Source organism: Sarcophilus harrisii, chromosome 3 (genome assembly GCF_902635505.1).
Source record: "Sarcophilus harrisii chromosome 3, mSarHar1.11, whole genome shotgun sequence".
NCBI lineage: Eukaryota > Metazoa > Chordata > Mammalia > Dasyuromorphia > Dasyuridae > Sarcophilus > Sarcophilus harrisii.
The window spans coordinates 219,002,422-219,579,137 of record NC_045428.1 but is presented as its reverse complement, the minus strand read 5'-3'; the positions used below and the strand labels follow the sequence as shown (position 1 = coordinate 219,579,137).

The following is a 576,716-nucleotide window of genomic DNA, read 5'->3' as shown; positions in this document are numbered from 1 at the left end:
ATGCAGATCAGTCTTAAAAATGACTCTCAGTATTTTAATAAGAAAGTCAATTACAAGTATTTCGTAATTCGTTCCACTACCACTTTTCTTCTCTTCCAGAAATTTTCACAAAACACTGAATAAATAAAATAAAAATAATCAAAATAAATATATCTGAATCTCCCCTTCTCTCCCTCCCAAAAGAAATAGTTTTGAAAAAAAAATCATGTGAGTTACCGTATCTATTTGTCTCATAGAATTAAATTCCTTAAGAGTCTGGACCATATGCTATATGGAGACAATACATGATTGACATAGAGAAATTTTAATAATAAGCCATTTAGAAAAACTATGTAAGATGCTCAGCACTGACATACCTATTCCTACCCTAGCTAACCGCAGAAGTGTGTATAAGATGGAAAAGGAAGAACACATTCCAGATGGAATGTGCATTGATACTGAAGGAAAGCTCTGGGTGGCTTGTTACAATGGAGGGAGAGTGATCCGGTTAGATCCAGAGACAGGTAAGTCTACTGTAAGTTTATTTGTCTAATGAGAACACACACAAAAAAATGGGAGTGGAATGTTCACTTTACAAGTGAACTAGTAATCTATTATAAAATTATTATCATTATAGATAGGATAGCCTTTAAAATAAGGACTTCAGACTTTTCAGCTGGCACTTCCTTGGGATCCCATGAATATACTCTTCTCTCACCCTAACCACCTTAGTCTAGTCCCTTATTACCTCTTGCCTATATTATTACATTAGACTCCTAAGTGGTATCTCCATATCTAGTTTCTTCTCTCTGCCATTTGTTATCTACAGAGCTTCCAAATTCATAGAATGAAAGCTTACATCTAACCATATCAGTCCCTTGCTTTAAAAACTTCTTTGGATACCCATTATTTCTAGAGTGAAATATAGACTCATTCCAAATCTTCTGGCTCCAAATTAAGGGGTCTTTAGGAAATGACCTGTCATGGTTATCTCTCTGTAAAGAAGAGTGACCAGTTGTCTTATCAGGAGAACAGAATTTACAACAAATTTTTTGCTAACCAGGAAAAAGACTTCAAACAGTAAAGCTACCTGTTGAAAAAACAACTTCCTGCTGTTTTGGAGGAAAAGATTATTCTGAATTATATGTGACCTCTGCCAGGGATGGCCTGGATACTGATGAACTTTCAAGACAACCTGATACAGGAAAGATTTTCAAGGTGATTTGATTTTGTTTTTCTTTATTCTATGACAGAAAAACTTTTTCCAAATATCAAAGCAGTTAGTACTCTTTCTTGTGTTTACTTAATACATAGTTTCCAAAAGCTTTAGTTTTAATAATGGCTTAAAACTGCACTAAGAATTTTGGTTCACCCTATCTGGTGATTCTTTACTCAGATTTACTCAGATTCTTAGTTTGTCTTTCACTAGAGGACAAATGAAAGACATTAGTATTACATAAAAGTGACTCTAAATTCTCAAAGGCCATGGGGGCAAAGCACAATCTCTAGCAGACTTTACTAAGTTAGAAAGACACTTTGGGTATATTGGGCATAGATCATTCAATAAACTTTAAGTTCCTTCTGCTCCCACTGCATCCAGGTTCATCTCCAGTCAATCTAATCTATATCTTGCCAATGGACATAATGGCTCTTAAGGCTGGTGACTTTACACAGCACCCTCCCCCTTACTTAAATTCAATTCACTTGCATGTCATGGCATTATCTCTCTGATGTCATGGTTCTCTTTGAGAAACGACAGACAACAAAAACAACAAGCTCCTACTGTGTGCCAGGAACAATACTATGAGTCCTGAATATGGTAGAATGACAGGTTCTATGGTTGATATTATCTTTATGGAAGATGCTATGAGTGTGAATGCTTTTAGAACCTATTCAAGTTCTTATGGTAAACTCATATCAAAACCAACACCAAGAATGCAAGAAAGTGGAATTTTAAAGATGACAGGAACCTTAGAATTCATCTGTCTAATCCAATCCTCTCTTCTTGCAGAGGAGGAAGCTAATAGAAAATAGAGAGTTCATCAGGTTTAGTCAGGAAGAATTTATTAAGCACTTACTACATTCTAGGTACTGTGCTAAGCAATGGGAATACAAATAAAAATAACACAAATAATAAAAATAGGCCCTACCTAAGGAACTTACCTTCTAGTAAGGGAGATAATACTAAAAAGGAAAGTGGAGATATAAGGTAGAGAAAGTCCAAGAGAGGCAGAAATGCAGGTTGTAGAGGAAAGAAGATAGAGCTGACTTGTACCTATTCCTTAAAATAAAGGTCCTGGGAGAAACTAGTCAATAAGAATGAGGGGCCAAAGAAGTGGAGGGTCCATCTATTATGGGAGTTGCAGTGCTGAAGTGAGTTTTCATGGTAGAAAGATTTCTGGGACATTGCAGATGAGGTCCTTGAGAAGACTACGATCTAGAAAGGAATGAAGAAAAGCAAATAACATTTTTTTCTTTTAAAATCCAAGTTAATTACCAGTGGGTGGTAGTTGGATTTATGTCATGTGAATAATGAAGTCTGATTATGCCTCAGATTTTACTAGAGATGCCTAATTTAGTAAATAATACCTTTCTTTACAATAAGGAAAAACATTTAAGGATAGTGTTAGAATGAAGATTAAAATATTCTTATTATTCAGAAAATATGAAAATTATTTGAAAGATCAATTATGGGTGGATATTTCTTTTTTCTTTTATTCCAAAACCTTTTGTTCCCTGTCTAACCCTCTTTTTTCCTCTTTTAAACAGATAACTGGTCTGGGTGTAAAAGGAATTGCCCCATTTCCTTTTGCTGGATAAATCTTGAACCCATACAGGAGTAATTTTCCTAGCTCTTTCTATTTACTGGAATCCTGTGGCAGATTTGGATTCAAGGAGAAAATGCCAAAAAATGAATGCTTTGATCTTTATTTGGGATAATGTCTAAGGGTCACATTGGAATTGATGAATCTTTGGGGCTGGTTATTTTGCCCTGCTAAATAAAGAGGCCCAAGAGCACCTTGTGCTGTACATGCTTCATACCTTTTCATGAGCAGTTATATGATATTTAATCCCTTCTGTCAGCATACTATAAAATCTTCAGTAAGGAATGCTGTGAATTTGCTAAGGATTATTCTTGAAGCGGGACCACGTCAGTTCTTCTATTTTGTAATAATAAAAAGATCTAGGACATGATCTGTGCCCAATAAATATCAATCTACTTGCATGTCTATTCCATTTTTTATGTTTTAGTTTTAATTATACATTCTCAGGGTTGCCAGGGACCTGAAGCTCAAGTTTCTTCTACATCCCTGGTGAAAAATCAGCCACTGTTTGTAGATTGTCAGTAATGGCAGTCCCTGCCCCTAAGCAGCTTGCTGTCTAGCCAGGAGAGACAACATATGTATGTGGTCTGTATATATGCATGTATGTGTAACTAACTAACAAGATAATTCTTAGGGAGAAGGTATAAAATCAAAATGAGCTGAATTTTTCTTCCATGCAATGGTTCTTCATATATGATAGTCATCATGTCTTTCTTCTTTTCCTTCCCCCAAGTCTTTTCCCCTTTCCCCCCCAAGCTAAATATACCTATTCTTTATATAATAAGCTTTTGAGGGCCCTTCATAAGACTGGATAACTTTTCTGGATACAATCTTATTTGTCAATAAAATTGGTCTAACTATCTAAAAATATGACCTAATAAAAGATTTTTTTGAATGTATTCTCATCTCTGACACATCTTGGCTATGTGACCCTGGATAAGTCATTTAGCCTCCTCATAATTATAGGATGCTCTTCAAAGTGATGGGCTGCAGAAGATGCCAACTTTTGTGAGTAAAGGGAGTTTCCCCTCCCTGGATATGTTCTGAGCTCTTTATTTTATTTCCTTCCCAAAATTATACTGACTGTGTTATAAGTGACTAAAAAAGGTGGGGTGGAGGAGGGGGACTTAAATGCTGAATTAAGCACTTTAAAAAATACATACAGTTTCTGCCATGTATATGAAAATATCTATTTTATTTGGTCTTTGGGTTTAGAATAAAAAATATACCAAAAAAGTTCTTTTAGTAAACTGATCTGGCAGAATCCTTAGTTTCAGCTGCCATCTACTGGGCTTACTGTGTTACTAATTTATCAATGTGGAAAAATTTTTGAAAAAGACAAGGTCCTCAGGTGGCCTTAGGAGTCTGAGAAATTGTTTAGTTAGGACCTCTGCCAGGACAAAACCCTTGTTTACAGAAAGACAGAAAAAGATCCTAAAACCTTTCTAGCTGATCTGTTCCTTTGTTAGATAACATTTTCAGGCGATATCTTCTTTTTTCAACTTTCCCACAGGGAAATAATTTTATACCTATTTGCTTGGGGGCACTTGCAAATAATGCCAAGACAGGTAGGTTGGTTGGCAAAGGAATTTTCAGTAGTGACTTGAGTGGTAATGATCCTGGCAGAAGAAGTTAGAAGTTACCCTGAAGAGTTGAAGAAAGAAGCTTTAATTTACTCTTCTTTGTAGGACTCTTTCTATCTTCCTCATACTCAGCAGAGGGCCAGAGGGCTACTCAAAGAACTAACTGGTTGAGAATAAAAGATAGAAGGGCTACCCAAAGAAGTAACAAGATGAGAATAGAAGCATAGAAGACACAGGGAGGTTTTATATTTCAGAGTAATGAGATCTTGATTTCTCTCAAGCAGTGAAATCTGGTGTAAAGAGTGATCAGTATCATACAAAATAATTTGTAGATAGACTCACAGAGTTTTAGAACTAAGGTGGAGTAATAAACTTGGGATGAAAAATGCTCATTGCATTCAGATAGAGTACTATGGAGACTGAAAGTGAATTGAAGCATAGCATTTTCACTTGTTTTTTTTTTCTCCTGTTTTTTTTTTCTCCCCCTTTGATATGATTTTTCTTGCATAATATGATAAACGTGGAAATATGCTTAAAAGGATTGTACATATATAACCTGTATCAGATTGCTTGCTGTATTGGGGATGGGGGGAGGTAAAAGAGGGAGGAAGAAAAATTTAGAACACAAAGTCTTATAAAATGAATGTGAAAAACTATATTTATATGTATTTGGAAAAATAAAATGCTATTGAGGAGAAAAAAGAACTAAGGTGGACTAAGGGGATATCTAATTAAAAGAAAATAGATGGTCATCAGTTATGGACTAATTGAACAAATTATGGAATGGGGGTGATGTGAATATGTATAGGATGGAATGAAATGTTACTTTGCAGTAAAAATCAATGTGAGGAATGTGGACAAGCATTTAAAGACTCAGATGAACTGATACAAAGTGAAATAGGCAGAACAAGGAAAAAAATATATATATATATGATGGCAACCATATAAATGAAAAGACTAACAAGCAGCTCCCAGAATTCTATATAAGTACAATTAAGACCAGCACGAAGAAGAAAGGAAAAAATGCATCCTTCTTCCTTCTTTGTTGGGAGAAATATCTACATAGAATATCAGACTAAATTAAGATGTTCCTTTGTTTTGCCAACTAGTTTTCTTCTCTCTCTTTAATTCTTTGTTACAATGAATGGTTTTCTGATGGGAGTGGAAGGAAGGGAGAGAAAGAAAAAGATTTGGAAATGAAGGTAAAATGAAAACCAATGGAATTTTATTTTTAAAAAAAGATCTACTTGAACTTAGTCAAAAACAAAGTCTAAGTCCAAGAAGTTAATTGACTTGCCCAAAGTCACATAAGCAGGTAAGTGGCAAGACAGGATCAGAGTCTAGGTTTTCTGACACAAAATCCGGCATCCCTTATAAAGCACTAACCTTTCTCCTATCACCTGTCAAGCTATCACCATTCTAAACTATTCCAAAATAGTCAAAGGATGTAGTGGGAAAATATGAGCCTCTGGATGCATTGGCAGCTGTGATCAGCACCCTTGTTAAGCTTTCAATAAATGGAGTAAATTGGTGACTGGAGATTCAGAAATTAATTTTTTCTACAATTAGCATGTAATAAGTTGCCATAAGGCCTCCAAAGAGGTGTTTCATATGTTTTTATCTGCTTTTCTTCATATGGTACTCTAACCAGGAAGCCTAATTCAATTCCTGGAAATTGGGTTTTTTAAATAAATAGTTTCAGAGGTAAAATCAAAACTATCCACAGATGTCAACATCTGGCTCCTTGTGGGAGAAGTTTAATGACAGGCAAGTACAAACTAAAATGCATTATGCTTCCATATGAGGAAAGGTTTCATTAAATTGGAACTGGTAGTTGTTAGTTTCCTTTAAGCAATTTTTTAGATTTTATAACCCTTAAGAAAGAAAGCACACAGCTGTCTTTGACTTGAAGAGCATGAACCTCAAGGCTGAACCATTTAAAGACATCAAGGACCTGGGATTTCTCCCACTCTCTCCAAACATTCTAGTTGAAAACAACATTTTTATAACAAAAGCATCCCAACTATACTGATGAAGTTACATTAAAGTGCATGGAAGAACAATCCAATGTAAATCCCTAAAGCAAAAAGCAAACAAACAAAAAAAACAACCAAATCTTCATTCCTGCCAATTTGGGACCTCTTGCAACTAATAAAATGTTTTCTTTTCCTTATATACCTGTTCCTCTTTATTCTCTTAGAGTTCAGAGGGGAGAAAGTAGGAAAATACCTATTAATGTCCACATTTGTTGAGGGAACCACAATGAAATGGGGAGGGGGGAATTCCTATTTCAAGATTGTTAAATCATTTTTCAGTCCTGTCCAACTGATGAGGTTTAGATTTGGGGTACCCAAATGAAATTAGAGTTTCTGGTGGTCAGGGAGTTAAATAAGGTCAAAATGAGGTCTAGTGGCACCGCAAGAGTAGGGAGTTCTGGGATTCCCTTCTGGTGGCGCAAGAGTCCCCTGTAAAGGAATTTACAGACCCAAAAACCTAGACTGATAAAAGAGGTTTATTATGGGGATTGGAAATAAGGTTAAAGTCTAGTTAAGGAAATAGGTGAGGATAAAGAGAGGGCACCAGAAAGTGTTCCAGTGGGCAGAAGCTCTTGGGGTGCCAAGCATGGTAGTTAGCATATTTAGAACCTCTGCAAAGAGAGAGTTTTAGTTTGGCTCTTTTATAATAGGGGATTTTGGCTACAAGCTGAAGGGGGCTCATGGGTGGAGTCCCAGGTTGGCTCCTACTGGGTTTCAGCTAGGGTTAGAATTTGAATTGAATTCAATGTGTTTCAGGACTGGGCCAACCCCACCCAGATTACAAAGATGAAATTGTTTGTAATTCCGGTGGAATCCCTCACTGAGGCAGAGTTGAAGGAAGTTTTCTCCTTTAAGGATGTTCAGTTTTGGGGTTCCCTCTTCACAACTAACTCTTCACAATTCCATTTGGGGTTTTCTTGGCAAAGATACTGAAGTGTTTTACTATTTCCTTCTCCAGCTCATTTTACAAATGAGGAAACTGAGGCAACAGGGTTAAATGACTTGCCCAAAGTTAAGAAGTATCTGAAAGTGGATTTTGAAGTCTAGGAAGATTCTATATCACCACCTGGCAACCTTCAGGAATATTTATATCCATTTAATCAAGATAGCTTAAAGGATATTGAAGGTGGAATGCTTTAAGCCCAGAGAACTGGCCTCTGTTTCAAGCTCTGTCCCTGTTTAAAAAAAAAAAAAGGCATGTAGTTATGTGAATGGACAGCTAGACAGTGCAGGGGATAGAATACCAGTCAGTCTTGGAGTTAGGAAGACTCATCTTCCTGAGTTCAAATCTCACCTCAGATATATAGTAGTTGTATGATCTTGGACAAGTCACTTAATCCTGTTTACTTCAATTTCCTCATCTGCAAAATGTCCTGGATAAGGAAATGAGAAACTATTCCATTATCTCTACCAAGAAAATCCTAAATGGGGTCATGAAATCAAATGAGACCTAGACTGGGCTCTTGCCTCCTCTGTTCATTAAATGTATATAACCATGAACATCAATAATTTAACCTTTTCAAACCTCAGTTTTCTCATTTGTAAAAAGAAAAAAAATAATAATAGCAGTATTCATCTTTCAGCACTAACCTCTCTTTTTGTGAAGATCAAATGAGGCAGTTTGTCAAATGCTTTGCAAATCTTAAACCTTATATAAAAGCCAGTTATTATTATTGTTATTATTATTATTACTCACTTTGTGTTCTTTCCTCTCCAGACATCACTTTCTTTACCACTACCATCATCTTTACAATGGATCCTTTCTGTGGGTTCTGTTCCCAGGCCTACCAGCTTATTTTTGTGTTCTGTCTTCCTTGATTAAAATATAAGCTCCTTGAGGGTAGGGACTATATTTCAGCTTATATTCATAGTCTCATCATTTACCACAGTTCCTAGAACATAATAAGCTCTTCATAAATGCTTGTTGACAAAATATATTACTAGGACTTTAAGTCTTAGTTCTCTCATCCATACTAAATGCTCTTCATATATCTGGTATAAACTCACATAAGTGCATGCTATACCCCCACTAGAAGGTAAGCTCCCTGAAGGGAGAAACAATTTTTCTCTGTTCTTCATATTCCTGATGACTAACAAGTATTTTGCATACATTTGACACTAAGTAAATACTTATTGATTGTTTGATTTATAAAATAATCTCTAAAATCCCTTCTGATTCTAATTGTCTGTGATTCTATATTTACACACACACGCACACCAGCACATTATTCTCGAAGTCTTAGTGCAGTTCTAAGCTGTACTTTTGGGACACAAACTATATAATATGTATATACACATATATTTTTGTTTACCTAGATAAACAGATAAGTAGATAGATATGTATCTTTGGGTATATATATATATATATATATATATATATATATGTATCTTCCTAAACTCAAGATACATTTATATATTTTGGAACACCTTTGGACAGGAATGATACTTTTGGCCATTTACTAGAACAGTGGTTCTCAAACTTGTTCTCAGTATCTTTATACTATTAGAAATTATTGAGGAACTGTCCAAAGAGGTTTTGTGTACATGGGTCATATTTGTAGATATTTACCATATTAGAAATAAAAACTAATTTTGAATTTGTAGACACTCTGAAAGGGTTTCAGAGATTCTCCCCATCCAGGACTCTCTCAACCAACACTTTGAGAGTCTCTGTGTTAGAGAATGTTAAGTTGCAAACCTGGGAAATGAAGTGAAAGGTTCCACTGCAACGCAAAGAAATTTGAAATTTGAAAGAATAGAGAGGAAAAAAGATAAATTTTTGGAATATGCAAAAAATACTTAATTGGAATTTTATGGATGTGAAAACCATAAAAGTTATAAACAAGCTATCTTATGCCTACAACGGGAACTTTTTGCATTAGAAAAGGAATGCCATTATCCAGGAACCTTAGGGCACAGTTATGGTATAATATACTCTGATACTTGGATCAATGGCATGCATTAGTGGACTTGGTATGCATACTTCATCTACCAGTTTAGGTCTCAACCCACAAACATCATCACATCCTATGAAGGACTTGTTCATGAGTTTCAAAGATATTTCCCACACCCATAGAAATCTTCCTCAAGTCTTTTTTTAAAAAGGTGTTAATCTGATTTTAAACTCCAATAAACATATACACTACTATATTGTATATAGGTATGAATATTTAATGTAAAATTATAATTATTATTTATCTCTTGTTTTCTTTTAATATGTGGTAAATTCAGTTATTCAGTTAATTCAACATATTAACTCCCCAAAGTATCCTTCTTGTCTTGGATTTTCTCTAAATCTCTTGAATTCTTTTGTGAAAATATTTTATTTATATTGCACTCTTTTTTTTCTTTTCCCCTCTTTCATGCTGTCTCTTCCCTTTCTTCACTTTCTTCCCATCCCTTCCCTTACGTTTCCTTTGTAGGGATGGTCTGTAGTACTATGGGTACCCATGTATGTTATGTATGTCCCCCTGGGTCTGTTTAGCAGTGACTTACAGAGAGGCAAGAGTACTAACATCTTTTTCCCCTACTCTTCTCTAGGGGAGATTTGAATCCTTGCTAGAAAGATAAACAGGAGACTGAGGTCTATAATTGGCCACTTTGTTATCCTCAGAGAGAGAGAGGGTATCAGGCTAGAACGATATCTATCTGCTCCCTCAAATATTGTGAGAGAAATAATTATTTCTCTCATATTAATCAGTTATTGAATTAGGACCAGGATTTTTTTCAGAATCCTCTAAGTAGTTCATTCTCTGAAAGACATTGCTGAGAATGAGATTGAATTAATTTTTTCCTCAATCTTGTTCAGACATCATCCAGATGGGGAAGTCCATTGTGATTGACACTTTGGGTGGGAATAAGTTATTTGATTAGGTTGCTCAAAGTTAGGTAATTTAGAAGTAAATGATATAATCAAAGTTACATCTTCCCCCAGTCCCTTATTAGGATAGGTCCATCTCTCATTGTAATATTCATTCTTCTCATTGTTAGCTAATTAGACCCTCAGGAACACCCATTCTTCCAAGGATATACAAAATATAAACCTACTACCACGACTGATCTTTAGCATTTAGGAGTGTCACTGACCCATTGTATTGGTGATATGCTAGCAATATTAATAAAATGATTAATTACCCAGAAACTTATATCTCTCAAAGTTTTTAAATGTCATAGTATCTAAGATCCTATATTGTTAATCTAGGGGAGATAATTTTTAGATTCAAGCTACACTCCTGATTGCCATTTTTTTATTTTTTAGAATTTATTTTATTTAATATAGAGAATTGACTCTAATTTATAAGAAATCAAGCCATTTTCCAATTGATAAATGGTCAAAGGATATGAACAGACAGTTCTCAGATGAAGAAATTGAAACTATTTCTAGCCATATGAAAAAGATACTCCAAGTCATTATTAATCAGAGAAATACAAATTAAGACAACTCTGAGATATCACTACACACCTGTCAGACTGGCTAGAATGACAGAGAAAGATAACGCGGAATGTTGGAGGGGGTGTGGGAAAACAGGGACATTAATACATTGTTGGTGGAATTGTGAATACATCCAGCCATTCTGGAGAGCAATTTGGAACTATGCTCAAAAAGTTATCAAACTGTGCATTTTTTTTTCCTTTTTTCTTGTAAAATTTTCTCTTTGATTTGAGAATTTTGAAATTTGGCTATAATATTCCTATGTGCTTTCCACAAAGGATCTCATTGAAGTGATCAATGGATTTTTTTCTACTTCTACTTTCCCCTCATGTTCTGTCACTCCAGGACAATTTTCCTGGATTATTTCTTGCATTATTGTATCAAGGTCCTTTTTTTGGTCAAAACTTTCAGGCAATCTAATTATTGTTATATTTTCTCTTCTTGATCTGTTCTTCAGATCTTTTGTTTTTCTTGTAAGATATTTCACATTGTTTTATTTTTTCATTTTTTATACTCTGTTTTGTTATTTTTTGGTCTTTTATAACTACACTGGTTTCCAACTACCCTGGTTTCCCCTGCCCAATTCTAATTTTTAAAGAATTATTTTCATCTTTGAGGTTTTGTATCTCTTCTAGTTGGTTAATTTTTTTTTCATAATCTTCTTGTTTTTCTTGGATAGTTTTTATTTTATTTATTTTTTTAGTTTTTCCTCAGTGTCGCTCATTTTATTTTTAAATTCTTTTTTGAGTTCTTCTATAAGTTCTTTCTGGTCAAGGAGCCATTTCATGTTACTCTTTGGGGTAGAAGCTTTTTTTTGTTTCGGTGTCCTCCTCTGAAGAGGAATCCTAATCTTCCTTGTTCCCACAGTAAGTTTCTATGGTAGGGTTCTTTCTTCTTTGCCAGTTCATTTTTTAAAATAAGAGATATTAGTGTAACCACTTCTTTTTTTTTTAAATAACTTTTTATTGACAGAACCCATGCCAGGGTAATTTTTTACAGCATTATCCCTTGCACTCACTTCTGTTCCGATTTTTCCCCTCCCTCCCTCCACCCCCTCCCCCAGATGGCAAGCAGTCCTATACATGAGTGTAACTCATGTATACATGAGTCTAATTGTGGGGTGGGGGTGGTACCTCTAGCTTCACTTGAGCTCTTCACTCTGATCTGAAACTCCAAATCTAGAGCACTATTCTCCAGCAAGTATCCATAGCTAGCAGTTTCCCTATCTTCCTGCCTCTGCACTCATGAGTGTGCTGGCTCCTTCTCACCAAGGGCTGTGTCTCTGCAGCATATCTGATCCTGGTGTTCCCAATCAGTGGAGGTTCCCTCAGTTTTTGGGGATTTAGACCCCAGCTCCACAAATAATCCAGAAGATGAAAGTTTCTGTGATTCCTGCTGAGGCTCCAGTTAGCCCCAAGGCTTCCCACTTGGTGTTTATGCGGAGCTAGCCCAGAAATGTTTGTACTTCATATAGGTTAATCCCCAGCCCTGGGGTCTTTCTTCGGATTTTCTCAGGTTGTACCTGGAAGACCCCTGTTTTGCCCTTGTCTTCTGATTTTTCACCAGTTTTTGTTCACCCCGAGGTGCAAATTTGTCCTATTTGTGGGGGAAAGCTAGAGAACTTGAAATTTGCTAGCCTACTCCACCATCCCGGAATCCTCCCTCTGCCATTTCTTGATAGGAAAAGGAAGACCCTAAGTTCATATATCCAAGGCTTGAATTCCTTCTCACGCCAGTAACATCATGACATCTATAACAGATAATGAAAAAAATTTAACCCTTCATCCAAGATAATAATAGAAAAACATAATTCAGAAAAAGTATACATATACATGTGTTTGCCAGACAATACACATTGAATTAGCTCTTCTTTTGGGATCAAGATAACTCAATTCAACCAAGAGAGACACAGATCTCACCCAAAATGAAATTCCCCAAAATTTCTTGTGTATCAAACTGGGAATGGGGACATGATGGAGACATTCTCTATATGTTGGTTTTTTCCCAATCTTTCTCTCTTTTTAGTAATCTGAAGAGAAGTTGGAATTGTACGTTTCCCGCCTTGAAGCTGAAAGCCTAGAGAACCTTGGATCTCTCTTCTCCCTCTTTTCCCCAATTTTTCCCTATCCCTCAAATAGGCTCAATGTATTTAGTAAACAATCTCCATTAACAAGGAGAAAGTCTCATATAACTGGCTCTTTGAACCAAGAAATAGGTTTGAATCAATAAACTAATATTTCTTTCCTTCCTTTCTTCTTCCTTCTTGATTATCATTATCTCCATATTTCTTCTCCAGATTAAAACTTATCTCTAGTAACAATATATGAGAGGTATACAAATCAGACCATGTTTGAGAATGCACGTTAATTTCTTCACCTCTAATCTATCACCTTTCTTTCAAAAGGCAGGAATCAAGCTTCTGGCATGAATCAGTCTTCAGTAATCAAATATTGTTCATTGCTCTTATTCTTTCTAGATCTTTTAAGAGTTCACATATATCAATGCAACCTTAAGGCCATCCATCTATTGTCCCTTGCGCTCTTCACATGACCAACTCATATGAACGTTTGTTCCCAGATATGAACATTCTTTTATAACACTTCCTATGAAGAAGTCATCCTTGGGCAATAAGTTGTTATGCTTAATGATGTGTATTTGTTATAAATATTTTCTTTTTCTTTTTCAATGAGGGGAGTGGTAGTGAGGGAAAAAAATTTTCTTCATTGAAAAAACAATTTAAAAAGAAGTTGTCGTTGAAAATATGTCCTTTCATTGACTTTTGGCTCATTTGAAATTTTGATTCATGATTTATAGACATATAGATACAGTAAATTAATATTACCAGAGCAAATTAAATAGGTTATGCAACATGTTGAATTACCAGCTACTCTTCTCTTGGGCTGGACAAGCTCCAAAAAGATTAGGCTAATCCTTGTGATGGGTGATGTTTTTCTATCTAAGTCAGTTTAGCTCCATCTTCCCAGCCTAATGGTACAAAATCCCTCCAGACAAATCTCACTAGATAATTTGACCTCATAATTCATTTGAATATATATTCCCTGAATTTTAATAGTAAAAATATTGAAATTGATTCTCAAATTTTTAGTCATTCAAGTAACAGAGTAGTTGGTTAAAAGGGTGAATTTTACTAAGCTAAATAGAGAGTTGGAATATATCTTCTTCCAATGATAACTGAAGTGGATGAGATCCTAATTCCTTTCTTTACCTTGTACAGAGAGTTTAACCCAGCAAAAGGTGACTATTTCAACAGAATTTCTTTGTATCTCATAATATGGTTGGGCTACTGGTATAGCTGGATAGCCAAGTGGAAAAATAATATACAGAAATTTATGGGAAATTCCATGGCACAAGGGTAAACATTTGCTATATTTTTATTGTGTGTGTGTATGGTTTTTTTTTAACTTAGCAGAGACAATTTATTGGTTCTTAATGTGAAGTCTGAATTACAAATGTAAAAATCACAGATACAAAGTGCAGTTACAAATATGTCAAATAATATTTTAAAAAATGGAAGCTAATTTTATAGATCCTGTTAATTGACTGTAATAAATGCAATAAAAGCTAAATTAGAAAAGATCTTCTTTACTATAATAATATCAGATAGCCAAACACTACCCGGCTAACTTTTTAGGGTTTCAATGGCAGCCTAGGAGGAGAGAATTCACTAACTTTAGGTGATAGCACTTCACCTTTGGAACTAGAGTTTTAGTCCAGGAATCTACTACACTCAGATGCATATATGACACACTGAAATGTCTGTGTCAGTGAAAGAAATATCCTGGATGTAACTATTGGTACTAACCTACACAGTGCCAGTTCTAGAGGCTTCCTTTGGGTCCTTGAGCCTCCCCTATCTGTTCTGTTTGGAAAGGCTTATTTGCCAGAAGCCTCAAGCCACAGCTGACAAGCTCTCATGGTGATGCAACATTTAGCTGTCAGGGAAACACCCTATTTCTGGGTTTCAGCATACTATTGCTAATCTAAAAAGCCTCTATCTAGTCTCTCTTTATTACAGCTCCTACAGAAGTTACTCTCTCTTCAAGTGATATTAAACCAAATATCTACTCAGATTCCAGCTGCTATTGGCACGTACTTTCAAGGTAAGAGCCAATGTTCCAACACCAGGCTGTAGATAGCAACTGCCTTTGTATTCTCTCAAAAAAGGCCAGTCAGTAATCTTAAATTGTGCTCATAGGGTCATAACTGGAGTTGGAAGAGCTATTAATAGAGATATGGTGTACCAATGTAGTATGCTCTGTGATGGTCAAGATCATGACTGGAATATTGTGTCCAGTTCTGGATACCGCCTTTTAAGAAAGGTTTTGACCAATTAAAACTCATCTAAGGGAAAAATAATGAAGATGAGGGTGGGTCTGGAAATCATGTCATGTGAAGTATAAAGTAAATATAAAAGTAATTTGTCTTTCTCTATATGGAAGAATCATTTGAATTTATTCTTAAATTGAACAAAGAGTGATTGACAAAGATTCTATTAAAAGAAACATGCATGAAGTCCTGAGAAAATTTTCTATTTCAACCTCTAGACCTCTACCCAAACTCAAAATAATCACTTTTCTCCCCATCGATTGCATGTCAGTAACCTCATAGGAGAGGTCCAGTTATACCTATGTGAAATGGTCTTTTATGATGATAAATTGGTGGATTTTGTTTTTATATCAACTAGATTTCCAAAAACACCCTTTTTCCTACAAAGACCCATGACCCTATAACAAAGAATTAAAAAAAGAGAAAATTAGCAGTTTAGTGAAGGTTCAACATCCATAGTCCCCCACTTTTTTTTTTTTAAAAGAGAGAGAGGTAAATTTCCCCTTCCATTTCTTCTTCAGGGCCCTATAATTATAGAGTGTTCCATTTTATTGTTGTTGTTCTCTCCATTTACATCGTACTCAAGGTATATTCCTGATTCAGCTGACTTCATTTTGAATCATTTCACTTAAGGAGTCCCATGCTTTTCTGTATTATTTATATTTATCCTTTCTTACAATATAGTTACATCCCATTGCATTTGTATACCACAATTTGTTGAGCCGTTTGGGTACAATAATTTTAAGATCAATGGGAAATCATGCTGACCAAAAACGTTTCTTCCACCTGGCTGTCACAGCATCTGAAATGTTGTCATTGGGCATTTTTTTGTCCTTCTCTTCCTCCTTCTCCTTCCTCTCTTTTTCTTTCCTTCTTCCTCCTCCTCCTCCTCTTTTTCCTTTTCCTCTTCCTCCTCCTATTGCTCCTCCTCCTCCTTTTTTCCTTTTCTTCTTCCTCCTCCTATTACTCCTCTTCCTCCTTTTTCTCCTCTTCCTTTTCTTCTTCCTCCTTTTTTTTCCTCCTCCTTCTCCTCTTCTTCCTTTTTCTCCTCCTTTTTCTTCTGATTAAATAAGTTGCTCCATCTAGGAATGATAACTCAAGTTCTGGATTTGGAATCAGAAAGAACTAGGTTCAAATCCAACTATGAAATTTAGTTGCTAAGTGACTATGATCAAGTCCTTTAATTTCTCTGAATTTAAGTTTCCTCATTTGTGAAACTGAGCTTATAAAAATATCTGTAATAGCTGCTTTACAGGGTTTGTCATAAGACTCAAGAGAATTTTTGTAAACCTGTTTTTTACCCTGTTTACCTCAGTTTCCTCACCTATAAAATGAACTGGAGAAGGAGATGGCAAACCACCTTAGTATCTTTGCCAAGAAAATTCCAAATGGGATTACAAAGAATCAGACATGTCTGAACAACAACATATATGTCAATGATAATGATGATCATTAGTACTAGTATTATTGTTCCTTAAAGATTCCTTTCCTGATTTCCACTAGTTGTCACTGCCTTCTAAAATTACTGTTTTTATTTTATACATATTTTTTTTTATTTGTGTATTTTTGCTCAGCAACACCACTTTTTGATGCTTTGTTGTGATATGGAAGTAATCTTGTGTTCCTGAAGACTGTATCAGTGGAACACAAGCTCTGACAGGTTCTACCCAGCAGCAAAGTTTTTGAGTACAATCTTGACAGATGATTATGTCTGCTTTCTGAAGATCAGTGTTGCTAAGACAAAGAGGCTAACCAGTCAGTAATGAAACCTTTGACCGTAGCAAACCAAGGAATAAGAAATATATAAGCAACAGTCCCAGAACCATGTTGCTCCCTTCCACTTCTGCAGTAATGATGGTAGAATGGCAAGAAAGGGAGCAAAGAATAATAATGAGATTGATGGATTTTAGGCCATCTATGGGGGCAATTAGGTGGTACAGTGGATAGGGTGCTGGACTTCAAATCAGGAAGACTTGGCTTTGTGAGTTCAAATCTGACCTCAGATACTTACTAGCTGTATAATCCTGGATAAGTCACTTAATCTGTTTGCCTCGTTCAGCACGACCATTTATAAACTTTAACTTGATTGATGGTCTTCTAATTGTAAGATCTTTATCTAATTGGATGTACCAATATAGGAAATGAATTTTAGCAATTGTTGTGCTATGGGAGCCACCTGCCAGTAGCTGCTGAAGGTCTAACTCAAACCTGTAGAATGAATCTCTTCATGTGAGAGGATGATGATGATGATGATGATGATGATGATGATGATGATGATGATGATGATGATTGATGATGCAGTTGCTGTTCTCTAACCTCTCTACTGAGGGGTTGTTGCATTGTCTGATCTCACTCCGCTTCCCTCTGCCTCCAATTTATTTTATTCCCAGCCCACAAGCAACACCTGTGTCAGTAAAGGCTGCTTTGCAACTCCTTCAGATGTTATGATTCAGATGTTATGTGGAGGTCTTGGAGAACTGACCTGCCCCTTCACTTAGGCATGGTCCTTAACAAGCATTCTCACTTGACTTTGTATCATTTCATGTTGTCTTCCCATGCTTCTCTTTTTTCATTATATTTATCATTTCTTACCATACAGAATTATATTTATTTGCCATGATTTGACAAACAGGGATTAGTTATGGATTTGCTCTATTTTGATGTCTTTAAGAGAGAAAGGAAAAGGTAAGGAAAATAGATATTAGGAGAGAAGTGAGGATGAAGGGGCTTAGAACTATTTCTCATAACTGGGGTGCATATGAAGAATATATAGATATGGAGGAAGGAGTAGTGGGAGTGGGTTTCACATAAACTTCACTCTTATCTCAACCAAACAAAAGATGTTGAACTCTAAAAGAAACTGGAAGAAAAAAAGTTATATCAGCTAAATTAAAGAATGATCTATAAGTTCCCTTTGGAAAGACAAATAAGAAATCAACAGCAGTGACAACAAGAAATATAATTTACTGGACATTTGGCCATCTTGTCTTGTGATGCTCATGAAAAATGTTAGCAAAAAGACAACCATGAAAACAATTGCAGCTTACGTAATATCACTGCAGAGAATGAAGAGATACTGAAATTCTACAAAGAATTCAGTAAGAGCCTTCAAATTCAATCAATATATATCTTGATACTTGGTGATTTCAATTCAAAGTTGGGAATGGGTAAGAATGGCAAGATGTGTATTAGCAGACATGGATCAGGAATAAGGAATGAGAAAGCAAGGATTTGTATGTTACCCAAAGTCTCCTGATTATAATCATGAATACGTCAAGAAAAGAACCGTTAATTATGGCTCATGATTAGTACTGAATAATGTCACCAAAGTGAAACCAATTATACATTTTTCTTGTATCTCTAAATGAATGAATGAAAAAAAAAGCATTTTTTAGATGCTTATTCTGTAAGTACCATATTAAGCTGAGGATACAAATATAAAAGCATCAAGGAGCTCACACTCTAATAACAAAACAATATATACATATTAATCTGAATATTTTATAGTCTAAATATATGTCCATTTCATCTTAAGTTATCAATTTTGTGAATATATAGTTGGTCAAACTAATTTCTAATAATTCTCTTTAATTCTTTTTCATTTGTAAATTCTGCTTTTTAACTTTTGAAATTTGTCATTTGATTTTCTTTCATTTCTTTCTTACCTAGTCTTAATAACTAAATGGGTAGTTGCCTTAGTCAAACTGAGACCTTTGCAAGACTTTAGCTTTAAAAAGGCCTAAGGTCTCTTATTGCATACAGGGCCATTTCTAGTTGTCCTGGTCTATATATATGGCCACTGGACTCAAATGGTTCTGGAGGAAAAACTAGTGACCTTGCACAGCTCTCCTTGAGTGATTTGATTTCACTAAATCCAATTCACTTGCATGTTGTCATCATCTCCCAGATATCATATTCATCTTTGAGAATAAAGGACAAATAACATCAATATTTTTGAAACATCAATTTGCTAGTGATTTATTTATTTTATTAATAGTTTCTCCACAAAAAATACTTCCTAGTTTTCTTTATTAGTTCAATTGTTTTTAAACTTTCAATGATGGAAATCCTTTCTTTTTTACAATTCCTTCTTTTTATTTAGTTGGTTTTTTTTTTAATTGTGGCTTTTCTAGATTTTTCAGTTACAAGCTGAATTTGTTGATTTATTTTTTCTTTTATTTTTAAAATGTATTTAAAGATATAATGTTTCCATTTGGTCCAGACTGATTTGATTTATCCCAAAGTTTTAGCATGTTATCTTATTGTTGTCATTTTAAAAATGAAATTATTTATTGCTTTTATTGTTTATTCTTTAGAAGCCCACCAATTCTTTAGGATTAAATTACTTAGTCTTCATTTAAGTTTTTATTCTTTTTTTCAAAGAACCTTTATTTTTATAATTGTTTAAATTTGGATGTTTTAAAATAGATTTTTATTTTCAAAATACATGCAAAGATAGTTTTTAATATTCATCCCTGCAAAACCCCATGTTCCAAATTTTTCTCCCTTCCTTCCTCTTCATCCCCTCCCCCAGGTAGCAAGCAATACAATATATGTTAAACATTTACATCTCTTCTGTACACATCTCCACATTTATCATGCTGCACAAGAAAAATCAGATCAAAAAGGGAAAAAAATGAGAAAAAACAAAAAAGCAAGCAAACAACAACAAAAAAAAAGGTGAAAATAATATGTTGTGATCCACACCCTGTCCTGATAGTTCTCACTCTGGATGCAAATGGCTCTCTCTATCACAAGTCCACCAGAATTGTCCTGAATTACCTCACTGCTGAGAAGAGCCACATCCATCAAAACTGATCATCGCAAAATCTTCTTGCTGTATACAATGTTCTCTTGGTTCTACTCACTTTACTTGGCATCATTTCATTTCCAGGACTTTCTGAAATCATCCTGTTGATCATTTTTTATAGAACAATAATATTCCTAAACATTTGTATACCATAACTTATTTAGCCTTTTCCCATCTGATGGGTATCCATTCAGTTTCCTTGCCATTACAAAAAGGACAGCAACAAACATTTTTGTACAGGTAGGTCCTTTTCCTTATGATCTCTTTGAAATACAGGCCTAGTAAATAAAGTCTGGCTTATAAAATACATATTTAACTTTTCTGCTTTTCTGCATTTGATTATTAAGTTTTCATGCTCTAGTCTAGCACATGATTAATTTTTATAAAGATGACATGCATAGCCAAAAATATTTAAATTTTTTCTACTCCCCTTCACTATTGTTCAGAGAGCTCTCATATCTAACTTTTTTCCAAGTTCTATCTAGGTTCAAAACTTTCTTATCATTTTATTAGATTTTTCTACTTCTGCAAATATTCCCAACTATTATATTTTCATTATTTCACCATATACTTTTCCCTTAAATAATTTTAATTTATTTCATTCAATGTATATAAAATACATGTAATATAAACATTGTATATATAACATATATGCACAAATATAGTGTTTATATTGTCTATAGTGTCTTTAAGCATAATGCAATTTCTCAACTTATCTCTTTTAACCAGGATTATTTTCATTGTTTTGTGTGAGGCCATGATTGTTATCCCTAATTTTATTATTTGTTAGTTTAGATGCCCCAATAAATTCTGCTCTACTTCCTCAATTTTACTTTTTGTGAATATATTTCAAGTGTGTTTCTTATAAACAAAATATTGTTGAATTTCCTTTCTAATCTATTCTGTTATCCTCTGTATATCCTCTGCTATCCTTTGTTGATGAGTTCATTTTATTCGCATTTACAGTTATGATTGTTAATTGATTAATTTCTTCAATTTAGCCACTTATAATTTCCCCCTTTCTTGTGTCCCTTCTTTACAAAGAACAAGGTAATGAAAGAGAAGAGATATGATTGACACTAGTGAGCTCTACTCCACTGCCACTCCTGTCTTTTCCCCTTCCATTGCCTAATCACTAGTTCTTACACTTTCATTCTTATAATTTTCCTTTTACAATTCACTGTTTGAAGCTGAAGTTTGTTTTACTTAAGAAAATTTTCTCCTAAACTTTATCCTTGCTTTTAAATCTAATTTCCTTTTCCCTCTCCCCCACTTCTTTCCCTTTTAAATTTAATGTATTACACCACCAAACTCTTTGAACATGTATTCATTTGGTCTTTCTCCAAATCAGATAAGAGTGAGGTTCATGTGATGACAACTTCTCCTATTTTTATATGTTCTTTACATGTAACCCAAATATGAGAAGTAGTAATTTCCACCCTCTTCTTCCTTATTTCTTCTCTATTATATTCTTTTTTCTTTCCCTTCTTTTCCCTCTTTTAAGATCCCCAAAATGGGATAAAACCACTACCAAGTCATGACAAATTCAGGAACTATATAAACACAATTGCAAAACACTTTTCACACAAATAAAGTCAGATCTAAATAATTGGGAAAATATCAATTGTACATGGGTAGACCAAGCTAATATAATAAAAATAATAATTCTTACTAAAGTAATTTATTTTCAGTGCTATACCAATCAAACTACCAAATAATTCATTTTATAGAACTAGAAAAAATAACCAAATTCATGTGGAAGAACAAAAGATCAAGAATATCAAGGGAAGTAATGGGGGGGAAATGCAAATGAATGGGGCCTACCTATATGAGATTTAAAACTATATTATAAAGTAGCAATCATCAAAATTTGTTAGTACTACCTAAGAAATAGAATGGTGGATTGGTGGAATAGATTATATACACAAAATACAATGACTATAGCAATCTATTGTTTGCTAAACCTAAAGATTCCATTTTCTGGCATAAGAACTCACTATTGGCAAAAACTGTTGAGGAAATTGCAAAATAGCTGAAGCTAGGCATTGACCAATATCTCACACTCTTTACCAAGATAAGTTAAAAATGGGTATATGATTTAGACATAAAGGGTGATATCATAATCAAATTAGGAAAAAAAGGAATAGTTTACCTATCAGATCTATGGAGATGAGAAGAATTTATGACCAAATAGAAGACAGAGAACATTATGAAATACAAAACCACTAATTCTAAATACATTAAATTAAAAAGGTCTTAGATAAAAATACTATTAAATGGGGGAAAAAAAAAGGAAATTGAAAATCACACAGACCAAAAAAACCCAAATAATGAAAAACCCAAACCAACCCCTAGTTCTTCTATTTGTCATTAATTATTTTTTCAGGGTGTTTGGTATCTTCTGCTTACTTATATCTTCTGTCTCAGTTTCTGTTTCAGGATTTTGTGCCAGTGTCTGACTGCTCTTGTTCCCATGGACAGCATAGACGGTCAGGTTATCTTTGGTTTGGGCCTTGCTTTCCTGAGATCCTGCCACTGTCTTCCACTTCCTTTCCTAAGTCTATATGCTGGCATACTTCATTGTCCCTGTTAGGATTCTATGATTTGCTTTCTCTAGTCATAGGTCTACCATGTTTTTTCATTCCCACTCGGGCTTCCCTTTATGAGCACTTCAAATCTAGAAGAATAAAAATAAGGAAAAGAAAAGGACACATTTGAAAACAATAGTGAATGAAAAAAAGGATACAAATATAAACAGTTTCATATCGAAGTTTAACTGAAGCAAGTCAATTTCCACAGCAAAAAGAGCAAAAGAACCTAAAAAAGTACTTTATTCAGAAAATGCTTAATTTACTTGCCAAGTGGAGATAAATAGAATCCAAAGTCAACATCAGAGTAGAATATAAATTCCTGTAAAACCTTACCAAAGAAGTAAAATATATATTTTTAAATATAAGATTATTTAATGAGAGAGAAGCATAAAAGGTAAAAACATTTTAAGCAAATTTAAATGAGAGCAAACTAAGTAAAGTTATTACAAGGATGAAAATGGAAGGACAGACAGAAGAAAAATAGAAAAAATCTGCAGAGATTTTTATGACAAATTTCTTTCACCATTAACAATGAATATCACAGAGAAGGTAGAAATGGCTCCAAAGGGATGAAACCAAGATGGTGGAGATAAGCAAGGGCATTGCTTGAGCTTTCCTCAGCTTCCTTCAGAATCAAACCTAGATCAAGCCTCTGAACAGATTTTGGAGTGATAGAACCCACAAACATTTCAGAGTGAAACAATTTTCCAGCTTAAAATATCTTGGAAGGATTTTGGGAAAGCTCTATCTCTCTTGGGTAGGAGGAATCGAGACCTAACATAGATGCAGTGTTGAGAATCTAGCAGCAGGTTTTTAGTCAATATATGGGTGCTAGCTATTCTGTCCTGATTCAGAGGGCCAGTGGCTCAGCAGGTATCTGTGAGACTTCCAATCCAACCAAAGAATGCAAATTTTGAGCCCCCAAACCCTAGCATAACAGGCAGGACTAGCCAGGCCTACCAAGAGCAATGGGAAAGTAACTCTAGCCCCAGTGTAGAAAATCAGTGAGAAGGCTCTGTCCCTCTGCTAAAAAACTTCGGACAATCTCCCCCATTCCCAGGAACAGAACATCCTTTTAAAAATGAGCTAAAAAGCAAAAAGAGCCTGACCATAGAAAACTACTATGGAAACAGAAAAGATCAGAACACAATCTGCGAGAGGACAGTAATGGCAAAATGCCTACTACATGTGAAGTCTCACAGGGGGCTCTGAACTGCTCTCAAGCTCAAAAAATTCTCTTGGAAAAACTCAAAAAGGATTTTCAAAATTAAATAAGTGAGACAGAAGAAAAATGGGGAAAAGAAATGAGACGTACGCAGGAAAATTATGATATCTTGGTTGGAGGAGCCAACAGCTTGGAAAAGGAGGCACACAAATTGACTCAAGAAAACAATTCCTTCAAAAATACAATTGGTCAAATATAAAAAGAGGTTTAAAAAAAGCTAACTGAAGAAAATAATTCATCAAAAATTAAAATTGGACAAATGGAAGTGAATTACTCGATACAACATCAAAAATCAGTCAAAAAAAAAGATGAACAAACGGGAGAAAATATAAATACCTCATTAGAAAAACAACTGACCTAAAAAAATAGATCCAGGAGATCTAAGATTTAATTTAAGAATAATTGGACTACCTGAAAGCCATGATCAAAAAAAGAGCCTGGACAACATTTTTCAAGAAATAATTAAGGAAAATTGTCCTGATATCATAAAACCCAGGAGTAAAATAGTCATTGAAAGAATCCACCAATCATCTCCTGACAGAAACTCCAAAATAAAAACTCGGAAGATTATTGTAGTTAAATTCCAGAATTATTAGATCAGAAATGTCCCTAAAGATAACAAAAAGTGGGAAAGAAATGAACATAGAACGATTATTTTGATGAGATCTTTGCTAGAGGCAGCACAAGTATAAAGGTCTTGAGAGATCAATTCACAAGAGATCTGAGAATGGAATAAGGCCAACAATGTGGAAATATATATACCTTGTTGGTACTAAAAGAATATAAATCATTACCAACCTACATCCCTACTTTCCCATTTATAGAAAATTTTTATGAAAATCATGTATATGTGCTTTAAATATATATTTTAGTGTATAATTGGGAAAAGATAAGCTTTTACAAGTGATATTCTGCAGTAGACCATGGCTATGTCACTATCATACAATATATGAAAGAGAATACAAGATTTCACATATTTATATTATAAAAACTATTTAATTCAGTGGACAAAACATTTCCTTGAAAATTTTATTCCAATAAAATGTCTCCCATGTATAAATCAAAACTATTTAAGATTCTTTGAAAGATATAACAGGCATATCCTTGTTCAATAAAGCCCTGATCATGGATAACAGGCAAGGTATAAAAGAGTTAACATTCAGTTAGATAACTTGTAGTTAATTGACAAGCATTTGTTAAGAATCTATTATCTGTCAGGCACCATGCTAGGTGCTAAGGAAAGAAATAAGGAAACAATCATTCCTCTCAAGAAGCTCTTTTCTTTATAGCTCTCTGGTAGAAGTTTGTCTCCTTATACCTAGTGTGCCCTTCTCCATTGCTCCTGGAGTGATACTCAGTTTTAATTGCTTAGTCTGCAGTATTTCATGACTCACAGTCATACAGCAACTATAAATTCAGAGGTTCATAGAATGTCTGATGGGGAGGGCACCTTGAAAATCATATAGTCTGACCTCCCCTCATGTTACAATTGAGTCTTTACATTTCCTATCCAAGAGCCAGGAAAATGGTGAGAATCGAATGAGAAGGATGATGTATAATTCAGCAGGGACATGCTCCAACTGGCTCTTGAGAGATAATTGTTAAAATTTCAGTGTAAGAATTTGTACCTTAGAAAATCAGCAAATGCTACAAATTAGGGCTTGATTTATTGTTGTCTTGATTTCTAGATTTAAGAAAGTGAAGGCGAAGATAATAACAATGTAGATGAAAGTCTGTCACATGTATTTCCTCTTTCCCTCTGGAAGACTAGTTGTTAAACATTTATAAGTATATCTTTGACTGTGCCAAAGATGGTGATAAAAAATGGATTTTACAAATTCGTGAAAAGTGTCCAATGTGGAAGATGAAACCTTTGATTGTATACAGTATAAAACTTTCATGGAAAAGAAAAACATAAAATGTGTTTTCTGGTTAGAAAGAAAAACCTGAAATGTCATCTTTTGTTTTTTCTTGAGATGGTGTTTATCTCAAATATGAGGATCTAAGACTAGAACATAGGTCTTGTGATGGTAAGTCCTTGGGCATTAAACTTAAGTATCTACCTTTTTCCTTAGAGAAAGATCTAGAGATTTAAATGGATTATAAACTGAGTCCAATATGGAGGATAGAAAAGTAATTTGGTCTTAAATTGAATAAGAGGATAGTAACTGTTATTACCATTATTTATGTCCCTCTATACTCTGAGATGGCCAGACTATGTCTAAAGGATTTTTTTTTGTTCTAGATGATACCATTTAGGAAGGACTTGGATAAATTGAAATGTGAAAAGGACACTGAGGATGTTGAAAGACCTTGAGAAGGTTGAAGAGACTAAGACTATTTAGCCTAGAAAAGCAAGAAGACTTGAAGAAGGGGATGACACAGATTTGATCTATGATCAAGTTTTTGATGGGGTGAGATTTAGATAAGATATTTATTTAACTTGTTTTATTTGGACTAGGAGGCAGAAGTAGGAGAAATAGGTAGAAGTTGCAAAAAGGCAAATTGAGGAGTGATGTTGGGAGGGGGGACTTCTTAGAAGTTATAGTTGGACAGGCTGCTCTGGAGTTAGTAGATCTCTTATTGAAGATTTTTCAAGTTGGCTACATGACCACTCATTAGGTATGGCATAGTCCAGATTCCTTTGAAATATAGATCGGAATAATTGGATGCTAATTTCCCTTTCAAATCTCAAATTCTGTGGTTCTGCTTCCTTTGATTTCTCAGCTTCTTTCAGACTAACCTTCTCAACAGTCCCTTCATATGACATGTTTTAGACTAATGGTATTAAATTCAAATAGAAACAATGGCCACTAATTCATACATAAAGATCTCTGAGGACATATATTGATTTGTTTTAAAGTTTAATATTGTTTATGTTTTATTGTATTTTAAACTTGGGGTTTAGAGCAACTTTTTTATAGAGGCAAAGAACTGGAAACTAAAGGAGTAAGCATCATTTGAAAAATAGTTGAAATAAATTGCCAATTTTGTCTTATAAAAATAATAAAGGAAATGGTTTCAGAAAGGAAAAAAAATGTGGGAAAACTTGCATGAAGTGATGTAGAATTAACTGAGCAGAACCAGGAGAACAATTTGTATGATGACAACATAGAAAGACAAACAACTTCTAGGCTGAAGAACCCTGATCATTGTAAGGACCAATCATGTCTCCAGGGGACAGATGCTGTCTACCTCCTGACAGAGAGGTACTGGACAAAATATGCAGAATGAAATATGAATTTTTGGATATGGCAAATATGGGAATTTGTTTTGCTTGACTATGCATGCTTATTTATAGCTAGTATTTATAAGCTATGGTACTTCAAGGTTTGTTAAGCACTGTATATAGGTTATCTTAAACAATAGATAGTCTGCTAGGAATAATAATACATATTACCATCATTATTTATATTATTTGTATTTATTATATATTGTTTGAATTTAGCTTTGTGTGGTTAGATATTGCGTAACCCAGAATGTGCAAGATGCTTATGTCATGCTGACCTTAGATTCCCCTCCAGGGGATCCAGATTGTTATAAGAAATACTTTGATTCCATCCAGGTCTTGAGTTGGGATTTCACTTAAAACTTGTGTTTTGACTTTTCCCAAATCTTATTGAATGTTTAGACTTGTCTGCTGATATACATCTCAAGCAATCTATATGGTTTATCTGTAAACAGACTTATTTTAAAAATTACCTAAGGTCACTCAGCTGCTTGTCCTTGTTCTCATTTTCAAATTCTATATAACATAAAACTCATAAAGGTTGCTAGGTGACACAGTGGATAGAATTAACCTGTATGAGTTCAAATTTACCTCAATCACTTACAAGCTTGTGACTCTAAGTCACTTACCCTGTTTGCCTCAGTTTCTTCATTTGCAAAATGAGCTGGAGAAGGAAATACAAATCACTCTGGAATCTTTACTAAAAACCCCAAATGGGGCCATGGAAAGTCTGAACAACAACAACAGAACCATACCTTTTTCCATCTCTTCCCTCTGTCTAACAATAAATTTTTTTTTCTAAAAATCTTTTTGGTATTTCTTCTCAGAAAACCGAAGCTATGAAAGTTTAGAGGTCTTGCCCATAGGCAAACAACTAGTATCTGAGGCAGGATTCAAACTCAAATCTCTATGACCCTAAATTTACACTCTTAATCTGTCTACAATCTAGCTGCTAAATGGTTTTGCTTTTCTTTCTTTTGGGGATGGGAGGGACAGAAAATAAATGTTTGTTAATTGAAATAAATACAATTTTAATATGCTTGGGTGTCTCTATCTCTCTCCATCATCCTTCTTTTGGAAATTTGTGTGGAAGTAAGCCTTTTGTCTTCCCTTATTTTAACAAGTCTCTTCCATGAAGATTCTAAATTAACAAAAGAGAAATGATAAGTGGCTACACATTTGCTTTTTTTTTTTTTTTAGAACTTCAAGATAGGTCTTCTCCAGATAAAATTGTGATGTCTAGGACCATTCTTAATTATCTTTGTATCTTTATGTCCTTTATATCTTTTCTCATCTATAAAATGGAGTTATAATACCAGTTCTCACTTCACAGAGTTTGGGGATCACATGAAGTAATATGTATGTATAAAATATTTTGTAGACCATAAAGAGCTATATAAATGTCAGTTGTTATTATAAAATGTCTGTTGAATGACTAGTGTCCTCCCACTTCTCCCTCCTTTGACCTCTCCTTCCTTCTGGCACAAATTCAGGTAAACAAGTAAACCTTTATGTTGTCCAAAGCTCTCTATTAAAACATTCCATGTAGACTACTCTGCCCTCCCTAATAGGCTCCATAACTCTCGTTTCCTCCTCCCCCCTCCTATTTGGTCAATACCCTCTTGGGAACTGAAATGATTGATTAATTCATTTCTAACAAAAGAATTAGTGACCGATAGTTTTATGTGATCTCTTTCCCCAGATTTTGTTAAAAGAGAGTACTTTAGATCTCTTAACTTAAAGGAATAAAATCTCTAATGGTGAAACATCAACTTTAACATCACTGATAGCCATATTACTAATTCTCTTCTGTCTGTTTTGGGCCATGCATCTAGTGGGAGCTTAATAAATGAAAACTGAATTAACTTCCTTTGTACCAAAGTTATTTTTGTTCAATTCATTAAACATCTATTATGTGTATAGCACTGTGGCAGGTTATGGGGAGATAACAAATTTATTTGAGGTCCTTTATGGAATTTATAGTGATATAGAAGTTTAGGGTATATACACAGATACTAAATATACAGTTTAACAAACATGTATTTGAGCATCTGCTATATTCAAGGTGTTATGCTAGACTAGTGACATAACAATAAATATTCTAGAGATCACTTCTCTATGTCCAGACTATGTCTAAAGGATTTTTTTTTTGTTCTAGATGATACAATTTAGATACAATTCTTTTTTATACTTTTATACAAAAAACTTATAATCTAAAACAATATTATTCAAGTGCCTTGAAGAGGAGCCAAAAAATTGCTAAATGAGGATAAGGTTAAATGGGAAGTCATTAGCAACCAAGTGAATGAGAAAATAATTTCCAAAAGAGATGATAGCATTTGGTAACAATTCAAGAGGGGTGAAGAAAGATTGCGTGGGAGGGGTCTTCAGGAATAAGGAAGCACAGAATATGTTCAGGGAACAGAATCATTTAGTTTGACTAGAGCATAGCATGTTTGGAAGAGAAAAATGTGAAATATATTTCTCAGACAGGGTTTTTATTAATTGAATCTTATTGAAAGGGTGGGACTGAATCCTATCTAAATCCTCTTGGACATTAATTTTCCTTTTTTACTAAAATTTTTTATTTTCAAAACATATACACGGATAATTCTTCAACATTAACTCTTGCAAAGCCTTGTGTTCCAGTTTCCCTCTCTTCCCTCCCCTATCCCCTAAATGGCATGTAGTCCAGTATATATTAAATATGGTAGAAATATATGTTAAATCCAATATGTGCATACATATTTATACAATTATCTTGCTGTACAAGAAAAATCAACTCAAACAGGAAAAATATGAAAAAGAAAATAAAATGCAAGCAAATAACAACAAAGAGTGAAAATGCTATGTTGTGAACAACACTCAGTTCCCACAGTCCTCTCTCTGGGTGTAGATGGCTCTTTCCATCACAAGATGTTTGGATGAGCCACTTCCATCAGAATTGATCATCACATAATCTTGCTGTTGCTGTGTACAATGATCTCCTGCTCCTGCTCATTTCACTTAGCATCAGTTGATGTAAGTTTCTCCAGGCCCCTCTGAAATCATCTTGCTGATTGTTTCTTACAGAACAGTAATATTCCATAACATTCATATACCATAAATTATTCAGCCATTCTCCAACTGATGGGCATCCACTCAGTTTCCAGGGGATTAAGTTTCTAATCTACAATTTTAATGATTAATTCTTGGTTATTTGTCATTTATATGTAAATATATATTAATATTTATACAGATAGACCCAAAAAAAGTTATAAAGCAGTTTTAAGCTACTAAAATTTAAATTTACACTAAGACTTTTGGTAGAATATTATATCTATCTGTCTGTCTGTCCATCTATCATCTTTATCATCTAATCTTTTTCCTATCAATAATTTTTATGTCTTATCTATCTATTATCTCTCTGTATGTCTCTCTGACTCTCTGTCTCTCTATTTCTCTGTCTCTCTCTTTCTCTTTCTGTTTCTGTCTCTCTCTAGTGATGTAATAGATGGAAAGCTCACACCCTACCTCTGACACATACAGGGTGAGCAATTCAGTGAAGTGTTCTAAGCATCTCTCTAAGACTATAAGGTGAAAAAAGAGATGCTTTAGAAAGATTTCCTCACCTGGGAGTTCTCTATATGAATGCAATCATAGGTCTAGTTTCTATCCCTATTTAAATACATATTCTTAATCACTGAATAAACTTGTTTTTTTTTTTTTAAATCTATTGCACTTGATTTAGGGTCATTGACTCTGTGTTTTCATTACATGTTGGCTTGAGTCAGTGTTTCTATTAGCCTCAATAATTCTAGAGGACATGACTGAGCACAAAAAGCTTCCCTTAACTCTCTTTGCAAATGGAGGGAGCATGCTTCGGACTATACATTATTGCATAGGGAAACTCTTCCTGGTATTCCTCTAGGTAACAATGGGGATTGGAAGGGAGGCAATAGTTTAGATTTTATGACTGATGAAATTTGCCATCTGAGAGTCTGAGGGGTTTGTATTCTATATTCTGTCTCTTCAGACTGAGTTTCATTTTTATGAGGAACATTTAACACAGGTTATTCTTGCCACTCTCCTATATTTTATTCTTATGGCTATGTACAATACACATAGAACAAAGCATCAGCAAGGGGGAAATATTTCTTTGGGCACACTAATATTCCTGAAAATTTGCCTCAACTCCATGCTGGTATCAGCAGATGTCTGTTTCTATTAAAAGGCATTTTAATTCCAGAATTTTTTTTTCCAAAAAAATTCTATTTAGGGGCAGCTAGATGACGCAGTGGATAGAGCAGCAGCTTTGGAGTCAGGAGGACCTGAATTCAAATTTGTCCTCAGACACTTAGCATTTCCTAGCTGGATGATCTCAGGCAAGTCAGTTAACCCTAATTGCCTTGCCAAAAAAAAAAAAAAAAAAAAAAAAATCTATTTAAAAGGACTTGCACACCTAACACGTGTCAAATGCAAAAGGTCTTGCTGGCTTTAAGGCCACAAGATCTTTATCTACTACTAATATATGTATTACACCTTCATCTCCCTACTCAGAAGGAGCAATACTCTAGAAGGACAACTCTGTGACTAAATTGTAGTTATCCCTTCCATATCATAATTTTCTGATCATGGTTTTAATATATTGCAAGCAAGCATAAGAAATCAAGTGGGAATTTTTGGGGAGTTTTGTGGAAGCCATAGATGACATACGAAGGCAGCCAGCAGACAAAACAAACCAAAAAAAAAGTTTAGAAATTCAGAGATGCATAAAATATATGCATAGAATTACATAATAGCAACATCTTTTCTCATTTAATACTAATGTAATTCAAACATTTTCTCTAGTATGAAGAGTAAGCCAAAAATTTTATGTAGATTTTCCAAATTGCTGGGGTGCCATACCTTTAACTTTCTTGCCCTTAACCCTGGCAATGGGGAAGGCAATGTATTGTATAAGCATAAGGATACATAACTCCTTATTAACTAAAGAAGGAAGTTTGAGAGTGGTGATTCAGAGAGTCAGTCTACTAGTATTTAAGTCCCACTATGTGCCAGACACTGTGCTAAATGCTCAATAAACTAAAAAAAGGTGTTAGACCCTGCTCTCAAGGAGCTCGACATCTAATGAGAGAGACAACATACAAACAACTGTGTTTGGCCTTTGGCAAAGCACTCTGAGCTTGTATTGGTCTGATCAGCCACAGTGGAACACACTGCAATTCGACTCTAACATAGTGATGTCATTTTGGTCCGCTTCCAGAATGAAGGACATCAACCAACGATTTTGTTCAAGACTTGAATTAAAAAAAAAAAAAATGAAAGAAACCAAGTGGAAAAATAGCATACTTCAGTCTACATTCAAACAATATCAATTCTTTTTTCTAGAGGTGGATAGTATGCTTCATCCTTTGTCCTTTGGGATTGGAAAGACCTAGGATTTCATTCTCATTCTGCTATTTACTACACGTTCTTATAGTACTTGTTACTTGATTGGATCCACACTTTTCAAGTATAAAATAACATTGTTATTTGTATTTCTATATTGCTTTATGATTTTTCAAGACTTTTCACTCTCCTTACAATGATCACCAATGTAGGTAGTTCCATTTTATAGATGGAGAAAATCCCTGAGAATTAAAAAGACTAAATGAATTGCCTGGAATCTAAGATTTTGGATTTAAAGGTGATATTAAAATCACCAGAAAACCTGTCACTATTTGCCTCAGTTTCCTCATCTGTAAAACAAGCTAGAGAAGGAAATAGTAAATCAACCCAGTTTCTTTGCCAAGAAAATTCCAAAATGGGGTAGACTTTAACAACACAATAATAAAACCTGTCCAATCCATCCTCCATCCAGCTGCTAAAGTGATTTTCTTAACGCCTAGTCTGACCACACTATAATCAACTGCAAATAACTTCTCTATTATCAGCAATTTCAGGGGAGACAGGATGAAAAATGTTATCCACTTCTAGAGAAAGAACTAATGAAGTCTGAATGTAGATCAAAGCACACCATCTTTTAAACTTTATTTTTCTTGGGATTTTTTTTTTGATTTGTGTTTTTTTTGAAAACATGATTAATATGGAAATATATTTTGCATGACTGCACATGAAATTGCAGAGAGAGATAATTTGGAACTCAAAATAAAAACTAAAAAAAACAAGTTTGCCGAAAGAAGCAATTTCTAGGATTAGTTGCTAGAAATGGAAAGGAAATAGGGGATAGTTTCAAGGAGGCAAGCCTTCCAACAATAAAAGTGCCTAAAAGGAAGGTTTTTCTTTAAAAGGTACTGAGTTCGGCTGAAGTTCAAATCCACAACTACCACCTCACTCCCAGCCCCCAAACACTCTTCTCTATTAAAGTGGATAGGTTACCATGACAACAGAGTGTGGCAATTATTCCGCTAAATGGCTTCTCTCCACTCTGGGAAGGTTTTGCCTTAAAATGACTCTTTATTATAGGAGATGAAGTACTGGTAATTTTCAAGTGACAGGGCTGTCAAATTGTGATCGTTGGCTAATTCCTCCTGAAACCATAATTATGAGTTACACCGTTTTATTACTGATAGAGAGGCAATCAGGAGAGCTCCCTATGTTACCGTCCCGGCCTTGGCAACATTGCTCACTTAGGCTGCCTGGGTAGCGATTCGGCAAATTTCTTCAGACTCTGACCACTCAAGAGAACCCAGGTAACAGAACGTGATCATAGAGAATTCTGGGAATTTTTTTTCTTAAATAAGCTAATGACAGCTTCCTGCATTTACAATGCTGCAAAGGGGGAAGGGAGGAAATATTAGGAAAATGCTGAATACATAGGAGACAGTGGAGACAGTTTGGAGTGTAGTGCTGCACCTGACTGAAGTCAAGAAGGCAAGGGTTCAAATCCTACAGCAGACACTCACTATGTGATATTGGACTTAACTTCTCAGAATAAGGGGAGGTGGAGGGCAGTTTATGCTTTAGGATTTTCCTACTTGCATCATAGATCACTTGCTATGGGTGTTGGTGGAGAGAGTTCCCATATTAAAATCATTGCTCCCTCGTTTAAGTATAAAAGAGTAACTAGATAATGAAGTGGTTAGAGTAGTGGATTTAAGTCCAAAAGCCCTGAGTTCATCCTGCCTCTCAGTTTTGCACTCTGGGCAAATCTCTACTTTCCTTAGCCTCAGTTTTCACATCCATAAAATGGAGATAATGATAATAAGAGCATTTACTTCAAAGTTTCTGTTCTCAAGTGAGATTATACCTGTAAAATACTTTTCTTTCAAGAGCTATATAAATGCTAGGGATCATAGGAGTCAATAAATAAAATCATTTGAGTGATTTAAAAATATATTCATCTATCCTGAGTTTCTAGGAATCCAAACTTTTTTTTCCAAAATATGATTTTAAAACAATCTGGGGAAGATTTCAAATATGAAAGGTTTGGACATGTTTTGTATAGTGGGAAAAGTCCTAGATTTGGGTGTGGGTCTTGCCTGCTATTTAAAAATTTGTTTTGGGAAAGTGAAATATCACAGATTTAGAGCTGGAGGATATTTTAAGGGTTATCCCACCCGATCTCTGTATTTATTTATTTATTTATTACAAATTTTTATGGGTGAGGAAACTGAGACTCAGAGAAAGGGCCTCACCCTAAGAGTGATTTAATCAAGGTCACACAGTGCTGATATATGAACTTGTATCTTTTTATTCCAAATTTGGCGTACTTTCCATTGAATCACCTAAAAAGCCTCTCTGAGCTTCAGTTTCTTCATCTAAAAAATGGAAAAAGTAATTTGTCCCACCTATCTCACGAGGTTGTTGTAAGGCTCAAATAAAGTAATGTATATAAAATACTTTGTTACCATAAACTACTATATAAATGGAAGGTGTCATTATATTCAATATTATAATAACACCATTTGGATAGAAAAATGGTAAAGGTTTATAGGAGGTGTGACATTGCCAATTTGACTTTTTTCCTCCTTAAAATTGCTTGATTTCTACTTCAAATATGTCCTAGGGCTATCTATAAAAGTCAAGTTTATTACCAATGTAATTGGTAATTTCTTCTGGATTCCTTTCGGAAAGACAGCCTTCATTCCAAAGGAGGGTGGCTCTCTCCCTCCCCCCCCTCCTATGTATTTATTCTATACACCCTCTAGTGAATTGCTGTTACTCCCTTTTTATGGTCAGAGGATTGTACAGAAACCTCCTACTTATGTATCATGAAAACTTTCTTTGAAGCGAGTTAGGAAATACTGGATGAACACCAAATAATAACATATCAAAAAATGAAGTTGAATATATTTTAAAAGACAGAAAATGACTGGTGGCCAATACAATGATTACATAGCAGATGAGGACTCATTGGTTATTGATGTGAGAGTCATTTCTCAACAAACTGCTCATTTATAATGAGATCATCAACTGGTTAGAGGAGGGATAAAATCAATATCAAATTAGAATAGTAATAAAATTAGAAAAATAAAAAAATATTGTATACAATTGAAGCAATTCTAGCCTGAGTACTTAAACAAGCTGTTGATACTAAAAATGGGAATTCAATAAAAGAAGATGGATTGACATAGACATTGATATTTCCTAAGGAAGTTTAACTGATGTAACCAATTATTATAACAAGAAGACCAAATGAGGCTATTAATAATAAACTTTCCAAATTGCTGGAAATCTTATGGAGGAGAATAGTAGAAGCTTGTGAGCAGTTTTGAGTTCATAAAATAGATGGAAGTAGTGGAAGGAAAAATAAATTTGTAGAAAAATTGGCAGGAGATCCTGCTTAGCAAAATCATCCTCAGAGCATTTAAGGATAGAAGGAAGACAACCAAATAGATTTTTCTAAATGGAAATGATGGTGCAGACACAAAATTTGGATTCTAGCATCACTGTGTGATGTGCTGCATAAAGACAAAATAATACTAAAGAAAACAAGTGGGAAGAGCAGCTACACTAGATCAAATAAACATAGCAAAGGTTCATGTTGGAAGCAGCATAGTGTTCAGGGTGTTAGGGAATTGATTTCTGTGATATCTGAAAGTTATCCAAAACAAATTTTTCCAACAAACCAAATGTTTCAGAAAAAAATCAGACTATAGTATTACAGGGGAAAGTTATTAAGGAAGTATCAAGAACTACTGACTCATATTCCTGCTTTCCCATCTCTAGAAAATTTTTCTTAGAATAATCTATCTGTACATCAAGGACATATTCAATGAAGATGTGAGAAAGGAATACCTAATTTTTAAAAATTCTATATTCTATAGCAAAATTGCTATATTCTATAGCAAAGCACTTCTTTAGAATCACCCAATTGTTTGAAAAATTCAGATAATATAAAATCCTGATATGCTTATTGGGAAGGAGAAGGAAATAAGTGTTTATAAAACACCTATGTGTCAGGCACTGTGCTAAATGCTCTACAAACATTATCTCACTTGACCAATAACCCTGCCAGATAGGTGCTATTTTTTACAGTTGAGGAAACTAAGGCAAATTGAAGTTAAGAGACCAGGATCATACAGCTAAGAAATGTTTCAGGCTAGATTTCAACTCGGGTCTTCCTAAATCCAGCTCTATTCATTGTGCTATCTGGCTCCCTATTATTGTTAACTGCGAATTGTTGCCTTAAAGACTCTCTTCAAATAAAGTATCTACCATGTATATATTAAAATCATGCAAAATTCCTTGAAAGTGTAACAATAGAATTTTGTTTAGTCGCTCTCTGATTTTTAGTATCAAGTGCATAAAACAGAGAGGCATATTCTTTTTTTAAATAGTATTTTATTTTTTCCAGTTACATGTAAAGACAATTTTCACATTCATTTAAGTTTTTTAAATTCCAAATTTTTCTCCCTCTTTCCTTACTCTTTAATTTCTAAAGTGGTAAGTAATTTGATATAGGTAATGTATGTGCAGTCATGTAAAACATATTTCCATATTAGTCATGTTGTAAAAGAAGAAACAGAACAAAAGGGAAAAGCCATGAAAAAAAAAAAATAAAGTGAGAATAGTATTCTTCAACCTGTATTCAGGCTATCAATTCTTTCTTTGGATGTGGATAACATTTTCTAGCATAAGTCCTTTGGAATTTTCTTGCTGAGAAGAGCTAAGTCATTCATGGTTGAGTGTGTTACACATTATCTTTTGTACAATGTTTTCCTGGTTCTGTTCATTTTACTTTGTATCAGTTTACGTAAGCCTTTCCAGTTTTTTCTGAAATCTTCTTGCAGAGAGACATATTCTTGTCAGAGATGTTTGCCTCTGTCATGGAAAATATCCAGTGTAGTGTCATTGCACAATGAAAGAGAAATTGAAAAGTCCTCCAGATTCTCCAGTTTAGAAATAGAATTGTATTGATTTCACCAAAGCCTGAAATATTACAGAGCCTTCTAAAAAAGATCTATAGTCAATTAAAATAATTTGTGCTAACTAACCATACCTAAAAAGCTATTTGGATAAAGGATGAGAAACATCCTGATTATGATATGAAATTAGATGGACAATATATAGAATTGGTCCATCAGAACATATGTCTTGGACACAATAGATAGACCAGTGAATTGCACCCAGAGTTTACAGTAAACTCAATTTGGTGGGAGGAGGCGAGGATTACTGTTTGGTACTTTTTAACAATATTCTTACAATGATCCCAAAGAGCTTTGTGGGGTATCATGGATAAAGAGCTGACCTCAGAATCAGGAAGAGTTCAGTTCAAATCCCGCCTCTGACATATAGTGACTGTTACTTAATGGGCTAGTTACTTAATCTCTTGATTCTCTGGACAGCTCTCTAACTAAAACGTTCAATTGCATTTAAGGTACCTTTCAGTGCATACAAGTAGCAGACATTCCCCTCCCCCCCATATATTCCAGTGTAGTATCTGGCATATGGTGGGCATTTTTAATAAATCTGGGTTGAAATAACTTGACTCATATATATTTTAAACAATTAAAAATTCTTACCAGAACAAGGTACAATTACAAAAGAACAATTAAAAAGACTCCAAGTCTAGGAGTCTTTTTAATTTATCGTGCTGCCTTCTCCAATGGGAAAGAAAAACAACATAAAAGATATGGTTAAACCCCAAATGGAGTTATGAAGCATTAGACATGACTGAAACAACTGCTCTCTGGCTCTAGGATATTAGAGCAGTTTTCCTTGATAATTTCCTAAATGATATTGTCTGAGTTCTTTTTTTTTTTTTTTTTTGTAATGGCTTTCAGGAAGTGCAATACTTCTTAAATTCTGTACTTCCCAAGCCAGTTGTTTTTCCAATGAGATGTTTTACATTTTCTTCTTCTTTTTTTTATTCTTTTGATTTTGCTTGATTGATCCTTGGTGTCTCCTAGAGTCATTAGCTTCCACTCACTCAATTCTAATTTTAAATGAATTGTTTTCTTCAGTTAGCTTTTTAAAAAATATTTTATCTGAAAGGGAGAGATTTACTGGGACCAAATGGATCCATAGTTTGGTTTCAGGGCTGAAAGAGACTATCGTCTCCAAGAATCCAGCATTCAATTAGCTTTTTACTTTCTTTTCCATTTGGTCAACTCTAATTTTTTTTAAAGGTTTTTTTTTTCAACCAATTTTTGTGCTTCCTTTTCCAAATTGTTGGCTCTTTTTTCATAATTCTCCTGCACAACTCATTTCTTTTCTCGATTTTTCTTCTATCTCTCCTTCTTGATTCTTGAAATTCTTTTTGAACTCTTCCAAGAGAACTTTTTGAGCTTGAGACCAATTTGTATTTATCTTGAGGTTTCACACATAGGCATTTTGCCATTACTATCCTCTTCTGACTTTGTGTTCTGATCTTCCCTGTCATCATATTAGCTTTCTATGGTTAAGGCTCTTTTGGTTTTTTCATTCATTTTTATAAGTTGAGTTCTAGAGTGCAAAGGACACTGTTCCTAGCTTCTTTTTGCTGTGGGACAGCGCCCTTATCACTGACTTTCCTCATTGGGGCAATAGATGCTGTTGACTTGTCCACTGTGCTAGGCTGGCCCAGCTTAATTTCACTTGTTGTGGCAGGATTCTGGGGATGGAGATCTCACACCTGGCTTGCTGTGCCATTATATACTGAGTCAGGATCCAGGAGCCTTTGCTGCTGAACTCTATTACATCTAAGAGCCTCCCACTACATTTCCCACACGGTGCTTGTATTGGGCTGTGCTACCCATTTACTCAAGTGAGACAGTCTTTTTCTGAAGTGGTTCTAAGTTATTTTAAGCTGAAAAATTGTTTCACTGTCTTTTTATGGATTCTGTCATTCTCAAATCCATTCAGAGACTTGATTTACTGTTGTTTTCAATGGAAACCAAGGACAACTCAGGCAACTTCCTGGCTTTTTTCTACCATCTTGGCTCTGCCCTCAAAAAAAATCACTTTAGCAGCTGTGTGTGGGATGGATTTGAGTATGAGTATGGGAAAGAGACAGATAGACCTGAAGTGGAGAGAATAACTAAAAAATAATTACAATTGTCTGGGCAGGAAGTGATGAGAACCTGATTAAGGGTTGCATCTGTGTGATTGAAGAGAAGGAGATATATAAAAAATTCTATGGAGAAATGAACAAGTTTTGACAAATTAATAGATATGCTATTTGTCCTTCATTTTCAAAGAAAATCAATGACATTGCAATGGTGACATGTTGACTCATGAGTGAATCGGATTTAAGTTAGGCAGAGTTGCACAAAGCCATCAACCTCACTTACTTTTCCAGAGTCATTGAAATACAGGGGCAAGACAAAAGTCAAAATGACTGGCTATGGCCCAGGATGCAGTAGATAATCTTTGGCATCTTTGCCGTCTGACCAAGCTCTTAAGTGCTCCACAACACTTGCTTCAGCTACCTTCATGGCTGTTGGAACAAATTGTCCTCATCCACCCACTCCACTGGGGGAAGTCTTCTTCATATGCTTGGAGTAGACACCCCCTAACTCACTGATGAGTTTGAAGCTTGTCAGTTACCAATGTATATGCACAATTAAGTGGCAGTAAAGATAATACCAAAATTGCAACTCTGATTGACTGAGTTTATGATCTTGCCCTTCATAGTAATAAGGAAATTTGGATGAGCCATGGGGTTGAGAGAGAAATAACAAATTCTATTTGGGATGTGTTGAATTTTAAATATCTACAGGACACATAGTTGGAAATGTCTAAAAGGCAGTAGTTAATATGGGACCAGGGCTCATAGAGATGAAAGTTGAACTGATAAAATCCTTACATGGGATAAAATAAAGGGAAAGGAGAAGGCTCAGAACAGAGCCTTTAAGGACACCCAAAGTTAGTGGTCATTATTTGAATGTAGATGAAACAAAGGAAAGTGAGACTAAGATGTCTAGGAGGTAATTGGAAATATTGGAATGGAGTTCTAGTAAAAGATCAGGTGTGAGACATTTAGAATATGGAATAATTTTTATAGGAGGATAATTGAGCAATGATAAGTGGTGAGATTACCAAAAAAGAAAAGAGAAAAAAGGGTCAAAGACACAATTGATAAATGTTAATCTACCAATTAATTAACAAACATTTATTAAATGTTTATTATATCCTATCATGCTTACTTTGGGAGCCTTCTGTACCTAATGAATTCCACCACTCTATTTCTTAGCCAATACCAGATAGTTTTGATGATTATTGCTTTATAATATAATTTAAGATTTGGTATGGTTAAGCCACATTTTTCACATTTGTTTTCATTGATTCCTTTGATATTCTTGACCTTTTGTTCTTCCAGATGAATTTTTTTAAAAAAAATTTCTAGCTCTGTAAAAAAAAATTTGGTAGTTTGAGTGGGTAGGCACTTAATAAGTAGATTAATTTTGGTGGAATCGTCATCTTTATTATATTGTCTCAATCTACTCATGAACAATTAATATTTTCCCCATTGTTTAGATCTGACCTTATTTGCATGAAAAATGTTTTGTAAATGTATTCATGTAGTTCCTGGATTTATCTTGGCAGGTAGACTTCCAAATAGTTTTTATTGTCTATACTTATTTTAAAAGGAATTTTTCTTTCTATCTCTTGTTGCTGGATTTTTTTTTTGGTAATATATAGACATGTTGATGATTTATATGGGCTTATTTTATATACTGCAACTTTGCTAAAGTTGTTAATTATTTCAACTAGTGTTTTAGTTGGTTCTCTAGTATTCTGTAAGTATACCCATTTTTCATCTGCAAAGTGATAGTTTTCTTTCCACATTGTCTGTTCTAATTCCTTCAATTTCTTCTTCTCTTATTGCTATAACTAACATTTATAGTTCATTATTGAAAAATAGTAATGACAATGGATTAAATTCTATTTTTAAAATGAACTTACATTCTAATGGGAGAAACATGATGTGAATAAATAAATACATAGAAGATATATCCAAAGTAAAAAGAATGTAATTTTGGAGGGGGTGGTTCTTAATCAATCAACAAGTATTTATGGAGATCCTGGTATTTATCAGATAAAGGGATAAAAAGACCTCCCTACCCTTGAGTATTAGGATGGTCACCACAATGAGAATTGAAATCACAGAAGATGGTGGCAAAAATTAGGGCAAAAAGGAAAACTATATGCATAATGCTAAAATAATTGGAGAAGATAGGAACATGTTCTAGAAGACAAGAAATACAAGGACTGCAGCAGACTGAAGTGATGATAAAGGATCAAATATCTGGGAGAAGAAGTGAAGAGGAAGGAGTATGCTAATTCCTTCTGGCTCTATCATTGAACGACAAAGAAATTGGTGTCTCCAATAGGAGGTCAGGTTTCATTAAGTACCAGGAGATGGAATGAGTATAAGAAGAGATGGAGAATGAAGGAAAGCTTGCTAATGATTGAATGAGGACTTGAGAGATCATCATAGAAGAGTTAAGGAGAGGAGAGGTAGAGCTAAACTGAACAAGGATAAAGATGGGTATAGATTACACAGGAGAGGAATTTTTTACTAGAAAACCAAGAATTTTAAATCATAAGGATTAGAGGCAGCTGGTAAGATGGCCAATAATAGCACCCCTTTCCAAGCTTCTATGGTTTATTGCTTAGGTTTTGACGTCATAGGATGAGTCTAAATTAGCAATTGTTTTCTGTTCTTCCCAGAACAGAAAATCTTTGTCTTCCAGACTGACATTTTGAGATGGCAAATTAAGCCATCTTTGTCTCAATTCTCATTGATCTTAATTACTGAATGGGTGTTGCCTCAGATAAACTGAGGTCTGGGAAAGACTTTAACTTAGAAAGACCAAAGTCATTCATTGCATCCTGGCCATCACCAAATGTTTTAACTTTTGTCTTGACTCTGGACTTCAATAACTCTGGAGGGAAGAGTGAAGCTGATATCTGCAGCTCTGCCTTACTTAAATCCAATTGACAGGGGAGTGAAAACATCACCCTAGCAAAGATGAAAAGAGAATGAGATTTGGAGTTTGTGTATCTAGATTCGAATTTCAGCTCTTCTATTTATTGCCAATGTGAATGTAGACAAATCATTTTATTCCACAGATTTCAGTTTTCTATGAGAATTCAGTATTCTATGGAATGAGAGTTGGATCTGATGACTTTTGACTTTTCTTCTAGCACAAGATCTACAAGCTTATGAGATAGGTTCTAATCATGGTGATAGGGAAAGAGATGATAGTATGGTATGTGGGAATCAAGTTCCAAATAAGTAACCAACTGTAATATAGATAGGACTCATAATAACCATATTCTAAGTGATTTGGCAGGTTTGGTAGCCCAGAGAGCCAGGAGAGGAGTATTGGTGAATAGTGCAAGAAGAAAGGGAGGAAGGCCAGAGGAATCCTTTAGACTTGATTGCATCAGGGAAGGACCAATGATGGACGGCATGGAAAATAGGATGGCATTGGAAATAGGTTTTACTATATTCCTTCCTAGGTAAATAATAACACCCATTAACATTTACATAGCATTTTTAACCTTTGCAAAGTATTTTGCAAATAGCTTGTTTTCTCATTCTGAGGGGTAGATATTATTATCTCTATTTTTACAGATAAAGAAACTGAGCCAGACAGTGATTAAGTGACTGACCCAAGGTAACATAAATAGTAGATGTTGGAGGCCAGATTTGATCTCAGGTCTTCCTGATTCCTGATCCTAAATGCTAAACATTTTGCCACCTAGCTGTGTAAGTAGAATATGTGTATAATATATATGTAAACTGTGTAGGTAGAATCCAAAATAAGAAAAATTCATCTCAAATTTATGATGAGCAGTGAGTTAGTTATTAGACTACCCAAACATATTTTTCATTAGTATGAGTACTCCTTCCACAAACAAATCACATAGCCCCTCTCTACTTTAATAGTTTCATAAGTTTCTGTGGCCAAAAAAAGTCATTACATGGTGGTTAACCTCAGCATCTCTGCACTTCATCAGGCAATCTTCAATTAATTAATCAACAAGGATATAGTCAGTATTAACTGAGACATACAAAATGTTCAAGAAACATAATTTCTGGGTGATTATTTTATTAATTATTGCTAGCAAATAACCTTTAAAATTTTTTCCAATTTATTTGATATTTTATTTTCTCCAGTTACATCATTCTCAAAAATGTAAAATAATTTTTAACATTTGTTTTATAAAACTTTGCATTCCAGATTGTCTCTCTTCTTCTCTTTTCACCTTATCTCCCCTCATTGAAAAGGCACATGCATTTTCATAAAAGTCATGTCTTGCAAGTAATTAATAAAAGGATGGTCATTTAGTTGTGTCTCTCAACTCGATGATGCATCATGGTGGCCTCTTAATGCTGATATGCCCTTAGAAGAATGGGTATTTCCAACATGCAGAAATCAATTCTAATTGCTTAATATTTAATGAGAATGGATATTATAATGAGAGATGGGCCCATTTTGTTTTATTTTTTAGAAGAATGTTTTATTACTTTTTTTATTAAAGTTTTTTATTTTTTAAAACATATGCATGGATAGTTCTGCAACATTAGCATTTGCAAAACTTTGTGTTCCAGTTCCACCCCCCACTTCTCTCACCCCTCCTCTCCTAGATGGCAAGTAGTCCAGTATATGTTAAACACAGTAGAAATATATGTTAAATCCAATATATGTATACATATTTATACAATTATCTTGCTGTACTAGAAAAATCAAATCAAACCAGAAAAAAAAAATGATGAAGAAAATAAAATGAAAGCAAACAACAACAAAAAGAGTGAGAACGCTATGTTGTGAACCACACTCAGTTCCCACAGTCCTCTCTCTGGGTGTAGATGGCTCTTTTGATCATAAGACCATTGAAAGTGGTCTGAATTATCTCATTGTTGAAGAGAGCTATGTCCATTAGAATTGATCATTATATATTATTGTTGCTGCTGTGTACAATAATCTCCTGGTTCTGCTCATTTCACTCAGCAACAGTTCATGCAAGTTTGTCCAGGCCTTTCTGAAATCATTCTCCTGATCATTTCTTACAGAACAATAATATTCCATAACATTTTTATACCATAACTTATTCAGACATTCTCCATCTGATGGACATTCATTCAGTTTCCAGTTTCTTGCCACTACAAAAAGGGCTGCCACAATCATTTTTGCACGTGGGGGTTGAGATGGGCCCATTTTAATGAGGGGACTTGATTTACTCCCAGATTATCTCTAACCTTGAGCAGTCTAAATAAAGGATCTACCTTTTTCCTACCCCAGACCCACCAAGTCTGAGTAGAACAAAATGGGCTAGAATTCCCCTAGATTAAATTATTTTACTCTTGAGTCAGAACTAATTTTCCCCAATTGGATGGAGTCTGAACAAGATTGAAGAGAATGTTAAAATTCTATCTCATTTTCAGCTATATTGCTCAAGGCGGGGGGAGAATTTGATCTAGTAAAGAATGAAGAAATAAAAAGGAAAACAATCCTGGATGTCCCCAATAGTAAATGGTTATTAATATGTGAAGAAATAATCATTTCTCTTATTACCAGGTGTTAAGAACTGTGTTAAGCAATGGGGACACAAAGACAAAAAAGAAACAGTTCTTGCCCTCAGAAGGTTTGTGTTCTATTGAATACCGTATAGAATATGTATACAAGAACGTGCATAGTTTCTACAAAAATAATATTAAGAAAGTACTAGGTAGTTGGGAGGCATCAAGAAAATCTTCATGTTGGAGGTTGTTGTTATTGTTCTGCTTCAGTTGTATCCAACTCTTCATGATCCCATTTCTTGGAAGAAATAATGGAGTGGTTTGCCATTTCATTCTCCAACTCATTTTACAAATTAGGAAACTGAGGCAAATGGGGTTATGTGACTTGCTCAGGGTCACACAGCTATTAAATATCAGAGGCCAGATTTGAACTCATGAAGACAAGTCTTTCTGATTACAAGTCCAGTGCTCTATCTGTTATACCATCTGGCTACTTGACGTTGGAACGCAACAACCCTTTAAATAATAAATGTTCTCACCCTTGAAACCTTTCCAGCTAAGTGGGATCTATGAGAGCTTGTGTCCTACTGACATAGCCCTTGAGTAGAACCTCTGTATGTTTTCTTTGTTGATGACAGGCGTATGATGTCCATCAAACTTCAAAAGTACATTCATATGATGGACATTTGATTACCTGAAGTATTAGACCTGATCCCATTACCTTTCTTTCACAACAGCATTGCTTCTCCTTAAGTTCTTTATTTGGCGAAGACTTTGGGCTTTATTTAGTAACAGTCAGGTTTGTTTACCCATATGCCAGTCCACACCCATATGAAAGAGAATGCTGAATGAGGACTTTCACCCCTTCCAGTTGTGCTACATAAATTACCTGGGCACTGTTTCCATTCAGTAATTTACTCCTTCATTGCCAAGTTCGTAGCCAAAGGTGAACTACCAGCTTAACAAGAACAGAAGACACTATACTTTCTAATTTTTAAAAATTATTCATAATTTTATGGACACCTCAGAGGCTATCTCAGCTCTTAGGATATCTGCTTCTTCAGGTACCACATGCACTCTGTGGGCAGTTTTGCTAACTCACCATTACTTCTTTCTTTGAATGACTTTATCATATCATATTTGAATTAATGTGCTAGAAATTGTTTGGGGTTTTATTTATTTTCCCACAATGACTCTTAGAGTCAAAATAACAAAGCAATCAAGACCTGAGGCACCTTTACAGTTATTCAGATGCTCTTGGCAATATATCTCTCTTGGCAATATATAATGCAGATGAATTTAAGAATAACCTTAAAATACTTTCTGAAACATAAATTAAAATGTTAGTAACTTTGTATTATAGGGAAGGGAAAAGAATAAGCAAGTATATAGTGCCTAATATGTGTAGACCCAGTGCTGAATGCATTTACAAATATCCTTTCATTTGATCTTCACAAAAACTCTGCAAGGTATGTACAATCATTCTTCTTATTTTACACCAGAAGAAACTAAGGCAAACAGAAGTTTGATGAGTTTCCCAGGGATGTTAAGTGTCTGAGGCTGAGTTGGAATTCAGGCCTTCCTGAATGCAGGCCCAGCATTCTATCCACTCCACCACACAATTGCCAAACCAGACCAGAGTGTTAGGAAGGGAGAATAATATATAACAAATTAGGAAAATTAGGTTGGAGTCAGATTATAAAAAGTTTTTAAAATCAAGCAGGAATATATATTTTAGCCTTGAGACAATAATAAAACATGAAATTATTGAATAGAATAATGATGTACTTGAGGCCAGTAGGTAGAGGGCTGAGCCTGGAGTCAAGAAGAATCCTCTTCTTGAGTTCAAATTTGGCTTCAGATACTTCCTATCTATGTGATCCTGAGCAAGTCACTTTTTACTTCAGTTTCCTCATCTATAAAATGAGCCAGAGAAGAAAATGGCAAATCATTCCAGTATTTTTGCCAAGAAAATCACAAATGGGGTCATGAAAAGTCAAAACAACTGAAAAACAAGGGAACAAGTAACACAGTTGAAACTAAATTTAAGGAAAATCATTTTAACAAGTTTATGTATGGAATGGATTGGAGTGGGAACAGATTTTAAGAATTAAAAGGTTAAATTAAAAATTTAAAAAACTATAATAGTTCAGATAAGATATTTCTTTTCTAAGATATATGAGGAATATTTTTAAAAGTCATTTCATAGTTGATAAATGGCCTAATGAAATTCTCAAGAGAGAAAAAACAACTCAGGCTATCTATAGTTATGTGGGGGGAAATGCTCAAAATCTCCAATTATTAGAGAAATGCAAATTAAATAAATTCTCAGGTTTGACCTCACATCCATCAGATTGGTGAAAGTTACAAATGCTGGAGAAAAGACATATTGATATACTACTATTGTGATTAGGTCTAACAATTCTGAGAAACAATTTGGAAATGTACAAAACATTACTAAATAATGCATGCTCTTTTACCCAGCTATTCCTCTGCTAGATCTATATCCAAAATAAATCAAAGTAAAAGGGAAAGGTCCTTTATGTGCAAAAATATTTATAGCAGCTCTTTTGTGGTGGCAAAAAAATCAAAACTAAGGGAATGCCCATCATTTGAAAGATAACTGAACAAATCACAATTTATGAATGTAATGGAGTACAATTGTGCTCTAAGAAATGAAGAAAGGTATTAGAAAAACTGGGAAGTTTGTTCTCATTGATGCAGAGTGAATTGAGAAATTTACCTTATTCTATCAGTATTAAGAAAATGAACAACTTTGAAAGACTTAGCTCTAATTATGTGATTCCAGAGAAATTATGAATAATGCTACCTACCTCGTGACAGAGAAATTATGGTCTAATATGCAGAACAAGAAATTCATTTTTGAACATGATCAATGTGGGAATGTGCTTTGCTTTTGTAATTCAGAGCTTTTCTCTTCCTTTCCCTTCTTCCCTCACCCTCTTTCTCACTTCCTTTTTTTTTCTTCCTTCCCCCTTTTGCCTCCCTCAGTCCCTTCTTTTTTTTTCTTCCTTCCTTCCTTCCTTCCTTCCTTCCTTCCTTCCTTCCTTCCTTCCTTCCTTCCTTCCTTCCTTCCCTTCTTTATGAGTTGGGGGATGTTGGGAGGGAAAATGAATGCTTGAAAAATTAGATTTACAAATTTTAAATGGGTTAAGGAACCCTGAGATAGAAGGAGAGATAGAGGGAACAAAAGTATAATTTTAAAAGGGAATTTCAGACCATGGATTGGTGACTATTTCAGTTGATAGGAAAATATAGATTATAAGATTTCTGATATAATGACTTGAAGATAGATTTTAATGGAAGATTTTAATGAATTGGGTCAGGATGTTTGAAGAGACATGATTGTATTTATTATAGTCACCAAGTCTGAGGGAAAGGTTTTTGGAAGGAGAGGAACACTGTAAGTCAAAGTACTGAACTCCTTGGAGGAATGGAGAGGAGGGTGGGGAAGAGGAAAGGAGGCTAGTAGATAAATTACCATAAGGATCTGCATATGATCATAGATGTAGAATTGGAAAGGACTTCAGACATCCAATTCAATCTCATTTTTCAGATAATGAACTTGAGTCCCAGAACATTCAATGACTTGCCCAATGTCATACAGATAATAAATGACAGATAGGATTTGACCTTTTAACTCAAAAGCCAGTGCTGTTTCCTCTGTACCATGTAGTCTCTCAGTTAGAGATAGAGTGAAGAGACTGATGGGATGCTCCTGCAAAGAATAGTGAGTGGATGAGGACAGAAGAAGGGTCTGGAAGTGGCAGTGAGGAACAAGAAGTGTGTATACTCCATCCCAGAACTCAACCAATGTGGAAAGATGGGTGGGTGGAAGGCTCATCCAAAACTAGAGAGAGTGGTCAGGAATACAGTCTTCTAGGAGGAACTAAATTTTCATAAGTACAAAAATGAGTATAAGATGAAGGAGAATTTTGTTCTCCAGGGCACAGTGGAAAGAGAGAGCAGAACAGGGTAAGACGACAGATTGGGAGTTACATGAAAATGAAGAAAAGTATCAACAACAACAAAACCCACCAATTACTTGTGATTTAAATCCACTAAGCAATTTATAGTAAGGGCTAAAAAAAAATTTATAGTAGTACTCAATCCATTGCACCATGGGAAACACATTCTCAATGTAGATGAGCACTTCTACTGCTATTTATGGGAGTAGAGAATTGCCTAGAGCCCGGTATTATATGGGCAGTACATGTCAGAGAAAGTATTGCACCCAGGTTTTCCTGAATCTGCTCTCTTCTCTACAGAATGCTACCTCTTGTAAAAATATAAAGTCTGAAATAAAGGCAGACCTAAATATTTGGAGAGACAATGTTCATAGTTCAATTGTATTGCAATGACGATACTGCACAAATTAATTTACATAGCTAATGTAACCTCAGTTAAATACTAATGCTTTTTTTTTTTTTTTAAAGAAAAATAGAGACTCTGGAGGCAGCTAGATGACAGACTACATAGAATACCCGCCCTAGAGTTGGGAGGACCTGAGTTCAAATACAAACTCAGACACTTAACATTTACTAGCTGTATGACTCTGCGCAAGCTACTTAACCCCAGTTCTATCACCAAAATAAAAAATAAAATAATTAGATAATGAAATTTATGAAGAAAATAATATCAAAATAAAATTTTCAAGTCATTGAATGTTCCTGGGATTTAAGTTCCTTATTTGAAAAATGAGAAGGTTGGACTAGATGATGTCTGAGGTACCTTCCAATTCATGAAATTTTAAACAGCAAAAAAAAATTTTTTTTAAAGCTAATGAAACTATCTTAAGACATTTTACAAAACATCATCAATTGAGGAGCAAGATGGTACAATCAGAAGCTCACTAACTTGGAAGGGAGAACACCTAGATTCAGATCTCAATTCTAATACTACTTGTGTGATGTTTAGCAATTCATTTAATCTTCTTGGACCTCATTTTTTAACATCTGTAAAAAAAAAATGGGGGGAAAGTTTGGATTATGCGGTCTTTAAAGGTCTTTCCACTTCTAGGTCTTTAATTCTGTCTCATAATGTATATAATTTGTTTTTATGTATTTGCATATTGTCTTCCCTATTAGAGTGTGAGCTCTTTGAGGGCAGGGGATGTCTTTTGCCTCTTTTTGTATCTCTCGAGCTTAGCACAACGCCTGGCATATAATACATAGTAATACATGGTTACACAAACTGATTGTTTAATAATGACATATAATGTTCAATAAGTTAGGCTCTCTTCCCCAAATAGAATTTTCAGTGTGTTCCTTTAAAGAGTGTGCTATAAACAGATGGCTCAAGTATTCATATTCAGTCTGTCTAAAAGGTAAGGGAAACCCCACCAACTGTGTGATTCAGTCATGGGTTTACTGACATTTACTCACTTTCTTTCTCAGGCAATGGCTTCTATTAAGATAGAGACTGTTCTGAAGGAAAAGAACCGGATGGGAGAGTGTCCTGTGTGGGATGAAAAGACTGGTCACCTTGTTTTTGTGGATATCAATGCACAAAAAGTTTGCAGATGGAACCCAATCACTGGGGAAGTACAGAGTATGACTTTGGGTAAGTAGGAGAAGCTGCTTATTGGAAAAACTTCCTACATGAAAAAAAGGGGCTTTCTTCATTTACTCATGTCCATGTATTCCTTTACTAGGGCAGAATAGTATATTGGAAGCACAATACATGAGTGAAAGGGAAACAGAAAAGAAAAAGAAAGAAAGAAAAAGCTGTTGCTGATAATATCAAGTTCAGATTCTTCTAACTTTTAGCATTTAAAAAAATTTTTTTCAACATTTCCATAACCTGGCCTATGTGACCTAGCTGATCTTACTTCTTTTATTATTCCCTGATTTGTACCTTCTCCTTTAGTTAACCCAAAGATCTGGGTTCAAATCCTGTTTCAGATACTTGCTAGTTGTCTTAACTGGGGACAAAATGCTTCATTTCTTTCCAACTCAGTTTCCTCTTCTAAAAAATGAAGATAACAGGATTGTTGAGAGGAACAAGCAAGGTAAGTAGGAACAAGCCTTAAAGCACCATCTTAATGTTATCTACTGACTATGATATTCATCCTAGCCATGCTATCTTTGCTTACCATTCTCTTTTTCTAAAATATCCCTTTATTTCTCCCTGTTCAATTTCTCCCCAGTCTTCAAGGTCTACCTCAAATCTCATTTCCTCCACAATGCCTTCCTTGATTACTCTAGACCTATTGAGTTAAATCAAATAAAAACAAACAAACAGCATTGCTAAGTGTTTATTAAGCACTTGTTGAGGAATATAATGATAACAGTGAAATGATCCCTACCCTCATAAAGTTTACATTCTTTCCCTCCCCCCAATTTTTAAACATTTTTATTTGAAGTTTTGAGTTCCAAAATCTATCCCTCTTTCCCTTTCTTCCCTCCCCCTGGCCATGCTATGTAATCAGATATAAGTTATACATGTACAATTATGTAAAACATTTCCATATTAATCATATTGTACAAAAAAGACTTGAATAAAAGAAAAAAATGAAAAATATCATGCTTCAGTCTGTATTCAATCGATTTCAGTTCTGTCTCTGGAGGCAGATACTATGTTCATCATTGGAGCTTTGAAATTGTTTTGCTTTAGTAAAACAAATCCAATACACTTGCAAGTCAAGACATCACTCTTCTAATATCTTTGTTCCTCTTCAAGAATAAACAACTAAGCACAACAAGAGTATTTCTCTAACTAGATAGTAAGCCTCTTGAGGAGAAGGAGTCTATCTTTTACTTTTGTGTTATCACTGGGCAGTATACCTACCCAGTAGATAACTTGTTGGTTGAATGATCTTTTTTAGAAAATCATGGGAGTCTGGGACTTGAGTTCAAAACCTGCCTGAGCCACAAGTTGTATGACTCTGAACAAGTCACTTAACTTCTGTCTGCCTCAGTTTCTTCTGTAAAATGGGAATAATAGTACTTTTCTCATAAGGTTATTGTGAGGATCAAACAATTTAATGTATGTAAAACATTTTGCAACCTTAAAGCTCTATATAAATGCTAATTTTTATTATTGGTGGTGTTGTGTTATTAAAGGAAGGAAGGGAGCAGGTATGTTTGAATCTATACAGAAATCATTAGCAAGTCTTAATGGTGAATTTAAGGTAGACTTCACCAGAGAGTTAGTAGATTATTGTTTGTTGTATTATAGGGTCACTTGTACTTTGAATGTAAATTCTTTGGGAATGGGAATCCTATCCTTCATTGCACTTGAATCCTCAGAGGCTAGCATAGTGCCTGGCACACCGAAAGGGCCTTAATAAATATTTGTTGATTGATTGATACTTGAAGACAGCAAGGGACCAAAATTTTTGGGAAATATCTTGTGTCTCTTAATGTTGTAAAATTTTGTCCTATCAGCTTCAGGAAGGTTGTATCAAAGAATGCTGGCAAAAACAAAACAAATTTATCATAAATGAAACTGAACAATTCATTGGTTAAAGAATCTGAAGATGGTCTTTATATTTTGAAAGACTTGCAAAGTTTTCTTCTCCATAGGAAATGGGATAGATGCAGAAAAATTGGGACTTTAATTCATTGTTGATGGATCTGTGACCTGATTCAACCATTTTAGAGAGCAATTTGGAATTATGCCCAAAGTATTATTAAATTGCCTATACCCTTTGACCCAGAAATTGCACTTTTAGGTCTGTTGCCCAAGATGAATAGGGGAAAAGAAAAAGAAACTATATGTTCTAGAATATTTATTGTGGTTCTCTTTGTGATGGCAAAGAACTGGACACTATAAGGATGCCTGTTGGTTGGAGAATAGCTGAACAAGTTGTGCTAAATGGAATATGGAATATTACTTTGCTATAAGAAATGATGAGCTTGATATTTTAGAAAAACACAGAAAGATTTGCATGAAATAATGAAGAGCAAAATGAGCAGAATGTGTATACAGTAACAACAATATTGTTTTAAGAACAACTTAGAGGGACCAAATCATTCTATTATTAATACCCAAATTATTTATTGAGGTTGTATGAAGAAAGATGCTATTTGTATCCAGAGAAAGAATTGATGTGTATGCATGTAGATATATGTATATACATATTGGTGTCCAATGGTAGCTACTTTTAGGATGGGAGGGAAGGGGGGACTAAGAAAGTTACATGATAACTTTGTTATATATTTAAAGAGAATAGCAAGTTGTATATAATAAACCTGCACTTTCAGGTGCAATCCTCTTTTTTTTTTCTATTCCACTTTGTTAAGAAAATGCTTCTTTTATTTCTTAAGTTTAGAATTTTTTCAAAAAGGAAATAAGATAGAAAAAATTTGAAAAATAAAATAGATCCATTTTTTCCCAATGACAATTAATAGAGAAGAAGGCAAAGCACATTCTGTGAAAGAGATGGATGACAACCAGTGTGGGGGAATCTGTTATCTACCTGGCTTTGTTCTTTTAATCATTTTTAAAGACTATTTATTTAAACGAAGGAGTAGGCAAGAACCAGGGAAGGATAGCTGATACATTGAATAATAGATTTAAGATCCTGGAGTTCTCAACAAGCCACAATATTGGTTGAAGCTAGTAAGATAAAATTTAATAAAAAAAATAAATGTAAAAATCCTACCCTTGGACTTAAAAAAAATCGTCTACAAAGGAACGAAATCACAGGTGCATTTAACTTAAGTTTAATTTATGCCTTAGAATGAGTATTGGGATAGAAGTCTGTTCCCTCAGCAGATCTCAGTTATGCCTTCTTGTTATGAGCATCTCCCCTGCCATATATAATTTTAGAATCTCCTCTTTATCGTATTGACAGACCATTGATATTCATTCTACTCAAATTGAAAGAGATGAGAGACAGCTTTAGTTGTTCTTTCTGACATTATTAGTGAGCTTATGACCCTGCTTGTGTTCATTTTGACTTTTTTGATTCCTTCTCTTGCCTTCTGATAAGACTGAAAAAAGTAACAATTATATGGTAGCATGTATTACCTCCTTATGTAATCACACAATTACATGAATGCATTTCCAGAGTATTTTTCCTCCTGTTATCGGTTTTCTTGTCAACTAAGGCTTTGTCTATTTTTTGTTTTCTTCTATTCAAGTAAAAGTTTTGATATAAGGTGTTACTTAAAAAAAAAACCCTCAAATTTACTTTCTATTGTTTCTATGGTAACCATTTCAGATCCATCTGTTCTCTAGTACAAACTGCCTTCTTTGAAAGAGACATGAACCTTTTCCTAGCCACAACTATTTAAAGGTACTATACTATATTGTAAGGCGGCTCAATGATTCAGTGGATAGAACACTGGAGTCAGGAAGATCTGAGCTCAAATTTGGCTTTGATTATTTATTAATTATGTGTCCATGGACAAGTCAATTAACTTCTATTTGTCTTAATCCACTGGAGAAAGAAAATGGTAAACTATACCAATATCTTTGTCAAGAAAATTCCATGGACAGTACTTTCTGGAGGATCAAAAAGAGTTGGACATGGCTGAACAACTATTTTTATAGGTGATTTCAGGGACTTTCTAGGGTAATTGCTACATTATATGATTTTTATGCTTACCATACTGAATTTAGATCTATTGTACAATATGAGTCTACTATACACAAGTACAGGGAAGTATGAGTACAAAGCAGTTTACATGGGAAATATGTTTTATATATTGCGTATTTTAACTTATATCAGATTGCTTGCTGTCTAGGGGAGGTAGGAGGAAAGGGAAGGAGGGAGAAAAATTTTGGAACTCAAAATCTTATAAAACATCAATGTTGGAAATTGTCTTATATGTAATATAATAACATATATGATATATTATTATTAATAATAATAATATATTATAATATATAATATAATAGTGTAATATAATTCAATATGTAAATGAAAAAATAAAATATTATTTACATTTCTTAAAAAATAAACATGGTTCAAAAAAAAGTTCAAATAAAGAATCTCCATGAAATTCTGTATCATGATATGGTAGATAAAAAATTAATGGAATCTTAGACTACATTAATATGAATCTAACAATTAACAAACCACTCCTGGAGGAAGGGATTAGGAGGCTGCATCTTCTCTCTTTTGGTGTCTCAGTCTCTCTGTTTCTGTCTCTGTCTTTTTCTCTTTCTGTCTCTCTTTATCTCCTCCCTCCCTAAGAGGACACTCTCAGTTCTGAATTAGTCACTTGGCTTGGATGAGCTTTGGTATTAGAGGAGTTTGACCTCTAATGAGAGGGATTAGGCTCTTCTTACCCTAAGTGAAAATTATTTAAATGTAGTTTTGGTTCCTATCTAAATTCTCCCCAAAGTGAGGAGTAGAAAATTATACAATGTGCAATATAAATCAGGTATAGGACAGGTATTTATTTCTTACACACACACACACACACACACACACACACACATACACACAAATGTTCTAAATGAAAGATTTTCATCAGTTTACACTGACAAAACTTAATACAGATTACAGTAATTTGTGATATTCTTATATTCAACATATATTGATGGAAACTTAAACGAGCAGTACTACTAATTACTGTTATACTCTGCTGGAATATTGAAACTAAACATTGAAACAAGAAAGATTTTGTGGAACTGCTGAACAGGCATTGTCAAATTTCATATAGGCTCTACAAGGCTCAAATAACTTCAATTCTGTCTTCTGGCAAGACAGAGCAGGACTTGGGCTCAGCCTTTTGTAATGGTCATCTTGTCAAATAAAGAAATTCCCTTCTAGACATATTTGATGGACCCTGGATTTAACCTCTTCAAATCACAAGACGGAACCATCTTAAGAACACCAATTGGTCATTTACTATCAAATAGTCACAAAGTAGAACAGGCAGAAAAAGTTTCAGGCTTAATCTCACCTAGTTGAGTGCCTTGTTCTATTTCTCATTACCATGTAGGAGTGGTCAATAAAGAGAGTAGGTGGATGGGAAAGGGTAACAGAACCACCTCCCTCCAACAAGAAGATTGAAGGGCTCTCATGTGCTTTGTAACAGAGAAGAGAAAGAAACAAATGAAGGTGGGCCCTTTCCTTTTAATGGTCCTCTGGCTCAGTGATTAATAAGGAGACTGTTTCATCATGCCCAAAACAACCTTTAATGCTGAGTCACATATGACTAGTTAAGAGCATCCAAGAATTTTGTAATCTCTAAGCATCAACTCCTGGCTGGCAGGTAGAGAAGCTAAGTTCACATTCTGTGAAACTACTAGCTATAGAAACATAGTATTTGAAAAGAAGGAAATGATAGACCCACTGTATCCTATTCCAGTTAGACCATATCTGGAGCTTAGTATTCAACTGTGGGCATCACATTTTGCAAGGGACATTGACATCCAGAGAAATACAACCAAAAACATGAGGAGACTTGAAAACATACAATGTAAAGATTTATTGATTGAACTAGGAATATTTAACTTGAAGAAAAGAAGATTAAGAAGAGGCAAGGGAGAATATAAATGTTTGAAGTTTTATTCAAATATTTTTAAGGATTATCATATGGAAAAGGGATCAGACTTTCTGCTTGACCCCAAAGGATAGGACCCAAGGGTGGAAGTTATAGGGAGATAGGTCTTTGATTCAATGTAAGGAAAAACTTCCAAAGAAATGGAATGAGTCCCCAATCTTAGAGGATTTCCAAGTGAAAGTTGTGGGTGAGTACTTGTTCCAGAATCATGTGTAAAGATTGGACCAGATACCTTTTCAAACCCATGCATAACTAGGAGTGATTCCTGTTCTTCACTATCTTCTCCTTTGTATTTCTTGCAGATGCCCGTGTAGGATGTGTGGCCCTCCGAGAGTGTGGGGACTATGTTGTAGCCTTTGGAACCCGGTTTGGTCTCTTGAACTGGGAAAACCAATCAGTGACCACTGTTTCTCATCTTGAGCAAGATAAACCAAACAATAGGTTCAATGATGGCAAAGTAGATCCAGCTGGAAGATTTGTGGCTGGTAAGGATGGAAATAATTATAATGGCTCCTATTTATACTATTTCTTAAAGTTGACTCAGTGCTTGCTTCACAATGACCTTGTGAGATAGGTAGTAAATATATTATCCCTGTTCTACAGAGGAGAAAACTGAGACTTAGAATGATGGAGCAACTTGTTTTGAAAAAAAATGCTGAACTTCACGCATAAATCTGACAAAAACAATTTTGTTAAGTTTTATGTTATTCCAAGTTGAAATATTTCTAGTTTAGAGACTAGTAAATATCTAGGGGAAGATTTGAACCCAAGCTTCCTATTTTTTGTTTTTGATTCCATTATCTAGCACATAAGTGATTAATAAATATTAATTGATTGTTTGATTGATTGATCCTTGTAGGTACAATGCCTGAAGAACCTATCTCAGGAGTGTGGGAGAAACAACAAGGATCTCTCTATACTCTCTATTCAGATTGCTCTGTGGTGAAGCAATTGGACCAACTAGGCATCTCAAATGGATTGGACTGGTCTCTGGATCACCAAATATTCTACCACATTGATAGCCTGACATATGCTGTGCATGCTTTTGACTATGATCTACAATCAGGGAAAATTGGTATGAATATGATCTTATAATCTTTTTTATTTCAGTATTCCTGAATATACTGAATACTGAAAGCCACTCTTATTAACCCAATGGGAACAGGTGATGTGAAAATGGACTTGTTCTCCAATGGTTCATTTAAGATAAATAATTCATATGGATGCTAATGGATTTATAGAACTCATTTCTCTAAGAGATTAATTCAAGAAAATAAATATAAAATGGTTTTGACAAATTGGTGAATAGTGGAATTATGAGAGACTATTGAGATAACCTGCCAAGACTCTAGGGTACATACATTAGCCTTGATGTAACTATACAAACCTGGCCAAAGAATTATGGACAAATTGTGAAACAGGAGAATTTTTTTTCATTTAATTAGATTTTTTTAATCAATGAAAATCCACCTTCTCTGTTTCCTACCTCCCCTTCAATTAAGAAAGAAAGAAAAGGGGCAGCTAGGTGGCATAGTGGATAGAGCACTATCTCTGAAGTCAGGAGGATCTGAATTCAAATTTGATCTTAGATACTTAACACTTCCTAGCTGTGTGACCCTGGGCAAATCACTTAACCCCAATTGCCTGTGGGAAAGGGGAGAGAAAGAAAAACTAAACTCCTGTTATAATAAACATAGAGTCATTTATAGGCTCTCTGGGAGCACTTTACCTGTTTTAAAGCACTCAATACCCTCAGGTTCTCTTTTTCCCTTCCCCTAGTAAAACCTGCCCTTTGGAAAATCATTTTTAAAAAACTTTTAGTATAAATTTGTCTATGTAACACTTCTTCTAGGGCTGTTTTCATTTTTAGGCTTTTATTATAGAATTTTTAAGGAATTGTCCCCATTCCTTGAGTAGATAGGGGAAATAATTTAGGGCAGAGAAACCTTGCTGACAGCCATGAGATGGGCAGCTGCCTTCATTGCCAAGGAGTAAGGCCATCCCCATCAAAAGGACCACAACCCTTTTGATGATAATGTTGCTTGGTGCTACTGTGATATACAGAGCACTGGACTGTCATGGTTCTGGTCTGCTGTGGTAATGGTTGGGTTATAGAAGGAAGCTTAAGTTTATAGTTTAAAAATCTGAGTTCAGGCTCTAGCTCTACTACTACCCAGCTATTTGAACTTAGTGAATCATATTATATTTCTAGGAAAGAATTTTTTTAATCTATAAAATCAGGATTGAATTAAATAACTTATGAATTCAATTTTAGGGTTAAAATTCTTTGAGTCTATATGCTACTTAAACATCAAAGAACATTGCTTTGATGTATTGTTATAGAACTCATGATACTAGGGATCAATCATCACGCTTTTTTAAACAGTATTCTTTGACTCAGTTTATATTAGCTGTTTACTCTTCCTTGGCACACACTAGTTTATTGTATAATAGATGCTTATTGAATTGAATAGAAAAATTATTGGGAGTAGTGCTATAATTTCTGTTTCTGGGGAGGTTGGGGTTGGTAGGTCATGTGATCTTTGGAGTTTTGAATTATAGTGGGCTAAACCTGATTGAGTGTCCATACTAAGTCTGGCACCAATATGGTAAGTCTCTGAGGGCTCAGACTCTAAGGAAGAGTGAACAAATTCAAGTCATAAGTTCAAAGTATCCACCCTAAAAAGACCTCAAATTAGGTATATGGGTAATGTTAAACTTCTAGGCTAGGTGAGGTAGAGAAAGGAGAGAAGGAAGAAAAGAAAGAAGGAAAATAAGGGAGAAAGGAAGAAAGCAAGGGAAGGAGGAGGGAGAGAGAAGGAGGGAAAGAAGAAGGAATAGAAAGGAAAGGAAAGAAGAAAGGAAGAAAGAAGGAAGAAAGGAAGAAAAAATTGTCAATGAGTTAGTAACCATTTATTAAGTGCCTATTGTGCATCAAGAAATATGCTAAGCCTTGGGAATACAAAAAGAAACAAAAAAGTAGATCCTACCCCAATTGTATCTCACAGTCTTATAGAGACAAAACACACAAGTAAAAAGTTAAACAACTATGCAAAATTTAAACAATAGTTCAACCTAACAATAAGAAAGATATCAGAGTTGGATTTCATTCTTTATGCAATGGGGAGCCCATGAAGATTTTTGAACAGGGGATAACGATCAAAACTGTGTCTTAGGAAAATGAATTAATTAAAGTTTCATTTCAGAAAAATAATGAATGAATATTAAATGCATACTATTTGCATAATACAATAATCTTTGAATGATATGCAGGATAGATTGCATAAGGCCAAAGTTGGAGAGAGGGAGATTAGTTTAAAGATTAGATTTTTTAAAGTCTGATATAGATGATAGCAATAGAAATGAAAAAAGAAAGATTTTGTCAAAGAAGCTCTAGGTGGAAGTGTGAAGAAGGAGGAGAAATAAAAAATGACTGAGATTTCAAATAGTAGAGACTAGGATAATGGTAGTATAGAAAAAGATGAAGGAACAAGAAAACAGAGCCATACCTTTTGCTTTCAGCATTCAGACTGGTCTATCTTGCGGGTTTTCAATAATCATTCCTATCTCTCTGGCTTATTCCTCTACAGATTCTATCTCTGAGAAAATTATAACTTAACTCATTTTAGCTCTCCCTAGAGGTATTAGACTCTGAAATGGACAAGACTGGCCCCCTCATCCCTGGGTCAAGGGGCCTCAGGCTTATAGGAAAATGTTGCTTAAACTAAATTAAGGGAAGTGGTTTTTTTTATGTTCAGACAGAATTCTTGGCTAACAATGTCAGACATTCTGTAAGCTCTCCAGCATCCCTTTCTCGAGCGAGAAGTCTAGTCACTTTTGTAACTGCAAAGCAGGGCAAGAATTGCTTATAAGCCTGTCTCTATTTGGGTTCCACATGGAACTCGATCCAGAGATCCACCCCGGCCGGTGAATAAAACTGTTCTCTAAACTGCAAACCCCTTGGCTGTCCTGAATTTTATTGCCTGGGCTATTTCAACTCCACTCATTGTAAACAAGCAGAGTCTTCCAATAACTGTCAAAATATAGAATATTCAGGAAAGTAATTTACATTGAAGAGATTATAATTTCTGATCTTTAGTGAGGCAATGGAAATATATTTCACTTCCAAATGAATTACCCCTCTTCCTCCAAAATGATTCAATATCAGTCTCCTTAAAAGACTTAAAAGTAGAAAGACCAAATGGAATAAGTCTCAATCATTTTAAAAGAACAAGTGAGGCACTATATACCAAGATATGCTCCAAATGGATGAATAATTTAGACATAAATGGTAACAATATAAGAAAATTAGAGGAACATGGAAGAAACTTAGAACACAGATGATCTGTGGTTATAATTTTTAATCGCCTGAGCTAGTCAAATCTCAAGGATGGTATCCATATTTTTAAAAGAAAATCTAGCCTAATTTGCATGGAAATATGGAGGTGACACTTAGGATATTTTCCCAAGATAATAGCTCACTTTTGAGTACTTTTCCAACAATAAGATTTTATAAATCTATGATTTTATAAAATTCTCCATCCATCCATCTTCTCCTTTTTATAGCCAATAGAAGGCTTCTCTATAAGCTGGAAGAGGAAGAAAACATGCCTGATGGTATGTGCATTGACACTGAAGGAAAGCTGTGGGTGGCTTGCATTGATGCGGGGAGAATAATACGCTTGGATCCTGAGACAGGTAAAATACTGCAAACGAAATTCTAAAAATTTTTGTCAGGTATGGGATTGCTTTTGGAATGGAATTTCCAACTAGAAATAACATGTTGGTATGTTGACTTCAGAGAGACAGAAATAAGAGAAGTCAGTGATTTATCAAATCATAATTGCCCTCACTAGTCTTACAATCTTTCACTTTTTTTAATAGAAATTATTCAAACCAGGTTATTTTTTTATGAACCAATATCTCTCAAAAGTCACAAGCAACTAGAGAGACTTACATGAACTAATGTTAAGTGAAATGGCTAGAACCAGGAGAACATTGTATACAGCAACAATAAAATTATACCATGTTCAATTCTGATGGACAGGAGTGGCTCTTTTCAACAGTAAGATGATTCAGGCCAGTCCCAATGGTTTTGTGATGAAGAGAGCCATCTGCACTCAGCGAGAGGATCGTGGGGTCACAAAATAGTATTTTCACTTTTTAAAAAATTGTTGTTTGCTTGCATTTTGTTTTCTTTCTCATTTTTTTTCCTTTTTGATCTGATTTTTCTTGTGCAGCATGATAATTGTGGAAAGATGTATAGAAGAATTGCATATGTTTAACATATTACATTACTTGCATTTAGATGAAGGGGTGGGGGAAGGGAAGGAAAACAATTTGAAACACAAGGTTTTGCAAAGGTGAATGTTGAAAATTATCTATGCATATGTTTTGAAAATGAAAAGCTTTAATCAAAAGAAAAAAGAAATTATCTCAGCTTTAAAAAAAAAAAAAACTTGCCAGCAAAATGATTTTCACATAAAGCTAATCAAATTTTTAATTCACTAGAGAATGTAGCTTTCTTTTCACATCTTCAACAAATATTTATTGAGCATCTATTATGTGCAAAGTAAAATAACAGTAAATAGGGGCATGTGGAATATTCAGACAGTAATAATATCTCTGGTGCTGAGGTCTTTTTAAGGCTGTTCATTCATTTTTGGTGTCTACTTGGCACTTAACTCTCACCTGTGACTCCAAGAAGCTATAGTATGTGAGCAGCCATACCCAGACAAAACTATCTCATCAGACAGGCTAAACTAGGTTGAGGGTCATTGACAAGTCTCAAAACTGTGGGTGAGTTAGAATGTGAGTTAGTTGGGATGTCTACCCCAAGCATGTGAAGATTTTCTCCGAAGGAATGGGGAGATGAGAACAATTTATTCCAACATCCCTGAAAGTGGCAGAAGCAGGTTCTGAGGAGTGCTTAGAGCTTGGTCAGAAATTGAAGAAGCCAAAGTCTTGGACCACTGCTAGTCATTCTGACTTTTGCTTTGCCATTCTGAAAGAGAAAGGTTGACAGCTTTGTGACCTCTATCTCACTTAAATCCAATTTATGCACAAGTCAAGACATCACCCTGTGATGACATTGGTCCTCTTCCAAAATGACTCAAATTAGATAGCACCTTATGGCTTACAAAATGCTTTACATAGGTTAACTCAGTTCCTCATAATACTCCTGGGAGGTCTGGTTATCATGGTCCCAATTTTATAGAGGAGAAGACTGAATCATGGAGAAGTCAATTAACTTGCCCATGGTCACACAGATTGTAAGTGTCTGAGGCAGGATTTGAATTCAAATCTTCCTAACTCCAAGTTCAGCTCTCAATCAGTTCCAGTAGAGCAGTAATGAATTGAACCAGAGAAAGTACTCTGGGAGATGACTATGAACCATTACATAGAATTCCCAATCCCTATATTTTTGTCCGCCTGCATTTTTGATTTCCTTCACAGGCTAATTGTACACTATTTCAAAGTCTGATTCTTTCTGTACAGCAAAATAACTGTCAAGACATGTATATTGTATTTAATTTATACTTTAACATATTTAACATGTATTGGTCAACCTGCCATCGGGAGGAGGGAATGGGGGGAAGGAGGGGAAAAAATGGAACAAAAGGTTTGGCAATTGTCAATGCTGTAAAATAAAATAAAATACTAATGCCGGATGAGTGAGATGGAGCTGAAGATGGGTGAAAAATTAGGAGATTAATTGCCTGGGTGTGAGTGATATCACCTGAACCTGGGCCAGTAGAAAGAAAATAGAAAGTAGCAATAAAGATACCTTAACACATAAAAATATCCCCCCCAACCTGGACTCTGATACTTAGAACTTCTTTAATGGTGGATCAAGTCTTTCATTCTGCCATCACCAATAAAACTTAAATGCAAATTTAATTTGCATTTTAATATATTAAACTAATATATTTAAAATATTTAATATTTTAATAGGCATAACATAAAACAGTGCTTTTCTTGCAACAACAATTTAAGGTAAATATATAAATATTTGTATTCCTGCTTCGTAGACAAGAACACGGAAACAATATAAAAGGCTTTTCTATAATAACATAACTAATAAATGTCAGATTTTGTATTTGACCTTGGGTTTCTATCTCTAAGTGTCTCATTCTTTCTAGCCTTCTGTATTTTTCAAGAGAAGATATATGGACTAAATTTATACTAGAGTATACTTAACAGGTATTGAAAGCATGGAGTGATATCAGGGAGAGAGAAGAGACCACAGCTTTGTGGGTCCTGAAAGATGTAAAAGATAGCAAGGTGGATGAGAAAGGCTAAATAAAGGGAGAGACTGTACGATTAAAAGAGTATTTGTGTACTTCACAATTTTGCCAAAGGCTAGCTGTAACATCAGAGAAATGTTTTGTTTTCTTTTTTGTTTTTTTAATTTTTATTTATTTATTTGTTTTTAACATCACAACTTTTAAAAGTCCAAGAAGCTATTTTGCTTTTGTGATAACCTGCTGGGGAGCAATAAATTTATTACTAAATTTTTCAAAGCAGAAGCAACAAAAGAAGAAATGTTTTGTTTCCTAAGTACTGGTGCTTCCTGGTAGATATATGATGGACTTGGAATCTTAGAACCTGAGGTCAACTCTTACCTCAAACAAAGACTAGCTCTGTGATCTGTGATTGTGGCGTCTTAACACTCAATCCACTAGACCAAAGGCGTCAAACCCCAATAGAAACAGATCTTTGCCACATATTGGCTTACAAAACCATAAATTAACATTATCTATATTTTATTTTATTTTTATTTACTTTGTTAAACATTTCCCAGTTACATTTTAACATGATTCAGGCAATTCTCAGAGTTTTGTGGGTTGCTTGTAGCCTACATACAAAAGTTTGACATCTTAGCCTTGTGCTATTCTGCCTCATGTTATCATACCCTGAATTAGAAGACTGATTTAAGGATACTTCTCGGGCAACTTTCCCTGGGCTCCAAGGTTTAATTATCACTCTATACAAATTTAAGCTGCTACCATTATTCTTATAGGAAAAAGACTGCAGACAGTGAAGATGCCCACTCCTAGGATTACATCCTGCTGCTTTGGTGGAAAGGATTACTCTGAACTCTACATCACTTCAGCCTCTGATGGCTTGAGCCAAGAAGAATTGACAAAAGAACCACATGCAGGAGAGATTTTCAAGGTAGTGAGACCATGGATCCTTTTATTCATTCGTTTATACAGCAAAATGGGCCTCTAACTGGGCTCTTACTTTTTAAAAAAATGTACTTTGTAAACCTCAAAATTCTATATAAACAAGAAGGTAACACACATTTATTTAGCTCTTAATATTTATGTAATTAGCCAGTTAGGTGGCATGGCAGATAGAGAACTAGGCCTGACGTCAAGAAGATATGAGATCAAATCTAGCCTCAGACATTTACAGCTATGTGACACTGGACAAGTCATTTAATCCTTTTTGCCTCTATTTCCTCTGTAAAACTAGCCAGAGAAGGAAATAGCAAATCACCCAAAAGGAGGTGACTTCTCTCTGACTTCTCAGGAAGGCCGAGAGCTCTTAGGGGAGATGGGGAACCAAACCAGACATTGTCAGCAGGTTCCCTCTGGGCTGAAGGGTCTTATACTTTACCCAGAGTTCCCACACTATCTGCAGCCCTCTACACATAGTACAATATTATTCACTATGCAGCTGACAATAAAGTTGTTTAGTTTTTTTTTTTTTTAACATTCTCTATTTTACACTTCTTAATCATATAGATAGACTTTTTTGCTTTTCATGTAGGTTTCATTTGAATGAATGAGTCTAGGAGATCTTCACATAATGGATAGAGAGCCAGGTCTGGAGTCAGGAAAATTCAACTTCCTGAGTTCAAATCTGGTCTCAGACATTTACTAACTATGGAATCCTGGCAAGTCTCTTAGCCTATTTGCTTCAGTTTCTTCATCTGTAAAATGACCTGGGTATGGAAAGGACAAACCACTCTAATATCTTTGCCAAGAAAACCCCAGACAGAGTAATGAAAGGTGGGACATGATTGAAATAGGTCTGATTCTTTTTTTTTTCCTGTGAATTACAGCTTCCCACTTTCAAGTAGGGCATATCACAGATTTATTGGGGGGAGAGGGGTACCTTGACAGCTGGGAAAATGGCTGTTGTTTGAGTTAAGTTGTTTTGTTATCAGTTGTATCTTTGGCTTTAAAATCAATACATGACATGATAGTTCTTCATGATTTCAAAGAATTAAAGGAAATGATTTACATTTTAATCTGTTTTATTTTAACAGGTAACTGGACTGGGTGTGAAAGGAATCCCTCAGTATTCCTTTGCAGGTTGAACACTTCAGGTCACAAAAATTTCATCAAGAAGTCTTTCATAACAAGAGGTTTGGCAATTGTCAATGCTGTAAAGTTACCCATACATATAACCTGTAAATAAAAGGCTATTAAATAAAAAAAAAAAAGTCTTTCATATTTCAGAGGAATTTAAACCTGTAACACAGTCCTGTAGTCCTGTGTGGTACTTATTTCTGTACTTATACTCTATCTCTTTCATGACTCCTTAACAGATTTAGACAATAAAGATATATGCATTATGCTAAGATCTTTCCCATCCATTATATTCTTCTTTACTTTTTATTATTTTTGCAGGCTATCCCAATATACTTTTATGCTCTGTTGAAGGTATATACAAGAATGTAATATTCATGCGCTATCATGCGCAATTTCCATGCAGTGGATGAATCCTTTATAAAAGATTTATAGGCGGTCATATACACATAAACAACAGTTTATTTGGCATGGGCATCTTTGCCATCTTCCCTGGTGCTATATCTATATTACCCACCAAGAGCAGTGAACCTCCAAATAGGATTAATGGAATTAATCCATTTAGGTTTGGGACCTGGGATTAAACAGTCTTGATTGGTGAGTAAGTGAAGTAAGTGAAAATCCATCTCAAACCACTTTAACTGGCTCCAGATCATGTCTCACACTCTATCTAACCATCTACCAAGCAAGACACTATAGATATCTTGTCACCTGCCTTATTGCTCACACACAGACTCTCACATCATGCCCACCCCATACACCATTTCATTTCTTATCTTTATTATGGGAACAATAATCAAATAATAGTACTATTTCCATCAGAGTGAGACCATTTACTCCCTGAATTCCTTTGCCTTAATAACCAAAGCTGCCAACTCTATCCACAATTTCCCTATATGAAGTATATACCCCCATTAGAAGTTCCTTTATGGTGAAACTATTTCACTTTTGTATTTGTATCCTTAGTGCCTAGCACTTAATAAATTGTTGACTGATACAGATAAATCATCAATCACCTTATCGATTGATGAATGTGTGATTGAAGTACAGATATACTGGGATTCCACATTGATGAACTCACAGATCCATTGAATAATTGAAGAATAAATCAACTAAATCCATTTACTATAGTAGTATGATTGAATTCTTTGTGTGTATGTATGTATGTATACATGTGCTCTTTTTAGTATGATTATAAAGTAAGGACTATACTTATTTTTCCACCCTCAGCCTTATAAGAAAATCACATTTGCCCATCGCCCCATAGAATGAAATAATTATGGATTACATTTCAAGTAAATCAGATATATTTTCATCTAGACTCATGATTTCATGATGTAGGGAATTCCTTTGAAGGGAATGCCCTTGGCCAAAGGAGATTAGCAACTGCTCTGCAACTTATCCTGAAAAATTGTGAGAGGAATTGAGAGCTTAAGTGACTTGGCCACAGCCATACATCTAGTATGTTGTCAGAGGCAAGACTCCAACTACATCTTCTTGACCCTAAGGCCAGCTCTTGATCTGCCTACAAGTCAGACCAATAATATGCTGTAAAAGTCAAAATACAACAACTATATATAACCCCAGTAATTAGAGAACATTCAACTCTATTATTTTATTGGTGATGAAACTGCAATCAGGGAAAACCTTCCTCGAGGTCCTTTAAGCTTGAAAAATGAACCAGGACTAGAGACTAGAACTTCTGATTTTTGAGATCCATTCATTTTTGTTTTTTTCCTTCTTAATATCTTATATTCTTTTATCATTGTCATTTCTGATAGCTAAGAAAAAAAAGTGGTTAGAGCTCTGCACCTGCAATCAGGAAGATCCAAGATCAAATCTGGCCTCAGACACTAGTTGTGTGACCTCAGGCAAATCACTTAACACCAACTATCTTGCCAGAGAAAGACACACACACACACACATACACACACACACACACACACACACACACACACGGTGGAGGGGAAGGAGAGATAGAATTGGATAAATAGCCTCTGAGTTCTCGTCTAGTGGTAATGTATAATTCTGAAGCTTCCTTCTTTTCTTCCTATTCTATATTGTAATTGAACCTTTCCTGGTAATAATGACAAACAATTAAACCAAAGCAACAAAACTACTTTCTGGCATTTTAAGGAATGTTCTGCCCTAGTATTCTCCCACTTCTCTTCATCATTTGTTCTCTAGAACAAAGGTGGTTTATTCCATTCACTCAGTTTAATTTCATCGTATGGCAGAAAGAGCTCTAACTCGATTCAAAAGACATTGGGTTCAAATCCTGTTTCCAATACCACTTTCTGACTTTGGACAAATCACTAAAACTTCCTTAATCCTATTTCTTCATCTGTAAAATGAAACAGTCAGACTAGAAGACCTCAGAGGTCCCTTCCAGCCCTAGACCAATAGCCTTAGTATTCTTCTCATTCATATTATCATAGTTATCTACATTCTTCAACTTGTCCTTATTTTACTCAGTATCAATTCCTTCACATCTTCCTATGTTTCTATGAATTCTTTATATTCAGTCTTTCTTATTGTACATTAATATTCCAATATAATCATATACATTCAGCCTGTCAGCAATAAACCAGTTTATGGCACCTACCTAGATTGCTCCTAATTTTTACTATTGAAAAAGTGCTGCTATGAATATTTTGATATATATGAGACCTTTCTTTCTGTCATTGACCTTAGATTTGAAGGATCTTTGAGCCAAAAGGTATAAATGATTAGGCATTTTTCTAGAATAAATCCTATTATGGGCCAGAACTCTGAAACAAGGATTCTTTCAAGATGTTAATTCAATGGAATTGATGAGACAATGGTTGTCTGGTTTAGCATGGTGATTAATAGTTCTCTAAGTTCAGTATGAGTGATTTAATCTTACAACAAATAATGTTTTCCTAGTGAATAATGATTGGTTTATACTCAAAATAGAGCATATAAAGCTTCGACAAACTGAGCCAGAGTCAGAGCCAGAAACAGATTCAGAAGGGCCAGACACAGACTAGGAATGGACCCAGAGACACATTCATTCCATTTTCTGTCAGGTTCTTGGTGGCTTTCCTGGGGGACCAAGAGGCTAGGAGACAGAGCCAGAGAAGACAAGAGGACTGGAGGTGGGGAGCCTGTCTTCCAACAATACCGCAACAGTTATTGTTTCCTTTTTTTTTTTTTTTTTTTTTTTTTTTTTAGTTATTTTTCCCCTGTCTGCTAGGTGCAAGGTAAAAACCCTAGAAGTATTTTAATTTGTATTTTTATTAATATAAAATTATTTGAAGCATGTTTTCAGTTGGTCATTGACATGGCAGTTTTTTTGAAAACTGTACCTTTTTACTATCTTACTGGGGGATGTACAATGTACTTTTTTTTTTTAATTTATCTTAATAACTTTTTATTTTTCCAAATACATACAAAGATAGTCTTTACAAAATCCTGTGTTCCAAATGTTTCTCTCTTCTTCCCCTTCCCTTACCTAAATAGCAATCAAATGTACTTTCTTTGATGATGCATTGGCTTCCTGATTTGTCTTATAAAATGGTTTTAAATATATCGCATAGCCTCTACAAAAGTCTGCGCATGTATCATAAGCCAGATACAACATACAAGACTGATCTATCTAAAACTAGTTAGCTACAATGAACACTTAATTATTTTGTTTGCTTTCTTCAGATTTAGGAGGGGGATGATTCAGGCTGCTCAAGTCTTGTAGAAAAGCTGTTGAAGCAAGTTTGAACTGACACCTTTCTTTCATCTTGAAATATTTCACCATAGCAAGTAAAAACATTCTAAATCATTCAGTAGACCATCCTTTTAAAACAAAAACAAAAGTTAAAAAAATTCTATGGTCTAAATATTTAAAGGAATTTAGTAATGAACTTCTAAAAGCCAGGAAATTCTAAAATTCCATCTAAAATTCCATCTTATTTATCCGATTTCCTTGGCTCTCCTACTTTTAACTCCTAACAATATCAATAGGGCGTCCTTAAAAAAGGAAAAGAACTATTACAAGAGCAAGCTAAAGTGTGTGTGAATAAGCCAAGAAGGAATTAGTGATCAGGAGTGGCCGATTATATGTCTATCAACAATGTCAAGGCTTCTTTTAATCTCACCACTCAAAACCACCTTCTTCTGCTGTCTACTGCCTCTCTGATTCACAATCCACATGGGACTATGGTGTAGAAACTGATACCAAAGTGTAGGTATTAATTAGAATTTGCCCTTTTGAGGAGATTCTTTGCCTCAATGCTACCTTGTCTTAATCATTGAATGGGTGCTGCCTCAGTCAAACCTGGACCTGTTGAAGACCTTAGCTTAAAAAGGCCCAGGTCTGCCTTTTTTCATCCAGGGCCATCTCCAGTGATCCTGACCTATATCTGACCAGTGGACCCAGATAGCTCTGGAGGGGAAAGTGGAGCAGGTGACCTTGCACAGCCCTCCCTCACTTAAATTCAGTTCATTTACATGAATCCAATTCACTTACATATCATGTCATCACCTCCCTGATATCATGGTCTTTTTCAAGAACAAAGGACAAACAACAAAAATTAGAATTTAGACATCTATATTGTGAAGGCTGGAGAGGATGCACATGTATGTGTGTGTGTTTGTGTGTGTACAAATATCTTTAGTATAGGCTCTGGATTCATAATTTCAGACTTTTTTAGGCAATCTTTCTCCTGTTCAATTTTGTATCTAGTTTATTATCCCTCTATACTTTCTGTCCAAGATACATAGACAAATGACTAAATTTATAGGCTGACCATGTCATACAGTTTGCTGTAACCTCTGACCTCTGCCAGAAACAATAAAACTGTGGGAATACTTATCCATGGCAGTGCTTGGACAGTATACTTAATCTCTCGATATACTTGGTTCTCTAAAAAAAGTGGATGTTTCTTCAATGAGTGATCAAAGATAAAATAATAGCTCAGAGTTGCAAAAAAGAAATATAAAATGTAAGCACCAAGATTTGTTACAACTAGAAGACTGATAGATTGTCGGATGATTTCATTCTCTGGCCATGTACTTGGATATACATATGGCGTGAAAAAATAATAATCTGCAACATTCAGTACAAGATCCATCGTGACACCTTCCCCCTCCAGAGGGGTCCTGGCCGCCGCCGCCGCCGCTGCCTCAAACAGTAGACATTTTTAATTCACTTGTTTTTCTCTGTGAAGATAGTTATATCAAACTCTTTTGAGTGACTATGGACCATGAAGTACCAGATAGAAAAAAGAAAATTCAATGAAAATACTATAATCTGCAATAGATTGTTCAACCAACTCTTCATATACACTGTTTCAATAAGGTGGGAGGTTATTGTGTCTTTTCACAGAGTGACATTTCCCATCATTTTCTTTACAATAATGTTACCCTTATCTACAGGAAAGGAATAATAATCACTTGCATTTATTTAAGGTTCTGAGGTTTGAAAAATGCTTTTATACACATTTTTCCTTACAGTATTTTATTTTTCCAAATATATGTAAAAATAGTTTTAAACATTAATTTGTGCAAGATTTTGTGCTCTAAATTTTTTCTTCCTCCCTTCCTTCCCTTTCCTTTCCCCGAGACAGCGAGCAATCTGATGTAGATTATACATATACAATCCTTTTAAACATATTTCCATGTTTGTCATATTGTGCAAGAAAAAATCAGATCAAAAGGGAAAAAAAACATAAGAAAAAAAAGCAAGTAAACAACAAGAAAAAGATGAAAATAGAATGCTTCTATCCACATTCAGTCTCCATAATTCTCTCTGGGTGCCGATGGCATTTTCTACCCCAAGTCTATTGGAATTGTCTTGGATCACCACATTGCTGAGAAGAGCTAAGTCTATCATAGTTGATAACAATCTTGTTACTATTATCCATATTTTTTAATGTGAATCTCACACAAGTTTGTAAAGATAAGTGGCATTATCACACTCATTTTACAGATGAAAAAACTTCTGAGACTCAGAAAGGATAAATACTTTGCCTATAGTATATAGATAATAAGTATATAAGGCAGGATTTTAACCTAATTATTCCTGACTCGACTTCTCTATGATCTCTATATTATGCCTCTCTGACTTTACTTACAGACAGAAAACTTATCCCAACCCTCATGTCTTTTTTTACTCATCAAAATTAGATTTGGTCATCCTTCCTCTTGTCCAGAGATTATTATATAAGTTCATAAAATCTTCAAAAATCTCAGAGTTCAAAAAAACCTTAAGATCACCTGCTGTTACCTTTAGTCAATTCCTAATTCCCCAACACAACATCCTTATAAAATGTTAATCCGGCCTATACATGAACACTACCCAATGGGGCATTCCTGATTGTTGGGATATTCTTCGTTCTTCTTTTTTTTTTTTTTTTTTTTTTCTCCCTGAGGCACTTGAGGTTAAGTGACTTGCCCAGGGTCACACAGCTAGTAAGTATTAAGTGTCTGTGACCAGATTTGAACTCAGGTCCTCCTGACTTCAAAGGTGGTGCTCTATCCACTGCCCCTTCTTCATTCTTTGCCAAGATTTGCCTCTTCAGTTTCCTCTCAGGAAGAATCTGTTTTTTTGCCCTTTAATGCTTCACATGATAAATCTAATTCTTCCTAATAAAAGCTTTTTTAATACTGTAAAACTGCTCTTAGACTTCCCTAAATCTTCTCCCTTCTAGGCTTGTTATCTATATTTCATAGATTTAGAGCTAGATGTCATTGAGTTCAACCCCTCATTTTAAGAGAAGTGGTTCAAGGTTACATAAATAATCAGTGTCAGGGTTTGAACTTGAGTTCTCTGATTTCTAAGCCACTGTCCCTATGAAACCATTCTTGGTATGACATAGCTTGTAGATCCTTTGTCTCTTTGCTCTTCTCTAGACATTTATTGTTGTTGTTTAGTCATTTTTCAATCATGTCTAACTCTTCATGATGTCTTTTTGGGTTTTCTTGGCAAAGATACTAGAGTGATTTGTCATTTCCTTTTCCAGCTTATTTTACATTTTATTTAGCCAGTTGTTATGAAATCATGTGCATTTTTACAAACATTATTTATTTTTCATAACATAGTAGAATAGGGAGGAAAAGATGATTGTACATGAAACTACAAATCTATTGTTACAACTTGCTATGTCTTTTAAATGTATAATAGTTATCAGTCTTTTTTTTTCCTGTTTTCTTCCCTTCCCTTGTTCCTGCCTCCTATAAATTACTACCATTAGACACAAATATGTATATATCTGTATATCTGTGTGTATGTGAAAAAATATTTTATACATAATTCTATTTATCAGTTCTTTCTATGAATGCAGATAATGTCTTCCTTTGTATATCTTTTGTAGTTAATTTGACTTTATTATAGCTCATTGCAATATTCTCTTGGTTCTGTTCATTTCATTCTTCATTATTTCATGCAAGTCTATTCATGCTTTTCTAAGAAAAACAGGTTCATCATTTCTTATAAGCACAGTAGAATTCCATCATAAAAATTCAGCCATTCCCCAACTGATGGGCATCTCTGTAATTTCCAGTTCTTTGCCACCACAAAGATAGCTATTATAAATATTTTAGAACATATAGGTTCTTTTCCTTTTTCCTTAATCATCTTTGGAAATAGAACTACTAATGGTATTGGTGGTAAAACAAAACAAAACAAAACAAAACAAAGCAAAAAAAAAAATCCCCCAAAAGAAAACCAACTAATATATGAAGTCATGTGCCTTTCAAACCATGTGATTACACTGGGTCTGTTAACTTGAGAGAGCCATTCCCATGTGACAGAACATGAGCTAATAAAAAGTATTAGCAGTTCACAAAAAGGCAAATAAATCATGGTCTCACTGTATTCTACAATTGTCAGATCATAGTATGACATTCAGATCTGGGTACCACATTTGAAGAGATGCATTAATAAACAGTAGCATGCCCAGAGAAAGGGACAGATACATTGCATACCAGATAAAGCACTGAAACTAGAGTTAGGGAGATCTGAGTTCAAATCCAGAGTCAAAAATTTACTACCTGTGTGACCTTGGGCAAGACATTCAACCTTGTTTGCTTCAGTTTTCTCATCTGCAAAAAGAGGAAATTGAAATTTATAGTCTCTAAGGTGTCTTCCATCCCTTAATGTAAGATTCTATGGATTTGTGATGAAACTTGTTATCTACCTCAAAATAGAGAGCTGATGGACTTGAATGAGGATTGAAGTTCCCTTTCCTTTCCTTTTTTTTTATTTCCTTTTTTTTAGACATGACTAATGGAAGAATTTATTTTTCATGACTGTACATATTTGTAATAGGTTTTGTTTTTCTTACCTTCTCAAAAAATGAGAAAGAGGGAAGAGGGAAGAAGATAATTTGGACCTGAAAATAAAATTTAATTTTTACAAGGTAGCTAGAAGGCACATTGGTTTGAACACCAGGCTTGAAGTCAGGAACACTAATCTTAAGTTCAAATTCAACCTCAGACACCTAGCTATATGACCCTGGTCAAGTTACTTAACCCTATTTTGCCTCAATTCCTTCATTTGTAGATGAGTTGGAGAAAGAAACAGCAATCTACTTCAGTATCTTTGCAAAAAAACCTCAAGTGGGTCATGAAGAGTTGGACAAGACTGAAACTGAACCACAAAATCTGAAAAAAAAAATTCAAAGATCTCATGATCCTCCTAAGTTCCTTTTTATACCATGTATGGTAGGTAGAGAAGAGAAATGTGTATTTCACTTTAGAGCCTTGGCATTTCCAACCTGATTAGGGTAGAGATGGTAGCATGGATTACAAGGGTAATTTGTTTTGTGGCCATGGACAAGACATCATCTCTAAACAATAACTCACATTTGCATAGAGCATGCAAGCTTTTTAATTATTTTCTCAACAATTCTGGGAGTGCAAGTATTATTATGCCCATTTTACAGATGAGGAAGCTGAAGCTTAGAGAAATAAAGGTCATTTACCCAGTATGTATTGGATATGAGATATAAAAAATGAGGCAAATATACGTCATGATGACAAGTATTCCTTCTTTCTCTGGGCCTAAGAAAGCTTTCCAAAGTGCCCTAATTACTTTTAGATTCCCATGGATGGGGAGTGTGATAACCTGAGTTTATAAGAAGATATACCTGAAAGTGTGTCATCAGTCACAAGCTCCTATAAATTGACCCTGTGCTCACTGACTCACAGTACTCCCATGCCCTTGGAGGACCCTCCATAATAAAGAAATCCAGCCTGGATGGGTGCCATGGACCTGTGGGTGCTTTAGCGATCACTGTTTGATGCCTTGGCTGTCTCATTGTGTGCCTGAGAATCCCAGAGTTCGTGATTTCGTAAAAACAGAATATGAGAATGATTTCACTGAGTCAGGGCATCATGCCCACAGTAAAGCCTGCCCTAGGCTCCCATGAGATGAGGTGAGACAAAAGCAGAAGCTCTGATGCTCAAAGTATTCTCAATTATAGGCTCCAGGGTACTCAGGGGTGGGGAGAGTCATTCCTTTCTCCTTTGTTTTCATAGCTATATCCCTCCAAAGCTGTTCCAAATGAAGCTCTCATTTTAACTCTCACTTTGGTCTGGCTTCATATGCCATATATCACATTTCTTCTCTTTTCCCTAAGGCACATTGATTTCCAGTTGGCAGTTTGTTCTATTTTTAAAGTAAATTTGATTGATATATTGTATTATACATTTTCTGATACAGCTCCTCCGTACCCCTCTATAACAAAGGATAAAAGGGATTTTTTTTTTTTGCAAAATTGACCAATATGTTGAAAAAAATTGGCATAATATGCATAGTATCCTACTTTTATTCTCTTTAAGTTGATGATCTTATTAGTTCCAATGAATTAAATCATCATCTCTTTGTAAATGATTCTCAGATCTATTTTTCCAGGCTTAACTTCTATCTTGATCTCTGGTCTCATTTCAGCTTTCTTTTGGACATCTTGAGTTGGATGTCCTATAGATATCTTACATTTGACATGTCCAAAATGGACTTCAAAATCTTTCCCCAAAATCTTTCTACTCTTCAGAACTCCCACCATCACTGTTAAAAGTATTACCCTGATTCAAGTTTTACACTTAACTGTCACTTGGTTATTTGATATTTCTCATCTTCCCATATCTGATTTGTTCTGTCAATTCAACCTTTAACACCTTCAATGATTGGGATCTCAGTGGCTAGTCTTCTGTCATACTTCTTTAAATAGAATTCTTCAATTAGTCAAAATATTGCTATTATCATAAATAAATATTTATAGATCACATATAGGCCATTATAGATCCCAACTCTTTGATTTTTGATTCAATGTGACGTTTACACAGATCTGGAGAAAATGGGATAGTAGACAGAGCATTGTTCTAACAGTTAAGAGCCTCTTTTCTGCTATTCTCAGTCAATCAATCAATAATCATTTATTAAGTGCTTACTATTTCCAGGTACTGTGGTTAGTGTTGGAGAGATAAAAAGAAGCAAAAACAATTCCTGTCTTCAAGAAGCTTACAATCTACTAAGAGTAACTCAGATTTTAATGAGCTTTAAAGCTGATAAAACATTTTTGATATCTCTATAAGGTAAATAGTACAAATATTATAGTTCTCATTTTATAGATGATGCCCAAATAGGTAAAAAGTTTTGCCCAGAATCGCATAACCAGCAAGTAGCAGAACTAGTATTCTAACTTAGGTTTTTCTGGCCTAGGGTTTTTTTCCCCCACTATGTCAAAATGTCTCTAAGTCAATTCATCTTTGTAAAATTTGATTTCCTTTTCTGTAAAATGAAGAATGATCTTTTTGGGGGGTTCTTAATTAGCTATGTAGTACAGTAATTAGAGTGCTCAGCCTGTAGTCAGGAAGACCTGGATCCAAAGTTTGATTCTGTCTCTTAAGTCACTGGGTTTGAATTTCTTCATCTGTTAATAAATAAATAAATAATTTTTTTTAAAAAGGGAGTTGGACTAGATGACTTTTAAGGGATGAAATGGTCTTTTTAACTCTAAACAAATGTTCCTCTGTAGTGCCCATATCCAAGTATCTTCCTGGGCTCTTAGGCTAAAGCATCAGGTTCTACCTTTTGTTGGGAGACTGTGGATTACCCCAAATACCACTCTTGTCTATGATTAGTAAAGATGTATCAGACCCTAACTTGAGTCACCCTTGTGAGTCAGAGTTGTGTTCTTGTTATTTTATTTTTATAACTAAAATTTATGCTGGAGGTGTAGACCCATAATGTTGCACCTCTCAGAAAGGTGTTCCCTTGTGATTCAAAGATTTCCGTTGTGTGCTGTTTTGCATTATTTTTAAAGGGCAAACACACCCTTTTCAAATCATTTGAGTAAAAGGTGGTGGCTTTCCTCCTATTACTTTCTTAAAGTCCACACTGATATTTTAATATACGTAATTATTTTGCTGAGAACTGATTCCATCCTGTACAATATGTTTTTTCTTTATCTCCCATTACACAGATGAAGCAATACTAAACTTCTGCCTAATTTCCTTTCCACCTTTGGGAGTCCTCCTCAAAATGCATAATCAGTCCTAGACAAATTTGTGAAGTAGATGAAGTTTGTCTTTCACCCTCAGTCTTAGTTTTCAATTTAATTCAATTCCCTTCATTGGGACAAGAGTTTACCTCAAGAAGCAATCTTTATATTAATTAATTTAATGCTTTCATATTATAAAGACATTGAGAATCATAAGAGCCAAGGTCACACAAGTAATAAGTGTAAGCTCAAGATTCAAGTATAGTTCTGACTTCAGATCCAGAGTTCTTTCCAGTTCAAGTCAATTTAATATACATCTTTTACTCATCTATAGGGAAAATAGCAATTTTTGTTTTAGGAGAGAGAGAGAGAGAGAGAGAGAGAGAGAGAGAGAGAGAGAGAGAGAGAGAGAGAGAGAGATAGGACGGAAAGGAGGAAGAGAGAAAGAGAGAGTTCTCCATCTTCACTATATCCTCCCAGAGAAAACATTAACCATACAGATTAAACTCAAAAGTCTGTCCATACTTGGAATGTGAATTCAAACATAAAGATCAATGTTGAGCATTAAGTTCATAGTAGAGGACAAATCTTGGCAAAGAAGGGAAAATACCTTTCACTTGAAGGGATGGCATCTGATCCGGGACTTGAAAGACAAGTGAGGAATGCATTCAAAGTAGGGCTCAGCTCCCATACTTACCAACAATATGAACATGAGTTTTGATTCCCCCCAATTATAAAATGGAAATAATACCAGCACTATTTAATCCACAAAATTATTATAAGAAAAGTACTCTATAAATTCTAAAAAATTATGTAAATTATTCTTGCTAGATTTTCTTTTAATTGGCTCCTTTCCCTTGAGACTCTTCTCTTTATCTCCTACAAAAATTTCCTTTAGGAAAGGCCAACTTGTATTTAAGTGTGAATATAAGTCTGTGTGTTACCTGTCTCCAGAGGAATTTGGTTCTTAAGCTTGATTGTGAATTGTCTATCCTTATAGGAATTTCATGAAAGGTTATGATTTACTGGGAGGAAGGTAGGCAGGGAGTGCAGATAAATATTGTAGGCTTTGAAGCTAAAGGGCACCTTAGAGACAATCTAAATCAAACCCCTTTGCCCATGGAGAAACTGAAGCCAAAAAGAGGTTTGGTGACTTAAATCACAGCTGCATAAATATAAAGTAATAACAATTATCAAGAATCAATTAATTTTTTCCACATTATTTTTTAAAAATTTTTATTTTTTCCCATTACCTGTAAATTTTTTTTTAACATTTGTTAGATTTTTGTTTTTTGTTTTTTTTTTTAGTTTTGAATTTTAAATGCTTTCCCTCCCTTTCTCTTCTCCTTTATCTATGAGACAGTAAGAATTTGATATAGGTTATATATGAAGCAACAATGATTTATTAAGCATTTACTATGTGCTGGGCACTATGCTAATAACTGGAGTAAAAAAAGAAATTTTTGCCTTTGAGAAGCTTATTTCTACCTGGAGAGATCCCATGGACATAAAGTATATTCAAAGAGTAGTAAACCAAGTAATATACATAGTTGAAGAATATACTATGGAGATATGGGATAATTTAGGGGGAAGAAACTATTTGGGAAACAGGAAAGGCTTCATGGTAAATCTTTGAAGAAAACTAGAGATTCTAAGAAATGAAAGTGATGAAAAGAGCTCAGGACAGAAGTGGGAGATGGAATGACATGTGTGAAGAACAATAAGAACTCCAATTTGATTAAATTTTAGTGTTGGAAGGGGAACAATGTACAATAAGACTGGAAATATGAGATCAGATTGCAAAGGGCATTAAATACCAAACAAAGCCAGGATTTGAATACAGATTTTCCAGTCCCAGGCCAATGATCTTTCCACGTCCTAATGTGGACCTTCAATATATTTGGCTATTAGTCTCCAAGCACCAGACTTTCAGTTAATAACCAAAGCTGTTCATGGCCCATGCCATAGAGAATGTTTAGAGACAATCAATGTAGGAATTTGTATTAGCCTATGAGAACCTTAAAAATAGGGACCGTTTTGCCTTTCTTTGTATAGCCAAAGCTTGGCACAGCACTCTGTACACAGCAGGTATTTTAAAAATGCTTATTGGTTTATTGATTAGCAATGAAGCATGCAGATAATGGGCTGGAAAATGTCTGCTTTGTCTTTTTCCTTCCCCATCATATTCCTCTCTCTGACTAGAACTTCCTAAATAGAAGGAAGTGAAAGAAATACCATTTAATATTTGGGCCTTCATGTAAAAAGCTGAGGAAAGACTTCTTTTGTTTTATGAACACTGAGAGCAGAACCAAGAAAAACACTGGACACAATAACAAGATTATGTGATGATGAACTGTGATGGACTTGGCTTTTTTCAATAATGAGGTGATTCAGGCCAGTTCCAATAGCCTTGCAATGGAGAGAGCCATCTGCATCCAGGGAGAGAACTATGGAGACTGAATGTGGATCAAAGCAAATTTTCACTTTATTGTTGTTGTTGCTTGTTTGCTTGTTTTTTTTTTCTTTCTTGTGTTTTTTTTCCCTTTTCATCTGATTTTTCTTGTTCAGCATAACAAATATGGAAATATGATTAGAATAATTGCATATGTTTACTTGCTGTTTTGGGGAGTGGGGAGGGAAGAAGAGGAAAAAAAATTTTAAACACAAGTTTTTGCTAAGGTGAATGTTGAAAACTAACTTTGCATGTATTTGGGAAAATAAAATATACTTAAAAATTTACTTTAAAAAGTAAACACTGAATATATCCGGAGTTTAGAAAACAACTTCTTCTTGTGGATTTCCTTGGAAAGTCTTTTATCTTTTAAGTTGTATCTGACTCTGATTTGTGTCCTCTTCAGAACTTAATGGAGTTGCTATTTAGACCTTTGACACAAGAAGCTGTAAATAAAGATAAAAAAGAACCCTGAATTCACTTCAACAATCTGAGCTTCAGTGTATCCATTCTTAAAATGTGGGTCTTACTGTACTTGCTCTCTTAATTTACAATGATAATGAGAGAAGCAAAAGAGACCATAAAATCTTGGAATGTGGAAGGACACTCAAAAACCCAACCTTGATCTGAAGAAATAATGCTTGTGACAATATTACTGATCTCTTGTCCTTATCCATGGCCTTTGCTTCCGTTGATGGGGAGCTCCCTATCTGTCAAAGCAGCCCATTTAACTTTGAGATGACACTAATTGAAAGTTTATTTTCTTACACAGAATCTAGTCCACCTCTCTGCAAATTCCTCACATTACCTCCAAATCAAGACATAATCCTCATGGTGTCATTAGTCCTCTTCAAAACAACCCACTTATTCCAGACAATAACAGTTATCCCTGATTATGTCTTCTGGGGCTATGAATAAATCTAAATGCTCTTCCCCAAGATAGCTCTTCAAATCCCATCATGGCCCTTTAATTCTTCTCTTTCTAGCAGCCCCTACTTTCCAAGGAAGAAAGCTATGAAGCACAATGGATAGAATACCAGACCCGGAATTAAGAAGACCTGAGTTCAAATTAGATCTCACTCACCAACGTGAGTGACCCTAGCCAAGTCACTTAACCCTATCTATTCCTTATCTGTAAAATGAGCTGGAAAAGGAAATGGAAAATCACTCCAGTATCTCTACTGAGAAAACCATAAATGCAGTCATGAAGAATTAAACACCACTGAGTATTGCAAAGAGAAAAAAACTGAAAGTCTTAAGGACTTTTACTATTTTAACCTATAAGGAAGCAACCTGACTCGCTCAACAAGCAGAAACAGATTTTTCAGTATGGCCAATATGTGGATTTATCATACTCTATTATGCTTATTGCTACAAGAAAGGTTTTGTTGTTGTTGTTGTTGTTTGAGGGTATTTGGGATTTTATTTTTTGAAGGATTGTGATTTGCAAGAGAAAAAAACCAGTGATAGGTATACTTCAAAGTAAAAAGAACAATAGAAATAAATGAGGATTCTTATAACATTTTTAAAAAATACACAGAAGAGAATAAAAGATTCAGACAGATTAAACACATCTTTGTAACTAACATATTGAATTTATTTTGCTGTTTTAAAAACCTAAACCAAGGGGCAGCTAAATGGTGCAGACAGCTAGAGTGTCAGCCCTGAAGTCAGGAGGACCTGAGTTCAAATCTAACCTCAGACACTTAATACTTCCTAGCTGTGTGACCTTAGCAAGTCTTAACCCCAATTGACTCAGCAAAAAATAAAATAAATAAATATATATAATATATATAAATTTAGAAATAAAAACCTAAGCCATATTTAGATAACTGTGTTTTCCTGTACAATCTTTTCCTTCTCTTTCTTCTGTGCATGCTGAAATGCTTATACTTTTTAAGCTTTGTCAAGTATACAAATACCAAAAAAATTTTAATTAGAATAAATATGAGGGGGATTGAATTCATTGGTCTCTCTAAGATTCTTTCCATTTCTAAATCTTTCATCCTCTGGCTGCATCATGGTAAACCTGGGATTGAAAAACAAGAATTCTGACTCTAATCTAGTAGTTTTTATTTTATTTTATTATACTTCGTTTATTTTTATTTATTTGCTTCTTCAGGGGACTAAGTATTAAAGTGATTAAAGCACTGGGCCTGGAGTCAGGAAGACTTATCTTCAATTTCAGGTTGAGACACTGACTAGCTATGTTAGTTACCCTTGAACTTCTTTAACTTCTCTTTGCCTCAGTTTCTTTAACTGTAAAATAAGAATAATACTACCTCCCAGGGATATTGTGAGTATTAAATGAGATACTATTTCTAAAGGGATAATCACAGTGCCTAGCATCCAGTAAGTGTCATATAAATGCTATTTCTCTTTGTCTCAAATTTAGTACCTTTAACTATATATATATATTTAGTCCTTTTTGTATGATTATTTATATTTTTAAGCTTTTTATTCTTTTTTATACACCACTTTTCCCCTTCATGTCATAGGATCCTTTTTTTTTCTTTTGCAGCTGTTGTCAATGATAGAATTTCTTTTCTTTTCTTTTTATTAATGCTATAAATCTTTGCAAATGCAACAAAACTATAAATCTGGTCGTGTGAAAGACGCCTCATAAAATCTGGTTTATTGGGATTCTTTGGTCATGCTTTCTCTCTCTGTCTCTCTCTCTCTCTCTCTCTCTCTCTCTCTTTTTTTTTTTTTTTTTTTTTTTTTTTTTTTTTTTTTTTTTTTTTTTTTTTTTTTTTTTTTTTTATGAATCAGTAACTTAAGACTTTAATGGGGTGGGACTGTGCTTATGGAGGAAGCAGCCTGGGTGCCTTTTCAGAAAAGCAGGTGTCAGCCTAATAGCAGGACAATCATGTCAATGAAGAATACAACCACCGCCATTACCAAATTCAATTCATTACTTTGCTTCCCCTGTTTGAATAAAAAGTAACAATAGGTTAAGCTTCCATATTTTCTGCCTATGTTTATATTTCTCTGCTTAGAAATTGCTGAGAAGTATGCTAGGGAGAATTATTTCTTTAAAAAAAAAAAACACACACACACACAGTGGAATAGGGCCAGTTGTTTAATATGTGTCTGGGCCTGCCATGGAGAACAAGTTTTTGAAGAGCAATTTTTCTAAACATAGTAGAAATTGAGAAATCGGTAGTTTGCATTTTATTAAACTAGAGTTGAAATGAGCCACATGCCCTGTATTAAAATACAATGGGAAGGGTCTGTACTTGACTGGGTGGTGTCTTGGATGATGGAGAGAAACTTGTGGCCAGGAAACTCCCAGTTCACTTGCCAGAAGGAATAAAACCAGTCTTTCAAAAGAATGAACATATTTCTATGATTGGAATGTGGGTCTTGAAATAAATGGATTTGGAACGCTGGAGTTGGAATCCATGCTTTTGTCTCTCGACCCTCTCCCCTATTCCCTTCATCTTCAGTTTATATCTTCTGGAGGAAGTGGTTTATCTTCATTGATGTGATTTGAGGACTAAAGTAAGTGAGTTGATGGCAAGCACCAAAAATTGGGGTTCAGTCATGTGAAGAATTCACAATGGCCATTCTCTTTGGTAAAAGGTAGATTTATTTAGGGGAAGAGGTTACCAACAAAACGAAGGGAAATAATAAGACACCAAGAATGTTAAATATGAAATAGAGTTGGGAGAGCATTCCTGAAATGAACATAGCATTCTGAAAGAATTAGTTGTAAGGAGGAAAAGTAGGATTGAGAAGCACAATGGAGTTAGGGAAGATATCACATGGGAAGAGGGAGAAAGGATAAGGAGAAAAACACTACAAGGCAGAGTGTCATGGTGTATTAACCCAAAGGAGGGCAGCTGCCATAGGATGGCCCATAAATAGATTTTATAGGGAAAATTTAACCTCGGGGACATGACTGGGATTTCTGACAGGTATAGCAAGGTGAAACTGCTCAAGACCTCTACAGAAAGTGAGCCTCAGGGGTTTGATATTTTGGATTTCAGACTGGACCACTTCCCAGAGGGTGGGACCACTGAGCTAAACTGATCTCTATCAGTGCTTCTCCCTGCTTGCCTCAGGGATCAATTCTTTAGTTGCTCTGGATCCAAAACACCATTCAGTTTCATCATTCATTTCTTATAGTTCCAGGGAGCTGAATCTTAAAAACAGGGAACTAAGTATTTTTTTAAAAATCACAAAGAAGAGAATATAGTTATCATTTCTTGCCTTCTCTTCTCAATATTTTTCAGGAAGGAAGGAAAGGTGGGATGAAGGGAAGAAGGAAGAAAAAAGGAAGGAAAGAAGAATGGAAGAGAGGAAGGAAGGAAGAAAAGAAAGAAGGAAGGAAGGAAGGAGGGAAGGAAGGAAGGAGGAAAGGAAGGAAGGAAGGAAGGAAAGAAGATAGGAAGGAAGGAAGGAAGGAAAGAAGACAGGAAGGAAGGAAGGAGGGAAGGAAGGAAGGAAGGAGGGAAGGAAGGAGGGAAGGAAGGAGGGAAGGAAAGAAGGAAGGAAAGAAGGAAGGAAGGAGGGAAGGAAGGAGGGAAAGAAGGAAGGAAGGAAGGAAGGAAGGAAGGAAGGAAGGAAAGGAAGGAAGGAAGGAAGGAAGGAAGAAAATGGGAGAGAGAGAGAGAGAGAGAGAGAGAGAGAGAGAGAAGGAAAGAAGGTTATATTAAGTGCTTCCTTTGTGCCCAGCTCTTTGCTAAGTGGTTTATAAATATCTCATTTGAGTCTTACAAGATCCTGAAAGACAGGTATTATTTTTATCTCCATTTTACAGTTAAGGAAACTGAGACCAGCAGACATGCATGCAGTAAGTAGTAAATGTCACAGGCATAGTTTAACTCTGATCTAACTCATTTTAAGAATAGCATTTTATCTACTATACCATATAAGGCTCAGAGATATTTATTAAGTCCCTTCTATATTTATTGTATTCCACACCAGAGTTTCTCAAACTTTTTACACTCCTGACTCATTTTCATCCAAGGAAATTTTACATGATCCCAGGTACATAGATAAATAAAATAAGTATACAACCAAATATTTACTGATGATAAACCATAAAGAAATTTATTTTAAAATAATTTTGGTATACATATAATTTTACTATTTCTTAAAGATGAAAGCAAATTTGCATACTAATGAGATGGATGGACTTGTTTATTTTTACATGAAAAATTAAATCTTTTTTTTTTTTTTTTTTTTTTTGCTGAGGCAATCGGGGTTAAGTGACTTGCCCAGGATTACACGGCTAGGAAGTCTTAAGTGTCTGAGATTAGATTTGAATGCAGTTCCTCTTGACTTCAGGGCTGGCGCTCTATCCACTGCGCCACCTAGATGCCCCTGAAGAATTAAATCTTGGCAGAATATTTGATACCTTTTACTGTTGTCAAGTTTTTCACAATCCCCACATTCAGCTACAGCACCCCAAATGAAATCTCGATTCATAGTTTAAGAAGTTTTGCTCTACACTAATGAAGATTCAAAATTTGATTGGTACACAATCTGTAACTTTAGGGAACTTAATTAGTAAGAAGAAATAAGCATTTTTCTTAAGGTTTTCTACACCCTTCTCTAGCTTCAGCATTGCCATACTGCTAAAAGCTAACCTTATATCCTTAAAATAGGAGTGATGGGACCACTACTCTTACCATCCCCACTAATTCTCTCAAGTATCATGGTCATTAAGCTTTTTTTGTATATGATACCTCTCCCTATTCTTTTGGAGAGATGAAGGGTACATAAATGTAGGAATCTGTATTTATTATCAGATTCTTTCCCCATCTATTGATCTGTTTTGCTAGGGTTTTCCTCATCTTCCTCTTTTCCTTTTCCTTCTTCTTTCCTTCCTTTACTGAGAGCTTGTTAATAGGATATTAAAAATATGGAAAGGATATGGAATATCTAGGAAAACCTTCCCAAAACTGAAGGAGACAAGTAGTGTTTGGATCTTTTTTTTCCTTCCTTCCTTCCTTCCTTCCTTCCTTCCTTCCTTCCTTCCTTCCCTCCTTCCTTCTTCCTTCCTTCCTTTTTATCTTTCTTTCTTTTTAATTATTTGTTATATATATATTTAACTTTTGTATATATATATATATTATATAGTTATAATATTGTTAACAAATATAATATATTTGTTATAGGTGGCCCTCTGATAAGGGAAGAAAAGAATTCAGATGATGCAGAAACAAAATAAATCGGTACAAATTTTTTTTTTAAGAAAAATAATTATCTTTGACTTTTCTCAAGAATAACAAGATAGGAGGGAGACGGAGCCATGATAGCAGAGTAAAGGCAGAACCAACCTCTCCCCCAAACCACTCCAAATTCTTTTAAATAATGACTCTAAACAAATTTTAGAGCATCAAAATACTCAAAAAGATGGAGACTATTTTCTGGTCAAAGCCAGTTTAGAAGGTCATCAGAAAAGGTCTGTGGCAACAAGGTGGGGGTTCAGTGCACAATCCCAGCATAAGCTCCAGCCCCAGCCCTAGTGTCAGTAAAGCAGGACTCTATTGCTTTAGCACATACATCTTATAGCTATAGTAGAGTGGGCATACTCCTAACAATTCCAGGGCAAAAAAGAGGGCTTATAGTCAGGTCTCCAGAAGAATCTCTGCACAAAATCCCTGAAGATTGGGACAGTGCACCCTACACCCTGGAAACAGAACCCTACTTTAATAAAGAGTTAAAACCAAATAATAGACTAGGAAAATGAACAGACAACAAAAAAAGTTTCTGAGTGTAGAAAATTACTATGGTGACAAAGATCAAAACACACACTCAGACAAAGATAACAAAGTCAAAGCTCCTACAAGCCTCCAAGAAAAATAAAAATTGAGCTCAGGCAGTGAAAGAGCTCAAAAGGGATTTTGAAAATCAAGTAATAGAGATAGAGGAAAAATAGAAAAAGAATTAAGAGTGGTGCAAAAGGAAATACAAAAGTTAACAATAAGAAGAATGCCTTAAAAAGCAAAATTGGCCAATTGGGAAAGAAGGTTCAAAAACTCACTGAGGAAAATAAGTCCTTAAACATTAGAATTTAGCAAATGGAAGCTAATGACTTTATGATGAACGAGATGAGGTGAGATCTTTCAAGACAGTTGTGAAAATCGAGTAAGGCTTCATCTACTTCAGAGTTTGAGTAGGCCTGAAGGACTTTGAGCATTGATCCAAGGGCATACCTAAGTCCCCTCCTGCTATCCTCCCATGACATCATTTTCTCCCTATTTCAATCAAATATGGGCAACTATGTACTTATTGGTCAAGTTCAATTTCTTGGATAGTTCCCGTGTTTAGAATGTGAGACCCTCAGCCAATGAGGATGAGGGTCAGTGGTGGGAGGGGGTATTTGTGTTAGGGATTAAAGTGTTAACCCTGCCCACAGGAGGTGCTTCCTCCCTTTGATGGTCTGCTTTCAAGAATCTATAATAAACTTTGCTTTGCTTCTAGAGATCTCTTCAGCTTTTTTTATTAAATGGTGACCCCTCACCATTTCTGAACCACACAATGAGAAATCAAGGTGCACTAAAACAAAACCAAAAAAATGAAGAATTAGAAAAAAAATGTAAAATATCTCATTAAAAAAATAACTGACTTGGAAAATAGATCCAGGAGAAATAAAAATTATTGATCTACTTGAAAATTATGATCAAAAAAAAAAAAAAAAGATCCTGGACATCATTTTTCAAGAAATTATCAAGGAAAACTGTCCTGATATTTTAGAACCAGAAGGTAAAATAGACATTGAAAGAATCCACTGATCACTTCCTGAAAGAGATCTTCAAATGAAGGTCTTTCCACATTCTTTACATTCATAAGACTTCTCTCTGGTATGAATTGTCTGAAGTACATTAAAATATGAGATCCATCTGAAAGCCTTTCTACTTCATTACATTTATAAGGGTTTTCTCCAGAATGAACTCTCTGATGTATAGTAAGACTTGTTCTGAGAAGGCCTGGAGAGACTTACACGAACTGATGCTGAGTGAAATGAGCAGGACCAGGAGATCATTATATACTTCAACAACAATACTATATGATGACCAGTTCTGATGGACCTGGCCATCCTCAGCAACGAGATCAACCAAATCATTTCCAATGGAGCAGTAATGAACTGAACCAGCTATGCCCAGAGAAAGAACTCTGGGAGATGACTAAAAACCATTACATTGAATTCCCAATCCCTATATTTATGCCCACCTGCATTTTGGATTTCCTTCACAAGCTAATTGTACAATATTTCAAAGTCTGATGCTTTTTGTACAGCAAAATAACGGTTTGGTCATGTATACTTATTGTGTATCTAATTTATATTTTAATGTATTTAACATCTACTGGTCATCCTGCCATCTGGGGGAGGGGGTGGGGGGGTAATATAATAATTTATTATTATAGCCTCCCTCTCCGTGATGTCTTAACAGCCAACATCATCCATGTGTCATCCTGTGTCAGAGATGTGTCAGAGATCTGAATAAAATCTGCTATGATTCAGGAGAACCCCATAATGGAGAATAGAATAATTGAGCAGATGATTAAGAAGTTTTCCATCTAGGGGAGGGGGTGGGGGGTAAGAGGTGAAAAATTGGAACAAGAGGTTTGGCAATTGTTAATGCTGTAAAGTTACCCATGCATATAACCTGTAAATAAAAGGCTATTAAATTTAAAAAAAAAAAAAAAAAAAGACTTGTTCTGAAATGGAAGGTTTTCCCACATTCCTCACATTCATAAGGTTTTTCATCAGTGTGAATTCTCTGGTGCTTAGTTGGGTATGAGTACCATTTAAAGACTTTCCAACATTCAGTGCATTCATAAGCTTTCTCTCCAGTAAGACTTCTCTGATGTACAATGAGTTGAAACCTCTAACTAAAGACTTTCTCATATTCTTTACACTCATAATGTTTTTGTCCAGTATGAATTCTCTGATGTTGAATACATTGTGAACTCTGTGTGAAGGCCTTCCCACATTCATTACATTTATAAGATTTCTCCCTAGTATGGATTCCTGATGTTGAGTAAGTCCTGTGATTCATCTGAAGATCTTCCTATATTCCTTATATTTATGCGATTTTTCTGCAGTGTGGATTCTTTGGTATCCATCAAGGTATGAGCACTGGTTAAAGAACATTTCCATATTCATTATACTTATAAAATTTCTTTCTAGTTTGAATTCTATGATGTGCAATGAATTGTGAGCCTTTGGGTAAAGCTTTCCCATATTCATCACATTTATGGGGTATCTCTCTAGTATGAATTCTATATTGGATGTCATCATGACAATTCCTTTTTAACCTGACATTATTAGGTTCTGAAACTTCTTATTGCTTGGAGAAACAGCAATTATCCTCTGTGAGCTGTTCAGAAGATTATTTTGAAGAAGTGACAAGCTTACAAAGATTCAGGAATAATCTCTGAATCTGCAAAGCAGATCTAGGGGACATCTCCCTCTAGTATCCAACAGGCTTCCCCTTTTTCCAATTGGCAGATTACATCTGGTTTGGAAATGGTATGGTCTCTAGGCAAATGAGGTTCCTATAGTTCTCCAGCATCACCTCCTGGTATATCTCCTTCTGAGAGGGGGCCAGATGTCTCTACTTCTCTGAGGAAAAGTTTATGTCCACATCCTTTAATGTCACTAATTCCTGAAGAGCAGTGGCTAGGGGAGGTCAAGGGGCCATTCTCCTTTTCCTCAGAGAAGTAGCCCTTCCCAGAAATTTTGATTTTCAAATAGAGGATTCAGGAAAAGCATAAGGAGGTAATCAGGAAAGTGATATCATAAGGGGCATCATAAGAAATGTCTACATTCCTACATGGGAGGATAATACTTGTAACTCATTAGAACTTTCTTAATGTTATGGCAGTTTGAAGGAGTATATATAAGACAGAGGGCACAGGTGTGAATTGAATATGAAGAAATAATATCTTTTTTAAATGATAAAAAAAATAAGAGGTGAAAAAGGAATGTACTGGGAAAAAGGGAAAGGGAAAAGTGGAATGATATAACTTATTTGCCATAAAATAGAGGCAAGAAAAAGCTTTTACAGTAGAGGGGAAGAGAGGAAAGGGAGGAGAGTGAGTAAACCTTATCAGAATTGACTCAAAAAGGAACTCAATATGCATATAGAAATCTATTATCCTGCAGCAAAGTAGGAGCGGAATGGGAAACAGGAAAGGGTAAGGATGTTAAAAGAGAAGGTGCATTGGGGAAGAGAGTGGTCAGTAGCAAAACACTTTTAAGGAGGGACAGGGTGAAAGGGAAAAGAGACTAGAATAAATGGGAGAAATATAGTTAGCAATAGTAATTGTAAAAAAAAAAATTGAAGAAAGTATTTCTCAGAGATAGAAGGAACTGAGTCAAATTTATTAAAAAAAAAAAAAAAATAAGAGCCATGTCCCAAATGATAAAAGATGAAAAGATATGATCTATGCCCAAAGAGCTGCAAAATTCATGCATATTCTTTGATCTAACAATACCACTACTAGCCATGAATGCCAAAAGAGATTTTTTTTTTTTAAAGAAAAGGACCTATATGTACAAAAATATCTGTACCAACGCTCTTCTCAGGGCAAAAAATTGGAAATTGAGGGGATGCCTATCAATTGGGGAATGGCTGAATAAATTGTGATTGATATGTAATTGTCATAGAATATCTTTTGTTTGTTTGTTTTTTGCTGAGGCAATTGGGGTTAAGTGACTTGCCCACAGTCATACAGCTAGGAAGTGTGAAGTGTTTGAGATTAGATCTGAACTCAGGTCCTCCTGATTTCAGGGCTAGTTCTCTATCCATTGTACCACCTAGCTGCCCTGAATATCATTGTTCTATACAAATGGTGATCAGGATGCTTTCAGAAAAAAACCTGGAAAGTCCTTCATGAACTTGAGTAAAGTGAAATGTACTGAATACAAAGTAATAGCAATGTTCTGGGATGACCAAGTGTAAATGTATTTATTTTCAATAGTACAATCATCCACAATTACTCTGAAGGACTTAGGATGAAAAGTCCTATCCATACCTAGAGAAGAAACTAATTGTGTCCGATTACAGATTGAAGCGTACTCTGTCTGTTGTCTTTCTCTGTCTCTATGTGTGTCTTTCTCTCCTTCTTGAGGGTTTTTTTTAATTAGGGTTGAAGATCTATGGTTTTGGTTTTTTTTTCCCAGTGATGTGACTTTTGATCCAGTAGTGCTATTGCTGTATCCCAAGGAAATCATAAAGGAGGGGAAAAAATCCACATGTACAAAAATATTTGTAGCAGCTTTTTTTGTGATGACAAAGATTTGGAAAATGAGTGGATGCCCATCAAGTAAGGAACGGCTGAATAAGTTATGGCATATGAAAGTAATGGAATATTATTGTTCTGTAATAAATGATGAACAAGCTGATTTTAGAAAAGCCTAGAAATATTTACATGAACTGATATTGAGTGAAATAAGCAGAACCAGGAATAAATTGTATACAGTAACAGCAAGAGTATGCAATGATTGACTATGAAAGACTTGATTATATAGGTTCAGTGATCCAAAGCAATCCCAATAAACTTTGGGTAGAAAACACCACCTGCATCCAGAAAGAGAACTATGGAGACTGAATATAAACCAATACATGTTATGTTAAAAAAAAAACAACAGCATACTTCTTTGGAAATGTTTTGCATAATTTTACATATGGTTTCTTAAAGGGGATTGGGGGGATGGACATAAGGGAGAGAATCTGGAAGTCAAAAGTTTTAAAAACAAATGTAAAAATTGTTTTAAATATAACTGGGGGAAATATTAAATAAATTAATTTTTTAAAAGAATAACAAGGTACAATTGAAAGGAACTATATGAGGAGATAGGAGACCTGGGTTTTGCTCCCAGCTGTGTCAACAATTAAATCCTTAATCTCAGACTGTGGTACTGTATGACTCTGATGAGTCATGATTCCATAACACCATTGTAGCTTATTCCTAAGATCTTAGAAGGAGCCATATACATGATAACTCTATGGACCAAGAGTGACCATGCATCTAATTATCACTTTTTTTTTCTTTCTACTTCTTTGTTCCATCTAATTTTTGTCATGGATTATGAAGTCAGGGTATGTTATGGGACACTCCCAGTATCTTACCTATGGAAGTTCAAAGGGAGTTGGCAAAGAAAAAGGCTATATGACTGTTTAGGTTAGACTCCTACTATCAGTTCATTGGTAGTGTTAGTTCAAATCAAGGTTCTATTCTTCAGGCCCAGGAACTCAATGTAATTAGCCTATCCAGTGGTGATAAGAATCTAGAGTATGGATTAATTACCCAAATCATGAGAATAATTGATAAACAGAACAATAAGCAATGGGAGATTATAGGACATATATATATAATCTCACAAATTGAGATATGGACAGGGTTTTCAAGATCATCTACTCTAAATCCATCATTTTATATTTGAGAAAACTGAAGCCCAGATAGGTTAAGTGTCTGGCCCAATATTATTTAGGCAATGAGTATCAGATGTAGGATTTGATTCTAGATTTTTTTTATTATAAATCTTTCTATTAATATTTAGCAAGCTCTTCATTATGGATCATTTGCCAGTATGCTCTCTCTTCTACTGAATTGATCCTCTCAGAAGATGAGCTATACAGAAGTCAGAGCATGTGAGGCAAGTAGCCAAGACAGGGGCTGATATAGATTTTGTGGAAAAGAACTCTCTTGGATTCTCCACTGCTATCTTGGGCAACTGAGGTAAGTGAAGCTGTTAGCATGGGAAATTCTATTGGGTATAGTTATGCAGGGTTTCTAAAAATAGTACATGTATGAAGTAAATGCATATGATTTGGGTAGATAGAAATCAGTCTTGGTGGTACAAGAACTTGGTGCTGATGGGATTTGGTGAGGCAAGGGAATTGGGACTTGGGAAAAGTAGAAGCTAGAAGGCATAGTAGTGTAGTAAGGTACCTTGGGTGGTTACCATTGAGATATTCATTAGTGTTATGACAGACTGGGTTCATGGCTTATGCTACTCTGATGTTCCCACACTTCAAAACTAGGGTGGCAAGGAACTGTACTCTTATCCATTATAGTAGAACCAGACTAGTTTGCTTCAGGTTTCCTGTCCCTACATTAGGATTCAACAAGACAACAATTACAATAACAATAATAATTATGATAATAACAATAATGTTGATGATAAAGTCAAAATCTAGAGCTAAAAGGAACTTTGGAAGACATTAGCCTAATAACCTAATTTGACAGGAACATATCTGTTTGAGCTATATTTAGCCTAGCATGGGTAGATGCTATGGGACACAACTCATTTTCAAGGGTGATTGTTATTTCCAACTTTGTTAGGAGTAGAAGGGTTATGATGGCATTGAGGAGCTGGCAACATCCAGCACTGCTATGGTTGGGCAATCTCTTCTTCATTCTTTTATCCTTAGGAGGGGTATCTAACTAGGATTATACCTATGTACCACATATCAAATATCTATATTCTAGGGCTACAATAAAAGATTCCTAATAAAATCTGCTATCCTTAGTTCTTTTTTTTTTCTTCAATTTTTTTGCTTTTATATTTAAAGTTTTGAGTTCCAAATTCTATCTGTCCTTCCTTTCCTTTCCCCTTCCCCTTCTCTCAGTAATTAATATATGTGCAATTATATGAAATATATAAAATGATATAAAACATTTCCATATTCATCATTTTACATAAGAAGACTAAAATAAAAGAAAAAATGAAAGAAAATGAAAAATAATATGCTTCAATCTGTATTCAAACAACATCAGCTCTTTTTCTGGAGACATATGCTTCATTAATCCTTTGAAATTGTTTTGGATCATTGTACTGCTGAGAATTGCTAAGTCATTCACCTGCTTGTTTTCAAAGGGAATGTAACACTTAGCTTATTCTGAGCAGCTTTAGCTCCCTCCCATCAGATACTAGTTACACAACAGGATTTCACAAATAGTATAATTCTTTATCAAAATAAACTGCAAAAACAAATCAGAGAAATGATACAGATAAAATTTAAAAGGATAAACAAGAGTCCATGAGTTTCTTTAGAAGACAGAATAATTTCATAAGAGTGAGAAGCTGATAAAGATATCAACTTCTAGTATTGGAGGAGCTACCAGTCAAGGGACATTTGAGGACCAGTTCCCCACATGTCTATAACTCCTAGGAGACCTATCTAACATTCAAAAATCACACTTGGTTCTCTCAAACTTTCTTTCCCAAATTCCTTCCCTCAAATGCCCTCCTAAAATTTGAAGTAATATCATATATATATATATATATATATATATATGTATATATATATATATATATACACACATACACATCTTACACATCATTGATGGGATATAAATGATAAGGCTAGTGGTAGTGAAGAGGTGCGAGAATTGGGGTAGGAAATCCCCTCTGGTTGGTGCAGGACCAATGTGAAAAAATTCACAAACCTGAAAATCTGAGTGGCAGAAAGGGAATTTTATTGTTCACTAAGAAGGAAGCTTTCCTAGTGGGCAAAACTCCTCATTAGGAGTTTGGCAATGAGCAGCCTTGCTAGAAAGACAGACTTCTTAATGGCAAAAGATCCTGTCAGGGAGATTACAAAAGGTTAACACTGAGAAGAGAATATCTTCATGGTGGGCAAGGATCCTGGCAGGCAGCTTTTCCAAGAAGATAGCTTCCTTCGCAAGCATAATCCTATTTCAGACTTCTGCAAAGATTTGGAATTCAGAGTTGTCCTTTATTAGCAGTCTGAGGCTTGGGTTTCAATGCCCCAGGCCTAGATTTCCAGTTGAAAAGAAATTACTTATCTTGGAGTTTTGAGCCACTCAATAGGAATATCAGGCTGAGATCTCCAACTGAATGAAACCATTTAACTTGGGGAGGAGGGTGTTGTGTGGGAAAGGTATGCTTTTCCCAGGGGAGAGCCTGAGACTCCAAATCTCCCTTCTGTTACAGATTAAAGGGGACACAGTTCCAAGTTCACCCCCTCATCATCATGAGCTCAGCAATTTTTCATCCAGTTATGAGTCATGTCCTCTTACATATAGGCAGCACAGCATGCATCTGTATACAAATAATCTTTAGCAAACCACCCAACCTGCATGGACAAGTATTATTACATTCCTCCCATGGGTCAAAACTTTTTGCAGTTTCTTGCAAAAATCAGATGGGACGAACTTGAAACCTATGACTACTCAGCTTCAAAACAAACATTTGCACTTTAAAATAACAAAAATTATTTTTCTGGCCTCCCACATAATCAACCTATGGCCTTATTGAAAACAAATGCACATAACTAGTATATTCAATGAACAAGGAAACATGTGATGTTGAAATCTTTACAAAGTGTTAAGCCATTGGAGTTGATTTGATCTTAGAAAGAGATATTTTGGGCCAGAACTTGAAACAAGGTACTAAGTGGAACTGATAGAACAATGCTTGTGTTCACACCTTTAGAGAGCTCATAAGTATCTAAGTACTCAATGGCGTTCACACCTTTGGGAGGTCAGGACACATCAAGGCATCTTCCAAATATTCCAAATGTCCCAGGACAAACTCGGGTGCCAAGAAAAACAAGACACTCACATTCTATGGAGACTACATAAAATTATGTACAAGATGTTATCTATAAGATAAAAAGGAAACAATCTACAGAGGAAAGGCACTAGAATAAGAGGAATGAGAAAAGGTGGGATTTTAACGAGGACTTGACAGAAACTGAGGAAATCAGTAGATAGAGATAAGGGAGAGCATTCCATGCATGAGAGACAATCAATGAAAATGACCACATTTGGAAGATAAAACATGTTATTTAAAGAAGAATGAGGGGGCCAACCGGATTGCAAATTATGTGGGAGTAATATGGTTGGAACTGTGCTTTTTCTAGGAAAATCATTTTGGCAGTTGAATGGAGGATGGACTGGAATAGGGAGAGACTTGTAGACAGTAGAACAATCAGTAACTTATTGCAATAGATCAGGCAAAAGATAATGTTGCTCAGCTATGTGTGTGACTATTTCTTTAAGTTCACCTATAATATTGCAAGTCATTCTAGTGACTGGTTTCATAGAACTAGTTCCCTTGTCATTTAGACTATCTCTGTAACTAAAGCTGAGGTAGTATATGGTAGGAGTGGACCAGAAGGATCATTATAGACTATTTGTCTTCACTTGGTGTTTGTTTACACATAGAGCAATGGCAGCTTGGATGCAAGTATATTTGTTCTCTATGGGTTCTCTACTGAGCACTGTGAGTCTCTGTAGCAACAGTTTTAGGCAAGAACAGAGTTGCCTTGGCCTTATAATAGACAATAGTTCTCCTCACTGAAAATGTCACTTTCAGCCACTATACCTCCTTCTATTCTCTAGGGCTAGTTTTTTTTTTTTGTTTTTTTTTTTCCCAAATATATGTAAGAATAATTTTCAACATTCATTTTTATAAGACTTTGCATTTTTAATTTTTCTTCCTCCCTCCCTTATCTTCCCCCTCCCCAAGGCAACAAGATCTGATATGGGTTAAATATTTGCAATTCTTTTAAACATATTTCCATATTTGTCATATTGCACAAGAAAAATCAGACCAAAAGGGGAAAAATGCCATGAGAAAGAAAACAAACAAAAAGGTGAAAATACTACACTTTGATCCATGTTCAATCTCCACAGTTCTCTCTCTGGATGTGATTGGAATTTTCCATTCCAAATCTATTAGAATTGCCTTGAATTATCACTGCATTGTTGAGAAGAGCCAAGTCCATCACAGTTGATCATCACATAACCTTATTATCATGTACAAGGCATCTGGCCTGATTCTGCTCATTTAACTCAGCATCAGTTCATGTAGGTCTTTCCAGGCTTTTCTGAAATCCACTCACTCATCATTTCTTATGGAACAACAATATTCCATTACATTCATATATTATAGCTTATTCTGCTCTTCCCATTCTTTGTCACTACAAAAAGGACTGCTACCAACATTATTGCACATGTTTTTTATGATTTTTTTTATGATCTCTTTGTGATACAGACCCAGTAGAGACACTGTTGGATCAAAGAGTATGCACAATTTGACAGCTCTTTGGGCATAGTTCCAGATTGCTCTCTTCAGTGTATTGGTGTCCTGGTTTTCCCACATCTCCTCCAACATTTATCATTATCTTTTCCTGTCAGCCAATATGAGAGATGTGAAGTGGGACCTCAGAGTTGTCATAATTTATATTTCTTTAATCAATATTATTTAGAGTATTTTTTCATTTATCAATTGGAGAATAATGCCAAGGTTTGTCAATAGAACTCTTAATTCTTTTTTTAAAATCTTGCATAGATTATCAATTTTGATGGATGTGGCTCTTTTCAACAATGAGGTGATTCAGAACAATTCTAATAGGCTTGTGATGGAGACAGCCATCAGTATCCAGAAAGGGGACTGTGAGGACCAAACGTGGATCACAACATGGTATTTTCACTTTTTTTGTTGTGGTTTGCTTGCTGTTTGTTTTCTTTATCATTTTCCCCCTTTTTGACCTGATTTTTCTTGTGCAGCATGATAATGGTGGAAATATGTATAAAAGAACTGCATATTTTTAACACATATTGGATCACTTGCTGTCCAAGGGAGGGAGTTGGGAGAAGGGAGAGAAAAAAAATTTGGAACACAAGATTTTCCAAGGGTAAATGTTGAAAACTATGCATATGTTTTGAAAATAAAAAGCTAAAACAAAAAACAAAAAAGTAAAAAAGTCTTGCTTAATACTATCTCTTATTTCTGTCACAGCTCTTCTAAACTGAAGTCACAAATAGTTCATTTCTTTCATATTTCTCTCAACTGAAAGATATAGGAGTGAGAGTTGTATTACCCTTTTCATCTGAAATTCCAAAGCATAAATCAATAGATAGATGTAGTTTCTATCCAAGCACAACAAGCAAGTTTATAGCATCTTTTGTGGTGGACCTTTACATGTTTGCTAAAAATGACATGTGATGATTCTACTGAAATTTTTGTTTTGTTGTCAAAGTTTCTAAAATATTCAACAGTATTCCATAGAAACATTTAGAGTGGGGTCCTCAAACTACAGGGCGTGGGCCAGATGAGGCAGCTAAGGATGATTATCTCCCTCACCCAAGGCTATGAAGTTTCTTTATTTAAAGGCTCACAAAGCAAAGTTTTTGTTTTTACTATAGTCCAGCCCTCCAACAGTCTGAGGGACAGTGAACTGGCCCCCTATTTAAAAAGTTTGAGGACCCCTGATAGACTGTGTGGATCTTCTTGTAAATGGTAGGAAGTAGTTCTAAACTTTTTGATACGTTCCAAGATCAAAATTTCTTAAATAGCTTGCTCTTGAATTCTTTACTTAAGTCAGAGTAGATCCTGTCAGAAAAATACACACACTGAAAAATACATTTCCTAAAACATTTTGGCAACAATAGATACTTTTATGTTTCTGGTTGGGTATATTTGTGTAAACATAATGAAATGTTCCGTGACCATATGGATACAACTTACATTTTTATCATCTCCTTCCAGAAATAGAAAGTCAATAGAGATAAGTTCCAAAGATTTGTTAGTATTTATATTCTCCAAATATATAGCATGATTAGTAATGTTTTTCTTTGTATAAATGTAGCACAAGATTTACACTCCTTGATAACATCTATAACTATCTTGGGCAGCTAAGTAGTACAGCGGTAGAGCATCATTCTTGGAGTTAGGAAAGCCTGAGTTCAAATGTGACTTTAGACACTTACCAGCTGTGTGACCCTGGTCAAGTCTCTTAACCCTGTTAAATGGCAAACCATTCCAGTATCTTTGCCAAGAAAATACCCAAAAGAACTCATGAAGAGTCAAGCACAATTGAAACATCAAAGAGTCAACAATACAATTATCTTGGGCCAGGGAAATCTATTACAAATCATTTTTTTTTAAATTCCTTGTACTGTATGTCTGAAATTATTATGTAAGACATTCATGTGCTATGGATATCATCAGCTACTTCTTGGTTTCATGTGAGATCAGTCACAGTCTGATATAATACTCATACCCACACCCACACCCACCCAACAAATACACACATGTCTTTCCTATCCCTGCTGCCTCTTTAATTAAATTCTGCTTCATAACTTGCCTTGTTATTACTTCACCTCCCCACTCAAGGATCCTTTCCTTGTCTTCTTCCCTCACCCTTTTCTCCCACAGCTGCCCATCCTTCCCCCTTATTTCTATATAGATTTTGGAAGGTACTATACCATTCATGGTATATATATATATATATATATATATATATATATATATATATATATATATAGTTGCTTATTAAACCCATTCCCGATTTGAGTAGATTTTCAGAACTACCAGCCCCCCTCCCTCTCTAATGCCTTTGTGTCTATTCTTCCTCTGCTTCTCATTTGTATAACATGATTACTATTTTTATCTTGAATCTGCCAATCTTTTTTTTTGAGCTACCCTATTGTTGAAGTGAATCTTAAATATATAGTATATATTTTCCCATGTAAAGAACAAACCATAAACAATTTGTATATGTTTAAACAATTTGTCCATGTTAAATTTCTTAAAAATCGATCTTTCATATTGGCTCTTATCTGTTAAATTTTCTATTAACTTTGGGCTTAGTTGATAGAAAGTCCTGAAAATCTGCAAGTTTATTGAATGTCCATTTTTTTCTCATTTAAAATTAGAGATAATTTTGCAGGATATGATTTTTTGGCCACAGGCCTAGTTCTTTTGATTGTTGGTAGATATGATTCCAAGATTTGAGAATTTTTATTGTAGCTGCTGATAAATCTTATACAATTCTAATTGTAGCTCCTGTTTATTTGAATTTTTTTTCTTGGTTCTTGCAAAACTTTCGATCTAAGGGTTTTGAAATTTGGCGATAAAATTCCAATGGGTTTTCCACTAGGGATCTCTTTGAGGTGGTGATCAATGGATTTTTTCTATTTCTACTTTCCCCTCATGTTTTATTACTCCAGGACAATTTTCTTGGATTATATCCTGCATTATTGTGTCAAGGTTCTCTTTTTGGTCACAACTTTTTGGCAGTCCAATTATTGATTTTCTCTTCTTGATCTGTCATTTTTCTTATAAGATGTTTCACAGTCTGTTCTGTTTTCTCATTTTTATAATGTTTTGTTATTTCTTGGTCTCTCATAGCTCCACCTTTTTATTTACAAGTTATATGCATGGGTAATTTTACAGCATTGACAATTACCAAACCTTTTGTTCCAATTTTTCCCCTTCTTCCCCCACCCCCCCCCTAGATGGCAGGATGACCAATACATGTTAAATATATTAGAGTATAAATTAAATACAAAATAAGTATACATGTCCAAACCATTATTTTGCTATACAAAAAGAATCGGACTCCAAAATCCAATTCTAATTTTCAAAGAATTATTTTCCTCTTTGAGACACTGTACATCCTTTTCTAGTTAGTTAATTTTTTTCATAAGCTTCTTGTTTTTCTTGGATAGTTTTTATTATTATTATTATTATTATTAGTTTTTCCTCAATGTCTCTCATTTGATTTTTGAATTCTTTTTTGAGTTCTATAAATTTTTCTGGGTAGGGAGCCATTTCATATTGCTCTTTGGGGTAGAAGCTTTTTTTTTATTAAAGTGTTAGCCTCTGAAGATAAAGCCTGGTCTTCCCATAAGTTTCAATGGTGGGGTTCTTTCTTCTTTGCAAGTTTTTTTTTTTTTTTTTTTTTAATGAGAGGTATTAGTGTAAGCACCTTGAATCTGAGCAGGAACCCAAACCAAGAGCTTCACCCCTCCTGCAAATGCCCACAGCCAGCAATGACCCTGCCCCACTGCTTCTGCACTCACCTGGGTGCTGGTTCATTTTTGACAAGGGCCATGTACTAGCAGCACAACTGGCCCTGGTGTTCCCAATCAGCCAAGATTCCTAACTAGACAACTAGTCCGGGAGGTGAAAGTCTCTGTGATTCCTGCTGAGGCTCTAGCCATACCCCAAGAGCCCGAGGGCTCCCGACTGTGGAGCTAGACTGGAAGTGTTTGCACTTCAGACAGGTAAATCCCCAGCCCAGGATCTTTCTTCAGTTCTCAGGTTGTATCAGGAGCATCCCTGTTCTGCCCCAAGTCTTCTTCATTTTTCACCAGTTTATGTTTGCCTGTAGGTATAAATTTGTTCTATTTGTGGGGAAAATCAGGAGAGCTTGAAATTTACCAACCTATCCCACCATCTTCCCAGAATCCTCCTCTGCACTCTCTCTGAAGAAAGTCTCAAGCTTCACTTCAACTTCTAGTTTCTCATTTTGATGGGGGGGGGGGGGGGGAATATAATCTGCCCTATGTATTAACAGAGGGCAACAGAATTGGTAGCTGTCAACAGTTTCTTCTAGACAATCCAACATTTTCATTGATCTTTTCTCGTTATCCAGTATTTACTAAAAATAATGATGTTGTCAAGGTACACTAACACTTCCAGGTAGGTCAAGTCTGCAATTACTTTATCAACTGGTGAAAATCAGACAGTGCTCCTGGGGTGCTTTTGGATATATATACACTCAAAAAAAATCTAGCTAAAGCTAAAAGCTAATGCTAAAAAGCTGCTAACACAGTTTTTGTCAAAAGAATCTTATAGTTTTTATCATTCAGATCCAAAATGGAAACCTCCTAGCTGCCAGACAGACAATCCAGGACATCTTGAACCTCTAGAAAAATTCGCTTTGAATCTTTCATTCAAAGCTGGTAGTCTACATATATTTGTATTGTTCTATTCCTTTTTAATACTATCACTATGGGTGACATATAAAAACCACTGGATTCTGTGTGATGCTATTAACTAGTATTTCTTTGAGATGATTTCTGAGATTTTCTATCATAAGTACAGGGATTCTTAGATATTTCTGATAGTCAGAAATCTATAAACTGGATTTGTTGGATTGTCCCTTAAGCAAATCCTCCCTCACTCTTATGCATCAACAACACTGCTATCTTTATGTGTGTCAGGCTCAACTTTGAGGTATTTGGCAAGTCTTCAGTATTAAATATCTCAAGATCCATTCAGAGGTTGAATTATCAGCACTATTATAATGTTTCTTAACACCTTGTGTCTCTATCTTCTTATAAGCCTCTGCTCTATGTACGTGGATAATAAAAATGTGTAAGCAAAGATGTATACTAAGCAGCTCAGTGTCATATGGATAGCATACTAGACTTGGAGTCAGGAAGCCCTAAATTCAAATTCAAAGCCCCTAAACACTTACTAGCTGTATAATTCTGAGCAAGTCACTTTACCTTAATCTATCTCAGGTTCTTTGTCTGTAATTGAGGTTATAAAGCATCAACCTACAGGATTATTGAAAAGATAAAATTAATATTTGTAAAGCCCTTTGTAAACTTTAAAAAGCTATACAAATTGCTAGCTATTACTATTGTTATTAAGTATTGGATTCTAAATAATTGCAGTATGTTAGAATTTTGAAAAAAAATGGAATTAATTCCAATCAATGTTGGCATTCCAGTTAAGTGCTAGAGGATTTAGATATGTCAGTCTTTCTTGTTGATTCCAACAATTTCCTTACAGAATCTCAAATCATCTAGATGCATCCCAGGAACTACCTTGAGAAAGTTATGTTGGTTGTATATAGCTTGAATTATGGCAGAGTTTTGTTGGTTGGTTGATTATTTGGTTGTTGTCCTTTGTTCTTGAAGTGGGTCATAATGACATCACTATAATGGGGTCAAGGTACATTTTGTCCAACTGTGGCTGAGTAGACCAATATAAGGTTGGAAGGCTGTAACACAGGACAAGCATAATAAATGGTCTGTATGAACATTTGGAGTGAAGAGGTCTTTATATTATACATTGTACCCCTATATACTTGCTATAGGTTGAGAATGTCTACTTTCTCAGGTTCCACTGGTTTTTCTCCTTTGTGCTACATGGTAGTTTCAGTGAAGTTAATCTATATTTCTTATAATGTTTTGCCTGGATAGCTAACTCTTCCAAACAATTGTGCTAACATACAAAGGCATTTTAATTATAAGCTTATTATATGTGCATATTATATGAACATAGGATCATGATACTGAAATACTCATTGAGTCACAAATAAAATTTTCAGAATTCTTATGTAGTCTTTAGTTATATCAGCAAGAAGATTATGAGTAGAATATTATAGGACTCAAAAGAGAGTTAAAGGTTGAAATTTCAAGGATAAATTTGTAAATTTTATAGCAGGAAAACTGAAAGGAAAAAAGATTTACATATCAACTGTACTAGGAGAAATTTCACATCAAGTCAATTTGTAAATTAATCAATAAGCACTAGGGGATCTGCTCTGGAATTTACCACTAGTGGAGAAATACTCTTCATAAGCAAATAAAATTAATTAAGCTGAACTAGAAATCCTTTCAGTGATTTTGGAGATCTCAGCTCAATTCCTAAAAACTTCAGCTAAACAAATGGCAGTTATGCTAAAATTCTCTTATGACACTGAAGATATCCCTCTAAGATGCTCTATTTTATATTAAATTACTTTATATTCCACCTTTTCAGTGTCTTAAAGGCCTGCCCAACCTGAGTCTCCTCTGCTATTCTCTTAGTGCACATGGTTCTCATTCAGATAAAATTGCAACTTTTATAGCCTCTTCTTTTTCACTTGGGTCTAGGTTTTTGTTTATTTATGGTTTTCAGGAAGTCAGATGATTATTAAATTATCTTTCCTCAACCTGTTTTCTAAAACAATTGTTTTTTGAAAGTTGGTACCTTGCATTTTCTTTTATTTTTTAATATTTTGATTTTGCTCTAATATCTCTTGCAGTTTTGGCTATTTAACATTTTCAGGGAATTTATCATTTAAGTAAGATTTTTCCACTATATAACTCTTATATTTCCTATTTTTTCCCTCATCAAACCATCATTTTATACATGAGCAAAATGAGGCTGAGAAGTTAAGTGACTTGCCCACATCAAGCAAATAGTTGAACCCAGATATTCTTGGGTCTAACACTATTTTCTCTCTCTTTTTTTAAAATAACATTTTATTTTTCCAAATTCATGCAAAGATAGTTTTCAATATTTACCTTTGTAAAACCTTGTGTTCCTAATGTTCCTCCTTATGCTTCCTCTTCCTCCTCCCCAAAACAGCAAGCAATTCACTGTAGATTAAAGATGTCAACTTTTTTCACTGGATCAAAATACTTTTAATGGTCTTTTAAAACTCGATTTTTCTAAGAGTAATATTTGGCTTTTATATGAATACAAAGCCCTAATAATAGTCTCATTGGAACATAAGGGAGGGGAAAGGACCTACATATGCAAAAATGTTTGCAGCAGTTCTTTTTGTGGTGGCAAAGAATTGGAAAATGAGTGGATGCCCATCAAATGCATAAGTTATGGTATATGAATGCAATATAATATTATTGTTCTATAAAAAATGATGAATAGGGGGACAGCTAGATAGCACTGGCTCTGAAGTCAGGAAGACCTGAGTTCAAAATTGGCCTCAGACACTTAATACTTCCTAGCTGTGTGACCCCGGGCAAGTCACTTAATCCCAATTGCTTCAGCAAAAAAGAAAGGAAGGAAGGAAGGAAAGAAAGAAAAAAGGAAGGAAGGAAGGAAGGAAGAAAGAAAGAAAGGAAGGAAGAAAGAAAGGATGAATAGGATGATTTCAGAAAAACTGGAAAGGTATACATGAACTGATGCTGAGTGAAGTGAGCAGAACCAGGAGAACATTGTACACAGCAATGGCAAGATTGTGTGATGATCCACTATAATAGACTTAGCTCTTTTCATCAAGGCAGTTCCTTGGAATGGAAAGGAATGGGAAATGCCATCCATATCCAAAGAAGAGAATAATGGAGAGTGAATGAAAATTGGAAGCATATTATTTTCACCTTTTTTTTCCTCTATTTTTTTCTTTCTTGTGGTTTTTCCTTTTTCTTTCCCAACATGATTATATGGAAATATGTAAAAAATGAACATGTATAACCTAAAAATATTTTTAAATTAAAAAAAATCCTCATTGTATGTTTATTATACGATGAATGATTGATAATCTGTTATAAAGCCATGTGGTTGTGGTGAGATGATAGCGAGTGTGTTGAATTCCTAATTTTTTTTTAAAGTAGATATAGCATACCCAAGCAATTCATTATTATATTAACTCAACTGTTGCATCCAAATAGTATACTGGGGTACAGATAAGTTCCTTTTCTTTGTCCAGAATGCCATTTAGAAGCAAATGTTTGAGTTTTGGACACTACAGCAAAAACATCATGGAGGACACCCTCCCCTTTTCTTAATTGTGAAATATTCACATCTTCAAGGAAAAGGTAACTGTCTTCTTTTCTTGGATCCCCCTTACAAGTACTAGGGGCTTCCTGGGCCAGCCACACCCATGATTGTTCAGTACATGCTATCCAGACACATGGCAAGCAAGGCACCAAATTTATAGGTAGCTATAAAAAGGTTTGGATTTAAAAAGCAATTAATTAGCTGCCAAATACCTGGAATTGAATAATAAACCTTTATTTTTTTTTAATTGCCTGATTCCAGTAGCCTAAAAACACAGCTCTATTTGCTGTATCATAATGAAAGAAGTTATTATGACATGTACAATTTAATAGAATAGAAAATCTGTTCCTTTAATTCTATGTCTTGCAAGTCCCTCAGGATGTTTTAATGCCCATGTTTCTCCCATCTTTAGGCTCCTTACCTCTTTCAGTGTCTTGTTAAATTTTTTCTCAGTTCTCTGATAATAACTTTTTAAAAGTCATATTTATATAGTACTTTGAGGTTTACAAAGTGCTTTCAGCATAAGAGACTGTAAGGAAGATCATACAAGAATTATGATACTTTTTTTAATAAATGAAGAAACTGAAATAACAAATAATTGTCAAAGTTTGATTTGAATCCAATTACAAATCTAAGGCAATCCCTTTGCTGGCAATGGAGACAGGATTCCATTGCATTGCCTGTACTAGGATCTGGACACAGTCCTAGGTCTCAGTCCTAGTTTGAAAAAGAGCACTTCCATAGCAGAGCTTGAGGCCTCAGAGAAACAGGGTCCCTGATTATGGTGCAGAATTGAAAAGAGTATTTGTGGTTGCTCACAAACCAATGCACAATGCAGAAAAGTCATAAACAAATCTCCCCCAGATCATACTACTTGAAAGAGCCCAAAACTTAAAGGTGCCCAGAATTTTGAACAATTTTGAACAACTTTGAAAACTGTTGTATAAAAAAATCTGAAGCTTAGGATAATGCCCTTTTCATTTGGGAAGCACAATCCCAATCTAGCATAGAGTTAAAAGTCAAGAGGCTAGAAAACGAGCAAAACAACAGAAAAAATTCTCATCAAAGAAAGTAACTATGGTGACAAAGAAGATCAAAACATACACTGTGAAGATGACAACAAAGTCAAAATTCCTGCATCCAAAGCCTCAAAGAAAAATGTGAAGTGATCTCATGTCATGGAAGAATTCAAACAGGATTTTAAACATCAAGTAAGAGAGTTAGAGGAAAAATTGAGAAGAGAAATGAGAGTGATAAAAGAAAATCTTGACAAAAAAAAGTAAACAGCTTAGTAAAGAAGACGCAAAAAATACTGAAGAAAATAACACTTTAAAAAACAGATTATGGGGCAGTTAGGTGGTGCAGTGGGTAGAGCACCATCTCTGAAGTCAGGAGGACCTGAGTTCAAATCTGGGCTCAGACATTTACCACTTCCTAGCTGTGTGACCCTGGGCAAGTTACTTAATCCCAATTGCCTGAGAAAAACAAACAAACAAACAAACAGATTATGCCAAATGGTAAAAGAGGCACAAAAATCCAAATGAAGAGAAGAATGCCTTGAAAAGCAAAACTGGCCAAATGGAAAAAGATATGCAAAAATTCACTGAGGAGAAGTCATTAAAAAATAGAATTATCCAAATGGAAAAGGAGGTATAAAAGCTCACCAAAGAAAATAATTCCTTAAAAGTTAGAATTTGGATAAGTGGAAGCTAATGACTTTATGAGATAACAAGAAAAAAAATGAAAAAACAGAAGAAAATGTGAAATATCTCATTAGAAAAACAACTGACCTGGAAAATAGATCCAGGAGAGATCATCTAAGAATTTTTTGACTACATAAAGGAGACATCTTTCAAGAAATTATGAAGGAAAACTACTTTTATATTCTGAAACTAAAGGGTAAAATAAAAATTGAAAGAATCAACCAAAAACCTCCTGAAAGAGATGCAAAAATGAAAACTCCTAGGAATATTATAGCCAAATTCCAGAACTCCTAGATCAAGAAGAAAATATTTCAAACAACCATTAAAAAAAAAGATTCAAATATTGTGTATTCATGGCCAGGATAACACAACATTTAGCAGCTTCTATATTAGACTTGGAATATGATATTCCAGAGGACAAAAGAACTAGGATTACAACCAGGAATCCCCTACTCAGAAAAACTTAATATAATCATTCAGGGGAAAAAAATGGATATTGAATGAAACAGAGAATTTTCAAGCATCCCAGAGCTGAATAGAAAATTTGATTTTCAAATACAAGATGCTTGTTGGTGGAGTTGTGAACAGATCCAACCATTCTGGAGAGCAATTTGGCACTATACTCAAAAAGTTATCAAACTGTGCATACCCTTTGATCAGTAAATGTTTGATTTGTATATGTATTTATAATTTATATATTTAAATGTAAATATATATTTATCTATTTTATATACCTGGGGTCACATAAAACTTTCTTGAGTGAAAAAGGGCTTCAAGAGGAAAAAGTTTAAGAAATTCTCATCACTATTGATGAGAGAAATGAAAATTAAAGCAACTATTGAGATACTACCTGACACCTATCAGATTGGCTAATATGACAGAAAAGGAAAATGACAAATGTTGGAGGAGATGTGGGAAAATTAAAACATTAATGTACTGGTGGTGTACTATTGTGTACCGATTCAATCATTCTGGAGAGCAATTTGAAACAATACAAAAAGAAACTTTGTATACAAAAATATTTATAGCAGCTCTTTTAATTGTAGCAAAGAACTGGAAATTGAGGGGATATCCATCAATTGAGGAATGGTTAAACAAATTGTTGCATATGATTGTGATGGAATACTATTATACTTTAAGAAATGATGAGCAGGATGCTCTCAGAAAAACATAGAAAGACTTACATGAATGAATGCAAAGTAAAGTGACCAGAATCAGAAGAACATTGGACATAGTAACAGCAATATTGTATTAATGATGATCTATCTACTATGATTCTCAGCAATACATCCAAAACAATTCTGTAGAATTTATGATGAAAGTGCTGTCCATTTCCAAAGAAAGAACTGATACATCCTGGAGATCAAAAATATTTTTTCATTATTTTCTTTATTTTATTTCCTTTGGGTTTTTTCTCTGAGTTTTCTTTCACAAAATGACTTACATGAAAATGTATTTTTCATGACTACACATGTATAATCTGTGTCAAATTTCTTGCCTTCTCAATGCAGGGAGAGGAAAGGGAGGCAGAGGATTTTTTAAAATGTTATTTATTTAATATTTTTCCCCAGTTACATTCAAAACAAAAAAAAATTGCATTTGATTTTTAAAATTTCCAGCTCTAGATTCTCCCTTTTATTTCCACTCATACTTAAGAAACCACCTGTGAAGTTATGCAAAACATTTCCATAAAAATCAAGTTATAAAAGAAAACATAGATCTCCTACCCTAATAAAAATAAAAATGCTCAAGAAAAATCAAGTTAAAAGAAAAGAGAGCCAAACAGACAGACAGAGAATGTTTCAATCTGTATTCAGACATAATCAGTTCCTTCTCTGGGTATAGATAGGATTTTTCATCATAAGTCCTTCAGAGTAGTCATGGATGATTGTACTACTGAGAATAGCAAAGTCATTTACAACTGGTCATCCCAGAACATTGCTATTACTTTGTATACAGTATATTTCACATTTCACTCTCCTTGCCTTCATGGAGGACTTTCCAGGTTTTTTGTTTGTTTGTTTGTTTGTTTTTTCTGAGAGGATCCTGCTCATCATTTCCTAAAGAACAATAACATTCCATTAAAAACACATAATCACAGTTTATTGAACCATTCTCCAATTGATGGGCATCCTCTTAATTTCCAATTCTTTACCCTGAGAAGAGAGCTGTTATGAATATTTTTTGAACATATAGGTTATCTTCTTTCCCCAAATGGGAGGCAGATTCTTTTTTAAAAAGAATATCAAGACCCACACTTAACACCCTACTTCAAGATAAGATCAAAATGGGTCCATGATTTAGGCATAAAGAATGAGATTAAAAATAAAGTAGAGGAACATAGATAGGATAGTTTACCTCTCAAACTTGTGGAGAAGGAAGGAATTTGCGACCAAAGAAGAACTAGAGATCATCATTAATCACAAAATAGAAAATTTTGATTATATCAAATTAAAAAGCCTTTGTACAAACAAAACTAATGCAAACAAGATTAGAAGGGAAGCAACAAACTGGGAAAAACATTTTCACAGTTAAAGGTTCTGATAAAGGCCTCATTTCCAAAATAGATATAGAATTGACTCTAATTTATAAGAAATCAAGCTATTCTCCAATTGATAAATGGTCAAAGGATATGAACAGACAATTTTCAGAGGATGAAATTAAAACTATTTCCACTCATATGAAAGTGTTCCAAATCACTACTGATCAGAGAAATGCAAATTAAGACAACTCTGAGATATCACTACACACTTATCAGATTGGCTAAGATAACAGGAAAAAATAATGATGAATGTTGGAGGGGATGCGAGAAAACTGGGACACCTTTGTGTTGGTGGAGTTGTGAACAAATCCAAACATTTTGGAGAGCAATCTGGAATTATGCCCCAAAAATTATCAATCTGTGCATACCCTTTGATTCAGCAGTGCTACTACTAGGCTTATATTCCAAAAAGATATTGAAGAAGGGAAAGGGACCTGTATGTGCCAAAATGTTTGTGGCAGCCCTGTTTGTAGTGACCAGAAACTAGAAAATGAATGGATGCTCATCAATTGGAGAATGGTTAGGTAAATTGTGGTATATGAATGTTATGGAATATTATTGTTCTGTAAGAAATGACCAGCAGACGCCCAGAGAAAGAACTCTGGGAGATGACTAAAAACCATTACATTGAATTCCCAATCCCTATATTTATGCCCACCTGCATTTTTGATTTCCTTCACAAGCTAATTGTACAATATTTCAAAGTCTGATTCTTTTTGTACAGCAAAATAACGTTTTGGTCATGTATACTTATTGTGTATCTAATTTATATTTTAATGTATTTAACATCTACTGGTCATCCTGCCATCTGGGGGAGGGGGTGGGGGGGTAAGCGGTGAAAAATTGGAACAAGAAGTTTGGCAATTGTTAATGCTGTAAAGTTGCCCATGCATATAACCTGTAAATAAAAGGCTATTAAATAAAAATTAAAAAAAAAAAAAGAAATGACCAGCAGGATGAATACAGAGAGGCTTGGAGAGACTTAGATGAACTGATGCTAACTGAAATGAGCAGAACCAGGAGATCATTATATACTTCAACAACGATACTGTATGAGGATGTATTCTGATGGAAGTGGATTTCTTTGACAAAGAGAAGATCTAACTCAGTTTCAATTGATCAATGATGGACAGAAGCAGCTACACCCAAAGAAAGAACACTGGGAAATGAATGTAAACTGTTTGCATTTTTGTTTTTCTTCCTGGGTTATTTCTACCTTCTGAATCCAATTCTCCCTGTGCAACAAGAGAACTGTTTGGTCCTGCACACATATATTGTATCTAGGATATTCTGTGACATATTAAACATGTATAGGACTGCTTGCCATCTGGGGGAGGGGGTGAAGGGAGGGAGGGGAAAAATCAGAACAGAAGTGAGTGCAAGGGATAATGTTGTAAAAAATTACCCAGGCATGGGTTCTGTCAATAAAATGTTATAATTATTAAAATATGTATATATTTTTTAAAATATCAGAATTGTTTTTATGTATAATTGGGGTAAAAATAAAGTTTTAAATGAGATATAAAAAATAATGATCTCAATTGAAAATGTGAACAGTTTTCCTCTTGTTTGATTCTTGTTATTCTTTGCTGGTTTATTTTGTTTCTACAAAGTGTAAGTATCTTCCTATCTTCTGTGCCCCAAAACAGACACATCTCTTTTCTCTTTTCTCCTCTCCCTTGCTATTCTTATCAATTCCCATGGGTTCAATGAGGAGGAGATATCCTCCTGAATGTTTCATCATTTTTGGGACAAAGAGCCATACCAGACTTCAAGTAGCTCACAAGAAACCCAATATCCAAGCAGCCTGGGCTTGAACCTTGAAGTAGCTTATAGGCCAGATAATTCCTGAATAACATGGGGCCTAATTTGAGTTATTGAACCCAAGATCAAGCAAGACCTTCCAAAACTATTCAGGAGTTTGAGAGTAGATTTTGACTCAAGCACAAGATTGTTCAAAAGCCCAGAAGTCAGGAGCTAGAAATGTTAGTAAACAGAAGATAACACCAAAGGCAATGAAGAAATACCTTCATCTAAGAGAACCCCAAGGGATAAACCCAGAAAAAGAGAGTAATTCTCTAAGTCTAAATAAAATCTCAGAGAAAAAGAATATAAGCAACAGATTCCAAGTGTGCCTGGAAGAACAAATCAAAGATACAAATGAAATAGGTCTAGAGGAAAAGGATCAGTGAGGTGGCCCAGTGAATGGAACAGTATGGGTCTGAAGTTAGCAAGACCTGAATTCAAATCTGGCCTCAGACGCTAACTGTGTGACCCTGAACAAGTCATTTACCCCTGTTTGTCTCAATTTCCTCATCTTTGAAATGGGCTGGAAAATGAAATAGCAAAGTAATGCAGTATCTCTGCCAAGAAAACCCCAAATGGGATCACAAAGAGTAGATATGACTGAACTACAACAATGGAGGGAAAAAATGGCAAGGAAAAATTAATCCTGAGAGCATGATGCTTTAGGATTCAGTAAGATCTCCCATTTAAACTGTCATCTAGGGGGAAGTTATTTAACCCCTTTATCACCACTTTCCTTCCATTCCCAATTTTCAGCAGCAATAGTGGGAGAGATGTAGCACTTGACAGGGAGAACATATGCCAGCCTCTATGATCCCAAGTCTATTGTGATAGTCTGCTGGTTGGTTTTTGTCCACCACAAGTCTCTCTCCAATCCAGTCTATCATCTACTCAGCTGTCAGTGATCTTTCTAAAGTGGATCACCTTACCCTCACTCAATAAACTTCAGTGGCTCCCTATTACCCCTATGATCAAATATAACATCTTCCATTTGGAGTTTAAACCTCTCCCTCCACACATATCTTTCCAGTCTTCTTATACCGCTTCAAGCACATATTCTGATTCAGTGACATAAACCTTCTTACTATTCCTCAAATAAGATACTCCATTTCCAAACTTGTGGCATTTTCACTTAGATGTCCTCATGTCTGGAATTGCACCCCCTCCTCATCTCTGCGTACTGGTTTTCCTAGCTTCCTTAAAAGCCCAGTAAACATCCCATTTTTTTGAGAAGCATTGTCTCATTCCTCTTTATTTTAATGCCTTTTCTCTATAGATTTCCAACTCAGTCTGTGTATAATTTGTATCAAATTGTTCGTCTCTTTTCTCCCTTATTAGATTGTGAACTTCTCAGTAACAGGGACTATCTTTGGCCTTTCTTTATATAACCTTAGCATAGGCACCTTATAAAAGTTTATTGACTAACTAGATCTCAAATATCTGTCTGCCTCTTCTACTTTATATTTCCTTTTATAAGCACAGTTTATCAACGGTTGTTTCTAACCCTGGAAGTAACTTCATGAGTTCGAAAAGTCAAGAATTATTGAGTCAGGTGCTACTTGCCCCACAGGAGACAACAACCAGTGCAGCCTTTTGGGGGGTTATAACCATTTAACAGAGAGAATTTAACCATTTAGCAGGAGACCTCAATTCAAGTCCCACTAGAAACAAATCAGGTGTCCATTGCTCGGAGGAATGACTAAACACATTTTAGGCCATGAATATAATGAAAGCATCAACAGAAACAATGAATATGTAGGGTTCAAAAAATAAATGACCTACTTTATTTCTTCTTTTACAGTGACTAGTATGGAAATGTGTTCTACATGATTACATACATATAATCTATGTCAAATTGCTTACCATCTTAGGGAGCAGGGGTTGAGGGAGAAATAGAGGAAAAAAAATTCAAAACTCAACATTTCTTAAAAATGAAAGCTAAAATTTGTCTTTATATGTAACTGGGAACATTATATATATATATATATATGAAATACATAAAAAAGAAGGCATGACCTATTGCAAAGCAAAGTAACAGAGCCATGAAAATGACACATTCACTGAGTATAAACATATAAATTTTAAAACAAAATGAAACTGAGAGCCTATGTAATTAAACTTACCATGCTTGGCATTAGAGAAAAGTTGAGAAAATGCAACCTCCTCCCTTATTTTTGGAAGTGGAATTTATGAGTGTTTGGCTATACAGTCAAATGTGGCTAATGTGTTGGTTCTGCTGAACTGCTTTCTTTTTTATTCTGTTACATGTTCACTGGGTAGGCGAAAGGGAATGAGCAAAGAAATGAAGGTGATGTAAAAGCAAAAGATAGCAATATGTATTTTCTTTAACTTATAAGATCCTTAAAAGATATCAGCAATTATCAGAGAATTAAATGGATAAAGATAATTGCAAAAAGGAAGAAGATCTCTTTTACTGGCTTCCTAGGAAGGCATGTTGTTGTCTTCTTCCCTCCAAGAAAAGGAGAAAATCCAGCTAATCATTTTAATCTTGAATCAGATAATGTTGTGACTAGTAACACCTGATTTTCTAATGCAACATTATCCTACTACTTCCCTGGAACTCAAAAAGAAGTTGGTAGTCTTAAATGTTATTATAAAATTCATGAAAGAATTCAGGGAGGTACATTTGAAAGTGTCTCATCAATTGTCCTAGGATGATTTGCACTGGTAAATTATGCCTTTTTCTCCTTGCCTCCTATGCCTTACTCACAAGGGATAATTTGCTGTACCCCAGTTCTTGGGATCAAGGGTCAGACACAGAGAACTTTTGCTGATCTTTTTAACAAAGGGGCACAGTGAATTCAGAGCTAAGTCTGAAGTCAGAAAAACATCTAGCCTTAGACACTTATTAGCTATGTGACCCTGGAAACGTCACAACTTTAAAATGGGGATAATAAAAGCATTTTCCTCTCACAATTATTGTGAGGCTCAAATGAGATAACAAATGTATAAAGCATTTAGTACAGAGCCTGGTCCATAGTAGGTGTTTTATAAAAACTTATTTCCTTCCTCCTTTACTTTCTCTTGTCCTGAAATGTTCTTAATCAGAAGGGACACCTGCAGGCTAAATCAGATTCAAGTCCATCTTAGAATCAAGATGCATTGTACAACAGACTTGGGCTATTCCTGTACAAACCTGGGCCAGCTTATACTAACAGATTTGACTCAAATCTGCTATGGATCTATATCCAATATGTTTTCCTATCCTGACATTTATTAGAGTTAGAACAGGACTATTTGGAAATGGGAGGGGGACAAAAAGAAAGTTTGCTGAGACTTGTCTCTTTTGATGGGACCTCCCTTCATTCCACACCCCAGCCCAGCAATCCCTGGGTGTGGTAAGACAGTGAGGAATATATCCTATATATCTTATTTCTTTTGTGCACATAATGACACCTTATTATATTTCATCATTTGGAAAATTATATTAACTCAAGTAACATAGCTTTCAAGCACATATGTATAGTATGCCAGAAATTGTTCAGCCACCAAGGTAGTTTTATAGGTTATTGTAAAACAGCTCAGATGAGGGAAGCAGTTACTTTGCTGACAAATATCCTGAGCTGAATAAATTATAATTCCCCTTGTGGCTTGATTCCAATAGCCTACGCATGCACAAAGTGTGTATTTGTCTATACAATGAGATGGTACAGATTTATATCCATTTCCATGGCAACAGAAGTACTTCTGCTACATGCCTTCATCTTATTATAGATTGATAATGTAGTCCCTCATTGGCAAAGGGACTGTTAGGAAGTGTCATTTTTCCCAGTTGGAAGGAAGGACTGAGGGATGTTAGGAATATTTTTATTATTTTATACAAATATGTTTTAAAATTAAATTAACTTTTCCTCAACTAACAAAAAAAACCCAAAACTTTTCTCTCCTACCTCCCACAACTGATTAAAAAAAAAAAAGAAAAACCAAAATCCTTGTAACAAAAACACTTAGTCAAGCAAAATAAATTCACACTTTGGCCATATCCTAAATATATATATATATATATATATATATATATATATATATCATTCTAGTCCATCATCACTCTGTCAGAGTATCTTAAGAACTCTGTTCAATGCAGTGACCAGCCTTGACTCTAGGAGACAAATGATGAGCTAAACTATCTACCTACTGACAGAAAGATGATCGACTTAGTCAGAATAAGAGATATACATTTTTATACAAGGAAAAAGTAGGGACTTGTTTTGCTTGCCTATGCATATATGTAATAAAGATTTTGTTTTGTTTTCCTTTTCTTTGGCTGGAGGGAGAGAAACTAAATGCTTGTTAATTGAAATATAAAATAATTTTTAAAGGAAACAGGGAGAAGAGTTTCCAGGAGAGAGTAGTAAACAGTATCAAATGTTGCAGAAAAGGGAAGAAGAATGAGAAGCAATAAAAAGGTATTAAATCTAGAAATCAAGAAATTATTAATGACCTTAGAAGGAACTGTTTCAGATGAGTGACAGAGAGAAAGACAGATTTCAAGGGATGAGAAGGAAGAGGTAAGAAAGTGGAAGCAAGAAATATAGATGAGTTTTTTAAGGAGTTTTTCTGTGAAAGGGAGGAGAGATAGAGGATGATATCTTTAAAGGATGGTTGAGTAATATTGGTCTATTTGAGGATAAAAGTGTATATGTTCATTTTTGTAAGTAGGAAAGAAAGAATTATTGGTTAAGGAAAGGATCAAAATTGAGATAGAGGAAGGGATGAATTAAATTCTTGGAGGAAATGGAAGGGAATAGGATCATAGGTACAAGTCAAGGTCTACCTCATCTTTGAAGTGATTTAAAACAGAATTGGAGAGGAGTAGAAAGTTGAGATGAGTGAGACAGATAGACATTCATGCAAATTGCAAGCACACTATAAGTGCCAAGTAAATAGTGTGGACATTAAATGCTATCAGGGTTCAGAAAAGAGAAAGATCACTTTCAGCTAGGACAGAGAAACTTTAGGGGATTTAAAAGATGGGTAGGATTTGAATAGATGACTAAGGGGAAGGAGAAGAGCAGCAGCATCATAATTAATCATTGTGACTCATTTATATAGCACTAATCTTTGCAAATACTTTGCATATGTTATCACCTTTGAGCTTCACAACTTCTGTGAGGTCCCTATTTTACAAATGAGAAAATAAGCTCAGGGAAATTGAGTTGCTCAGAGTCATGTTATTAGGTTCCACAGGAGGGATTTCAAGGAATCACAGAATTTTAGAGTTGGAAAGAACCTTGGTGGTCATCTAATTTAGTGGTCTTCAAGCTTTTTGGATCACACATCCCTAGGAATAATAATAATAATATATTTATTTATTTATTTTTAAATTATATATTATATATATGTATAAATTACATATATAGATATACAATTATGCAACTATATTATGTACATACACAAAAATAGATATTTTAAAAGAATAAAAATGTTTAGAGAATAAAAACTTAAAAATAGATAAAATAATAATGTATTTATAATGTCATATATATGGAGAGACAGATAGTAAATGTCTGAAGGAACTCTGAATAGTTTTCTTCTATTAAAAATTTAATGCCACATTATTATATAGTTCTTTTCAATTGCTCAATTAGGTACAGTTAGATGATGTAGGGGATAAGGCACTAGCCCTGGAATCATGAGGACCTAAGTTCAAATCTGACCTCAGACATTTAACACTTCCTAGCTATGTGACCTGGGGTAAGTCATTTAACTCCAATTGTCTAAAAAAAAAAAAGAAAGAGAATCCAATAATTCAAATGAATTTACTTTTCTAGATTTCTCCAGAATCAAGTTTAATTTCAGTGTTTCATCTAGTCCATTAAATCATCTAGTCCATTAAAGATCCATATTTTCTCCTCATAGGATTATGTTCCTAGGTGGCACAATAAATAGAATATTAGGCCTAGAGCTAGGAAAATTAATCTTCCTGATTCCAAATCTGACCTCAGACATTTACTAGTTCTGTGAAACTGGGCAAATTTACTTAACCCTGTTTGCCTCAGTTCCTCATTAACAAAATGAGGTCGAAAAGGAAATGGTAAACCATTCTTGTATGTTTACCAAGAAAACCCCAAATGAGGTCACAGAATCAGGCATATCTGAATGGCAGCAACAATTGTATTATATTCAGCTTAGCAAGGTAAATTATTCTAGTAAATCCATATGTTTTGCCTTTTGGATTATTTTATTCAAACATCATCTCTCATTTATATTTAAAGCTGTCTTTAGGAGACTGACTGTGGTTTCTTGGTATCTGAACAGTCTCTTTCTGATCCTGGTACTTTACTTAGAGATGGAAGCTTTGGATTTTGATTATGACATATCTGAAACTTTTCAGGAAGTAATGGATATCTTCTTTCTATCTTGCCTTCTGGTTTTGTAAAGTTACCTCTTCCACTTTCTATCTTTTTTACTTTGGTCAAGTAACTTAAGCTTTCTCTGTCTCTGTTTCCTTATCTGTAAAATGAGGTGGTTGGATTAATAAATTAAATTTGGATTCCTAAGCAAAAGATTCATTTCCAAAAAAGAATCTCTAAATCATGTCACTGAAGAGAGCACTTGTAGGACCATTAAACTGACCAACTTAGTTTTTTTTCTAAAGAAAATAAAAAACAAAATTAGCTAAATATACTCTGTTTAATGTAATTGGCATCAAATATCTTTAGAAATTGGCTAATTTCCCACATACAGAGTGGAAGTATTAGGTACCTTTTATATGTCAATAACCTTTAAAAAAAAAAAAAAAAACATTGGGAGGGAAGATGAAGGAGATAGAGATTTCATCCATGGAAAAGAGCCTTTCATCCCAATTCCACCACTAGTTGTGGTTTCTTAAGCAAATCACTTAATTTTTCTATGTTTGAGTTTCTCCATCTGTAAAATGGAAGTAATTATGCCTACTCTACAAAACAAGGTTGCATGAAGATAAAAATATATAGCACATAAGAAAACATTATACATATATCAAGTATTTTCATTAAAAAGGAATGAAAAGATCCCTTACAAGTCAAACCATTTACTAAATGTGTTTTGATAAAGAGAATTATTTACCACTTTCATTTTACATAAGCATAAGATTGAGACAGTTAAAATGTAAACTCCTTGTGAATAAGGATTATTCTAATCTTTGTATCCTTAGTGCCTGGCACATAGTGAACATTTAATAAATGTTTGATGGTTGATTGATAGATTCAGAAAAATGTCAGATCTCCCTCCTTTTTCTTCTTACATATACTTGGCCAAAACACTTAAACTCTCCAGGTCTCAGTTTCCTCATATGTAAAGAAAGACAGAAACAGGAGGTGGGGTGGAAGGGGAGGGAGAAAGAAAGGAGGGTGGAGGGAGGAAGGAAGGGAGGGGGAGAGACAGACAAAAGACAGAGACAGAAAGAGAGAGAGAGAGAGAGACAGAGAGAGAGACAGAGACAGAGACAGACAGAGAGAGACAGAGAGACAGAAAGACAGAGACAGAGACAGACAGAGACAGAGAGACAGACAGAGAGAAACAGAGAGACAGAGAGAGAGAAAGGCAGAGAGAGAGACAGAGATAGAGACAGAGAGACAGAGACCGAGAGAGACACAGAGAGAGAGAGAGAGACAGACAGAGACAGAGACAGAGACAGAGACAGAGACGAAGAGAGAACCAGAGAGAGAGAGTTGGGCTTTGGGCTGAGTGGCCTTTGAGGTCCAACCAGCTCTGGCATCTGGGATTCTAAGATTCTTTGGCATCTGCCCTAAGGGTGGGCAGGTTCGAGTATCAAGCTTTGGCTCCACCTAATGGTATAAAGCCTTAATTGGCTGTGAGTTGTGTGACTCCTATGCAAATTAGGAGGATGAAAGGATCCTGTTTCTACTTTAACTTCCACAGGAAAGCTAAGGGAAGTCTGGGGGATGAAGGAAAACTGCCTTTTCCCTTTGCTCTCCTTCTCTCCTCTTCCCAGGCTCACTCGACATGCAGCTGAGTGATGAAGCGGATAGTGTGCTAGATCTGAAGTCGGGACAACCTGGATTCAAATGCAGCCTCAGACACTCACTAGCTGTGTGACCCTGGGCAAGCCATTTTACTTGTTTGCCTGCAGATTTCTCATCTGTAAAGCGGGAGTGATAATAGTACCTACCTCTCAGGGTGGTTGTGAGGATCAAAAGAGATAATAATTGTAAAGCACTTAGCTCAAAGCCTGGCACATAGTAAACACTGTATGTTGTCGAATCATTTTCAATCATATCTAACTCTTGGGATTTGTCATTTCTTTCTCCAGCTCATTTCAGAGATAAGGAAACTGAGACAGACAGAATGAAATGACTTGCCCAGTTAGAACGCGTCTGAGGGCATATTTGAACTCAGATATTCCTGACTCCAGGCCCAGCCCACAATCTACTGCTCTACCTAACTACCCCTAAGCACTATATATATTACCTATTCTTTTTTTTCCTTTTTCTTTTTTTTTCCCCTGAGGCAATTGAGATTAAATGACTTGCCCAGGGTCACACAGCTAGGAAGTGTTAAGTGTGAAGTCAAATTTGAACCCAGTTTCTCCTGAATTCAGAGCTGGTGTTCTATCCACTGTGCCACCTAGCTGCCCCGATGTTACCTATTCTTAACCATTATCATCAATAAGATGCTGAGTGTCCTCAACCAGGTAATGAAGCTATTTTTAAAAGTTCCCACCTCTCTAGTTGTCTTTTCCCTCATCTGGAAAATGAGAGGTGTAAATTTGATTTTGATTTCTAAGGTGTCTCCTACTTCTTGTTAGTGTAGAATTCTGGGATCAGTTCCATAAAAGGATCACAAGTAATAGTTGGAATGACCTTCCTCAGAGGAGCTGGGGTATCTTCTAAAGCTCAGCTTCTTAAACTGTGATTCACAACCTTATAGGGAGTCTCATAACTGAACCATATTGGTCATGAAATTTTGATTTTTTTTAATCAGCAAATGTTTGATTTGTATACATATTTTACGTACCAAATATCTGGGGTCATGTAAAAATTTATCAGGCAAAAACTGGTCATGAATTGGAAAAGTTTAAGAAGCCTTGCTCTAGAAGCATGAACTGATTTAAAAAGGACAGGTATGGGAACATTGACTATGCTAGACTAGGTCATCTTCAAAATCAAATGCAAAATCTGCTATTTGTTGTTCAAAATCCCTCACGATCTGCCCCAACTTCTGCCTTTCTCCCTGACAGAATACTTCTCATTTTATGCAACAGTTTTTTGGTGGAGACTTACAGGATGTCAGTGGGAAGAAATTTGAAACATCATTTAGTCCAACTACCTTTTTTTTATATTAATTTTTATTTTTAAAATTAATAGTAATCTATTTCCTATTCATCTTATCCATTTTCCTACTGGAGAAAGAAAGAAAGAAAGAAAGAAAAAGAAAGATCCTTCTTTTCTACATAAAGGTCCTTCTTTTTCATTAATATCATTGTGTATAGGCCTAGCATTGGTGTAGTTAGGTCAACTTCATACACTGCTTAGTAACTTTTCATGTATATTTCTAAATTGCTTTTTATAATTGGAATACTCAGGTATACTATGATCCTAAGATTCTTTTAATCTTTGGGTTCACAGGTCCACCATTAATAAATCTGTTTTTTCTGATGTTTGCCATTTTCTTTCTTTCTATTTTTCTTTTTTTTTTTTGGTCAATTTTGCCAATCTGATGAGCAAACCAAAGCCCAGAGAAATAAAGTGACTCAGGATCATAAGATTTAACACTGTTATCTAGCAATTTTTTAGATGATGAAACTCAGATTCAAATAAATGAGGTGACTTATCCAAGCTTGCATAACTAGTAAATAATAGATTTTATTATTAACTTTCTGATATCTAGTCTTCCTCTCTCCCCTGACCTCTAACTTCCTTCAAACATCTCAAATTGGATGTCTTCCTATATACATCTTAAACTTAACATGTTCAAAACTGAACTCATTTTCTCACACACATCCATATCAAATCTGTTGTTAAGACATGTCAATTTTATATTTGTAAAATGTCCAGTAAGTGTCCTTCTTTCTTTTTTGTCACCGCCATCAATCAGGGGCAGACCCATGTCAATTCATAATTGAATTCTTGCACTAAATTACTGGTTGGTCTCCCTACCTCAAGGCTCTTCCCATTACAGTATATTACATCCATGCAGATGTCAAATTAATCTTATAAAGAACAGCTCTGTCAACCCATATTCAATAAACTCTAGTGGCTTTTTATACTCTCCAGGATCAATCTTTTTGTTTGTTGTTCAAAACCCTTCATAATTTGTCCCAATCTCCATCTTTACAGTCTTAATTCATGGCCCTCTTCCCCATTCCTTTCTTTATGGCTCTGTCCCTATCTACTTCACTGTCAGGGGACACTGGCTTCCTTGTTATTATTCTTCAAAAAGGACACTCCATGTTTTTTCTTAAAATGATCAATTGCATCTATTTAAAACCATCAACAAGCATCATATGTAATGGGGATAAACTAGAAGTATTCCCAATAAGATTAGGGAATGAAACAAGATCACTATTCAATATTGTATTAGAAATGTTAGCTTTAGCAATAAGAAAAAGAAATAAAAGGAATTAGAGGTAATGAGGAAAGAAAATTACCATTCTTTGCAGATGATATAATCGCATAAAATCATAACAGAATCCTAGAGAATCAACTAAAAAACTACTAAAAATAATTCACAACTTTAGCAAAATTGCAGTTTACAAAATAAATCTACATAAATCATCAGCATTTCTACATCTTACCAGCAAAGTCCAGCAGCAAGAGATACAAAGAGAAATCCTATTTAAAATAATTGTATTTCACTTCAACAACGATACTGTATGAAGATGTAATCCGATGGAAGTGGGTTTCTTTGAAAAAGAGACCTAATTCAGTTTCAATTGATCAATGATGGACAGAAGCAGCTACACCCAAAGAAAAAACACTGGGAAATGAATGTAAACTGTTTGCATTTTTGTTTTTCTTCCCAGGTTATTTTTAACTTCTGAATCCAATTCTCCCTGTGCAACAAGAAAACTGTTTGGATCTGCACACATACATTGTATCTAGGATATACTGTAATTTATTTAACATGTATAGGACTGCTTGCCATCTAGGGGAGGGGGTGGAAGGTGGGAGGGAAAAATTGGAAGAGAAGTGAGTGCAAGGGATAATGTTGTAAAAAAAATTACCCTGGCATGGATTCTGTCAATAAAAAGTTACTATAATAATAATAAAAAAAAAAAAAGAAGAAGAAGAAAAAGAAAAAGAAAAAAAATAAAATAATTGTATTTGAGGATTTTTAATAATTAATTTAATTAATTAATTAATTAAAATAATTGTATTTGGGAGTCTACCTGTCAAGGGAAAGTCAGGAACTATACGAACACAATTACAAAACACTGAATGAGATGAGGTGAGATCTTTCAAGACAGTTGTGAAAATCGAGTAAGGCTTTACCTCCTTCAGAGTTTGAGTAGGCCTAAAGGACTTTGAAGATTGAGTCAAGGGCATACTTAAGTCCCCTTCCTGCTATGCTCCCATGACATCAGTGTCTCCCTTTTTCAGTCAAATATGGGCAACTTGTACTTGTTGGTCAAGTTCAATTTCTTGGGTAGTTCCCACGTTTAGAATGTGAGACCCTCAGTCAATAAGGATGAGGGTCAGTGTTGGGAGGGGATATTTGCATTAGGGATTAAAAGCGTTGACCCTGCCCCGTCGGGGCTTCCTCTCTTCGATTGTCTGCTCAATGGTGGGACACCTAATTCTCGCTAGAATGTATAATAAACTTTGCTTTGCTTCTGGAGATCTCTCCAGCTTTTTTTTATTAAGTGGTGACCCCTCACCATTTCTGAACCACACAACACTTTTTCTACAAATAAAGTCAGATCTAAACAATTGGAAGAATGTTAAGTACTCATGGAGAAGCTGAATTAGACAGTTCTACCTAAATCAATTTTTTAATTTATCAATTAATTTTAATAATTTATTAGTATTTTATTTATTAATTATTTAGTGCCATACCAATCAAACTGCCAAGAAATTACTGTACAGAGTTAGAAAAATAACAAAGTTCATCTGGAAGAACAAAAGGTCAAGAATTTCAAGAGAATTAATGAAAAAGATGCAAGAAGGTGGCTTAGCTATACCAGACCTAAAACTATATTATAAAGCAGCAACATCAAAACCATTTGCTACTGGCTAAGAAACAGAGTAGCTGATCAATAGAATAGATTAGGTTCACAAGACACAGTAGCCAAGACTATAATAATCTAGTGTTTGATAAACCCAAAGACCCCAGCTTCTGGGATAAGAGCTCACTATTTGACAAAAATTGCTGGGAAAATTGAAAAATAGTATTGCAGAAATTAGGCACTGACCAACACCTAATACCCTATACAAAATAACATTGAAATAGGATTTAGATATAAAGAGTGATACTATAAGCAAATTAGAAGAACAAAGATAGTTTACCATTCAATTCTGTGGAGAAGGGTCAGGAATTTGTAGCCAAAGAAGAAATAAAGTACATTATGGCATGCAAAATGGATAGTTTTGATTATATTAAATTAAAAAGATTTTGTACAAACAACCAATGCAGGCAAGATTAGAAAAGAAGCAGAAAAGTAAAGAGTAGGAGGGGGAAATTTACATCTAAGGGTTCTGATAAAAGCTTCATTTCTAAAAATATATAGAGAATTGACTCAAATTTATAAGAATATAAGCCATTCTCCAATTGATAAACTGACCCAAAAAGATTATAAAAAAAGGAAAAAGGACCCACATATGCAAAAATGTTTGTGACAGTCCTTTTTATAGGCAAGAAAATGGAAACTGAGTGGATGCCCATCAATTGGAGAATGGCTAAATAAATTATGGTATATGAATGTTATGGAATATTATTGTTCTATAAGAAATTATCATCAGAATGATTTCAGAAAGGCCAAAAGAGATTTATATGAATTGATGCTAAGTAAAGTGAATAGAACCAAGAGAACATTGAACATAGCAAGAGCAAGATGATAAATTCTGACGAACATGACTGTTTTCTATAATGAGATGATTCAGGCCAATTCCAAGAGATTTGTGATGGAAAGAGCCATCTGCACCCAGAAAGAGAACTATGGGGACTGAATGTGGAACACAATATGGTATTTTCACCTTTTTTGTTATTTCCTTGCTTTTTGTTTTCTTTCTCATTTTTTTTTTCATTTTTGACCTGATTTTTCTTGTGTTGCACGATAATTGTGGAAATAATTATAGGAGAATTGTGATCTAGGAGAGGGGATGGGGGAAAAGACAGAGAAAAAATTTGAAACACAAGATTTTGCAAGGGTGAATGTTGAAAACTATCTTTACATATATTTTGAACATTAAAAAAACTATTATTTCAAAAAATTTTAAATTAAAAAAATAAATAAAAGAAAGTAATAGAGAAAATGTTAATAATGTATATTAAACATTAAAAAAAAAAAAAAGATACTCTGTTTCCACAATGGACATTTTTGTTGGCTATCCCCTATGTGTAGACTACTCTTCCTCCTTATCTCCTCCTAGTGGCTTCCCTGTCTACCTTTAAGTCCCAGTTTCTACTGGAAGGCTTTCTATTCCTTCTTAACCCCAGTCCTTTACTGTCTTGATTATTTTCAATTTTAACCTGTGTGTAGTTTTGTTGTACATTGTGATTGGTAGGTTACAGGCTTCCTTTGAATCCTCTCTGCTTAGTCCAGCACCTGACAAATAACAGGCATTTAATAAATGCTTATTGTGATTTTTGTTAATACTAAAGCAGCATGAAATACTTAATAGAGAGTCAGGCTTAGTTACAGGAGGTTTAAATCCCACTTTTGGCAATGTTGATTATGACTCTTGGCAAGTTATCTAACTTCTCAGTGTTTAGGAAACTCTAAAACTGCAGATCGCAGAGACAGGATCACCTTGCATTGGTAGAGAGTTTCCTTACTTGGGAGTTCTGTATAACAAGTCAGATCAAAGGCTTGGTCCCTATCACCACCATTACATACTCATTTAGTTCTTCTTCATCCTCAAATTCTCTAACAAACTACTAGTTTTGTTGCTGTTGTTCAAAAATCCTTCATGACTTGACCCAACCTTCATCTTTCTATTTCACAGAATAGATACTTCTCATTTTATATGAAAGGTTGTTTTGGGTTTGTTTGTTTGTTTGTTTGTTTTTTGGTGGATTCATAGACTTATAGGATATAAGTAATTTTGATTAAAGGTGGTAGCAGTGATTATTGTTGTTCAATTTTATCCAACTGTTTGTGATTCCTATAAACTGAAGCAGGAATCCTATGGGACCTGGATGCCTCTTTCTCAAAGGGAAGAAAATCAGAGTAAGACAGTGTGTCTGTGAAAATCAAGATTGATTTTTATTAAGTACAAGCATGATCATGTGGAGCAGCCTGCCTAACACTGAAACAGTTCAGTTTGGAAAAAGCGAGAAATGGCTTGTATAATTTTCTAACAACAGAAAATGGGAAATGGACTGGTTTAAGGAGGAAAAGTGTTTTGGACAGAGCATTCCAGACATGAGGAGTAGAGAGTTTCATAACAGGGGCACTGACTTTTTGCACAATGATGCAAATATAAGGCTCAAGAACAGACAACAAGGTAAATGGGATGTTTAGAAAATTCTGGGCAATGTCGACTCTGGAGTTTCTGCTCACTCTTAATCATGAGCTGATCATGGCTACTTTAGTGATTTGTGACAACTACAATCATTTTCAAATTTGGGTAGTGTTCAGTCAAAAAGGATCACTGGTATGTCAAGCAGCTCTGAACCTCAGAAATCCTTCTAATTGAGTGGTTGTTGTGTAACTCCCTGTGAAAAAGGGAAGCTCCAACATATCTAACAAGTTACTATGCTCATTACAGAATCCATGTCCACACCCAACATGGGATTTTCTTGACAAAGATACTAGAGTGATTAGCCATTTCCTTCTGGGTTAAGTGACTTGCCCTTCATACAACTAATGCTGTGAGGTTGGATTTGAATTCAGGTTTTCCTGACTCCAGATCCTTCATTCTATCCACTAAACTACCTACCTGCCTCTGGTAACAATGAATACTGAACGATAATATCCTTTCTTCCTTACTCTCCTATTCTCATTGATGATACACCATACAGCCCTTGTTAGGAAAATATATTGATAAGCTAGGTTTTGGAAAGACTGAGACAATAGAGGAGGGAAACTGATGAAAAGAGGGCTCACCATTGTTAGTGCTGGGATGTGGGATCACAAAAGGTAGAGATTGCTCTTGAGTTGTTTTTTTGTTTTTGTTTCTGTTTTTCAGATGATTGTACAAATAAGAATGGGACCCTTTAGGAAAGCCAGTAGAAAGCCCTTTCTTTAGAAGAATAATGGTACTGAATCTTCTAGATAAGATCAAATTAATATCTCTAAAGTCAGTCTCTTCATTTTCCCCTAAAGTGATTAACCTAAAACCCACTCTAAAAACCATCCCTTAGAAAGGGAAACTCCCTCTTATTTTTATTCAGAAGAGATTTCAGAGGGGATTCTAACAGATCTCTGGGAGGAAGGATTTCCTTTGAAGGGAGTGGTCCAGAAAGGTATAGGTAGGTAACTTTCCTACTCAACTATTCTAGTGTTAACTCAAGATTGTATTTTAACATATTGTGATCTTATTTGTTCAGGAGTCCTATAACATATTTACTTGTTCAGGAGTCCTATAAATGTCTAAAATTGTGTGGGAATACAGTCAGGGAGAAGGGACTATGCCAAAGTAGACATCTCTTTCTAGGTTAGAAGCATATAAATATAGCATACTGTTAAATCATTTATTTTAGACCTTTGCTTAAAAGGCAGAATACAGTATTAATATTTTTCTTTGAAAAAAAAATCAGTAATATAAGTGTCTTTGTGTTTGTTGACTGAGCCATTATCTTAGGATAACTTATATTTACCCACTTGCTTTCTAATTTATGGCATGATGCTAGACTGGGAGAACACCAATATATTATTTATACATAACATCATACAATGTCAGAATGTGAAGAGCCTTTAGAAAATATTTTGTTGTTAGGATTCTTACAAGGTGCTAAGTCTGTTGTCTAATTTTAGCATGGTGCTTAGCAGTTCTCTGGTTCACTAATGTGCTTAGTACTTGTTAGAATTCTTCAAGAGTTCACACTTTTCACACCTTTGAGTTCACACCACTAAAAGAGCATATAAAAGGATAAGCTACTGGAAGCTCTGGGAGATTCACAAATCAGGATTCAGTCGGGAGATTCACAAGTCCAAGAGATTCATAAGTCAGAAGGAGAAGCCCACTAGAGGAGGAGTCCACTAGAGGAGGCAAGACAGATTCATTCCATATTTCACCTTTGTCCTGGCTGGAGACTTTGGATTGGGAGGACGAGAGGCTGAAGCTGGCAGAGGCAAAGGACTAGCAGCAAGAGCTCTCGGAACCAAGGAGAGAGATAGGCCTCTAAGAAAGCTAACCGGGCTATTTTGAAAGAGACAATAAACGATCTGAACTTTTAACTCCTGGCTGCATTTGAGGTGATTATTACACTGAATAGAAACAAAGGCTGCCAAATTATCACTCTTTGCCGATGACATGATGGTATACTTAGAGAACCCCAGAGATTCTGCTAAAAAGTTATTAGAAATAATCCACAACTTTAGGTTGTTGGTTAAAAATAAAACCCAAATAAGTCATCAGATTTTATATACACAACAAAACCAACAGTCAGAGTTACAAAGAAATTCCATTTAAAGTAACTACTGATAATATAAAAAAATTTAGGAACTATCTACCAAGGAAAATCAGAAACTTTATGAGCAAAATTACAGACCACTTTTAACAAAATTAAGTCTGATCTAACCAATTGAAAAATATTAAATGCTCTTGGATAGGGCAGCAAATATAATAAAGAACAATATTACTTAAACTAATTATTTATTTAGCCCATACCAATCAGACCCCAAAAAACTATTTTAATGACCTAGAAAAAATAACAAAAAGTTCATATGGAAAACAAAAGGTCAAGAATTTCAAGGGAATTAATGAAAAAATCAAATGATGGTGGTTTAGCTGTACCAGATCTAAAACATACTATAGAGCAGCAGTTACCAAAACATTTGGTATTGGCTAAGGAAAGATTAGTTGATCAGTGGAATAATTAGGTTAAGGGATAAACAGTCAAAAAATATGAATTGTCTTTGAAAACCCAAAGATCCCAGCTTTGGGATAAGAACTACTGTTTGATAAAATTGCTGGGAAAATTGGAAACAATATGGCAGAAACTAGGATTATCCATACTTAACCCGAACCCAAGATAAGGCAAAATGGGTTCATGGACCCAGGCTAAAGAATGAAATTATTAATAAATTAGAGGAACATAGGATGTTTACCCCTCAGACCTGTGGAAGGAAGGTTTTTACCAAAAGAACTAAGATCATTACTGATCAAAAATAGAAAAATTTCGATTAACAAACTGAAAGTTTTTGTACAAACAAACTAATGCAGACAAGATTAGAAGGGAAGCAATAAACTGGAAAATATTTTTTACAGTCAGGTTCTGATAAAGGCCTCATTTCCAAAATATATAGAGAATTAACTTAATTTATAAAAAATCAAGCCATTCTCCAATTGAAAATGGTCAAAGGAATGAAAGACAAATTTTCGATGAAGAAATTGAAACATTTCAGTCATAGAAAAGATGCTCCAAGTCAATTAATCAGAGAAATGCAAAATTAAAAACCTAAGATACCACTAACACCGTGATTGGCTAAGATGACAGGAAAAAAATAATGATGATTGTTGAGGGGATGGGAAAACTGGGGACATTATTCATTGTTGGTGGAGTTGGAACAATCCAACCATTTTGAGGAAGTTTGAACTATCCAAAAAAGTTATCAAACTGTGCATACCCTTGATCCAGAGTGTTACTACTGGGATTAATCCCAAAGAGATTATAAAGAAGGAAAGGGGACCTTTATGTGCACGAATGTTTGTGGCAGCCCTTTTGTAGTGGTAGAAACTGGAAACTGAATGGATGTCCACGTTGGAGAATGGCTGAATAAATTGTGGTATAGAAAATTATGGAAATTCTGTTCTGAAGAAATGACCAACAGGATGATTTCAGAAAGGCCTGAGAGACTTACACGAACAGATGCTATGAAATGAGGGACCAGGAGATCAATTTATACTTAACAAAATACTAGATGATGACCAGTCCAGGATCAGGCCATCCCTCAGAAACAGATCAACCAAACATTTCTAATGGAGCAGTAATGAACTGAACTAGCTAACCCAGAAAAAGAACCTGGGAGATGACAAACCACACATTGAATTCCGTCCCCATATTTATAAACCGATCTTTGATTTCCTTTCCAAGTTTAATTCAATAATTGAGTCTGATTCTTTTGCAGCAAAAAATGTTGTTCATGTATATTATTTGGTATCTGTTATATTTTAATATATTTAACATCTACTGGTCATCCGCCATTTAGGGGGGGGGAAAAGAGGAAAAAATTGGAAAAAGGTTTGCAATTGTTAATGCTGTAAAGTTACCCATGTATATATATCCTGTAAATTAAAGGCTATTAAAAAAAAAAAAAAAAAAAAAAAACAAAGGCTGCTCCCAGAAGTCCCCCAAGAAACCTGCACCCAGAGAATGATTATATTTTAGAGAAGAGAATATTATAATTTGTCATATCTCCTTCATTTATAGATGTGTATATTTCTAGGCAATCCTCTAAGATTATAAATTTTAGAAAAGGTGCTAACTTGCATGGTAGCCCTAAGGAGTCTTTGATACCTGTGAAATTACAAATCATTCCTTTTCCCTACTTTACAGATAAAAAACAAGGTCTGAGGGCCTGAAGTGAATTGTCCACAATTTAGTACAGGTAGTACTACCTAGCAGAAGTTCAAAAAGTCTTCACCTTCTGTGGTGATAATAGCTGTTTCTATTTAATCAAAGATTACAACAAGCCAAGAGTGAGGGCAGAAAGATCAAATATGTCATGATAGTAGGCATCTCCTTGCTGAGAGGTCCCAAGGTGTCAACCTGATATAAACAATGAGGATCATTTCACCATCTCTTGCAATCTATAGAGAAACAAATGATACTGACAGGAAAAGACTCTAAAATTTAATTATGAAGTCTTGGGCAGGAAACGGAAGCTTGTAGAAGTTTGTGTTTTCAACCTTGATTTGAGGTGTTTCAAGGATTTAAGAAAAGAAAGGAGGATATGAACAGTAAATATTTAATTCTGAATACTCCTTAGAAAATAATCTTGAGCTTTGGGAAGCATAGTGTAAGACACTGGGAGTCAGAGTTCCTGTTCAGGGTGTGGAGTAACAAGAAGGAGGAATTTATTTGATTAGAGATAAGTTGATCTGGTTTCTTTAAACTGAGAAAGCAAAAGTAGGTAGAAAAATAATTTGATAGATGGTAGATACTAGAAAGACAATAGAAAGATTGTTTCTAAACTAGACATTCAAAATCATGTAGGACACCTAGGAAATAAATAGCCCTAAGGGTTCTCAACAATACCAAGAAACTATGACAGGGAAGAGAAATAATACTCATTGAATGAGATGTCTATACACCAATGCATGTAATACTACTAAGGAACTAAGTATGGAGCGGTAAAAATAACTTCATAAGGACAGACTTGATGAGATGTGATTCATGCCTGGAATATGGGAATGGAGCGATACACCTTGTTCAAGAGGAAGAAATTAGTTAGGAAGAGGTGAGGCAGCATTGTATTTCATAAGTATGGTCATTAGTATCTATAAACCTAAGTGGTAGATACAGGACAGAGTATTTGTGTGAGGGCTGAACATGGATGTTGCTGAATGACGAGCCAGCTGGAGGAATAGTATAACAAATCCCTAACACAAATCACAAAACTGTCATAGCAGGGGAGTAGAGTTGTGATAATGGGACTTCCACTGTAAAACAAAAGGTACCTCTGCAAAAGTACAAGCAATGGTACATTTTTGACTTGCCTAAATCATTTAAATCTTTCAGAAAATAGAAGGAAAGAAATGAACTGTATGTATATGTATGTGTGTATGTACATATATGTATATACATATATAATTATATATCATGTAGATATATTCATATTTACTTAAATATATAAATTGTTTTATATTGTGAGGCTTATATATTATATGTTACATATACATATATATATACATATACATATATAATATATTATAATTTTAAATATATATATATATATGTATGTGTGTGTATGTATATATATGCATTCCAGGAAAGAACCACTGTGGGGCACCTGAGTGCCACAGTGCAGGCCCTGGAGTCAAGAGGACTTGAATTCAAATTTGATTTCAGGTAGTTAAGACCTGTGTGACTCTGGGCAAGTCATTTAACTTTGATTGCCTGTAAAAGAAAAAGAAAAACGAACCACTGCTCAAGGAAAGCAGATTTCAAAGAATTCAGGAGTCACAAAATCATAGCCTGTCAGAGTTGGGAGGGTTTTAATAGGACATCTAGTCCAACCCATAGCTGAAAAATAATTCCTTCTACTAGGTCTTACAAATGACCATTCAGCTTTTTCTTGAAAAACTCAAGTAAGGAGAGGGGAAATAAAATACTGCATCCTAATGAAGTTATTCCCACTTCTGGATAGTTCAAAATTTTTGGAAGTTATCCTTATATTTAACTGAAACCTACTGTGTATTCCTCTTTTCTATTCTCCAGGGGAAAGAACAAATCTCAGTCTTTTTCCACATGACAGATCTTGAAAGCCCACTTATCTCTAATTTAAGTCTTCTGATCTTCAGATTAAACATCCTCACATCCTTTAATTAATCCTCATATGGCTTGATTTCCAAGACTTTATCATTCAGGATGCTCTTCAACTCATCAATTTTTTTTTTTTTTTTTTTTTTTTTTGGCTGAAGCAATTGGGGTTAAGTGACTTGCCCTGGTCACACAACCAGGAAGTGTTAAGTGTCTGAGGTCAAATTTGTACTCAGGTCCTCCTTACTTCAGGGCTGGTGCTCTATCCGCTGCACCACCTAGCTGCCTCGATCAATTTTTTGTTATTATTCTGCCATTTCAGTTGTTTCTACTCTTGGGATTTTCTTGGCAAAAATACTGGAATAGTTTGCCATTTCCTTCTCCCGCTTTTTACAGATGAGAAACTGAGACAAACAGGGTAAAAATGACTTCCCCAGTATCAAACAGCTACTAAGTATCTGAGGCTAGATTTGAACTCATGAAAATAAGTCTTAATGATTCTATGCCTAGTGCTCTACCCACTGCACCAACTAGCTGACCCCACACAACTTATCAATGCCTTATGTAAAATCTGTTATTCAAGCCTATCAGTTGAAGAATAGCTAAACAAATTATATAGCATATAAATGTAATAGAAGACGATTAAGTTGTAAGAAACAACAAAAGGGATTGTTTCAGAGAAACTTAGTAAGATTTTTATGAATTGATGCAACATGAAATGAGAAACTGAGAGAACAATTCATACAATGATCACTATTAGAGGTGTGTTGGTAAATGTTTAACAGGCTTTCCAAAAAAAAAAGGACACAAAACACACTTTTAAGTTTCATCTACATTATTAACATATCCCCACCATTTTCTAAATCCTAGACAATCAAAGCAATAAATCAAGCCCTAATCTGTAATGATTGCTGATTTCAGAGGCATAGATATTTACACTGAAAATTTAACAATCAACTTTCCCATCCAAAATAGCTCTAATACATCTCTGACTACAACATTATTAAAAGAAATAACTTTTTAAAAGACTTGAGATCTCCAATCAGTACAATGATTAATCATAATTCCAGAGCATTAATGCGATTACCCATCTGCTGCTTTCTAGAATTTGAATTAAAAGTTGTCTGGATTTTTTAGTCACTGAAATATTTATTTATCTTCAGTGTATTGCAGTTAAGGACAGAAGTTTGACTTCTTTTTTGTAACTCAATACAAAACACTAGGAGAATAAATTAATCTTTCTAGTCATAGTGAATAACAATTTAGTCTTCTTTTGACTCCTATCTTTATTTAATATATTTTATGATAAGGTTACCCTGATTCAAGTGGTTGGGAACATGAGGCTGAGGGGAAGTCAGTCCAAATCATTTTATGTCTGGTATTATTTTAATTAGGGGATAGGGCACAAGATTTAGTGGAAGGAAGAAAGTCTAACCAAGTTTCTCTATCCATGCTCCCCCAATTTAGTAGCAAAAGGTTTCTTAGCAGCAAAAGCTTTCTAAGTGGATAATGATTTTTGTAATAGGTCAATAACCATACCAAAAAAGAAAATAAAAAACAAATCACAAGTAAAAATTGTATAGTTCATTGAAAGGTATCCACAGACAACCAGGTTTCATGATGATGATGAGGAAGGGTTTTTAGAACACAATTGCTTCCAGAAACTATGACAAATATTTAAAGCTCTACAAAGAAGGTGAGCTCCTCCATCAATCAATGAAAAGCAGGTAACTGCTTTTATAAATTAACTTGTACCCAGAAACTATATGAACACAATTATACAACACTTTCTACACAAATAAGGTCAGATCTAAATAGGTGGAAAAATGTAAATTGCTCATGGATAGGCCTAGGTATATAAACAAAAATAACAATTTTACCTAAAGTAGTCTACTTATTCAATGCCATACCAAGCTACCAAAAGACTATTTATAGAGTTAGAAAAAATAATAACAAAATTCATCTGGAAAAAAGAAAAGGTCAAGAATTTCAAGAGAATTAGTGAAAAAAAAAAATGCAACAGAAGGTAGTCTAGCAGTACCAGACCTAAAACTCTATTATAACGCAGCAGTCATGAAAACCATCTGGGTACTGGCAAAGAAATAGAATGGTAGATCAGTGGAATAGGTTAGGTACACAAGACAACATGACAGTAATAATCTACTGTTTAAGAAAGCTAAAGGCTCCAACTTCTGAGATAAGAACTCACTATTGGATAAAAATTGCTGGGAACACTGGAAAATGGTACGTCAGGAACTTGGTAAATAACTTATATCTCATAACCTATATCAAAATAAAGCCAAAAACAGGTGAATGATTTAGATGTAAAGAGTGATGCTGTAAGCAAACTATGAGAACAAGGGATAGTTTACCTAACAGATCTTTGGAAAAGAGAGGTATTTATGATCAAACAAAAAATAGAGAACATTTTGAAGTGCAAAATGCCTAATTTTAATTACATTAATTATAAAAGTTCCTCACAAACAAAACTAATGCAGTCAAAATTAGAAGGAAAGCAGAAAGCTGGAAAATAATTTCTTCATTTCTAAAATATATAAAGAACTAAGACAAATTTATAAGAATACAAATCATCCCCCAATTGTTAAATGGTCAAAGGATATGAACAGATAATTTTCAGATGAGGAAATTAAAGCCATCTATAATCCTATAAATTACTAAATAAATTACTATTGATTAGAGAAATGCAAACTAAGACAACTCTGAGATATCACTTCATACCCATCAAGTTAGCTGAAATGACAGGAAAAGATAATGATAAATGTTAGAGAGGATGTGAGAAAACTGGGACACGAATGTATTGTTGGTGGAGTTTTGAACTGATCCAATCTTTTTGGAGAGCAATTGGAAACTATTCCCAAAGGGCAATAAAAGTATACATAGTCTTTGATCCATAAGTACCACTACACAGTCTGTATCCCAAAGAAATCATAAAAGAGTGAAAAGAAACCATATGTGCAAAAAATTTTGTAGCAACTCTTTTTGTGGTGGCAAAGAATTGGAAAATGAGTGGATGTCAATTAGGGAATAGCTGAATAAGTTATGTTATACAAAACAATGGAATGTTATTGTACTGTAAAAATAGATGAACAGGCTGATTTTAGAAAAGCCTGAAAAGATTCACATGAATTGATGCTTAGTGAAGGGAACAGAACCAGGCAATAGCAAGATTGTACAATGATTAACTTGGTTTTTCTCTATGTTCAGTGATCCAAGGCAATTCAAATAAATTGAATGGAAAATGTCATCTATATTCACAGAGAGAACCATAGAGACTGAATGTGAATCAATACATACTATTTTCACTATTCCCCCATCCTTTTTTTCCCCTGATTTTTCTCTCCCAACATGACACAGAAATATCTAAAAAATAAATGTACGTGTATAAGAAAAAGGTATAAAAAACAAAGCCTATTAACTTTTGTCTGCTTTTCTGCCTCAGAATTTATAGTTTGGGGAGCATGAAACAGTGATTGTTGAAGAACAGACACAACTGGCCTCACGTTGGAATGCTTGATTCTCTGCTTACTTAATCAAAGCCTTGGGCTAGAGTGAAAGGGACTCCTTATCTGGGTACTCTCAGAACAAAGGGAACCCACTATTTCCCCAAAGAATGTCATTATCCATACAGCAATAATTTTGAGTATTTAGATATGCTGTCTCCTGGATCAGGTGTGTATGAATGGTAAACGAAAGGTCTCTTACTTTTGTAAGAGACAAAAAAAAAGTTACTATTGTTTGTCCATGGTCTCAATATTGACTTTAAAATTTTGGGAGCCAGTCTCTACACTTTAAGGTACATAGGTGTCATAAACAGATTCCTTGTTTTTGTTTGTTTGTTTGTTTGTTTTTGTCTAGTGCATAGAGACCCTGGCTTAGAGTCAGGAATATCTGAATTCAAATCCAAACATAGAATACCGGAATTCAAATCCAGACATAGCTGTTTCCGGGGAAGGGGAGGGCTCCCCTCTCCCCCTTCATGTCACTTCACCCTATTTGCCTGTTTCCTTGGAGACAGAGAAAGAAATGACAAACTACTTTAGTATCTTTGTCAAGAAAACTTCAAATGGGGCTATGAAGAATCAACAACAATCTAAGAATCTCTATTTAGAGAAAGAAATCCACAAGGACAGAAATCTATTCTGCCTTTAATAATCTACCTTTGACATTTTAATAAACCATTTTCAAGGTACAATTTATAGTATTCTGAAGCAAAGACAAAATTCCATAATAACACAAAACAGTTAAAGAGTTCAGGTGAAAATTCAATTACTGTTGTTTTGATTCTTCAAGCAAAAACAGTAGATATAAAAAATACTAGCCATTTTATAAAATCATTTTCTTAAGCCATTCAATCTGGTCAGGGGGTGAGTGAAGATACTAATAATTTTAACTAAAATGTTTGGAATTTTAAATTGTTTATCAGCTTAATCAGTTTTCTGAGGGCTTAGAATTCCTTTTTACATTTTGACCTAGTTTCCTCTTAGAAAATTGTTAGACCGAGGCAGTTAGGTGGCACAGTGGATAGAGCTACTAGCCCTGAAGTCAGGAGGACCTGAATTTAAATCTGGTCTCAGACAATTTAACACTTCCTAGCTATGTGAACCGGGGCAAGTCACTTAATCCCAATTGCCTCAGCCAAAAAAAGAAAAAAGAAAAAAAGAAAGAGAAAGCAAGAAAGCAACCAAGAAAGCAAGCAAGCAAGAAAGAAGAAAATACATTTGGATTTCCACAAGGTATTTGATAAAAATTGGCATGAAATTCTCAAAGATAAGACATAGTAATGTGAACTAATAGTTAATACGAGGGAGTTTTGAACTACCATTTCCAAAGAATGTTGATTAAGGGATCTTTTTCAATAGGGAATGAAGTCTTTAGTGGGAAAGGCAGTTTTAATAGTAGGAACAATGTTGAAAGAGTCAAGACTCCTGGGTTCAAATCCTATCCCAAGAACTTATTTTTGGACCATGGACAGTTTATCTATTTGTTTGTTTATTTAGATTTTTCTTTTTAATATATTTGATTTTCCCCAGTTAAATGTAAAACAATTTTTTACATTTGTTTTTAAAACTTTGAGTTCCAAATTCTATCCCTTCCTCCCATTGAAAAGACACATGTGAAGTTATATAAAACATTTCTATAAAAGTCATGTTGCAAAAGAAAGTATAGATTCCCTCCCCCCCTCAAAAAAAAAAAAAAACCTGAAGGAAAAAAAAGGTTTTAAAAAGGTATACTTTATTCTGTATTCAGGCACAATCAGTTCTTTTTCTGAGTATGAATAGCATTTTTCTTTGTAAGTCCTTCTGAGTAGTCTTGGATCATTGTATTGCTGAGAATAGCAAAGTCATTCACAGCTGATCATCCCACAACTTTACTATTACTTTGTACACTCTACATTTCACTTTACTTGAGCTCATGGAAGACTTTCCAGGTATTTCTGAGAGCATCTTGCTCATCTTTTCTTATAAAGCAACAATATCCATCATAATCACATATCACAATTTATTCAGCCATTGTCCAATTGATGGGTATTCTCTCAATTTTCTGTTGATAAACTGGTAAAAGAACTGCTATAAATATTTTTGTACATATAGTATGGATAGTTTACTTCATTTCCCATATTACTAGTTATGTTGACTGTGAGCATATAATTCTTTTTTTAATTTTTTATTATAGCTTTTCATTTATAAGATATATGCATGGGAAATTTTTCAGCATTGACCTTTGTAAAACTTTCTTTTCCAACTTTTCCCCTCCTTCCCCCATCCCCTCCCCTAGATGGCAGGCAAACCAATATATGTTAAATATGTTAAAGTATAGTGAATATTATTCTTAACCTCTCTGAACCTCAGTTTCCTTATTATAAAAAAGGGAAAATAACATCTGTTTTGCTTGTTCTTGTACAACTTTGTCCAACTCTGTGACCTGATTTGGGGTTTTTTTTGGCAAAGATATCAGAGCAGTTTGCTATTTCCTTCTGTAGCTCATTTTATCGATGAGGAAACTGAGGCAAACAGGGAATTTAAGAAGTGTCCAACACTGAATTTGAACTCACAATGATGAGTGAGTCATCCTGACTCTAGACCTGGCACTCTGTCTACTGTGCTACCTAGAAGCCCTATTCTGTTTACCTAAATCTAAAAATGGACAGCTTAGTGATCATCTAGGACAGTCCTTTCATTTTATACATCAGGAAACAGAGACCCATAGAGGTTAAATTACTTTTCTATCACATGGCTAGCTAATAAGAGATATGGGGACAGTTTTTTTTTTTTAATTATGGAATGTTAGGGGCATAGAGGAATTCCTCTCTCTGAAATTAGTCACATAGCCTGTATGCCATGTCAGCTTTGGCAGGACAGGCCCAGGTGGTAAAAAGAGGCATGGCCTCTGAGGTGGGAGGTTGTACTTTGAAGGAGTTATAGGAACTTTTAATAGGTTCCTTGAGATGGTGAGGGGATGTCCTCTTACTAGATCTCCTCCTTGGATGCAACATCATTCTACATGCCTCCCTTCTGTGGCTCCACCTATGGCAGTGCTGAGTGGATTGGGCACAGTAATCCTGGAAAAGAGGAAGCATAAATAGACACCTCTGAGTGGAACTCGTTCTCTTACTTCCTGCTATCCCTATTGAGTGGATGACTGAATAAAGACAAACTGTTTGCACCTCCTAATGGGCTCATCTCCATGTTTATCCATGTAGGCTCTGAAGACTGGTATGTGTGGCCCTGGCAAGCCTGCTCCATTTAGGGAGAATAGTGTGCCCTATAGTCTGGCACAAGGGAATAAAACAAACATTTCTATAACAACAGTATGAAAAAAATAAGATGATTGCTCATGAAACTGCAAATTATTATGTGCAATTTGCTATTCCTTTTAAATGTATAATAAAGTTATCATGTAAATTTCTTTTTTTTCTTTCCTCCAGCCTCCACAGATGGCTACCATTAAACACAAATATGTGCATATGTGTGTTGTGCATGTATATATAATATAAATGTAAAATCATTCTATACATACTTTCATTTATCTGTTCTTTCTCTGCATCCAGATAGGGTCTTCATAGGTACTTTGTAGTTCATGTGGGTATTTATAACAGTCAAAATGACATAGTTGCTCAGCTATTAAAGCAATATTGCTATTACTACATATATAACATGCTCTTGGTTTTTGCTCATTTCACTCTTCATTGTTTTGTGCAAGTTCATCCATGTTTTTCTAAGATCATCAAGCTCATCCTTCCTTGTAGCACAGCAGTATTCCATCACAATCATCCACCATAAGTTGTTTGGCCATTCCCCAATTGACAGGCATCAATTTCCAGTTCTTTGCAACCACAAAGACACCTACTATAAATATTAAAGAACATATAGATTTTTTCCCCCTAGTAATCTTTGGAAATAGACCTAGTAGTGTTATTACTGGGTCAAAAGGTAGGTATTTTAATAACTTTTTCAGCATAATTTCCAGATTACTCTCCAAAATGATTGGATCAGTTCACAATTCACCAACAAAGAAGTAATGCCCCAAACTTTCCACATCCCCTACAACATTTAATGTTTTTTTCTTCAATAAGTTTAGTTAATCTACTCCCTCAAGATTGTTTTAATTTCCATTCCTTTCTGCAAATTTGATATAACCTGGAGACTGGTTAAGGTGGGCTGACATAATTACAGACCCACCCTTCAGTCCAGGGAACTGTGGACCATTGAAGCCAAGTTAATGTTGAAAGAGAATCCAGCACCAGAACAGCCCATAAAATTGAGAGGTGAGAGCTATCACTAGAAGCAGTGTAGCTGTGGATTGGGGAAGCAGATGATTATTAAAAGGTGTATTAGACAGCTGAGTGGCACAGTGGATAGGATGTTGGTCCTGGAGTCAGGAAGACTCATCTTCCTGAGTTCAAATTTTGTCTCAGAAACGTATCAGCTGTGTGACCCTAGGCAAGTCACTTAACCCTGTTTAATCTCAGTTTCCTCACCATTAAATTGGGAATAATAATAGCACCTATCTACAGGGTTGATGTGAGATAATAATTGTAAGTAATAATTTTTATTACTTGTGTTTCTATAACTCCTCTGAAGTACTGACTCACAAGGCATCAATTCATTTATTTTTCATCCTTTCTCTACCTCCCTCCCTAAAGGACATATGTCTGTTTTCTATAACTTATCTGTTTCTTAAAAGGTTACTTATCAAAAAAAAATTACTTATCTTTCTTTTTACTTCATCTTTAAAGTATAACTAAAATGGTTAACTACCGGATTGCTGACCTATGTGTATCCTTGCTCAAAAGCTGCAGAGGGAAACCATAAGGGAGTGCTTAGGATGGAGAGAGAAAGAGATGTATAGAATGATTTTCTGGCTGGGGGATCAGGGATGAAGAAAAAAGAAGTACTTTTTTTTTTTTTTTTTTTTTTTTTTTAACAATATTACATAGCAGTAACAAATCACCAAACGCTCAACTCTCTATAAATCAACTCCCCAGGGACTTTGGATTCCCAAAGAACAATTCCACTCCTGGTAATCTAAGATAAAGTGAATCAGTTTTTTTCTTTGATTTGTGTCTTCCTACTTCAGAATTGTATGCCAGGAAAATATCCAAATTAGGTATAGCTCATGTTTAGCTATCATCAAATATGGGTAATAAAGTCTCCAACTTGGTCATGGACACTGGATGTTTTTTACCTAGGGCTTAATACATTGTCTGAACATAGTCAACATTTAAATGGTTATTGTATTGTATCATATCTTTTTCAAGCCATATTGCCTCCATTTTATATTTTTGAAGTTGAGTTTTAAACCTGTATCAGAAATGACCTTTTTATTTTTATTTTTTATCTAAACCTATGATTTCATCAATATAAAGAGAAATGCTGGTATGGAAATTCTCTTCAGAAATTCAAATTGACAACTCATCTATAATTTGCCATCCTGGGCACACATGGGGCATCATCTGCCCACCTGCATTGATATATATCAGATGGAGGAATTACACCTGTCTTTCTGATTCCAAGGTCAGCCTTTTATCCACCATACTATTAGCCAAGTCAGCCTTTTATCCACTTTACTGTTAACCAGATTAAATTTCATTTTATTAGATTTGACCCAGGGTTCTAATCTGTCAAAACCTTTTTGGTGACTAACTCTTTCACTGGATGTCAGCTATCCCCTTTAACTTTATGTCATTAGAAAATTTGACAGAGTCCACCTCTGTCTTTATTCAAATCACCAATTTTTTTTTTAAAAAAAAAGGTTAAACAATGGAGAGGCAAACACCAATCAATACCTTTGACAATTTGTTTCACTTAAAGTCATCATCAAACTATTTTCTCTTTGCAATTTACCTTTTAGACAATGCTGAATCTACTTAAATGTATTCTCATCTGACCTACATCTTTTTCACAAGAATGTCATGAGAGTCTTAGTAAAATGCTCTGTTAAGATCAAGGTGAATTTTATTTGCTATATTCTTCTCACTTACAAGTTTAATAACCTTGTCAGAAAAAGAGAAGATGTTAGTCTGGTGGGATCTGTTTTTGATGAAGTCATGTTGACTCTGGTATCATTGATTACCTTTCCAGAGGTTCACTAGAGGTTCACTAACCATTCCTTTGATTATATGTCATAGAGTATTATTAGGAATTAAAGTCAAACCATATTTAACATGTATAGGACTGCTTGCCATCTGGGGGACGGGGTGGAAGGAGGGAGGGGAAAAGTTGCAACAGAAGTGAGTGCAAGGGATAATGTTGTAAAAAATTACCCTGGCATGGATTCTGTCAAAAAAGAGTTATAATTATGAAAAAATAAATTAATTAATTTAAAAAAAAAAGTAATTAAAGTCAACCTTATTGGGATATACTTTTCAGACTCTACTCTCTCTGCCCCCAATCACCCCCTCAATTTAAAAAAATTGGATCATTTCTCCTTCCCCAGTCCTATGGACCTCTTTCATTCTCCAAAATCTTTCAAAGCTCACTGATAATGACTCAGCAATACCATCCATTAGTTCTTTCATTACCCTAAGATGCATTTTGACTGGACCTGATGAGATGAATTCTTTAAAGCTAGCTAGATGCTCTCATTAGTTCCTTACTTATCTTAGGTTTCAATTTCCTATAGACCAACTTTCTTGCCCTAAAATTTAGGCCATGTACATGAGAGAAAACAGAAGCCATCTGCCTTCTCTTCCTCATCTGTTTTCGTTGACCTACTTATTACAAGCAGTGATACTTCCTTTCCCTTGAACCTTTTTCCCTCAATATAACTATAAAAAATTTTTGTGTTATTTTAATCTTTTCTCCCTAAACTCAGCCCCTTCTGAGCAGTTGTATTCCTAACGCTATTCTATTTATAGACCATGATATCCATTTCTTCTCATTCTCATTACTTGTGTATCCACAGACAAATCGCCCTTTTCCTCATCTTAAGAATTGTTTTTCTATCTTTATTTTAAAGAAATTCTAAGAATTTCCTATCTCTCCCAGGTTGACATGTCCTGTGGAATTATGGCCATGGAATTCTTTCTATCTCTTTTCTGAATCTTTTGAAATAATTCCTTCAATATCTGGAGTGGATGTCAGACTCAAGTCCTTCTACATCTCTATCACAATCTCAAAAATGAAGCAGTTTCCTTCTCCCAAAGTTCCCATCATTTCTTCTTTAATTACTACCTCCTCCTTCTTTTTAAAATCTTTAATTTTCCCAGTTGTATGTTAAAAAAAAAATCTTTTTTTTTTTTTGGTTATACATATACATTCTTTTTTTTCTTTTTAACATATTTCCTTATGAATCATTTTGGGAGAGAAAAATCAGAATGAAAGGGAAAACCACAAGAGAAAAAAAAAGTGAATATAGAATGTATTGATTTACATTTCAGTCTCCATAGTTCTTCCTCTGGATGCAGATTGCATTTTCCAGCCAAAGTGAATTAGGATTGCCTTGGATCATTAAACTGCTAAGAAGAACCAAGTCTGTCATAGTTGATCATTGCACAAACTTGCTGTTGCCATTTATAATGTTTTCCTGGTTCTGCTTGCTTCACTCAGTATCATTTCATTTAAAGCTTTCTAAAATCAGCCTATTCATTATTTTTTATATAACAATAATATTCCATTACTTTCATATGCCATTACTTATTCAGCTGTTCCCTAAGTGATGGACATCTATTCATTTTCCAATTCTTTGACACCACAAAAAGAGCTGCTGTAAACATTTTTGCACATATGGGTCCTTTTCCCTCTTTTATGATTTCTTTGGGATACAGACACAGTAGTGACTCTGCTGGATCAAAGATTATGCATACTTTATAGTCCTTTGGGCATAGTTTCAAATTGCTCTCCAGAATGGTTAGGTGATATCACAATTCCACCAAAAATGCATTAGTGTCCCAGTTTTCCCACATCCCCTTCAACATTTATCATTATATTTTCCTGCCATCTTAGCCATTCTCCTTCTTGTTGGTGAAATTCAATAGCAGCTCCTCTATTGGTCTTCCAATTTTTGAAGATAAAAATTATTCCTAAAGCAAGGAAAATAATCACTAGCAGTTTTCCTCTTGACCAAGAGTGAACTCAACCAGGTTCCTTTTCATTGCAATATCACACTTCTGCATTATTCTTGTGATAAATTTCTCTACTTATCTATTTCCTCTTTTTGTCCAGCTGGTCAGTGTAATAGATACTATGATTAATTATAATGTCACTTCCGTTTTTTTCATCAAAATGCTCTTTACCCTGCTTCTTCCCTCTGATTCCTAAATTTCAACACATAATATCTTCTTAATACATACGCTTCCTTGCTCCTCCTATTTTAACTTGTTCTGAGCAAGTTATGTTAGCCTCAGTTTTTTTCATCTGTAAGATGGGAATAATAATACCATTTCCCTCACAGGGCTGTTGTAAGGATTAAATAATAACAAACTTAATCTAATAAAAAACTTAATCTAGTGCTTAACACCTAGTAAATGCTATTTTATTTTCACTGATGAATGCAGGAAAGATTTATTTTATGTTCTTGCAGGAATGAATACCTTAATGCGTAGAGACATCTTTGAAACTCCAAGGTAGCATTTTATTTCCTCTTCTGAAGCACTCCTAATGACTCTTCATTAATTGGATGTTACAGAAATTACACAACATGAGTCTCCACCCCTCATTATATATCCAGTCCCTGCTCCCAAGAAGCTTATGTTCTAGAAGGGAAAAGCTAATAGAGGAAGAGCAAAGAACAAAAGATCCTTTTCAAATTTCAAGTCACCACCCCTGATTACAAAAGTCAGTCCCTGCCCCCAAGGAGTTTATTTTTTTGGGGAAAAGTTAAGTTCCACCCTTGATTATTCCTTGATGTCCTTGTGGGTTTCAGTTTTCTATTTAAATTTCATTTCTCCAATTTGATTTTCATAATTGTGGAAATCAAAATGCCCATTTCTCACAAATACCCCCTTTTTAAATTTTTAATTAATTTTTAATAATTTAAATTTATTAAATTATTTAATTTTAATTACTTAATTTATTATTTAATTAATTAAAATAATTTAATAATTTAAATAATTAATTTTTAATAATTTGGTTTCCACATCCTTTTCTAACAGTTCAAATCTGGCTAATACTTTTTTACATCCCACTTCATAAAAGTCTATTAACCCTTGCACAGATTTCCTTATATGGGATGGATAATTAATCCCTGAATTCTCTGCTAATTCTTCTGATGCGGTGTTACTAGGAGTGAAACTACTTCCAATTATAATACATGTTCCTCATCTTACTGCCAATAACCTTTCTAGAGTCATTCTATTTTCCCATGCCATCTAACTACTTTGCTATTCCTTCACTGATTTTCTATCCAGATTTCTAGCCTTGAATTCATCAGTTACTATCCTTGACCTAATTCTTCCTGATTTAGTCTTACTTCATGAATGCCAAGGTAAAAGGAAAAAACAATTCAATTGGTGTACTGGTGCCCACTTAGTTCTCGGGTAAAGCAGGTTTGAGAATGTTGCCTCCCCAATAGCACCCAAGGTTTTTTGGGGGTGTGTTCATCCCTGAGAAATTGTCAGAGGTACTCTTAGTTACGTTCCAGACTTGAGTACATGCCACATGCCAATCCCTAGATTTTAGAATCTTTCACCTTGCCATGAGAGGCAAACTGATAGATCTCTAGAGCTAAGGGGTTAATATGGTCAGGTTTCTTCCCTCCCAGAAGGAAAAGGTAGAACAAAGCACTGCAATTTTCCCCAGGAATGTTATTTTGGGAATAGGAGGAATTCATTCTCATGTTTTTCTATACCCTAAGGGAAGGTACTAGCTGGGTATGGGGCAACCTCTAGTAAGTGCTATTTTTTAAACAACATATCCTATTCACAATTCTGATCCCATTCAGGATACCAGTGGAACTGGGGAAATTTGATTTAACACCCATAGTCTCACAAAACTAGTTAGGATTATTATGAGCAAAATTATGGAGCAGCAGACCTGGGGTCATTTGAGTTAATTGAGTAATTGGGTAATTTATCTTGTAAGGTTCTCTAGTTGTCCTTACTTTTTTGGTAACTAATAAAACTATTAAACTACAAAGGGCCAAACTCAGATCTTTTTGGTACTCTATCACAGTGGTGTCTAATTCAAATTGAGACTTATGTCATTATGATCATATATAAGTATCACTGTGGGCCCCATATTGACTTAGTTTAAATATAATATACCTATGTTTTATTATATTTTAATTTATTTTATTAAACATTTCCAATTACATTTTAATCTTGGTCAAGATACACTTGGGAATGTTATGGGTTGCATATGTCCCACAAGCTGTATATTAGAGTCTCTATTCTATCCCTTTCCAAATTAACATTTACCCGTTTATCCTTTGGGTCTGATTATTCAAGTAGTGCTGAACTCACTGTATTTTGTGTATTTGGTTTTCTGAGGTCATAGATTTTATTTCTGTCTTCCTTCCTGGATTTTTATCTCCTTTGAACATCTCCAGTGCTATTCTCACTATGTTGTAGTTACTTTTTGGGATATCTACTCTGGTGAATGAGTTTCATTTTTTCTTTTTCAGTTTAAGATCCTTTTAACTGATAAAAATTCTTTCCAAAAACTACAGGCATATATTTCTACTAATCTTTGTTAGAAATAGTATGTATTTCTACCCAAGTCCATCATTCCTATAAAAGCTGGAGTCATGAAATACAAAGAACTTCATAGTTTACAAATTGTTATCCTCAAGGCAATTCTATGAAGTAGGCAGTGAAGGTTATCATTATTGTTCAGTAAGAGACACAGGGGTTGAATCCCTCAAATGTATTGGGTTTTTAGAACAGTGTCACAAGGTGTTTCCAAAGAATTTCTAGGCTTAGACCATCTCCAAATCAAGAAGACAAAGATTTTTTTCTGCCGTTGACTGGCAGGCTAAATTCCAAAAAAGGGAATTAGCAATTAACTAGGGGAAAGCAAAGTTCTCTAGCAGAACTCACCCTTAACAAGGAGGAAGATGCCATAAGGCGGGGACAGCTAAGTTCCTAGAGAACTTGTTGCCATAAGATGTACAGTTTCTAATGAAACAGCCATTGTGACACTTAGTAAGGAGGCAAAGTTTCTAATGAACCAACCATTGTGATAGCCTAGTAAATGGATTAAGTTCCTAAAGGAGTTAGTGGGTGACACTGGTAGGCTAAATTCCCAAAAAGAAGTTAGGGAAGAAGTGCACCAATAGGTAATTTTATAGGAGAAAAATAAGCTCAGGGGTTGACATGTATATCTTGACCTTTTGATTAGGGTTATGCTAATTTTGTCAATGCAAGGAATTCAGCTAGGGCCCATTGCCCACTTAGGGACAAAATAATCCTGTCAATGTTTCTACTGCTTGCCTCAAGAAATACTTCCGATTCCTGATTGTATACAGTAATTCCCACCCTCTTTTGTTAATGCCCCTGCTTATGAGCCCACCTGGCTACCAAGGACCAGGTCTTTGTTGGGATTTTATTTACCCCATTCAATACTAGTGGAATTGGGAAATTTGATTTAATTCCCATAGTTTCACAAAACCAGCTAAGATTATTATGAGCAAAATTATGGAGCAGAAGACCTGTGATCATTTGAGTTAATTTTGCCACTGGGTAAAATTTGGGATTTGCCTGGTAAACCCTAAAGGGCAAAGAGGATTTAAAGTCAACATCCAAACTCTGGTATTCTTTTTTTTTTTTTTTTTTTATTTAATAGCCTTTTATTTACAGGATATATACATGGGTAACTTTACAGCATTAACAATTGCCAAACCTCTTGTTCCAATTTTTCACCTCTTACCCCCCACCCTCCCCTAGATGGCAGGATGACCAGTAGATGTTAAATATATTAAAATATAACTTAGATACACAATAAGTATACATGACCAAAACATTATTTTGCTGTACAAAAAGAATCAGACTCTGAATTATTGTACAATTAGCTTGTGAAGGAAATCAAAATGCATGTGTGCATAAATATAGGGATTGGGAATTCAATGTAATGGTTTTTAGTCATCTCCCAGAGTTCTTTTCTGGGCATAGCTAGTTCAGTTCATTACTGCTCCATTAGAAATGATTTGGTTGATCTCGTTGCTGAGGATGGCCTGATCCATCAGAACTGATCATCATCTAGTATTGTTGTTGAAGTATATAATGATCTCCTGGTCCTGCTCATTTCACTCAGCATCAGTTCGTGTAAGTCTCTCCAGGCCTTTCTGAAATCATCCTGTTGGTCATTTCTTACAGAACAGTAATATTCCATAATTTTCATATACCACAATTTATTCAGCCATTCTCCAACTGATGGACATCCGTTCAGTTTCCAGTTTCTAGCCACTACAAAAGGGCTGCCACAAACATTCGTGCACATACAGGTCCCTTTCCCTTCTTTATAATCTCTTTGGGATATAATCCCAGTAGTAACACTGCTGGATCAAAGGGTATGCACAGTTTGATAACTTTTTGAGCATAGTTCCAAACTACTCTCCAAAATGGTTGGATTCATTCACAACTCCACCAACAATGCATCAATGTCCCAGTTTTCCCACATCCCCTCCAACAATCATCATTATTTTTCCTGTCATCTTAGCCAATCTGACAGGTATGTAGTGGTATCTTAGAGTTGTCTTAATTTGCATTTCTCTGATTAATAATGACTTGGAGCATCTTTTCATATGACTAGAAATAGTTTCAATTTCTTCATCTGAGAATTGTCTGTTCATATCCTTTGACCATTTTTCAATTGGAGAATGGCTTGATTTTTTATAAATTAGAGTTAATTCTCTATATATTTTGGAAATGAGGCCTTTATCAGAACCTTTGACTGTAAAAATATTTTCCCAGTTTATTGCTTCCCTTCTAATCTTGTCTGCATTAGTTTTGTTTGTGCAAAAACTTTTCAGTTTGGTATAATCGAAATTTTCTATTTTGTGATCAGTAATGATCTCTAGTTCTGCTTTGGTCATAAAGACCTTCCCCTTCCACAGGTCTGAGAGGTAAACTATCCTATGTTCCTCTAATTTATTAATAATTTCATTCTTTATGCCTAGGTCATGAATCCATTTTGACCTTATCTTGGTGTACGGCGTTAAGTATGGATCAATGCCTAGTTTCTGCCATATTAGTTTCCAATTTTCCCAGCAATTTTTATCAAACAGTAAGTTCTTATCCCAAAAGCTGGGATCTTTGGGTTTGTCAAAGAAAAACTCTGGTATTCTTTAGGTCTCAACACTTCTTTGCCATTTGCTTTGAAGTTCCTTGTTGAGAGGCTTCTACCTGCTGTTTTTTATTTTTTATTTTTTATAACTGCTTTTTAACTGCATTGGGGACTGGTTTTACTAGAGAGTGTTTGAATATATCTTTATTAAATGGATTGCTTATCACTAAAACTTTGAGTGATCTACTGCTTGTGACTTGGAGCTCTGATCCAGACAAATGTTATATACCATTTTACAGATGATCCTACTGATGAGATGAGGTTCATTCAGCACCAATGATGAGATTGAGGAGAGCAATCTGCACCAAATGATGGAAATGCTGTAGATACCATGTTGGGGTTCAGTCTTGAAACGAATTCACAATGGCTTTAGGTTTATTTAGGAGAAGAGATTACAGAGAAAATGAAGAGATACAATAGACATCAGGAATGGTAAATATGACATAGATTTGGGAGAGCATATAGTTAGCAAGAAACTGGTTTTTAACAATCAACAATGGAAAAGATAAATTTCCCAGTGGAAGTCACAATTAATCAGGAGAAAGAGATATACTCCCTGAGGTGGGAATATGCCATTGACTGGAAGGCTAAATCCATGGAGGAGTTCAGCACCCTAAAAAAGTTAGTTAGCTATAAAAACAAGAAATACATCATGAGGCTTGGGGTCAGATAAAAGATACCTTGAAGAAAGAGGCAGGGGATGGGGAGAAAGATACCAAAAAATATGTTGGGCTGACCCAAAAGGGAAAGTAATGCATGGACAAATTTATAGGGGAAATTTAACTTCAGGAGGTTAACATAACTTGATTTTCTGACAGTATACAGTAAGATGGGGTTACCCAAGAGTTCCACAGGAGGTGGGACTATAAGGTTGAACTGATCTCTATCAGTGCCCTTCCCTGATTGCCTTCAGGAAATTATCTTTTTAGTACATCAGGCTTTCTCTGCCAATTCTACCTAGTAACCCAGGAACTCATCGTTTGTATAATTCCTAGAATATTGGTGGTATTTGATAAAGATTTCTTGAAGTGAATATAATTCATTGAGGAAACTGAAACTGAAAGATATTAAGTGAACAATTATGGAGAATGGGAGAGAGCCATAGGATAGGGAAGGCAAATATCTTGCTTTAAAAAAATAAATATAAAAGGGACAAGAATAAAGTCTGAGAACTATGGGCTGGTGAACTTGACTTTGAGTGTTGGCAATATTCAAGAACATTTTGATGAAGTCATGGTTAGTGAAATATAGAAAAGACATCAAGATAACTTTATTAAGAACACAAAGACAGTTGGTTGGCACAATGAATAGACTTCTACACCTGGAGTCAAGAAGACATATTCAGTATCAGACATAGGTGTGTGACCCTAGACAAGGAACTTAATATCTATTTGCCTCAGTTTCATCATCTGTAAAATGAGTATTATAATAATAGCACCTATTTCCCAGGCTTGTTGGGAAGATAAAATGAAATGTTTGTAAAGTGTTTTGTCAATCTTAAAGCACTATCCAAATACTTGTTATTATAAACAAATCATGTCATAGTAACCCTGTTTCCTTTTTTATAAGGTTAATAAGCAAGTAGATAGGATACACTGGATATTTTACCTAGATTTCAACAAAGAATTGGATAAAAACATTTCATGAAAATGTCACATGATGTTCTTGAAGATAAGATTGAAGAGCTGGATAGTACAATTAGATGGATTTGGGATTGGTTGAATGTCTGGATTCAAAGTAATTACAGCCTCTACACAAAAACACTACAGAGGTAGAATCAACAGAACTTGGTCATAGATGTGTAGAGCAAAGGAGTGGGAAGAGTCAAAACTGATCCTGAACGTTTGATCCTGGGTCACTTGGAATGATAGCAAAATAAAGAAGTTAAGAGAAGGAACTCCTCTGGGGAGTGCAAGATGACAGAATGATTTCACCAGATGGACCTATTTAACTTTAAAAGACAGAAGTCATATACTTCAACTTTTTACAACTGTAACAAAATGATACCAAGAGGATAAAAGATGGAAAGAAAGGTTCCATATACACAAAAAATCTCAATAACATCACTTTTTGTATTACCCAAAAGAGGAAAAATTTAGTAAGTACCTATTATGTTCTAGGACTGTTTTTCACAAATATTCTTATTTAATTCTCTCAACAACTCTGAGAAAGTTTCTACTATTATCTCTATTTTACACTTGAAAAAATTGAGGCAGACAGCATATAAATAATTTTCCCATAGTCACAGAGCTAGTCAGATTTGAACCAAGTTTTCCTGACTTCAGGTTCAAAACTCTTTTATTCTAGCTTCTCTGAAAGTTGGAAGAAAAGTGGGCTATCTGTGATTTGGGAAATGGGATTGAAATAGTATTATGTACTAAGAAATGACTATATACTTGGTTTTCCAGAGAAACTTGGGAAGACTTGTATGATATAGAGTGAAGTAAGCAGAACCAGGAGGATAATTTAAATGATAACTATGATGTAAGAGAAAATAATTGTATAAGACTTCAGAATCCTGATTAATGCAGTGATTAATTGTGACTTCAGAGGACTGACATGAAACATGCCTTCTAAGCACAGAGATGGTAGACAATAGGTATGGAATGAGCCATATGCTTTCAGATGCTTCAATGCTGAGAAGTGTTTTTGCTTAATTCCCCTTATTTGTTATAAGGGAGCATTCCATCTGTTGGTGGTATTTGGGGAATGATGAGAATGTGAAAAGATCATCAATAAAACTTTTTTTTTCTTAAAAATTAAACAAAATGAATTTCCTTCCCTCAGGTTACTGATTTTCTTTTTTTTTATGATTGAAATTTATTTCAGTCAGACAACAACAACTAGATCTGAGGAATGGAAAAACACAGTAGAATTAAAATGATTCAGGACATATAATAAATCATGTACTGAAAATCAGGACTAGATGGTGAGAAAAACCACAGCATAAAGGAAAGTCTATATCATTTAGCGATAGAAGACCTGGACTTGAGCCCTAGCATTTTCCCCTTTCTAGGGGCCTCAGTTTTCACATGTAAAAATGGACTTTAGAATGATCTTAAATCCGACTGAAATTCTTTTACCATTCTAAAACTCTAGGTGTTTTTCTTGAGACCCTTTACAATTATAAGCTTTATAACAGTGGTAACCTATTATTTCTCTTCGCCCTTGAAACCTGAGAACTAAAAGTTGTAATTTATTTGCTTCCCCTAGAGAGTCTTTGAAGATTCACCACAAAGAGAGCAGTGGAACAAATCCTGGATCAGATTTGCTCAGTAATTAAAATACTGCTTAAATTTCCCCTTACCCCGAAGTGCTTCAGCTCCAGATGTTGCAACAGAGAGGAGTTGTGCTTCAGGGAGTTTTATGTTTGACCAAGTAAATCTCAAGTCCCAAAGATGAAAATTATTGTTTTCTTTCTTGGCCTGGTTTCCCTAAACTTTTGGCTACGGACAGGTTTATAGTGCTTTCTACTCTCAGGGAACTTGTAAATGTCAATACATTGGGAAACTGAATGCTTCAGTCAGACTAGCTCCTCCTTTCCCCTCATGCCTGGAGAGGGAGTAGGTGTTGTGAGTATTGGCCAATCACAGACTGAGACAATCTGAAGGCATGTTTGTTTTTTAGGAAGTGGAGTCCAGAAATATGGCTTTGGATTACTTATGACAGTGTAGGAGGAAGAAGATAATAAGGCACTGAAGAAGCTGCGATGTAGAATCTTTTTATTTTTCTTAAAGAACTGATAGACTCACACTGAGAACTGAATACCCTGTGAGGTAAGTGTCAAATTCAAATTTAAAATGTCTTTTTCCTATTCTAAGATTAGAATCCTGTAATTACCAGGATAATAAGTTTGCACAAGGATTTAAGCACAATTTGTAATAGTTTATGTGTTCCTAAGGGTGGGGGAAGACAAAGGAAAGGAGAAGAGAGAGAGGGAGTGTTTGTTTAGAGCAGTAGTTTTTAAAGTATATTCTGTCTTCTAGGTCAAAACTATTTTCATAGTAATAAGAAGATATTACTTGTCTCTTAAAATACTGTCCCCTTTTCCAACTACATATCTGCTTAAGGCTGGAGTTTATTCATATACTTCAAAGAGGACAACATATGGGAACAGATTGAATACAGAAACTGAGAAGAGAATCCAGTTGGCTTCTATTAAATCAGAAATTAAAGTGATTCATGAAAATATATAAATTAATGCCACTCTTCTCACTATTTTTTTGGAAAATATAGTTATTTTAATACCTTATTTATGGTAACATAAAATAGGCTTATTATTTTAGAATGAATATTTATCACTTTTAATACTTAATCTGGTAAATATGAATAGATATGATAATCCACATAAACAAAATTTCTTTGGAATTCTGAATAATTTTTAAGAGTACAAAGGAATCTTGATACCAAAAAGTTCGAAAACCACTAGAATATTGTCACTAGTATTGATGTAGCTTGTTATAATGGAAAGCTATCACTTAATCATCAGTTGAGGTGACCTATTTGAATTTAGGCGTCTCATTGTACTTTTAAAGATGAACTACTCTCACCCCCTCATTTTACAGATGAGACAATAAATTACCTCATTTTACCCAAATTCACAAAGTTAATATATATACATAGGTCCCAGGTCCTTTCAAATCATTTCTTTTTGTTTTCCTTGTAAAATGAAGGAGGTACACTAAAGATCTCAAAGGACCCTTTTGGTTCTAAATCCTATAATCTTTATCTGGAGAAAGTAGGTGGTTGAGAACTCATCTAAACATGGGTATGCTTACTGGAACAGAGAGAATATTAGAACATACTAGGAGTTGTGGTTAGAATGCTCAGCTTAATAGTCAGGAAAACGGGAGTGAATTCTGCCTCAGACTACTGGTTGGGTGACTGGGAAAGACTGCAGCTCTGCTTAGCTTCAGTTTCATTATCTGTAAGACAAATATAATAATAGCATCTATCATACAGGGTGGTTGTGAGGATCACAAACTAATATGTGTAAAGTGCTTGCAATCTTAAAATGCTACATAAATGTAACTATTACTATAGCTATTATTATACTCTGTCTCCAGACATAATTCTCTGAGAGACTAATAGTACTATTAAAAGCAGCTTGGATTCAGTTTGCTTATTGTAAGCAATTAGCTTACAATAAGAGTTGTTTATCAGTTTAAAAGGATGATGCAACAATTCATCAATGAGATCAGCATAGCTATATTAATGCTGCTTCACTGATGCTATGCAACCTGTATATTATAGACTGATTGTACATTGACATTTAATCAGCAATAAACATTTATTTTGTTTATGTGCTAGGCATTGTACTAAGTGCAGTTGATACAAAAAGAGGCAAAAGAAAAGAAAATTTGCTGAGGCAATTGGGGTTAAGTGATTTGCCCAGGGTCACACAGCTAGGAAGTGTTCAGTGTCTGAGATCACATTTGAACTCAGATCCTCCTGACTTCAGGACTGGTGCTCTATCCACTGAACCACCTAGCTGCCCCTCACCAGAGCTTCTTAAAAGAAAACAAAAACGTCATCTACTAAGGTAGATTGTATGCTGATGGTAGAGGCATTGTGACATGATAGTGGTGTCAGGTAGACCTTGAATTTGGACTCTGAATCTTGACCCTGGCTATCCCTACCTCTGAGTTTGAATATTTCTTGAATCATTTCTTACTTTATTTTTGACATTAAGACCTATCTATCTCTGAAATAGAAACTCAAGTCTTCCCAGCTGATTGTTCCTCCTTTTTTCTTGACTCCTGCATTTCCTAATGCTGCTCTCTCTTCTGTGTCTTTGATGGTTGGTTGATATTTCCTAGTTTGTCTAATATTCTTCCTCTATTCTTTGGTTTAGAGGAAATGGATATAAATATTACCTACCTTCTTGGCCCAGACAAGATATTTCTGCCATCCTCTGTGCCGATAGCAGGCTCTGTATCTTTTATGAACTTCTCTCTGATCCCCACACTCTACTCACGTGGCTGCCACTATATCTCCCTGCTAGATTTCAGTAGAAGCCTAGTGGAAGCTTCTTTGCCTCAAATATCTCTCCAGTCCTAGGTTTCCACATCGGCCAAAATGATTTTCCTCAAACACTTATCTGACCATGTTATTTCACTATGGAGTAGATGCTGTTACTCCCCCCACACCTTTTTGGATGATAAATAATTTGACAGTACCACACAGCAAGTTAATGTGACAGGAATAATTCAAACTTAGATCTTTCCGATTCCACTAAGGTCATCTCCTTAGTAAAGCATTATCTTTTTATATAGAATATTTCAGTGCCCTGTTAATTGATCCCTTTGCCTCAAATCTCTTCCTACTTTTTCTAGTCTATCCTCAACACAGCTTCTAAGGGATCAGTTCACAGATGAGAACATGGTACTGTTCTACTCAATAGATTCCACTGGTTTCCTGTTATTCCTATAAAATAGAAATTCCTCTTTGGCTTTTAAAGTTCTTCACAACCTCCACAGCCTCATCTGAATGTTACTTCCCTTCTCACTGATATGAAAATATCCAAGGATTTGTTGATAGATGGTACCACTGCCAATCATACTTATCAATCTGCAAAGACATTTTAAGAATTGGTCTTTATTATGTATACTCAGTTCATTGGCTCAGGGTTCTGAATTACCACTGACCCTAAAATAAAGTTTTCCCAAGAGTTATATAATTTTCAATTATATCAAGGTAAAAAGAAGATACAATTAGGAACTATATTTCAAAGATTCATTTGTAAAATTTATATTATGCTAATGGAGAAAAAGGAGGTTTATATGTTAAAATATAACAGGAGAAAAACTATGTCAGATCAAGTTGTAAACTGATCAAGAAATCTAAATAGGAATTAAGAATTTACAGCTTACAAATAGTATCTTAAACTGAACCCTAATCAGTTAATCATCCTGAGTTGAATAATTGAAAGTCTCAACTAAATTCCATACTATTGGCCAGTTATAGGATTTTCTTTACAAATAATAAAGCTGGAACCAGTTAGAAAGAAAATAAAAATTTTTACAATACCAATTCTCCAATCCAATGAAGTTGGCCTTTTTTGTTCCCATCGCCATAGCTTTATACTATCCATACTCAATGTTTGGAAAGCACTCCTTGCTCACCTGTCTCTGACTCTTTCTTCAAAACATAGCCAGGCACTACATTCTCATAAAGCTTTTCCTGATAAATCCAGAGACTAATATCTCCTTTCCCCTACTTACTTTGTATTGATTTTCTTTATAATTATTATATGATAACCCTTATGTAATACATTGTTACAATATTATATCTATCTATATACATATATTTCTATATATATAATCCCTATCTGTCTGTCTGTCTATCTACTTATCCTTATATTTTTGTTCATTGTCTTCCTCATTAGAAGCATTAAGATTAGGGATTGTTTAATTCTTTGTCTTTCTTATTCCAGTGCCTAGTACTGAACATAACATATAAGCCATGCACATAGCCAGGAATATAAGAATTTAAATGTTTGCAGATTAGATGGTTAGCTTTCTACTTTGCCAAAGAGCTATAGAATTTTTTGTATTAAAATCTTTTGTTTTTATGTTACATTGAATGCAAATATGTGTTTTCTTTCCTTCCCTACCCAGCAAGCTATTTTTTATAAAAAGAGAAAAAAAATTCATGAAAATTAACCAAAATATCAATCATATCTGACAATTATCCATAGCTGAATGATTATTATCCTTTTTGGTTTTCCCCCTTCACTCCTTGAACATACACACACACATGCAAAAAAGGGAGGGATAGTATATTTTTTTCATTTTATTTCTGGTGCTAGGCTTGTGCCTTATAATTATATGGCATTCAGATTTATTTATGGTTGTGGTTTTTTTTTTTTTTTTTTTTTTTTTAAGAACCATAAAATGATACAGCTGAAAACAGGGATATGCTAAGGTCTGATGACCCATAAGAGCAAATTATTCAATTTTCAGTGTTAACATCTCTCAGAAATGGGAAAATCCTACAAATCAGAGCTTGCTTTGTTTTTTAGTTTATTTGTTTGTTTGGTTTTTTTTTTTTTTTTTTGAGATAATCAGAGTTAAATGGCTTTCTCAGGATTACTCAGTAAGGTCAGACAAACTCAGATATGAGGTCAGACTTAAACTCAGATCCTTCTGATTTCAAGGTGGGAGCCCTAGAGCTGCCCCTATTGTTTTGTTAATTGTTTAGACAGACTAGACTAGTCAAAGCCATATTATCTGAATAAAATTAAAATGAAATTGGAAAATAATTAACAAAATAAATAAAAATACAGCAGAACATAAAAAAATGTGGGTTTTTTTTTTCATGTTTTAGCAAACTAACTTTGTTATGAGACCTATGACCAAAGGAATAATAAGCCCCAAAATGTTTCCATAGTAATTTAATGTTTGCAAAGAATTTTTCAAATATTGTTGAATTGAACCCTCACCTCAACATGGGAGGAAGATACTTTTATTATCCCCATTCTTCAGATGGGGAAACTCAGGCAGAATTAGGGCTACATGACTCACCAAAGATCACACACCTAGGAAGTGTCAGCACCTGAATTGGAATTCAAGCCTTGTGGTTCCAAGATGTTCTTATTATCCCCATTTCCTAGATGGGGAAACTCAGGTAAGATTAGATCGCATGACTTGCCTGAGACAGATCAGACCTTGTGGTTCCAGGAACACAGTACTTCATCCAGTCTGCCACATAGCTGTTTAAAGAAATCACTATAGAAATTAATAAATGTCCAATAATAACCAAAACATTATACAAATTTTGTGCCAACAAATAATAGGAAACAAAATGAGTTATTTAGGAATAGCTGAAGAAATGATAATCTATGAATGGCAAGAACCACTTAGAAGTGATGACAAACATAAGGATTTTAGTGAAAAAAAAAATCATTACATTTATAGGGTTTTATGCATAGAATGGAATTTGGGATGTTTTGTGAGGTCTCTTTTGTTGGAAAGTTTAATAAAGTCTATGTTGTAACAGGAAGTCTTTCTTTGTTAATTAGATCTCTCAATTCTATCCTTTGTTTGATTTTTCCTAAATAATGTCAAGTATAAGTTCTAAGAAGTTTCTATAAGCACTACCTTTATCCATCTTCATTACGCTAGGCTACCTACCGATGACCCCTCCTTCCCCAGAGAAAAACACAGCCCCATGAGCACATAAAATGTGATTTTCTAAGTTAATATGCAGCTGGCAGGGATCCTTATATATAGTTTAGTACTTCCTTTACCCCTTTTTTTATCTGAGTTTGACATCACTGGTCCAGACTTTAGGAAGTGATTGACAAAATGTCAGTAATACAGATAAAACTTTAAAATGTGTCATTCATATGTTTCCTGCTGAACCATCACCCCCCCTTTAAAGTAAAAGGAAAAAACTTATTAAACAATTACCAGTGCACCACTGACTGGAAGTTCAGTGCTAGAAATAGAAAATGACTTACTTTGAGATCACACAAATAGCAAGTGGAAAAGCTAAGAGTCAAACCAAGTCTTCTAGATTGGAACTCAGGATCTCCTTACTTCAGGGCCAGTGTTCTATTGTCTGAGTGTTGGAAGTAGCTGCTCTGTTGTTGTCGGGTCAAGTCTCATTCTTTATGACCTCATGTGGGCTTTCTTGGCAAAGATCCTGGAATGATTTGTCATTTCCTTCTCCAACTCACTTACAGATGAGGAGACTGAGGCAAACAGGATTAAGGACTTGTCCAAGGTCACCCAGCTGCTAAGTGTTGAAGGCGGATTTGAACTCAGGGAGAAGAGACTTCTTCCCATCAGGCCTGTCTATCCTTCATGTCTTCCTCTGTGCCATGTAGCTGACCTGTAGTTGTCCTTATCAATCCTTCTCAGGGACTAGGGAGCACAGCCAGTAGGGCAAGATCCTGTGATCTCACAAGAAGCATGATGGAAGGATTATGGAGCACCCAGCTTCTTTTGGGTGGGATAAAATATTCAAAATGATTTTATTTTTATATATAAACTTGTATTAGAAGCAGTTAGATAACATGGTGGATAGAGCACTGGACTTGGAGTCAGGAAGACCTGAATTCAAATTCTGCCTTAGACATTTATTAGCTGTGAACTTCTGGGCAAATGACTAAATTTCTTTCATCCTAAATTTCTTCATTTGTAAAATGGGATAATAACTCATAAAAGTTGTAAATAGCAAATGAGATGATATATGTAAATCTCTTTGTAAACCTTAAATTGTTTAATTGTTAATTATTATCATATGCTTATATTGTGCTAGCTGGGGAGAATAAGAGGAAAGATAAGGAAGGAAAGGGAACAGGTATTTATTAAGCACCACATGTTAGATATTGCTGTGTGCCTTACAAATATCATTTCATTTGATATCTTGCTTGTAGAAACCTACAATATAGTGAATCTACCATGAAATATTTTCTTCTTACAAATTTTTATTGAATACTTACTAGGAAAAGAGAATTGATTGACATGAATGATTGAAATCCACAAATAATACCAAAATTCTATTTTAATGGTATTATCTTTCTTTGATCAAACTTTTACCAAACTTGCTATTCAAAAGCAAAATGGGCTAGTCTGAGCATCTTTTTCTCCCTATGTACAGTCTCATGGAGATAATATACTAATACGTAAAATCATTTTCTGGGAGAATACTCAGTGGTTGCAGAAAGCAGAGAAGGCCCACAAATGAGGCAGTTGTATTCTTGAGTTGAGTGTAGATGAGAATATTGTAACTTGTTGCCTACACTTTAAAAAATGTTTCTGAGCTACGGGTTGTCAGTCATTTAGCTAGGATTATAAATGCATTGGAGATGTCATGTAATTTATTATCATCATCATCCTCTTAGGATAAATCCTAACAGAAAATTAAAATTCCAGTAGGAACTAGGAAACTCCTTTACGTAGTGCCTGATTTCCAAGTAGGGCACAGGTCTTTGTTGTTTTCATTTTGATTTTCAGTTCCAAATTCTTTCCCTTCCTCTGCCCTTTCCCCTGACTTGGATCTTTGCCATTTAATGGCAAAGAGCATTATCTTCTTCCCTTGGAAGACTTATACCAGGGCTCAAAGACAAAGCATCTTTATCTGTTTAACATCTGTTTTTCAGAGCTGCTATATGCTCCTGAATAAGATGGCACAGTAGATAGAATGCTGGTCTGGAATTAATATATGTTCAGATCTGGCCTCAGATACTTAAAAACTATGTGATCATGGCCTTGTCACTTTACCTCATTTGTCTCAGTTTCCTCGCCTTTAAAATGAATTGGAGAAGAAAAGGGCAAACCAATCTAGGATCTTTGACAAGAAAACCCCAAATAGGTTCACAAAAATTTGGGCATTATTGAAAACATTAACAACTAATATAGATTAGATAAGGCAGAAAATAAAAAGAATAAACAATTTTTTCCTTCGTGGACAATAATCTACTCACTAGACAACTAATAAGTTGTGACTCAAAGTTAATCTGTAAGCCATTTATTTGGAGTTTGGAATGCACTTGTTTTTCACTGGTGTAGGGGAAGTCTCTGTTGTGAGATAACTGCACACATCACCTGTAATTCAAATATTTGTATATCAAAGGCTGCCACTCATATACCATGAGTTAATCTTAGCTGGTTGAAGAAGAGTATTCAAAAAGTGATGCTAGGAGAGAGCTAGGTGGCACAGTGGATAGAGCACCAGACCTGAAGTCAGGAGATCCTGGGTTCAAATCTGCCCTGAGACACTTAACACTTCCTAGCTGTGTGACCCTGGGCAAGTCACTTAACCCCAATTGCCTCAGGGAAAAAAAAAAGCGATGTTAGTGGGGTATTTTTTTGAAAGATCCTCTCCCAGACCTCTTATCTTTGAGAAAATATTTATGGTTATAATAGATCCTGGAGCCAAAAACTACAACAGAGCCTTCTTTTTAAGAGTTTAAAGTTTACAAAGTTTAAAAGTTTACACTCCTATATTGTCTTGGCCCTGATTTATTTAATATTCTTATTGTTGATTGGCATGAGAATCTAGAAATCATGTTAGTCAAATAATGCTAATTAGGACAGTAAATATGATAACAGAAAAAATTCAAATACTGATTTCACGTGAAATTAAATCTGATAGAGATGTAGTTAGATCTAAAAATGCCTGCAAAAGTCTGAGATGGGGAAGGTAAGACTTAGTAGAAATTGAGTGGGAAAAAAGATTTTGTGATTTTAGTTGATTTCAAGCTCAAATAGGAGCCAAAAGTGAGGTGTCAGTGCTATAAAAGCTAGCACAAAATTGCATTAGGCGATAAATAATGTCCAGATCAGGGAATGTTATAGCCTTACTGTAATCTGTGCTGATCCATTGAAATCTTTAATGCTATATTCAATTCTGCATATGACTTTGGAGAGACACTAAGAAACTAGAGAGATGACCAGCATAGAGACTGGCATGAAAATCATGTGAAACAGTTTACGGGTCAGGGGATATTTATACTGGAGAAGAGAAGAGTAAGGAAAGACATGGAAGTTGTCTAGAAGTATTTGAAGGATTGCCAAGAACAAACAGGATTGAATTTGTCTCTTTTGTTGTAGGAAGAAAAATTACAACAAATGAATAAAAAACTTTGTGGCAGGAAAATGTGGATATTTTGACTCAAAATTAGGAAGAACTTTCCAATAATTAGAAAACTTTAAAAAAATGTTAAGATTTGCCTTATGAAGTAGTGAGTTCCCCTTCACTAAAAATATTTAAGCAGAGGCTGAATAATCATTTGAGGATATTGTAGAAAGTTTTTCCATGGTTATTTTAGAGAGGTTTCTAAGGACTTTTAATACTATGAATCTATAATTACATGGAAAATTTTCTCATCTACAGTTCTTTCTAGGTATATAGGCACATGGCCTTAGCATCTTAGGAGACAAGAGACCAGGGGAATTCTTAATAAGTAACTAAAAATATCAGCAAGTTTAAATCTGAAAGTCCATTTCTCACAAAGTCAGAATTATTCATGAGCTAGAGCATGTATGATTGACATTCACACTAACATCCAAATTTGATTTTAGGCAGTTAAGATAAAGGGTCATATGAAATGTGAAATCAGCGTTCTTATAATGTTTAGAGTCTCTGATCTCTGAAATTTTTTGATAATTCTTTTTATTGTGGTTAGGATACCATCTATGGGATGAGATACAGGACAAGTAAATTTTGATTGAAAGAGGTGGGCTCCAGGAAGTAGAAGAAGAGCTCTGGGTGCCTTTGGAGGGGTAATAGGTTTGACAGGCAGAGCAGACACATACTAAAAAAGCACAAGTGGATATTGAAAGGAATGGGTAATATTACAAATGACAAGTATCATCTACTTCCCTTTTTTACTGCTGTTGTACTTCCCCAGACACTTGGATTGTGACATGGTTAGTTTATCTTAAAGATGGATCTGTATTAGTCTATCACAACTTGGGAGGAGAGTCAAGCTTATAGCAATGTCAAGGTAATTAGACAAAGCTATGGCAGAAATAAATTCTGTATGGTATTGCTGTTTCTGACCACACTTATTTGCTGCCCCAAGCAATTTTTTATTTCTTTAATAAAGGCAAATGTAAAATCCTTTGTGTGAGTTGAAAAAATCAACTTTCAAGTGGAGTATGGGGAGGGAATGATTAGAAAATAATTTATATGCAAAACATCTTGGGGTTTTAGTGGACTAAAAGTTCAATATCAATCAATACGATAATATGGTAACTAAAGGAAGTAATTTGTTCTTAAACAATTTTTATAGAGGCATATTATTCAGAATAAGGAAGTTGATAACTGCTGTATTAGCCCCAGATTGGGAATATTATGTTAATTCTGGGCACCAAATTTTAGCAAGGACATTCATAAACTGTAGAGTATTCAAAAGAAGGTACTGAATGGTGCTTTATAAAGATCGTTTGAAAGATCTGGAGATGTTTAGCTTATAGAAGAAAAACATTAAGGAAACATGATGGCTGTCTTCAAGAATTGGATAGGCTTTCCTTAGAAAAGAGGTTAGACTTAGTCTGTTTGATTCCAGTATAGAATCAGGAAAAAAATATGGAAATTGAAGAGGAAGAGATTTTGGCTCATTGTGAAGGAAAAATTGATAATCCAAACTGCTCAGAAGAAGAATGGGCTTCTCTTTACCAAAGGCCTTTAGATAAAAGCTGGATTACCACTTACTTGTCAGAAATATTGTAGAGGGATTATTCTTCAGGTCTGTTTTGGGCTAGATGACTCCTGAAGATTCTTCTAAGAGTCTATGAAAATTTACTTCTAGCCAGGAAGATACAGAAAATATAAGGAGGAAGGAGGATACTGAAGATGAATTAATTCATTTAAAAATTCCCCCTCTCCACCCTAGTCGGTTAACAAATATTTATCAAATATCTATTATAATTCCAGGCACTATGCTAAGAACTGGAGACACAGGATACTAAAAATAGTATGCCCTCAAGGATCTTACAATATAATAACACACAACACACAAAAGGAGGCTAAAAATTAGGAGATGTGGAGGGGGCAAAAGAAGTACCCTACATGGGGACAGGATAGAAAAGTCAGAGAGGACCCAAAGTAGTGCAATAGTTGAGGTCGGAAAAGGGACTCCAAAAGTTTGGGGTCACAGACTGGTGTCGTGAGGTGTCTCAAAAGAATTTGCAGGCTTGAACCCATTCTAAGTCAAGGGGCAAAGTTTTATTGTAATTGTAATGCCAATTGATTTGGGCTAAACTCCAGAAGAGACTAGCAAGGAACCTAAGAGAAATGAGATAAATTTATAGGGCAAAGTTGGTCAGAGCTTCATGTTACTTATTTGTTAATTTTATGGCTTGCAAGTAGGTGGAGGAGTGGTCTATTCATTATTGTCTCAGGAACTTGGTTATCGATGACCAACAGATTATCTGTCTGACAGGCAGTAATGTTTGTAATACTATTCTAAGGCCAGAAAACTTTGAAATCATTGATAGACAAATTGTTGAAACAAGGGCACTCTCTTAGGTCAGAGGGCTTCAAGATTAATATATCTTTCCTAAAATCTAAGGGAAGAAAGATTATTACATTCCTAGGCCAGAGGACTTTTACAATTACTGACAGACAGTTAGGACAAAAGATTAGAAAAGTCTCAGGATCACTAATCCTAGGCCAGAAGACCTTTATAATCATTGACTGACAGATTAGACAGTTAGAGAAATAGTACTCTAAGATTAGGGGACTTCAAAATCATTGCTGGCTCTCCTAGAAGATATCTTACAGTCACAACAATGAGAAGGAAGAAGATTTTTTGAGCTGAGTTCCCTCCTTAATGGAAGTATTGGAATTCATGGCTTTGCCCTCTAATCTGAGATGATGATGAGATGCAATACCAAAGCTGATGCGATCTTTCAAGGCAATAAGGTTTTCTCATTATGACTTTTCAGATCCTAAGTTTCTAATTTTTATCATTCACATTTTAAAAAAATTCTTACTATAATGAAAGACCTGCTCCAGGAAATGCACACACACACACACACACACACACACACACACACACACACACACAAAGATATGGTCTCTGTTCTCAAGGGGCTTCATCATGAGTCTTTAGGGATTATTCTAGATTATTGTATTTCTGAAAATAGCTGCCATTCATAGTTGTTCATCTTACAATATTGCTCTTCCTGTGTACAATGTTCTCCTAGTTCTGCTCACTTTACTCAGCATCAGTTCATGTCTGTCCTGGTTTTTCTGAAGTTATTCTACTTGTCATTTGTTATAGCACAATAATACTTCATATACCTCAAGGTTATACAGCCATTCCTCAATTGATGGGCGTCCCCTTGATTCCAGTTCTTAGGCACCATAAAAGAGGTATTTTTAAAAAAATCTCTTTGGGATACAGACCTTGTAGTGGTATTTGAATTATAGGGTATGCAGTTTTAAACCTTTGTGCTTAGTTGTAAACTACTTTCCAAAAATGGTTGGATCAGTTCATAATTCCAGTAATGCACTAGTGTCCCAGTTTTCCCACATTCCAAATATTTGTCATTTTGGGGGGATCATATTAGCTAATCCTGTTGAAGTGTGAGAATTGAGGAGGAGAGATCCCCCAACAGCAATGGGATCCTCTTGGCCAGTGGCAGGCTTTTGAAAGAATTCACCAACCCCAATGAATATATGTGCAAGGTTTGTGGCAAAGAATGGGTTTATTTACCTAAGAAAACTCCTGATTAGGAATTTAGTAAAGATGGGTTTACACTGAGAAGAAAATATCTTCATCAGTGGGATAATTCCAGAAGGGCATTTAGTAAAGATGGATTGACAAACCTTGGTCATATGGAGTTAATCCTGGAGCTAGGGAGCAGTTTGAGTGATTATGCCCCAGGTCTAGATTTCCAATTGAATGAGATTATTTATCTGGGAGTTGTCTGGGAAGTCCCTGAGTGGGAGGGTTTGAGAGGAACACCTTTCCCCAAAGATTCCTTTCCGACCCCTCTCCCAAAAGTGGGGCACAGTTTACATCAGGGCCTCTCAAAGATTAAAGGGACACAATTTACATCAATCTCATCAGTTCTTTCTTAAAAAGCTTTTCTTTTTTAAGATGATGGATCATATAATTAAATATAAATGGTACCAAGTGGTACATTCATTAAATACTAAGTGAAGTCTTTGTAGGAGACCCCAAAGTTCCCTCAAAATTCTTGGTCAAAATAGGTGGATATGTTTTGTTCTCTTAGTGAGTGGAGCTGGGAGGACTCTTTTTCAAAAGAGGCAGTCTTCTATGTCAAGGGAATCCTCACTTGTAACACTGCTATTTTTTGTTTGCCATTTTTTCTTTTTCATTTTTATTTTCCTCAATTACATGTAAAAAAAATAAAAATTTTTGGGTTATATATGTACATTCATTTTTTACATATTTCCTTATGGATCATATTGGGAGAGCAAAATCAGAACAAAAGGGGAAAATGATGAGGAAAAAAAAGAGAAGAAAAAAAAAGTGAAAATTGTGTATTGATCTACATTCAGTCTCCTTAGTTCTCTCTCTGGATGCAGGTGGTGCTTTCCACCCAAAGTTTATTGGCATTGCCTTGGATCACTGAATTGATTAGAAAAACCAAGTCTATCACAGCTGATGCTCACACTATCCTGTTGTTGCTGTGTACAATGTTTTCTTGGTTCTGATCACTTCATTCATCATCAATTCATCTAAATCTTTCCAAGACTTTCTAAAATCAATCTGTTCATCATTTTTTATAGCACAATAATATTCCATTACTTTCATATGCCATAACTTATTCAGCCATTCCCCAATAGATGAGCATCCACTCATTTTCCAATTCTTTGCCACCATAAAAAGGCCTGGTTGTTTTTTTTGTTTTTGTATTTGTTTTTTTTTTTTTTTTTTTTGCACAGGTGAATCCTTTTCCCTCTTTTAAGATCTCTTTGGGATACAGACCCAGTAATGGTACTGCCTTTTGGGCATAGTTCCAAATTGCTCTCCAGAATGGTTAAATCATTTCACAACTCCACCAACAATGCATTAGTGTCCCAGTTTTCCCACATCCCCTCCAACATTTATCATTATCTTTTCCTATCATTCCTATCCATGTCATTTCTGAGAGGTATGACATGGCATCTCAAAGTGGTTTTAATTTTCATATCTTTAATCGCTAGTGATTTAGGATTTTTTAAAATATGACTATAGATGGTTTTATTCTTCATCTGAAAATTTGTCTGTTCATATCCTTTGACTATTTACCAATTACCACTGTTATTTTTAGCAAGTGAAACCTCCATTTCCTTTCTCAGGCCAAATTTGATCTGTGGAGGCAGGACCTGAATTAACAGTGGGGGTGGCTAGCTCCTTAGCCTGCATTTAGAACATGAGTGCTACCAACGCACAATGGATGTCTGAGCTGCCTCCCAAACTCTGGGACATCCCACTTCACCATCTATCTATTCCAGGTAAGCAAACACTCAGTTGGTTTGTGTTGCTGTTTCTGAACAGGAAATGGCCATTCATTGAAAAAAGCACTATCTAGGAGTCAGGGGACATGTGTTTAAATCCCACCTTTGAAATTTGTGATCTGTGTGACCCTAGGCAACTCACTTTCTTAAAAAACAAACAAACAAAACCCCAAAACAACAATCTTTCTGGGCTTCTGTTATGGGCCAGAACTCTTGTACTTAAAACAAGGATTCTCACAAGGTGCTAAGTCAGTGGAATTGATGAGACAATGGTCATTTAGTTTAACATGGTGATTAATAGTTCTCTAAGTTCAGTATGACTGATTTAATCTTACAACAAATAATGGTTTCCTAGTGATATAATGATTGGTTTATACTCAAAATAGAGCATATAAACTGGGAGCCTCAGCCAGAGTGAGAGCCAGAGACAGACTCAGAAGGGCCAGACACAGACTCGGAGGGGACCTAGGGTCAGATTCATTCATCCCATCTCACACTGCCTTGGTGGCAGCGCTCCTTCTTAGCTTCTCCACTGAAACCAAGACAGGAAGGCCTCTAAGAAAGCTAGCTGGGCCCCAGGAAAGGAAACAAGATTGTGAAGGAGAAAATAAAGACTTTGGACTTTAACACCTGGCTACAATGTGGTGTGGTGATTATTCAACTGAAAAGAAGTCTTCCCCAGAGACCTCCAGAAAACCCACCAAGAACATTACAGGCTTCAGTTCCTCATCTGTAAGATGAGGCTGTACCAGATAACCTTGATGTCTCAGCTCTAAATCTATGCTTTCATGAACCTGTAAAGCCTTTGATATATCTGATATAGCACCAAATAAATGTTATTTAGGCACCAGATGATGTGCTTTAGGAGAAGCATCAAAAGTTGGGGTTTGGTCATGTGAAGAAATCACAGTGGCCATTCTCTTTGATAAAAAGTAGATTTATTTAGAGGAATAGGTTACAGACAAAATGATGGGATACAATACTAGGAATGGTAAATATGAAATAGAGTAGGAGAACATATGAAATACAAGTTCCTTAGTGGACCTTATAAATTACCCAGTAGAAAAAGAACAGCCAACCTCTGAAGCATGTCCTTAGCTGGCAGGCTAAATCCTGAAAGAGACTTAACATTCTAAAAGAGTTCGTTAGCTATAAGGTGGAGAAGCTATAAAGTTGAGAAGCATAATGATGTTAGGGGAGATACCTCGTGTCAAGGAGAAAGACACCAAGAGGGTGGACTGACCCAGAGGAGGGCAGGGAGCATGGCATGGCCATAAGTAGATATTAAAGGGAAAATTTAACCTCAAGGACAAGGCTGGGATTTCTGACAGGGCAGGAGGAGGTGAGGCTGCCCAGGAGCCCTACAGAAGAAGGTGGGCCACAGGGGTCCGACATAACTTGGTTTTCTGGCCAGATGGCCTCCCCAGAGGGTAGGATCATGGAGCTAAACGGATCTCAGGGCCTTCTCCCTGCCTGCCTCAGATATCAATTTTATCAATTCTTCAGTTTCTCTCTGCCCAACACATCTATTATTCAGGACCTCATCAATTTTCTTTCTCTTTGCCAAAAATAGCTAATTTTTCTAAACTAAATGTGTGATGGGCAGGTAGGTGACACAGTATATGGAATACTGAAATTGGGAAGACCTGAATTCAAATTCAGACTGGGATACTTGCCAACTGTATGACCCTAGGCAAGTCACTTAATTCAGTTTGCTTCACTTTCCTCATCTGTAAACTGAGCTAGAGAAGGAAATGGCAATATACTCCATTATCTTTGCCAAGAAAACCCCAAACAGCATCATGAAGAGTCAGATAATTGAAATGACTGAGCAACAACAACAAATTTGTAGCATGGCTTTTCTCGAGGATTGATTCCTCTTCGTGTCAAAAATTTAAAAAACAGACTGTTTTATGGTTTGCTTCCTTTCTTTGTGTCATCACAGAAGGAAGAAAGTGCAGATGTTTCTCAGCAGATGGGAAGATTCAGTGTTTGGTAGAATATGCAGCTAGTGTGTGAGTCAGACTCTAAGATTTGTCTTCCCTGAGGGGAGGAGGACCACTGCAGAGGAGACCATGTAGGTACTGCTCAAAATACTCAGTGAGAAGAAAAATCCACCCCACCTACACTCCCTAGGTTTTAAGTATGAGATATGTTAGGTCCTCCTACCCCACTTTTTTTTTTTTGTAAGGATTAACACCACTTGCCTTTAGTCATGCTCCATTTGCAATCTAAATTCATTGTATTCAGCACTCCCACTTAAATTCTTTTTCCTCTAGTCAGAGCAACCTAACTTCTAGCTTCTAGCATTTTGGAGTGTTTGCCCCTGGTTGGTTCTGAGCTTTGATGCTAGAGAAGTGAGTGAGTGGATTCTTTCCAAGTGAAAAATCATTTCTGCTCTTGAGAAATTAGGTATCAATTAAATGACTTTTGTGTGGTTATAATGACCACCACTTAGCAAAACACACAATTCAAGTTTCCATTCAAGCATCATTTCTAAGCATAAAGAGCATTGGAGAGGAAGTCCTTGGGTTGCCTTTCCGCTTGCACCTTGTCTCTCCTGGCCTTATGACCTTACTCAGGATGACAAAGAGTGAGCTCTCAGTCACCGGGCAATAGTAGGATTGTTGGCAAGACCTTTTAGGTCATGTGCAGATGTGCTAAGTACATGGGGTAAAAAGAGGGTTTGAGAACAGGTGCTTCAAGACACCTGACTACTTTGTCTAAGTAGGAGATTAGGAAATAGGCAGATGATAACCCAAAGTGAAATGGAAGGATTAGAGAGGGAGGTGGGGAGGGAGAGAGGGAAAAAGAGAAGGAGAGAGAGAGAATGAAAAAGTGAGACAGAGACAGAGAAACAGACAAAAATGGGGAAGGGGTGTAATGCTGGAGAAACTGAGGCAAGACAGAGATTAGGGTTTTTAATATTTTAATAGTGGAGAATTTGGAGTAGTGAAGCCATACTATCCATAGTTAGCCAGCTGGATTAGACTCTTGTCTCAAAGCATCCAGCATCTAGCAATTAATTCCAGAGACTTAACTCCAGGGCTCCAGCTATCAGGGAAACAAAGGCAAGGTGGGACAGAGCACTGGGTGAGTGGAAATTCTAGGAAGAATAATAAATTCTGATAAGTTGGGAGTGAAGAAGGTGGTCAAGCAGGAGACAAGAAGTCTGGGCCAGAAAAGATAAAAGATGCCATCTAGGTATTTGAGATAAATCATTTGGAGTTTTTTGATTCTTTGGAGTGCCACTCTGGCATTCCAGAGCCCCGCAGCCCTAATTATCTCATTCCTAATAGCCAGGAAATGGGGGTTTGCCACCAGGGAAACTGAGGCTGAACAATTCAGGGAAACTGAAGCATGGAAACTGAGGTATTACAATTAAGGGAAACTGAGGCATAACAGGGGAGAGGGAGAGAGGAGTAAGTCAGAAATTCTTCCTTAAAAAAAATGGGGATTTACATTCATCCTCTTAAAGAAATGACTCTGGAAAAGAGCAGATAGCTTGTGAATTAAGTACTTATTGATGATTATAATGTTATAATGTTAGAACTCAAAAGTAATCTAAACTTCCTTTCTCCTCTCTTTTCCCCATTTTATAGATCAAGAAACTGAAGGTCAGAAGAATTAAATGATTTATGCAAGGTCACATGGTTTTTAATGGAAGAACTGGAACTAAAACTCAGTTCTTCTAACTTCCAAACCAGTGCTTATCCCCTTTTCTCCTGGGGACATTTTCCTTTGGTTTCTATTTCATGAGAGAAGAGTCAGCTAGGTGATACATAGGATAGAGAACTGGGGCAGAAGTTTGGAAGACTTGTTTTCCTGAATTCAAATCTGGCCACAGATGCCCTGGGGAAATTACTTACCCCAGTTTGCCTCAGTTTCCTCATCTGTAAAATGAGCCTGAGAAGGAAATGACAAAACATTTCAGTATCTCTGCCAAGAAAAACCCAAATGGTGATCACAAAATAGAAAATTTCGATTATACCAAACTGAAAAGTTTTTGTACAAACAAAACTAATGCAGACAAGATTAGAAGGGAAGCAATAAACTGGGAAAATATTTTACAGTCAAAGGTTCTGATAAAGGCCTCATTTCCAAAATATATAGAGAATTAACTCTAATTTATAAAAAATCAAGCCATTCTCCAATTGAAAAATGGTCAAAGGATATGAACAGACAATTCTCAGATGAAGAAATTGAAAATATTTCTAGTCATATGAAAAGATGCTCCAAGTCATTATTAATCAGAGAAATGCAAATTAAAACAACTCTAAGATACTACTACACACCTGTCAGATTGGCTAAGATGACAGGAAAAAATAATGAAGATTGTTGAGGGGATGTGGGAAAACTGGGACATTGATTCATTGTTGGTGGAGTTGTGAACGAATCCAACCATTTTGGAGAGTAGTTTGAACTATGCTCAAAAAGTTATCAAACTGTGCATACCCTTTGATCCAGCAGTGTTACTACTGGGATTATATCCCAAAGAGATTATAAAGAAGGGAAAGGGACCTGTATGTGCACGAATGTTTGTGGCAGCCCTTTTGTAGTGGTTAGAAACTGGAAACTGAATGGATGTCCATCAGTTGGAGAATGGCTGAATAAATTGTGGTATATGAAAATTATGGAATATTACTGTTCTGTAAGAAATGACCAACAGGATGATTTCAGAAAGGCCTGGAGAGACTTACACGAACTGATGCTAAGTGAAATGAGCAGGACCAGGAGATCATTATATACTTACAACAATACTAGATGATGACCAGTCCTGATGGATCAGGCCATCCTCAGCAACGAGATCAACCAAATCATTTCTAATGGAGCAGTAATGAACTGAACTAGCTATACCCAGAAAAGAACTCTGGGAGATGACTAAAACCACTACATTGAATTCAGTCCCTATATTTATGCACACCTGCATCTTTTGATTTCCTTCACAAGCTAATTGTACAATAATTCAGAGTCTGATTCTTTTGTACAGCAAAATAATGTTGTGGTCATGTATACTTATTGTGTATCTAAGTTATATTTTAATATATTTAACATCTACTGGTCATCCTGCCATTTAGGGAGGGGTGGGGGGGTGGGGTAAGAGGTGAAAATTGGAACAAGAGGTTTGGCAATTGTTAATGCTGTAAAGTTACCCATGTATATATATCCTGTAAATTAAAGGCTATTAAAAAAAAAATAAATAAATAAATAAAAAAAAAAAAAGAAAACCCAAATGGGGTAATGAGGAGGCAGACATGACCAAACAACAAAACAACAAATAACTTTATGAAAGGACTTTAGGATATTGACAAAAACACCATTTCTCTCTAATAATGACATAGTGGCCTCTCCTGCCTGAGGTCCTCCTGCCCATTTGTCCTCGTCTTTTGGACTCTGTCTTCTTGGGACTCATTCCTCATAGAAACACAGGAAGAGGAAAGAGGGAATAGGAAATAAAGAATTGTGCTGCTATGGCTACAGATCTTGAATAATTAAAAAAAAAATTAAATGTTTCATTAGAAACAGCAATGAATACCCATATAAACAGTTAAATACCTTAGTAATTATTTACATTTAAATTAATTTCAATACTGCATGCAGTTTTTACCCTAAACCCTTTCAGGCCCTCTTTCTAAGTCCCCATAAATATACTTTGTTCATTAATTCTCATTCACATTTCCTTATGTGACTGAAGGTTGGGTGAACTCTATTTTTTTGGTTCTATTTTCTTGCTTTACAAAAGAAAAAGAGATGATAATGGTTATGGCAAGTTTCCTATATTCTGATGAAAAAAGAGAAGAAATGTGAACCTTTGAGCTGGTTGACCTGAGGATAAGGATCTATTTTAAGACTTAGAGCCACATAATAGATGCCTTTTGGTTGAGAAATGGAAAAGTATCCTGAGCTTGATATGTGTTTGACTCATGTTGATGCTCTGAACCTAATTGCTCTTCTGCTATGAGTATAAAATGATGTCTCAACTTTAGCAAAGAAGCAACTTGTATAAGCTGATAGTCATTCCTATTGTCTTAGCTGAACTCTTTGGGAGAAAAAAATCTGATAAAAATTATAGTATCATGGTAAAATGGAAAGCTCATTAAACTTTTTATTTTTATTTTATTTTATTTTATTTTTTTAAATAGCCTTTTATTTACAGGATATATGCATGGGTAACTTTACAGCATTAACAATTGCCAAACCTCTTGTTCCAATTTTTCACCTCTTACCCCCCACTCCCTCCCCCAGATGGCAGGATGACCAGTAGATGTTAAGTACATTAAAATATAAATTAGATACACAATAAGTATACATGACCAAAACATTATTTTGCTGTATAAAAGAATCAGACTCTTGAAATATTGTACAATTAGCTTGTGAAGGAAATCAAAAATGCAGGTGGGCATAAATATAAGGATTGGGAATTCAATGTAATGGTTTTTAGTCATCTCCCAGAGTTCTTTCTCTGGGCATAAGCTCATTAAACTTTAATTCAGAAGATCTTGTTTCTGATTCTATCTCAACTCGATCAGAACCTGCTGCTGATCTGTGGGTAGTCAGAGCCAGCCAAACAATGCAGGGTAGAGACAGGAGAGTCAAGGCACAAATAGAAGTTTAATTTCAAAGAAAGGAAAATGCTTGTAAGTAGAAATTCTCCTGAGTAAGAGGGCTTGTGACTTCTGGTGAGGGTAGGATTTTTAATATATTAAAAACTAAAAGGAAGGTAGACCACAACACAATCATTCTTAAATCTTGAGTAAACAGCTACCCTGTTTGGCATATTATTTCTGAGAACAATACAGATGTTCTTAGATCCCGTGGGAATCACTGAGCCTTGTGACTGTCTCAAGGATTTTAGGTCACTGAACCTTCTGACCATTCATTGGAATACAGAATCAGAGTTAGTATGGCAGATACAGGAGTGCAGTATCTGTTTTGGTTCACTCAGCAGTGACAAGAAACAGGGATCATAAGCATGTCAGGAAATGTGATGGATGACTTTTTGGTGCAGTATATTAGCTACTTCTGGCTCTCAGCTTCCTGAAAAATAGAGGGAACTCTAATAAATCTAAACACTTATTGATTAATATGAAAGTAACATTGGTTAATATGGTGCTTGGTTAAAGCAATATATTTTACCAGAGGGTGAGATCATCCAGGGTGTGAGTGCAAAGGATTGTTATTATGCCAAGCTCAGGTCACAGCTTGCTTGCTAGGCCTCTGGAAGGAACATAGGGTATCTCCAAATATTTTGACATTTTCTACCTTTTGGCTAAAGGGAAGAGGATTGAAAGGCTCTTATCCATATGACCAATAAAGGAGAAGGAGGTATAAGGCAAGAAGCCCCAAAAGGCCAGTTAGATCAGGAGAAGTTGCCCAGGAGGTTAGTTTCTTGAGGGGGACCTATTGAGGAAATGTGTCCCAGGTATCTTTGCTAGCCATTGTTTGCTTGCAAGCAGAAAAAAGAGGGGGTCCAAGATTGTAGAAAGAGAAAATGCCAATATCCTTAGTGATTGGGTACATAACAAAAGGGAAGGTTTTTAAAAATAGGACAATTTACTTAGACATCCTTGGAATCTTGGGATAACTATCTCATCTTGTTGTTGGGTATTTCTGGTTCCATAATAGGAGAACCTTGAGGTTCTTGGAGGGTTCTGCTGTCCACTCAGAAGCAGGAATTCATACCCATAAATTTGGCAGTTGTGGGAAATACCAAAAGGGCCTGGTAGAGGCCCTTAGTCACAATGATTGAACAGTATGAGGCTAATTTTCAGATAAGAAAACCCTTTGACTCAATCTTTGTATTTGAGTTTCTGGTCAGCATAACATAAATCCTTAATTAACAGTCTCTAAACAAAACCTAGAAATAATTCACTTTCTCAGCCACACAGGGCTAGGTTCAAACAGTGCAACAAAGTTTTCTTTTCACAATTTCCATAATTGCATAATTAAATTAAGTCAGGTGCAGGTCAAACTACTTAGATATTTCATTAATGGACTAGTTCTAAGAAGGAAGATTTACTTGTCACCAAGGTAACCAAGTTAACCAAGTTAATCAAGTAATCAAGAAAACTTAAACATAAGCATTTTGAAACAAAAGACGAAAGCAATACATTAGTTATCACCAATATCTACTAACATCAAGTCTCCTTGTATCTTAGTAATCCGTTCTCAATATCCATTTTAACAGCATGGTTTGAGTCCCATTTGTCTCATGTAGTTATCCAGTGCCTAGATACCTTTTCATAAACAATAGCCTTATTCTTAGGACAGCTCTAAAGGGGGCTCTGCTTCTCTAGTTCCAAACCTAGGGGTTTCCAGGTTAATTCTGCTAGTACAATTTAGTATAACCACTTGAATTTGGTCCTCCAATTATTTAAATCTTCTGTAATTCCTGGATTTGTTCTTGGCAGATGTACTTTGAGATATTTTATACTAACTAGAGTCATTTTAAAGGGGGGGGGGGCGTATTTCTTGCTATCTCTTTTTGTAGGCTTTTAGGATATATAGGAATGCTGATGACAGTGGGAATCTTTGTTTCATACCTAATAAGGCTTCTAGCTTATTCCTATTACAAATAATGCTTGCTGAAGGCAAGGAAAAACATGCTTTTTATCAGCTTAAAGAAAAAAAAAATCATTTATATCTATAGTCGTTGTGTCTTACTTTCTAGAACCCCCTGTGACTCTCTCCATATAGTAAACTGCTCTTGTCTTCTCCACTTCTCAGAGTCCTAAGCGTTTCTCAGTTGAGGGGATTGCTAACAAGAGCAGTACAGCCCATATCTCTCTGTAAACCTCTCTCATCTCAGATCAGATTTTTAAAAAAGAATCCTAGAAAAAGGTAGGGAAACTGGAATTACGTTCTGCCTCACTAGTTGGAAGGGGACCAGCAGTTGCAGTGAGGCTCCTCCCTGGCATTGGCCCCCAGAGCCCCGTGCCCATAGGCACACTGCAGCCCCTCCCTCTAGGCAAGCTTGAGAGCATCACCCAGGTGTAGAACATCCTGCCCACTCTGCCCTAGCAACTTCACTTGGCCCCATCCCCAGCACTGTCTGGTTCCAGAGCTGCAGCTCTTAGGGAGGAGGGTGAGGTCAGGCTCCATGGCCAGCATCCACTGGAACCACCACCAATGGGCAGGTTCCTTGGGATCCTGTAGCCACTCCTCTACCAAAGCCCATTCTCCAGGGCAGGCCCTGCCCAACTGCTGGGCAGAGGCCTCTGCCCGTAGTGAGCCCATACTTCTCTGTTACAGTCACAGAAACTTATTGCTTGTGTAATCTTAGAGAACTTATCTTATTTCTGTTTGCCCTAATTTCCTGATCTGAAAAGAGAAAAATAATAATGTTACCTACCTACAAGGGTTGTTGTGAGATCAAAGTAATATGATAATTGTAAAGTGCATTAACACAATGACTGGCATATGCTAAGCATTACATTATTTCTTTAATTGAATATAACAGTTCCAAATGTGATCATTCTTAAGTGGTTTTAAAATACTAAAGATAATATAAAATTAATGATTTTTATATGGGATAATTTGGAAATGCATTTAATTTAATGTCATCTGAAGTTTTGTCATGTTTGATATACATTGTTATTGCATTTCTATATTGTATTGTATTTCTAAATTCTCTTATAAAATTTGAGAGACCATTGTAACAAAAGTGCTGTTAGGCAAAACAACTTTTTAATCTGGATTGTGTTACACATAAATTAGGCTTTTAAAAGGATTTTATTATTAATAAAATAAAAAATAAAAAATAAATTGTTATATATTTAATGAAGTATATTTTGTTATAAAACAGATGATAATAATATTGTTTACTATAATAGCAAATTTTCATTTAAAAATTCTTGGCTATTATAAAAGTATATAAGGTGGTTTAAAGATGTAGTTTCAACATATTAATGATGAGTTAACTATCAGGTATTTGCTGATGTATTGAAACCCCAGAATATGGGTAGTTTTAATTTATAAGTAAAGGATAAATGAAGTATTAACAGTTAGGGAAACATCGAGACAGATATTCAAGTCCTAAGTTGTGGCCAGTGAAATTTTGCTCTTTAAGGTAAAAATTCCAGGGATTACAATTTACTATTGTTTTGAGCTTTGATTACAGTAATAGTGTAATGCCGGAGAAACTGAGGCAGGAGAGAGATTAGAGAGTTTTCAATAGTTTATTAATTGGAGAGTATAATTGACTGGACAGGACTCTCGCCTCAAATTATCCAGTCAGATAGAGATAAAGATATACTGGGACCAAGGAATCCATGTTGGTCCCAGGGCTGTCATCTCAAAGAATGAAGCAGCCAAGAATGGGTGTATCTCAGGACCTTAAATATTCTTTAGACAAAGAAGGTAAAAAAGGCGGGAAGGCTTCTGTCAGGTTGGGGGGAGACCATAATTCCTAAAAGCCCAGAGACAGGATGTCTGAATACCCAGAGATAAAGATATCAGTGAGGTATCTTAGAATATTTTAGAGGGATATTGTAAATTCTTGAGGACAGGGGAGGGTCAGGAGTTCTGCTCTCTTGTTTATCTTGCTAGCAATATATAACCTTAGAGTAAACGATTCCCAACCTTAATGGACTAGAGTAGGTTTTTACAACTAAGGGGATTTAACAGAACAGCTAAGGAAACTGAGACAAAGGAAATTAGTTCAGGGGAAACCAAGTCAGAACAGTTAAAGAGAACTGTGGCATAACATTAGTTGTCTGAATTAATGTGAAGTCAATAATAGAAAGATGGTATATGTTGCAGTTTGGAAACTGCTGAAAATGGATGTCTGTGCTTGGAAAATGATTTAGGCATGGCCTGATAGGATTGTCAAAAATCTATTTTTCTCTATTGGGCTGTTTCCTCTCTGAAAAGGAAGCTTTGATTTTGATGCACTGTAACTATTTGATAAGCTGCCAGGTATGAGTTGTGCCTGGAATCAAGTAGAGCTAGGAAGTCTTTCTCTCCTGCTGTAATATATAACATTGTTTTATAATTATGTCTTTCCTTTTTCCTTTTATAGTAAATTTCTATAATCAAGAAGTTTTGTAAATGCAAATATCTTACAATTTTAATCTATATGTGTTTTCAAATTATATCCGGATGATATACTCCTAAAAGGAAATGATTAGACAAGATAATGAGATAAAGATGTAAACGTTTTCTAATTAATGGAATAGTAAATTTTTAGAAAAGCAAAAGATTTAAACTGTTTACTTCAAGAACTGTATACATCTGTATACAATTGGCTTCCAAAATTTATCTATTATGAAAATTTGAGCTTTGAGTATGTTGCCAATCAGAAACAGTCAGTTTAATTTGTTTAGAGATGGGTGGATGAAGATTATTAACAAAGTAGGATAAAAACTGCAAAGTCAGGGAAGGGTTAACAAGAGACTGTGTAAAATACAAATCATTTTTTTTCTTACTTCTTTCTGGGATCACTTGTAAACTAGCTCCATTCCTTCATTGCCCTAGAACAATGAAGCTATTAATTTTGTCATTTACCTTGAAAAACTTTTATAAAACTTAATCCTTATTTTTCCTTAAAACTCATTCTACAGATGTTTTTAACAGTTACATAAACTTTGCTAGTCTGACTTTGTACCATCCCAACTAATTCCAACATAGCCTGCAAACAGAACTGGTTTAGCAGAGGCATTTAATTTATAAAGGCATGTTGGTAGACATACAGTTGCCATTTTATAGAGGCATGCAGAGAAGCCCCAAATTCATAAAGGAGCAGAGAGAGTGCAGTTTAGAGAACATTTCCTTACCAGAAGGACCTGAGAAACTGGATTAGGAAGGGACCTTGGAGTTTTGTTTTTTTTAATAAAGAACTGCAAATTCAACCAAAGGAGCCCAGGAGATGGGAATAGGAACAAGGGCAGAAGACACCAGCTCAGGGAGTATATTGTACTCTGGAGAAATAAATGTCTGATGGTACTTAGTCCACTCCCACTGGTACTAGAAAGTTCAGTGACGTGATTCTGCGTCCAGCCCACTTCTGACACCAATTAATATCAACTAGACTGGAACTAGCTTTTAATCTATGGGTGGCTGGAGCCAAGCAAAGTAATCTGGAGACAGGAAAGTGAGGACGCAAACAGAAGTTTAACTTCAAACTGAGGAAAACACTTGCAACCTGAGTAGGCCTATGAGATGGGAAGTAAGGAAAAAGTATATTTTAGGCAAGGAGGTTATGGCTCATGTAAAGGGACATAGGAGAGATGGATTGCCGAGTTAGAGGAACAAGAAGTCACTTTGGTTGAAATGTATAAAGGGTAGCAATGTTATATCAATCTCGAAAAGATTGAAGCCAAAATTTTCCATTTCTCTTTGGAACAGAGATAATAATGTCTCTAGTATCTACTTCACAGAGTTCCTCAGAGCAAAGAACTTTCACAAGTATAAGATGTCATATTATCTAAATGCAAACTATGATATTCAAAATTTTATAATAAACTTATAGAATGTATATATAGCAGGGATGAAGAGTTCAGAGCACATGTATCAGAAAAGGCTAGGATACATGCTCAGCTCCATCCTCCCGTTATGTATTTTGTGGTGGTTGTTATTTCAGTCATATTCAATTTTTTGTAATCCCATTTGGAATTTTCTTAATGAAGATACTGGAATGGTTTGCCATTTCCTTTTCCAGTTCATTTTACAGATGAGAAAACTGAGATAAGCAGGGTTAAGTGACTTACCTAACGTCACATAGTCAGTAAAAAAATGTTTGAAACTGTATTTGAAATGAGATTCTCCTGACTTCAGGGCTTACACTTTATACTTGTCACCTAGCTGCTACCCTATTATATACAGTACTAGACTATATGTGTATGTACGTGTGTGTGTGTGTGTGTGTATAGATATACACACATATACTCATACATACATAATATAACTATTGTTCTATATCTATAGCTATCTATTTACCTATCTAGCCATAATATGTAAGCTACTACATTTTTTTTAAATTAGTCCAAAAACAGGAGATAAGACTTTATTTCTATTTACAGGGAGCCATGATACAATGACCTACTGCTTGAATAAGAAATCTCCAATATCTCAAAATCAATCAAAGCTGCTGCAGGTATTAAATAAAGTGTTTCCATGCATCATCCATCCAGTGATATTAAAATGGTCGACCACACAGGTAATAAGGCTTTTAATGGTTTTGTGCTGTTGTAGTGTGTTGGCTTGGGCATTTATGGCTAGTGAGATTACAAACATGGCTGCCATCCTTTTGGGATCACATAGCAATTTAATTGTCTAAGATGGGCTTACAGTAGAGATGTTTTGACCCCCATAAAGAAGATCGGAGGAAAGGTGTGAGGCTGAGACAGACCTGGGGGTTGTATTAGGAGGTGTGCCCATCTACCTTGTTTCTTTCCTTATTCAGTGTTCCTTTTACCCTCTTCTTTCCATTAACCTAGTTCTTTCTGTGGGGTAGATTCCTTTTGACTCTTTCCCCCCCCCCCACTTTTTACACTATCAATCATTATAATAATTATGTTATCATTTATATGGCCTTTTAGGGTTTACAAACCACTTCACAATTATAACTTCATTTTATCCTAACAATGACCCTAGGAAGATAGGTGATGTCATTATCTCCATTTTATAAATGAGGAAATTGGGGCAGACAGATTAAGTGATTTGCCCAGGATCATACACCTAGTGTTGGAGTTCAAACTTGAACTCAGGCCTTTCTGATTCTAGTTCCAGTGCTTTATCTACTTTGCCATCTGATTGGTTACTTTCATGTTTTGTATGTCCCTCTACCTGTATCTGATATTAGACATCTGGGTCACTTTTTCTCTTTGATTCTAGGAAATCCTTCTTCCTTCTCTGAGTCCTTTTTCTTAGGTAAATCTATTTCCAAGCAAGCCTAAAAGTAGACTCTGCTGTCCATTTTAGACTGTGTAACTTTTTTGTCTGATTACTTAATGGTTTTTGGTTGGCTGCTAAGTTGGAATAGGGTAAGCAATTCACCTAGCAGCCAGGCAAAATGCCCCCTTTTAGCACATAGTAATGAGACAAGAAAGGAAGAAAGGGTCCAGGTTGTGAAGAGTTTTGAATGCGAAAGATGTTTATAGTTGACCCTGGAGGTCATAGGGAGTTAGTGGAGTTTATTGAGTAGAAAAGTGACAGGGTCAGCCCTACATTTTATAAAAATCACTTTGGTGGTTGAACAGAGGAGAGAGGAGATGGGGATAACAATTAGAAGGCTATATTGCAATATTTTAGTAAGAGGTAATGAAAGCCTCTAAATTAAATTGGTGACTCTGCAAGTCGAACGAAGGGGCCATATATGAATTGTGAGGATAGAAGCAAGATCTGACAACAGATTGGTCATATGAGGTAAATGGGAATGAGGAATAGAGATTGTTAGCCTGAGTGACTGAAAATATAGTAATCTGCTTGACAGTAATAAGAAAGTATGGAAGAGAGGAGGGTTTGAGAGGGGATATGTGTTCAGCTGAGTTCTGTTTTGAGATGCCTATGGAACATCTAGTTTGAAATGCCCAAAAGACATTTGATGATACAAGATTGTAGCTTGGAGAGAGACTAAGGCTAGATGTATAAATCTCAAAATCATCTGTAAAATGTTGGTAATTAGAACCATAGAAATTGATGAGCTCATCAAATGAGATGATATATAAAGAGAAGACCCAGGACAGAGCCCTTGGGGACACCTACAGTTAATTGGGATGTAACAGAGATGAAGATTTAGCAAAGGAGACAGAACTAGTCACAGAGGTAAGAGAACTAGCAGAAAACAGTATTGGAATCATGGAGAGAAAAGAATCTAGGAAGTGTAAAAGGCTTCAGAGACATCAAGAAAGATAAAGATTGAGAAAATCCCATTAGATTAGGCAATTAAAGTATCACTGGTAACTGGAGAGAGCAGTTTCAGTTAAACGGTCATGTCAGAAACTCATATGATAAGAGACTGATCTCTAATTTTAAATGTATCAGGGTGATATTCCTCAGAAAGGAACCAAGAATCATGTCCAATTCTGGGATGTGTCCTCGACTATAGTAAATCAGGGGTTCCACATATCACACCTGTTATACAAAAGTGTGATTGTTACCCTCTGTGTAAGTTATCTGTCTGGGCTATCTCTCAATTAGGTCTTTCTTTTCCATTCACATGTGTCTGGAGGACCTTAAGGGTAAATCGTCAGTTCAGATTTTTCCTTATTTAATAATATCTGGTTAAGACATGATCTCCAATCCAAATGTTTTTTCCTAATTCCTGCTGGGCTCACCACAGATCTCTTAGATATGCTACTCCATGGACTATAGGGAGCATCTTTTGGTAAGCAAATGAGGAGGAAATTCCATAGGTGTAGGTGGTATTTTTGTTTGCTTAAAGTGCTTAAATTTTTTTTTCAAATTATGATCTTACTGCACACTAGTAAACATCTACATTTCAACATAAAAAGAATGGAAATAGGATTGTATGTGTTTGAAACCTTGAAACTCTACAATGTTTGAAATCTGTAATAAATTAATCATATTATTAATAACTGCAGTGTTCATATCTCCTTATGAACTTCTTTCCCCTCTTTTCTGTGTAGTTTCTTAATGTTTCATTAAGTTTGTTTTCTTCTGTATCATTACTACTTCTCTTCCCTCCTTGAGCCTTCTGTGACCACAGATTCTCTGAGAATCATTAAGATGGTGATTTATCTCACAGATCAAATTCTCTGGTATTTATTTATACAGTAGCCAATATTATTACTACCATGTTTTATTCTTATAATAATGTGCGCCCTAATGCTCAAAAGGTGCCCATGAAGGCACCAAAAATTGTTTTGTCTGTTTCACAGACTCCTGATGATGCAACTGATTATAGGAGGAACTAAGTGTTCCCTGCAGTGAACCAAGATGTTTATGGTGATCTCTACCTTGTAGGCACTGAATATAACTGAGCAGCTGGATGCTGGCATCCGGTATTTTGATCTGAGGATTGCTCACATGATTGATGGCTCTGAGAAGAATTTGCACTTTGTCCATCTCATATATACAACAGCTTTAGTAGAGGTACTAAAATATGGAATGTATAATTTAATGGGAAACTGATGAAGTGTTAAGATCAGCTGACTTGCTATAAACTGAATTTTGAATTGGCTAGGAAACCATATCTAGGTTTGGATTTATCCATTTTGATTTGACTTTTAATCAAATATAGTTCTTAAATCAACACAGATTTCCAGGGAAATAAGTCTCATCTACAGAAGACTGATTTTTTAAAAAATAATGTGCCAATGTTCAAGCTCTTCTTTGATAGTAAATTAAGTGATTTAGGATGCAAAGTATCTTTTACGAGCCTGTATTTATTATAATAAATAGGTCTCTATTAGAGAGACCTCTATGAGAGCTCTCTAATCTACTAAAAGAAAAAGAACTGTGATGCATGTTCTTTGTCCTGAGTCTAAATAAGCTTGTGGAGGGAGAGGAGATAGTTATTTTTCCTCTGGATAGTAGCAGAGAGGCTAAGTGGAGCAATAAATTCACCCACTATGTGGCTTTCTTTGGCTTTGAGAGTTAGGTGAAGAAATACTGGCCTTGATGGCTTTAGAAATGGTCAGCATGGGAATAATGGCTACTCAGCTCAGGTAATAAAATGTTCTTTCCCCTTTTACCTTTCTTAGTATGAAAGTGGGGATTTAGCAGAAAAAGTATTTGGCAAAAAAGTATTTGTAGCAAAGCAAAGAAAGAATTTCTCATACAGTCTGAAATCTGGTTCCCATTGGGTAATGTTTTCTATCATTTTCTTTCATAAGTGAAATCTATTCATGGCAAGGTTTGGATGGTTGAAATAAAATGGCATCAGTTTTTTGTTTTCTTATCAATATCCTGTCAGTAAAGACTTGTACAATTTCCAAGACTGTTCTTGCATGTCTTGAAAAGAGGGATTAGATCCCGCAAATTTGGCTAAATCTTTTAGACTGATGCCAAAACTCAGTGAATTGTTTGCTATTTTTAATGTGGATACTTTGAAGAAATGTACTCAGAAGTTTTTCTATGTAGGTCTTTAAAATTATCCATTGCCACGAGTCAATATATTTCTATTTATTGACCTCTCAAGGTTCAATGCAAAACTCTTTTAACAGAACTGACTTTGATGGAGTGGCGCAATTTTAATTTTATGTAACTGCCTATTACTATTTTTCAATCTAACTTTGTGTTTTATAGTTAAATATAACTGCTTAGGTTGGAAACTTTATACAAAAATACAAACATATAATTTATTTTAATGACAGCAATTTGATAGCTTGAAGACTTAAAATTATTTAATAGTTTCAACCTAAAAGCAAGAATATTATCTTCTCAATATTGAGCTCTATTTGTACCTTTCAATGTTTTATTTTGAATTTTTTTTCTTTCACAGGATACCTTAACAGACATCTCAGAGTGGTTACAGAATCACCCTAAGGAGGTGGTGATATTGGCCTGCAGGAATTTTGAAGGAATGACAGATGAACTTCATCAGTATCTTGTCACCTGTATAAAAAACATTTTTGGAAAAACACTATGTCCCAGAGGTGTAAGTGAAATATTTCATGTTCCTCCAGTTTAGTTTTTTTTTCCCTTGACTGAGTAAAAAACAAAACAACAATAACAACAACAACAAAAAAAAAAAACTGGGCTGAGAAAACTCCAGATGTGAGATAAAGAAAACCCCAAGTTCTAAAGAAGATATAAGGCAGAATGGTCCTTAATTCCTATGAGAATATCTGCAACTCTCTCTGATACCAATATTAAACTACTGAGCTATAGTGATAAATAGCAGTCTCTGATGGTTCTCAAAAAAAAAATAATAATTTAGAGCAACAAATTAAAGAAGTTCATGCAGAAAATTGACAATGGTTTCCCTAGAACAACTAAGTGGGCCCAGCTTGAAAAAAGAAGAATGAAGAGAGTATGTAGAGTTAAATACTCGGGTGGCTTTTGGGCTTAGCAGGGTGCCTAGTACATAACAGATGCTTAATAAATGTATTCCTTTCTTTCTTCCCCAGGCAAGTGCAGATGTAGAATCTTCACATGTTAAGTTTGTTTTTTTTTTTTTTTGAGAAGGTTGTTGAGCTATTGGATGCCAAGTAAAACCTAGTAGAACTTGAAGCAATATGATTTGCAATGTCTTTGAGTTACAGATCCTGTGTTCAAATCCCACCTCTGACACTAAGTGACCATGGATTTAACCTTCCTGGACCTTAGTTTCCTCATCTGTAAAATGAAGGAATTGAATTAGATAGCTTCTGAGTCCCTTCCAGGTATAGACTTATGATTTTATGAATCTAAAAATTTAGTTCAAAATTCAAATACATATTTATTCATGGAACACATTGTTAGAGATTTCTAGAAGAGAATTTAGAGTTTATTATTACAACCCCCTCATTTTACATACGAAAAATATAGAAGCCCAAAGAAAGTACCTTGTGACTAAATCCAGTGCTCTTTTCATTGCTGCTCAAATTTGTTTAGGAATCTCAGTTTTATTAATTTGCTTGTTAGATGTGTATATGTGTAGCTATCTCAAATGACTAAAACTGAGGCTTTTTTAGTACTTAAAGGGATAAAACCCTCAACAACCTAGACGGCAACTCAATCTCTGAAAGACAGACAAAGTTTTTATAGTAAGTAGCTGGACAATTTTCTACTGAAGTCCTCATAATGCTATGGAAGAAACCCTGGGTTCACAAAAACTAGTAGTAGAATCTAAGTCCTGCCAGGTCCAAATAAAGAAAAGATTAAAGTTTAGGCTTGGTGATGTACAGTTATATATCTGTGTCTATCTATCATTGGTGGACCAGACAAGTTAGGACAGAAAATCATGGATTGCTGTGGCCAAAAAAAAAAAAAAAAAAAGGGTAATCTATGGTGACTGTGAGATGATCCTTTTTTTTTGGCCACAGCAATCCATGATGCCCATGTTTAAAGACACTAAGGCCATGGAATATGGAATGGATAAATAGGGGCCTGCCTTGGTAGTAAGAGTACCTATACATGTGAAATAATAGAAACTTCTGAATTTTTAGATAAGTTTAATTACACAAATAACCTGCATAAGTGAAAGAGGAAGAGAGTAAGCATATATATGGCTTATCTCATTGGATCTTCAGAAAAACCTTGTGAAGCAGGTATTATTTTATAGTTGAAGAAACTGAAGCAAAGTGGTTAAAATGACACAGGATGCCAGAGATAATAAGAGAATAAAGTTAGATTAGGTCTTCCTGTTGCCAGGCCTGGTGCTCTAATGCATTGCACCAATACCTTCAAAAGACATTGCTATGTTTTGGTGGTGTGCACATTATTTCCTGGGATCCTCTCAGTGTTTAAAAAAAAAAAAAAAATTCCTCTTCTTTTTAGCTGATGTGGCAGGATGTTATGATTAGATTGCTTCCTCTTGCTTCTTAACTTTTCCAAGGATACAATATAATGCTCAGCACATAGCAGCCTTATTGACTCACTGGGGGCAAAGCCACTGAGTAGGTGGTGAAGTTGTGCCATCAGATTAAAGAATTTCATACAGATAATTGCATATAAATAAATATCTACAAAATAAATACAAAGTACTTTTTTTTGGTGGGGGGGAGGGCTAGCATTTGCAGGAATCAGGACTTTGTCTAGATATATAGCTTGCACAGAAAGCCTTCTAAGAAAAAATGTGCTATCTGCTTGTAAATATTAATTCTACAGCCTTAAAAAAAAGTCATAAAAAAAAACCTTTCCAGGTTGCTTTCTTCATCTGTAAAATGAGAGAGGGATTAGGTGATCTCCTAGATCCCTTTCAATACTAAATCCCAGGAGGCTATGACCACAAAGCAAGTAATTAAGCAAAGTACTCCAGATGTGATCCATAAACCTAAATAAAATCAGCATTTGTTAACCCAGATTAAAAAACAAAATAAAACCCAAAGGATTTTGAGAGCTGATTGAGCACATGAAATTATTTTCCTATCACATTTTATAATGATATTTAATCCAAGTTCATAAAGATACAGCATAATATGCTTAATAAGCTCCAAAAATGTGAACATACTGTTCTCTCTTGTCAATTTTCTGCATGAACTTTTTTAAATAGGTTGCTCTGATTTTTTTTGAAGGCTTTCAAAAACTTCCTGCATAAACAAGAAGTTCCCACAGAGGTTAATGTTTATTACAATAGCTAATCTAAATGTCAGCAGAGTTACAGTCCTTCTTTCTTAAGATTTGAGGTTTTCTTCATTTCATGTCTAGAATTTTCTTAAATGAATGGGATCAAAATTAATATACTGTGACTTGGAATGATGTAGTGTTCCTATCCCTTATATAAATTCAAACACATATACATATCTCTCCCCTCTCCAACAAAACATTAGTCCTTTTTATGCTATCGAAGGATAAGCAGTTTCATTCAGGCCTAGTGATATGAAAAATAAGATTTTTTTTTTATCCACATGTAGTATGAAAATTTGTGCTTTTTTTGAATATATTTTTTATCTTCTAATTATTAGGCTCAAACAGAGACAAAAGTAAGGTGGCTTGGCATGCCAATAAGAGACCAAATAAGCAGAAATGCATAAAATGGATTGGATTTAATAATAATAAGACATACTATATAATTGTATATATATTTATATATTATATTCATATTTATGCTGTACGTGATACTATATAATTATATATACATTTGTACAGAACTTTATAGTTTGATAGACTGTGCGCCACAGTGGATAGAGTTCACTTTGAAGTCAGAGACTGGTTCAAGTTTTGCCTCCAATGTATATTAACTCTGTGATTCTGGGGAAATTGCTTAATCTCTCAGTTTTTATTCAGCTTTCTAAGATCATAAATAGTAGAGATGATGCTGGTCTGTTCTTCTAGAGGAATTTTATATATTAGTGTAATCCCATGTCCCATCCCTATGCCTATCCAGAGGCCTTAAAATCAGGAAGATCCGATTTCAAATATAGCCTCAGAAACTAGCTCGCACCCTGATCAAATTAACTGCCTCAATTTCCCAAACTGTAAAATGGGGAAAAACACAGTATCTATCTCCCATCCTGCTGGGAAGATGATAAAATGAGGTTATATCTGTTATTTAAGATTATTTGGCACTAGCAAACATTTAATAAGTCCTTTCCTTCCTCACACTTTTCCCTCCCTTCCTTTTTTCATTCCTTTTGCTCCTCCTTTCTTTTTCTCCCCTTCACAATAAACAAAATACTTAAAATAAATTACCTTGCTTGACTTTCACAAAAACTCCACCAGGTATATAAGGTAGGTGCTTATATCTGAATTTCCCAGATGAGGAAACAGACTCAGACAGCAAGTTTTAAAACCAACTCTAAGGATTCAGTCTTCTTACCATTCCTTCACAGTTGCCATCCTTATAAGAAAAGCTTATTTTGAATAACTTTAGTTGTAAAAACAAAAGATGAGCCATACTCATGCTCTTGGCATCAATCTTGAACCTAAAGGCAAGAACTGGGATTTAGCGATTCTTCAAGCATCTTCAAGCAAAGGCTGGATAACTCCATGCTGGGAATGCTATAGAAGGAATTCCTGTGTAGGAATTGTTTGGACTAGATGGCCTCTGAAATTTCTTCCAAGTCTAAGATGTCTAATGCCAACATTCTTCACTTCTAGAGGATTACTCATTAGGAGGCTTAGATTTTTCATTAAAACAATGCTGTTTTTTGGTAGTTGTTCTAAGTATAGAATCTTACAAATGTTGTGGGTAGAAAATGGGAAAGATTGGTGTTTTAAGCATGATTTTATTGATAAGACATTGATATTTGCATCATATTGTGCTATAAATCAAAACAATTATTATTTCTAATAGTGATCTTTTTGAGGAAAAGCAATTTCTCTTGTAAATATGTGCCTGAAATTGTTTTTAGTTTAAAAAAAACAAAAAGATCCAGGTAAATACTGTCAACACAGGTGTAGTAATTTTTGCAGTCAAGAGAGTTGAAACTCCTCCAAACCCAAGCCTACTGGTTATCAATAACCTTTCCCAATTCTGAATGCCTTTTAGGAACTGTTAACATTGAAGCAACTTTGGAGACACGGTTATAGGGTTATTGTCTCATATGAAAATGAGAGTGCTGTACATAGTCATAAGGAGCTATGGCCTGGAATTCCCTATTGGTGGGGAAATAAGGTGAAAACAGATGATCTGATTTGCTTTTTGGAATCAATGAAAGAATCTGGACGCCCAGGTAAAATATTTAAAATAGTTATTTTTATACTGTCTTCAAGGATACTCTGGTGTTTTTTGATACACTAATTTTTAATCATTTGGATGGTAAACCACGTTGGCATGTTTTTGAGAAGGAAAACCTTCTCTGAAACAGTGAGTTGCCCAATTTGATGTAGTGATGAAATTAACAGTAACTTGAATGTTAAAAAGGTTACAGTAGATCCAAAGTTTATGTGGGACTATACCATTCTCATTCACCTAATCTCAGGCATCAATTAATAAGAAATAGTCACCAAGTGCCTACTATGTTTAAGGATCTTTGTTATGCAGCAAGCAAAGAGTTAGGTAGGAGGCAGCTAGGTAGCTCAGGTGATAGAGCATGGGTCGTGCACTCAGAGGGGTTTAAATTCAAATCTGGCCTCAGCACTCCCTACCTATGTGACCCTGGTCAAGTTATCTGGTATTTTTGTCAAGAAAACCCCCACAAGACAGTCTTGGTGTTAATTGGTTCATGGGGTCACAAAGAGTTGGACATAACTGACTGGACAACATATTATGAAGTAGCTAAATACATGTTACTACTGATTGATAATTCTAAAACTATTCCATGCACAATCTAGATTCTATTGATCAACATCTTTTAAAAACAAATTTAAAAAGTCCCCAAAACTAATTCCAAGACAACACAAAACAAACCTTGTCAGACTGCTCACCGTCACTAGAGAACCAGTTAAAAACTGCGATATAAGACTATACAGATTATATAATTTTAGAGCTAAAGGTCCTTAAAGGTCACCTTGTTGTGCCTCCTCATTTTACAGATGAGATAAATGGGACCCAAATAGATCCACTTTGAGAAGGGTCACACAGCTCACAGCAGGGCTGGATCTACAACTCATGTCTATCACTCCCCTAAACCACACTACTCAACTTCACACACACTGATGGAAGCACTCAACAGAGCCTTCTGTGATAGATTATATGTCTACAGTATGATTTTTTTTTTTATTATAGCTTTTTATTTACAAGTTATATACATGGGTAATTTTACAGCATAGACAATTGCCAAATCTTTTGTTCCAATTTTTCCCCTCCTTACCTTCCCCCCGCCCCCCAAATGGCGGGTTGACCAATAATGTTAAATATGTTAAAGTATAAATTAAATACAATATAAGTATACATGTCCAAACAGTTACTTTGCTGTACAAAAAGAATCGGATTCTGAAATAGTGTACAATTAGCATGTGAAGGAAATAAAAAATGCAGGCGGACAAAAATATAGGGATTGGGAATTCCATGTAGTGGTTCATAGTCATCTTCCAGAGTTCTTTCACTGGGTGTAGCTGGTTCAATTCATTAACAGTATGATGTTTTTGACAGATGCAATTTTCTAATGTTTTCTTATTTCAGATGAATTATTTGTTGCAGGGATTAACCTTACTGAAAACTTTCAATATATCATGGCTCATCCATCTGGATCACTCAAGAAGATGACTTTGCCCAGCCTCCCATACCTGGATGCATGGGTTCAGAAACAATGTCCTGGGCCAGGAACAAAGTGTACCAATATCATTGCTGGAGACTTCATAGGATCTGACAGTTTTGTCAGTGATGTCATTGCTCTCAATCAAAAACTTCTTATAGAATGATCGTGTTTTTTAAAATTTTTTTATGAATAAATCTTAAAATTGATTATTTAGGTTTAACAAGTGACTAATTCCCTAAAAATTACTTAATTACTTAAGGATATAATTTCATTAATGTGGCAACTCCTCCATTACCTTAATAGACAATTTAATAATTTGTTGTGGTTCACAAAAAATTCATTTTTTTAGCAGTCACCTTCTGATCATTCCTCTCCAAATTTAGATCACTGCTGAGTTTGTTCTAAAAACCTTTTAAGCTGCCAAAGATTGCCCTCAAGAAGTTGAGATCACTGGGGCAGCTAAGTGGCGCAGTGGATAGAGTACCAGCCCTGAAGTCAGGACGACTTGAATTCAAATCTGGCCTCAGACACTTAACACTTCCTAGCTGTGTGACCCTGGCAAGTCACTTAACCCCAATTGCCTCAGCAAAAAAACAAAAACAAAACTTGAAATCATTAACATTCTACAATGTGGCATCCAAATGGGACTTTAATAGAAAGATATGATTATATAATTATGGAACATTGGTAAAAGGGTGAACCATCTGGAGCTCCTTAGGTCAGTGTGAATTTAAATTCTCTGAATCATGTTAAATACTGCAGATTCCTTAAGGTAAAAGAAACTCACCATTGTATACTTTCATATGTTCATACATTTATATTGTTAAAGAACAATATATATTGTATATTGTTCTTTAAAAGACCATCAGAATAGCATTTTGACAATTGCAAAAGATGAACCCACTGGTCCAATTGAATACGAAAAGCTTTTTATATTCTTGTTGAAGAAGTACAATCGTTTTGGATTCTGCCTCAGAATTTTATATTCGTAGTTTATTTTTTAGCCTCATTAAAAATTCCTGTATGCGTTCCTCTTCCCTGGCCCTCAAGGTTTGCCACTGGGTTGATTGATTTGCTTCAGTGTTTCTGGTGGTAAAGTGGAACACATTTCTTGGGATGTTTGAGAACAATTTATTACATAGATTAAAGACATTAATATACTCATTATTCCTAGAAATTTTATTATTTTTTATAAACAATATTTGAAACATATCCCCATTGCAATTTACCAGTCTGGCATATCCATCTAGATTACTGATGAAAATGACTGACTAAACCTCCTGAATACATGGGAGTGGTGTCCATTATTTCTTCAAGGAATTTTCTTCTTTCTCGAATCCCATTTCATTTTGTTTTTGAAGGTACTTTTTCTCCTGATAATTTCCTCCTGGACTCTAATTATCACCGTCATATGACCTTATTTTGTTTCAAATCCTCTTGCTTTCTATGAATTTCTAAGCAACCCTACTGATCCCCTTTGCTGTTCACATAATGTTCTAAGACTTTCTGTCCTCAAAATTGAGCTCTGTGTTCTCTATCTAAAGTTAGATTCTGCCTTCATTATTTTGGTTGTTTTTCAAGGCTATTTTTTTTAACCCCTTGCTTATAAGATCTGTTATTTATCATCTTGCAAGCAATTTCTTTGTTAAGCACTCATTTCCTGTATTCGCATACTTATCTATATGTGCAAATTTCAAAAAATGAAAAGGCTACATTACTTTGGTGTATTTCTGTAGCTTTAAGATATTGTGATCACAATGTTTTTGTTTTTAAAAGTGGAATAAATACAAGTAATATTTATTATTTCAATTTCCTCACAAGAGGAATGTTTTAGGCATGACTCCAGAAGACCAGGGATGAAGCCTGCTTTCTGTCTTTTGACAGAGGTGATGTACTTGGGGTAGAGAATGAGGCAAACTCTTCTGATAGTACTAATGTGTGGATCTGTTCCTTCTGTCTGATGATGGTTGATATAAGGGATAAAGGTTTTATTAGGTGAAAGAGTTTGAACCAAGGGGAAAAAAGAATTAGAAAATATACAGAAGATAGCAGAAGGAAATTTAGAAAGAAACACAGACAAGGAGGCTGGTATTGGAGTTACTGTTATATTTATTATATACTTTAAAAAATAAGCTGTATATAACAGATTCATGGTTTCATATAGGATTCTCTTGTGGTTTTTCATTGTAAATTGTTGTGTCCTGCTTTCTAGAGCCCCCAAGTTGGGGTGACAAATTATACTATGCTTTCTAGAGTCCCCACACCAGGTTGGTTAAAACATGTTGTCTTAGTGAAGGAGTGATGAGGCGAGACTTCCAAGGATGGTTGAAATGTGGAATCTGTTTATTCTAAGGTCTTCCCCCTTTATATACCCTAATACCCTTATGTAACCAAAACAACACTGGGCATGTGCTAAGTATATACTTCACACATGAGACCATACAAACAACTTACTATTATATATAGTTTGCCATCTGGTATCACTCTGCTTCAATTACAACACAGGTAGTCACTACCCCCTGACTTCTCATGAAGGCCGAGAGCACTTAGGGCAGAAGGGAAGCCAAACCAGACATTGTCAGCAGGTTCCCTCTGGGCTGAAAGGTCTTATACCTCACCCAGAGTTCTTCTACTATCTGTGGCCCTCTACAGTAAATGGAAATAATTTTTGTTGATATTGGCCAAGTTCATAATAAAAAAATTAAAATAAAAAAAGAGTAATGATTTAAAATACCTAGAAATATATAATTGCCATTGTTATCTTAAATACTGTGAGATGAGACTTTTTCTAATATCCAACTGAGGTCCAACAGTATTAAAACTTTTAAAACTATAATCGATTCATCTTAGAATCAAACTAGTAATTTTTCAGGATACTTCAAGGTACCTGAAGGGCAGAACAATAGATGCAAACAAACAAAATCCCCAAAGGGATCAACTTTACATATGACTGAAATGAATGAAATAAAACAACATTATGGTATCAGAGCAGTCATTTAGTAAATAACTGACACCCTTGTACCTAAAAGAATAAACTCAAAACATAAACTTGTTAGAAGAGGGTTATTTGGAGCAAATTTATTTTTTTGTGGTTCAGTTTTTCACCTGCATCTGACTGATATCATTTGAGTTGTTTTTTTTGGGGGGGCGGGGGGGAGGGCAGGCGGGGGACGGGACAGGACAGGAGGGAGGCAAAAATACTGGAGTGGTTTGCCATTTCCTTATAATTCCTTCCTTTCCAGCTAATTTTACAAATGAGGAAACTGAGGCAAACAGGGTTAAGTGAATTACCTAGGGTCACACAGCTAGTAGGTAATAGCTAGTAATTTATAGGAAGTAAGCTGTTTATATAAACATTGTGCTAAGTGCTCTACAAATCTTATCTTATTTGATTATTTGCTGATTAAGTACAACCAGAAAAGATAATGCCCATAAAGAACTAATGGAATAAGAAAGCTTAAAGGTAGGAGAAATAATTTACTAAGATTCTGGCATTTTTCCTATCTTAGTTAGGAAAAGATGAATTTTATACCAAAGCCATCTTATTTGTTATTACTGTCTGCTAAAATGAACCATTTAAAATTTCATAGAAATTTATGAGGATGAATTTTTGAATGTTTATAGTTTTTTCATTACAGCAAATATAGTTATTATATACTTATAGCAGCTTTGATTTAAAAAAAAGGGGAAACGCTTCAAAAACATTAGATGTTTAATTACTGTTTCTCAACTACTACAACCTTTCAGAAAACCTAAATGTGCTTTTTTTCCTTTGTTGGAAATCATTAAACTCAAGGAATGAATCCATTTCCTTAGTTGTTTGATGACTATCAGGCAAAGTTTACAAATCCAAATTAAGGGGGAGGGTGGGATACATATTATCTGTTTTTCTGAATAATCTGATCTATAGTATAATCAAGTTTTCCTGAAATGTAAAGGAGTCAAAGGAATTTAGTAGATAACTGAATAGCCTTATAAATTCTACAACTCTATTACCCACTAACACTAATATTTGCCTCTAGAGGTATCCTCTGCTTTCCTTCTAGTTCCCTTTCTCATGTGCTATATTCCCAGTTCTCCTCATAGCTTCCCAATCCATCTATTACCATTAATAATAATGGTATTAATAATAATAAAATAGAGAAGAGGAAGAGAAAAAGGAGAGAGAGCATGAGAGAAAGAATCACAATCTCAAAACAAGAAACACAATCTTGTTTTTGAGTGGGGATCTGAGAGAGGGTAGGCAAAAGGATGGTGATGAAGATATGCCCTCATCATTTCCTAATTTTTATAAAATGTTTAGGTCCCTCCTCCACTTCTTCACCTAGTCCTAGTAAAAGACAAGTTTTCTGAAGGCAAGGTCTATGCAGTTCTTAACTTTGTAAGTCCAATGCTTAAGATTAGGATAGTGTAATATGCATAGTAAGAACAAAAAGAATGAAGAAAATAATAATTGAGCCTAGATAGGAAAATAATTGATAGGTTGAATGTTTAAGGAGGTAGAGGTAGAAATATTTTTTCAGTTCCCCTGAATGGTGAAATTGTGTTAACGTGAAAACATTGATTGCCATGGATGGCGAGGGAGGAAAAAAAGTTTAATATTATGTAAAATATAATGGCTGGATAGGCAAATTTGAGCTTTTCTTTATCATGATTCTTCTCCCAAGAAAAACAAACAAAATCCCCAAGATTTAAAAAGCTCAAAAATAACATAAATATTTATTTACAGAACAAAAAACAAGTGAAGCAGCACTCTGGATCTAACAAATTTCTAGAAAGTGATTCAACCAGTGTATTTTTTATCTATATAAAGCAACTCAGAATTAACAATCTGACATCCATTTGAAAGGTGAGCTTGCCATCATTGTTACTTCACATAGCAAAAACATATCTTAAATGAAAGGCAGAGTGGAGTAGCTAGTTTGGTATTTAGGCAACATTCCTTCAGAATGCTTAAAACACTGAGTAGTTACATATTATAATGAATACATTATTATATCGGAAAGAGTTTTCTATACTTGCCATAAGCTGAATTACTTATGATGACTTTTACATTGGCTGTCCCATTCTCAGGTATAACATCAACTTCCTGTACAGTTGCTTCTTTATAAAGCCAGCTATGAGTAAAAGATAACATTTTATGAAAATCATTAATACTTTTGATGTTATATGTCACCAACTTACATTTTACATTAAAAACTTTTGCCTTGAAAAAGAGCTGTTTTCCTATATTATAAAGCAGCAGTCATCAGAACCATTTGCTACTGGCTAAGAAATAGACTAGTTGATATGTGGAATAGGTTAGGTTCACAGGACAAAATAGTCAATAACTATAGCAATCTAATGTTTGACAAACCCCCAAATCCCAGTTTTTGGGATAAGAATTCACTGTTTGACAAAAACTGCTGGTAAAATTGGAAATTAGTATGGCAGAAACTAGGCATTGACCCACACTTAACACCGTATACCAAGATAAGGTCAAAATGGGTTCATGATCTAGGGATAAAGAATGATATTATAAATAAATTAGAAGAACATAGGAGAGTTTACCTCTAGATCTGTGGAGGAGGAAAGAATTTGTGACCAAAAAAGAACTAGAGATCATTATTGATCACAAAATAGGAAATTTTGATTAAATTAAAAAGTTTTTGTACAAACAAAACTAATGCAGACAAGTTTAGAAGGAAAGCAATAAACTGAGAAATAGTTTTATATTTAAATATTCTGATAAAGGCCTCATTTCCAAAATATATAGAGAATTGACTCAAATTTATAAGAAATGAAGCCCTTCTCCAATTGATAAATGGTCAAAGGATACGAACAGACAATTTTCAGATGAAGAAATTGAAACTATTTCTAATTATATGAAAAGGTGCTCCAAATCACTATTGATCAGAGAAATGCAAATTAAAACAACTCTGAGATACTACTCCACACCTCTCAGATTGACTAAAATGACAGGAAAAGATAATGATGAATGTTGAGGGGATGCGGAAAAATTTGGACACTAATGCATTATTGGTGGAACTGTGAATACATTCAACCATTCTGGAGAGCAATTTGGAACTATGCTCAAAAAGTTATCAAACTGTGATTACCTTTTGACCCAGCATTATTACTGGGCTTATAGCCCAAAGAGATTTTTTTTTTCCTGAGGCAATTGGGGTTAAGTGACTTGCCTAGGGTTACACATCCAAAGAGATCTTAAAGAAAGGAAAGGGACCCACCCATGCAAAAAATATTTGTGACAGCCCTTTTTGTAGTGGCAAGAAACTGGAAACTGAGTGAATGCCCATCAAGTGGAGAATGGCTGAATAAATTGTGGTATATGAATGTTATGGAGATCACTGTACATGGCATCAACAAGACTATATGATGATCAATTCTGATGGATGTGGCTCTCTTCAACAATGAATTGATTCAGATCAGTTCCAACTGTTAATGAAGAGAGCCATTTATACCCAGAGAGAGGACTGTGGAAACTGAGTGTGGACCACAACATCGCATTTTTACTCTTTCTGATGTTATTTGCTTGCATTTTTGTTTTCTTTCTCAGATTTTTTTTCTTTTTAGATCTGATTTTTCTTGTATAGCAAGGTAACTATGGATATATACATATATTGGATTTAACATATATTTTAATATGTATTGGAATACCTGCCATCTAGGGGAAGGGGTTGGCAGAAGGAGGGTAAACTCTAGAACAGAAGGTTTTGCAAGGGTCAGTGTTGAAAAATTACCCATGCATATGTTTTGTAAATAAAAATCTATAATAAAAAAAAAAAAAGAGAAAAAGAGCAGTTTTCCCCAGAATTCACATAGGAGGGGTTGTGTCTCACATTTCTTTTGTATTTCATTTGGTTCTATGCATGAAAATAATTTAAGAAACTATTTGTTGACTAAAGCCAGTTTATGTAAAAGTGCTTTGAAAACAGAAAATCTCTATGAAAATACATCATTATTATTATTATTATTTTTGCTGAGGCAATTGGGGTTAAGTGACTTGCCCAAGGTCACACAGCCAGGAAGTGTTAGGTGTCTGAGGTCAAATTTGAACTCAGGTCCTCCTGACTTCATGGCTGGTGCTCTATCTACAATTCCACTTAGCTGCCCTGAAAATATATTATTAAAAATATATAAATGATTTGGGAATCTTTAAAAAGAGCTGATACATATATTAGTTCATTTATTTATTAGATATGTTGGACACCTTTCCTCTAAAATCTCAGTCTCCAAGAAGTTTTTTCTTAAACGTAAGAAAATGTCATTTGCTTGAGCTAGAAATTGATCATTTGTAAAATCAATATTTAAAACATAAAGCTAGTTAAAAGTTGTAACTGGGGCAGCTGGATGGAACAGTGGATAGAGCACCAGCTGTGAAGTCAGGAGGACCCGACTTCAAATATGGCCTCAGACACGTAACACTTCCTAGCTGTGTAACCCCAATTGCCTCAGGGGGAAAAAAAAGTTCTAACTGTATATACTCAGGGAAAATAAGAAAAGCTACAGAGCTATAGTCTTTAAAATAGGTTAAATCAGAATGTTTACATTGGGATTATCTTTCCATAAAGTTTTAGAGGAAAAGTACTACACATGTCCATTTTTTACCCAGTGATGTATTTAAATACATCTTGAGAGATGATTATTATCTTTTTATAACACAGACAAAAATAAACATTCTGCAATTTTGGTTAATAAATAAAACAATGAAAAAACATTTCAGCATTTACTATATGATAAGCATAGTGCTAGGATAAAACGTCTTAATTTTATTCCAGTTCATATTTGAATGTGTGTGTGTATGTGCATGTGCACACTGAGGGGAACAGAATTGCAAGAGTTAGAATGGACCTTATAGGTCATTGACTGACTCCAGTCCTTCCCTAAATTAGGGAATATAATACTACCAGTATTGTACAATAATACCAGTAAGCCTTTGCTTAAAGTGTACTAATGAGAGGAAAGGAAGTTGTTATATTTTGGATAACTATAAATGTTAGAAAGTTGTTCTAACAACTTTCTTACAAGTCTATATTTAGTTATTTGATTCTTCTACTCATTCCATTCAAGAGTCTTAGATTCTGAGGTCCAGTATAATAAAACTAATTCTTTTACATGATAGCCTTTAAATTGTTTATTTAAATATGTCTTTATTTCTTCAGAGTATACTGTTTTTTGGGGCTAAATATTTCTAATTCTTTATAAGGCACAAAAGGTCCTTCATCTTTTCCTTTTTTTGGACCTTTCTCTAGTTAAACTGTGGTTCCTAAAATGAATGACAATGTCAGCTATAGTCTGAGGGCAGTACAATACAGTGGGAAGATCATCTACCTAAAACTGGTCATTATATATGTATTCCCTATTATTGTAAATTGTAAAATTAGTTCTCTCTACCCCTGATCTATTTATTGTTAATAAACTTTTATGTATCACAGGCCTTTTTTTCCTTGTATTACTTGCTTCTATATTCTGATACTCATGATGACCACATTCCTCCTAAAAAACACTATCCTTAACTACTCCCTCCAGTACCAGACACACCCTTTCTCATGCTGATTTTCTCATTCTGGAACAGGAGGAGGAGTAGACATGCTTCTAGATCTTCCCCCTGATGCCACTTAGTAACCAAAGGAGTCTTTTGAGGTTTACTCTGTCCAAATCAGGGATCTTTTTTTGTGTATGTGTCAAGAACTTCTCAAAATTAAATTTTCTGCTTCTAAGCTATTTTTTTTTCCCCTTTCACAAGCAGTGTAGTACCTAGATCATAGACTTGGTCTGCTCTAATACTTGCCCTTCTATCTGGGGGATGTCACAAGACATGCTGATGTTTCCTCAAACACTCTGGCCTTCCACTTCATTAATCTCCTCAAGTCCCCTGACTAATACCTTCACTTCATTTCAACTATATAAAAGAAAATCTAAATTCTTGATATTATCACTCAGCAAGTTTTTTACCTTATTATCAAGAACTCTGAAATTTCTCAATGTACTATCATAGATCATAATCTACTGTCCATCTGTCCTTATAACTTACTTCTCCTAAAACTATTATTTTGTCTCACTGGAATTTTTAACTTCTCTATTTCTCAATGCTCTGGTTTCACTTTATCATCTCTTCCTAATCATAACTCTATAGTTAACTAGTTCAAGTATAAACTATTTTCTACTCTTGAATCTTTTGCTCTATTACCTCCCAATGCCTTGCCAGAATCAAAGCCTGGAATGGCTCACCACCCCTTTTTTCTACTTTTACTAATATATTGCTTAAATAGCATGAGAAATTCAAAGTTGAAAAAATTAGCAGTACCCATCTAGCCTAAACCTTATTTGAAGAGTTTCCACTATAACATAACTGAAGTATCACAAAATCTATGTCCATTACAACTTTATACTCTAAAATCTCAACTAGATCCTCACTGTATCAAAATAATCCTTTTACTTTCTTCCATAATTAAATCTCACACTCCTCACATGGATTGTTTTATACTTTCTCTCCTCATTCATTTACAGTATACTCTCTCAGAAGAGAGAAAATAGGCCATTTATCATAAGCTCTCTATTCTCTATTATAAATCTTAAAACTTCTTGACTTTTTTCTACTGTTCTCTCTTCTATTCTCTTTAGCAACTGTCTTTTTTTCCCCTCTGACTCAACTGGGGTTAAGTAACTTGCCTAGGGGTATTATACAGCTAGGAAGTATTCAATGTCTGAGACCAAATTTGAACTCAGGTCCTCCTGACTTCAGGGCTGGTGCTCTATTTATTGTGCCATCTAGCTGCCCCCTCTTTTCTATTCTCTAATCACAAAAGGAAGGATTAGGTCTCTGGACATCATAAAGATTAATTCTATTTAAGTTCTTGATATTATCCCTGCCCATATCCTTCGGCAGTTTGTTCCCTCAATCATTCCCCCACCCTCTACTCTTCAAGAATTCCTATCAATTTGGTTTTTTTTCTGTTGCCTACAAACATGCCCAGTATTTCTTATCCTTAGAAGATTCTTCAATTGACCTATAGTTTCAGAGAGGTTATCAGTCCTAGATCTCTTCATCATTTCACAGCCAACATTACATTAAAGCTTGTCTACAGCAGTTGCCTTTCCATCACATCCTGTAAATCAATTGTCGTACTTGAGCATCTTGTTATGGGCCAGAACTCTACTTGAAACAAGGATTCTTACAAGATGTTAAGTCAGTAGAATTAATAAAACAATGGTTATCTAGTTTAGCATGGTGCTTAATAGTTCTCTAGTTTAGTATGATTGATTTAATTTTACAACAAATAATGGTTCCCTAGTGATATAATGATTGGTTTATACTTAGTATACTGTAAATGATCTAATTATAATAGAGTATATAAACTGGGACAAACTGAGCCAGGGTGGGACACGGAGACAGATTCATTCCTTCTCTGATCAGGCCCCTGTGGCTCTCCTTCTTCCTGCACTTTGGGAGAGACTGGTACAGATGGATTCAGAGACAGATTCATTTCATCGTCCACCTTTGTGGTGGCTGGAGGCTGGAGCACAAGCCCTTGGACTCAGAGATTCACTCATCTCACACCACCGTGGTGGCCTATCATCCTGCATTTCTCCATTGAGACCAAGGCCCGGGTGGGCTACAAGAAAGCTAGTTGGGCCCCAGGCAAGGAAACTAGACTTTGAAGGAGACAATAAAGAATTTGGACTTTACAGCTGGCTATTCTTCTGGTGATTACTCAACTGAAATGAAGGCTGGTCCAGAGAGACCTCCAGAAAACCAACCCAGAACACTACAGCATCTGACTTTACAACCTCAAAACTTGGCTGAAATGGTTACTAAAAATCAAATGGTCTTTCATCATTCCTGACTGCAACATTTGACAACATTGCTCAACCTCTCCTCCTAGAAACGACACTTCCTAGTTTTAGTGACAGTTTTTTCTATTTCTTTTCTCTCTTATTTTCCTTGGCCAGATTATCATTCAAGCCCATCTCCTCTATGTGGGTATACCCCAGGATTCTGTCCCTGGGTCCACTTCTATCTTTGTGATTTCATCAGCTTCCAAAGTTCAACTATTTTGTTTGCCCCCAGTTGTGAGATGTTTTTCTCTTCAATGGAAGATAATAGAGGGCAAAGCCTGTTTTGTTTTTGTTTCTGTATCCCCAGTAGTAGACACCACTTAAATGCTGTTTTGAGTGATTTTACAATACATTCTTGACTCCTACTGAGTTGCAGGTCTTTTTTATCTATTGATGCCTGCCCCATTGTTTATGAAATTGATTTAACTGAAATGTAAGACTTTTACATTTATTTCCAATAAAATTTATCTGATTAGAGCACGGTGTTCCAAGTCTGTCGAGATTTTTATGAAGTCTGTGATTGTCATCCAGTGTTTTAGCTATTCCTCCAAGTTTTCTGTTATATGGGTAAGAAGTATGAAATCTATGCCTTTATCCAACCTACTGATAATACTGTTAAAGAGCATAGAGCTTCTCTGGAGACCTCTTTCCTTAGAGGACACTGAATAATGAATGATTACAATTGGGTCCCTCCAACCCACTCTCCATTTCTGTACCTGACTTGTACAGTACATTTCACTTTCTAGGTTAATGTTAAATGTTTTTATCCTGAATGTAACTAGCCGATGTTCTGAAGTCTTGGCCTTCTAGATTACTACTTGTTAAATTTGTATATAAATCAATAACTTTGTTAATTTTCCCCCTAGATTGGGTCTGACTGGGTCAATTACCCTTTATCCAATTACACTTTCATTCACCCCTTTCCTACCAATTTTCTGTTACCTTCTATTTCCCATTCCAGATATTATTTCCTAGTCCATATGCTAGATTACTCTGCAAGGGTTTGAGATGCTGCTGTAGTTATGTTATGGCATCTGCCCTAGATTTCTTCAAGAATACAATTTTTAGGGGCAGCTAGGTACTTCAGTGGATAGAACACCAGCCCTGAAGTCAGGAGGACCTGAGTTGAAATCTTGTTCAGACACTTAAAACACTTCCTAACTGGAAAAGCAAGGGCAAAGTCACTTAATTCCAATTGCTTCAGCAAACCCCGCCCCCCCCCCCCCCCCCCCAAATAATTTTTAGACTTCAAAACTGAATTACTTTCAGGACATAAGAACTTTTCCTTTATTCTCAGGAAAATACAAAATCTGATTATAAAGCTTTTTAAGCAAGTTGTTTATTTTAGGTTTTATTAATCAAATTTTTTCTTTTTTGTAAGTCATGTTTTTAAATCAATCCAGTGATGACACTGTAGCAATTATTCTTTCAGTTAACTATGGTTACCTCTCTATTTACCTTAGCTGAGCTCCTTCCAGCTTTATATTAAGAGTGAGAAGTTTTTTTCCAGTTGCTTTCAAAACTGCACTTTCTATTTCTGCTTTCAGTTTCTCCAATCCATGCCCAAGCAGAGCAGAAATGGTTATAGCATTTGGTTCTGTAGATTCATAGCTGAAAAACAAAGAAGATTGGCAAGCATTGTTAAAGGTGTATGAAGAAGCAACCAAGCTAGGTTAATCAACTAATAAACATACATGTGAAGAAGGGAGTGAGACTGAAGATTAGCCTGGGAAACTGAAAAAATAATGAATACTAGTCATTCTACACTACCCTTGCCAAATGGAATTCTAAAAACCTCTATTTCTTTAACATCTTAAGAGTGAAAGAGCCTGGTCTACATGACTGAAAAAAAAAAACTAATCCATGGGAAAGCCATTATAGATACCATGTAGTACCTATATTATAACTAGCAGAGCTTTCTTTTCATGTATATAAACAATGGGGCAGGCATCAATAGGTAAAAAAGACTGCACTCAGTAGGAGTCAAGAATGTATTGTAAAATTACTCAAAAAAAGCATTTAAGTAGTGTCTACTAACTGGCAGTCACTACTGGGGATTCCTTCACCTCATGGAGGAACTGAAGATGAGAAAGTTTCAAGAAAAGAGGAGGGGTATACTAAATAGTCTGCCAAGGAAAATTTCAGCAAGAAGAGAAGGGTTTGGAAAAAATATAAGTTTAAAACACTGCATTTTTTCTCTTACCTTTCTACTAAGTCCACTTTGTTGTGAACTTCTATAATTGAATCTAGTAACTGATTTGGCAGATTCAGATTCTTTAGAACAGATAAAACGCTTGCTTTCTGGAGGTCAGTTTCAGGGTGACTTATGTCTCTCACATGGATTATAACATCCTATAAAATACATATGGTTACATAAGGACAGTTTCCATAATAAATCTCCAAGATCAATAAAACAGACATATGGTAATGTATTTTTCTATGAATAAAGGATTAGTTCTCTATCTCAAAAGGTCACAATGATTAGATCTCACTTTGAATATCTATAGTACTAAAAGGGATTTAAAGACATCATATGACTTGTTCCTGCAAGCCTGAATCAAAAAAGTTACTTGTAAAACAAAGCTAAAACTTTCATTCCTTTAATGAAGAAATAGGGTACTATGAGAACGTAAAATCTCATGTATTATTAGACAAGCTGTTTACCGAACTGGTTTTTCCCCTTCCTTTTAAAATTTTTGTTAAAAGAGATAGCTTTCTGAGTAAGAGAAGAGAGGAAGAATATATTTGCAAATGAGGCAAGTTGGTGTCATAGTGGATAGCTCTGGGCCTGGAGTAAGGAAGACTTGAGTTCAAATATGGCCTCAGATACATACTAGTTATGTGACCTTGGACAAGTCATTTAACCTCTATTTGTTTCAGTTTCCTCAACTGTAAAATGTGGGTGATAATAGCATTTATCTGGCAGTGCTGTTGTGAGACTCACATGAGATCATATTTATAAAGTAGGTAATACAATATGTGGCACATAGGAGGTACTATATAAATGCTAATATTAGAAGATATAAAAACACAAATATATGAAATTAAGATAAATAAAACAAAGCCAGACATAGTAGAAATTCAGATAATACTGGAAGAACATGGAGAACAAAAGCATATTTTTTTTTGGTTAAATCATTAATCTTGTTAAATATCAAGGGTTTTAGAGAAGATTTTATTCCTTTTAATTTCTTTGACATTTTTGATTAAGTTTGTGGTGATTTTTAAAGTTATTTATTCATTCCAGTTTTAACAAATATAACATTTAGAACCCTTTATAACTGACAATTTGATCGGATATTCCTGGCATTCACTTAAAATGTGCCAAGCACCATGCAATTAACACCTCATTTGATTCTTCAACAACCCTGTTAGATAAGTGCTATTATTATCCCCATTTTATAGATGAGGAAACTGAGGCAATCAAGTTAGGAGACTTATCCACACTGTTAGTAAGTATCTGAGGCTGAATGTGAACTCAAGTTTTCCTGACTTCAGGCCTAGAATATGATCAATTGAGTCACCTAACTGCTGGAGATACATGCTTACAAAATTTACTAACTAAAAAAAAAAAAAAAAAAAAAAAAAAAAAAAAAAAAAAAAAAAAAAAAAAAAAAAGAAGAAGAAGAAGAAGAAGAAGAAGAAGAAGAAGAAAACTTTCATTGCTTGGCAATTTTTATATTAACCTACTGAGTGAGCTACATCTTCAAGTGTAGCTGAAAAGGACTCAATGAGATCATGAGGAAGTTGAGAGAGGAATCCAATGGTGTCTACATAAACAACAGTCATATGGGAAGGCAAAGATCCAGAATGCGCTGTAATATCCAGAGTAGCAAACAATTGATCACGAGGCTGAATTGCTGCATCCCCAGTCAGAGCTTTGATTAAAGTAGTTTTTCCTAAAAGAGCAGTCAAAATCAATTATTTTAACACAATCAAAAATTTTAATTTGTGAGCTAAAATTATAATTTTATTAACTATGTTTATAATTTTGTATATTTGGAATAGATGATACAGATATTGAGATGGGTCCAAAGTTGAACAGAAGGACCAGAGGAGGTTGGATAGCCCTGAAGAAAAAAACAAGACTTTTTTATTGATGCAAATTTTCACATGAAAGCAAGGTCCTACTTTTCAATAGCAATATTTTATCCATGTTGCTAAAATTTTAAATGACTGTCATGCAGAGGGCAATGGGAAGTAAATGTTACATGTAAGGTGGCTAAAAGATATATTCAATGATGAAGTCTAAAAAGCAGGAGTGAAAGATCTCATCAAGAAATATTATGAGGGAGAGAAGATGGGCTGATTGTTTGAAGAGTGAGGGTTAATGATTGGCAAAGAGTCAGGCTGGTCAACTGGCACCTTTAAAATGTTAGGAAAACTCCATGATGTTGGGTGGCAAACTTATGGGAAGACATAGACAAGAATCATGCAGGATAGGCAGGTATAGGCAATTTGTGATCTGCATCTTTTTTTTTTTTTATGATAATTCTATTTTCCTCATTTCAAGTTTGTGAACTAGAATGGTATTAATAAAAACAAAATATTAAGCTACATTAAGTTTCCATTTAAATTAATTTTTTCTATGGCAAAAGAAGCATTGGGGTTGTTTTCAATAATATAGACAACACTACATTAATGTATAGTTTCATGCCTTGTTCCACCCTAGTTAAAAGGAAAAAAAGATGATTAATTCCTATATGGATCTCAAAACTTGCACAAAGATGTTATAGTAGTTATGGGATAGAGGGGTAGGTCAACTATTTAGACATTTGTTAAAGATCTCTTTCTGTTACAAATACAGCTCTGATAACTTTTTGACTTGCTTTACTGGAAATCTCATCTTTCAGAAAGGGAGTAATGAGGGAAACTTCTATTCTGAACTTAATTCTGCATAGTATAGATGAAGTAGTTGGTATTGGTAATTATCTTTCACCTTTTTCGACTTGATTCAGATCTGTGATTTCATTAGTATATGAAATTTCTAGTGAACAAACTGCCTCTACCAATGCAAATCAGCAATTGTATTACAATTTATATAGTCTTAAAGCATCACTGGAAACATTAAGAACCTAATTATTTGCTCAGGACACCCTATTAGTATATGACAGAGGCGAATTTAAATCCAGATCTTTCTGACTTGGCTCTCTAGCTGTTATATCTTGCTGCTTCTCTTCCATAAAGCAATTTAAAGTATGCTGCCCCTAGGTGTATAGTAAATCATAGCCTTCCCTGTGTTCTCTTTTCTTCCTCTGTAAAATAAGGAGCTTACACTTCATAATCTTTAGGGTCCTTTGTGCCTCTATAATTTCATTTTTTCCTACTTACTAAAATATTATTCTCATAAGAATAAAAAAAAAAAATTGACAATATTGTGTATTTGCATAAGGCACTGAGCAACTATTTCTCCCCCAAGCTTACAAACTGATAGGACAATAAAGATCCATACAAACATTAATGGGGTACTTTGCATTAAAAGGCAATGATATTTTATATAGCTGGCATATTGTACTGTGTGGTAGCAATGAGAAGAAGCCATGGTAGCTGTTTAAATAGGGAAGAGTAGGGAAGTGACCACAAAAGGCTCTATTACTGGAACTACTGACTGCTGATACTCTTTGAATAGTATTCAGTTACCTTGAAATTACAGATTTAACTTCGGGCTCCTAGATGAAGATAAGTTATTAAGAAATGTTAATTACTTAATATTTCTGAGCTGGAGTAAGCCAAATCACATTGTTTAAAATGTACCAAAGATGGAAGTATAGTCAGGCAACAAAAGGCTAATTAAAAATTGCGATAGAGATGTCGGCTTTCAGAATGAAATGAACCTGTTAAAGGATGTCAAGAGCATAAAGTTAAAGACAATAAAAAGCTGTTACTGTTTTTAAAAAAGTTAAATTGGTAAACATGGATCCACACTTAACACTGTATACCAAGATAAGATCAAAATGGGTCCATGATTTAGGCATAAAGAGCAAGATTATAAATAAATTAAAGGAAATAGGATAGTTTACCTCTCAGACTTGTGGAGGAGGAAGAAATTTGTGACCAAAGACAAACTAGAGATCATTATTGACCACAAAATAGAAAATTTTGATTATATGAAATTTAAAAGCCTTTGTACAAACAAAACTAATGCAAACAGGATTAGAAGGGAAGTAACAAACAGGGAAAACATTTTCACAGTTAAAGGTTCTGATAAAGGCCTCATTTCCAAAATACATAAAGAATTGACTCTAATTTATAAGAAATCAAGCCATTCTCCAATTGATAAATGGTCAAAGGATATGAACAGACAATTTTTAGATGATGAAATTGAAACTATTTCCACTCATATTAAAGTGTTCCAAATCACTATTGATCAGAGAAATGCAAATTAAGACAACTCAGATATACCACTACACACCTGTCAGATTGGCTAAGATGACAGGAAAAAATAATGATGAATGTTGGAGGGGAAGCGGGAAAACTGGGACACTGATGGTGGAGTTGTGAACGAATCCAACCATTCTGGAGAGCAATCTGGAATTATGCCCCAAAAGTTATCAAACTGTGCATACCCTTTGATCCAGCAGTGCTACTACTGGGCTTATACCCCAAAGAGATACTAAAGAAGGGAAAGGGACCTGTATGTGCCAAAATGTTTGTGGCAGCCCTTTTTGTAGTGGCTAGAAACTGGAAAATGAATGGATGCCCATCAATTGGAGCATGGTTGGGTAAATTGTGGTATATGAATGTTATGGAATATTATTGTTCTGTAAGTAATGACCAGCAGGATGAATACGGAGAGGCTTGGAAGGACTTACAAGAACTGATGCTAAGTGAAATGAGCAGAAGCAGGAGATCATTATATACCTCAACGATACTGTATGAGGATGTATTCTGATGGAAGTGGAATTCTTTGACAAAGAGAAGATCTAACTCAGTTTCAATTGATCAATGATGGATAGAACACAGGGTAATGAATGTAAACTGTTTGCATTTTTGTTTTTCTTCCTGGGTTATTTTTACTTTCTGAATCCAATTCTTCCTGTGTAACAAGAGAACTGTTCGGTTCTGCACACATATATTGTATCTAGGATATACTGTGACATATTTAACATGTATAGGACTGCTTGCCATCTGGGGGAGAGGGTGGAGGAAGGGAGGGGGAAAAGTCGGAACAGAAGCGAGTGCAAGGGATAATATTGTAAAAAATTACCCAGGCATGGGTTCTGTCAATAAAAAATTATAATAATAAAAAAAAAAAGTTAAATTGGAAGAAAAAGGCAGTTCAAAGAAGAGTTGGGACCCTTTTTTAGGGAGGATGGAACAAAAGAGGGACTCAAATCTTGTTTGTTTTTTTTCTCTTCTGTAAAGTGATCTTTACATAGGCAATGAAAGAACAAAATTGACTTATTAGAGGTAATGCTCCAGAAAATAAAGAGAGAATAAATGGGCATATTTTGCCCTTGAGGGATTCAAACTGAAGTGGGTTGGGGTCCCTTTAAGAAACTGTATTTCCTATTGATCTGTGATTCCTTTCAGATTCCCAGCCCCTCTTGGCTGAGGCATATCCTCCACAGACAAGTTAAGTTGTCTTTCCAGGATGCCAGAGCCTATGATTCAATTACAAATCCTGGTCAAAAAGCATTTCTTTGAATTCCAATAGGAGATTAAGGCTTGTCCCAGCCCCCAGTAGGACTGAGCCAACTTGGGCTCTCCCCCACCTCCACTGGTTCTCATCTGCTTCGGTTGTCCCAGCCCCCACAAGGCACCCAATATGATAAGCTTCCATCAACTAAAGTCTTTGCAGATGGACCTCGGTAGCTCACTCAGCTGCCAGGACTTTCTGTCCACTGAGAACTCCATTCTCTGGGCAAAACTCCATTTTCCATAGATCTGCCACTATAGAAGTCAGTCTCTGGTCAAACTGATTTCTATCTAACAATAAACTTTTATTTTGCAACTAATATTAGGTAATGAGTGAATTCTTTTACTCCTAAAACCTGCAGCTGATTTAAAGGGGATTCTTAATAACTCTCTTATAGCCACTAACCTCTAGTAGACCACTCAAACAGCATCAAAGCTACCTTGCTGAGAAGAACTACATGTTTGAGCTCTGAAAGTACAGGAAAATACTAAGTTAGAATTAGAAAGACCTACATGAGGTTCTGCCTCAGTTTGTGTGGCTACAATATACTTGTTTAACTTACATGTTTCAATTTTCTTATTTGCAAGATAAAGGGGTTGGACTTGAAGACCTCTAGGATCTAAATCTGTAATCTTGTGATAATTGTTTTTATTCTTTCTTTTTAATACAAGCAAGCAAGCATTTGGCCTCTTTTTTAGGCTAAGGGTACACTTAACTATGCTTTCAAAACGTAGATGAAACAGAAATTTAGTCCTATAAATTATTCTTCATTTGCTATATAAAAAACATTAATTATAGAAGTTTTACATAAATTTAAGAACATAATTAATCTTTAAAAAGACTATAAAATCTTATTAATTCAAAAGATGGCTTTGTCCTTCTAGTAAATGTTCTACTTAAATACCAGTAATCCTAAAGTTTCAAAACAGAAGACATCCATAAAAAGTAATATTCAGAAGTGGCTATTTAAATGATAGGCAGAGAGTAAATAGATGGTTAAGGAATATTTGATTGTTGTTAATTTGCTCCAAATAGAATTGAGGAGTTTGAGTTTATTCTTTATAGCAAAATATGTGTTGGCTCTTAATAAATATTCTCAATCTTCTAATGTTTCTACATAGAATATCTTAAAGTTTATCCAAGGAAGCATTAAAAAAAAAAAAAAAAAAAACCACCTAAAAACAAATGAAAAATCCTATGCATATTAGACTTTCTTCTTACCACAATTTGTGTATCCCATTATAGAAATAATGGGAAGTTCACGCTTTTTACGTTGACTTCTGAGAAGATGTCTTCTTTTCTTAAGTTTCTCCAGGGCTTTCTTAATTTTTATTTCTTTTTCTTTTAAGACCCGCTGCTGTATTTGCAGGAATGTTTCTCCTAAAAAGCAAAGTTTGGTTTTGTTTTTTTAGTAAGAATAGGATTAAAGTAGAAAAAAAAAGTTTTTATTAAAGGTCTTTATAAAGAAAAAAACATAAAATCAGCATATCCCTTTCTAAATTATTAATTCACAGTAACCAAGAGGTCATTATTGTTTTTCTTATATAGCCTCTAGTACCTTTCTGCTCTAAAAGAATTTGAAAAAAAGTCACCCATAGCTCAGAGAAATATTTTCAGTGCAATACACATGCCAGGTATTTGACAAAACTGTACTTTGTTAGTGAGCAATATGTTTGGGGGATATATAAGACATATAAGAGATGATGTGATTCTGATTTATCTTTTTCCAATTTTGAATGTATTCTAAACTCACAATGTTACAATGTCAGGTGTATTCCAAATATATTTATTTGTTCACTAAATACTTTTGCTGCTGGCTTCATTTGTAGCCACAGATAGCCTAAAGTATTTTGTTTTACCTGATCCCATGATATAGCGGGAGCCACCACCTTGCTGATCTAAATGAGCAACTTCATTTTTCAGATTTGACCTGGTATTGAAATAGGAGTGAAATTGTTTTAAAATACTTAGCAAGTTTACCTACTGATCACAGAAATACGAATTTCATAATATGAAGTATAAAAATTTTAGTCAAAAGGCAGAATAATCTAAATATGAAAGTGACAAAAAATGGAAGCCACTCAAACAGCTTAAACATGTCTCTAAATATGAAAAATAATCAAACATCATTTTGAGCTAACTATGCCAAAGTCTTTGTCAAAAAAATGAAACTGATCATATTTTAAAAGTTAGGAAACGAGTTGTTATTGATGGCAGTATTAAATTATATATAGTCAGACTACCAACTTGTTAAAGCAAAGAACAGAATTAGCATTAAACTAGAAGAAATTATATTGAGAAAAAGCAAAGGTGTGTGACTGAAATAATTAAATCCTGATCTATGTAAAGAAGTTATCAATAATGAAAGAAGTTTAATGGATAGTAAACTGTAATAATTTTATATAGAAGTTTAAAAAAACAATCATAAATCAATTATCGCAACAAGGAGACTAAAAAAGCCTAAAAGCAGTTTTCTTATCAAATACTTGAGTTACTTGCCAAATAGAGAGAGCCAAAGTTACTTACAATTTCGAATATGAACTTTTTGGTAAAACTTTAACAAAGAAACTCTTCAAAATAGTATTATGAACAAAACTGTCTCAGAAAGAAGCTGTTAATACATAAAACTCAGTTAAACAAAGTTCAGGAAGAGATCCCATCACACAGTCATCTATAAGATGCGCATTTAAGCATGAAAGTGGAAGTAGGACTACAAAAGAAGAAAAATGGAGAAGATCTGCAAAGTTTTTTTTTTTTTTAAATACTTAATTTTTCATTATTATAGATAGTAAAAACTACACTTGGGTTTTAAAATTAGTCTTAGATGTGCTTAAAGAAAAATGACACTAACCAGAACAAAGAGAGAAATAGTAAGCAACCAACATACAAAGAAAATATTCATGTAAGAATTAGAGTTTGCTTACTATTTTAAAGACTTATTTTCTCACACGAAGTCTTATTCATATATCAAAATCTTTCAAGATTCTTTGAAAAACATAACAATAGAGAAACCCTTATTCAATGATCCATCACGTAAAGCATTAAAGAAGTTGAGAAAGTCCCTGTTCTCAAGATATAAAAGTTCAGTACAGTGTAGGGTTGATGGAAAGACCTATAAATTGAAGAGGAAGACAACATGATCCAGAGGTCCTTAGATTAAAATCTTAAGGTTATACCTACAAAATATAGAACAAAACTGTTTTTAAAGAACTAAAAATGAATCTTGAACAGAGGATAATAGCTGTACTTTATCTAAAAAATAAGAAATAGATTATAGAAGAAAGACTGGTCACATGGTGAGGGTGAGAGATACTAGATGGACTACTTGAGAGATCCTTTGATGATTTTGTTGTCAGGAGACAGTAAGGAAAATCTTCAAGGTGTTGTAATGAATTTAAGGGCAAGACTTGCACAGGATGCAAAGAAAGTCCAAATCAATGTTATCTCAGATCCACTTATATATCTGAGTTATGTAAAGGAATTTAATACGGTATTCTTAATCACAAGATTTATAGCAAATTTTTATCATTTGCCATTGATTTTCTTTAATATTTCTTTAAGGATCTGTCATTTTCTTATGTGAAAATGTGTTTATATTTAACCTATACTGGATTGCTTGCTCTCTTGGGGAAGGCAAGGGAAAGGAAGAAGAAAAACTGGAACAAAAAGTTTTGCAGAGATGAATGTTGAAAACTATCTTTGCATGTATTTGAAAGAATACTATTAAAAATAAGAAAATATGTTTAATATCATTGTACTTGTATAACCAATACCAGATTGACTGCCATTTTGGGGAGAGGAGAATAAAAATGAAAATCATAATCTTATAAAAGTAAATGTCGGGGCAGCTAGGTGGCACAGTGGATAGAGCACCAGCCCTGAAGTCAAGAGGATCTGAGTTCAAATCTGATTTCAGACATTTAACACTTCCTAGCTGTGTGACCTTGGGCAAGTCATTTAACCCCAATTGCCTGGGGGGGGGAGAGAAGTAAATGTCAAAAAAAAAAAATTTTTTTTTAAAGGATGTCATTTTGCTGGTATGGGTCTTTCTACCACTGATGAAGACTAAAACCATGCTGTAACAAAACTTGTGTTTTGTTGTATAGCTTTTGAAAACCAAGATAACCATCCATAAATGAAGCACTGGCATGGATATCTGCTCTCATTAAGATGATTTTTAGTGAAAACGTAATGATTCTACTTCGTAAAATAATTTTGGTAGTGAAATGTTAACACAAACATATTAAAGCAAAAAAAAAAAAAAAAATGAAAGACTCTCTCAGGATGGACATTTTACTTTTGAAGAAGAAGGAACATTTTTACTTAGTTTTGCTTAAGGGAGATGCAAATGATGACATGATAAAGGTTTTGTTTAGAGGGCCATTATATGGAAGTACCTGAGAAGTGGAATTTCAGCCAAAGCAATCTGAAGTTTAGCTTCCTTAGTCTTAGCATTGCAGCGGAAAATATGAAGAACAATTGTGAACCGGTCAAATACTTCTACTCCCCAGGCAGCTTCAAGTTCTTTCTTTAAGAAAACAAAAAACAAAAAGACATGGAAAAAAAAAAAGTGAGAGGTAGAAGGATATATACCACATAATTAAAAAGGCCACAAAATTCTTTCTGAACATAGATGGGGAAAAGAACTCCAAATAGAACTATTACTTAAGACTCCCCAAAACCTTGTGGTAATAAATAAGGGGAGTTAAATGAAAGGTAAGTTTATCAATTATAAATAGAAATTATATATTTTGCTTTCCCTATATATGGATGATCACTAGCTATACTGTAATCTAGAGATTCCTCAATATATACAATTATAGGGAAAAAAAGTGCTATCTTCTTGATTCAAAGAGCTGACAGTTATATAGCTGATACTGAAGAAAGCAGCTTGGGCTAGATCTAAAAGCATTATTTTATTTTAACTTCACTTCTTCAAAGTTTATACTTTGTAAGTTTACACTTACACGTTAACACTTACTAGGTTTTAAATTTATTCCATGTTTTACTTCAAGGTATCCCTCTAAATATCATACCTTTGTTAATGGACTCATTCTTTCTACATTCAGGAAGACAGAAGTTATTTGTGGTGATCCTCTAATTTTTTCTAAGGAAAAAAGAAAATCAAATAAATCACAGAACTTGCACTCTGGGATTACAGTATATTACAGAAAAGATCTCATTCTAGCACTTTGGAAACTTATTTTCTTAATATATAAATTATAACATCAACAAACTGCTATAGTGGCTAAATGGAAACAAGATAAAGTAGTGAAGCAGTCACAATTAGTATTGATGTAATGCTTTATGGTTTACAAAGTTCTTTACATACATTATGGCATCTATTCCTCACAACAATTTTGTATTATAAATACCTCATGATGGGGAGGGGAGGAGGAGAAAGGGGAGAAGGTAAAAAGAGGAAAGAAGGAAGTAAATCTAATTTTGAATAAGGTAAGTGTCTTGATTTTAAAGTCTGTGTCTTTTCTACCACAGGACAACTGCCCAGTGTAGGAAAGTTTCTATAGAGAAAGTGAACTTGTATTTAGAGGGAATATTATAGAAATAAATATAATGGAAATAAATGTTGTTTTAGATCTGGGGGGAAAGATATGCTGAATCAGGTTAAATAGAAGAGCTCTTCTGAGCAGAGAGAAACAGGATAGTGATAAAAAAAAAAAGAGGAAGATGGGATAGAGTGATGTAGATTTTGAATTTAAGGTAAGTTGACTAAAGGATGGATATTTTTGATTGATTCCATTTCTGAGGAAAAGCTATGATTAAAGAGGTTAAACTTCAGATAGTTTTGGCTGACATGACACTTTTCATGTATTCCTTTGAGATATTAAAAATATATGATAAACATGTAATCAAATCTTTGTTAATAATTTACAGAGTAACAATCTGAGGCTTCTATTTTAAATTAGAATTGTATCAGGCTATATATAGGAAAAGGCTAATGACATAATCACATTCATGTATCACTTTTATCTTCTAATGTACTTTTATACCAGTCCTTTGAAGCTGGTTTCAATCCTAGACCAAATTTTGCATTATATGATGATAATCAACAATTATTTTTGACTTTTCATAATCATAGTTGAAGGAAACACAAGAGTAAAGATTAGTATTGCACAATGATTCCAATCTTAAAATACTGCATAAAATGCAATATCAATGCTTCCTAATCCCACTCACCTGTCAGAAGTTCAAAATTCCCCTTGCCAAACACCAGCTTCTTGTCTGGGGTTTTTGTTGATACGATCATTGTCTCTTCCACTGACCAGTTCAGCAGGGTATGCACTAGAGTTTTTGCCTCAGCCACCTGAAGTTCGGCTTTGTGGAAAAAATCAAGGTCCTAGTAAATCAGATTATCTTAGTCCATGAAATCAGGACATGAGTGAAACCAGAATGGGATTGGCGTCCTAATTAATATTTTCTTTCAGAAAAGAGGTGTCATTTTATTTGCCTATCTCTACCTGAATGTTCACAGTGTAATTTTAAATTCTACTTCAATCAGCCTTTTGGGGAAATTCATTTTCCTTTGGAACAGTAGTTAGGTAGACTTTCTTTTATCATGACTTTTATTGCATTATGATGTGAAAAGGATGCGTATAATATTTCTGCCTTTCTGCGTTTGATTGTGAGGTTTGTATGCCCTAATACATGGCCATCTTTTTGTGTAGATGCCATATAACATCGAGAAAAAGATTTTTTTTTTCCTATTCCCATTCAATTTCTCCAGAGGCCTATCATACCTAATGTTTCCAAAATTCTAGTCTTATGTCAAACTAAAAATTGTCTCTAACTTTTTTATTCCCCTGTTATCTTCTACCAGCTGCTTGTCCTTCAAGACCATAAACTATGTCCAAGAGAACTTAACAGGTGAGGATATCTCACTGTGTCCCAGATGTTCTAATTTGTGAATGCTAACAAGGCCCACAGATAGTTTCTAGTTTTACTTCATTTTATTCTCCAGTCACCTTCTGGGCAACCAGGCGCTTCTCTTCTCATTTTGAACCCTTGAAATATGTTTTTTGAACTGAAGAAGTTTATACTTGAAGGACGGGTTAAAGAGGGAGAGGGAAATACATATATAAAATAAATAAACAAGGCCATTTTGAGGGGGAGAGAGCATTAATAAATGGGAAGGGGTAGGAATTAGTGAAGCCTTCATGGAATAGATGAGTTTGGAACTAAGATAACTAAAGGCTGAAGCGGGAAGGGGGTATGAGGATGGAAAGAATACAATTCTTTGCAGGTGACACAGTGTAGGTGAATGGATAGAGGTAGGAAATGGAATTCGGCATCTGGAGAACAGCTAGTCCAGTAGAGAGGGTCACTAGTTAATTAGCACCGTGGTTGGCGCTTAATAAAGATTTATCGAATTGAAGTATGGATCCTGATGATGAGTGCCTTCTTAAGATCCCTACCTCCACTTCCATTAATACACTGTCTTCCCCTATTAGCTTGTAAATCGTTGCAGGGCGGGGGTTGTCTCCTTCCTGTCTTTGTGTTCCCAGATCTTAACACAGTGCCAGGCACATAGTAGGCATTTTAAAAAAAACTGCATCCTGAGGATCAGTATCGCTTCCCTTGCACATATTTATAAACGGGGAATTAAAAAACAAAAACAGTATTCGCTCTCCTGCTCCCTCCTTTCCATATTTCAGGAAATTTTATGGGGGTGGGAGGCAGGGAAAAAATGATTTACACTGATAAATCCCGACTAACTTGACAAGCTGGCCCAGAGCAAAGACGAGAGAGAAAACTGGGATGCACCGAGGCCCCTCCCCTTCTTCCAAGTCTGCCTCCCGGTTACAAGCCCCGCCCCCAAGCCTGTCACTTACCTCGGGTCAGAGTCTGTTTTTTCGCTCCCCATTTGACATCCGGGTGAAGCAAAAACACACGCTGGGCCCCCTGGGGCAGCAAAGGCTCCCGCTCCAGCAACAGCTCTTCAACCTCTTCATCTTCCACTCCTGTTTCATCCTCTTCCTCGCCTTCCTCTTTCCAGCCTTTCCTGGCAATCGCCTCTCCTCCAGACCCAGAAAGCAGCCTGCTCTTGTCCGGGTTCTTGCCGCCGAAGGTGGAGAGCGCGCGGACGCAGCGATCCTGGGGGGCTGGCGCCAATACTTCTCGGAAGCTACAGGCCGCACGGAGCAGCGGTAGTCCGCGGCGGACGGCGGCCCGGAGGGTCCACATCACACAGCTTCGCTCTCGTCAGCGGCCCCACCGCCGTTCACACCGGAAACGGAGATCGCTAGTACTCATTCTTAGGTTACCCCACCCGGAAACAAAAAATATGGAACGTGCGTTCCTGCTGCAAGCGGGAGATCCCTGCTGGGGATAAATCCTTCAACCTTGGGGCCCCAGATGGCCTGTGAAAAAGGCGGAGCTGGAACCCCGGACAGAGCCAGAACGATGAGTAGGCGGAGCCTCGAGAGCCACGTCTTGAAAAATTTTTTTGAGGTAGTCCGAATCAACACCGCGCCAATATCGCCAGGCGAATCTAAACTGGCTTCCTATTGGCTGGATCGTGCCAGGTGATCCATGTTCGTTCTTCCCCGATTGGCCGGGAGGGCAGTTGCTGGCGCGGCCGAGTCGGAGTGGAAGTGGGGGTGGGGTGGGCTAGGAGAGTGCTGGGGGCCTGGGCCCCCGGGGCTTCGAGTGAAGACGGAATCCTCAGGGCGGCCTTCGGAGCGGGAGCGCGAGCTCAGGAGAGCTCGCTGGGCGCGAGCTCAGCCGGCTGCCGGCCCCCGCGGGTAGGGGCGAGGTAGGGGGTGGGGAGAGCGCCTCAGCGCCTCCCATCTGTTTGATCCGCCAGCCGGAGCTTTACCCCTTTCCAGCCCGCTAGCCTCCCACCCCTGCCCCCGCAGTTCCCCCTCAGTCCAGTCCTGGGGTCCCTGGCACCTTTCTGCGGCCGCAGTCTTCTTCCCCCCCCGCCCTCCTCCCGAGGGAGGCCCTGGCCCTGGAGCGTTCCCACGCTGTCTGTGCCCGCGCTCCCGGGGCACGCAGGTCGCCCGCCCGCGTTCGGGGGGTGGGGAGCCGCCGCTTGTCACCCATGTACGAGAAAGCGAAGCCAAACTGAATCAAATAATCCCACACAAATCCCCCAATCCTTTACCAGAAACGAACACTATCACCCCCCAAAGTTGACTGTCCTCCAGCTTGGGGTGATTAACACCCGCTCCCTTTTCTCCCTTCTCTTCCTGCTGCTCTTAAATGTGTGTTAAGTAGCGACGATTCGGGATGATAGAAAAGGTTGGGGATGGGGTTATTGTGGTGTTTTTTTTTTGGTAGGGTTTTTGGCATTTGCTAATTTTTTTCTATTTGCTTTTTCCTTCTCGGCCCCGCCCCCTGCTACTAGAATTTCTTTAGCTGCTCCTCCGGTGAGAGTGTAGAAAGTAGTGGCTTCCTTGGATCCATCTGGCTCCCCCGGAGCAGGACTTCTTGGACGACCCAGTTAAATCGATTTCCCAACTGCTGATGGGATACTTCGGAAATGATAGCTGAGCCCAGCCCAGCCTCAGACACCAGCCAAAAGTAAGACGAGGGACCCTCACCAGACAAAGAAATGTTGTTTAATCACTCTCGCTTCCTTGTGTGAGGCCTTGGAGAGCCCCTTGTTAGACCCACGGTTTGAAAAGGGTTTGTTTTGAACAGGTGCGGCATGCCCTCCGCTTCTTACTCCTCCGTTTGTCCAGTTGAAAAGTAAGCAAACTACTCTCAAGGATTAGTTCACTATCATAATGCTTGCTAAAGTATTCTTCAGGAAGCTTTCATCTTTCTTCTTTTAAGGGATTTTTATAAATCACATGTTAAAGCTTGTCAGCAATAGGTGAAGGAATTATATTTCTTTGATCAAGAATTAATCTTTGATTGTATTATAGGATCTTAGATACAGAGATGTGAGGAGCCTTAAAAGTCATTTTTTCCAACTTCATTTTATCATTGAGGAGACTCACATTGTGTGAGGAACCACACAAAAGTTAAGTGACTTATCCAAGGTTATACAGGTAATAAGAGGAAGAGTCAAGATCTGAATTCTGATCTTCTTACTCTAAATTTAGTGCCCTGTCCATTGTACCACATATGAATATAAAATAAAAAGTTAATCTTGGAAGGAAAAAAGGCCCAGAATAATTTTTTATGTGCCTCACTGGGCCACTGCCCCTTTCTGTTTTTATATAAAGAAATACAAATCCCTCATATTTACTGTTTTTAAAGTCCATCTCCTTTAATAGTAATAATATTAATTATTAATATTATTGCTGACATTAACAGAGTATTTAACATATTACAGAAGTTTCAGAAATTGCTTCATTTGAACTTAAAATGACTTACTGATATGGTTAACATGTTTTTAAATTCTTATTTTCAATTACATGTGGTTTCTCTGTACTTAGTGCCTTCCTTATTTGAAGATAAGAGGGTAGGGAGGAAAGTGAACATAGGTGTTGGACTATGAAAGAAAAGTAGGACTAAATAGTAAATCTCAATAAATATTTGGTAAGCATTTATTAATTACCTAGTAAATACTGGGTGCTGGGATATAAAGATGAAATTGAAAATGATCCCTACCCTTCAAAACATTATATTTTAAATATGTATAACAAACAAATATATAATAACTTTTCTAGTGGGAAGGGTGCTACTGTGAATTAGGAATACTTGTGACATAGGAGCTGGTCCATAAACTAGAGATTGCAAGAAAGAGGAGAGTGAAGAGCAGGAGCATTTTAGATGTGAAGGACAGCTTATGCAAAGGTAAAAGTTGCTGCTTTTTTACGTATGGGGAGAAGAAAGTCCAGTTTGACTAACTTGTAGAGTACATGTCCAGTAATAATGTTAAATCAGTTTGGAAAGGTAAGTTGAAGTCAGTGAAAGGTTTTACATGCTAAACAAAGAAGTTGGCATTTTATCCTTTAGGCAGTGTTTTTTTTTGTTTGTTTTGTTTTTTAATTTGGTTAGACCAGTTCTTTAGAAATATTAATTTGACCATTGTTTGGAGGATGGATTGCAGAAAGATATATATCTAAGAGTAACAGTCAGAAAGGAGATCGTTAAGGCCTGAACTAGGGTAGTTGTGGTATGAGTAGATGGAAGGAAACAGACAGATGTTGATGAAGTAGAATTGCCAAGAATTGGTTACTTAATGGGTATGAGGCAGTGGAGTGATTCAGGGTAGAATCAAGAATGACTGAGTCAGTACACCTAGATTACTGGAAGAATGGTGGCATTCTCAACAGCAATAGGCAAGTTAGGAGAGATGGTTTGGGAAAAAAAGATATATAAAGCTGTTAATAGTACCTAGAGCTCAGGAGAGAGATAAAACATCTTTTGAATGCCACTTGTAGTCTACTGGATTGTTATATGTATTATAAGCTAATGTTTCATATTAGGGTTTTACTATATTATGGTGGTTAGATTTCAGTCATACCTTTTTTATTTTTTTAGGTAGTTGTTAGAATATGCAGATTCTTAAAGAGACCTAAAGCCATATACAACTCTTTCAAACCTTTGGTTAACATAATGGCTTAATAATTAGTTGGAAGTTTTGTTCATTTTGACTAAATCATATGATTGGTTTTGAGTTAAACATATAAGTATTCACAAAACGAAAACTCCATAAACTAACTCCAACCTGTTTTCCAGTCTTTTATCATGCGATTCCTAATCACTTACCTTGTTTTCTGATACTAGTACTTTAGCCATATTATTCCCAGTGAAAGGAATGCATTTCCTTCCAATTTTTCCTGGTGAAATCCTGCCTGTTTGAGGAACAGACATAACATGCCATCTACTATATTAAATCTTTCATGATTTTTTTTATTTTCGCTTGTTGCCCTTCCACCCCCAAATGAAAAAAAACACTCTCCCTCCAAACTCTTGCCTTTTAAAAAAAAATGATTTATGAATATATCTCATTTTACATTGTACTTATTTACATTTGTTTATGTCTTATTTCTCAAGTTAGATTTAAATTTTTTGTGTGCAAAGACTTAGTCATCTTCATGTCCATTTTTGTGACTGATAGTGAATGAATTTTTACTGTTTCGATTGCTTAATAAATAAATCTTTGTTGAATGAATAAATAAAGTGATTTGACTCAAAGTACAATGTACCTGAATGTGTCATCATTATCTGTGTTTAAGTGAGTTTTTGCTGAACTATGCTAGTATTTTATATTATTTTGAGCAAATACCCAAAAGCCTTTTATATAGATACCTTGAAACGGGTAGTATATAGGTAGATATAACCCTGTTGAGTTAGATTTAAATACAACTCTTTGTAAAGCACTGAATGAACAACTATTTAGTACCCAGTGGGCATTACAATTCAAGTCTTGACTGTAGAAATTAAAGGTTAGACCAAAGGGGATTGGTGCTGCATTTCCTCAGGAATATAAGAGTTTGAATCTGTCCTTCCAATATTTTAAAGAATTTCTGTTCTTACTAATTTGATTCTAATCTTTTCACTACTTTGTCTTTAAAAACTCGAGACAGGTGATAACACTGTGGATGGATGATAGATATTTGATTTTCTCTGGAACTCAGAATCTTAGTCCTTTCTCTTAAAAAAAAACACCAAAAACTTAAAAATAAGCACTGCCCTTAAAGGACAAGCTATAGTAGAAATAGAAAGCACCTAGTATCATAGAATGATTGAGTTGGAAGGGAACTCAGATTCTAATTACCTTTATTTCTATTCTTTCATTTAACATATGAGAAAATGGAATCTCAGAGGTATTTAAGCAACTTGTTAAAAGTTAGCTATTTTGCCATAGTAGAAATGAGTATACTACTTAAATAAGGGTTGGTTTTTTTTTTTAATTACCCCTTAATTTGTCGGATCTAAAAATAGTTCATTTTAAAAAGAAAATTATGAAAGTGTTTTGGACTGTTTTCTCTTGGTGTCAATGAATATTTTTGGGGGCGGTTATTGTTTTTATTGGTCTCTTTGGCCACCCATTACTATCCAAAAAGTGCTCTGTGAAATATATCCATTAGTACTTTGATGAATTCTTTGTTTAATAATTTAATTAAGTATAATTTGTTTTTGAGAATTTTGTATAAAAACCTTTAAAATAGTTGTCCTTTGGTTGGGAATGACCACTTTAAATATTACCTGGAAATTTCATTAGCTTATTTATATACAAGTAGAGCCTTATGCACTATCTTTTCATGTTCTTTTTCTTATACCATAGAGAAAATGATGGCCAAGAGGCAACTGCACCAGCATCTGCTGTACAAAATGGTGGCTGTGTGAAAAACTCTAGCAACTCGACACCAGTAAGTTCTTGTGACTGAATGAGAGTACATGGGTATATATGTGTATATATAGATATCTTTGTGTATATACATAATCCTATTTATTTGCATAGCTGTATAGGCAGTATTAATAAAACTGATATATTGTATAGGTGGCTTTGTTTTTTAATTCACAAATATCATATTTATGCCACAGTGCTTATATTCCATGATCTATTATAAGTCTTACCTGGACAAAAACCATTTAATTTTTTTCAATCTTTCAATTCAATCAAAACCAATTTTTTTTTCAATTTGTTCTCTAAAAGTGCCTAGCAGCTAGGGGTAAGAATTTTTAAATTTTTGTTACATTTTTAAAAATTCATTTTAATGAATAATCATACTTTCAGGTTGGTTACATTAACTCGTTTGTAATTTGATCTCTCCTTTCTTTTTCCCTTTAGATTTGGGTTGTAATATATAATGCCATCTTTTCCTTTTGAATATTGTTCTATTTTTGATTTTTCCTCATCTGTTGTTAAATTTCTCATTAGGTTCAGTTTTAGAGTTTGTTTAAAAAAAAAGTGCATCCTAATGGTTTGATCAAAATCTTTTCATAGATTGATAGGGGTATAGATTTCATTTTCATAGGTTGCACTGTATATTTTGAAGTAGTGAAATTATTCATTGACTAAACATTTACTAGTTGCCTAAAATATTCAGTGCATTGTCTTGATTGCTATTCTCCATGTGACATTGTGAAAAAGGTGTGGTATTGCTGGGGAAATAAATCTATACCTTGATAATTTGAACTAAGCATTTGTTGGTGAATAATTGAATTTTCTAGCCAGATTGAAGAGCAGTTAGGTGGAGCAATGATTAGAGCTCTAAGCCTGAAGTCAGGATGAATCTTGAATCTATATGTCAGACACTACTGATGAAAGGACTGAAGAACAAAAGATAGACTTAACTTTGACTTTTACTAGTTTTCTTAAACTTTCTAAATGTCCTTTGGAGGAACCTCTGAGAAACCCTTAAAATTGGTCCCCTAATATATTTCATGTTTCATTGTGACCTGTGTATGTAACATCATTTAAAAACCAGTAATAATTTCTGCCTCTTTCAAAGAACTTTGACATATTCCTGTTAAGCAAATATTTAAGTTTTAATAGGTGCAAGCCATGCAAAACACCTTGTGTATAAAACAGCTCATAGGTAAGTAAATAGATTTGTGGGGATTAGAAAAGAAAAGATCTCATGTTGGAGGTGAAATGTGAGCTGAATCTTGAAAATTAGGAATTCTGAGAGGTAGAAGATGAGACTTGAGTGAATACTAGATATAGCAGTCAATAAAAATTTATTAAGGGCTTACTGTGTTTGGCATTGTACTAATCACTGGGGATACAAAGAAAGGCAAAACAGTCCCTGCCCTTAAGGGACTTACAGTCTAAAAGGAGAGATAAATATGGCAGTAACTAAGTACATTCAAGATATATATGGAATAGATAGAAAGTAATTTCAGAGAGGGAAAGCTTTAGCAACTGTGAGCTTTCTGAACAAAGTTGGAGTTGAGCTAAGTATTGAAAGAAGTTGGAGAAATTGAGTTAAGGAGGTAAGGAGGGGGAGAGTATTCAAGGCCTGGGCATAGACAGTATAAGGGCAAAGGAGATGGTAGACAGGGTGTGTGAGGAACAGTAAGTAAGTAGTCCAGTGTGATTAGATCATAGAGTGCATGGGGTATTCTAACTTATAAGAACACTTGAAAAGAAGGAAGGGGCCAGGTTTTGAAGACCTTTAAATATCAAATGAGATTTTGTATTTGATTCTTGAGATATGTTGGTGCCACAAAGGGGTGTCAGGGTCAAACTATAATTTAGGAAAATTGAATGGATAATTGGAGTGGAGAGAGACATGAGGCAGAATGATCATTGAGACAGTTGTTGCAATAATCCCCTAGATAAGAGTTGATGAGAGCATTTATTCTAAGAATCTATTCTTAGTGTGAATGGATGAAACATATATTAAAAACATTGTGAAAGTAGAAGATGTGAAAGCAAATTGATTTCATAGGGTGAGAGGTAGTTGAGGATAGACCTTGGTGACTGGGATGTTTCCCCTTATAATAATAGAAAAGTTTGAATCAAGGTAGGGTTTGAGGGGAAAGATAAATGAATTACATTTTCAACATGTTGAATTTGAGATGTCCAAAAGGTAAAGAGTATTATAGTATTGTTAATTCAGGATTGACTAGAGTTGGGTATAAAGATTTGGGAATCATCTGTTTCAAGATGATATTTGAAATGATAGAAAGTGATTAGATCACCAATTGAACTATTATAGAGAGAGCACAGAAGAGGATCGAGGACAAAGTAAAGTCACTGGGTTTGTTTGATGTGAGGAACCTGCAAATGATGCCGAAAAGAAATGATCTGATAAATAGGAAAACCAGTATAGATCACTGTCACAAAAACTTGGAGAATAAATAATATTCATGAGATTAGTTAGTTGGTAAGCATTTATTAAGTTCTTATTATGGTTGAAATACTGTGCTAAGTGCTGGGAATTAAAAAAAGGCACAAAAAGTCCCTGCCCTTAAGGAACTCATTTTCTAATGGGGAAAGAATCCATACAAACATCTATATACATTCCAAATATGTATAATACTAATTGGAGATAATTTTAGTAGGCATGCATTTGTATTAATGGGATAGTATTATTTGGAAAGGCTTTTTGTAGAAGATGGTATTTGAATAGAATCTTGAAAGAAGCCAGGAAAACCAGAAGATAGAGAAGTGGAGGTAGGGATAGGAGACAGGTAGTAAAAAAAGAATTAAGGGTTGAAATGTTACATGTGAGAAATAGTAAGAAAGACAGTGGCACTGGATCATAGAATAAGTGAAAAAGTAAATTGTGAGAAGATTGGAAAGGTAGGAAAGAGTTCAGTCTGTAAAAAGCTTCAAAAGTCAGACAATTTTATATTTATATAGAGAGATAATAGGGAGCCTGTGGAGTGTACTAACTGGAAGGAGAGTACTACCTGTAAAATAGTAATACTTATTCTTTAGGGAGGTCCATTTGATAACTTGAGTGGGGAGAGACTTGAGATGAGATCCATTTGATAACTTGAGTGGGGAGAGACTTGAGGTGAGTAGGCTATGGTCAACCATGTTAAATGCTGCAGAGGCATTATAAATATCAAGAAACTGGGGAATTCACATTGCAAACATTGCTGAAAGAAGTTTCATTTAAATTGATGAGGTCAGAAGCTTGATTTAGAAAGGGTAAAAAGACAGGAGAATAAGTGGAAGCGTGTACCTATCATATATGGCTTTTTCATATATGGCTTAGTTGAGAGGAGAAGCATAGATGAAGTATGATTGTTGGTTTAGATGGTTGGATTGAATGGGAGAGACAAAGGTGTGTTGGTGTTTGTTGGCAGCTGGAAGGACAGAGTATGTAGAATGTGAAATTAGGGGAATAGCAAATAAGCCAGTTAGACAAGAACATAAGAATATGTGATGAGAAATATGTGAGTCTAGAAAGATTGGGATCAGATGATTTTTTTTTTTTTTTTTAACTTTAGCCTAAAAATAATAGGAAACTCCTGAAGATTTTTGAACTGGGAAGTCAGTTTAGCAGCTATGTAGAAAATGAATTGGAGGGGAAGAGACTTGCCAACTGGGAAAACAGGAAATATATTAAATCATTCAGTCTGAAAGTATTCATCTTTTATTAAGTATTATGCACAATGATAGGTGCTGGGGATAAAAAGATAAAGAATGAAACGATTTGCAGTGAACTTACATTCTAGTGGAGAAGACAAGTATGTATAAACACATAAATAAAGCTAATAAATACAAAAATATACAAAGTAATTAAATACAAGACAGTTTGGGAGAGACGGCATTAGCATTTTGTGGGATCAGGAAAGCCTTTTCAGAAGACAGTGTTTGAGCTCTATCTTAATGAAAGAGAAAAACTCAAAGATGGAAATAAGGAAGGAGTGAATTCAAAGTATGGGGAATGGCTAGTGCAAAGTCCTAGAAATGAGAAGTATATGAGAGAAAGGTCAATTTGTATATGAGTATATACAAGTATATGAGAAAAGGTCAATTTGATTGGGTTAAAGAGTATGGGGGCTAAAGGGAGTGAAGCTGGAAAGATAGATTGGGACTAGGTGGTAAAGATTTTTTTAAATGAAGGAGAGGAATTTATATCATAGAGGTAATAGGAAGCCATAGTATTTCATTGAGTGGGGGCCTCTTGTTTAGGTATGTGCTTAAAAGAAAATTAGTTTGGCAGCAGTGTGTAGCATGGACTGGAAGAGGAAGAAATTTGAGTTAGTGAAATGAATTAGAAGACTTAAAATAATCTAGTTAAGGGGGATATGAGCCTGAATTAATATGGTAGCTATGTGAGTGGATAGAGGGAGTTGGTTGTAAGAGATGTTGAGAAGGTGTAAGTGGCTAAATTTGGTACTTGATAGGATACATAGGAAGAGTAAGGAGTCTAGTTTTATAGAATGACAACTTTGCAAATCTTAAGGACATCACAAGGTTGGTATTGTGTTTGATAAAAATAAGTAAGTTTGGAAGAAGGGAAGATTTTCGTGGAAAGATTAATGAATTAGGTTTTAGATAAGTTGTGATTGATGTCTCTGTGACGTTATGTTTGAAATATCCTTTATACAGTTGGAATATTGTAATAGTCTGATAAGCGAAAAGTGTGAGGGTCTGAACTAGAATAATGGCTATTTGAATAGAGAGAAAGGACAGATAGAAGAGATATTGTGGAGGAAAACTGATTGGATATGAAAGAGAAAAGTCACGAATGATTCTAAGGCTGTAAACCTACATGACCAGAAACAGAAGAATTTGGAGGAATGATGGGGCCTAAAGGTCAAGATAATGGATTCTTTTTTGAGTATGTGGAGTTTGAGATGCTATTTGAGTTCTAGGTAAAGGTGTTTAGCTTGTAGTTGGAAATGCAGAAGTACAATATAGGAGATGAGAACTAGATATATAGATTGGGTAGTCTTATTAGGGACAAAATTTGAACCTATGGGAACTGATGTCTTACTAAGAGGGCACAAGTAGGAGAAGGTTCAGGATCAAGCCTTGGGCTAAAACTGTTTCATAGACTGAATAAGGATGGTGATCCTGCCAGAGGAAGCGGAGGAGTGGTCAGAAGGGTAGGTAGAGAGTTAGTCCCATAGAAGCCAAGAGAGGAAAGAGTATGCATGGGAAAAAAGGGTAGTTATTGGCATGAAAAGCTGAAGAGAGGTCACAGTGAGGACTGGGAAATGGTCATTAGACTTAGAAGTTGGGAAGTTAAGGATCATTTTTATTCTGAGAGAAATCAATTGTCATTAAACAATGGGATTGGAAGCCAGATTATGAAGGGTCCACGGGAGAAAATAGTCAATGAATATAGACTCTAGGATCTTGACATTAGGTTCTGGTTTCACTGTACAAAGGAGAAGAGATAAACAGGATGGTAGTATGTAGTGGCAGTTTCAAGTGAAGGTTTTTAAGGATGGAGATCTTGGCTTGTTTTCAAATAGCAAGGTAGAAATCAGTAGACATTAAAAGACTGAAAATGAGAGATGGTTTAAGTTTCAGGGACACATTGCAGAGAATGGCATCAATGACATAGGTAAGAACATTGATCTTAATACACTTTCGAGAAATTGAATATCTAACACATCAACCATTGTTTCCACAAATACTTTTTTTTCCAAGTACAGAAGATAAGTGCTTCTTTAATCTCTGTGTGCCTCAGTTTTTTTAAACGTAAAATGGAAAGATAATGGTTAATGTGTTAGATATTCAATAGGTTCGCACAACTAGCATATGGAGTAGATTTGGAATAAGACTTTGTTTAATAAAGAAATTTTGAATATATTTTCTAGTCTAACACTTGCTGAATAGAATTGAAAACTTCGTTAATGGAAAAACAATTAACATTTTTAAAGTTGACAGCATGTGGTTTCATGAATTTAGCAACTGACAGAGGGAGATTTTCCTCGATTTGGTATTACCAAGCTGGACTCTGTTAAAGTGGCCAGTGATCCTCTTAATTCCTAAGGTGGGTCTCGTGCAAGGTCTCACTACAGGAGGAACACTATGATGGCCCATTAGAAGGTGAAATTAGCCTGAGAAGTAGAAAAGAGAATAGACTCTTTAGTTCAGTGTTCAGGACTTTTGTTCCTTATTTCTCTTAATGTGTTGATGACAAAAGAAATACAGGCCAAATTCTATATAGACAGATTTATTACAATGAAAGCCTTGAAAGAATTCAGTAATATTTAAACATTTATCAAGCACATACTATATCAAAAATTGTGTCAGGTGCCAGGGATACAAAGACAAAAACTGAATGGTTTCTGCTTATATTATATAGTATTATATTTTTCTTGTAAATAATAGCTTTTTATTTTCAAAATACATGCAAAGATAATTTTTAACTTCACCCTTGAAAAACCTTGTGTTCTAAACTTTCTCCTCCTTTCCTCACCCCCCATCCCTAGGCAGCAAGTAATCCAATATAGGTTAAACATTATGTAATATTTTAGATACAAAGATACAATAACTCAAATTCTGCTGAGTGAGCTTGGACAACCCATTTCCTCTCTTTGGGCTTTATAGATGAATTTTGTCATTTATAAAATGAAGGAAGTGGCTGACATATTAAAAGCTTATTCCCACTCAAAATCCTGAAAAAATTTTAAATTAATTGATTACCATTTAATATTTTAAGCATATTCATGCAACCAAATAACAAATTTCAGAGGAATTGCAGAATTTTGTTAAAGATTTGACTGGAAATAACCCTGTCTCTCTTCTTTCTGCTAGAACAGAAGACACTACTGGAAAAGGGGGCTAATGTTTCATTGACAAGCAGATTTATGATAATTCTTTTGTAAAACTTTGGTTTCAGAAAGAGAGAAAGAAGGTGCAAGAACAGTGCGAAAACGTCAGAAAGAAAAATATTTCAAGAAGAAAGAGGTCAAGTCAGCCAGAGAACGATGAAGATGAAGTTGAAGAAATGGTGGAAGCAGTCACTCTCTTTGAGGTGGTCAGCTTGGGCAAGAGAGCTATGCAGGTACATCTTTGAGCTGAAATGCTGTTATCTGGATTTAGATTAATTATTTGGTAACCTAATGCTGTTTGTTGGTGTGTCCTTTAGCTCTGTCTCTCTTTATGGATTTGGTCGTGCTTCATATATCTGCTCCCTTTACTTTTTCTTTATACATAAGCATGAATCAGTTCATGTAGTCCTTATTCCCTTTTTCCCTTTATTGTTTGAAAAAATAATATAATACATAAATATATAATATTGTGTTAGTCACTTAATAGTTAAATTTCAGAACATGTGTGAGCTAATTTTTCATGTATGTATGGAGAAAAGGAAACAGTTATAGATAGTATTTTGTTCAAAATAGTGCTTGTATAATCCTTGTACTTTTACAATTATCATTCTTAATGTTGATTTTTCTGATCTGGAGGAAATAAATTCAAAACTTGGTTGTGATAGATTTTGTTAAAAAAATTCAGTGTCCCCTGAAAAAGTAACTGTAGGATAAAAGCTTGATTTGACATAATCTCTAAGGTGGGTGGTCTTTCATTACCAATATTTCAGAGGGATTCAAATTTTTTTTTTTTTGTTTTAAACATTGACTGTTTCCTATCAGTCAGTGGTAGATGACTGGATTGAAGCCTATAAAGAAGACAGGGATTTGGCACTTCTGGATCTCATCAATTTTTTTATTCAATGTTCTGGCTGTCAAGGTAATTATTTTCTTACAGGCATTTGTAAGATACACTTTCAGAATGTTTTGTTAGGTCTGAGCTGAATTTTGCATTCATTGCTGTTCCATAGTCATAATATGTTCTTGCACCTTCCTTCTCTCTGTTTTTCAGCCCTATTTATCTTCAGGCTTTTGAGTGCTTCCAACCATTAATTATACACGATTTAGGATTCCTTTGGGACATTTTGAAAATTGTGTGAATATTCTCCTCAACGATAGATGACTTGGAAAATGACTTAAAATAAGTCCCAGAGATTTTAGGACCATGGATTTTACCATAGAGGTCATTTTTATTTAATTCAACCCTCTTATTTTACACATGAGGAAACTGAGGCCCAGACAGGTTAAATGATTTATCTGTGGCCATACTAGAATTAAATACAGCTAGAATTTGAACCTAGACCCTCTCTTATAAATCCAGTCTTTCTACTGTTTTGTACTGCCTCAATAAGTATATCTAATATTAACCTATTTGTATTTGACTCTATTATCTTTAAATCTACTTTTCAATTCATTATATCTAGGAATGGTGACTGCTGAGATGTACCAAAGTTTACATAGCTCTGACATTTTGAAAAAAATGATTGAGAAATTTGATGAGGTAAGATTTAATTTATGTGCTGAACTTGAAACAACTTAGAATTTCAATTGTGACTAGATTTCCTTTGTGATCCTGTGTAATTTGTTTTATGCATTTAAAAATATTCTGAGAAAAGATCTGTAGACTTCACCAAACTTCCAAAGAGGAACTATGACTCAAGAGATTAAAAACTCCTTCATTATATACTTCAACAACAATACTATATGATGACCAGTTCTGATGGACCTGGCCATCCTCAGCAACGAGATCAACCAAATCATTTCCAGTGGAGCAGTAATGAACTGAACCAGCTAAGCCCAGAGAAAGAACTCTGGGAGATGACTAAAAACCATTACGTTGAATTCCCAATCCCTATATTTATGCCCACCTGCATTTTTGATTTCCTTCACAAGCTAATTGCACAATATTTCAGAGTCTGATTCTTTTTGTACAGCAAAATAACGTTTTGGTCATGTATACTTATTGTGTATCTAATTTATATTTTAATGTATTTAACATCTACTGGTCATCCTGCCATCTAGGGGAGGGGGTGGTGGGTAAGAGGTGAAAAATTGGAACAAGAGGTTTGGCAATTGTTAATGCTGTAAAGTTACCCATGCATATAACCTGTAAATAAAAGGCTATTAAATTAAAAAAAAAAAAAAAAAAAGAGATTAAAAACTCCTATATTAGGGCATGCTGCTTTAGAAAAAAGAAAAGAAAGGATCATAAAAGATAGGGCAAGGATTTTCTCTCTGTCCCTTTACAATGTGTAAAGATATAGTTTACCTATTCAGACTTAGCTAATTATGACTTTAAATAAGTGGTATTGAAATATTAAAGTGGTTTTATTTGCAAGTTAATAATTGAAGGCACCTAATTATTTTCTTTCTCCATCTCAGAGAATTCGATGAGATTTTGTATTTGAACAATAGAGTGACTTATTAATGTAATATCATTTTGTGCTAGGTTCTGTAGGGAGCATTTACAGAGATGTTTGTGTTCTTTTAAAACTATATTTAAAACTAACATGTACAAAAGATTTTTTGGTAATGGTCATTCTTATTTCTTTGAAAAAAGTTTAGGGGTAAAAGCAATTTGAAATAGATGCTTGACTATTATTAGGAATTATAATTTCTTAAGGGCTGCGAATGTGCTTAGTATTTTATAATAGAAAAAAAATTCCCAGGATAAATTGAATGAGATCCTTGTCTCAGCTCAGGAGATTTCTTATAATAATAAGTTGACAAAAGCAAAATCACTTCAATCACAGTTGGGAAAACATTATTTCATTTTCTGTAATTTAGTTTTATTCATTATATTTCTGTTTCACATGTATATAATTGCCTTTTTTTTTTTTTGCTGAGGCAACTGGGGTTAATTGACTTGCCCAGGTTCATACAGCTAGGAAGTGTTAAGTGTCCTAGATCAGATTTGATAATTGCCTTTTTACTGTAAATTTGTATTTAAAATTCAACATGGAGGGCTCAAATTAATCCTCTTAAAATGTAAATTAAAATCTTTTTTTGTATAATCATTTCTAGGAAACAGGGTTGCAGTATAAAAGAATTATGGCTCGCCCATGGATCTTAACAGTGACATGGCCAATGGAGTTGGTAAAACCTTTGCTTATTTTCCTTCTCTTCAAAGATTACGTATTTGTCACGTTATAGTTGTATACATGAAGTAAATGGAATGGTGCGCATTTCAACTTCAAGTCATCGGTATTGAAATAATTTATATTTATCCACCAGAAGAAATACTCAGACTTCCAGAAATTCTATTCCCCTGAGAGAAAAAAATGAACGAAAATCTATTTGCCCCTTTCATCTGCCCTACTAACATAGGCATTTTCATCCTACCTATTATTATCCTATTTCTATGTCTAATCTTTACAACACCAATGCATTCACTCCCAAACCGTATTCAAATTCTACAAATTTGACTTATCCACCTCATCACTAAGCAAATAATATCTATACATAATAATCTTGGTCAATCATGAGCCCTTATACTTATATCCCTGATTCTATTTATTGGAAAAACAAACCTTCTTGGCCTTCTTCCCTACTCATTTACCCCTACTACACAACTCTCAATAAATATTAGCATAGCCATCCCTCTTACTGCCCATTTGTTAATTGAATTAATATTTTAATTATACTGTTTTCTCCCTGTATGTCAGTAAGTATAAATGATAATATTTTAGATGTCATGAATTGTTTTCTCTCTGTGGCAGCTCATATAGTGCCATGCATATTTTAATGTTTAAATGCTTTTTGATAACTATTAAAATTTCAAGTTAGGTTTGTGTTGCTTTCCTATAAGTTTGCACAAATATTGTGATAATTGTAATAACATTATCATTTATAATTTGATTGTGTCTCAAACATATTAAAGAGACATGCATACCTATACCCTCAGAGTTCTTTCAAGGCTTTTCTAGGGGAAAGTATTATACAACATAATAATATTGAGAGCAGCTAGTATTTATATATTTTCAAAGTTTACAAAATATTTTGCATAAGTCACTTCATTTGATCTTCCCAATAACCCTATGACCTTTAAGTTCTACTGGTACTGGAGCTTAAGGTCACAGAGGCAGGACTTGAACCCAATTATTTTTTGACTGCAATTTTAGCACTCTTTCCACAATATTATATAGTTCCCCCCCCCTTTTTTTTTTTTTTAACCTCAGCTTAGTAAAGCAACTTTATTTTAAATAGGATAACTTTTTTGGGTTGGCCCATAATAATCATTTCCAAATTGAACTATATTTCACCTGTTTTACTGAACAAAATAGTAAAGATAATGGAGTGCAAACTGGCCTAAAAGGTCAATTAGGATTTCAAGCTTCTGTTCATACTTTAGAATCAAAAGTAATAAACTGGAATTAGAAAATCAGCGCTGAGAATTGATGTTTAATAGCAGGTTTACCAGATGCATAATAGCTTTTGTAGTACATATAACCTAGTTTATTGGGTTATGTGTGATATCACTAGCAATTATATCCTCTAATAATCATTCTGTCAGAATTACCCGATACCTGAACCATAATCAGGAAGAATTTTGGTGATGAAAATTTTTCTATTTGTTACTGGACCTTTACTTAAAGTTTGTTAGCTGTGTTAACATTGACTATGAGAACTGAATGACCACCTTTATCTCAGTGAGGCAACTGTGGTACATTAGCAGGGGAATTAACTTAAATGTGGATAAATTCATGGTGATTTAGAGATTAAAGTCTTTTCCTTTTGGTTAATTGGATAGGTCTTCTTGTTCAGGAAGAGGGTCTGTTCTTTAAATGCCATTCTTATAAGGATTATGGTAAAACCAAATTTTAGAATATTCTTAGTAGATTAAAATGTGTCCCATTTTCTCATACTGTTAAACTTGTACTTTTTCCATAACAATATTTCTGGTTGCCCTTTCTATAGGCAACCATTTTATGATGGTTTAGTAATTTATTTCATTAAATGTAGTTTTTGGCATGGGGGAAAAAAACCCAAACCTATAATTCCTATTTACTTTTGAGTGAATTCTTGTCAAAAGTGGAAACTCACAGTCCTCTGCATTTGCCTATAGCACAGATGTTTAAGCTTAAAAAGTAAATTGTAGACAAATGATTTTTTAGGAGACGGAAATGGAAATAAGCTCTGAGAAATTGACTCTGAGTGGTGTTATCATGTGCCTCTGCTTTTTGGAGAGTGGGGAATGGGCCTATAGTATATACTTCTCAGAAACTTTGACTGATTTTGAAAAATCAAAAATGAATGTTGAAATTTAGTTGGTTGCCAATATCTCACATTGTTATTAGTGACTTTAATTATAATAGATTTTATCCAATCTGATGTGTTGCATTCTTTTGTGTGTGGTATAGGGAAGAAAAGTGGTAGGTGTAAGACCTTAGATATGACAAGACAATAGTTTAGCTTTTTTTCTTTTCTGAATACAAAATTTTAGTTTCGCAGTTAGACCAGTGTAACTTTTCTGGTAGAACTCAAAATCTAAATGACTTGGTTTTAATTTTAATATTTTAGGTATTATTTTTTCATCCCATTTGAAACATCTTATTTTGCCTTTTCTCTCTCTCTTCCCCCCCCCCCCCCCCCAAACACAGGAGGATGAGGGTTACCCACTTGTTAAGCCTGGACCCCACTGGAAAAAATTTAAGGCTAATTTCTGTGAATTTACAGCCGTGCTAATACAACAATGTCAGTACAGTATTCTCTATGATGGTTATCTGATGAACACAATCACTTCCCTTCTCTCAGGACTCACAGGTTCTGTAGTGAGAGCATTCAGGCATACCAGTACCTTGGCAGGTGAGTTCTTACCCATCTTACCTAGCATTGTACTTGAGATATTATGGTAGTTATATCTATGAAAGGAAGACTCTAACTGTGGCTTAGAATCAATATCTTTATGACCCATTAACATGGAGTTGGCCTTAAGAGGAATATGATACCTTTGAAACCTTTTTTTTTTCTTTTAGTCAATTCATATATATATTTTAAAACATGGGTGGTTGTGTTTTTAAGCACTGTGGCACGGTTGTGGGAGATATAATGAGAAGTAATAAAATAAGACACAATTCTTGACTTCAAAAAGTTTGTGACCTAGTTGGGGAGAGAAAATTAATGCACTAACTTTAGAAAACTTAACACTTTCATGTACAGTTTATGATAAAATGCCAAAAGAAAAATTGATTTAGTTTGAGATGATGGAGATACTACCATGGGTTGGGGTGGTAAGGCAAGGAGGAAGAGAGGAGACTTGAGCCAAGTTGAAAAGAGAACCTTTCTAGACAGGAGGAATGGAGTGAGCAAAGGCATGCAGGTGGCACTTATCATTGCATGTTCAGAGGAGATCCTTTGTATTTTTGTATTGTTTCCTTACATGAATTTGCTTCTTTCTTATGATATAAACGTGTGTCAGTTGGTTCTGGATGCAAACTGTGCTTCCTGTGGCCAAACTTCGGCAAGGGTAGCATTTGGATTCACCCTGCCTTTCTTTACCTCCAATATTACTCCATAGCATGAACTCTTAACTGAAGTCAAAATGTTCTACTCATTTGTACCCTGAATACATTCTTCTTGCCTCTGTGCCTTTGTTGATGCCATTTCTCCACTAGAATGCCTTTACCTCTTTTCTATCTATCCTGTTTCTATTCATTCTTCAAGTCTGACCTCCTCCATGAGGCCTTCCTTCACCATCCTAGCCTACCATTGTAGGCTTCTCTGAATTATTGCCCTTATTGTTTGTGTTTCTTACTTGGAACTCATCATATATGATCTTATATTGTTATCTTTTTCATGTGTATGTAATCTTGTCTCCCTAAATACCTTTTTAAGTTCATTGAAATAAGGGACTTCCTTTAAAAATTATATTGCTATTTTTTTTCATGTATATTTATTAATATGTCCATCTTTCCCTCCCAGAGAGCCATCTACTGTAACAAAGAATGAGAAAGACAAAACAAATAAAAACCTAGTTCAACAAAATTAGCCCATATGTTAACCAGGTTTGACATATGCAGGTTTTCATAACCAAAGTACCCTATCTTTTTAAGGATGAAAGGAAGGTCTATACTCATATCTCTTTGGGGTCAAGTGGCAGGGACTGTTTCCTATACTTTTTTTATTCCCCTTGATATCTTGCCTAGTGCTGCATAATCTTATTCATTAAGTATTTTTTATTTATTGGAAAGAATTTGAGGTAAAGTTCTTTATTTTTTAAAAAAAATTCACTAACTAAATATGTTATTTGGGAGCCTAGAGCATTATCTCATTTTGGAGCTGTTTTGCTTTAAATTCATTATCATAAAATGGGTAGCTTATTAATAAAAATGAGAGGGGAAATGACATTTCTAGTGTAATGGGACAAATTGGGGGAAAGTACCTTACTATTTGATAAAAGGCTAGATCTATAGTTGTAGGAAACAGACTTTAGAAGAAATAATGTCATTTGACCCCCTGAAGAGGGTTGGTTGGCTGTTTTTTAGGCTATTGAATTATGTTTCCCTGGCCCATTTTGCCTTTCATCTCAATTATTATAGAATTAATATTTATTCTTCTTTCTCTGTGATCATATGACCCTTATCTAAAAGCATTTGGTGAGCTAAGATGCTCCTATATTTGCTTTGATGTGGTGAAGTATTTGTTGGTCTTCCTTAATACTTAAATAATAAATCATTTCTTTTCACAGTACTGAATATTTAATTTGTTTAGTCTCCTGGTTAAATTGTATATTTTTAAAATTAAAACTGATCTTAGTATGACTTCTGTGATCAGCTCACTTACCTTTGACATGTCTCTTCTATTACCTTTTCTGTTTTGTTTCTTCCCTTTATAACATTTTGGTGCTTAGGAGATGAAGTTTTTATACTTAAAACCATTTAATTCAGTGACATTTGTTTGTTTAAAAATCTCTTGCATTTCAGCAATGAAGCTGGTGACAGCACTTGTGAGTGTAATTCAGAATCTTGATGTCAGCATCCATAATGCTCAGCAGCTTTATGAAGTAGAGAAGAATAGGACCCCTGAGGGCGAAACTGGTCCTAGATTGGACGAGCTTGACAGAAAAAGGAAAGAGGTCTGATAGTTCTTACTGTGGGTTATAATATTCTTTGGGGTACACAGTTACCTCCCTTCTCCCTTTCAGTTGTGGGCCTTTTTTTTTCTTTTTTCTTTTTCTTTTGACTTAGACTTGTGATTGGTATAGGGAATTAACTCACCATGAGGAAATTCTTTAACAATGTAAATCAAATATTCTATAACTTATATAGTCTTATACAGTTGCCTGGGGCAGTATGATGTTAAATGACTTAGTATTTGTCAGAGACAGGACTTGGAACTCTGGTCTTCCTGATTCTGTAATTTGCTCTTTGTCTGCTGAGTCACATTGCCTCTCTACAATGTAGATCTGAGATTTTGAAAATGAGAAATGGAGAATAAATAACCACTCTGTTTAATTAATGGCAGCTTTTAACTTACATAGAATTTTTTAAAAAATAGTGGTGATCATCTGAGTATAAAGTAATTTTATTTCATGGTTCCCCAAACATTAGTGCTTATAGATCCTCTTTTTACAATCCTTTGATACTTAAGTATTTCCAGAATCATAGTACCATTTACCATTTCTGTTTCTACTCTAAGCTAGAAGTGTTGAACTCTAATGCTACCAATCCTGCAGTTAGGACCTTGGTTAAAATTCTGAAATTCTAAGGGAAAATTCTACATTGATCAAATGATAGAAATATTGATTAGTTACTATATTGTATATCCCATGAGAAGAACAGCGTTTCCTTCTCCCTTTTCCCTACCACACCTTGCCTGCAAATGACAACAACTTATATAGTGGTTTAAAGTTTGTGAAGTACTTCACAATAACTTGTGTTAACTTTACAATAATAATTATAAAAAGACTGAGAAGTGATGACAGCCAAATAGCTTAGTAGTAAGCATCAGTAGTAGCATAGCTTGATCTCAAGTCTGTAGAATTCAAGCCAGCACTTGTTCCCACTTCACTACGACATCTTTTTTCATTTTACAAATTTACCCTAATTTCAATTTTAGTTGTCTAAATCTTAGAGTTAGAAGGGACCTTAATATTCCAATTACCTTCAGCCTTCTGGAATCACGAAAAATCTGCAGCCTTTTTTGGAGGTGGGAGTAGAGGATACATATGAAGGCAGCACCAAGGAGAGTGGTAGCAGATGAGAGAAGAGCCTTTTAAGGGGATTAGAGGAGAAAAAAATATAAAACCTAAAATCTTAGGCCATAATGGCCAACTGAGAACAACTGAAACAGCACTGCCGAGTTTTCCAGTTTGCTGCTATAAAATCTTCAGGATCTTGTAGCCTCTAAGATGGTGGATTGTAGTTGGTACACTTTTTGTCTTTCAGTGTCAGCAAAAACCTGTGGAAATTGAAAATATGATGAATGCGCTTTTTAAAGGGACCTTTGTGCAGCGCTATCGGTAAGGATATTAGTTATTTAAAATTTTTTTTAAAAGCAAACTCGTGCACAACATGTTTTCAGTCTTCCAGGACTTTCCATTTGGATGTATTGTTACTACTGTAAGCCATAGGGATGGATTCTTCTCCATCTATCATCTTCCATAGCTATTTAAGCAGGTAAATCCTACTTTTTTGTCTTGGTCATTTCCTTTCACATCCACCTTTTCTGTTCCCACTTTTCCTCTTATAAAAACTCATTATCTCTTACCTAGATGATTTCAAGAGTATCTTAGGCAGTCTTTTCACCTATTAAGTGTCTACCAGTCTTTCACATCAAATAATTTTCCTTCCAGCTTTGATCACATCAATTATCTTATTCAAAAACCTAATTCTTTATTGTCTACCTTAGGAAAAAACCTAACAGAGCAGAAGACCCGTGTGAAATCCTGCCTCTATGACTCTGGGCAAGTCATTTAACCTCTGTAGGCCTCAAGTTTCCTCATCTATAAAATGAGGGATGTAGGGTAGACTTAAGTACTAGGACTAGAGACCAGAATTGTATCTTCCTAGTTGTAGAGAACTTTCTTCTTGAGGAAACTTTTTACTAATATGTATTATTTCCTTCTGTGCAACTAAAAGTCTTATCTGCCTAGCGCAGTGAGAAGTTAAGTTACTTGTCCAGGGCCAAGCCACATAGCTAGGAAGAGTCACAAATGAGACTTGAACCTAGTTCTTCCTAGCTTTGAGGTTGGCTTTCTTGTCCACTATGCCATGCCACTTCTGGATGTTATTGAATAAAGCCTAAACTCCTTAGTTTGGCATCTAAAGATCTACATAATCTTATAGAAACTTTCTTTTCTTGATTCTTCTCTTATCTTCACTTCATGTTCCCTACAATCCAGGCAAAATGGATTACCTTTTTACTTAACAAGATCTAAGATTTTTTCATCTCCTTTCCCTTGCTCCTGTCATTCCTTTTAGTTAGAATACAACCCCTTTATTTATATTAAAAGTCCTTTCTCAAATGACATCTTTCCCAAAGAAGCTTTCCCTTTATCTCCTTTTCCTTTTCTTAGCTGTGACTCCTCCATTTTTGAACTAACAGCAATTTTCATTTGTTTGTCTGTACTTTCATTTCAGTGTTCGTTACTTTAAGCTTTTTAATTAGGTTGCTGTTTTATAGGACTGTTGAAGATTTTAAAATAATTAGGGATTGTTGTTTTATCAGTCCTTGGAATCTTGATTGACATCAAAAGAAAGGGATTGTTGGTATTTAGAATTTCTTTGCCATGGCTAATACATAAAGGTTAAGTTAAGCTTAAGAGTTTTGTTCTTATGTTTGGATAAGTTTTCACACTTAAGAACTCTTACTTAAATTTTTCCAATTATACTTAATACAAAATGATTGCTTTTTAATCTTAATGCATTTCTAACCTTGTTTTCATAGTGATGTTATACCTGAAATTAGAATCGTTTGCATTGAGGAGATGGGAAGTTGGCTGAAATTATACCCAAATATGTTTTTAAATGATAGTTACTTGAAATATGTTGGTTGGATGTTATATGATAAGGTAAGTTTTATTTCCTTATTTTTTTCTTGAATAAATAAAACAAGTAGAAGTTATTTTAAAAGCTTATTGTTACCTATCAATTGTTGTTAGATTTGCCAATTTTTGTAGAATTTTTTAAAAATGTGATTTCACACTATGAAACAGTTTTCTTTTACTAAGATTGATTCAGTTGAAGTCATTTGTGTATCACATTAATTCTTTACTGTGTCCAACTCCCTTCCTACACCTAGTGATACTTCTCTTGTAATAGAGTTTAAAAAATAAGCAAAACCAATCCAGTCAATGATCATGCTTGACCATAATATTCCATACCTGTAATTTTTTACCTCCGAAATGAAGCAAGGGAGTGAATTTTCTATGTCTTTTCTGGTGCTAAAGTATTTAGTTTCATTTTATTTTTCTTTCTGTTTACATTATATCAAGAGTAGTCTTGAATAGGTAATAAAGTTGACAAGATTTACATTTTTGAGATGACTGGAAAACTCTATATAAATTAAATTAAAACTTGGAACCTTAGGTTATTCCCAAATAGTTCTGTTTGGGCTCTGAGGTTGGATTACTTTTGTTGGTAGGAGACTGATACCATAAAGTCAGCAGAGCAAGTTCTCAGTATTTTGTGGCTAATGGCAACTGTATAGATCCTTTTAAATTTGCTTTAAAAGGAAACCAATGAACCAGAAAAAAACAATTGACTAGCCACTTCAACTCCAAAGACTATTTTTTGGAAGATCAAATAACTCCTGTCTTGTGTTTTTTGTTTCCTTGATTAATTTCAGATTTTGTTTCTTTGAAAAGATTTCTAGTAAATGCTACTATTTCAATTAACTTTCTGTTCATTGAATCAAAAAGCATCCTGCTTTGTAGGTTTTTCTCTGTTGGATTTTCGTTACTCATTTTGTCCTCATGTATTGGAATCTTGTGGGGCATTTTAACTTAGATCAATTGGGGGAAAATTCCAATTCATACATCTATTGAAGCAGGCAGCTTGTTATAGATGGAATACAAGGGTGGGGGAGCAGAGAAGGTATAAAAGTATAACAGATAAGAAAGGAAAACTTAAGTTTAAAAAATTTCATATCTCCCTCTCCTTTTCTTTTAAGAAGCAAAATAATAATGATAAAAATCTAAATTATTCCTCCCTTCTTGCTTCCCAGACCAGTTTTTGTGAATCACTTAATAAATGTTTGCTGTTATTAAATAAGCCAAACACAAATCCAAGTACATAATTTAAAAACTAGTATCAAGAATGTTCCCAAAATAGAAAAATAAAAATGATTTTGGTTGTGGAGAATGATACCAATGGCAAAACTCCAGTGTTTCCTTATTTCCTGTGGGATAAAAACTTTTCTGCTTCACTTTTAAAGCCTTTAGGACCTGGTCCCAACTCCACTTTCTTCATTATACAATATTCTGAGACCCAACCTTAATGACTTTTTTTGTTCCTCACACATGGTCCTCTATTTCCTATCTAGGCCTTTGTCCTGGCCTTGATTCATGCCAGCAATGGGCTTCTTCCTTACCTTCACCTCATAAAATCTCTCACGTCTTTCAAGATTAAGCACAAGCACTACTTTCTGCAGGCCAGTAGGTGATAGAATGCAGAGTATTAGGTCTAGGGTCAGGAAGACTCAATATCCTAAGTTCAAATTTGACCTCAGATATTTTCCAGTTGTATGACCCTGGACAAGTCACTTAAGTGTGTTTGCCTCAGTTTTCTCATTTGTAAAATAAGCTGAGATGAAAAGGGTAAACCACTCCATTATCTTTGCCAAGAAGACCCCAAATTGGGTCACCAAACAGTTGGACGTGACTGAAAAATGACTAAATCAGTGCCACCACTGCGGCCACCTGCTACATGACTTTTCCCAATTCTCCCCTTATATTTATTTCTTAATTTTCTTTCTTCTTCTTCTTCTTTTTTTTTTTTTTTTTGCAAAGCAATTGGGGTTAAGTGACTTGTCCAGAGTCATACTTCTAGGAAGTGTTAAGTGTCTAAGGCTAGATTTGAACTCGGGTCCTCCTGACTTCAGGGCTAGTGCTCTATCCACTGCACCATCCACCACGCCATTTATCTGTTCCCCCCCCCCCTTATATTTATTTCATGTAAATTTAACACATGTAATCTCTCTCAATAAAAGTTAAACTTCTTAATCGAAGTCTGTTTAATTTTTTGTTTTTGTATCCCAAATAAGCAGAATGCCCAGCATCTTTGATGGTTCATGCCAGACAAATTTTGAAGATTTGTTAAGGTGTATGTAAATATGAGAAGTTGTTTCTATCCATGTTGGTTGTGAATTGGTAGCAGTCTTTTTGTTTTACAGCAGGCAGAGGTGAGGCTAAAGTGCCTTCAGGGACTTCGAGGACTTTATGAGCACAAAGAGCTTATTTTTAAGATGGGCCTTTTTAATACTAGATTCAAGGTAAGTAGCATTGTTTCTTTTTCCTTCATCCTTCCATTGTTTCTTGTCATTGAGAATAAATTTAGCTGCTCAACTTACTGGAAATAAGAATTTAGAACAGTTTCTGGCTCCCTCTGACTTTAGTGGGAATTTTGGAATAGAATGTTGTTATTCTCTTTTGGTTATCTGACATAGAGACGTCCTATCTGACATAAAGACATAACTTAGTAGGGCCAATTTCCAGTGTTTTGAACATGATATGCTTTTTTTGTTTTGTTTTTGGGGTTTTTTTGCTGTGGCAATTGGGGTCAAGTGACTTGCCCCAGGTCACACAGCTAGGAAATGTTAAGTGTCTGAGGTCAGATTAAAAATCAGGTCCTCCTAACTTCAGGGCTAGTGCTCTATCCACTGTGCCATCTAGCTGCCTCGGTCATGTTATGTTTAATGCTTATTGATTGATTCTGGAGAAGTCCTCATGGATAGATTTTCTTGTTGTTTTGGCCAGGAGCAAGCAAACTAGAGAAAACAAACCAATTATCTCTCCATTTTCAGTTTTTCTTTTTTGCTTTCTCATTCAGTGCTACTATTACCTCACCATCCAGGTTGCTTTGTGATTATTTGGTTGGTATAATGCCCAGCTTCTTAAATGTTAGTTCATGACTGCATATGATATCTTGTAACTGCATCATGAAATTATGATTTATTATCAATTAATGTTTAATTTGTATACTTATTTTATATACTTATATACTTGGCATTATGTAAAAATTTCTCAGGTGAGACAAGGGTATGAGTGGAAAAAGTTTAAGAAGCCCTGGTATAGTGGATAGAATAATGCTTTTGGAGTCAAGAAAACATTTAAACTCTTTCTCTGACACTTAGTAGCTATATCTGTCTGAACAATTCTCTCAACTATTCTAAGCCGGTTTCCTCATGTATGTAATATGAGTCGAACTTGATGGTCTCTGAGACCCTTTCCAACTCTAAATATATGAACTATGATATTTGTTTATATATTCATTATTTCTTATATTGCACTAATATTCTGTTTTGTTCAGCTACTGCAGCCTGATTAACTATTCTTTAGTTGTTGAGTACTTGCTTTCTTTATTGAGGTAGAGGGAAGGAGAAAATTTATATAGTGCTTACTATGTGTTGTGTATATTGTATACAAATATTATTTTACTCATAAAACGGCAATGGATAGCAGAATGGATTAAAATCAGAATCCAATTATATGTTGTTTACAAGGGACACATTTAAGTGTGAGAGAGACACACCTTTAAAAGGAAAGGTTGGAGTAGAATTTATGTTTCTCTATCTACTGTGCCAACTAGCTGCCCAGGAGTTGGTTTTATGAAAAACAATAAAATAGATAAGCCATTATTTAATTTGATTTTATAAAAAAAAGAAGAAAACTACATTCCTGGTACTAAAAATGAAAAGAGTAAATATACCCCCAACAAAGATGAAATTAAAGTAATTAATTAGAAGTATTTTGCTTGACTATATGTCAAATAAATTTAACCATGTAAGTGAAATATAAGAATATTTACAAACATATAAATTGCCTAGATTTAGCAGAAGAGGAAATAGGATATCTAAATAGACCTATTTTAGAAAAAGAAATTGAATAGGCCATAAATGAGCTGTTTAAGGAAAAAACACCAGGACCAGACAGATTTATGAGTGAATTCTATCAAACATTTAAAGAGCAACTAATTCTGCTATTAAATAGATTATCTGGAATAATAGACAACAAGGGGATCTACCAAACCCCTTTTATGAAACAAATATTATACTGATACCTAAATCAGGAAGAGTAAAAACAGAAAGAAAATCATAGGTCAATTATCATTAATGAATATGGATGCAAAAATCTTAAATAAAATTCTAGGTAAAAGATTATAACAATATATTACAAAGATTATGCATTATGACCAACTGGGATTTATATCGGAATGCAGGGATAGGTTTAACATTAAAAAAAAAAGACCATAACCATAATTTGTTTTATCAATTATGAAAAGTTTTTTTAAATCATTATATGAACAGATATAGAAAAAGCTTTTGATGAAATATAATACTTATTTTTATTAAAAACACTTGAAAATATAGGTATGAGTGGATTTTTTCTTAAATTGATAAAAAAATTAAAGCATCAGCAAGCATTATTTATAATGGGAATAAGGTAGAAGCTTTTCCATAAGATCAAGTGAACAAGAATGCCCACTCTCAGCAATATTATTCACTATTGTATTGAAAATCCTAGCAGTAGCAGTAAGAGAAGAAAAATAGAAGTAAATAGAATAGGGAATGAGTAATGAAACAACCTCTTTTTTGTAGACAGTGTGATGATATATTTGCTAAATCCCAAAGACTAATTTTTTAAGTTAGTTGAAATAATAATTTTAGCAAAAAAAAGAAGATATAAAGTAAGCCCATGTAAATCTAAATCATCAGCATTCAGGTATATCACAAACAAAACCCTGCAAGACAAGATAGCTTACCCCATTTAAAATAACACTAGACAGAATAAAATACCTGGGAGTACACCTGTCAAAACAAATCCAGGAATTACATAAACAAAACTGAAAAACTTGTTATACAAATAAACTCAAATTTAAATAACTAGAGGATTATTAATTGTTCATTGGTAGGCAGGGCTAAAATAATAAACATGAAAATTTTGCCTAAAGTAATTATAGTATTCAATGCCATCCCAGTTAAATGACCAAAAACTTATTTTTTTTGAATTAAAAAAAAACATTGTTCATTTGAAAAAACATAAAATCAAGATGATCAAAGAAACTAATGGGGGAAAAAAAAAAGTAAATGAAGGAGATTTAGCTGTACCAGATTTAAACTATATTTTAAGGCAGTAATTCTCAAAACTATCTGGTACTGGCTAAGAAATAGAAAGGTAGATCAATGGAACATAATAGACATACAATTTATAGCAGCAAAGAAAGTTATTTTCCTGACTTTATGACTTAAGATGATGAGATAATAAAAATTGTTGAGGAAACTGGAAAGCAGTGTGCAAAAATTGGACATAGATTAATATTTTATGTTCTTTACCAAAATATGGTCAAATTGGATACATGGCCTAAATTTAAAGATATTACAAGGATATTTGAAGAACATGGAATATTATTTATCAGACTTGTGAATAAATGAGATACTGCAGAATGGGGCATAAAATGGATAATTTTGAGTAAATAGAAGTTTTTATACAGATAAAACAAATGTAGCTAAGATCAGAAGGAAATAAGAAAATTCGGAGGGAATTTTATAGGCTTTTCTTAGCTAATAGTCTCATATCAGATAAAGAACTTTGTCAAATCTATAAGAATATGGATCATTTCCCAATTGATAAATGGTTAAAGGATATGAATAGGCAGTTTTCTGATGAAGAAATTAAAAAAAATCAGTCATATGAAAAAATACTGCAAACTATTATTAATTAGAAAAATAAAAATTAAAACAACCTAGAAATATCATTTTATACCTACTAGATTGGTTAAAATTATAGAAGGGAAAAGTGACAAATTTTGGAACAGATATGGGAAAATTGGGACACTATTTCATTATTGTTGCAATAGTGAACTGATCCAACCATTCTGGAGAGCCATTGGAATTATGTCTAAAGGGTTATTATTAAATTGCCTATACCCTTTAACCAAGCAATACCACTGCTAGACCTATTACTTAAGATGATTAGGGAAAAAGGAAAAGAAAACCTATATGTTCTAAAATATTTTAGTAACCCTCTTTGTAGAGGTGAAGAATTGGAGATTGTAGAGATGCTCATCAAATAGGAACTGGCTGAAGAAGTTGTGGTAAATGATTGTGATGGAATATTACTTTGTTTTAACAAATTATGATCTTGACTTAGAAAAAGTGTATAAATTTGCATGAAATCAAGAAAAGTGAAATGAGTAGATTCATGTAACATCAACATTGTTGTAAAAACAACTTTGAGTAAGTCATTTTGACTATTAATGACCAAATGAACTACACAGAACATATGAAAGAAGACACTATCTGCATCCAGAGAAAAAACTGGCAAATAGAAATATATATAGAATGATTTTACATATATGTATGTGTAACACACACACATATTTAATGTATCTACTTGAGGGTAGAGGGGAGGAAAGAAAATCTGCTCTATTTGTCAGAATTAGGAGGAATAACTGTGATTTGCAAAAAGGTAGATTTTGGCCAAATATAAGGAAGTAACCAATTTGCATGATAACTTTATTATTTATTTAAAAGAAATAGCAAGTTGTACATAATAGATCTGTAGTTTCATGTGTGATTTTTAAAATTATGCTGTTATGGAACTCCTTGTTTTATTCCATAAATTAAAAATAAAAAAAATTAAAAGTAAAAACCAAAATAAAACCAATATTGCCTTATTTCAGTGTCACAGAAACTCTATGATATGTGCAGGATCACAAAGCTAATAAGTATCTGAAATGAGATTTGAACTTAGGACTTCCTGACTCCAGGCCCAATGCTATGTCTATTAGCCACTAATTGCTGTAATGCCTTATGGTATTTTGCTACTGCAACAATTGCTGCTATCAATATGTGGTGTATATTAGACCTTTCTAAATTGATTTCCTTGGTCTAGCTGTGGAATATTTGGATTAAAGGGTGTAAAACATGTTAATCACTTTCTTAGCTTAATTCCAAATTGCTCTAAAATTTGTTATTTTTATTTTTTTGCTGAGACAATTGGGGTTAAGTGACTTGCCTAGGGTCACACAGCTAGGAAGTATTAAGTGTCTAAGGTCTGATTTGAATTCAGGCCCTCCTGACTTCAAGGCTGGTGCTCTATCTCCTGCACCACCTAACTGTCCCAAAATGTGTTATTTTTGAACTGAAATAGTTATTTCTGATTTTTTGTTTCGGACACAAGTTTGTGCTATGCTCTTGGAGGTTAATTTCGCAATTCATTTAATTTTATTAATTGTTAATTTAATTAATTTTAATTTAAATTAATGCAAATTTATAGTTGTCCTATTTATAATTTGTCTTCTCATTTTGGCTACATTGATTTTCTTACATAAATGTAAAATTTTGTATTATTAAGGCATAAGCTATTATTCCTTGTCCAGTTTTGAATATATAGTTTGAATATAATTGATATCTATGAACAGTTGCAATAAACTGTTGTGCTTAAGAATTATGTGGTAGTTATTTTGGAAGGAATAAAAAATTAAAACAATTTCCATTTAATAGTATAGAATATGTTTGTTACTGACATGACAAATAGATATTATTTGTTACTGAAAGACTGTCATGAGCAAAATGTGTTACTTTTCTTTTTTCTTTGTCATTTTGCATCCAATAGAGCCGAATTGTTTCCATGACTACAGACAAGGAACCGGAAGTAGCTGTTGAAGCCATGAAACTTGTGATGCTGATGGTCCTGTAAATATCTTTTCAAAATATATATATTTGATTGTGTGAATAAAAATAGGCTTGAACGTAAAAGAGTGGAGAATTTTACTTATAGCATGTAGTAAGCTGTACATAAAACTGTTGATTTTTATACATTTTGGGGGGGACATAGTAAAACCTTTGGTGGAGGCCAAACAGCTTCTAGGTAAAGTTAATGGGTTCTAATTTTATTGTCACTTGAGTTTTTTAAAAAAGCTTTCCTTGTTAAATTCAGTGAAGTGATTTGTGATAAGATATTAATAGTTAACTTTATTCTACTTCTTATATATTAATTATGTTTCTAGCTATTTTGTTGTATTTGGTTTTTAAGAAGCTCTACCAGATATAAGGATCTTTCAAAAGCTTTCACTCTCAGGCTTCAAGGTGTGCGTTTGTTGTCATCAGCAGAATTCATGATGGAAAATAGTTAATGTATGGCTCTGTGTATTGGGGAATATCTTTTTATGTGTGAGCCTGTCTTCTCTTCTTTGCTAAGGTTTTGGGTCCATCTCTAAAGTTTGTAGCCTCCATAAACCTCTTGTCTGATGTAATGTTCAATAATTATGTATTTAGGGACCTACTATGGGCCTGGCACTATGAGGATCCGAGGACATTAGTAAGTAAAAAAAAAAAAAAAAATAGTTTTTACCTTTGAAGTACTTGAAGGGTTATTGTGCAGAGGAGCATTAAACTTGCTCTCTTAGGCCCTATTAGTCAGAATTAGGAACAATAAATGTGATTTGCAAAAAGGTAGATTTTGGCCAAATAGAAGAAAGTAACCAATAATTTGAGCTGTCCAAAGGTCTATCTAGTAGGTCATTAGTTTCTTAACACTAGAGATCTTCAAGTAGAGATTTAATGACTTTGTCAGAGATATTGCAGTGGGGATTTCTGTTCAATTATAAAGTCAACTGGAATTAAGGGGACCTAGGTTCAGGTCCTTCCTCTGATGCTTACTATCTCTGTGACCATTGGTAAATCACTTAGCCTTCCTGAGCTTCAGTTTTCTTTATTTAAAAAAAGGAGCCTTAAAATAGATGGGCATTGAGGGCCTTCCAGCAACAGATCTGTGATATTCTGATCTCTGAGGTTTCTTTCAGCACTGAAGATGATGTGATTTTGTTATTATGATCTAGCTGGGTAAATAAGAAAAAGAACAACTAAAGGATAATTTCAAGTAATATTTGAATAAATGCATATTAATTTGCCAGAGATTTCAGGTTTTGGGAGAAATCAGAATCAAGGAAAGATTTCAAAGCAAATAAGCTTGGTGGAATAATAGTATAGTTTGTCATTTTGTACGATAAAAGAATTTTTAAAAATCCTAGTGTAAATCACAAAAATTGGATATAAGAAAGTTAGTTTTAGTAAACCATGTGGCCGAATTGTGGGGAAATTTATTTCCTTGCAGACCTAAGCTCCATATATGGAGTTAACATTTGCAGGTATGTGTAGGTTCTTAATCTAGACTGTATAACTTTATGAAGTGATAGGAAACTAGCTGACATTCATTCATGTGACTTAATCATCCTCTGCTTTTTCTTGAGCCCAAGTATCTAGAAAAATCATTTTTAATTTTTATAATTTAGAATTGGAAGAGATATTTGACATCATGTAGTCCAATAATACTTTATCTTTTCCCATTTTGCAGATGAGGAAACTGAAGTCTAGAGAGGTTAAATGCCTTCTTCATGGTCACTTGGATAGTAAAAATGGAAAATGTCTTATCTGTTAGGTTATTATTCTCTCTGGCTAGTTTCAGTTCAGCCTCAGTGTTACAGATGGGGCTTTCAAATCAATAGTCTATAATTGAGAATAAGAATTGCTTATCACATTGATGGTTTAATTTAAAAAAATAAACCTATCTTTTTAAAAATTGGTTTAGAGGTTAATTAAGTTTTTATTGGAAAATCCATAATTCAATCCACTTCTTTAAGGAACTTTTAAAAAAGAAATTGCTGCTCTAGAAACATATTGGAGACAAGAAAACATTATGACTGTCAACCCAAGGGCCCTTTATTTGTTATGACTAGAGTAACCCTGAACGATTCTGAGTTTAGTGGCCAAATTGTGTATTTTGCTGGCTTATTCAGCTTTTGTTCGGTCAACTTAGGTTGACAGGAAGAGAATCTGCCAAAATCATATAAAAGATAGTGTTCTTGCCTTCTCAGCAGCTGTTTTTGCTTCTGGCTTGTAGAACAGTATGGGTTCTTATTTGGTGGATGCATTAGCTTTGTTGGGGAAGAAATGGAAAGAATGCTATGTAAAAGGTCCTGCTGTCAGTGTTGTAACTTTCAGATTAGGACTAATTTTACATTCCATATAGTTTTATACAAAAAAGATTTTTTTTTTTTGAAGAACAATATAATCGACAATTACGAGTCATCAAGTGAACGTAGGCTTCGACCTCTTTTTATTTTTTTATTTTTTATGTTTTTTATTTAATAGCCTTTTATGTACAGGTTATATGTATGGGTAACTTTACAGCATTAACAATTGCCAAACCTCTTGTTCCAATTTTTCACCTCTTACCCCCCACCCCCTCCCCTAGATGGCAGGATGACCAGTAGATGTTAAATACATTAAAATATAAATTAGATACACAATAAGTATACATGACCAAACCGTTATTTTGCTGTACAAAAAGAATCAGACTCTGAAATATTGTACAATTAGCTTGTGAAGGAAATCAAAAATGCAGATGGGCATAAATATGGGGATTGGGAATTCAACGTAATGGTTTTTAGTCATCTCCCAGAGTTCTTTCTCTGGGCGTAGCTGGTTCAGTTCATTACTGCTCCATTGGAAATGATTTGGTTGATCTCATTGCTGAGGATGGCCAGGTCCATCAGAACTGGTTCGACCTCTTTTTAACCATTTGTGTTGATTCCCTTTTTCCAATTCATATTGAGGCCAACAGGGATGTCTCTCTAATGAAAAGCAAATGTACAGTATGCTGATTGTACCCTCTGAATTAGTGTGATTTGGGTTAAGATGCTGCCAGGAAGCAGTGTGGCATAGTGAAAAAACAGAGCACTGGACCTAGAGTGAGGAAAAGTGGCCAGATCCTGGCAACTCACCGTTATTTAATGACCAGTGATATACCCATAGGTAATTCACTTCAATTTTTTTGAACCTCAGTTTTCTCGTCTATTAAATGGAAATAATACTTGAACTATTTATGAGCGTCATTATAAAGATAGCATTGAGGGGCAGCTAGGTGGTGCGGTGAATAGAGCACCAGCCCTGAAGTCAGGAGGACCTGAGTTCAAATCTGGTCTCAGACACTTAATACTTCCTAGTTGTGTGATACAGGACAAGTCACTTAACTCCCCATTGCCTCAGCCCCCCCCCCCAAAAAAAAGATAGCACTGGGGGTTATCTTGAGTGAAATTAGGGTGAGGTTCAGGGGGAGATGTACTTGAGGTGAAATTGTAATCTCATAAAAGTGAGAGTATGATAGTATGATAGAAAATTTACAATCTGAAAGTTGGAAGAATTTAATATTTGGGGTGATAAAGCCTTTTTTCTGATTCTGAGATATAAATGATAGCTTATGGATTTGTAATTGTGAAAGCCCAGCATCTCTCAGTAAAATTATTCTAATTGCTGTTCTTGATAGTGCTTTAGTGTCCTAAAAATTGTAGATTTTTTTTTTTTTTTTGCTGAGGCAATTGGAGTTGACTTTGCCCAGGATCACACAGCTAGGAAGTATTGTATATGAGGCCATATTTGAACTCAGGTTCTCTTGACTTCAGGGCAGATGCTCAGAATTGCAGAATCTTAATACCTCTTTTATAAATCTCTGAGGTCCAGAGAGTAAATAAGAAATGTGCCCTTGGGTCATATGGTGAATCAGTGTCAAAACCAGGATTCCACAGGTCCCCTATATGTACTTGTAATATAATATCACTATGCCAAAAAAGCCAAGGTATTCCTTGGATGCTGCTGCTCTCTAAAAATCATTGACTGTGTAGCATTTATAGCCACTGGGTGGTGCCTAGCTCCTTTCCAATACACCAGCCTTTGGAAACTATCAGTAATATCAGCCCTCTTCTGATAGAATAACTTTTAGGAAAGTCAATGAGATAATGCTCTAAATGGAATTTTTTTTTTTTTTTACACATTTCTCATAAAATTATTTAACTGAGCAGTGGTGGTGTAACTAAAGTTTGGATATTACAATACTTTTTCTACTGGAACATTTCGGCTTTTAGTAAATATAAAGGCCTGGATGATGAAAGTACAAAGCACCCTTTTTGTCTTATTTGTTCTTGTGCTAGAAGGAGTAGTGTCTCATTGTTAAATCTCAGTAATGTGCTCTTGTCAGTCTTCTTGTTCTATTCTGGAACCAGTAAGCTTTGTGTTTACATTGTAGCTGTTGAAAATCTTATTGAAAATCTTGGTGAGCTTATTTCTTGGCTTAGATTACTAGTACAAAACCTAGACATAAAGTTCAATGATTTTTTTTTCTTTTTATAATTAAGGAAATTCTATTTGGCTTATAAATCTCAGAGGAACCTAGTTCAACATCCTTGATAACAGCTGGTCCAATCCTTGCAGGAAGACCTCCTCTATTGTTGAACTCAGCATCTTCAGGAACAGCTATAACTGTTAGGACTTTTTTGACCTATCAAACCAAAAAATCTGATGCTGCAATTTTCAGCAGAACCCAATTTGATTGAATACACATTTAAAAATGCCTAACAAATAATAGCTCCCATTTTTCTGGTTTCTTAAAGTTTGCAAAGCTTTTCACAACCACTCTGTGATCCAAGTATTGTTATGCCTCCATTTTACAGATGAGATAATTGAAGGTGGGAAATTCAGTGACTTGCACATAGGGCCTATCAGAGGTAAGACCCCCATGTTACTCCCAACTCCCAGTCTAGTGTGCCTTACACTGTATCTTCTTGCTTTCTTATGGGCAAAGCACTCTGCTCACTGTTACGGTTAGAGACATAAATGAAACCATGCTTGCCTCCATATACTTTATTAATTCTATAGTAGGAATAAGCTAACCAAGTATAATCCCACTTTCTGAGATAATTGAAAGATAGAAGTCAGCTGTCTTGTCCTCTTCAACTGATCTTGTATGGCTTGGCTTTAGTTCTCTTCATTCTGATTGTTTTCCTCTGCTTGACAGTATCTTTCCTAAAAGGTGATGCTCTGAATTTGCCATAGTGTTCCTAATGTGGCCTGAACAGAGCTGAGAGAACATTTACACTGTAAACACCTTTATTTGGAACAGTGCAGCTAAATAGTGCATTTGGGTTTTTGGCTACCACATTATTCTGTTGACATACATTGATCTGGCAGTTGGCTAAAGCCTCTAGTTCTTTTTTTTTTTTTTTTTTTTTTTAAGGGGGGGAAACAATAGCTTCGGATGAATATCTAGTTCTCCATATTGTAGTTGTGTAATTGATAATGATTGTTCATGAAAAGCTTACACATTTATCATCTTACATGGAAAGTTTATTCACTTGACATTGTTAAAGTTCATTTTATTAGATTTGTCCCATCATTCTAATTTACCAAGATATCTTTTAGTTCTTGTTTATGCCAGTGTTAGTAACTCTTGGCTTTATTTGCCATCTGCAGATTTCACAAGCATTCTGTCTTCATCTTTATTCATGTTGTTGATCAAATTAACACTCCAGGGCCAATGACAAAGCCTTGTGGCACTTTGTTAGTAAACTTAAATTATGTCATTTGTATGAAATCAGTTTATTAGTTCCTGTTTCATGGGTCTAGTCCAGGGGTCCTCAAACTTTTTAAATAGGGGGCCAGTTTACTGTCCCTCAGACTGTTGGAGGGCCGGACTATAGTAAAAACAAAACCTTTGTTTTGTGGGCCTTTAAATAAAGAAACTTCATAGCCCTTGGTGAGGGAGATAATCATCCTCAGCTGCTGCATCTGGCCAGGGGCCGTATTTTGAGGACCCCTGGCTAGTCATTCAACTGGTTCTGAATAACTTAGTGATGAATATTTTATTGTTTTGAAAACCTTGCAGGCTGCCATAAAACCTTTTTCCTCTGAGTGTACATTTGTTAACAGATTCCTGCTAACTGATCCATGGCAGGTATTGGTCATCACATCTGTCATTTTTGTTTCATGCTATGAATGTGGATGAAGCAGAAGGCCCAATTGTTTATTTAGATTATTAGCAAATGTACATGGGACAAGAAGTAGACCTCTAACAGAGCATTAGAGAACTTCATTGTGATCAATCTCATTGTTAAAGTTAGTTTTGGTCACAAGTGCATAAGCACTTCATGGCTATTTGGATGAAATGGCTTTTTCAAGTGTTGAATCAGTTGACTTGTGGTTAGAATCTTTTTAATTCACTATTGAAATAATGTTTTAGCTGGAACAATAGTATATTAAGTTGATTGATTTATGTATACTTTTATATATCTGTGAGCAATAACATATATGTTATTTGCTTTGAAATTAGATTGAAAAGAATTCAAGATTAACGTCTGTGTGTATGTGTGTGTGTATATGTATGTGTTTTTCTACTCCTCCCTACCCACCCAATGATGTTAGAATTTACTCTAACCAGTATATTTTTTTAGGGGAGAAAATCCCTGAGGAATTTCTCTAACACTTGAAATATAATGTAAAGTTATTTCTCTACCTTTGTTCAGCCTACATGATCTTGGGAGTACCTTTTAAAAACCTAATTTTAGGCATCATTTTTATTTTACTTAAATTTGCTGGGCTGTAATATTAAAGATAATAAATGAAATTGTATAAGAATTTCCCCCTAGAACAGGGATCCTCAAACTTTTTAAATAGGGGGCCAGTTTACTGTCCTTCAGACTGTTGGAGGGTCGGACTATACTAAAAACAAAAACTTTGTTTTGTAGGCCTTTAAATAAAGAAATTTCATAGCCCTAGGTGATGGGGATAATCGTACTTTGCTGCCGCATCTGGCCCTCAGGCCGTAGTTTGAGGACCCCTGCCCTAGAACATACTGGAATTGTACTTCATTGTAGCATTTCTTACTATTTAAAAAAAAAAAAACACTGGATGGGAACCTGATTTGGATGGGAACCCTTGGATGATAGAGCTCATAAGAGTCTGGTATTTAAAACATGTAATTTCTATGAACAACAATTCTGTAACAGCATGATATTATTGCATGGGGGAAAATTGAGTATGTGTTCAAAATGTTTGCTGTTTAGAATTTCAAAATTCCATATAAACATTTCTCAAAATAATGTGAAGAAGCAGCAAGAAATGTTCATGACTTTTGTCTTTTTAAAATTTCCTTTTTTTTTTTTTTTTTTTTTGGTAGAGTTAATGTTTAAATAAAGATTCTTTCTTCTTGCTTAGTAGACACACAAATTCCTGCTGAAAATAACTGTAGCCTTTTGCACTCTGACAAGGGAAAATACTCCCTTTAGGTTTAATGGGGTTGCTGTGATCCTAATTTTACATGCAGCATAACTAGCATGGAGAAAACAGGCTGTTAATTTTCTACTGACAACTCCCATCTTCAGGACAGTGACTGATTAAAGGAAGTAAAATGTGTGTCCACTGTAGCCTCTTCTTTGAATAGACTAGAGTGAATATGGGAATGTTTTGAATTTAAGTTGGTTACTTGTTAGAAAATAGAGGCAGTAAAGCCTCTGTAAGAATTAAGGAGGTAGTGTTACCTGACCTTGGGTTAAGTTTGTTCAAATTGACTAGGATGTGGGGGTGGTTTGTTTGAGGATTTGTGGTTCCCATCAAGTAGTATAAGTTACCCTGGTGATAAGGCAACAAGTGCTAAAAACTAAGCTGGCTTTAATTTAGCCCTGTGAATAATCTCTCAAAATCTGCCAGCCTACATATATTTTCACCACTGTTGCATCTCCTGGCATTGATTTTATATCCAGAGCACAACATTTAGGATGTGACATCCTATCTTCTTGAATACAATTAGCATGGTTATATTAATTATTTTCATATAAATATAAGTCAAAATATTATAGGATGAATAAAAATCCTACAGATTTGTGTGCTGGTGTAAATTAATGTTAATATTTTTACTGGCCTGCCATCCATTGACCAGATTTACCTTGCTTTCTCAGCATTAGGAATGGTGTGTTCCTGCTTTTGGGTCAGGTAACGTATGGTTTGTTTATTTTTTTAGGTACTAGCTGGGCACGTGAATACAATCATATGGGAAGCCACCGGTGTTTAGATTGCCAAAAGCAACTTTTTTTTTCAGTAGTAGTCACCACTAAGTAAATTATACAAATAATAATTTTGAAAGACATATAGTTTTTGATTTCTGATAAACATACATCTTCCCAGAAGCTAATGGATGGCACAGGTTGAAATACGACCTGTAGGTTTGTGTACAAGCTATATTTACAGTTACTGTAGAAAATCTTAAGCAGAAAGCATATTTTTGAATGAGGGAGAAAAGTGGCTCCATAGCATTTATTGGCAGTTATTGGAAGGTTAATTGTGAGCGGAGAATTGCCATATCATTAGATCTGGTCGTTTTTGGCATTTTTAAGAACTGATTAATGGGGAGTGGGGATTGTAGCCATCTCTCTTGGAATGTAAGATGCCAAAGAGCTGCAGACTGCTATGGGATAAGAGAAAGAGAGGCAATCAGACATGAATTCATGGAGTTCTTTTCCTCCCTCACTCCCAGGGCCCCCATTGCTGTACCCCTTGACATAGTTATACTGTGGAGGAAAGGATACACTTATTATATCACAGTGTTGGTATGCAGAAATGGTGCTTATTTTTAGAAGCCTAAATCCTGGAGGCTTAACCTTTATTGGACACTTGGCACTCTGAATTCCTCAACTTTAAGACTTTGCTTATTACGCTTTGATGGTTTTTGTTGTTTTGTTTTTTTCTGTAGGGGCCCTGATTCTTTTGGGTTTTTTTTGTGTGTGTGTATCTCAAAGAAATAATGGTACCATTGTTCATTGTATCATAAAAAGAAGGAACTCTGTATCTCTTTTTTTCCACCCTTCAAAACCAAGAAAAATAATCTGCTTTTTCTTCTTCTTTGATCCTTCTCATTCTGTTCCCCTACCTTCTTTCCCTCTAAGAAATCATGGTTTCAAACACGTAACTGATGGCAACACTTCAAAGGTGAGAGAAAACAGACTTATGCATTTCTCTTTTTGCTGGTTGGGCAGAGAGGAGGAGTGGAGAGGAGGACCTTTTTTGGTAGTTGAGGGGTTGTTTCATTTTATTTGAGGAATGTCTTAAGCAGCTGTAGAGCAGGACAGAAAGGGTAGTAGGCTTTCTGTACATGGTTATGGTCAACAAGTGGCTTGGCTCATAGACTGCTGGATAGGAGTGGATTGTCATGCCTCTGCGACTTTTTTTCATTGGGCTGCCAAGAGAATTGAATTAGAAGGCTAAGATAGTTTTCATGCTTCAAGAGACAGACTGGCAGCATGCCTAGGTGCCATCTCTATCTTCCTTTGCTTCCAATAATAATGTGTAAACAAGAACATGCTGTTTGCAACAGTTGATGGATTCCTTTGCACTTCTATGTGGCTAAAGGATTTAGTAAATAAGGACTGTTTCATGGGGCAAGTACTGCAAGTCTGTAACTATCTTCACTTTATATAGTGTCCTAAATTCTGTCAAACTGAAGAAAAAAGTACAGACAGTGATCAGTCACATCAAAAACTCCCCACTGTAATTTCATAACTAGTCCTACTCTGAACTAAATTCTTATTTAGACTATGCCTTTGATTCCTTCCTTATTTTTTTCTAAACATAATAATCTTTGGTTTCTAAGATGAGTAATAAAATATATGAGATTATACATGGGCAATATCATTTCTAAACAATATAGTTTATTTGAAAGAACACAGGATTTGGAATCAAGAATACTCCAGGTATGAATTTTGGCTCAGCTGCTTACTACCTACCTGTGTGACCTCAGCCAAGTCCCTTCATGTTCCCTAGCTTCCTTTTCCTTGTCTGTAAAACCAGGGGGCTGAACTAGATGATCTCTAAGCTCTCCTCTGAGCTATATATTCTATTGTTCTATTTTTTAAGAACGTTCCCCTTCATGGCTTAAAAAAGTATTAGGATGTAGTATAATGGCTTTGAAAAATATAATGTGCTGTATGAATTTTAGGGAGGAAAGTGATTGATATGTTTTTTTCTTTTCCTTTTCTTGACGCATTCATCTTCAATCTGTTTGTGTGAATTAAGACAAAATCCTCAAGGAGAAAATTACTGGAATTTCTCAAGTTCACTCTGGTAGGCACTCTGCCTTTTCCATAGGCTTCTTATAGCTATTTTTTTTTTTGTTAGTAGGTCAACCATATGTTAAGTATCTACTAAATATCTATTGGACTTGCTGCTGGAGATACAAAGGGGAAACAGTTTATACCCTCATAGAATGTACATCATAAGCAAAGAGACTATATACACACACACACAAAATTATCTATCTATCTATCTATATAAAAGATGACTTGAAGGGAGGGTACTAACATCTGTGGGGTGATAGAAATAGACCAAAAGAAAAAGAAGTACAACTTGAACTGAGTATCAAGAGGTGGAGGTGAGATGGGAGGACATTTTAGGCATGAAGGGACAGCTAATATAAAGATATAGAGGTGGGAAATGGGGTGTTATGTAAGTCTTAGCTAGAAGACCAATATCATAAGATCCCAGACTCAATAGAAAGGAGTTATGTGTAATACAGCTATATAAATAGGATGGAGCCAGCTGGTAAAGATCTTTCAGGGCCAAACAAGAATTTAGATTTGATCCTAGAGATGATAGGAAGGTGAAGAAGGTGACATGATCAGACTTGATCCTTAAGAGAATGGCTTTAATAATTGTGGGACTTGAAGTAGGGTTGTCAGAAGTTATCTGCAAAAGTTTAAGCAAGTTATGATGAGGGACTCGATTGTATGGGTGGCTTTGTAAGGGAGGAAGGTAGTAATGTGACAGTAGAAATGGCAAGATTTTGATTACTGATGGACTGTGTGGAGTAAAGCGGAGAAGTCAAGAATGACACCAGAGTTTTGAAGCTGAGGGAACTATAGTTCTTGCTAGCTGAAGAATACAGGGCACTCAAGGCAAAACTATGTAAATCTTCATTATTTTATAGATCAAAAATTATAGAATCATTTTACTCTCCCTATTTAATTTCACTTATCTAATCAGTTGCCAAGCCCTGACCTCTTTTATTCATTCCTATTACCATTGTATTAATTGAGCCCATCATTATCTTTAGAGAGATAACTCTCTAATTCTAATAACTCTCCATTGTAATGCATCTTTTATTTCCCAGGTAAATTATTTTTTGATTGCATTACCAATCTGACTCTGGATTCATTGCTGTTTTCCACTGCTCCCAAATATTCTTTATCTGTAGCCTTCTGTGATTGTAGGTATCACATTTTGCTTGTATTACTATTATTTTTCTGTATCTTATATTATTTTCATGACTCCAGAGTCTTTTACAAAGTAGATATATAATAAAACATTTGATAATTACTGAATTTGAATGAAATATTTTAAGCGAAACACTTCCATTGAAATGTTGACTGACTTTAGCACTAATATAGACAAATTTATTTTCTCACTTCAAGAAAGTCTCACTTTCATCTTTTCTCATTTTTTTCTTTTTCTTTTATCATAATTCCTGCCATTGGATAATTTTCTGCATGTGTGATACAGCATTTTTTTAAAAGGAGCCATTGATTCATCTGGCAGAGTATAGATCTAAATAACTTGAGATCTTCTTTCCCTCAAAATTATTCTGCTTAAAGAGAAAAGCCACAAGTCTGTTAAGTTATGCTTAGATGCAAAATTCCTTGGAGTTTCTAATTTGCCATCTGCTACTCTCTGAAAATAGTTTCGAGTGGTTCACTGGGAGAATGAATGTAATTGGATCATATGGGCAATTGGAAAAATGTACTGTTGTTGCATTGAAGAGTTTGGAAAACTGTGATCCTTTTGGAGGCTGTGAATAGGCCTGATAGAGAAAAGAGTTTTCCTTTTAGGCATGTACTCTGCAAAAGACAGCCATCAGGTACAGGATACAACCAGAATTTTAGCACAATAAATGGAAAGATGATTTTTGCCAGATGTCAATGTTCCTTTTGTCTGTGTTGACTATGTTATGGGATATTCAGCTGTCATTGACAAATAGTCTTTCTGGCTCCTGTTTCTCTTGCTGCAGGCAGTATAATGTAGAATAATCAATTTTTTAAAGAGCCAATATTATACATTTACTCTGTATGTTGAAGAACATAATTTTTACCTCTAACATAGTTTATAGCATATCAGACTGTTATATCAAGAAAAAAGTGCTTATCATTATTTATCCATTTTACAGATAAGGAAACTGGGGTCCATGAAGGTACTTGAAATCAGTTTTCCAAATCTTAAGCAGTAAAGCACCTTTTAGGTGCTAAGCATTGGGTATACAAAGATAAAAACAAAATAGCCTCTGTCCTCTGGAGCTTGCTTGAAAGAGGTAAATGCTTAGTTTTACATGTAATAATATGACTGTGTATGTGTGCAGACACACACATTTGTATTTATACAATATGCACTCTAAGCATTTATTTTTATGTTGTGAGAATTACAAAATTAGTGGAAATCTTTCATTATAAGATGAAAAAAAGTTGAAGCTGAGGATGATTGATGTTTTGTGTCTTGTAGTAAACAGGGAGTAAATAACATTAGTTTTTATTATATTATTCTCAAAATACTGGATGTTAGGAATACAAAGCTATGAAGGAAGTCCTGCTGTCCATGAGTTTATAATCTAGTAGGAAAGAAATTAGTGTTTCACCTTCTACTTATGTAGAGCATGACTGAGCCTTAGCTTCCCTCTATGGGTAAGATGAGAATTGTCATTTACAAAGTCTTAGTAAGGAGGCTGGTCTACTTTCTACTATGGAGCACAGAGATATGTATGATTATTGTGGCATATGTGCCCATTATAATGTGTTCTATCAGTAATCTGTGGTGGAGGTATGCAATTGGGGAATGAGGTAAGGGTGAGATATTTTTATTAATAACAGCAGGACATTTTCCCAGTAAGGTAAATTGGGAGCATGTCTAGAAGAAAATAGTAATGACTAACAAAGATTTTGCAATCAAAGACAACTTTAAACAAACACCACAGAATAGTTTTCTCAATACCAACATTGCCTTCTAAATGATTTCTTGCAGTTGTACAAAATTTGTTAGATAAATGCAGTTTAAGGGCTGATTATGGTTTAGTTTATTAAAAATTTTATTCTTTTTAGTCATTCCTAATGTCCATTTTAAGGTTCTGTTAGTGATGTACCCTGCATATCTAGTGATTCATTTTCAGTGAATTGGTTTCAGGAATTTAATCAATCAGCAAATATTTATTGAGCATTTACTTTGTGTTAGGCCTTTTGATTGGCTCTGAGGAAACAAATAGAAAGAAACAATCTTTTAAAAATTTTCAGTAGTATTTTATTTTTCCAAATACATGTAAAGATAGTTTTTAACTTTTTTTTTTTTTTTTTTTTTTTTTTTTTTTTTTGCTGAGGCAATTGGAGTTAAGTGACTTGCCCAGGGTGTCTGAGGCCAGATTTGAATTTAGGTCCTCCTGATTTCAGAACTGGTGCTTTATCCACTGCGCCATCTAACTGCTCCAACATTAATTTTTGTAATAATTTGTGTTCCAAATTTTTTTCTCTCCCCTCAAGACCGCAAGTAATCTGATATAGATTAAATATGTACAGTGCTTCTAAGCATATTTCCGTATTTCTCATGTTGTGTGAAAAAAATCAGACCAAAAGGGAAAAAACTATGAGCAAGAAAAAACCAACCAAACAAAAATGGTAACATGCTATGGCGTCAATCCACATTCAGTCTCCATAGTTCTCTCTCTAGTTGTGGATGGCATCTTCCATCCCAAGGCCCTTGGAATTGCTTTGAAATCCCTGCATTGTTGAGAAGAGCCAAATCCATCACAGTTGATCATTAATTAATCGTGTTACTATGTAATGTTCTCTTGCTTCTACTCACTTCATTCAGCATCAGTTCATTTGTCTTTTTTCCAGACTTTTCTAAATCATTCTGCTCATCATTTTTTATAGAACAGTGATATTCCATTATATTCATATACCATAACTTGTTTAGCCATTTCTACTGATGGGCATTCACTCAGTTTCTAGTACCTTGTCACTACAAAAACAGCTGCTATAAATATTTTTACACATATGGTTCATTTTCCCTCTTTTATGATCTCTTTGGGAACAGACCTACTAGTGGCATAGTCACTACTACATAGTGTACTACATAGTGGCACTATGCCACACATAGAAAACCAAATTGCTTTCTAGAATGGTTGGATCATTTCACATTTCCACCAACAATGCATTAGTGTCCTAGTTTTCCTACGTCCTTTTCGTTATCTTTTCTTGTTATCTTAGCCAATGTGAGAGGTGTGAAGTGGTACCTCAGAATTGTCTTAATTTGTCTTCCTCTAATCAAGAGTGATTTAGAGCATTTGTTATATGATTAGAAATGGCTTTAATTTCTTCATCTGAAAATTATCTATTCATATCCTTTGCTTATGAATTGGGGAATGACTTGAATTCTTATAAATTTAAGTCAATTCTCTAACGATTTTAGTTGGTTTTTTTTTTTTCAATAGAAATGATTGAAAGTCTCTTACTTCATTAAAGATCTATATCCTCCCCCTGAAAGATGATGCTCAGTCTTGCAGAGTGGTTAATTGTTTGGTGTTTTTTGCAGTTGTACAAAATTTGTTAGATAAATGCAGTTTAAGGGCTGATTGTGGTTTAGTTTATTAAAAATTTTATTCTTTTTAGTCATTCCTAATGTCCAATTTAAGGTTCTGTATTTTTTTCCAGGTGGGCCGTTTTTCCACTGAGTTATTTTACATTTTCTTTCATTTTCCCATTCTTTTTAGTTTGTTTGATTGATTCTTGATGTCTAACAGTCATTAGCTTCCATTTGTCCCATTCTACTTTTTAATGTGTAATTTTCTTCAGTTAGCTTTTGTATCTCTACTTGTTCGATTCATTCTACTTTTCAAGATGTTTTCTTCAGTGGATTTTTTTTTTTTACATTTGGCCTATTGTGTTTTTGAAGGAATTGATTTCTTCAGTTAATTTTTTTTCATTTGGCCAATTTTATTTTTAAAGAAATTGTTTTCTTTAATCAATTTTTTTCTTCCTTTTTCAAGCTGTTGACTTTCTCTTGTATACTTCTTATTTCTTATTTTTTCTTCTATCTCTCTTATTTACTTTTAAAAATCTTTTATGAGCACTTCCAAGAAGCCTCTTTGGACTTGAGACTATTTCATATCACTCTTTGAGATTTCCTCTGTAGACATTTTGTCATCCTCTAAGTTGGTACTTTGGTCTTCTCTGTCTCCATAGTAGATTTCTATGATTAAAGTTATTTTCTGTTTCTTGATCATTTTCTTTCTTTCTCTTTTTTTTCCCCCCTCTTCTTTTGTGCCTTTTAAGGTCTAGCTCTACTTCTGGGGTACAGGGGGCATGGTGTCCCAAGCTTCCTGTGCAGCTCTGAGCCTTAGTTGTGTTTTATGTCTTGCTCACAGGATTGGGTAGCACCACCTGCTCTCTCCAGGAAACAGCTTGGTTTTCCTAGCTGGCAATTTGCCTTGCAAACTGGGACTGGAGGTGCCCTACTGGTCTGCGCCACTCCTAAGCTAGGACCAACAGTGTCAGTTGTTGATCTGCTGTGATTAATCCTCTCATTGGCTTTCCCAGAGTGTCTGAGTTGGGCTCTATACTCCTTTTACCCCAGTGAGACTGATGTTTCTTAAAGTCCTAGTCTGTCTTGAGCTGGAGAGTGTTTTTCATTCCCTTAGACGGTTCAGAAGCTTGATTTCATGTGGTTTTTGAGGGAAATGGGGAAAGCTGTAGCAGCTTCCTGGCTTCACTCTATTATCTTGGCTCTGCCTCTATTTTAGAAATGAGGTCTTTGTCAGAAACACTGACTATAAAAATTTTTTTCCCAACTTTCTGCTTCCCTTCTAATCTAAGAGTTTTATGTACATAACTTACATACTAAGAAGACATAAATGCAAACATATACAGAGTAGTTAAATACAAAGTTAACAGTGAGAGTACTGTCAGTTGAAGGGACCAGAAAAGTTTATGCAGAAGATGACCAGTTTGAAGTACATCTTAAAGTAAAAGGAGGACACTAAGAGGGAAGAAGGAGAGAAAGCATTCTAAGCATGAGGAGGCATAGTCACAAGAGTTGGAGCAGAGAGAATGTATTTTGTTGCCGTTGTAGAGTTTGGGAGGGAGAGTGATATTCAGTGAACCTGGAAAGGTAGATGGGGCTAAGGTTGTATAAGGACTTAAAGCTAAACATAAGTAGTTGTATTTTATCCTATAGGCAATCAGAAGCAACTGGAGTTGATTGTATATAACAGTTTCATAGTCATAACTGCCCCCAAGGAAAATACCAAAGTGAATACTTCTACTTCACTACTTGATTTGATAATTCTCACTTTCTAAAATAAATAAGATTTCTGAGGACCAGCAAGAATTATTATGGGTTTCACAATAACCTAAATACTATTTCAACTACAAATGCATTTCATTTTATGAAAAGTAGGTTTGGGGTCAGAAATAATGGCATTCATAATTTAATGCCTTGTGCACCCTCGTTTCTTAGATTGCCACAGAATTTCCATGTACTCTTACCCTCAGTCCTGCTCCTGTGAAGAACTCCCTCATTTTACAGATGAGGAAACTGAGGCCCAGAGAGGTGAAATGACTTATCCTGAATCACACAGGTAGTAAGTAGCAGAGCTAAGATTTGAACCCAGCTCCTCTGACTCCAAATCACATTTCCATCACTATCTCATGCTGTTAAATTTTTGTTTTGTTTGCTGAAGGTTAGAGTTGTTAATATAGAAGCACCATTAAAGGAATATTACATTTAGTATTTATAAAGTGCCTAGTTTATATGCCAGTGATAAAAATAAGTGACATGGACCCTACTTTCTAGAAGTTTCAGAGGCAGGAAAATACAAGCCCACAAATAACTAGGCAGAATAATAATTGAAAAAGACTTGTCTAACCAAAAGTGCATGAAAAATTGGAGGAGGAAGAGATCACTGGGAGAAGGAGAAGTGCAGCATAAGGCAGAGTTTCATGGATAATGCGGCGTCTGTTGGTCTTTGAAAAAATGGAGAAACTTCGACTTGTGGAGGATGGCAAAGGGTGGGGAGTCCATCTTTAGGGATGGGGTGAGAAAAGGCATAGAGATGGGAGGGGAAGGAAAGAATGGGAGGGCCCAAAATGTAGGATGATGTGTGATAAGAAAACTAGGTTCTGGTCACATTCTAAAGGACTTTAAATGCCAGAATCTAGCATTATTTATTTAGTAGATTTTTATTTAATAGATAATGAGAACCTCTGTTCTTGATCAGGACTATGACTTAGGAAGATTATTTAGAGAAAAGTATGGAGGCACAGGAAAGGATGATCATATTGAAATAGCCCTGGGAATAGATTCTGTCCAAGTGATTTTAAAAATGTGATAGTTTTAAAAGAGGAAATACTATTTGGATTTTTGTTGTGAATTTTATTCTTGGCCCTGTTACAGTATTTTATTGAGTAGCCGTTCCTATATGAAATAACTTAATATGCTATTGAAATAATAAAATTACATGTGATTTTTTCTTTAATAATTTAATAATGCTATAGTATGATATACTTTAGAAGTTTACTTTAGAAGTTTTACTTTAGAAGTTAAAAATGGCATAAAGATGTGACATGCAAGTATACTATACTATAATATAATGATGTAGAACTATTATGTTTAAAGGGGCTTTAAGTACAGTAGTCCAGAGTTTTATTACAGTGATACCTTTTATAATAGTGATACCTACTATAAAGACACACACAAACCATACAAATGTTTATAAAAGTGATTTTTAGAAATAAGACTAATATTTCTGTGACTTTTTATGTTAAGAAACAGGCTTCATTACTATGTAATGTTTAAATGATTCACAGTCTTAGGAGTCAGATTTGACTTATGATAAGTACTAGATCATGGACTAATCAGCAGATTTATAATGAATTTTTAAACTATGTAATTGAAATAGTTTTCTAAAGAACTTATTGATGAATAAGTCCTAAAGTCTATTGGAATCATGAATTGTATTTTAGATGGCAAATTTAGTTTAAAATCAAACAATACAATAACACTGATAACATTTTTGTATTTTATATAAATGATTGTCTAAATTGGACTTTTTAAAATCAATAGTATTGTGTGGTATTTGAAAACTTTTAAGTTACAACCTTAGAATTTCTATTCTCTTCTTTTGCATAGGAATTGTGAGAATACGGTATCGTCAGAAGAATGTGAAGCTATGTATCATTTTGTTTATGCAACATATAGACCCTTAGCTGTAGTAGCTGGAGAATTGCTCTGCAAAAGGTATCTTTCTCAGTCATACAATTGAAAAAAAATTGAGTTTATCTTCTTGTAGGTGTACATCTTATGGAAGGTGTACTTAGTCTGAAATTTGTCATTTTGGTAGTCAGTTGATCTACTGAATCAGCAGTCAACAGGGTCTTCGTTGTTTCTTTGGGCTCTTTTCTGACCTTATTTTCAAGAAGGGAAAAGAGGAGAAAGCTCTAAGTTTCAACAGTAGGTTATTTTTTGTCAGTGTTCATCTTCCCTACTCTCCAATATATGAAATCTCATTTGCTGGCTTAATTTATCTTTGGTTATTACTAAAGGTACAAGCTAAGGTTGATATTTGTCCACTTCTTAATGTTAAATTGTGGCCCTTTTTAAGAAAGTGCCCATGTGGACGTCACACATGATTTTCAGTCTACCTTTTTGTAAATGTCTGGTTATGTATAACAACATAATAATTTCATAATATGAAATGATTCATCATCATGATTCATATTACATCATTTGTCACAGTTGTATTTTGGTATTTCGGGACTTTTAAAAGCTGATTCTAAAACCTTAGTATAAATAAGATTTTTTTTTTTTTTTTTTTTGGAAAATACTTTTTGACTGTGTCATTTCTCCCCATATTTGTGTTGTGTTTGGAGAAAGGATGGATATAGAGCTTTTTTTGACTCCTGAGAGGTATCATTAGGAGTCTTGACATAAAACTTCATCACTGCCATTTTGGATCATGTGCTGGTAGCTACTCAACGTTTTTATTACCCTATCATTTGTACTGTGTGATGTCAGGAGATGTTAGAATTTAGCCAATGTTTGGACTCTTAAAAGTTAGCCAGCAACTTCAGAGTTCCCAAATTCTATGGTAAATGACTTAGATGAATAATAATCTTGTGATAGTTTTTGAATTCTAAATCCTTGTAGAATTGCTACTCCTTTGCAGACTGATTATATGCATGGCTGAATAAGAATCCCCCCCACTTTTTTTTTTTCCTTTACAGACTTTTTTGTCTCCCATCGGGTGAAGAAGAGCCTCCTAATGCCAAGAAGAAAAATAAGTTTGTTTATAGCCTTAGGCGTCTGAAAAAACTTATTACTTTCTTCTTGAATCATGGGGTAAGGAAAATTATGACTGTTTGCCAGGAAGTGGTGTTACTAGCTCTGATAATATTTTAAAGAGTTTGAAAATTATTGGTGGAACCATCTTGCTCTGTTTTGAAGTCAATCTTAATGATAAACTATAGAAATACCGGGGATTTGTCAATTTTTGTTTGGAGTAAAGTAACAACATTCATACAATCCCCTGTAAGATAGTGTTGTTCCTCTTTGCTTGTTTGGGATATGTTATATTAGTTTCTATGTAACCATGTAGATATAGAAACATGAAATCTGTGTCTGCTTTTGGTACTGACTAGTCAGATGGGAAACTTATCTGTGGTATGGGTTAGAATTATAAAGAATATTAGACTTTTTTGTAGCATTGTTTGCCCTTGATCCTTATATATATCATTTTAAAAAATTCTCTTTTAGTTTCATAAACATGTCACCTACTTGGTGGATAGCTTGTGGGACTGGGAAGACGGTTTGCTGAGAGACTGGGAGTGTTTGACAAATCTTTTAAGGGACAAGCCCATGAGAAAAGAAGAAGGTGAGAGACAAGATTTTGGGGTCTGCTTAAATGCCTTTTCCTAATAGTTTAGGGGGAGATGGCTTATCCTATCCAGGGACCATCCAGAAGCCATGGAATCCAACTGGAATACTCATTCTAAGTTCGAAGCCTCACTCTCTGGACCTGGCATGGGACAAGGTGATAAATCTCTATGAAATTTCATTTTCTGAATCTGTAAACTGTTGTTAAATCTTAGCTGTTATAAACAGAAGTTAATTTTTTTTTTAGTACATCCAACCTACACTAAGTTACTAATATGTATTTGAAAACATTTATTGGCCAAAAGAATCCTAAAAATATAAATTTCAGTTACTTTCTATTTGATTTTAAAACATGAGTAGCTTTAAGGAACATGTGAGGCCCTGGGGTTACTTTTACTATGTAACATCCTCTTCTGACAAAAAAGTTGTTAGCTGCAGTACTACTTGATGTTATACCACAGAAGACCAATTTTTTCCCCTTCAGTAGTATTTTATTTTCCTAAATACACAAAAAGTTAGTTTCCAACATTCATATTAACACATTTGTCTTGTTGTGTAAGAAGAATCAGACCAAAAAGAAAAAACAAACAAACAAAAAGGTGAAAATACTATACTTCAATCCATATTCAATCTCCATAGTTCTCTCTCTGGATGCAGATGTTTTCCATTCCAAGTCTGTTGGAATTGCATAAAAGACCATTTTTGATTACAGATCAAAATTTGTCATTTTTGACCTTTAATTTCACTGTAGCCTGTATACTTTATTGAAATAATATTAGGGTCTGTCTGTTTTTCAGTGGAAGTGCTGAATTTCTGTCACTGACAGAATCGGAGGATATTAGAACTAAGCAGAACCTTAGTGCTCATATAATCTTGAATTTTCCAAAATAATTTAGAATATTCACGGAACACTTGGATTTTGGATATATTGGCAGAAAATGTATTTTTATGTGTGGGTCTCAAAGGGGTTTTTCTAATCAAACTGGTTATTATATGTTTAGTTATTATTTTTTGATGGTGCTTTGTAAGCATTACATAAATGTGACTTGTTATTATTCTACAGGCAAGGAAAATGAAGTTCACTACTTTGTGCTGCCTTCTATGTTATCTTATTGCCTCTGTTACATGTCCTATCTCCACATGTGCTATCTTTTGCAGCAGGTTTGTTTACATAGAGCCAGTATCTTTCTCCTTGGTTCTGACCTGGGGATTTTCCAGGTCTTGGTTATAAATGGAGCCACACCGTATATTATGTCTTGGTCATTGTAGTCCTTCATACTGTAGTCTCAGAACTGACTTAATATAGCAAGTGCATGTATAACTTTAGAAATTTACTTTGCTGAATTAAGTTGAGTAATTCTCCTTTTTACAAGTGTATGCCTGTCATTTCTTTAGGACACAGCCTTCTAGAAGAGTTGCTAAAATAATGGACTTTTTTAAGGCTTTGTTCTCACTTTAATTCTTTAAGAGATATTGAAAAGGAATAGCTTTCTTGGTTTGACTTCCTGAGAAATTCAATGAATTAGTATTTCTTAGAAAGAAAAATATTCTGTATTTATTACATGGTCTAGTAGAAATTGCTAGGAGGCTCAGTGGATAGAGTACTAGACCTGGAGTGAGGAAAACTAATCTTCATGAATTCAAATATGGCCTCATCTATGTGATCCTGAGCAAGTCACTTAAAACTTTATTTGCCTCACTTTTCTTATCTGTAAAATGAGCCGAGGGAGGAAATGGCAGATTACTCTAATAATCTTTGCCAAGAAAACCCCAAATGAGGTCATGAGGAGTCAGACATGACTGAAAACAAATCAAGAATTAGTGGAAATAGTAGGAATTTGGAAACTTGGTTCTTATTTCAATTATGGTGTGGACTGTGTGACTTGGGACAAGCTACCTAAAAACTCTCTGATTTTTAGTTTCTTTATAAGGGGTTGGATTAGATGCATTTTAAGGCACCTTCATTTATCAAACACTATTACTTTCATTAATAAAGGAAAAGTATGCATCCTTTCTATTAAATTTATTTTCTCTCCTTTACTAAATTTTTCAGGAATATACTTGGTAAAGCCATGGTTGGGTGTGACATATACTTGATTTAAGAAACTTGATTAGCATGATTCCTCACTCTACTCCTCACTCCTTCAAAAGGAAATAATTCTGCAAACTTACATAATTAAAAAAAAAATAAGGAATGCTGTCTCTTAACAAAATCATTTGCTAAAGTCTGGAGATGATTGCGTCCCATTTCTCCATTTCTTTTATAAAATTTTTTTATTGTAAGCTTAATTGTAAACTTTTCAATATGCAAAATAAACAACCCAAGAATATAAGAAACAATACCTTTGTTATGTACAATTTGTTAATAATTAATTGGGGAAAAGCTTAAGCATATTGCTCTAATAGAGGTTTAATATCCAAGAGTTGGTATAAATATTTAAGAATGAATTTTTCCCCAATATAGAAGTGGTCAAAGCATATGAACAGGCAATTCTTAAATTAATAAATGGAAATTCATAACTAATAGAGAAATACAAATTAATAAAATCTGAAATTCCACCTTTCAGCAGTCATTTTGTTAGAGAAACCAGGAAAGAAAAATATCAATTATTTATAGGGATTAGTGGAGAACAAGAATACTTATACCTTGTTGATGGAGTTATGAATTGGTGAAACCATTCTGGAAAACAATTTAGAACTATTCCCACAGTCATTTTATTTTTCTTTATCATTGCATGATAAATTTCCTTTACTCCTTCTAATTCTCTAATTAGACATTCTGATATGTTCACAGCCTTTACAGATGCCCAGGAAAGTGTTCTTGTGGAAATTATTGCAGCAGCAGTGCGCCAAACCGCAGAAGGTCATCCTCCAGTGGGCCGAGGAAGCAGAAAAGTGAGTGCCTAATCTCAGAATTCTTGTGAACTGCTTTCTGTTCATAGACCTCTGGAAATTTATAAAATAAGTATGAAATATGACCATATGATACAACTTTTAAAAGTTGTATCACACACACGGACTATATTGAATTGTGTCCAGAAAAATGCTATATTTCAGTGTTGGGCTTGGGCTAGTCATTCTAAGCTTTTTACATGTTACAGGAAAAAAAAAAAAAAAACTAAAATCAATTTGCTACACATTTAGGCTAATTACTTCATCTTTCAGGGCCTCAGTTTTTCTCACCTAAAATTGATAATGTTGGACTCATTGACCAGTGAGGTCCCTTCTAACTGTAGAATCCTGATAGTGGCAATTACCCAGTTTGGTAACTAACCTTCTTGTTGATGATTTTTGTTAGTTCCCCAAATTGAAGTTTGTCCTCTAAAAGTAGAGATTGTTTGATACTGAAGACAGGAGAAAATGCTTCTGTTTTTCAAGACATTTACAAAAGAATAATTTGAAAACTATTCTGAATAGTAATGGTATCCTTGGAATAAATATATACCTTCCTAAATTGACTTTTTTTTTTGAAGGTTTCTACACTATTTTGGACATATAAGTTCATTTATATTTTACAGTGACATTATTTTGTAATCACTTTTCCTTCTGCAGTTTCATTCCACAAATATTTATGAAGACCCTTTTCAATGGAAAGCACTATTCTGAAAGAATTTTCATTCTAATAGTGGGATATAATGTATACACAACTGACCAAGACAGAAATACATAAATAGGTTCCTTCAGAGAGAAATGAAAGATTCTGAAAAAGAGGGATCATTTCTTTTTTTTTTTTTTTTAATAACTTTTTACTGACAGAACATATGGATGGGTAATTTTTTACAGCATTATCCCTTGCACTCCTGTTCCGACTTTTCCCTTCCCTCTATTCCTTCCCCTAAATGGGAGGCAGTCTTATACATGTTAAATATGTTATAGTATCCTAGATATAATATATGTGTGCAGAACCGTACAGTTCTCTTGTTGCACAAGAAGAATTGGATTCAGAAGGTAAAAATAACCTGGGAAGAAAAACAAAAATGCAAACAGTTTACACTCATTTCCCAGTGTTCCTTCTCTGGGTGTAGCTCATTCTGTCCATCATTGATCAAGTGGAACTGAATCAGATCTTCTCTTTGTCAAAGATATCCACTTCCATCAGAATACATCCTCATACAGTATTGTTGTTGAAGTGTATAATGATCTCCTGGTTCTGCTCATTTCACTCAGCATCAGTTCATGTAAGTCTTTCCAAGCCTCTCTGTATTCATCCTCTTTGTGCTATAGTGGCACTTTGAGTAAAAAGAGGTTGTGGAAAATGTATGATGAAGATAGAATTGTTAGGGTTTAATAACTGATTAGTTATGGTGGCATAGGAAATAATGAAAGATGACTGTGAGATGAGGGAGTAACTGACAGGATGTTGTTTCAGATAAGAAAATCGGTTTGAGGAGAAAGTGATCAGTTTTCTTTTGGAAATCTTGAGCTGGAAGTGTCATGGGTTATCCAGTTAGCAGTATTCATCAGGTAATGGGAAATGTGAGGTTGAACTTTTTGGAGAAACATTAGGATTATACATGGATTTGGGTGCAATCTGCATTGATGAAAATTAAAACCATTGGAATAGGGATGAGCATGCTAACGGAGAGAGAAAAGAACTGAAGTCAGTACTTGAGGAAGAAAATTAGGAGAAAATAAGTGAGGAGAGACTAGCAAGGAAAAAAAAAAGATATTCACTTGTAGCCAATGCTACACTAAAGGCCAAAAAGGATGAGGACTAAGCAGACAATTGGATTTGTTATTTGAGTTTACTAGTGACTTTAATAAAAAACAATTTCAGTAAAGTCTTATGAATTGAAGCCTAATTTCAAGAGGACTGAAGGTAAGGAAATGGAATTATTTGTAGTCTACTTTTTCTACTAACAGTGAAGCAGAGGAAATATCTAGAATGATTGGAAAGACAGTAGTGCCAGGCTTCCTTATCATTGTTTTTCATTATTTCTCTTGAAATTCTTGACCATTTCAACTTGCCACCTGCGGGGACGGGGGTGAGGGGAAGGAGAGGAAAAATTGGAACAAAAGGTTTGGCAATTGTCAATGCTGTAAAATTACCCATGCATATAACTTGTAAATAAAAAGCTATACTAAAAAAAAAGAAAGAAATTCTTGACCATTTGATCTTCTAGTTGAGTTTTGCTGTTATTTTTTCTATAAAGTGTACTTTTAGTAGTTTGATTTTTATGGCACTGAATACATAAATTTATTTACATAATTAATTATAATTTTTATTATATTGGCTTGGCTCACTCATAAGGTTGTTATTTTTTTTAATACAGATCCCTGAGCTGTTGTTAAATAGTGTTTAGGAGTTGCATTCATAGAGTCCCTATGTGTTTTCTTGGTAGCTAGATTTCCAGAGTTTATATATTGCATAGTTATCTTAAATAGAATTTCTCTTTTGTCTTTTTTTTCTAAATTTTCTTGGTAACATGCAGAAATACTGATGTTTTATTGTGAATTGATGTCATATCTTGTAACTTTGTTGAAATTATTGTTTTAATTTTTTTAGTCAAATTTCTAGGGTTCTTTGATTATCATTTCATTTGTAAAAAAGTGATAACTTGTTTCCTATTTGCCTGTACTTACTCCCTCAATTTCTTTTGTCTTATTGAGATAATTAGTGTTTCCAGAACTTTTCATATAGCTATAATGATTACATACACACACACACACACACACACACACACACACATATACACTAGTACTATAGTAAATATATGTACATATATATTTACTTCTAGTTTTATTGGAGAAGCTTCTAATTTATCCCTATTGCAAATAATGCAGGATCTTATTTTTAAATAAATAACTATTATTGTTTTAAGTTAAAGGTCCATTTTTTCCTAGTTTTTTTTTTTTAAACAAAAATGGATGTTGTATTTAGTCAAAAGGTTTTTTGCATCTGTTGATATAATCATATTACTTTTGTTTTTCTTGGCATTAATATTTATATTTAAGGTCTTCCTAATAATGAGCCAATTCTACATTCCTGTTATAAATATAAGCTTTTAACAGTGCATCATCTTTTGATGAGTTCCTTTAGCCTCCTTGCTACAGTTGATTTAATTTTTTTGCATTTATGATCATTTGGGATTGGTCCATAGTTTTCTTTCTGTTTTGATTCTCTCTGGTAAGGTTTCTTTTTTTCTTTTTAAAAATTATTTTATTTTTTTAAAACTTTCAGTAGTATTTTATTCTTCTAATTACATGTAAAAATAGTTTTCAACATTCGTTTTTGTAAGAATTTGAGTTCCAAATTTTTTCCTTCCCTCGCCAAGACAGCAATCTGAGATAGGTTATACATATTCATTTTAAACAAATTTCCATATTTGTCATGTTATGAAAGAAAAATAAGAAAAAAAGAGAAAAACCAGAGGAAAAAAGCAAACAACAAAAGATGAAAATAACATGCTTCGATTCATATTCACTCTCCATGGCTTTCTCTCTGGATGTGGGTGGTATTTTTCTATCCCAAGACTATTGAAATTGACTTGGATCACTGTATTGCTGAGAAGAGCTAAATCTGTCAGAGTTGATCATCACATAATCTTGCTGTTACTGTGTATAGTGTTCTCTTGGTTCTGCTCACTTTGCTTAGCATCAGTTCATGTAAGTCTCTCCAGGCCTTTCTGAAATCATCCTGTCGATTGTTACTCATAGAACAAGAATATTCCATAACATTCACATACCATAACTCATTTAATCATTCCCCAACTGATGGACGTCCATTCAATTTCCAGTTTCTTGCCACTACAAAAAGGGCTGCCACAAACATTTTTGCACATGTGGATCCTTTTCCCTTTTTTTGTGATCTCTTTGGGATACAGATCCAGTAGAGATACTACTGGATCAAAGTGTATGCATAGTTTAAAAGCCCTTTGGGCAGAGTTCCAAATTTCTCTCCAGAATGGTTGGATCAGTTCGCAACTCTATTAATAGTGCATTAGTGTTACTCGTAAGATTTAAAAAGCATATTTATATTATAAAAGGGTATTTTCTACTTTTTAAAACTTTTTATGTTATATTGTAATTAATTATTTTTTTGACCATTTAATAATTAATTTACTTTTACATCCATCTGAGTTTCAGGATTTTTTTTCCTAGTAATTCATTTATGACTTATTCAGTTTCTTTTTTTAAAAAATTAGGTTATTTAAATTTTCTATTTTCTTTTCCTATTAATCTGGGCATTTTCTCTTTTAAAAAGTATCCATCCATTTAATTTATCAGTGTAATTCATTCAAGCTAACATTTAAACTCTGAAATGGAATCAGTGTTGCTAATATTGAGCCTTGTCTAATCTTTGTCTTGTGCCTTATGCTTTTTCTGCAGACCCTCACAGCAAAGGAGAGGAAAACTCAAATGGAAGAATGTGCCCGAATGACTGAGCGTTTCATTATAGTGCTTCCTGAGCTTTTGGCTAAGGTAATGAGCAGCTGCTCCCTGAGTTGTTGTTAAATATTTCATTGGAATTCCTATAGCACTCTCATGTTTTATTGTTGTTTTTTTCCCTACAGTATTCTTCAGATACAGAAAAAGTGACAAACTTCCTGCAAATTCCTCAGTATTATAATTTGAATGTGTATGTTGCTGGACGTCTAGAGCAGGTGGGTGAATAAGGAAGAAGGGGAGAGAGTTACTTGAGGTGGAGAGAGAGGGAGAGGAGAAATAATATAAATTTTTTTGGAGATAATTCAGCAGATCCAGGGAGATAGTGTTGATAGAGAAACAACAATATGGTGGTCATAGAAACTATATTGCCTCAGATATAATACATTTCTATAAATTCAGAGTCTTTATCCTCAGTAAATTCTGTTATTGTATGAAATTGTCACTTTCCCTGTTGTTTGAATGTCCTGGTGGATGACTTGAACTTTCATGCAGGAAACTCTGTTTAAACTATAAAGTATATTTCTCAACCACTTTTAACAGCTTTGTAGGATCTGAAAGTATGGATGATGGTGAGGAATTTGGATCCTGAGGAACCCTTTAGAGTAATTGCTATCAAAATTACAAAGCCTTTCCTAGAGATTCTCTTTTAGCTGCTAAGAGAATTTAGAGTATAGCAGCTATAGACATCCTACTGAGAGGTAAAGTTGAGCAAGAGAATAATTATTAAAGAGGAGTGATGATTGTGTTGTGGTCTCCTATTTGGGGACATTTAGGGCAAGAAACAGATGATGTTTTGTCAGATTTTTTGGGAGGAGGTCTTTACTTACTTATTGATTGATTGGTTGGTTGCAATGGCAAGCATGTCCAGTAAAACCTTTGTTGTTAAGAGTGGTCACTAGGAGCCAGTTGAAGCTTGCTCATTACCTTTTTGGGAGAATTTACTCAGCAATCCTGATTTCTGACTTTGTGATTTTAGGGGATAAGGTGGGATGAGGGGTAGGGATGGGAAAAATAAGGTGAGTTGAAGAGAAGCTTCCAAGCTAATAATTGTATTCTGAAAAATGATTCCATATTACATTTCAAGAACCTCCTCTACTTTTTCTATTATTACCTGATTTCTTGTTCTGTTTTCTTTACCTCATCTCCAACACTCTCTCAGTTTCTCTTTATTCAAATATCTCCTTCCATTCTTCCATGTTCCCTAGAACAGGATTCTTAAATTTTTTGATGTCCTGGATTCCTTTTTAAGTCTGCAGAAATCTCCTTAGAACAATATTTTTTAAGTGCATGAGATAGAATTACAAAGGCAACTAGTGATATTGAAGTACATTTTATAGCAAGAAATCAAAAGTAGTGATAAATTTATGTAAACGATCATTTAAGAACTCTTCAACACTGTGATATAAAAATATCTGTGATTTGTTAGTGACAAAAGTTACAGATTCTTCTGATACTGCTGTGATTTGTTGTCTACATGTGAGAAATTAATAAAAAATAGAGATGATTTTTTTTTTTCCCATGCAAGTTTATGGACCCCTTGAAATCTATACAGAACCCCTTAGGTGTCTGTGTACACCAGGTTAAAAACCGTGTCTGAGATAGATGTGCAGTTGCAGGTGCTGTATATTTTCTTCTCTGAGAGATTTATAGGCTTTTACTGAGCTCTGTGTTTAGAGGCATAGGAACTGGCTTCAAATTCTGCTTCTTAATAGCTTTGGGACCTTGGGTAAGTCACTTAACCTTTTAGGACCTCAATTTCTTTTCTGTAAAATGAAGGAATTGGATTAGATGCTGTTTCTGAGTCTTTTGCCATTCTAAATCTCTGGTCCTATGAGTGTGTGTGTGTGTGTGTGTGTGTGTGTGTGTGTGTGTGTTTTAAAAACACATTCATAGATATATTTATTTATATATTCACATACATGTACCTCTATGTATGTAAATACATAAAATATGTTTGTGTTTTTAGAAAATGGGAAACTAAAAATTATTAGATACTTGAATGAATTTGTGGTCTCATTGTGACTTGCTAAGCAAAGATGGCATTCTTGGTAAGGTTGTATACATTTCTCTTCTGTGCTGAGGATTTTCGTTGATCTTTTGACATTGTAAGGATACCAACAGAGCATAGGAGGTAGGCTGATCATTCTTACTCTTGCCACATAGCTCATTTTTGTTCTTTTCCTGTTTTTAAAATGACACCTGTTATTCCAGTTCTTCATGATTGCTTGTTTGTAAAGTGTACACAATGCAACAGACACATTACTATTGTTAATAAAATTCATGTAGTAATAATATTGCATAATAACTTTTTTTTGTTATTTTGAAGTTGAGAAAGCACTCTCCTCACACTACCCCATGAGGTAGGTAGCACAACTTTTTTTATCCTATTTTATAGTTGAGGAAACAGTCTCAATGAGGATAAGTGACTTGCCTAAGATTATACAGCTAGTCAAGATTGAAGCTGGAACTTGAACTCAGATTCTCTGATTCTGAGGTCCATTGCTCCTTCCACTACATTATTCTGAGAGCTTTTTAGTTCTCATAATTGTTGTTGTCATACTCTTCCCCTTTTCCTCCCTCAAATTTGCTCACTTCTCCTTAGTACAATATTCAGTGCTCACTGGATGCTCAACAAGTGCTTGTTAACTTAGCTCTTCCTTCTTGGATTAGAGTTGTTAAGCAACCATTGGGATGGTGACCTGGCCCTCCTCATAAGATCCTGCATTTCTTCGTAGTACTTGGATGCGTTGCTAACGGAGATGAAAGAACTTGTGCACAGACACACTGACCTTAATGTCCTTGAGGCCTGCTCCAAGGTATACAGCATTCTCTGCGGTGAACAACTGGCAATTTACCCTTTTGTGTCCGAGGCGCTTCACCACCTAATAGATGAGATGGTTATGGACTTCTCCCAACTAATCGGTGAATTTTTCCAAGAGGTAAGTACAAACAGAGTGGGTAACTGAGAAGAAGGCTGTAATGGGGGATGAGGGTGGTGATAATGGTGTAGTAAATAGGAGACCATGAAGATGAAATTTTTAACATTTACATTGAAGAAACTTAGCAATTAAATCCCTAAAACAATAAAATTTTCTGCTCACATAAATAGATAACACTAGATGGCTTGTCCTGGGTGAATATATGTCGTTTAAGATTTGAACTTCTGAACAGATCTAGTGAGGTAGAAACAATCCTGATATTGAAAAGTAGCCACTTATCATAGTTTTTGACATTTGAATGGTGATACAGCAAAGGAATGTTTTTTTTGCACAGAAAAATATAATGTGCTCAGATTAAATAAGCAGACTGGCTATTATGTTGAATAATCTATATTAGATAGCCTTGGAGAAGGAGGTGAAATCTCTGCCTGTGACCATGGATTAGTTTTTAGTTATCTATTACAAAACATCTTCCAGTCATTTATCCAGGTTTGAAAAGTAGCAGTAATTTTTTTTGAGGATGATGGTGTAGATTAGATTAAAATTTTCATTCATTTTAAAATGCAGAAACAGCTGTGGGAGACACGAATCTCCCTGTGTGGCTGAATTCATCATGAAGGAAAGAAAACTATTTTGGGGTGTTCATTGTTTAGTTTCTGATAGGTAATCACTCTACAGTGGTAGGGAAGGAATTTATATTCAAAAATTTGTTGTTAACTACATTTTAGATTTAACTCATTGTACATGAAATTAGTGCATTGAGAGTGGGATTTGGATTTAGTTGTTATTTCAGCTTTTTCTTCATATTAAGATAATTGAGTTATATAAAAGATACTTCCTGCTCCTTTGCCACATTGGTTTTAGGACCTTGAATAGATTCTCTTCTCGTTAGAGAAATCTGCTAGTTAGATTAACTCGTATTTCTTTATCTTTTTTTCCCCCACTTGTGTGACATGAAGAGAATGAGGGAAAGCAAGATTGACAGGAATTTATTTAGTTATCTTTGGACTGAGCTTTCTTCTTTCTTTTTGTTTTCCCATAATCTGAAGGATAGAGATAGTTATGTAAACATCACTGTAGGTATTTTTTAATCTGCATTTTATAAATGTGGAAACTGAAGCACTCAGAGATCAAAATACTTGCCTTTGGTTACTAGTTTAAGAGATGATAGAGCTTGTAGTTGCTCTAAAGTCTGACTCCACATGTTCCTGTATGGTGCTCAAGTCACTATTCATTTATTTCCTCCTCTGTAAAAGGCAGATAATAATGCCTGCATTACTTACTTCCCAGAAGTATTGTAAATAAAGTATTTTAAATATTCATGAATTAAAGAATTCTTTAAGTGTAAGATGGTAGTAGTATTTCTGCTTCTCTACATTACAGCTGTAAACTCTGATGAAAGCTTCTGTGGAAGAGTATTAGCTTAGCCAAGTTCTGTTTTTATTTTGATGATTGCAGAAGAGCAATATGTGTGTTCTCATTCCTTATCGTTTCTATTTTTTATAACTTATTTTAGGAAGATGGTTTGGGTGTCAATGAAGAACACATTTTTCGAATGTCCTGCATCCTAAAAAAACTAACGGCTTTTCACAAGTAAGAGGATTATTTACTTATATCTATGTATATATATAATAAACATGTCTATTTATACATTCTGTATGTGTCCTCAAAAGTAGGATTCCTATGGTGTTTATGGGTTCATAAAATTTTTATTGACCCTGTAATGCAGTAAAATAAATTTATTTGCAAGAGCTTTTGTCATATAGCTGGAAACTCCTATCTTTTGTATGTATCATTTCCCCTTGGTTTTAATTATGCTAGTAGTAAAAAAAACAAAAAAATCCAAAAAAAACCCTTTCACATTAGGCACTGCTGTGTATCTAGTCCATTATTATGTAGTATAATCAAAAAGCGAAGGGATCATTATTCTTTGTTCTTTCCCTAAGTATCATTGAAACATGGGTTTAGCTTTCCCAGACACTATACTATGCATTATGAGTAGTTAGTGAAGGTTGTGATTGTACATCTAGTGGCTCTAAGTGCATTTTTGAAGGTCCACACTCTTTCTTCCAGATATAATCAAATTTCTCCCAAGTTTGACAGTTTCCAGTGGCATCTAGACTTTGAATCAGAGAGATTGAAGATATTCATAGATCACTGAATGTAGTAGCTAATAAATAGGTATTGTGATTGTTTAATCCTTCCATTATTCCTGTTATTGAAATGGTTTTATGATTTTTTTTGTGTGTAATCTATGAATAGGTGAGGTTGAAAAATAAATTAAAACTAAAAACAAGTATAAACTTAAAGCCTTATTAGTTACAATTTACAATTTATGATAATTGTCATAAGAGCTGAAACTGTGTGCTTTTAAATAAAGAAAAGTGCTTACTGGAACAAAGGAGCACAACATTTTTAGAGAAATACTAAGTTTTTTTAAGATGAGAGGTATATATTCAAGCTACCTTATGTTCTTTTCTAGCTTAAGTACAATTAAATACCAAAAAATGTCAATTCTTATAAATCATTCTTGCTTCTCTGTTAAAGTGCTTTCCCCAAGCAAAATCTGACACTAAATTCCACATTAACCTTAATAGAAAAGGTCATACCTTTTAAAAATTTAGAAAGAAAAGTTAACTATTTTTACCATTATGAATAGGGGAAGGGGTCATACCATTATGAAAAAGGGAATTGTTTGGAGCATAAAAAAATTAAATAGATGCTTTATACTGTGTAAAATTTAAAAACTTTTGTATGAATAAAATCAATGAAGATATAATTAGAAAAGAAAGTATAGAAAGGAAGAAAATATTTGTGTCAAATATTACCAATAAGCCCAATATCTGAAATGCATAGTGAAATAAATAAGTGGCCCAAATACATAACATCTAAAGCCATTCTTCTAGATCAAGGACTATTGACTTTTGTTTTATCATGGACCCCTTTGCTGGTGAAACCTTTGAATCCCTCCTCCGGATGATATTTTACTTATTTATATATATAAAAGAAAATATATATATAATAATAAAGGAAACCAGTTTTGTTGATTATAATTATAAGACAGTTTCTCAAAAAGGACACAGACCCAGGTTAAGAATCATTGCTCTGTGGGTAAGTGGTCAAAGAATATAAATAGTTATCAAAAGAATTGTAAATGCTAAATTGAAAACATGTTACAAATCATTAACATTAAGAGAAAGAGTCAGCTGGATGATGGAGTAGATCATGGGACTTGGAGTCAAGAAGACCTGCATTCAGATCTTGTCATAGATATTTCCTAGTTGTGTGACCCTCTTATTTTCACCCCTGTCTCTCTCAGCTTTCTCTCTGTAAAATAGGGATGATAATGGCACCTATGCTCCACGATTGTTGTGAGAATTGAGTGACATAATTGTACTTTGCAAGCCATATTATTGTTGCTATTCTTGTTGTTGTTATTATTGATAAATACATATTGAAACAACTCTGAGTTGCTACCGAATTCCATGCAGCTCCGGAAAAATGACAAGAAACAAAATTGTCCTTGTGGGTGGGGCTGTAAAATGGTTCAGTTTTCTGAATGTTGACTGGAAATTATGTAAGAAAGGGGATTCCTGCCTCCTCACAACTTTTGACCTCATAATCCCAAAATGTACTATTTTCACATGTGCTACTAAGCCAGTCAAAGATAGATGCAGAGATTCAGCATCCAAATGGGTGCTCATTCAGTAGCTGGAAAAGATTATGGTGTGTAAGTATGACTGTACAGTGAGAAATAATGAGGAATTTAGAGAAACATGGAAAGATTTGTATGAATAGAAGTAGAGTGAAATAAGCAGAACCAAGAAGACAGGACTCCACAGTGACTGGTAGCATAAGTGAGTCTGATCACTAAAGAGAAAACTCAGCCCTGAACCATTGAAAACTCAACAGAGGGCTCCACAAACAGGTAGTAGAACATGTGCTTAAGATGTAGACACAGGCACCTCTGAGTGCAGATTATCACATACATTTTGAAAAAATATTAGATCAGGAAATTTTTTTTTCCTTTTGTTACAAAAGAGGGTTCAATTGGAGGGAGGAGACTTTGTTGATATAAGAATAATGATCATCATAATGGCTTTTGTATAATGCTTAAAATCAATTTCCCTCAGCTCTTCACATTCAGTTATAATGACTCAGTTATTGAAAGGATTAAAATTTCATTTTGCTATTTTTTTAAAAATTAAGTATTTTATATTTAAGACTCAATTTTGGCTGGCCTTCTGATTCGATTTATTTTTTAAAATATATTTTATTTTTAATTTATGGAATAAAACAAGCATTTTCAGAACATAGTGTAATAAAAAAGATGATTGCACATGAAACTACAAATTTATTATGTACAACTTGCTATTCCGTTAAAAAACATAATAAAGTCATCGTGTAAATTTCTTTTTTTTTATCTTTGTTCCCCTCCCCCCCCCCCCCCCCCAAATGGCTACCATTAGTTGCAAGCAGATGTATATATGTATACACATACAAACATATATAAAATTATTGTATGCAATCTTCTATATATCAGTTCTTTCTCTGGATGCAGATCTTTCTTCATGATTCATTTTAGAATTAAGTGAGGCATTACTGTTTAATCAAAATAATTTCTTGTTTTGCTTATGGCTTAGTGCACATGATCTCACCAGGTGGCACATTGGTGATTGGACTTTGAAAATCCTGAATTTTGAGAAGGAAAATGGGGGTTTGCCTGCTGAGGTAATATGCATGTGTAATTTTGATTTTCTAGACCGAATGAGTTTTTAATGGTGTTTAATTAGAAACTGTAATTGGTATTTTGGATTCCTTGAAAACTGGTCCATAGAAAACAGTTTTGATTCTTTCTGCCAGTATTTTTGTATTAAACCATCTTCTTCTGCAAAGAATATCAAAGATTCTTCGTACTCCTTTTGAATGAGGCATCCAGAAGGGGGTGGTAGTGGTGTATTTACTTGAGATTGCTGATTTTTCTCAAAATTTGAACACACATTCTTGTTGATCCTTTTCTGTGGTTGAAAAGTACAACCATTAAGATGCCTTGTGCATGCTTTGTGCTGCTTCTCCATTGTTTAGATTTCAATGCCTAAATTTTTATTTGAAAATTAAATTTGTTTTTGTTTAAGAGGGTAATATTCTCCTTTCAGACCTTAATCCCTGCTCTTCAATGCAGTTACTTTGCTCTCTTATGGCAGCTGGAATTAGTTACTGAATCATTGGTAACTGAAACACCTTCCTCCCAGGTACGCTGACAGACTGTTATCCTTTGTCTTGAGAATTTTATTTTTATAGAAGATCAAAAATGCTAAAAGTTTTGTGGAAGGTCTTATTTTTAATCATTATAATAATATTAGCTAATTATTGTTTAATAATCATATTACTTAAGAGAATTGCTAGATCAAATGCCTTTATTCCCCAGTAACTAAACTAGTCTAAGGCTATGGATAAACAAAGAATAATTCTCAAAAGAGGAATGCAAACTATTAACTATGTTTACAAATATTATTAGTTAAAAATAACAAGAGAAAAATATATATTAAAACAACTCTAAGGTCTCACTTCACACAGAAAATTGGCAGAAATGACAAAAAATATATGGAGATGGTGTGGAACGATAGACATAGGTATTGCTTTTAATAAAGTTGTGAATTGGTCCAACTATTCTGGAACTTGCTTTGAAATTGTTAAGAAATAAGTAGAAGTCCATACACTTTGTCTTGCTGATCCCATTACCAAAGTTTAAATTCCAAAGATGATTACAGATAGAAAGATCTCATAGACACCAAAGTATTTATAATAGCTCATTTTTAATTAGCAAAAAACTAGAAACAGGGTAGAAGTCCATCAATTTGAGGAATGGATGGATGAGTTCTGGTAAATTAATATAATAGAGTATTACTTTGCTATAAGAAATAATGACTACGAAGAATAAAGTCCATTATAAGAAGACACATAAATGAAATAACCAGATCAGGAAAACAATATAGGCACTTACTAAAAGCATAAAAATGAAACAATATGCCTTTACAATGATCAAATATAGCCGCAAAGAATAATAGACCTCAGTTGGATCGTAGAAAAAGAGTTGGAAAGGCATGTGTAGTTCATTATCCCCATTTTATAGATGAGGTCCCAGGGAGGTTCATTGTCCAATGTCACACACTATTCTAAGTGGAACCCAGGTCCTCTGACCATAAAAATCCCTTTCATTTCCCACAGTATTATTTTACCTTTTGAGAGAGAGAGAGATACAAATGCATCTTTTTCCTTTATAAAGGTAATGGGTGTAGAATATTTCATAGAATGTATTAATTAATATGTTTATTAGTTTTACTGATTTTGTTTTATTCTTTGTTAAAAGGGATTGAACTCTAGGTGTGGGAGGGAAGAGAGACATTGGGAGGAAAAGGTAATGTAAAAGTAAGATACTGTTATACTTTTTAAAGGAGATAAGATTGAAAGAAAAAAAAACCAGATCATTTCCCTATCTGAAAAATAATGCATTTTATAGATTAAATGAGCATTAAGCTTTCTTCTAAATTTCTTGAGAAAATTACCTTACCAAAAACATGTGATTTTAGTCAGTGGTATTCATATTAGCAGGAGCATTGTGGAATCATTGGTTTATCTTATTTCTTGCAGACTATACTTTCTGTTAGTGATTAATATTATATAGTGTTTGTGAATTAAGTATCTTTATTACCAAATTAAGCCTATAGTTGGCTTAGTATAAACTTTGAAAAAAATTTTTTTTTGAGAACGGTGATACATTTTAAAGAAGGCAATATCAGAAGGCCCGAATTCAAATTGACTTTTGCTTATTGTCTGTGTGATCTTGAGCAAGTTACTGAATTTACCATGTTAGGCTTCATTTTTCTTAACTATAAAATGAGATATTTGGATCAGATGACTTGAGATCTCTTTCAATTCCCTGGGTCTATGATCCTATGTGACCCTGTAAATATACACAAATTTAATTTGTTATTAAAATAACGATCATAGTAAAGAAAAGCTAAAAGGTGAAAGAACAGGAACAAAATATAAGCTTCAATAAATAAATTTAGCTATTGAAAATTATGTAGATCACAATTATTTTGTATTATTATATACTTGGATCCACATATTGAATAAGGAAGTTAACTTTTTTAAAAAGAATTTTTTTTTCTCAATTGCATGTGAGAACAATTTTCAGCATTTTTAAAAATAATTTTTGAATTCCAAATTTCCATCTCGAGAAAATAAGCACTTTGATATAGATTATACATATATAGTTATGCAAAGCATAGTAAGGAATAGAGCATATTGTGATGTGATTATGCAGAAGTTTTAAAAGTAATAAATTTTAGAACTGCTTGTATTAGACTGTACTGGGATTATTTACTTATGCTTTAAAATATTACTTTTTACATCTTGTGCCATGTGCTACAGATGTCAATGACGTACACTTTTAATCTGAGGCATTCTTAATTTCAGAAGTAAATTAATTTGGTTGCAATTATCTTTTTAATTAAAAGGCTTATTATTTCTGTGAATTTTTCTAGTCTCTTATTTCTCTGTTTTCTTTTTGGCAATTTCAGTGCTTTTTAATAATGATATTTAGTTTCATTCCTCAAAGGAAGTGAAATTTATTGTTTTGTTAACTTGTTAACTGAGCTGGTAAAAGAGTTTGTGTACTTTAGAAAATTTCTTCTTTATTGCCTCAAAAAAGGATTTTTGGTTCCCTATTTCTTGGTGGTTTCCATTTTCCCTCACCATTGGCAAATTGATTTTTTGCCCCTTTCTCTTCCCAGATATTAATGTTCAGTGAAATTCACTGTAGAACACTTCCCATAAGGATAAAAGGGTCTTTTTCTGTTTTGCTTGGTTGTTTGGGGTTTTTTTTTTTCCCCCTGCAAAGACACTAATAAAGCCTCCGGTCCTGAAAGAAAAGGAAGAATCTGAAAATTCTAGTTTTTATTTTCAGCTAATGTTATTAAATTATATGACTGGCATAGATATCTTTTCTTTTTTCAGTTGCAGAAAGAAGATTGCATAAGTAGTCTGTATAATAAAGTACTTTACTATGTGCCAGGCACTTTGCAAATATTCTCATTTCATCCTCACAAAAACCCTGTAAAGTATATGCTATCATTATTATTCCTATTTTATAGTTAAGGAAACTGAAGGAAGCAGCATTAAGTGACTTTTCCAAGGTTAGATAGCTCGGAAATATCTTGGGCTAAATTTGAACTTGGGTCTTTCTGATTCTTGGCTCAGGACTTTACTTATGTAACATGGTGGCCTGAGAGACATAATACTTTACATGTTCTTCTTGAACTTAGAATTAGAGCTATAGTGTGAGAAAATATATCATTGTAACTTGTTAAATACTCTAATCTGGGGGAGGAGGGAAATCCTTGGTGATTGTTGTTCCCTTCCAATTTCTGAACTTGAATGACTTTAAGATCTTTTTTATTTTAACATTGTTTCTTTGATGTCCCCTTTATAGGTCTTTGCAATTCATGCAGTTCTTAGAACATAACAGAAAATTTGGCAAGCTTATATTGGTAGTGTTAGGGGGTGTAGAAGTGATTTGTTTTCTGGGAAGAATTGTATTCACTGATGCAAAGTGAAGTGAACAGAATCAAGAGGACAATTTGTATAGTGTCAACAATATGGTAAAACTTAACAACTTTGAAAGTATTAGGAATTCTGATCAGTATAATGACCAGCCATGATTCCAGAGGACTAAATGATGAAAAACATGCTAGCTACCTCCTGATAGAGAGCTTGTAAGACTCAGAAAATCAGATTTTTTGGGATATGATTAGAGAAGAAATTTGTTTTGCTTGATTCTGCATGTTTGTAATAGAGTTTTTTTTTGTTTGTTTTTTATTTCAGTGGAGAATGAAGGGTGGGTTGGATATTGGATGGGAGGAAAGGTGAATTTTTGTTGATAGAAAAAAATTTATTAAAATATAATTATAAAACAAGTGATTTGTTTTGAAAGAAGTTCCCTAATTTTTAAAGAGACCTAAAAATATTTTCAGGAAACTCTTTCGGAGTTGAGTGAAAAGATGACATGTTTCCGCTTGATATGTGAATCATACCTCAACCATCATAATAAGGATGTGAGTGAAAAGGTTGGTGTTAACAGTCTGTTTTCTCTAGAACTTATTTTCATTCATCAAACCAAAAATGAAAGCCTGTATCTTATAATTATTTACTTTAAGAACTTTTTTCTTCATAGTGAATCTTGTCCTCTTATACTAAGACCTTCAAACTGAAGGTTTTATTAGAGATGATGTAGTCTCTCAGGGAGGGAGAAATGGGAAGTGGGATGACATCTATGGTAGATTTTTTTTTTTTTAATTTTGGGGGTAGATAGATGGAGGAGTACCTTTAATGGTGTTTTTCTTCAGGATTCTAAAGTTGTTTGTTTGTGTATGTGTGTGTGCTTATGTTTTTAGGCCTTCATTCTACTATGTGACTTGCTGATTGTTTTAAGTCACCAAGGTGTGGATGAGGATGAAGATTTTTCATTGCTCAAGTTTCTTCCTGATCACGATCTACAGTCAAGAATGATTGAGTTTGTCAAGGATCACGTTTTTGGGGAGAACAGTAAGTATCATAGCCCCAAATCATACTTTTTTAAGTTCTAGAGCCTTCATCAATCCAGGGAAAGATATGGGAGAGAAGGGGTGTGTATAATCAAAAGTAAAGATTTGGAGGTTTCTTTTGTTTTTTGCAAGGCAGTTGGAGTTAAGTGACTTGCCAGGGTCACACAGCTAATAAGTATTAAGTTTCTGAGGCTTGATTTGAACTCAGGTCATTTTGACTCCAGGGCCAGTGCTCTTATCTACTGCACCACCAGCTGTCATGATCTGGAGAATTTTATAACAATCCCACATATTTTTAAACTTCTAGTCCCAAAGCATCCTTTGTACTTGAATTTTTAAGGTACATATTTAGGAGAGGTCATTTTATTAGACATGCATATTGGCTATTTAGCTTTTTAAAAATAAACAGAAAATTTTAACTTTATTTTCTAGTTTCTGAATTGTCAAGTAATCTTTTTTTTGGGGGGGAGGGTATCTATGGCTTTTTTGACATATTTGAAAGGTCATGTCCATATGGGCATCAGTCATTGGCACTCCACAATGATAACATCAGATCCAAACATGTCTCTTTTAGATCATGTTTTCAGACTTGATGCCAGTATACCTAATATTTAAATAACCCATTTCTTCTCCTTGTACTTCCTTGTTTTACTTTAGTTCCTTCCTGCTGATCTCAGTTCTGGCCACAATTTCTTGTCTCTTTTTTCTTCCTGGCTCCATCAAAATTCCAAACCTCTTAATGTTACCCAAGTTTAAAAGTGTCATAATTAGTGACACTCAGTATCTGTTTTTTTATAAAATGCTTAATTTATCCTAGAGAGCAGCTAGGTGATACAGTGAACACAGTGACGCAGTAATTAAACAGCCCTGGCATTGGAATCAGGAAGACTCATTTTCATGAGTTACAATGCAACTTCAGCTTTATATTAGCTCTGTGAACTTGGGCAAATCACTCAATGCTGTTTGTCTTTTTTCCTCATTTTTAAATTTAGCTAGAAAAGGAAATAGCAAACCATTCTAGTATCTCTACCAAGAAAACCCCAAATGTTGTCCCAAAGATTCAGGCATGACTGAAACTATTGAAAAAAACCTAATAGCACTGTATCATTATCTTTTAAAATACTAGTATTCTTTTTTGATATTTGATATTATTATTTTGGAATTCATTAAAATATTTTTCTTAGGAAATTTGAATTTATTTTGAATTAGATGAAGTAGATTAGACTTATTATTCAAACCTTTTAGTCAGAATTGACTTGCTGTCATTTAGGATTTTTCTGTTTTTAATGGTTTAGGTCTGATTTATTCTTAAGTATTGATTTGGTGAAAAGAGATCAGTGTTAAATTCCTCTCTTTTCTTCTTTTCCTCCTTCCACTATTGATAAAGATGCAGAGGATCTTGATTAAGACAATAGAATTTTCATTTTATAATTTTGCCATTGTCCAAAAGCATTGAACAACTTCAAGTTATTGCTTAAATATTGAATCAAGCATTGTAAAGGTTATGGAATCATTTCTGCCATTGAAACTTTTAGACTTATTTGGTGTATAGGCCAATCCCTCGTGAAAATATGTTACAAAAGGGCAGCTAGGTGGATAGAGCACCAGCCCTGAAGTCAGGACAACCTGAGTTCAAATCTAGCCTCAGACACTTAACACTTCCTATCTGTGTGACCCTCGGCAAGTCACTTAATCCCAGTTGCCTCAGCAAAAAAAAAAGAGAGAGAGAGAGAGAGAGAGAGAGAGAAGAAAATGTTACAGAAATATTCTTTAGTATCTATTGAATAGGAACTGTTGTGTTGGGTAAGAGGGGAAGAGATATGAGTAGATTGAATGTGTTGGAAGTTCAATTTGCTCACATTTATACAGTGTAAGTAAGTGGACAAGTTATATATCAAGAGCACAAATTGAATTTTTTTCCTAGATTTGCCTGAAGAGATGAATAGAGAAGAAGCTCATAGACTGGATTCAGTATACAGAAAACGGATTATTCTGGCTGAATATTGTAAACTGATTGCTTATAATGTGGTGGAAATGATGACGGCAGTTGAAATCTACAAGCACTATATGCAGGTCACTGTGATTCTCCACTATAGATTGAATTCACGATAGGCTTTGCTTTTAATATTTGTTAGAGTAATTTTTCAGTAGACCAAGGCTGTATATAAAATGCCTGGATGACATTATTGGATATGCTCTTTGGGTTACAGCTTGGCATGTTATATTCCAAATTATCCTGTGTTTGTAATCACAGCTTCTCCTATCTAAAGATTTATTTTTCCAGTTTGAGGATAATTGAATCTCTTTGACTTGATTAATCCTTGGCCATTTGCCCAAGGCTTGTTGGAAAGAAACTAAATTCCAGTTTTGTTAATAATTCCAACTTCTTAAGAAGACCAAGACTAAGTCCTTGAATCTTACATATTGGTTGCTGATTATACATTATAGCCTTCTGTAGTAACCATTCTCAATAAAATTCTTCGTAGTTGCCTAGAAATCGCCCTCCTCCTACCACTACCCTGAGCCATCCAACTATCAACTACCAATACTATACTTGCCCTATCATACTCCCTCATCATCCTACTCATGGGCAGCCTAGCATACGAATGGTTCCAAAAAGGTCTTGAATGAACCGAATAGGTTTTTAATTTAATTAAGAGAATTGATTTCGACTCAATAAATCATGGTTCTACCTCATGAATACCATATGTTCCCTATTAACCTAAACCTAACCGTAGCTTTCCTGTTATTGTTTACAGGAGTCTTAATCTATCTATCCCATCTAATATCTACCCTCCTATGTCTGGAGGGGATAATGTTGTCCCTATTCATCCTCATAACCCTCCTAATTACCCACTTCCACATATTAGGTCTAATAAAAATTAACAGTAAGGCTAGGACCAAACCTTTGTGCTTGTGGGACTGATTAAAGCCCATCTAAACATTTTCAGTGCTTTGCTTTGGGTTAAGCTACACAAACTAATAAATAAATTTTTGATAAAATTTGAGTTTGTATACTATGTCACTATTAAAAGTTTTGCATCTTTTTTGTTGTTGTTGTTTTTCAAAACTTATAAAATAGCTGAACCAAGGTTTCCGTTTGAAAGATGGTATACCCATCTAGTTTTTAAAAAAGCTTATTACACATTTAAGGATTTTCTATAATATCCAGATACAAACACTTTGGTTTGTATTTGGGCCATTAGTTTATATATAGGCTGATATTCTGTATCCTCTGATTTTTAAATTTTATTTTGTATAAGTTGTATTTATTATTAAGATGGACAGAATTGAAAGCACTTTAAATTTGCTAATTATAAGATAAAAATTTACTTTTTAAAATAAGCCTTTTAATTAGTATGAAGTGGGTAAGAAGTTAGCGGGGCTAGTTTGTGAATGTTTTTCTGTGACAATATTTTTCTCTAATGGTGTCATTTTGTTCTTTTGTTTCATATTTTTATTAGACATACCATGATTTTGGTGATATTATTAAAGAAACAATTAACAGAACGAGACACAATGATAAAATTGAGAGTGCCAGGACGTTGATTGTTTGTTTGCAGGAGGTAAGAAAAACAATATTGGCTGTAAAATTCTGATGTATAAAAGTAGAGATTGATTTTCCACACTACCGAAAGGTGAGCCCTCTCTTACAGGAATTTTTCCAGAATCTTGAATAATTGACACTATCATCAAATTGATGCCTATATCTGTAGTGGTGTATGTTCATGATGCTGGACTGCCCTCCCCCTTATTTTTATTTTTTTTTTTTCTTTAAAAAAAAATATTGCATTCAAAAGCAGAGATCTGTCTAATAGTTCTGTACTTATGTACTTGGTTGCATTCATTTGAGATTGACAGAGTGCTCTAATATTGCTCCATTATTAATAAGTTAAGGAAAACAGGCATGAAACAATATATTCATGTCCCTATTGTGAAATTAAGGCAATGTTTGGTGTGGGGTTTCAGACTTTTTACATGCAGGTACTCAATAAATGGTATGGACTAAGCAACTGTTGAATTCATTAGCCAAGATCATACCTTGGTTTTTTCTTTTGGCCTATTCCCTTGAAAGAGTATTTTTCTGAATTCTGAGGAATTCTTTATTTTCCTTTAACTAGCTTGCCAAATAGGTCCCTGAAGTAAATGGCTATTATTTTTCCATCAGAGACGGGTAACAAAATGCTGGCTGTAGACAGCTACATACTTGGGGTGTTTCTTTGACAGTCTGCAATTCTAAACCTTAACTGAGATGAACTAGTGCCTGTTGGAACAGATTGTCTTTTGGAATGCTTATTATTCAAGGACAATGGTTATGTGTCTTCACTTGATGGGTGCCAATTAGTTCCTGACAGTGTTTGTGCTCATTATCAGCTAGGCTAGTGTTGCTATATTTTAGACTGAAGTTATAGTAAAGAAAAGAGAAATATTACATTTTGCCCACCACCTTTCTACATTAGTAATTTTAAAACCCTTTACCTCAGACTTCTGAGCTCCTATTATTTAGAGAAACTGGACATCTATTTTAGCAACTGTTGTAGCCTGGTCTACTTGTACATATCTGTTTTTAAGCTGCAGAGCATGTTTCTCCTAGAGTGACTGATACATGAATCCTTGCTACTATTTCACATTCTGCCAGATGCTTTATATTCTGGCCTGAGTCCCTGAAATCGGAGCTAAGGTGAGGGTAAACAGCAGCCTGTCAGAACCCTGTGTTTATATATTATACACAGATCATTTCAGGTTGACCCCTGTTTGACTGCTGATTTTGAAATTAAATGGAACTTGTTGTCTATTTCTGAGGGATTCTTGATAGCTTGGTATAGCTCTTCTTTAATGGGAGGGGGAAAAGAGGCCATTGTTAGATCATGTTTAAAAAAATATTCAACATAGATAATGATGCTTTCTCAACATTCTCCCCTTCCCTCTCTTTTTTTTTTTTTTTTTTTTTTGAAGTGAACTTGGTAAACATTAAGAAATATGAGTATTTAAAAATTTATAAAAGAATAGAATGATGATTGTACATGACATTATAAACATATATTAGGTTTTAAAAAGAAAACACCCTATATATTAAACTTAAAACAATAATAATAAAATTATCCTATTTGTCTTTGTCCCATTTTGAACTTCCTTCTCTCTTTTATTCTGAACTTTTATATGAAATGAAATGAGCAAATTCATATACAAAGGATTGTATATGAAATAGTGAGTCTCTTACATGCAGCTTGCCTTTCTGTTTAAGTATATGATGCATTCAGCATGTTAACCCTTAACTATTGTGAGTCTCTCTCTCCAGCTTTTCCTTAAATGCTTAATGACCCCTTTTTTTTCCTAATATTTTTTCCTTTTTTGGTGGAAGGAACACCTTTTCTCTAGTTCCTCTCCCACCTCACCCTGCAATATTGAAGGGGGAAAAAATAGATTAAAAACCATTGTAACAAACATGTAGTTGAAGCAAAACATTTCCACACAGGCCTTATCTGAAAAGGTATATTGCATTCTGTACCTCAGCTTTCTCTGAGTATAGGATTTCTTGGCCTGCTTTGAGTTTTGCTTGTGTTTTACTTTGGAATGATTGGTACTGTCCAAAAATGTTGCTGTGTAGATATTGCATTCCCTGTCACCTAGTGGTTTTCTAGTAGGTGACCATTTGACCTGCAATGTCATATAATTCATGCTTCCTTGGGTAGTTAAAGGAAAGGTGTAAGGTCATTTTTCAACACTATGTTTTAAAAATTCTAAGTAAAAATCCTCAGTGTCTACAGATTTCAATATACTATTGGTATTTTCTTGAGGATTTTCTTCTATGAAAAATGTTTGATGATATCTGGGTTTTGCAGTTGTATCAGAACCACATGGCAACCTATCGCAGCAATAACAGTCGTAAAAAGCAGGTTGACTCCTCCGCTTCCTTTGCCAGTATTAAAGAACTTGCTCGTCGATTTTCTCTCACATTTGGCTGGGATCAGATGAACTCCAGGGAATCGATAGCTATGATACACAAGTATGTACTTCAAGTACTATTATTTTACTTTGCAGTTTTTCTGCTTTCAACCTGGGTTTTATAGGGTTTTTTTGGTTTTTACCTTTTTTTTTTTCTTCTATCTTTGCTAACAGAGAAGGAATTGATTTTGCATTTCATGGAGATAGTCAAGATATAGACTATTACCTCCCTCCCAATCTAACCTTCTTGGCAATCATCAGTGAATTCTCCAATAAACTACTCAAACCTGACAAGAAGCTGGTGTAAGTTTAATTATGTTGTTTGATTGTTGTGTTTGACCTGTCAAAACATAAAACAATGGTAAGAAACAGGAAAGTTTGCAGGGGTTGTGTGTGGAACCAACTTACATTGTAGGGGAATGGACTTAGGAGTTAAAATATGTTTTGTGTTTTCCTTTCTCTGTATAAATGAGGTTCTTGGTCTGAAATGTTCATCATAATCTGTGTTATTGCCCATATTATATAGGTTGTGAGTATAGTGTATCACAATCAAAGGCACGTGAAACTCAGCAAGGCTGTGCATTGAATCTTAATTTTTCAGGCATGTTGGTATCATTATTGCTCTTTGAGTGGTGGCAGTTTCTTTAGTAATTTTTACATAAAGCTTTCTTATGTTTCCCAGATCACAATTATTCATTCTCTTTCTTCTCCCCCTCCCTCTTTCTTCCCTCTCTCCATTCTCCTCTTTCTCTTTTCCTCCTTCCCTCTCTTTCCTTACCCTCTCTCCTCTTCCCTCCTTTCTCATGGTCATTTGCATTCTACTCTTTTTGTTTTTGTTTCCCAAGTTAGTAAAATGTGTTGTTTCAGTTTTATAACTGGACAACATATGTCCTGCAGAGTTGTTGCTCTTTTTAATTACTTGTAACAACTCGGTTCAGCTTCATCAACAAGCATTTATTAAGGACCTACTCCATTAGAGAATAGTGCTGAGGATAAAAAGGAAAAAAAACCCAGTTTCTGGTTTAAACGGAACTTCCATTCTTCTGGGATATAATTAATCATCATATATGCATATGAATATAGACAAGGTGATTTTTAAGATGGGAGAGCATTTACAAATTGGAGTGTCAGGAAAGGTCTAAAGGTCTTGGTTGCATTGGTTTTGTGCTTTCAGGGAACCAGGGTTTTTAAGAGGCAAAAGTAAGGTAGGAGAGCATTTCAGTCATGGGAGACAGACTGTTGTCATATTTATATGAGACATAGAGATTAGGAGGTAGATTGTCATGTACAAGCAGCAGTAAGGTAGCCAGTTTGGCTGGAACATAGAGTATGTAGACCTAAAGTTCTTAACCTTTTTTTTTTTTTTTTTTTTTTTTTTTTTTTTTTGTCGTGGATGCCTTTGGCAATCTGGTAAAGCCTATGGACACAGGCCCTTTCTCAGAAAACTGTTTTTAAATGCATAAAATAAAATACACAGGGTTACAAAGGAGACAAATTATTTTGAAATATATTTATCAAAATATTTAAAAACCAAATTTCAAACAGGTTCCAGGACCTGAGGTTAAGATTCTCTTATAGATTATCAAGGAGTGAGGAAAGAGTGGCAGGATATGAGCAAACAATCCTGATGTGCAGCCCCCAGAAATGAAGTGGCTTTTGAGACATATCCAGAAAGTCTAAACCTTGAAAGAAAGCATTGCAAATTCATGTGTTTATGTGTTGTGTACATTTTAAGTGGCTATATCTTGAAAACAGGGCAGTATTGATTTTTACTTTAGTCAGGGACTATAATATATTGGTCATACCTGCCATGTGGTTGGCAGTCGCCATCAATGGTTACATCTTTAAAAAAAATCTTGTTTTGCTTTACAGTGTAGGAAAGTGCACAGATTAGAAACATGCCATTTCACCTAATATAAAAAATACAGGAATGGTTTAGATATTAAATCATAAAATGGTCCAGATTGTATGGTTTTTTTCCCCCTGCACATGGTAGTTATTGAAATTTGGCTTACATTTTTTGATGTTTTGCTTTATATTTTGGAGCAACTGATAAATAACATTAACAAGGGTGCTTTTAATTGTCATTGTATAATGAATATTTGTGATTAACCAGAGCAACAATTTTTGGCTTAGTATAATAAAAAAGTTTGTTGACAATTAGGCTTAAACAAAAGTGTAAAGGGCTGCCTCAAAAAGTAATGACTTCTCATCACAGGAAGGCATCAGAGTCTGTATGGTCACCTGAATTCAATTTGAGAAATATTTGTTAAATATCTACTATTCTAGGGAAATGATAAAGTTCATGTGTGTCATTATGACAGCTAGTAGGCAGAAAAGAATATAATCCTAAGATCACAAATTTGGAGCTCAAAGGTTATTTAGAAGTTAACTAGTCCAGCTCTTTTATTTTACATATGAAGAATCTATGTCCCATTGTGGCGCAGAGACAGCTAACATCAGAAAAGTGGGATTTAAATTTAAATTCTGTAACTTCAAATCTAGTGCCCTTTCCATTGTGTCAAACTGCTTCCTTATAAAATTATAATATTACAGAAATAATAAAAAATATTTTTTTATTATTGTGAGCTTAATGTAAATTTTTGTTCATATAAGGTACAGAATAAGAATTTGTATACAGCAACGTGAATCTATTGTTTTTAAGTATGAAATTTAACATAGTAGTTCAACATTGCACTTCTTGCCTCTGTTCCCTTGAGAATCTTCTTCCATTTGTATTTTTATTTATTTTACTTTATTACTTATTTTGGGGCAAGGCAATTGACATTAAGTGACTTGCTCAGGATCATACAGCTAGACTTAAACTCAGATTCCCCCTAACTCTAGGATTAGTGCTCTTTGCTGTGCTATCTAGCTGTCCCAAAGCCCTCCTTTTTAGCAAATGTAGTCAAGCAAAACAAATCCAAATGCTGGCCATGTTTGGGAATGTAGATCTCATTTTGTACCTCTGATTCCCCATGAGAAACATGAATATTCTGGAATCTTGATAGCACTAATCATAGTTCTCAAGTTTTTCAATTATTTTTATTTTTTAGGATTTTAATCATTTTGCAAATTATTCTGGTTCATTACTTCAATCTGTGTCTTCATATAAATCTTTCTAGGTATCTTTGACTGTCTCTCTCATTACTTCTTAAAGCAAAATAATATTTGATTATATTCATAGTCCATGATTTGTTTATCCATCCTCCAGTTTCTGAATGCCCACTTTATTTCCCTTTTTTCTATAACAAAAAGTGCTCCTATCTATCTATCTATCCTATCTAATACATATTTTTAAAATATATTTTTATTGTGTTAATATACCTAGTAATGGTGTTTTGGGGCCAAAAAGTAGTCACCCTTTGGACATCATTCCAAATGACATTTTTAGAATGATTGGATCAGTTAAGTTTCACTAACAGTGAATTAGTATGCTTGGCCTTCCTTTGGCCATGCAACAGTTGTCATTTTACTTTGTCACACTTATCAAATTAGTGGATGTAATTTATATTTCCTCTTCTTATCATTGATGATTTGGTCCATTATTTAATGTAGTTGTTGGAGTTTGTCATTTTTTCTTTTGAGAAGTGCATATTAATATCTTTTAAACATTTTCTTTTTGTCAAGAAGCTCTTGATTTTATATATATTTGTATAAATTCCCTATGTATATTGAATATAAGAATTGTATCAGAGAAATTTGCTACAATATTCTTCCAAAGAACTGTTTTCCTTTTTAAAAAAATATTTCCACAGAAGTCATGTTGTAAAAGAAAACAGATCTCCCATCCTAAAAAAAAAAATCCTCAAGAAAAGTAAACTTTAAAAAAAAGAGAGAGTATGCTTCAATCTGTATTCAGACACAGTCAGTTTTTTCCTCTGGGTATGGATAGGATTTTTCATCATAAGTCCTTATAGAGTAGTTGTGGATTATTGTATTGCTGAGAACACAAAGTCATTTATAGTTGATCATCCCAGAACATTGCTATTACTCTGTGCACAGTACATTTCACTTTGTATGAGCTCATGGAAGACTTTCCAGGTATTTCTGAGAGCATCCTGCTCGTCATTTCCTATAGAGCAATAACATTATGTCATAATCACATACTACAATTTATTCAGCAATTCCTGAATTGATGAGCATCTCTTCAGTTTCCAAATTTTTTGCCCTGAGAAGAATGCTATTATAAATATTTTTGTATATATAAGTTCTTTTTCTTTTTAAAAAATCTTTTTTGGGATTTATGCCTAGTAGTGGATCAGAAAAATTACTTCAAAATTGCTTTTGCAATTACTATTGCTAACTATTTCCCCCCATTTATTTTCTTCTTTCCCCCATTCTTCCTCACAAGAGTTTTGCTACTGATCATGCCCTCTCTTTTATCACCTTCTTCCATATTGCATTCTTCTACATTCCTTGCAGAGTAAGATAGATTTTTATACCCATATTGAGTGTGTATGTTATTTTCTTTTTGAGCCACTTCTGATGAGAGTAAGGGTCACTCATTCACTCTCAACCCCCCTTCTCCCCATCCACTGTAAAAGCTTTTTCTTGCCTTTTTTTGGGGGGAGGAGGGCACATAATTTACACTATTCCACTTCTCCCTTTCCCTTTCTCCCAGGACATTTCTTCTCCATCACCCCTTAATTTAATTTTTTTTAGGATATTATCTTCATATACAATTTATACCTCTGAGTGTATATATTCCTTCTAACTGCCACAATAATGAGAAAATTTTAATGAGTTACAAGAATCATTCTCTCTTGTAGGAATGTAAACAGATAAACCTTATGAAGTCCCTTCTGCTAACATTTTCCTGATTACCTCCTTATGCTTCTCCAGGGTCCTGTATTTGAAAATTAGATTTTCCATTCAGTTATGGTCTTGTCATCACAAATACTTGAAAATTCTGTATTTCATTTTCCTCTGAAGGATCATACTCAGTTTTGCTGGATAGATGATTCTTGGTTGCAGTCCTAGCTCTGTTGTTCTCTGAATACCACATTACAAGTACGCTGGGGTTTTAATGTAGAAGCTGCTAAATGCTGTGTTATTCTGTCTGTGGCTGCAGTATACTTGAATTCTTTTGTTTTCTCCTTGACCTGAGAGTTCAGGAATTTGGCTATAGTATAACTGGGAGTTTTATTTTGGGATCTCTCAGGAAGTGATCAGTGGATTCTTTCAATTTCTATTTTTTTCTTGTGGTTTTAGAGTATCAGGACATTTTTTCCTTTGTACTTTATTGAAAAATGATATCTTGGTTTTTTTTTTGATCATGACTTTCAGGTTGAATAATTATTTTCAAATTAACTCTCCTGGATTTATTTTCTAGGTGAGTTCTTATTCCAGTGAAATATTTTACATTACTTTCCAATTTTTTTTCAGTTTTGTTTTATTATATCTTTATTTCTCATAAATTTATTAGTTCCATTTTCTCAATCCTAATTTTTAAGAAATTATTTTCCTCAGTGAACTTTTGTACCTCTTTTTCCAATTGGCCAATTTTGCTTAAGGCATCTTCTCATCAGCTTTTTGTATTTCCTTTTGCACCACTCTCAATTCTTTTCCTACTTTTTCCTCTGTCTCTTACTTGATTTTCAAAGTCCCTTTTGAACTCTTCCATGGCCTGAACCCAATTCTTATTTTTCTTGGATGTTTTGGATGTAAGAACCTCGACTTTGTTATCATCTTCTGAGTGTGTGTTTTGATCTTCCTTGTCACCATAATAACTTTAAATGGTTAGGATTTTTTCTGTTGTTTGCTCATTTTCCTACCCTATTACTCAGCTTTTAACTCTTTGTTAAAGTAGGGCTCCCTTTCCTGTGTGGAGGGTCCTGAGTTTGTGTTTTGTGCAGCTACTTTCAGAGATCCTTCTAGAGATCTGACCACAAAACCTCTTTTCTGCTCTGAAGCTATTAGGTGTGTCTCTGCCCCACTGCAGCTATAAGATCCAGTGTGCTGAAGCAACAGAAGTCTAGGGTTGGGACTGGGGATGCACTCACTGGCTTTAGGCCCTGGACTCCTATCCTTGCCACAGATCTTTTTTGTTCTCTTTGGTGCTCTGGGCTGAGAGGTCTAGAAGCCACCATTATTTCCCCCAACTGATTCAGAATTCCCTTCCTGCTTTGTTGGCTGGGGCTGCACAGCCTCCATTGGGATTACGTGCTAGACTTCCATCCTGGTGCCACAAACCTTTTCTACTGAGCTTCTAAGTTGTCTGGCTAGAAATTGGTCTACTCCCATCTTTTTGGATATTTGATGCTCCAAAATTTGTTTAGAGTCATTATTTAAAGGAATTTGGAGTGGTTTGGGAGAAGATGGATGAATTCCTGCCATTACTCCATCTTGGCTTTGCCTCTTGAGAGTCCTGTTTCCCTTCTAATTCTAATAGGACTAAATTAATTTGTATATAAAATTTTCAGTGTTATATAATATCAGTAAAGATGTATTAGGTACTTTTCATGTGTATGAAGTGCAGGGAATATAAAAAGTAGTCCAAGACAGTCTTTGCCCTCATAAAGGTCAAAATCTAATGAGGAAGACAATGCAAATACATGCAAACAAGCTATTTATGGGATAAATAGGAAATAATTAATAGAGTGAAGGTTTTAGAATTAAGAGAGCTTGGGATAGTTATCTTATAAAATGTGGCATTTTGTTTGGGTCTTAAAGCCAGCAAGTAGAGTTGAAGAAGGAAGAACATGCCACGAATAGGGGATAGCTGAGTGAAGAAATAGAATGCCTTGTAAATGGAACAGCTAGGTGGTCAATGTCACTTTATTGAAGAGAATGTGTAGGGAAGGTGTAAGAAGATTGATAAGATAGAAGGGGGATACTTTATGAAGGTTCTCTGGATTTTAGAGGATTTTGTTTTGGATCAATATTGAACCACTGGGATTCCTTGAATATGGGAGAGCATGATCAGACCTGAACCTTGGAAGAATCCCTTTAGTGGCTGGATAAAGGATGGATTGGAGTGGAGAGATGCCTGAGGGAGGCAGTCCAGCTATGAGGTGATAAGGGCCTAAATCAGTGGTTCTCAAACTTTTGTTTTCAGTATCTTTATCCTATTAAAAATTATTGAGGATCTCTCCAAAGAGTTTTTGTTTATCTGGATTATATTTGTAGAAATTTACTATATTGGAAATAAAAACTATTTTTGAATTTGTAGATCCTCTAAAAGGGTTTCAGAGAATTCCCAGGATTCTCTAGACCACACTTTAAGTGTGACCTAAATCATACTGGTGGCAGTCAGAGGAGAGAAGGGGAATGTGGGAGAGATGTTGCAGAGGTGAAATTGACTGATCTTTGGAATAGATACTATATAACGGTGAGAGATAGTGAGGATGACTCATAAGAGGTTTAGCTGAGATATTGGGATAGAAAAGCTCTCTTTGAGATTCATCAGCATAGAGGTGATAATTAAGTCCATGGAGAGTAGATGAGATCACCAAGTGAAAGTAGTATAGAAAGAGAAGAGAAAATATATATATATATATATATAAAACCCTTGAGTGATATCCAAGGTTAGAGAGTATGATCTGGAGGGGAATCCAGCTAAGGAGACAGAGAAGGAACAATCGGATAGGTAGGAGGAAAAACCAAGAGAGAGTGGTGTCTTGAAAATCCAAATAGAAGAAAATATGGAAGTCATTAAAAGATCATTGGTTATAGAGAAGTCAAGAAGAAAGAGATTATAGGAAAAGACCTTCATATTGGTAACTAAAAGGAACTTTGGAGAGAACAGTTTTGCCAAAAGATAAGGCTATATATAAAGTATGATTGTAAGGGGTTAAAAAGAGAGGAAAGTAAAAGTATCTATTCTAGAAAGCATTTTCAATGAGTTTAGTTATAAAAAGCAGAAGAATTAGAGAATGATAGTGATAATGGAAGGATCAAATGAGGGTATTTTTCAGGGTGGGAAAAAAATGAGTATCTTTGTAGTCAGTAAGTGTAAAAGAGGAAAAGAATCTGAAAATAAGTGTTAGTTGAGGATGCCAGAGGACGCAATCTGTCTAAACAGGATGGAATGGAATTGCTTGAATATATAAAGGGCCTAGCTTTGGCATCTAATGTGAGACAGAAGTTAAGGAAGAAGTAGTAGCAGAAGGTTGCCTGAGTAATAAGAGGTATGGAAGATAGGAAAAGAGAGCTTATGGTACAGAGTCTCAAATTTTTTTCATGTAAAATGTGAGTTTGTTCTCAGCTGAGATAGTAGGATTTTGGAGGAGCCAAGGACTTGTCTCCATTTTGAGCCTATTGTAGATATTATTTACAACTAAGACTTCTCTACATTTCTTAGCAATTTTTAGTCATGTAATGAGTGTTTTATTTGAGTTTATTGAATATTTTGCTACTTTGTTTTGTGTTCTTCCTTAGTTCCACTGATCAATTTTTCTTTAATAGCAAATCATTTTTACTTATTACTGCTTTACAGTATAGTTTGTGTTTTGATACTATTAGACCTCCTCCCCTCCCACTATATCTCTTGAGCTTTTTTACCTTATATTCTTGGAGATAAATTTTGATATTTTTTTCCCTAGTTCAATATGGTAATTCTTTGGTACTTGGATTGGCATGTTACCGAATGTGTAAATTAACAAGTAGTGCAGTTTTTATTATTCTGGTACTGCTTAAACTAGAGCAATTGATATTTCTCCAGTTATTTAAATCCATCTATTTCTCTAAAGAGATTACTATAGTTGACGTTACAATATTCCTGTGTATATCTTGGTAATTCTCTCATTTTCTACACCATATAATTATTCTGAAAGGAATTTATTTTTTGGCTGTTCTTAGTAATATCTAGAAAGACTAAAGATATTAGCAGGTCTTTTAATATCCTACATCACTTAATTTGTTAATTGAGTCAATTATTTTTCATTGAAGTAAATCAACATCTTCAAAATCGATAAATTTTTTCCTTCCCTATACTTAGTTTTTAGGGGTTTTTTTGTCTTTTGATTAGCATTTCTAATACTATTTAAAATTATAATGGAAATAATGGGCATTCTTACTTTACCTCAGATCTAATTGAAAAGAATTTTCTTCCTTAGAGGTAATGATGGTTTCTGGTTTTAGGTAGATTTGGCTTACCATATTAGTAAATAGCCTGTAATTATTCCTATATTTTTAGGATGTATTGTATTTTTGTCAAAAGGTTTTTCAAAAAGCATACATTGATATTATCTTTTGTTTTTAATTGTTTATAATTTTCCTAATATTAAACCATCCAGATATAATATATAATCTGCTTAATATATTATTGCTGCTTATTTGCTCAGTAATTTTGCATTCATATTCATTAAGTATGTTTGTCTCTTTTTTCTTTCTCTACTTTATCTCCTCCTGATTTAGGTAACAAGAACTTATGTAGCTCACAGAATCTTATGGTAGACATCTCTTTTCTTATTTTTGGCAAAATATTCAGTTTTTGAGTGTTTGATGGTGTTTTATAAATCCATCTAGCCATGATTTTTTTAGGAGTTTGGGTAATTCATCTATAACTTCCTTAGTTTCTTTAATTTATAATAATAATATAATATATAATATTATAATAATTATTAATCTATTATTATATTAATTTTTTTTTGTTGTAATCTCCTTTTTTGTTGTAATCAAAAATCATTTTGTTTTTTGGGGGGATCTGATTAGCTAATAATTTGTCTATTTCATAAATTCTATTATGTATGCAGTTTTTAATTTTTATATTATTTTAAAAAGAATAGAAAAAAAGAAAATTTAAAAAAAGAAAAAACAAAACATAATAAAAAATAGAACATTGTCAGGTGCCCCACAGAACATCAAGGAAGAGTCAAAATAACATAACAATAAATCTTTAAATTTGACTTATCACTTCTGTATCTGCTAATTCTTCTGCTATAAATCTATTCTTTAACTTTCCTTGCTATTATTTAACTCCCCATTCCCCCCAAACCCATGGATGCTTCCCTTATCTTCTCCCACCCACCCCTTCTCCTTATTTCTTTATAGATTTTGGAAGGTGCTATATATCCTTGATGACATATATATATAATGTTTCCTAGTTAACTCATTTATGATATAAGTAGATTTTCAGAACTAGGAATCCTGCTACTCTCTCTAATGCCTCTGTGTCTATTCTTCTGCATGTCATTTGTATAATATAATTGCTATTTTTACCTTTTTTCTAGGCAGTTTTGCTTTTTTATTTTTTTTTAAGAACCTACCCAACTCTGCCCTGATCTTTCTTTTGAGTTACCCAGTTACTAATGTCAATCTTAAACATAAGGTATACAATTCCAAGTAAAAAACATAATTTATTAATGTTGAAATTGACCTTTGAGATTGGTTTTTATATGTTGAATTTTCTATTCAGTTCAAGTTTGGTTGAAAAGAAAGTCCTGAAAATCTGCAAGTTCATTGAATGGCCTTTTTTCCCCCCCAATTTATATTACAGATGATTTTGCTGTATATGATATTTTTGGCTTTAGGCCAATTCTTATGTTTGTTACTATAATATGATTTCACGACCTGTATTCTTTTATTGTGGCTGGCTAAATGTAGTTTCCAATACATTTGAATTGTGTTTTTTCTTGTTTCTTGCAGAATTTACTCTTTGACCTAGGGGTTTTGAGATTTTGCAGTAGTATTCCTGTGTTTTCCACAAAGGATTTCTTTGAGATGGTGATCAGTGAATTTTTTCTATTTTTACTTTCTTTCATATTCCATCACTCCAGTAAAAAATTTTTTAAAATTATTTCTTGTTAATGTAAAATTGTATGAAGGTTTTTTTTTTGGTCACAGTTTTTAGTAGTCCAATTATTCTTATATTTTCTCTTTTTGATGTAGTCTCCAGATCTGTTGTTTTTCTTAATGTTTCACATTCTGTTCAGTTTTTTGAAATTATTATTTCTTGGTCTCTTATGATTTCACTGGTTTCCTCTTGCCTAATTTTAATTTTTAAAGAGTTATTTTCATCTTCGAGACTATCTTCTAGTTAGTTATTTTTCCCCCATAATCTTTTTTTTTTCCCCCCTTGGATGGTTTTTATTTATTTATTTTAGATTTTCTTCAGTGACTCATTCGATTTTTAAATTCTCTTTTGAGTTCTTCTATAAATTTTCTCTGGGTAGGGAGCCATTCTTTGGGGTAGAAGATGAATTCCAGCCTTCACTGGAAGTAAATTTTTATGAGTTCTTTTGGTCTTTCCCAGTCCATTTTTTTTTTTTTTTTAATTAGAAGTATTAGGGTAAGTATCTATAATCCTGTGGTGAGGGGATAATCCCTCTAGCTTCACTTTAGCTCTTCTCTATGACCTGGAACCCCAAACCAAGAACTTCCCACTCCTGTAAGTGCCACAGCTGGCAATATCCCTGCCCTACTGCTTTTGCATTCACTGACTCCTGGTTCTTTCTTGGACAGGACTATGTTTTTGTAGCACAGCTGAGCTTAGAATTCCATATCAGCAGAGGTTCCCTCAGTTTTTCTGGGCTCAGACCCCCCAACTCCACAAGCTGTCCTGGAGGTGTTTCTATAGTTTCTGCTGAGGCTCCAGCCAAATTCAGCTAGCCCCAGAGCTCCCCATTTGGTGTTTGTGTATAGATAACTTGTAGGTGTATTTGTACTTCACATGCGTTAATTCCCAGACCCTTGGTTTGCCCCAAGTCCTCATGATCTTTCACCAATCTGTGTTGATCCTGTAATGCAAATTTGTGAGGGAAATATGGAGATCTTGAAAGTTACTGACCTATTCCGCCATCTTCCCAGAATCCTTTATGCAGTTTAAAAAAAATTGTTTTATCTTCTTTGGTTTGCAGACTTTTATTGCTTTCCTATTTGATTCCTACTTGACCTATTTCTTCACTTTTGTGAATGAGTTTATAGACATAAAATTTTCCCTTCTCCTTGAGCTGCTTCCCCTGTTCTCTTTGCAATTTTCTTTGATAAAATTATCAATTGTTTCTACAGTTTGTTTTTTGATTCTTTAGGATTAAATTATTTAGTCTGATCTTAAGTTTGAATTCTTTCTTCATAGACTCTTTATTGATTACAGTTTTATTGTGTTGTTAAACAATGTGTTTATTATTTCTGCTTTTGCCTTTCTATATTTATTTATGACAATTTCATTTCCTTGAACATGGTCAGAGTTGTAAAAATGCTTTGCATAGTTGAGAAATATATGTTCCCTTTTTATTTATATATAGTAATCCCTATATATATATTTATATATTCTTATATTTCTTAAATATCCTTATGTTTTATGTAGTGATTACTGATAAGTTGTAAGCTATCTGTAGTCCTTGAGCTTTTTTTCTTGTTTAATTTTTGTTGTTGTTGTATTTCTTCAACTATTATAGTTTTGTGGTTTATTCTCTGTAATTCAATAATTTTTTTTCTTTAAGGATTTCTTTGCTGTTAATTTGGTGCTTATATATTTTATTAAGTGTTTATAAATTATTATTTCTGTTAGCTTTAAGCATAATGTCATTTTCCTTTTTAATCATGTCTCTCTTTAATCTTGGAATGTCTGAGATCATAAATGTTATCCCTGCTTTTTTAGATTCACATGAAATCATATACAACAGATTCATTTTTAGGCCCTCATTTTAACTCTATATGAAATTGTGTTTCAAGTATGTTTTTTATAAATCATGGATTCTACAGTCAATAAACATTTATCAAACACTTAATACCAAATTCAATGCTATGCTACAAAGAAAGATAAAAAGACAGTTACTTCCCTCAAGGAGCTAATTCTAATAGAAAAAGAAAACACATATAAAAAGGCTGAAATGCCAATCTAATGTTCTATAGCATCAGTTTGATCATGTGACCATCTATGCAGTCAACTTTATTAATTCCCTTGTACTTAAAAGATAATTGAGTTGAGCTTGACTCAAGCCACTCATTTCGTAGTCCTTTGTAGAATTAATTCAAGTCTAGTAATCAGTTGATGATGGAGAGATTAGCTCAGGAGAAAGCTTCAGGATGAATATTATAGATCTGAGAAACATCTCCATAGAAATGAAAATTAAATCCATGGAACTAATGAGATCACCAAGAGAGATTATATGAATGGAACAGAGAAGAGACCCCAGGACAGTTGAGAGGATCCTAGAAAGGTAAGAACAAGTAGAATCAAATGAGACGATCATAGTTCATTCAATTAAAGATTTATCTAATCATAGAAATGGCTTGATAGTTTTGGATTTTTTTTAAGATAGGCATTGAAGATAAGTGTAGATTTTGTACCTTTGTCAATCATTTTTCTACCAGCCAAACATCAAAAAATACCTGCAGTTTCTTGTGGTTGTTTTATATTCAGGAATCTAGGAATTCTCTGGAATAGTCTTGACTCTTTCAGTTGAGCCAGTCAAGTCTTGAGGATTGTTTCAATTCCTTGTAAGTAGTCCTGCCACAAGGCTCAAATACACAGTCTTTTGTTTGACTTTTGAAGCTCTTCAAAACCTGACACTGTCCTCACTTTCCAACCTTTTTCACTTTTACTACTCTCTACACATTACCTTTGCATTCTCTTTTGTCACCATATTGTCTCCTATGTCTGTACTTTAGCATTGGCTGTCTCCTGTGCTTTCCCTTCATATATACCTCTTAGCTGCCTTCAAGATTCCATTCAATTTCTACCTCCTCACCCCCCCCCTTTTAAAAAAATTGTTTTTAGTATTTTATCTTTCTTCAATTGCAAACAATTTTTAACATTCATTTTTAAAACTTTGCATTCTAGATGCTCTCTCTTCCTCCTGGACCTCTCATTGGGAAGGCAAGCAATTTGAATATTATACATAGTAGTCATGCAAAATAAGTTTCCATATTAATCATGTTGTACAGTTCCCACCTTTTGTAGGCAACCTGACCTGATTATCCCCAGTTGTTTCTATCTTCTTTTTAACTCCATATATGTGTACGATTTTTTAAAAATATATTTTATTGAAATTTTTTATTTTTACATTGCATAAACTTCCCCTATATCCCTTAATTTTTTTCTTTTCAAACACTATCATATAAAAAAGAATATTTTAAAAATAAATCAAGAAAAAAAGTGGAAAAAAGTCAGCAAAACTGACCATTATATTGGAGAAGTCTTAAAGTAATGTTTAATACTTGGGGGAATTCTCATCCTTGAAAGGGAATAAAGAGAGATATTCTTCCATATCTCTTCTTTGGGGTCACACTTGTTCTTTTGTAATTTTATAACATTCACTTTTTTTCTAATAAAATTTTTTTAGTATTTTTTATTTCATTTTTATCATCAAAAATTTCCCCACTATTCATCTCTTCTCTGTCTTAGAGAACTATGATATGTAATAATATTTTTAAGGAAATAAAAAGAGGGAAAAAAATCAGTGAAAATTATCATAATTTTGAAAAGATCGGAAAATATGTTCAGTATAACACCTTTGTTCATCTCCCACCTCTGCAAAGGAGCAGAGCAGAGTTGTCTTTTCATATCTGCACTTTGGTGCCATGCTTGTTCTTTGTAATTTTGCAGCATTCAGTTTTGAATATTTTGTGCTTCTTTCATTTACATTGTTGTAGTCATTGTGTATATTATTTTCTTGGCTCTGCTTCATGGAAAAAGTTTTCATATGTCTCTATATAACAATATAGTTATAATCCTGTGCCACAATTTGTTGAATCATTCTTTATTTGGTAGATATATATACTATATTTCCAATTCTTTATTACCATATATTTTGTTACATGTGTAAACTTTATTTTTGTTGGTGATCATCTTCTTGGGATTTAAGCCTAGTAGGGCAATATTTAAATCAAAGAGTGTGAACATTTTAGTTACTTTCTTTGCATAATTCTGTATTGCTTTCCAAAAGATTTGTGTTGATTTATAACTTCACCAGCTATGTACTGTTGTGCGTGTCTTGCTGTAGCCACTCCAACATTGATTGTTCCCCTCCTTTGTTAATTTTTCCATAAATTAATGCCCGAGATTTGTTTGTACATTTATATTTCGTTTATTATTTGTATTTTAGATTATTTTTTACATAGTTGTTAATAGGTTGCAATTCTTCTTTTTGAGAACTGTTTATATCACTCCCTTATCTATTGAAGAATGGCTTTTGACCTCATATAAATGTCATTTATCTAAATATCTTAGATTCAAAATCTTTTTCTGAAAATTTGATATTTGACTTTTTTTTTTTGCTTTTCCTAGATACGTATTTATATTTGTGGAAAAACTTTTTTAGTTCCTTATATTTAAAGATATATTTTATTTTTTGTTTACCACCACTCCTTTTTTGGTTAAGAACACATTTTCTACCCGTAGCTGTGAATGATATATAATCTTCTCTTTTAAATTGTTTTATGATTTTTATTATTCAGGCCATGTATTTATTTTGAATTTTTATGTACTGTGGTGCAAAGTATCAGTCTAAACATAATTTTTATCAGGTTGCTTTTCAGTTTCTCCAGTAGTCCTTCTCAAACAGAAAGTTCTAAGTAATAGTGTTATAAATAAAGGAATAGTGAATTTCATGGTTCCTCATTTTTCCCTTGCCTATTCTATTCTAATGATTTGCTTCTATGGTTTTTTAAAACCAATTCCAGATGGTTTTGATGATTGCTGCTTTATGATTTGAAGTTTAGAAGTACTTTTTTGTTTTGTTTTGGTTTTTTTGATAATTAAATAAATTGACTTTGGTAGTATTGTTCCTTTTATTATATTAGCACTTAATAGTCATGAGCACTGAATATTCTTTCATGTCAGCACTAGTTTGTAAATTCGCATTTTTAAATTCAAGTAGTTTCTCCTTTCTGTCAAACATATAGGGAGAAAGGCCACACAGAGCTTTGTAAAGGAAAGAGTAGCACTGGTACCCTTTCACTTAAGCAAGGACTGTCTGCATTTAAATTCTTTTTTCCTTAAAGAGCACTTCCTTGTATGTATCTAGTTATTTACATGTTCTTTCCCCTATTATTTTCCTCAGTTTAAGATTTTCTTTGCATCCATAGCTGTTATTATATAATGCAGAACACATAGTAAATGTCCAATAAATATTTGAGGTTTTAAAATTTATTTCAAAAATTGAACTTTATCACTAATTTAAAAAGTATTTCATTATACTGTGATTGAAATGGAAAAAAGAGTATGTAAAAAAATGAGGAAAGGGTACTGATTGAAAGAATACATTAAAAACTGAAAAAGGAGAGAATTAATTTAAAATTCATTTAAAAGGATCAGAAAGCCAGAAAATAAGTACAAAAGAGCTATTAAAAATTAGAGGAGAAATAGATAAATGGGAAACAAAAAAACCCTACAAAAATGATAAAAACTTAAGAGCTGATTATTTAAAAACATTTACAAAATTGATTTTTAGCCAACTCTCTTTATACAACTCTCTTTAAAAAGATAGGAGAGAATCAGAACCAATCAGAATAAAAATATTGATAAGAACCTACTATGCACTTATGCCACCAAAATTGAGAAAACAAAAGAAATGAAGAAATACATTAAAAAATGTAAATCCAAATTAATAGAAGAGCATATAGAGATCTTAAATAACACAGTCTCAAAAAAAGACATAGAACTAGCTGAAAAGGAACTACCAAAGGGAGCAGAAAAAACTCCCTTTCCTGAATTCACAGGAGAATTCTATTAAACTTTTAAAAGAACAATTAGTACCAATATTAGACAAATCATTCTCAAAAACTAAGAAAACAACAAACATCTTACCAGACCCCTTTCGTGAGACAAGTAGTTTTAATACTAACTAAGGAAGGATAAAGCCAAGGATTATAGTTCAATATCATTAGTGAATATTTTGAGTAAATTCCTAAGGAAGGATAAAGCCAAGGATTATAGTTCAATATCATTAGTGAATATTTTGAATAAATTCAGTTACAAAGTGCTTGTTGAAACAACTTAAAATTGTTGGAGACATATTCTTTGTTGATAGCCATAACATTGTTCATATGGTAAAAATGATGATACAATAAATATAATAAACACAATTTAATAAAATGATGCTACCAAATTTACTATATTAATTAGTGGTTATTTTAATACTGTAGCAATCAGATGACCAAAGAGTACTTTGCAGAACTAGATAAAATAATAAAATTTATTTGGAGAAATATCTAGAATGTCAATGGAAATAATGAAAAAAGTAGCAATTAAGGGAGAATAGCCATTCCAGACCTCAATTTATATAAGAAAACAATGAAATAATAATGACTATAACTTGCATTTATATATACTTTAAAAATTTGCAGCATGTTTTTTTTTTTTTAATAGTTTTTTGTTTACAAGTTTTATGCATGGGTAATTTTGCAGCATTGACAATTGCCAAGCCTTTTGTTCCACTTTTTCCCCTCCTTTCCATTCCCTCCTCCCGATCGCAGGTTGACCAATACATGTTAAATATGTTAAAGTATAAATTAAATACAATATAAGTATACATGTCTTAACAGTTGTTTTGATGTACAGAAAGAAATCAGACTTTGAAATAGTGTGCTATTAGCCTGTGAAGGAAATAAAAAATGCAGGCAGACAAAAATATAGGGATTGGGAATTCTATGTAATGGTTCATAGTCATCTCCCAGAATTCTTTCGCTGGGTATAGCTGCTTCAATTCATTGCTGTTCTATTGGAACTGATTTGGTTCATCTCATTGCTGGAGATGACCACGTCCATCAGAATTGATCATCATATAGTATTGTTGTTGAAGTATATAATGATCAACTGGTTCTGCTCATTTCACTCAGCATCAGTTCATGTTAGTCTCTCCAGGCCTTTCTGAAATCATCCTGCTGGTCATTTCTTACAGAACAATAATATTCCACAATATTTATATACCACAATTCAGCCACTCTCCAATTGATGGGCATCCACTGAGTTTTTAGTTTCTGCCACTACAAAGAGACCTGTCATAAACATTTGTTCACTTACAGGTCCCTTTCCCTTCTTTAAAATTTCTTTGGGATATAAGCCCAGTAGAAACACTTGCAGCATGTTTTATATATGTTACCTCATTTGATTCTTAAATCTTGATCTATTTCTCAGAAGACTGAGGCAAATGGGAAATTAAATGTTTTCACCAAGGTCACACAGCTAGTAAGTGACTGAGACCAGATTGACCTTGGATGTTACTTAAAAATAAGGGTGGGTGCAATAGGCTAGACAAAGAAGGATCAGAAACAGTGTAATACACTAATGAACTAGAAAACCATTTATTAGGAAAGAACTTATTTGACAAAATTGTTGGGGAAATTACAAAGCAATCTGTCAAAAAATTGGTTTAGATCAGCACTTTACTCCATATCCCACAACATATTTCTAATGGATCATACCATTCACAACAATAAACAGTAAAGTTATTAAAAAAGTTGTTATAAAGAGATAAGAGTATTGTTACTTTGATACATGGATGCCATGAAAATACCTAAATGGAGAATGTGGGTTCTCTAGACCTAGAAGAATCTAATAAACTCTTGAGCTTCCTTTCCAATGTAGAGGGGAGCTAGTCTGATAAGGTTATTATTGATTGCATTTCTGGAATGGTTTGGTTTCTCCCTCTTTGCTGTATTTCCCAAAATTTATTGAGTACACTAGCTAGAATTTTAATTTCCCCAGGATTGATTTCCCATTCTTTGTATCTCCTTTGAGATGCCATCTCATCTAGCAGCTCTACTACTGTGACAATGTTTGATGCAGTCAGCCTTATATTATCAATGAGAAGTGAGGCAAAAAGAAGAAGCAAAGGCAATATCAAAGTTTTAGCCATCAGTGATTTGGTGATGGTGTTCCCAAGAGAAATGTAAAAATCAGAGAGAAAAGATTTAGAAAGAAATACTGCATTTCATTCTGGATAGAATGGATCTATGGAATAATGTGGATGTTGTTGAGTTTCTAGGTCTAGTGGAATTGTCTTTTTTTTTTTTTTTTTTAATAATTATAACTTTTTATTGACAGAACCCATGCCAGGGTAATTTTTTACAACATTATCCCTTGCACTCACTTCTGTTCCAGCTTTTTCCCTCCCTCCCTTTACCCCCTCCCCCAGAGAGCAAGCAGTCGTATACATGTTAAACATGTCACAGTATATCCTAGATACAATATATGTGTGCAGGACCAAACAGTTCTCTTGTTGCACAGGAAGAATTGGATTCAGAAGGTAAAAATAACCCTGGAAGAAAAACAAAAATGCGAACATTTTACATTCATTTCCCAGTGTTCTTTCTTTGAGTGTAGCTGCTTCTGTCCATCACTGATCAAATGAAACTGAGTTACATCTTTTCTTTGTCAAAGAAATCTATTTCTATCAGAATACATCCTCATACAGTATTGTTGTTGAAGTATATAATGATCTCCTGGTTCTGCTCATTTTACTTAGTATCAGTTCATGTAAGTCTCTCCAAGCCTCTCTGTATTCATCCTGCTGGTCATTTCTTACAGAACAATAATATTCCATAATAGCATCAATTCATTTTCCAGTTTCTAGCCACTACAAACAAGGCTGCTACAAACATTTTGGCACATACAAATCTCTTTCCCTTCTTTAATATCTCTTTGGGGCATAAGTCCAGTAGTAGCACTGCTGATTCAAAGGGTATGCATAGTTTGATAACTTTTGGGGCATAATTCCAGATTGCTCTCCAGAATGGTTGGATTCGTTCACAACTCCACCAACAATGCATCAGTGTCCCAGTTTTCTCGCATCCCCTCCAACATTCATCATTATTTTTTTCTGTCACCTTAGCCAATCTGACAGGTGTGTAGTGGTATCTCAGAGTTGTCTTAATTTGCTTTTCTCTGGTCAATAGTGGTTTGGAACACTTTCATATGAGTGGAAATAGTTTCAATTTCATCATCTGAAAATTGTCTGTTCATATCCTTTGACCATTTATCAATTGGAGAATGTCTTGATTTCTTATAAATTAAGAGTCAATTCTCTATATATTTTGGAAATGAGGCCTTTATCAGAACCTTTAACTGTGAAGATGTTTTCTAGTGGAATTGTCTTATATAGACAATTGCAGATGTGGGTCTGGAGCTAACACTGAGGGTATGTTTATAAATATTTACATTTTGAAGCCATCTGTATGTAGGGTGGGTGGTTAAAGCTTAAGAGAAATGAAATTTTTAAGGAAAAGATTGTGGCAATAGTTGAGAAAAGAATTCATGATAACTTTGGAGTAAACCCTCAAAAGATCAGGAAGAGGAACATGAGAGTTATAAAAAGAGAAGCAAGAGAGAACAGAATCTGAGAATTTAAGGGAGGAAAATATATCCAGAAGGAAAACAGTATTCAACTGTCAGGAACAAGGAGGATGGGGAACTAAAAAAAATCATTGAATGAGAATTATATCGTTGATAATAACTTGAGAGATTAATTTCAGTATAGTGATAGACATGTGGACACTGAATATAAACAGTGTGATTGATATTTTTAAGCAGTGAAAAGGATGAAAGAGAAAAGTTGGAAATAGCAAGGAGAAGGATATATTTTTGGGATTTCAGAAGATTGAGCAGGAAGGTAAAAAGGAAGAACCCCATGTAATAGTGATGATGATGATGATGATGATGATCTCTTAATAGCACTTTAAGGTTTATAAAGCAAGTGTATGTGTGTATAAAATTTGATTTGTGATAGGAGAGATTGAAAATGCATGAAAATGAAGGGATTACTAGAGCAGAATTCTGTAAGAGGGGAGGAAATATTAGTTGGAATTAGAGATCCTCCTTTTTTCACTTGAGGAGTGGTAAATCAAATGGGTGATTACACACAATTTTTGAGATTTTAAGTATAAGAGGTTCTTAACTTAAGGATCATTAATTTTAATATTTTGATAACTTGCATTATAATTGGCTCTCTTTGTAATTTTGTGTACTGTATTTTATGCATTTAAAAACTTTATTCTGAGAAGGGGTCTGTAGGTTTCAGGAGGTTGCTAAATAGGTCCATTAAACAAAAGAGGTTAAGAATTTATGCTTTAGAGAGAATCCTTATTTTGGTTGCATCATGTGGTCTCTTCCACAAAGATAATATGTTCTTTCGTTTGAAATACTGCTTTCTGTTTTTACTATGCTGATTATGTATTTTAGGAAAGTAAGAGTGAAACATGAATTGAGTTAAGGCCAGCTGTAACCTGTGGAATCTTATTTCCTTTTTCTACTATATATGACTACTTGAGTCAGATGAACAGTGTGAAATGTGTGTTATAAATAAATGGAATAATTTCCTGTGGATGATAACAGTGGGCTCTTTATTTTGGTTACAGAGGTAGTGTTGTAGTCTTATACAGGATAAGGAGATTGTATCTAGATGAACAGTTTTTCTTGTCTCTTCCTTCCTTTCTAGGTAATTTTTATATCTTTAAAGTGCCAAGCTTATATTTCAGGACTTGGTTCATTTTTTTAAAATGATTCCTTGTTATATCTTTTATTTAGCCTTTTGAAGGAGGCAAAATGATGAATTGTAATCTAACTATTCCAATTTTTTCCCTTTTTTTTTCCCTTTTCTTTCTTTTTTTGGGGGGAGTGCTTGCTCTGTTCAAAGTGTTGGCTATTTGGGGGAATAATCAGAAACAGTACCAGCAATTATGTAAAAATGCCCTCAAGTGATTAATAATTTTAAGAAGAGGAAACATGTATGTAACAGGATTACAACAATGAACAGAAAAGTTTAGTACTACCTTTAAATTAATGGTGGTTTAAATTTACTTGAGGAAGGGGAAGGATGGAATCATTTTGGATTTGAATATTTGAGGAAAGTATAAAGATACTTGAACTGGGCAGAGTTGGTATTTGAATAGATACCTAGGAGGGAATAGTATCAGGAAAGGCACAAAGGAGAGAATAAACATGATCTTTTTGGAGAAAATTAATAGACTGGTGTGTAGAAAAATGAAAGAGGGGGTTGGGCTAGATTATAGCAATGAGTGAATTTCTATTTTTTGACAGTAAGGCATGCAGTATGGGACAGAAAGGGGCAAATCAGTGGATTTGGAATCTGAGTTGATCTGACTTGAAAATCTGGCTCTGGAGGAAATCATATAATCTCTGTGGCCTTAGTTTCTTCATCTGTAAATTGAGGAAGTTGGACTAGATGGTTTTTTAATTCCCTTCCAGCTTTAAATCTGTGATCCTATTCACAAAGGATTGTAAGATTTTAGGACCTAATTGGGATCTTAAAGAAGATCTAGTCCAATTCTTTCATTTTAGCACGGAGGCCTGGAAAAGTGAAGTAATTTAATAATAAGCAGCAGAGCTCGAATTTGAGTTTAGGTTCTCCAATTGAATTGTATTGACTTTTCTTTTTACCAGCAATTCCTTGGGTGCTTTGGTTAACTTATTTTAACCAGAGTACTGATGGTACTGTGTTCTATTTTGCTAGAGTACTTTTGTTTGAAGCATATCAATTTTTTTTATTCTTTCTCCATGTGGAAACTGAAGTGAAAAAAATGTAGTGGCCTTGTTCTTTAGGAAGTCAGAGAATCTTAATGTGGCTCCAACCATTTCTGTTTTATCCACCTGTATACAAGCAACAAATGGAAACTATAAATAGAAATCTCAGAGTACTGAGTAAAACTGTGCTATCCCCTGAAGTTCAAGAAATATTTCTAAATAATCATTTGTTGAAGAAGTTCTTTCTATTTTGGGAATCCTTAATACCTTACAGAGTTGCCTGGAGATTAAATTTCTTTGTAGGCATATATTTATAGTGCTTCATAAATTACAGTTTGAAATGTTTTCAAATTGGCATAAAGTTTTTTAAAAATCTAGTTCTTTTGTTTATTTTTAAAAATATAGCTCCAACTTTATGTGAATGAATAACAAGAAATTGAAAGCATTATGTTACTATTCATAGAACACTAGACAAATTGTCAAGAGAGACCTAACAGGCCTTAGACAAAATAGGTTACTCTCTTCCCTTAAGGAGGCAGGAACCTCTTAGATAAAACAACACAGGCTGGTATAAAACCTTCCCTTCCTTCCTTCTCTCCCCACCCCCCCACTTCCTTTTTTTTCCCTTTCTCCCTTCTTCCTCTTTTTCCTCCTTCCTTCCTTCTCTCCCTCCCTTCCTTCCCCAGTTTTTTTCTTTTGTCATTTTTAAGACACCCTAATAGCCCACTATTATATTCATAGATGATAGAATTTGCCCAATTTCCCCAATTCATATGAGGCCCCTTAGAATCTGTTTCTTCCCCACTTCAGGAAGTTTTGTTTTTTATTGCTTCCTGTTAATCTCCCTTGTCCTACTTGCCTTTGATGTGAAAGCTATGGGTTTTGATTGTAATATTCCTAGGACTTTTCTTTTTTGAGTTCCTTTAATGGGGTCATTCGTGGATTCTTTCTGTTTTCATTTTGTCCTCTCGTACATGTAAGCAGTTTTCATTAAAATATAAAGTGTCCAGGATTTTTAAAAAACATGGTTCTCAGAAAGTCTAGTGATACTTAGATTATCTCTCCCTGCCCTATTATTGATGCCAGTTTTTCACATCAGATGTTATATTTTCTTCAGGTTTTTTCCTCTAATTTTTAAATTTTATTCTTACTATCTTATTAAGTCATTGATTTCTTTTGGTATATTATAGTATTCGAGGAATGTATTTCTCTTATGAAGTTGTTTCTTTAAGATATTTTTTTCTCCTTTTTGTTTTTTTCTTGAACTTTTATTTTAATATTTTCATTTCTTCAATGAAAAATCCATTTTTGCTTTGAGTCACTACTTATACTTGTTATGAAATTTACTGTTCATTACTATTTCTCTAACTTTATTTAACAAAATTGAGGCCTTGTTCTAGGGCCATACTCTACCTCTTATTGTACTTTAGGTGAAGTGATTAGTCTTCCTTATACTGTCCCCTTAGTTTCTTGCATTGATTTTCCATTTCCTTTCAGTATCCTTGAATATTTTGGTATTTAAAATGCTGAATCTTCATTTCTCTACCATGCTTGCATTGGTTGCTCCCACCCTGCAAGACTTTTACAACCACCTTGGATTATTCTAAGGGGAGTCCTCCATTCTTGCTTTCTCTGGACAGACCTCTGCAAGTTTTGTGTTTGGTCCTTCTCTAATCTCACTGGATGGTTTGCTAGTTTGTTTTTGTGTGTGTTAGCAATGGCTTTCCAAGCAGTCTTCCCCTTCCTTAAAAATCAATATAAATGTATTTCTTGATCATCAGTCTATCTGATGAGAATTTCAGACTTTTGCTACAGTAGATATTTAGGAGGTAATTAGCAGCCATCTTGGCAGAAGTTTACTGCATTTGACACTGTTGACCACCTCCTTTTTAGTTACTTTTTTTCTTGCTGCATTTCATACTACTCTTCTTGTTATCCTACTATCTCTCTATCCTTTTCTGTGAGCAGTTATAAGATAGAAGGAAAAAAAACTGAATATTTGTTGAAGTATAATGACAAGGGAAAAGACATTGATAGTAGGAGGACAAAAATGATCCACCAGTATAATCATAAGCAATAAAAAAGTCAAGGAAATGAGTAAAGACAAAAAACCCATTGGATTTGGTGATTATTATAGAATAGAGGTGATGAGAAAAAAATATTTGGAACTATTATTAAAGGTGAAAGATAGGGAAAATTATTTGAGCTCTGATTTCATTTTTGTAGGATTTTGGGTACATGGGTATTAAATTTTCAGAGATAATAGAAACTATATAGGAACTGGTTTTGTGACATGATTTCTTGAAGTCTGAGTTTGTTCTTTATAGTACTTAACCCCTTTCAGTCTTTTTCTTTTTAACAAGTGCATTTTAACAGGATACTTCCTTTCTTGTTCAGGTAATCACTTAATCTTCACCATATAGATTTAGTTATTTGTCAGAGCAAAAGTGACTAGCTTGATGTCATCCATATGTGGGAGAGGTAGAATATAACTCAGATCTTCCAAGCCTGGAGAGTAAAACTATAGAGGCAAGATGAACCAAGCCAAAGTTGAAGAAGATGAACGAGAAAAAAGGAATGGTTCAAGGAATAATTGAGCCTTCAGATGTCATAAAGCTGAAGATTAAGTTTTTAATATGAGTGAGTAAGAAAAGGATAGGAAGTCATGTTCATAAAGTAAACTTAATAGTTCTGGACAGCTTAAAACTCCACCATCTCCAGGGTCTATAGGCTGTCTCTAAGTTAGAGTCTATTTCAGAGATAGAGTTTTAAGAGGTAAGAAGAAGTAAGGTATGACTATATTGATGTATGGTTGAATTGGGATGAAAAAAGAGGTCATTGGAGAAATCTTCAAAGTTACTGCTGGTGCTTCTAATGATGATGATAGGATGAGTTAGAAAGACTAAAATCCAAGTATTAATCTCCTTTCGGGAGAAAAATGAGTGAAAATTCAGTAAAGGGCAGAAGCAAGGATGAAATGGAGTGGAACAAATTTGAATTGACTTCTGAAGAGGAAAAGTCATTGAGGTATAGCAGTACATATAAAATACTTCCCATATTTCTGGTCCTAGCTTTCTTCTCTTTGTTCAATCATAATCCTAACAAAGACTTGACAAGTAATTTGAATGTATCTTGAAAGAAAAAAAGTTATTGAGGGATGATAATAAATAGTAATAGAAAATATACTGTCTACTTTTAAAGAGTGTCCTGATGGAAATAATAGATAGTGAAAATAATAGAAGAAATATAGGAAAAGGTTTGTGGCATGTGGTCTCATAGAATCTTAGTTTGATTCTTATTTTTCCCATTTTTATCTTCCTGTCTTTTTTTTTTTTTTCCCAGTGTCCATTATATGGGGGGAGGAATTCTCCCTGAATTTACTCATTTTCTAATTGTAAGAGAAGAGAGGAAGTGAAGAAATTGAAACCAGCTTTAGTCACCATTTTATATAGGGGCTTCTAATAAGAACGAGACAAAAATCACTTCTAAGTAAAAAATCCCATATCTAGAATATAATTCATTATCTTTGCTCCACACCTGCCTCTCTAAATTCTTATTTCTGTTGAGAGTACAAACTTCTTTCTAACTGCCCTAAGTCCTCAACCTCAAATTCATTCTATTTCTTAATTTTCCTTCATCTCAAGTAATCAATCAATTGCCAAATCTTATTGATTCTGCCTCCACATCTCTTTTTTAAATCTGTAACTTTTTCTCCATTCAGATGGCCACCACCTCAGTTCAGGTATATGATTAATATGAATGACCTCATTACCTTTTGTCTGGACTTTTACAGTGGTCTTCACTCTCTAATTTTTCTGTCTCTCTCTCTTATATTGTCTATTATTTGTTAAATTGACAATGATTTTTCTAAAGCACAATTTTGCCCATGTTAGTCTAACCCTGCTTAATGAACTCCAGTGGCTCTGTTCCCTAGGACCAAATACATATTCCTTTGGCATTTAAAGCCCTCCAGAATCTGGTTCCAATCAGATTCCTGTTTTCTAGTAATGTTACATTTTACTCCCTTTAAGTATTTTGTGATCCCACTGAATTTGCCTTCTTGGCTGTTTGTCTTAAAAAACAACATCAAAATCCCATTTGCTATAACCATGCCTTTGTATAGGCTCTCCCCCATTCCTAGACTGCAGTTCCTTCTTACCTATGCTCCTTAAAATCTATTATTTTCCTTTAAAATTCAGTTCAAACCCTACATCTTATGTGAAGCTTTTCCTTACTCTACTGCATTTTGTAAGGCTTTTCCCAAAAGATAATCTCCTATTTATTTTGTATATACTTACTTGTGTATATGTTGTCTCTCCCTATAGAATGGAAGTTCCATTGGGGCAAGGACTGTTTTACCTTAATCTTTGTCCTCACTATAGTACATGGCATATAGGAGCCATTTAATAAATGCTTGTTGATTAATTGACTATACATCTTTCAACTTCGGTTTCCTCATCCATAAAGGAGGAGATAATACCTTGGGTTCCTTCTAGCTTTAACATTCTATGATCTAGTGAACATTTCTAGTTGTTATCAAGTGAGTGTGTGGGCTTCATGTTTCACTTTCATTTTCTCTTGCCTGCAGGTATTACTACCTGCAGGAATTTGTTACAGACCACATGTTGTTGACTTGTAAAGGGGAAAAATGGCATCCATTGTACTGTTATCGCAGCTCTCTGATAGGAACTGATGATGATGCAGAAAGCACAATAGCAAGTAGTTTTAGAGAATGGCCTCCACCTGACAAATCAAAAGTCTTTGCCACGAAGAGAAAATTTTCTGATGGTACGTATGACACCTGTCTTTGTCATATTCATGTTACTCACGATTCCAGATAGCTTAGTTGAGTGTTTTAAAACTGTCTGAATGTGTGGTTCTGAAGATAATCTTAAAACTGAACTAGTAAACCCTCATTCTAGTCTTTATTATTTAACACAAAGAGTTGAAAATACCTTTTTGGTATTTTCTTTTTTTTAGTTTTTATTTTGATACAGAATGCACTAATCAGTACATCAGAGCCCCTTACAAAGTACATTCCCTGACAAAAATAATCTATTGACAGAAAAAGAGGGATATGTATGATAACATTTATAATTTATTGGTATCTGACAGTGATATTTGACCAGAATTTTTTTTCTTTATATCAACTTTATTCATATTGCCGTAGCATCATGTACACAGTTATTTTGATTCTGCTTTCTTCATTTTGTATCACTTCATGGAAGTCATCCTAAGTTTCTCTGAATCCTATGACCTTGGGCAAATTACTTACCACTGCTTGCCTCAGTTTCCTCATCTGTAAAATGAGGACCTACTTCCCAGGTCCTTTTGAATATCAAATCAGATAATATTTATAAAGTGTTTAGCACATCATAGGCATTACATAAATGCCTGTTGCTATTATTGTTGTAATTGTCACTATTATTATTGTCACTGTCATCATTATTATTCCTTGTGGTACAATAATATTGCATATTTGCTCACTTTCTGATTTGACCAGCCATTTTCTAATCGTTAGACACATATTTTAACTACTCGTTTTTTATTATTATGAACAACACTGCTATCAACATTTTTTAAAGATCTTTTTTACATGGATAATTTCTTATATCCCACTTCTTTGGGGTATAGAATAATTTACTTCTTGTAAATTGCTTTTCTTGTTTGTGCATATTTCAACCTCCTTGGAGTAGAGTCAAAGGTTATGAACATTTATGTTTGTTTTCTTATATAATTCTTGTATTATTTTCCAGAATGATTCTCAGCCAGTTTGCAGCTCCACAAGCAATGAATTTTACTATGCTTATATTTCTACAACCCCTCCAACAATGAGTTTTCCTAATGTTTACATTCTACTTTTTTTAAGTTTATGCTTAATTTATTGAACTTTCTATTTTTAGTATAAATCAGCTAAAGATTTCTTTTAAATACTGTTTTAATAATGTCCTCCAAATTTGGGGATTTTTTTCATAATTATCCTTTTCTTTATTGTTTCTGGTTCTTGTTATTTTATGCCTATGATTTATTCTTTAGCCCATTAAAAAATTCATTAGTATTGTATTTTCCAAATACATGTAAAGATAGTTTTCAAGATTTGTTTTTGTAAGATTTTGTGTTCCAAATTTTTCTTCTTTCCCTTATACCTCATCCCTCCCCAAGATAGCAAGTAATCCAATAGCTTAAATATGTGCAATTCTTTTAAATACATTTCTATATTTTTTATGCTGTACAAGAAAAATAGAACCAAAAGGGAAAAAAACTGGAGGAAAAAAAAACAAAAAGTGAAAATACTATGTTTCAATCCATATTCAGTTTCCATAGTGAGTTCTTTCTGTGAATGTAGATAACTTTTTCCATCTCAACTCTATTGTAATTACCTTGAATCACTGCATTGTTGAGATGTGCCAAGTCCATAGCATTTGATCATAACACAATCTTGTTTCTATGTACAATGTGCTCTTCATGCTGCTCATTTCATTCAGCATCAGTTCATGGAAGTCTTTCCAAGCTTTTCTGAAAAAAGCCTATTCATTGTTTCTCATAGAACAGTAATATTCCATTGCATTCATGTACCATAACTCATTCAGCCATTCTCCAGCTAATGGGTATTCATTCAGTTTCCAGTTCCTTTTCACTACAAAAGGGGCTGCTATGTATGCATTTTTGCATATTGGGTCCTTTTCCCTTTTTTATGATCTCCTAATGAGTAAGAGAGTTTATATGAGAATAGAGACACTGCTGGATCAGAGGGTATGCAAAGTTTACTAGCCCTTAAGGCATAGTTGCAAATTGCTCTCCAGAATGTTTGGAGTTTCACAACTCAACCATCAGTACATTGGTGTCCCAGTTTTCTCACATCCCTTCCAACATTTATCATTGTCTTTTCCTATCATTTTAGCCAATGTGAGAGATGAAACTATCTCACAGTTGTCTTAATTTGTATTTCTCTGATCAATAGTGATTTAGAGCAATTTTTCATATAACTAGAAATTAGCCCATTCTTTTATAAAATAAATTTTTGTTGTCTTATATTACCAAAATTTCCCCCAATATCCTTTTTTATCTCCCTCTCCCAGATAGCCATCCTCTATAACAGATGATTTTTCTTTTAAAGAAAATCATCCAAATTTGTCATAAATTGGGTGGGGGGAAAAGCTGGAAATATATGCACTGTTGGATTCCTGTGAATTTTGCACTTTTGCAAGGAAGAACTCTTATTCATTCTTTAAGATATCATTATTATTATCTGCTTAAGATATTATTTATATTTTCAAATATTATAAGAAAATTATAAATGGTCTTATGATTTATAAGTTATATATAGTCTCTCAATTTCTCTATTTACTGTTACTTTCTGAGATATGATAGTCATTTCTACTTTTAAAAGTTAAAACAGTTCAGACTTCAACTCCTTATTTTAACTCTCTATAAGTCTTTTTATCTGAGTGTTTCTTTTGTATAGCAATTTGTTAAATTTTGCTCTCTAATCCATTCTGCTCCTTTTATCAAAATCTTCTCCCCCCTTTTTTTTTGCTTGTTATTTTTTTGAACAAGATTTTCATATATTAATATTCAGGGTTGCAGTTAAAATCTTCTGTCAAATTTTGTTGCAATTTTTCTTTATTGAAAGAGAAGTAGCATGGCTGGTCGATAAAGTGATGTCCTGGAAGCTAGAAGTCTCATATCTCTTCTTCTTGGTCACTTAATCTCTCAATGTAAGCAACTCTCTAAGATTATTTATAACTGAGAAAAGTTGACAGCCTGCATTGATATGAGTTTTCTAACCTGGGAGTGCTCTATATTAATAAAATCACTGGTGCAGCTCCTATCTCTGTTCCTTTTTGGGAAAAAAAGAAAACATGAGCATTAGATATTTGTAGCCTGTTCTCCTCCTTCTCTCCTTTTGAATGAGTAAATTGCAGTCTTCTTCCCTTCTTTAATAACCCTTGTATCTCAGCCCAATTTCTTGTTTCCCTTAATCCTACTTTTCTACTGTAATTTTTTCACCTTCATTTTTGAGTCAGAAAAGATACAATTTAAGACATTTTATGCTCTGGAGGATTACTCAATTTTGTAAGGTAAAATCATCCCCCCCCCTTTTTTTTTTTAATAAATAGCCTTTTATTTTTAACATTCACCCTTACAAAACCTAATTTTCCAAATTTTTCTCCCTGTCTTTCCCCCATCCCCTCCTGTAGACAGCAAATAATTCACTATAGGTTAAACAAGTTCAATTCTTCTAGACGTATTTCTGTGTTGATCATGCTGGACAAGAAAAAATCAGATAGTCTAACTCATATTAGATACCTTTTTGAATTCATAAATCAATCATTTTGTTTTATTTTTGAGATTTTTATTAAAAACTATTTTGTGTTGTGTATGTGTGTGGCAAAATTTTACCTTTTTTTTTTTTTTTTAAGTTTTATATTTTCCCAAATACTTGCAAAGATAGTTTTCAACATTCACCTATGTAAAACCTTGTGTTCTGAATTCTTTTCCCTCTCATCCCCTCACTCCCTTCTCCTAAACAGAAGGCAATCTACTATAGGTTAAACAGGTGCAGTTCTTCTAAACATATTTATACATTGATCATGCTATACAAGAAAAATCAGATCAAAAAGGGAAAAATAAGAAAGGAAAAAAAGCAATCAAGCAACAATAGCAAAAAGGTGAAAATACTATGATTCACATTCAATCCCCCCATAGTCCTCTCTCTAGATGCAGATGGCTTTCCCCATCACAAGACCATTGAAATTGGTCTGAATCACTTCATTGTTGAAAAGACCTATGTCCATCAGAGCTGGTCATCATATAATCTTGTTGCTGTGTACAGAGTTCTCTTGATTCTACTCTCTTCACTCAGAATCTATTTATTGTAAGTCTCTCCAGCCCTTTCTGAAATTATCCTGATGGTCATTTCTTATAGAACATTAATATACCATAATCTATTCAGCCATTCCCCAACTGATGGGCATCAATCCAGTTCTTTGCCACTTCAAAAACAGCCCCTACAAAATATTTTTGCACATGTGGGTCCTTTTCCCTTTTTTATGATCTCTCGGATATAGGACCACTAAAGACCAAATGGTCTTTATTGAATGGCTCAAAGGGTATGCACAATTTAATAGCCCTTTGGGCATAGTTGCAAATTACTTTTCAGAATGGTTGGATCAGTTCACAACTCATATCAACAATGCATTAATCTTTCTGGTAAGATTTCAAAAACATATTTTAAACTGCATATTTCCGTGGCTCCCTAGTCTTTCCCAAATGAAATATAAAGTCCACTGTTGGCTTTTAAAGTTCTTCATATCCTGGTCCCTTTATACCTTTCTAATCTTATATTTTATTCTCCTCCATATATTGTATTCTACTATCCATTAACGCTGGCCTATTTACTATTTCTCACACTGGAAAAATGCCTACTCTCCCAATTCTGTCCATTTTTATTGGCTGTCCTGCATGGGAATGTTCTCTTTGCTTGTTTCTGCTTCTCTGACTTCCTTCAAATCTCAGCTACAATCCTTTCTTCAATTGGTATTTCTTAGTTATTAACCTCTTCTTAATTGCTTGAAGTACTCTTTACTTTTTTTGATCTTCACAGTCACATTTCTGAGTAAATTGCAATTCTGGTTCCTCTTTTAGGTTATCCTGTTAATTTATTGACCTTTATTGTGCTTGCTTGTTTTTTGTGCCAATTTTATTTCCTAAAATATTATATTTTTTCCCATAATTCTATCACATTTATTTCAGCATTTTTTTTCCCCCTGGGTGACAATTGATTCTCAATTTGTTCTTGGAATCCTGTTTCCTCTGTCAGTTGTTTTTGATTGTATTCATAATGTCTTTTGATATTGCCCTGATGATTTTTGTAGCATTTAAAAATCTTTTTAGCTTAGTCTTCTACATTCTTTTTTAGGGTATCTACATGATAAAGTTTTTCAATTTCTTTTTAATCAATCAGTTAATCAAAATAAAATATAAGCTTCTTGAAGTCAGGAAATATTTTATTTTTCCCTTTGTGTAGTTTAAGTCATATTAGGCACCTTTTTGAATTCATGAATCAATCAATTTGTTTTATTTTTGAGTTTTTTTATTAAGAGCAATTTCTTTGTGTGTGTGTGTGTATGTGTGTCAAAGTTTTATCTTATATTGAAATTTCTTTGAAGTACCTCATTGTTGAAAAGAGTCAAGTTCATTAAAATTGATCATCACATAATTTTGTTTCTATATACAATGTTCTCTTGGTTCTGCTCATTTAACTTAATATCAGTTCATGTAAGTCTCTTCAGATCTTTCTGAAATCATCCTGCTGGTCATTTGTTACAGAACAATAATATTCCATAACATTCATATACTTCAGCTTATTCAGCCATTTTCCAACTGATTGTATCCCCTCATTGTCCAGTATCTTGTCACTAGATTGCTTTTCAGGATGTTTGGATCAGTTCACAATTCCACCAACAATGCATTAAGGTTCCAGTTTTCCCATATGTTCCCTTCAACATTTGTCATTATTTTTTCCTGTCATCTTAGTCCATCTGACAGGTGTATAGTGGTATCTCAGAGTTGTCTTTGTTTGCATTTCTCTGATCAGTAGTGATTTATTAAGAGCAATTTCACTCATTAAATCCTCCTTTTGTTCTTTTATTAGGTTTTTCAGTTATTCTTGTGACCAACAGATTCTTATTTATGGGGTATAACTAATTTCAGAATTAGTTCAGTTTCTTCTAGAGAATTTTTTCTTAGCATTCTCATTATCCATAGTAATTTTTCATTTTGTTATTTTTTGGCAACTTCTTTTCTTTGACTCTCTGCAGTTTCTTTTAGTTGTTATTCTTCTCTGGAGTTTGACATAATGTTTAATTAATATGAGATAATGAGGGTTATCTTGGCTTGTAATATTCTTTCACTTAGATATTTTGCCAGAAACATTTCAGTTAAAAAATATTTTTTGAGTTTAAAACTGGAGGTGCAGTGTGGATTTTTGCCTTGTCCTTACTACATGGATGACATTGGACAAGTCACTTATTCTCACTGGTATCCACTGGCATGAAATGACCATCATTGGTATCCTTCTTCTGTATTTTACACAGGCCCAGTAAGTTTGGGACTGATGTGAAATCACATAGTTTTTGAGTAACAACAGAAATGGAATGTGAACTTAAAGACTTCTGTGTTCAAAGACATTATCCGCTCTACTATATTGTAAAATGAGGGGATGGACTAGAGGGCCTTCTGATTCGTTATTATTCCAACCATATAATTTCTCTTTTTTGTATTTAACATACATAAAATAGAAAATAACCAGACATTAAAAGGTAATATAGCACCATTGAAATTTATTAGCTATATACAATTACTGTTTTCCCTCTATTATAACAAAACCCAAATTTCTGCTAGTATTATTTACTGACCTTGGTTTCTTTATGTTAAAATATTTACTCTTTATATAGCAAAGAGTAAGGTTTGTATTTAATTTTAATTTTATTCATATTAACTTATTTTTAAAACATAACTAATTTGGTGTGTACTTCCCAGCCACCCTTTATGTCAGACATATTTTAAAATATTCTGAGCAGGAAAAAGTGAGGTATTTAAAATTTATGAAGTTGAAGACCTGGCTTTATCACTTAAGTTAACTGTGCAGACGTTGGGGTAAGTCTCTGAGCTTCTTTTTTCTTACCTGATGTCAGTATTGCTTATTACTTAGCGATAGATTTGGATTAAGTGAACTAATCACACAAGCATTGTGTAAATTATAATGTACATAATAAAATGTCACAATCTTTAATGCCCCCCAGGTTCCTAAGTCATTGAGATCAGATTAGTATCAGTGAAATTAATTATAAAGTAGTCATCAGAGTATCTCTTTCAATTTTAGGATTTTTTTGCATGCGGAGTCTTCCAAAGATACCATATGATTGCTATTGTAATACCATAGTCTGCTGAATTGATACCCATTGCAGTGAGTCTGCAGTATTATTGATACTGCCTCCACCAATGCATATGATAAAATGCCCATGCCTTCTTGTCCTGTGTGATTCCTCCACATGATTCTATGTAACATGCTGATGACTGTCTTTTAGATCTACTTGACATTCTGTAAATATCAGTACTAGTAAATATCAGTGCTAGATATACATATATTCAGTCTTTCTCTTAAGTCTGTCACCCTTCTGTCAGGAAGGTAGCATGTTTCATCATGAATTCTCTGAAAATTGTGGTTGATCAGTGTTTTTGATGTATAAATTCTTCTCTTTGTTCTTACTTCATTCTGTATCTTAGTTCATTCAAGTTTTTCCAGTTTTCTCTAAAACCATTCTCTTCATTATTTCTTTTAGTTCAGTAGTATTCCATTATATTCATATGCTATAATTTGTTTAGTCATTCCCCAATTTATGGGTATTCCCTTAGTTGCTGGTTCTTTGCCACCATAAAGAAAGCTGCTGTAAATGTTTATTGTATATATGTCTTCTTTTTTTGGAATTTTTATTTTATATAATATAGTGGTAATGTTATATTAAAAGATATGTACAGCTTAGTAAATTTTGGTGCACAGTTTCAAATTGCTTTCTAGGATAACAGTAACAATTCATAGTTCTGCCAATTGTCCCATCAGTATTACCATTTTTATGTAGTGCATCCAACATTTTTCTTTTTCATTTGATTATCAGTTTTTCTAATCTCATAGGTCTGAGGTGCAACCTCAAAAGTTGTTTTACCTTGTATTTTTGTAGTTACTAGTATTTTGAGAGACCTGCAACATTAATTCTTCAGAGACTGATATTCCAGAAATTGCAACCATATATAGTACTCACAGAAGAGTCTGTATATATAAAAATCTGGATTTCTTGGAAGTGATAACTTTGATGACTGGTTCATTATTAATTTTCTGTATTTAATCATTCTATTAACTGAAGCATTAAATAGGAAGATTTATATTTCTTGAAGCTATTTGTTACTGTCATGTAAGATTTCTACCATAATCTTTTAGATATTATTGTATATGACATCATGCTGACTTCATGAAACCCTGAAATGTTATATAGTCTCCTAAATAAGCACAATAACCATTCAAAAGAGTTTAGTCTAACTATCTACATAGGAAAAATATAGTGGATGAAGAATGCTGCCCAGACAAGTATGCAGTTGGATGAGCAATTTAATAAATCTGATGCATAATTAATATGTATTTTAGCCATTGTTTATTGATAATGGGCTTTTTCAGATTTAATATGAGTACTGTGGGTTATATTGCCTTGGGGGAATAATAATGCCTTTAATAAACCTAAGTTCTGAAGAACAAATGTTCACCTTTTAAAGCTCAGATTATTTATAGAGCTAAATTATTCTCAAACTTACTAACAAGACACATGTCCTGTTATTTTCTTGGGCTTTTTGTCTATAAGTATGACTAGGTTACATCAGAGGGTGAGAACAGAGTAATGTCAGATATCCACCAGCTATTCTGATTCTATGCTAGAATTATAGTTCTAGTAGTATCCTGAAACATATTGCCTAATGTTTCAGACTTGGAAGTCATTTATGTATTTACCCAAACTCAGAACTCAAATAAGAATGTAGTTATTTTTCTGTAGACCCAAATAAGAGTCCCTTCTAGCAGTCAGGGACACCATGACATTTTTTTTTACTCATTTACCCCTTAATTCTTGCTTTCCTGATTTTGCATTATCAACAGAGTTATGACCATTTCACTCACTGACACCTTTGTAAAAAAAATTGCATTTATGGATCTTCCATTTCCACGAAGAGATACATTGAGGATATCTTTTCATAACTCTTAATTCCATTTTGGCTCAATTTTTATAATTCTGTTACATTTACATATAAATTTTTGGTGTATGATGGTTCTTTCCATTTGTATAATTGTAGTCATGATATATATTGTTTTCTTGGCTCTGCTTACTTTTTGCTATGTATCATTTCATATAGAGATTTCCATTCTTCTTTGTGTTCATATATGCCATTTGTTACAGCACAGTAAAAAGCCATTACATTTTATGTATCACAGTTTATTTAGACATTCTCCAATGGATGTTTATATAATTCTTTGCCATCATTGAAACTACTCCTGTAAATATTTTAGAGTATTTGCAGCTTTCTACTCATAAATGACTTTCTTGGTATAGAAACCTTCTAATGGAGTCTTTGGTTGAAAGGTTATGGACATTTAAGTCACTTTGTATAATTCTAAATACCTCTCCAAAATGATTGCAACCATTTTATAGCTCGACCAGCAATGTATTATTAGCATGCCTGTCATTCCATAACCCCTGCAACAAAGACTTTATCAGTATCATTTGTCATTTTTGCCAGTTTTGCAGGGTGTAAAGTGAAACTTGAGTTATTTGGAATTTCATTTTTCTTATTATTCATAACTTGGACCATATGATTGTGAATATTTGCAGTTCTTTTAAGAAATGTTTGTTCACATCCTTTGACCACTTAACTATTGATGTATGAAATAATCATTTTGATTATTTTCTGGTTTTGATTCTTCTGTTTATATTGTTATAGTTATTGCACATATAATTTTGTTGCCTCTTCTAAATCAGATTGCAGAGACTTTTCCATGATGCTGTATATTCATCATAATGGTAATTTCTTATAGTATATATTCCATTTCTTTCACTAACTATGTATGGTTTGTTTAGCTGTTCTCCAAGTGATGAGCATCTACATTGCTTCAAATGCTTTACCACGACTTAAAGAGATGCTAATAATTTTTTTTGTTATATATGGGAATTTTCTTCTTATCAGAGGACCTCCTTGTGGTATCAGTCTTTTTTTTTTGAATTTTAAAAAAATTAATAGTTGAATTTTTTCCTCTGGCCTTGGTATCAGCAAGATTGTTTTCTTTTAACAAGGATTTGATTTTCTCTGTTGTTATAGTTAGAGTGGACCAGGGTAGTCAGGAGGTTTGAACCTGGTCAGGACCATTGCATATTATATTCCCAATACATGTCAGCTTTCTTGGCATGCCCAGACTTTTGGCATGGTAAAAACTCTCTTCCTTGTCTAGGGACAGTTTTCTTTCCTAAAAATAAAAGACATAGCATTGTTGTAATACAACTTCCTTTTTTATCTCTTCATGAAGTCATAGGGAGGTTAGGCATAATTCTGTTATAACAGAATCCTGTTGTAATGTCAGAGAAACTGAGACAGGAGAGATTAGAGAGTTTTTAATATTTTATTAATTGGAGAGCATAATTGACTGGACAGGATTCTCGTCTCAAATTATCCAGACAGAGAGAGATAAAGATGTAGAAATCCATGTTGGTCCCAGGGCTGGAGGAGACCGACATCTCAAAGAATCCAGTGTCTAGTAGCCAGTAGTCAGCCTCCAGCAATGAATAGGAGAAACCCAACTTCTTAAATACCTTTTCTCTAAACAAAGGAAGGAAGGGGTAAGAAGCGTGGGAAAACTTCTGTCAGGATGGGGGGAGACCATAAATCCTAAAAACCCAGAGACAGGATGTCTGAATACACAGAGGTAAAGATATCAGTGAGGTATCTTGGAATATTTTAGGGGGATAGTGTAAATTCTTGAGGACAGAGTCAGGAGGTCTACTCTCTTGTTTATCTTGCCTGCATTAACAATTTACAACCCTAGAGCAAATAGTCCTCAGTTTTAATGGGCCAGAATGGGGTTTTATAGTTTAGGGGATTGAGACATAACAGTTAAGGAAACTGAGACAAGGGAAACTAGTACAGGGAAACCGAGTCAGAACAGTTAAAGAGAACTGTGGCATAACACTATGTCCTGGCTTCCCTTATCTCCAGTTTATTTTGGAGACTTTCCTTTTACTTAATACATCCTAATTAAAGATATAAAGCTGAATGTTTAGTAGTTTGAGGGTAAAGGTCAAATGGCAATCCTGTGAAAAGCCTAATTAACTCTTTCTGTTTTAACTGTGTTGAGCCAAGTTGCCTTATTCTATCACTAGGAAGCCACACTTTAACCATTTCCAATTTTGGAACTGCTTGGCTTTGGAAGTTCCATTTTACTTTGTTTTTCTCTATTTTTGACATTTCCTTTCTTTCTACTTAGGAAGTATTATGGATATTTCACTTCCTGGAAGCTCAAGGCAAACAATGGATTTACAGTCAGATTCACAGCTCTCTTATTTCTCATGGAAAAGTAAAACAGTGACATCGGAAGACATTGTGGACGAGCCAGGCCCCACAGAACAAGATATAGCACCCAGGTATTGGGGAAGATTCACCCCAAACGACTTTCCTTTTACCTGCTGATTTGGACCTTTGTTTAAGGGTGGGAAATGTGCTGAATCATTGTGCCTTAGCCCAGCTTCTGAGTAAAAAAGAATATAATCCTTTTCAAGGTGTTTTTTAGTTTTTAGAAAATAATCCATTGACCACAGGGTGTATATATATAATTATATATTATAATAATTTATTATATTTTTTGTTTTGTTATATAATGATAAAATATCCTGTTAGTTATATTGGTGTAGAGGGCAACAAAGTAGAACTCCAAACTGTCTGCCTTGCTAACAGGCTTGTAGGACTTGAACACAGAGCAAAAATCTATGATGTATAGATTCTTGGGATTAGCCAAGGGACGTTAGAATTAGTCCAGTCCAATTTCCTAATTTTTGTAGAAATCTTTTTTTTTTTTTTTTTTTAAACAATAACCACTAAACTCTTTTAGTCTTGCCTCCTCACAAGATAGCTAGTTCTGGCTTTTTTTTTTTTTTTTTTTTTTGACAGCTTCTGGAACTGAAAAATATAAATTCTTAATAGTAAAGTGAAATCTGATTCCCTATAGCTTTTTTTTTTTAAATTTTTTTTTCTTCTTTTTTTTTTCCCTACAGCTTTAGGAGTAAGTTGGTTTTGTCTCTTTTGAATCAGACTGTAAAAAAGCCTAAAATACAAATTTTTATAGATTTAACAATCAACATCAGGCATCACCTGAGCATCCTGGACTGTTTAGTCAATTGCTTAGTCACTGGAAACATTGTTCCCAAAGTAAAAGCTATCTTTTCTTAATATCTTTATTGGAACCTTACTGTAAAGCAACCACTTATTAAAGAGCATATAGAGTATCTTATCTTATCGAGTAACCTATGTTTGAGGCCTTATTAATTGTGGGAAAGTCTTCATGGGCATAGAAGCAAAGGAAATGAGCCATTAGAAAAAGTTTTTTTTTTACTTGCTTCATATTTAAGTTTAAAAAATTGTATTTACTACTTTGAAACTTTTTTTTCAGAAGTCACTGTATTCTTAGAGCTTTCAATTCATCTATATTCCATTTTCTACTTAATATTGAGGCATTAAGTTATAGTTCACTTTATTGGCCTAAGATAAAAGCTCAAATCATGGGGCCAACTATATTACTAGGAAGATTCTTTCTTCCTAATTTGTGGTGGGTGATAAGGATACTTAGATCAGATGAGAAATCTTTGGCTGCTGGAATTATTTGGAGTGTCTAGTGCTAGGCAGTATGTTGCTTAAATGGAGCATTTGTTGCCCCTAGCCAATACACTGGTTGTTTTTGTGTGATGCTGTGTATAGCTGGCTAAAATAGGAAAATTCTATCTGCTAATTCTCTAGATGATATTTGATTGAACTGTAATTTATGTAGTGGTTCAGAATTCACAGTTGAAATACTGTAGCATGTGAACAACATGCCTCTATTTCTTTGTTAAAATCTTAAAAAAAAAATCCAGATATGCTTTTCTATTTAAAAGAAACATAAATATTTATGTTAAACTTCTAACATTCCAAGGTTTTTATTTCTTCACTTTGTAGCAGAGAAGAAATGACCTAGATAAAGGTCATAGTCTGAAATCAAAGTGTTGCATTTTTGCAGGATGGGAGACTCACCTGAAAGCCTGCATGAAGAAGAAACAGAAGAACTCAATGAAGATATTGATGTTGTTGAAATAGATGAGGTAACTAATGAGGTTTATGAACTTTTCAAAGCCTGATCACATTCTATGAGATTTTGAAGTTTGTGGGACTTGGCTGTCATGTCTTACTTTTTCAATTCTCTGCCTTACCTTCCAAGTGGCACCTTTCCATCTGACTCCTATTCTGTCAAGGTCACAGTAGGTCAATGAATCTTTTAAGGCTTTATTTGTTTTTTATGGATTTGTACCTTTACTCCTACTTCTCCTATGCTCCTTTTGTTAAGTCCTTGATTATTGACATTTCATAGGAAAGATTACTAAAAAGAAAAGGAGTTCTGATTCCTGAGCCATGCATGATGCATAATGTGATAATAGAAGAAGGGATATCTTTATTTAGTAAGGAAGCAGAACATTTCAACTCCACAAAAATCTTCTAATGTCTGATCTTGTAGAAGTGATCCATGATTTTTTTTTTTATCAGTATTTCCAGTTTACTGGTATGCCTAATAAACTATATAATGTACATAGAGGCAACTTGATAACAATTTGCTAGGCCTGGAGTCAGGAAGAACAGAGTTCAAATCTGGCCTTAGTTTTGTGATCTTGAACAAGTCACTTAAGACGTCTTTTTGCCTCAGTTTCCTCCTCTGTGAAAAACTGATAATATAGCTTCTCTCCCCAAGACCTTACATAAAAGGTGAATTGAAAACTAAGTCAATGTTATTCTGCTTCGTCGTGTCTATCTCCATGACAAGGATGTGAAGTTAGTGCTAGATAATTCCGATCTATTTTGCATAAGCTGAACTTCACTAAAAAATATTAATAATTATTTTCAGTAGGTTTAATTCATTTCCCATTTTTCAGATTTGAAAGTTTTTCAAAATAAGTTAGGCTGCAGCAGATGTAACTGCATGAAATAGTTCTCATTTTTATCCTTTTTTTGAAATTTCATATTTAATTTGACCTATGATGGTCCATGAATGAATCAGTTATCTGATTACACATAAACAGATGATTGTCAAATAATTGGTAATTTGTCAAAATACCACATTCTCTGTAAGCAGGAGATATACACATATATACATCTGTGTATACATAGAAAAGAAACTCAAGTTGTTTTTTTTTTTCTTTTTTTTTGTTTTGGAGAGGGAGGACCATAAAAAAGTTTTATGTAGAAGGGGGATTTTGAGTTGAGCTCTGAAGGAAACTGAGTTTTCTGAAAGAGAGGTGAAATTGGAATCTATTCCAGGCATGAGGGGCAGCTTGTGCCCTGGTGCAGAGATGGGATGTTGAGGGTCATGTGTGACCAACAGTAGAGGGCATAAATTATAAATTTTAAAAAGTAGCCAAGTTCTGAAGGGCTTTAAACATCCAACAGAAGAGTCTATGTTTTAACCTAGAGGTAATTGGGAGCCATATGAATATCACTTTCTATAGCTTGGAAAGAGGAAAGAAACTATAGTCAGAGAAACCAGTTAGGAGGTTCATGTAATTAATTACAATGCATGGAAGGAGTGATTAGTCCTTGATGATTGTGTGAGTGGAGAGAAAGGGATTTGTGAAGACATGTTGTAGAGGTAGCATCAATAGAATTTGACATCTTATTAGATTCTTAGGGTGAAAGGGAGTGAACAGTCAAGGATGACTCTGACATTGTAAGCTGAATAGATGGTGGTGTCCTTGAGAAGCATCGCCAAGCTTGGGAGAGAGAGGAGAAAGTTGTGTTTTTGACTTGCTAAATTTGAGGTAGTGACTCATAAGAGATAATATGCTTGTGAAAAGTATTTATTATCCTAGGCAGATATTCATAAGCTGTAAACCATAAGCTTTAGAAAAATGATTGAAATATGTAATACATTAATTAATTTATGATTAATTTGTTTTGTAATCCTGTTTTTTATACATTTAAAAACGTTATTTTGAGAAAAGGTATATGGGCTTTCCCACTGCTAATGTAGTTGATAGAAAAAAAGTGAAAATCCCTTGTCCTACATTGAGATCCTACAGGTATTCCTATTATCTTTGTTGAACCAGATGTCATGATCTTGTTCATCAGGATGTGTCTTGAACCATGTCAGGATGGATTGTGTTCATTAAGGAAATTTCAAAATTCTTTTAATGATCTCAGACTTCTCCTAGAAACATATGTTAAACATTTTAACAGTTTTGTTATGCCGTATTTTGTTTGAGTGGGAGTGGAGAAAAATTATTTTATGAAGAATTAAAATGAGTATTACCCAGGAGACAGTGAAGAGGCTTATGGTAGATGTGAATAGGCTGTTGTATATAAAAACTAGTGAAGGATGTCATCAAAAAATTTATATTTGAAAAAAAACATATAGCTGCTAGAGACATGGCAAGAGCCATATGACTGTGTTCTGCTGGCATCTTCACAGTATCTGGAAAATGCAAAGAATTTCCCTCTCCTTCCCCCCTACACACAATAAAAATATAAGAGCACATAGACAAAAGCATGAGCACAAGATGAGCGGGTATATATGGATTTGTATCAAAAGGGGAAGTATCTATACCACTGATACCAGAGATCCATGTAAGTCTGAGGGTACATATGCTGACAAATCCTGACATCAGCATTCAGAAAGGTAGTTTCTGAAGTATAGCATAATAATGCAAGTTATTTCTGTCATCATCTAGGAGGTTCCTTAAGTTAGATTTTTTTTTTTAACTTCTTTAGTTATGTTGTCAGAAACCGACAGGGTTTCGCTGGTGATAAAAAATAATATTGCTAATGGCATTATTAATTAATAATCTTACTAATTAAAAAAATAAACTTACTAATAATTTTAGCATATATAAACATTCATATATACAGTTGTCTAAGATGAGATTACATTGTAATATTATACTTCATTAGGTTCAAAGTTGGTATGATATAGGTCCATCCTGGGTTCTAAGCAAAGTTAATTAGTTCCTTTAAATACTGGGACCTTTTAATGTAGTGAGGTCACCTGTAACCTGATCTTGCACCATAGACCACAATAAAATGAGGTTTATTTTCATTTTGTAAAGACTTTAATTTGACTGTTTACTTTATCTTAATTTTATCTTTTTTTTTTTGTAGGGAAACTTGTGAAAAAGCTGGAAATGGTGAAGATCAAAAACTGCTCTTTTTTGGGCAACAACCAAAACATTTTGATTTTTTCAGATTTTCATGTGTACAAATGGAAACAGCAACTTTATGAAGTGGGACTGTCCCTGGATCCTGGACCATTGTGCTCTTTGGGCTTTTAAAAGTTTCAGGTCCAAAGAAAAGTAAATTCCCTCTGAATTTACTCCAAGGTAGCCTTTCACCTACCTTGGCTTATTTTATGTACAGGCATAAAATGTGCCTAAAGTTTATTTTTTCAGTGAAAACATAAGTTGAAATGACATCTTGACAGAACAGTACCATGGGTGATAAATGGAATAGTGTTACTGTTTTTATGGGTATTTATAACAAATACAGAAGATATTGGTTATATATTAAGAATGTTATTCAGAAATCACATTTATTAAGCAAAGTTCCCCTTTTTAACAATAAGGTATTGGTTACTATTATTAAATTTCATTCAATAGGTGGAATTTAGAAATGACAACCTAAAGGAAAGATTATCTATTTCCGTCTCCTCTTTTCATTCTTTAAATTAATAAATATTAGATTAACTATTTTTGAAGGAAAACAAAACCAGAAACTTGCCTTCTTACCATTGTGTATAGGAAAACTTATGGTGGTTTCAATTCAATTTTTATTTGTTACCTTTGTATAAATAACTTAAAGCAGATAAAAATGAAAGCAATGCTGCACTCAAGGAGTTTATATTTTACCCCCATGTTATACAGCATGCACACAAAGAAGAATGAAGTATTTTAGGTGAGAGAGAACTCTGACTCATGTCTGAAATTTCAGCTGGAAGGATTTCTTCAGGAAGTATCCAGGGCAGGGTTTGTCTGTTTGCTTTTTTTTTTCTTCACATTTTACTTGTGAACTCTGAGGTCAAACAATGTTTCATTTACATTTTCCCCCTTTATTTGATGGAAAAGCAAGACATGACTGCCTCTGTACTTTGTTTTTCAAAACAAACCACAGTTCTTATTGGTGATGATAGACATGTTTTTGTGATCTTCTGGTGATTAAGTTTTATAATCATCATAAAATATTTATCAAGTGCCTATTATACACTAGGTGCTTATAACAGACCAGTGGGGGTGGGGGGAAGAAACACTTAAGTTATCTTGATTTGACTTTTTGAGTATATGTTTAATGAACTACATGTAAGTCATCCAAGGACCAATCTAGCTAAGGTCAGAAGAGTTCATAATTAAGATATAGGCCCACTTAAATTATTTCAGCCACAGTAACTTAGAAAGATCATTTATTAAGGGTTGCCATTTACAACAGTATAGGGAGTATTATTTATATAAGATGATAATGGATTCTGGAAGTAAGGGTAGGAAAACTAGGGAGGTCAGGGTAATGTGTTCTTTAAAGGTCCTCCTGTCACATTGGAAGAACTTAAATATGAATGACAGCTTGTTGTATTAAGGTCTTCCATGCATATTTCCAGATATTGGACTCCATTTCATATTCTTGTAATATGACTCCCAGAAATTGTGAGGAAGCAGCTTATACACAAATGAAATAGTTTATATATATTTTGTTAGTGTGACAACAGTGTTCTGCATTTGTAGTCCTCCTTATCTTTTTAGTTTATTGTGCCAAAGTATTGTGTTCCTATCCCTCTCTCCCCTTTAAAAAGAGTGTGTATGTGTGTGTCTGCGCATGGCGCACGTGTAATATTTAAAGCAACAAGACAGCTGCTGGATTAGTGACCATATGACTCATTGCCTTAACTATAGGGAGAATAAATTTAGAAGATACAGAGGGAGAATAAATTTAGAAGATATAGTTATTTGATATTTCTGATCAAAGAAAGTGTTTCCCTCTCTTCTTTGTTGGATGAGCAAGCAAGAATTATTCTTTTGCATATAGGAACATAAGTGGATTGGTTTGATCTGGATGGATTTTTTGAACAGTTGCCATGTGGCATAGTTACTTTTCTTGTCAATTTATGGTTACTATTAAGGTTCTTGCCAACAGTACAGGAAAATAATTCATAATGGTGTGTTCCAAAATGAAGTTTATCCTTGGTAAATGTTCTTTTAATGAACAAGTAAATAGTATTATTATCTGAAGTTACAATATGTGTTAATGTGGAGAAGTATACACTTTTTTTTTTAAATTTGTTTCAAGTATTCTGTGAGATAATTAAGGAAAATAAATGGCTTTAACATTAGGCCCTATTCTAAAATTCCTACATGATATTTGAAATAAAAAAAGTCAGTCAGCAAAAAAGGATGACATAGAATTATCCTCAGACTGGTCTTCTAAGTCTGCATAGTTGCAAAGGAATATTGAGGAGGCTTTAAAATTTAACCAAATTCAGAGAAAGGCGATATTTTTGAGGTGTGAGAGAATATGTGGTGAAAGCTTGAAAGTAGTTTAGAATATTGTCAGCTAATGGTTGCAAAGACTATATTTCTGTTGCTTTAACATGCATTTACTACTTGGCTATCTTCATTTGTCAACTCTTTGCTCCTAAAGTCAGTACAACCCAGAGGTTAGTGGTAGAGTAAATGCTTTCCTTATGTACTTGATTTGGTTGGTTTGTTACATATAGGATCATCAGAGACGTAACAAAAACTGGTAACCATCTTGTAGTTTAACATCTAAAGTTTTCCATAGGAAATTAAAATGAAGGATTCTGGTTTCGGTGCCAAGATGTTTTCCCCCAAAATTGTGTCAAACTCTACCCAGTGTTAATATTTCCATGTAAAGCTATGAGATGTGTCCAGAAACAGTAAAATACTTTGCTGCATGTAGGCATACCTGTGGTAATATTACAACAAGTGGATACATGGATGAAAATCTTTAAATGCTTTATTTGAAAATACAAACATGATTTTTAAACATTTTTAAACTGATCTACACAGCAAACAAAAATAACTTTACATCTTTTTTGTACATTTTACATGAAAACGTTCAAATAAACTTGCTGAAGGCGTTCTATACCCAAATTCTTTGCGTACTGTTATGTACATTTCAAGGCACTACAACCTTATGATATATGAAACTGAAACAAGTATTTCTCATCCTTTACACACTCTCTTGCCATAAAGATAGGCAGGTGAGGTGGCAGAAATTCAAGCTGCTGTGACACTTTTGTTTATATATTTATGGAATGTGTCAATAACTAACCTTTCAAAGAGGAAGAAATAGAAGCCTTAAATGCCCACAATATATTAGTGCACATCACAGATCAAGTAACATTAATGTGTTTTTTAAAAAGCCAAGGGAAAAAACCCTTCTCTAGAGAGCAAAAATATCCAGCCAGAATATCAAGTATAAATACTAACCAACTTCAAATGTTAAGGAGTACTTCTTTTATGATATACATCAATAAGGTAAACCTGATTTTAAGGAACTGCATTTAAACAAGAGAAAACCAGTTTTTAAAAAACTTAAAAAAAATTTTTCCTGTGTGTGCCAGAATGCTTAGATTTCAAATTAAAGTATGTCAATTGACAGCTTTTAAAAATAAAACCATCATCATACTTTTTTCTTTTTGCCAGGTGTATAAAGTTACAGAAAGATGTTATTTATTTTTCCCTCTTTTAAGAGCAAAAACACTAGAGATCTGAATAAAAGGAGCCTCTTACTCCTGGACGTGGGTAGTTTTTCACAGCTTTTACAGCTCCAGGGTATCAGTATATTATGTTATTAACTGGAAAGAATGTGCATACTCAAGATAGCAGAGGCTTTAGAGAACACAAAATTATTCCAATTAAGGAGATATGCACCATCTAAAAATAAATTATCTATTTTACAAGCTTGAATATTGGATAAATACAAAATTATCATTCCATAAAAATGCACTTAATTAAAAGGTTTTAAATAATTTGTACCACAAAAAACTATGACTGGAAACAAAGCCACTGATCATTTCTGGTGTAGCAGACCTGCTGCAGTCTTTCTATGTTGGATCATAATCATAATATCTCCACATCATCTTCATACTCATCCAAATTTACATCACCCAGAGGTGAAGGCATTTCAAAGAAAGGTCTTTTGTCCAATTGAAACTTTAATGCACTGGCCTTCTGATCTATAGGACTCAGTTCTGCTTCATAACTGAAAGGAGAAAAGGCTATGGTGAAGGCAGATAAATTAGATAAGACATTCAAAACCAAACACCTACCTCATTCCTGATAATAATTTTTATATGTATTTTAAGCTAGATTAGTTTCTCTCTCTTTTTTTTTTAATAATTTTAAAAACAGGAAGTTGGTGGTACAGTGAATAGTGCTGGAACTTAGCAGCAGGAAGCCCTGAGGTCTAATCTGGCCTTATATTTATTAGCTGTCACCCTGGACAAATCACTTAACCTGTCTGTGCCTTGGTTTCCTAACATATAAAATGGGGATAACAGCACCTACCTCACAGGATTGTGAGAATTAAGATATTTTCAAAGTGTTTTGTAGACCTTAAGGTGCTATTTATATAGTTTTGAAAAGTTGGATACTTCTGCTAAAAAATCAATTTAGAGAAAATTTAAGCAACTAATTCTATTTTATTATGTCTATGTGTAGAATGAAAATTAAATCTGTATTGTGAATTCAAAAGTTAAAATTTTAACAAGTTTAAATTTAATAAATGATAAATGGATCATCTAACTAGTTGGAGAAAAACCAAACAACAAATATTAAGGGTCTACTAGTGCCCAGCTGGGCACTGCAGACACAAAGACAATGAATAAAACAATCCCTACCTCAAGGAACTTACATTCTAAAAGAGGAGTTAAGTATATATAAGCATACAGGAAGTCCCTAAAGTCTTAGTATAGTTTTAAACTCTTAAAACTCAAGATTAAAAACCACATTAAGGCTTTCAGTATTTTCTGTATATAATAGGGTGTTAAATACAAGTGGTAAATTGAGGGTAGTTTGAGGAAGGTGGCTATAATAGTTTGGAGGGGGAGGAGTTAAGAAAGGCTTTCTATAATAGAAGGCAGTGGCAGAATTGTATTGGATGAAGAGATTCTATGGGGTAGAAGTGAAGAGAAAGGATATTCCAGGCTTGGGTAGTAATTGATAAAGGTGTGGAAACAATAGGTAGGACATCCTGTTTACATAGAAAGATTGGTTTGGCAAACAAATTACAGATTTGAGAAGTGAAGTCACATATAAAGACTGGAAAGTGATTGGCTTTAAAAGTTAAACAGGAATTTACATCCTATCTTAGAAGCAACAGAACCATCCAGAGATTGAACACAGTAGTTACATAAATCTGTGCTTACGAAAGATAACGGACAATAGCGGAAAATAAACTGGAGTGGTGACAAATGCCTGAGTGAGACCAATTGGGCAACCGTAATAATCTAAGAGATGAAGACCCGAACTAAGTGGAGGAGTGGGATGAGTGATATTGTGGAGGTAAAAATGGCAAGATATATAGGAATTTATTATGAAGGAGGTGGAAGAACAAAGAATTGAGTTTAACATTGAGCTTATCAACTTGGGAGACCGGAAGAATCACAGTGACTTTTAATGAAATGGGCAAGTTTTTGTTATTCTGGACTTAACAAATTCCAAGAAAGTAAACATTTTCATATATAAAGAAAAAAAAAGATTGCATATGAACCCATGACATGTACAGCAGCTTTTTTTTTTTTTTTTTTAATATAGTAAATTCAACAGTTTTAAAGCTGTTATATTTGGTTTAGAAGAAGGATGGGTCTGGGAATAATGATGAATTATGTTTAGGATTCGCTGAATTTGACCCGTCTCTGGAATGATCAACAGACAATTAATGATGCAAGACTTGGGCTCAGGGAGAGGTTGGAGGCACATACAGATCTATAAATTATATGCACAGAGATAAACTTATTGAAGGTGATAAAGTTATCACTATAGAGAAGAGAGGTCCCAAAGAGAGCCCTGGGGAGCAGCCCTACTAAGGTGTGTGTGTGGGGGGGGTAAAATGTGGGTGATGAAATCAGGAAAAGAGAACAAGAACCAGAAGAATGGCATTAACTCCACAGAAATGTTCATTGGAAGTCAGTAGTGTCTGTCAGAGAGGCAGACTACTGCCAGAGGAGACTACCTACTCCAAAGGTAGTCATTTGAAATGGAAGACCTGAATTCCAATCCTGTTTCTTTTGCCACCAACAATCTTGTTTCTCTTGTGGTGGGGACTCAATGCTCAGGAAGAGAAAACCAGCCCTATCCAGAGGCTTTGTGTGTTAGCCTCTAGCAGGAACAGAAATGAGAGGGTTCAGAGAAGGGATAGATTCAAAGCAGAACTTGCTGCATTTGATGGCAAGGATGGAATTTCAGTCAGTGATGGGAAGTCATGAATGTGTATCATGTGGCAGAATCTGAACTTGAGTGAACCCTAGAAAGCAGAAGTGGGAGTAAAGAGGGAGGTTTCAGAGATTTAGGCTTATTGGAAGGTCAAATCCAAGAGTGGAACAGGCTTTCCTTAGGATGAAGAGGTCTTCAGAGGTCCTGGGTTCTTTCACTTCCTGTCTATGTGACTCTAGGCAAGACACAGCTTTCCTCCTCTGTAAAATGAGGGTATTAGACTAGACAACTTCAAAGTACCTTTTCAGCTCTAAGTAAGTCTATAATTCTATGATTCCCTCACCAGATATACTCAAGTTGTAGGACTACTTATTAATGAAAAAGGGGAAAAAAGCTTTTGTTAAGCGAGGCAACCTACCAACTCTGATTTTGGGATAGGAAGAAATGAAAAAAGAAAAGACTAGTTAGGGAATCTTGTCTTGGAAACAAGAGTATGGTGAGGGAGCAGAGAGCACATTGAGGAGGAGGGAGATGGTCCATAATGTGAAATGTAAAAGATAGTACCCAAGTACACAAAGTAGGAAAAGGCATTGATAGGTAATCTTGGAGACAGAAGGGCTGAAGAGGCTTGAAAAATTTATGATAGAGTGGATCCACTGAAGGAACTTTTTCCTAAAAATTTAGATTTAGGGTTGGATGATAGCTTGTGAACATTTCACAGTTTAGAAAAGGTTTGTGGTTTTTGTTTTTTTTTTTCTTTGACTGTTGACTGTTAAAAAATTATTAAGAGCCCTAAGCAAATTTTTTGGCAGAGGATCTAGAGTAAGAGCAATGAGGCAAGGCAAAAATTGAGAAATTGGGACACTATTGGAGGGGGTTAGCCTTGGCAGGGAATGTGAAAACTCATACTCTGCATACTAATGGAGAAAATTAGTGAAGACAGGGGTTCAGGAACAGAGCTCATCATACCATATTTGAATGACAGAACAAGTACTTGGAAAAATAATCATGTTGGGAAACAACACTTTTACTAAGAGGCATAATTTCCATAAGTTTTTGTGCTAAATTGTTCTAAGGTGGTACATAGAGTCTTTCTGTTCTCTAGCATTTGTATATATAGTAAGTGAATGCTCTTTTGGCAAGTCTGTCTTTGAAACAATGTTAACTTTGAAAACATGACATCTCTTGCAAACCCCAAATGTGCTTATTTTTCATATTTTTGCCATAATTTTGAACAGTGATTAAAAAATATTATGTCTGTGATAAAATTTTCTTATGCCCTATAATCTAGAAGAAATGTTAGGGGGACCCATTAGCCCAAGAAAAATAAAATTTCTTTTCCTATATCTATCCCTCCTGTTATATATTTGTTAACTTTATAGCATGAAGCTATTTGTTAAGTATTTGCATTTACTTCTGATTTAGCAGCCTGAGTCATAAATAATGTCATTCATTTGTCAAGAGTACAAAAGTAGTATTTCTTCAATAACCAAGTTACCAGTTGAGATCTACCTAGAAGATGTGACCTAGATGCCCTGGATAATCCTAGTTCTAAGGGTCCTTGGCAGAACAGGTTCTACTCTTAGGCCAAATAGAGTTTTATGTTTACCAAAAAGCCCACCAGGTCTAAATGACTATACAAAGAGGATGCTGAGTTTCTACAGTTTTAAGACTCCTATAATCAGATTCAGTTGGATTTTACTTCTTTCCCCTCTCTTAAAATTCTATCACTCTGCTCACTGTCTTTATATCCTAGTAGGCAGCAAGGAGGTACAGACTTAAGAGTCAGGTAGGCCCGAGTTCAAAGCCTTCTTCAGACGCTTTGACTAGCTATGTGACCCTGTGCAAATAATTGAAATGTCTTCCTGAGTTTATCAAGTTTCTTTATCAAATGAGATGTTTTAATAAGTGCCATATAAAAGCTAGCAATTGCTATTATTTATGCAGTTCTTTAATTTCCAGCTTCAAACTTTCTTCACACTGTTCTATATACCTTAGCTATATTTCTCTTTAATGACCTTCTAATCATGATTCATTTATTTCTTTGGAGATTCAGGGGAAAATAAGCATTTACTAAGCACTTACTATGTGCCGCGCACTGTGCCATCCTCTTTACAACTATTTCATTTGATCCTCTAACAACCCTGGAAGGTAGGTGCTATCATTACTATTTTAAAGATGATAAAATCAAGGCAGAGATTATGTGACTTGCCCAAAGACAGTAAGTGCCAGAGGTTGAATTAATTTAGGTCTTTCTGACTTTAGGCCCAGCATTTTTTCTACTATGCCTCCTAGATGCCTCAGACCTCTCCTAAAGATAGTGATAGCAAGATCTATCATCCTATTCTCCAAACCACTTCTGAAAAAATATCACACACAACAAGACAAAAATCCTGAACACAAATTTCACTTTTTTTTTTTAAGTGATAAACATATTTTAGTTGTTTCTCTAGAAAGTTTATTTGGTTGTTAACTGTACTTATATAGAGAACTTAAAACATAGTTTACAGTTTTTCAAGCACTCCTATATTTCATTGTCAGTTTTTTTTTTAAATAAATTATCAGGATTAGACTTAGTACATATATAATTTGATTATGAAATAGACGACTTGTAATGTGATTATTTGCTATTTTAGATAAAGATGTACTGTTCAAATATAGATCCTAAAATGAGATCTTTTTGAAAGGCACAATTATTTATTGAAAATAATTATACATATTAGCTTATAAAAGGCATTTTTAGTAGGAACATTTAAAAAAAAATTTCCATTAAAAATGTTCCTTTTCAATTTATCATTGTGTGGTTTTTCTTCACTTAGTTGTCATTTTCTTTCTAATGGTATAGTTACAGGCTATACTTGGCTTTTGTGCAAGCCAACATTGGGGAACAAGGGGAATGTATAATGTATACATGTGACATATATGATGCAGCATGGTAGAGAACGAGTTTAACTTCCACTTCTCACATATAGTGGCTGTCAATGACCTAGGTAAATAGTTTAAGCTTTTAGTGCCCCAGACAACTCTTTAAGTTTCAGAGCAGCTAGTAAATCAGAGGTCCACTGGGAAAAAATGTTTTCAATAAGCATTAATTAAAACATTTACATGTGCCAAATAGGAATTGTGGGAGGCACTGGAGATAAAAGTTTATAAAGTAATATGTATATGTCAAAGGATGCATAGATGATCAGAATAAACCCTTGTCCACATAAGAACACATTTATTAAGTCTTCGTTTATCAATCAAAAGCATTTTTTTTTTTTTGCAAAGGTCACCCTGATGAAGGCAGGTAAAAGCAATTTTTAGTAGGACAGTTGAAAAGGTCATCTAGCACCAAAGTATCAGGAAGAATGTTCTCATGACAATCATAAAACTTTGTCCATAGGAATTTGGCTGTGTTTTATAGTCTAAAAATAAAATGTCAGTTATCAGCAATGTTATTCAATTATATCCCAAAGGGATTTAATTCACAGTACTGAATATGCAGGGTTAAAAAATGCTGCTGCCTTTTTTTTTTTAAACTACAGACACTGCCTAGGCAGATGTGTTTCAGCTAAGTAAAATACTTTTTAAGAGTATTTAAAGTTATGACTACAATTTAGTCTTTTCATCTTTGCTGCCATTAAAGAATTAGAAAAAAAAAAGTGTTAATGGAAACTTGTTCAGAACTTATTCTGAAAATAACAAAAGGAAGATTAACAGCAACATTCAGAGAATACTTCCAACTTATGACAGTGGAATGAAGTAAAGATATGTAGAAATTTTTCTCTAATATGCTCTAAGATAAGTTTCCAAATTAAAAAATATGTAATTACAATGTAAAAAAGCATGATTTTTAAAATAATATAAAGATTTTTGAAGTAAGGAATATTTCATTTCTGTCTTGGTGCTTCTAGTGCTTATCTCTGTATCTTGTATATGGCAGGTGTATAACAAATACTCAGTGATTAAATATTAAATTAAAGTTAATTATTAGAGTTGAACATACAAAGTTGGCAGCTAGGCACAGTACAGCCAAGGTGAAGGCAACCTACAACAGGAGCCTCCACTTTCTTTCCTCTCATTCTTTATTAAACCCTTATATAATCTGGCTTCTGACATTATCCCACAGAAACTGCTTTCTCTAAATTTATCAGTAATAGCTTAATTGCCAAATCCATTGGCATTTTCTCCCCAACACTTTGATACTGCCGATTAAGCTCTTCTCTTCTCCTGATATGCTAATATTATTTGACTGATTTTTCTGCATTTCCTTTGTTGGAATTCTCTTCCAATCCCACCCTCTAATCATAGATGTCCCCCAAGGTTCTTGTCTTGGGGCCCTCTTCTCTCTCTCTAGTCCTTCATTTCATAGTCACATCAGCTTCTACAGATTTCATTACCATCTCTATACTGATGATTCTCAAATCTACTTATACTGTCCCAGTGTGCTGACTTTGGATACTGCATCCCAACTGCCTTTCAGACATCTTGAACTGGATGTCCAAAACTGAACTCATTATCTCTCTAAAGCACAGCTCCCTCTCTTGTCCCCATTCCCTATCACTGTGGAAAGCATTACCATCCTCCCAGTCCCTCAGGCTCACAACCTAGGAGTCCTACTGGATTCCTCACCATTTCTCACTCTTCACCTCCAGTCTTTTGCACAGGTCTGTCAATTTGACCTTGGCAGCATCTCTCTAACAGGGCCCCTTCTCTCTGACACTGTCAGCACCCTGACCTGAACTTGCTGGAATGTTTTTACCTACTCCAATCCAGCCTCCATTCAGCCATCAAAGTGATTTTCCCAAAGAGGAAGTCTGATCATGTTACACCTCCTTACAACACTCCCAACAACCACACCAAGTTTCAGTGTCTCTTTATTGTCTCCAGGACCAAGTAGAAAATCCCTTTTGATGTTAAAGCCCTTTATAACCTAGTCCCCTCATCCCTTCCTAACTATGGTGCCATTTACTCTTTGATCTACAGACATTGGTCTCCTGGATGCTCCTGTTCCATGAACAACACTCTCTCTTAGCTTTGGGCTTTTTCTTTGTCCCCCATACCTAGAATGTTCTCCCACCTCATTAGATAATGGCTTCCTTCGTTTCCTTTAAGTCCTAACTAAATTCCTTTCTTTTATCAGGAAGCCTTTCCCAACCTTACATAAAACATCCCCTCTTATTTTTCCTGAGGATAAAGCTTGTTTGTATGTTTGTTGCCTCAAATATTAGACTGTGAACTTCTTGAGGGTAGAAATCCCCAGTGCTTAGCACAGTGCCTGGCACATCACCAGGTGCTTAAAAAATGTTAATAAAGGAATGACTGAAGGCAGCCAAATCATTCTGATTTGCCTTTTAACCCTATATTTCAATAGATGACTGCAGCTGTGTCTTCATTTAATATCTCAGATCAGTTTGATGTTATACTGAATACATCTAATCTCTCTTCTGAAAAGGCAAACTGGTACACTATTAATAAATATTATGTAGAGAGCAGGAACTTTGAAAAGGTGTATTTAAATCTAGGATAGCAGGGTGTTTATAGTTAAGTACCTACTCAACGTGAGCTAATGGTTTTCTAAGCACATAATATAATGTAATGATGTAATCAATCTAGTTGGCATATACTTAGAGTAATATGATGATGTAATGTTCTACAGTTGTGCATGTTCAGTGTGAGGTAGTGATGTAATCCTACTTGAGTAAGGGAGCCTCAGACTCAAAACTCTCTCAGCCACAGACACAAGGGAAGATGCCAGATTCCAGACTCCATCTTTGACCAGTCACATGGCCCTTCTGCCTCCTTCACTCCTCCACTATGACCATGGACTCGGACTAATCCCGAGGTCCTACATAGAGCTAGCCTGGACTTTACAATATTCCACTGAGTTCCATAAATCCTGAAACCTAGTTACCAACTAACTCTCACTGCCATCGTTGAAGGGAGATACTACAGAGAAAACCCATGTTACTTAAACACCACAGCAGTATGATTACCCACTGCCACCATCACGCAGAGTGAGACTGCTTCCTACACCACCAGTTCTCCTAGCCCTCACTGCTGTCATCTGAGGAAGCAACTTCGGTGAAGAGGCCATCTCTGTCCACGAACTGATACTGGGCAGACAATCCTGCCTAGCAAAGCAGCAGGGCACAGGGAAAGAGAGGCATCATGTCTCCTCTCAGCCAGTAACAGACAGCTCAGGACTCCTATCCAAGAGACTTCCAAATAGCAATTCTTCTATTGCTACTTGAATAGAATTCTATTCTAACCAGTGTCCACAGTTATCATTCTGGGAAAAAATCACAATGGAGATGCACCTTGGCAATTGCTCCTGCAGGTACTAGTGCCACATTTATGGTATACTCAGAAAAGCAAGTTGCTTTCACCAGAATCCTTGGCGCTAGCAACTGGTTCAACATCAGAAATTGATAATTTTAACAATAGAAATGACACCAAATAGCAACTGTATTGCTGCTGAACCTTAAGGACTAGGGGACCTTTCTGATTTATAGCTGAAGCCTTTCATGTGTTATCTTCCAGGTTGGAATGTAAGCACCTTGAGAGGAAGGTTATACTTTTCTTTTTGTAATCCCAGCATTTGGCATCGTGCTTTGTCCACAGTTAAGTGTTTAGTAAAGGTTACATTCGTTCACTTATGTTGAGAGATTTCTTTTGGAAAATAATATAATAACTGCATACATATTCTATTTTCTCAAAAGAATATGTAGAGTTAATTTTTTTAAAGGTTAAAGATTTGCTTCTCAGGAGCATTCTATGGCAAATGACTTTTTTGTTCACTTAAAAAAACCTATTAGTTGTGCACAAATAAATATAAACATGATCATATAAATTCTTGAAAGATAAATTTTCCACTTTCTTCATATAGATAAGATTCAGAAATTACAAAATTCAGAAATTACATTCTCCAAACTTTGCTCAGTTAAGATTGTCTTTAAAAAAAATCATACAATGAAAAGATTTATTATACTTATACCATTGTGGGTATTCCCTTGGTAAAACTACAACAGAGGTAATCAACTGGGTGTTTTATTTCCTTTGTCTGGATTAAAAAGCATTAATAATTACGCAGGCATTTTTCGTTTGGGGAACTGAAATCAAATGAGGCCAACTCTCTGCTCAAATATTTTCACATTTATTTTCACTCTCTGCTGGAATGAATGATAATAGGTCCTATATCTTTTAGGCTACCTTTAATGAACAACAGTTCAGAAATTAGTTTACATATAAATTAAATAAGCTAAACAGATGAGGAAAGTAGAAAGTCAAAAAGAATAAATAGAGAACTATTTTCCTCCTGAATGGATGAAAAAAGTTCATTGTGAGGATATGGGGTGGCAATATCTTCAGTAACTTTTTTTTTCTCTTCTGCCAACTGCAGACAAAAGAAGATAGAGTTCTTCTGGTAGGAAGGATAAGTCTTTCCTTTGATTAGTTCAAACTGCTAATGATTAAGGTTCAAAAGTAAGTAGCCCAAAGGTTCTATTCTGTAGAGATAGCCTAAAGCTAAGGACAAACCACCAAATGGATTCTCCTTAAACTGAAATTAAAATTCAATGTGAGCTGATAAAAGAATAGTGAGAAATAACAAATTGTCATTTTATTTTATTAAAGTTATTCTGGTGGAACTAAATGAAAACAAAAATTTTTTGACCTAGAATTTTCAGAAGTACATGTCTATGATTTTTACAGCACAGTAACCTCGTGGCAGTGTGAGTAAATTGTAAAAACAGTATTTTAAGAGAATAAAAAGTACTGAAAAGGCACTATTCAAATTTATGAAGTAACAGCAAATGTCACAGCCATAAAACAGCAGAATGATAAATACTTTGGTCGAAATTTTTCTAAGATTAAAAGGGGTTATAGTAATTGCCTAAATTGTTTTTTTGATGCATGGCATAGTGAAATGATATAGGCTTTAGAATTTAATACATCAATTTTAATCACACTTTCATGGTAGGATAAACTGAAAATCACTGACATGGAGAAAAATGGGGATGAGTAGAGTTACCTAAGAAGCATTTCCTTGGTATTCTGGATTGGTAAGAAGAAACTTTTATGATGATTCACCCATTAGTTCCAGCCATTTCTAATTTCAATTACTTAAAATAATCTGTTTGATGAACTATATGGTCAAAAGAAACAAACACATGCTCATCAGACAGAAGATCTATGTAATGCAGCTGACTTATTAAACTAGTATATCACAGAATCTACACTAAGATGTTGACTTCACATTATTAATCATTTTATGATCCCACCTTATTTAATTTAAGGATGATTTCCTTTCACATATCCATTCCTTTTCATTTTCTCTAGCACATTATCTCTATCATCCTTACTTTATCTTAAATTTCCCTACTAGTATCCTTTTCTTACTGCTTAAGAAAAATTCCTAAGTCTTCGCTAGCCTTAAAAATTTCTCATTATACCCCCATCCTTACCATTATTTACTTTCATCTCCTTTCTGAGGCAAACTAAGAAAGCCACCTCCAACTTTCTCTTAATAATCTGTCCTATTCCCTACAACTGACTTCCAACAAATCAATTAAAGTGATTTTCTTCCTCTCCAACAATGATTTTTTAAGTTTTTATTGCTCTTATGTCAATATGATTATTACAAGTGTCCCTCCACTTTCCCCTCCTAGTCACCCATTATATATGATAAACAGTAATTTTTAAGAGAAAAAAAATAAATTGATCAATATACTGAACTTCCCACCTTTCCAAAAGGGTGAAAAGGGGGAGTAAAAAATTTCTTCATTTGATTTTTTCCTGATCTTAATAATTTTGTTATATTTACTTTTCATCTTTCGGTGTGTATTGTTCTATTTACTATACAGTTTTCTGTGTTTTCTATGTAATTTCTGTCTTTTCTTGGGTGTCTCACAGCTTAGTAAATACATTCCAACAGGTATCCCAGGTATCACAATTTGTTTAGCCATTCTCCAATCAGTATCTACTTTGTTTCCAATTCTAAGCTATATCAACAAAAGCGCTACTATATAAATATTTTAGAGTATATGAGGACTTTCTTTTTATCAATAGCTTCCTTGGAGCATAAACCTCATAATGAAATCTCTGGATATAAATATTTTATTTACTTTGCTTGAATAATTACAAATTGCTTTCCAAAATGATTGTACCATTTCATAGCTACAAGTTAGTGTGCCTATCATTTCACAACTCCTCCAAATTGACTACTGCCAATTTTTCCCTCATTTTAGCTAATAAGTAAAGTATAAAATGAAACACAAGGGCTATTTTGACTTGTAATTCTCTTATTATCAATGAATGACTGCATTTCTTATATGTGGTTATGAATACTATTTTCCAGTTCTTAGAGAAGTGTTCATTCATATCCTCTGATCATTTATCTCCTAGGAAATGGCTTTTTGTCATGTATTTATTGTTTATATATCATATATATATATATATATATACACACATACATACATACATGAATAGTGTGTGTGTGTGTGTGTGTGTGTGTGTGTGTAGTGTATATAAACACTATAATTCCCCTTTCTCCCATCAATACTAAAATTTCATCAGGAAAATCTGGTATCAAGACTTTTTCCTCCATTAATTGTTTTCCTTCTTATCCTATGTATGTTTTGTCTGCAGAAGCTTTTCAGTTTTAAGTAATTAAAATTATTTATTTTTGCTGAGGCAACTGGGGTTAAGTGACTTGCCCAGGGTCACATAGCTAGAAAGTGTTAAGTATCTGAGATCACATTTGAACTCAAGTCCTCCTGACTTCAGGGCTGGTGCTCTAGATCCTCTGGGCCACCTAGCTGCCCCCCAAAATTATTTTATAACTGCCTCAGTATCTAGTCTGATTAAAATTATATCTCCTACCCACAACTATGAAAGGTCGAGGATCTGTTTCTTTCTTTTTCACACACACACACACACACACACACACACACAGTGATCTTTAGTAATAAGGTTGCGTGCTTCCTTCATTCCTCTGGGTTTATTTTTTGAAAGTTTTATTGTATCCCTACCCTATTGAATACAATGCTGACTTTTGATTTTAGATAGATGCTTATGATATTTTAAAAGCATCCCTCTAAGTCTATACTTTCCCTATTTCTTTATTTTTATTTGTTAATTCATGCTTTTGTTTATTATATATTTTTTCTATTCATCTATTTTTCTTTTTAAAAAATTTATTTACTATTTTTCCAGCTTATATTTTTTTTTGCTCAGGCAATTGGGATTAAGTGATTTGCCCAGGGTCACACAGGTAGGATGCGTTAAGTATCTGATTTGATACTCAGATATGAGTATTTGAACTCAGGTCCTCCTGACTTCAGAGCTGGTGCCAGCTAAATATAAACTAAATATATAAAATATAAAATAATTTGTTTTTAAAACTTTAAGTTCCAGATTATTTCCCTTCCTAACTCCACTCCACTTCACATTAAGAATGAAAGCAATTCAGTATGTTATATATGTGTAGTCATGCAAAAAATTTCTATCACAGTCATACTGTGAAAAAAAATGGATAAAAAACCCTCAAGAAAAATAAAGAAAAACAAATTTAAAAGTATGCTTCAATCTGCATTCAAACACTATCAGTTCTTTCTTAGGTATGGATGTAAGCCTATACTTTGTAGAATTTAAAAAGCAAATGTTGTACTTTGCCGTGATATTTTCCACTTCTATTAAAATGATCATATGGTTTCAGATGCTTTGGTTTTTAATATTAGTATGTTAATTTTTCCTAATATTGCAATATCTTTGCTTCCCTGGTATAAATCTCACTTGGTCATAATGAATGATTGCTTGGATAAATTGCTATAATCTGTTTTCAAGTCATTTAAAATTTTTGAGTCAATGTTTATAATTGGCACTGGCCTATAATTTTCTTTTCATGTTTTATCTTTCCCATGTTTAGGTATTGGGGCTAAATTGTCTCATAAAAGAATTCTGATAGGATGTTCTCTTTCTCAGTATTTGAGAACTTCCTAAGTATTAGTACTTTTAAGAATGTTATGGACTATTTCTGTGAATTTACTAGGATAAGTTTTTTCTTTGGTAATTCCTTTACAGCCAGATACTTTCTTTTCTGACATTTGGTTAAGATCTTTAAACAGTTGTCCGATAGTTTGGGTAAGTTTGTATTTTTTTAAGGCATTCCTCTGTTTCTTTGATGTTCTCAGTTTTGTTGGCATATAATTTGTATGCTGATTATTTTTCTTTATGTTTTGTTATTCATCTTGCTAATTTGCTATTTCATTTGATTTTTTGCTCTAAAATTAAATTAGTTTTTAAATTAGTCCTTAAAAAATATCTTTTAAGTTTACTATTTTTATGGGGGTTTTTGATTCCAATTTGTTTCCCCTCTCAGTTTTAATATCCTCTTTTGTGCTTATTTCAGGTTTGATGGCATTCTCATTTTCAGAAATGTATATTAAGCTTATTGTCTTTTGCTATTTTATTAATGTTTGTAAGGCTGTAATTCTCCCTACCTCCTCCTTGGGACTGCTTTTTAGCTGCATCCAAAAATATGTTGTTTCATCACTTTCCTTTTACATTGTTGTTAAATGTTTCTATGGTTTGTTTTTTTGACCTAAGTAATACTTGAGATCTCATTGTAAAGTCTCCATTTAGATCTGTATTTTCTTTGTTTATGGTCCTAGAACCAATTCCTATTTATACTATATATTATGGTTTGTGAAGGATGTATTATTTCTGCCATTTCATTTTTTCAAAAGTTTAATGTGTATATTTGCCATTTCGTTTACAACATTCTGTAAGTATTTTAATCTTACTTTTCTCCAACAATTTTTTCAGTTTCACATATCCAAAACTGAGAGAGGGATAATGAAGCTTGTTATTACTACTGTTTTACTGCCTGTCTTCTTGTAGCACAGATATTTCCTTTCATTGCTAATGATTTTAGAGCAAGGCACACTGCCAGATCTGGATTCAAGAGGACCTGAATTCAAATTTGCTCTAAGACACTTATTAGCTGTGTAAACCTGGGCAAATCACTTGACCTTGTTTGCCTCAGTTCCTTCATCTGTAAAATGAGCTAAAGTAGGAAATGACAAACTACTCTGATATTTTTGCCAAGAAAACCCCAGTTGGGGTCATGAAGAGTCAGATGACTAAAATGACTGTACAACAAAGTTTTTTTTTACTGATAGGATTGTTGTTTATGGTTCCTTTATCGTTTTTTATTTTTTGAATGTTTTGCTTTTTATTTTGTTAGATAGTACAATTGTAACTCTTGCTTTTTTGGATTTATTTCATATATAGTAATTTTTTCCTCCATCCCTTTGTTTCATTTTGTGCATGTCTTTTGTTTCTGAAATGTTTTTCATGAAAGCAAAAGATTGTAGGGACTTTATTTTCCCCATACAATCTGTCACCTTTCTTCCCCCAAAAAGATTTTTTTTCACCTTCTTCATTATCTAGCCTGTTTACTCTAGATCAGTGGTTCTCAAACTTTTGTTTTCAGTACCTTTATCCTATTAAAAATTATTGAGGATCTTTCCAAAGCATTTCTGTTTATCTGGGTTATATTTATAGACATTTACCATATTGGAAATAAAAACTATTTTTGAATTTGTAGACCCTCTAAAAGGGTTTCAGAGATCCCCAGGATTCTCTAGACCATACTTTGAGAACCACTGCGATCCTCATTTTCTGATACATGACCTCTAATTATCTGGGCTCTCTTTTCTTTTCCTGTATTTTTCATGTAATCAAAATTTCTGAGGTATCCATTCTAGGCATTCCCTTCTAGGTGGTTTCTGCCACTGCCTTGTAGAGTTTGCCCAGTGGATTCCTCTTCTGGACTTCCAGAATAAGGTCAATTCCTCTATGTGCCAGCAAGGATTCTGCCCAATGATAGTTCCCTCCCTCAATCCTGGATTATGCAGCCTACCACTGATCTTGCTTACATTTGCCTCGAAATCTCTTTGAGTTCATGTTTTCCTACCCTCCCAGATGCCAACTGCTCCCAGGAATTCCAACTCTCCACCATACTGAAGACAAGTAGAATTTTCAAGCACCCAAATCTCTAGGCCACACCCAATGCTAGGCCTCTATCTCAGTTCACAATATCATGCCTCTTTACCCATAGGAGTAGTCATCAAAGAAAATCCCTCCCACCATCAAAGCCAGGCCTACTCCTACCTGTCTCTCTCTTTCTAGCCTATTCTCCTATAGATTCTTTTGTTTCTGAAATCACAAGGGTCACCTTTCCCTCACTTGATTTGATTTAGGCACTTCATCCATTCCTCTCTAGCCCTTGGCCTCTCTCTTCTTTGTGAACCCTCCTAAAATACAACATAATCCCATACACAAAAAAACTGATTCATCTGTAGACAGGATATTTCCAAGTACTCTCCATAATGTCCTGGGTCTGCCTCTACACATTTATCTCCACTGGACTTCTGCCTTGTCTTCTTGTGTAAATTTAGAAAGAAGTTTATTACCAGCTGCTCTGCTATCACTTACTCTATTACTGTTCTTGGCTGCTATACTTATTTATTCACTCTTACATTTTTATTGTTTGGGGTATTCCGGATACAAACAATTTTTTTAAACTTAGTTTTCTTTAAAAGTGTTTCAAATGTATCTTTTTATTGATTGTCTATCTTTTTTCATTTATGATCAAGCTCAGAGTTGCAAGAGATATCACCTGGGGTTGCATCCTAAATTCCATTGCTCTTCCTCCAGAGTCTGTTCATTCCTGCACCTTCTACTGGGTGTAAATGGTTTGAGGCATTTGAATTTCCTTTCCTAGATCTTTGAAAATCTTTCTCCCATTTGCCTGAACTTCTTTTCTGTACTGAACTGTTAAATTTTAACCACCTTATGTCTTGAATTTTGGGAATTTTTTTTTTCTGAAGTTTATCTGAATTCTTTTAAATGATATTTTATATTCTATGTTTAAAAAGTTCTGGTATTCATTTCCTGAATTATATGTTAAGATTTTTTTGTCCTGACATATTATTCTTCTCAAAGACCTATGATCTTTATGTTGTCTCTACACAACCTGTCTTTGAGATTAATATCCTTTGCTTGTATCATGAGCCTATTTTCTTTTAATGTCTTTTGGTTCTTTTCTTCTAGACGGTTCTTGTGTAAATTTGCATTCCCATTCTTTTGCTGTCTTTTTTGTTTCTTTGATGAGATTTGTCATTGCAGATTCTAATTTTTCTATTAGGCCAATTTTTTTTTTTTTTTTTTTTTTTTTTTTTTTACTGTGCCACCCATATATTTTACTCTGGCCTGGCCAGACTTCTTCAGCCTGGAACTGGTTATCTTTATGTATGGAAAGGAATGAGTACAAGACTGTAAGTCCATTTGGATCTTTGCGTCTGCTAGTGCAGCCTCAAGGCTAATAGTAAAGTATGGGGAGGGATGCCGAGTGAGTTTAAGATCAGTGAATCTGAGTTCATAGGTTTTTGTACTTCAAAAAAATTATTTTGGATTCTAGGTGTCCTAGGCAATGAAGACTGCTGAAGTTGCTTTATTTTTGGTACATAATTTCTGTTTTGGAAAGGTCATACACATTAGGAAAAAAAATGTTTAGTTCTTCATCTTGTTGCTCATGTGACTGGGAAGTCTCCTAGTGATCTCTTATTTGCACAATCTAATGGCCTCTCCTCCTCAATTCTCATTCTTAACTTCTTTCTAGAATGTGATACTAGTGACTAGTTCTTCCTTCTAGATATTTAGGTTTTCAGAACATTGTTTTCCTATATCTTCTACCTGCCCAATTATTCTTCTTTCTCCTTTGCTTGGTCCACTGTCCATATCATACTCAGAAATATGAATATACAACTAAGGCTCTGTCCTGTACCTTTTTATTTTTCTTCACTATTCATCTGGTTACCTCACAAGTTTTCATGAGTTCAGTTTACATTTTTGCAAATTACTGCAAGATCTATAACTAAGCGATAGTGTCTCTTTCCTTAGCTCTAATGTCAAGTTGAGAAGCATTTATAATTGTCTACTATGTGCCAAGAACTGTGTTAGGGATAAAAGAAAGGCAAAAAATAATAATAACTCCCCCAAACCTAGCAACAAAACAGTTCTTAACGTCAAGGAACTCTCAATCTAGGAGGAGATAAGAAGCAAACAATTATGCACAAAACAATATGCAAAATAAACTGGGGAAAATATCAACAGAAGAAAGCCATTAGCAAGTAAAGCATTAAGAAGGATCAGAGAAGGCTTCTTGTGGTTTTTTTATTTGGGGCTTGAAGGAAGCCAAGGAAAGCAAGAGATGAGGAGGAAGAGAATTCCACGGGAGCTAGCCACTGAAAATGCAGTCAGAAGATGTGTCTTGTATGAGATATAGCAAGAAGTCAGGGTCATTGGATCAGAGTATAGTCAGGACTGGACATTTCAAACTGGTCATCAAACTATCTCAGACTCAGTGGATATACCAGTATTTTTTCAGTCATTCATATTCACAACCTTGGATTCTGCCTGATTCTAGAGAACATCCTTCAAATCCAATCAGTTTCCCATCTTACTTCCATTACTATGTTTTAACTATCCTAGTTTAGGTCCTTATGCCTTTTTGGCTTATATTATACATTAGCTTAATTGCTATCTATACCATAAGTTTTTCCTTACTCTAAATGCATATAACCTCTTAAGTGACTTCTCTACAGTATAGGTCTCTATTATATTCTCCAATTCCCTAATTCAATGTATTCCAGTAATTACTTATAACTTCCAACATCAAATATAAATTCTGTTTGATATTTGAAATTCCTTACAAACTGGTCCTTCCTATCTTTACATTCATCTTATACACTATTCTTCTTAATGCATTCCATTATCATAACATCTTTGGAAAAAAGATATTGAAATACTAAGTGCACATTTAAAACTGTCTCACCTGTTTCTTTAAAAATCTCCAAGGGGGAAAATAACAATATGTTCCTTTGTTAGAAAAGGGTTATGACTCAAAACCTACCCTTCTTCCATAAAATGATTTTTTTAATGTTAAGGATATTGTCAGGAATAATTGCTTTCCCATAACAAATTTATATAAAGATGAAACTCACTCTTTCCCAGGATATAATGATAATAAAAAGAACACAAATATACACAAGTACAAAAATCCAGTAAATGATTATAACATAATTTGTATCGATATGTTTCATTATTTTCAATTGTGATTTTAAAGTTTTGGTATATTTTATTCCTGTTAGGGATAAATATGGTTTCCCTGAGATCAGAATAATGAATCATTACTGTCTTATGACAAAATAGTTGATCTCTCTCTCTCATCTCTTTCTGTCTCTCTTTCTTCTGTCTCTCTCGCTTTCATCTCTCTGTCTGTTTATTCTATCTTAAATGCAACTAGGATCACAGAGATTTGATATAAAATAGCTATTGTACAGCCAGGGAACCAAATGGGTATTTTTTATATAAAGGATTATTCATTATGGATAACTTGTTACAGCCAGATTGGAAATGTTGTACTAATGCCTTTTTTTTTTTTTCTAGTCTGTGAGATTATTTTTGTTATAGATAGTAATTATATAGAGATTTGAACATGTAATTATTCTCCCCTTATAGACTCTAATTCTTGAATGGAATCTCATAAACACTGTTGATAGCTTCAATGAGACATGACAAAGATGCATATTTATCAATCTGAAATATGATCACAGTAAAACACTTTAAACAAACCGACTACTGTAGTTTTATTTTGGAAAAGTAAACCTGCTTTAAACAAGATAGGCTTTAAGATTTTTCTGGTTTGAGGTCAGAGATAAAATTACATAGCAAAAAAAATTAAAATAGCTGAATTTGAAGACTTCACAGAGAAGATATCCATATAAAGCTTTTAGAAGATGTGGTTAGGATTATTTGCTGTAGATTCCACAGAGTGGAAAGTTAGTGATCCAGAACTAATGTTTTAATAGTGGACATTAAAAGTTATCATTTCTGGATTCAGGACAATATAATATTTCAGATAACATGCAGACCTAAATCAGTAAATTTTTCTTTGCCAGAACGCATACCCTTACCTGAGTAATTCCTTACTCTAGACTTTTGTGCAGGCTAGTAGTCAGAGAAGTCAGAATCCCTACAATGGTTACAGAAGGAAGGTCAGTGTTTTGCTACTTTAGTGCATTACTCTTAAGATAATTCAAAAAAACTTTTAATACTGAATGTGGATTTGTCCTTAATTTTTAAAAATGGAGGTGGTAGATATGAAGACAACTTTTAATTCTTAAAATTTCTAAATACCAATATACATGTAGGAGTAAAAGAAGGCTTTAGATTATACTAGACCCTTCCCCACCCACAACTATTCCCTACGTACAATGAGCCTGCGTTTTTTTTTTCCCCCACCTGTACACAATGTACAGAGAAGACTGGTCCTCTTAGGGTAAACCTGCAAGTTACTTTAATAAATGTTGCTTCTGTTCACCATTCCTATTTTGGCACAATGATGGAGAAAGATTGATATATTATTACTTTGATTTTTTTCCTAAATGATATAAATCAGTCCATAACAGAGCTGGAAGACTGGAAAAAACTCAGTCTGCTCACACAAAGGTAACTGGTCTAAAGATATGGACTTAAGGAAAATATCAAAGATGACAGCCTGAGAAAAACTATTTTCAATAAAAGGTCAATATTTGGTACAGAAGAAAATATAAAAATCTCCAAAAACAATTTCCATATGATAGTAAATGAACATACTATGTTTGTTAGAGCAAGTATACAGAAACTGTAGAAATCATATATTTTAGATTCAAATTGGAAGATACAATAAATTCACTGATGATTTGAGTACTGTTCCAAGAGGCAAAAACAAAACCTCATGCTCTAGAGATTGAAATACTTCCATTTTTTCTTTTTATTTTCTTAAAGGTCAATACTTCATAAGCACTATAGACTTATCAATCATAAAAGTGCTTAATACACAGAGGAATGAATGGTCTTGGGTAGCAATTGAAAGAAAATTTATCACAGGGATTCCCTGAAGTACAGATGGCTGTCTATTAAGAAGTCACATTCAACAAAGTGTTGATTTTTTTTTTTAAATTATTTTAGTTTGGCATTCATTACCTATAGTTGAACTTATCAATTTTGTTTCATGTAGATCAGAGCATACTAATCTTACATATATCAATTAGCAAAATTGCTAGAATAATTGACAGTGAGCTGGGTCAAGGAAGAAGAGAAGGCAGCATAGATTGTTAAAAAGCAATAAATTGTTCTTTCTAAAAACAGTTTCCTCGGAGAACAACATCAAGTGCTAAAATGTTTTCTCCTAATCCCTATCAACTTCATATATTGGATATACAGGCATGAAAATACATATATATAGACACATAAGCAGGTGTCCTACTAGTCACTTGTTGTAAAGGCTTAGCAACATAAAATGATGAAAATATAGCTAAAATTAGCTCACTAATCATAACATTTTCTGTATAACAAGGGTAGTTAGTTGAGCTTCTGTATATTTAAGATAAGGGAACTGGGAAGGATGAAAATAATGAATTGGTTAAAATGAATGTCATCTGAAGCTCAGCAAAATACTACAGACTACAATTTTAATTAAAGAGGCATTAAAAGGTTTTATTACCTTAAAACATTCAACTTGAACACAAGAACATTTACAAAAATAACTTAATCCAAATGGTACTTAACTTTTTAAGTTCACTTGTTTTACATATTTTATGCTACCTTCATTTTAATATAACTCCTGCAGAAATACATTTTTCAACTTTAGTTCTATTAAAATTCCTTATGACATTGTTCTTACCCATCATTCCATTGGTCACCAGCTGCTTCTTCAGCCACTAGAATATCATATTCTTCAGCAGCATATTTCTCCCAGTCAGAGAGCTCTTGGCCTTCACTTTCAGCATCCTAAATAGCACAGACAATTTTAGTATGATACAGACATTTGTAAATATGTAACATAACACAGTCTCCACAGCACTTACCCTAATTACAGAAATTTGATCTTTCTGTTCGTGGTCAAGATATTTCTCAATGTTGAAAAATGTATCGAAAAAAACATTTGCTAATTTACATTTCTTTAAATCATGGAGAGTTATCTTTCCTGTAGGAATTTTGAAGAGAGAGGGAAAAGATATTTATTTATGGTTTAAACATAGTTATTATTTATTTTACACATACTGTCACAAAGAGAACTTCATGCATATTTCTGCAGAGCAGGACCTAAACTTTTGTTTTTAAATATTTCAAGAAAAAACTAAATATTACAAATAAATTATATTTAAACCAATTATTGGCAAACTTTCTAATAAGAAAATTTCCTTTTAAATGGGACATCTAACCTGCTTTAAGATCTGCAAAGTACAACACACTAATTCTCACAACTCTCTAAGGCATGTACTACAAGTATTATTTTATAGATAAGGATATTGAGATTCAGACAATTTAAGCAAGTTACTCATGGTTACACAGCAAAGATCAGTTGTATGACCTGAGACTAAAATCTCCTAACTTCAAATTCTGACCTCTATTAAATACATGAAATCCATATCATTGAAAGGGGAAAAAAAAAAGATCCTTATGTTTTTAGCACAGTTCTAATCTGTAGTTAAGGTATGTCTTGCAAATAGATGGCCACCTCAAAGCCAGGAAGACTTAGGTTTCACTCCTTCCTCTAACACACAAAAGTTATGAGACTGGAAATGTCACAATCTTTCAGTGAGCTACAAAAATTTTTAAAGCTATAAACTACAGAAAAGATGTTGACCTGCATTACTGGAATTTTCTCATGTAGCAAAATCTTCTATCAATGAAATTAAAGGTTATATCTATAGCTACTCTTTTACAAAAATTTATCTAATTCAGTTCTAGAACAATCTCACAATCAGTCTGTAGCATTTACCCATCTACCTACCCATCAATTTTAAGGTACTAGAACTGATCAAGTTCCTTTCAAGTAATATAACTTCATATCTATTGTTTTTTGCACATGGTTAGGTCAATCTTGTTCTGCTATGGATTTAACAAAAGTAGATTTATAACAGTTTAGACCTTATCTCAGAACAATAGGGAATATTTTCATTTCTATTTAAATTGTATCAACTCTTAGAAAATGTTGTTTGTATCTATTTTATCTACTTTCCCTTCTAAAATTTTATTATTTGATTAATACTGAGGAGATATCAAACAGTTAAATTATATTAGAGAGAAAATAACAGAGGTGCTCTTGAGCAATAGTATAGGAAGCCAGTACTTTCAGGATTACCCTTAGAATTCTGAAGGGACTAGTAGATAGATGCTCTCTGAGGAAGAGCAGCTAAGTAGCACAGTGGATAAAATTCCAGACCTGAAATCGGGAAAAGCTGAATTCAAATCTAGCCTCAGACATTATCTGTGTGACTCTGGGCACAGTTTCCTCCTCTGTAAAAAGAGCCAGTGAAGGAAATAGCAAACCACTCCAGTATCTTTGCCAAGAAAACCCCAAATGGGGTCACAGATAGTCATATATGACAGAAATAACTGAACAACAACAAAGCCCCTGGGGATCTTACATGGCAGCAGAGGCTAGGAGATTAAGGCCAGAGGCTGTTCTATTATACCAGTAACTCTATTAAAAAAAAAAAGGAAATGGCACATCTTTCCCTCTTCTCCTCCAACTAATACTGTAAAATATAAGCCACGATCAAATTAATTTTGCAATTCTTCTTACTTTCAATTCATTCTCCTATGCCCAAATTCACCATTCCTGATCAAAATGTGTCTCTGGTTATCAATCCCATATATATTTTGCCCAATGAACTTAAAACTTGAGGACAGAGAATATTTTTGCTTTTCTATTTGTATCTCTAGCTCTCAGCATAGTACAGATGTTTATGTTTATGCTTAATAAATATTTATGTTTATGCTTAATAAATAGTAAAGCTCTCAGTAATTATTTTCTCTATCTGGTTTTCAACCTTACCACTGAACTAAAACTGCTCTCTCTCTAAAGTCACTAATGTTCATTTTTCTCCTTTTAAATTTTTTTCTTGAATTTTCAATGATTTATTTAGAGATTTTTACTTTCTTCTTTTATAGATATCTTTCACTTTCCACTGGTTTAGGGAATGATCAGGGTGAGGAAATCCTATCAGAAAAATTCCTTAAAAACCTAAAGAATGACTGCATATTTAGTCCCAAGGTAACAGACTGGTAAGAAATTAGAATAGTAAGACAAAACTATCAGTGTTTTTCAAATCTGTGTGAGAAAGGTTTATGTCATAAGAGTGTATTTAGTTTTTAACTATAAAAAATAACAAAGTTTGGCTACTTCTTTCTAAAATATATATATAAAGAAGGAGGAGGAAAGACTTTTCTGCCTTTCAAAGATGGCCTACCAATCTCTTAATTTCACCTTTCTCCTGTCTCAGTTTCTGAACTTTCTGGGTTCTTAGGAACAATGGTTATTTTAAATAGTTTCTTATATTTCAAATTATCAAAGTGCACCCCAAACTTTAATAAGACTTTTATTTGTCATGTCATTACTGTCATGTGTCAAACACAAGATTAAGAGACCAAAGGATCTTTAATGTTTAAATGTCTCCCAATGAGAGTTAGACAGTCTTTTGCAGAAAAGAACAGTTGTTCATCTACCCCAAGCTTTAAATAGTCAACTGTGGTTATAAAAGCTCTTTTTCCCGAGTATTTTTCTGGAGATATGACATTTTCTATGAGGCTAGACCTGCTCATTTGTACCTTATAGGGCCATCTTGTTTAACTACTCATACCCATTTTCAAATTCCAAAGGTAACCTTGTGATCTGTTATTTCCATGGCAATGAATCAAAAAAACAGTATCAAACAGATGCTAGGCATTAGGACTGGAGATGCAGACAGAATGAAAAGGTTTCTGAAATAGGAGCATTGATTCTCTTAGGAAAGAGAGCACTTACATGGATAAAGAAAGTATATACAAAACAGTAATAGGAAGGGAGATGGTGGGAGGATAGGGAGAGAAAGTGTTTTAAGGGTGGGAAAAGAATCAAGAATGGCTTCATGCAGAAATATAGTATGCTACTATAAGTTGAATTTTGAAAGAAACAAGACACATTATGAAGTGGAGGTAAGAAAGGACAATATCACTGGTTATATAACTATTTTTACTGGAGTTCTTATTTGAGTCCTTATCTATAATGCTTATGGACAAGTCACGATTTTATAAGTTTTCTGGAAATACTAAGGTGTTACCCTAAGTCTATACCTGCCAAACAAAAGATGTGACAACTCTAAAATGAATGCAGAAAAACAGCATTACCTTCACTTTGTGGTTTCACAAGATCTAACATCTGACAAAGACAATCTTCAAAGGGTAGAGGTTCAATAGCCATATTATCCAGTTTTTGGCACTGTTCCTCATAGAAATATTCCAGCTCATACATTGATAATGTTCCATCTCCATCAAGATCCATGCAGCGAAACCAATATTCGATACTGAAATTATAGATATGTTAATGGCAAAAAAAAAAAAAAAAATCTGGCCTTCCCCAAGCACTTATTCACAAAATAAATCGTAATGAATATCTTTCAAATATATCACAAAATACCTGGTTGGGGTTTTTTTGTCTTCTTCTGATATCAAAAACCAGACAAAATCAGCATAGCTAATTTTCCCTTCTTTCTGTACTTTTCTGCCCCTGTAATTCAGTGAAATAATTAAGAAAAAGATAATAAATGTGAGAAAAAATACTTAGCACTTCAAATAGCATCAGCTAAAATGGTTAAGTAGTTCCCTTCCTGATACTCTATATTTTATTAAAAAAAATACAACCCTAAAACCTGGGTAAATGATAGGTTCTAGTGAACTAATTATGTGCCATACTCTCAAACACTGGAAAGTTTTCATTTCTCTTCCATATTATTGAAAGTAAAATTTAATATAGCTGACTATGTTCGGTTTGAATGCTTCAGTTTTTAATTGATTTAAACTACTCCAAATACAATTATATGTGTGTCTACTGTATGTGTATCTATTCCGCTATCTCCCCCCCACATACACATCCTAACAGTCTTGTAATTTAACAATCCCAATTTAAGCTATACTTCTAATTTTATATGTGTGTTGACTCTAACAATATGCAGTTTTGCATGTTTTAAGTGGCAAACCACAAGATGAAATGATGAAGGTGAAGCAGTAAAAATCTAAGTTCAGGATACTTGGTAGTGACTAGATTTATTTCTAACTTTTAAAATTTTATCCAATTTGAGATTCCATTTGCCAAAGGAGATCTTAAAAGAACCCCAAAAGGTCAATTTTTTTTTAAAGATTTGTCCCATTCTCTGTTTTTGCTGATCTGACTTTGCCCATTCCTTGAGTTCTTGGTTCCTATTTTCATTTGCTTATACCCTGTACACTGGCTCTGATCATTCTGGCTCCTTTGAAATAATAATGTAAAACATTCAAGCTTTGTTCAATCAAATTTTTTAAATGAAAAATTAAGAGAGTACAAATAAATATAGACACTAAAAATACTATATCATTACTAGAAAGAACAAGACATTCTGTTTCCAGATATTTTTCTATTTATTTCTCTCTTCTACCACCTTTTTTCCTACCCCACACCCAACAGAATGCAGATGAAAAGTTAATTTGTACATCCAGTTCCAATTCTGTCTCTAAGTTTGAATCCTACATCTTCAGCTGCCTTTTAGAAATCTTGACCTGGATGTCCCAAACCTGAACTGACCATCTTAGTCTCAAAACTTGGCCCTCTTTCTAAGTGCCCTACTACTGTTAATGACATTATTATCCTCTTCAATTACAACCAAAACCCCATTCATTTTTACTTTTTACTCTTTCCCTTTTCACAGCCAATCAACTGGTCAAGTTCTAGTAATTCTGCTTTCACAACACTTTTTCCAAATGTCCTTTTCTATCCATTCACAAAGGTATACTACTCCTTCATCTCATCCAACTTTGAAATTTTAATAGCCTCTAATACTTCTCAATACATTCTTCACACAGCTGCCAAAATAATCCTTTTAATGCACATTGTTGTTGTTGTCCAGACATTCAGTCATGTCCATTTTTTTGTAATCCCATGGATCTTAGCACATTCTAATACTGTCCATGGGGTTTTCTTGGCAAATAATATGGGGGTGGCTTACCATTTCCTTCTCCAGTAGATTAAGGCACCAAGGTTACATGACTTGCCTAGGGTCACACAGCTGTAAATGTCTGAAGGCAGATTTAAACTTAGGTCTTCCTACTGAGCCATCTAGCTGTTCCAGTGCACATTATACCATATCATTCCCCTACTCAAAAATCTTTTGTGGTTCCCTATGGCCTTTAATATAGGTATGTAAAATCTTCCACATAGTATTTAAGACTTTCTATAATGTGACTCCAATCTACCTTTCCAACTAGTTTTATATTATACATATTCACAGATTTGAAATACTGATTTCTTCCTATTCCTGTCCTGTCATCTATTTACTACAGCCCTGAAGGTCATCCTACTGGCTTCATCTTTGCCTGTTGGAATTATTCTCTTACTTTAAGTGTTAACTCTTCCTACAGCTTGTCTTTTCTCTTTTCTTTTCTTTTTCTTCTGAGGCAATTGGAGTTAAGTGACTTGCCCAGGGTCACACAATTAGGAAGTGTTCAGATTTGAGGCCAAATTTGAACTCAGGTCCTCCTGATTTCAGGGCTGGTGCTCTATCCACTGCCCCACTTAGCTTGTCTTAATCAACAACTCAAAGCATTCTCTTTCTTTTTAAAATGACCTAAAACATTAGCTTGAATCTTTATTTGTCCATATCATGTTCTACCTCATATTATATACACTTGTTCAAGGACAGGGATCTTTTTATTTTTATATTCCTCATTGTTTACATTGTAGAAGACAGCTAATGTCAAAATGAATTTAGCTAGAAAACAGATAACTTCCACTTTAAAATATAGATTTTGTGCATTTGAATGATAATCCTAATGAAGATTTCCAGGTAAGATGGTGACTAACAGATAGATCATCCATGTAAGCCCCAGTGAATATCTGAAAAGAATTCTATAAAGACCAAGGATTTAATTTTAAAAAACAAAATACCTAAAAAACTAAGAAGAGTCAGAAGTAAATGCTTTCATCCAGAACTGAACAAAAAAGATGGCCAGAAGCTGGTGGAGGCATCTTACCATGGAATACAACACAAGAATAGGTAAATGTGGAAGCCCATGGGAGTGAGGAGGGGGGTGGGGAGTTGTCCTAGGGAAGCCAGCTCAAACTCAGGTAAACCAGCTAGAAGTTGGTAGAGGCAGGAGAGGAGGTGCATTAGGGAGGCCAGTATAAACTCCCTCATACAAAAGGGAAAAACCTTGTCGAAGTAGTGGATGCCCTAAAAAATAGAATGAAGCAAACAGAACTCAATGACTCAATGAGACAACAAGAAATATTTGAACAAAGTCAAAATTAAAAAAAAAAATATATATATATATATATATAAAGTATCTACTACTAAAAAAAAAACTGGTCAAAAAAACAAGTCAGGAAGAAAACCATGACCAAAAAAAAAAAAAATCTGAATACCTTATTTAAGAAATCATAAAATAAAACTGCCCAGATCCCTTAAAAATGAGAGGGTAATGTGAAAAGAGAAAGAATCTACAAATCCTTTCCTGAAAGAAACTCCAAAATGAGAATATCATAGCCTACATCCAGACTTTGCAAAAAAAAAAAAAAAAAAAATGCTATAGAAAGAAAATAAGAGCATATTTACCAAGGAACCATGCTTAAATGAAGGTTTTCTGTAATTACTATAAAGGAGAAAAAAATATTGGAATGCAATTTTCAAAAAGGCTTACCAAGTAAAACTCACACTGAAAGACAGAAAATAATCTTATGAGAGGGGAAAAATGGACCTCTACTACAGCAGGGAATTTCAAATGTTTCAAATGAAAAGACCTGAAGTGAGTAGAGATTTCTGATGAAAAGAAATGAGCTGAGAACGCAGAAGTGGAGAGAAAACTAGAAAGTTAGATTCACTTGAGCAACTTGAAAGGGGTTATGTGGTAATGAAATGTTTACTAACAGGAAGAGAAAAATATCCCTTCAGAATTCCATTATCTATAAGGACCACAGGAGTAGACGTAAGAGAAACATAAGGTTAGGGTATGGTTTTATGAATAGAATATAATCAGGAAGTGGGGAGGAAGAATGAACAATGGACTCTTGATTGACCTCTACATAGGCTTTAAAACATATATATATGCACATTTTGCTGTAGAAACATATTTGGCTCCATCTCAATAAGTAAAGACTAATTTAATATTTAAGAATTACTGGGTCAAAGAAGAAAGAATAGTACTTAATTTTATTAAAGGAAATTATTTAACATAAAACTTTTGGGATGGAACCAAATTAGCCCTTATGGAAAAATTTGTATCTCCAAACCACTTTAATAAAAACAAAGAATAGCTCAATGTGAATAATAATATTAATATTTAACTAAAAAATTGATACATAAAATCTCAAAACACTAAAATAAAAAAATATGAAAATAAAATACTTTAATAAAACTAGAAGAAACTTTTAAAATAAAAATAGGAACTGTTTTTCTTGGTTTAAAAAAGACCCCAACAACCACAAATTAGATTAACTGCAATATAATAGGATTTAAAAAGAGGAAAATCAAATTGCCAGGATCAAAAATGGTAAAAAATGAGTATCTATAAAAATGCCAAATATCTAGATGGAAAAAAGAAATAAAGTTGATATAATTAACTCAGTCTCAGAAAAAAGATGTAAATCAACTCCCAAAAGAAAAAAGGCCAGGTACAAATACAAAAAATGAATTTTATCAAACATTCAATAAGAATTACTTTGGAAGGGTTTAATATTGAAGATATATAAGCAATTTACATGTATATGTGTGTATATTTATAAATATATAAATACATATATGTGTAATAGTTCTCAAAAAATGTGTGCATACATATACAATAAACACACAATTTTCAAAAAAAGAATTGCAAAGTGTTAACAACCATATGAAAGAATGCTTCAAATCACTAATAAGATATACAAATCAAAAAGACTCTCACATTCTGAAAACTGGCAAAAATGACAAAAGGTGGCAATAATCAATGTTGAAGGGGTTGTGGGAGATTAGACACACTAGTACATTATTAGTATATCTGTGAAGCTATATAAACATTCTAGAAAGCAAGGTGTAATTAAGTGCCTAAAACATCCACACTTTTTTCAATGTTCCTTGAACAAATTTCTCCTATGTCCCGATTCTGAGCATTTTCACTGGATTCTCCAAGCCTGGAATATTATCCCTCATCATTTCTACTTTATGATTTTGCCTAGTTTCCTTAAGGTGCCAGCTAAAATCCTGCTTTCTACTAGAAGTTTTTCCCAATCCCTCTTAATTCTAATATGTTTCCCAAATGAATTATTTCCTTTTTTATCCTATATATATAGCTTGTTTGGATGTTGTCTTCCCCATTTCATTGTGAGCTCTCCAAGAGCAGGGATTCTTCCAGCCCTTAGCCTACTATTTGGCACATAGTAGGTGCTTAATAAATGTTTTTTGGAAAATTTTAATCCAAAAATTACCTTATTGAGGTTTATGCTCTAAAGCAGCCAACGAAAAGAAGAAAATCCCATGCACTCCAAAAAAATTTATAGCAGCAATTTTTATGATGGCAAAGAAATGGAAACAAAGTAGATGCCCATCCTATTAGGGAATGGCTAAACATAGATTACATGATTTAGTAGGATATTACTGTGTTATAAGAAATGATAAATGTAATGCAAAGTAAAGAGAGTCAAAAAAATAATATGCACAATGATGATAAGGTAAACAGAAAGAACAATCACAACCACACACATCATGCATACACCCCATCCCTCTCCAAATTCTAAACATTTTTTTAAATGTTCTTATAAGTTTGATTCAATTTCTATATATTCGGGAAATAAAACCTTTATCAGAGACATTTATAGTTAAGTTTGCTTCCCAGCCTCTTGTTTTTAATTTTGGTTGCACTGGTTCTGTCTGTGCGAATGCTTTTAAATTTGATATAATTAAAATTACATTAATAATACATATATAACAATAAAATTATAATATAATGATATATTATTGCTGTAATAATATATTATACTTTTATATAATAATATAATAAACCTCTGTTTTACATTTTGTAATGTTCTCTTTTATCTTGTTTGGTCATGAATTATTCCCTTCTCCATAGATCTGAGAAGTATTCCTTGCTCTCCTAATTTGCTTACGGTTTCACTCTTTATGTTTAAATCTTTATGTTAAAAATGTTTAAATGTACCCATTTTGACCTTATATTGGTATATGGTGTAAGATGTTGTTAAGCCTTTTTTTGTGACATGAATTCCTTGCAATCTGGTAAAAATCTATGTACCCCTTCTTAGAATGTATTTAAATGTTTAAAAAAAAAGTTACATAGAAAACATTCAAAAAACAAGTTCATTGATTAAGTTAAAAAACCTTGATATACTGCTGGGTATATTATTAATTGTAGCTATGACAAGAAAAGGAAATAGAGGGGCTAGGTATAAACAAAAAAGAAATACAAATATTGCTTTTTCAGACATGATAATTGACATAAAAGAACTATCAATCCGCTCCTCAGAATTCAATTATTTATATACAAATGGCACTCAGATCTGCTTGCTGAACCCTAGTTTCTTTGGGACCTGACTGGCTCACCAGTTAAAATAATATAAAGGGAGAAAAAAAGAAAGCCCAGAGCTTTGTGCGGCATTCATAGTGTGCAGGCATGACATGGTATATCCAGAAGTAGTCAAACAGGCAGGATGGAATAATGTCATGAAAATCCAAAGAGTGTCCAAGAGGATGATAGTATCAAAGTTGCAAAGAGGTAAAGAAGGAAAAGAGTTAAGAAAAGGCCATTGGATTTGACAAATAAGAGGCCATTAATAACAACAATTTCATTTGAATGATGTGGTTGAAAGTCAGACTGTAGAGCATTAAGAAGAGAGTTTAAGAGGAAAGGAAGTGGAGACATCAATTATTAATGAACTGTTCTCGAACTGCTTAGCCACAAAAGAACGGATAAAGGACAAAAGCTAAGGAATACAGATGAGTTAAGTATGTTTTTTGAGGATGGGGAGACTGTCATGCATTTAGGCAGTAGGTTAGCAACCAAAAGACAAGGAGAGGGGGGTGAAAAGTAGGCATTCTTTTAGAGAAGACAGGTTGAAATTGGGATCAATTAGGTGGGGTTTGTCTTGATAAATAAAGGCACCCTCTCCATGTGAGATGGGGTGAACATGCAGATGATGGCAAAAAGATTCTGGGAGATGTGACAGGAGGAGGGGAGAAGAGGAAGTTCTCCAAGAATGGTCTTACTTTATTCAGTGAATATAGGGCACTATATAGGGAATATAGGGAAGTTTCTTAGTGATTAGAATAGTCAATTAAGGAGATGTAGAAGGATTGCCTTGCTACAGTAAGGGCCAGTTGAAATCACATGACATAAGTTTGTAGTGTATCTTGCCTATATGAGAGCAAAGTCAGCAGATGATAGGAAAAAAAGCATTTGTATAGTGCCTACTATGTGCTAGACTCTGTGCAAGCTTTTCTCCCAAAAAATTTTATCTTAAGTGATCTTTACAACAAACTAAAAAAGTAGGTTCTATTATCACCATTGCACAGAAATGAAAACTGAGGAAAACAGACATTAGGTGACTTGCTTGGGATCACATCATTAGTTAAGTGTCTGAGGCTGAATTTTAAATCAGTTCTTTCTGACTCTAGACCAAGCACACTGTCCACTGAATCACTTGCTGCCTCTGGGTAGTAAGTATATTGAGTGAAAAAAGGGGAAGGGAGAAGAGGTAAGAGATCCCACAATCCCAGATTTCAGATTAATCCTCAAAAGCAGTAATCCTTAAAACCATTCTATATTTTTAAAAAAAAATCTAAACACTGAGCTATAAAATAAGGGGCGGGGGGGAAATCCATTACTTAGACATACAACTAAAATTATAAAAAAAAATTTTAAATACCCAACCAAGTAAAAAATAGAAACTGTAAAAATCAAAGAGGGCAAAGAGAAAACTGAAATTAAAAGTATAAATAAAATAAGGAACATTTGGGGAGGAGAGAGGGACTAATAAAATAAAACTATTTCCCCCCAAACATATCAACAAAACTGACTTAAATGAAATTATAAAACACAAAAATTATAAAATTATAAAAACACAAAATATTCAAATAAATAGAACAAGAAAGAAAGTATTTAAAGGATTCAATCTCAGAAGAAGAATAAGACATAAAAGAACTCAAGGGAAAAACCCCACAAAACATATTTACAAATTACTTCCATCAAAAAATCAATTAATTCCAATATCAAATAAACCATTTGAAAAAATGGGAAAAAGATTCTAATAATATCTTTTGATAAAACAAATATGATATTGATACTGAAACCAGGGAGAGAGAAAGAGCAAGAAAACTATATAGATGCAAAATTATTGAAAAAATATTAGTGAAAGAAGTACAACAACATTAAAAAGATATATAGTGTAACATCTTATATTTATACTAGAAATGCAGAATCGGTTTAACAATGGGAAAGTCATGTGGCAGATTTGTTCAAATAATTCAGTCTTTATCCCAATTAACTTAAGGAAATAAAATAAGCTGTGCTTAAGACTTAGTACATAGTAATCTTGAAGCAGCTACTATTAAAAAAGTTTGAGTATTTTTGCAAATAAAGTTTTGATTTAATTTATCGTCTTTGATTGTCATAGATATGCTGTATTTTCTGAAATTTAATTTTAGGGTTTTGTGGAGTTTCATTTTATATAATAAGTTTTCATCACATTATTTTTGTAAGACAGAAGGTAGAAATGTATACTTGGAATATGCACTACATAATTTTATCAATAAAGACAAGCTGATAATTTTTTTAAATTAGGAAATTTATAAGCATAATAGGCAACATGGATGACAAAAATAATTTAAATCTCATAATTATCTTAATAGATGGAGAAAAAAAAATCCTTTGACAAAATGCCAAATCCTGGTATGTTAAAAACATCAAAAAGTACAGAAACAAATACTTTTTTTAATATGATAAAGAGCACCTACCAAAAAAAATCAGTAATTAACATTAAGTATAATTTTTTAAAAATTAGAAGTCTTTCTATAACAGGGATGGGAAACTTTTTTTATGCCAAGGGTCATTTGGATATTTATAACATCATTTGTGGGCCAAACAGAATGATAAACTTATAGAACTCAAGCAATGGGAAGTGGTTGTACCTAGCTTTCAGCTCATCATTGCTTGTTATTGCCTTAGCAAATAATTTTGCAGGCCTTATAGAGCCTGAAAATCAGCTATTCCCCACCCTGTTCTATAAGGTAAAGCAAGGAAGTATTGTCACCACTGTCATTTGATAAAGCTGTAGAAATGCAGGTATTTACAATCAGACAAGAAAATTAAATTTAGGGAATAAATTATACAGTTTGCTCTTAATGGCCAAGATTGGTTTGAACTGAATTGACCTCAATGATGGTGGAGAAGGGTGGCAAAAAAGGTAAGTATCTGGTGGTCAGAGGTACTGATATAGAAGTTCTGCATTTTGTGGCATTGATGTCTCTTTTTTAATAGTGTTGGCCCATATTGTGATGGGGGTTTACAAGGGTAAATTCTTTATGAGCATTTGCAGATTAGAGGCTATGGGTCTTCAATAATCATCACCTAAATATAGTAAATATAAAGAGTCATATGCTAAATTTGCACAACTTTTGTATTTGGGGTGATAGTAATTTCTAATTGCACCAGTTGTGAGAGAGCATGGCTCTCTAAAGAATGGAATTTGGATAATAAGAATTATATATGAATGGACCACTTGGGTCTGTTTATATGCTTTATTAGTCAACAACTATTAAGTATTATATTATGTCATGCATTAATATGTATTAAACTCTAGGATCTCTGCTTGGTACTGGGGAGATTAAAAAAAGTAAAATAATCACTCTTCATCAGCTTATTTTTGAATGGAGAAGAAAATGTGTATGTGTGTATGTATGTGTGGAAAAATTAAATATGTGTATGTATGTATCTATCTATCTATCTATATAATAAAATATGAAAAAATACAAAGAGAACAAATGCAACTAAATACAAAGTCATTTGAGAACAAGGACACCAGCAATTGGAGGAAGAAGGGAGAAGGGCTGAGAGATAAGGATAAATTTCCCGCAAAAGTTGGCACTTGAACTGTTTCTTAAAGGACAAGAGAGATTCTATGAGAAAAAGGTAAGAAGAGAAATGAACTTTAAGTAGTTAGTACAATGGCACAAAGATGGAAACTATGTCAGATAAAAGAGAGTTCATTTTGTCTGGATTGCAAAGTTTCAAGAAAGTACAATGAAGCTAGTAAGATGAGTATGGGTCATATTAATTTCTTCAAAAACAAAACAGAAGAATTTATATTTTATTTTAGAGTATATGAGAAAATACCATAAGCTTACTAAGTAGGGAAGTGATATGATCCTGCCTGTGCTTATGGAAAATCATTTTGCCGTCTCTGTGGAAGACTGCAGGAGTGGAAAAAACTTATAGCAGGGAGATTAATTAGGAAGTCACTGCAATAATTTAAGTGACAATCAATGAGAAACTGAAATATGCTTGAAGCTACATGAATAGAAAGGTGAGAGATTTTATGAAAAAAGAAATGACAAAATCTGGTAACTAATTGGGATAATAGTAAGGAGTCAAAGACAAAGCTACAAACCTGAGACTGAAAAGGTGATGTAAATTTGAAAGGGGTGAGTTTTGGAGAAAGTACTTGAAAGGATACCCCAAAAGACCTTTCCAGTATTTGGGATGTAGATAAATGACAAATGCACACTAGTTTATTGGCTGAGAACCAAAGGGCTGTCTCAATTTAAAGCAACAATCAATTTCCATTATTGTTTTGAAACTGTGAATTGTAACTGTAATTTTTTTTATTATTGGAAGTTTCAATGCAAACTGGATGAGGGCTCCCAGAGGAATAGTTCATAGACCCCATGTGTCCTCCATTCTCAGAAAGATAGCAACTTTTTCCATAAGGCATTTACAGCATGTATTCTACCCATTCTGTTTTTGTCTCCCCAAGAATATGGAGGTGAATAGGGATTTTGAGATATATATTCCTGTGAATTTTAGTGCCTAATTGTAGCACAAGAGGAATGTTCAGATCTTGCCAAAAGGGAGGCATCTCTAGGCCAACACAAGGGGACCACAGCAGAATCCACAGGCCCAGAAACGGAATGTATTTTCACAGGCCCCAATGGAAATGGGCAGGAAAATAGACCTAATCAATAATGTGTAGTATTGTTAGTCCCAGTGAAATCGTGTACCTGAAGGGGCTTCAAAAGAGCAGAATAGGCAGTAACTCTGGCAGCAACAATGACAAGGTAGGAAAGCAGGAACTATTTCTACTTTCAGAAGCAGAAGCATTATTTTAGTGCTACAGGTGTCAGCAGCAGCACAATGCAGTGATATGAGCCCCAGAAGAATAGGCACAGCAGGGACAGTATCTTGGGCAGGCCTCTCCTAATCCTTACCTAGTGTAATCTGGAACTGATGAAGTCCTTTTACATTGCTGTCAGTATAGTACCCAAAGTTCAACAGGTTAGAAGACAAAGGAGTTAATTTTTGGGCAGTGCCTTGTTATCTAATGAATGACGGAGGAGTAGGGTTGAAAGTGTCTACTAAGCCTCTGCATAAAAAAGTAGAGTCCTATAACAGAGGTCTTAAAGGGATAAAGATTTGGTACTTCTTCCAAATGGAACATCCTGGGGATGGGAAATCTAGGAAGATGTGGTGAAGAATCATACTGGGCAAGTTCTATTATTGTTCACAGTACTTGGACAGGTTTCACACAAGATAGCAAAGACTTGTAAACTACTTCACCATAAATGACCATGACTCATGAGGAGGATTGATTACTACTCCAGAAGTATCATCAACTTCATGGCCCTCATATTCCTGGTGCTGCTTCTGCTTATTAGTATAACTTTATATCAAGAGACATAGGATAAATGGCTGAGATTTGGCATTACTCACCATTTGGATGGAGTCTTTTAAATTCAGGGTTTAGTTCTTCCAAAGCTAAGAGGCAAAGCCCTAGGATTTCCTGGTTTTATTCCCTTTGTTCTCTTTCCAAATCCTCACTCCTTCAGGGGGCTTTTACTTTTTAGATTTTTGTTGTTGTTATTGTTTGGCTATCTATTTGTTTTCTTTTTTGTCCTTCAGTACTGATTATACTAGGCTTCAAAAAAACCTGACCAGATCAAAAAACCTGTAGCAGCTACAATATTTAAGTAGTAGATCCTATAGGATTTAGCTTTAGGATCTTTGACACCAAGAAGCAGTATACTATAGGAACAGTATCTATCCCATGCAGGCTGGAATTTTTATCTTCTTTAAAAGATAGCAAAACTAGCCTTGGTGACTTAGTTGGTCTAAGGGACCAAGTGATAAAGTTTCTAAATGATCAAGCTAGTGATGTAGTTTTTCTAAGTACAAAAGATAGCTTAGGAATACCAACTGGCTTCTTGAATGATGGGAAACACATAAGCAAGATAGTTGCACTCAACTGAATTATTTACATATCCTTATTAAATATACTTTCCATACTATCCCTTAAGTAAAATTTTTTTTAACCACAAGATGGTCTATGAACATGTAGGTTTTTTCCCAATCTCAAAACTGAACTATGTACTGCTGTATTGAGATAGACCTACCCCACAAGAGAAATTAAACTACATATTGTTGAACCATTAAAATATAATAAAAATTATAATACTACTTAGATTTTAAGATTCAAAGTTATACTGAAATACCAAAAGGTTACTTTGTAGAAGGAAAAACAACAATTTACTGGGGAAAAGTACAGGAATCCAAAGGGAATAGAAAAAAATGAGAAGATGGTCTAGTAGTACCAGATCTCAAACTATGCTACAAACAATAATCTTCAAAACTATTTGGTATTGATTGGTATATCAAATGCTTGGATAAGGATTCATTACTCAATTAAAAACTTTTGGAGAAGCAGTTTTTTTTTTTTTTTTTTTAATAGCAGAAATTGGATTTAAACCAATCTACCAACACCATATAATAGCTTGAACTCTAAATGGACACCTAAATTACATAATCAGAGGAGCAGATAAGGAGATACCTTTTTTAACTGTGAGTAGGGGAAGAGTTCTTAATCAGAGATAGGGAGGTTCACAGGAGACAAAAAAAAATCAATTTTGATTATATGAAAGCTGAAAAGTTGTGACATAAATAAAATCAATTAGATTAAAATGAAAGGGGGAAAAAAGTTAATTTGGGAGGATCTCTATAATGAACTCTTATAAATGTCTGATATCCAAGATATAAGGGGGACTGACTCAAATTTAAAAACAAGAACCATCACCTAAGTGTTAAATAGATATGGAATCTGTTCCATAAAAGAAAAAAGCCAACTACTAACAATTGCATTAAAAATGCTCAAATAAAATAATATGAAAATACAAATTAAAATAACTCTGAGATTTCAGTTTTCCTAGTAAATTGCAAAAATGACAGAGAGAGAGAGAGAGAGAGAGAGAGAGAAAAGAAATATGACCTTTTTAAAAGGGGATATAGAAGGATATATACATTAATTCTCTGTTGATGCAAGTGTGAAGAAGTACAGGAATTCTGAAAAGCTATTTGGAAGTATATAAAGATTAAAATTCTACATTGTAATTAAAACAACAAAAAGTCATTGAACTGTCAATGCTAATCAACCCAGAGAAATCACTATCAGGCAAAAAGATCAAATAAAGAGGGAAAGGACATATATGTACTAATATATAGCATCACTTTTTATTTTGTGCTTTGTTTTTTTGAGGGCTGCAGTAGGGGAGACATGAAGAAGTGTATATAGGAATGACTGATACTGAAATGAAAGAAAAGCGTTAATGATTCCCAACAACAACAACAACAACCAAATGAGAACAGAAAGGAATCCATAAGGGAAATGATGGCATTACCAGGATACATTTGAATCATGCCCAAAAAATCCATAGTGGTAGCTTTTCTTCACTGGTATAAATAAGAGAGTATGTAAAGATAGTAAATGCAATTAAAATATCTTCTTTTGAATCTGACACTTTGCAAAAACAAATTTGGGAAAAAAAATTCCATCTATTTACAAAGAAGCTAATATAAGTTTCCTTACTGACAGTAAATGATTAAGAATTTCAAGGTTATAACCTTTGAAAAGAAAACCTGAAATGCTGGGACTACAGAACTAAATATTAAAAACTAAAATACATTAAACTTACCGTGTCACTGCTCCTGAGAATATTCTCTCAATCATCCTACTGGATATAGCTGTAAAAAAAAAGTTAATTTATATTTTCAGCTATATCATGAGTTTTCAGAAAGTAATTGATTATGACAACATTGTTTTAGAACTTTACATATTATTATATTTTGAAAGATAAGAAATTAAGGTTAAAAGTTACTGCTTGGTTCTCTCGTTGCTACAATCATCAGTGTTGTTATTTAGAACCATTTTACAGTATGGAGATTAGTCCATTAATTTAATATTTTTATTTTCCCCAGTTATATGTAAAACAATATTTTACATTTGTTTTAAAATTTTGAGTTCGATTCTTTCTTTTCCTCCTAAACCCTTCTTTATTGAGAGCACAAATGAAGTTATGCAAAACATTTCCATAAAAGTTATGTTGTGAAAAAAAAAAAAACAAAAACATAGATCTTCCTCCCTCTCCCCACCAAAAAAACTCCCAAAACTTCAAGAAAAACAAAGTAAAAAAAATTGGAGACTAGTTTAAAGATTTTAAGTGACATGGCCAAAGTCACACAGCAATAAGTGGTATGTAATTAGGATTTAAAATGAATTTTTAAAAATCTTTGTCATTTTTTTCTTTCTATTTTACTATCTATAAGGTAAAATAGTACAGATTAATTTTAACAGTTAGATTAAGAAGTAACTAGGTGGTGAAGGCAATACAATGTTGGACCTGGAGTCAGGAAAACTCAAATTCAGCCCCAAACATTTATTCTCTGTTTGATCCTGGGCAAAGGTTTGCCTCAGTTTTCTTATCTACAAAATAAAAACGACAATGACACCTACACCTCCCAGGGTTATTGTGAGGATAAAATGAGATAAAATTTTAATGTGCTTTGTTTGCCAAAATTAAAGAACTATAAAAAATTTAGCTATTATTATTGTATATCTTTTTAAATGTACTTTTTATATTTTAAAATTTTATTTAAAAAACAATTCCACTAGATGTTTTATAATAGTTCTTCTCTCTCTCTCTCAAAGTTCTAATTAAGATGCTTTGCTAATTTATTCTCATTCACTTCTTCTCTCATAGAGTTATGCTTAGTGTTTTCCCCTGATTTACATTTATTGGATAAAATTCCCTCCAGATTTCTTTGTATTTTTCATATTTTTTAGTACTAACTGAATTACTTTACTTGATTATATTAATTTATTCAACGCGCATTTACTTAACTACCTATTGCTGGACATTTAAATTGGGATTTTTGTTTTGTTTTGCATTTAATAATGCAGCTGTGAGAATTTTTGGATAGGGTTTTTTTTTTCCTTCATAATACAACTGGGGTAAATTCCTCCAAAGTGAAATAACTGTCTTATTTATATTTATTATATATTTATCCTGATTTCTATTTTAAAAGGCAAATTTCCATTATCATTTATAATAGGTCAATATGAAACACAGAGATCTGCTGTCTTTCTTTTCTGAGAACTTGGTGGAAAGCTTTTTAAAAAAACACAGAAAAGCACACAAATAAATTAATCAAATATTATTCATAATTTTTAATATAATCATTAAACATAATTCAAACCTTGGAGAAATGTATAATAATAGAACTGTATCATCTCAGGCAATAAACACAATGCTTCCAAGAAGAAATTATTGATTTTCCTTTATTATTAACTAAGGAAGAAGCTAAATACCAAGCACTGATAAGACCCTTAATTCTTCAGTATTAATTTCATCCTGTAAAGCTGGAGAAATTTTATCTTAGTAGCAGAGTATATTTTAAAGATCCAACAAAAGTTACAAATTGTGGGAAATGTTATGATTTAGATAAAAGGGTACACTATAAACAATATTTATTCGTTCAATAAATGTAAATATGGTACTACGTGCCAGATTCAGTTCTTATCTCAGAGACAGTACAATCCAACAGGGGAAATAACATATATGGGTATATGTACCTTCTATAATTCTATAAAAGATAGAAGGTAAAAATACAATGGGAGATCAGGCACAAAATACTTTGAGCATCCAGTTGTGGAGTATATTTGAAGTTTAATTTTAATATTCAGAATCTTAATTCTGCTTTAAAATATATGATACTGCATATGAGTCAGTACACAGTTATTAATAGAACTAAGGTTGTTTTAAAGGTGTTTGTAAGTATTCTGACAAATGTTATAATAAAAAACTTTTAAAAAGTATATTTAAGAAATCATTTCATGAAATTAGATTTATAGCAGAGGCATGTTAATAAATGTTTAACAACCAGCTCTTTGTGGGGGAGGAGGGAAGCACACTTAAATTTTTAAGCTTAATATGCATTATCAACTTTTTCCCATCACTTTCTTAAGACTAGACAATCAATAAACACTTAATCAAACCAAGATTTGCAGCACTTACCAATTTGAGCTGGTCTGAGTTAGATATAGCATAACCATAATTTACAGGCCTACTAGGATCCTAGATTTAAGGTTGAAGTGACTTAAGAAGTCAATCTAGTTTAATTACTCCAGTTTATGGATAAGGAAACTGAGGTGCAGAGAGATTAAGTGATTTGATCTAAGTCATAAAGATACAAAATGAAAGAATCAGGATTTGTATTCAAGTCTGAGGACTGTAAAGCGAAGAATTTTCCCCATAGACCATACTGCCTCTGCTCATTTTAAGGGATTCTAAGTAGCTTTGGGTAAATTACTATACCACTCTGGGTTTTGGTTCCTTTATCTATAAAATGAATGGATGTGTTAAATGATTAATAATGCTCATTTTAGTTCTACCCATCTATGGTTATAAGCAAAATCTGAACGTCCACAAAAAATAAATTACAATTATTGTTTTAGTAAAGACTCTAATACAAGAATCCTTTAAATTTCAAGCTTCTCTTGGGAGTCTAAAATATGATATGATTTATACACACTGGTTTTAAGAATACATTCCATTAAAAAAATTAAGATAAAATGAACTGTTAGAATTCTACTATATGAAAGGTAAAATAAACCTCATAAAAGATGTTTCTGCAACAATATGATTCAGCAATCATTACTAAGTGTCTACTACATAGGAAACACACCAATACATTGACAAAAGAAATGATATTTTATTTTAAACAATAATTAATTTATCATATCAATTTTGTATTTGAATTAATGTAACAATAGCCTCAAATATCAAGTGTAGGAAAATTTTTTAAAGTCTCTCCAAATATTATAGGGATTGAGAATATCCAAGCAATCTGGGAAGAGGAGTTAAAACATAAATGAATAACAGATAATATAACATTAATATCTTTAAAAAAGCTTCCTGGATAACTCTAGATAGGTGAATGGTGAAATAAAATATTGCAATTATTACTGACAGGTAAAAGAAACACAAATTTGCATGAGATGGAAGATATGATATCTTTATGCAAACACTTTATGCAAATCTGCCATTCTGAGATAAATTATTCAATAAATAACTTCTTGGAACAGGTCAGAGTGAGAAATTAGTTATCTATGATAAGAATATCTATGATATTCCATTCCAACAATGGAATACTAGAATGGTGACAACAGGAGAAAGCATGAAGGATTTAAGAATGAGTAGAATAAACAGAGAAATAAGAAATTAGAAAACTTTAAGTGAGAGACATTGCTGAATGGTCAAGTCTTAGAATGTAAGCTCAGTTTAGGAGAGCTAATCAGGGTATTAAGTACATCAAAGGAAGAAGACTGTTTTAAGAAAGGGAATTCTATAAGTAAAGACTCAATGTAAAGGGAAATATGAGGGTAATTTAAAAAAATAATCTGAGAGTAAAAGACTTCAGATGCCAGGAAAAAAAAATAAATATCCAGTTTCTCCAGAGTTTAAGGGAGTTAATATTGAGTCTTGAAAAAGTGAATGAACAAACAAACAAAAAAAAAAAAAGGTAGGAATTAACTAAGGACAGGAAAAAAAAAAGACAAGTTTGGAAGTGGGTTAAACAGGAAAAACAAGAATTACGATAATGAATATTTTATGGTAGGACAAATTAAATTTGTAACGTGAAGTTTACTAAATTGCAAACACTTTGTATTATGAATTACTTTAAGCACAATAAAAATTGTAAAACTGTACATTTTATAATAGCTGTTTATGTCTATTTCTTTATTCTTGTATATGTTTTGGGGATTGGATACCATAGGAGAAATAAAAGGAGCTATGAAAACCTGATCTTTGGATAAGATATTTACATAGCAGGTTTACTATAAAACACAAGAGTAGAAATAAATCAAGATTACCTAAACAATAATGGAATCATGATGGAAAGTCTCTTTTTAGAATTCGTCCTGGATTGTGGTTGCCACACAAACTCAGTGATTGTTGAGTTGCTAGAGCATATAAAGTATGAATACAGTGTAACTATACTTACAGATCTTCTATTTGTCTTACCATGGTCATTATGTCTGGCTAAGTCCTTTGGATCAATAAAGAGATCATGGTCAGTGTCTAGTTCCCAGAATTTACAATAAATGACATAAAAATGTTCATAAGAGAAGTATTCTGTCAACTGGTTAATATCAGCTTCCTCTTCCAATAGTGCAACATTCTGTAGGGAAAAAAATAACCATTAAGACATCTGGCAAAGTAGTTCTCAAAAAAAGAAAGAAAGAAAAAACCAACAATCAAAAAGAAAGTTTTAAATCTTTAATAATTGGAGAAATACAAATTACACCAACTCTTCAATGATACTCATCAAATTAGCAAAGAAAATTCAATGTTGGGGCAATTATTGTAAAGCAAACACATTCTGTTGTTGGAAAGTAAAATTTGCTAAGTCTTTTTGAAAAGCAAAAAATGGAATTATTTATTCAGCAGGAATTATATATAATCTTTGACCCAGGAATCAAACTATTGGAACAATGTTCCAAAGAGGTAATGGATTATTGTTAATTCCCAACTGATAGGGAAAAAAAAACAAAACTATCTGAAATATTTTCAGTAATTCTATTTCTAATAACAAAAAATTGGAAACAGGCTATATTTCCAATGATTGGGGAATAGCTGGTCAAATTATCACATGAATATAAAGCAATATTATTGCACTCTCAGAAATGATTAGACATTTGAATTCTTAAAAATTTGAAAAATCCTTAAAAAGATGAAAAAAGGTCCAAAAGGATACTACTATGCACACTGACAGATATGCAATTAATAGCAAGAAGTGACACATCCATGTTAGAGGAATAAAAGGAAACAAGGATCACAAAAAAAAAAAAAAAAGGAAAAGGAAGATACCACATTCTTCAAGTTGGTATTAGTTTTTGACTAATAAGTAAATTTACAGATATATGCATAATCTGTTATCTCTTTGGGGTGGGGTGGGGGATTAATTTTATACAATCCAGCTATAACGGCCTATTTGATGTTCCTCACCCGTAACCCTTCATTCCTTTGTATTAGCTGTCCATGATGCCTATGATGCTTCTCCTCCTTACTTTTTTCTGTTTCCTTTTTATCTGAAGACTGCAGAAGGCATTTCTGGATTCCCTGAGCTACTAGATTTCTCCTCTGAAATTATCTTCTTTGAGGGCAAGGACTGTTTGCTTTCTGTCTTTGTATCCCTATAGCATGTATATTCCAGGCATAGTGTCTGGCAAATAGTAAGCACAATTGATTGATGACTGGGTTCTTTTGTTTCTGTTCTTGCTTATATATTTTAATAATTGCACTTGTCAAGGTAAACTAGCAGAAAATTTATATAACTAAATTTTTTTAAAGCTGAAAGACAATTGTGTCCCCTGACAGGAAGAGGTAAAGTTAAATCTGAAACTCAAAAACTTCTGGCACAACATTTACTTTATCATGAAACTAAACTTTTGTGTTTGAAAATCTTGAGCTCAGAAAATTAGTTAGCTATGATTGCATGATTTTGAACTCTAAAAGAGGCTGTTCTGGCAACCAACCCCAAATAATAATTGATTAACTTGAATGAATAAGATTAATCTGAATTAATTTTTTAGTGTTTTAAAATACAGTGATATGAAACAGGTGAATGGCACTATTTCCATGCAGAAATTTACAGATTTTAAATTAAAGCAACACAAAATTCTATAGACTTCAGATAGATAGTAATGTGTCAACTAATTTTCTGAATTAATAGAAACTACATTGGTTATTGTCATAAAAAGGAAATATACCTGCAAAAAACTGCTTTTTCTCAGTTCAGTACAAGTGATTCTCCCAGACCAGGATCTATTTACTGTATAAAAAATCCGTTGTATAACCTGCAATAAGTAACAACAATTGTGTTCAAGTTGAATAATCATTTCTGTTTTGTTAAAATGAGCTCTCTTTAAAAACTGGAAGTGTCCTATAAGTAGGATTTTTTTTTTAAATCTAGACTTCAAATAATGGTACAATATTTATATATTCTCTTTTGTTCTTCTGTAACCCTTTAACTTGTTTTAAGGTCTCTCTAAAACACAGGTATAAAAATGCAACCTCTCTTTAATATTTGCATGTTAATCAGTTCAGAAAGTTAAATAAAAAACACAAAAACCAAGAAATGCTCACATCTAACCCTATAACTTTATTTTCATCTAAGATCAAAAATTCTTATAAAATGGAGACTGTTTTTTTATTCACAACATTCCCAATATTTTATTCACAATATAAGTTAAAATGGAAATTTCCCACTGCATCACAAGGAAAATCTGACTGATATTGATCTGAACCTTGAAGCTGACTTTTTTTTTTTAAATTAAAGCTTTTTATTTACAAAACATATGCATGGGTAATTTTTCGACACTGACCCTTGCAAAACTTTCTGTTTCAAATCTTTTACTTCTTCCCGTCACCCCCTCCCCTAGATGGTAGGTAGTTCAATACATGCTAAATATGTTAAATCCAGTATAAGTATACATATTTATACAGTTATCTTGCTGCACAAAAAAATTGGATCTAGAAAGAAAAAAAAAAAACCTGAGAAGGAAAACAAAATGCAAGCAAACATCAACAGAAAGTATGAAAATGCTATGTTGTAATCCACACTCAGTTCCCACAGGCCTCTCTCTGGGTGTATATGGCTTTTTTCATCACTGAACAACTGGACTGATTTGAATTATCTCATTGTTTAAGAGAGCCATGTCCATCGAAGCTGATTGATTTTTAAATTTTTTTTTTAAGATTCCCATAGATATTTACTTTAGTTTTTACAGTACAGAGGGGTAAAATAATTTCTAATCTACAGTGCCATAATTTCTAATTAGCTTATGCCTTAAAAATATGTTATCCACATGCCATTATATCATCTAGCTATTTTAAGATTTTAAAAAGATATAATAATGCTGCCAAATGAGATAACATATTTATCATTAAAATCTAGGTTATAAAAGCAATAGGAAATGAGTAAATTAATTTTAGTCTCATATTGCATTGATTTTGCAATTCACTAAGAACTGACCATGCTGATATCAGCTCCTATTTATAAAATGCTTTAAGATTTATGATAGCCATCCTAGGTAATGGGACATAAAGAATATCACAAAAAATAGGTTTTTGAAGCTACACAAAATGAGTCCAAGACTGGATAAAAAGAACCTCTGGTTAATAGGAGGTAAAGGTCAACAAATAATGATGATGATGATGATAAATTAACAATAACAATAAGCAACCACCTATAAAAATAAGTTTAAATATATATTTCATAAAAGCCTTTAAAATGTTGATCTATGTATGTTAATGGAGAAAGAAATGTTTTTAAATTAAGGCATCCTATTTTAACTCGTGTCAGCTCACTTACCTTGTTCTGCCTATCTTTTCCTAATGTACAGTCAAAAGTAGGAGAAGAATATTATCAAAAAATCTAACTATACTTGTATGTATTATTTTAAAAACTAGGAATTTATTTAAGTCTTTATGTAACAATATTTGTTCATTTTCCAAATATTTCTAAAGGCTCCCTAAAACGGTCATACCCCATTTGTTGCTAATAAGAGGCTGTGCTTCTCATCTATGTTAGCTTCTACCTTAAGACAGAGAAACAAAAGGAACTTTAGATAGTAAAAAGAGCTTATGGAAAGTAAGAAGAATTATTTTTCTAAGTTAACTGCTACTGCACTTTCCATGTGAATTGACTGAGATTCACATCTGAAAAAAAATTACAGCTCTGTAAGGATAGGAAATATTACAACAGTAAACCAACTGATTATTGAATATTTTTGACCCCAAATTAATTACAAACAAATTTTTAAGTTATTAAATATATTTTATTTGAATAAACAGAATAAGAAAAACAGAAAATATAAAACAAAATAGAACAACATTGTTAAGCAGAAGACCTAAAGAGGATTCAAAATATATAACAAATTGACAGATCAAAAAAGTATATATGTTAGTAGATGAAATTATATTCATGGGTATCTACTTTTTCTTTATTTCCTTGTAAATTGTTCTCTGCTGTGCACCTTATTTACTTTATTCTTTTTCCCTCCTTTCATCCGTCTCCACCCCCAAGCATGCAACGGTTAAGAAAAGATATATTTATGTATATATATGAAGAAATAAACATGCATATTCACACTCAAAGACACTCTTCCTCACCCTTGCACTCTTTAATTAAATTCTGCTCCCTAACCTCCCCTCATCCAAGGATCCCTCATTTGTCTTCTTCCCCTTACCTTTTGCTTCCCTATCAGCCCATCCCTCCCTCCCTTTTTTCTTTAGAGATTTTAGCGGGTGGTATACCCTTCATGGTATATATGTTGCATTGCTTATTGAACCTATTGCTGATGTGAGCTCTTCTCCCAACCAATGCCTCTGTGAATATTCTTCTTCTTCACCTCATTTGTATGACATTACTATTTTTTTGAGTTATCCTATTGATATGAATCTTAAACATATTATATATATGTGTGTGTGTGTATGTGTATGTGTGTGTGTGTTTACACATATATAAAAGACAATTTGTCCATGTTTAAATAGTTTGTCTATGTTAAATACCTTAAAATTGATCTTTCATATTGGCTCTTATATGTTAAATTTTGTTATATTTGGGTTTGGTTGATAGAAAGTCCTGAAAATCTGCAATGCAATCAACATTTGTTGAATGTCCATTTTTTCTCATTTAAAATTATAATTTTGCTGGATATATTTTTGACCACAGACCTAGTTCTTTTGATTGTTGGTAGATAATTTCTTTACCTGCGGTCTTTTATTGTAGCTACTTCTAAGTCTTGTACAATTCTAATTGTAGCTCTAGCTTATTTGAATTTTTTTCTTGTTGTTTCTTGCAAAATTTTCTCTGATTTGAAAGGGGGAAAAAAAGGATAAATATCCCTATGTTTTACACAAAGATTCTTGTTGACATGGTGATCGGTGAGTTTTTTCTATTTCTACTTTCCCCTCATGTTCTATCACTCCAGGACAATTTTCTTGGATTATTTCCTTCATTATTGTGTCAAAGTTCTCTTTTACATCACAACTTTCTGGCAGTCCAATTATTCTTATATTATCTCTTCTTGATCTGTTCTCTAGATCTATTGTTTTTCTTATATTTCACATTATATTCTACTATTTTCTCATTCTTTATTATCTGTTTTGTTATTTCTTGGTCTTCTTGGCTTCCTTTTGCCCAGTTTTAATTTCAAAGAATTATTTTCACCTCTGAAACTCCTTTAAGTTTTTTTCCCCCACAATCTCGTTTTTCTTGGATGGTTTTTCTTTTTCTTTTTAGTTTTTCCTCAATGTCTCTTGCTTTTTGAATTCTTTTTTCAGTTCTATAAATTTTCTCTGGGCAGGGAACCATTTCACATTACTCTTTGGGGTAGCAGCTTTTCCTGTTCCTATAACATGTTTCTTACCTTCTCACCCAGAGCCGTGTCTCAACAGCACAGCAGATGACCTGGTCTTCCCCAACAGCCAAGGTTCTTTCAGTCTTCCCCAATTCAGACCCTGATTTTACAAATTGTCTGAAAAATAAAAAGTCTCTAGTTCCTGCTGAGCCTCCAGCCATACTTAGCTAGCCCTAGGAGTCCCTACTTGGTGTCTCCCTTGGAGCTAACCAGGAAGTGTTTGCATTTCAGACAGATTAATCCTCAGCCTGGAATCTTTCTTCAGATCTTCTTGGGTTGTATCAGGAAGACTCTATTCTGCCCCAAGTCTTCTTGATTTTTCACCAGTCTATATTTGCCCGGAGGTGCAAATTTATTCTATTTGTGGGGGAAATCGAGAAGTTTGAAATTTACCAGCTTCCTCCTCCATCTTCCCAGAATTCTCCCCAGAAAATCTCTATTCTTGTCCCTTACTTGTAAACAGTTATTTGAGAATAGGATTACATATAGAAATATTTTACATATAACCTCTATCATATAACCATATATATATATATATATATATATATATATTTTTTTTTTTACATATAACCTACCATTTTAAGAAGAGGAGAAGGGAGGGGAAGGAAGAAGGAAGTAGGGAGAAAAATATGAAACTCAAAATCTTGTAAAAAAAAAAAAATGAATGCTAGCCGTTTCTGTAGTGATAAGGTACTGGAAATTGAGTGGATGCCCATCAGTTGGGAAATGGCTGAATAAGCCATATGGTATATGAATGTTAGGGAATATTACTGTTCAATAAGAAATGATGAACAGGCCGATTTTAGAAAAGCCTGGAAAAACTTACATGAACTGATGCTAAGTAAAATGAGCAGAACCAAGAGAACATTGTACACAGCAACAAGATTATGTGATCAACGATGATGATTTGGTTCTTTTCTACAATGAGGTAATTCAAGACAATTCCAATAGACTTGTGATAGAAAATGCTACCTACATCCAGAGAGAGAATTATGGAGACTGAGTGTGGATCAGAGTATAGTATTTTCACCTTTTTGCTGCTTTTTACTTTTTTTCTCTTTTTTCATGTTTTTTTCCCCTTTTGATCTGATTGTTCTTATGCAGCATGACAAACATGCAAAGATGAATAAAATATAGATAGAAGAGTTGCACATGTTAACCCAAATCAAATTGCTTGCTAAATTGTGGAGAAAGAAAGGGAGAAAAATTTGGGAATACAAGGTTTTCCAAAGGCAAATACTGAAAATTATTTTTGCATGTATTTGGAAAAATAAAATGCTATAAATTTTTTTTAAATGAATGCTAAAAATTGTCTTAACACAGAATTGGGGAAAAATAAAGTACTATTTAAAAATAATAAGAGAATTAAAGTTAAAACTGAAATTGATACTGGATGAGATTGTGTCCCACCTTCTCATTTTCCTTATAAGTACAGAGAAAATGAGTGAATTGCAGAGAGTCAGATAGCTGGTACAGATCTGAATCTATCCTGACTCTAAATCTAGAGTCCTATCCACTATACCATAAACCCTCTAATAAAAATAACAAATATAATGATATTCATTTATATGGTGCTTTGATGTTTGGAAAACATGTGTTGTGTTTTGAAGAGGACCAATGACATCACAAGGTAATGTCTTGATTTGCTTCTGAAATCGGTTTAAGTGAGGCAGAATTGCACAAAATCAGCAGCTTCACTTCTTCTCTCAGAGCCATCAAAGTACAGTGGCAAGACAAAAGTTAGGATGACTGGAAATGGCCTCTGATGCAGTGGATAACCTTGGCATCTCCCATGTCTGACTAAGCTCTAAGCACACCACACAGCATGCTTCAGTCCACTTCCATGGCCACTGGGACAAATTATTCTCAACCCATTCCACCAAGAGAAATTTTCACATGGTTAGGTTTGAACTTGTTATTTACCCTCAACCTGATTTAGCCAAGACAGTTTACCAGGATACAACTGCACGTACTATAACATTTTGGGAACCAGAGGCAGGTGGGTGGGTGGATGGGTAAAAGGTGGATGTCAAAGGTGACTAAGCAGACCTAAAAAGAGTTTTGCAAGGCCTCACACCAGAAGTGCTAGTCCTCCTAGAACACTCTACACATTCCACATTATCTTTATTGCCTCAACCAGGTAATTATGTAGCCATTAGCATTTTCCTTCTCTTTACCATTACTATTCAGGATTCACTCCCCTTCAAATTCCACTTCAGTCTAGGGCTATTCTCTCTTTTAACCCTCTACTCATCACTAGTACCTATTGTTTACCTCTAAAGCCATCACATAGTAGCTTCTCAAGCCTGATACTACTAAAATTTAAATTCCAATCACAGTGCAGGCAATAGACTCTTTAGCAACATTATCAGTCCAACTCATCTTCTAATTAGAGTATGGCATATTTCCACTCCTATCTAGGATAATACAAGTTTGAGTTTTCTGAAATGGATATTAATCATACTTTATCTCATATATCCCAAGATCTATCAAAATCAGCTGGATGTCTTTTGTTATATTAGTGGGGAGAAAAAAGGGGAACACAGATGAAAGGTTTCTTTTCTGTTGCAAACATTTTCCATTGCTACTAGCAGGAAAAGAGTAGAGGAAAATTCAAAAAAATTATGTGTTTGCTTTGGAACCAAAAGGGTAGGGGATAAAGCTATGAAATAAACTATCGTACAAGTGGGGAGGTGGGTGTGGGAGTCACAGTATCTTGAAGAAACAAGAGACTGTGGTAAAAACAAGGGAAAGAGATAATTAGTTTGAAATAACTAAGCATTCTAGTATCCCCAATACTGCAGGGGCTCTTTTCACACCCCAATGCCTATTCTAGCTTGTGATTTTCCAAGCTTCTTCATCATGCCTCAGCAGCATTCTCTTCTTGGAACTTTCTTCAGCATCTGAAGCCTTCTCTTTGTGGAACATATCTCGGTATGCTGGCCCCTTTTTTTCCATTGATGAATTCCTTTCAGGTCATTCATTTTTGAGGAAGGGCTCTGGGTGGCCATGCTTTATTTTTCTTCTAGTTGTGTTTATGGCTCTCTAAACTTTGCTATCAAGCTCCCAAAAGGAACATTTGTTGTAATGGGCTGAAGTTTGAGTTGATGCATTGAGGTCTCAAGTACATGAGGCTAAATAGTAATTGGGCTATACTCTATTAATATACATGATTAGATAAAGAATGGTCCCTGCCCACTCTCTGTGCAAGTCCTAATGTGTTGTACAGGAAATGACGATTTTGGTGGGTGGAGGCAGAGAGAGGAACAGGAAGAGAAGCTGGGAGAGATTGGGCCTGGATTTTTTTTCTCCTAGCTGCTGGTCGTGTGGCTGCTGGTCGAGCTAGCTTCTTGACTCAGCTGTACACATTGCTATCGCAGATTCTCTTGCGCCTCCGATCCTTCTTCACTGAGAATAAAGACTGACGATTTTCCCCTAACCTGAACTCCGGACTCCTGCTGATTTTAAAAATACACGGTCTTCACAATTTGTCCCTATCCTCACCTTTCTTTTCTCCTTTTTATATATTATCTTCCCCAAGTGAAGTGAAGAAGTGAAGCTGCTGATTTTGTGCAATTCTGCCTCACTTAAACCGATTTCAGAAGCAAATCAAGACATTATTCTTACATTAGAATGTAAGTTCCATGAGATCAGGGAATATCTTCATTTTAATTTGTATTTGTGCCCTCAGTGCTTAGTAATTTAATTAGTACATGGTTAGTGTTTAATAGATGCTTATTGCCTGAAATCTTCATCCTTGCCTATTTCTCTCTCCCTTAATCCCTTCTCATCTCCTGAACTTTCTTCTTGGCTTTTCCTGGACAACACCACAATGAATTCAGGGAATAGTACTTATTCCTACTGTGAGGCAAATAGGGAGGTAGAGAGAACAAAGGATAAGGGCAATGGATGTATTACTGGTATTTCAAGCTGAAACTCAAAACATTTTCCCATAGAAACAAATTTGTAGGAAGTGGTTATGTTCTATGATATTACTAGTACAACACTATGTTTTGAAAACTTCTGTACGCTTTTGTGGGCTGGCTTTGGACTCAAACCACCATTTATTATGCTATTTCCCTGGGAAAATACATTTCAAGTTCCAGTAAACTTAAAAGTGAACTTCTGGAATATAATCCTTTTTTGGTAGGAAATCTGAATATTAACATATATTTAATGGGTAGCTATTTGCTAGCTATCAGCTCCTATATAAAATCATCTTTCTTATTTTGTGGGAAGATATCACTTTACTGACTTATAAAAGCACAGTACAGCATTATATGCCACAATACCTTGTATTTTCACCTTGTGGTGTAGTACAAGTACCAGAAATAAGGTAAAGGCTAATGGGAACAAGTATGAAAGTTAATTATAAAACTGATGAATGGCTTGACACAAAATGTGAGTTGAGAGATGGCCAAAAGAAATACTTATTTCCAAATATTTGATTCCATGAACTTAGTAGGGTATAGAATTCTCATGGTTAATAGCATCATACCACATTGGAGGCTAGGCAAACTGGCAAGGTATCTTCACATTAAAATCATTGTACTACATTACATAGAGCTTGGTGGGAAGGCAAAAATTGTCAAATTGAACTCCATTTTATAGATAATGAAACTGAGGTCCACAGAATATATAAGTGACGTGTCACATAATATAATAAATAACAGAGCTGGTTCTCAGACTAGTTCTGTGTTGTTAGGTTCCAGATCCAATATTCTTTCCACTATGCCATGCTTCCTTTCAAAATCAGAAGTAATCAAAACAGTTTAGAAATTTCCCTAAGTAGGAAAACCATGAATTGTTAAGTAAACCTAGATTAACAAGAATAGACTTAATTATCATTTGTGCTGAAATAAGACATTAGAAATTAAAATTTTATCCTGATATTCTGAAAAATCATACTAAAAGAAAAGTATTTAAATTTGCTAAGTATTTCTTTTGCACAGAAAATACAATTCAACTCAATTAAAGTCATTTCCCCATTCATTTTGTAATACATGATGTCCCAAAAATCTTAGTGCAGTTTTTATTCTTTAATGGCTTGAAGCTGCACTAAGACTTTTGGGAGTCAACCTATAGGAAGCATTCAATTTTAAGTCCTAGAAAACACATCACCTAGAAATTAAAGATAGAATGTTTTTGCTTCTGAAAAATCTTATTTCCTATGTTTAGAAGAATTGCACATATTTAATCTACATTGGATTATTTGCTGTCTAGGGGAACAGGATGGAGGGAAGAGAACATCAAATTTTATAAGGGTAAATGCTGAAAACTATCTTTGCATGTATTTTGAAAATAAAAAGCTATTATTAAAAAATTTTAAATTAAAATAAAAAAGAAAAATCCCATTTCTTTCATAATTCTTTTACAATTGCTTTACATGATGATACTGAATACTAAATAGAACAATGGTAATTTTTCATACAAAGAATACTTACTGTGGTAATATACCGAGAATGAAATTCAGATGCTTCCTTTAAAAATGATAAACCAGGATGAGTATTCACTACATCCTATATGAAAAGAAAAAAGAGATAAAATTTACCTAAAAGATACATGGAATGAAAATTCAGAATTCATTTCAGTGATGAAACTACAAGCTTCAATGATCATAGGAGCTTTTATTATACAAAATGATGTCAGTCTCATATGTCTTTATATTTATTCACTCAACCATTTAAGTGCCTAGTACTGAGAATTCATTTTGTTAGATACTGAAGGATACAAAGGCAAATGAGACACCTATTTTCTCATGTAGTCTATAATGTTCTCCTGTAGTATATTTACAGAATCAATATTCATTAATTTAATACACATTTATTTAACTTCTACTTTGATGAGCAAGTATCATCAAATACTTATTAACAATATATTAACAATATAATGTATTAAGTGCCAGGAATACAAAGAGAAAAATGAAAAAACCTCTGCCGTCAAAAAGATTGCATTTTATTGGGGAAACATTATAGATAAACACAGTCTAACCATGTAACAATTCTTCAGAAAACTTTGAAATTGATGGATGATCTCACTTTTGTGGCTATTCACACTTCATCTATATGCTTTTTCATCCTGTACAACTCTTCTCTTTGTTCTCCAATAATTCTCTAAGCATACCAACATACTGTCTACATAGTGATAATTTTACTTCCTCATTGCCTATTCTTTCAATTTCTTTTTCTGGACTAATTGCTATAGCTAGCATTTGTATTACAATATTTATTGTTAATTAAATTACTCCCCACAATACTGAAATCTTTCAAGTTACAGTGCTATATCACCAACTGCCTTTTAGACATCTTTATCTAGATTGCTCTATAGACATGTCAAATTTAATTTGTTCAAAAAATTCTTTATTTTTCCCTCCAACCCTTCCCCCACCAAAAAAAAAAAAAAAAAAAAAACACCCTTCCCTTTTTTAATTTTCCAATTTCTTGCAAGGACACCATCATTTTTCCAGTTACTCAGGCGTATGACTTTGGCATCATTTTTGACTCCTCACTTGTGTGTGTGTGTGTATGTATGTGTATATATATATATATATATATGTATATATATATATATGATCCACACAACCAATTTTATTGCTATCTTATTGTTTTTACTTTCACATCATCTCTTATATACTCTTCCTCTCTCGACTTACATAGCCACTACCTTGTTATCATCTCATGATTTTTATATTTAAAAAAAAGGCAAATGAGATGCTCCATATTAAATGAGGAAAGGAATGCAAGATTCTCCAAATTAGAAATATTTAACTTGGTTGTTACAAATTTTCGAGATAACTAAAAATGAGTCATAAATATAATGCACAAATTATAATGCTGTCTCCTGGATCTAAATAATTTTTTATCAGACAAAACAATCAGTTAACACAAAACTTTTAAAATAACAAATAGGAAATCAAAATAATATTCTGAAAATGTTATACTGTCATACTGTTCTATCACTTTGAAAAAATTCATTGTCCATAAAATATACCACAATAACACAAATAACATTTTGTAAGCCATCTGCAAATTTATCATCTCCATTTTTACTTTTAAAATTCAAATGATCCTATAAATTCAAAATATCTATAATAAACATTTTTTTTTTTAAATCAAAGTGCCCCCAAAATCACTGTTTTATTTCTTTATTTGTGTGAAAAGCATTTTGTTATTGCATTAATATAGTTCCTGGGTTTGTCTTGACAGGTAGATTCTCAAGATTTCTATATTGTCTACAGTTACTTTAAATAGAATTTCCCTTTTTCTCTCTTCCTGTTGGATTTTGTTGGTTACATAGAGAACTGATAATAATTTATGTGGTTTTATTTTATGTCCTATAACTTTTTTAGTTGTTGATTTAAAGTAGTTTTTAAAATTAGTTTTTTAATTGATTCTCTAAGTATACAGTCATTTTCTGCAAAAAGTGATAGTTTTTTTTTTTCACTGTCTATTCTAATTGTTTTATTTTTTTTTCTAGTCCTATTGTCACAGCTTGCATTTCTAATACAATTTAGATAACAGTGATGATAATGAACATCTGTGCTTCAACCCTGATCTTACTGGAAAGATTCTAGATTATCCTTATTATATATTCCTATTACATTTATCCCTATTACAGATAATGCTGATGATTTTAGATACTATTTATTAATTTAAGGAAAGCTCCATTTATTCCTATACTTTCTACTGTTTTAAATAGGAATAATTTTTATTGACTACAAAATTGAAAATTTTGATTATATCAAATTGAAAAGTTTTTGTACAAACAAAACTAATGCAGGCAAGATTAGAAGGGAAACAATAAACTGGGAAAACATTTTTACAGTCAAAGGTTCTGATAAAGGACTCATTTCCAAAATATATAGAGAATTGACTCTAATTTATAAGAAATCAAGCCATTCTCCAATTGATAAATGGTCAAAGGATATGAACAGACAATTTTCAGATGATGAAATTAAAACTATTACTACTCATATGAAAGAGTGTTCCAAATCACTATTGATCAGAGAAATGCAAATTAAGACAACTCTGAGATACCACTATACACCTGTCAGATTGGCCAGAATGACAGGGAAAGATAATGCAGAATGTTGGAGGGGATGTGGGAAAACAGGGACACTGATACATTGTTGGTGGAATTGTGAACACATCCAGCCATTCTGGAGAGCAATTTGGAACTATGCCCAAAAAGTTATCAAACTGTGCATACCCTTTGATCCAGCAGTGTTTCTACTGGGCTTATACCCCAAAGAGATACTAAAGAAGGGAAAGGGACCTGTATGTGCCAAAATGTTTGTGGCAGCCCTGTTTGTAGTGGCTAGAAGCTGGAAAATGAATGGATGCCCATCAATTGGAGAATGGTTGAGTAAATTGTGGTATATGAATGTTATGGAATATTATTGTTCTGTAAGAAATGACCAACAGGATGATTTCAGAGAGGCCTGGAGAGACTTACATGAACTGATGCTGAGTGAAATGAGCAGAACCAGGAAATCATTATATACCTCAACAACGATACTGTATGAAGATGTATTCTGATGGAAGTGGATTTTTTCAACAAAGACAAGACCTAACTTAGTTTCAATTGATCAAGGATGGACAGAAGCAGCTACACCCAAAGAAAGAATACTAGGAAATGAATGTAAACTGCTTGCATTTTTGTTCTTCTTCCCAGGTTATTTATACCTTCTAAATCCAATTCTCCCCGAGCAACAAGAAAACTGTTCGGTTCTACACACATATATTGTATCCAAGATTTACTGTAATCTATTTAACATGTAGGACTGCTTGCCATCTTGGGGAGAGGGTGGAGGGAGGGAGGGGAAAAATCGGAACAGAAGTGAGTGCAAGGGATAATGTTGTAAAAAATTACCCTGGCATGGGTTCTGTCAATAAAAAGTTATTTAATAAAAATAAATAAATAAATAGGAATAATTTTTTTTTCAAAAAAAAAAATATATTTTTTTTTCAAAAGCTTTTTCTGCATGTAAAAGATAATCATATGATTTTTGTTGGCATCTATAATTCTTTGAAATAAATAATATCTATAAAACACAGTGAGATCCCTATAAAATAGAGGCAATCTCCAAAGGCTATACAAAATGATACAATTTAAAAGTTCATGTAATTTACTTGTAAAAATGGAATGAAATCTTCCTGCACCAAATAGTTGCATCCAGGATTCATTAAAAGATGAATGAACTTTGCAGAATCATCATGGCAATTCTGAAGGATTCTGAAATAGAGTATTAAATTGGTCAAATCTAGAATAGCATTCCTATCTCTTCATAAACACAAGATAAACAAAGGCATATGCAGCCCTACATAGATACACATAACACATGTCCAGTTAATGGGAACCCATAATAAATAGTAGTCTATTAAAAGATAGCACATTAAGCTATTGTCTTCTGTTTAAATAAAAAATGTTTATTTACACTGTAACAGTACATTCAAATACTCCATTGTAATAGCCAATTTCAGCCTAAATATATCACTAAGTTCTAATGAAATAACCCAGCATCTTCTGTCACCAAAAAATACTACTTACTTTCTCCACATTGCAATGAACTTATGAACAGATACATATCCAGTTCGTTCTCCCCCAGCACCATAAAACAATGGCCCTTTCCAATAAAGTGGACATCCACAGGCCTATTAAAAAAAAAGTGGGGAATGCAATTGAAATTTTAACAAAGAGCTAGTAGCAGCAAAGAGATGGTAGCAAATTCATCCATTTCAATTAAGATGGTAAACAGGTTGACAGTAAAATGACATAAACTATGTACCCCTTTTCATCTAATATTATAGTTTGCAGATAAAAAGGCTCTTCTCCAGCAAGGCAACTGCAATGGATCACACAATATTCCTTGACAGGTGAAACTTTAGAGACAATTTATTAAATTATTTTTCAATTATAAATATTAAAGAAGGCATAAAAGAGGGGCAGATGTTCACTAAAAGTATATGTCATGGTGATGGAGGATGCACAAAATTCAAAAGGAAATGGAAAGAGCTTTGTAAATCTTAAATTATTATTTAAATAAAAATTGTACCTCCTATTGTTATAGAAAAGGGATTCTCTGCAAATGGGGAAATTCTTCATATGTTCCTATCTGTGAATGATATTTTGCTGATAACATCAAGACCCAGAATATAATAGCCTACCTAATTCAAGAGTACTCCATATGGGAAAAACCAAAAGAATGAAAGATGCGTATTGAGTCTACCATAAAACTGAATGGTAAGCCTACTGAGCTTTGGTTTCATCTATTTTAGGCAAGCACATTTGGCTTTTTATTTAGTACTTTATGTATCTCATTTGATCTTCATTTACCTACCTAGGATAAATGTTGCAAGTATTACTATCCACATTTTAGAGATGAGAAAATGAGTCATCATATAGCTAGTTAAAAAATAATATCTAGCATTTATAAAGTATTTTAAATTTTGAAAATTACATTACATTGATGAGCAGACTGATTTCAGAAAAGTCTGGAAAGATTTATATGAACCGATGCGGAGTGAAATGAGCAGAATCAAAACATAACAAATCTTAACAGCAAGATTATGATGATCATCTATGATAAGATTTAGCTCTTCTCAGCAATACAGTCATGAGAAATGAGCTGGAACCAAAACTGAACAAAAATACAAGAATAGGTTTGAGAAGTTAATTGATCTCAAACTTCTCTTTGCCACAAAAACACACATTTTTTTTTCTAACACTAATACTTTGCTTGTAATGCTTAAATGGCTGTTAATTCAATAACTGAATTATATCATTGTGTATACATGTGTATACACACACATAAGTGTGTGTGTATAAATGAATTCAATAAATGAATTACATCTCTATTGAGAGATACTACAGTTTTCATAACAATATAGAAATCATCAGATTTTTACAAGTGTGACAGAAACTTCTCTATCAAATTTCTTCTCTATCTATTTATCAAACAGAATGACTATTACATACTTCTGTAAAGGAGTGCTTTGATCCCTGAACTTGGAATCAGGATGTCCTGGATTCAAAATCTGCTTCAGATAAGATACATGTAAAACATTTTTCTTTTTTTTGCAAATTTCCTCAATAGCATTTCCCCAATTACATGTAAAGATAGTTTTCAACATTGCTTTTTGTAAGATTTTGAATTCCAAATTTTTTTCTTCCTTCTTCCCCAAGACAGCAAACAATCTGATATACATCTGTTAAACATATACAATTATTTTAAATATATTTCCATGTTAGTCGTGTTGTGAAAAAAAAAAAAATCAGAACACAAGGGAAAAACCACAATAGCTTCAATCAGTCTGACTGGATTGATGGAGTCAGTCTCTATTAGGATATGGATGGCCCTTTTCCATCCTAAGTCTAATAGAATTGTCTTGGATCTTTGTATTGCTGAGAAGAGCTAAAACTATCATAGAGGATCATCATAATCTTGCTATTGTTATGTACTATGTTCTGAGTTTCTCATTTTACTCAGCATCAGTTCATATAAATCTTTCCAGGCTTTTCTAAAATCACCTGCTCATCAATGTAATGCATTTTGCAAATCTTAAAGTACTTTATAAATGCTAGATATTATTGTTGTTGTTATTATTATTATTTACTAGCTATATGACAACTCTCAGCTTTAAGTTTTCTCATCTCTAAAATGTGTATAGTAATACAGCTTTTACATCAGGTAAATAAATGAAGATCAAATGAGATACATAAAGTACTATATAAAATGCCAATTATTTACTTTTACAATCACCACTACCACTTCTCTCTTCTTCCTCCAATAATTCATGTTACATGCTGTTTTCCCCAAAGTTCTTTGGATATAAAAACTCTTTTATTTTTGCATCCTCTGCATTTAGCACCGTATGTGGAACAAGGTACACAATAACTGTTTGCTGATTGATTAACTAAGCACCTACTAAAATGTGAAGCAATGTGCTATATAACAACTAAGTAATGAAGACACAAGACAAAAAAAAAAAATGAAAAAAACAAAACAAAACAAAAAAAGGCCTTAAGGAAAAGGAAAAGCCTGTTAAAGAAATGGAAGAATCAAAAGTACAAGTGACCTAAAGGAAATGGATGAGGTTTGGAATACTACTCACTGTGGAGAATGGAATATCAACTTGATTAAGGAGTATAATAAGTAAATTGCTGAAATGAGGGCCAGCTGAGATCAGATGGTTAGATAACATATCTGTAGTGACCCCAATCACCATGATCTCATGATTTCCTCCAGCTCTCTTTGGGCGTATATGAAGAGAGGCAAAGGAGGTAGTTGGTGGGAATAATCTAATATTAGGGCTTGGTAGGCTTGATATTGACAGGACAAAATGGGCAAGGGGTTAGAAAACAGATAATAGAGAATGGAAATGGTTCACCAAAAGGTCGAGATAGGGAAGGAAGTAAAGTACAGCTAGTACAGGGATTTTAGTCTGGTGAAGAACAGAGATAACAGAGGTCATGGTGAGAATAAAGAAAGGATTACCTAGTATAATCTCCTATTATTACATGCCTAGAAAAGTTAAATAATTTGACCAAATAAGTAATGACAGAATTACTATTTAAATTATATTGGACTGTAACCTATTTAACATGTATAGGACTGCTTGCCATCTGGGGGAGGGGATGGAGGGAGGGAGGGGAAAAATCGGAACAGAAGTGAGTGCAAGGGATAATATTGTAAAAAATTACTCTGGCATGGGTTCTGTCAATAAAAAGTTATTAAATTAACTAAATAAATAAATAATTTTGGAATAGAATTACTGATTTGAACTTGGCTCCTTAGCACTTAAATTCAGCGTTCTTTCTACTGTAACACAGTGTCACAGATTTGCACTAATATCTATGAAATATTTAAAGAAAAAAAAAAGCCCAGAAGACTGAATGCATAGGATAACTCATTTATGAAGGATTTATGGAAGAATATTGATTGAAGATATGATATATATTAAACAAATGAAAAGAATAAATATATGACATTGGGTTTAATAAAAAAATCAAACAAAAAATGGCAAATACTTTACTGTTTCCTAGATGATTCTCTAAGTCTAAGAACATTCTGAGGAAAATGTAGTTTCAAGTTTGGCTTAGTACTGCCTCTATTTCATTCAATAAAAATAATTAGGTACCCTGTGCTAAGAGTTTACAATCTAGTGGGGATATAATATGTACACAGACAAATAATGCAACTTGAAATGTAATAAGTACATAAAAGAAGTACAAAGTGCTGAGATTAGATAAAGTCTCAGGAAACTAGACTGCTTTTTTGACTTCTTGATCAATAAAAGTTTTTTCTGTAACACCAGGATAACCCATATATTTGGTTTTTCAGAGAACAAGAAGAATGACTCCTATTTTATATGCATCTTAGGAAATCATTCCCCACTTACCTCATTATAGTAATATACCTGTTATGTATAGCTGTAGACATGAATTTACCTAGGTTTCAAATGATTCCCTAATCATTTCAGGTTATGATATATTATGCAGAGACATTCAAGGATGCCCACAAAAGTGCTAGGATATTTTGATTACCTATTCTTTCAGAACATTGTAACAAAAGTAAAAAAAAAAAAAAAAGTTGTCTTAATTTTTTTCCTTACATATGTTTATACATAAAATTATTTCTTTAAATATTAAACACACATGTTGATCTCTTAAATGTGTCAAATTTTCACTTTTTTCCACCAACTTCACCTTCATTGTAAACCAATATGAGTTCTACAATGTGTTGGAATAGCTTTCAGATGTAGTCCTCTTTCCCCGTGCTTATTTCAGATATGTACTCTTATTCAGAGTTCAGTACCCACTAGTTAAAACTTGTCAAAACTAGTTATTTAGAGATACCTAAACTGCTGCTTTTGTTGTTCCTAAAAGAAAAACTTAAATTTATTGAACAAAAAGTGACATTTAACTAAGGAAAAAGTTCTTATTAAACAACTTATATTCTAAGAATCCTGAAAAAAATTTTTTCTTTCCTTCTAAGAAAAAATATTTTTAAAATGAATGAAATATGAAAAAAATATTAAAACTACCATTTTCCTTTGGGATTGCCATAATACATAATAATTTTATATTTTAATAGATCTTTCCTGAAGTTACCTTTTAGTTTTGTACCGAAAACAAATGAAGACTATAATTAATATTTTCTCATATCAACCTAGGATACTCTAATGTTTATCTTTGTATTACACAAAACAAGACTTTAACAAATGTTTTCAGAATGAATGAAAGTTCACATTTACATAAATTTTTTAAAACTGGAAATTATTTAGAATTAGAAACCTTTTAAACACTTACACAGTATTAGCTATCAGCAGAGGAAAAACAACCAATGGCGAAATTGTAATAAGCATTTTACATAGTTAGACAATCTTACCTTTGCAACTTTACCCATATCTTCTAAAGTTGCTCTCTCATTTGGAAACTGAGAAAAAGTCTTCTCTATCTTAGTAATTACAGCATCTATATTTACTTTTTCTTTTGGACATCCTCTAGGAAAATAAAATGTTGGAATGCTTTGGCTCACTGCTGATGGTAGAGGCTCCTCTTTCTTTGTTTGAACCTAAGGTGTAAAATATTCAACATGTTGAGATGTTCCACACTGAAAACATGAAATATCTTTTATAGCACAAAAAAAGACAAAGCTGTCAATTTATCTATTTATTTACCAAACCCATTTAAAAGTCCTCACTTCATTCTCTTACCTTTGAAAATAAAATTTCTGTAAACACCAATTAAAGTTCAATTTTATTCATTCAAATGAAATTTATTTATTTTAACAGATAATAGATTATAGTTAGACATGTTATTCAACTTAATTCCAAATATTAGTTCAACCAGGAGTAGCTGGGTGGCATAGTGGATAGAGTATCAGAAGTCCGGAAGACCTGAGTTCAAATCTAGCCTCAGACACTGAACACTCCCTAGCTGTGTGGCCCCGGGGAAATCACTTAACCCCAATTGCCTCAGCAAATAATAATAATAATAATTCAACCATTGCTAGCTGCTATGGGATACAAAAACTAAGCATAAGACAGTCTCCACATTCAAGATATAACATTAACTAATGACAATGGATGCACATGTCATTAAGTGCTGATGACAAATAACAAATGCTAAAGGATCTATTCCATAGTTCTCCCTCCACACCAAATTCTCAACAGATAGCCTTGCCTTCCATTTTATGAAGAGTGAAGCTTCATTCCTTAAAATGTTATCTATAAAATGTCCAGAGTTGTTGTAAGAATCAAATAAGATATTTTTATTTAATAAATGCTTATTCCCTTTCCCACCTCTTGAACATTTTAAACCTATTTCTATGTCTGAAAGGAAGGCCTTACACATAAGCTCATGATTCTATAGACTTTCATCTCCTGTCACTTCCTTCTCTTGGATCTTCAATATTTCCCTTTCCAATGACTGATTTCCTCTTCTCAAAGCCTCTATCTTAAAAAGTCAAAAGGAAAAAATTTCCCCCTTATCCTTTTTATTTCCCTCAACCTATCATCTTTTCCCTTTCTCTTTCACAGGATCAATTTGGAGCTGAAAGAAACTTTAGAATGATAGGACTCAGGAAGGAAAATACTATCCATATTCGATAAAGAACTGATGGACTCCAAATACAGATCGAAGCATATTTTTTCACTTATTTTATCCCCTTCTTTGGAATCTGTTTCTTTTTTCACAACTGTGACTAATATGGAAATGTTTTTATATGATAGCACTTGTATAAAGTATATGAAACTGCACATCATTTTTGGAAAAGGGGAAGAGAGGGAAGGAGGAAAAAAACTTGGAATCAAAATGTTGTAAAAATGAATGTAAACATTTTCTTGACATATAACTGGGGGAAATTAAAATACTATTAAAAAAGAAATCATAAAAATTTTTATTGTCCAACTCTTACATTTTATAGATGAAAAACTAAAATCTGGGGAAGTGAAGTGCAAATTCCTATCAGGAATTCAGTGGCAGATCCAGGGATTTAATCAAAGCCTCTGATTCCAAATCCAGCATAATTTCCACAGTATCTAAACTTTTCTCTTGTCTTCTTTTCCAACCTTCTCCAATGTAGTCCAAATTTTCTGTTTTTATTTCTTTGCAACCTACCTCATTCCTAACTTCTATGCATACCAGGGTTTCCTAAGTTTTTTTTCTAATGTCACTATATGTTGAGCCATAGTTACCTTTAATTGCCTGACTCAGTTTCCCCAATTGTTCTGCCTCATCCTCCTTAGTTGCAACACCCCCCTTCCTTTCATTAAGACTGATATAACTCAGGGCTACTTTATTTGTCAATGTATAAACTCAAGATAAGGGGGAGTCCAGACTTACTGGCTCTAAGCTAGACACCTCTCTTTAACTCCCAGTTCGTTAGAATTTATGGTCCTACCCCCCAACCTGTCAGAACCAGATTTATAGTCCCTGACTGGAGATTCCCTGATTGCCAGAGTTTGGACTCTACTCCCCCCCCCCCCCCCCCCCCCCCCCCCCCCCGGCCATTGTTTAGCTACTGTGTATAAATATGTCATTGAGAACTCACATTCACTGCTGGATGCTTTAGACATCAGTCCTGGGGGCAACATGCCCCTAGCAAAATCTCTCGCTCTCAGAAATCCGAATAAAATATTAAAAAACTGATCTCTATCTTGCCTCAATTTCTCCAGCATTACAATATGAAAGTTACACTGGCAGTTAGGGGGAAGACACAGTATTGGTCCTGGAATGAGGAAAACTTGAGTTCAAATCCTGCTTTGGATACTTCCATCTATATGACCCCAAGCAAGTAACTTAACCCACTTACCTTGGTTTTCTCAACTGTAAAATGAGCATAACAACACTTTCCTCCCAGAGTTATTGTAAAGATCAAATTAGATGATTGTACAGCTGGTAAGGGACAGGATTTGAATTCAGCTCTCCCTGACTTCAGGACCAGCAAATTCCAACAATTCATTAAGATCCCAGTTTTCCTATATCCCTTCCAACATTCACTATTATCTTTTCCTATTATCTTAGTCAATCTGAGAGGTGTAAAGTGATACCTCAGAGTTGTCTTAATTTGCATTTCTCTAACCAATAGTGATTTAGAGCATTTTTTCATATAATTAGAAATGGCTTTAATGATGAAGATCTGAAAATTGTCTATTCATATCCTTTAGCCATTTATCAACTGGGGAAAGGTTTGTATTTTTATAAATTTGAGTCAATTATATATTTTAAAAATAGGGCTTTATCAGAAACATTGGCTGTAAAATTCCCTCTCCGCCCAGCTTTCTGTTTCCTTCCTAATCTTGGATACATTAGTTTTGCTTGTGCAAAGACCTTTTAATTTAATGTAATAAAAATTATCCATTTTGCCTTTCATAATATTCTAATTCTCTTTTGGCCATAAAATTTTTCCTTTTCCATATATCTGAGAAGTAGACTATTCCTTTTTCTCCTAATTTGCTTCTGATATCATCCTTTATGTCCAAATCATGAATCCATTTCAAACTTATCTTGGTATAGGGTATCAGATATTGATCAATAGCTAATTTCTATCACAGTGTATTCCAGTTTTTCCAGCAATTTTTGTGAAATAGTGAGTTTTTAATCCCAGAAACTGGAATCTGTGGGTTTATCAAACAGTAGATCAATACAATCATTGACTATTGTCCGCTATTCCACTGATCCACAACTCTATTTCTTAGCCAGTATCAAACAGCTTTGATGACCACCACTTTATAAAATAGTTTTAGGTCTAGCACAGCTAATGCACCTTCCTTTGTTTTTTCATTAATTCCCTTGAGATTCTTGACTTTTTGTTCTTCCTGATGAATTTTGTCATGATTTCTTCTAGCTCTATAAAGTAATTTTTTTTTTTTGGCAGTTTGATTGGTATGGCAATCAATAAGTAAAGTAGTTTATGTAGAATTGTCTTTTTTATTATATTAGCTTGGCCTATTCACGAGCATTTGATATTCTTCCCATTGTTTAGATCTAGCTTTATTTGTGTGAAAATTGTTATGTAATTGTGTTCATATAATTCTTGATTTTTCTCTTGGCAGGTAGACCCCCCCTGTAAGTAGGTAGGCAGGTAGACCTGTAGATAATACAGGTAGCTGTATTATCTACAGCTATTTTAAATGAGATTTCTCTTTTTATCTTTTGCTGCTAGGTTTTGTTAGTAACATATAGAAATGTCAATGATTTATGTGGACTTATTTTATATAGTGCAACTCTGCCAAATATTATTTTTAGTAGATTTTTAGTTGATTCTCTAGGGTTTTCTAAATATACCATCATATCATCTGCAGAGTAATATAATTAATTCCTTCAATATTGACTTCATCTATTGCTATGCTTTCTAGCATTTTAAAAAGAATGGGTGTGGTATTTTGTCAAATGTTTTTTCTGCATGTATTAAGATAATCATATAATTTCTGTTAGTTTAGTTATTGACATGGTTAATTACGCTGATAGTTTTCCTGATATTAAACCAGCCTGGCATTCCAGGTATAAATCCCATTTGATCATTATCCTGGTGATAAACTGCTATAATCTCTTTGCTAACATTTTATTTAAGATTTTTGTATCAATATTCATTAAGGAAATTGGTCTATAATTTTCTTTCTTGGTTTGGGCCTTTAGGTATCAACACCATATCTATGTTATAAAAGGAATTTAAAGGCTTCCTTCTTCCTCTATTTTTCAGAATAGTTTACATACCTGGTAGAATTCACTTATAAATCCATCTGATTCTTGAGATATTTTTCTTGGGCAATTTATTCATGACTTGCTCAGTCCCCCTCCCCCCAAAATGGGGCTATTTAAATAATTTATTTCCTCAATTGCTAATCTGGCAATCTATATTTTTGTATGTATTCATCCATTTCATTTACATTATCAGATTCATTGGCATACAATTGGGCAAAATAGCTCTTAATTATTGCTTTAATTTCCTCTTCGCTGGTGGTAAATTCACCCTTTTCATTTTTGATACTGAAAATTTAGTATCAGTGTCTTTCCTTTTTCTAATCACATTAACCAAAGATTCATCTATTTTGTTTGTTTTCTTGTAAAACCAACTCTTAGTTTTTTTTATTAGTTTTATTACTTTCAATTTTCTTAATCTCTCCTTTGATTTTCAGAATTTCTAATTTGGTATTTAATTGGGGGTGTTTTAAATTTGTTCTTTTCCAGCTTTTTTTAGTTGCATGCCCAATTCATTGATCTTTTCTTTCTCTATTTTATTCATGCAAACATTTAATTATATGAAATTTCCTCCAAGAATTGCTTTGGCTACATCTCATAAGTTTTGGTATGTTTGGTAATGTTGTCTTGATGAGGTTTAGATTTGGGGAACCCAAATGAAATTAGGGTTTCTGGTGGTCAGGGAGTTAAATGAGGTCTAGTGGCAGGTTCGGGGTTCAGGGAATCAAATGGAGGGGTTTGTCTCCCCTGCAACCCCTAGAGATTCGGCACAAGCATAGGTTCTCTGTAAAGGAATTTACAGGCCCGAAAACCTAGATTGATAAAAGAGGTTTATTATGGGGATTGGAAGGTTAAAGTCTGGTTAAGGAAATAGGTGAGGGTAAAGAGAAGATAGCACTGGAAATAGTATTCCAATGGGCAGAGGTCCTTGGCGTGCCAAGCATAGCATAGCATGGCATGTTTGGAACCTCTGCAAAGAGAGGGTTTTAGTTTGTCTCTTTTATAACAGGGGACTTTGGCTACAAGTTGAAGGGGGCTCATGGGTGGAGTCCCAACTTAGCTCCTAACTGGTTTTCAGCTAGGGCTAGAATTTGAATTGAATTCAGTGGGTTTCAGGACTGAGCTGACCCCACCCAGATAACAAAGATGAAACTGTTTGTGCTTCGGGGTGGAGTCCCCTCACTGAGACAGAGTTGAAGGAGATTTTCTCCTTTAAGGATTTTCAGAATTTTGGGGTCCCCTCTTTAGTCTCATTATTGTCATTCTCTTGAATGAAATTATCAATTATTTCTATGATTTGTTATTTGACCCATTCATTCTTTCCCCCCTCATTCTTTTAAAAAAAGTGTTTTGTTTTTAAATTTAATATTTTTCCCCAGCTATATACAAAATTTTTTTCTTACATTTGTTTTTAAGATTTTTGAATTTTATAATGATGAATGTTGGAGGGGATGCAGGAAAACTGGGACACTGATGCATTGTTGGTGGAGTTGTGAATGAATCCAACCATTCTGGAGAGCAATCTGGAATTATGCCCAAAAAGTTATCAAACTGTGCATACCCTTTGATCCAGCAGTGCTACTACTGGGCTTATATCCCAAAGAAATACTAAAGAAGGGAAAGGGACCTGTATGTGTCAAAATGTTTGTGGCAGCCCTGTTTGTGGTGGCTAGAAACTGGAAAATGAATTGATGCCCATCAATTGGAGAATGGTTGGGTAAATTGTGGTATATGAATGTTATGGAATATTATTGTTCTGTTAAGAAATCATCAGTATCACAAAATAAAAAATTTCAACTATACCAAACTGAAAAGTCTTTGTACAAACAAAACAAATGCAGACAAGATTAGAAGGGAAGCAATAAACTGGGAAAATATTTTTACAGTCAAAGGTTCTGATAAAGGCCTCATTTCCAAAATATATAGAGAATTAACTCTAATTTATAAAAAATCAAGCCATTCTCCAATTGAAAAATGGTCAAAGGATATGAACAGACAATTCTCAGATGAAGAAATTGAAACTATTTCTAGTCATATGAAAAGATGCTCCAAGTCATTATTAATCAGAGAAATGCAAATTAAGACAACTCTAAGATACTACTACACACCTGTCAGATTGGCTAAGATGACAGGAAAAAATAATGATGATTGTTGGAGGGATGCGGAAAACTGGGACATTGATGCATTGTTGGTGGAGTTGTGAACGAATCCAACCGTTCTGGAGAGTAGTTTGGAACTATGCTCAAAAAGTTATCAAACTGTGCATACCCTTTGATCCAGCAGTGTTACTACTGGGCTTATATCCCAAAGAGATCATAAAGAAGGGAAAGGGACCTGTATGTGCATGAATGTTTGTGGCAGCCCTCTTTGTAGTAGCTAGAAACTGGAAACTGAGTGGATGCCCATCAGCTGGAGAATGGCTGAATAAATTGTAGTATATGAATATTATGGAATATTATTGTTCTATAAGAAATGACCAACAGGATGATTTCAGAAAGGCCTGGAGAGACTTATACGAACTGATGCTGAGTGAAATGAGCAGGACCGGGAGATCATTATATACTTCAACAACAATACTATATGATGACCAGTTCTGATGAACCTGGCCATCCTTAGCAATGAGATCAACCAAATCATTTCCAATGGAGTAGTAATGAACTGAACCAGCTACGTCCAGAGAAAGAACTCTGGGAGATGACTAAAAACCATTACATTGAATTCCCAATCCCTATATTTATGCCCACCTGCATTTTGGATTTCCTTCACAAGCTAATTGTACAATATTTCAGAGTCTGATTCTTTTGTACAGCAAAATAACGTTTAGTCATGTATACTTATTGTGTATCTAATTTATATTTAAATATATTTAACATCTACTGGTCATCCTGCCATCTGGGGAGGGTAGGGGGTAAGAGGTGAAAAATTGCAACAAGAGGTTTGGCAATTGTTAATGCTGTAAAGTTACCCATACATATAACCTGTAAATAAAAGGCTATTAAATTAAAAAAAAAAAAAAAAAAAAAGAAATGATCAGCAGGATGAATATAGAGAGGCTTGGAGAGACTTACATGAACTGATGCTAAGTGAAATGAGCAGAACCAGGAGATTATTATACACTTCAATAACGATTCTGTATGAGGATGTATTCTGATGGAAGTAGATTTCTTTGACAAAGAGAAGATCTAACTCAGTTTCAATTGACCAATGATGGACAGAAGAAGCTACACCCAAAGAAAGAATACTGGGAAATGAATGTAAAGTGTTTGCTTTTTGTTTTTTTTCCCAGGTTATTTTTACTTTCTGAATCCAATTCTTCCTGTGCTACAAGAGAATTGTTCAGTTCTGCACACATATATTGTACCTAGGACATATTGTGACATATTTAACATATATAGGACTGCTATAGGAGGGGTTGAAGGAAGGGAGGGGAAAAGTCTGAACAGAAGTGAGTGTAAGGGATAATGTAAAAAATTACCCAGGCATGGGTTCTGTCAATAAAAAGTTATAATTATTAAAAAAAATTTTTTTGAATTTTAGATTCTCTCCCTTATTCCCACTCACAATTAAGAAATCACATGTGAAATTATTCAAAACATTTCCATAAAGGTTATGAAGAAAATATTGATCTTTCACCCTAATGAAAATAAAAACCCTTAAGAAAAAAAAAAAAGAGAGAGAGAGAGAGAGAGAGAGAGAGAGAGAAAGAGAGAGAAATAAAGAATGCTTCAATCTATATTCAGACTCAATCAGTTCCTTCTCTGGGTTTGGATAAGATTTTTCTATTGTAAGTACTTCAGAGTAGGTGTGGATGACTGTACTACTGAGAATATCAAAGTATTTATAGCTGATCATCCCAGAACATCACTATTACTTTGTATACAATATATTTCATTTTGTTCATGGAGGACTTCCCAGGTTTGTTTGTTTTTTCCCCTGGGAGCACCTTGCTCATCATTTTCCAGAGAATAATAATATTCCATTAGAGAAATTTACTTAGAAATTTTTTTTTAATCATTATTATTGCTAATTGTATGTCCCTCCCCTCCACTTATTCTCTTTTCTTTCACCTTGTCTCTCCTCAAAAGTGTTTTGTTACTGACCACTCCCTCCTCCAATATGCCCTCTCTTTTATCACCCTTCCCTCACTTCCAACATCCCATTTCCCTCCTATTTTTCCTGCAGGATAAGATAGATTTTTATACCTCTGTTGAATATGCATGTTATTTCCTATTTGAGTCAATTCTGATGAGAGAAAGGGTCATTCACTCCCCCTGTCCTCCCTTTCTTCCCCTATACTGTTAAAAGCTTTTTCTTGCCTTTTTTTTTTCATGTTAGAAAATTGCCACCATTCTACTTCTCTCTTTCCCTTTCTCTCAGTATATTTCTCTCCTTAATTTCATCATTAAAAAAATATATATATTATCCCTTCATATTCAACTCATACCCTTGCCCTCTGTACATACGTACACACACACACACACACACACACACACACACACACACACACACACTCCTTTTAACTGCCATAATAATGAGACCATTCTACTCCATCTTTTTTGGGTATTCTTATGCTCTAAAATTTATTTAGAGTCATCATTTGAAAGAATTTGGAGCAATTTAGGGGAGAGGTTGGGCAAGTTCCTGTCTTTACTCCACCACCTTGACTCTACCTTGACCCACTCTTTCTTAAGATTAGATTATTTAGTTTCCAATTAATTTTTTATCTATTTTTCTCTGAGCCTTTATAACACATAATTTTTATAGCATCATCTGAAAAGGATGTATTTATTTTTTCTGCATTTGATTGAGAGATTTTATGCCCTAATACATGGTCAATTTTTATGTATTTGCCATATACCACTGAGAAAAATGTATAATTATTTCTATTGCCTTTCAAATTTCTCCAAAGGTCTATCATGCCTAACTTTTCTAAAATTCTATTCACCTTCTTAACTTCTTGTTTATTCTGTGGTTAGATTTATTTAGTTTTGATAGAGGGAAATTGAGATCCCCCACTAGTATGTTTTACTGCCTATTTCTTCTTGCAATTCATTTAACTTCTCCTCTAGGAATTTGGATGCTATACCACTTGATACACATGTTTAGTATTGATAGTACTTCATTGTCTATGGTATCCTTTAGTAAGATGTAGTTTCCTTCCTTATCTTTTTTTAGTAGATCTATTTTTGCTTTTGCTTTACCTAAGATGAGCTACCGCTGATTTTTTTTCCCAGCATAATAGAGTCTGTTTCCATCTCTTATCTTTACTCTGTATGTATCTCTTTGCTTCAAATTTGTCTCTTGTGAACAACATAGTACAGGATTCTAGCTTTTAAGCTATTCTGCTATCCACTTCCATTTTATGGGAGAGTTCATCCCATTCCCATTCACAATTAAAATTACTAATTCTATATTTCCTACCATCCTATTTTTCCCAAGTTATACTTTTCTCTCTCCATTCCCCCTTTCCTTCCTCACCAGTGTTTTGCTTCTGATCATCATTTTCCTCAATCTACCCTCCTTCTTTTCAGCCACTCCCCCTTTCTTATCCCTTTCTTCTTTTACTTCTGCCCTCCCTTCTATTAATCTCTCTCTTTCCTGTCCCCTTTCCATTCCTACTACCTTGTAGGATGAGACAATTTTTTTTTAGTCATACCTTTTTATTTTCAAAATATATACATGGTTAATTTTTGACTCACTTGTAAAAAATCCTGTATTCTAATTTTCCCCCTTTCTTCCCCCACCTCCCCAGTCAGCAAGTGATTCAATATATGTTAAACATGTACAATTGCTCTCTATATATTTCCACAAATATGCTGCACAAGAAAAATTCAGATACAAAAGGAAAAAAATTGAGAAAGAAAACAAAATGCAAGCAAACAGCTACAAAAAAAGGGTGAAATACTATTTGTGATCCACACTCAGTTCCCACAGTCCTCTTTCTGGGAGCAAATGGCTCTCTTCATCACAAGACCATTGTAAGTAGTCTGAATTACCTCATTGATGACAAGAACCATGTCCATCAGAATTGATCATCATATAATCTTGCTAGTGCTGAGTATAATAATCTCCTAGTTCTAATCATTTCATTTAGCATGAGTTTAAGTAAGTCAATGAGACAAATTTCTATACCAAACTAAGTATGCATGTTATTCCCTCTCTGAGCCAAATCTAATGAGAGTAAGGTTCAAACAATGCTCAACCCCCTCCCTTCTTTCCCTCAACTGTAATAGATCTTTTGTGCCTCTTGATATGATATAATTTACCTCATTTTACCTTCTCTTTCCTCCCTTCTCTCAGTGGAACCCCTCTTCTATTCTTTATTTCTTTTTTTATACCATCACATTAAAGTCAATTTATACCTACACTCTCTAAGAATACTCCTCCTAATTGCGTTGACAAAGAAACAGTTCTCAAGAGTTATACATAGTCTTCCCATATAAGATTGTAAACACTCTAATCTTTAGAAAATATAGTATGTGTTTTTTTTCTTCCATTTACTTTTTTATGTTTGTATTTAGATAACAAATTTTCTGTTTCACTCTGGTTTTTTATCAGAAATGATTGAAAACCCCTCTTTCTTTGAATGTCTATCTTCACCCCTGAAAGGTAAAGCTTAATTTTGCTAGTTACATAATTGATTGTAGAGCAAGTTCCTTTGCTTTCCAAAATATCATATCGTCCCTTAATGTGGAAGTTGCTAATCTTTGGTAATTCTGATTGATTGTGATTCCTTGATATCTGAATTGTTTATTTCTGGCTACTTAATAGTATTTTCTTCTTGATGTAATAATTCTGGAATTTAGCTACAATATTCCTTGGAATTTTTATTTTGGTGTCTCTTTCAAGAGGCGATCAAGAAGAGATTCTTTTAATGATTATTTTACTCTGGTTCTAGGATACCAGGACAGTTTTCCTTGATGATTTCTTGAAAGATATTGTCCAGGGTCTTTTTTTTTTTTTTTTTCCATCATGGCTTTCAGGTAGTAGAATAATTCTTAGTTTCTCTCTTCTGGATCTATTTTCCAGGTCAGCTGTTTTTCCAGTGAAGTGTTTTAGATTTTCTTCTCTTTTTTTTTTTCCTTTTTTAAAAAATTTTGTTTAACTGATTCTTGATGTCTCATTGAGTCATTCACTTCCATTTGTCCAATTCTAATTTTTAGTTAGCTTTTTTTAACCTCTTTTTACACCTGGCCAAATTGTACTTTTAAAAGAGTTGTTTTGTTCAGTGAATTTTTTTCTTTTCATCAATTCTATTTTTTCAGGAGCTGTTTTCTTTTCCCATTTAACCAAATTTATTTTTTTAAGTTGTTTTCTTCAGTATATATATATTTCCATTTTACTAAGTTTATTTTTTAAAGAGTTTGTTTTCTTCCCTCAATTTCTGTTTCCTTTTCCAAAGTGTTGACTTCCCCCAAAAAAAACTTTCACTCTCCTGCAAAGTTCTCATTTCTTTTCCCCATTTTTCTTCTCTCTCTCTTTTAAGATCCTTTTTTGAACTCTTCTAAGAATCTTTTGAATTCGAGACCAGTTCATATTTTGAGGCTTTACCTGAAGGCATTTTTTGGTGTTTGCTGTGCTCTTCTGGATTTATGTTCTGATCTTCCCTGTCTCCACAATAGCTCTCTATGGTCAGAACTCTTTTTGCTTTTTTGTTTATTTTTTAAAATTGAAGTCTGCTCTAAGGGCACAGGGAAAATTATCCTGAGCTTCCTCTGCAGGGCAACTGACTGTGCTACAGGCTTCTCCAGTGCACTGGGTGAGCCTGGCCAAGTCCTGCCCATTATGATGGGGTTCAGGAGCTCACAATTTCCCTTCTGTGGTTGTGTTGGAGGTCTCATAGATGGTTTGTTGATCTACTGGCCTTCTAAACCAGGAAAGAGTAAACAATGCTGCTGTATATTGGCTAAGATCCTCCTGCTAGAGATTCCCTGTGCCAGGCCTCCTTACACTAGGCATTCCCATGCCATGCCTGTGCTGGGCAGCATTTCTCCCTGTCAGTTGAGATAGACAGTTCCTGAAGTCGTTCCAAGATATCTTAAGCTGAAAAAGTATTACATTTTGAATGTTTATGGATTCTGTCACTACAAAATCCGTTCAGTAGCTTGATCTAATGCTCATATGGACTATGTGTCCAACCTATAGTAGAACACTCTGAACTCATATTGGTCTGATTAGACATAGTCAATTCTAACTTAGTGATTTCATTTTGGTCCTCTTCAAAAATGAAGGACCACAACAACAAAAATCTAGAATGCCTCCTTCCCAATCTTCACCTCACAAAATCCCTCCCTTCCTTCAAGATATGCCTAAGAATCACCTTCTATATGAAGTTTGCTTTCAATTTGCTAGTGCTTTCTCTCTCAAACTTTGTTGTTTTTCGGTCAGTTCTCTTTGTGATCCCACTTGAGGTTTTCTTGGCAAAGTCATTTGGCATTTCCTTCTCCAGCTCATTTTACAGATGAGGAAACTGAGGCAAACAGGGATTAAGCTAATTGTCCAGAGTCACACACTTAGTATAAGAGTCCAGATTTGAAATGACAAAAATTACCAACTCCAGGCCAGACACACTATCCACTGTGCTACCTAGCTGCCCCCTCTCAAATTATTTTTATTTTTTTTACTAATTCTCTTCATACTTATTACCTATGTATGTATATATATTTGTAGTTAGATATCTTTGTTGTCTTCCTCCATTAAAATGTAAGTTTCTTTAATATTCTAAATTGTTCCAATCATTTTGTTTCTCTGGCTCCTAGGACAATATCTAACACAGAGAAGCACAATGGATATTAACCCATTAATCAAGGCTTATTTTGGGGCAGCTAGGTAGTACAGTGGATAGAGCACCAACCCTGAAGTCAGGAGGACCTGAATTCAGTTTCGTTTCTAACACTTAATACTTCCTAGCTGTGTGACCCCTGGGCAAGTAACTTAATCCCAATTGCCTCAGGGAAAAAAAAAAATTAATGCTTATCTGGAGGATGAATATCTGGGCCGTGAGCATACTAATTTGCCCTCATTGTTAGAGCATTAACTGGAATATTAGATCTGGTTCATGTGTAGTTGTTTCAAAGTTTCTAATTTACTAAAGGGCCTGTTAGGTCATATGATTAATCTGTCAGGTATGCAAATTCAGGCATTTATATTTTTGTAAGTACCTGCAGATAAGCAGTGTTTTAGATCATGAAAGTTGAAGTTGAAACTATTCTCTAGAAAATCTTCTGCTGAACTGAGTTGCTGTATTGTCTGGACCTCCTCTCATTTCTTATGAATGGAATTATATAATGGGAAGTCTCCTTTACAGTGGTGTCTATATACAACAAATGTAACTTTGTGAATAGTTTCTTTTCCTTTGCTACATATTTCTTTCTTCAACTAGTTAAATTGTGGGGAAAATATGCACAAGATCAATGAGTAATAATATTGCTGTAGTATGGTTTATGAGAGACTATGGTAAAGTTATATACCTAAATCTTCATATTTCTATGGATTTGGATATATCAAGATAGCAGTTTGGAAAATTGTCAATTCTTCAAGTCATTAAATGACCTTCCTTCAGAGTTCACTAGAGAACTTTCGAAATCTGTATCAGATTTTTGGGAGATGTCATATCAAGAAGAGACTCTAGAAGTTTAAAAAGTAGCAAAACCACAAAGCAGCAGAAGAAATAATGTTTTGTGTAGAAAGGGTAAATCTCTCATTGCATTACTACTTCCACCTTCTAAAAATCCATATGTCCTCACGTGACTAAATAATGCCAAATCTTTATAGTTCTGAATCTATCAATGAAAAGAGATGACCATGAACAGGAATAGCACCAGGTGCATAAACATCACATGGCTGTACTAAAGATGATGACTTTCTACATAATCACTTCTAATATTATAGATTATGAAAAATGTCTTTGAAACACTACTTGCTTATTATTCCCTGGTTCACCAGCCAGGATCTTCTCTTTCTTGGGAATCTAACCACCTGAAACTGAAGGTCCTAGAATTATATGGATCACACAATTGTAAAAATGAACTGGCTAATTCTTCAATTGATAAATGGTCAAAGGATATGAACAGAATATTCTCAGAACAAGAAATTTAAACTATTTCTAGCCATATGAAAAGATGCTCCAACTCATTATTAATCAGAGAAATGCAAATTAAGACTCTGAGATACCACTACATACCAGTCAGATTGGCTAGAATGACAGGGAAAGATAATGCGGAATGTTGGAAGGGATGTGGGAAAACAGGGACACTAATACATTGTTGGTGGAATTCTGAATACATCCAGCCATTCTGGAAAGCGATTTGGAAGCATGCTCAAAAAGTTATCAAACTGTGCATATCCTTTGATCCAGCAGTGTTACTACTGGGCTTATATCCCAAAGAAATCTTAAAGAAGGGAAAGGAACCTATATGTGCAAGAATGTTTGTGGCAGCCCTCTTTGTAGTGGCCAGAAACTGGAAAATGAGTGGATGCCCATCAACTGGAGAATGGCTGAATAAATTGTGGTATATGAATATTATGGAATATTGTTGTTCTATAAGAAATGACTAGCAGGATGATTTCAGAAAGGCCTGGAGAGACTTACATGAACTAATGCTGAGTGAAATAAGTAGGACTAAGAGATCATTATATACTTCAACAACAATATTATATGATGATCAATTCTGATAGATGTGATTTTCTTCAACAATGAGATGAACCAAATCAATTCCAACAGTAAAGTAATGAATAGAACCAGCTGCACCCAGCGAAAGTGCGATTCTTCTTGTGCAGCAAAACAACTGTATGGACATGTGTACATATATTGCATTTAACATATACTTTAACATTAACAGGTATTGGTCTACCTGCCATCTGGGGGAGAGGTGGGAGGAAGGAGGGGAAAAATTGGAACAAAAGGTTTTGCAATTGTCAATGCTGAAAAATTGCCCATGCATCTACCTTGTAAATAAAAAACTATAATAAAAAAATGTATTGGATAATCTTAAGATATGTATACACTGCCCCTCCCTCCCTCCCTCCTTCCTTCTCTCTCTCTCTCCTTCTCCCTCTCCCCTTTCCTTTACTTTCTTCCCCCCCTCCCCCCCCCCCCCCCATCCCTCTCATCATGCTGGAAAAACCCCTCACAACCATGGATATGATCAAAAGTAAGATTCAATGTGTACATCAAATACTGGATATTTTCCAAAAGGCAGAAAACACACAGTGAGAGTTTTTCCTAAAGGACCCTGTGCTCAAGAGTAATCCCTAAGGGTGGAGGTCTATGAACAATCTGCAATGGGGCTTGCAATTCAGAAAAGTGTCTTCCTATCGGAGGAAAAAGTCTAGAATACACCATGTGCTAACTCTGGAAGCTGGTTTCATCTGCTTTCTGAGCCAGGAACTAACTTCCCACAAGGTGGAAAGTACATCTTGTATTGTTATCAGGTTTTCAAAGATTTGTTTCAACTGCTTCCAAAGCTCTTTAATCTCTGGAATTGCAGTAATCTATGAGATACTTTGCTTTGAGATCTAGGTTCAGATAAACTGCACTCAATAATTATATAATCACAGGATAGTCACTAATCTCCCTGAGCCTCTAAGCTATAAAAGAGGGATAATAACCGAAAAGACTTTTTATGAGGCTCAAATGTAATAATGTATATAAAGCACTTTGCAAACTCTGAAGTGCTATATAAATGTCAGTTATTAGAGTAACACAAGAATATGACTGAGTTATTTACCAAGACTGTTAGAAGAAATTTTGTTTTCAAAGTACTAAAATGCAAGGGATTAAAACAGAAATTTCTTTAAACATTCCTTCTACTGTGATACACTGGCCTCCCCCATATAAAAAAACATAAATCTTGACCCTATTCTGCTTATAGAAAAACTTTCTATGTATAATATAGTCAGCTCTTCTATAATATGACATTCATTCCCAAAAAACATCTCACTAGGCAAAATTGTACAATAAAAGTCATAGGATTTATGGAGGAAATGGGGTTAGAGTACAATACTCAAAAATTTTGTCAGTTACATATTAAAAGAAGATAGCATGGGCAGCTAAGTGGCGCAGTGGATAGAGCATCATTCCTGAAGTCAGGACGACCTGAGTTGGTCAGTTGGTCAGGTTGTCCTGACTTCAAATCTGGTCTTAGACACTTTACACTTCCTAGCTGTGTGACCCTGAGTAAGTCACTTATCCCAACTGCCTCAGCCAAAAAAAAATTGCAGCACACTTTTATATATGTTAATTAGTTAAGAAATACACAAATAGCAGCTTACATTCTCTACTCCAGGCAGATACTTGACCTGCACCTCTGTTCCCCTAGGCTTGGCTGAAGAATAGAGAGAGCCTCAGTGAACCAATTAACCCTTTCTATGCCAATGATAAAATTTAAAAATATACCCACCAAAAGTACAGATTCAATCAGATATTATGTCCATTGCAAAATGAAAATACTAGAGTTATAAAGAAAAAAAGTTAATCATATTACAAAATAGTCCTTCTGGTAATCTTGCTAATAAGCAAGGGATAGAGTTAGGCATAGAATAGCAGGAACAGATGAAGGATGCAAACCAAGACACTAATGAAATATTTAAGAATGCAATAAAAAAGATAAACTAATATAAACAAAGAAATACAAGGTAACAGGCTGAGTGAGTTTGAAGTCTTCATACTATATGACATTTGTTATGTAATGTCACACAATTACATAGTGTCAAAATTATAGGATTGCTTTTTATATTTGGGATTGGTTGGTTTGGTTTACTATAGTTCTTTTATGTAACTGCTTTCAGAGCATTTGCTTTTCTTAAAGATTTTCAGATAACAAAATACCACAGATGGAATATGAGGGAAAAGTCTCTATATTTTAGAAAAATACCAATTTTATAATGAAGTACGATTCCTTATTAATCATAACCCACTGTGATTACATCTATCTCTGTCTTCCCATCCCAAATCCTACCTAAAACTTCAATCTCTCTCTCTCAGTTCTTTCCTGAACCTCTGAATTGGCTACATTCTCTTCCCTCTCTCATCTTTACTCCTTGATGAAATAGTTTAAAAGTTCACACTATCCTCTCCTCTGGTATCCTCCTTTCTTCCAAAGATGTCACCCTACTAAAGTCAAAGTTTGGGATTATTTCCACCATCTGCTGCTTTGCTCCAATTTATATGTAGCTGAATGAAGCTAGAGAAAAATCACAAAACACAGTATTTATGTTACATAATCTCAACTGGGTACTCACTAAAGCAAGGCAATCCTTTTACGTTTCCCTAATTGAATATCCTACTAAACAAACATACTGACTTTTCCAAAGCTTTTTCTCCTTTAACCCTCTCACAGTTCCATCTCAGCTCATAACTTTGCCTTGTAGTTTACTGAGAAAACTGAAGCACTTCATAGTCACACAGCTAGGAAGTATTAAGTCCCTGAGACTAGATTTGAACTCAGGACCTCAAGACTCCATGGCCAGTGCTCTATCTCCTGCACCATCTAGCTGCCCCTTACCTTTTTTTTTTTTTTTTTTTTTTAGTAATCCAATAACACTATCTTGATCAAAATATCCATATATGTGTATGTATATAATCACATATATAATATATTTTCCCCAATTATCTTCACCTCATGGCTTCCCTGACTTTCTTTAAATTTCAACTAAAATCTCCCCATCCCAAGAAAGCCTTTCCCGATTATTCTTAATTGTAGTGCCTTCTTCTTTTTATTATTTCAAATTATCTCTTTATATGCCTTGTCTGTACATATATGTTTGCAAGCTGTCTCCTTCATTAGACAGAGGTCCTTGACAGTAGGGACCATTCCCAGAACTTATTAAAATCTTGAGTCTATAGCAGACACTTAATAAATGTTTTCTGACTGATAAACCATTTAATAATCTCTCTAGGATTCTATGACACGTTCTCTACAGGTTTCTCATTTCTGACTTTTTGCTTCTATCTCTTTTGCTGTATCTTCATCTATGCCCTTTCTACTAACCAAGAGTGTCCTCCATATTACCACCACCATCCTAGTCATCCAAGTTCTAAACCCAAGTGTCATTCTCAACTCCTTACTCTCATATGCCGGATCTATTCAACTGCCAAGTTCTACTATTTCTATGTTTGTAACATCTCTCCTATGCCTTTCTCTTCTCTAAAACTAGACACCCTAGTAGTGCCAGGCCTCATTACCTTACACCTAGATTACTGCAATAGACTGCTAGTTGGTCTCCCTGCCTCATTTCTACACATTCCACAATAGACTCATTCAGCTATTCAACTGATCTTCCTAAAAGTGAAGATCTGTCCATGTCCTGCCTGGATTCAATAAATTCTCATGCCTCTGTGTTATCTCCATGCCATCTCAAAGTCACCCAAAACCTGGCCTTGCCCTACTTTCCCAGTCTTTTCATACTTGACTCCCCAAGTTCCTCAGTGATCTAGTAACATTGGGGTGTCTTGCTGTTTCTCAAAAAAGAATAGGGAGACAGGGTTTTCTTAGTGTTTTGACTGGTTGTTTCTCATACTTGGTAATCTCTCCTTTCTCATCTCAACATCTGACTTCCTTCAAGTCTCAGCTAAAGTCCCACATCTCCAGCAAGAAGTTTTTCCCTTTCCTCCTTAATTTAGCGCCTTCCCTCTGAGATAATCTCTTGCTTCTACATAGTTATTATGAACTTCTTGTGAACAGGTAATGAATAATTTTTGCCTTTCTTTGTAACCTAAGTTCTTAACAGAGCTTGGCACATATATAATAGATGCTGCATAAATTTGTTGACATCCTTCTCCGAAGTATTGCTGATTATTAGCATGCTTATTTTCAAATTTCAGCAGAAACTCATAATTACCATCATTTTCATGCTAATCGACATGTAGAAAATGAGCAGATATAAATGCATGTCAAGTTTTCTATTAACTGTTGTCTTTTCATCATATATCTTACTTAATGAATCCATCATATATTTGTATGTATACACACGTGTGTCCATAGAGCACCACTTTCAAAAAGATCAGAGTACAATAAACTTACAATAAAATAAAATGAATACAAGATGGCTACTCTGAATAATAAAAAATAGCTTACATTTATATAGTGCTTTTTAGTTTACAAAATATGAAAACAGGGTGGCACTGGAGGGGGGGGGGGAATGGGGTGTAAGGTGCTGAGGCTCCAGTCTTAATTTAAAAACCTGACTTCAAATCCAGCCTCAAACACTAGATGAATGACTTTGGGTAATTCACTAAGCCTCTTTCTGTCTCATGTACAATTAAAGTAAAGCTGGGGTAACAGCAGCACTCATCAAGGATTGTTGTGAAGATCAAGCGGAGTATTTTTTGGGCACTTAATAGGTTTATGTTCCCTTTCTTTTCTTCATGTTTCAAAGAGTAGCACATTTTATTTTTATTTTGTAGATGAAAAAATAGAGGCTCTGTGACTCACATGGCTAGTATTTCAACCCAGATTTCTTATTTTCAAATTCAGTCTGTTTTTCACAATTGCATGCTGCCTCTCATGAACACAATTTATTATTATTAGAATAGGAATTGAAATTGTTATTTCATTAATATAGGGTACTCCCTAGTACCCTTTACCAATGAAAATGAGCACCTTCTCTGTGTCTTAGAAGTAGTATCTAGAGCACTGAGAAAGGTTAGGTGTTTTACCTAGAATCACACACCCACTGTGTTGGAGGGGAAACTTTAAGTTAGATTTTTCTCAAATTCTAAGCCAAATCTCTATTTACCATACCTAATTGCCTTTCATATTATTAGGAATTATAATTTTATTGTAATTGAACAATATACAAGTCAGAGATTCTAATTTAAAATGTATAATTTAAGTTCACTATCTAATCTAGACTGTTCAAGACATTTGTTTCTTTCTCTCCAAAAATTTTGTTCTAAATTTAAACACTAAAAAGTAAACATTTCTATCTAAACAGCAGAACACAAAAGTGGATATATATCAAACCATGACTTCAAATCACAGCATTCTAAAACTATACATATAATAAATTGCACTTATTTTCAAGGCTGTCCTGCTCATCTGTGTTTCTTTTTATTTTCCTTTATACATATTAAAAAATGTTTCAAGGTCCATTTTTTTTTTCTTTTTTGGCTGGGGATCTACGATTGCCAAACTCTACTTCTTTTGCCCACTCTTAATGAAAAGCAAAGAAAAGCCTCATAATAAACAAGCCAAGTCAAGACAGCAACAATCAGTATATTTGCTGTTTGTAACTATTCCCTCTCCTTTAACCCTTTTCTTTAACCCCTCTCTTTAACCCTGGATGTTTACCATTTGAGTATGATATATTCCTGAAGTGTGTGTTTCATATGTGTATGTATATGTTTATAGTCAATCCTCTTTTGCCCATTTCAGATAAGAATGAAGATTCAACTGGTGCTTGCCCTTTCTTCTGTGTTTGTATGATTTTCTTTTCAAGTACCCCAATTAAGAGAAATAGCTAATTCTATTCCCTTATTTTTTTCATACTAGCATCTTCCCTTTGCCTTTCTTTCTCTTTTCCCTCTTAAAAAACACTCTCAGGACGGCTAGGTGGCTCAGTGGATAGAGCACCAGCCCTAAAGTCAGGAAGACCAAATTTGACCGAGACACTTAATACTTCCTAGAGATGTGACCCTGGTCAAGTTACTTAACCCCAATTGCCTCGGGGGAAAAAAAACCTCTTAAAATCTAATCAATCAACCTTTTGTTTTTTCTTATTTAACATCCTTAATACCATTCAAGCCATTAAGTTTCTGACAGGACACTTGATTTTTTTTCTCCATCTTTTAGAATCTTGCACTGTATCATCATATAATCCCCTTAAATTGTTCAAATATACTACCTCTTTAGGTTTTGTGAACTATTGTTTTAGCATTTTAAAGTCCCTATTCAATTCTGATCATTTTGTCAAAAATACTTTCAAGTCCAATTCCATAAAAGGTATATTTTATATATTTTTTTCTTCTCTAGGATTATACTAAGCTTTGCAGAGTTAAATTATTTTTGGTTGTAAGTTTTTATCTTTCCTTTCTGAATGCTGTATACCAAGATCTTCTCCCGTTTAAAGAAGAAGCTGCCAGGTGTTGGGTACTTGTATTGGTACTTGTATTGCTCCTATAGGCTTCATTATGACATTCCTAAGACTTCTCCTTTTGGGGTTTCTATCAAGAGATGATCTGTGAATTCTTTACTTTACCCTTTAACAGATCTGGATAGTTTTCATTTGTGACTCCTTGACATAGAAGGCTTTTGGAGGTGAGGAGATCAGGATTCTCAATTTTCCAGGTCATTTGCTTTTCAAAATATTTGATACCTTACATGTTTCTTCCCCCCCCCCCCCAATCTTGCTTTCTCATGGAATTATTGATTTATGTGGTCTATTCTTTAAGGGGCTCTGTAACTTGGCTAAATTTTATCATATTCTGTTTAGTTACTGATTATCTTCCAATTTTTCTTCTAGAGTTTTAAAAAAATAATTAATTAATGTTACTATTACTTTATTTTTTTCTGAATTTTCATATAGCACTGTTGGACAGTAAGTATATTTACACAGCTAATAGTTTTACATTTGCTCCTATCTTCTAAAACCAGATATTATTAAGAGCATCTGTCTGGTAAATGATCAATTATTAATTCAAAGGAAAGGAACAAGTGATATAAAACAGTAATATTAGAATTCAATTATGGCTAGCTTTATAATACACTATTATTCTATATTTAAATAATATTTCTAGGATTCTTCAAACAACAAATGAATACATCCACACTAAATATATCCACTTAATAAAGCTTCCAATTTCCTCATTCTATTCTAATATTCAACTATTTTCAGCTTCACACATCATATCATTATGTTATGTTATGGGTATAACTGAGACTTATGCAAAACACCTATCTACAAGGCTTTTTCTCTCTAAGCTTACACCAGATTCATCTGTTTCTCAGAAAATAAATATGTAAATTACAGCATAACACATAATTTCCAACATACAAAGTTCCTTGCTTGGTTATCTGCTCTCATGTATACTCATGAGGCTAATTTTTATACCCAAGGTGAAATGAATTAACAAGTTTTGAATCATTTTTTTTGAATCACAATTTTTTATTTGCATTTAAATTGTCAGAAAACCCAATGCTAGTTTCTTTCATTGAGTTGGGCTTTAAGGAATTACTTAAAATACTTATCTCACTTAACTCATTAACAATTATTTATTCATATTCAGTACTTTGCAATAATATATAACTTTACTAGCACTGAAGAGTTATACAAAAGAAATATGAACCAAATTAACAGACTCCTTAACCTCAAATAATCTGCAATATAAATGGGTAATAAAAGACATAAATGAAACAATACATGTAAAAACAAGAGTGAGATTAACTGAGTATATAATAGGAATTCAGAGAAAGGGGAAATTAATGTAGCTAAAATAATCATTGTGAAGGCAAAAAATGGGCAAAAGAATGACAGAATGAGTGCCATTTGTTCAAGAGACAATGAAGTAACTGGACAATTTGAAATAGAAGATTTACTTTAGAATGATGAAGTGATGGTAGATAAAGATGGACAACTAAAATGGGTCTTGATTTAAATATCTTAATGTTATCTTGAGATTTAAAGAATGTCACTGGCGGTTTTTCACTGTTGAGTTTTGTTCCTTCATTTCTTTCCTTTTCTTTTTTTGAGCAGGAAAATGATGTTTTAGGAGTTTTAGTCCTCTAATAATCTATGGAACAGAAAGGATTAGAGGACTGATCTAGGATGATAGCAGCAATTGTCAAGACTCATAGCTATTCACAATAGTAGAGACACTAGTCTTTTAATAAAACAACTACAGAGAAATGATTAGAAGTAACAGTTTCAGAAATACAAAAATAAATATACTTATGTTACCAAAGCTGAAGCAATGGCTTTTGGACCTGAAAGAACAGAAAACTTTTTTGGAGTCCAAATAAAATTCCAGCTTTTCATTTAATTCCTCATTCACTCAACACATTAGTGGAAAAACTGGAAAAATTCTTAATCTTTAATTCTCAAAATATTCAATTCAAAATATATTATATGCATCTTCTCACTGCTTCAAGTGTTACAAGTATCATTACTCTTAGGAACTCTGAGTTAATATATACATATGTAAAGATATACAAAATAAATAGAAGGTAGTTTAGGGAGGATAAGGAAAGAAGGCGGGTTTTTGAGCTGAGTCTATAAAGAATTCAGGAATTTCAAACAGTGGAAGTGAAGGGAAGGAGTGCAATTCAAGTATGGAGGCAAACTGTGAAAAGGCATATAGAGAATAGGGTGGAAAAACACGTAAACCCTTGATTATAGAGCCTAATGTCAGTGATTTGCAGGGTAATTAAGTATATCTGGAGGGGGATTGATTGAAAAGGGAAGAAGGAGCCAGGTTTAAAGAGTTTTAAATGATAAAAAATTTAATCTGATCATAGAAATTTTTTAAAAAGCACTGAATTTTGAGGAGTGCTTACTAAGTACAATAATCAAAGCAAACGCAATTTCTTTAAATTAAATATATTTGTACATATATTACTATTATAAGATAAATTTCTGAATTACTATATACAGACAAGGCAAGCAAAAAAAAATCCAATCAAAATATTTCATTAAGATATTATGCTACTAGGTTAGAGAACAGTTAGATTGATTTCTGTAAGTAGGTGGCTTTTAAGAAAAAAAATGAGATTTAGCAGAAGGGGGAAAAAAATATAACAGACAGGCAGAGCAAAGATTCAGAGGCCAGAAAGGAAAAAGCAGACAGGATTCAATAGCAAATAAATTAGCTTGAACAAAGTGAAATGAGATTTGCAATCAATGAGTCAAATCATCAATGAACAAGCATTTAAGAGCCTAGTAAGTACCAAGGTCATTGTTAAGCACTGGGGAGACAAATTAAATAGTATTTGCCCTCAAAGAGCTTTTATTCTTTTGGGAGACTGAACATGTACATATAAGTATTTCAAAAAATAAATGTAATAGGAGAGGCAGTAGCAGCTGGGAGTGGGGGAAGGAGAAAGAAAAAGTCTCATGTAGAAGGGTGAGCTTGAGATGAGCTTTAAAGGAAACTAAAGATACTAAGAGGCAGAGGGGAGGAAGGAATGTATTGGAGAGGCAGAGAGGCAGGAGATAGTGTGTCACGTCAAGGAGCTTCTGAAGGGTAACTGAACAATATTACAGTCAAGATAATGACAGGCACACATCAAATGATTTTCACTAAATGGAGTATGGGAACAGCTAAAATCCATCAGGAATGAGAATAGGATACATAGAATCTGAACTTAGTAGACAGGAAAGAAAAGAATGAGTAATTTCAAATAATGACCATATGGATAGCCTTATGAAGATTTTGAATATTATGACCAAGATTTTAAACTTGGCCAACAGAATAATGTGATCACCAAAACTGACAGTTAAGAAGGTAGAAAATCAAAACTTCATTATGAGGAATTTTATTATTAACAAAACTTGAAGCAGACAGCAGAGAAGCATTTGGTATGGTATCATAAACACAGCTATAATGCGAACTGCAATAAATGGAGAAAGAGATTGAGATGTCTCTATCAAGGAGGCAGAAGTTATGAAAAATATATGACTGCAAATAAAACTCAGATAATATTGCCTCGACCAACATAATTTCTACAGTCTACCAAAAGCCTACCAGAACATGAAACCCCTTTGCAATATTATTTGGCTGATTAACCAATATGTTCTCACAAAATTAAATTTCTTCTATGAACCCTATTTACCTAATCACAAAACCAATTAAGTATTTTAAACTGACTATGCCTGGTTTAGAAAATAAGAGTAAATCAAACAAAAGGTAGATAAATTACAGATAATTAAAGAGTTTCCATATCTGAAAGTTTCCAATGATAAAAATCACAAGTATGGACAAAACAAAATTCAAACCATAAAACAAATATACATATGTGTGTATATACACACACACATATATGTGTACACACACACACATTCTACATAAAGGTTCTAAAGACTGAAGCATATGTCATTTATCCAAAAGCAATTCTACACTGTATTATACATATGCATTGTTATACATCACTTATCTCGATAATTTCTATCTTTCTTCATTCCCAGGATGCAAAGAATGCACAACATACAAGACTGATATAGTTCAATTACTGTCTTACAAAACTATTCCTTCTTTACACGAAAAAGTTCTTCTTGCCCTAAAAAATTCAGTTTAAATCAAATGTTTATAAATAGAATTTTTAAAAATATTGTTAGTTTACTATTAAAGGAATTCTATTATGTATCCTTTTGAGCATGTAAAAAAAGTTCAAACTCTCATATATAACACTGAGTTTGCTTAAAGCAGGATACCTCTAATATTTTAAAATAAACTGATTTACAAAAATAAGTAACATCCTACAAAGGAAATATCAATCAAATTTGTCAATATCAAGAGGAATTTTGATTCCTGCAAATAGTCTAACAGCAATAAGTCTTGAATTTGTTAATCAGCTATATACTTCAAAAGTATAACATATATATATATATATATATATATATATATATATGAGTAGCATTTATATAGTGTTTTAAGGTTTGAAAATGACATACATGTTATGAAATAACGTATCAAGTCAAAATTTTAAGTTCTCAAAATTGTCTTTTTTTTTTTTTTTTAAGTTATTTCTCTTAAAAATTTAAAATGTCCTTCAATAAGAATTCGTGGCAAATAGAATTCCAAAATGTAAAAAGCAAAAACATAAAATCAGAAATATTTTTTAAAATATTCTGAAAGTTACAGAATTATAATTTAAGTTTTAAGAAGTATTATTTTCTTTCTTTTTATTTGATATATTGCATTTAATTACAGAAGGAGACAGAAAATCCAGGTGTTTGGATTATCAAATGTTCCTAAACCAAGACAGAGCAAAGAATTTCAGTATGCATGGAATGTAAGGTCCTGTTTGGCAGTGATATGCCCTTCTCTTACACATATCTAATCTTACCCTATGTAATCTAAACATAAAAAGGTGAGTTAAGGACAAGCTAGTTAACACAACTAAATCTACAATTTTAAAAATTGTTGTCAAATTACCAATTATATATTTTTTATTTTTAAATTATGCCAATCTTAGACTGATTTGGAAAATATGCATGCTATTTGGTGCAAGACTTTGCCTAGATAGTTAAAATGGAGGTAAAATCAAAATCTAAAATTCAAGAGCAACAGACTTTTACATTCAAATACTCAAAGTCTTTTTTTAAAAATGAATTTCTTTCAACTATTATGCAAGGGTGACAGTCATTACATAATGAAATTTTGTACCAATTCAAAGTTCAACGATAAAATATGGAATAGTTGCTCTTATTTTTTTTATTTTGAAAAAGATATAAAGGGAGAAGAGATGTTTTTACCTACTTTTAGTTAATTTAAATTTTATTACTTGAGTTAAAACTTTGGATAAGAGAATGTTTATGCAAATTCCATTTTTGTCTTAGAAAGTAAAAAAAAAGAACTGCACTTAATTCACAAATTACATGTTTAATTCAACATGCCAACCAACATTTAAAACCCCAAATGCTTACAAACTACAGCTTTCTATTCTAACTCCTTTTAATAGAAGCAAGTTAATTTTAGCTTCAAATTAGCCACAGAATATTAAGATAGTTTAGCATCTTTTTTAAAAGATTAGTTAAGTACAGAAGTCAAATAAACAAATTAAAAATTAATTCACTTCTTAAGTTATAACCTCAAAAGAAAGTAAAACAAATCTGTTTAATAAAAAAATAAAAGGGGGGAAAAAAAGGAAGGAAAAAAGCAAACCTGAACTTGCTGGAAGGCTTTTAGTCTCTTCTTGAATCTGGAAGGTAAAACAAAATCACATCCTCTCGCCAACAATGCCAATTCCTTTCTTAGATCTGGATCTTGCCGCAAGGAAATCTCCTTTATCCTCATGCTTTCAGATTTCATATAATGTCTGCGTGTGCCAGTTCAGGCACTTCAGTCCTAGTAAATAGCAAAGCCTATTATCACACACACTGCTGCTTAAAAGCAGCAGCTGCACTCTGGTTCTGGGATATTCTAAGAACCAGCTCAACTTAGCATACTCCATACATTGAAGGGAACTTGGCTGGAATCATAGCAGACTGGAAAGTCACTTTGGGGGCCAGACCTTCAACTCCGCACATTCCAAGATCGGAGAAAGATGATACATTATTTTTTAAAAATCATACATGAATGATCAATTAAAGTAGATTGTCATTCTTCTAACCTTTTTTCTCAAAAAAGAAAAGTAAGAATATAAAAAGACAAGTTTTGCAGCTTCTGGTATGTTGTGGCTTGTTTCATTACTGTCACACCAAACTGTAACCTGTTGAAGTGCCTCACTGAGAGTAAGGCTTACTACATAGCAATTCTATTACGTTGTTCAGTCCCTTAAAGTGGCCTCTGTCACATAAGCCAATTGGGCAATATGATGATCTGAAGAGAAACATTTGGGAATAATTTGTAATAAAGCCCACAATTTAGTTTTTTTTCCCACAATTTAGTTTTTAGATAAGAATAAAAGATTATACCTTAAAAAGAAAATAAAAGATCATATCACTATAGAGTAAAATTTATACACTTTTGAAAAGCACAAAAGTATAATTATTGTGATGAATATACTCTTAATAAAATTTTACAATTATATCAACCAACCCCAAAATTTCTTTTATTTTATCCTAAAATCTGGCTGACAAAAAACAGTTCACAAATCAACACCACAAGTATATGTTAAAGAAAATTTTTATGAAGTGTACTCTACTTCTACTAGCATTTTACACAATGCATGTAAATACGTGTGGTTGCACACATGCATGTGGTATGTGTACTTGTTTCTATTATTTAGGATTCAGAAGACTTAAAATATTTAAACTCTAATTGGAGCTATTAGTTCAGAAGTTATGGAAAATATATTTGGAATATTAAATTACATAATTTTGCATTTTTATGCATGAAAATTTCTAAGTACTATAATTACCACTCAAATAAGGGGAGGAGATTCAAAGAAACACTAGACATGAAACTTAGAATGAGAATGTATCTATGGTTTTGTTTTGTATTGTTTTTAAAGTAGGTCTTAAAAATTTAAATTCTTTTTGCAATAGAACTTTGGGCTATTAAAACACCCAATTGAATTAATTTCTCTATGTGATCACAACCTCCTGTCTTTCTTGCTCTCCCGTTCCTCAATCTCCCTTCCACAAATCACTCCAATTACTCCCTGTTTTTTCAGGTAATTTATTATAATATTTATTTATTCTGGCCTAAATTTCCCTCTTTAACAATCTTAACCCGTTAATCAACAGCTTCAATTTCCACTTAGACAACTAGATGGCACATAAACTTAAGCACTGAACTGTAATTAGGAAGATCTAAGGCTCAGACACTAATTTTGTGACCTTGGGCAAGTAGCCTAATTTCTGTTTACCACATTTTCCCCAACTGTAACTGGGGATATTAACAGTATCTACCTCAGATTGTTGGGTAGCTCAAATAAGATAATATTCATAAAGCATTTTGACAAAGTAAATATGTCTAATGCCTGGAGAAGATCTAAAATGAATTGTGGCACATAAATACAATGGAATATTAATCCATTGTAAGAAACAATGAATATTAAGATTAAAAGGCTTATTGGAACTGATGCAAAGTGAAAAAAGCAGAACCAGTAAAACAATGACTAAATGGAAAGGAGAACAGTAACAAACAAACAAAATGGAGTGTTATGTGACCAAATGCAATCCCAAAGAAACACAGAAGAAAAAAGTCCTAATAGAGATCATAAAGGCTACATAACTAGACATTCATAAATGCTAATTGTAGGAATTCCACAGATCTTCAACTTAGGGCTATTTATCTTATCTTAAACATAATTATAATATGCTTTCTGGTCTAATTTTCCAGCTCATTAAGACTTGAAAAAATACATTAAAATGGGGAAAAATATTCCTCTAGAGCAAAGCTTTTTAAACTGTAACCCCAGATAGAGTCACATAAATGAATTTGGTGTTTGCAAAAAATTTGGCAACATTAAAAGGTTTGTGAATACAACAACCAAAAATTAATTCAAAATCAAATGGGTATGAATCTGAAGTGTTTCTGGTAGATTTGCCCTTTTTGCATTGCATGACTTCACTCCGGTCTTGGTTTTGAACACACAATATGCACACTTTGCACTGCATACACATGAATGCTACCAGAAACACTTCTGCTCAAATTTAAGATGGAGTCATGTAAAGATTTATCAGGCAAAAAAGGATAGAGAATGGAAAAACTTAAGAAGCCTTGTTTTAGGAGTAGGTAGTGACAACTGATAGTTGATGGCAAGACAACAGATGAAAAAGCTATTTTAAAATAAACATGGGAATTTTTTAAAGTATAACTGTTAAGAAGCAACATGGCATACAGGAAAGGGGAAATGAGTTTAATATCGGAAGATCTGGGACTGAATTCTAGATCTGACTAAATAACTAGAACAAAGACTTAAGAAATTCTCTGACAATTTTTTTATCTACAAGTTGGAGATAATAATATGTCATCCTTCTCAGAGGGTTATTAGAAAGATAGCACTTTGTAAACTCTAAACAGTCATATGTACATAGTTATAATGTCATATATATGTAGTACATAATGTCATATAATACATAATGTCATATACATGTGTTTTATAGGAAACAAAGTAGGTACTTTAAATCTTACTTATGAAAGTCTGGTAAAGTAGATAGTACCAGGTTCTAAGATTTAGTAGGCAATACAAGATCAAATACAGTAGGAGTCAGAGCTGTCCCCCAAACTGAAAGGACTACTGAGAAAGTGATAGAAAAATAATATATACATTTAGAATCTTTCCCTTTCAAATTTAAAAATCATATTATAATACAAATAGATGAGTAAACTCAGAGATTGCCTAGAAATTTTTTTTAACTGCCTAGGTATTTACTGCATTTTTATTATCTTAAATAAAATTTCTGTTCTATTTTTGTCTATTCTGAATATTACTGTTAGTTATTACTGTAATTATTATAAATAGTAACATTCAGAAAGGTAAATGATATGTGTTGTGTATATTGTATCCAGTTATTTGGCTAAAGCTATGAAACAGTCATCTCTGCTATTTTCTTTACTGATTCTTTAGGGTTTTCTAAGTAAACTATCACACTGTATAAATAGGGGTCATTTATCTCCTTTTTTGGCTATGTTTACCCCTTCTATTCTTAGTCTTGTTGCTATATATAGCTAGTATTTCTGGTAGAATGTTAAATAAAAGTGGAAAGGGGACATTCTTGCTTTATCTTTCAGCCTACTGAAAAAACTATTTGTGTTTCTTCAAAATAAAAAAAAAGTTAGATTTGGGTTAAATATATTTTATGCTATGATTGTAGGGCACTTTCATTTTTATGTTTATAAAAAAAGAACTTTAAATGTTAAATAAGAGATATATTTTTAAAAGAGGCTTTTCTGTATCTTCTGATACGATTAAGGAGTGAACCTGTGGTTTTCTTGGTGTGGGGAATTCTCAGCTGAGGAAACTTTCTCTACTTATGCAGGACAGAGAGTTCTTAGGGAGTTGCCTAAAGTGCAGAAGTGACTTGCCCAGGTCATACAATCCGAATGTGTTAAAGACACAAGACAGAACTGTTGAAGACAGAAACCGAGATTTTCTTGGCTAAAAGATAATAAATACTCTACCCACAAAGCCAAGCTGCAACTCTGAACTAATCAAAATGAGAAAGTAATGTATTTGTTACTTATAAAATTATGAGGGCAAAAAGGAAGGAAACAAACATTTATTAAATGCTAGGCCCTTATATGCTAAGTGCTTTATAAAGATTATCTCAGGGCAGCTAGGTGGTGCAGTAGATAAAGCACCAGCCCTGAAATCAGGAGGACCCGAGTTCAAATGTGATCTCAGACACTTAGCACTTCCTAGCTGTTTGACTCTGGGGAGGGCACTTAACCTCAATTGCCTCAGCCAAAAAAAAAAAAAAAAAAAAAAAAGGAAAAAAATCTCATTTATCATTTCTCCTAATGTTGAGCCATCTTCACATTCTGGCATAAGTTTGTATTGCTGTATTATCTTTGCCAAATTGTTATGTTAATTTTTTTTTATTTTTTTATTTTTTTTTTGCATCAAGCATCCACTAGTATTATTGGTATAATTATAATTCTCTTTTTCTGTTTTGGTCTTCTATGATTTGGGCTCCAAGATCACATTTCTCTCATAAAAGTAGTTTAGCAGAATGCTTTTTTCTATTTTTGAGAACAATTTATGTAGCATAGGAACTAGATGCTTATTCAATATTTGACAGAATTCATTTGTAAATTTGTCTGCAATAGGAATTTTTTTTTTAATAGTCTGTTTTGCTTATTTGGATTTTCTTTATGAGATTTAAGATGTCTATTATTGTTTGGTTTAATTTAGGGCTTTTATAGGTATTTATACATTTCTCAGTTTTGTAATTTATATAATTAGGTATATAGAGTCCACAATTTACTTTTTTTTTGCATTCACCATATTCACTGATTTGAAAATGTTATTACCCTCTTTTTTAGGGAGAAAAAAGTAAAGTACTTAGTGGTTTACTGATTTGACCTTTAAAAAGTAGTTCTAAGTTTTTATTCACCTTTAAAAAATCCTTTTGCTTTCTAATTTATTTCTCTCATGATTTTCAATATCTAGGTTATTTATGCTTGTTTGGAGGTTAATCATCAACCCTCTGAGTTTCAAAACTGCATATTCACTTCATTAATCAATTACCTTTTTCTACCTTGGTAATATCTTCAGAAATAGGAATTTTATCTTAAGGGCTGCTTATATTTTCTCCCCATTATATACCCACATAAAAGAAAAGTGCAGTGCAAGGCAGGCAGCTTCCAGGCAAGCCAACAGCAAAACACCCTGCCTTGGTACAGGTCAGATCCCAGTGTAGCAAATTAATGGTGAGGACCTGATTTCTTGGTGCAGCTGGTCAGAAAGCTAGGCCCCGTGCTCCCCCTGAGCAGACCATCTAAAAGGTTCTCTGACTCCCACTGAATCAGGTCATCTGCATTATCCTGGACCCCCAGAATAGGAGGATGTATGTGAAGCCCCACTCTACTTCCATAAGAAGTTTAGCATATTGTCCCTTGGGCCCCAGGGCAAAACCAACTTTAAAAATCACATGAAATAGGCTGGAAAAAGAAGTGAACAAAACAAACAAAAAAACTAACATTAACATAGGTTCATAGTGACAGGGAAGTTCAAAACACAAACTTGGAAGAAGACAACAATGCCAAAAATACTTGCATGCAAAGCCTCAAAGGAAAATGTGAATTGGTCTCAGACCCAAAAAGAATCCTTGGAAGAACTCAAAAGAAGATTTTAATCATCAAATAAGACAGGCACAAGAAAAACTAAATGACGCAAAAGAATCATGAAAAAAGAGCCAATACGTTGGTAAAGGAAGCACAAAAAAGTGGGGGGAAAATACGCAAAAATTCAATGAGGAAAACAACTTCTTAAAAGATAGAATTGGCTAAAAGGAAAAGGAAGTACAATCCATTACAGAAAACAATTTTTTAAAAAGCATAATTGACCAAATGGAAAAAGAGACAAAAAAGCCGACTAAATTTTTTAAAAATTTAACTTTTTAAAATGTAGACTTAGGCAAGTAGAATTTAATTATTCCATTAAACATAAAGACACAAACAAAATAAAAAGAATGAAAAAATTGTGAAATTTCTCATCGGAAAAACAAATCACCTAGAAAATAGATTCGTGAGAGAATAATTAAAATTACTGGACTATCTGACAGCCAAGACAAAAAAAAATTAATCTGTTATCATATTTCAAGAAATTATCGATGAAAACGTCCTTAATAATATAAATAACAAATCATGTAGAACAAGAGGATAAAATAGAAAGTAAAAGAATCATTGATCACCTCCTAAATGAAATCCTAAAATGAAAACTTCCATGAATGTTACACCTAAATTCCAGAGTTCCCAGGTCAAGGAATAAACACTGCAAGCAGCCAGAAAGGAACAATCAAAGTATCATGAAGCCATAGTCAGGATTATATATGATTTAGCAGATTTTACATTAATATGGATGGGAAGGCTTAGAATAAGGTATTCTGGAAAGCAGTGGAGCTAGGATTATAACCAAGAATTTCCTACCCACAAAAATGGACTTCAGTGAAATAAAGGGCTTTCAAGCATTGCTGATGAAAAGATCACAACCAAGCAGAAAATCAGACTTTCAAATACAAGACTCAAGAGAGGCATTAAAAAGGTAAAAAGGAAAGAGAAAACATAAGGGATTCAATAAAGTTAAACTGGCTATATATATATCCCTGGAAAATACCTGTAACTCTTAAGAACTTTATCATTATTTGGGCTATTAAAAGGTATATACATAGATAGATAGCACAGGTGTGAGCTGAAATATTCTCTGAAAGAATGAAGGACAATATATTGACAAGGGAAGCACTTGAGAAGCTCCTTGAAGGAGAGATTCTCCGTGAACCCTGCCTCTGTGTGAGATCCACCCCAGAGAATCAAGATAAAGTGGTTTATCTTGGTAGAACTAGTAGAAGTAATCTCATTTAGCTAGAGATCTAGATTTCTACTGACCCTTATTGTTGGCTCAAAACCCTCCTAGTAAGGTGGGGACTCACCTAGGCCTGGGGGCAGTGACAGCATTAAGGGAATCTCATTCCCTTGAAACTTCTTTCTCAGATTTCCTTTTAAAAACAGCAATTTTAAACTCATTTCTTTGCAGAGGACCTAACATGCCAATGAACTTCTCTGTCCCTGGCATAGCAGCAACCCCTGCCCGCTGAAATGATATTCTCTTTCAGCATTACCCTCTCTTTATCTTTCTCACCGATTTCTCTATTAAGACTTTATACCTCTGTTGGAACCTTGCCATCAAGGAATTCAGTCTTTCTATTCATGCATAGCAAAGGCTGATTTTCCAATATCAATAATAAACTTCTTTTTACTTGTCTAGCTTTTGGGATTCGTACATTCTTTAGGAAGGACCTCTGTGCTGCCAGAAAGGGGCTCCTACAATTCCCCATCCTGCACCAACTCCTAGGGGGATTTAAGGGAGCCAAACCTCTTTATTTGGTTCCTAAACCTGCCACTAACCTCATCAATATCACAATGCAATAAAAAGTATATTCAAAAAAGGATCATGGAGAGATAGATTAAAAATTAAGTGGAAACTAAATAAGTTAATCCTAAATAATGAGTAGGTCAAGAAACAAATCATAAAAACAATTAGTAATTTCATTAAAGAGAATGACGAAAATGACATAATGTGCTAAAATTCATGAGATTCAATCAAAGCAGAACTTTTATATCTCTAAATAATTATATCAATAACATAGAGAAAGAACATATCAATGATTTTGGCATACAACTAAAAAACCAACAAATTAAAAATCTCCAATTAAAGACCAAATTGGAAATCTTAAAAAAATCAAAGGAGAGATTAACAAAATTGAAAGTCAGAAAACTATTGAACTAATATATAAAACTAGAAGTTAGCTTTATGAAAAAAAATAAAATAAACATTGGTTAATTTGATTTAAAAAAAGAAAATAAAATTATCAGTATCACAAATGAAAAGGGTATACGCAATAGCAATGAAGCTGGTGAAGTTATTTTGCCCAATTGTAAGCTAACACATCTGACAACCTAAGTAAAATAGTGAATACTGTCAAAAATATAAATTGCCCAAATTAACAGAAGAGGAAATAGAATAATTAAATAACCTCATCTTAGAAAAAAGACAGTGAACTTTCTAAGAAAAAAATCCCCAGGGGCAGATGGAGTCACAAGTAATTTTTACCAAATAGTTAAAGAACAATTAATTCCAGTATTATATAAACTTTCTGAAAAAATAAGCAGAGTTCTATCAATTTCTTTTTATGATACAAATATGATGCTGCTACTTAGCTAAAACAAGGGGGGGGGTTGGGGAGGGGGGAGGGAGCAGTATAGACCAATTTCTCTAATAACTATTGATGGAAAATTTTGAAATAAAATACTAATAAGGACATTACAACATTATATTACAAGGATCATTTGGTATAACTAAGTGGGATTTATACCAGGAACACAGGGCTGGCTTAGTATTATGAAAACTATCAGTATAATCAACCACATAAATAATAAAACCAACAGAAATCATATGACTACTTCAATAGATGCATAAAAAGCTTTTGACAAAATACACCTGTTCCTTTTCAAAAACACTAGAAACCAATGGGAAAAATGGAGTTTCTTTTTAAAATGATAAGTAGCATCTATCTAAAACCATCAGCAAGCATTATCTGTAATGGGGAGAAGCTAGAAGCCTTTTCAGTACAATTAGGTGTATAACAGGTGAAGCAAGGGTGCCTATTATCACCTTTATTCAGTATTATACTAGAAATGTTATCTATAGTAATAAAAGAAAAAAAATCGAAGGAATTAAAATAGATAACAAAGAAACAAAACTATCACTCTTTGCAGATGATATATATATACTCAATCTCAGAACATCAATTAGGACTTAAAAATAAAAATTTTAGCAAAGTTACAGCATATAAAATAAACCCACATAAATCATCAGCACTTCTGTATATATCCATGGAAGTCCAGCAGCAAGAGAAAGTGAAATTCCATTTAAAATAAGGTGTTACTTATACCTATGAATCCCACACCTCTATTCATAGGTCAAGAAAAAAAAAAAGAAAAAAAAAAAGCACTGAGATCTTATAGAAGGAAAGCTTATGGAATATAGCAATAACCCCTATATGAAATCTTTCTGCATATACATAAATCATGAATTAATGGGAATAAAACTGAATACAGATAATCAAAATCTGCCATTTGTATTTTGTTTTGCAACACAATGTGATACATTTTTTCAGCAGACTGGCCTTCTCCATATTATTACATAGGGGAAGGCCACTTGAAATGGAAATTCTCAGCAGGAGAGAAGGAAAATAAGATAAAAGATTTTGCTATATAGCTGCCTTATCTGCATAAAATGTTCCTAATTAGTACTAATTATGAATTCCCCTTTAGTGGTTGTATTAATTGAATCTGTACGGCATATTTCCATTGGGATGAAACCACATTTTACCTAATTATAATTTTGACTATGCAACCTCTTCAAGGGATTCTTTATTCACACTAACTGTATTTCCCATTTATTAAAGAACATATATTGCAAGGAGGGGATCACTATATTAAAGTTTATCTGAAACATCCTTCCTTCTTTATTGTTTTCCAACCTACCTCTAACTCTTAAGATAAACTCTTACTAAAGCATATCTAGATGCGCTTTCTAGAACTTCAAAAGGAGTATTTTGATACATTGTTTGCTGACAATAATTTCTTACTAAAATATTCTTGAAGTTCAAATTTTTGGATCTCTTTCTGAAAAAAATCTGGAGCAGTTTAAAAACCTAGTCCATACTACTTGTGCAACCAATGGTAAGTCACAACCTCCCTGGGCCTCAGTTTCTTAATCTGTTAAGATGTAGGACTTCAATTAGATGGTCTGAGGTTTCTTCTTTCTAGATCTATGATCTTCTGATTTTTGTTCTTCTCTTTTCAAAATTAGTTCTCCCATTTGTATTTTCACCACTGTCTTTGTCACCACCCAGACTCAAAAAAATTCAACAATTTTTCTGTGATGTTTATCTAATGTACTATACCAAATCAGTTACTGCAGATTTTTTTTTTTTTCCAGAACAATTTCTCTGCTTTTCTTACTTTTATTTCTCATTGCAGCTAACAGCTTGGTCATTAATTATCTTGCATCTGAACTAAATGAAAAAAGTTTTTAAATGTTCTTTTTCCAATCCAGCAAACCATCGTCAGATGAATTTAAAACACCATTACTATCAAAGGCAGGACTGTGTAGTGAAAATGACACGGGCTGTATCATAACACAAATCATAACACTTAGTTTGTGCCCTGGCTTTGCCACTTATTATGTAACTTTGAGCAAATCATTTAACTTCTTTGTGTTTTCATCTGTAAAATAGGGATATATGTAGCTATTGTATTGAGAGACTAAGAAGAAAGCATTTTGAAAACCTTAAAATATTATACAAATTTGAGTTATAATCAGTATAGGACAATGATTTCCAACCACTTTAAGACATATTATCGTTGTTTGATATGGTTTTCCATTCTGGACATAATTATTATAAAACAATTTACTTTTTAAATCACAGGCTAAAATAAATTCTGCTTTCAAAATTCTTGGACACCATTGAGGTAAGTAGAGACAAAAGAGGTTAGAATTTAATAGTGAAATATATTCTATTACTTGGAGAAAATCTGCCAGTATTTAAAAAACTATTTCTTGGGCTCTCATCCAATTGAGATAACTACCTCTTTGCAACTTGGTTTCCTTATCGGTAAAATAGGATGACTGAATAGAGATGGAGGAAACCTTCCGTCTCTGAAATGCCATGATTCTCTCTCTTTTTTTCTGATATTCCTTCCAAATTATTTTTCCAGTTTCTTTTTGTCTTTGTGCTCTCCCTTCTCCCCACCGGACTGAATGCCTATATGAAAATCTGCCAAGTTTAATGTTAACCAATGTTTGACAACAATTTCTCTTTGAAGGATGGGTAAAACTATCCATTTCTTTGTTGTCATGCATATTTCTGCTCTGGAAAGAGAATCTAATGTCTAATTCTAAAGTTTATAGTAATTTAATATCACATTACCAAACTATAATAATGAAACATATATGCTCAATTGTAGGAGTTAACAATTCTGCAGCTTCAGAAATACCGTAGATACACAGTACTTATTAAATCATACATTTTCTTTGACATCTAAACATTTCAAAAACAGTGAGAACAAAGTTTAGATAACTTGAAAATGACAAATTATTTCTATACCTATCACAAATGAGCAGATATAATACTTACAAATAGAAAATGATGTTAATAAAAACACTAGAGAAAAGTTATTACTGTATATTCAATCCTCTGTCAAGGTAAAGAAAATCTCTACTTCATTTACTTGAAGTGTATCCACATTATTATATTCTCCTGAAAATAATTAACACCTAACTTGAGAAACAGATGATAAAGAGCAATTCTATAAATATTAAAACTTCTAATCAAAAATAAGTAATTTAGAATCTTGTTTGATAACAAATTCCAATTCTATTTTTCCTTTTTATGTCAGACTTTTAACTCCAGCAACCTCAACCAATGGAAATCACGGATTCCAAGTCATACAGCAAATGTGCAAATCAAACGAATGAATGACCTATGCATTTTATCACTCAGGAAATGTTTAAGAAGAAAAACTTACTACTCTTGTCCCTGTAGATCTACGAGTCCCTCGAACATGTGGCCCACTTCTGGAACTAGTTGAAGTACCCAGGGGCAATGCAGTGGAAACACAAGGACTAGAAGGTGTCACCAAGGGAGCCATCAGATTATCTAATATGTTTTGCTTGGAGTTAGCAATTTTTTTAGTAGTCAAGAAAGGTTCACTCTCTCCAGCATTTCCTCTACCAATTTCTATTCTTTCAGTATTCTTGATTCTTTTCAAGCAGTCCTTGAGCATCACTTGGGTGTTGGTCTCACTCAACCAGCACAGGAACAATTCATCCACTTTCATCTTTAGGACTGGCTGCAGAACTTTACCAGTTGGCATTTTTGTTTGTCTTTTACTTGTTCTTACTGTTGTTTTTCTTTCCTTTCCCCTCGTTCCCCTCCTCCTCCTTCACCAGCACAACTACCACCCGCACCCACTTTTTCTGGTTCCAAGAACGGAGGCCGGACTGTCTATATTAAAAGCTGGTCAAGGCCACGACCCCAACTCCTTGCTCGACTCCTTAAAGACACCGCCGGGATACCGGCATTGAAGTGGGGGATATTTCGAGTTGGGGGGGGGGGGGGGGGGGAGGGACACGAGGTCAAAAGACCAGGGCTGGAGAAGGCCCCGAAGGAGGGCGTGGCGGAACCGCAGTCCGAGCGGACGAGGGCACGGGCGGCCCCGGGGCCTCCAGAGGAGACAACAGCGTCCGACTCCCTCGGAGGCAGCTGCGGGGGAACCGAGCCGGGTGCGGGGCTGAGCGCATTGGCTGGTTGGCTTCCCCAGGGGCCCCGCGAAAGAGGAGGAGGAGGAGGAGGAGGAGGAAAAGGAGGCTCCGATGAGAGCGCGAGCGAACAGGAAGCCTGCCCAGGGCAGCTTCAAAACGGGCGCCCCCAGCCCCGCTCCAGAAGGATGTCGCCGCCGCAGGCCGCCTCACGGTGTCAGCGTACGATACGTCGTCGTACGCCATCGGTGATGTCATCACGCAACGTCCCTTTAGATATTAAAAAAAAAAAAAAAAAAAAAGCCGAAGCAAGCGGGCGGCGGTTACGTTATCCCGTGGAGAGGCTTTAGGGAAGGTCTGTATGTTTGTAGTTTCGGAGGCTCTTTCTGAGTCAGGGAGCGTGACCTATTTTGTGCTGCACTCGCCAAAGCCTTTCTCTCCTTGTGGAGCAAGGCGGGAGGGAAGATCTGGGCATGCGCGAACTGGGGGGGCGTTGGCGATAAAGAGACACCTTTCCGGGAAATTAAATAATTAAATCGATTAATGAAGAAAAGTGATTGATTGGAATGGGGGTTACGGGTGAATTAATTCACTCCAGTTACTTAGTGAGAGTCACTGCAGAATGAGGCACTGGGGTGGATTTTTTTTCAATGCCTTTAATAAATTTTTCATCTCAAGAAATTTTCAGGGTTTTTTTTTTCCCCTTTTATATGCCCCGCGTTTGTTGTTCTTTTGTGTGCGTATTTGTTTTGTCATTATGACTCTTAGTCTCCCGAATTGGGGTTTTCTTGACAGAGATACTGGAGTGGTTTGCTGTTTCCTTCTCCAGCCTGTTTTACAGATGAGGAAACTGAGGCAAACAGGGTCACGTGACCTGGCCAGAGTCACAGCTAGGAAGTGTCTAAGGCCTGTTTGAACTCAAGTCTTCCTACAGGCCTGGTTCTATCCGCTGTTCCATTTAGGTGCCCTTTATTAATTAAACATTATTTTATTAAATATTATTTTATTTTATTATTATGTAGTAGGTGCTTAATACACATTTGTTGATTTGATGACTTAATTTAATAAACATCTGTTAAGCCCTTATGGGCAATGGAGATAGTAAGTAAATAAACATTTTCTTTCCCTTTAAGGAATTTGGAGTGCATGCAACCAATATGTTCCCAGATAAAAGTAAAAAGAAATTTATGCAGAGTAATTTTGGAGGGATGGAGCCTCTACTACTGGGGAGTGTCTTGGGATGAGCAAAAACTACAAAGAACAATCTAATTTGTAGCTGCTTTTTTTGGGTGGGTGGGGGTGTCTTATCTCCTGCAATTAGCACGAGGCTTTGCACACTTTATAAGGGGTGCATCTGGGCCTGGGAAACATCCTCCATCAGCCATTAAGTTTTTTTTAATTTAAATGCTTAGTTGCTGGGGGCACTTAGATTAAATAACTGTTCAAGATCACAGGGAATAACTGCTGGATTTGGATGTGAGAAGATAGTTGTCAATGGATGCAAAGATAGAGACATAGAAGGTATTTTGGACATGGATGAATTGGGAATTTGTTTTACTTGTTACGGGTTTCTAACGTCGACCATTATTTTTCTTGCATTCCCAATTTGGGAAGGACAGGATGGGAGAATGTGGAAGGAAAGGAGGCAGATTGTTTGGAAAAAATAAAATTTAATTTAAAAAATGTTTGTGGAAGTAAATGGATCTTAACTATCATGTAATCCAACTCTTTCATTCTGTGGATGAGAAAACTGAGCTCCAGAGAGAAAGGGTTTTTATGTCCAAGATCACACAAGTATTAGGTGGTCAAAGAAAAAAATTAATTCAGATCCTCAGATTGTAAAGACTTTCCATTTATACCATACTGGTTCAGATAATCCATTTGGTACTTCTTTAATCTTAATTTTTTTTTTTTTTTTTTTTTTATCAACAGGTTCTTTCCTGGCTGCCTTAAAACAAGCCTATGTTTTTGTTATCCTTTAAACAAAAAACAAAACAAACAAACAAAAAACCCTCAATCCAGCCATTCCTCCCAGCTACCTACCATCCTGTCTCTTTTTTTAATTAAATTTAATGAAAAAGCTGTCTACTGAGTTCTAGTGCTTACTCTTCCCTTTCTTTATTCAAAGTCCTCTGCAATCCTCATTACTCAACTGAAATAGCTTTCCAAAGTTACCAGTGATTACTTAACTGCTAAATCTAATGACCTTTTCCCTCTTCTAATTCTTCAATCTTAGCCTCTTTATTACATTTGATATTGTTGATCATTTTCTCATGAATACTTTCTACTCTAGGTTTTCAGGACTTTGCTTTTTCTTGGTTCTCTTACCTGTGACTATTTTTTCTTAATATAGTGGATTTTCAGCTATCTCATGCATACTAATCATAAGTGTTTCCAGGGTTCTGTCCTGATCCCATTTCTCCCTCTACAATCACACTTGACAATCTCATCAGTTATCAGTTCAGTTATTATCTGTATGTAGATGATTACAATCTCCATTTACAGCCCTAATCTCTTGGGCTCCAGTTCCACATTGCCAGCTGCCTTTTGATTATCTTAAACTGCATATTACGTAATTATTTCAAACTCAGTATGTCCCAAATCAGAACCCATCTTTCTCTTCAAACCCTCCCTTTCCCCCATCTCACCTCTTGCCATCAGTGGCTTACTATTCTTCTAGGCTCAAAATCTGAGTGTCATCCTTGATATCTCACTCTAAAATAGCCAATCTGTCATCAAGTCTTATTACTTCTATCTTCACAATATTTTTCCTACATTATCTTCTCTTCTCTACAAATACAAACATTACGTCCTGCCTGGACTCTTGTAATAGGCTTGTATTGTTATTTGCCTCAAATTTCGCCTAACTCCAAACTATTCTCCACTCAGTTGCCAAAGTGATTTTCTAAAGTACAAGCCTTACTATTCCATGCCCCCTGTTTTATTTGGTTCTTTTGTTAATTTGTTTGGTTCCTTATTGTCTCCAGGATGAAATAAGCAATGTTGTGGTTGTATTTTAAACTCTCCACCATCTGGCCTATTTCTATCTTAACAATGTTCTTAAATTTTATTCTCATACTTGCTTCTGCATCTCCCCCATGTTGGCTGTGTTTTCCTCTGCTTCCTGGCCTTCTTCAAGACCTTTTGTTAGTGGCCTTTTTATTATTATTATTTTTTGGCTTGGCATTTTGAGTTAAGTGACTTGCCCAGGGTCAGGCTAGTAAGTATTAAGTGTCTGAGATGGGATTTTGGACTCAGGTTCTCTTGATTTCAAGATCAGTGCTTTATCCACTGTGGCATCTAGGAGCCCCAGTAGGGCCCTTTCTTCATCCCCTCACCTACTTCCTATCTTCCACAAACTCTTCTCTCTATTTACTATGTATATGTGTGTATATATATGTGTTTTATGTGTGTGTCTTGTGTGTACATAATTGCTTGTTGTCTTCCCAATTACATTGAGAGCTACTTGAACATAGGATTTATATTTTTGCCTTTTAAAAAATAAATGCTTAGCTCAGTGCCTGACACATAGAAAACCCTAAATAAATGCACATTAGCTGACTGTTGATATCATGCCCAGGTCTTTCGTGAACCTACAACCTTTCTTGTGCATTTCTTTATGTTTTGAAACCCCTTCTAAAACTCACCACCTATCTCAACCTGTTGAAAACCAGTTCTGCACTATAGCCTTTACTGATTGTTCCTTATTATAAATGATCTTTGTTTTTATATCTGTTCTTATAACACTTCATATTCCTTTTGCACTTAAAGGCAGGTAACTGATGACAAATCCAAGAACAGTGTAATTTTGTAAGAAGTGATGTCAAGAATACTAATACTTAGGATGATTGGAGGCCACCAATGAATGATGTGGATAACAACAACAGCTTTTAGTAAGCACAATATTTGACAAATTCTGATAATATAATAATGGAACAAAGTGAGAGGATGTGAACTAGATGTTAGTATAATTATGTAGATACAGACCCGGCTGAATAACTAAATCTCAAAGGATCAGTACCAGCCTGGAATGAGGTCTTGCCTGAAGTATCTCTACATGGTCCTGTTCTCCTTAAAATTTTAAATGGGAGCAAGTCACTTCACCTTTCAATTAAGTGTCATTAAGTATAAACTTTGTGCTGATACTGCTAATTAAGTGTCTGGACAGCCAAAAAAGAGTAAAAGCAATAGTAGTTTCTGGCATTTTAATATTAATCAATGCACATAAAATAACTTAGGAGCAAGTATATGGAAGAGAGAAGCTTCCTACATCAAGTATTTAAGCTGAATCTTAAAGAAAGCCTAAGGATGCTAAGAGTGAGAGTTAAACAGAGAGAACATCTCAGATATGGGAAAAGCCAGTGCACACATGGAGACATGATGGAGCATTCTGTGTGAGGAAAACCAATTAAAACAGTATGTTTTGACCATAGAATACATGGAGAAGAGTGATGTTTAAGAATACTGGAGAGAGACAAAGGGCCTGAGATGTCTAGAGATGTAAATATTAGGAGTTTGTATTTGATCCTAGAAGTAAGAGGGAAGCATACCAGTTTCTTGAAAGGGTGGAATGACATGGTCAAACTTGCTTTAAGAAAGTCATTCTGGCATCTGTGGGGAAAAATGAGGCTGGGAATCTGGAGAAATGCTATTGCCTTGATCCAGACAAAGAGTGGTGGCTATGTGATTGGGAAGAAATAAATTAGAAGATTTGGCAATGCATTGAATATTTGATGAGAAAGAAGGAATAGAAGATAATATTGAAGTTATGAATCCAGTTGATTGGAAGAATGGTGCCCTTTACAATAACAGAGAAGGTTGAAAGGAATAGGTTTGGGGAAAAGAAGGAATTCTGTTTTAGATATGCTGGGTGTGAGATCACATGCCCAGTAGGTAAGGTAGACTAGAGTTGAAGGGAGACATAGAGGCTGGATATATAGATCTGAGAATAATCTGTAAAAGATAATAAAAGAAATATATGGGAATTGAAAATATTGCAAAGTGAAAGCATATCCTAATATCTGAATTTCTTATCTCACTTTGTACAGTTTTATTGCCAAATACTTTTGTTTGCCCTTTCAGGCCATCCATTGCAACCATCAGGTTATCAGAACTAGAAAGGGACCTCACAGAGGGATCATCTAAACCAAACTCTTCCTTTTATAAAAGATTAAATTGAGAGGTAAAGATTTGAAGATGATATCGAGAGGTAAAGATTTGCTTAACTGAAACATTTTGTAAAGCATCAAAACAAGTTTAGGGTATAAGTGAGTTATTACCTTAACTAGAGTGTAGCTCAGAAGCTATCTAATCCAATTTTGTCTTTTTACATAGGGAAATAAAATTAATCCGAGACACAAGGAGTAACTTACCCAGAGTTATAGAAGGATACTCAAAATTCAAACTTCACATCTAGTCTTCCTTCCATTGTATACTCCAATGGAATTTAAGACTGTTGGCTTTGAAATTAGTGGTTTCAATTGTAAATATTTTAGGATGTGGAATAGCATATGAAGCTGGTTTAGTAACTCGGTCATTTCAATCGAAAGGTAAACTAAGACTGCTGGTTTTAGCCTACTGATTTAGTAATTTGAGAGAAATGATTAGGTTCAAATATTTTAAAATATGGGTAAGTAAAAAAAACAGTTTTAAGCTTTTTCTTGATTACACATAATACCAAATTTATTTTTGTGCAAAATTTTCAAAAGACTAGCCCTAGTTGCTCATGAGGATTGCCATTAATTGAGAGAAATCCATTACAGAATCTTCCATAGAATTTATAAAATAATTCTATTCTATTATGAATTCTATTATTAATAGAATAATAATTCTATTATTATGAGTGTTAGTGAAGGAATAGAAGATAAGCTCCCAGAAGGTAAGAATGTTTTCAGTTTCTCTTTGTATCTCTAAGCCTAGGCTTATACAAAATAGGCATTTAATAAATTTTAATTGAATCCTTGAAATAGTTATTTTGTCTACTGCTTTTATTCTCTCTCTTTTATACCTGTGCACCAACATATTCCCTGCCCTCATTTGCATCCTATTAATCTGCCCATCCTAGAATTTTTGTTATTTCATACATGCATGTTAGCAACTGTAATTTAACCCTTCATTTTAAGTTATAAGTAATATTAAGGCCTCAGAATATACTTAAAGTATTGAAATTTCTTAATACCAATGTAACATCCATCATCTTTGAGTGTATTAATTGCTCTTTTTTATGTTTTTTGAATTTCAAAATCTGCTGCAATTACTAGCTTTCTCTGTTTGGAGAAGGACGGTGTAAAATGTTTCTTTTCCTATGTAAGTGCTTTAAAAATGCTTGTTGACTGACTGACTATATAATATTTACTTCAGATTACCTATGCTACCTGAACATAAGCTTTAAATTTTTTTCTGTCAGTTCATTGCCCTTTTAAAAGGTTAACACTAAGAATTTATGAATCAGTCTTTCAGAATTTCAGCAGTATAAAACTAACCAGACATACTAACTTCTCATACTAAATTATAGCTTTATTTTGTTTGACAGTATTATGGTTTGAGACTAGGTTCATATTTTATAGTTGTAGGTAAAAATCCATGTATCTTTGAACAAGACTGAACCATAAAGTAAGAAGGCTGTGAAGTTACCTTCATTAACTGCAAACAAAAATGAAAGAAGCAAATGTTTCTATGCATGATGCTTTATTTCTAGAGGGAAATTAATATTAGTACAGATCTCCATTTGAGTTTATTATATACAAAATGTGTTCACAGTACAATTCTGCTTTTCACTGAAGGTCTTGAGAATAAGCTGCATATCACTATTAAATTCATCAATATTATTTCCCCTCCCCTACCCCAGCTGGAAAAAAAAAAAAAGTTGTTTTGAGTGCCTGCACAAGACTGCTTTATATGCTTAGGCACATTAGTTAACCAAAATGCATTGATTGTGCTGCTGCCAACACAACAGAAATAAATACCAAGGAGAAAATACAGAATCACTCTTCAGCCTGTACCATGTGAGGGACTTGAGGCTGATTCCTGTGAAGGCAGTTGGTCTTAGAAAACAAAGATGGTACTGTCTTGGGCTTAAGCTTGCTTCCTTGGATAAGAAGGGAGTGGAGAGAGTTGTGACAGGCAGAACCTTACTCTCAAATAGGAATATAATTCTGCTTATTTTATCTATTTTTGGATTTGATTGCCTCTTAGATGTAACATGCATCTGGATTTAAGGTTAAAATGACTGGGTTTAGATCCTAACTCTATAATTTACTACATAGGTGCTCCCACATAAGTCATTTAACCTTGATGAGCCTGTTTTTTAGCTTTCTATAAGAAAGAAAATGAAGCTTCTGCTTACTCTACATGTGCAGATTCAATGAAATAACATATCTAATGGCTTGTAATTTTGAAGCACTGCATTAACATGAGCTGTCATTGATATTATAAACCATTTTTGCGTATCCTGGAATCCTAAACTTCCTAGTAAAGACAACATAAAAGTTTCATGGATATCCTTTTCATTTTTTTCTTTGCTCTATTGTCAAGAATCCCAACTCCAATCCTAATTTTCCTTTATAACAGGTAATTATAGTAAAGTAAAACAAACCCATGCATGGCCATAGCTAAAAATGTATATCTCATTCTGTATTTATAGTCCATCACCTCTCTATCAAGAATGAAAAGCATGCTTTGAAATTGACATTTTGCAGTCTTGGTTTATCATTCCACTGGTCAGAATAATAAAGTCTTTCAGAGTTGCTTTTCTTTAAAATGCTTTAGTCATATAAATTGTTTTACTGCTTCTACTTATGTTCTTCACAGATTCGTACAAATTTTCCATGTTTCTTTGATTTTATCTTTTCCTTGTGTACCAAAATTTGTTCGATGATTTTCCAGTTGGTATGTTCCTTTAGATTCTAGCTTTTTGTTACAATAGAAATCGCTTCTACAACTATTTTTTATGCATATAAGTCCTTTCACTCTTTCTTTTCTCTCTTTGGATTATGTGCCAAGTAGCAATATTGCTGGATCAAAAGGTTGTTGTTGTTTTTCTTCAATTACAAATAGGACAAAGATGACATCATGGCATGATGTCTTGACTTGTGAGTGAATTTGATTTAAGTAAGGCAGAGTTACACAAAGTCATCAATTTCAGTCACTTTTCCAGTTATTAAATCAATTGGCAAGACAAAAATCAGGATGCTATCAGTGGTCCAGGATGCAGTGGATGATCTTGGTCTCCTGGGGGGGTCTGACCAAGGTCAAATACTCCATAACTACTTATTTCAGCTACCTTCATGGCTATTAGAACAAATTGTTCTCATCTGCCAGGAAAAGTCTTCACATGCTTGGGGTAGATGTCCCCCTAACTCACCAACAAGTTTGAGACTTGTTATCCTCAACCTGGTTTAGCCTATCTGCCAAGATGGTTTACCAGAGTGCGTTTTTTTGGGAGCCACAAGTGAGAGTTGGGGTAATAAGGTAGACATCGAAAGTGGATGAGCAGTCCTGAAAAGGGCCCAGCAACCTTTCACACTAGTAGTGCTAATCCTGAATACTGTCCACACAATTTCATGATTTCTGGCATTGAATACCAAACTAGTTTCAAGAATGGTTAGAACAAATCACAGTGTATAATTGCATATGTTCTCTCACATTTTTGTGTAACAACATATAACATGTAACAACATTGACTCTCCTTTAAGAAAAAAAAACCAGGAAATTTATTGGATGCTCATCAGTTGTAGAATGGCTGAGCAGACTGAATTTAGAAAAGTCTGGAGAGACTTCCATGAACTGATGGTGAGTAAAGTGAGCAGAACCCAGGAGAACATTTTACATATAGCAACAAGATTATGTGATAGTCAGTGAAGGACTTGGCACTTCTCAACAATGCAGTGATTCAAAGCAATTCCAATAGACTTGGGATGAAAAATGTCAATCACATCCAGAGAGAAAACTATAGAGACAGAATATGGATTGAAACATAGTTTTTTCACTTTTTTTGGTTTTTGATCTTTTTTCTTTGTTGTTTTTGTTTTTTCTTTTTTTTCTTTTTCTTTTTTTTTTTTGCACAACATGACAAATGTAGAAATATGTTTTAAAAGATTGTACATTTTTAACTTTCAGATTGTTTGTTGTCTTTGGAGGAGTGAGAGAGAGGGAGAAAAATTTAGAACGCAAAATTTTATAAAAATGAATGTTAAAAACCATCTTTACATGTATTTGGAAAGATAAAATCCTATTAAAAAAGTTAAAAAGAGAAAAACCATCATTGCCAATCTAATGGATATAAAGTGAAACATCAAAATTGTTTTCATTTATATTTTTCTTATTTTTAATGAATTTTCATATGATCATTGATAATTTGCATTTCTTTTTTTTTTTTTTTTTTTTTTTGAGAACTGCCTGTTCATATCCTTTGGCATTTATCTGCTAGAAAATAAATCTTACACATTTAAATCATCATGCTATTTACTTTGGATATCATGCTTTTTTGTATCATTGAAATTTAGTGTAAAGGTTTTATTTTTTTGCTAATTAATAGTTTTCTCTAATTTTAACTGTACTGGTTTTATTTATATAAAATATTTCAATTTTCTATATTCAACATTGTCCATTTTTATCTCCAGAAATAGGGAAATTTGGAAAAGGAGTAGGTTTGGTGGAAAAGATGTGTATTATTTTGGACATGCTGAATTTCTACCCAGATAGTCTTCTTAAACTTTCTTGTCCTCTAGATTTCTCTTTCCTTTGAGAGTACTACCATCCTTATATTCATCCAGGCTTGTCATATTTGTCTATTTCCTTGCACTCCAACACCCTCCATATCCCACTAGTAGTAGTAGTAGTAGTAGTAGTAATAGTAGTAGTAGTTTGTGGGCATTATCCATATTTTGGAGTTATCTTTTTTTTTTTTCTTCATAGCTTTTTATTTACAAGTTTTATGTATGGGTAATTTTACAACATTGACAATTGCCAAACCTTTTGTTCCAATTTTTCCCCTCCTTCCCCCTACCCCCTCCCCTAGATGACAGGATGACCAGTAGATGTTAAATATATTAGAATATAAATTAGATACACACTAAGTATACATGGCTGAAGAGTTATTTTGCTGTACAAAAAGAATCGGACTCTGAAATATTGTACAATTAGCCTGTGAAGGAAATCCAAAATGCAGGCAGGCAAAAATACAGGGATTGGGAATTCAATTTAATAGTTCTTAGTCATCTCCCAGAATTCTTTCGCTGGGTGTAGCTGGTTCAGTTCATTATTATTCCATTGGAACTGATTTGGTTCATCTCATTGCTGAAGATGGCCAGGTCCATCAGAATTGATCATCATACAGTATTGGAGTTATCTTAATATCAGGATTTGGATCTTCAAATTTAACCATGAAAATAAGGCTTGTACAAGATTCCCATAAAGGATTTTGATGTCTAATGTTTAGACCACAGCAGTAAAATTCAAAGAAAATAAAGGATAACAAATACTTAAGGGATCCTTGCCTAAATCAATTTGGTCTGATTTTGATTTGGAAATTTTTTTCATCTTCCTGAGTGATATTAGCTTGATTAGCATTACTATATATTAGTCTGATTTCCCTTCCTTGGTTCAAATAATTTTGTCCTTTTAAAAAAGTATATGGGGGCAGTTAAGTAGTGCAGTGGATAGAGCTCAAAATCAGTTAAAAAATTTGTTCCTCTCTGTGACAAAATATGTAATTAATGTTTTTTGAAAGTTAGTGAATTTGCTTACCTAAAAAATATATCAAACAAAGCAAGTTTTATTAAGCAGCAAATGAAACCATGGTTAAAGGGAAATTGCTAACTAGTAAAATAAAGGGAAGGAAAGGAAAATGATGAAAAGAACACACTGACAGAAACCTCAGACATTACCAAAATAGGTAAAAAAAAAAAAAAGAACCTAAAAACAATCTATTGTTGTAAGTCTATTTTTTCCAAATCCACATTCTTTTGTTACAAAGCCATTTGAAATCAAACAGATGTAAATTTATAGCTAAATAGTCCCATTTTCATTGGTGAGAACAAAGGCGAACAAAACACAGCTGGGAAAAGAAAATCATAGGTTTGTTCAATAAAACATGGCAAATCAGAACACAAATATTATTTGTAGCTTAAAAAAAGTAATGTTAGCCTCTCTTTCATGCCCATGAATGGTCTGGTATCTCATTCCCACATCATACCTTTTTAAAAAACTATTCATGCGACCACACAAAATCTATGGTCATCCACAGGGCCTGTGTGCTTTGTGTCACCAAAGATACAAGGTATTCTTAACTTGCTTTCCTGCCTCTATTCCCTTACTCTAGTGAAAGATGCTTTTAAACAATTCTTGGGAGGTAGCCTTCTTTAAATTAACTTAAATTAGTGGTCCACTTATGATTTCAGTTACTATCTGTTTGCAAATATTTCTCAAGCCTTCTCTTTTTCTCCACTGTCTAAAACACATCCATAATCTGGAAAATATTTCCAGATCTTGACATCGTGAAAACATATAAAACTCAACATGGAAAATACAAAGCTTTTTTTATTCACATATAAATACTAGACTTCGCCTACTTTCTCCATTACCAGATGGTAAAGTAAAGGAATTAGAGCCAGGCTTCTCATGTAGTGCTTAACCCCCTCTCCCCAGAGGAACAATACAGAAAAATTTTTAAAGAAATACACACCAATAAAAATCTCCTGTAATTTTAAAATGCAAAAAGCAAGGGAAATGTTGACATAATTTTATTTTTAAAAGAATACTATGAAGCAAAGGAATCAGCTAAAATATTAGCTACTTTGCTTGCTTTTGACTCATGCTTCCCAATCAATTAAAAAAAAAAATTATCTACTATGTTCCAGGTATTGGAGATGTAAAAATCTATTGAGAGAGACAACATGCAAACAAATATATACAAAGCTCTTCTGCTTGGTTTGAATCCTGGCAGCAAGTACTCTTTGGTGTTTCCTCTGCTTCCCTCTCCCATTCTCAGCTTCTTTTTATGCATTGCTTTCCCCCATTAATTTATAAGTTTCTTGAGAGCAGGGACTGCCTTTTATTTGTGTCTCCTATGCTTAGAACAGTACCTGACACCGGGTGCTTAATGCATGTTTATTGGCTATTAATTAAATGGAAAAAGTTTGAGAGTAGGAATTCAATATGTACTTAGAGAAATTCTTGAGATGTGCTCAAATGAAAAAATCAAATATTCATAGAAATCAAACATGAATTAGCATTGATAAGAAAATTATACAACCAAGTAAAAGAAGAGTTTGAGAAAAATCTAAAACATTACAGAAAGAAATCAAACTGGAATTATGAGCTAATTTTATTTATTTATTATTTTTTTTTCTTCTATTTTTTTTTTTTATTTAATAGCCTTTTATTTACAGGATATATGCATGGGTAACTTTACAGCATTAACAATTGCCAAACCTCTTGTTCCAATTTTTCACCTCTTACCCCCCCACCCCCTCCCCTAGATGGCAGGATGACCAGTAGATGTTAATATGAGCTAATTTTAAAAGATACCGATAATTAATGAAGAATATTACCAATACAGAAAATACACCAGAAAAAGCTTAAAAATTTATAGAAGCAACCAACAACCCATTTACTATGTCATAGTGCTGTCCGCTCAAAAATTCAAATTATCCAAATTCTTAAAAGCAATGTGTGTGGAAGGGGTACTAGACCCTCTTACCCAAACTGACTACTCAGAGGCATCTTCAGAGACAAATAGGAAGTATTTATTCAGTTCTTGCCAGGAGCGGCTCAAGCACACCTGTTGAGCAGACCCAGAGCCTCTCAGCTCCCATCTCCCAGCATTGTGCCTGTCCTGGTGAGCCAAAAATAATGAATTTGGTTAACTTAGCAAAAGACTTGGATTCATTGGATAGACTGAAAAGAAAGTAATCACTGAGCAATGCTGTCCACTTTCTATGGGTCTCATGACTTCCTGAAGCTTAGGCCTAGGGGCTGGCCCATTCCATCTCATAGACTTTTTCAGAAATCTTTCCCTAGTCCCATTCACTTCCTTCTCTTTTTCATGTGTTTGAAGATTTCTCACTCCAATTCTGATACGTTTCTTCCACTAGGGCATCCTTGTTATCTGGGCCTTTAGGCTGGTCCCTTTCTTCAGTATTAACTGTACTCTATCCTCTACCATTTAGAACCAACTCCCACACATCAGTGGAAGCTTTCTGGAACCACTTTAGCTAAGAAATCTTGAACTATTCTAGTGATTAAGTGCATAAGCAAGCAGGTGACAGGATATTGCTACTTAAAGCAACGAGCAGGAATCAGAGAGCCAGCTTCCATCAACTCCCACTATCTGTCTTGGAAACCCTGTCATCACAGATCAACAGATTGGCATCTGGCAGCCATAGAACTACAGCACTGTGGAGGCCTGGGGGGCTCAGGGTTATTTATCCCATCATTCCCACCTCAAGCAGTACAGATTCATTTGGGACAAAGAGAGGAAGCTCTCATCTTCTGGAGCTGTTTCAGGCAGACAAAGGGTGTATTGTTGGTTCTGCCCAGTGGGGTCCAAACTGAGAAGGGGAGACAAGTGATGTATAGGTGATGGCAGCAGCGTTGAGTGCTGAATGTCAGAATTAGGTATCATGTAATTTCAGGTTGACCAAGTGGTTGATCATGGCTTGGAGTCTGGAAGAAACAACTATCACAAGTAGATTAAAAATGGAAGGACTAAATATGAGCAAAAAAAAAGAATAAACAAAAGTAGAGTTAATATGGGGGTTACTAGGGATAGTAACCAGGAACCCTACTCAGATGAAGACTAGGGGGGGGGAAGATGAAGCTGCCATGAATGTCTCTCATCCAGACAGCTTTTCCTAGGATAAATACCTAAGAATGTTTCCCAAAATTCCTGCTTTTGTTTCCTCAAAGGAGTAGGGGCAATGGGGAGAACATTGTGGCCTTAAGTGAGTATGATCTCCTTTAGCAAAAATCTTAGAGACTTTTCAGTGTTACAAGGGAAGGCTTTTACCCATTTAGTACAGGTGTAAACCTAAAACAGTTTGAAGCCCCTGCAAGGAAGCATGTGTGTGGGCCTTTTTAACATCTTTTCAGAATTTACTTGCCTGGGAGCTTCTATGAGGGAATGCAGGAATCAGGAGTTGGAGAATTAAAGGTGCCATGATCAGGGGCAAATGGACAGCAACACAGGCAGCTGAATCTGCAATCCTGTTTCCCTTGGCCTGAAGTGAATCCCTCTTCTTTACGAAACATAACAGAAACCTCTCTAGATCCATGGACAGCTTGCAGTAATTGTTTCCTTACATACTTAATGGGGGAATGTTTAGCTGTCAAAAATCCCCTTTCTTTCCATATAATCCTCATCAATATAAAAAATGTATTTGGAATCAGTATAGATATTGAGATATAGATGTTTCTTTCCCTAATTCTAAAGCTCTGAGTTAGGCAAAAATGCTCTAAATCTGGTGGGGAGCCAGAAACTCCAAAGACTGGGCCAGGATGAGCTTAGGAGTTTCCTCAATTAAAAGGTCTATGGCAGCTAGCTCTAAGAGAAGAAGGTCACCCCAGGGACACCAAGTTTCTTTGAGAAGTAGGCAAGGGGTCTAAAATAGGGCTCCAGAGATGCCTAGGACCTGGTGTCACTTTCCATCAATGTACAAAGTAAAAAGTACTTTAGGGAGGACTAAGGTCGGGGCAAGAAATTAGTTTAGCTTTCAAGGCCCTAAAAACCTTGGCCTGATCAGGTTGTGATCTGTCTGCTTCCTGCCTTAGGAAGCAAATTGGAGGTGGGGAGATGGCCCAAATATTTAGGCAAAATGGGCCTTCAGACAAAGACACTCTTGTCCCAGGAAGCAAGAAAGTTAAGGGTTTTATAGCAGCAGCCAGAGAAGCCTCCAGGGCTGAATGCAGATCAAGATATCTTCATACTTGCATTGTGCCTCATGTCTTCCATTGACCACTTGCTCTGATTACAGAAATTTGCTATAAAAGGAAAAAGCAGAGACATGATTATAATATAATAAAATCAGTCAAAACTGATTCTTTAGAGCCTCAATCAGAGTCAGGTACATACCTGACAGTATAAAGCATCCTTAGCTCTGACAACCAGTCTTGACAGTAATAATTCCATCTCATAGCCAGACTCAATAATAATCAGGTGGGAACAAAGAAACAAAACTGGGAAACTGAGTCAGAAGAGTCCCATCTTAAGCAGAGGCTAAGGTTGTTCTCCCAGCTCTTGCCCAGATACTAATTTCCACCTGTAAGGTATCATCCCCCTTTCAGATGGTGGATCACTGACTTCATGATCCATCAGGCAATCATATCCAAATTTGAAACTCAAAACAATATTAGCTACAGTCCCAAGAGATTTCATCTCAATAGCAAGTTTCATTAGTCAGGGACTTCATGTCTATATAAAAACAAAACAAAAAAAATCTTACAAATCACTGTGCTTAACTTAACAAATGTGCCTTCAAGACACAGTCAAAACTAGTGCAGGAATATCAGGTTAAAATTCTGCTCTGGGTTCTTCAAGAAAGCTATAGATCATATTTGTTATCATTTTCAACAATGTGATCATAGACCATTATGCACTTAAATAAATATTAACTAATTTGCTGAAGACAAATGGAGACTTTAGTTGAAATAATCATTTAAGAGACCTTGCAGTTGTAACAAACCTCTTAAAAGTTTCTTGCATTGCTAAGCAGTGTAATCTTTGATGCAGCATCAAAAATGACCTTGCCTTAAAGTAGCCATAAACTTAAAAAATAAAAATAAACATTTAGTTATTAATACTGTGTAAATGCAAGCTATTCCTTTAAACAATAAAAGCAATTAATGTTCAAAAAACTTCATTTAATGATGATAGGCACCAAAGTTAGGGTTCAGTCATATAAGTATCTTCACATTTCCAAGCTAACTGATCTTTCCTTTTCCCCTTCCCTTATTCCACATGGTGTCTCTTCTAACTCTATCATGCTTCCTGACCCCACTTCTTATAGCTAACTCTTTTAGGGTGCCAAGTCCCCCTCAGGACCCAGCCCACCAACCAAGGACATGCCCTACCTCATGGGGTATCCCCTTTCCCCTGGCAAATGATAAGTTTCACTAGGAACTTTCCCCTTTCCGTAATAAATCTATCTTTTGCTAAAAACAATGACCAGTGTGAATTTCTTACATGACTGAATCTTAACTGTGGTGCCTATCATCATCTGATGTTTACCTAACCCACATAATATCTAACAATTTTAGGTTTCAATATTATGACAACCCCAAATAATTTAATTAACAATTTCACAATTTTTCATAAGTGATAGCCAAATAAACATAACATAGCCTATCACAAAAATGGATAGGAATCTCATGTAATTTACAGTTGTTTTCAATTTTAACATACATACCAATTAAAAAGTTATTTTAAAAATCAATACTTTACCTTGTGATATTCTAACTAGGCATTCCATTCAAACTATCAATTGCTTTTGTCAATCAATCTTTTTGTCCCTTGTTTTTTAAAATCATCTTTTTTTTTTTAGACTTTAAGATTTACAATACAGCTAATATCTAAATAATTTTGGACCAAATTTCATAAAACTTTTACATATGTCCAGGAGAGCTGACAAAATTTTTAAGCATAGCTCATAAGTTTTACAAATTACCCAATATACATTTTAGAAAGCAACATATTTCATCTAATTAGGGACTACAAACATGTGACTTCCTAAGATATCAGCTATCAGAACTTTGTTTTAATAATCTAATTTTTTAACTTAAAAACAAATCAAATATGATCCCTGTAATCCTGTCCCTCTCCACGTCTATCTTAAAGAATCCCTCATTTCCTTCAAGACTCAGTTAAAATATGTTCTATATGAAACCTTTCCTGATCTTCCCAATTACTTAAGTACCTTATATTTATTTGCATTTATTCCTCTATATATTTATTCTCTATATGCTTATAAATATATGTTCTTCCCCCACCTTCCTTCCCCCATAGAATGTAAGCTCCTTGAGAACAGGAATCGTTGGGGTTTTTTTAGGGGGGGAGGAAGGGTTGTATGTCTAGTATCAAAGGCAGCTGTATTTCATAGTTGTTCACCTTTTATTTTGAAAGAGGATCAATAATATCAAGAAATTCTGTCTTGATTTGTGGGTATATTGGATTTAAAGAGGCAGAGTTGCATAAAGTTGTTAAGCCTCAATCTCTCCTTCAGACACATCAGAGTTCAGTGGCAAGACAAAAGTCAAGATGGCTGGTAATGACTGGGGATTGCAGTAGATGACTTTGGTATCTTCAGTGATTGCTCAATTTATGAGTGCTTCACAGTACCTGCTGTAGCTGCCTTCATAGTCATTAGAACAAATCATTCTCATCTGCTCATTCTGCTAGGGGACATCTTCACATGCTTAGGGTAGATGTCCTTCTGACTCATCAATGGGTCTGTTAGTTATTATGCAGACAGCCCACAACTGTAAATTGAAGAGCTTTTGAAATAGTAATGCAATCTTGTTGGTGGAGTTGTGAACGAATCCAACCATTCTGGAGAGTAGTTTGGAACTATGCTCAAAAAGTTATCAAACTGTGCATACCCTTTGATCCAGCAGTGTTACTACTGGGCTTATATCCCAAAGAGATTATAAAGAAGGGAAAGGGACCTGTATGTGCACGAATGTTTGTGGCAGCCCTTTTTGTAGTGGCTAGAAACTGGAAACTGAGTGGATGCCCATCAGTTGGAGAATGACTGAGTAAATTGTGGTATATGAATATTATGGAATATTACTGTTCTGTAAGAAATGACCAACAGGATGATTTCAGAAAGGCCTGGAGAGACTTATACGAACTGATGCTGAGTGAAATGAGCAGGACCAGGAGATCATTATATACTTCAACAACAATACTAGATGATGACCAGTTCTGATGGATCAGGCCATCCTCAGCAACGAGATCAACCAAATCATTTCTAATGGAGCAGTAATGAACTGAACTAGCTATGCCCAGAAAAAGAACTCTGGGAGATGACTAAAAACCATTACATTGAATTCCCAATCCCTATATTTATGCCCACCTGCATTTTTGATTTCCTTCACAAGCTAATTGTACAATATTTCAAAGTCCGATTCTTTTTATACAGCAAAATAACGTTTTGGTCAGGTATACTTATTGTGTATCTAATTTATATTTTAATGTATTTAACATCTACTAGTCATCCTGCCATCTAGGGGAGGGGGTGGGGGGGTAAGAGGTGAAAAATTGGAACAAGAGGTTTGGCAATTGTTAATGCTGTAAAGTTACCCATACATATAACCTGTAAATAAAAGGCTATTAAAAAAAAAAAAGAAATAGTAATGCACTCTAACCCAGTATCAGATGGTTCAATATCAGAAACTGATATTTTTTTAATCTGTGGAATTGACCTTAAAGAAAAGCCATTAGCATCTGCTTTCCCACTACATCCCATAGACCATGAAACCTTTCCATTGGACTTGCAAGTGAAATCTATTTATGTTGACTCTCCAATAGAATGTGAACTTCTTGAGATCTGATTGTCTTTCTTCTCTATTTGTATTTCCAATAAATGCTTTATTTAGTGATTTAAATATATCATCAAACATTCAAACTTGATATTCTTAAGAAATCTCAAATATAGCATGTCCCAAATAAAACTTATTATTTCTTTCCCCAAACTCTATTTCTGTTAAGGTCATCAGTATTCATCTAATTTCCCAGATTTATAACCTGGACACTAGCCTTGACTTCCCAACTCTCACTTTCCCAACATATCCATTTAGTTGCTAGGTCTTGTCACAGTTTCAGGCAACTTCTTTACTCACACAGTCACCATTTTTAACTCAGGCGCTTATTACATCTCACCTGGACTATTTGTTCTAGTCTCACTTATTCCAATTTATTCTGCCAAAGCTTGTTGTTTGATATGCAAATAATGTTTCTTTATTACTTTTTTTTAATCTTAAATTCTCTATAAAATAACGACCTTGCGAAAAGTGAATCAAAGAGCCATATAGCAAGGAATGTAATGAATTTAAGTTCCTAGTGGTTGGGGGGCAACAAGTCAAGAGTTTTGCTCTGTAAATAAAAGCCAGAGTACAGGAAGCATCCATCAAAGGATAGAACCTAGGGCTGTTTAACAGTCAAGGATCTGAGAATGTGATAGGGGAAATGGAAGGTTGGCTGATACCTGCAGTGACCCCTGGTGTTGGTGAGGCCACATTACATACACATAAAAATACCAATAGTATGACTGGGCTTATATCCCAAAGAGATTTTAAAGAAGGGAAAGGGACCTGTATGTGCAAGAATATTTGTGGCAGCTCTTTTTGTAGTGACTGGAAACTGGAAACTGAATGGATGCCCATCAGTTGGAGAATGGCTGAATAAATTGTGGTATATGTATATTATGGAATATTACTGTTCTGTAAGAAATGACCAACAGGATGATTTCAGAAAGGCCTGGAGAGACTTACACGAACTGATGCTGAGTGAAATGAGTAGGACCAGGGGATCATTATATACTTCAACAACAATACTAGATGATGATCCATTTTGATGGACCTGGCCACCTCAGCAAGGAGATCAACCAAATCATTTCCAATGGAGCAGTAATGAACTGAACCAGCTACGCCCAGAGAAAGAACTCTGGGAGATGACTAAAAACCATTACATTGAATTCCCAATCCCTATATTTATGCACACCTGCATTTTTGATTTCCGTCATAGGCTAATTGTACAATATTTCAAAGTCCGACTCTTTTTATACAGCAAATTAACTGTTTGGACATGTATACATATATTGTATTTAACTTATACTTTAACATATTTAGCATGTATTGGTCAACCTGCCATCTGGGGGAAGGGATGGGGGGAAAGAGGGAAAAAGTTGGAACAAAAAGATTTGCAACTGTCAATGCTGAAAAATTATCTATGCATATATTTTGTAAATAAAAAGCTATAATTTTAAAAAAATACCATAGTATGCCTACATGTAAGACCCCAAGATTTGAAGATACTTAAAATATTTTTTTAATTTTTTATTATAGCTTTCCCCCCCACCCCTTTCCCCAGATGGCAAGTTGACCAATACATGCTAAATATGTTAAAGTAAGATACTAAAAATATAATTAAACCCAAACACTATCTAAAAATAAATGTTATTCCTTATTCACTCATCATTCCAATCAAACTGACTTGCTTACTGTTTCAAATACATGTTATTCCATTTCCTGTCTCAATTCCTGTCCACAGTTTGTTCCCTACATCTATATACCTCTATAACCTTCTAGAATACCTTCAAAACAAGTCTCAGGTGACACTTTCTGAAGGAAACCTATCTTGTTCTTTCCCACTTCTTAGTGTTCTTGTTCTTCTGAAAGTATTTTGATAATTTTGCTTTACCCTTTCTTGCTTTATTAAACAAAATATAAAAAACTAAAATTTTACTTTTTCTTAATGACTTGAGATCATAAGACTCAGTCCCTGATTTCATGGTTTATAACCCAGTGGGGTAATAAGATATGCGCAAAAATAACTACAAAACAAAATAGAACCCCAGAGGTTCATGTGAGGTTCATGAAATAAAAAATAATTTCTCATGTGTCAATCAGAGAAGGCCTTGAGGAAGTGTTAATACTTAATCTGTCTGGAAGAACAGGGATGTTAATGAATAGATATGGGAAAGACTAGAGAAGAGGCATTTCAGATAACTAAAGCACCAGAAGTGAATGACACTTATCTAAGGAACATTGAGTATGTGGGAACATTAACTACCTTGTGATGGAATAGGAGATGATAAACCTAGAAATGCAGGATAAGACTATAATGTGAAATCCTTGAATACTAGGCTAAAAGAATACTTCTCCTAATTGCTTAAATTGGATTATTTCGCTCCCTAGATTTTTTTTTTTTAAGCAGGAGTTTATTTCCTATATGATAAAATGCAGACTCCTTAACCTGATATATTTGAGACTCTACAAATCTGGCTCCACCTTATTTTTCCTATCTCTATTTCTCTACATGAGCTAAAACAATTTCCAGATTTGTACTACTCTCCCTTTTTACTCTTGAATTCGTTGTCTGTTTTTCCCCCATAATTAGAACCTTAAACTCCCACACTATACTCTGCCTCCAAAAATTCTTTTTCTTCAAAGATGAACTCGGCATACTCTCCATGAAATTTTGCCTAATACCCCACGTTGAGCATTCCCATTCTCATTCTCTTTTTGTCTCTGTCTTTTTCTCTCTTTGTCTCTGTTTTTGTCGGTCTTTCTGTCTACGTTTCTGTCTCTTTCTCCTTTTCCTTTTGGTTTCTTTCTTTCTCCCTTTTCTCATTTTCCCCTCTCTGTCTCTGTCAAAGAGTTTCTATTTCTTTCTCTGTCTTTGTTTGCCTAAGTCCTTTTAGTCTAGAGCCTTTCTACCTTGTCTGTATGTCTTTTCCTCCTACCTGACTGTAGATTGATTCCTTGAGGTTGAAGATTGCTTTGTTTTATCTTTCATTATATTCCCAATGTCTAGCATAATGTCTTTCACATAGTATGCACTTAATATTTGTTGAATTGAAATTTGGATTTTGTTATGTAGAATATGGGGAGCCATTGAACAGTTCTGAGCAGAAGAATTATAGGATTTGATTTGATAAAAGAAAGAATAATCTGACATTTGATTTATGTAGACCACAACTCTAAAAGTATTTAATCCTAATACTCCAAAGACAGCAAAGAATACCCTCATATTTGTGCCCATAAAAAAAGAATTGGATTAGGAAGAAAAGAATTCCTAAATCCAATATTTTATATCTTTTCCCCATGATTTAAGGCTTTTCCAAACAGCTTGAATTGATGACTGAATATCAGTTTTTTTTTTTTAATGGAAGAAAATAACAGACACACAATGCTATCTATTAAAATTAATTAGGACAATGATATACTCACATCGATGTCCTATACAAATTCTAAAGAGATGGAAATAATAAAAAGAATTTAAATATGTCATTAATCATTTAGTGTTTTCTAGACTGTGGGAAAATAGGAAACAGATTTTATAGCTGACTGAAATAATGGAATACTTCTGAACAGCTCTGTAAACCCTTAGACTTTTCTTTTTGGTCTCTTTACAACTAATCAAGAATGTTTCTTGATTTGTATTAAAAAAAATTAAAGTCACTTGACAAATATTTCATTGTCCTCACATGGCTCATCGCTGCCACTTGTTTGGAAAAATGAAAGGTAAGTTAAAAAATGCACCTTTTCCATTTTCATCTCTAATTGAATTCTCTCTTGACCCCCTTATTCCCCATGGCTGTATTTCAGGTTTTGATGATAAGGAAAAGAATTTTGTATTTGGATAATACAATTTTCTCACTTGCCTTCAGCGACCTTCAGCTCAATTTCCTTTCCCCAGAGACACTGTATATTATAGAATTGAATCAAATTCCTTATTCATAGAAAAAAAGTTCCAATTTAATCTGAATATTCAGCATTTTACACTGGTCAGGGTGATGGATGGCATATTGAAATGCTTTTGGTTCAGGTAATCAAATGGTAGAATTCAGCCTTGTATTGAAAAAAATAATGAAGTCTATTCAATATTCTCATAAGGTGCAGAAATGCACATTACATTGTAGAACTGGGGCTTTTTCTTATTACCTTACCAATAACATCTCCATTGCAAAAAGTATAGTCAAAAATTAAGAATTTATGTAGGTTAGAGCATGTAAAATGCAATAGCTGCTGAGGGTAAAGGGGGTTGCCACTTGCCACTATTCAGATGAACAAATACCAAATAAGAAAAAAAGGGACCTTTTCATATTGAATGTGGAAAATTTTAACTGCAAGTTGAATGATATCATGTAATGTTTGCTAAAAAAGTATTTGGAAAAAGAAAGAAATTCCTTGGACACTCCTGAAAATTTTAAATATGTCATAAATCTTGGAAACATTTGGCACTTTGGGAAAATCTAAATTTCAGAGCTGTTTGTTTAGTAATCACTGGTGTTTAATAAATGGGATCCACATGCATAAAGGTGTAGTAGTTTGAAAATTATCAGCTGAAAGCAATTCTTGATAATATAGAAAATGTTTCTCATTTCTCTTAGCTTTTGTACATCCCTTATTTCCATGTTCAAGAACCAATCCATAATAATTATAAGGTAAACATAGCCAAATAAAATTGATCCATTAATTAGATATGGGGTCTTCTTGATTTTTTGTTCCACCTTGAAGTTTTAAGCATTTGGAATCTTCGCCCCTCCTCTCCCCAACATACATGTATCAAAGACCCAATGAAGCCTTTATAGTAACTTGAAAGGATGGACTGCTATGGGATTAAATGGTATTTTATCAATAAACAGAAAATAATTCCTTTCCATTTTGCTGAAAATAATACAATTTTCTGTAGTTATTTAGTTGAAAAATGTTGGGAAAATGGATGTAAATTCATCATCTTAGTTGATTTTTTTGCACTGATTATTTAAAGTGGTCATTGGCATGGTGTACTGTGCTACCTTTGGCCAAAATAAGGAAAGTCAGAAGGAGGTAAAGGTTTGGTTAAGTGAAGATGATGAATTCAGTTTTGAGCTGATGAAATTGGAAGTTCCAGCACGACATCCTGGCAGAGATTTTTAGGACATAGTTAGATATGCTGATTTGGTATGCAGAAAATTTCAGACTTAGAGGCACAAATTTGGGAGTCCTCCATGTAGGTAATGGTTGAAGCTTAAGAGTAGATGAGAATATCCAAGGAGGAAATACTGAGAACAGAACCCTTGGTAACAGAAAGCTTATAAGGTGGAAGAAATTGAAATGGAATTAGGAAAGTACAGGGTCATATAAATTCAAGGGAGTGGACAATTTCAAGAAGAAAATATAGCAATTATCTAAAAACGGAATTAGTAGATCCACTCAGGATTGCAATTTCCCACTCTTTGAAGCTCCTGAAGCAGAGGGTGAATCACTGCATGTCAAGAACCTTGTAAATTAGGCGCAGGATTTTGGTAGGATTTGGACTAGATGACTTATGAGATTCCTTCTCACTCTAAGGTTCTATAATTCTAAGGTTGACATTTCCATGGGCTGCAAAGATGTCAAAGAGGATGAGGGGTAAGAAAATGATTTTGGACTTTTCAAGTAGGCAGTGGGTCAGTGAAAGAGCAGTGTCGTGAACACTCCTTACCTACAAGAAGTTTAAAGAAGTGATTCTGCCCAGTTATGTGAAAGAAGAAAAAAGAGAATGGAGGCAAGAATGAGGACATTGAAAACCTGCTGCTGAAATTAAGTTGAGTCTGGAGGAAAGGTGATGAGAAATTTAACTAGAACCAGTCAAATTATTCAAGATAGGGAACCATGGGGTTCTATGGGAAAGAGGAATTTCATTGCTTTGGTGATGTTTCATTCTCGAGACTTAATTGGTGTAGAATTCTAAGGGGCTAACCATTTTTGTGTCTAATTACTAACTATTATAATAGATCAGTGCTTGAGCACACACTGTTTTCTCAAGCATAACACATACTCTAATAGTGCTTGTCACCATGGCAAATGTGAAAGTTGGGGAGTTGCAATCAATTAGCTTAATGATATTAAGGATCCTTTTCTTATATATTTTTAAGTAAACTTTTTGTTAATTATTGATTTAGGAAAACTACAAGTTTCCACCAGCTTGTCTTAGGCTTAGCCCCCTATGGGGACAGAAGCAAGATTTCAAAGGATTATGTAGGGAATGAATGGAGAATGGTGGGAAAGTGGAGGCACCTTATATAGATTTCTTTCAAGAATGATGGTAAAGAGGCGATATAGCAGATGGTAGTTTAAAGATATAAACAGAGTATAGGGAATGGTTGTTGGCTTTTCCCTTCTTCAAATAAGGGTTCTGTGCTGAATTATTTATCATACCCCCCACAAAAACCTTATGCTTACCACTCTTGAGTCTTTCATTTTGCTATTTTCTCTGCTGGAATATTGCTCTCAAAACTCTGTTTTTTTAAAGACTACCCATATTTCAAGACTCAGCTCAAATGCTACTCAAAGTGATCTTTTCCTCTGAATTTCTATAGCTTTCTGTTTCTACCACTTCTTTAATACTTATAAAACTTTTTGGTATTGCAACTATCTATATACAAGTCTCATCCTTTGTACTAGATTGTAATCTTTTTGACGGTAGGATCTAATTTATTTTTGTTTCCCTCTAGTGCCTGGCACAGTGCTTTGTACATAGTTAACACTCAATAAATACTTGTTGAATGAATGAATGACTGATGTAGATACAGTATCATACGCCTAATTAATTAGATGTATAATTGAAAAATACATCAGAAATTTAGTCTAATTGTCATGTTTTATAAATGGGGAAACTAGCAAAGATATGAGAAGTGACGTCCCCAGGGAAAAAAATCTAGGTCTTTGGACTTCAAATTCAATCATCTTTCTACTAAACCATAATGCTTCCCTAATTTTTGAACTCTATGAGTAATTATAATAGGTGATATACATAGTATGTTATATACATTATCTTATATATCTTTATAATGTTCTCCTAAGGAAGCTATTTCAAATATTATAATTGCCATTTTACAAATGAAGAATCCAAGGCTGGTGATTACAAAAGTGATCCTATTCATCTTCTTTAGCAGATTGCCTCCTCTAACAAGTTACTCCCTATCTATAGGATATCACTATCCTATATCTATCACTGCCTCTACATGTGTCCTTCACCTTCAGAAAACCCTCACTTATCCATTAATTCCTAAAGTTATCAGTGAATGTCTCAATTAAAAAATGTAATAGCCTTTTCTCAATCTTCATCCTCCCTGATTTCTCTGCAAACTTTGACACTGTCAATCATCTTTTTTGACATTCTCTTTTCTCTAGGTTTTCTTGATACTATTTTTTGTTTTATTTCCTCCTAGCTGACATGATTGCTCCTTTGCAGTCTTCTTTGTTGGTTCTTCATTTAGGTCATGCCTGCTAACTATGGGTGTCCTGTGCTGTCTTCTCTCTTGGTAATCACATCAGTTCCCATGAATTCAGTTATCTCTCTACTGATGAGTCTAGATCTACTTATCCAGTTCTAACTTCTCTCATCCTACAAATTCATATTTCCAACTGACTTCTGAATATCTTAAATCCAATATGTCCAAAACGAAATTCTTTATCTTTACTCCCAAAGCATCCCCTCTTCCTAATTCTCCTATTATTGTTGAGAGCAACAGTATTCTCCCAGTCACAGTCAGGCTTGCAACCTAGTTATCCTTAGCTTTTCACTCTCTTTTAACCCCTTATCTAATCTGTTGCCATAGCCTTTTAATTTTACCTTTGTTACCAATATCTGTCACATAAATTCCTTTCTCAATTCTAGTATTACTACCACAGTAGTGCTGTCTTGATCCCTTCATACTCGGACTATTACAATAGCTTGTTGATCGGTCCCATTGCCTCAAGTCTTTCTCTACTCCATTCTATCTTTTATATACTGTTAAATTGCTCTTACTAAAGTACAAGTCTGATACCCCTATTTAATAAATTTCATTGTCTTCTTGCAGGATCAGACAATTTTTTTTTTTTTTTTTGGTGTTCAAAGCCCTAATAACTCGGCCCCCTCTTATCTTTCTGGTATTTTTGTACCTTATAGTCATTTAATACTCAGCTTCAGTGACACTGGCTTCCTTGCTGCTCTTTCACTAAGAACTCAGTGATTTTTCTGCTGACTATCCTTTCTTTGTTCCTAGAATTCTTTTCCTTCTCATCTTTATTTCCTGACTTCCTTCAAGTTCTACTTAAATCCCACCTCCTAAATGCTTGGAAAGATTTATATGAACCCATGTTAAGTGAAATGAGCAGAACCAAGAGAACATTGTACACAGCAACAATAAGATTATGTGATGATCAACTGTGATAGATATGGCTCTTTTTAACATTGAGGTGATTCAGACCAATTCTAATAGACTTGTGTTGGAAAGTGCCATCCATATTCAGAGAGAGAATCGTGGAGACTGAATGTGGATCAAAGCATAATATTTTCATCTTTTATTTTTTTGGTTGTTTGCTTTTTTATTTCTTTTTTGTTTTTTCCCCTTTTGATCTGTTTTCTTTTTTTTTGCACAGAGTGATGAATATGGAAATATCTTTAGAAGAAGTGCATATGTTTAACCCATAGTGTCTTGCTGTCTAGAGGAAGGAGGAAGGAAGAAAGCAGAGAAAAAAATTTGGAACACAAAGTTTTGCAAAGGTGAATGTTGAAAACTATCTTTGCCTGTATTTGGAAAAATTAAAAGCTATTATAAATTTTTTTAAAAGAATCATTTCCTAATATCTCTAAAATTAGTGCACTCTCTGTTGAAATCTCCCATTTTGTCCCATATATATTGTGAACATGAGCTCTGTAATGACTGTACTAACCAATTAGATATGCTAGAGCTTCCCTTTTTTTCCACAAAGGAATCAGAGAATAGAATAGCACAACATCTAGCCAATCAGGAGGATGTCTGAAGCTCAAGGCTGTTTGACATACTAGTGATCCTTTGGGAGTAGACATTAGCTGAACTCAGAGAAGCCTGCAATTGCTGAAAACATTCTTGACCAGCTCAGAGAACAGCTAACATCCTATTTTCTGATTTGTTGTGTTTCTAGATGTCTTCTCTCTGAATCCTTACTTCCTTGACTTTCTTATCTATTGTGTTTCTCCTTTAAACCTTGCTTTGCCACGAATACCTTAAACAGTCATAAATACCTCAAATATATATTAATGCCTCACTCTTTTCCCCCTTCCCTTTTAGTAGCTGAGAACTTTATCTCACAGCTCCAACTTGCAACTCAGGCAATAAATATATTATTATCTTTGTAAACCATACTCACACTCTGACTCATCCTTTCTCCCTTTTCCCTTTCTCCTTTCCCTCCCTCCTTGCCTCCTCCCCTTCCCTCCTTTTCTCTCTCCCTTTCTTCTTATCTTTCTCCCTCCCTTCTTCTATCCCTTTCTTCCCATCTTCCTCCCTCCCTCCCTTCCTCCCTTTCTTCCTTCCTTCCTTCTTTCTTGCAGGCAATTAGGTTAAGTGTTTTACCCAGTGTCACACAGCTAGTAAATGTCTTAGGCCAGATTTGAATTCAGGTCATTCTGATTCTAGGGCTGATGCTTTATTCATTTTGCCACCTAGATGCCCTACCTTCAGTTTCCTGCCATCTGCTATGCTTTTGCACTGACTGTCCCTTATATCTAGAATTCACACCCTTTTCATTTCCTCTTAGAATGCTTCATCTTCTTTTTCAAATCCCACCCAATCTTATCTGTGACCTTTTCTGACTACATTCTAGCTTAGTCTCCTTCTTTTCCCCCATAATTTAAAATTTTTTTTTTCTTTGAACCTATTTTGTGTAAAATGTTTGTGGCAGCCCTTTTTGTAGAGGCTAGTAACTGGAAACTGAGTGGATGCCCAACAACTGAAGAATGGCTGAATAAATTATGGTATATGAATGTTATAGAATATTATTGTTCGGTAAGAAATGGCCAGCAGGATGATTTCAGAGAGGCCTGTACTGATGCTAAGTTAAATGAGCAGAACCAGGAGATCATTATACACAGTAACAAGAAGACGATCAATTCTGATGGACATGGCTCTCTTCAACAATGAGATGATTCAAACCAGTTCCAATTGTTCAGTGATGAAGAGAATCATCTATACCCAGAAAGAGGACTATGGGTACTGAGTGTGGACACAACATAGCATTTTTACTCTTTCTGTTATTGTTTGCTTGCATTTTTGTTTTCCTTCTCAGGTTTTTTTTTTCTTTCTAGATCCAATTTTTCTTGTGCAGCAAGATAACTGTATAAATATGTTTATATATATTGGATTTAACATATATTTTTAAAAACCTGAATATATTTTGTGTTTATTTATATATTTGCATTTAACATGTTTCACTATGTCTGGGAGTGAATTGTGTATGTCAGTAAATTATAAAAGACATAAGCCTAAATTTATCTTGCAATCAATAGTATTTTAAGTAATTAGCTGATCAACAAATTATTTTATTTTTAATTTATAAAACAAAATTTCCATAATATAATACAATTTAAAAAGATGATTGCCTGTGAAACTGTAAATCTATGTACAACTTGACTATTTTTTTCAAATATACAACAAAATAAATCAATGATATTTTTCAAAAGAGTCATGAGTTCACTGGGATGAAAACTCCCTTCTCCTTAGCAATAGATGGTCTTTGTAAATCTATAGCCAAAATGATACATCATACATTTCTCAAACTTCTGCTATTAAGTCTTTATAATTTAGCTAAACTGATCTTTGGATAGCCCCAAATTCTGAGCTTACACACAAGGCCTTTCCAGTGCAATAGGATCCATTGTAACTTCATAATGTATCAGAGTAAGTTGTTGGTGGAGGATACCAGACAATGGTTTCAGTAAGATTCAGTAGGTGTAACCCAACACAGGGTATACCTTTAAACTATTCTATAAATTACCATCCTTTTCCCACTTATATTAATGGAAGATTTTAACATAAAGGAGGGTACCTTGTTTGAGGAACAGATCATGGACTAACCATTGAGTTGTGAAAATAAACCAATTTTTATAACACAATTTTTCGAATAAGCCAAAATGGGATGAATAAACTATAATAGAACAGTTAATGTTAAAGCCACTTTTTGGCACCACATAACATAAATTATTTTAAGGATATAGGTATAGTTTCAAGAGGTCAGGTAGCAACAAATTTCAGGAAATTACTAACCTCCAAGGCATTAACTTAAATTGCTATCTAGTTCCAATGTCTAAAATATGTAATCAATTCTTAATCCTGAACTTCAAATCATTCTCATGCATTTAGATTATAGAAACATGGCTTTTATGTGTCTTTTGTTTAAATGAAATAAAAAGAAGAAATATTAAAGATCTAGGGCAGAAAGTGTCAGTATAATTCTGTGTATAATCCCAAGCATACCATCACATACAACTTAATGGTTTCAGATGTTGAGGGTATAAAATGCTACTCTCTGATATACTTGTTTGGTTATGCTATAGGCATGTTCTGAAAGAACTGACTGAATTTCCAATCTTCTTTCTGTTTGCTAACAACAAATAATTGCAGTAGGAGAAAAATGAGTTTCTATACATTCCAAACATTTATAATTTCCCATTTTTCAGTGATGCAAATGATTCAAGACACATTTTCTTTCTATAGTTTTGTGAACTTTTTTGTTGAATTGCTATATCCTAATGACAGTCGGAATGACAGAGTCAAAATTGGGTTATATGAAGTAGGTGATTATCTCCAGGTTCCTTTCTGACCCACTTTAAACTTCCTATCCAAAGCCAACCTGATTACTCAAGCTAATTCAGTTTCTCCCCCTCCTCAATACATGTAGACAAGTTGGCATTTCAATTCAGTTAATAACATAGTGAGCTTCCTTTTCCCTTCAAATCTGGGAAAAAGGAAATGAAGGTAAAGTATGTAAGATATATTGAACTATATACCAATGGAGGGTAAACTCTCATCTATGCATCAATGCAACTCTCTTTTATTTGCCTGACTGACTGATTAGCTGTTAATTGATCAACTAACTGAGAGAGGATGTTACTCCCCAAGATAGTATTGCTTGAGTGTATTAAACAACAACAAATAATAATGATAATGATGATGGTAGCAGGTTTGCAAAGTGATTTACAAATATGTCATTGGATCCCACAACAATACTGAGATTTATTATTGTTAAATTTGTCTCTATCTCTTTATCTCTCTCTTTTTTGCTTTATACCATGAAATCACCAGAGGTCTTCCCCCCTGTTTCCACAATTCAGGTTTACCAGATAAGTTCTTAATAGCCTCATAGTGCCTATATAGACCCATAAATTGTATCTATTATTATTTCTATTTTGCAGATAGAGGTTAAGTGACTTGTACATGATCATACACTGGTAAGTATTTGAGAATCAGTTTGAGCTCAGATCTTCCTCTCAGTGCTATGATTAGCTCTGTAGCTTTTAGAGTAATGGGCCTGTGCAATTATAGTGCTTTTCTTAGGGTATATTCTTCTCTGATCATACACTGTAGGAGTGGAAGAATGGAGACTAGAATCAGTCACTTCGTGATTTGTCTCTACACAGAAGTGCTTTTGTCTCTACTCAAATGTTTCGTAACTGGCATTCTGTAGCATTTTATAAAAAAATTATTCATGAAATTTTTTACTATTAAACATTTATTTTGTAAAACTTAAAAACACCTCAGGGGATTTGTTCTTTCACTAATATGGATACCCTTTCCAGAAGTACAGATAACAAGTCATTCATACTTTCTTCTCACACTGTGATTCTTTATTTCCATGAATATCTGTATGGGTTACATGTGTGAGCATATTCTGAAGGAGCATCACTGCTATTAGTACCCTAATGCTCCTTCAGGGTGTGCTCACCCAACTCTAAACACTGTTTACATCTTCCTGTGAGTCCTTAGCAGGATGCTACCCAACTTGGGGGCCACAGTCTAGTTTTCAAATGTATAGTATGTAAAATGTCTATTAGTTATACTATAGTCTTACTATATGATGACCCATCTCTTATTGAGAGCATACATTTTCTGAAGGATATATATATATCCTTTATGCTACTGTAATCATGCTATTTTTCTAAGTACTTAGGATTTTTCCTTAAAATGAGAATTAATCAGACTTTCCTACCCATTTCACTTCCTATGTTTAGCAGTAAATTCCTTTTTTAATGAGTAGTTCTTTGTAAATTAACATACCGGATTAGAAAGGGAAAAGGATGGATTCCTTATCCCTAAATTCATATATTCAAATGAAGTTTATTGTAGGATATTCTTTATAGTTGCCTAATACCATAGGAAAGCTAAAGATTGAGTGCTGCAAATATCCAATTCTGCATTCAATACAATTTACTGTGGGATTGGAGAGGAGGTAAGGAGTTTCAAAGATGGCTTCTTAACTTTTTCTATAATGTCCCAGTTTTTCCATGCTTCCTATGAATTCTAGGTAGAAAAGCAAAATATTATATTTGTTCTTTAATATATGAAATCATTACTCTATGGGATTTTTGAGAATTGTAATTAGTTAAATGGTAGGAAGGACATATAATTGGAATACATATTTTCTCCCCTTCTCTCTCTCCCACCCCTGCCCAAAGTGGAGTGGGGTTGGAAAAGATGAGAAAAGCTGCTATCTGTGGCTCAGGGTCCTATGAGGTCATTGGGAGCTTGTGGAATCTCATTTGTGAAGCCATACTTTTAGAAATAGTGGGTGACCTCAGCTATTATAGTAATATAGAAGAAAAAAATTTGGAAAAATATAAACTATATGGAATATGCAAAATAATAAATAAATAGTATGGGCACAATTTTTACAAGGGAGTTCACTTTAAAATTGCTTGGCCATTTCCATGAGTGAGTTCTGGAATATTTTCTCAAATGAAAGGACAAAGGTCCTTTGTCCTAAGAGCTTGAAGCTTTCATTTGGGTCATTACATTATGAATAAATACTAGCAAAGATTCTAGGAGTGGAGAGATTTATATAAAGCAAAAAACCAAAACAAAACAACTGAAGCCAACTTTTAAGGCACAAGAATCCCCTATTTAGAGAGAAGGAGTCCTCAAGTATTATTATAGCTATGTTTAACTGTGTATGCACATATACATTTTTAACAAACAAGATCACTTAATTTATGCCCTTTAAAGAAGAGTCCTTTTTGCAATTGCAAAAGTCTTAAATAGAAGTATAAAGTCCTAGGCAAGAATCTGAAGACTTAGGGGACACAAGTGGTATTTCCCACCTTTTACATGAAGTTTTTTTTGATTCCTCTAAGTTATTAATGACCTCTTCTCTCTGTCAGAATTATTTTATAATTCTCTATTATACCTATCATGTAATTTTATTTTTAAAACAAATATATACAGTGTTTGGCTCCTACCCAGTACTTATTAATTATTCTCTTTTCTTCTCTCCCCCCCCCCCCTCTGTTTCCGTCTCTGTTTCTTTCTCTCTCTCCCTATCTCTCTCTCATAGTTATATATATTGCTATCTTATGCTCCTTATTGACCATAAACCAAAGAATACTATTAAGCCAATTGTTGACTACTCTCCTAAATTATCTACCACATTACAGGAGTAGAAAATCACTTTTATAATCATACTAGCATTTCCTCCTTATTTCTTAAATTGTATACTTTTTTCCTATAATTAATTAACTTTTCCTTGTCCTCACTAGTAACATAAACATTTCTTTTATAAACAGAGTTCACTGAAGTTAAATTATGAATGGGAAAAAAAATGGGGATGAGGAGAAAACATTTAAAGCAAAAGTTTTAACATAAATCAATTAGATATAAGAAAATAACAACCACAGCATCCATAATGTATTTACAACCTGAGGCTGAAAAAAAAACCTATCCTATTCAAAATCAGAAATTTTTAGAGTTCCTGTAAATATAAAGATATCTGTGCTATGATAATAGCATATTCAACCAAGGAGCATGGGTTCAAATGTGGGATTTGCCATTTAAAAATCATGTCATCTTGGTCAGGCCATTTCCTTTTTTGACCTTCAGTTTCCTCATTTGTTAAATGAAGATGTTCTCTAAGATCCTATGTATCATTATTGTTCTATGACTCTGTAAGGGCCAAATGGGAGTAAAAAGTTTCTAGCTTTAATAATGACTCATTTATGTGACACAAATTAAAATTTACCAAGTGCCTTTCTCACAACTCTGTGAGGTGTAGGTAGGTGTTTATTAGCCCCATTTTACAGATGCAGAATATTGTGCTATAAGTAGACCATATTCAAATGCTCTAAAAACCCACATGAGAATTATGTTGTATGCATGTGGTTTGATATACTTCTTGGGAATGTCATTTGATATCTAGCTTGCTGGGGTAGCTCTATTTTTGGTGGGCAGCTGGGGAACAGGATAAAAGGACATAGTTTTTGCTATTATGGGCAAGCAGATGAAGAGATTCTCAGCCTGTTAAATTTTTTTTTCCAGTCTTCTAACTTATGAAAGGTTACACAAAATCCCTGATTTGAGAGCTTGAGAGCCAGGGAGAGAATTATAGTACTTGGGAACTTTCTGCAATAGTGATTTTTTTTTTTCTTGTGGAAAAAAGATTAGATTTCTTCCTCCTAGTTACAAAGAAGTGTCTATATTTTCCTGGAGTGCATTTGGCTGAGTACTTCCCAAACTTTTCTTGGCAGTTTGACTAATTCAGGGGGACCTCCATTGGCATCCAAATAAATCTTGTGGAGTACAATCCAATGCTTACACTTGAAGTTTCCTGTTCTTGCACAACAGACTATAATTTGGAAGTAATTTTAAGTCTTCTTTTCCCCCACCCCCAACTAAACAACTATGAGTTTCTAATAACTGATCATTTCCTATAGAGTGACCCTTTTCAGTCTCTATTATTTGCCACCTCTCTCCTTGCAACTTATCTTCTCTTTTCTTATAGTACTTATAGGCTGTCATAAGAAGAATTCCAGATTTTTCACATTTTGGGAAATAATAGCTTTAGATTGTAAGGTAGATGTCAAAAAACAAAAACTTCAAGGGCTGAAGTAAGATTAGCCGCTTCACTAGATACAAAATAATATAAGCTCTCTATGTATGTTATATAACCATATTTTAAAAGGCATAGAGATTCAGTTTTCCTCTTTTTTGGGGGGGGGAGGGGTTAAGTGATCAGTTTTTCTCTTATTCAAGATATTGAGAACAATTTCCCCTTCTGAAACTGATCCCATTTTTTTTTTTAACAGTGTTCAAAAGTCTTACTGAAGTTTGTTACCAAAACTTTTTTTTTTTAAACTTCACTAAGACTTTTGGGATACTTAAACTTATCTAGATACTTCAAAGGCTAGTGGTAGAGTGTAGTGGAAAAAGTCCTAGGTTTGTCATCAGAATACTGTATTTAATTTTCAACTCGATTATTATTGGCATGATTTTGAAACTTCCAGACTTCATTTTCCTTATAGATAAAATTAAGTGTTTGGATAAGATTATTGAGGTTGGGAAAGGGTATCTCAATAAGTGGGAGTGGAGGGAGTCAGACTGGTATCACAAGATGCCTCAAAAGAGTTTGCAAGTTTGAACCCATTCTAAATCAAGGGGCGAGTTTATTGTAATTGTAACACCATTGAAGCTGTCAATTCCAAGAGAATTTAGCAAAGCAACAGAAAGCAAAGAGACCACTTTTATCTAGTTCTTTATGTTATAGATATGTTAATTTTATGGCAGAGCCAAGGACTGATCTCTGGAATTTGGTTATCACTGGCCAACAGATTATCTATCTAACAGTTAGCAATAAACAGAGGAGTGGTCTATTCACTATTGTCTCAGGAGTTTGATCTGTGGGACTCCTGAAGCCACAAGACTTTAGAATCAGACAGATTGTTAGATCAATAGTATTCTTAGATTGGGTGTGGAGGTCCGCAGGGCCAGATTCCAAAGCCAAAGGATTTAGAATCACTGACTTATTGTTAGAACAGAAGCCCTCTAAGGTCCGGGGACCTCAAAATCATTGCTGTTTCCCCTAGAAGCTATATCACATCAAGATGACCTCTAAAATCCAGCTTAAAATCTAGGATCCTAAAGTCACATTTCTGGTTTCTAGTGACTAGGAAATGGACTACTTTAATTTTAAAGTTCTCTTCCTGGGGGAATATAGTAGCAGGCTGTGTAGTATAGTAAAATAAGCATAGGATTCTAGGGCATTTGTTCATTCATAAATTCAATGAAAATTTGCTTCAGTTCCAGCTATGTGCCAGGTACTGTGATAGGTTCTGTATATACAAAAGCAAAACTGTCCCTGTCCTCAGGCAGCTTATATTCTATTAGATCCTGGTTCTAACAATAACTGTGTCACTTTGAGCAAAACCTTGGGACTCAATTTCTTTATTTGTAAAAAAAAAAAAAAAAGTAATTGGTTTAGTTAATCTCCAAATTCTCTTCAAATTCCAATCAATATTCATATGCATATATACATACATATATGTGTGCATGTATGCAATGGTTGTTCTCTGATTTTGGCTGATCCAGAAAGTAGAATTTTTGACAAAGTTGCTTCCACATCATCAAAATCAACTTGTCATATTGGAGAGTGGCTGAATAAATTGTGGTATATGAATAATATGGAATATTATTGTTTGGTAAGAAACGACCAACAGAATGATTTCAGAAAGGCCTGGAGAGACTTACACGAACTGATGCTGAGTGAAACGAGCAGGGCCAGGAGATCATTATATACTTCAACAACAATACTATATGATGATCAATTCTGATGGACCTGGCCATCCTCTGCAATGAGATGAACCAAATCAGTTCTAATGGAGCAGCAATGAACTGAACCAGCTACACTCAGGGAAAGAACTCTGGGAGATGACTAAGAACCATTACATTGAATTCCCAATCCCTCTATTTTTGCCCACTTCCATTTTTTATTTCCTTCACAGGCTAACTGTACAATATTTCGGAGTCTGATTCTTTTTGTACAGCAAATGGTTTGGGCATGTAGACTTATTTTGTATTTAATTTATACTCTAATATATTTAACATGTATTGGTCATCCTGCCATCTAAGAGAGGGGATGGGGGGAAGGAGGGGAAAAATTGGAACAAAAGGTTTGGCAATTGTCAATGCTGTAAAATTACCCATGCATATAACTTGTAAATAAAAAGCTATTAAAATTAAAACAAAAAAAGAAAAAAAGCAAAAAAAAAGCAAACAGTGAAAAAAATTATAGTCTAAAAATCAACTTGTCATTTGCTACTATATAACTAAAGTTCATGGTACCTGTCATAGTTTGTGTTTCTGGATTTTCGTCTCACACAATTGACCAAATGCCTTGCTCAACAGGAATAATTGAATAGGACTGGAAGTTGTAGGCATGGCTTTTTGAGATTCCTCAAACTTGCCCTGTTTTCTTGGAAAAAATCTCTGCTTACTTTTTTGGATGCTAAGAGACTAATCTTGAAATCAAAAGTGAGGTTTTGAATAATTCCCTTCCTAAATCAAAGCACTGGTTTAAAAGGATTTATCAGAAACTACCCAAGGCTCTATATAGCACTACTGCATTTGCAAATACTTTTTGTAAGTATAGGTTTGTAAAGAATTTAAGGAAAGTTTTCCCTTATTGCAAGTGGGCACATCTTGAGTAACATGTATACTCCTTTCCCAAATATGGCTTCCTTTAGCTTCAAGTACTTATTTCTATTATCCAGGAACACACAAACACCCATATCCACACATATATACACAAATGAGTATAGTGAGTGAGTTTACAATCATGCTCAATCTCAGTGCATAGTTTATACATATATAAATACATGCATATACATACCTGCCTATATGTATGTATGTATGTGTGTATGCATTAAATATATATGTATATATATATATATATATATATATATATATATATATATAAAAATATATATGTGTGTATGTGTATGTATGTAAACCTCAGTTTATAGTCTTTCCTGTTAATGTCTATGATAATGCGTATCTAGTGGGTATTGCCTCCTTTGCACTGGATCTTCCACATGGAATCATTGTCTGCTTTTCTTCCTCTTGTGTTAATAAAATGGAGATATGTTTCTCAGCCTTCTACAGAGATGCAAAATCCCTTCCTACATCTCTACCCAGTGCCATCATTAATCACAATAGACAAGGATTTAGTAGCCAGTCTATTTTCTTTTATATCAAGGAGAGGGAACAGATTCATAAGTAATAACAGTAATGAAAGCAATTGAAGAACAAATTATTTGTAAGGAAACAGCTGCTTGAAACTTGGAATAGAATCTGCTCTTTTCCTTGAGCTCAACCAGTTTAAAGGAGATATGAGCTTTGAGTTAATTCCTCTTAAGTGGACAAAGGAGGGTAAAATCAAAGCACTCTCCAGTTGCTGTATAGTCTCACCGGTATGTTTCAGCCAGAGGGGTAGGAGAAAGTTACTCTCCAGATCAAAATTTCCAACAAGGCAAGAGTTTGTAGATTTGTAGAGGAAAGGGCAAGGGAGACTGTATTCAGTTACTAGGCACTTTGCTCAACCCTACCCAGTGTTCCCTCTTTGTTAGAGATTGTGGCTATTCCACTTGGTTTCTGGTTCCTTTCTCCCAGAAGCTTCCAAAAACAAAGTCTCATAAATTCAAATTCCATAGCGGTCACCAAGTGGTGAATTTAATTAATGTCCTAGTGTCTCATCTCCATGGCAATACTATCCAGTCTGGGAGTCTGAAAACACAGAGCTGCATTCCTCCTCTAGACCAGAAATTTAGTTCCTTGCAAAAATTGTGCCATAGTTGAAATCTGGAAAATATAGTTCAAATAAACATCAAGACTTAAAAACAACAAGCATAATTATCCTGGTATCACAGGTACCATCTACCAGTTATGTTGAGAACAAATGTGCATATAACAGAACATGAAACAAATGTAGCACTATACAAAAAAACACTTGATAGACTGCTTTGTTAATTATCTAGATTTCATGCAAGACAATTCTTGTATGTTCTAAAGGTATATTCATATCTATACTGCTCAAACAAATAGTCATAAACAAAAAATAAGTGCTAATCAGCTAAAACACTATATATACTTATAACAATGTATGTATAATCATTAGCAAATATATTTGCTAATATTAATTATAAATATAATTATAAAATATAAATAAATATAAAAATAGCAAAAATAGAAATAAATAATGAGCAAAACAACATATAGCTAATAGGTTTTGGTATTCTATAGGCATAGTACAAATAAGCAAATAAACCTAAGAGAACTAAATAGAGACATAGCAAATAGTCACAAAATAGCATGTGAATCGATACACATATAATTTGGGATCTTTGGATTCTGTGATACCATTTATTTACAGTTCTTTCAGGTTTTTTTCTGAGACCTTTCACAGTTAAAGGAATTTTTTAGAAATTTGAATAACATAAAACTATTCTGTACTTGTAAGAAAGTGAAGATGAGAATGGAATAATATTCTGAAGAGCAGTGGGGTTCAGAATGCAACCCAGGGTGACCCTCCCTGCAATTATGAGCTTGACCATATATGAAAAAGTTGGAAATCCAATAATAAAGAGGTATTTGAAAATATTTTAAAAAGAAAACCACACTGAAAAGATTATTTGTTCCAAATGTCCCAGAAATAGAAATGCAGGAGGGATAAACAAATGTAGTAGACAAAAGCAACTGCAAGAGAGTGACCCCAGCCCTGAAGTCAGGAGGACCTGAGTTCAAATGTGGCCTTAGACACTTAACACTTCCTAGCAATGTGACCCTGGGTAAGTCACTTACTTCCAATAGCCTCAGCACAAAAAGAAAGATTGAGAGAGGGGAGAGAGAGAGAGAGAGAGAGAGAGAGAGAGAGAGAGAGAGAGACAGAGAGAGAGAAGACAGACAGACAGAGATGAGAGAGAGAGAGAGAGAGAAGAAGAAGGAGGAGGAGGAGGAGAAGGAGGAGGAGGAGGAGGAGGAGGAGGAGGAGGAGGAGGAGGAGGAGGAGGAAAAGGAGAAGGAGGAAGAGGAGGAGAAGGAGGAGGAGGAGGAGAAGGAGGAGAAGGAGAGAGACAGAGAGAGAGAGAGAGAGAGAGAGAGAGAGAGAGAGAGAGAGAGAGAGAGAGAGAGAATGAGAATGAATGAGGGCATAGAGATCAGTAATAGATTTCTTGTTAAATGTATACAAGTGGATGAAAAATGGAAATCAGTGGATGTTAGAATAACTGGAATATTATAATTAGTACCTTGAGTCATTCTACCTGTGGGATGATGTGTTTGTTTTTTTTTTTTTTTGGTTTTTATTTGGGCTTTTTTGGTGGTGGTGGTGACAGGAGAAGAACACATTTCAAAATGGATGTGTGAATAAAAAGTGAAAGGAGGCAGGAGTCCTGATAAAGCGTTATATATAATGTGGTGGTCAATGAAGATACATAACTCCTGTGGTTTCTCAGCAAGAGAACAATCTGGAGGTGAAGGGGAGAGAAAGATGTGGAAGAGAGAGAGAGGGAAACTTTGGTTTAGTGGTAGAAGGAGGTTCCATCAGTGATGCTCTTATGGGTGAGGAGGGATGTTTTGTGAAAGGAAGAGACCTTGTATTGGGTGTCATCTGGGGGATTTAGTGCTTGAAAGGACTATTTATTCTACCTCAGGAAAGGGGGAACTGGAACTTCTGGGGGTAAACGGCATGTGAGGCAGGAGAAGGGCATAGAATCAAGAAGGAGATTTTGAGGCAAATGGTGAAAATACACATTTAAGGGACAAAGACATACACAAAATAAAATTGAGAAGATGGGGGGAAATTTTTATTATACATCTAATGAATCCCCAAAAAGTAGAACTTGTAATCATGTTCTCTGACAAAGTAAAAACATTCAAAAAATAAAAAAGGATAAATAAGGAAATTACAGTACACTAAAAGGAACCATAGTCAACAAAGCAATATAAGTAATAAGCTTATCTGTTCCAAGTGCATTAGCATACAAATTCATAAAAGAAACATAGAGAGCAATACAGTAATGACAGGAGACTTCAATATCCCTCTCAATTTTGGATATATTTAAAAGAAAGAATGTAATATAGACAAAATATAGACTATAAATTGCTGGAGAAACTGAAGTTAAAAATATGGCATTTTCTAAATAATATACATATTTCTCAACATCACATAGTATTTTTGCAAAAATTTACCAAGTATTAGGACAGATTCAAGTTTTTCAATTTTGCTCATTATTTTTGAAGTGCAGGCCATACATTATGAGCTCATAATTTCCATTTCTTTTATTTTATTTATTTTTTATTTAATAGCCTTTTATTTACAGGTTATATGCATGGGTAACTTTACAGTATTAACAATTGCCAAACCTCTTGTTCCAATTTTTCACCTCTTACCCCCCACCCCCTCCCCCAGATAACAGGATAACCAGTAGATGTTAAATATATTAAAATATAAATTAGATACACAATAAGTATACATGACCAAACCCTTATTTTGCTGTACAAAAAGAATCAGACTCTGACATATTGTACAATTAGCTTGTGAAGGAAATCAAAAATGCAGATGGGCAAAAATATAGGGATTGGGAATTCAATGTAATGGTTTTTAGTCATCACCCAGAGTTCTTTCTCTGGGCGTAGCATTTCCATTTCTTTTAAACCCAATAAGTAGTTGCATATTGTAGTTCCATGTTCCCCTCAAATTCCATAAAGTCTTCTGTCTTATCAAATATTAGATTGCTTGCTTTTGTTTTCAAGTACTTATTTATAAATGTCTCAATTTATTGTTGTTTTGAGAGACTATATTTCCTTTTGCAATATTTTCCCTATTGATTTTACCCTGACCATTAGAATATCCTTCCTATGGACTATCACCACCATATTTTATATCTAGCTTTTATAACTGTAATCCGAGCCCCAAAGCCCATCTGAAATAGGTCTCTCTCTCTTTATTGGTGAAAATCAATGCCTCTTACCTTTAGAGAGGTGTTTCAGAGTTGGTGAGAGAGGGAGAAAAGAGCTCTCAGGTGTCTTCCATTTCCTCAAATCTCTTTAGTCTCTTGGAATCTCTTCAGTTTCTTGAATTTTCTTCAGGCCTTGTAGTTACTTAAGGTGCTCCTGAGAGCTCTAAGAGAGAAAAGATGTTAATCTTCAGATTTTGGAAGTGAAAATAAGATGCTAGGAAAAAACCAACATGAGAGGAGGTGACAGTCTCCATCATCTCCTTATTCCAACTTGTTACACTGAAAACTTTGGGGAGCTTTACCTTGGGTGAAATCTATGACATTTTTTTGGTTGAACTGAGTGGGAAAACTCCTTCAGTCTGTATTGTCTGATATGTATTCTGCTACGTATTTTGTTTCTGATTTTTCTTTTACTATCAACTTGGATAAATGGATTCTTTTGCTACTTATATGAATATGTTTGTTGTGAAACTGATATTTGGTGGGAAGGGAATCAAATTTGGGATGTAAAGTTTGGGTCCTCTTTTTCCCATTAATAAACAAGGATCAGGAGTTTAGTTTGAAGCTGAAAAACCACATTTTTTATACTAACAATATAGTTAAGAAAGCAGTTAGATATAATTCTAGCCTGATACCCTCTATTTCTGAAGAGAGCAAAGTGTCTAAGCTTTTGGTTCCAAACTTCTGCTTCCATTCCTGGCAGTAATTAAAGTATCTCTTAGAGAAGGTTAGGGATAGAAAAGAGGACACACACACACACACACACACACACACACACAAACACACACAGTTGAATGTGGCTGCTGACTTCCACAGATCCTAGAGCTATCAGTTGCTTGAGGGTGATGGAAAGCAATTACAGTAGAATTATCAAAACCAGTTAAAAAAATTTTGAATGCCGACATCAGAAGGGACTGACTACCTAACTTTGATCTCAACTGACCCTTAATTGGTGCAGATCCAAACCAGTTTCCCTATTGCTGCACCTAGAGACCAAGCCTGCAGTTCTGACCAGATGTCAATCCTCCTCCCAGTCTCCTCCAGCTTTCTCTATGGACTTTTGGATATTATGCAAAACAACTTTTAACAGCTAAAGGCTGTGCTTCCCTGTTGAAAAGTATTTAACTCTGCCTCTCCACCATAAGGTACTTTAGTATCTGGTGATCTATAGTGACCCAGATTGCAATTCCCTTGCCTCAATTAATGAGCCTAGTTATTTTAGTTTGAATATATATGTACACATGTGCACCACATACATATGCACACATAAATATGTTTTATCTGTATGGATATACATGTACACACATATATTTTACCTTCCTTTAAACCACACATTTTAGACTGTTTTACAAACATGATTCTAGGCTGTGTGGACTTGGGGTTCAGTATAAAGCCAATCAACTCTTTTCTATTTCTGGTGCCTGCAAATGCTTAATGTTACAGTATGTTGGTTAATTCAAATCTTTCATTGTTGTTTTCCTGGGAGTTGTTTTTCTTCTCCTGAGAAAATCCCTATCGTGGGTCTCTTACAAAAAGAATTGGCCTTGGCCTTACCTACAAAAGAAATATGCTTTTTCAGAGGAAAGTATGGCTCTCAATTTCTCTGTGGGTAATTCTTCTTTTCTTATAAGATCTTCTATTTTTTTTAAGCAGCTCCTCCTCTTCCTCAGAGAATGGATTGAAGATTAAGTCCAGGTATAATGACCTATTATCATTACATCAGGAACATTTGAATGCTCAAATGAGTTTGGTAATTTACAGAGCACTTCCCAAAGTTGTCTCTCTTGGGTTGGCTTTACTAAACATTATTTTGTAATTATCTAACTTCTTTCATTTCAATGTCAGCTGACTGGTACTATTCTAATACCAGGAGACTATACCAGGAGTATACTAATACCAGGAGATATATTTCTACATTTATAATACTACAGTAATTTAAAATCAATCCAGCTCTCATCATTTCAAGAGTTGCTTTGTGTTTAATATAGTCAATAAAATTAGTAATATTAGACTGAGCAGTAAATAGATAAAGTGGTACTATTGTTAACAGGGTGATGAAGAAATGTATTTTTGATTGGTTATTGAGTCAAAAACACATTCTCAGAAATCTAAATTCCAAAGATATCCCATCTGGTGAATTGGGAGTATCTTATCTCACTAATAAATACCTGATCTGGGACCACAGAATCCATGAGCTACACAAACTTTATCCATCTTTGGGGGATTGGGGAGGGAATTTCTTTGACTTCAAATGAGGAAGTATGAAAGGTAACTTAAAGCAAGCCAAAGTCAAAAAGCTTGGTTTTCATTTGTCCTTGGATCAGAGGTTCTAAACCATTCATTTAATCATGAATTTCTTTGTCTATTGAAATTTGTGCACCCTTAATCACAATAATATTCTTAAAGGCATAAAATAAAACGCATAGAATTAAAAAGAAAACTAATTATATTGAAATGCAATTATCAACATAATAAAAACAAATTTCTGATTTCTGTTTTGCTTTCAATTTGGATAAGTGGGTTCCTTTGCTGCTTATATGCATCTTAGGACTACAAGTTAAGAACTCATGTCCTAGACTTAAATATCCAGGTATTTTCCTACATTGCAAGTAAGTATGTATGGAATTGGGAAGGTATTGGGGAATAGATATGCAGAAGATCATAGAAACAGCAGAGAAGATATGGATATATGCTGCAAGTCATAAAAATAACATTTCATAAAAGGACTATTTCTGTAGTTTGTATTTCTTTGCTCAACAGATCTCACTGTACTGCTAATGGTATAGTCACAAATTTTGTGGTCACATTCCTTTTCATACTATATGATCTGATGGTGACTTGTAGAGCAGCTCTACTTTTGGGACAAACTAATCTCATCTTTTTCAATAACCCTTACATAGAAAGCAAAATTGAATCCTGTGCACCTATGCCATTAAGCATTTGACTGGGGTTTCCAGAGACTTTTCTGTTTTCTGTTTTGTATCTAATCCCTTTAGAATAGTGTAATCTTGGTTAAGTTATTTAATTTCTCTTGCTCTCATAAAGTAAAATGAATTGATTATTCTAGATGAACTCTAAGGCTTCTTCTAGCACTGACATTTTATGCTGCTGTGATTCTATCATTGGTTGGATTTCTATCCTTATTCTTCTGATTTTTTTATGATTTGTAATTTCTCTTTGCCATACATTTCTGTATAGAGGATCTGGATCAAGACAGTAAGATATAGGAAATAGAAAAGAAATATTTAAGAAAACTAGAAAGTAGCTATAATTAAGATTTCAACTGGAAAAGTAACTGAAAATAATTTGTAAAGTTTTATTAGTAGATAACAAAACTGCGTGCTGATTTTATGTGATGGATATTAAATTAGTTTTCATGCAGATTGTATATTTGGGTCTCCCATTTCATCTTCCCCTAGTCTTTAGGGGAAGTCTAGCAGAGGCTACAGTTGTAAAAGGTGTAATTATTTCAAAAAACACATAAGCATATTTGCACCAAAATGGATTATGCCCTGATCCTGAATGTCTTGAGCATGACTGTCATCCAGATTTTTACTTTGGGGTGAAGATGTTTAATTTAAAGTCGAAAAGTTTGTAAATATCTTTGTAGAGTCATTTAAATAGAACCAGTTACCCCCTTCCCTAGAACAGTAGTTCCTAATGCTAGTTTTGCTATATTCTTTGGTGTTTATCTCTCCAGGGGTATTTTAAAGTTGTAGACAAAGATAATTTACTTTAATTTTTTAAAAATGTATTAGTAGAGAGCATTGGGATTTGGAGAAGAGGAACATAGAGGACAATCCCCATGACTTCTGCCCCACTTTAATATGGATGAATTAGCTAGACACAGATGGTATCATGTGCCAGGGAAGACAAATCACTTTCACCACTTTGCCCCTCATTTCCCCTCAAATCCTGGTGGATATAGCCCAAAATCCTGAACTTAAGGGTACAGGGAATAGTAGTGTCTCCTTACTTGTTTCCAGACCATTCCCTGAAGCTATCATTGAAGGGAGAAATCATCATGGACCAGGGACCCACTGTCACCACCAGATATGACTATTGACCTACTTCCATTAATAGATAAGAAAATGAGCAGTCCCCCCCCCCACACACACACACATATCCCACCTCAACTCACCAGTCCTGCTTCTAACCCAATCCTCATAGCCATTATCTGGGGAGGCAACTCTGGTGGTGTTTATTCTTCATTCTAAAAGATGATTCTAACATCAGGGAGGTGATGCCATGACATGCAAGTGAACTAGATTTGAGTGAGGGGGGGGCTGTGCAAGATCACCTGTCTCACTTTCTCATCCAGAACTATCTGGGTCCTCTACCAATTGGTGAATCACCACTCACAAGGCATGCAAACCAAATTAGTTGAAGCAGCAATTCAACCCTGAGAGAAAGATAGGAGTCAGCGTGTGCCAGCTAAATCAAACCACCATTTTGACCACTGGATTCTCATGGAGACAGTCCCTGAATACAAGAGTCTTTCGAATTAGAATGCTTCCATCCCAGTGCCCTCAGCTATCACACTGGGAAGCACCTTCTGTGGATATATAGCGGGGCAACTGCTCCTACAATGCTACAGCCATAGCTATTGAAAAAGCTTAAAAGAAAGTCTTGTTATCAGGAAACTTGTTATGATTTATTAGTGATGTTAAAGAAGAAGCGTTATCATCAGATTTGCCACTGCATCCTACAGACCATGGGACTTTTCCATCTGATGTGCAGCTGAAACCTTCCATATTTATTTTCTTCACCATTAGAATGTGGAGAGTAAGAACTATCTTGCTTTTATATTTGTATCCTTGGAACTTAGCACACAGTGCTTTGCACAAGATAGGCATTTAATTTTAATTCTTGATTCATTCATTCAATAATTCATTCATTCTGACCAGGACCTACTGCTCTGAGCATTTACAAATGCAAATATTGTTCAGCAAACTGCAAGATGTTGGGGGAGAAGTCAACTTTGTTCAGATTTTAGTTAGTATCTGCCATTATGCTTATCATCTAGCTTTATAGAGGAATTCATGAGTATGAGTGTTGGAAGCAGAATTGGAAGAAATGATGGTGAATCATCAAACTGACTAATAGTTGAAATATAAATTCCCCTATGTGCGGATTCTGGAACACAAATCACCAGTGGTCTATTCACAAGCTTGGCTTTCTCTTCTGTCTTTTTTTGTGTGCATGCCTGGAAACACATTCTCTGAGGGAAGTAACCAGAAGCCCATATGGCTATGGTGTGTGAGTGTGTGCTCTCTAGGTATCTCTGTGGGTCCATATTATATGTTTGAATTGTTCTAGAACCAAGACATAACACATCCTAAGGTAATGGCATGGGACAATGTGGAGGAAAGCCCCCTTAGATTTGATTGGGCATGTACTAATGGGCTACCTCCTGAATAGGGATAGGGAGGCAATATTCCTTCCTCTCTGGACACTGTACTAGGAAGGGGAACTGAGTCACTATAACTTTGTGTCACATATTCATCCTAAAGTCTGAATCTTATTCTTCCAGTTGAGTTCACGTCCATGTGACCACTAAGAGATGCATGACTATGTATCCTAGGACATGATGAAAGAAAACATATGTCACATATCATTATCAGAAGAAATGGAAATATATATATATGTATGTATATATATATATATATATATATATATAATGAAATAAAATGAGGAAAGGGTGTACATTCCAAAGTTTAGAAATCCCTGCCCTAGAGAATGCTTTTCTCTTTTTGTTGTACATCCAAATGTAGCTAGATGTGAAGAGGGGTAGGGAATAGAAAAAAGCAGAAATAACTGCTAATATCTGTGGGTGGAAAATTGGAAATTTGAACAGATTCTCCAGAATTTTTCATGATGTACACCAATCAACTAATATACATTATTAAGCACCTGCTATGTGCGAGAAACTGTGCTAAGCAATAAGTACTAACCTATGGTAACAAAAATTATTTGAATTTCTGTGCTATTCAATGTCTGCTTGTCCACATTAGGGATTACTCTGCCTTGTCTTCCTTTAGCAATTGATTTGGTTTTTTGGAGGGCTGGGGTTGGGAAATGTGTTTTACTATTCCTTACTAACTCTATAGAGGGAGCTTGAAGAAGTAAAAAGGGGAAAATTATAATCAGTTCTATGCAATTCTGCTAACAGCTTTGATAGGGGAAAGGAGTTGATTCTCTGAATTAAATTTTTGATATTGTATATGGATTTCATTTTTCTATACTGGGATTCTTGAGATTTGTGAAATTGTTTTTTTAAATTATAATTTTGATAATTATATTTCAGTTTACATGGTTTCGTTTATAATCCCATGTATTTCATTTTATGCAATTAAAAATGTTATTTTCAAAAGTTATCCATAGGCTTCATCAGAATAGTAAAGGGGATCTATATCACAAAAAGTTTGGGAACTACTGATCTATACTATTAAAAGTCTTTCTACTTAGATATTAGCAAATGAAACATTCTTCCATTCTAAATATTTAGGTCATCATATAGGAGCTAGTGTCACTGCCAAAAAAAAAAAAAAGATCAAAGAAAGGAAGGGTATGTGAATGTCCTTTTAGTTCTAACACAGGCACTTCCAGAAAAAGGAGAGGGCTCAGGTATTAAAAGAAACAGCTGTTGCTGTTTTTGTGATGTAGCATGTTTATCAATAAGGCCTTGAGTGTGTTCTGGGTCTACGATCTCAGGCAATTTACAGTGTGGATTAGACATTTCCCAATAATACATAGTATTGTATATATATACTGCATTGTTACTTTGTATCATTATATATGTTACATATATGTATATTGCATATCATAAATGTATTACCATTTATGCATTTATATATATGTATGCATATGTGTGTTTATATATACACACATATGCACATAAATATACATGTTGTGTATATATATATATATATATATATATATATATATTACCATGATGCATTAGTTATTTCTCAGGGGTACTTGCAACAAAGGGAAAGACAAACAAGCAAAGTAAGAGAGACACCTATGTAACCATTCTTTAGAGCTGCTGTATCCTACCAATTAAAGATTCTTCTATCTTTCTTGTTCTTTTCTCTCAATGTAGTAACATAATATAAGAAACCACTTTAAGGAACACTAGCTCACACGCTTGGGCTTTCCCTACTTTGTAATTCTGTTTATAGACAGCCTTAGAGTAATAAAGAGAAGGATCCTCTCTTAGGGCTAAGGAGAACAGTGGTATCCTCCTGGTTCTCAATTCAATGAGTATGAATCAAATACTCAATCAATGTGCCAGACATTGTGCTTGGTGCTGAATTTCAAGTAAAAGAATATAGCAGTTCCTGCTGACAAGGCATTTTTATTCTATTGGAGGGACAAATAAGTATATAGGAAAATACAAAATATGTACAAGTTAGTTTCCAGGGAGAGATAATCACAGGCCTAATTAGAAAGATGGTGTGTTAACAATGGGGTGGGGTTTTTAGAAGGCATAATGGAAGGGTGAGGTACAGTGACTAGGAATAGGGGAAGGATGAGGTGACATAAATGGATATGAAGGAATTGGTGGTGGTGATCAGGGAAGAGCCTAAGCCCAGGAAGCCTATACCTCATAATCACAGAGATTCTGAATGGAGCTGGAAGATGAATATAGATCATCACATTCTTCATAGTAGCAATGATAATTTGATTTGATTATTAATCCATGAGTAAGAGATGGAAGGATAGAGGTGTTGGGGAAGCAGTAGAAAAGATGGTAAATCTTTGGTCCTGCCCAAGAGTCAAGACAGTTTTTGACAGATTCCTGGAATCTGGAGATGAGGTGGGTTTGAGATACTCAGTCTCCAGTCCTCAGCCAGGTCAGTTCTTTCTCATAGCTATGTAATCAAGGGAGTAGATGCCAGAGGTAGAATTTGAATATAGGTCCAGTGGCTTGGGAGCCAGGGTTTTTTCCACTGGACTAAGTTCTTCCCGTAAGAGGGAAGAGTCTACCCTATTTTAGAAGAATTTAGAAGAAATAAGTAACCATAGATAGAGTGCCGGCCTGAAGTCAGAAACACTCATCTTTCTGAGTTTAAAATTTGACCTCAGACATTTATTAGTTGTGTGACACCAAGCAAGTCACTTAACTCTACTTGCCTCAGTTTCCTCATCTGTAAAATGAACTGGAGATAAAATAGCAAACCATTCTAGTATCTCCACCAAGAAAATCCCAAATGAGAGTCATGAAAAGTCAGACATGACTGAAGTGACTGAACAACCACAGAACCTTTTTGAGTTGGGTAATGTGACATGGTTAGATCTGTTCCTTCAGTATATTAGCATATTTCTTCAGCTGGAATGGCTGAGGAAGGGCAAGACGTGGTAGAGGGAAAAAAAGGTGTGATTGTGAGCCATGTTGGGGAGATAGAAAGTTGGCAACTGACTGATTGGCATGTACTAGAAATTAAGGTGCTCTGGGTAAGAAAAAATTTTATTACTTTTATGAAAGTAAATTGAACATTATTAGTGTTGTACATAAAGTTCTTGATGCTGCTGTAATGTGTTAATCCTGGAGGAATTGGTGGTTTGAGTCACATTTCAAAAAAGTACAAGTTGAACATCTTTTGGATAGTGAATTAGGGTCTTATTTGGAAAAGCCTGGCCTAGAGGCTCCATAACTCCAGCACCAGATATTGAATTTGTGCGTATATTAAAGCCCTTTGTTATCGTAGCTACAGGTTGGAGTAGAACTTCCTCAGATCATAGATATATTATTTAATTTAAAAAAATTACATGGATGCAGTGGTTTCAAAAAGACAATTAAAAATAATTGATGCCATTCCTATATTTCTTCCCCTCCCCAGGGATATAAATTGGGATAAATTTAACTAACCTCAATATGTAAGGTCATTATTTGGGAAAACGAGTACCTACTTGCAGAAGAGTTTGTCCAAAATACTGTCAGTTCTATAGAAGAAAAATGACCACCTATATTCATTGCAGCTGTTTCATTATTTTCTCAAAATAATGTAAAGTTATTTAATAAATAGAAGAATTTTTTAATCGTCACGACAGGAAGTATAAACTTTATTATTGATTTGTAAAAGATTTCCCAATAAAACAACCAACATTTACTTCTCTCTCTTATGTTTCTATTAGGTAATTTAATATGTGTAACTCTTATTTTATATTGTTTTTCTTTTTATTACTTTATATTACAGTACATCTTTGTGGCCACAAATTGAATAGCATAATTGTTTGCCTGAGACAAAATGTGCTTTTCGTTCAAGCAGGTAATAATTTTAGACAAACCTTATTGTTTTTATTGGAAAAAAAAAGTTGTACCAAAAACTTATAACAGACATTTATTTTATTTTTTGATATAAAACTTGAGGACTTCATGTTAGTATAGTCAGTTTGGGAAATAATAAAACCAGGGATCTGTAAACAAAGTAGTATTCTTAAAGTTTGCATTTGTAGCCTATGGATCCTATCTAGACCTTCAGAGATTCAGGTTTAAATTGTGAGGAATCCATCTTGATGGATTTCAGTGCTAGGTATTCAACTGTTTGCCAAAAGGACCAAGGTGAGGGATGAGTTTGAAAAAGTGTTTAACACTTAAATGGGAAGAAATGATTGTCCAAGAAGCCCTTCCTGCTGCTCCAGAACAATAATGACTTTCTGCCTAAGATTTTACATTATTCTGGGAATTTCTCATTTGTTTATCATATTATATTGTTTTTATAACTTTCTATATTTATATTTTATTTATCTTATTTGGCAATAAACTCTTTGATAGAAGGAATTTTTTCTTACCTGAATTATGCTGATGATATTGATTAGATTATTACAAACCTTTTTACCTTCCTTGTTCTATATAACAGGAATTTCAAGATGCTTGATAAAGTACTATCTATCTCTAAGGGTTGATCATCTTTAAAAAAAAAAACTAAATTTTCATTTTGAATTTAATAAACACCAAATAAAATGAACATTTCTCAATATACAATAGAACAAAAACAAAAAAGGTGCTTTTACATATAAATATATATGTATTATATACAATATACATCTTTTCTTTGAAAGAATACAATTAATTCAAACTGTAGCTTTCAAAGCTATCATGTTTGTCCTTTCAGGCCTCTTTCGGTTTTCCTTTGTATTTTTTTTTTTTAAGACTCCTCAATAACATTCTTTTTATTTCCCCTTTCCCTCTATGCTATTCTAGTTCCCCACCCCTATATTGGTGAAAAAAGTAAAGAAAAAAGCAACTCTTGCAATAAAGATAAATAATTAATCAAGACTAATTCCTATTTTGATTATGTCCAAATAATATGTCTTATTCTGCATCTTGATGTGTAGGTAATATGCTTCATCATCAGTCCTTTGGAAAAGTAGTTCTACTAAATTACTTAAAGAATACCTGAAAAAAATCTGGCCTCCAAGACTTAAAAAAAAGCAGGTTGCAATAAAATAAACATCTTTATATAATTTGTAAACATTTTCCACAGCATGAATGCTGCCTTTTAGACTCAACCATTAACTAGTCTCCTCTTTATTTCCTGCTCTTCTGCTTTTCTTGTGAACTTGTCGTTACAGACTTTGCTTATATTGCAATATTGAAAGACATGAGAAGAGGAGAATTTAGGTATTAGCTCGATTTTTATCTGAAAGGAGTCTGGTGTAATAGATAAGAGTGTAGACCAGAGTTCATGCTCAATCTCTTACATGACTTGGCAAATATCTTAAATGTTGGTTGCTTTCACAGACAATAAATTACTGAACTGCTGCTGATGTGAATTGGTACTAAGAAGGAGGGAAAGGGAAAAGAAAGTAAGAGAATAAGCATTTATGTAGTATCTACTATGTGCCAGGCTGTGCTAAGTGCATTAAAAAATATACCATTTTATCTTCAAACAACCATGAGAGGCAGATGCTATAATTATCCCCATTTTACAGAAGAGGAAACTGAGGCAAACTGAGGTTAAGTAATTTTCCCAGGGTTACATAAGTAGTAAGTGTCTGAGACAGAATTTGGCATCAGGTTTTCCTGACTCCATGCCAAGTGGTTTATCCACTGAGCCACCTAAGGCAATTCCTTTCCTTGTTCCCCATATCAATGAAATCAGAGGCCTAGATTTTTAAAAATTTGGATAAATTGAGATAATTTATTATAGAGATAATTAATGTGATAAATGGAAGATTACAAATTGTTCAAGAGATGGTATTTTTATTTGCCTCATTCAGGACACTGAGCCTATTTAGCCTGTTTGATCTAATCTCCATGGGCATATCCTCATTCAAATCTGATCAGATAGTAAAAGCCAGGGATAGGTAGATATTTAGGAAGTACAGAGTGATTTGTGTTTAGTTCTATGGAGTATTAGATTGGAAGAAGTAGGTTTGCAATTTCAACTGTAATGGAAAAAGATATGGATATAAGGTTATTCTATCTCTGCAACTTATAAGGTGGGTGATTTGGGGCAAACCACTAAATTGATCTGGACTCAGTTTCCTCAAATAAATAGGACTTTAGATTAGATCATCTTTAAGTTCATTTCTATCACCAAATCTATGATCCTATGCATCTAGAACAAATTACATCTGTATTCTATTAGCTAGAGGGAATTTTATAGTTATTGACATCTTTGTTTTGGTTTTTGACTCTTTGAGAGCAAAGAAATCCAACTTGTTCTTTGGAGCAAATATCTTAAGGCAAGGAGGTAACAGTGACAGGTGCCTCTTTATTAATGTAGGATTTATTCCATCTAGAACTTTCAAAAAGTCCTTAATAATGATCTATTGCTCATAATAGATGATTTAATTCTCAAAATAGCTACTAAATAAAATTACCCCCCCAAAAAAACCTAAGCAAAGTATAATGTATACAGCTCTGATATCTTCTCTGAAGTGAGCTTAATTTTAGAAAATGCTTTTTTCCCCCAAAAAAGAACAATTTTCACATAGTTCAGTCCTATTCTCTTCCTTTTATTTTCTGATTTCCTACCTAAAATGAACTTCACAACTTCCCTTTCTGTTGTCTAGAGGAAAAAGAAATCCTTCAGTTGCTTACTCAAGCATTGAGTCCCAGATTTTAAAGTTCACTGTCATGTTCAAAGATGGGCCAAAATAGCCAAAAAATCAAACAGAAGCCCAGGGAGAGAAATTTTTCACTTTGACCTGACTCTGAACCTACATGAGTGAGAAGAAAGGAATTTGGGAAAAAAGTAACATAAAGGTTAATTTAAGAAAAAAAATTGATGCAAAAACAATTAGGGAAATATTACACCAAATTCTGGTAAAGAGGAAAGAAGAAAACTGTATCAAAAGATATTTTCCCAAGGATCTTGTTGACCATCTATTTTTAGTTCTTTTCAAATGTCATTTACGATACATTTACACAAGTCATCTTTGGACTCCACTAAATGAAATATTTTATTGTCTTAGCATCAGTCAGGAATGTTCCATCTAGCATGGAAATAGGGTGAAGTACCATTGGCTAAGGAATCTGAAAAATTAAGTTCTAGTCCCAGATTGGCCAATAGATGTTGGAACAACTTGGACAAATCATGTGATCTCTCTGCATTTTAATTTCTTCATCTAAAAAGTGATTGAAGATTATCTTAAAGTCTGAACGAGCTCCAATATCCTAGGAAATCTGTGAGGGTTAATTTCCTGATATTTGGGCCTACATTCTGGGCAAGGAAAGAAATACAAATTTTTCTTCTCTAAACTATGAAATTACAAACTGTCTTATTCAACAAATTTTTTATTAAGCACATGGCACTATGTTAAGCATTGGGTAATACTCCAGGAATAAATAGGTCAGTGGCCCCAACCTCAAACAAATTGCAATCTAGTAGGGGAGTTGAGAAAATCAAACTAAAAATTCTAATATAATTGAGAGTAGGATAAATGACCAGAATCTGTACAAATACAGTGGCCCAAGATAGCTATGGAGGGAGAGATCATTAGGAGAAAATGCTATGGAAAACATAGCCCTTGATCTTGAAAGATATATGGAATTATACTAGGTGGGATAGAAGGTATTGTGATAGGAGAAGGTTGGGAGAAATTCTAGAATTAGAAATATTATAAGGGAAATAATTCTTTTTATATGATTACTAGAATCCTAACAACTGGTATTAGGATCACTGTGTCTTTGCATGGCAAAATGGATAACGTTATGGACTCAAAACTAGGAAAATTTGAGTTCCAATATTTCCTCAGACACTAGTTATGTAACCCTGGGCAACTAATTCACTTAGCTTCTCTAGGCCTTGGTTTCCTCCTCTGTGAAATGGGGAACATGATACCCCATACCTACAGCACATATTTATTGTGAGGATAAAATGAGAAAACGTGTAAGGCATTTTGCCAAGTGGTAGCCAAATGGCAATAATTATTATTAATAGTTTGCTGTGCCAGATTTCATGCAGTTCCTTCTATTTATTATTCATCTTTGCTATGATCACATGATAATTAAAGAATGAATGAGCCAGGAACTATCAGTATGAGACAGGAACAACATTTCTCTGTTTTTAAATCCTCTGGTTTTAAAATTTTTAAAACTTTACAATCTAAGCCCTTTCTTGTAAAGGGCTAAAACTCTTAAAAGGTGTGCTTGAATCAGATAGCCGAGCACTTAAGGCTAATTATCTATTGGACAATGACTCTATTAGCTTATGTTTGGAATTTCTCTTCAAACAGTTGATGCTAGCTCAGTGCTTGGGGTTAAGAGAATTGTAGGTAAGGATTAGAGGGTGGAGTGAGAGAGGCAAGAGGACTTCACTTGGCCTCAGGAGGAGGAGGAAAAAAGTGTGGAGATTTGTGGAGATTCTGAACTCTAGAATCAAGGAAGGATCCTTGACAAAACTCCCGGCAGTTTTGTTCATTTCCTTCACTTCTCCCCCTAAAGACCAAGAACTTTTGCTTATCCTGACTCTGGCTGATTCTGAGGGCTCCAGGGAGCTAGCCTGGGCTTTACACTTCCTTTCATCCATCTTCCCAGCCCCACTTCTACCCTTCATATTCTCTGATCCAACAATAGTCACTTTCTTATTGTTCCTTGTACGCTAACTACACTAGGTCCCCAGACTCTCTGCCATTTCATTGATTGATCCCCATGGCTGATATACCTGCCTTTCTCACTTTTGCTTGCTCACTTCATCAGCTTCCTTCTAGACTCACTCAATTTCCACCCTGCAAGAATCCTTTTATAACCTCCTCTACTGCAGCTGTCTTCTTCTGAGATCTCCCATTTACCCTGTATCTATCTGTATAATTTTCTGCATGTTGTTTCCCCCAGTAGAATATGTGCTCCTTGAGGGCAAGGACCAAGTTTTTTTTTTTTTTTTCCTTTGTTTCTGCTTAGCGCACAGTATACTCTTAATAAATGCTTTTTGACTGATTGACTAAGCAGAAATTTGTAGTCTGATATGAAAAGGGGGAAAAATCTGCAGGGGTGCTATTGAAGGTATGTTGTAGAAAGAATAGAGGGCAGACCCAAGTACAATACGTGTTAGCTTAACCATTCATAGGCATTAATCCTGTTGGTCATGCCCAGTAGCCTTGGAGGCAGAAAATAGGATCTGATCCATTCCTGTTCATTGAAAGAATCTAGCTTCTTCTCAGTACAATAATTTTCAAATACATGGATTTCCAGAATTTCCATCTGTTACCTGACATATAAAGTTGTCACTTGCATAACAAAGTGACTAAACAAAAACAATTGCATTTTCCATCAAGGTCTTAAAATTTTTTTGAAAGGCAAATTGGAATTTGATCTAGTTTATGATGAATCCAAAATATGTCAAGGTAATGAAAAAGTTTTAAAATCCTTTTACCAACAGGTTATCTTCTGTTACTATCATTATTAATTCTTGGATTTAAAGTCCCATCTCTGAAGTAGTTGCACAATATTTTATCATGCCATATGGAATTAATACATATGAATTAAACTGAACAGTTCATATTTAATGTTTGGTTATTTTTATGTCCTTTATAATTGCTTTCATCAATATTGCAGCCTGGAAGCTCCCAGAATGTAGGGATCATCTACACATACAGGTATATTTAATAAATGCTGTTGAATAATTATAATGTGCCACCAAGATTTATACATACAGTTGTTGAGAATTTGCTAAAATTTTGTCTTATTTGATTATGTATATATACATATATACACATGTATAATTAGATATCTGTAGATATCCAGGAAAAATTATATCTTTGTTAAATGAATGGATGAGGCTAGATTTGAATTTTATAGGATGATTCAGAAAATTAAAGGATAAACAAGATTTTCTTTTCAACATTCTGCAGTTAGACTATTTGGAAAATCCTGAGACTTTAGAAAGTTATCTCAGGAGAGAGCCAATGCAGCCATCTTTTTAGTGGCCAGAAACTGGAAACTGAGTGGATGCCCATCAATTGGAGAATGGCTGAATAAATTGTGGTATATGAATATTATAGAATATTATTGTTCTGTAAGAAATGACCAATAGGATGATTTCAGAAAGGCCTGGAGAGACTTACATGAACTGATGCTGAGTGAAATGAGCAGGACCAGGAGATCATTATATACTTCAACAACAATACTATATGATGGACCTGGCCATCCTCAGCAGTGAGATCAACCAAATCATCTCCAATGGAGCAGTAATGAATTGAACCAGCTACACCCAGTGAAAGAACTCTGGGAAATGAGTATGAACTACTACATAGAATTCCCAATCCCTCTATTTTTGTCTGCCTGCAATTTTGATTTCCTTCACAGGTTAATTGTACATTATTTCAAAGTCCAGTTCTTTTTGTACAGCAAAATAATTGTATGGACATGTATACATATATTGTATTTAACATATGCTTTAACATATTTAGCATGTATTGGTCAACCTGCCATCTGGGGGAGAGGGTGGGAGAAGGAGGGGAAAAATTGGAACAAAAGATTTTGCAATTGTCAATGCTGAAAAATTATCCAAGCATATATCTTGTAAATAAAAAGCTATAATAATTAAAAAAAAAAAAAAAAAAAAAAGGAGAGAGAGAGAGAGAGAGAGAGAGAGCCCATGTAGTTCACTGGTTAGAGAGCCAGCTTTAGAGTCAGGGATACTCCTACCTCTGACACATATTGTACTATTAGTGTGACCATGGATGGTTACTTAATCTTATAGTTAAGCAATTCTCCCCAAATTCAAATTACATTATTTACAGTTCTGGAATGGTAGAGGGAGTCTGAACAGTAGAAGTTCTTTAATAGGTTAGTTAGATCATAGTTCTTTCTGTTCTATCTAGTTTCTTCCCCCCAAAAATCAAGATTCTTATAGACTTTATCTAGTGTACCCACTTAAGTAAAGTACAGAAAAACTTTTAAGAAGAACAAATGACTAAGTGGAATTGGAGCAATATAAGTCCCTTGATTCATATTTCTTCTTAGATACCTTGAACATCCTTTAAAAAAAATTAGCTAAAAAATTAGGATTTACAAACTAGGCCAGAAATTTCAAGGTTGTTTTCCCCTTGCATTCTTCGTTTTGATTGTAAGCTTTTGAGGAATAGTCTATTTGTGGGATTCAGGCACAGCAAATGTAAAAAGAAAGGTAACAGAAATTAGCTCCAATTCTCCTGACTTCTTGAAAGTATCTGCATTTTCCTCTATGCTTAATCTGAAGTACAGGCCAAGATGTGTAGTAATCCGAGAGTCAGTCTCCAAATAAATTTACATGCTCACGGTGCTTTTCTTTTCCATATGAAAATACAAACATCCTCCAATTCTTTTAAAAGATATTGATGCGGGTAGTGGAAGACATTTGATTGTTCTGTGTAATCATATGGAACACTTGGAATTCATATATGAATGGATATATACACATACATAAATGAATATATATACCTATACATATACATAAATAGCATTATAAAACATTCTTAGGCACTGAATTTTAATTGCAACAAAAGGAAAGATCATTGCATGTAGTAGGTGCCACCTAGTGGACAAGAAGAAAATAAATAGCTGAGATAAGGAATGTTAGAAAGTTGTAATTTTTTTTTCTGACAAATGGGATTTATACTTTATAGATTTAACAAATCCTTTGGGGGGCTTTGAGGAGATAGGTGGGAGGAAATTCTCCATGAACATCAAAGCCTGTTTTTACATTTGGCTATCTATGTTAAAACTCTGAAATGATTTCAGTGAAAATCAACCTCAAATATTTATCTTCATTCAACAAACATTTATTAAGCACCTATGTGTATCAGACATTAGGAATACAAATACAAAAAGTGAGATAGTACCTGTCTTAAGGCGCTTCTGCTTTATTAAATGTCAATTTGATTTGATGACCAAGTGGCTTGGCTATCATGAATGCCCTCTAAATATTTATTTTTAAATGACAAATTAATTGTAAGGTAAATGAGATACTAACCCAAGACAGACTTTAAAACAGCATTTCTTAAGGTATGGGTCATGACTCCCAATGGGACTGGAAAGATTGTGGGTAAATTCCAAAGGATAGTTCTGAACAGCTGTTCAGGGACAGTGGCAGCTGTTCTCAAAACTTTCTTAGCAAAACTTTTCCCCCAATAGTGATGGCCTCTGTTCTCCTCCCTCTTGTCAACAGTCAGTCAACAGCATTTATTAATCTCTGTGCAGAGTTGTTTATCATCTTCTGCTTTTGTCACCTGCTACAGCCTGCCTTTTCCCCCCTTCAAACCCTGTTACTTTCCTGAGCTAAAAAAAGAAAGGTAGTTACTATCTGTTCATCTTCAGATATGGAAATCCTGTTTCAGTGTATTTGTTTTAGGAAAGGAATAGTGTGGGATAGGAAGAGGTCAAAGGATCCCTTAGTGAATTGACATTTTCATAAGTTTGGAAACTGTAGCTTCAGTTAAATGAGTTAAAATGGAAAACATCAGAATACCCATTAAAATTTAGAATTCTAAAACTGAAGGGAATCTTGATAATTAGCATTTTAGAGATGAAAAAACTGAGGCCTAGAAGAATTGCCCATGGTTACAAAGTCAATTAATAGCAGATGAAGAATTAGATACCAGCCATCTAATTCCCAAACTGGAGTCCTATTAACTACCTAGCCTGCCTCTTATTAATTATTTTGCTGATCATGTTGTTCTGGGTAATTATTTTTTATAAAACTCTGTCTTTTACTAACTATAAATTTAGCAGACATAAGCAGGGTATCATAAAGTAGTAACTAGAAAATTGACAAACCAAACTGTCTTTTTGGCCACTATTATTATTCCTGAGATTTTGTATGATGACCTAAAATTACCCTATCTCTTTGGCCCTCAGAGCTCAGGAAAGAAGGATTGTAGGATACTTAGGATTGTAGATAAATACTAGAAAATCCCCATCATAGAATTGCCTCATTAAGAGAAAGAAATGAGATCATGGTCCATCCTAACTAAAGCCATGGTGACCTTAAACACTTTCTGCTTGGGGGCAGGCTCTTCAAGGTTGCCTTCAGTAAGAGACTAGGCTACAAACCAACCAGTACGCTTCTAAGCAGATTCGAGTCTATAGAATGTACATAGTACCTTTCTAATTTCTGAGAACTACTGTTCTCAGTTTTGTAAATAATTTCAGAAAAAGTCTCAAGTCTGCATCCAAGTCATTGGATTAGAAATGGATCATCTTAGAAGATGGTTCTCTTATGTAAGGTTTTGTGTTTTTTGTTTTTTGGTAATATGCTTTCCCTCAGTATTTTCTTTCATTTCCCTTTTTATTTTCCTTCTCTTCCTTTTGCTTATAGGGGAAACCATAATCAGAGGACTATTTATTTAAGGAAGTACTCTGCAGAGGAGGTTTCATAATATTAAGGAGAAGAAAAAAATTTAGATAAAGTCAGTGGGGTAGAAGGAAGGTAATGGAAGTCAGTCATTAAGCATCTGTTGGGGGTATACTGTGTGATAGACAACTTGCTAAGTGCTGGGGATGTAAAGAAAAGCAAAAATATATTGCCTACACTAGTTTACATTCTAATGGGGGAGACAGCATACAAAAAATGTATATATAAGCTATATACAGTATAAGTGGAAGGCCATTGAGAAGTCCCTTGCAAGGGGGAAACATATAAATGACAGTTATGCTAGAAATATTATACATATACATATATATATACATATACATTATAATAATATAATAAATACCATTTATGTAAAGAGCAATTATTGTAAATATATAGTACATAATAAGTATATAATATATAAATGCATGTAACATAAATTATATGTTATATATATATAAATATATGCTATAAATTAGCATGGCTATATAGGCTTAGGGACTAAGAGTATATGATTATTAAAAGAAAAAAAAAGACTTCCCCAAGTATTAATATAAGTGGAAAAATACAATGAATTTCACTAGAACTCTGCTTCTTTCTATTACTGATGCTTTATCAGTATCAGAAGTTTCATTACTATTTATTCTGATTATTGTAGGATGGTCTGGAAAAAATTATAGGTTATAATTTATTGGCTACATTTTTTTTTCAAAAAATGTATAGGCTACAATTATTTTTTAGGGGGAAGGAGGTATAGATATGTTGGGACTTTGAAAAATGGTAATGGGTAGGACTAGACTTAGGAAATGAGATATGAAGAGGAATGAACTTGGAAAGTTTTTTTTTAATAATTTAAAAATTAGTATATCTTTGAAAGAGGATGAACAATATTGAGGATGAGGAGCAGGAATGAGGAGAGCAGCAAACTAGATTAGGGAACTTTTGGTTTAGCTGTTTGGTCTTCAAATGTTACATGTTTTGTAGGAAAATGTGATGTCCTGCATATTTCAGTACATGTGCATGATAAGAATGAAATATTTTTCTTCTTCAACATGAACCAGATTGTTAAAAGTGAAAAACTGGAAGCCAAATTTCTTTCTTCTTTACAATTCCCAAATGTCCTAAAGGCTCTACCATTAAGATAGTCTTGTCAAAAGATGACCTCTCCAGCAGAGGACATTGAAGATCTGTGAATGATTCCTCTTATCCCAGGCCAACCTTTGTCTCAGCCCCAGGAGAATGTATCACTCTCAGATTTAGAATGGAATTGGATCCCACCTACAGAAAAAGCCTCTCCCTCCTTCCGCCACAGTTGCTGCTTGCTCAGCCTGTTGATGGCTGTGTTCATTGGCAGCTGAATACGAGCCAGAGGAAAGCTGTGTGCTTTTGGTTGAAGACTTGAGGAGTCTTCTAAAAAAGTTGGCATAACATCTCATTAGATGTGCTGCTGAATAACAGGTTCTTGGTCTATTTTGGGTCCCTAATTCTTAGTTCCTGGACATATCTTGATAAAAAAAGGAAATATGCTTTTAAGAATTTGTACTTATTTCTTGTTCCTCATCTGTTATGGTAATTGTTTGTGCCATTGTTGCTATGAAAATACTTTTGAAATTATAAATAGGAGAGTATAACTTGAGATGAAAAAATAGGGAGCCCATGCAATTCAACTCTTGAGAAACCAAATTACCTCTTTCATATAAATAGCAACATATTCCCTTTCTTACTATATAAAATAGACATGTTGAAAATGGTTTCAAAATGGGATGTTTTCTAACTTTTCTGAGAAATTCAATAAGCATACACACAATAGACATAAATAAAATGGTTATTGTATTGGAAAATTTTAGAATATCTTATACTCCATAACATTAAATTGTATGAAAAAATATGGACACAATCTAATAGATTGAGAGCTTGAAAGGACCTAGAGAGCATCTAGTTCTAGCCTCTCATTTGACAGCTGAGGAAACTGATGCTTCCAGAAGTTGTAACTTGCCTAAGATCCCAAGAGTAGGAAGTGTCAGAGTATTTGAATTTAATACTAATGCTGCTATTATTTCCACCTACCATGCTCTCTTCCCCAATGACCAACCTACTTTTCATTTTTACAACAAACAACTTTTATTCAATTTTTTTGGTCTAAAATTATTATGAAAAAGTTTGGTAGAGAAGCAATTTAAGTTAAAATGATTTTTATAAAGTTTCTTATTTATATCTCACTTTAATTTCTCTTCTTATTTCTTTGAGGATGATATTTTTTCAGAAAAGCAAGAAGATTAATGTTCATCTGTGCTACTATAGTCTAGATAATTTCTCCCCAATTCTTAGGAGCATGCCACTTACAAATTGATTTTCAAACTTTAACAATTTAAGTTTCAAATGCACTTTATGACAAGCAAACATACTGTACTAAAAATAGATAAAATGCTTTTTGGTGAATTTTTGTAGTTTAAAAGAATTTAAGAGAAGTCTGATATAGCAAATACTGCCATTTTATCACTTGTATATTGCCTCATATGTAGTAAATGTTTAATAAATATTTGTGCCTAAAGTATTGGGTTTTTGCTAGTTACATGTTGAATTTATTATATGTTTAAAGAAAAAAAGTACTTTGTACATAATACTTTAAACTTTGAGTACAATGCTCTTTTCTGTTCTACTTTGTAATGGGCATTTTTATTTTATTGAGTGTTAGTAAAGTACTGAGAAAAAATAAGAAAATTAAAAAAAATAAAATGATGGGAAAAAGGAGAAGCTCTTAATAGTTAGACAAGAATTAATAATGTTTTGATTGATTACTGGCATTAAAGTCAGGAAGATTTCTTCCTCTGATACATATTAGCTCTGTGACCACAGGTAAATAATATACTGTCATGATTTACTAGAAAAGTTCCTAAAATAATAGATTAAAGAGGAATTGCTAATCTGACTTGGCAAAGGCTATTTCTATATACAGAATTCTCTAAGTTGATCAAATTGGAAAGGGAAAAAAATGAAAATTAAGATTAGAAAAGAAGATTTGTCTTAGAGCTTGTTTTCAAATATTGGAATTTTTACTATTATTTCTGCTTTAGGGTTAGTATTGATTACTAGTTGCCTAACTATGGACAAGTCACTTCTATGCTTCAGTTTGCTCATCTGTGAAATGGGGATAATTTATTATTTGCATCACTTACCACATAGGAGCTGTTTTAAGAAAAGTGTTGGTAATCATAGTATCATAATTAATAATAATATTAATTGGAGAATGTACAAATGAAAGAATAACTGTTATTCACTTCTGGTTAGCATGTTTCTGGGAGGTCAGTAACAACTGTGGCTAACAAGGTTTTTTGAGACTACGTCATAAGAGAAATAGTTACTAAATATATTTTATGATGACCACATATTTTAAAATTAGCCGGAGTCAGGAATTCAGGTTAAGGGAAAATCTTCAATCTTTATTCTCAGTAGAGATGAAGAAGGATGGGAGGTGAAGGGGGATCAGAGGTGAAGGGGAATCGGAGATGAAGGGGGGAATCACGTAATGTGTGCAGCTGCAACAGGAAGCCAGCCAGACCAGAAGCCAGCCAGCCTTCTTTCCCCACCTCTCTGCCTCCACCCACTAAAATTGTCATTTCCTATACAACACATCAGGACTTGCACAACAGATTGGGGCAGGGGCCATTCTTTCTCCAAGCATATATATTAATAGAGTATGGTCCAATCACTATTTAACCTCACGTGCTTGGGACCTCAGTGCATCAACTCAAGCTTCAGCCCATTACAATATTTGCTCTGAATAACTGGTATAAAAGTATTAAAGGGAAGATTAATTGTATTGCAGGAGTAAAGTGATAGTAGTAAATGATCTCTATGTACCTCTTTCAGACCTAGGAAAAACAACAAAATTTTAAAGAATTTTTAAAGGAAGAAGTTAAAGAGAACTTTTAAAAATATAGATATGATAAACCTCTGGTAATAACCGAATGGGAGCAGAAAGGAGTTTACATATTTTTCAACTAAACAAAATACCTTTACAATTATTGACCATGTCTTGGAATAGAAAAATGCAAAAATGCAGAAATAATAAACATTTTATTTTTTATAAGGCAATAAATTATATTTAAAAAAGACTTTTGGAGAAAGGATTGAAAATTAGAGACTAAATAATTTAATCCTAAATAATAGGTGAAACAAAGAACAAATCATGGAAACAATAAAATCTTCTCAAAGAAAATGACATTGGAATAACATACCAAAATTTATAGGATATATGTTAAGTAGTGATTAGAGGAAAATTTCTACCTCTAAATGATATTAACAAAAGATATAAGAATAAACAACTTGGATATGTAATTAAAAAAATTCTAGAAAAATATCAAATTAAAAAACCACCAACTTAATACCAAAATTGAAATTCTGAAAATCAAAGAAGAGAGTAATACAAGTAGAGTAATACAAGTTAAAGCAAAATAATCACTTGATTAATAAATAAAATCCAGTACTTCTATATTTATTATTTTTTTCTTTCTGATTTAATAACATTTTTTTCAGTTAAAATAATTTTTCTTCCACTTATTCCCATCAGTTACAAAAAACCCAGTGTAACAAATATGAATAATCAAGTAAAACAAATTCCTTTACTTTTCAATTATATAATTTATTTTTCCTTTTATCTACTTCCTAAACACACACACACACACACACACACACACACACACACACAAACTTACATAAGCATATATAAAACCATACTTTACATACTTTTATATATCGATTCTTTCTATGGAGATAGATAACAGCTTCCTGCCATAGGTTTTTTGTAGTTAACTTGAATATAATACTCAAAATAAGTTAGTTGTTCAAAGTTATTCTTTGAATGATTTTGCAGTTACTATATACAATGTTCTCTTGGTTCTGATCATTTCATTTTTCATTTCATGTAAGTCTGTCCATCATTTTCTAAAATCAACCTGCTCATTATTTCTTATAGCACATTTCTTTCATCACAATCATCTTCCACAACTTGTTTAGCCATTCTCCTCAATTTCCAGTTCTTTGCCACTATAAAGAAAGCTACTATAATACATTAGAACACATGGGTTCCACTTTGGGAAATGGACCTAATAATGGTATTGTTTGGTCAAAGGTATACATGGTTTTATAACTCTGGAAAGAATTCCATATTGCTGTCCAAAACAGGTGGACCAGTTCATAATTCCAAGAGTGTATTCAAATTGGTTTCTAGAATGACTGTAACAATTAATATCTTCACCAGTAGTGTATCTTATTTCTGTTATTCCACAACTCCTCCAACATTTGTCATTTTCCTTTTCTTTTTTTTTCCAACTTTAACAATCTAATGATTATAAGGTTAAATCCCAGAGCGGTTTTAATTAATTTTTCTGTAATATTTAGTATTGTGTAATGTTTTTATTATGATATAGATAGCTGATTTATTCCCTTTATAAATATTTATTCATAGCTTTTGATCATTTATACCAATTGAATGGCTTTTATTTTCATTTCTCAAATATTTAAAGAAGATTGTCAGAAAAAATGCATTCCATTCCCCCCTCCCTCAATTACTTATTTTCCATTTAATTTTAGCTTCATTGGATTTATTTGTGTAAAAACTTTAAAATATTATGTAATCAAAATGTCCCATTTTATCTTCTGCGATCCTCTGCCCATATATTGGAATGGTCATTTCTATTTTGTTCTTCTAATTTGTTTAAGATGTGACCTATTACAGCTAGGTCAAGTTAATTTTAGGAGCTTATCCTAGTATGAATTTTTCACTTAAACCTAATTTCTCCTAGGATCTTTAAAAAATCAATAGTGAATAGTTTATCTCTTTTGATTCAGTCTTTTTTGTCATGTTCAATTCTTTATAATCCCATTTGGGGTTTTCTTGGCAAAGATACTAAAAGGGGTTGTCATTTTCTTCTCTAGCAAATTTTACAGATGAGGAACTGAGGCAAACAGACTAAAGTGAATTTTCAGGTTCACATGGCTAGTAAGTGTCTGAGTCAAATTTGAACTCAGGAAAATGAATCTTTCTGACTTCAAGTCCTATACTCTTTACAGTGTGGCATCACCTAGCTGCTCCTATATCTTTATTCTAGTACCTGAGATTTGGGGATTTATTAAACACTAAATACCCTATGTTGTATATCTAAACTGATCCACGGATTTGACTTCAATTTTTTTTTTTACACAGTAATTGTTTTGATTATTGCTTTGTACTAGAGCTTGAGATTTGATGATGCTGGACCCCCTTCTTTCCCATTTTTTCCCATCATTTTGCTGGATATTTTTCACATTTTTTTCTTCCATTTGAATTTTGTTATTATTTTTCTAGTTATATGAAGTAATCCATTGATAGTTTGATTCATACAGTACTGAGTAAGTGAATTAATTTCAGTAGCATTATTATTTTTATTATATTGGCTTAGTCTACTTATAAACAATTAATGTCTCCAAATATTTAGATATGTCATTAATCGGATAAAGAGTATTTGTTCCAGGTGTATTTTGGTAGATAGACTTCTAAGTATTTTCTACTTTTCCTAAGTTGCTTTTTTTAAGCTTTTACAAAGCAATACTTTGATCTTAGAAATACAAATATAAAAAATATTTCCTTCCCAAACCAGGGAGACACTTATCCTTTTAACATGAAGAGAGTGCACTCAAACCCAATTCACTTTTTATAAAGCATTTACCCCACTATAGGTTGATGAGTGAATCAAGCAGACTTTGCTTCTCACCACCTGACTTCAAATAAATATTGTTATTGACTTCCACTTTTGGTCTGCTTCTGTCTCACAGTTCCTGTTTGGGTCGTTTGCCTGTGTTACATTTGTGAGGTTGGAATGAAAAGATGAGCTATTACAATTTCTCTTTAGATTTTTTATTTAATACTTGGTATGACATTCTTTTTTAGATGTTGGTTAGAATTTTATGTAATGCTTTCAATTCTGCCATCTTAGGTGGTCTCTGAGCTATTTGAACAATTAGCTAATCATTTTAGAAAAGGGAAAAAAAATCTAATTGTAATGAAAATGAAAATAAAGGATTCATAATAATTGAAGATAATACAAAGAAAACCACTAGGAGCTATTTTGACTATTACATACAATTAAAAATGAACTAGATGAATTAGATGAATATATTTTTTAAAGCTTTTTATTTTCAAAACATAGGCATAGATAGTTTTCAACATTTGCCTTTGCAAAATCTTGTGTTCCAAATTTTTTCTCCCTCCCTTTTCTCCATCCCACCCCTAGACAGCAAATAATCTAATATATGTTAAACTGTGCAATTCTTCTATATATATTTCAACAATTATCATGCTGCACAAGAAAATCAGATCAAAATGAAAAAAAATAAGAAAGAAAACAGAAAGCAAGCAAATAACAACAAAAAAGTGAAAATATTATGTGGATTCACATTTGGGCCCCACAGTCCTGTCTCTGGATACAGATGGCTGTCTGTCTTTATCACAATACCATTAGAACTAGCTTGATCACCTAGCTGTTGAAAAGGGCCACATCCATCACAATTGATCATTGGATGAATATTTGTGAAAAATATTCAAATTGAGAGGACAATAAATTGATCAATTGAATTTGAATTCAACTGAAAGAATTGAAAAAATTACATTAACTTGAAAATTTTGGGGGTAGGTGCTGAAAGTTATTCTATGTTTTTAAAATGGCAGGTGTTAGAAATTTTTCAACATAAAAACCTGTAGAGCATGTTATTTTCAGAAATAAATTTGTTAGGGAAATTAGTAGTTTGGCAAAAATTATTACTTTATATTATCTTATACCATAAACCTAAGTAAGATCAAAATGAATAAATATAATATATTATTATAAAGGTTACACCATTAAATATAAAGGTTACACCATTAAAACAATTAGAAAAGAACAATATCAGGTAACATTCACAGCTACTGGCTAAAGGGAGAATTTATATCTCTGATTGAGGAATAGAGATGATCACAAAAAATAAAATAACTTGTCAGGAACAACTCATGCCAGACCATATGTCTTTTTTTCTTTTTTGCCAAGATTATTAAAATAGCCAATGAGGGTAATGTTGTAGATTTAGATTACCTTCTTTTTATCAAATCTCTTGGTAATGTATTTCTTATCACTCTTGTGAGACTAGGAGAAATATGGAAAAGTAAAAATACAGTTATATGGATTCTGGACAAGTTGGTTGACTAGATTTAATGAGTAATTGTTACTGAATGATACAGTATTGATATGATATGAGGTATCCATTTGGAGTAAACCAGAGATAAATATTTGGTGATTCTCAGGGAGTTAGCTAAAGTCATATATAGTAAGCTCATTAAATTTATATTAAATTGAGTAGGATTGTTAACAAACTGCACGATAGAGTCATGGTTTAAAAGGATTTTGACAGGCTAGAGGATTGGCCTGAATCTAATAAGATGAAATTCAGTAGTAAAAGAGCTGATAATCTCATACTTCCCATGGAGTCTTATATTCAATTCTGGATTCCATGGTTTAAGGACATTAATAAGGCTAGAAAGGCATCTAGGATGGTGAAGAGCCTTGAATTTATGGAAGGAACTAAGAATAGTTAACTTGAAGAATAGAAGATTCAAAAGGTTCATGATAGTTGTGTTCAAGTATTTAAAAAACTGTCATGGGAGGAAGGATTAAACTTGTTATGTTTGGCTCCGGAAGGCAGAATGAAGAACAGTGGGTGGAAGTTGCAAAGAGGTAATTTAGGCTTGTTGTCAGGAAAAACATTTAGGGTTGTCCCAAAGAGAAGTAGCCTGCCTTAAAAGATGGTGGACCTCTCTTTTAGATCTTCAAGGAGAGGATGGCCAACTACTTGTTGGAGATCTTGTAGTAAAGATTCCTTTGTGTATGGGTTGGACTAGATGAATGCGGAGGACCCCTTCCAAATCTCAAATTCTATGGTTCTTTTGTTGAAAAGATGGAGTATGCAATGTTGCATAAATTATTAGAAAAAAATTGCTGTTGTGCTTTTTTTTTTTTTTTTTTTTTGCAACATGAGAAGACTCCTTGGGGGAGGAAGAAAGAGATGATATACCTAAAAACAAAGGATACCAATAATACTGTTTTTTCTTAAAAAAGGAAATTACATTATTTGATTTTTTTCTGACAATAAGATCACATGGATTTATAACTGGAGAGGATTTCAGAGATAATCTGATCCATCATTTTAGCATTGAGCAAACCAAAGCTCATATAGGTTAAATGATTTGCCTTAGGTCATTTAGGCATTAAGTGATAAAGCCTGAATTCAGTCTTAGTTCCTTTGATTCTAGATACAGTGATTTCTCTATTATATCAAAAAGTATGTCTTAAAATAGTTTTATGATTTAATCTGTTGAATACAGACCTTCTACCAAAATATTGGTGTGATTAATATTAAATTGCTCTTTCTGACAATAGTTAATCAACAAATCCAGCTGAACCTTCAAAATGCTCCTAGTCAAAGGCAATACAACATATTATCTGCCTAAAAAAGTATAACAATGGTTTTGTTTCCTATAATAGGAAGATGAGCTTCTAATTCTCTTACCAACTGTGCCAAGTTGTTGAGACAAGGATTAAAGAGGAGGACTGCTCAGCCACTGCTCTCTGTGATGCCATTTAAAATTAGTGTGTCGTAAGACTATTCTTGATAACTAAGTTTTTTTTTCCCCAGTGGAATTTTGATTAATTCTGTAAAACATTATTAATACTTTTGAATCTCTGTCAAGGCCCTATATTTTGTTTCTTACTTTATTGATTTATTTACTATTATTTATTATTTTATTGATTCAAAATCTGATGACAAACTGATAAGCACTATAAACACCTACCCCTTCCCCAAGTTTTAAAAACATTTTTATATAAAGTTTTGAGTTTCAAATTCTCTCTTTCCCTTTTTCTCATCTTCCCTCCCTGAAATGGTAAGAATTAGATATAGGTTACATATATGCAGTTATATAAAACATTTCCATATGAGTCATTTTGTACAAGAAGACTCAAAAAAAAAAATAAAATAAAGAAAGTAAAAAATAGCATGCTTCAGTCTGCATTCAAACAATATCAGTTTTTTCTCTGGAGACAAATAGTATGCATCATTAGTCCTTTGGAATTGTCTTGGATCATTGTATTGCTGAGAAGAGCTAAGTCTATCCTAGTTGATCATTGTACAATGTTGTTGTTATTGTGTACAATATTCTTCTGGTTTTGATTACTTCACTCACTCAAAATCAGTTCATGTAAGTCTTTATAGGTTTTTCTGAAATCATCTGGCTCATTAGTTCTTATAGAACAATAGTATTCCATTGCATTCATATACCACATGTTGTTCAACTATTCCCCAATCAATGGGCATTTCCCCAATGTCCAATTCTTTTGCACCCACAAAAAGAATAGGTGCAAATATTTTTGTACACATGGGTCATTTCCCCTTTTTTATGATCTCTTTGGAATATAGACTTAGTAGCAATAAAGCTTGATCAAAGTTTATGTACAGGTTTATAGCTTTTTAAGCCTACTTCCAAATGGCTCTCCAGAATGGTTGGATAAGTTCACAACTCCATTAACAATGCATTAGTGTTCCAATTTTCCCATTTTCCCTCCATCCAACATATAGTATTTTTCTTTCTTTCTTTTTTCTTTTCTTTTCTTTTCTTTTCTTTTCTTTTTTTTTTTTTTTTTTATCAAATTAGCCACTCTGATAGGTGTGAGGTACAACCTCAAAGTTGTTTCAGGTTGTATTTCTCTGATCAGTAATGACTGAGAGCATTTTTCATATGATTATATATAACTTTTATTTCTTTGTCTAAAAACTTCTTGTTCATATTCTTTGACCATCTATCATTTGAGGAATGATTTGTATTTTTATTGATTTGATTCAGGTCTCTATATATTTAAGAAATGAACCCTTTATCAGAGATAATTGTTGCCAAAAATTTCCTCATTTTTCTGCTTTCCTTATACTTGGTTGCATTGATTTTGTTTGTGCAAAACCTTTTAAACTTTATGTAATCAAATTTTGTCATTTTAAATTTTGTAATGCTTTCTGTATCTTTTTTGCTTGTAAAGGTATCTATAAATTTATGTATAAATCACTTTGATTTTATTTTGGTATGTGGTGTGATATGTTGATCTAATCTTTTTTGTGCTATGTTGTTTTCCAGTTTTCCCAGCAAGTTTTGTGAATAATGAGTTTTTGATTAAAAAATTTGGACCTTTGTGTTTATCACACATTAGATTACTATGATCATTTACTATAATATAATTTGTACCAAGTCTATTCCATTGATCCATCACTTAGTTCCTTAGTTATAATGTATAACATTATAATATAGTATTATGTTGTTTTGCTAATTATTGCTTTATAATACAATCTAAGATATGGTACAGTGAGACTACATTCATTCACATATTTTTCATTGATTTCTTGATATTCTTGAGCTCTTGTTCTATTGTTATTCTAACAATAATTTTGTTATTATTTTTTTCTAACTCTATAAAATATTTTTTGATAGTTTGTTGATGTAGCATTGAATAAATACATTTTTTGTTGAATTATTATTTTATTATATTAACTTAACCTACCTATGAATAATTAATGTTTTTCTGATTGTTTAGATCCGACCTTATTTGTGTGAAAAGTGTTTTATAGTTGTGTTTAGATAGTCCCAGACTTTTCTTGACAGGTAGACCCCCAAGTATCTTATAATATCTATCATTATTTTAAATGGAATTTCTCTATTTTTTTGCTGCTGGTCTTTGATAGTAATATATAAAACTGTTGTTGATTTTTGTGGGTTTATTTTGTATCCTGTAATTTTCCTAAAGTTGTTAATAATTTCAAGTAGTTTTTTACATGAATCTCTAGGATTTTCTAAATATAACACCATCCATCTGCAAAGAATGATAATTTTGTTTCCTCATTGCCTATTCTAATTCCTTTAATTTCTTTTCTTTTCTTAATGCTATAGTTTACATATGTAGAACAATGTTAAATAATAGAGATGATGATAGGTATCCTTGCTTCACCCCTTATTAACTAGAAAGACTTCTAACTTATTTCCATTATAGATTGTGCTTACTGATGATTTTAGATAAATTTGATTTACCACTTTAAGGTAAGTTTCATTTATTTCTGTGCTTTGGAACTGTATTTTGTCAAAGACTTTCTCTTCATCTATTGAGATAATCATATGATTTCTGTTAGCTTTCTTATTGATATGGTCAATTATGCTGCGAGTTCTCCTAATATTGAACTAGACTTGCATTTATGATTTAAATTGTGCCTGGTCAAAATTTATGATCCTTGTGATATATTGCTATAATGTCTTTGCTAGTATTTAATTTTTTTTTTGCATCAGTGTTCATTAGGGAAATTGTATAATTTTCTTTCTCTGTTTTGACTCTTTCTTGTTTGGATATTAGTACCATATTTGTATCATAAAAGAATTTGGTGAGACTTCTTATTTGCCTATTTTTTCCAAATGATTTATATAGTATTTGGATTAATTGTTCTTTAAATGTTTATTAGAATTCATTTGTGAATTCATCTGGTTTGGGGGATTTTTTTTAGGAAGCTCATTGATGGTTTGTTTAATTTCTTTTTTTAAGACTGGGTTTTTAAAATATTTTATTTTTCCTTCTATTGATCTGGGAATGTAACCCATTTTGACTTGTTTTTGACTATTTTCTTGACAAAAGGCATTATGGTAATAAATAGAATTCAGGTTGCTCCAAATGCAAAATATTTTATGAAAGATTTGCTTATTAGTATTACTTGTACAAATGCATTCATATGTAAAATTAAGCTATTCAAGTGATTTAATTAATTTAATTAAAAAAGAAACCATAATTGATCTAGTAAAGTCTCACTAACTTCTTGGCACCTTACTAAGTCAGAAAACCATATTTCATTTTTGAAATATAGTTTAGATATAAGCCTGAGAGAACTGAATACAATGTTCTGAGACATTTTAGTATCTTCAATTAGGCCCTTCTCTGGCACTGATGATGAAACTATTCAAGAAAGTGGAGGACAAGAGCATTCAACATTTTTATCCATCATTTGAATGAAAACAGAGATGCCTGCTTACAAATGACATTGAGGTGGGTAGGATAGCTAGCTTGTGAGATGACAGACTCAGACTTCCAAGGGCCCCAACAAGTTAAAATTATGGGACTGAATCTAGTAAGATGAAATTTAATAAGGATAAATACAAAGTTCTTTACTTGTGTTCAAAGAATTGATTGTTCACATATAGGATGAATGAGGTATGGTCATGGGGAAAAGATCTGCAATGGATAAAAGCCACAGTTAGAGTAGGAATAATCAGGGTGAAGAAAAAAAGCTAATATCTATTTTATACATTCTCAACATAACAAAAATCCCCAAATTAAAAGTGCCTCGAAGCCTATCTTGTCCAATGTGAACTCAGATAAAATATCCTTCATGACATAGAGGCAAATGGTCACCTGACCTTTGCTTGAAGACCTCTATTAAGGAGAAATTGATGCATCATATTCCACCTTTGAAGAATTCTAATTACTTATCTTTTCCTAGGTCCCAAACCATGCTCCTTGCAATTTCTACTCAGTAGCTCCCAGTTCAGTCTTCTGGGGCCAAATGCAGCTTAATTCCTCTTCCACAATAACTTTCAATAATCTAATCTCTCTTGCATAAGGAAACCCTTTGAGAAAAGTATTTTCTTCCTCTCCAATCCAAACTCATTTTCATCCTTCAGTTCTCTAAACTAAATGCCTCCAATTTGTCCAACTAGTTCTTTTTTTCTTTTGGCTTGAGGCAATTGAGGTTAAGTGACTTACCCCAGGTCACACATTTAGGAAGTGTTAAGTATCTAATATCAGATTTGAACTCAGGTCCTCCTGACTTCAGGGCTGGTGCTCTACCCACTGCACCACCTAGCTATCTCTACTCCAACTAATGCTCAAAGAAGAACATTACAGAATATTCTATACGTGGCCTGACCAATAGAGGTGTGCAAGAGTATGATCACTTGTTTAATATTGGATACTATATTTCTTCTGATTTAGCTCAAGATTGCATAGGCTTTTTTGGCCATCATATAATATTGACTCATACGAGCTTGTAGTTCACTAAAACCCCATCTTCTTTTCTATTTAGACTAGCTAGATTTATGTAATCCTGAACTCCTAAAGCAGATTTTTTAAAAATACAGGCATAATATTATAGATTTAACTCTATTTATTAAATTTTAATCAATTCTATACCATCAGCAATCTTTTGGAATTTGACTGTTATTCAACTTGTCGACTAACTCTTTCAGTTTTGTGTCATCTGCAAATTTGGTAAGAATGCCTCCCTACCTTTGTTCAAGCAATTGTTAAAAATTGTTTAAAATAGCACAAAATCCCTAGAGTACTACAATTAGTAAATCTGAGGTGGGTTATGACCTCAGGTATTTCTCATTCCAAGTCCTCTCTATCCATAATCCCACTTCGCTGTCTATATTTCCATTTGTCTCCTGGACTTGTAAGAGAGATTTGCATACATTAAACTATTTATCACAGCTTTTTTTTTTTTTTTTTTGTGAGAGCAAAGAACTGAAATTAAAGTAGATACCTTTTGACTGGGTAATGGCTAAACAAATTATGACACATGAATATAATAGAATATTATTGTGGTGTAAGAAAAAAAACCCCAAATATGATGAATATAAAGAAGCATGGGAAGTTTTACTTGACCTGATGAAGAGAGAACCAAGCAAACCATATAATCAACGACTTAAACAGTGTAAACAGAAAGAACAACCACAAAATAAATAGCAGTTAATGTTTCAAAGTTACAAAAAACAAACGGTCCCAAAGAAGAGATTTGAGAAGACACTTCCACTTCACTTTCACATGAAAGAATTCATACATGTAGAACATTGTTATATTTTCAGCATTTCTCAATGTAATAATTATTTTTACTGACTTTTTCAATTTATTTTTCTTTATTTTTTTACATTGTGTGTGTGTGTGTGTGTGTGTGTATGCATGTTTTTTTTAAAATTTTTTATTTAATAGCCTTTTATTTACAGGTTATATGCATGGGTAACTTTACAGCATTAACATTTGCCAAACCTCTTGTTCCAATTTTTCGCCTCTTACCCCGTTCCCCCTCCCCCAGATGGCAGGATGACCAGTAGATGTTAAATATATTAAAATATAAATTAGATATACAATAAGTATACATGAACAAACCATTATTTTGCTGTACAAAAAGAATCAGACTCTGAAATATTGTACAATTAGCTTGTGAAGGAAATCAAAAATGCAGGTGGGCATAAATATAGGGATTGGAAATTCAGTGTAATGGTTTTTAGTCATCACCCAGAGTTCTTTCCCTGAGTGTAGCTGGTTCAGTTCATTACTGCTCCATTGGAAATGATTTGGTTGATCTCATTGCTGAGGATGGCCAGGTCCATCAGAACTGGTCATCATATAGTATTGTTGTTGAAGTATATAATGATCTCCTGGTCCTGCTCATTTCACTCAGCATCAGTTCGTGTAAGTCTCTCCAGGCCTTTCTGAAATCATCCTGTTGGTCATTTCTTACAGAACAATAATATTCCATAATATTCATATACCACAATTTATTCAGCCATTCTCCAACTGATGGGCATCCATTCAAGTTTCCAGTTTCTAGCCACTACAAAAAGGGCTGCCACAAACATTCGTACACATACAGGTCCCCATTTATTTTTCTTGAAAAATGTTATTTATTATATGAGATGCCTCTCTGTGAGGAGAAGGAGACTTGGAGAAATTCTAGTGTTATCAAAACCAAAGGATTTTAATAAGGTTTTATTTAAAAGAAAATTTCAAGAAAGATATTTTTAAATGTTTTGCTAAAATATAGTTGAGCTTCATCTATTGCATTCCTTAAAACTTCATGTCAAAAAAGGAATTCAGGTTAATCTGTTATTTAAAATTTTTTAAAAAGTATTTTAATTTTAAAAAATTGATATAAAATTTTTGATTCAATAGACACATCTCAATCAACATAAAAATAATCTGACAAAGTACATTATACAAATGTAATTAGGAAATATAATTTAAAACTGTGGTCATAGTTGATAATACATATTAATTTCTATTTTTGTGTTCATTAATTGTAACAAAAGGAAAGATATATACTTTAACTTTAAAAATTTGCTACCATTTTTCACAACATGGCCACTGCTTCCTTTTCTGAATTTTCACTAAAACATTCTATATGTTAATAATATAGTTGAGAGTTTTACCAGGAATCAAGTTGACACTATTGTTTATAGACTCTTTTTTTTTTTTTTTTACTTTTGCAAAGTAGAAAATCTTTTGCCCCTCTTTTAGTCCTTTGGCATCAGTCTCATTCTGTATAATCTTTCAAAGATCTCTAAAAGTGCTTACTGAATATATCTCCCTGGCCTAAAGATATTTTAAGATTTAGATTATCTGATCTTGTTACATATACTTATCACATCCAATTAAGTGCTTTCTTGCTTATCTAATTTTGTATTTTAACTCTCTATTAACCATTTTTTGTTCTTTCAAGTCCAAATATCATTTTAACAAAGAAAAGAAAAATAGAATTGAATAACTCTGTAATCTGTGATTATTGCCTCATCCTTTCTTTGATCATTCTCTTTTCTTGACTATAGCTTAAAATTCTAGTTTGGTGAATTTAGCTATCTTTGTCAATCTCAGTTCATTCTGACTGCTACCATTTCCGACAATATTCTTACAGGACCATGCCAACCTTTTATCTTCATCCTTCATTACCAGACTTTGCTGCCATCTTCTATATATAGAACTGATGAAAGAACTGCAACCACTTTATCCATAGTGATGCTGATCAGAGTATTAAGTGATACTGAAGATAGCTGAACTGGATAACCAGCTGGGCCACAGAGTAGCATCTGTTGGCAAGATCTAATGATATTAGTGAAAGACAGGAATTTTGCAGACCAGAGACATGAATTACTTCTTCATTGTGTGTGCCCTGATTGAAGGTATTCCTCGTACATGGATACCCCCAACATAATTTTTATGTTGATCTGCTCTTCCCATTGAGTGTGTATATGTTGATGGAAGAATAATTTCAAGATTTAACGTAGGGGGTTGTTTTTTTTTTATAAATTACATTGCTTTTTAATTAAAATGTTTTTGTTATTAACTATTTGCCTTCTAGTTGATAGGTTAAAGAATAAAACTGTGAGGATTCTTATTCATAAAATATTTAGAACATGGAATGGAAAACAGCATAGCAAGTCCAGAGTGTATTGGATTGCAAGGAAACTTTATATAGTCATAATTTAGTACCAAATCTCATTTTATACATGTAGTAATTGAGGACAAAAGAAAAATTACTTGTTAAATTCATATAACTAGTAAATTGAAGAACTGATGTTCATATGCAAGTCCTCCCAAACCCAGTGTTCTTTCTACTGTATCACATTGCCTCAAATATATCATAATTTGATCAGATTTGTTGCCTTGCATTATTATTTAATTACTCATGTGTCTATGTTTTATTTCCCTAAAATTGTTTCTATTTATCTGGTGGGGGAAAAATAAAAAGACCCCCCTCCCAAAACAAAAAAACAAAACTGTCTCACATTTTTTCTTTTTTTAAGAAAAGCTTTAATTAATATTTTTTGTATTACCACAAGTTCCCCAAGTATGGGGAACTAATACATAACAAGTAATATTTTTTAAAATGAGAAAAAAGGAAGAGGAAAAAAATCATCAAATCTTGTCATCACATTGAAAAATTAGAAAATATGTGCAACAAAATGTATTTGTGGACCTTTGCAAATGGATCTCCTGCAAAATGCCTTTGCAAAGGGATGGGGTAGTGACATTTTCTCCTATCTCTTCATTCAGCTTTATTCTTGTTTCCATTTGTTTTATTGTAGCAATCGCGATGGGCAGCTAGGTGGCGCAGTGGATAGAGCACCAGAGCTAGACAAATCTGGCTTTATTTCATTCTTCAAGATATTTTAAAAATTTATTTAATGGTGCTATGTAAATGATAGATTGCTTAATAAGTGCTTATTGAATGTATAAAATCAGCTGATATACTTAACGATGAGGGGAGGGTAGAGAATTGTTGCTTATGGATTGCGATTTCTCTACACTTTCCTGCTACTCCGAGGCTTGCAATTTCTACTCTCACCTTATTAAATTCCATCCCAACTCTGCCTTGGGACTATTAGCTACTCTCTTCAGAGACATAGAGTCCAGAAAATAGGGAATAAGATCCCCTCCATTCATTCATTCGCTTATTTACTTATCATTTATTTATTTGTTCATTCATTCATTCATTTATTTATTTGTTTGTTTATTTATTTATTTTTGCTGGGGCAGTTGGAATTAAGTGACTTGCCCAGGATCACACAGCTAGGAAGTGTTGTGTCTGAGATAAGATTTGAACTCAGGTCCTCCTGACTTCAGGGCTAGTTCTCTGTCCACTGTGCCACTTAACTTCCCTAATCACCTTTAATTTTTTGTTTGATTTTAAAATTTAATTTTTTATTCAGAATTTAATGAATTCTCAAATCCCATGTCCATATACAAAGTATGACAGAAAAAAGTTATCTGTGAAAACACTAAGCTCTATTACTTATAGTTTCTTTTTTCCTTCAATAGTATTTTATTTTTCCAATTACATTTAAAGATAGTTTTCAACCTTAATTTTTGTAAGATTTTTTGAATTCCAAATTTTTCTCCCTTCTCCATGCCCTCCCTCTTTTTCAAAACAGCAGGCATCCTGATATACATGTACAATCATTTAAAACACATTTCCATATTTGCATGCTGTGAAAGAAAAATTAGAACAAAAAGGAAAAGCCATGAGAAAGAAAAAGCAAACAACAACAACAAAAAAGATGAAAATAGTGTGTCCTTATTCAGGCTTATTCAGTCTCCATAGTTTTCTCTCTCTGGATGGTCACCACTGAAAGGGTAGAGTATAACTTAGGATATTGCTAAATGATCAAGTCATATGGGAATCAGTGGGGGTCATCACCAGTTGCTCGGACCTTGCCACTGGACTCAGAAGATGCTGGAGGAGAGAATGATGACTTTGTACAGCTCTGCCTCACATGCAAACCAAGACATTACCCTCCTTATGTTATTGATCCTCTTTGAGAACAAAGGACAAACAACAATTTGGGAATCAGTCTAAGAAAATAGAGCTGTTTAGCCTGAAGAACTGCATCTCTTTAGAACAGGGGAGAAAATGTGATACTTGTCTTCAAGAATTTGAAGGATTATCCTGTGGAAGAAAGATTGATTTGTCCTACTTGGACCCATTGGGGCCAAGAATTAGAAGAAAGGGTGAAGATTTTATAGAGACAGAGTTAGTCTTCAAATTAGGGAAGTTTTCCAGACACTTAAGAGCTTTTCAAAATTGTAAGTGGATACTTTAGAACATAGTGAGTCTTCCCTCACTACTGTAGGTGATTTCAAGCTTATTAGAAATGTCTATGAAATGTTTCCTGAATAGTGATCATGGGTTGTAGTAGATGGTAGGGAAAGTTCCTTCCACTATTAGAAATGTCTATGGAACGTTTCCTGAATAGTGAACAATAGTGTTGTAGTAGATGGTAGAGAAAGTTCCCTCCACTACTGAGAATTTTGGTAATGACTTGCTGATGGGGAATTTGAGGGACCAGTTTCTCTGGCTCGATGGAAAGTAAAGAAGTCACATATACATATGCAAATACACACATACACATATATAATATGTGCACACAAATATACATGTTATACACACATAGCCACACATATATACATACACACATACATATCACACACACACACACACACACGCACACACACAATTTTCTACTCTTCTTTGTGGCTTTCCTCTGGTTAGTGGGAAAAGGTTTACCTCTTGGTGCCAGAAATTCCAGAGTAGGGGTTCTTCATTAAAGGTCTGTAGGCTTGTTTTTTTTTTTTTCATTTAAAAGTAATAGTAACAACACAATTACATGTAAAAATAGTTTCAGCATTCATTTTTGTAAGATTTTAAATTCCTAATTTTTCTCCTTTTTTTTTCAAAACAGCAAGCAATCTTATGTAGGTTTTACATGTAAAATCATCTTAAACATTTCCACATTAGCATTAACTTGTTATAAAATATTTTAATAAATGTATTTCAGTACAATTGGTCTTCTTTTTAATTTCATATGTTTTATACATACATATATAATATATGTATTTATTATATATTCTATATATACATACATATATATTATTATTATTATTATTTTTTTGAAAAGAGATTCATAGGTTTCACCAAACTGCTAAATTAGGAACCCATGGCAGCTAAAGTTTACTCAGATTCCAGCAGCTCAATCCAAAATCTCTTTCTTAAAACTTTGTATTTAAATATAAAAAAAACTTAGAGAGAAGGTATGACATTGTTAATAGAGAGCTGACATTCATCCAGGAAGACTTGGGTTCAGGTCCTCTGACTCTAGAAAAATCTTTAACCTCTTGGTGCTCTTGGCAATCCTCTAAGATTAGAGTTTGCAGAGAAGACATTTTCCTACATTGACAAAGGGAATTTCCTTACCTGGGAATTGCCTATAGCAATGAAATCACAGGCCCATTTCTTATCCTTATGAAAAGCCATGCAGTTAAATATAATAAATTTGACTAATAACTCAGCCCTGTTGCAGTTGCAAAATAATAATTGCATGCCTCTTTAAATGCTATAATAAAAGTTAGGTAGTTAGCTGCTCACATGCTAATAAATGTTTGTAGCTTTCTCTATACAAGCTTGATTATATGTACTGGAAACTTGCTATTATTTTATTGGACTATAAAACTGCTCAGAAAGATACTTCCTCTTGCCAAGAGATCAGAGAAAGAAACATTGAGTTACCTTTCCCTCCTCATTCTCAGAATCCATTAGCTACTTACTAAATCGACCATGAGCATTGGCTTTTAAGATATATAACTATATTGAGAAGAATTTCTCATCTCTGAAAGATTGAAGGGATGTGATGAGAATCTATGGTATAAATGTGGCTCCTGGGCATATCAATTTGGTCCTCATAACTACAATATGCGAAGGGTGCATCTGAGCACAAGATTGCCATTTTGTATAGAGAGTGTTCTCAATATGTTCTTTTGAGAAATTCATTAACACTTTGACAGGGACATTGTGCAAAGGGGTCATTCAAGATGCATTATCTTTGATACACGTTTGTTAATGATGTGGTCACATGGACTCTCCGTTTTAGAATGCAAACCTACAAACAATTCAGGCTTCTTGCTTGAGAGGCAGTGATCATTACCTTTAAGTGCATCTTTCTCCAGTTTTTTTCACTTGCCACTTGTACTTTATCTTTCCATTTTAAGAGAGTCACAGAGCAAGTCAAACCTTGAGATACTTTACAGTGAAGCTAACTTTAGGTAAACAACTACAACAATGCAGGGATATTTGCAAAGGGGACTACATTTTCCTTGGTTCTGACAAAAACCATTCCTTTTTTCAAAAGTAGAGAAGGCCAGATGATAGTTTTAAATCATGCTTTTTGGAAATTGTTCTTCTGTTCCTTCTGTGAGAATAAAATTAAATATTATTGCTATTCCCCTTTATGTTGTGAAGTCTCAAAACTTTTGAACTTCCTGAAATCAAGGTGAATTTTTATATCTATCTAAAGTTAGAGAATTGGGGTAGATAGGGAGCACAGTGGATAGTGTGCTGGACCTAGAGTCCTTTTCCTGAATTCAAATATGACCTTAGTCTCTCACTAGCTATCTATTTTCACTATTTTTTCCCCCATTCTTCCTCTTCATGTTGAAATATATCATTTGGAAGTGCATTTTTTTGGCTAATCTCAAATCTTTTTTCTCTTAGCATGTTCTACTAGATTTTCAAGGAAATATGCATCTGTTGGGTATACTGTGAGCATATGTCGCTGTAGACAGATGTTAATGTTTTCCTTGTTGAGGAATAGGAGAGAAATAGGAGGGGATGCAAATTTCTTCACCCTGTTTGTCCCAGTTTGTTCATCTGTAAACTGATCTGGAGAAGGAAATGGCAAACTGCTCCTATTATCTTTGCCATGAAAAATATAAATGGGGTCACGGAGAATCAGACATAAAACGACTGAATAACATTAACAAGTCAGAAGATGAGAGACTATGGATAGGAGGCCAGTCATAGAGGAAAGTCTTGGATTCAGGAAGATCTAGAGGTCCTTCCTCTGACAGGTACAGACTGTGTGAGGCAATCACTTCATCTCTCAGTGTCCTAGGTAGTTTTATAAAACTGTAAGTTATAATGCAATCTGCATGGATTCCTACAAGGTGATAGGTCACTTCTCCCTGACCAGAAAAGAGATGACAAATAGAGCTTTCCTCTAAGATTGACTTTTTCTCTAGGATCTTCTTCCCCTCACTTCTTACAGTTGTTCTACTATGAGCAAATGGAATTTTTATTCATGAAATATATGTTATGATTTAATATAAATCTAAAACTAAACCAATTAAGTGGTTTAAACTTAACTGAATTAAATTTAAGGATATTAAAATCCACACTTGTGTTTGTAAAAAGAGAAATTCATTGTGTATGCAATAAAATGTCCCTTTTTTGGGGGAGGGGACGTGCCATCAAATTGACCTTGTGTGTATATTGTCAATAATTGTGAGAATGATGAGTTGACAAAATTATACAACCTGACCATATTTGGAATTCTAGTTAATATTGATCTGTATTTGCTATTTTTGTTAGCTATAGAACAATATAAAATCATTTTAAAAAATCTTAATTTTTATCCTGGAATTATAAAGAAGGGATGATATTATATCCCATGGAAGTAGCATTTGCATTTCTTATTTCACTGTTATTTCTTCTCATCTTGGATGTGATAGTATTTGACATGTGGTCAATAATTAAGAGACTACAAAAATGATATTTTTGGTTAAAAACAAATGTAAATGAAGTAAAGAACTCCAATGGGTTCCCATTGATTTTGGTTTATGAATTACACATTTCCTTTTCTCACATTCAAGGATAATCTTCAATATGCTTTATAATCATTTTGCTGTTTAATACAGTTTCTCACCTATAACTAAGAAAATCTACAATTTAAAAATCAAGAAACCTCTTTGTATTAACTTTCTAAGCTGTAGGTACAATTGCTTTGGGGTTGCTCACAGTTACATTACTTAATGTAATATAATTAACAGTGGCTTAATAAGTATTATCATGAGGTATTGATTCACATATAATTTAAATGTAAATCATGTCTTAATCTTCATTCCTTTCCCTATCCTGTTTCTGAATTCAACAGACCATTTTCTTCTTTTGTGTATTTATATATTGATATATCTACTATCTTGAAAAACACAATGACAATTCTGGGGATAGTTTTTTCCTTCATTTACCTTTTTGTTTAATTTGAGACTAATGTAGTTAAAAAGAAACACAGTATCTAATGGTACCAATTCATTATTAACTGTCCAGCATTAATGTGGATATTAAAAAAATCCTTCTAAAATTAATTTCTTCCATTAGAACACAAGAAACTGCAAATGTTGAGAAATGCAGCCATTTTGCCTGTTTTTAATTTACTACACTTGGGTACATTATTTGATGCATGTCCTTACAACAAAAAAACTAAGTAAGGTTCATATTACCTAAGATGCTGAAGAATTTAAATTAGCACAGAGGTAATATGAGGCACAGATAAAAGAGGTAACCACTTTTCTCTAATTGATTTGCATTCCCAAATTGAACACTGCAGGTAGGAGAGATTCATATGGACTTTGAGTCAAATAAGTCGTTTTAGAATTGGCCCAAGTATTTGGCTGCAAATAATTATATTGCTACAGCAAAATAAATGAAATTTGGTCCATCTGTCTGAAGAATGCTATTTAATTCTTGCTATTTATTTCAACAGTAAAAATGAGCATGCCTGGGGATTTTTAAAAATTGTACTACATCTGAAAACAAAGTAGGCAGTGAGACTAAAATATATTAGGCAGTGTCACTAAAATAATTTTTAATAAACTGACTATTGCTTTGCTTACTTAACTTTTTCCTCCCCTCCCAATTCCTGTCTTTCCCATTCTTCCTTTCCATGTTGAAGTATATCATTGGAAATACATTTTCTTGGCTAATTTCAAATCTTTTTTTTCTTAGCACTGTTCTATTAGATTTTCAAGGAAATACGCATCTGTGGGTATACTGTGAGCAGACTTCACTGCAGACAGATGCTAATGTTTTCCTTGTTGAGGAATGTGAGAAAAATAGGAGGGGATGAATGTGTAGAAGTGTATGTATGTGTGTAGGGGCATCCCTGGCAAGTATGGGTGGACTGGTAAAATTTTTATATGGGCAGGTGAAATAAAAAAAAAAAAAACAACAGAAATATTCTGAACCTATTTTTGGCCTTTCCTGCGATTGCTCTTTGTGCCCTGATTGCTTGTCAGTATTTCCTGAGTGTGACTAGCAGCCTCTGAATGGAGCCCTATTATTTATCCTTTATTAAGTGCCCATAGAATGCTGAGGGCTGTGTCTGACACAGAGAACGAACCCTTCCCCCAAGGATAGAAGTGTTTTAAATTAATTCTGAATAAATTCTCCTGGGCATCAACACAAAAATAGATCCCAGAGTTTTCCTAATAGCTGGGTTTGAGAAGAAAGTGATGAAAATCACCACAACAGTATTCTAACCAAATTTCACTTCTGACCTCCTGGTCTCTAGCTTTAGAAATTCATACTTCTCTGACCAACCCACTAGGAAGCAAACCATCTGCTTAAAAGGCTGTTGAAGACAGTAGCTAACATTCATTTGCTAACTTGCTTTCTTCTGTTTGGCAGGACTCACTTGAAAGCTTTTTAACATCCTAAGCCCCGTCCCCTTCCCTCCCTTTTCTCTCCACCCCCATCCCATCTCTGTATCTTTCTCTGTCTGTGTCTCTCTTACCTTGCCACATTCATCCTTCATAGTTGAAAGAAAACTTAGGTCCGGCATAGAATCATAGGATTATAATTTTAAATCTAGAAGGAACTCCAATAGACCAATCTATCCTTTCCCTTTGACTTGTCCCTCCTTCCTTCCCTCTCCCTCCCCATCTATAAATGAGGAAATTGAGACTGAGAGGAAAGAAGGAAACAAACATTTATTAAACACTTACTATGTGCCAGGCTGTTCCAAGTGACTTAAAAAATATTTCATCCAATTTTTATAACAACTTGGGGAGGTAGGTGCTATTATTATTTCTATTTTACAATGGACGAAACTGAGGCAGAAGTTATGTGACTTATTTGGATCCTGAACTTAGGTCTTCCTGACTCCAGGTCCAGCATTGTATCCATCAAACAATTCTGTCTCTCTGAAGGAAATTTTTAAGTTTCTCTCCTAACACCGGCCCTTTGGCATTCTATTACTCTAAATTTATTAGCATCATTTCCCATTCTCTTTTAGTTTCTTTGTATCTTTGGGACAATCACATTCCTATTTCCAGATATCAATTTAATTCAATTCTGTTCTCCTCTAGGACTTTGTTCCAGAAATCTCTAGCCCTTCATGTTTTCATCAATTTCAATTTATCCTACTGCATTTATGGGCTATTTTTCATCCATGTATAAACATCTTTCTAACCCTTACTACCAATTTTTTTTGGATAATCTTTTGTTTTCCATCATCAGTTCCTTCAAACGTTTGAAATTTAGCTTCCATCCCCACAATCCTTTCTTTTCTGAATATTCTTCTTTTTTTTTGGATAATAGCTTTTTTTTTTCTCCCAAAATACATGCAAAGATAGTTTTCAGCATTCACCCTTGCAAAACCTTGTGTTCCAAATTTTTGTCCCTTCCTTCTTCCCACCCCCCCCACAGACAGCAAGTAATCTGATATAGGTTAAACATGTGCAATTCTTCTAAACATATTTCTACATCTATCATGCTGCACAAGAAAAATCATATCAAAGAGAAAAAAATGAAAAAAAAAAGCAAGCAAACAACAAAAAGGGTGAAAATACCATCTTGTGATCCACATTCAGGCCCCATAGTCCATTTTCTGGATGCAGATAGCTCTCTCCCTCATAAGTCTATTGGAGTTGGTCAGAATCACCTCATTGTTAAAAAGAGCCAAGTCCCTCACAGTTGATCATCACTTAATCTTGTCGCTATGTACAATGTTCTCTTGGTTCTACTCACTTCACTTAGCATCAGTTCATGTAAATCTCTCCTTTCTGAAATCATCCTGATAATCATTTCTTATAGAACAATAATATTCATTACACTCAAATACCATAACTTATTCAGCCATTCCCCAGCTGATGGGCGTCCACTCACTTTCTAGTTCCTTGCCACTACAAAAAGGACAAACATTTTTTGCACTTGTGGGTCTTTCCCCCTTATTATGATCTCTTTGGGATAATAGGCCCAGTAGGGACACTACTGGATCAAAGGATATGTGCAGTTGGATAGCCCTTTAAAATTGTTCTCCAAAATGATTGGATCAGTATACAACTCCACCAACAATGTATTAGTGTCCCAGTTTTCCCATAATCCCCTCCAATATTCGTCATTATCTTTTCCTGTCATATTAGCCAATCTGAGAAGTGTGTAGTGGTACCTCAGAGTTGTCTTAATTTGTATTTCTTTGATCAATAGTGATTTAGAGCATTTTTTCATAAGACTAGAAATGGCTTTAATTTTTCTATCTGAAAATTGTCTGTTTGTATTCTTTAACAGTTTATCAATTGGAGAAGGGCTTGTATAAATTTGAGTCAATTCTTTATATATTTTAGAAATGAGGCCTTTATAAGACCCGTTGGATATAAAATACCCCCCTCCTCCCCAGATTTTAACTTTCTTTTTAATCTTGGATGCATTGGTTTTGTTTGTACAAAAACATTTAAATTTAATATAATCAAAATTATCCATTTTGCATTTCATAATGTTCTCTAGTTCTTCTTTGGCCATAAATTCCTTCCTTCTCCACAGATCTGAGAAACCCAAAAAACTAACCCTTGTTCTCCTACTGAATTTTTTTTTTTGGATTCTATGACGAAACATGGTTTTTCTGCTTCTCTAATCACTTAGCTGGGGCCTTGCTTTTTCTTTGTCCTAGTGTGGCTCCCAAAGTCTATGTACTCAATTTCCCCTCACCTCTCATATCTAGTAATTTACAAAGTCATGTGAGATATGCTTTCAAACTACATCTTCCATCCACAATCTCAACTTGATTCTTGTCTGGACTATTTAAACAGCCTCCTAATAGACCAGTCACTGCTCAAAAGTTTTTGATGGCTTTTGACTGCCTACTGACTGAAGTTGAAACTCCTTAGGTGAGGATTCAAGGGCTTTGCAGACTAGTACCATACCTTTCTTACTTTAGCTCATTCTACTCTGATTAATGCATTAAATGCTCTAGTATTTAATTTAATTCTCTGAGCTACTTACTCCCCTTTATTCATTGACTTGTATTTTCTTCTATGCCTGGAAAATCTTTTCTTCTTCACTCCATAGACTTTCTATCTATTGTTTAAAGCCCAAATCAATGCTATCTTTTTCTGGGAAGTCATTTCTGAGTCTTCTCTCATTTCCATCCCTGTTGGCAAAAAACTTATCTTGTTGGATATTATATAACACTGTTTGCTTCATATTTATGTAATTGTGGTATACTATTGCATTTTATACTACTTATATTTATGGGAAGGCGTGTATATGGACATATATTAGATTTGTAATAGCTTCTTTCTGCAATGTGAGTTCCATGAGGTGTTATTTTATTTTGTATAATAAAATGCTCTGCACACAGTATAAGCTTAATAAATGCAAGTTAAATTTTAATTTAAGTGAACTCATTGTTGCTTTTTAATCTAATTACAGGATTTTACAATTATTCTTATTTAAATTAATCTTATTAGTTTTGAGTTATCCAGTTTACTTTAATATTTTTTGATCTCAGTTCTTTTATCTAATATGTTAATTATTATTTCTAGCTTCTTGTCATTTGCACATTTGATAAACATGCTATCTATACCTTCATTAATATAAACCATGGAGGCCAATCCTTTGTACACAATAGAAACTTAATGTTATATTTGCTTAATATAATTAAATGCTGGTGTGAGATTATAGATGAATACTGTCAAACCAGTAATAATTTTGACCACTTTGAGTTTCATCTCTTCTCTGGTGGAGAAAAGTTCACAAGAAAAGCCCAAAAGGCAGGTAAGAGGAAGAAGAGATGAATACACAAAATGAATAACCAGCTACTAAGTAGTTGAGAACTGACTACATTTGGCTTTAGTATCTATTCACTTGAAGAGCCTAGAAGAAATAACAATGACTTTGGCAACTCTGCAATAATTTCCACCAAACTGTGTGGAGACCAGAGCACAGATGGACTAAATCAGTCATCTTCCCTCCCCACTCTTATTGCCACTTTAAATTATGCCAGCTTTGAAGAGAGCTATACAAACATAATAAATCCTGTCAAATCACTATATTCCTGACAGACAAAGTCTGTGGTCTTTATTTAGAATCCTTTGAATACTAAGAAAACAAATAGATCATGCTCTTAGAAAAAAAAAATATTGTTCATGAAAATACATGTCTCCTAAAATAAATATCATATTTATTCCCATATCAGAGTGTTTATGTAAAAACACAACAAAATACTTCTTTTTCTGGGCCAGGGGAATAAGAGGAATTTTTACATAGGCTCTCCCACACTTACTCACATAGTAGCACATTAACCTTCTTTCCTTCCATTTTCTCTGCACTGGACAAGATGTCTATGGTTTATTTGAGGTTTATGTTCTGAAGTCCTTGGGCAGAGATGGTATATCTATTCTATTTACAATTTTGAGCACAGAATAGGGGCTTATCTCATCAATCATTCTACTGTCTCTTTACCATTTCTCTTATGCTTTAGACTTAATTCTTAAATACGTTGGTCTTTACTAAATTTATGGTACAAATTACCTAGAATTGATCTAAGAAATAAAGCCTGACTTTATAGTCTAAAGTTGGAGATGTTATTGTACTTCACTAATACATTGTTGATGGAATGTGAACTGATCCAGCTATTCTAGAGAACAATTTGGAACTATGCCCAAAAGGCTATTAAACTCTGCATGCCTTTTAATCCAGCAGTGTCTCTACTGGGTCTGTATCCCAAAGAGATCATAAAGGAGGGAAAAAGACCCACATGTGCAAAAATGTTTGTGGCAGACCTTTCTGTAGAGGCTGGAAACTTAACTGAGTGGATGCCCATCACTTGGAGAATGGCTGAATAAATGATGGTATATACATGTTATGGAATATTATTGTTCTGTAAGAAATGACTAGGAGGATTATTTCAGAAAGGAGAGATTTAAATGAACTGATGCTGAGTGAAATGAGCAGAATCAGGAGATCATTGTACCCGGCAACAAGAAGATTATACGGTGATCAATTCTGATGGACATGACTCTTTCCAACAGCGAGGTGATTTAGGTCAGTTCCAATGATCTTGTGATGAAGAGAGCCACCTACCCAGAGAGAGGACTGTGGGAATTGAGTGTGGATCATAACATAACATTTTCACTTCTTTTGTTGTTGTTTGCTTGCATTTTATTTTCTTTCTCATTTTTCCCTTTTTGATCTGATTTTTCTTGTGCAGCAAGAAAATTGTATAAATATGTATACATATATTGGGTTTACATATATTTTTTACCATGTTTAACAAATATTGGATCACTTTTATGTAGGGGAAAGGGTGAGGGGAAGGGGGGAAATTGAAACATAAGGTCAAATTTGCAAGGGTCAGTGGTGAAAAATTATCCTTGCATATGTTTTGAAAATAAAAAGTTTCAATTAAAAAAAAAGAAAAGAAAGATTGTTCTCTTTTCTCATACATACATGTGGAAGGAACTGTGTGTTCAAGGATGCACGAATAGAGGGCACACATATAGGGATGTGTCTGGTCAGCACATATCACTGCCGAGGCAAGTTAAATCTCCAATGCTCCCATACAGTGCTCAAATGAATGTTTCCTAAAATATATAACATTTTCATTCTCATATCAGACTGCTTCTGTTTAAAACAAACTAACAAAAACCAAAATTATTTCTTAAGCCAAAGTAGTCAGAGCAGCTTTTATATAAAAGTTCCCTTACATTTGTTCACATCGTGGCAAATTAATCTTATTTCCTTGTTTCTGCACCCGTCTGCACAAATAGGATGTCTATGGTTAATTTGGGGTTTTTCTTCTGAGGTCCTGAGGTTCTAAGGTTTGTAGCATTCTCTCCTCCTCTCCTACATTTTGTCTCTACTTTTTATGGAGAATATTATTCCTGCTGAATAAATGATTTCAGATTGTAATTATGTCTTTATCGATGGAGGTCCATTGGTCTCGTGGTTCCTGAGAACTGTGCTCTCCGCTAATAATCTGCTGGATTTAAGATACCTAGCTTCTGCAGGGCTAGCTGCTACTCTCTAATGCCATCTGCTGGATTACGCAAATGAGGACCATGAGCCATTTTGCCCCAGCCAGGCAGACAACGGGAATTCCCCAGGATTTGAAAATTCTCTCTCTTTTTTAAACTATTTTACTGCTGATTGGGATTGTTTCCCTAAAACCCATTATATTGACTACTTCAGAAAATTCCACAGAAACTGGAACATAGTAAAGATTTAGATCTGACTTGATGACAAACTTATCTTAGACTCTTTTTAACTGTGTAACCATATCTAAATCACTTATCCTATATTTGCCTCAATGTCCTGTAAAATAAGGACAATAATAATTCTATCTCCCTGATTGTTGTGAAGATCAAATAAGATAAACATTGGAAAATGCTTAGTACAGTGCCTAACACATAGTAAACATAGTAAAAACAACATAGTAAACAAATAAAATATTATTAAACATTAAAAATCAAATCATAAAAAAAAGAGGATACTGCATCTTGTATAGCTATGCCAAAGGAAAGAATTCTTAAACAAGTGATGCACAGGGACAGCTGGATGGCACAGTGGGTAGAGTACCAGCCCTGAAGTCAGGAGGACTTGAGTCCAAATGTGTCGTCAGACACTGAACACTTTCTAGCTATGTGACCCTTGGCAAGTCACTTAACCCCAATTGCCTCAGGGGGAAAAAAAGAACAAATAATGCACGGAGAAAATTTTTAAATTTTCTAATTTTCTATAAAAAAATTCTGTAGCAAAATTAAAGAGCTTTTGCATGAATGAATAAATTTACAGGAAGAAAAAGAATTGGAAATAATCTTTTTATCAATCATAACTTATAAAATTTCTATTTATTAATATATTAATTTATTTTTATTATATTATATATATTATATAAATAATATATTATATTTATTAATTAAATTAATAAAATATATTAATTTCTAATATATATAAAAAGAATTGCCACTAAAATACATTGAAGAACCCCAAGACTTAAGTGGTCAAAGAATGAAGATAAATACTTTGCTTTTCAGAAGAAGAAATCCATATGAAAAATGCTCTTAAAACACTAGCAATTGAAGAAGTAAAAATCAAAACAACTTAATATTTTACCTCACTTTAATTAAAATAGCAAAGATGAGAAATGATGTAACAAGGGGTTTGGGGAAGTCTGACACACAAATACAATGCTAGTAAACTTGTGAATTGGTCTAATATAATTTGGAAATATTTGAGGAAAGTGACTATACTATTCATAAGTTTTGGCTCTGCAATCTCACAGTGTATGCCAAGAAAGGAAAAAGCAAAAATAAAAGCCATATCTATATCCATATCTATATCTATCTATCTATCTCTATCTATAGCAGCAGCAGTATTTGTGTCAGCAAAAACCCAGAAACAAAGTGGGTGTCCATTGATTAGAGAGGAAAACGGGGGCTCCACATGGATAGAAAAGTCCTTTTGTGGTAAGGGGACTGTCCTTGTGTGTGTGTGTATATATGTATGTATATATATATATATATATATATCAAAGGGAGGCAGAATATATACTTTTAGCCTTTTCTTTCCCAACCATTTTCCAAGAGTTCCTTCAAAGAGAATCAAATAGTTGAGGCTGGAGAACATCTCTCTGTTCTCTTCAGAAAGAGGGGATCCCAAACATATCTGCTCCTTTATATATTGTACAAATACTATTATTGCTTTATCATTTTGGTCAGGACAGGGAAGGGAATCCCAAGCTCTATATTTAAGTCTTACCCCTTCCCCACCTAATACCAGCTCAATAATAAACATATATGGCAAATAGCAAACAAAAAAATAACTAAATTGAGGATAAATTAAATGAGTAATATTAAATCCAGGTGTTGATTGACTTTGAATGTGGATGACACAGATTGACATTGGTCAATATTGTTTGAAATTTTTTTAAAAGTTAATGAAAAAGGGAGGATTTGGGATGAAGGAGGCAAAGGATGATAGAGAAATTATTATAAAAATAAAAACATTAATCATGTTTTAAAAAGAATAGGAAGGGTGGATTCTGGGAAGATGGCGGAGTAGGTTGGTAAATTTCAAGGTCTTTGGATTAAATCTGAGCCTGGTGAACATAGATTGGTGAAAAATTAAGAAAATTTAGGGCAAAACAGGGGTCCTCCTGAGATAACTCAACAAGATCTGGAGAAAGATCCTGGGAATTAACCTGTCTGAAGTGCAGACACTTTCAGACTAGCTAGGAAACATGAAGTGGGGACATCTGGGATTGGCTGCATGTGGCTGGATTCTCAGTAGAAACCACAGAGAGTTTGACCTACTGGAATATTTGTCAAGTTAGGGTTTGAGTCCAAGAAGACAGAGTGAAGTTCAGCTGATTGGAAACGCTAAGCCCAGCCATGCTATGGTCCTGGGTGGGAGGGGATCAGCACCTGGTGAGTGCAGAAGCAGAAGTGCTGCTGACTGTGGTCACTTGCAGGAGGATGGAATTCTTGGTTTGGGGTTCCTGGTAAGAGTGGAAAGCTGGGGGGAAGCTTGAGGCACCATCCCCCACCACTATTAGAGGTGCTTACACTAATAGCTCTTATAAGAAAAATGAACTGGCAAGGAAGAAAGAATACCACTATTAAAACATATTATGGGAACAGGGAAAACTGGGGTTCATCTTCAGAGGAGTAAAAAAAGTTATGTGAAAGTCATGTGAAAAGGTTCCTTACTCAGAGAGAATTTATAGAATTCAAAAATCAAATGACACATTGAGAAAAAAGTAAAGAAAAAAATTAAAACAATTCAAGAAAAACAAGATTATGAAAAAAAAGTTAATCTATTAGAAAAGAAGGTACAGAGTCTCGAAGATGAAAATAATTTTTTGAAAATGAAAATTGGGTAAGGGGAAGCCAGTGAGGCTATGAAATACCAAGAAATAACAAAACAGATTATAAAGAATGAGAAAATAGAATGTGAAACATCTTATAAGAAAAATGACAGATCTGGAGAACAGATCAAAAAAAGAAAATGTAAGAATAATTAGACTGTCAGAAAATTGTGAATCTTGACACAATAATGAGGAAATAATCCAAGAAAATTGTCCTGAGGGAATAGAGCATGAAGAGAAAGTAGAAACAGAAAAAACTCCACCAATCATCACCTCAACAAAATGTTTTTTTTTTTTTGTGGAAAACACACAGGAATGTTATTGTCAAATTTCAAAAACCCTAGATCAAAGAGAAGATTTTGCGAGAAACAAGAAAAAAGCAGTTCAAATACACTGGAGCAACAATTAGAATTATGCAAGACTTATCAGTAGCTACAATAAAAGACTGCAGGTCTGGAATCCTATCTATAGACAAGCAAACGAACTAGAGCTATGGCCAAAAATATCATATCCAGCAAAATTACCTATATTTTTGAGAGAGAAAAAATGGACATTCAATGAATTTACAGATTTTCAGGACTTTCTATCAACCAAACCCAAAGTTAACAGAAAATTTAATATATAAGAGCCAATATCAAAGATCAACTTTAAGGAACTCAACATGGACAAACTGTTTAAACATAGACAAATTATTTGTGTTTTTTTTTTACATGAGAAATGTAAAATATATGTTTAAGATTCACATCAACAATAGGATGGCTCAAAAGAAAGATTAAATATAGTAATTCTGTTATACAAAAGAGGTGCAGAAGAAGAATAGACACAGAGGCATTAAAAGGGGCAGGAGGGCTCATAATTCTGAAAACTTATTCATATTGGAAATGGATTCAATAGGCAACACTACATATTTGCAATGAAGGGTATAGTACTTACCAAAATCTATAAAGAAATAAGGAGAAAGGGATGGGTGGATGGGTAAATAAAGGATGAGGAAAGAAGACAAGGGAAGGATCCCTGGATTGGGGAGGTTAAGTAATAAAAAGCCAAGATATGGAATAGAATTTAATGAAAAAATCAGCAGTTATAGGAAAGACACATGTGTATGTATGTGGGGTGTGAGAGTATGTGTATGTATGTATATATCCACATATGTATACATAAATATATCTTAACTATAGCCTGCTTGGAGAACATGGGGGAGATGAAAGGGGGAAAAAAGAATAAAGTGAATGAGGTATGCAGCAGAGAACAAAAGAACAATTTACAAGGAAATAAAGAAAAGATGGATACTAATGAATATAATTTCTTTTATACATATATACATTCTTAAATTGGTATTTTATATTTTGAAACTTCCCTGATGTTTTGCTGGGCACGTCACAATGTTTTCTTTTGATTTCTTTTATTTTGTTTTGAATTGCTTTTTTGTTTTTTTATTATGTTTCTTCAAGTAAAATAAAAAAAAAGGAAATATATAGGATACTGAGAGGAACTCTGAAGAAATTCTTTGATTGGCCATAAAAATGAAGCTAAAGATATAAGAAAAGCTAAATTAAGTAAAGAAGACATCCTTAAAAATCATCTGGAAGAACAAAAGATCAAGAATGCCAAAGGGATTAATGAAAAAAAAAAAAAAAACAAAGATAGGTGGCCAGCTGCATCCAATGTAAAACATATTATAAAGTGGCAATCCTCAAAATTATTGGTACTGGCTAAGAAATAAGAATGGTGGATCAGTAGATTAGGTTAGGTACACAAGAGTACTATAATACTCTGTTGTTTAATAAACCCAAAGGGACTAGATTCTGGAATAAGAACTCACTATTTGACAAAAACTACTGAGAAAACTGGAGAATAATTATGACAGAAAGTAGGGATATTTCATGCTGTATACTAAGATGGTCAAGACGTAGGCATATTATTTAGATATTTAGGTGATATCATAAGCAATTTAGACAGAACAAGGAATATTTTACTTGTCAGATCTATGGAGAAGGGAAAAATTTATGACCAAACGAGATAGAAAACATTATAAAAGACAAAATGGATGTTTTTTGATTACATTAAATTAATAAGGTTTTGCACAAATGAAACCAATGCAGCCAAGATTAGAAAGTAAGCAGAAAGCTGGGAAACAATTTTTACTGCCAGTATTTCTGATTATGACTCATTTCTCAAATATATAGAGGACTGAGTCAAATTTATAAGAATACAAGTCATTGCCCAATAAATAGGTGCTCAAAGTATATGAATAGCCAGTTTTCAGATGAAGACATTAAAGCTATCTATAGTCACACACACAAAAAAATGCTCTAAATCATTATTGATTAGAGAAATGTATCTGTAAATCTGAGATATCACCTCACATTTATCAGATTGCCTAATATGGCAGAAAAGGAAAATTATGGATGCTGGAGAAGTTGGAAAATTAGAAAACTAAGCACATTGTTGGTGGAGTTGTGAACTTATACAATCATTCTGGAGAGCAATTTGGAACTAGGCCCAAAGGACTATAAAACTATACATATCCTTTATCTAGGAATTCCACAACTAAGTATGTATCCCAAAGAGATCATAAAAAAGGGGAAAAAATCCACATATGCAAAAATATTTATAGAGAACCTTTTTTTTTTTTTTTTTTTGGTGGCAAATAATTGGAAATCAAGGGGATGCACAGCAATTGGGGAATGGCTGAACAGGTGATGGTGTATGAATATAATGGAATAATGTTGTCCTATAGGAAATGATGAGCAGGCAGATTTCAGAAAAAACCTGGAGGTTTTTATATGAACTGATTCTTAGTGAAATGAGCAGAATCAGGAAAACATTGTACATAGTAACAGCAACATTGTGCAATAAGCAATTATGATAGAGTTGGTTCTTCTCAGCAATACAATGATCTAAGATAGTTCCAAAAGATTCATGATGGAAAATTCTATCCATATCCAGAGAAAGAACTTTGGATTCTGAATGTAGATTGCAATATAGTATTAATGAGGTAGAATATGTGCCAGGAAGGATAAATAGAAATAGTTTCAGGAGAGCAATAAATAGAAAAAAATATTATATGAAAATATCACAATAGCGATTTAGTTCATGACATGGAACAACCAAGACAAGACATCCATCACAGATTACAAAGTTATACTAATTATTATGTAAATTAACAAGGAGGAAAGAAGAGTTCTGTAGTGAAATTCACAATTAAGCAAGAGGAAGTAGCCATTAGGAGAAAGACTCTATGAGGTAGAGAATACTTGGCCCTGAAAATGATTCAGCAAAAATCATCATAAGCATATATATATATATATATATATATATATATATATATATATAAACATCATAAGTAGGAACTATATTTGTGCAAAATTCAGGTTGGTCTCTCAACTAGAAAGGGAGGTGAAAATGTTTGAGGAATGAGCCTCAGCTTTCAAGTTATAGAGGGGAATTTTTTCTTGAAAGAATGGAAGACGTACTTCAAAAGGAAAATAGAAAGAAATGAAATCTGAAGAAATAGAGAGTAGCCTTGCCAGGAGGCTAGAAAAAAAAAAAAAAAACCCAAAAGGTTAAATAGACAAGGAAGCAAAGAAAAAGATTGTAGAACTCATAGAGAAGGAGGCAGGGTATTTTCTAGAGCTGACTACTTGTTTGATTCATCTCATAATTTTGGAATGTTATTGTGGTTACTTGTGTTCCAAATGGTAGTGAATGGGCTTGGATTCAGGGAGACTTGAATTAAAATCTGGCTTCAAATAGTAGCTATATGACTCTGGGCAAATCATTTAACCTTGCTTGAGTCAGTTTCCTCATCAATAAATAAACTGAAGAATAAAATGGCAAACCACTCCAGTATCTCTACCAAGAAAAACATACCCTATCATATTGGGTCATAAAGAGTCAAGCCACTGAAAGACAATTGAAAAATAACTTTGTTCTGAACCCATACTTTAAACTGATGTGCTGATGTGTACTTGTCATGTTTATCAAGTTTTTTTCCTGATCCATCTGCTTCAGAAATTCCAGGAGCACATAGATGACAGTATAATTAGGAAGATTCTGAATTAATTGAATGTCCAGACTCTTCAAAATAATGATCAATGGATCAATGTCAACCTAAAGGGAAGTCTTCTACAGAAAGTACTTGGAGAATCAATTCTGTGCCCTATTCTCTGCAGCATCTTTGTCAGTGCCTTGGATGAAAGCACAGATGGCATGCTTATTCAATCTGAGATCTAGGATTGGATGATATTGTTGGGCTCTACAAAGGTCATAATAGTCTACACAAATACACTGCATCTGATAAAAGTGAACACAAAGAATTGTAAAGCCCAACACTTGGATTTAAAGAATAATTTTAAACAAATCACTTCCTCTTGTGCCTAGGAGATCAACATGAATTTTACACAAATATAGCTGTTACTTGCTGAGAGAAAAGATTATTAATAATTATCTGGGGAAGATCCAGAGTTCCCCCTTTTTCTGTTATCTTCATTTCAAAATCTCAATCTCTGAAGGTTGAGCTAAATTTTTCCTCTATTCAACTCCACTCTACCTTACAAGATGAATTCCATTGAATCAAACTTGTGGTGGGGATAGATCCTTTTGTCTAAATCGCCCAAGGCTGGGGGTTTTCTGAATATTGGGATAGTTTCTCTGTCCAATATGATGTCACTTTCAGCTGCTCATTGGAATGAGCTCTTTGTAAAGTCCACTTCTCATCAGTTGTTAACCAGTCAGAGTTGATCACAGTCTGCTGGATCACTTCTCGTCCTAGGTCACATAAACTTCAGGAACTGGCCATGCTTCCTCCAACAATCAAGAGGACAAGGAGCCTCTCTTTGTCAATCCTTTACTGGCTGTGGTTGATAAAATTGATTATACTTTATCTCAAAACTTTGTTTCTAGAAATTATTTTATTCTACAATGATGTCAACAGAAACAAAAATGTAGTACTGTAAGGGTCACTAGCAAATTTACCTTGGTCTTTTATTTGCTGGAACGCAAAAACTGAATTTTCTGTTGCTCATATAGCTAGCAATAATGTTTAACCCTTATGGCTAATTTCTAGAGCAAACCACCCTGGTAAAACCTGTTTGCTGCATTGGAGGCTATGTTATTATGGACATGAGCAAAAGTTTACTACAAAAAGCTATCTTGAAATTTTTGTGGAAGGCATAATTCTGCTAAATTGAAAAAAATATAATCAGGCCAAGTGAGATTTTATCTGGAACATTGTTTTCAATTTTGGGAATCTCATTTTATAAAGACATTATAAATTTAGTGTCTAAGAAGGGATTTTTCACGTTGTCGTGGGAATTTGAGACTCTGCCATTGCCATTGTTTGAATTCTTATGGTTCAGAAATAAGTATAAATAATAATTGTTTCTATTCTGGCCAGAAACTCTGAGGGTCTTCCCCTCCAAAAGTGATTCTTTTGTGTAGGCCATTAGACCATGTTCTGCCTCAGATTTTACCTAGCTTTAAATTACTGAATGGGTGTTGCCTCAGACCGAGACTGAAAGGTCAAAGTCTCCCACTGTGTCCTTGGCTATAGTAAGTTATCCTGACCTATATTGCCACTGGACTCTGGTGACCTGGTAGAGAGAAGTGATAACTGCACAGTTTTGCCTCATTTAAATTCAATTCACTTGCAAGTCAAGATATCACCCTTCTGATGTCATTGGTCCTTTTTGGAAGGATGAATAACAACAACAACAACAACAACTTGAAGACCAATGGAAGGAATAAGCTTAGTCTGGAAGAGAAAAGACAGGTGGGAAGTCCTCTGTTTGTTTGTAAGGTTGACACATCAATCTATTCTGACTGGCTTTAAAAGGCAGAACTAGTAGCAATGAGTAGTTTCTCTTATCTCAGATTTTCTTGGAACATCATCAGGATCTTTCCTTTGTTTATTCCATTCTGCCTTGTAGCATATTTATTTGTGTGTCTGTGTGTTTCATATTTTGATTACTATTGAATTATCCTTCTTTAAGGACTCAGACTGATGTTTCCTGTCTTCGTATCCCCAGAACTTAGCATAGTGTTTTACACATAGTTGATGTTTAATCAATTTCTATTAAAATGAATTGAATGAAATGAATGAATTCTATTTTTATTACATATCAGGAAAATTTTCCTAATAATTAGAACTGTCTAAAAGTAGAATGGGCTGACTCTAGAGATAGCAGTCTTTTACATTTTAAAGAGAGGTCTTTAAGTGAGAGCTAAGTGGGATGTTATAGAATTGCTATTTAACTATGAGTTCTGATCTTCTAATTTAAAAATTATGTGATTATCACCAAAATGTATGTCCTAGGTTTAGTCTTTATAGTAAACTAGGAGGTCATAAAATAAGCCATTTATGGAATGTAGGAATTTAAGTAGATAATCTAATACAACATGCTAATTTTGCAAATGAACATACTTTAGGTCAGAGAAGTTAAGTGACTGATCTAGGGTCATACCAGTTACTCAACAGCAAATCCTGGAATAGCACCCAAATCCTTTCACTTCTAATCTGTGTTAAAGCTTCTCTGCTCAAAGAAAGGCACAAAAAATCCAACAGAACAGTGTTTCAACAAAATGAAAATCAACTATCTAGCATTGTCTTACCAAGTGATACATAATGCTACCAAAGGGCTTTCAGCTCTTTCAAATACATTTTGATGTAGGGCATTCCAATATTAAATAATTTACTGAGCTTTTAAAGGCAAATTCATGAGATCTATATGGGAAGTTTTTTTCCCCACCCAGGGATGTCCAGTTATTTGTAGAGAGGTCACTATTATTAATCATCAACCAAAAGGATAAAATGATATAGAATACTACAATGATGATTCAAAGTAATACCTATTGATGACTTTGTGGTTCTGGATTAAATTCTTAATTCTTACCTATTAATTATTGATGAAATTTCTGTATGGATTATTCAGTATATATTTTCTGCCTGGTTAGGGCAATATCTGCCTTGAAATTAGTTTTATATCACTGGAGAGAAGAAAGTTCTGGAATTAGTACAATGATAGAAAAACTAGGAACCGACTTTTTACTCAATTAAAAATTACTCAGAGGTATCAAAATCAACACATTTGACTCATGGCCTGTAAAATTTGTGTGGGTTGGCTCTAATTCTTACAAAACAGCTCAGCTATCATGTGACCTTTGATGACAATGGACAATAGAAGATAGATGAACTGTGATCTATGGCAATAAGTTATTGGATATTAAAAAAACTGAATATTTTCCAAATCAGGCTGGACATTAATAATTTTAGGGACCATTAGTTTGGCTATTATTCCCATTTTTTCCCCCTGAAAGAAAGGCAGATATCCAGAAATTCTTACCTCATAATTTAAAAGTACACAAGGGCTGCCAAAAAAAAGTTCTTTGGACCAAAAGAGCCAGAGATAGTTCTTCCAAAAACTATGGCAACTCAATGTTGAGAAACATAAAAAACAGTGGCCAAAAAAATTCAGCATACCTAAATATGCAGGGCTAGTCCTGGACAAAACTATGAAGTAGATGAAGTTTGCTTTTATTGTTCTTCCATTCCTTAATCATCAGTTCTCCCAAGTCCTTTTTGATTTCCTTATGCTCTGATTACCTTGCCCTGTGCCTCCATGCTGCCCTATCGCTACCAAATTCTGTCATTAGGGAGCTCAGCAAGCATCAGTCAATTTCTTATGCTCTGTACATTTCCCTGTCTGCATCAAAACTTGTCCTGTGTCTCATTTATTCTAAGCCCAACTTGGTGGCAGGCTAATCAATCTGATAAATTTAAGCCATTGTCTTAATTGCCAGTAATGACTTAATGCATCTTACTTTTCATGTAACTTTATATTTTTGCAATTGCCTTTAATGCCTTACATCAAAAGAGTGATAATTATAATTGCAGACAAGGCTATTTAGATAGAAAGGTCTTTCTTAATGCCATTTAAGCTATACTTTCCAGTTGGTTACCCATTTCCCCCTCCCCATTCATGAAGCCCCAGAACACTACCCGAAGTTACTGCTATTTTGTAGATCAGACACCTCTCTGAATCATAGCTCATGAACCCTGATGAATGTGTTTACTTTTACTTGCTAACCAGAAGATGCCCTTAGTTCAAAGCAAAATAATTCAGTGAAATAGCATAGTAATAAAAATAAAAACACAACATTCAACTGGCCTCATAAACCTAGAGCATATTCTCCAAAAAATATGAACTCTGTCAAGAAAAGTAGATATGCAAAGAAATCACATGTGACATATATAATGTATATATATATATATATACATACAGAGAGAATATATGACTAATGTATACATATTTATAGACAACTCACATCTTCATTACTACAGACATGCAACATCTAATGATTTTATCATTCTGCTTACAAATGGGTTTATTCTCTCTTGTATACTCCCCAACAGTTATCATATCTGTTGTTATTTTTGTTGTTTAGAGGGTCCAATTCTACATGACCCAGTTTGGGTTTTTCTCAGCAAAGACACTGGAGAAGTCTGCCATTTCCTCTTCAAGCTCATTTTATAGGGGAGGAGCTGAGGCAAACAGGGCTAAGTGACTTGCTCAGGGTCACACAAGTAGTAAGTATTTGAGGCTGGATTTGAATTTAGGAAAATGATACTTCCCAACTCCAGACTCAGCACTTCTGTGCCACTTGACTGCTTCTTCAGAATGCCCTAAAGCTCTGCCATCAACAATGGATGATATAATTAGTAAGTCTCTCATCTGCAGGGAAAAACTACTGTTGTTTAGTCATTTTTAATTGTGTCTGACTCTTTATGCCCTCATTTTGGATTATTTTTAAGATACTGGAGTGATTTGCCATTTCCTTCTCCAGCTCATTTTACAGATGAGAAAACTGAGGCAAAGTTAAGTGACTTGTCCAAAGTCACACAGCTAGGAAGTGTCTGAGGCCAGATTTGAACTCAGGAAGATGAGCATTCTGATTCTAAGCCTGTCACTCTATTCATTGTGCCACCTAACTATCCCAGGATCACACAGCTAGTTTCTGAGGGCAGATTTGAACTCAAGTCTGACACTATCCATTGCACTACCCAGCTGCTCCATCAGGGGAAGGCTACTGCCCTGTTACTCAGTGTATATCTCCTATTATCCATGTGAAAAATGCTGCAGATAGTAAGTTTCTCCTGTATAAGAGATCTACAACCCTCCTCCAGCTAATACATATGAAGCTCTCCCCCTCAGTTGGGCTGCTTATGCAAGGCAGCAGATGGCCAGCTTAAGATTACATCTGCTCTTTGAACTCTTATTTGCTCTACAGTATCATCTTATTTCTTCAATTTAACTTTCATCAGATTTATGGTCAGAGTTCTATTTAATTTTATTTCTTAACATACTCCCTCTTTATCTCCATCTGGGACAAATATTCTGAGGACTCTACTTCCTCAAAGAGAAAAGGAGATAGTTAAAAATTCCTTTCACCCTCCTTCATCATCTTCTATTATATGCAAATGATAGTTTGATATTTGAAAAATACTGAAATGATGATGATCTTTTCCTCAACACTAAATCAGTCTAAGATCTTTCTGATCTCTTTATATGTGGGATAGCTAATTGGTACAGTAGATGGAATGCCTGACTTGGCGTCTGGAATAACTCACCTTCCTGAATTCAATTCTGTCCTTAGACATTTATTAGCTGTGTGATGCCTGGCAAGTTTTGCTTGAAGAAATGAAAACTTCAGATCAAATTCTTGGAGTGAGTGGAGGAAAGTGCTATATGTTTCTTGCAAGAAGCAAGGCACAGTACCCCTTTGAGGGGACACAAACACAATTTACAGAAGCCAGAACCAGCAAAAGGACCTTTCCAAAATCCAATATTTCATGACATTCCCATACATGTATTCCTTCATATGTTTCCATCCCCCTTCCCTTGCCACATCATCATATGTCCTTCTTAAAGGAGGAGGCTTATTAAACATGCTCAGTTAAAATTTTTGCTTGCCTGTGGCATAAACCCAGGTCATTTGCACTCAATCAGCACATAAGGTTATTTCTGTTGATAAGACAATCTTTAATTCTTTTCAGCCAGGATTTACTGATTCTAAAACTTATATCACATTCTTCTCTACTATGGCATCAGAGTGATAAAACTTTTCAACAAACTTTACAATTTCACTTCTGCCATTGCTTAATCCTTTTTGCCTCAATTTCCTCATCCGTAAAATGAGCTGGAGAAGGAAATGGCAAACCACTGTAGTAACTTTGTCAAAGAAAACCCCAAATGGGTCATAAAGAGTCAGACACAACTAAAGTGACCAAACAACTACACAACAGACTCTTCAGATAACAAAATGTTGCTTAAAGTATATCCCTTTTACACATGAATAGTTTGCTGAAATGGGCAGAACAATAAGTTTTGTACATTAAAACTTATAAAATCCCTCTGTGAATATACATAACTTTTCCATTAAAACTGAGATGCACATTTCTAGGAGGACCATATGGAATACAGCTTCTAATATGAATAAAATGAACGGATCTATTTGAGAGCAAGGAAATAATTGAGGCTGTAGGACATTGCTATCTCTCAGCTCATTTGAATGTGACTGTTTTTAGAGTTGGAGAGGTTAAAACTGGTAAATAAATAACTTTTTGGAAATTATGGGAAGATTAAATGAAACTTTGTTTTCAAAACTGAAAAAAGGCATATTTCTTGAGTTTAATTTCAGCGTTGAAAGAAACTCTTATTTGGGTCATGGAGAATAGTGAAGAAATCAGAAAGTGAAAAAGCTATGATGGAACAGAGTTAACTCCAGAAAGAGCAACATGAACATAGCAGGAGAGCAAGTTGACAAGAAGACTTCAATTTTTGTACTTGGAGACTACTGATTGGAAGAGAGCAGAACTTTGTTGCCATTGGAGCTATTGATTTTTATTTCCTCCTATGAAAGAGAAACTTAGGGGGAATTCTCATTTTGCATCTGTTTTTCTGTAACTAGATGCTGAGAGATGATTGGATAATTCAAAATCCTATCCAGTGAAGAGCTAGTTGAACCTGTCTAAATTTCCTAGGAGGCCAAACTGAGGAACTTTTTCTGGCTTAAGGTATCTTAGTATTATGATAGAATGATGCTATCAGCACCCAGATAAGGGTGATTGTAAAGTTAAAGAACCTGTTGGCTTAATCAATTCAAGAACAGAAAATAAAAGGATTTGCAATGGGAACCAGATGAACAGATAGCAGAGAAGTGATCTCATGTAGTTCAGATTGTTTTTGAAGGGACTAAGGATATTTAAAGTCTGCAGTACAGAACTGTGAATGGCTTTAAGTTCATCAATTTCCCTACCCATTTATTTTCTTGATAGGTTTTTATGTATGCAGAGGATGAGATGGATGATGTTAAAATTGAAAGATGGAAATAAGATGGAAATAAAGCACATGTATTTGGACAGAATTTGACAGAAAATGAGGATGGAAGGAGCTGGAGTGCTGTGGTCCATGAGATCACAAAGATTTGGACATGAGTGAATGACTGAACAACAAACAACACTTTACCCTACAGACATTGGATATATGAGGAAAAAGTGATTCAGGCTTTTAAGTGGGCTATGACTTGGTGATTATTCTTCCTTTTATTTTATCATTAAGTAAATGTTTTATGTTTATGAATTAATGTGACAGATTTTATGTGTTTGGGAAACATATCGATGGGGGATCAAGAACTATGGTCAGTAGAAGTATATACTACTAATTGTCTGACCCCCCCCCCCCCAACATGTACAAATATGCAAGAGGTTAACTTCCAGAATCCTGAGAGAATTTTAGTCCAAGCAATATAGTGGTGCCTCTTGGGAAACCCAGAATTGCCAAAGAGAGAGAGCAGGTTTGATTGAGTGAGCTAGCCCAGAAACAGAAGTGTCTAAGAGTCCTCCAGTAAAGTCTGGAAGAGCATGGTACTGAGACATGGGTCTAAAACTTGTTTTGGCTCAAGAATGGAGTATTAGAGAATTTGTGCAATTAAATGTTCTCCTGTCTTTTGATAGTTTCTCATATTACCCTTTGTATTTGATATTAATCATCTAGAATTTTTATGACTTTAGAATATTTTCAATGAACTTTTAAACTAAAGAGTATGATTATATAATATCTTGACTCATATATTTAGAACCACAAAGTAGCCATCAGATTTATATATCTTGAGATGAAAAAGAAAGTTCATCTTTAGGGGACCAACAGGTAATCTATTATTTGTTAATACATTGTATAATTATGCAGGCATGTTTTAGGGAGGCAGATAGGATGTACATGGGGCAAGAGCAGGTAAGTTACCACGGTGATTTTTTTCTGTTTTATACACACCAATTTGTTTAATCTATTCCTCTATGTTTTATGCTTTTTGATGGGTCAGTTTTCCTGGTTAGAGGCAGTATAATTCTGAGGTGAAGAAAGCTGCTAAATTTAGGTTCCAGGCTCACTCCTCATTTTGTGATCTTTGGTTTTAATGTTTTTCCCTTAAGAGCTCAGTAAATGAACTCTCATTGCTATAATTGCTCATTTAGTTTGAGGTATTATTTTTCTTTTTTTTAATTATTAGCAATTGTAGTCTACTTTTGATGAGTTTACATCATTAAGTCCTGCTTTTAAAATGCCTCACATATTTTACACTCACTGAATATGAAGAGACAGCCTTCTTTGCCCTCAAGTTGCTTATTTTCTAGGCAAACAGGAGAAATACTTATTTGTCTGGGAGGCCTTAGCCACACTCTTTCCTGAAGGCAGACTATCAGGCTAGATGACTTCATGTCTCCTTTAGGCTCCTTTGAATGAATTTGAGTTGAATTAAAAAGAATGTTTCTCCTAAAATGATCTTTCTTTTTTCTTCTGGATAATTTCATTTACGGAAATATAGAAAAGCACTAGTACCAACAAATTAGAGGGTACCATGGTAACTCATTAGTGACAGGAGGAACAACAAAAGCTTAATTAAGAATAATATCTTTCCATTAGGTGTCAGATAGTTCCAGAGGCAGGTTGACATCAATTCACTTACATCTAAGTTAACACATCAACTTCAGGGCACAGAAATCAAATCCAGAGTCATTGTTGTTTGGATAAATACATCTGACAGTAAGGAGGAGGGGACAATTATTTTGACTGGGGATATAATTTAACAGATTGAGCTGAGCTTCAGGAGTTATATGCCCATGATAGTTCACCTCTGCCCACGAATCACATCATAGCTATCTCTTTTACACATTCCTATAAATGACAAATCACTCTAGTATCTTTGCCAAGAAACCCCTTTTGAAGTCATGAAGAGTTGGACATGACTGAAATGACTGAATAACAAAAAAAAATATACAAACAGAAAAATAGTATGGTATAGTAGATAGCACCTTCCTTTTAGGGCTTGGCAAAGATCAAATAAGAAAACATATATAAAGTACTTTGGAAACTTTAAAGTGCTTTAAATGCTAATTCCTCCTCCTCCTATTTCTCCTCTTCCTTCTTCCTATTGCTTCTATTATCACTACTACTAATTAACTACCACTACCATCACCACCACTATAGTTGTTATTAATTACTGCTTCTTCTACCACTACTACTATTTAACTACCAACACCACCACTACTACTACGACTACCACTACTACTACTAGTACCATTACTATTACCACTACCACTACTAATACCACTATTACTACTGTTCCTACTACTACTGCTACTACTACTGTTACTACCACTACTACTACTATTATTACTACCACTACTTTTACCACTACTACTATTAATAGTTCTCAGTAAGATCAAGCATGAAACATGCCCACTGTCACCAGTATCCTAGCAATAGGAATAAGAGAGGAAAACGAATTAGAAAGAATCAGAATAGGGAATGAGAATAAAATAATTTCCTTTTTTGCAGATGATATGATGAAATACTTAGAAAATCCCAAAGACTTGACTAAGAAGTTAGTTGAAACAATAATTTTAACAAAGTAGTAGGATATAAAGTAAATCCACATAAAACAACATTCCTGTATGTTGCAAACAAAACTCTACAAAAAGTTAGTTAAAAATATCCCATTTGAGGGGCAGCTAGGTGGCACAGTGAATAGAGCACTAACCCTGAAGTCAGGCGGACCCAAGTTCTAATCTGGTCTTAGGCACTTAACATTTCCTAGCTGTGTGACCTGGGCAAGTCACTTAACTCTGATTGCCTCAGCAAAAAATAAAATAAAATAAGGTAAAAAAAATACCCACTTAAATGTCAAATGAGTTGAAGAAAATAACAGATCATTCCACTATCTTTGCCAAGAAAACCCCAAATGGGGGTCATAAAGAGGAAGACACAACTGAACAACAGCAACAACAGCAACAACAGATTTGAAATCTGGGAGATGAATTTAAATCCTGCCTCAGTCACTTATTAACTGTATATCCATGGACAATTCTCTTAACCTCTGCCTCATTTTCCTCATCTATAAAATGGGGATGATAATAATGTAATGTGGAGACTGGCCAACTGGGAATCCAATCTTCAGGGCATATACTCTAGTGAAATTGCTTCTGGGAGTGCGTAATGCTATGTAGTTAAGGGGCCCTGCCTTTGATTCAGAGCATGTACAGATATTCTATTACTATTTTCTGTCTATTTACTATGTGGTAAAATTCCTTTAAATTGGATGCTGAGCTGCACTGAGAGTGAATATAAAAGATTCTAATAGGGAAACTAAATCTCTTTCGCTCCTCATGTCCACGAGGTGCAAGTATAACTTTTGGAATTCGCTGGTGAGAGATGGGAGTACCCTTCTCCTTCTAGACTGATCTGTGAACTTCCTATGCAAGCCTGTGTTTGTGATGGGAACATCTTTAATTTATGTCTTTTTTTTTCTTTTGGTATGGGCTTAATGAGATTTCCAAAGAATGGAAGAGCCACCAGTGGCTGAGCCCAAAAGGCAGCCAGCTCTCAAAACCAATCAGTTTAATCCAGCCTAACAATGGATTGATCAGACAGCTAAGATGTCATGTCCTAGAAGTAAGGAGTGATCTGGTTCATCAGCTGTATTGAATCCAGAAGTAAACTCCGTAGTGGGAAGAATGTCTTTGGTTGCTCCTTTAAGCTCGGGATCACTGTCCAAGGGACCAAAGTATATTCCATGTTGGTGGAGGTGGTGGAGGGGAGGAGAGAATGTTTTTGACCTTGGATCATTGTTATCTTTTCAATAAATAGGCTAATCGATATTAATTAGTTAATAATATTTATACATCAATGGATTAAATTGATAAAGGGGCACTAATAATTGGTATTGACAATATAGAAAAGATATTAACTGGCCTGGCAGATGATATTGGGAAAAATGTACCAAAGTAGGAGCTCAAGCTGATAGAGAAAATCCCCTATTTCCATTAGGGTTCTAGCAATAATTCTGGTTCATTGAATCAACAGTATTAGAAGGGCTTAAGGAAGTAAATCTAAAGCATATATAGACTTCAGGATCATCACAGGAGGCTTTGTTATCCTTTATTCCAGCACAGTTTTGGCTACTTCATCTAATTTCTCTGAACTTTAATTTACTCAACTATAAAATCAACAGACTGATGATTCCTAAGGTACCTTTCAATTCTAAATCCTAAGAAAGACAGAGAATGGGAATACATAACCTTTGAATCTCCCTAAAAGCTTAACTTACTACTATATACACAGTAGGTATTTAAGTGAGTATTTGATGAATGAATACATGAATGAATTTTGGATGATCTCTGAGTCTGTAATTCTGGGATTCCAGGATATAATGGAATTAACTTTGTAGGAAAGTCCCAATTTAAAGAGGCAGTATGGTATATGGATTGAGAGCTGGCTTCAGTGTCTGGAAGACTTGACAGGCTGTTTGCCCTAGCAACTGCCTAAGACTCTAAATTGCAGAACAAATGATGGGATAATTTGGTGGAAGGAGTCCTACCTTCACAAAATCTTTCACATTTGTTCTTTCCTTGCACTCATACAACCTCTACTCTAGTTAGGTCTTCATCCTTTCTTACCTGGACTTTTGCAGTATCTTTCTAATTGGATTTGAGGGTAGGGATTATTTCATTTTTGTCTTTGTTTTCCCAGTGCTTTGGACATAGTAGATTTTAAATAAATGCTTGTTAATTAATTGGTAGATAGGACTACACACATGAATCTAATATATGGTAGCCTCCCTTAAATGAGATTCTGATATGGGTGAAAGTGGAAAGAAGGATAGAGCTAATAATGAAAAAAAAAAAGAGAAAAAAAGCTTCAGTGAAACACATAGAAAAAAATCATAGAAGGCACAGAGGATGTTTGTTTAAAAGGAGCCATGGATAGGGACAGCACTGATTTTTTCTTGTTAGAATATATACTTAAATAAAACCATTCTATACATAGTAGGTTAATAGTTTCATGTGTAAATCTTTTTGCATTTGTATATGAAAGGGTTCATGTTGATAAATATAATAATAAAAATTAATTTTAAAATTAATGTCTTTTGAAGGCAAGGGCTTTTTTACTTTTTTACTTTTTTCTTTTCTTTTTTTTTACCTTTTTATAACCCCAATGCCTAGCAAATATTAGTGTCAATAAATGCTCACTGATTCATTGACTTAAAGAAATGAGATGGTGATTTAAGGAGAGCCTCTCTTATCCTCATTAAGCAATCAACCAAGAATCAACAGATATTATAGGGTTTTCTAATTGTTTTAAATGTATTAACAATATGATTGAGATGGATTCTGGGAAGTTAGTATAATAAAGTAGAAAATTATTTGAATCAATCAAATTCCCATGCAAATTATTTAAAGTAATGCCTCAAAGTGAACTTTAAAGCAACAGAAATAATTAAAAGTTGAAGTAAAGCAGATATCCAGCCCAAGACAACTTGAAAAGATATTAGGAAATACCTGTACTCCTGGAGTGGTGCTTTAACCTGGTTGAAGAGCAGGTTAACATAAGAAGATAAAAATGAAAGTCTAATTATAAGGGATTCAATAAGGTCAAACTGTTCTTATATGGGAAAATGCTATCTATAATTCTTAAGAATGTTATCAATTCTAGGGTAGTTTGAAAGAGCATATAGATAGAAAGCTTGGTGTTAAGTATGATAGTATGAGCCTAAAAAATAAAATTATGCAGGAGGAAGTAAAATGGAGCAATTATCTCAAATAAGGCACATGAATGGAAGAACTGTTACAGTGAGAAGCAGGAGGGAGTGGCGGGTTGGTAGTGGTAGAATATGATTTTCCTCAGAAATGGATTAAAGAGGGAATAACAAATTTAGAAGGAAATAAAAGTCTTCTTAACTTACAGAGAAATAGGAAGGTGAGGAGATAAGATAAGGGAATAACTCTTACAAAAGTAGCTATAGAGAGCAAGGAGAGTAGATATGGGAAAGGTTCTTAGATGCAGTGTAGATTACAAAGGGAGTGGTCAGAAATAAATGAGACATTTGAGTAGTAACAGGGTAAAAGAAGAAGAGAAGAATAAACAGGAACAGTAAGTTGGAGGGAAATATACAATTAATAATTATAATTTTAAAAGTGAATGGGAGGAATTAATTCATAAAACTGAAATGATAAACAGAATTTATGAAAAACCAGAATCTGACAACATGATGAAAAGGAACACATTATAAGAAACACATTTTAAAATGAGATACACATAGAGTAAAAATAAAGGACTTGAGTAGAATCTATTATGTTTCAGCTGATGCAAAAAAAAAAATAGATCAATCATGATCTCAGACAAAGATAAGGCTAAAATAAGTCATTTCTCAACTGAAAGTCAAAGGAATCGAACAGGAAGTTTTTTGTTGAAGAAATCAAAGCTCTCTCTCTCTCTCTCTCTCTCTCTCTCTCTCTATATATATATATACTTATAAAAATGCTCTAAATCATTATTAATTAGAAAAATGCAAATTAAAAAACTTTGAGATATCATCTCATACCTATCAGACTGATTAAAATGATAGAAGGGTAAAATGACAAATGTTGGAGAAGATGGCTCAATTTGTAATCATCCACTACTAAGATGACCCCTTCTAGACTGGGCTCACCAGTGAACTGAATGCAATGTTATGCTAGGTCTAATGTATGGCTGACAAACACATTGCTTTTTTTTCTTGATCCAGTCAAATAAAGTCATAACTTACAGTTACAGACCAGTTTAGAGGGGGCCATTCTAGTAGTGGAAAATTACAAACTGAGCTATGCCCAAAAGAGGAGGGTGTTGCATTTTCCTTTCCACTTCCCCACCTTTCCATTCATCAAAGAGAAGGGACATATAGGAGACAACCTAACCCAGAGAAGAGAAAGACCTGTCAAGATCAAATATGGAAAAATAGAGATTCAGAAGATGTAGAAAGACAGCCTACCTAAGAAAGAGACTAGCTTTAAGTTTCATGAACTTTTAAATAAAAAATATGGAGATGGATATGGATTAAGAAAAGTTTGGTAACTAGGATTTGTGAGTTTACTGTTTGCCCATACATATTCTTTCTGTATCTGCATCACTACTATAGTATTCTAAATTTAAATTCACTCTTCCCATGACTCTGTGACTCTGTGGGTAGTTGTGAGAGACTATGCTTGAAACTTTAGGACTTTGGGAAGGGGATTGTTTTGTATCAACAGTAGGATATCATCTATCTATATCATCTTACTAAATATCCTTTTCTAAAAGTTAATTGAGGCCATTGACTGATTTTACGGATAAGGAAACTAAGATCAGACAGGTTGCTCTAAGTCATACAGGTAGTAGGTGACAGAGATTCAAATCATGAGACTCCAAAACCAACACTCATTTTCCTTTATCATGCTGTTCCCTAACTTTTAAGTTACTCTTGGGTATTGCAAGCTAATAACTTTTTAAAACATCACAGTGAACTCATAGAAGTTTTGTTATAAAAAGAACAACTGCCACAGATTAATGAGAACCACATATTTATTCAATATGCTCCCCTCGTACCAGTATAAAACTTTATAAGAATGAGTTTCAGATGAATTAAGAAATTTGATGACATTATTATCCTCATGAGCAATCTAATTATTGGGAGAAAAATAAGTGAAAAAATAAAGTTTTGCTTTTGACACCTATCTATTTCTAAATAATCAATTTTAAAATCGTTAAGATTAATTTTCTTTGGTGATTTTATTCAGTGTTCACTGTCTCTACTGCTTTCTCATTCAGTTCTTGCAAAAAATATTCATGATATACATGAGCCAATCTTTTGTGTCGTCTACATACCATTGACTTCTTTCATTTATTGTGAAATACTTTTCAATTCATTTTCATTATCCTTCCCTGTTACCTTTCTCATTTAAGTGACTGAATTTCAAGATATATATTGACTAGATTGGAAAGATTTTTTTCAAGTTCTTTATAGAAGTTCTCTGTACTTTTGAAATAGTTGTTGCAAAATTTGCACTTATCATCATTGTAGTCTTTTTGCTTCTGTGTATAATGAGCATTTGCATCAGTCTTGCTGTTGTGTCCTCTGGATCATTAGAACTCTAAAGACCATTCTGTAAGGGATTTAACCCATTCAACTTTGTAATTTCAGTCTTTGGGCCCATACTGCTCTGATTGGTGAGAACATGTCCACAAATTCTCTATATCTCTCCAGTTTTGAGTCATGCTTCATGTTTTACCCTAGTCATTCTTTTGCTATCTTCCCTGACACTGCACCCATACTTTTCTCTAATTTTCCATCCCTTCTTCTCTGGTGGAAATTCTGTCCTTTCAATCAATTCCTTTATGGCAATATTCATTCTCCAACCATGTGAAATACCAGATCAAATCATCCCTACCTGTACTCTTCATATAAGATATTTCCCACACTGGAATATATTCTTAAGAGCAGGGACTGCTGTGTTGGTACAAAGCAGCAGTTCCTATTATCAGGAAGGTGGAGGTTGATTAATTTCTTGAGCTCAGTAGTTAGGGCTATGATGATTCAGTGGCTGCACTAAGTTCAGCATTAACATTATAAACTCCTGGGAGCAGTAGTCAGCAGAATGTCCCAAGAGGGATGAATTAGATCAGATAGTAAAATTAGACTTATGAATAACCTCTATACATCCAGGCTGGACAAGTTGGAGAGACTTAGATTAAAAACAACAACAACAAAAAGAACAAGGGCGATTTTGCTTCTGTGTGTACATTCTCAGTGATTAGCACAGAAACAAATATTTTTTAATGCAAAAATTAATTAACTGCTCTTCCTCCTTTCAAGTTCTGCTCCCTCCAATCTATTCTCCATATAAGCTGACATTCTTAAAATTAAGATTTGCCATTGCTTCTACTCAAGAAGTTTTTTCCTTTTCTTTTGAGACAATTGAAATTAAGTGACTTGTCCAGGGCCACACAGCTAATGACATGTGTCTGAGGTCAAATTTGAACTCAGGTTCTCTTGAACCTAGGGCCAGAGCTCTATCTACTGTATCACTTAGCTTCCCCAACTCAAAAAGTTTTACTAGCCTCTTACTGATTTTTGGATAAATTATAAAATTGTCAGTCTAATTTTTGACATCCTCACAATGTCTCTTCTATTTTTTCTAGTTTTACTTCACATTATTCCCTTTTATACATTTGTAATAGTCCAAGTGGCCTTTCAGATATTCCTTATACATATTTTATCTTCTTTCTCTATGCTTTTACATGGAGCAGTCCCTAATGTCCAGAACATACCTTTTTTTTTTTTAAACCTTGAACTGGTAGAATTCAAAGCTTCCTTTAAAATACTGATCATAAGCCTTTCTTCATCTCCTAAATAAGTGAATAAGAGCACAAGGAGTCTGGATGACTTGAGGACCAATCCTGCTTGAGACACTCCTTAGTTGTGTGGTCCTAGACAAGTGACTCAACTTCTTTCCAGCTCAGTTTCCCCATCCATAAAATTGGGATAATAATAACAGAATCTACTGCCCAGTGTTGTTGTGAGAAATCAATTACATAACATATAAGCTTTGCAAACCTTAAAGTGCTTATTATTAGTACTCCCTTCCTTTTGAAATTGTTATATACCATATAGTTATTTACTTGGGTACATATTTATTCTTCCTGGTAGAATGTGAACTCCTAGAGGTAGGTCTTTGTATCCCTAGCACTTCTTAAAACATATTTGAGTTGAATTGAATATTAGGTTTCCCCCAGTTTATTTTTATTTGAACTGTGGCTTTGCCTTATGGCAAAACTTTCTTTCTTTCTTTCTTTCTTTCTTTCTTTCTTTCTTTCTTTCTTTCTTTCTTTCTTTCTTTCTTTCTTTCTTTCTTTTTAAACCTTGAACTGGTCGAATTCAAAGCTTCCTTTAAAATACTGATCATGAGCCTTTCTTCATCTTCTAAATAAGTGAATAAGAGCACAAAAAGTCTGGATGACTGGAATACCAATCCTGCTTCAGTTTTGCCAAATTTCTTTCTGGATGTGGATGGCATTTTTCTATTCCAAAACTATTGGAATTGTCTTGGATCACTGTATTTCTGAAAAGTCTATCATAGATAATCATCACATAGTCTGGCTGTTACTATGTATGATGTTCTGGTTCTTTTTGCTTTACTCTGAATCAGTTTAAGTCTTTCCAGACTTTTCTGAAATAAGCCTGTTCATCATGTTTCATAGAATAATATTATTTCATTACATTCTCAAACCATAACTTATTCAGCCATTCCCCAAATGATGGGTGACTCAATTTCCATTTCTTTGCTACCACAAAAAGAGTTACTTAAACATTTTTGCACATGTAGGTTCTTTCCCTGTTTTTACGATCTCTCTATGATACAGACTCAGTAGTGACACTGCTAGATCAAAAGGTATGCACAGTTTTATAGCCCTTGAGCAGAGTTCCAAATTGCTAGTTGAGACCTTTTTTATATGCTTATAGATGATTTAAATTTATTCATCTGAAAATTGTCTTTTCATATCTTTTGACCATCTAGTAGTACTTAGCTTTGCTCATGAATTCTAAACATAATCGTGAAATGATCATGACACAACACAATGAACAGATGATCTATGCCATGATTTAGCTCCTTCCTTATATATAACAGTATCAGTTCTTCTTAACTTTGGTAGTCAAGAATTTCTTTTTTGTGCTTTATATTTCTTAACATTTCAAGGCTCAGCTCAAATACTATTTTTTTTCCAGGTGATCTTGACTCTGATAGCCATCACCAGAAATGACTTATCCTTTTCTGAATTTTTGTATCACTTTATGCCAATAATACACTTCCATAATCTGCTTTGTATTTAAGATACTTGTATACATGCCTTATTTCTCCTATTAGAATGTAAATTTCTTGAAGATAGGTCCACACCTTATTTTTCTTTGAATATCTATCAGGTGCTGTTTTCAAGTTAAATAAAAATAGATAAACCAAACCAAATCATACTCAAAATATATTAAAAAGGTTTGGTGACTTTATCTCTGAAAAGTTTATTGCTATTCCATTCTCATTATTTCCCCATTTTGATCATCAGTTTCATCAAACTAGATTAAACATTATACTTTATTAATTATTACATTATCATTATCGTTCTTAGCACCATTATTTTCAAAGCCATATAATTATTATTTTTAAATTTTCATTACCATCATATTTGTTACTGGTTTGAATATTCTTGTAAGTACTTCTCATACTCAGACTGTTATTTTCCATTTGTCTCTGTGTGTGTATCTGATCTAAGCAACTGCAAAAGGTGATAGCATTCTTTGCTTGTTCAGGTTTGTTTGCATAATGGTACTTCTAAATGTCCCTTGAATTTCCTATGTATAAAAGTGCTTATTCTACTCCTTTTTGGCCCTCATGATGGGCCTCCTCCATTACCTCACTGAGTTGATGTGCATTTCTTATGAGTAGCAGAGAATCACAGATGTGAAGAGCACAGTCCTGAGATTGAAAGGACCTTTCATTAGGTCATCTTGCCCATCTTTAGAGGTCCCACCGCAGGACTATTTCCTACAGAACATATTTTCTTGTGCATTTTCATTAAAACATCAAGCACTGGGGAATCACAGGTAGCTTAGTTGTTTTCTCTGCATGCTAATTCTATGGCAGAAAACTTCAAATGACAATAAAATAGCAGTACCTGAATTTAGCCCTGGTTGACTCAAGCAGTTTATTTTGCATAACAGCACTCTGGGGGCAGTGGGACTGGGAGTGGGAGAATTGCTAGTCCCTGAGATAGTCTAAGTTTTGGACTCAAGCCAGGGCTGGACATATTCCAGGGACCACCAGGACTAAGCCACTTTTGGTTGAAGAAGCAACACGAGGAATGCCCGTGATGGAAGCTGAAACAAATGGAAGCAAGAGGCCAGCTGATCTCCCTTCTTGATTCAGCTGATCCTGTCTGAACTCTTTTGAATATTACCCTGATGAGATACTTTATCTCATGTGAATTAAAAAGGCATCTGTCTGGTAAGAAGAAAACCTTTTAACTATTAGAGATCTTACCAGCTGGTGGCAGTATAGGGAGATCATAAAAAAATTCTTTTTCCTCTTCAGCTTCTTAAAATATACTGTGAAAGAGCAAATAAGGGAAGGCCTCTCTGTTTGTTGGCTAAAATTATTGTTTCTAGGATGAGATTAGTTTAGATTTTATTGATGTGCTCTAGGCCACTGTAGGTAGATAACTGGAGGAAAAAGTAGTGGAAAAGTCACAGGGCTTCTACAAATTCTGTTAATGTCTGCTTGTCTTCAAAAATAATATAAAATGTTTTTTAATTCTGAGTATTAAAGTCCAAAGATGGAAACTATGTTTATTCTAAGTTAAATGGGATAGGGCTAAGGGAGAAAGGGAGAAACTTCCTCCTTTGCTCTTGACTTCACCTCTAAACCTCCTCCTCCTTTAGTTTCTTCATCACCTATTAAGGGTAGTTTCTAAGGAATGCATTTGAACTCCTTCAAAATCTCACTTTGACCCATTCCTTTACCTCCTCTCTTCTTCCTTTCTCACTGTCTGTCTATTTATTGTACCCATAGGTGCAAAAAACCTTAAGGAACAGAAATCAGGGAATACGAAGCCATTCCACAGTGTTTTTCTATATGCTTTTGTACAGTTCTAATATCATTCCTTTTTCCTTTGCCACCTAAGTGTTAGAATACTTGTCTTTATCTTTCTCTCATTTCTGTATGTATATATGTATCTACCCCTCCCCCTGTCTCTGTCTGTCTCTGTCTCTGACTCTCCTCACCTATCTAATTATCTTTATGACCCACATTTACCCTGTTTTTCTACCTGCTACTTTGAAAAAAAAAAACAAGATATCAATCCTGAGATAGATATATCCTATCATTTTATAGCTATTACTCTTTTCTTCATTCCCTTGAGTAGGAGCTATTATTTCATTAAAACGAAAAGATATGTCTAATAGTCTTTTAACCTTAACCCAGAAGTCCATCCTGTATCTCTAAAATTAATTCTGATCAGAAGTCCAAATATCAGAATTCAGGAAACACACACATTCAACACCCTTCCCCTCATACCAAAATTAAAAAAATCAAATAAATTAAGAATAAATATTGTCTAAGTATAGAAAAATCACATGCAATAACTTCTGTTCTCTCTGCATGTGGGTGTTGCTGTGATGTTTGAAGGAAGACAAAACAATCTCCTCTTACCCTTCTTCCAGGTAGACTATTTTCTTGTCAGCAAGGAAAGCATGAGATTGGGGCCAGAGGCTAATCTGCTCTCCTCAGAAACATAGGGTACCAGGCTAGAATTATATCTATCTACTCATTTATATTATTAGTTTAGAAAGTATGATTGAGTTTAATCAAATTTCTGATCACTGTGTCTTATTCTCATTGAAAGGGGGTAAAGAATACAGCTTTTCTATCTATATGGGAGACACTGGCATATGACCATCCAGCATGGTGTACCCTCACCAAAGATGTCACTGTATTCCATGAGCAAAGCAGAATTTTAGTAACTCAAAAGAAAGATGAGATGGAAAATTTAGAGACATCTCCATTCCAAATATTCATGTGTATTATTTGTGCCCAACTTGTAATAGAGTCTTCTAAGTTCATATTAGAATGATCAGCTGCAGTCAGCCACATTTTACACTCACCCTGAAGTACTAATGACTATGAAGAACAACCATCAACAAAAAATCAATGCTTGAATCCTCTTCCATCAAATACCAGTGAATAAAAATGGCAGATAGCAAAGAAACCCATTTATTCAAATTATAACAAACCAAACCAGAGAAAGCATATAGAGGACGATATATTTTTTGGCAATACAGAGTGAAGCAGTCTTCCTATTGGTAGTGGAGTAACTCAGCTAAGCTGAGCATCCTTGATCTCTCTTACCCAAAGGGAAATTCCATGCAGTCTCTAGTGTAGCAATAAGAATAGAGACATGATGAAGACTCCTGGCTCCTTTGAGATCTTTCCAGAGTCTTTTGTTCAGCAATATGAAGTGAGTTTGGCTTTGTCCAGTTTTTCCTCTCAAAGCTGGAAGCCAGAAATACCTGGAGATACTCAAAGTTCAAAGGAGACCTGAACTTTTGAGAATTCCTGAAGAGGACTTGAAGTTTGAAGAATCTCAAAGGTGAATCAAAGCTTGAAGAGTCCCAAAGACAACTGGATAAGACTAGAACTTGACCTCTCTCACTGACTCTACTCTGGCCCTCATGTAATACAGTGCATTTGACTCTATCAATGAGGAGAGAGCCCAATATCAATGGGCTTTGGCACTGAACTTATGTAAGCATTAAAGTACAATTACTGCACATAAATTTCTCACCAGGGTAATACCTGATAAACAGTGAAAACAATATCAGATTTGGAATTATAAGATCAGGATTAAACTCTCAGCCTTGCCACTTACTACCTGGGTAGCTTCAATTAAGTAGTGTAAACTTTTCTGGGATATTTCCTCATCTGTAAAATATGGAGCTAGGTGAACTTCCAGCTCTAAATCCATGGCCCTGTAACTCTTAGGACATTATTTAAAATGACATCACAGAATGGACAGCTATTTGTGACTATAACTATTTAGAAAGACTCTTCACAGCACTTTCCATTTTGCTTATTAGGTACCCAACAAATATTTGTTGCAGAAATGATTTCCTCAAACTTCATTCCCTGTCAATGTCCCCATGGACATTTGATTGGGACATACGAAAAGCCTCGCTATATCAAACTATATCCTTTCTAATGAATTTGGAAAAATGGAAAACTATTGTTTTATTTCTAACCCAATGCCTTACTGCTTTCTCCTTTCTTCCCTTCATTTTTCCCTCTGCTTAAAAAAGGCAGTTCTTCGTTCTTAGGAACTTCAAATCTTTATCCATAACTCTGATAAACAAGTAAGAATCAGGGCAAAGAGATGAGTCAGGGTCCTTAGGTCCCTGAGTCAGAAAACTGCAATTGTTCAGGATTTCAGGACTTGTAAGGATGTCATGTGACATACATTTCCACCCAGAGGGCTGCCAGGTCTCATTGACATGAACATATCTCCCTTAAGAGTCTGCTGTTACCTATGCTTCATGTTCTTGATTATTTTCCCTGAGTGGATGGTAGATCAGCCGACCACATCTGGTTTCCTATACAGATACCAGCTTTGATTATAATTTAGGGATCAGAGTAACATTGAATCAAATATTTGCGGTTGAACGTTTGACTTGCTGCCACAAGGTGGCGGTGTAATCTGCTGAGACCACTCCGGTGCTCGCACAACACATCGGAGTATTTCTCTTTGCCCGTCGTTTTTATCAGTATAACGGTATCATTGGAGACTTCTTGAGTGCAACGAATATATGCGTCAGGCAAGAGGAAGAGGAGAGGAAGGAAGAGAATAAAAAGCAGAAGGATGAAGAAGAAAAAGGAAGAGAAGAAATAAGAGGAATGAAAGGAAAAGGGAAAAGATGGGAAGGAAAAGAGAAAAAGATTAAAAAATAAAACAAAAAAAAAAACGCTCAACAACTCTTGCAAGTTCCTTCTCCTCTCTATTTAAGATGTACCTTTAAGGGTTGTAGTGTGAACATTTTATATTGATGTCAGAAAGCCAGGAAGATCTTATTGGACTTTGCTTATATAATATGGAGGAGATGGGGCAAAAAAAAAAAAAAATTGATAGAAAGCAATCAATAGTCAATAGCATTGGCTCCCAGGATTGGGTCCTTATTGGTTACTGACCAATGCACTTACTAGAAACAGTAACTTGAATCTCCCTAGAAAGTAAGCTCTTTTATGATAGGGATAGTTTCATTTTTGTTCTTGTATTCAAAGCATCCAAGAATTCTGGTCTGGCCTCTACTACATGCTCAATAAATACTTGTTGATTTGTTGAATTAAACCTTTCCTTCTTCAGAACATCATAAGTAGTTGAATACTCTCCACAAGTCTGGTCTGTTAGGATAAGATCAACGTATTTGTTCTTTCTTTCCTCTGTTCATTTTATATTAAACATATTAATTATAAATGTGTAGGATACAAAAAAAAAAAAAAAAAGGGAAAGGAAACAGTGGTGTCCACCTTCAAATAGTTGCTTCTTTGTCTCTCTCTTCCTCTGTAGGTCAGTTAAGCAACTAGTGAGTTTTTTTCTTCCTTTTAGAGTTTGTGTTGTGTCAGAAAACAATTTAACTCTTACTTTCACATTGCTATTTTAAGAGATAAGTTTAGAAAACAATTTGCAATCTGTGTGCACAGCAATATGACTAGCAAGCAGGAAAATCAAAAGTTATATTAATACCCTATTTTCTGATAGTTTCTGGTATAAAATCTAGTCCCATATTCTACTTTTTTTGTGGACTTTCTGTAACTAAACATTATGATTTTTGTGGCTTTTCTCAGTGAGATTTCATTTTAATCTTTTAGTAGTGGTAAAAACTTGTGGAGCATATTTCATAATACACTTTTATTTCTTTCTGATTTTTACTTCCATATGAGCCTACTTGTCTTACTGTTGGTATGATGGTTAGTCTTATAGTTTAGGCATCTATTTGGATGTGCTACTTATTGAATCTGACTCATTCTTATCTTGGTTATTTTTGGATTCTGAATGCTCTAGATAGAAGATGTTCCTCTGGCATTAGTGTAAATGATAATAAAATTTGGCAAAAGAAACTAAATATGTAGTATATAATACAACTGATACAAAACACGTAGCATTTCCTGATGTATAATTCTGAACCCCATTTAAATAGACAGCTAACCTGCTACAACTGTAATCGTCATTTCTGTCTAGCTACCCACATGCAAGTTCCACAAACCTAGGGAACTGACAACTCACCATCTCCAAGAAACACATATTCATCTTTTTTTTTGGTATGAAAACTAGTCTCCTAAAGCTATTTAAATAATGATCTCAGCATGAAACTATTCCAGAACTTTAACTACTTTCAAATACTATGTATAATATATGTCCATGTCCTTTTATTTTATGTTAACAAATGCTTATAAATTGTAGAGTGCATACAATTTACTGAATTTGAAAATTTAGTTATAAGAATTATAATTTCCCTTCCTTCCTTCCTTCCTTCCTTCCTTCCTTCCTTCCTTCCTTCCTTCCTTCCTTCCTTCCTTCCTTCCTTCCTTCCTTCCTCCCTTCCTTCCTTTCTCCCTCCCTCCCTTTTCCTTCCTTTCCTTCCTTCCTCCCTTTTTCCTCCTTTCCTTCCTTCCTTCCTTCCTTCCTTCCTTCCTTCCTTCCTTCCTTCCTCCCTTCCTCCCTTCCTTCCTTCCTCTCTTCCTCCCTTCCTTCTTTCCTTCTTCTCTTTCTCTTATTCTTTTTTTCTTTCTCAATTTGAAAAAAAACAAACAAAATACTTGAATTAGTCATTTAGTCACATGTCTGGATAAGCATAGTGATAAACCAGTGAATGTAGTTGATGCAAATTTGGCAAGTTAAACCTGAGCTGGAGAAGATTAAATAGAAAGCAGACATTCTGCCACAATGTTAATACCCTTCAATGTGCCATGTGTATTAAAGAAGGTGAAGGGCCATTGTGAGACTGGCCTTCTGCCAGACTTCAAGGAAAGGAATGGGAGTTTAATGCCACCAAAAAAGACTGATTTCTGTATGGAACCTTGTCAGTTTGAAAATGCAAACAAGACATAAATATTTGCCTAGTCCTTATACTTCAATTGCTATAATTCTGTGAACAGCAAGTTTTGACATTTCCATCCTGGACTCTGTTTATATTTTCCCTGTGCTTAAAAATTACCTTATCAAACTAGTATCACTAACAACAACCTTGAAAGAAGACGTCACAAACCATCCATTTGGAACAAATAGTCAAATCTACAGGGTTTTGTGGGGGAAAAAGAGATGGAAGAGCACTACTGGAGGTTTTTGTTGACATGAATTGTGCAAGTCTTCAAAATGAATTGTCTTTTAAAAATAAAAATGTTCTTTGCCTAGTCCTAGCATCCCTGGACCAGACTCTCAAGGGACATGTAGGTCACTTTTCTTCCCATTTGTTCTAATAATCCTCTTCTTTCTAATTCAGCCTCCCCTGAGACTCCCTTAATTCAGATTCAGTCTATACTCTGGGTGCCACCATTTATCTCCACTGGGGTCAGCAGAAGCAGCGTAAAATATTGTATTGCTGTGAGGGTATCTTCATGAATGCTTGTGTACATGTAGTTGTTCATTTTTTGGAATGGGGCAGGGAGAGGCAGGAGGAAAAGATGGGTATCAGTGGCAAAATATTCAAAGCTGAGTTTTAAGTCTGATTCAGATTTCTGCTTCATCCTGTTTTCATTCTAGGAAATGTTCTGCTTTCCTTCTTAGCTGAATTGTGGATTTTTTGACTCTTTTCTTCTACTGTTCTATCTTGGTACATTCATATCTTAATATGTTTTTAAGCAGGCTTTCAGAAAGCTGCATTCCCATCACATCCTATATTCCCCTCATTGCTCCTTGAGGAAAGAAAGAAAAAAAGGACCAAAAAATTCACCTCAGTATCTATTTCCTTTCCCAAACTGACATTTAAAGTAAATGCTATTCTGGTGTTGTCTTGGCTCTCTGCATGAATGGGGTTGTGAGGTGGTCAGGAGAATGATGGTATAATGATGCTGTAAAAAGGCTTTGAGCTACCTTTCATATTTTTTTTAGAATTCTTTTTTAAACAAATTTTGCTCTTATGAACAATAGAGATGATAAAGCCCATAAGAAAAGGCATCATGGTATAGTCAAACAAGCTGTGACTCTAGAAAAAGAATCTGGCTTCAAATTCTACCAGCAAGACCCTGAACAAGACACTTAATTGGCTTAGCCTCTTACTCTCTTACCTCTAAAATGAGGGTGTTGTATGAGATGACCTCTCAGATTCCTTCCAGCTCCAATTTATGAAACTAAAACAAAAGAGTCAGCCTACCTAAGAGAAGAAGCCTAGAGTAGTTTTCAATATGAACCCATATTTAAAAGCAGAAAAGAGTAATTTATATTTTATTTAAAACATGTTTTTGAGAGGTTTGTAGGTCAAAACTAAATACATGTAAAAAGTTTCATTGCTAGCTTTTTTAAACATAGGATTATAGATTTAAAAGTTGGAATGAGCTCAGAAGTCATCTGTGGCATGGAGATATTGAATGGCTTACTTAGGTACACACAGATAGTACAAGTCTGAGGCAGGATTTGGACTCAGCTTTACTGACTACATTCTGTTCTATAACACTTATGCCTGGAGATACTTCTCCCTTTCTACCCCATTCCCAATCTCAAGAGCTCTCCCATATAATAAAGAAAAAAATGCTAAGCAAACCCAAACACATCTGTGTCTGACAGTTTAGGCACCTTTCTATGATTTTTTTTTCAGTTGTATTTGCTCTTCATGACCCCATTTGCGATTTTCTTGTTAAAGATACTGGAGAAGTTATCATTTCCTTTTCTAGCTCATTTTACAGACAAAATGAGGCAAAACATGGTTAAGTGACTTGCTCAGGATCACACAACTTGCAAATGTATGAGAGACTCTATTTCGACTCAGATCTTCTTAACTTCAGGCTTAGTGCTCTACCCATTGAGCCACCTAGTTGTTTGACTTCTCTAAGGGAAAAAGAGGTATGCATTTGTTTATCTCTTCTCTGCATCCAATGTTGGTTATTAGAGTTACATATTATTCACCTTTGCAGTATTATTCTTTTCATCTACATTATTGTACTTACTGTGTATATTGCTTCCTGAAAGATATTTTAAAAAACACTTCTTTGCATAGATAAAAGAAATAATAAGAGAAAATTCATATACTGTAATAATAGATTATACAATAATATGCATCTCCTTAATCAATTTCGAACAATCTGGCCTGATTGAATTTTTTCTATGCTTAAAATCTGGGGACTAGGCTGTGATCAAAATCTAGGGGTCAGTAAGGAAAACACCTATTTTATAAGTGAGCATTCTGAGCAATAGAGTAAAAAAAAAAAAGTCATCTTGCTGTCACATGATCCTGACAGGCCAAGTGTACAAGTGGGTCAGAAATGATTGAATATCCCATAGTGCTGGTTGTCATGTCCCATTTTCTTGGTGAATTTCGACAGAAATTTGCTGATCTCAGAGGTGTGCAAAAACAACCCCAGCTGATGCTGACATGACTATCCCCCATTTGAAGAAAGCATCATAATGCAAAGAAGAGACCTTTTCCCCCTTAAAAAAAGGTAAATAGCATTTCATATGTTGTTGCTTGTACAGCCTGATTTTTTTTTGTAAAAGTAAAAACTTCAAGGTAGGTGAGGAGGTAGAGGAGAAAAAATAAAATTTCTAGAATTATCTATCAGTGATTTATGATGGGATTCAGAAGATGTCCTCACAAAGAAATTTTGAAAAACACTTTATTTTAGAGAACAAGTAAGAATGAAAACAAAATCAAATTCATACCTAGAAAGAAGGGACTTTGTAAAATTCACTTTTAAAATCAGTTGTAACAGGGAGTTTTTTGAGTTAGTTAATAGAATTTCCATACTATATAACATATAGCACAAATATACATGTCTACATACATATGTGTGTATATATGCATACATACATAGGTTATATATATATATATGCTTAGTAATATATCTATATCTATAAACTTGTCAGAATTATAAATACATGTAATACTGCTATAGTCTTTCTTCATGTAATGTATCAGTACAACAATTCCTATTATGATATTTAATATTCTTATGATACTTTTGATATTTAATACTTTTATATTTAACACTCTATCATCTCCTGGGCTATTAGGTGTATAGTGAATAGTGTGCTAAGCCTGGAGTTAGGAAAGCATGAATTCAAATTCAGCCTTAGACGTTCATTAACTATGTGACCCTGGGGAAGTCACTTAATCTCTATTTATCTGTTTCCTCAACCGTAAAATGGGGATAATAACAACATCTATCTCTCAAGTTTGTTGGGAAGATCAAGCAAGATATACTTGTAAAGTTTCTTGCATAAAATTCTAGTTACTATTATTATATTACTAAGATACATAGTGATTAATAAATGCTAATTCCCGAGTAGCCATAATTAAATGAAAGTATTTTTGCTCAAATGAATAATTTTGGCATTAGATATATGTAAAAAGCACTGGACTAAGAGTTAGAAAATTTGGATTGTAGCTGCAGCTTTGCTACCAACTAGTTAATTTAATTAATATAGATCAGACTTTGGGTAAATTTCTGATTTATAAAAAGCTATCCAAGGTCTTTTCTACTTCAAAAATTAGATAATTATTTAATTCACAAATTTGCTAATTGTTTTTTATGTAGCCTTTTTTGGACCCTAGTCTAGGACTGGGAATTGGGATGATAAACACATGGAGACCCCTGGAGGTAGCTTAGCTTCTGCTTCCCCCCAAGGTCCAAGCCTAAGTATCAGGAGGTCCAGGGTGACCCAGTTCTGTCTCTCTTGGAAGTTAGATGGGTGCCATGGTCAATCCCAAGTTCAAAGTCAAGTCTGAAGCCCAAGATGCCAATTCTTACAGCTCTAGTTCTGTGACTCCTGAAGCCTCAGTTAAATAATGAATTAATTGAAATGAAATTGGGTGTGTCCATGTATGGGGGGGAGGGTTGTGTTGGGAAAAGAAAAAAAAAGAAATATGCATGGAATTTCTAGTGAAGTTAGACTTCACTGTAGCTATCATATAGAAAATGCTTACTAAATACTTATTGACTGACTGCTGTATTGTGACTTTGTATCTGAGTCTCTGAATACTTCTGGAGGGAAATGGGGGCCTTAAATGGTACCGATCTATATTATCTGGGGTTCTGTTGCCATGTCATCCACTGTTCTTCAAGGATCTCAGGAGAAGCTTAAAGCCATGGAGTTGCAAATTGTTAGATAACTGAGCACTCTAATATAGGATACAGTCTATTGGCTTCCCTGCCAGTCTGAGCTTTGCAGGCTCTCAATCCTATTTTAGGTCTGAATAGTTGAGCATTTGTCTTTGATAGTATCTCTAGAAGACATTTTCCAGCCCTAGTCCTTGGAAGCTAACTACAGCTCTCTTCCATGTCGTGACTTTCCCTAACACAATTTTGATCTGTTACGGACGGCGTAAGAAATTAAATGGGAGAGGTTTTTTTGGGAGTTTTGTCGAAGCTACAAATAATACATGAAGACAACACAGAAAAAAGTTAAAAAACTCAGAAATGCATAAAGTATATGCTTAGTATTATATATTGTCAATATATTTTATTCTTTAATACCATAATAATTGAGATTTCCTCTCTAGGATGAAAGGAGGGCCAAAAAAAAATTATTTTGCCCCTAACCATTGCCATGTAGAAAGAATAATTATAGAGTATTCTATGGGTTCAGAGTGACTATGACGCAGGTCCATCCCTGCAGTTTTTGTCCTGGTCACTTGCTTGAGTGCTTTCTTCAGGGTGTGGGAAAGAGATTCAAGCTCTTCCTGATCTGTGTTTTTGGGCTGAATCCTTGACCTTAGTCTGGAAAAATGATCTATTATGGTTTCACCTTGAGTTTTCCGATTACTATTTGATCCTCAGTCTTTGTTGGAAGAGTTTTGAAAGTGAACTAGGCTGTACTGCTTCTTCCCACCTTGGTATCTCTGTCAGTCTCTCTTCTAATTGTTCTTTCCTTCTACAAGCATTGAATTTTTAAGTCTTTATTCAGGGTCTCAGTAGTTTGATCTGCTTTGCATAAGGGCATGAATAGTGACTTTCTTAAGATTGAGAGGCACGTTACTATTTGAACAATTTTAATCACCTCATCTGAACTTTTTGAACTATTAGGGTCTGTAAAATAGCTCTGAAACATGAAGGGGTCTCTAGATGTGGGAAATGACTTTGTGAATTGAAATTAAAAATGAAAATAAAAAGCCTACTTATATCACCTGATCTGCCCTTCTGTCCAACTAAAAGCCACATTATGTAAATTTTTCCTTTTTTTTTAGACAACAAAAAACAAATATTCACTATTGTTGATTTCACTTCACTGTTAATTGCATCAAACAATGGAAGCAATATTTTCTCTTGGGAGAACTAATTAAATAATTTAAATATAATAATTAATAGTAAAATGAAATATTTTCAAAAACATAGAAAATTACCACATTGGCTATCTTTTTTTTCCCTTTAAACTCCAAGTTAATAGGTTTATTGATTCCTTGATGTCTTCTTCATAATGCCCACTAATTAAAAGAGCTTATTCTTGACTTGTCTGTGCTATTCTCTACTTGTAAGTTAGACATCTTTTCAGACCATTAACTTTTTCAGACCACTGGGCATTATTCAGTCATCCAAGTGATTGCTTCTGTGATAAAAAGAGTAATGGTTAAGAAGTTATCAGACCCTTGTAGCAAGAGTTACCCCCTTTCCTTTCTCTGACTCAGCCCAGCAAAATCAGCATTTGAAACAATCAATGAAATAATGAAATAAGAAAAAATAAGAAATAAGAAGTATCAATATGTGCCACATATTATGATAGGCAATAGAGATACAACATTTAAAAATACCCTCAAGGAGCTTATATTCTTTTGGGGCTCAGAAGTACATAGAACTGGCAAACATTTGGGAGGAAGAGAGTGATACTAAAATAATCTAATCAATGTTTTGGCAATTACCCAACCAATGTTTTCTAATAGGTGTATGAATGACAACCTGAGGAGGGAGAGAATACCAATAATTAGGAGGACCAAGAAAAACCTTAGGAAATATAGCATATGAATTGAGACTTGAAGGAAACTGAGGATCCTAAGCTAAGCAGGTGAGAAAAATAATTTAATAGTCTAGATGAGGACTTCTTAAACTTTTTCCACTCATGACTCCTTTTTACCCAAGAAATTTTTATGCAACCCTAAATATATAGATACACAAAATATGTATACAGATCAAACATTTACTGATTATAAAACATAAAAAATTATTTTAAAACAATTCTTTGGTATACATATAATTTTATCATTTATTAAAGATGAAAATAAATTTGCATGCTAATGAGATAGTGTTGTGTCACAGTTCTCTTTAATTGTCCTGCCTCAGTTCTCCTAATTGTCTTGCCTCAATTTCCCTTAATTGTTCTGCCTCAATCCTCCTGGTTGCAACACCACCCTTCCCTCCTAATAATTAGAACTGATATAATTTAGGGCTGGTTACGCTAAGATTATAAACTGTAAATGTTTGATTCAGATAAGGAAAAAGACCTTCTATCTTAGACATCAGGCTCCAGCCCTTTCCTACCTATCAGAATGTCCAGTGCCTCCCCCCACCCTGTCAGAACTGGATTGATAGTCAGTTCCCACTCTCAGTGCTCTGATTCCACCCCTGCCTCAGTCTACTCCGGTTACTTGGAGCCAACTGTATATGTATACTTCATGGGAAACACACATTAGCTGCTGGATTCTTGGAGATAATAGTTTCATTCAGCCCTGGAAGCAGAATGGATTCTGCTCTGCCTCCAGTAAATCTCTTCTTTTCAAATAAATATTAAAACTCTCTAGTCTCTATCCTGCCTCAGTTTCTCCAACATTACAATAGATATGCTTGTTTATTTTTATATAAAGAATTAAATCTTGGAAAAATATTTGATACCTTTTCCTGTAGTCACAGTTTAAGCAGTTTTGGTCTAGATAGATATGAAGTGATAAGAGCCCAAACTAGGAATCTAGACTATAGAGACGAGGACAGATGTAAAAGAAATTGCAGGGAGAGAATTGTCAAAATTTGGAAACTGATGAAATTTGGTAATTGAAGAACAAATAAGAGTCAAGGACAATGCCAGGTTTGGAACCTGGAAAACTAGACAAAAAATAGAGTATTACATTTAAAAGCACAATAAATGATGAATTAATATCAATAGTTTAGATATATATATATATGTATATGTCAAGTAGCACAGCATCTAAATATTTATATTGATACTAAAATAATCCCTTAATAGACCCCTTTCAGGCCTAGATTTGTGAAAATAGTTTATTAAGCAATCCTGTGTTTGCATTTGAGTTATATGGTCAACTCATCAAAAGCTGTGCTTTCTGCAGTGGAGTTTGAATGCTTGGCAGTTCAGCTTGAGAGAGGATCTCAGTGTCCAGAACCTAATTTTGCTAGGTAATCTTCATAATTTTCCTAAAACAATTCAGGTGGAAGTGGTTTAATTTTCTGGCATGGTACTGATAAACTGTCTAGGTTTCACAGGCATACAACAGTGAAATCAGCACAATGATTCTGTGGACATTCAATTTGGTTTGCAGCCTAATATCTCTTCTCTTCCACATTTTCTTTCAGAGCCTCCCAATTTCTGAGCTAGTTCTGGCAATTCATGCCTCCTCCTTGAGCATCTATGTGGACATCCTTGGAAAGCATACTGTCAAGATAAGTGGACTCATGCACAGTATTAAGTTTCTCCATTTATTGTGACTATAATGGTTCCATCTATGGATGGTGTGCACTAGCTGGTAGAGGTCCTCTGTTTTCTTGGTGTCAATTGTCAGGCTCAAATTAGTATAAGCAGAGAGAACTGATTCATACTCTATTGTGTTCCAGCCTCAGAGATTGCACTGAGTTCACAGTCATTTACACAAAAAAGGCTGCAAACCAACTGTCCCTCTATTTTGTTTTTGATTTGTAGCCTTTTCAAGTTAAATAATTTGCTGTCGGTGTAGTAGCTGATATCTTCCCCCTGAAGAAATTTTTACAACTTTGTTGAAAACATGATGCTAAAAAAGTATGGGAACTCAATCCTGCTTCACGCCATTGTTGACAAGAGTGAGAATGCACTCTTCATCCAGAATCCATGAGATCATGTAATCATGAAATTGGAAGAATTTCATGCCAATTGTATTTCATGCCAAATGAAAATGGAGGGAACAAACATAGGCATTAGTATGATTGATATACCAGTCAACAAGATTCCACCATGATTTTCCATAGTCCCTCATGACTGATAGTATCAAAGACTTTGCCTAGGTCAGTGAACATTGTGTACAGATCTCTGTTCTGCTCCTGGCATTTATCCTGGAGGTAGCAAACTCTATATCAATCTTTCTGTGGCCCCTTCTGAAGTCACACTAGTTTGCAGGCAGATGACTATCTTCCAGGTGAAAGACATTTCAGTCTTCCAATTTAGGAAGATTCTGGCAAGAATCTTGCTACTAGTGACTAAGAGAGAAACATCCCTGTGATAGTCATAGGACAGGCTGTTTCCTGGAGAATGACTTCATCTTGTCATATAATCTAGAAGATTTTAGTGGTTTCTGTATGAGCAGTAGATCTCCCTGCCTTGCAGATCTCTGATGGGATGGAATTAGAGTCAGGTGCTTTGCCACTCTTTAGAAGCCTGCATTCATTTAACATCTCTTATTTGGTTGTAGATTTGGTTAGAGAAAGGTTAAATATAGCCTAAGTTATACAGTCAGTGGTTTCAGCATTGATTGATGACAGTCTGTTGAGAATGCTATGGAAATGTGCAGCTCATTTCTATAAGATCACATCCTTATCACTGTTCAGCGTGGGTTCATCCAGAAGTTGAAATGTGGCCAAAGGTCTTTGGCCCATGAATAGTTTTCACAGCATTGTAGAAGTGCTTTGAATTATTACTGTTCATATAAAATTGAATCTCATCTGCTTTTTTACTAAGTCAAGAAGTCTGTATGTCTCTAAACTTCTCTTGAACTTTACTTTTGATGGAGTTAAATGCTGCCTTCGGGAGATGGATGAACTATCCTGCTGGAAAACCCTGTGAAGTTCTCATTTCTCATTTTCATCAAATCAATCAATCCTGATGTTTGTGAATGTTTTTTCTCAGATGAACAAATATGGTGCTGAACATTATGTTTCTGAAAGCTGCCCACTCCTTATTTGCTCCACTGTTGCTAACTTTGTGTTGACTCAGCTTTCACTCCAGGTCAGCAGTGAACTGTTTACGAAGGAGAAGCTCTTTATTCTGTTGATATTTAGTATTCTGATAGTCATTTTGTCTTGAGGTTGCAGCATTTCTGAATGTGAATGTTTAGATTGGAGAGGATAAGTCTGTGCTTTGTCCAGCATTCTGCACCACACTTTTCTTTCATAACTCTTACATCCTATCTGTCTCTTCCTTAAGATGAAGTAATCTATGAAATCTCATTGCTTCTTGTGAAAATTCATCCATACTTGGTTGCAATTAGGACAGTGGAAGACAGAGTTAATGATGAAAAGGTCAAGAGATGTACAAGTCTTCAGTAGTGAGTGACCATTATTGCTGTTTCCACTCCATTATTCCTAGGACCTCTTTGCTATGCCTGATAATCTGATACTCTAGTGTTAAAGTCATCCAGAATTACAAATTTGTCCTTTTTTGATACCTTAATGATGAGGGTCCCCAGGTCTTCACTGAATTTTTCTTTGACCTCATCAGAATCCATCATGGTGGAAGCATATGCAATTTTGATGATGCTATGATAATTTCTTGCAAATAGAAGTTTCATTGTTACAAACCTGTCATTTTCTCCTTTAGGGAAGTATACAAGCTTGTTGACAAGTTTGGATTTGATGGCTAACCTATAATATCTTCATGATGCTTCTAGCTACAGAGACCACTCTAGAAAAATGTGTATCTAGCTTTGACTTCTGTCATCTACCCTTTAATTCCCAGCCTTGTTTCATTAAGGACTGCTATTTGGATACAATACTTGTTGGATTCTCTTCCACAAGAGCTGTTTGCCTCTTAAGTCTACTTAATTTTGTGTTGTCCATGAATATATGCACATTCCATGTATGGATGGTTAGCATAATTATATCAAGAAATGCTGAGTAGGTGGTTTTTATTTTAGTTTTGCAAAATCTCTCTTTTATAAAATGCCAGAAATTATAGGAATAAATTGAACTTTAATGCTGTAAATCATATTTATTTAAACCCAAGGCAAACATTATATATAGTAAATAAAAGTTAGAAAACTTTCAATTAGATTAAGGGTAAAGCAAAGATATTATCATGATTATTATTACACTTATTATTTTAAATTCTAGCTGTAGCTATAATACAGGAAAGAAAAATGGAGGGAATAAACATAGGCAAAAGAGGGAGTTGAATCATTGCTTACTACAGATGACATAATGATATATTTTTAGAAAATCCTAAAGTCAAATAAAAATTAATTGGAAGAATTAATAGATTCAGCAAAGTTTGGGCATATAAAATAAATCCACAGAAATTATCAGTAACAAAAACAAAATAAGAAGAGCCTGAACGAGAACTTCCATCCAAAATAATTAAAGAAACAACAAAATATTTAGTACTATATCTACCAAGAGGCTCCCAGGAACTATATAAATCTAATCACAAAATGCTCTTTTTATAGATAAAGGCAGACCTAAATAATTGGGGAATCATTAATTACTTATAGATAGGTCAAATTAATATTGAAAAATGACAACACTACCTGAATTAATTTACTTATTCAATAATGTACCTTTACTTATTTAATATAAGCTACCAAAGAAAAGTTTTTAGAGGTAGAAAAATAACAAAATTCACCTGGAGAAACAAATGGACAAGAATGTCAAAGGCAACAATGAACAAAAGAGTGGGAAGAAAGAGATTTATTATTATTAGAGTTCAACTATAATATAAACCAAAAATTATTAAAAAAATTTGGGGAT

The 576,716-nt window shown here is 34.2% G+C and overlaps 6 protein-coding genes across 19 annotated transcripts in view; 4 read left to right on the top strand and 2 right to left on the bottom strand.

The window, feature by feature from the left end:
* Nucleotides 1-3,209, top strand: part of LOC100934869 (regucalcin) — a 21,393-nt gene extending 18,184 nt beyond the window's left edge. For both annotated transcript variants that reach the window (XM_023500390.2, XM_012546133.3), the window contains exons 5-7: nucleotides 372-503; nucleotides 1,043-1,197; nucleotides 2,749-3,209. In XM_023500390.2, coding sequence (XP_023356158.1) covers nucleotides 372-503; nucleotides 1,043-1,197; nucleotides 2,749-2,799 — 338 coding nt within the window. In that variant the 3' untranslated portion in view covers nucleotides 2,800-3,209. The remainder of the gene's footprint in view (nucleotides 1-371; nucleotides 504-1,042; nucleotides 1,198-2,748) is intronic.
* Nucleotides 3,210-14,842: 11,633 nt separating this feature from the next.
* On the top strand, nucleotides 14,843-66,019 carry LOC100931403 (regucalcin-like). Of its 2 annotated transcripts, none has more exons than XM_003766697.3 (7): nucleotides 14,843-14,976; nucleotides 50,356-50,521; nucleotides 56,727-56,909; nucleotides 57,284-57,499; nucleotides 60,991-61,122; nucleotides 64,448-64,602; nucleotides 65,705-66,019. In XM_003766697.3, the coding sequence occupies exons 2-7, from the start codon at nucleotides 50,359-50,361 to the stop codon at nucleotides 65,753-65,755; spliced, it is 900 nt and encodes a 299-aa protein (XP_003766745.1). In that variant the 5' UTR covers nucleotides 14,843-14,976; nucleotides 50,356-50,358; the 3' UTR covers nucleotides 65,756-66,019. The 2 variants fall into 2 exon arrangements, with proteins under 2 accessions (XP_003766745.1, XP_031814934.1); XM_031959074.1 differs by lacking the exon at nucleotides 14,843-14,976 and adding an exon at nucleotides 33,440-33,731.
* Nucleotides 66,020-152,048: 86,029 nt separating this feature from the next.
* PLCXD1 (phosphatidylinositol specific phospholipase C X domain containing 1) lies at nucleotides 152,049-190,293 on the top strand. Of its 5 annotated transcripts, none has more exons than XM_023500384.2 (7): nucleotides 152,049-152,245; nucleotides 166,242-166,397; nucleotides 179,420-179,556; nucleotides 182,325-182,453; nucleotides 183,805-183,960; nucleotides 188,437-188,620; nucleotides 190,030-190,293. In XM_023500384.2, the coding sequence occupies exons 2-7, from the start codon at nucleotides 166,316-166,318 to the stop codon at nucleotides 190,248-190,250; spliced, it is 909 nt and encodes a 302-aa protein (XP_023356152.1). In that variant the 5' UTR covers nucleotides 152,049-152,245; nucleotides 166,242-166,315; the 3' UTR covers nucleotides 190,251-190,293. The 5 variants fall into 5 exon arrangements, with proteins under 5 accessions (XP_023356152.1, XP_003765664.1, XP_023356153.1 ...); XM_003765616.4 differs by having other exon boundaries at nucleotides 152,051-152,245; nucleotides 190,012-190,293; XM_023500383.2 differs by lacking the exon at nucleotides 152,049-152,245 and adding an exon at nucleotides 158,198-158,423 and having other exon boundaries at nucleotides 190,012-190,293.
* Nucleotides 190,294-193,726: 3,433 nt separating this feature from the next.
* On the bottom strand, nucleotides 193,727-216,802 carry GTPBP6 (GTP binding protein 6 (putative)). Its single transcript, XM_003765615.4, has 10 exons — nucleotides 216,416-216,802; nucleotides 214,764-214,901; nucleotides 213,602-213,672; nucleotides 212,963-213,093; nucleotides 210,425-210,495; nucleotides 209,787-209,945; nucleotides 204,617-204,825; nucleotides 203,130-203,278; nucleotides 202,385-202,537; nucleotides 193,727-195,204 (listed from the first exon to the last, which is right to left on the bottom strand). Exons 1-10 carry the CDS (start codon nucleotides 216,765-216,767, stop codon nucleotides 195,081-195,083), a joined length of 1,557 nt encoding a protein of 518 aa, XP_003765663.1. The 5' UTR covers nucleotides 216,768-216,802; the 3' UTR covers nucleotides 193,727-195,080.
* Nucleotides 216,803-216,971: 169 nt separating this feature from the next.
* LOC100933824 (cohesin subunit SA-2) lies at nucleotides 216,972-340,165 on the top strand. 5 transcript variants are annotated; one of them, XM_031959070.1, is made up of 34 exons: nucleotides 216,972-217,108; nucleotides 217,933-218,108; nucleotides 221,773-221,857; nucleotides 228,755-228,919; nucleotides 229,509-229,605; nucleotides 230,150-230,226; nucleotides 231,750-231,821; nucleotides 234,326-234,530; nucleotides 236,648-236,799; nucleotides 238,112-238,185; nucleotides 239,613-239,736; nucleotides 242,058-242,156; nucleotides 247,501-247,580; nucleotides 265,926-266,033; nucleotides 267,020-267,134; nucleotides 267,714-267,825; nucleotides 270,463-270,563; nucleotides 274,998-275,090; nucleotides 275,183-275,272; nucleotides 277,793-277,996; nucleotides 279,513-279,589; nucleotides 282,640-282,727; nucleotides 283,153-283,248; nucleotides 284,367-284,414; nucleotides 287,035-287,127; nucleotides 287,455-287,605; nucleotides 289,529-289,677; nucleotides 291,069-291,170; nucleotides 293,448-293,611; nucleotides 293,725-293,853; nucleotides 320,508-320,707; nucleotides 331,998-332,154; nucleotides 333,780-333,861; nucleotides 336,902-340,165. In XM_031959070.1, exons 2-34 carry the CDS (start codon nucleotides 218,068-218,070, stop codon nucleotides 336,911-336,913), a joined length of 3,642 nt encoding a protein of 1,213 aa, XP_031814930.1. In that variant the 5' UTR covers nucleotides 216,972-217,108; nucleotides 217,933-218,067; the 3' UTR covers nucleotides 336,914-340,165. The 5 variants fall into 5 exon arrangements, with proteins under 5 accessions (XP_031814930.1, XP_012401583.1, XP_012401584.1 ...); XM_012546129.2 differs by lacking the exon at nucleotides 267,714-267,825 and adding an exon at nucleotides 267,549-267,666; XM_012546130.3 differs by lacking the exons at nucleotides 216,972-217,108; nucleotides 267,714-267,825 and adding exons at nucleotides 217,143-217,327; nucleotides 267,549-267,666.
* Nucleotides 339,290-443,283, bottom strand: PPP2R3B (protein phosphatase 2 regulatory subunit B''beta). Of its 4 annotated transcripts, none has more exons than XM_023500381.2 (14): nucleotides 442,362-443,281; nucleotides 403,686-403,871; nucleotides 398,846-398,949; nucleotides 398,428-398,530; nucleotides 394,741-394,815; nucleotides 385,643-385,729; nucleotides 383,895-384,051; nucleotides 379,506-379,554; nucleotides 365,735-365,824; nucleotides 365,446-365,621; nucleotides 362,139-362,257; nucleotides 361,955-362,061; nucleotides 360,204-360,262; nucleotides 339,290-341,008 (listed from the first exon to the last, which is right to left on the bottom strand). In XM_023500381.2, the coding sequence occupies exons 1-13, from the start codon at nucleotides 442,707-442,709 to the stop codon at nucleotides 360,238-360,240; spliced, it is 1,626 nt and encodes a 541-aa protein (XP_023356149.1). In that variant the 5' UTR covers nucleotides 442,710-443,281; the 3' UTR covers nucleotides 339,290-341,008; nucleotides 360,204-360,237. The 4 variants fall into 4 exon arrangements, with proteins under 4 accessions (XP_023356149.1, XP_031814932.1, XP_003765661.1 ...); XM_031959072.1 differs by lacking the exon at nucleotides 360,204-360,262 and adding an exon at nucleotides 430,821-431,003 and having other exon boundaries at nucleotides 442,362-442,460; XM_003765613.4 differs by lacking the exon at nucleotides 360,204-360,262 and having other exon boundaries at nucleotides 442,362-443,283.
* Nucleotides 443,284-576,716: the final 133,433 nt, after the last annotated feature.

What these genes read in the sequence shown, in the direction of transcription:
- LOC100931403 (XM_003766697.3), top strand. Translation starts at nt 50,359, where the DNA reads ATGGCTTCTATTAAGATAGAGACTGTTCTGAAGGAAAAGAACCGGATG. An exon ending in AGCTGGAAGATTTGTGGCTG is followed by an intron (nt 56,910 to 57,283) that starts GTAAGGATGGAA and finishes TGATCCTTGTAG; the next exon opens with GTACAATGCCTGAAGAACCT. An exon ending in TCTACAATCAGGGAAAATTG is followed by an intron (nt 57,500 to 60,990) that starts GTATGAATATGA and finishes TCCTTTTTATAG; the next exon opens with CCAATAGAAGGCTTCTCTAT.
- PLCXD1 (XM_003765616.4), top strand. Translation starts at nt 166,316, where the DNA reads ATGAGTGCTACCAACGCACAATGGATGTCTGAGCTGCCTCCCAAACTC. An exon ending in TAAAATGGTCGACCACACAG is followed by an intron (nt 179,557 to 182,324) that starts GTAATAAGGCTT and finishes TCTACCTTGTAG; the next exon opens with GCACTGAATATAACTGAGCA. An exon ending in ATACAACAGCTTTAGTAGAG is followed by an intron (nt 182,454 to 183,804) that starts GTACTAAAATAT and finishes TTTCTTTCACAG; the next exon opens with GATACCTTAACAGACATCTC.
- GTPBP6 (XM_003765615.4), bottom strand. Translation starts at nt 216,767, where the DNA reads ATGTGGACCCTCCGGGCCGCCGTCCGCCGCGGACTACCGCTGCTCCGT. An exon ending in GAATGAGTCCATTAACAAAG is followed by an intron (nt 213,094 to 213,601) that starts GTATGATATTTA and finishes GTTTTCTTAAAG; the next exon opens with AAAGAACTTGAAGCTGCCTG. An exon ending in CCGCTATATCATGGGATCAG is followed by an intron (nt 209,946 to 210,424) that starts GTAAAACAAAAT and finishes TTTGCTTTTTAG; the next exon opens with GAGAAACATTCCTGCAAATA.
- LOC100933824 (XM_012546129.2), top strand. Translation starts at nt 218,068, where the DNA reads ATGATAGCTGAGCCCAGCCCAGCCTCAGACACCAGCCAAAA. An exon ending in TCAATGTTCTGGCTGTCAAG is followed by an intron (nt 229,606 to 230,149) that starts GTAATTATTTTC and finishes CATTATATCTAG; the next exon opens with GAATGGTGACTGCTGAGATG. An exon ending in TGATTGTTTGTTTGCAGGAG is followed by an intron (nt 291,171 to 293,447) that starts GTAAGAAAAACA and finishes TGGGTTTTGCAG; the next exon opens with TTGTATCAGAACCACATGGC.
- PPP2R3B (XM_003765613.4), bottom strand. Translation starts at nt 442,709, where the DNA reads ATGCCAACTGGTAAAGTTCTGCAGCCAGTCCTAAAGATGAAAGTGGAT. An exon ending in GATCTACAGGGACAAGAGTA is followed by an intron (nt 403,872 to 442,361) that starts GTAAGTTTTTCT and finishes TTTACACCTTAG; the next exon opens with GTTCAAACAAAGAAAGAGGA. An exon ending in ATCAAATTTCTGTAATTAGG is followed by an intron (nt 362,062 to 362,138) that starts GTAAGTGCTGTG and finishes TGTGCTATTTAG; the next exon opens with GATGCTGAAAGTGAAGGCCA.